The sequence below is a fragment of the Ceratotherium simum genome, chromosome 14 (assembly GCF_057802395.1).
Source record: "Ceratotherium simum simum isolate JZ-2026a chromosome 14, ASM5780239v1, whole genome shotgun sequence".
Taxonomy (NCBI): domain Eukaryota; kingdom Metazoa; phylum Chordata; class Mammalia; order Perissodactyla; family Rhinocerotidae; genus Ceratotherium; species Ceratotherium simum.
Window position 1 is genome coordinate 6,096,237 of NC_141913.1, and position 576,716 is coordinate 6,672,952.

General features: G+C 41.6%; 3 protein-coding genes across 7 annotated transcripts; 1 reads left to right on the plus strand and 2 right to left on the minus strand.

The window, feature by feature from the left end:
- Positions 1 to 10,886: 10,886 nt before the first annotated feature.
- On the minus strand, positions 10,887 to 41,183 carry RNMT (RNA guanine-7 methyltransferase). Of its 2 annotated transcripts, XM_087438919.1 has the most exons (11): positions 41,113 to 41,182; positions 37,572 to 38,033; positions 36,051 to 36,186; positions 32,989 to 33,114; positions 30,285 to 30,400; positions 29,141 to 29,322; positions 28,470 to 28,634; positions 24,411 to 24,528; positions 20,094 to 20,195; positions 18,959 to 18,992; positions 10,887 to 15,644 (listed from the first exon to the last, which is right to left on the minus strand). In XM_087438919.1, exons 2-11 carry the CDS (start codon positions 37,989 to 37,991, stop codon positions 15,607 to 15,609), a joined length of 1,437 nt encoding a protein of 478 aa, XP_087295045.1. In that variant the 5' UTR covers positions 37,992 to 38,033; positions 41,113 to 41,182; the 3' UTR covers positions 10,887 to 15,606. The 2 variants fall into 2 exon arrangements, with proteins under 2 accessions (XP_087295045.1, XP_087295046.1); XM_087438920.1 differs by lacking the exons at positions 10,887 to 15,644; positions 18,959 to 18,992; positions 20,094 to 20,195; positions 24,411 to 24,528 and adding an exon at positions 24,580 to 24,619 and having other exon boundaries at positions 41,113 to 41,183.
- A 60-nt stretch (positions 41,184 to 41,243) lies between these two features.
- MIMS1 (mitochondrial inner membrane scaffold 1) lies at positions 41,244 to 76,314 on the plus strand. Of its 4 annotated transcripts, XM_087438924.1 has the most exons (6): positions 41,244 to 41,512; positions 62,748 to 62,957; positions 65,332 to 65,833; positions 70,946 to 71,057; positions 72,778 to 72,855; positions 75,017 to 76,314. In XM_087438924.1, the coding sequence occupies exons 3-6, from the start codon at positions 65,373 to 65,375 to the stop codon at positions 75,248 to 75,250; spliced, it is 885 nt and encodes a 294-aa protein (XP_087295050.1). In that variant the 5' UTR covers positions 41,244 to 41,512; positions 62,748 to 62,957; positions 65,332 to 65,372; the 3' UTR covers positions 75,251 to 76,314. The 4 variants fall into 4 exon arrangements, with proteins under 4 accessions (XP_087295050.1, XP_087295051.1, XP_087295049.1 ...); XM_087438925.1 differs by lacking the exon at positions 62,748 to 62,957 and having other exon boundaries at positions 41,245 to 41,512; positions 72,778 to 72,862; positions 75,017 to 75,162; XM_087438923.1 differs by lacking the exon at positions 62,748 to 62,957 and having other exon boundaries at positions 41,248 to 41,512.
- Positions 76,315 to 85,723: 9,409 nt separating this feature from the next.
- Positions 85,724 to 477,953, minus strand: LDLRAD4 (low density lipoprotein receptor class A domain containing 4). The gene is made up of 7 exons (XM_087438921.1): positions 475,994 to 477,953; positions 474,295 to 474,334; positions 371,542 to 372,013; positions 301,959 to 302,099; positions 112,176 to 112,330; positions 94,614 to 94,667; positions 85,724 to 93,276 (listed from the first exon to the last, which is right to left on the minus strand). Exons 3-7 carry the CDS (start codon positions 371,579 to 371,581, stop codon positions 92,746 to 92,748), a joined length of 921 nt encoding a protein of 306 aa, XP_087295047.1. The 5' UTR covers positions 371,582 to 372,013; positions 474,295 to 474,334; positions 475,994 to 477,953; the 3' UTR covers positions 85,724 to 92,745.
- Between the last annotated feature and the right edge of the window lie 98,763 nt (positions 477,954 to 576,716).

The window sequence follows — 576,716 nt, forward strand, 5'->3', positions numbered from 1 at the left end:
TAGCCCTAGAATTGAGAAGCTTGAAAAGTGAGTCCTCCCCTAGCTGGAGTGTCAAGTGTCTGAGACTGAGTACTTGGGAGCACTCAACACATTCCTCCACATTGGTGGAGCACCCAGAGTCCAGGACAGAGTGCCTGGTGTGTGTAGGTAATTGGCTACATCTGGAAGAGTTTATGGAAGAGGTCCCTTCAAAAGGGACCCTCATAGTGCCGTGGGAAAAGTCTGATCCACTGACGGGGCACTGACAAGTGGTAGGGCATCTGAGTCATTCAGATGAAAGTGTCTAGGGTCTGGGACGTTATACACTGCCAGGGGCACTCCATAAACCATGTCTCCTTTCTCTCTGAGTTTGCTGAGCCAAATTTTGGCCTGTTTGCATAGTAGTGGGAGAGCACTCCATCTGAATGCTTGCTCACGTATCTTGGGCCATCCATGGGGTCGGTGTGAGGGCCTCCTCACGGTACCCCACAAATGTTGTTTGTTTGTGTCACCAACTTCTCTGCTGAAGTCTTCTTGCTGCTGGTGTGACTCGTTCCCTGACCCAGTGAGATATCTGTGGTCCCATCCCTGGAGACCAGTGGCTCAATGTTTAATGAGGAAGGGAAAAGAGCATCTGGATACAGCTCCCCCAAAACTCCCAATGATGTGGTTCAGTTAATGAAAGATTGCAAAACACCTAATCAACGTGCATGGGCTCTCTTGAGAACTGCTGCTTATCAACAGCAAAGGTTTTCATGCTCAAAACAAAACATTTAAACGATGAAGCTGATGCCACTATTGCTGTCTTGGATGTAATCCCAGCCCCTCTGAGGTTGAGTGGGATCCCCTAAAACGGGAGGCTGCTGCTCACAGAATAGGCCACTCGGCACCACCAGGAGCTTTCAGACAAACACCCAAAGGAAAAAAAGGGGTGGGGAGGAAATTGTCAGAGACAGACAGGAGGCAAAAAGAAGGGTGAAAAAAAGGGAAAATTGTACCCATCTAGAGATAGAAGCCATTCTAAAAGATTGTAATTAGGAGGAAATAACGGGGTAACGGGACTGACTATGCTGAGATAGGGGCCTCTCTCTCTCCCAAGGAGAGCCTGCTGCCTAGAGGCACAAAGGCCCCCACTTTTCCTCTTATCAGCCAGAGAGAGAAAGTAAAAACTGAGGCTTCAGGAGGCTAAAAGTCTAAAACAGAAAAAAAAAAAAAAAGAAACTTAAATATAGAGGGGAAAATAAAGGTAACTAAATAAGTTATATATAAATATAGATATAAACATAATTAATTAATTAATTAAAACAAAGGTCCATAATTTTTTGTGTGTGAGGAAGATCAGCCCTGAGCTGATCCATGCCAATCCTCCTCCTTTTTTGCTGAGGAAGACTGGCCCTGGGCTAACGTCTGTGCCCACCTTCCTCCACTTTATATGGGATGCCACCACAGCATGGTCTGACAAGCGGGGATCGGCGGGCGCCGGGGATCCGAACCCCGGCAGCCAGCAGCAGAGTGCGCGCACTTAACCGCCACGCCACAGGGCCGGCCCCCAAAGGTCCATAATTTGACTCAATTGGAAATCCAAAATTTTATATACTAAAATTTATATAGCATTATATATAGCAATTATATATAAAACAAACATATAACGAAGTTTATATACTAAAAGAACTCACATAAAAGATTGAAAGGGTGCTCATTGACTTCTGTGCCTCTACAACACAGGTCCTAAATTAACTTTAGCATTTGCTAAAATGTACCAATTGATAAAACTTCACGGACTTAATCAATCCTGGGGCTCAAATTATAGTTCTACCTGTGAATCCCACCAAATTTAAATGTTGTATTCCCATTAATCTTAGGAAAGTAGCTAAATATAAAATAGAGAAAAAATAGTCATCCCAGGCTTATAGGCTTGTCTAAATTTCCCATGTCTAGTACTGATTGCCCTACAATATCCCACATTGTTCACAGGTGCTCTAATGGAATGAATAATAAGTTAAAGTAAGTCTTTGGTACTTACAAATCAGTTTGATAAAATGGGATCCCATGGACCCCCTACCCCCCCAGTTAAAATAGCTAATATGACCCAATATAAGTTAAAACAGGACCTTCAAGGATTAAAACTTAGTATGTAAAACCTCATTAATAAAGGAATGATTATCCCTCATGCTTCTCCATTTGACAGTCCAATTTTGCCTGCTCTTAAACCTGGAAAAAATAAGTAATGGTTCAGGGTGGATGACTACAATCTTAAAGCTGTGGTTCCCATCCTTTAAGGCTCCCATACTCAATATCCAATAGTATTAAAATTATTGACTCTATCCCATCGACAATCAATAAATACTTCGCTCTTAGAGATTTGGCTAAAATGTCGTGTTCAGCGCCTGTCTCAACAGCCTCTCAGCTGCAGTTGGTCTTCACCTCTGAAGGGACACAATATAACCTTTTCCAGGCTATGTACGGGGGCACCTCAACAGCTTTGCCATCGCTTACACCTTTGCAGACAAGGTCTTCACTGCATCCACCTTTCTCCAGGAGCACAGGTATGACATTACATTGAGAGCATCCTCCTCCAAGGAGATTTATTTGACACACTCATTATGGACATACAAGTCCAACATCTGTTAGTCCTTTTTGGGTTCTGGTGGCAACATATTTCTCCTTTACAAATTTTACTTCTAAATTAAAATCAATAGGCACTCCCCATAGTGCCTTCAAAAACTCTTTCGCTGCTTTCCCTTAGCCAGCAGGTCCCTGATAAAGGAAGGAACCCAAAAAACAACACACACGGCCAAAATTCAGGCAGTCATCTTAGCACCAGATGCCCAGGCCAACAAATGGCTCCATCTTCATATTTATTATAAGCTGCTGGGCCACTGCCTACAAGTTGTCCCCTACAGGGTAAAGAACCCTGAGAATCTCTTACCTCACAGATACTCAAAATATAAATCAAAATCACACGTCTCTACATGTATGAAGGCCACAATATAAGGCCTTGCCAGGACACTCATTATTCCCTTTGGAGTTATAGACATTACTAATAGTAACCAAGACACACATTTCACTTCTCAAAAACACAATGCTGGGCTCTCAAAACAGGCATTCAATAGAACTTTCATGTCCCTGAGAGGTCCCAGATCACCAGTTTAATTGAGAGACATACTGGTCTTCTCAAACAACTTTTCAAATTCTATCTGGCAAATGGACCCCTAAATAGGTCTCTATCTTGCCTGAGGCCTTAATTTCTCTCAATTCAAGGCCCCTTGGCTGACTCACACCTCACACCAACTTTAAAAACTTTCCCATTGCCCTTTTCTATATTTAAAGGGGAATATGTCTTGCCTCCATGTATGTAAAGAGTCATTATACATGAGGCTCTCTAATAGAGTCTACTCCTATATACGTGAAATTTCGATCTTGCCCCCATCCCACAAGAACACTCATAAAACAAGAGGTCTTGAAATAGTTGGTTCCAGTCAAGGCTAACCAAGTAGCTCAACAATGTTTCCACATATCCAGACTCCTTTTGTCTTTTGTTTTTGTCCTTAGTCTTGCTCCCTCATGGTTGCAAGATGGCTATCACATCACCTTGTTCCAAAACTGTGTCCAAAGACAGGGAAGAAGAGGAGTTTCTTCTTACAAAACTTTCTATTGAAGAGTAAAATGTTTCCCAGAGACTCTTGAATACACTTCTCTATATTTCATTAACCAGCATTGGGTCACATGTCTGGAGTAGGCAGAATAACTAATGCCACTCCCCCAAAGATGTCCACATCCTCATCCCCGGAACCTGTGAGTATGTGATTGTATGTGGCAAAAGGGACTTGGCAGAGGTGATTAAGGATCTGGAGCTGGGAAGAGTTTCCTGGATTACACAGGTGGACTCAATATAATCACAAGGGTCTTTATAAGAGGAAAGCAGGAGGGTCCAAGCTTTTTACATGTTGGATCTGAAACCAGAAGTGCACCTCTAATGTTTGAACAAATCTGGTTCAAGTGCCATCTCAAATAATGTGGGAAGTCAGTAACTTCCCCCAAGTTCATATGAGTTCCTGGGAGCTGTGGAAACAGAAGAAAGCCACCAAAAGGAGAGCAAGCAGAGGCCATTTACTCACACCTTGCTGGAGCAAAGGAGTCAGCCACCATCATGGGCATCTGGCAGATGCTCACAAGCAGGCAGGGGAGCAGGAAAATTTTAGAGTAAGAAAAGGAATACCCCAAGTATGCTGTGTTTGGAAGCTGGAGGTGAGCTAACTAGAAGCAGGGCTAATTCTGTGGTTGGTTGGGGAGCGCATTTGGCTTGCTCTGGTTGGTCCTGAGGTGGAGGTGGGGTAAAAATAGGGAAGTTGGGCAGACACTGACCACGTCCTGACTGTTCTAGGCTGATGGCTGCAGAGGTTGTAGTTTGGTTCCGGGGCTGGTTACTGCCTGGTTGTGGGTGGTGGGTCAGAGTTCTATTGTCATCCACGGTCTGGCTATTGTCCAATTGTACGTTCAGCCTCTCAGAGTTTATCTTCTCACTGTTGCCTCTCACCTCAGCTTCCTGTTGCCACAGAATTCCATATCCCTTCAGCTCACAGGGTTCCCCGATCCTGGGGGAAAGGACTAGCTAGGAGGTGACCTAGAGTCTGGGTAGGGGACTGGGCAGTCAGGCTTCAGTTCTCAGTCAGAATCAGTCAGGAGGGAGGGAAATTGGAACCAGTAGTTTGGAGGTCCATAGCCAGATACTGAAGGAAACCGGAAGAAGTGAAAACTGGGTAAGGATTAACAATTTGGGCAAGGTGACAGGATCCAGTTGAATTTGCAGGTAGGAATCAAAAATGGTTTTTCCACTGTGTATATGTGTGTGGGGAATCAGTTAAGTCTTCATCAAACAAGACATTGTTTGCATATCCATCAGTTACCACAATTTTCAGAGTTACAATAAACAGGAGTAGGATTTGATAACCTGGAAGGGTGTGCTATAGACAATGCATAGTTTTCCACCGAAACCCAAGATGTTTTTCTACACCTCCTTGAGAGGGATGTTCCAAGAGTAGTTTTTTTGTTGGAGGTAAGACGTGTAAATGGAGTGAAGGGTGGGGAGGAAGATGCAGAGAAAGGCTGCCACACAAATGGCATGTATTGTACTTCATGAGTTCTGTGCAGACACTCTGATGAGGGATAAGTTTACATATTTACCTCACCTACTGAGCACCCACAGGGTGTGAAGAACTCTGAATATACTCTGTGCTCGAGAATTCAAAGGAATTCCCAGCTAATGAACCTCAGCCTCCAGAAGCCCAGGTCGGAGGGGTTTCGGTCTGTTGCTAACGATTCTGCTCATTTTAAGTGTGGGGATTCACTGTCTACACTTCAAGAAAGGAACAAATAGAAGGAAATTAAAAGCTTCAGACAACTGCTAATGGAGAGCATTAGCAGCGTTAATAACACAGTAGTAGATGTTATAGAAAACATCTCCTTTCAGCATTCCAGTTTAGCCCAGGATAATTAAACAAACTGCAACAATTTGTTGCAGAAAATCACTGTTACAGTCCTTAAATGCACTTTTATTTTCCTAAATCTCACAGCAGAAAGGGCGACTTCGGATTTGCGTGGATTTAGTTGTTTTCATAAAGCAATTGGGGGAAAGGTGAGGCAAAGAGAGGAATGGGAGTATTTTGATCGTGTTCTTCGCAGTGTTTGCAAAGAACTCGCACAAAAATTATTTTTTAGATCATTGTCTAGGTTTGATGTCAGAGCAATATACAACCTTACACATTCAGATCTCTGTGTAGTTACAGATGTATACTTCTAGGTTTCTGAAAATTATACCTTTATAATTTCATTTTCCTCTTTCTAATACGAATTACAAACTCCCTATTAACAGAAACTTAGTTTTCCTTCCAGAATAGTCATTTCACAAAACCAGTCACTCCACATTGTCTAGACCGCAGTAAATATTTTAGGCTTTCTGGGCCACATATGGTCTCTGTTGCATACTCCTTTTTAATTTCTTTCTTTCTTTTTTTTTTGGGGGGGGGGTTGTTTAAAAGTAGTTTGCAGAACCCTATCATCCCCCAAATATCCCTCTTCTCCCTTTGCAGTTCCTTGCAGTTTACGCTTCCCAGCCCCAAGCAACCATCAATCCACTTTCTGCCTCCATAGCAGGGGTTTGCAAACTCCTGTCATGAGCCAAGCTGGCCTGTGGCCCATTTTTGTAACTAGTTTCATGGAACCACAGCTGTGTCCCTTCATTTACGTGCAGTCCGTGGCCACTTTCTCCCAACAACTGCTGAGTTCAGTAGTTGCAATAGGGACTGTATGGCCCGCAAAGGCTAAAACATTTACTACATTGCCCTTTACAGAAAATGTTTGCTGACCTCTGCTCCATGGACTTGCCTTTTCTGGCAAGAATCACACGATATATAATGTTTTGAATCCGACTTCTTTCATTTAGCATACTGTTTTTGAGGTTCGTCTGTACTGTATCATGTATAAGAAGTTCATTCCTTTTTATTGCTGAATATTCCGTTGTGAGGATATACCACCTTTTGTTTATTCATTCACCAGTTGGTAAATATGGATTGTTTCCACATTTTAGCTGCTATGCATAATGCTGTGAACATTCATGTACTAGTCTTTGTGCGGACATATGCTTTCATTTTGCTTGCGTAGACACGTAGGAGTGGAATTTCTGGGTCCTATGGTAACTTTATGTTTAACATTTTAAGAACATGTCAAACTGCTTTCCAAGGTGGCTGGACTGTTTTACATACCCACCAGCAATGTATGAGGGCTCCCTTTTCACCACATCCTCCCTAACACTTGTTATTGTCTGTTCATTTTGATTATGCCATTCTAGTGGATGAAAAGTGGTATTGTGTTGTGGTTTTAATTTGGATTTCTGAATGACCAATGATGACCACTTTTTTCCTGTGCTTTTTAGCCATCTGTATACCTTCTTTTGTAAATGTCTATTCAAATATTTTCCCCATTTGTAAACTGGATCGTTTGCCTTATTGTTATTTTTTGTGTGTGTCTGTGGTGAGGAAGATTGGCCCTGAGCTAACATCCATGCCCATCTTCCTCTATTTTGTATGTGGGATGCCACCACCACATGGCTTGATGAGCAGTGTGTAGGTCCGCACTCAGGATCCAACCCGTGAACCCCAGGCCACCAAAGCGGAGCACATGAACTTAACACTACACCACCAGGCCAGCCCCTGCCTTATTGTTGTTTTAAGAGTTTTTTGTATATTCTGGATACAAGTTCTTTATCACAAATATGATCTGCAAATATTTTTTCCCATTCTGCAGGTTGTCTGTCATTTTCTCAATGGCATCTTTTAATGCACTAAGTTTTAAATTTTGACGAAGTCCAATTTATCAATTTTTTTTACTGGATGCTTTTGGTATCATATCTAAGAAATCTTTGACTAACCCAAGGTCATGAAGACTTTTCCCTATGTTTTCTTCTAAAAGTGTTATAGTTTTAGTGCTTATATTAGGACTTGAATCCACTTTTAATTTTTGCATATGGTGTAAGGTAAGGGTCAAAATTGTCCCATCACCATTTGTCAAAAAGACTATCCTTTCCCTTTATATCTTGGCACCTTTCTTGAAAATCAATGGACCTCAATATGAGAGTTTATTCTTGTACTCTGCATTCTGTCCATTGATCTGTATGTCTATCTTTATGCTAATGCCACAGTTTTGATTACTGTAGACTTACAGTGTAAGTTTTGAAATCAAGAAGTGTAAGTTTTGAAATCAAGAAGTGTAAGTCCTCCCACTTCGTTGTTTTAAAAAATTGTTTGCTTGATGCTGCGTCTCCTGAATTAATATATAAATTCTAGAATCAGCTTGTCAATTTCTGCAAAAAATCTTGCTGGAATTTCCATAGGGATTGCATTGAAACTATAGGTCAATTTGGGGAGATTTGCCATCTTAACAATACTGAGTGTCCCAATCCATGAACTTGGAATGTCTCTCCACTTAGATCTTCAATTTCCCTCAGCAATATTTTGTAGTTTTTGGTACACAAACCTCATACATTTTTGTTGAATTTATTCCTAAGTATTTTATTATTATTGTGAATTGAATTTTTTCTTAATTTTATTTTTGAATTGTTCATTGCTAGTACGTAGAGATACAACTACAACTTTGTATATTGATCTTGTATCATGTAACTGTGCTGAATTCATACTTCTGTGGATTTTTTAGGATTTTCTACATGTAGTTGTTTGCAAATAAAAGACAGTTTCACTTATTTTTTTCCAATGTGGGCGCCTTTTCTTTCTTTTTCTTGCATGATTACACTGGCTAGAATTTCCAGGATAACATTAAATAGAAGTGGTGAGAGTGGACATCCTTGCCTTATTTCCGATTTTGTCTTTCATCATTGAGTATGTTGTTAGCTGTAGGTTTTTGTAGATGCCTCTTATCAGGTTGAAGAGGTTCCCTTCTATTCCAGGTTTGTTGAGAGTTATGAAGCGTTGTTGGATTTTTGTAAAATACTTTGTCTATTGAAATGATCATGTGGTTTTGTCCTTTATTTTATTAATATGGTGTGTTATATTAATTGATTTTCAGATGTTAAACCATCTTCGCATTACTGGAATAAATCCTACTTAATTATGGTGTATAATCCTTTTTATATGCTGCTGGATTCCGTTTCCTAGTATTTTGTCAAGGACTTTTTAATCTATATTCATAAGAGATATTGGTCTGTAGTTTTCTTTTCTTGTGATGTCTTTTCCTGCCTTTGGTATCAGGGAAATACTGGCCTCATAGAATGAGTTGGGAAGTGTTCCCTCCTCCTCTACTTTCTGGAAGAGTTTGTAAAGAATTGGAATTATTTCTTTTTAAAATATTTGACAGAAATCACCAGTGATGCCATCTGGGCCTGAGTTTTTCTTTGTGGGAAGATTTTAAGTACTAATTCAATTTCTTTACTATTCAGATTCTCTTATTTCTTCTGGAGTCACAGTTTCAGTATTTTGGGTCCTTTTGTCTTTACAGGAATTGGTTCATCTTAAGTTATCTAATTTGTTGACATCAAATTGTTTATATTATTTCCTTATAATCCTTTTAAATTTTATAAACTTGATAGTGAATTCCTCTCATTCCTCATTTTGGTAATTTTTCTTTTTTTATAGTCAGTCTAGCTAACAGTTTGTCAATTTTGTTGATCTTTTTAAAGAACTAAGTTTTTTATTTCATTGATTTTCTCTATTGTTTCTGTCTTCTATTTCATTGATTTCCACTCTAACCTTTATTTCTTTCCTTCTTCTTGCTTTGACTTTATTTTGCTATCCCTGCACTCCTCCCCTCCCCCCTCCCGCCTAGTATTTAAGTGGAATCTTAGGTGATTGACTTGGGATCTTTCTTTCCTTTCTCAATATAGCTGTTCATTGCTATAAATTTCCCTCTAAGCACTGCTTTAGCTTCATCCCATACATCCTGATGTTTTTATTTTCATTCAGCTCAAAATATTTTCTGATTTTCCTTGTGATTTCTTCTTGGACCTATGGGTTATTAAAGAAAGTTTTTTGGTTTAATTTCCAAATATTTGTGGATTTCCCAAATTTTCCTTCTGCTGCTGGTTTCTAATTTGATTCTATTGTGGTAAGAAAAATACTTTGCATGATTTTAATCCTTTTAATTTTTTTGATATTTGTTCTATGTTCTATCCTGGAGAATATTTCATGTACACCTAAATAGAATGTATATTTTGCTGTTGTTGGGTGATGTGTTCTATAGATGACATTGAGGTTAAGTTGGTTGATAGGGTTGTTCAAGCTTTCAAATCCTTGCTGCTCAGGGTTATCTTATAAGAACATAAAATAGATGACCTCATTCATATAATCCTCTTGTTGGGAAAAGGCTTTCCATCCACCTTAGAATAATATCCAGATTTCTTCCCACTCCTGCCTAACTTGATGTATTCATCATGTAGCACTCTTCACTTTGCTCAATTAACTCAATTAACAAGCTAAAGCTACTCTTGTCTCCTGTTACTGATATCAAGATTCATTATAAAGATAGAATTAAGATAGTGTGGTATTGGTGCAAGGGTAAACAAGCTGACCATTGGAACAGAATACAGAAACAAACCCATACATATATGATCACCTTATACATGACAAAGGTGAAAAACTGTGGTATAGTGGGGAAAGGATGGTTTTTCTCAATAAATGGTACTAGGGCAGCTGGAAATCCATAACAGAAAACTTCTACCTTAAACCCTATCTCACACTATTAACAAAAATCAATTCAGTAAGATTTCAGAGTGAAAGGAAAAAAAAAAAAAAAAAAAAAGACTTTAGAAGAAAATACAGAACACCTTCATGATCTTGGAGTAGAAAAAGATTTCTTAAGCAAAATATGCCAACTATGAAGGAGAACATTGGTATATTGTACTATATTAAGAGCTTTTCATCAAATATGTTCTCATAACGCAATACATTCAACAAAGGACTTGTACCCAGAATAGATATATTTTTAAAAACCAAGAAGTCAATACAAAAAGATAGTCCACCCAACAGAAAAATTGGCAAGAACTTGAACAGATAATTCATGAAAGGACAATCAAAGGCCAATAAACATATGAAAAGTGCTCAATCATGTTAATAATCAGTGAAATGAAAACTAAAATCCCACTAAGATACAGCTACATGCCTGACAGAACAAAATAAAAAAGACTGACACTACTGAGTGCTGGCGAAAATGTGGGGCAACTGGAACTTCGGAAAACTCTTTGGCAGTATCCAGTAAAGTTGAACATAATGTAAATACTATGACACTACAATTCCACGCCTAGGCAGAAATGACTACCTATGTGCACCAAAATTCATATACTAAAATATTTGAAGCAGTACTATTGATAATAGTTCCCAAACTGGGAATGAACCAAACATCCATCAGATAAATAATACGTGGTTTATTCACACAGTGGAATACTATACAGTCATGAGAATAAACCATGTACAATTACATGCAACAAAAATCTCATAATGTTGAGAGAATAAGCCAGATACAAAGCAATATATACTGTTTGATTCCAATCATGTAATGTCCAAAAACAGACAAAATTAGTCTATGCTCTTAGATTGTCAGGATAGTGGTTACCTTTGGGGAGGTAGTAACTGGAAGGGAGCATGAGGGGAGCTTCTGGCGTACTGGTAATATTGTTTGTTGATCTGGGTGGTGACTGTATGCCTGTGTTCTATTTGTTAAAAATCACTAACTTGTTTGTATATATGTTACACTTCAGTAAAAAGTTAAAACAAAATGATTTGCCTCTACCTGAGTAATCATCTCAAACTGAAGAAATAATTTCTTTTCTCTTGGCCTCTTCCCTTGGCTACACTCTCTCAACTCCTAACTGCCACTTCTAAGGAGGGTGAGAGGAGATTCCACCACCAGCCCCCTCCCCACGCCAGCTAACATACAGACTAGATTTGCTACAGGTCTGGTTACTAAAGGAGCAGGTCTACCAAAATGTGAAATCCAAGTCTATCTTCCCCTCCTGCCTGTTGACTATTCACTTTTTACCTCCTCCCCTAGTAAACTCAAGTGCCCTCCTGCTCTCTCTGCCTCACAGCCTCTCACTCAGGAGTAAATCTTCCTCTCAGGGAACATTTAAACAAGTATCTAAGTTTTAAACCAAAAAGATGTAGCTCCAATAGTTAACATTTCAAGTCCCATGTAGTGGATCAGCAAGGAGTCATTTGGGCCTTTCTAACACTCCTGGAGGTAAATAACATGCAATTGGAGTGCAGGCCTGACTTGGGGGATATGGGGTGCTCAAATCCTGGCTCTGCCTTGGGCAAGTTTGTATCCTGTGCCTCGGTTTCCTCATCATTAAAATAGGGATAATGGTGCTTACCTCATACAGTTGTTACAAGGATCAAAATGAGTTAACATATATAAAACATTTAGAAAAGTGATTGACATAAGGTAGGAGCTTAATAAATATTAGCTGTCAACTTGGCTTTATCCAAGGTATGTTGTCCCCAAGGACGCATCATACAGGATGAGTCCAGGGAGCAGAGAGGGCTTTGGGGCTGACACAAAAGTCTCCCCAGGCAAACTGAGGAGAGTATTCCTGAAGTCCACACTTGCTCAGTATTGCAGTGAGGAACAGGCACACACGCTTCAGGGCTAAATGGAAGTGGAGGAGAAACGGAGAAGAACGCAGGTGAAGAGGTGACTGTCCTCCAACCTCCATCCCCTATATATCTGCTAAATAAGTCTATCACTAAATAAGTGTAGCAGTCATTGCATTGATTGCCTTCAAACAATCAGGAATGTTGCTCTGTCAGAGGGTGGGGAAATGAAGAAACTTCTCATCAGGTGTAGTACTCCATATAACCGCAGCTAGGGAGGTGGTGACATCATATACCTATGCTTCCTATTGACCAAAGGACCAGTAAAAGCAACAGGTATTTTGGTACAACGTATATTATAGGGCCCTGGTCCCTGGAAATGACCTCCACTTTGAAGACCCTTAAGAGACCTTGGCAGTGACTGGCTCACGATACATACAAAGCCTGAGGTAGACAACGAAAAGTTTATCATCAATGAAAAACAACGTTCAGTAGCTAGAATATTCATACTGGCATTTTCTCCCGTAAGGGAGACCTATCCAAGAAACCAAATCTTGATTAGAAGGATACTTGAAGACATTTCAAAGTAACATAATGGCAAGAAGCTAAGACAAGCTGAAGAATAAATTCCCAAAAGAGATAATGGGACTGGAGATCTGGACATCTGGTAGCTAGCTGACAATGCTTTTTCTGCCTCTCCATTGCTGATCAACATTGCACCCTGCTTCAAAGCCCATCTCACTTTATACACCTCTGCTCTGATGCCCTACTAATGCTTTTAACACAAATTTAGACAGCAGTCATATTTCCTCACCTTCCAAGTTTGGGGAGGGCGTAGGAAACTCTGTATGATAATCCACCTTTCAGAGTCATTACACAGATTAGTTCATAGAAGCCAAAGTATCTATAATCAATGCCTTCTCTCCCTGAAGGCAAATTTCTTCCGAGAGTCACATTAGAACCAGAGGCTTGGAGGGCACTGAAAGAGCAGAGTCACTACCCACAGGCTTGCTGCAGTCTGTAGGTTAGGAGACCTCCCCTTTGGATGCAGCTGAAAATGGCCAGTTTCTCTTCCCAAACACTGTAGCTATGTAGTGCCTTTCCTGTAGTATATTCTAGCCCCAAAGAATTCAGTTTGAGCATTCTTAGTTCTACCAGAATCCAGCCTAGATCAATCCTCCCAATCTCAGGCTGTGTCCTTTCCACAAATGCCTGATTTGATCCTTATTTCTATTTTTATCCTTGGAGGACAAACTGAATGGCAGGTCTGGGAGTGCCCGGCAGTCACTTCCGTGAACCTCTTACACCACTGATCTGACAGTGCAAAGCCATGCCCCTCTTGTAACAGTTACCACAAGTCTTGAACGGAAAATCACCAAATATTTAGACTGCATGTGTGCTGGCGGGGGGTGGGGAGTCCTACTCGCGTTTACCTTGGTGATAGGAGATTGTGGGCAGGGGCCATCTTTTCCTAACAGTTCTTCTTGAGTCACTGCCCAGACACTTAACTGCAGCAATGAGACATCGGGGAGTGGAGGGAAAAGCAGAGATGGCAATGAGGCCAACAAAGCTCAAACGAAACGGCAACTGCCGGAACTCTGCACCCTCTGAGCATGGCTCCGCGCCTCTCCTGCACACACAACACCTTCCTCAGACCCCTGAGCCCTGCCTGATCCTTTCAGGCTCTCTCTGCTCCTTTCTACCCACTGAAGGCCCTGGAGACTCCACCTTCCTTTTCTCCCTGCTTTGTATTATCACCAATTACTCCATCCTTTGGGGGAGTCTTCTCTCTCCCAAATTATCCATGGAGTGGAAAGAGCAGAAAGAGGCTAAAAATGTTTTATTACTTGCTTAAAATTAACTAAGACCATTAAACGAGAATAGAGATACGAAATAATACAGAAGCTTTTCATACTCTACTGAACTATCAAAAATACTTCCCGGCACTTCACCCAGAACTAAAACAAGCCTGGATATGTTAACACTAAGACCCCATCATTAGCTAGCTAACAGCAGCCACCCTAGTCCGAAGTACTATTATTTATTTCCCCGAATGACTTACGGCAAACCACCACTAAGGCAAAAAGACTTAATTTTTGTAAACTGGTAACAGTTTGGAGATTGACAGATTGCAGAATCAACAGAAATGAACAGAAATTAGGTAACTCGTGTTCTCTTGCTAAAAGATTTGCTACTCTAATACCACGAACAATCAACATATATAAACGAATTAAGAGACTATACTTTTTAAACACTCTGGATAATTATAGAAAACAATGTGTTTTAAATATGCCTTAAATAAATGATTTTTAAAAGAATAGGCAATAATTGCTCTGCTTTGCTCTTTAAGTTTTTCACTACATCTAAAAACTGGCAAGTTTCCTAAATGGTGACATAAAGTGAGGACAAGAGCTCACCTAGGTGTCAGTTTTGGAAGAACAGTCAAGCAAGGAGCCAAGGCTGACAATTTTAACAGTTCCAAAATGGCAAATACAAATTCTGAATGGTGATGAGACTCTGGATCCTACTGTGCAAAGTATGATATTGTAATAGAGGAAAAGAAACTGCTTCTTTCTGGGCTGAAGGGGGTAACAGGTCTACAGCACGTGGCGCCAGTAACCGAGACGGAACATCGGGGAGAATTAACCTGAAGTCTGTTCGCTTCCTTCACAGTCACATCCTCCTATTGCAGTTCCATATACAAATCTGACGAAAATGTGCAACAGGTTTATGGGAGAGGTTTTCATGAAATCTTAAGAAAAACAACTACAGCATTTTTGTTCAATGAAGAAAGGTAAATCTGTCTAATTACATTCTTGATACCTAGGAACATTAATTGCTATGGTGGGAAATTCTTAAGAGAAAACTCCCAAAATCCAAAACAATTCTATGCTGGCATCTAAAATGTTCTATACAGTTCCAGAATTGCATCATATTAACAAAGAAAGTATTATTTATAACAAAATGTAATAACTGGCTAAAATTCTAGACAAATAACTTTTACAACCATCTAAAATTTAGTTTTGAACTTATAACTTTAGCAATACATATTGAACACCTACATTCAATTGTATAGAACACAATCCACTTAATCTTGAAAAACACTATATAACAAAACTACGGAAATGAGCACATACACCTGCAAATCAGTATGCTCCCTCATCAATTTTATAACTGTAATAAATTTAATACTGTAAACAAACACTGAACAAACCAGAACACTGTGGAAAAAGTTCAGCGGCTTTAACAAGTCATATTATAATTTTTATGAGCTGAGAGAGTAGAGGCAAATGGAATTCTTAGAACATTACTTAAAAATAGATTTTTAAAGACAAAGGTCCCAACTTATTCTTATATACACAAACAAAAGTTCATCTGTCACAGACAGCAAATGTTGAATTTATACAGTGGAGTTTCCGGCAGCATCCTGCACATTTAGAATAATTAAAATAAACAAATGGAAAGTTGTCAAATCTATCTAAGATGGATCATAAGATGGAATACAGCTGTTCTGGTGCTACTGTGTATGTGCTCACTGCTGCTTCTCAAATGCAAAAACCAAGTAAATACCTAAAAAGAAAATAAATAAATGTTAGAGTTTGGTTTCTCATATCCTCAGAGTAAACAGAACAATAATCTCAGTCCTATTTGTAATTTGGTGAAAATTCTTAGGCTCTCAAGCAGCTTTTGAAGAGGAAAAATCCCATTATTTCTATGGGTTCCTCAATTATTTTAAGTCATATTTAAGCAGATATGGGATTATATATGTTCACCTGAAAACAAATATTCACTTACTGTAATACTCAGTGACATCACAGACCTTGAGAAAACCTATTCAACAGCTCTAAAAATCTCTAAAAAGTCTGAGATTAGCAAATTTAAAAGCATATAACCAAGGAAAACTAAAACTAAAAAAATCTTATGATTTAATTCTTTTCACCTGAAGCGAGACAGGTAGAATAAGTGCACTACTATGAGTACTACTGGCAGTGGGACTCTAAGTTTTCTATATAGAAAAACTAAGAAGAAGAATTTTAAGGAACATATAGTATGCATGTTAAAATTCATCCAATTATCCAATTGTGTTGTAGGGCCTGGTAAGGAAAGTGAGCCAAAAGCCACACAATAATCAATGCTTAGATATATTATTTTTCTGGCCTCAATAGTGATATTCCTGCACATATGCAGCCCCAAGAGTACTCTCCCTTAAATGAGGTTTCCTGCTTTGATGTGTGTTCACTCAAAGACATCTAAATGTGTCTATGGTTCCCCAATCTGAATCACACTGATGATCAAACCTATTATATTTTCCAATAAGATACCAACAGACTTCATGGTAAGAAAATACCTAAAAAGATGACAAATCCTCAAAACATCACAAGGATGTTCAGGGCGTGCGCTAGAATATTCAACCAGCGAGTCAAGAAATAGGCCACGTAACTTGGAGTTCTTGCTTTCTGAGTTAACTTTTGAATAGGGGATAGATGAATGACTGCTTGCAGACCATGTAACCGCCTCCCGATCCTTCAGGTTTGTGCCCTTCCAACCCAACCTGTACAGGACCACCATACCAGTCTTTCCAAACTACTACACTGGTCATGCTGTTCTCTGCTCCCTATCTGCTAGATCCTGATTTCTTTTAGGAGAAATGAAACATGGCTGGCAGTATAGGAAATAGATGGGCAGAAAAAAGGCAGAGTAATCTATAGATTCTTCCAAAGGATAAGGAAGTAGGGAATAAGGAAATGAAGCAGTCTAAAGCATTCACAAGTTTGTTACGAGACTTAGGAGAGGCCGGCATTACTTAGCTTGCCCTGTACTCCAAGGGTTCTTTCTCTAGTCCAACCCAGCCAAACCCACCCCAAACACACCTATGTTCTGCAAGCAACCAGCTAATCCTGTCCTGTCCTAATCTAGGGTCTTTTGAAACCACTGAGAAACAGTGTCTGATTTCAGAGAAGCAATTAGTAACTTTCTTTCCTTTCTAACTCAAACATTCTGAAAGTCTCACTCATTATATAAAATGCCTTCTGTGCAGGCATTTCAATTGGCATTTAAAGAAACAAATCTGAACCATTTCTAAAAGCAAATCAGCAGCAATTTCCTACCTTCCTTTCACATTTAAAGCATCTTCTAGAGAAGCAGCAGGCTCTGGTAATAAGAGCTTAATGATTAGACCAGCAGGAGTTTAAAATATAGCTTCTTACACTTATTAAACTGTGACACCAGGCAAGATACTCTCCTGCCCACGAAGTCCTCCAGTTTAGAATAGTGTAACTCACCAAAGAGCAGGCTGATCTCGAACGCTAGATCCTGACTGCAGTTTGGCTATTGCTCCTTTCCTATTGCTTTTCACATCTCTAACCCATCTCTTCCTCAACTGACTGGGGCCATGTAATTCTCCATCTGCATGTTATCACTAAAGTCCACATTTAATATAAAAATATAGCTCTAAGTCATAACCAGTACCACCATCACAACCTTTGACCAAAGTTGTTTTCCTCTCACAGTACTCTGGGACTGGCGGGATATCTAAGATAGCTCCCCATCTCCACTCTAGCAAAAGTAATGAAATGCATAGGTTTACACACACATTTCTCAGTTTGTCAAAGAAGATTATGTCTACAATACATTCTCCGATCCCATTTCTACTAAGGGTACCAATATTGTGAGACAAATAGGCTTAAAATGTTGGCCCTGTTTGTCTTCTTTCCTCTTCCTCTCTATCCAATTCAGCAAGTCCTAAGAAATTTTCCTTTCACATGGGCTTCCAGGAGGCCATGGTTATGAGTATGGACCACCTGCGTTAGCTCTGTGACCTTAGCCAAGTTATTTAACTGCCTTCTCATCCGTGAAAAGGAGATATAATAAACAGTAGTCTACTTATAAAGCTGTGAGAATTAAATGAGTTACAACAAATGAAAAGCTTAGAATGGTCCCTGGGCACATGTTAAACACTCAATAATATCAACTATTATTATTTCTCAGATTTCACTAGTTTTTATTAATCTCTCCTTCACTTATTTTTCCCCTTATGGTAACTTTAGCACTTAAAACGGTTTGCCTAGTGGTGCATTTATTTGTGTCTACTTCTTCCATTAGATAGTACACTTCTGGAAGGCAGAGATTATAACCTGTTTCCTTTTTAGATCCAAAAGCCCTTTCACAGAACTTTACATAAATCAACTCTCAATGTTTGTCAGATGGATTGTCTTTGATTACCACTTGTGGCTTCAACGCAATCAACAAATATTTAAACGAACAGTGGGAACTATCTTTTAAGTCCTCAGGGCAACCATATAAGGGTATTAGCATCATCTTAACAGTGAGACTCTGAGAGCTGACTTCCTCAACATTCATCTACTGAAGAACCACAGGACTTCACAGATTTACCAGGCCTCTGACTTCTCTTCCAAAGACAGGTCCAGAATGTCTCTGTATCATGCCTATTCCCAGTCACATACCTTTCTAAAATATCCTGCTCACTGCTTCTTCACTAAATGTTCTAGTATTTATTATGCCTTCACTGTCAACATCAGAGTGGCTAGAATCAATAAAATACAGGGCCTATAAGCCAAAATTTCCAATAGAAATCTGAGGTAAAGACATCAAATACAGATGGCTATGTAGTAATGAGTAGGCAACAAAAATGTTTCACAACGCTCAGGAAAGTTTATGTTTAGCAACATCCTGCATATATTTTCTCTTGGTACTAAATAGCTGTGCAAGAAAGGGGGAATTAGACATATATAGGGATTTTGTGTAAACTAAACACATACAATCTAATATGTGTCAGAAAAATTCTACAGTTTTCAGATTTTAATGATCACTTTGAAACAATCTTTGAAAATGTCAGTAAATCTACACTGATGTGATATACTCACTTGCAGCTTCCCATTCTGATTTACTTAAGGTTCCCTAAAATTAAAAAAACAAAGAAAATTGTAGATTGAATATAGAAGCACATATTATGCTTATTTTTCAATAATGGACAGAGGTGCCCAAATAATCCTAACTTCACTACTAATATACATACAATTTACTGTAAATATTATTGTGATCTGAACCCATAAAATGAGTCAATGAGATTAACCTTTAATGCCACCTTCTCACCACTTTTGCCCTCCTGCCAAATTCCCTCAACTACTGATTCTCAACCAAAGGGGGAATTTGAGTAAAGAGAGTATTCATGCACGTGTGTAACTGGAAAAAGCATCTATCTAATAGTTTTAACTTGGAAAACAAAAAAATAAAAAAGCCTATCTCAAACATCAAATAGCCCTGCAGGAGGGAATAAGATTCTTGTGTTTTTACAAAGCAATTACAAAGTAAAGTACATATCATACAAAGGAAATAAATTATATTTAAAATAGTTATCCAAATATTAAAAAAAAATTTTGATACAGTAATATATGTGCTATTTTGCACATGCATTGACTAACAAGATATAGTGGCAATTCTAATAACTAATGTAATTTTCAGGAAGTGATGAATATAAACAATATTCTAAGATGTCAGCAGAAATGTGTTACACAAATATCTATAATTTTATTGATGACAAAGTCACAGCTACAGCTAATACCACTGTGGTACTGTTGCATTCATAATTTAAAAAAATGTGAACTTCCCTGTAGAAGTCAGTGAAAATGAAAATGTAATTTTTTCCCATCTAAGTTCATGAGCTCCTCAATTTTATCTATGGAACACTGTGAGTCAGTAGTACCTAGGTTAAGATACAATGATATAGTAAGCAAACTCTCAAACTAAGCCTATAACTTTTCCCCATCTTTACTGCCTCAGATATAGCACTCCATTCTCAGTTCACTGAAGTACATTTTATTCTATATTCTATGGTTATAAAAAGTCAGCATAACTTAGGGGAAACAGACTAATATGTATCTTATTTGTAACTCAGTGAACCTAAGAATTATAAACCAGTGAAATAATTTCCTAAGTTTCCATATAATATATGCTTTTTGTTTCATTTTCTGTAAAATATGTCAAAAAATGAAAACTTACCAAAGGTAACCTTACTTGACTGTTCTTCATGTACTTTGCTGCATGTTCATAGTCATCCACCTTCTCAGAGGCAAGTTTGGAATTCTCATTTGCAGGATATGGCTAGGGAAGCAAGTGAAATTCCTAGTTAAGATATTACATTGAAATTTACAATTCAGAATTAAATACACTAAATCACTGAAATAAAATAATTAAGCCAATAATCCCTAAGTATTACTTCAGGAATACAAACTACACATACTTTTGAAATATGAAAAAAAAATGAGTAGAGCGAATCCTCTCTTAACAAAGCAGCTATTATGGTCAACGTTGATCATAATCATAAAATATTTACTGTTGGACTAATCTGTACCATTTAATCACCACCAAGGACCACTTAGCAGCAAACACTTGCATCTCCCTGACTCCCAGTCAAAGGCTTTTTCTGTTACAACACAGAGCTGAAGGAAGGTATTATCAAGAGTTTAATACTAATTTGAGCATTATGGTGATTTTAATAGCCATGGAAAGCGTGAACAGCAATTAGAAATAATACAAGTGAAAAACTCTAGTCAACAGAGAACCCTGCAAGTTCAAGAAGATAAGAAAAATAATTCAGCCTCCAAAATACAGGCAGTCTCCATATTTCCAGAAGAATCTGAAGGGCCACAAAAAAAATGCTGTGTTTTTAAGGGTATGCTGGCCAAATGTTTATTCAAATTATCTCAAGCACTAATTTTAACCCACTTTAAGAAAATCAAAATAAATTGTATAGAATATTTAATATAACTACCACCTACTCTACACAGGTTATATATTCTTTTTTTTTTTTAGAAGCAAGAATGTTTTTTGTTTTTTTTTTATAATTTCATTTATTAATTTATTATTTCCCCCCAAAGCCCCAGTAGATAGTTGTATGTCACAGCTGCACACCCTTCTAGTTGCTGTATGTGGGACGCGGCCTCAGCATGGCTGGAGAAGCGGTGGCTCGGTGCGTGCCTGGGATCCAAACCCGTGCCACCAACAGCAGAGCGCGCGCACTTAACCGCTAAGCCACGGGGCTGGCCCGAAGGTTATATATATATATATTTTTTAATAATTTTATTTATTTATTTATTTTTTTTCCCCCAAAGCCCCAGTAGATAGTTGTATGTCATAGCTGCACATCCTTCTAGTTGCTGGATGTGGGACATGGCCTCAGCATGGCCAGAGAAGCGGTGCGTCGGTGCAGGCCCAGGATCCGAACCCGGGCCAGCAGTAGCGGAGCGCGCGCACTTAACCGCTAAACCACGGGGCCGGCCTGGTTATATATTCTTTATAATTCTTTTCTTTGTCTTATTACAACAAACCAGCTACCAAGGAACCACCTTAGACCTAGAGCATCCTGATGAATTTTTGTTTTTTTTTTTTTGTGAGGAGGACTAGCCCTGAGCTAATATCCAATGCCAATCCTCCCCTTTTTTGTGGGGGAGGTTGGCACTGGGCTAACATCTGTGCCCATCTTCCTCTACTTTATATGGGACGCCACCACAGCATGGCTTAACAAGCAGTGTGTCGGTGTGCGCCCGGGGTTCCGAACCTGGGAACCCTGGGCCGCCAAAGCAGAGCATGTGTACTTAACCGCTGTGCCACCAGGCCAGGCCCACCCTGATACATTTTTAAGAAAATGATCCAGGAATGTCTACTTTGCTATTTTCTTCTTCCCTTTTCTTTATAAATATCCTACAATAAGCTGAGGCATTAGAAAGTTAGCTGCTTACTGTTTAAAAAGCATTGGCTGTTTGCACTTCCGTGTTGTTACCATTAGCAACTTTGCTTTTTACTGTATCTTAACACAAAGGATGTAAGAAACATCACTTATTATCACTACGTTTTTTTGAACTTTCAATCCCACATCTTATGGTTTCATCACATCACGAAGTTTCAAAACTAAAGACTGCCCAACTATTCTGTTGTAAATTTGCTCTTCAACTGGTCAGTGTAAGTCTCCTCCATGGGATTATTTGCCTGTCCCTGGACATCTAGTTTCTCTCCCCAACTGATCATTTTAAAAGACCAAACAACATATGATTATAAAGCTGCAGAACTGATTGTTTTTTCAAAACTTGCTAAAATGTATATCCCATTAAGTGTCTCCTCTCAAAGCCATTACTTTTTGAGAACTGTTCCCAGGTGAGAAAAAACAAAACAGGTGTGAAGACTTGATAACTACAGTTTCTTGGCTTGCGTCTTTTCATTCTTCCTTCCCTCTGCTATGCTGCTCCAGGAGAGCAGGGCAAAGTTTTACTGGTTCTATTGCTGAAACTCTGGGCCAGCTGAAGGCCGACAGCTTTAGGAAAAGACTTCTTGTGGCAAACATCAAAAAATAGATCCATTTAAATCTCTGACCTGGATGCTAAAGGAATAGCATCCTGACTGCTCTTTCTGCCTCTGGTCTTAACACGCCTCCTACCATCCTCCATATTGCCACCTGAGTCACGTTCTCATTCTTGCTGGGTCACGTCCCCTCCTGCTCAAAGTCCTTTACATGCCTGCAAAAGTGACTTGGTGAAGAAGTGGGAAAAACCAAAGGACTTTTTCAAACTGCACACTATTATTGCTCATGTATGTCCCCAGAGAGCCACAGTAATAGGTCATATCCTCAAGGGCAGTACTGGGAGGGAAGACCAGAGAATCACTGTGCTAAAGAAATACTGAAAGTTATTAGTACTTCCTCAAACATTCCCTGCTCACTCATGCGTATCTGTCCTTACTCTTACGGTCTACCTTCTTCCCAAAAGACCCTTTTATATACTCATTGCACTTTAAATATTTCTTCATTACTGCAAATTTCACATTGTACTGAATTATTTGCTTGTATCTTTATCTCCTTAATATACCATAAGATCCTTGAAGGAAGGAGACCTTATTATCCCATATCCCACTATCTACATATACTTTTGAATAAATTACCCAAATCAATTCATTACTTACTTATCTGCTAAGAGAAAGTATAAATAACTGTATAATTGTACACGCAAAGCTCCATCAAGTAAAGATGACATACTAAAGGCATGTGTGTGTGTGGTGATTTATGTACACACACTTTTTCTAGTTTTACCCTCTCCCTCAAAACAAACAAAAACAACCCTCTCCTCCTAATATAAAGCAAATACAAACATTCCTAATTCTAAAATATAGGAAATATAACCAACGAAAGAATATAACATTTTAGTGATTACTGGTTTCAAGACAATTTAGGATTTAAAGAGGATCCTTCCACTCAAAATTGGGAGGCGGAGGTATGGATACAACTATAACAAGAGACTTTTGTTTGAACAACACCTATAAAAAATGAAAAAAATTTGAATGTTAATAGCCATGTGACCTTAAACCAGTCATTTATTATCTCTGAGCCTCAGACTGCCCATTCAAAAATAGGAAAGTGGCTGCTCTGCCTACTTCATAGGGTAATTATGAGGATAAATAAGAGTATATTTAAAGTACTTTAAAAAATATGCTAAATTGAATGAACTCTCTAAAGAAATTTAATGACTAATTAATATGATTCTGCTGATCAATAACAAAAAATGCTATTTTAGATCTGTCCAATTAAACACTGATCAAGGACATAAGGAAAACTAACTAATCAATGGCTGTAGACTGTGTTTAAAGCTCATATAAATTACCTTCACTGCTGCATTAGGGGAAGCAGAGAGGAACCCAGGAGTTAAAGCAGGTCTCAGGACCAATACAATCAAAAAGACTGGAATCTTGCTAGATAGTCATGCAAGAACAAAATTATGCATGGTATGAACTTGTCTTGGACCCTGGCCAGGAAGGTTTTAAATTACTGATGTAACCAAAGGGCATTACTGTAAAGAAGTGGTTTGCAACTGGGGGTGATTTTGCACCCCAGTGGACATCCAGCAACGTAGAGACATTTTTGGCTATCACAGCTCGGGGCAGGGGTGCTACTAGCATGTAGTGGGTAGAGGCAAGAGATGCTATTGAACATCCTACGATGCACAGAACAGCGCCCCATAACAAAGAATCATCCAGTCCAAAATGTCAATAGTCCTGAGGTTGAGAAATCCTATTTTAAAGCAGTACTATCTAGAAAATAGAATTTGATGACAGCATCACATCATTCACTCATTCAAGTATCTACTGAGCACCCACCATTGCAAGTTTCTGTACCAAGCTCTGTCCTAGGTGCTGAAGAGTCTAGAGTAGTTATAAATAATCTGCGTAATTTATATAAATATTGAATGCCTACACGGCCTTGAAAGGAATCTCAGAAACAGCCAAACAAATTTACCATAACCTGGAGTTTTTACACCTTTTCTAAATACTTACTTCCAGGGCCTGCATTCGTTTTAACAGCATTTTATTTTCGTTGTTCTTAATCTTTTCTTCATAGAATTCCAGAAATGTTTTTTTGTAGACTAGTTTCATATTGTACTTCTTCGCCATTCTGTCCAAAAAATATTATTTAATGAAAAGGCTTCCAAAATATTTGCAATTCCTCAATAGCTTACTTTCACAAAACGGTGACATCTTCTGGGCTTAAACAAAAAAGCTACCATCACCTTTATAAATTCACAATAGGATGATGCAAAATGAATGAAGAGCAACATACCAATAACCATGCCTATAAGGAAATATGCATTTTTTTTGAAGTGGCATGACCCTTAACTTTTTTCTTTTTTGAGCAAGATTGGCCCTGAGCTAACATCTGTTGCCAATCTTCCTCCTTTTTTCTCCCCAAAGCCCCAGTAGATAGTTATATGCCATAGTTGTACAACCTTCTAGTTGCTTTACGTGGGACGCCGCCTCAGCATGGTTTGATGAGTGGTGTGTAGGTCTGCGTCCAGGATCAGAACCAGCGAACCCCGGGCCGCGGAAGTGGAGTGAGCAAACTTAACCGCTGTGCCACCAGTGGGGGTGGGAGTGGGGGGTGGATATGTATTCTAAATCTCAATGGGTCACAGGCAGCTCTCTCTATTAACGTAACAAATAAGTCAGGAAGTAAAGAGAAAGGCTGTGAGATGGGGACTAAGAGCTATAAGGAACACTTTTCTATTGATTCCATTTTATTTAACTTGATCCCTCACAGCAGCACTGAAAATAACTGCCAATTTCCTTCTTAAAATATTCTCTTTCATCTCTTGGATTCTCTGACAAGATATAGTATTCGTTTTTATCCTATATCTTGGGCTGCTTCTTTGCAGTTTGTTTTATAGGTCTCTTTTAACCAACTTTAAGTTTTAAGGTTCTGAAGATCTCTGGCCCAGAGCCTTACTCATTTTCACTTCCCTGACTACACAGCAGGCCAACAGCTATCTGTAGCTCAACTCTCTCTTGTGTCACACTCACTTATTCCACTGCTTCCTAGAAATCTCCACCAGGATATGTCACAGGCATTCTCTAACTTTCCATATCCAAGGTTGAACTCCACTAGACTGCTCTGCCAATTTTTGCCATATCAGTAAATTCGTCTAATGTTTCACGCCAGGAAATTCAAAGTTCTCCATGCCATCTCCCTCTCTCCTATGCCCGCTGTGTTCAACACACCACTGCTAATACTGGCTCAAGACAAGATTGACATAAGGGAAGCCATATTGTAGAAAAGAAACTTTATTGTAGCTTTGAATGACCTCTGCCTAACTAATCCAGCTGGATATGCGCCCTCCAGGAGATCTAACTGCTCTGTAGATTTTACAACCCTTGATTGTACATGTACCTCCCAGCTGTGATAAGATGATAACTTTGTTCTTTTGAGTACCTTAGGAATGTGATGACCCCCAAACAGAGAGTCTATGCTGATAGTCATCATCAGTGAAAACTGAAAGATCTGCTGTCGCACTCCCAGTCTGTAACACCAGAGGGTCAACATTCCTAACCACCCTCCCACCCCATAACCCACTGGCCTATGTAACCGCTGTAAGATTTTGTGCCCCCTTAAGATAGTTCTTTGAGACATTAGTTGGCCATCTTCCCCCTTGTTAGCAAGCTGTAATAAACTGCCCTTTCTTTTCCACCATCTTGCCTCTTGACGACTGGCTTTTGTCTCGCGGCGAGCAGATTGTGTCCTTTGTGCGGTAACACTACATCCTCTCCATTTACCTATAAAACGTACTTCAAATAGGTCCACTTCTCATCTCTTCACTGGCCCACCATCCTGCTTCAATCACCACCACCACCAGGCTGTAGCACTTTGCTTGTTTCCCTGCTTCTATTCTTACTCTCCTTCAATGAATTTTCCAACTGCAGCCAGATTAAGCCTTTCAAAAATAAATATGTGACTTCTCTCCTTTCCACCCTTCACTGTTTCTTCAGCACACTTAGGACACAATTCAAAAGCCTTTAATATGGCCTCTAAGGCACTCATTTATAATGAAATGCTGCCTCATCCTGAGCTACCTGGCCCTTATTCCTTAAGACCCAGTCACAATGGTTTTCCTTCAGCTCCTTGAACTAGCCTAGCTCTTTCCACTTCAGGGCCTTCACACATACTGCCCCTTATGCCTGAACAGTCTCCCTTCCAGGCTTCAATGGCCAACTCCTAGTTATCCTTTAGATGTTGACTTAAACAATACTTCTTCGCAGGTAGCTTCCTTAAATCCTTAATTACATTAGGTCTCCCTGTTATACTCTGGTTTTTTTCCCCCACTGCATTTGCCAAAGTTTATAATTATGTATCTGTAGGCAACATGAGGGAGCCTAGGGATGATTTCAGGAAGCAGGTAAAGGAGGAGAGGAAGAAAAGGGGAAAAAACTCTGAAAGGGTACATGAGAGAGCTTGTGAGGTGACAGCTGAGGGGACAGGGTGAAGGAAAATATGTGAAGGCCACTGGGATTTGTATGTGAGAGGCATATGTAAGGCAGGATTCCTTGTAATTTGAATTAGCCCTCCTTAGAAAGATAACGTGAGTAAAGATACAAGTCTCTTCTATTCTAGGCAGTTCATTTTCTATTCTAGGCAGTTCATTTTCTATCATAAATCTCCAAAATAAGCCTTTAGAAATGAAATGAAGTTTTACACCTAAGAAATACCATAATTACAAAGAACAGAGACTCAATTTGACCAATGTGAATAGGTTTGCCATATAAAAGCTAATTACACTTTTGTTCAGTTTAATGAAATGGCAAAAGGGCCAGCTCAAAATCCCTAAACACTTTCAGATGCTGTCTCACTGAATGAATACCTGTTTCAATAAATACTTTTTAAAATATTTAGATATTAAAGTGATGATTCATGACTATACATTTATCAACATTAGGCAATTTAAAGCAGAAAAGATTGCTGGTGCTTGCTTCGCATTTAAAAAAATTTCATTTTATTCTTTATCTTTTTGGGTATGTTCAAATCACCAACTTTGATAACCAAAAACACCAAGCTAAATACTAAACATAATACTAAAAACGTTTGTTTTATTTCTTCTTTTATAAAGTTGAAGAGCAATAACATTCCCCAAAAGTTTACTAATTTTAAGGAAAAAAATGTGATTTAAATTTGTTAATTTTATAGTTTACATTTATAAATTGTGTATAGTATTTTCCTCATGTTCAGTCACATGCTACTTAATTTTCTCATATTATTGTATAAAATTTTTATGTATTGTAGAACTCCTAAAAATTCTATACTTATAATTTCACAAGCTGACAGAGACACAATTCAAATAATTACCAACCAAAAACAAGTAGAAAATAAAGTTCTTCTTTTTCCTCAATTAAAGACTTTTGTTTTTAAAAAGCAGGAAATCAAGTTCAGCCAACTGTGACCTGGCCTACATTTCAGGCGGCTCTTCCACTCTGCCTATCACGGAAACCCCCAAGGCCAAGATGTCTCAAAAGGCCTTGAAGCTCCACCTGATGACGACTGCCCCAACCTTCCTGGTGTCCTGGGTTTGCCAGGACTTCTAGGAATTCAGGTGCATGAGTGAATACACTCCTGCATCAGGATTTTATTATCAACATTGCCTGTGAGACACAGGCAATTTCAAAGCTATAGTGAAATGTGAAACAACTTTTAATACCTATCCCTGTTAAAAGGAGGATCTGTGCTTTATGAAGACTCATTTTATATTACCAAAGTTACTAACAGTTACTTAAAAAAAAAAAATCTTCTGTTATTTGCAATGTCAGGTATTTTCTGCCATAAGTTGAAGGCAATAGGCTCCCTTTCTTACCTACAGGATAAAATAATTCCAGGAATGAGAGAAAGCTAAAGTAAGGCTGTAAGAGACCTACAGCACCAACCCTGTATTTGAGGTTAGTCTTTCTTTTAGAAGGCTATACCTTTTCTTTAGGTCCCATTTAAAATACAGAATAAATAGAAATACTGAGTTTTTTTTCCTTTTCTTTCTCTCCTAAAGCAAAAAGAGAATAGTAACAGATTAATGACATTCTTACTCATTTAGCAATGGAAAATAGACCAAGAATTCAGGGACATCCACAACACCTTCCAAGTTGAAGTCATATTTGCAGCCAAATAAAGGATAATCTCCTTTCTTCTGAAATTTCACAGTATATATTTCATTTCCAAATGATTCTGTTTCTGAAGCTTCAAGGCGTCTTCTATAAAGGTTATCCCCAAACCAAAATAAAAAGATTAAAATTATTAGCTCAGTGTTATTTCAATCAGATTACGCATGTGAAAAAACTACAAGATGCAATTTTAAAGACACTTGATTAACTTTTTAATTGGATTTGAGCTACTTTTAAGAAGGAATATACTAAAAGATCATTAACAATCTCACTAATAAAATTAGGCTGGAAGTAGCTTTCATTATCATGACAGCTGCTAAGTCTGCCTCAGTATCTGATCTGGAGTTTGTCTAGCACTATAACCTCTGGCTCCATGTAACGTCAGTCTCCAACTTACACAACAAGATGTTTTAAAGGTTCATCTGAAAATCTGTTCTTTGAACTTAAATTTTGAGTATCTACTCAAATACATTATCAATGCACTCAGCCCTGAGGAGATCAACATGGCATGTTTTATAAACTCTATTTCTGATAAATATTTACTACTTCAAAATAAGCTTAATTCTGAGTATTTTATAAACCACGAAAGTACTTACATCAGTTCAAAGCTATTGGGAGTAGTACCAATAAAATAGCCTCCAGGGCTCAGTCTCTCACAAGCATTTCTGAGCATCATGTCAGCCTGCTCATAGGACTCAAATGAGTAATGACAGACAAACTGACAACTGCAGATGTCAAAGCACATTTTTGGGTCATGAAATTTGTCAATCAAAAGTTCCTGAAACAAATTAAAATAGGTCAAGACTTTGAAGTTAACTGCAACACAAAAACATTTTAGTAAATTAATTTCTAGAATTAGCATCCTTAAAAGTAGACATGCCCTTCCACAACCTATCCTTTCTCTCATTATGTATAATAAAGGTCATAAAGTAATCATTCATTCTGGTTCAATAAAATTTGATTCCCATTTTCAGAGTAATTTTAAAAACTTAGGGATTCCAAAATCATGTTAAAAAATATATCAATCAAATATGACATTTAAAGGAGTTCATCCTTTTATTTGTCTTGACTTGAAAGCTAAAGTAAAATGATGTTGAACAATAACTTGGGTTAAAAGAAAACACAAAGCTGTCCTTGGGAACATTTTTTAAAATGCAAAAGTGTTTTTAAAGGTTTCCAACATTCTAGCAGTATACTATCCCTTTTCCTTCTCACTTTCACGACTGTAAACAAAATGTGTAGGATTAAAGGTATCTATAATAGTTTAATGAGTCAGACAGATAAAGAACATCAAGCTCAAGGTAAGACTTTCGCCATTCAAGTGTCTCTGTAGTTATTAAACTTCATAGTTGTTAAGAGATTCAGAAACACGTGGAAGGTGGAAAACACAAGACTCTGATCTGTTGGGAAACCATCCTAATAAATTACAAGGTGAACAAAAGATAAGGTCAGTTCTATTTCAAAATACTGGAAAATAAATCTCGTCCAACAGAAAAGCAACAAATGATTTCAAAAGTTCAAATTATTAAAAGCAAAAAAAATTCCCAGAAGTATTCAGTGGGTCATTTAAGGAAATTTATCATTAATAGAAATTCTAGTTGAAACTGAAAATGCACGTCCTCAAGTTTTTAATGTTTCAAAGCACATTTTCAAAAAATGAGCTTATTTTTAAAACAAATCATTTATCCAAACTAAAAATATAAAAAATAAACTGACAAATTAAAAAAAAAAATCCTGTACCTTTGAACAATCAGCAGTTATAAATTCTGCATTGAAAATATATTCATTATCACGACAACGATTTTTCATGTCCTCATACCGCTGCTGACACTGTTTGACAGAAACATCAGCGATATCTGCAAGGGGGATGGGTTAGTTAACTGTCAACAAAGACCCACAGAGATAAAACATAAATGCAAAGATGGCACAAATCTAGACATTAATCTCAATGGATAAACTCTGGCATGAAATCTAGCCTTAGTACAAGCAAAAAGCTTCTATTTCCTTCAAAACAAAAGACAAAAAAGTCTGTTCCAGTGCAAATGCCCTATTATTTTTCAAAAGGAATTAAAAGCTTTCTCAATAGGTACTGATAACAGAAAAGTTCTATCATGATTTTTAAATGCTTAGTCAAAGTTAAAAGCAGAAAGTTTAGATTCCAATTTGAATATAAAACCTGACACTGTATGGCCACCTTTGGAAACATCACATTTATATTTTCTTAATAAAATGTTATTTGCCTTTTTCCTTGTGTTGAGATTTACACTGATGGTACAAAAGCAATGGTGGGTAAATTGCTGGCACCTTATCATGAGTACAAGATAGCAGCATCAAATGATACTGGTCATTCTTGACACATTCTTCACCACTATACACCAACATGAAAAAAAGCCAATTTCATTTAATAATGTCCTTGATAAAGCAGTAAAAATTAATTTTATTAAACCTTGGCTCTTGAATACATGTCTTTTTAATATTCTGTGTGATGAAATGGAAAGTAACAAAACATTTCTGCTACAAAAGAAAGCTTGAACAGGACCTGTGTGACTGCGTTGTGAGCCACACTGGCCACTTTCTTCACAGAAAATTGTTTTCACTTGAAAGAACCACTGACAAACTGGTTATTCAGACTTCTAATTTGGCAGACAGTTTATTGAAAATGAACAAAGTGAGCCTGTCACTTCAAGCAAAACAACAGACAGTATTTGTTACCTATGATAAAATTTGAGCTTTCAAGTGAAAATTACATTTCTGAAAAACTTGTACCTACCACCATGGGCTGGGCATCTTCTCAACACTTAAGAGTTTTCTGACTGGTGGTGCTATTAAACAAATGTGATTTCTGGATATCAACATTTAGAAGATCTGCATAACTTGAGTGAACATTATTTTCCAAATATTACAAAATCTTGCAGGGCAAAAGATCTATTCAAAGTGCAAGACAGACCAATGGATTTCAATGTAACAGAACACAAAAAATTCATCAATATGGTTTCAGATTCCACATGGTAACTAACCTTTAAGGAACTACCTCTTGCCAAGCTTTGATGTAGTATCAAAGATGCATATCCTCAATTATCTGAAAAGGCTAGTAAAACACACCTCCATTTTACAACCACTTATTAAATAAAATATCACAACATATTGAATGCAGAATCAGGGTTGAGAATCCAGATGTCTCCTGTTTCCTCATGTTCAGTCACATGAAATCTGAAAATGCATATTCCAGACTCTAAAGGGATTTGCAAAAATATTTTTAAAATGCCAGTCTTCTCACTAACTTTTATTTCTTTAATGATTTAAAAACATTTTTAGGGGCTGGCCCAGTGGCGTAGTGGTTAAGTTCACATGCTCCATTTTGGTGGCCTGGGCTTGGCAGGTTTGGATCCTGGGCGCAGACCTATGCACCATTCATCAAGCCATGCTGTGGCAGCATCCCAAATACAAAATAGAAGATTGGCACAGATGTTAGCTCAGGGCCAATCTTCCTCAGCAAAAATAGAAAGACTGGCAATGGATGTTAGTTCATGGCTAATCTTCCTCACCAAAAAAAAAAAAAAAAATTTTTTTTAATTCTCAGTTTTAATTTCTATAATCAATAGATGTAACCACATACAGAAAAGCTTTCTGGGATCCTCAATTATTTTTAAGAGTGTACAGTGGTCATAGAACCAAAAACTTTGAGAATAGGCAATATCTTCACAGGTGGTGGTGTGCATGTCCTATTACTCATTACATTGGGAAGAACATGACATTTGCTTTTTCCACGTCAGTGTTAAGATTGACCAGTGGGTTCAGGTGCTTGACTTATTCAATTATTAATTCCTATCAACTTTTCACCTACTAGCTTTAGCATCTTTTTATGATTGTTGCTTAGATCTATTACTTCATGAAGGGTGGAAAAATAGAAATTTTCATCATTTCTCCTGCATTTATTCATTATAATTTTTCAATACAGAGGAGTTTCCCTTTTCAACCATTTGGTTACCTTGAAATACAGTTCATATAGGGTAAGGAAGATAAATACTCAACCTCCCTGCCCCCACTTAATTTATGAATTTCAGAATAATGAGCAAGTTTCCTAGCAACCTCCAAGGGTGAACAATGAGATTTCTTTCTTTATTTGATGTGGTTCAATCCACTGTAACCACTACTCTCTTTGGCAAGAGGAAGCCTTTTTAAGTATGTGCTTTAGACATGACTCCATTTCTGACTGCTTCTTTCCTCTTAGGAAGGAGAAGTTATCCCAGGCTCATTAACTGTATTATAACACCATCAGTAAAGTCTCATAACTTGTTTAAAAAAAAAACACCCATTTCATGTGTAGCCTCCAGATATCTTTTTGAAAGCTATTTTAGTGTCACATTGACAATGAGATCCTTCTTATTTTCCATTTACCTGACTGACCACAAATTATACTTTCCCACGTCATTATTTATCTTACCAGTACAAACTAGCTTGTTAATTCTTCCCTTTTTCCACTTGAGCAAATCTCCACCTTTCCCACATCCCAGGTCCAAAACAGTGATATCACATTTTTTTTTCTGTCGCACCTTTTCTAAAAATTCCCCTAAAAGAGAGAAATAGGTCATAAAAGAATATCTTTTCTCCATTTTTATTAAAGCATAAACTGTTACTCCTAATAACCTACTACCTTCTGCCTGACATATAAACTATTATATATTCATTTATGTAATTAATTCATAGCTTTTGGTAAACTAAAATATGACTAAGAGTTATGACTAAAACAAAATATGACTAAGTTAATTAACTTGATCCTCTAGCATTAAAGATGGAAGAGTCTATATCTGGTATTTCACAAAGTTAAGACAGGTTTCTGAAGGTTACTTTCAGAATTTGATTCAACATTAAATAATTTGCAGACATTTTAAATTCTAAATAACACAGGAAGACTCAACACTTGTTCACGATAAGAGAAAAGATAATTATTCACAATTTTTTGTAGTTTTCTCTTTCCAAAGCTAAGTGTTTAGCTTATTATTCACCTAAGTAAATCAAAACTATTATGGGATCATAAGAGTGCTTGATTTTCATAAAATTTGTCAGGTTTACCACCAAATGAAACACAAGAATTAGTCAAAAAACTATACATATCTCTTAATTTTCTATCATCAGAACTCCTAAACACTCTGAAAAATGCAATCTTTTATATTAATATATCAAATCACATTAATAGCCAATGAATAATATCAGTAGGTCCTCATACATCAATAGCCAAATGGTTCAAATATCAGTTAAAGGCATATTAATATTCTTAGACAATTGAAGTATTCAGTAATTCTAAAACTTGATACAATACTGAATCTTAGATCTACTCTTCCTGTCTTTATCACTCTTGAGTTTAACACTTCTTATTTCATGTGTGTACTATTTTGACTGCTAGCATATTCTGTACAAATACTTCTACCTTTCACTATCCATAGGATCTTAAAGTAATTTCAAGAGAAGCACAAATGTTCCATATTTAACTTTCTGCTATGACTCTTAAGAAAACAGCATAAAAAATAATATTGAAAAAATGAAAAACAAAAATAATGATAAAATCTATTTATTTCCACACACTAAGACTAAGGAGAGGAGAAATCATCATGAAATTATTCAAAGATATCTTTATTACACTCAAGAATAGTACACAACAAATTACTAAGCTCTAAGCACCAACAAGAAAGAGAAAATTAATGACAAAGAATGGGTATTGAGAAGAGAAAGTCAAAAGCCAGACAGGGAGCTTGGCACAGGCCAAAGTGATTGCATTAGTACCAGAAAGACAGGTGCAGATAGCAAAGCACCCATTGAGAGAGTTGCAGGAGCAGCTGAAGAAGCAAAGAATACCATGAATATGCTGAGAGAGAAATGTTTGCTAAGTCTGACTTAAGACTTTTTAAAAACTACCTATTTTCCTGATTATAAAAATAATACAACTAACAATATGGAAAATATGGCTGAACTTAAAGATATTTATTCAATGAATAAATACATGAATAACTGACACATCAGAAAAAATACCCAATGATAAGTTATCTGCCTTATGAGGATGATGAGGAAAGGAAGAGAAAAACTGAAAAGTTAGGACTAGTGTCCAAAGATTATCTTAAAAGTATAGACTAAAAATGCCATAATATTAACTTGAAAAAAAAAAAGCAGCTGACACTCACTCAATTACCCTAGCTGACACCTGGCAGAATCAAATAAATCATATTTTTGTAACAAAACATGAATATTAAAAACAAAAGTGAGATAGAAAATATTAAAATGTGTTCGAAATAATAAGCCTAATTCCCACGCTTTAATACTTCTCAGAATGGATAATCTATCTTTAAAAATTAGTAAATTACAAAACAAACAAACAAACAAACAAACAACTATAAAAAAAAATTAGTAAATGATCGGGGCCAGCCCAGTGGTGTAGCGGTTAAGTTCGCATGTTCCGCTTCCAGGGCTCAGGGTTCACCGGTTCAGATCCTGGGCACGGAACTACGCACCGCTCATCAAACCATGCTGAGGCGGCGTCCCATACAGAAGAGCTACAACTCTACAACTATGCTACACAACTATGAACTGGGGCTTTGGGGAGAAAAAAGAAAAAGAGAAAGATTGGCAGAAGATGTTAGCACAAAGCCAATCTCCCCCCGCCAAAAAAAAATTAGTAAATTATCATAAAAACTAGTAGAAAGTACCCATAGTTACCACTCAGTTCTTTCCAGTGTAATCAAGAAAGCATTCTCCCTTTTCCTGAGTGAGGCTGACTTTAAAAAAGCAAAAACCCTTAATGTGAAAAACTTTAAAATACACTGGTTTTTAAAATTCTCTAAATTCATGTAAGAGTCTGACTACTTAATGTACTAGATACAAAGCAATAAATATATTCTGAATCACATTTCCTCCACTGACTTCCATTTTAATTTCAAAGATGAGGTTCCATAGATAAAATGCTGGCTCCAAAAAGTTGAATGTCTTTATCAACCCTCAAAGTAAACTTTACTTCTCTCCAGACACTGTGCAAGAAACACAAATTCAGATGATAATCAACACCCGACTTTTACCAACTCATCAAAGGCCTAGAGATAAAAAAGCATGACACTGCCCATTTGCTTAACTTAATGGAACCTGAATGTTTAATCCAATATGTCATTGCTCCAAAACTATTAAAGTAAAATAGAATTACTTAATAGCACTAGGTAACCTTAATTCTAAGTATAAAAGGAGCACACTGCCTTTTCAAAGCCTTATTAACTTACCAACTTAATACCAATTAAATACTCATTAATATCTTATGTAGTCAACCAAAAGTAAATATGAAAAGAATTTATATTTTATAATGTAGTTTTAGTTTTGGCTCCAGTTTTATAAAGCCAAGGTTTGATAATTAAATGAATAGGAATTAAAGACCTAGTAGTTTGGTGTACGATTAACGACTGGGGATTAAAAAATGAGACATAAGCTGAAATAAAAAATTTCAAACTATAAATCAAAAAACAATCATACCAATGAGGATGCTTTTCATCCAATTATTAAAGTTCCTTAGGTAAAAAATACGACTTTGGCTACGCTTCTCCAAACCAACTTCCTGAAGTTCATTGTAGTGGGCAGCCACTGCTGAGCTGTGTCCTTCTTCCAAGTGCTGAAAATAAGAGAATGGAACAAAATTAAGGGTCAGAACACGGCAAAAATAAGCCTAAAAGAGTACCTGACCTATATAAGGATAAAATACTACTGAAATTGGTAAACTTCATTAAGCAATGGCATTAACCACAGAAATCCTACTAATTATAATCAGACATGAGACTTGTTTTCCCCTGTTCTCTATTTTTAAAAACAATTCTTAGTTTAAAATTTTCATCTTGATCTTTCATCTATATAATTTCAGCGCCAATGTCTTAATAAAACCAGTATTCTTTCAGAGTTCTGATCTAGTCAACACAATAAATGTCAGTCCATGGATGGGGTTCCTATAAGAGAATAAAATGGGAATAAATTATATTTATTATATTATTACAAAATTGTGAGCATTAAATGAGATAATATATACAAAGGGATTAGAACGCAACAGGCAGTGTCAGTGATTTCTATTATTATTTGCTATTAATCTAACTCAACAGTTTTAATTTGTGCTCCCTACCTAAGACCCTAAGCATTCCGTAAAAACGCCATGGTAGGTAAAGGGCTTCACATTCCCCTACTTCCATGTTCAATCAAAGTGCTTCATCTTTTACCTATTTTACATATTAGGTTTAAATTTAAGATTTTCATTTGAAAAAACAGTTCTGCTGCTAGTAAAAGTTTAAAATCTACATTTATAAATCAAGCTCCTCTCTTACAAGGATTCACACTCCACCAATGACAAATGCCGGGCCTATCTGTCACTTTCCTCTTCAGGGCTGACAGCAGAATTTTAGTCACTCATTGAAGTAATCTTTCCCTCCGAATTCACATTCTGCCTCAGATTCCTTCACAATATGGTATTCCCAGATGAAAATGACTTGCTATCATTTGCCCTATAATATCCCTGCTAAATATCAGGCTTTTGCATCCAATTAGCTAAAACTGTAACTACCCCAATAAGAAGCTGGGACCAATATAGTTTAAGGAATTACACTGACAAAAGAATGTAAAGCTGGGTATGATTTTGAAATTCAACATTTTAAGTGATAATCTCAATCACTTCAGACACAAAAAGAGAGAAAAATAAAAAGGAAAAAAGGTAAATCATCTGGACCTTATATTCTGTCTTTTTTAAAAAACCAAGAAAAAGCAAACTATAAAAACTAGCTTTCAAGTTTCTAGTCAAATAAGAGTTCTGAAAGAACATAAAAATTATCTCATTAGAAGTTTCATCTAAAAAATAACTAAATTACAAGAGTTAAAAGCCTACTCTAAGAGGTGGTATCTATTAAAAATAGAACATTCTTAAGTTAGTAAGATTATGTGAAAACAGTACTATTTCACAGCTGCTCCACATCTCAACTGACAATCCAACATTAATAAAAGAAAATACATTGAACATACTTTTTGCTTTTCAGGAACATCCTCAAGTTCTATTTTTCTCTTTTTCTGAGTGCCATCTCCAGTAGAAGGTTCATCTTTTGGAAAATCATCAGTTTCCATTCTTCTTTTCCTTGAAATGCCTTCATCATCACCAGAACCTTTTTCCTCTGGGACAATTTCAGCATCAAGTTTTCTTTTCTTGGACAGAGTGTCTTCCCCACAACTAGAACTTTCCTTTACAAGATCATCTTCAAACTCCATTTTTCTCTTTTTTGGTGTGTCTACTTGCCCACAAGTAGGAGCCTTTTCAGAAAGCCCAGTCCCAGGAGCACTTGTGTTTTCACTACTACTGAATGAAGACTCTGTTTCCAAATCTATGGATGCTTTTGCCTCTTCAAGAGAGATCTTTTCACATTCCTCTGCTTTTGCAGAATTTTCCATTTTTGATTACTTAAATAGATGGTAAAACTTCATGAACTAACACTGGAATAGCAAAAATTTGATATTATTTGTAAACACTAATGCTGAGACTTTAAAATAATTTTAACCAGGAACTAGCCATTTAATTTCAGTGATCAACTAGGAGTTTTAAAAAATCTCATTATAGAGAGAATATTGAAAATAATGTTAGTTGATATATCTTTACATATGAATCTTTGAATATGCTAATATGGAAGTACTACTTATAATCCCCAAACACTTTTAGGATCTTATCCATAAAAGTCACTATTGGCATTAAATCTGATAAATGAAGTGGGGGTATTACAAAAGTATGGGTTCCATTTCTATCTGATCCTTACTCTATAGCCTTGGCTCCCAAATTGTGTGCTGGGCACTGTAACGAACTCATACAGACACAGCAGGATATTTTAAAATGTTAAGGGAAACAGTGATATCTGACATCTGGAAGATATCACAGATTCAGCTTCAAGTAGAGCACAGCTACAACTGCGGAGACTGCGCTACATTCCTTTCAATGACATCAGAACTTTGTGAAGCTGAGATTTTCATGGTACCACAGAAAATCAAGGTGAAACAGGAAATGAAGGTGGCAGTGTCAAATCTGATTTCAAGGCTTGAGAAGCTGTACAGTACCCAACAGGTGTACACATTCCATAGTAAGCACTTGAGGTTAACTAAGAATTAAACAAATATTTTTTTCTTTCAATTTGTGTATCATTTTTTAAATAAAGTTGTTAGGACATAAATACTTATTAAATTCTTTGGACCAAACTACTTAATAAGGGTAACCTTAGGTTTTTTTGGCTAGAGACACTAAGGGCATCAAGTTCCCAGACTTGTCTGGGAACCTACAGTTGACTTCTGAAATCCTTATTTCACAACGGGTGTCAGAATTACATAGAAAGTGAAGAAAGTAGAAATGGCTTTGGATATGAAGTTTCAAGACCCACCCTGCAACTTAATGACCATTAGGTCTCTTTCAAATGTTCTTAGGCCTATGCATAAAACCGGAGAGGGAGAGAAATAAGTGAACTATCTATTGGACAGGAATCAAGTAAGTCATTCAACAAATTTACTGAACTCCTACTACAGAGGAGCTCAATGAGGCACTGTGTGAATCAGTCTTCAAGAAGCTGACAGCTTATATACCACTACTAAAATGTCAGGCTGTGGGGCCGGCCTGGCCTGGTGGTAGCGGTTAAGTTCACCGGCTCTGCTTTGGTGGCCTGGGTTCATGGGTTTGGATCCTGCGCACGGACCTACGCTGTTCATCAAGCCATGCTGCCAGGGGCTCCCACATGGAGCAACTGGAAGGATGCACAACTATGACATACGGCTATCTGCTGGGGCTTTGAGGAGAAAAAAAAGGAAAAAAGGAGGAAGACTGTCAACAGATGTTAGCTCGGGGCCAATTTTTCTCAAAAGGAAGAAAAAATAATGTTAGGCTGTAAGCCTAATCAAACGAAGAAGGGAGAGCAAAAGTCTCAAAATCAAATTCAGAACTTGAAAGTTATGAAGAGGGCCGGCCCAGTGGCTTAGTGGTTAAGTGCATGCGCTCTGCTACTGGCGGCCCGGGATCGAATCCGAGCGCACACCGACGCATTGCCTCTCTGGCCATGCTGAGGCCACGACCCACATACAGCAACTAGAAGGATGTGCAACTATGACACACAACTATCTACTGGGGCTTTGGGGGAAAAAAAAAAAAGAGAAGGATTGGCAATAGATGTTAGCTCAGAGCCGGTCTTCCTCAGCAAAAAGAGAAGGATTAGCACAGATGTTAGCTCAGGTCTGATCTCCCTCACATAAAAAAAAAAAAAAAAAAAAAAAAAAATTGTGAAGAGGTGGAAAAAAAGTCTTTTGAGTAAAGAAATACAATAAGAAGTAAAGTTGATTGAAGGAATGAGTAAAAACAAGTCAATATAAACCGGGAAGGATTTCAAGGGATATTAGCTTTCACTACCCAAGGTTTGAGGTACAAAATACCAAAAACGTGCCAAAGTAGGAAGAACTGAATCAGATGGGGGAAAAAAATCACCCAGAAATGTAATTTTCAGAATAACTACTTAAAATGATTATCTAGTAAAACCGGCCACGGAATTATCAAATCCCTATCTTCTCCCTGCCATTTATTTCCTAATAAGGAAATAGAAATTGGTTTTAAATTCAAATAAACCAACGTGATTTACCATCTTTAGCTGTAATTATCGCCTAAAATTAGTATTGGGAATAAGACTGAATTTATACAGGCAACTCTATTTCCACAGATGAGATATCATAAAAACATAATCAATTTAGTCAAGATAAATGACACAAAATTCCAAACGACTGCAGAAATGGGTAAGAATATTTGAAACAGAGCGTCCAAGTGGAATAACGAATAAACTCCAAAAGCAAGAGAGGTGCCCCTCAAAACCCTCGAGGAAGGAGTTCAGGGTAAAAACTGAACTGACACAAACGGATATGCATTAAATCACCGAAAAGGCATTTCCAACTGGCTTTCCAGGCACACCTCTGAGGCAAGCCACATCTCCCTCATTTCAGTCCCTCAGAGAACGACAGAGCAGGGCGCCAAGGCCGCCGGGCTTCAGCTCAAGCCCGGTAAGCTCTACGGCCCGACCCGCCAGCTAGACAGGGTCAACTCGGGGGGCCCAGGAGGACCCAAGAGAGGCGAGAAGGGAATTCTTCAGCCAAGTTCACCCTCTTCAGTCACGGGCGCGGCCTAGCTCTAAACCTCCGGCTCAGGTTTCCGTTCCGCCGCTCAGGACATTACAGGCGCTTCTTCTGATCCGACACCCCCTCCCAGCCCGTCCCTCAGCGCGGCCCTGGGGTGCGATCTGATACAGCTCTTCGGGCTTCTCCGGACCCAAGCTAGCCCGGCCTGGAGGAGCAACAGCGCCCGCCGGCTCCCACAATAGTGCCCATCTTCATCCGGGATCAGGGCACAATAAACCCCTCGCGGCGGGTACTGACTGAGGCACAGAGCTAATGCTAAGCGAGCCTATGTCAGTAGTCGCGGTGCCCCTTCTACTTCGACGGCGGCGGAGGCCCTAAAGCCAAAGAAGAAAGGAAGGGCCAGAGTTCCAGCCGCCACACTCACCGACACAGCTACCCACGATTCTGTTTGCGGAAGCGGCGTCCCGCGCCACGCGTATGTTGATACGGCACTTCCGGGGAGTGCGTGGCTCACGTGACGCCACTCTCGGCGGAGAGTGGAGCGCCGCGCGACTTTCGCGCCGGAACTACGAGTCCCGTAGTGCCGCGCGCGGCTGCGTGGTGTGGGACGCGCCGAGGGGACACGCGCGGTCGCGAGCACGTTGTAGTGGGCGCGGCTGGCGGGGCCCAGGGTAGGGGCGAGCCTCCGCGTGAACCCCACGGGTTCCGGAACGCTGACCCACGCTCCCCGCGGTCGCTCTGCTGAGTGACCCCACCGTGGCATCTGAGGAGCTGTCGTTCGTCCTGTGCGGCGGGAAGCAGCGGCGGCCTCCACGTTTTAGGAGGTAACCTGGGCCCAGGACCTCTAAGGGGCAGCGAGAGGGGTCGAGAGGGCACCTTCAGCCCGGTGCCCGTTGGGGAGCGGACCCGGGGCGCGAACTCGACAACTGCCCGGCGCACACCGCTCCTCGGCTTGTGGCGGGGGATTCCCCCTGCGGGGCCGGGATCATCCGCGCTAGCCCGCTCCACTACCCACGGCGGTCGAAAGAGGTCCCCCTACTCTTCTCTGTCGCTCCAGTGTCCTGGCAAATCCTGCATTTAGGACTGTTTTTCAGTTTTCTGCTCTAACCCTTCATCCTCTGTTCTTCCCTTCCTCGGAACCCAGCTGAGGAGGGGCCTGGGAGCCCCGCCCTCGGAGTTGTTTTAAAAACGAGCAGCATCTTACTTCTCCGTAGGGACTGGCAGGTCATTCCTTACCGCCATATTTGGGAAGGTGTGCCATTCTCGGTTCTTCTCTGTCAGATTCTGGAGAAGGGGCAGCTCATACCTATTCTTGAGAAACGCCTCAAGGTGTAGTATTCTATGTTGGCCAGACTTTGGTATGGGATGGTCGGGGGAGACAACACAGTTTCTTTGTCTGTCCCCCCGGATTTCCACCGGAGAATCGAAGGCACCTACTATGAAACTCGAAAGCTCCGTAGTTCAGGGCTTTCAACCCCGAGATTAGGGTCAAAACTGTACCTGTGGACTAAGGTTATTGATGCGTGCACATAATATTAACGTTGTTGTGCCTCAGCACCTCCCCACCTTAAGAGTGTAAAAACGTGCTCAGATTTACAATCTATCTTGAATTATTCTTTACGAAAATTGATCCCTTAAAAGCAGCTTTGAAAATGTGTTTTACTAGCCTGCCTACTTGTCGGTAGGCACAGTTATATTAATGAGTAGACTTTGCTTTGGGGAAGGCACCGTTTGCAGCATGTCCTTGACAACGAGTCACTTCTAAATTGTGGATATTAACCTTTCTGAGATTGTTGACCTCTTATAAACTTTGAACCAAGAGTGAGGTCTGTTTTGAACAAATGAGGATGAGCCATCCATTTCAGAGGACTGTGCTTGTATTTTTTATTATATGCAGTGAGCTAGGTTGAAAATTAACTTCGGTTTATGAATATGGACAACTGCAAAGGACCTATAGGTCCTAGAGATTGAACGCGCTATTTACATATCTAGGCCTTAAAACTAGGCAATTACATAGCCCTTATTTGCTGGTTCTAATGCTCAAGTTTCTCGAGATAATTGCTGTTGTAATTTTAGGGAAAATGAGTATAATTTTGACTTTTTAAGAAATTTTCTCATTAGATTAAAAGCCTCTTAAGTATGTGTTTATACAAACTTCACTATGAATTGATGTTGTGCGTGAGATACATGGAGATCACATTTTATAGTTTTTATAAAACTTAACTGGATATCATGGAAATTGGGTTGAGAATAGAGGAAGAATTCTTGAAAGTAGTAGTAATGGAGGGAGTAAATGGGCCAGATAAAAATGTTTTAAAAGTTATAATTGTTGTTATTTTCCCCCGTTATTGCCTGAGTAATATCTGGTTTTCTGGAAATTGAATTAAAATAATAGCTAATATTTTAGTACATCCTGTGTGCCAGACTAAGTGCTTTACACATTTGAACTCATTTAATTCTTACCTAATCCAGTGAGGTAGTTGTGATTATTTTTGTTTTGTAGGTGAGGGTTAAGTACCTTGGCCAAGGTCATGCAACTGGGAGGTAGTGGAACTAGGGTTTGGATCCCAGCATTCTGGCTCCAGAGACCATACTCGATGCTAATGGTGAAACAGTGTCTGCTGGAAAACCAGGCTCAGAACTGGAAGTTGGCTGGCACATAGTAGATTTTCAAAAAATGTTTTGATACTTCTTCATGCTTGGGTTATTATGTTCAAAGAGAAAATAGCTGGATTGGGATGTTATCTTGCTAGAATATGAGCTCCATCAAGACAGGATTATCTTTTTGTTCAGGGGTTTAACCCAGGTGCCTTAAACAGTGCCTGACACATAGTGAGTGCTTATTGAATTAATGAATCGCCAAGAAAAGTTTAAAAAAATCCATTTGTTTTAAAGGACAGAAAGGATTTATCTCAATCCATTTATAAGATTTCTTCATGTGCTGTTTTGATTATTTGGCCCGTTATTCATCCACTCACTCAGCCCGGTTTAGATTCCTCCTGGTTTGGATTCTACTTTGTCAGAGAAAATGAAGTACTAACTTGTAAGTTTTCTGGTCAGAGTCAAGGCAAGCAACAGATTCAGTAGATACATACCATCCATCTTTTTAAGTCATTGCTTCTCAAAGTGAGAGCACTCTGAGGTGTAATTTTAAAGTATGATTTCTGTTGTAGAGTTGAAGATCACATTTTTGAAACATAAAAATAGTTTTTAAAATGTAGGTACAATGTTATAGCTTCCTAAGAATGGTATTCTCCTCGTGTTCTCCAAGGTAGGAGAGAGAGATGGTTTTATAGAAGGTTTGTTTCTCCAAACAGTATTGGCTGAAGAACTTTTCCTCCCATCCACTCTCCAGAGTGTCCCTACTGAAATTTTACTGCCTTTTTGGAACATGTGAGATATTCTTGTTTAAAAAGTTTTTCCTATGGTTGAAAGTAGCATTTGGTTGAGAAATCAGTAAGTTTATTATGTGTGATGGTTAGTTTTGTATGTCACCTTGGCTAGGCCATAGTACCTAGTTATTTATTCAAACACTAATCGAGGTGTTACTGTGATAGTATTTTGAAGATGTGGTTAACATCTACCATCAATTGACTTTAAATAAAGGAGATTACCCTCAGTAATGTGGGTGGGCCTCATCCAATCAATTGAAGGCCTAAATTTCAAACAGAAGTGTCTCAAGAAGAAAAAATTCTTCCTCAAGACTGCAACATTGATTCTTACCTGAGTTTCTGGCTGGCAAATCTCCCTACACATTTCAGAGTTGCTGGCCTCACAAGTGTGTGAGCCAGTTCCTTAAAATAAATCTCTATCTATTTAGATAGAAATAATCTAATAGGGCCTGCCCAGTGGCTTGGCGGTTAAGTGCGCACGCTCCGCTCCTGGCGGCCTGGGTTCGGATCCCAGGCGCGCACCGACGCACCGCTTCTCCAGCCATGCTGGGGCCGAGTCCCACATGCAGCGACTGGAAGGATGTGCAGCTGTGGCATGCGGCTGTCTACTGGGGCTTTGGGGAGAAAAATCCTTGGGGAAGGATTGGCGGTGGATGTTAGCTCAGAGCTCGCTGGTCTTCCTCAGCAAAAAGAGGAGGATTGGCATGGATGTTAGCTCAGGGCTGATCTTCCTCACACAAAAAAATAAAAAAATAAAAAACATTAAAAAAAAGAAATAATCTAATAAGAGATTTCTAATAGATAGAAATATCTTTATCTAGATGTAGATAGATAAACCTAAAGATAGATAGATATAGATAGACGTATATATTTTTTCCTATTGGTTCTGTATCTCTGGAGAATCCTGTCTGATTCACATTTTGGTACTGAGAGTGGCTCTGGAGGAAGAGAATCTTAAGGATGCGTTTTCTGAATTAGTTATGGCGTTCTGAAATTGGTTCCTTAATCTGATTAGTTTTAAAGGAACTAATAACTATTTCCAGTGGTAAAGAGGGCACTGATACTCCACAGTGTGATGTGGCCATAGAGATATGCAAAAATATCACTGTTGGATACTCCTACTCAAATGCTTATAAAAGACAACGTTCTGGATGATCATGTATTTGATGACTTAAAATATTTTTTGTCAAATTAACAAGTGTAATGAGACTGACTGGTTGCTCCTAACTGCTGGAGAAAGTGGGGAAAGAAAAAGATGAGCTCAGGTCTTCAAATTCCCAGCTCAAGCTCTGCATAAATGACCTGGAAGTTCCTGTGTCTGCCTAAAGAAACTCTTTTCTTCTGCAGATGCAGCGCTGAGATTACTGAAAACCAAACCCAGAGTCTACAAAGTGGCTGAATTACAATGCAAAATGAATTCCCAATCTAACAAGATGTCTGCTGTTAAAATGAGGGCATTGATTGGGAAGGAATGAGATCCTTAAATTTGGAATGGGGTACTGAACCCCAAATTTTGATCAGCCTTCTTTACCAATAGAAGCAGTGCTTCCACTCCTGTGTGAGGAGGTTAACCCTGCTTTGCCTGGAGAACCTGTAATGGCCTTCCCTGAAGTAATTGCCTTGTAAGACATTGCTGATTCCCCTTAGGAACTACCCTTACCACCCTTCTTTGCTTCTAGCCCTATAATTAGACTCAAGTCCCAGCAGGCCCTCCAGGGTCAGCTACACAGTGGGACCCATGAGGAGGTATGCTACACTCTTAAAAAACTGCATGATTTTTTTCAATTTATAGAGGTAGAAATCTGGGGGATAGGTGTGGGAATGGATATTACGGGGTGGGATAATAGTGGAAGGAATATAAAGTTGGATCAGGCCAAATTTATTGATATAGGACCACTAACAAAGATTCTGGATTCACTGTTATAGCTTAAGGGGTTAGAAAGGGCTCTGACTGGTTAGTTGGTTGGCTGAAGCAGGGACCAAAAGGTGATCTACGCTAAATGAAGTTAAAATGTGAGACCTGCCTTGGTACACTGTAGAGGAAGGGATCCAAAGACGTAGCAAGGTTGGAATGGATTTATCATGTACCACCAGGTCACCCAGAGGGTCCAGAGGAGATACCTTTCACAATGTCTGTGAGAAATAAGTTTGTGAGGAGAGCCCCAGCATCCATGAAGAGCTCTGTGATCGCTCTTCTCTGTGGGTCAGAAAGTACAGTGAGAACTGCTGCTACTGAACTAGGGATCCTTAAATGCAGTGAGGATAACTGAAAATTGGGCAGATATTGCAGAGATACCTGTTTTCTTAATGGCGTATCTGTATGCTGAACGAAAGAAACCATTGGAAAGGGCAGTTGAAGTACACGAAAGGAAATAGCAGTAGAAAAATACAAGGAAAATGTGGTTGAGCAGAGTCTTGGAAAAGACAGGAAGAGGTTAGATCTAGAACACAAGTGGAGGACTGGCCTTTGAATGGAGGTTCATTTTCTGAAGAAGGAGTTAACTGATTCTGAGATGGATGTGGATGCAGGTAACTCTGGAAGAGGGAAGGCTGAAGTTGAGAAAATTCACCACTAATAACTTAGGTTCATTTTTAAAGGGAAGAGAGTGATAGTGTCATTTAATTATTTATTCATTCAACAAATATTTATTGAGTGCCTCCTATGTGCCAGCGAGACTTTGTTTTAGGCACCTGCAGTGCAACAGTGAACAAAATAGAAAAAAAAATCTCTATACTTGTGGGACCATAAGTAGTAAGTGCAATACATAAGTAAATTATATAGGATGGTAGAAAATAAGTGCTAGGAAAAAAGAAGCAAGTAGAGCAAGATAAGGAAGACTGGGATGTGGGGCTGGAAGGGAGGGGAGGATTGGGAGCAGTGTTGCAATTTTAAATAATATGGTCAAGGTAGGCCTCACGGAGCAGGTGCTCTTTGAACAAAGGCTTGTAGGAAGTAAAGGAGTTAGCCATGCAGATATCTGGAGAAAAGACTGTTCCAAGCAGAGGGAACAGCTAGTGCAAAATTCGTAAAGCAGAAGCCTTTTTAGCATGTTGGAAGAGCTGCAAGGGGGCTACTATGCAGAGTGAGCAAGAAGACTGAGAGTAGGTGATGCGTTCAGAGAGGGAAAGGGAGGAGATTATGTAAGGCATTGTAGGCAGTTGTAAAGACTTATTATGCTCTTACTCTGAAAGAAATTGGAGAGTTTTAAACAGAGAAGAGAAATGATCTGATGTATATTATCAGCTGAAAGTAAAGTATAAGAGGCTTGAGGAAATTGGGAAAGGTGTGGTATGGCCATGGAGAGGAATGGGAGAGGAAGCTGATCAGGAACCATTGTGGGTTGTCACACAGCATTCAGAGCCTTTCTGAGATAGGATGATGTACCATCAATGTATACTGCTACTATTGACTCATTTGTGTGGTTTTTCTTAGTGCTCAGCCACCCAGATGTAGTTGTGGGAAAAACAGATGGTTAAACTGGCTTAAGGTTAGATTTTGTGGGCTGGTATTGCAGAAGGACAAAATAGTAATTCAAGTAATGCACTATAGAATCCAGGCCAGAGTGAAACCAGGAGGAGCTGTTAGATTTGAGGGAAAAAGAGGGGATGGGGTAGGGTGGAGCAGGGCCCTAGAACTAGAGGCCAGAGAGAGTAAGGGAGTGGAGGCTGGAGGTAGGAGAGGCCACAGAGAGCAGGATAGTATAGTTTCAGGACTTCCTTTGGGGAGCAATATCAGATAATTTCAAGGTCAAAGTTATGACCAGTGGAGTGAATTGCTAAAGAAGCTGGGATTTTACATGGGTCATCCAAATGGAATAATGACAAAAGTTTAGTTGAAGGAAGAATATGAGCTTGGTTTGACCAGGTCAATAGATGAGAGCATGAAAAAGGGAAACTAGAACTAATTATTGATACAGCATATGAAGTGCTAAATACTTAACATACTTTATCTCATTTAATCATCATAGATACCATAATTAATTAATCCCATTTTAGGGATGAGGGAAAAAAGCTAAGTAAAGTAGTACCAGAAAGGATTGGAAGTCCTACCTCTCTGATTACAAAGCCTACATTCTTATTGTGATGAGATAACACCTGCCAGAGCTTAAAAAGGGAGGGAGTGGAAGTAGGTGAATTCTGGGCCAGTGTTACTGTTGCAGATCACCGTGGTTTCTTGCCTTATGGAACTTAAATCCTCTGAAAAGAGATAAGATATAAACATTTTGTGTAAATGGATATATTTATGTAGTTATTTTGGAAAAATCATTGATTTTCTTTACAAGTGATACATTTGACATTTAAAACTGCTCTGGAAATCAGTGAATTATTAATGAAATTCCTTGGGAATTCACTAGGGGGCATAATTTAACCTTTTCTGAAGATTAAGAATTTAACAATGACTCCATCATTACCACATCGTTTTATGTGGCTCAATTCTGATATCAGAAAGCTCAAAAGAAGAATAGGTTGAAGGAGATGGATTATATAATAGAAATTAAATTGAAGCCATCAAATGCATTAAGGAGAAGGAAAGTAACAGCCCAGAAAGTACTACAAATAAACTTGCGTGCTTTTAGTTTTTCTAAGCAGCAAACTAAATTTGATTTGAAACAGCAGTCAAGGTGTGATTAAGAAAGAGATTGAAATAAATAAATTAGAATATTAATCTGTTGAAAGAAGAAAATTTGAATTTCTTCCTATTTGGTTATAATTGAGACTTTGTATTAGAAGCAATTCTTTTCTTCACATCCCTTTTATTATGTTTCAACCCAATGAGTTCTACATTTATTTCTTCCTCATGCCTGTACTTCAGGTTAAGGCTATACTAAATATCAGTTGTATTTGGCAAGGCCACAGTGTACTTTTTTAAAAAAAATTACGTAATAGACTTTATTTTTTAGAGGAGTTCGGGTTTACAGAAACATGGAGCAGAGATAGTACATAGAATTCTGGTATTATCCCTTGGCCCATCCACACAGTTTCCTCTGTTATTAACATCTTGTATTAGTGTGATACATTTGATGGAATTGATGAACCAGTATCGGTACATTATTAACTAATGTCCATAGTTTACATTAGTGTTCACTTTTTGTGTTGTACGGCTCTGTGGATTTTGACAAATGTATAATGACATTCATCCACTGTTACAGTATCATACAGAATAGTTTCACCGCCCTAAAAATGCCCTGTACTCCACCTGTTATCCCGTCCCTCCTCCACACTGGAGCCTCTGGAAACCGCTGATCTTTTTATTGTCTTTATAGGTTTGCCTTTTCCAGAATGTCATATAGTTGGAATCATGCAGTATATAGCTTTTTCAGACTGACTGCTTTTGCTTAGCACATACATTTAAGATTCCTGTGTCTTTTCATGGCTTGATAGCTCATTTCCTTTTATCATGAAATAGTATTCTGTTGTATAGAGATACCTCAGTTGGCTTATCTTTTCACCTATTCAAGGACTTCTTGGTTGCTTCCAGTTTTTGGCAATTATGAATAAAGCTACTATAAACGTTTGTGTGCAGGTTTTTGTTTAGACATAACTCTTCAACTCGTTTGGGTAAGTACCTAAGAGTGCTATTGCTGGATCTTATGGTAAGCCTATTTTTAGTTTTGTAGGAAACAGCCAAACTGTCTTTCAAAGTGACTGTACCATTTTGCATTCCTGCTAGCAGTGAATGAGAGTTCCTATTGCTCCACATCCTCCCCAGTATTTGGTATGGTCAGTGTTTTGGATGTTAGTCATTCTAATAGGTGTGTAGCGGTATCTCATTGTTTTAGTTTGTAACTCCCTAGTGACATATGATGTTGAGCATCTTTTCTTTCTTTTTTTTTTTTTTTTTGTTATATAATTGATATATAACATTATATTAGTTTCAGGTCTACAGCATAATGATTCAATATTTCTATATATTGTGAAATGATCACTGCAGTAAGTCTAGTTAACATCCATCACTACATATATTACAAATTTTTTTTCTTGAGAACTTTTAAGATTCACTCTGTTAGCTACTTGCAAATATACAATATAGCATTATTAACTATAGTCACCATGCTGTATATTACATCCCCGTGACTTATTTATTTTATAACTAAAAGTTTGTGCCTTTCACACCCATTTTGCTATCATGTCCTCCCTACCCCCGCCTCGTGCAACCACCAGTCTGTTCTCTGTATCTGTGGGTTCAGGTTTTTTTTTTTAGATTGCATTTATAAGTGAGATTATACAGTATTTGTCATCTTCTGTCTTACTTATTTCACTTAGCATAATCCCTTCAAGATCCATCCATGTGGTTGCAAATGGCAAGAGTTCTTTCTTTTTATGGCTGAATAATATTCCATTGTATATATACACACCACATTTTTTTTATTGATTCATCCATTGATGGACACTTAAGGTTGCTTCCATGTCTTGGCTATTATAAATAATGCTACAGTGAACATGACATATATCTTTTTGAGTTAGTTTTTTTTGTTTCTTTCAGGTAAATACCCAGAAGTAGAATTGCTGAATCATATAGTAGTTGTACTTTTAATTTTTTGAGGAATCTTCTTACTATATGCCATAGAGGCTGCACCAATTTACATTCCCACCAACAGTGCACAAGGGTTCCCTTTTCTCCACATTCTTGCCAACAGTTGTTATTTCTTGTCTTTTTGGTAATAGCCATTCTAACAGGTGTGGTGACTTGAGCATCTTTTCAGATGCTTATTTACTCTCTGTATATCTTCTTTAGTGAGGTGTCAGTTCAGATCTTTAGCCTATTTTGTAGTTGAGTTGTGTTCTTATTGTTGAGTTTAAAGAGTTCTTTGTATATTTTAGATAAAAGTCTTTTATCTGATATGTGTTTTACAAATGTTTTCTCCCAGTGTGTGGCTTATCTTTTCATTCTCTTAACTGTGTTTTTCATAGAGCAGGAGTTTTTAATTTTAATAGAGTCCACCTTACCAGTATTTTCTTTCGTGGATCATGCTGTTTGATGGTGTATCTACAAAAGTCATTGCCAAACCCAAGGTCACTTAGATTTTCTGCTAGAAATTTTATAGTTTTGCATTTATATTTAAGCCTATGATCCATTTTGAGTAAAATTTTGTGAAATGTATAAGGTCTGTGTCTAAAAAGAAAAACTCATAAATACAGAGAACAGATTGGTGGTTGCCTGAGGCGAGGGGGAGGGGAGACAGCAAAATGACTGTGAAATGTACAAACTTTCCATTGTAAAATAAATGACTCATTTTTTTTGCATGTGGATGTGTAGTTGTTTCAGCACCATTTGTTGGAAAGAGTATCCTTTCTCCATTGAATTGCCTTTGCTCCTTGCTCCTTTGTCAAGGATCAGTTGACTGTATTTGTGTGCATCTCCTCCTGGACTCTCTATTATGTTCCGTTGATCTGTGTCTTTTTCCAGTACTACACTGTCTTGATTCTTGTAGCTTTATTAGTAAGTCTGAGAGACAGGTAGTGTTAGTCTTCCAACTTTGTTTTTCAGTATTCTGTTAGCTGTTCTTGGTATTTTCCTTTCTGTATAAATTTTAGAATCAGGTTGTCTATATTTACAAAATAGCTTGCTAAAATTTTGATTGGGGTTATAATGTTGAATCTGTAGATCTTATTGGCAGAAACTGACATCTTAACAGTATTGAGTATTCCTAACCACAAACTTGGAATCTCTCTCCATTTATTTATTTTTTTTTTTTTAAAGATTTTATTTATTTTATTTTTTCCCCCCAAAGCCCCAGTAGATAGTTGTATGTCATAGCTGCACATCCTTCTAGTTGCTGTATGTGGGACTCGGCCTCAGGATGGATGGAGAAGTGGTGCCTCGATGCGCACCCGGGATCCGAACCCGGGCCATCAGCATTGCAGCGCGCGCACTTAACCACCAAGCCACAGGGCCGGCCCATCTCTCCATTTATTTAGATCTTAGATTTCTTTCATCAGTTTTATAGTTTTTCCTCATATAGATCTTGTACCTATTTTTTTTAGATTTATACCTAAGATTTTTAAATTTTGTTTTGGTTTTTCTTGGTGCTTTTATAAATGGTATTGTGTTTTTTTTTTTTTTTTTAATTTCAAATTCCTATATTTCATTGCTGGTGTATACAAAAGTAATTGACTTTTATATATTGACTTTGTATCCTGTAACCTTGCTAAACTTGCTTATTAGTTCCAGGAGTCTTTTTCTGGATTCTTTGGAACATTCTCCATAGACAGTCATGCCATCTGCAAATAAAGACAGTTTTATTTCTTCCTTTCCAGTCTATATACTTTTTTGTCTTATTGCAGTAGCTAGGACATGGAGTACGATGTTGAATAGAAGTGGTGAGAGAGGACATCCTTGTTTTGTTCCCAGTCTTAGGAGGAAGGTGTCCAGTCTCTCACTGTTAAGTATCATTTAGCTGTAGGTTTGTCGTAGATGTTCATCAGGTTGAAGAAGTTCCCCTGTCCTCTTAGTTTGCTGAGAGTTTTTAAAATCATGAATGGGTGTTGGATTTTGTCTAATGCTTTTGCTGCATTGATTCACATGATCATATGATTTTTCTTTAGCTTGTTGATATGATGTGTTACTTTGATTGATTTTCAGATGTTGAACCACTCTTGCTTATTCAGATTAAATCCCACTTGGTTGGGGTATATAATTTTTTTAAATGTTGGATTGCATTTGCTACTATTTTGTTGAAGGATTTTTACATCTGTGTTCATGAGAGATATTGATTTGTAGTTTTCCTTTCTTAGATATTTTTATCTGGTTTTCTTGTTAGAATAATGCTAGCCTCATAGAATGAGTTGGGAAGTCTTCCTTCTGCTTCCATTTTCTGGAAGAGATTGTGGAGAATTGGTGTTATTTCTCCCTTAAATGTTTGGTAGAATTCACTAGTGAAACATCTGGGCCTGGTGCTTTGTTTCTTTTGAAAAATTAGTAATTATCAATTCGATTTTTTAAATCGATATAGGGCTAGTCAGGTCATCTATATCTTCTGGTATGAGTTTTGGTAGTTTATGTTTTTCAAGGATTTGGTCCATTTCATCTAAGTTACCGTATTTGTGGGCATAGAGTTGTTCATAGTATACTTTTATTACTTTTTTAATGTCAACTGGATCAGTAGTCATGACTCCTGTTTCATTTCTGATATTGGTGGTAATTTGTGTTTTCTCTCTTGGTTAGCCTAGCTAGAAATTTATCAATTTTACTGATATTTTTCAGAGAACCAGATTTTGGTTTTATTATATTTGCTATTGTTTTCCTTTTCAATTTCATTGATATTTGCTCTGGTTTTTATTTTTTATATTTTTTTCCTGCTTGCTTTAAGGTTTCTAATGCTCTTCTTTTTCTAGTTTCCTAGGGCGATAGCTTAGCTAATTGAATTTAGATCATTTTTATTTTCCAATACGTGCATTCAATGCTATAAATTTCCCTGTAAGCACTGCTTTGTTGCATCCCACTAATTTTGATAAGTTGTATTTTCATTTACTTCAAATTTTTTTTTGGTGGGGAAGATTAGCCCTGAGCTAACATCTGTTGCTGATCCTCCTCTTTTTGCTGAGGAAGATTGGCACACCCATCTTGCTCTACTTTATATGTGAGCTGCCTGCCACCACATGGCTTGATAAGCGGTGTGTAGGTCTGTGCCTGGGATCCAAACCTGCAAACCCCAGACCACTGAAGCAGAGCGCGTGAACTTAACCGCTAGGCCACCGGGGCAGCCCCATCATTTACTTCAAAATATTTTTTAAAAATTTTTGAGTTCTTTGACTTGTGGATTATTTAGAAGTATGTTGTTTAATTTCCAGATACTTAGGGGTTTTCCAGCTATCTTTCTGTTAATGGTTTCTAGTTTAATTCGTTATAGTCTGAGAACATACTCTGCATGATTTCTGTTCTTTTAAATTTGTTCAGGTGTATTTTATGGCCCAGAATGTGGTCTATTTTGTTGAACGTTCTATATAAGCTTGAGCAGAATGTATATTCTGCTGTTGCTGAATGGAGTATTCTGTAATGTCGATTAGATCAAGCTGATTAATAGTGTGGTTTAGTTCAACTATATCCTTACTGATTTTCTGTCTGCTGGATCTATTGAGTACTGACAGAGGGGTGTTGAAGTCTCCAATTATAGGAGTGGATATGTCTATTTCTCCGTTCAGTTCTGTCAGTTTTTGTGTCATGTATTTTGATCCTCTCATTGGATGCATACATATTTAGGATTGTTATGTTTTCTTTGCATTATCATTACATTATTGTTATGAAGTAATCCTCTTTTTCAGTGATAATCAAAGAAGTTCTAAAGTCTGCTTTGTCTGAAATTAATATAGTGACTCTAGCTTTTTTTTATTAGTGTTAATGTGGTATATCTTTCTCAATCCCTTGACTTGTAACTTATTCAAGAATTTATATTTAAAATGGATATTTTTAGACAACATATAGTTGACCCCATTTTTTTTAATCCACTCTGACAATCTGTCTTTTAATTGGCATATTTAGACCATTCACTTTTAAAGTTATTACTACATTTTTGGATTAATATTTAGCATATTTGTAAATGATTTTTATTCATTGCTATTTCTCCTTTGTTTCTTTTTTCCTCTCTTTTTCAACTTTCTCTGATTTATTTATTTATTTATTTTTTTGCTGAGGAAGATCGGCCCTGAGCTAACATCTGTTGCCAGTCTTCCTCTTTTTGCTGAGGAAGATTAGCCCTGAGCTAACATCTGTGCCCATCCTCCTCCATGTTTTATGTGTATGAGATGCCACTACAGCATGGCTTGACAAGTGGTGTGTTGGTTCGTGCCCAGGATCCAAACCCATGGACCCTGGGCTGCCCAAGTGGAGCGCATGAATTCAATCACTATGCCACTGAGCCGGCCCCAGCTTTCTCTCACTTTATTTGGGAGTTTTATATGATTCTATTTTATCTCCACTTTCAGTGTACCACTTGTACTTTTTAAATAGATTTTTTAGTGGCTTTCCTAGAGTTCATAATATACCTTTTTATCTAATCTAAATCCACCTTCAAATAACACTTTAATACTTCATGTATAGAGCATCGTGGCAGAGTGAGCTTTCCCCGTAGACTCTCCCCTCTAAGATACAACAAAAAGGACATTCATATACCAACAGAGGACATTCACACAACACAAAAGACATCTGAGAGACCCACGCAGCCTTACATCTGAAGGTGGAGGTGCTGGAATCCCCGGAGGAAGTAGATGGAGGTGAGGAGAACTTCTCTCCATCCCTAAAGGCAGCAGTTCCGGGTCTGTGCAGCTCTTGGGGTGGAGGGGAGGGGCGGCCCTCCATGGGAAAACCATCACTCTCCAAGTTCTCTCACAGCCCCTGGGAAACTCCCATACGGAGGGGGCTGAACTGTTGCAGGGGTGTCTTCATCACGCTAGCACCCCAGGAGAGCAGATAGCGAGGGAAGAGTGAGAAGCACCTAGGATCAGGCAGGTGAAAGAAACAGCCCCTCCCCCCGCCCAGCGCTCCAGCGTTCCAGCACAGCCGATTGGCCAGAGTGCCCGCGGTTGTGGTGAGCTCAGAATACACAGCTCTTGACCCCCACCGAGTGGTGGCAGGTGGAAGCTGCAACCAGATATTTTGGGCATGAGGAAAAACAAACCCATGCCCTCAAACAGTATGCAAAACTATAATAGATCTCCAGAGCAGAAGAAAAATGACAAGCTCCAGAAATCAATCCTGAAGGTCCAGAAATTTATAACCTAAACCACAGAGAATTCAAAATAGCTATCATAAAAAAGCTCAACGAATTACAAGAAAATACAGATAGATGATTCAATGAAATCAGGAACTTCTTCACAGAAGAGATTGAAACTATAAAGAAAAACCAATCAGAAATGTTGGGGATGAAAAACACAATGGAGGAGATAAAGAAAAATCTGGACTCTTTAAAGAACAGAGCTGACAATATGGAGGAAAGAATTAGCAATATAGAGGATAGGAATGCAGAAATGCTCCAGATGGAGGGTGAGAGAGAACCAAGACTAAAAAGAAGTGAAGAAATTCTCCAAGAAATATCTAACTCAGTTAGGAAATGCAACATAAGGATTATAGGTATTCCAGAGGGAGAAGAGAGGAAAAAAGGAGCAGAGAGCTTGTTCAAAGAAATAATGCCTGAGAACTTCCCAAACCTGGGGAAGGAGCTGGAAATACAAGTGAATGAAGTCAATAGATCTCCTAAATATATCAGCATAAAAAGACCCTCTCCAAGGCATATAGTAGTAAAGCTGGCAAAAGTCGAAGACAAAGAAAAAATATTAAGGATGGCAAGACAAAAAAAAATAATGTACAAAGGAATTCCTGTCAGGCTCTCAGTGGATTTCTCGGCAGAAAGTTTACAGGCTAGGAGAGAGTAGAATGATATATTCAAGATTCTGAAAGACAGAAACTTTCAGCAAAGAATACTCCATCCAGTGAAAATATCCTTCAGATATGATGGAGAAATAATAACTATCCCAGATAAACGAAAGCTAAGGGAGTTCATTGTCACAAGACCCCCACTATAAGAAATGCTCAAGAAGGTCCTCATGCCTGAAAAAAAAAGAGAAAGGGTTGACAAAACTTTGAGCAAGGAGAAAAATAGATAGATAAAATCAGAAAAATTGCAGCTGTCTATCAGAATAGGTTAGCAAACAATTATAACATCAAAGATTAAGGGAAGGAAAACACCAAAAATAAATATAACCTTATCCTTTTAACCACAAACTCACAACACAAGATGGAATAAGTTGTGACAATAATAACTTAGAAGGGGAAGAGGTAAGGGATGGAATTGACTTAGGAAATAAGAGTTCATCAGAAAATGGACTTTGTCATCTACGAGATTTTTTTATATAAACCTCGTGGTAACCACTAAACAAATAATCAGAACAGAGACACACAATGATAAATAAAGAGAAAACAAAGAAAACCATCATACAGAACTACCAAACTGAATTGATAGTCTGAAACACACAGGACAAGAAACAAAGGAAATGCAGAACCAAAAAATGAGCAATAAAATAGCAACATTAAGCCCTCATATATCAGTAATCACTCTAAATGTAAGTGGATTGAATTCTCCAATCAAAAGACAGAGTGGCGGGATGGATTAGAAAACAAGACCCAACAATATGCTGCCTCCAGGAAACACAGCTCTAAAGATCAGCACAGGCTCAGAGTGAAAGGATGGAAGACAATACTCCAAGCTAATGGCAAACAAAAGAAAGCAGGTGTTGCCATACTTATATCAGACAAAGTAGATTTCAAGATAAAACAGGTAATGAGAGACAAGGAGGGTCAATATATAATGATAAAAAGGACACTCCACCAAGAAGACATATCACTTATAAATATACGTGCACCCAACACAGGAGCACCAAAGTACGTAAAGCAACTATTGACAAACCTAAAAGGTGATATTAACAACACAATAATAGTAGGAGATCTTAACACCCCACTTACATCAATGGATAGATCATCCAGACAGAAAGTCAATAAGGAAATAGTGGACTTAAATGAAAAACTAGACGAGATGGACCTATAGATATATATAGAGCACTCCGTCCAAGCACAGCAGATTACACATTCTTCTTGCGCCCTCGTGGAATATTCTCAAGGATAGATTTTATGTTGGGAAACAAGGCAAGCCTTTATAAATACTTCATGTATAGTTGCAAGTACCTTATCATAGTGTTCTCAATTCCTCCCTCTCCTTTCTTGTGACAGCACTGTCTTTCATTTTACTTATTCATGTTCTCTTAATTACCTAATACATCATTATTATTTTAAACATTTATATTTTAGATGAGTTTTGCTTTTATTGATTCCTTCTCTGACGCTCTTCCTTTCTTTATGTGGATCCGAGTTTCTATATTATTTCCTTCTTGAAGGGTAAGTCTGACTGGCAATGAATTTCCTCCGTTTTTTCTTTGATTTAACAGACTTTAGTCTTTATTTCTTTTCCACTTTTGATGGATAATTTTGCTGGATATAGAATTCTAGCTTGGTGGTTTTTCTTTAAACAATTTAAATGTTCACTTCACTCTCTTTTTGCGTAGATTCTGATGAGAAGTCAGCTCTAACTCTTACCCTTTTTCCCCTATAGTTAAGGTATTTTTTTCCCATCTAGCTTCTTTCAAGATTTTCTTTGTCTTTGGTTTTCTGCACCTTGAATGTGATATGCCTGGATATGGGTTTTAGAAGTTTATCTTGCTTGGTGTTCTCTGAGCTTCCTGGACCTGTGGTTTGGTGTTTGTTAGTGATTTTGGAAAATTCTCCAACTTCATATTACTTCAAATTTTTTTCTGCTTCTTTCTCCGTTTCTTCTCCTTCTGGCGTTTCTATTATTTGTATGTTACACCTTTTGAAATTGTCCCACAGTGCTTGGATGTTTTGTTCTGGTTTTTTTTGTTTGTTTCGTTTTTTGGTTGGCTTTTCTTTTTGCTTTGTTTTTCTTTTTTTGTCTTTGCATTTCAGTTTGGATTGTTTCTATTGACCTCCCTTCAGGCTCACTGCTTCTTTCCTTGGCTGTGTCGACTCACATCAGCCATGAGCTCATTGAAGGCATTCTTCGTTTCTGTTACAGTGTTTTTGTTTTGTGGCATTTCTTTTTGATTCTTTCTTAGAATTTCCATTCTGGTTACATTGCATGTTGTTTACTTTTTCCCATTTGCACTTTTAACATAGTAATCATAGTTATTTTAAATTCCCTTAAAAAAAACAGCATTAATTTTTATTAATCCCCAAAACTTCTCAATCTGAAGATGCTACATTGATTTCAGAAGTCATTTATTAGAGATAAATTGAGTCTTTTAAAAACTGATAAATTGTTGACATTCACTGAACTAAATTTCATTGAGCACCCGTGAGATGCCAGGTTTTTCACTAGTCCCTGTAACTAACAGGAATAAAGACAAACTCCTTGCCTCCCAGGAATGTAGAGTCCTCAGAGAAAAAGAAAATTCCAATATCTGATAAATTTTCAATGGAGTTTCTTATCCAGATTGTGGGATTCAGGGGCTTCAGAAGGAATTAGTACCTGTGCTGCGACTTACAGGAAAATGACAGTTAAATGAAGTAGAACCATCATGTACAGAGAGTTCGTCCACTTTGTGATTGTGTTTTCACAGATAGGGCTTCTGTGGCTGTGCCCCATGGGCTGGAGGAGGTGGGAGCAAACCAGAACGTCTGTTCCTCTCAATCTTGCTTTAACTTGAGCAATTTTGCTTTTATTTGTTTTCTTTGTTGGACTTCCAAATAAGATTTTGTTTGACAAAAGAGTTTTTTGAATTCATACAATAGAGAACCAAATCTTGCTATTGAAGTGTGTTGTTCCAGCTCTATAACTTTTTAGTCAATGCCTTTTTATTTTTTATATGAGAATGGAGTATAAATTAGTTAATTCCTTGTCCACTCAGTTGTATTTCTAGTGCTGCTTGAATGTCTTAGGCTTCTAGGTTGTGAGAAACAGAAACGTGCTCATATAATCTTGAGCAGCCTGGGTTTGGTAAGGATCTAGAGAGAAGAAAGGAATCTCATGAGCTAACTTATTTGGCCTCATGGAACTGGAATTTCAGGATATAGCTGCTCTAGAATCCCAACATCACTCTAATATTTGTGTTTTCTCACTGGCATTCATTTCAATCCATCCTACCCTCCCCTCTGTTCCTTTAACTCATCTTCTCTTTTTTTGATTCCCACTGCTTCCTTACTCCTTTACTCTTGACCACTGTCTTCACCCTACTTGTCTCTGTGTCACGACTGCTACATGAGAGGCTCCTAACTTTCACATATGTGTATTACTGCTTCCTCATGCCTGGTCTTGGGCCTGTCTCTAAGACACTGTTTTATTGGATTGATTAGTTACAATTTCATGTAGATTTTCAAGTTTTGTGCCAGACCCATCCTAGGCAACTATTTATCCTATAGTATCTCGTTTTGGCTCAGGCACTGATCCTCAGCCTGTTTCACTGTGAATAAGGGCAACAGACTACCTTGCTTACCTGTAATATAGTAACTTGTAATGGTTTCTGAGCACTGCCACATGCTAGGCATTTTCTAAACATTTTACATGTGTTCATTTATTTTATCCTCACAAGCTTATGAAGTAGGTGCTATTGTTAACTATTAACCCCATTTTACAAGTTGGAAACCAAGGCACAGGGAGGCTAATTATCTTGTCCAAAGGTTATATAGTTTATTAATAGTGTTTTCAGGATTTGAACCCAGGTAGTCTTACCTCTCAGATTCCAAGATCTCAGTTGTTAAACTCTACTGCCTCCTCATTAAAATTAAGTCATGACAGAATCAGGCTTTACTTAGAAATTATTCGTGATGTCCTTGCTGTACAGGATAGGGTTGTACAGTAGTCCCTCAGTATCCACGGGTGACTGGTTCCAGGACTGCCACCACCCCACCTCACCCCACCCTTGCCACCCTGCAGATACCAGAATCTGTGGATGTGCAAGTCCCTTAGTGGGCTCTCTGTATCCACAGGTTCCATATCCACCGATATCAAGAGCTGACTGTATATTGAGAATTAGGCACCATTAATCATATGTCAGCCACTCACAGTGTTAAAGGCTTTAATGACATAATTCTAAATTGTGAAAAGATAGCCGCAACAGCAGTGTAATTTTGTCACTTCACTTGGGTCCAGTGATGTGTTTTATCATTTATTTCCATAACTGAAGCAATAAGCGATTTAGAAAACTGCTCTCATCTGTGGGTATGAAAATTTCATAAGCTGAGGCAGGATATAAGAGGTAACTTTTGTGTAAGAAATAAGCTAAATCTCATGATTTTAAGAATTTATTACTGAAATTACTCTATTTCGTTGGAAGAAATTCAAGATTAAGTTGCTCATCACTCCAGGTTCTTCATTTGTATCAGAAATATTTTAGGGGCTTGTTAGTTTGTAATTTCTTCAGGTCCACTCATCTACTTGCCCGGATAATAGCTGATTTGAGCTAGGTAGGGTTTATAAGGAATGGCACCTCCATCATTGACCAATAACCAGAAACTTCTAACTTTAACTGAAAAGATGAGCAGACTAGTAAAACCCAGAAATGGAAGCTGCTGAGCTGAGACCATTATACACAGGTGCTAGCTGTGAGTCAAGATAATTCCTACCTTGCTTTGGTGTTTGTTCTTCCTGAAGCCTGTTAATGCTAGAATATTTATGATACTTAGTCTGTACCTGCCCTTTGCTTCTACTTGCACTCATCTGAAATAGGTTTGTTCCTTGAAATCTAATGAAATCTTATTGTGTATGTCATCAGTATTGTGATTGTGTTTGGAAGTCTAGAGCTGCATTGTCAACTATGGTAGCCATTACCCACATGTTGGCATTTTAATTTAAATTAATTTAATTCTAGTTTTTAATTTAAAATTTAAGACTCATTTCTTGAGCCCTGTGTTTCCCTAGGGAGCTTTTACCGTATGTCTTAGTCTACTGAAAATTGGCACTGTCTCTTCCTTCTAGAAGTGGCCTTATAGCTTAGTGACCCAGCATGGGCCTGAGATCAAACTAGATTTGAGTCCCAGCTCCTTCACTCACCATTCTAGCGACATTGGGCAAGTTATTTTCTCTTGTCTGTGCTTCGGTGTCCTCAAATATAAAAAGATGATAATAGTCCCTCCTTCATAGCGTTGTTATAAGAATAACATGAGGGGCCAGCCTGGTGGCGTAGTGGTTAAGTTCACGTGTTCCGCTTCAGTGGTCCGCGGTTCGCAGGTTCGAATCCCGAGTGCGGATCTACGCACTGCTTATCAGGCCATGCTGTGGCGGCATCCCACATACAAAATAGAGGAAAATGGGCGCAGATGTTAGCTCAGGGCCAGTCTTCCTCACCAAAAAAAAGAAGAATATGAGTTAATACGTGTAAAGTGTTTACAAAGCACCTACCACATAGGGGCTCAAAAACATCTTCCCATTATGATGATGATGATGAATGATACCTTTGCCACCATGGCTGCCTCTGGCACTGGAGCAATTTGCTGGACCCAAATTCATATTGTCAGGTGGGACCTGGCTGCAGGAGATTCTGATTTATTAGGTCTAGGCGGAGACCAGGAATCTGTATTTTCAGACTGCCTCTATTCCCGTGCAACATCCCAATCCCGCCATGATTCTGATGTGTAGCCACGTTTGGAAGCCACCAGCCCAGAGATTTCTCAGGGAATAAAGGTAAATCTTAGCTCAAGAGTTAGTACAGGAATGACCCTGAAAAACATGCTAAGTAAAAGAAGCCAGTCACAAAAGACCACATACTGTGATTCCATTTATATGAAATGTCCAGAATAGACAAATAGAGACAGGAAGTAGATTAGTGGTTTCCTGGGACTCAGACGGTGAGGAAATGGTGAATGACTGCTAATGGATATAGTCTTTCTTTTTGGGGTAGTGAAAGTGTTCTAAACTTAGATTGTGGTGACGGTTGCACAACTGTGAAAATACTAAAGATCGTTGAAGTCTACATCTTAAATTGTATAGTACGTGAATTATATCTCAGTAAAGATGTTTTTCAAAATAGGCAATAAGAAGTGGAGAGGATCAAGATAGTTTTAAAAAATGGGAGGGGGGGGTAGTTGGGGAAACCAGGGAAAGGGTGCAAACTTGGAAAGAGGCTTTTCTTTTTAATCCTTCTTCTTTTATTTTCTTCACATGTACAGACGTGTAATAATCTAGTTATCTGAAAGTTAGACTTATGCGAACTTAACTTCTGGAATGCTGCCCCATAAAGGGAATAAGTTTAAAAGAAAAAAAGAAAGACTTTAGAGGTCAGAAAACACCTGCACTAAAGCCATGGACAGGAATCATTCAAAGATAATGGTGCTGGAGAAAAGCCTCAGAAGAAATCCAACTACAAGAGAGATCAAAAGGTGAAAGTAAAAGTTTTGAAAGGAATTTTTTTGTGTGAAAAATGAAGCTGAACTCTATATTTGACAAATTTTAGGTTATAATTCCAACTGAGCTAATTACTAGAATAAACAACCCGTTGGTGTTTTTTTCCCCTTGACATAGGCATAGTATAGATTTATAGATAAAAATAAAGATTGTAGGAGAGCACAATAATATATTTTTTTACTTAATGTTTGACTTTCACAACAAATAATAAGTCAGTTTTGTAAAAATAATTAAGGGCCTACTCATTTTTCTCTGTGGCCTTTCTTAGTCATCTAATATTTAAGTCTTTCTTTATTTGAAGCACCTGTCATTATCCCTGTAGCTTTTCTCTTTGGTTGTTAACTGGTCTGATTCTTCAGATTGTTACTTGTCACTGACTTTGCTTTTGCTTATAGCAATCTCCAGTATCGCTTTTAAAGTCTTCCTGGGAGCCTATTTGTTTTCCAAGATTTGCGGTTTCATTTCGCAACTCATTTGCATTGTGTTGTTGGATTGTCTGTGATAGCCTGATAGGAGCTGATGTTAATTATTAATTAGAGAGGGATGAGTCAGCAGATTAATTGTATAGGGGGACAGTTCATTAGTGGATGTTTTTATGTGATGACAGTCAACTTTCTACTCAGATAACAAATATTCATGTAAAATGGAGTATCTGTATTTATTGGAGTGCTAATTTACTGAGGTGTTAACTCGAATCTTGTTGACTCTTATTTAGTATACAATTTAAAAAATAAGATCACCTCTTCCCAACTTATTAGAAGTAGTAAGAGAGCTGGTGCGGGGTGGGGTGGAGCTGGTGCGGGGTTGGGTGGAGATCAGGTGGTGCTGCCTGATGTTGAGGGAAGGGAACTCATTTGCTGTGGGAATACATACATAATTCTGTTTTACCAGTGGGGAAACCTATGTCTAGAGAGGCTAAGTAATTTGCTCAAAATAATACCACTATTTTTTTTAATTAATTAATTAATTTATTTGTTCCCTCAAAGCCCCAGTAGATAGTTGCATGTCACAGCTGCACATCCTTCCAGCTGCTGCATGTGGGATGCAGCCCCAGCATGGCCGGAGAAGCGGTGCATCGGCGCACGCCCAGGATCCGAACCCGGGCCGCCAGCAGCGGAGCGCGCGCACTTAACCGCTAAGCCACGGGGCCGGCCCAAAATAATACCACTATTAATTCAGTTGGTTCCATCTTATTCCTAAATCTATGTTCTTTTAAAATTATGTTGTGCTGTCTTTCTGACAAAAAGTTTTAGATATCTGGAAAAGTCTATCTCCTCACCAACCAATAACGTGTGATTTACAATTTAGTCTAAAGGCATTATAGAATAAATGATACTGCTATCAACTATTCATCAAACCTTAACATTTGTAATAATAACTAACACTTATGTGATGCTTGTTAGTTTACAAAAACACTTTTACATCAGAAATTTCATATAATTCCTGTAACAACCCTCTGAAGTAATCCTCATTTTACTAGTGGACTTGGGCTTGGAGTCTAAAAGGCCCCCAAAACATTAGGGCCCAGGTCTTTTGCTTCCAGAGCTTAGGATTTCTTCATTATATTACACTGTTTGTAGAATAACAGAAGCCCTACAAATATCCCTTTTGTAGTAATAAAATAGCCTCAAAACACTACTCTCCATGATGTCTGCTGGACTCATTTACTATATCATATTTAAATGGTGTGTTTTAATGAAATTTTAAAATTGAGGTATGTTAGAACTATATTCCTTAACATTAATTTCTGTGGATTTGGTAGCAATGTCTGTCCTTTTAGTACTGTGGGAGATCAAAATTGGCCACCTCAAAATATGTCTTTTTACCTTGGTTATTTTATCGATAGACTGGGAGGGTCCTTGCTAAGACCAAATATTTACATTTATAAGAGAAATCTCCATTTGTAAAAGTATCTCCCTCTCTGTATCAGGAAGAAGGGGGGACGACCTTATCTCTAGAAGCTCTTATCAGTGAGGAAGACAAGGACTTAAATCTGCACACTCTTGTTTACTATGATTTCTGGTAATGTCCCGTAAGGTGACTCCCCCCCGCCCCAACATCCTCCTTTTACTACCTGAATATGCTATTTAAGGTGAAAACCTCTGCCATTTGTCAAGAAACTCAGTTTCCCTGGTTTCTCCCATGTATACATGTTATAAAGCTTTGTTTGATTTTCTCCTGCTATTTGGTCTCATGTCAATTTAATTTGTAGCCCAGCCAGAAAGGACTCAGAGTGGGTAGAGGATAGTCTTTGTCCCCTTCACTACCTAATAGTTAATGATTTATTTTTAAGGGAATTGGTTTAAAATGGAAATCTATATATAATCTAATTTTTTTTTTTTAATCTAGTCTCTGTAGAAGCTGAAATCCATCAATCACCGTTCTTCAAAATGCAATGGAATGTACCAAGGACTGTACTCCGACTGGCACATAGGACATGCATGGAACCACATAAAGCTGGTCTTTTTGGACACTGTCAAAACATAAAGGGACCATTACTTTTGTGTAAAGCTGAATCCAGGGTAGTTTTGGTACAGGGCCCTCAAAAACAATGGTTGCACTTATCTGCTGCCCAGTGTGGTGCAAAGGAAAGGAAGCCATTCGATGTTCATCCACCTCAACTGGGGATCCTTCACCATAAACAGTGGGAGCAAGATATTTTATCCAAGAGGCTTATATCGTCCAATGCCTCATCTCCAAAAAAGGAAGAACCTGATCCTTTACAAGATAAATCTATTAGTCTTTATCAACGATTTAAGAAAACATTTAGACAATATGGAAAAGTTTTGATTCCAGTGCATCTAATAACTTCTGGTGTTTGGTTCGGAACATTTTATTATGCAGCCATAAAGTAAGTTTTTGCTTGGTTGAGCACCTTTCCCTGTTTTATCAGAATGTTAATCTTAAGTGTACTAATGAAGGCCTTAAATAGTTTTTTAAATGCCTTAATGTCTTTAATTGATAGAGGATGACTACTTTTTGTAGCTGTTTTTCACATTTTAATAATAATAGCTGACATACTGTGTACAGCAGGTATTATGCTAAAGTTTTTAGCTGTATCTTCTCTTTTAATCTTCACAGCAACCATATGAAGCAGTAGTGTAATCATTCCCATTTTATTAATGAGAAAACAGATAAACAAGAGTAAGTCAAAATAACTTAGCTTTTCCCAAAATAACTCCAAGTCTGACTTCAAAACCCATGCTCTTAATCATCATGCTCATCTCCTGTCAGCATTTAGGATAACACAGAAATAAAATTTCAGATTTCAGAAATTTGACAACATCGTGAGTTCCATCCTTACTTATATATTTCTTAAAATATTCACAAATGTAAAAAGCTATCTATTATTTCTCCATATGTAAGATTTTGATGGGAGATTTGTAAGATATTTTTGCCAAAGCCTAGTTAACATGTGTGGTAGACACAAAAATGAGCAAATTAAAGACTTATGTTTTAATGTTACTCACATCTGTTAAATGTCAAGGTAAGGTCTTTTGTTCTGATTAGAGGGTAATTTGTACACTTCAAAATTTGTTAAGATGGTAGATCTCATATTAGGTGTTCTTAAGACTTAAAAAAAGTTAATTTGGTGGACCTAGCCTCCAGATATTATAAAAACAGAGAATTTCTAAATTTACCTTTCTTGTTAAATACTGTTGCTTTGTTTTAAGGTAAGTTATATTATTCACACTGTTTTAGGAGCAGGAGTACACACAGAAACAGCTCCTCAGTGATTTCCAGTTTGTTTCCACCACTAGCAGTGGCGAGTGTATGCCTGTGCATGCCCATTCCTTTGAACGTGCTGTGTGGGCTCTCCTTGTAGTGGTCTGGGCGTGACCGCGCTGTAAGCTCGTTGTCCTGAGGGCCCTGAGAAGGCACAATGTAGACCACTTGGACGTTTTAGTAAACTCTCCCAATGGGTTTAGAGTTATTTTATACTTTCCAGAAGTCCATGATTTTCAGTGGTTCAGTTTCATTATATTTAATGGTTTGATATTAAGGTATTAATAAAATATGGTAGTTTTGCATATAAAGCTCACTCCTTGGAAAAAGCTTATTATTTACTAAATTAAAAGATAATGGAATGGAGACTGTACTTGTTCTTGGGAAACATGGGATTAGAGATGTTTCTTTACAAACGTTCTAAAAGGATTTTTTTTTTACCTTGTGTAATTGATGCTGTTTGGTTTCTCTTCATATCTTTCTCTCCATCATGTTTCTGTTATTCAGTTTATAGCCTTCTTCATTATGTATCATTATTTTCTTTAAGAATTGTTCCTTCGCACAAGATCCTTATATGTACACTTGATGGAATTATCTTTTTGTTTATTAATGACATTTTCCAGACATGTATAATATGTATAGAAGTCTTCAAAACTGTCCTTAGTTTTTTAACAGCATAAAATCATGTACCATTTTAAATAAAAATTATTATAGGCATTCAGTTCTCCTATTTAATTAATGACTTTCTGTGTATTAAATTTTCTTTTTCGAGCCATTGAGGATTTTTCTGATTCAGTATTGTGGAAGATGACATGAGTAATATTTGTTTCTTCTACCCTCTTTAGGTTGTCCTTAATAAGCATTCAGCCTCCTGGCCTTAGAGGGAGAAATCTAAGTTTTTAATTAATTGAATATGAGATTCTCATTTGGACTATTAAAAAGAATACTTTGTTCCTTTTACTTTTCCTTACCTTCTTTAATAAAAGAGTTCTATTACTAAAAAAGCAGACCGCCAAATAACCTAATGATATTAATTATATTTAAGATTTTTTCAGTGCTGTCTGGCACCTGAGGCAGTTGTGACATTCTGCCATCCCCTTGAGATGCATCTTAGTTTTATCCTTGCCCTCTCTTTCTGTAGAATGCTTGTGTGTAAACATAGGAGTAAGACTACTCACTTTAAAATCATATCCCTCAGCCACCACAACTTGCCTTTTTGGCTGTTTGTCAGCATGGGAACTGGGTTACCAGACCCACCACTACTGCCCAGCTGTCCCTACTGGTCCAGTTCTGTTATAGCATTGCATAGCTAATTTATATTATGTAGGATATGTTGCTTCCCAGAATAATCCTTCTTAATATTTTATTAAATCCTTAATACTCCAGGAATTGAAATTTGATTTGTTCTAAGTGAAGATCTATCACATGTCAAACTTAGAAAATAAGGATTTAGGATATGTTTGAATGCCAGTGTATCTTTCACTGTGAGAAGATTTTATTGTAAAATTGAAGTTACTTGTATTAAATACAGGTTTTCAATTCAACTGACAAGAGGTGGGCTTTATTTTATTTGGTTTTAGCTGGAAAAAGTTCTGTTATTTGCTTGTTGCCTAGTTACTGTTAAGAGAAAGGGGAAAATATAGTTTGTAACTTGAAGGATGGGCATTTGTTGTCACGCTGCATTACTGACCAGTGTTTGTTTTAGTCACTCTGACAACTAGCATTACTGCCCTTCTAGGCACCATGGAGCAAAATGCCATTCTGTATTTAGTTAACTCAGTGAGAAAGATCGCAGGCTTTGGAAACATTTTATTTCAGGGAGATCTAAATTGTGCATGCTAATAGATTTTATTTTAAACTAAGCTTTGTTGTCGCTTGTGTCTGGCAAAAGCTTGCAGAGATCTTACGTCTTCTAACCAGAAGTGCCCTGTTTGATCAAATGTAGCTCTGTGGTGATGGTTTCATCCCTACGTTTAGATGCCTCCTATTTTGGGCCTCAAGTTCCTAAAGTTACAGATCCACTGTGAGGCAAAATCCTGACTGATTTTTACTGTACTGTATCTGGATTATGAACATGCTTTTGCCCTTGTTTGTTTCTGCATCAGTTGAAACCTCCATAAAGCTGGTGGTTTGTGAAGCACAGATTTCCGTCAGACTGTGGGAACTTCAGAGTGAAAAGTGACAAAAAGTGTCTATTACTGTTTGATTCAGACCCTCATTAACACTTCATATTTAGCGATTCCAAAGGAAATGAAAATTATTTTTATTTTTAAAAAAATCAAGTCATCAAATCAGTAGTTTAGAAATAAGTGGAACCAGGTGCTTGCTGCTTTTATTTTACAAAGGGTACTTGTGCAGGGTGTCTGAGGTAATTATTGCTTGATCTTTATGATAGTTTTTTTTAAAATCACTCAATTTTTTCTTATATTTGGCCAAATATTTGTCTTTTTTTTTTCCTCTTCAGGATTACTGTTAAATATGTAGATTTTACATACTGGGCTTAGTCTAAACTAGGAATTGATTAATGAAATAATTTCATAATTGGTACTATAAGATATAATTAGCATGTTATGGTAGGATGTTATATACATAGTGACTTGATTAAATCCATAGAGTAGCTAAGTCTTTGTAGTACTAAGTCTTGCTTTAATGGGATTCTGTTGTTATCTAAGAAAGAGATTTGAAAAGGAACTGATGGTGGAGATAGTAGAAACCAGATTGGGCTTGTAGTTGATTTTTTATTTTAACTCTTTAAAGATTCCTTTAGTTATCTGGTTTTCTCTTGTTGTAGGTGATAGATAATTTTCCTTGATGATAATCAGCCATATCTTTTAAGAGTAGTCCCTGATTTCTTAGTATTATAGTGAGATCAGAGAAAGGGACAACTTTTTCCCAGTTAATCAAATTATTTTTTAATATTAAAAATAAATTAGGAGTTTACAACTACCATAATAATAGTGGATCCAGGCAATTCCCTTAATTACAAAGAGAAAAAGTCCCTGTACAGTGGAGCAACCTGTGGACCCTGCCTTAACCGAGAGTCAGACAGAGTAACTCACACTGATGGTGGAACAAACTGACATTATGTGGCCCTGGTTGTGATGCACTGAGACGGGCACAGAATCAACTGTGCAGTTTTCCTGTTGAAAAGTATGTAACCTGAATCTAATCATGAGGAAACAATCAGATAAATCCAAATTGAGGGATATTCTACCATGCAACCGGCCTGGAAGCCTCAGAAATACCAAATGTCAGGAAAGACTTCCTGCCTTCCTCCTCAACAGAAAGTGTTGGAGAGGACTTTTAGAGAAAAGGAGACTAGACAGACATGACAGGATAGTGATGAGGGATGGACATACTGGAACAATTCAGGAAATTTTAATATTAAATGATAAATGTGTTATTGTATTAACTATATACTATGGTATATGTTGAATTTCCTGAATGTGATAATTATGTTTATGTCAGAGAAGCGCAGAACAAGAGCTTTGTTTTGATTTAAGGGTGAAGGGTCACAATGTCTGCAAAACTACAAACAGAGCAAGTGCCAGTGTAGCAAAGTGTTGATAGTCAGGGAAACTATAAATAGGTTAGAATTTAACAGCTCAGAGTAGAGACTTTCTCTGCCTTCTCTCCTTCTCTCCAAAAATTTGTTGCAATTTATAGTAATTGCTTCTTCACTTGCCTTTTAAGTTGATAATGGAATAGAAGCATCCTTTTAGAAAAATTAAAGTTTTTATCAAACCCATAGAGCATTTATTCTTGGCATAATAACACAATAAGTGATGTTATAATATCACTTGCTTTTACAATACTAGTATAGTTTGACATGTAATTTTAGAGGTAAAAATCTTAGGCCTTGAAGTTTGAGTTGGAGCATTCTAAGGAAGTGGTGTTTGGTTGAGGAAACTAAGATCAGGTAAATGATTCTGATCCTTTCTTTTCTCTTAGGTTACTTAAAGCTATTAATTTTGCTCTGATAAATGCTTCTATTTTTCTAAATGTGCTAATGAGGTATGTCCATGTACAGAAGCAAAGCAGAAGTTGCAAACAGTAAGATACAGGACAAGACTGATGTTCATGTACATATTGTTCTTTTAGAGTGAAATTAAAGTGCTTGATAATGAAGAATCGACTTTTAAACAAAATTTGGTTTTGGTGTTTTCAGATAGTCTTTTGAAAATATTTATCCCTAAAAGTTTGTACAAATATAAATTACTTTCTGTTTCTTTCTTAGAGGAGTGAATGTCGTTCCTTTTCTAGAACTTATTGGGTTACCTGACAGCATAGTAAACATTCTGAAAAATTCTCAAAGTGGAAATGCACTAACAGCATATGCCTTGTTTAAGGTAGGTACTGTTATAAATAGATTGTGCCTCACACTTGACGGATGACCTGCTTAGGTCTCCGTAAAACTCCATGTTAGCTTCCAATATTTATCTTTTGTAACTTAAAATATCGTATTTCATCTCTTATGTGTCTAATGACTAAAGTAAAGTTTAAAATTCTTAAGTGTAAATAAAATGATTGTTTAGGAAGAAGTGCCTTGAAAATAGGTAGATGATTCGTAACCGACTGTGATCAGACAAGCGTGAGACTTCTGAATTTCTACGGTAGAAGTCATCTTTTTGACATTTCTCCTACTGATGGTATTTTTCCTTATTCTGAGAGCCACATACCTCTTGACGTAGTGGTGAAATTTAGCATTTATTTTACTGTTTATAGTAGTTCATCTTCTTAATTAGTAAAATTGTTTTATGTGATAAACCTTAGACTTAGTTGTTAGATGTTATGTATGTTTCATTTTAGAAGTTCATAGTCTAACTGTTCTCTGGATTCAGACAATGACATCTTTATAAATAGATAGTTTCTACACTTATGGATCTTTATTTTGGAAGAGGTGACTCATTGTAGATTGTGGAATTTAGCCATATTAATCTGATTTTTCTCAATTGACAAATAATTATGAGGGTCTATGTAGTTTCATCCTAAGAAAAAAAAACAGGTAGAAAACATTTAGAAACTAGGTGTTATTTTATTTCTGTTGTATAAAAATACTTATTTTATGGTTTTATGGTAATACTCAAAGTAAGATTGTTTTATTCTATTGTCCTCATTAGAATCCTCTGAAATCTTGGGAGATTTCCTCCTTTATTATAATTTTGGCTAGAGGGCTAAAGCTTAATTGCTGAGTTTTTCGACAGTAAGACTTATTAAATTCATAAATTATCAAATTTCTAGTTATTATGGATGTAATTTAACCTTAATAAATCAAACTTATATATGATGATGGTTTAAACTATTTCCCTAGTTATAATTGCTCCTTATCCCATGCTCCCATAATGTATGTAGCTCTTATAGTTCGTATCACAGTCGGTTTTTTTTTAATATTTGTTTTCTTTACTTGATTATGAGCACCTGGGAGTTCAGAATCATGTCTTCTTTTTCTTTGTATTTTCACTGTGCCTGGTGTTGTGCTTTGTAGGCAAGTCAAGGCTCAGTGCATGTTTGTTGTATTGGAATTGAAATAGGAAGCTTTACATGTAGGTAGGTTAGTGTCAGCAGTGTTTCTTCCCACTCATGTCCCTCTGTGAGGTGGGAAATGTGGAGGGGGATTCTCATGGGTATTTTCTGTAACTCACAGTTTCTCAAGTAAAGCAACAAACGCTGAGATTTATTGCTTCAATAAGACAAACCCCAAAAAGAGGTGTGGCAAAGATGAGAGAAAAATAACCAGTGAGTATGACCTTGTGGCATTGGCTAGGATGCACTCGTTAACCCCCTTGCACTGTCCTTGAAAGGCACCATTGTTGGAGTTGACAAAAATTTGTTGAGCGACTACTGAGTGCCAAGTGTCATTCTAGGTCTGGGAGTACTGCAATTAAGTAAAACAGTGCAAAATCATGCCCTCATGGAACTTATATTCTAGTGGCAGGAGGCAGCCAAAGAAGGTAAAGTTAAAAAACAATACACATCCACACATAGCATATTAGATGAGGGAAAGTGCTAAGAAGAAAGAACAAACCAGTGATGGAGGCTGTGTTTGCATTGTTGTTTTTTTTGTTTCAGCTGAAGGGTGGCAAGAAGGTGAGAGAGTTAATCAGGCAGCTGTACTGGAGAAGAGCATTCCAAGGAGGAGAAACCCAGGTGCAAGGTCTGGAGGCTGCAGAATGCCTGGAGTATTTGAGGGAAGAGCGAGGAAGCCAGTGTGGCTGGAATGAGTGAGCAGGGCAGATAGGCATCACCGTGGCCAGATCAGGGCAACTTTATAGGCCATTGTGAGCACTCTAGCTTTTTTTCTGAGGAGATGGAATGACACTGGGCAATTTTGACCATCTGACATGTGTTTTCATAAAATCACTTTGGCTGCTCTATTGAGAACAATCCATAGCAGGGCAAGAGTAGATGCCCAGAGACCTGGCAGGAGGTTATTGCAGTGGTCTGGGTGAGAGCCAACAGTGACTAGCACCAAAGTGGTATAGGAGAGACAGTAAGAAGTAGGTGGATTCTGGATATATTTTGAAGGTGGAGCTGATGGGATTTTTGAATGGATTGAACGTCAGTTATGTAGGAGAAAGGAGTCGAAGCTATCTTATAGGTTTTTGGCCTGAGCAACTGAAGAACAGAGTTACCATTTCCTGAGGTGCAGACAACTTTGAGAGGAGCAGGTTTAGCATGGGACAATTGAACATCAAGAGGTCAGTTTTGAACAAATGACATTTGAGATTGTATTAGACATGCAGGTGGAAATGAGTAATTGGTTGTATATACTGGAACTTAGGGGAAAGGCTTAGTCTGGAAATCTAAATTTAAGAATTACCGATGTATAGATGGCACTACAGACATGAAACTGGGCAAGACCACCAAAGGAGTGAGGTAGATGGAGAAAAGAAGGGGTCCAGGGGTTGAATGCTGTCCCACCACGTTCATAGGTAGGTGACATGAGGAGGAATCGGCAAGGAGGACTGGAAAAGGGGCAGCCCGTGAGACGGGAGGAAACCAGGGAAGTGGGGTCTGGTGGCCAAGCAGAGGAAGTGCTCCCCTCCGAGGAGAGAAAGGGAAAAGCGGTCTCAGATGGTTTTCATGGCTCGGGTGGCCTCTGTGGTGACTGTGATGAGAGCAGTTTTTGTGAAGAGGTGGGGAGGTGAAAACTTGGTTAGGTAAGTTCAAGAGAAGATGAGGAGGGAAATTGGAGATCGAGAGCACAGGCCACTGTTTGGAGGGTTTTGGGACACGGCACACCTGCAGTTACGACTGCATTTTAAAACAAAAGCCTCAGAATGTGATGCGCCCTCTCTCTGCTTCTATGATTCTCTTTGTACCATTTCATCTGCTGTGTAGTTTGGTCCCTAAATCTCTGGTCAGAGTTAAACCTCTGCATGTCTGCAACATCTGTACCATTTTACCACTTTTTGGCCTCATGGAACTTTCTGGTTGGTATTCCAGACCCAGGGTGGATTGTAATGAGAAAGTAGCATAAAGCCTGAAAAAGACAAAGGAAAGAGATTTGGAAGTGAAACTAAATTCGGTAAACAATAAACATTTGCGGGGCCGGCCCTGTGGCTTGGCGGTTGGGTGCGCGCGCTCCACTACTGGCGGCCTGGGTTCAGATCCTGGGCGCACACCAGTGCACCACTTGTCTGGCCATGCTGAGGTGGCGTCCCACATACAGCAACTAGAAGGATGTGCAACTATGACATACAACTATCTACTGGGGCTTTGGGGAAAAAAAGGAGGACTGGCAATAGATGTTAGCTCAGGGCCGGTCTTCCTCAGCAAAAAGAGGAGGATTGGCATGGATGTTAGCTCAAGGCTGATCTTCGTCACAAAAAAAGAAAAAAAAAAAAGAATAAACATTTGGCCCATGCTTGCCTCTCAGGGTTTGAAGTACTTTGGTTCCAGTTTAGCTCTAGATATACAGTGTCTGCAGTTCAGCAGGGTTTTTAAGGAATAGAAACATGTGTGGCTTTGTTGTTGGTAGTGGTCCTGAGCCCTCTTTCTGATTTCCCAGTGAACCTGGCCCCACTGGGTCACTAACACTTGGTTACAGACTTCACTGCCACCACTGGGAATATTCTGTAATCCTGGGTCAGTGTCTGAGTGACAAATATTTATAAAATGAGTTTACAGAAGAAGCTTCCTTTGTTAGGTGGGAAAGCCATATAGGATGTAACTACATTAGCCTTGTGAAACAGTAAAGGAACTTATACTATTTGGTTATTACCAAGAATTTTAATTTCAAATTGTTTTTGCTTAAGACGATAGCTATAATCAGGTATTGATCTGTGCTGTTTGCTTATATCTTCAGATTGCAACACCTGCCCGATACACCGTGACTTTGGGAGGAACCTCCTTCACTGTGAAGTATTTGCGTAGCCATGGTTACATGTCGACACCGCCTCCTGTTAAGGAGTATCTACAGGACAGGATGGAAGAGACAAAGGAGCTTCTCACAGAGAAAATGGAAGAAACAAAGGATAGACTCACTGAAAAATTACAAGAAACCAAAGAAAAAGTTTCTTTTAAGAAAAAAGTGGAATAGGTGCCTTATATAATAGATTATAGACAATTCTTGCACTTTAACCCTTTGGAGACTATGGAGACATGGCTTCTGATTATTTTTTTGGTTAGTTGCCTAAATATACCAGTTCTCTGAGGGTTAAAGAACTAAGGTTCCTTTTTAACATTAAATATCACTAGGAAAATCACTGTTTTTTGAAAAGAAAAAATGAACCCAGTATAAGAATTTCACATCAGTAGCAGCATAAGCAGTAGTTGTAAGTCTGCGCTCTTTTTCAGGGCTGGCAGAATCATACTTGCTGTGTGTTATGTTGCAGCTCTAATTTATGCAGGTGAGGCCATTGATGCCTTGATTAACTGAGGTGGCCCTCGGGAGGATGTTACCACTGGTCTTCAACTTAATGTTATTCACCAAGGTTTTAGCTATATTCGGTTCTCAATATGGAGACCAACTATTATCATCAAAACTGCCTGTGCATAAGAGGATATTTAGTCTTTCTATATAAAACAGTTACATACCAGTAAAAATACAGACTTTATATGAAGAAAACTGAATAAAAATGGAGTCATATATATGTAAATAAGATGTATTGGTTATATGTAAATGAAAAAATTGACCCTTTAAAAATGATTTTTACCTGAAGCTTGTCATAATCAATTTTTTTAAGCAAATATATATGGCTATAGTATCTTTTCACCTAGAACATGAGAAAACTCTACTGTGAATCATTTGTGGCCTCTTCAGTTAATCTTTCAGAGGAATACTGAAAATAATTATACCTTAGATTTATTGTTGAAATCAAATATTCTTAAGCAGCAACTTAAGCTGTGGTTCTCGAGCAGATACAGGTTTGGGAGGATGGCAAATGGCATCAGGTTGTCAGGGAGCTGACTTTCCCAGCGTCTTCCTTCCACAGTTAATGTTGGTTTCATTATAGAGTACATTTTGAATTGTAGCTGCTGCTTTTTCCCTTATATTGAAAAATCCTTGCTTGAGCATTTTACTTGAATTTTTTTTTGTAGCAAAGCTATCATTAAATTATCTGCCTGGAATTAAATTCAGCCATTGTCGGGTACGAAAGTTGCCACGATTGTGTGGGTATGTTGAGGATGTATATGTCTGTTTCCTGTTGCTCTAACTGCTTTTACCTTAATCTAACCCTGAATTGGTATTCAGAAGAGAGAATGGCCTCTTTCTAGATTGTCATTGTTTTGAGTGATCTAATAAGGCAAGAGAATGTCAGGGGGACTGCCAAAAACAATCCTGCAGGATCACTGCTGTTTGGCAGGATTTTTATGTTAGGTACTTAGTTTGGCCAAATTTAGAGAATACTTTAAAGGGAAAAAAACATTTACATTTGCTACATCTAATCATTATGTCGTGACACTGTCTGGTATGCTGTGGTTGGAATCTTGCTTTTCTTTTTGGAGGTGGGGCAGAGTAGTGAGGTGACGGTGCTGTTGCTCTGCCGCCTGCAGTCTTGATCAGGCAGAAGGCTTTGTCTCCTGGTATAGAGTTGAAATCACAGTGTGACTTCAAATTGACAGCACATTCTCAAATCTAAACACAATTAACGTGTTTTAGCTTGTTTATTAAATAATTCACATTTTTGCAGATATTAAATGCTAAGATAGTAACAAATTTCTTGTTAATTTTTTTCCTTTTTTTAACCACTTGAGTCTATGCTAGTGTCATAAAATCTTGTATTTGGAATTCTTTCTTCTAAAACAGTCTCCTTTTACTTTTCATGTTGCACAGGGCATATTTTCCAATAGGGATAAATTGTGGGTTCTTAAAAGTACTAATAATCCTGAGACTAAAATTTGCTTTTCCTGAGTATCCACCTTTTGTGTGTTCAGTCCCTTGCAGCTTTGTTGCCATCCAGTTTCATAATTGTGTTGTGTTTATCCAGTTATAGAAAATGAGATGCTGATGAGTGCTTTGAAATTCTCTAGGAAATTCTCCAAAGATGTGAGAAGTTTCTTTTGTCATTATTTGGCATCAAGAATATTTGTATCATGTCAAATGCTGTTGCTAGCATATTGCTAACCTAATCCTTAAGGCAAGCTGCAGATAACTTAAAGGGGGACACCTGTAATATGTTGTTTGGAATATTAATAGCAGGCTAACAGAATATAGTAATGTGTATCAAGTTAAATTATCAAGATACACACACATATGTATATATAGTAAATACGCTTTGCTAATATAATAAACCAATTCATTTACAATAAAGCTTATACTTTGGATTAATTCGCCCATAACTTCTGTGAGGTATGAGGCAGAGCAGCCCCCCACGTCTGATATGCGTATCTACATTTAAGAAGGATGTGTTGACAGGGTAAAGAGGGAGCTATGACTGAGATTTAACTTATATAAAATGGATGAAAAGGGTTTGCTCAGGAAATTAACAATTGAAATGAAAAATAGATTAGGTAAGAGACTTAGTTTATTCAAGAATAATAGCAAAACCAACCAAAATTACCAAAAAATGTCTTTTACTGAAACAGTCTTTTGCATACAAGAGAGTACTGTACAGATTTCAACAAAGAAGAAAAAGAATCTATATATTGAGATTACTTTCATCCCACTAGTGAAAATAATAAAATTATGCCTTCAAATATAATCCTCAGTTTATTTGTTCTTATAAAATCTGCCCCCATTTATTTACAAATAAAAGATATTACTATAGTCTTTTATGCTGCAGGATGAAATGGAGCTATTGGCTATAATTCCAGAAATTTTAAAGATCTTAACAGTTTGGGTAGAAGAGGTATTTGAAGAAAAGAAACAAGTTGTATATTAGACACATCTAGCTTTTTCCTTTGTTCTTTCCACTGGGTTCAGGCCATCTTCAGGATTTCTTAATTTAATCGTTATAAACAAGGCCACTGTAGAATATGGTGATAGTAATGAAGTGGACAGGAGGTTATTTTAGCAAATGATGCAGAAAAAGTCTTTAAGGGAAGAAGAATGAAGTCTTGACTATACTGTACCTTCAGGTACATGAGGCAGACTCTCTTGGAATCCCATTTAATACTAACCTGATACTACATAACACACAGATGGACCAACAGAGACCAAATAAAGTTCATATTTGCATATTTTGGAAAAGATTTTTATAAAATGTATTTGTGAGATAAACATTTCTGGATTATTATTAAAGGATTCTTTCTGAAAAATACTTGTTTTCTTGGTAATGTAGACATATTTCTCTGTTGGCTACAGTTCACTTTTTGAAATGGAGACCTTCATTTATTTCAGATTTTCAAAATTGAGTCTCCGTAAGGAAGGCCTAAATTAAAATAGATTAAATATTACCAAAGTTAGTTTGAAGTATTTTTCAGTATTAAAAGCTTACTACTTAATTGACTGTCCATGCCGTGGTCTACTGGGCATCAAATCATCCTGGCCTAGATGCCGAAGTAGCACAGGAATATTCAAATAGAACGGTGCGGGCCTTTCTGCCACCTTGGAATTTAACACCTGAACTAGAAAATCTATAGAACCAGTGGTGAGTACTTTTAAATTTTCATTCTGCAAATATGAACTTTATTTGGTCTCTGTTGGTCCATCTGTATGTTATGTAGTATCAGGTTAGTATTAAATGGGATTCCAAGAGAGTCTGCCTCATGTACCTGAAGGTACAGTACAGTCAAGACTTCATTCTTCTTCCCTTAAAGACTTGAATGGTCTAGGAGACCCACTCCTTCCCAGAATTCATCTTCAGCCATGATTTTAGCCTTGATTCTTGAAAGATCTTTCTCCTGCACTTTGAGCTTGTAACTTATATTTGAGAAATGCTGAGTCAGGCCAATTGGATATATTTTCCCTTCTTTGAGATTTTTCCTTTGTGACTTCTGTGTCAAGTTGGTACATTTCAGCTAGTCAAAACAGCATTTGATTTTCTTGCTTCTTCACGGTTAGGCTTTGAAAATCAAGCTGTATTCTTCTCTATGCGTCATCGACAGTCACCAACAATAATAATTATAGATCATAATTATTTTTTGGCAATTATCTGGCTATTTTGATAAGAATGATCTTCGTAGAAAGAAGGCATCTTGATTTCAGAAACCTTCAGGGCAGAATCTGACATTAAGCGTGTTCTTTATTCTGATGACTTAATTGACAGTCAGTGTGTGGAAGTGCATGGGCAGCCCGAGAGTCATCCTCAGAACGTGGAGCTTCTCTTCACAGATAAGAGTGCTCATGGAGGATAAGACGAGATAGAAAACACTTTTCACATTGTGTTTTCTCTAGGACAGCATGGTCCATAAGAGCAGAAGTCGTAGGACAGTCAAAAGATGTTCCGAGCCAGCCCTGATGGCCTACTGGTTAAATTTCGGCGTACTCCATGTCAGCAGCCCGGGTTTGGTTCCTGGATGCAGAACCACACCATTCATCTGTCAGTAGCCATGCTATGGCAGCGGCTCACATAGAAGAATACAACTAGAATGTACAACAACGTACTGGGGCTTTGGGGAGGAAGAAGAAAAAAGATGTCCCACATGCTATTAAAGTATATCCTCATTCTTCCTGAAAGTGAGGATTGCATAGAAACTCTCTTCCTTCTTTTCTTCCCTCTCCCTCCCTCTGTCCAGCTTTTTGTTTTGAATTTTGACTAGTTTAAATGTTAGAAAACTCTCTTTGAAATGAGAAAGGCAAAGGCATGCTTGCACGTGAGTGTGCCTGACCTTCCGTGCAGTGACCTGCCAGTCCTCCCTCTCCATCTGCTGGGGCAGGTGCACACGGCCTTCCTCAGGCAGAGGGACTATCAAGCACCCAGTGAAAGTCAGCCTTTACTCCATTGTGATAATTCCATAAAGGTTACTCTAAGCATATGACATATGAAATAATGGCAATTCTGTATCTTCCCTTATGCCAATTAAATGTTTTAACTCTTTAAATCTAAATTAGATTTTTTTTTAAAGAACACGTAGCATTTTCTCTGTATACCCAAATATTTCAGCTGTTACCTTGTATGTACCTCTGAGTGCTAGATTTGAGGGATTCTGTAATGATTGAAGCATATTTTGACTAATTTGTGTTTATCAAATATGAGTCAGTATTTTCTTTGGAGAACTTAATGTGGTGACTTAATTGTCACTGTTGCTTTACTTCTCTAAGAATAGTGGGCTGCTTTGGTTCTCTCTTATGCTAAGGCTGCCAAGAGCGAGGTCTGTGAAGTCCTCAAATACTGCCCTGACTGCCCTTCAGCTGCATCGGAGATAGAATTACAGGGCTTGATTGCCATGGTGCTCCTTCAACATGCTCTTTTTATTCCCCTATTAAGGAAGATGCAGGATATGGTGGGTCGTAATTTGCATTCCTCACTTCTTTTGGTTCAGAAATAAAAGACAAGTCTTAGTTTCCCCAAAAAGTTGGAAATATTACTTTTGTCCCCAAAACCTAATGCAGCTTTTGTTGAGAAATCTAAACCATTTAGTAACTGCATTATTTTGGAAGCATTTTTAAATTAATAGGAATTTTCTGAGTCATAACCTCCAGGCTTATAGAGAATTTATATAGAATTTTGCCTTTAGTGTGTCACCTTAGAACATTGAGGCCAACAATTTTAGTTGAAGAAAGAGGCACAGGAAAGCTGGATCTGAAATTTGGATCTTAACCTCCAGTTCAGTGCTTGTCCTCATGCCAGGTATTAAAGTAGGTGCATGCTTTGGGACTTTTGAAATTCTTTGTATTTTTGGAGCTAAAGCCTATTTATTAATATTCCTTACCCTCTCTCTTCTTCTGCTGGTGCCTTCTATCCTCTTTCAGCTTTTAAGTTCTTAATTTTTCTTTAATTCTTTTAGATTCTACCATTTGCACCTCTTTTTCTTTAGAGGGATAGAAGGGGCGAGAGTAGCTATTCTGTTATCTCATTGATAGTTACAGAAAGGCAACATTCGTGCGTTTCTCATGCTCCAGCTTCATTTTCCTGTCAGACCGTGAGACGGGGGAGGTTTGCCATGGGCGGTTCAGTGCTGGCATCTTGTGACTCTCTAGGTTGACCTTGGCAAAGCAGTTAGTAGCTATTTTCAAACACCTAAATCCATACTTGAGAGCAACTAATCAAAACTTTGATAATTAGATCTAGTCTTTATACATCTGTCCATGTTTAATGTTTCATATATCCAAGGAGGATTTGACCTCAGGAAGTACCCCATTACCCCCTCGGCAAAAAGTGAGTTTGTGTTTTCCTCTTGCCCCTGTGTGAGGGTCGTGCCAGTGGGCACAATGTATAGCCTGTGTTTGTGGCGTACTTGGAGCCAGCTCAGACTGGAATTTTCCATTTACTTGGGGCCAATCATTGGAACATCTGAAGTGATCAGAAGCTGGCATTTTGGAAAATTTTAGCACTAAGAAGTTCAGTATATCCCTGATTAAGAACTATTAGGTTTCACCAAAGGACAGAGGTTGGCCTCTGAAGCCTAAGAAAATGTCCAGCCGTAAACCCTGGCCCTTCACACACTGTGCAGCTCTGCGATCCTGTGAAGTGTTGCGGAGAAAAGCTGTGTTCTTCTCAGTGTCGTCCTGTTGGGACGTGCTTGGTGCAGGGGCACCATGCACATCTAATGAACCTGATAGGCTAAAACTTGCCGTGCTGCATTTACCTTGTGTCCCTCTGTCACTCACGTGCGGGCAGCATGCATGCACACTTCACAGCTCAACAGCAGGGGTGGTGAGGACCAGATGGCTCCCGGCGTGGCTGCAGCCCCTCCACCTGCGTGCAGACGTGGGTGGCTGGCAGCATCTTGCCCCGCCCCTAGCTGTGCTTCGTGGAAACACTGCGAGGGAGGCCGCAGCTGGTGAAAGAAGCGTCAGAGTGAGAAATGGAGAACACGTTTGTTCCCAAGGTTTAAAGGAGGTGGACGGGAAGGCAGGAGACTGAGTGCTTGTGGTAGTATTCCAGAAGAAAGCAATGGTGCCAGGGTTAGCAAAGAGAAACAAAGACTGGGTTCCAGATGCAAAAAGCCAGAGGTGCCCTGAAGTGCAGGATCCTGCGCTCAGAGCCTGAGGTTCATCCCGGCTCTACTTCTGGCCTAAAGAGGGAAGTGAGAGGACGCTAAGTAACAGTGCTCGGATCAACATTAGCTCCTCCTCCCGCCCCTTCATAAAAAGAAAGCCAGAGAGGAAAAAAATGGGTGGGAGAAGGGGCAAGGAGGGAAATTATTTTTTTTAACTATTCTCCCTTCGGATTTTCACATTTTATTACTAAGGCCATAAGACATTGCCCCGCCCGCGCAATGTGGTTCATTAATCAAAAAAATCCGTATCTGTCTAGAATAATGGGGAAAGAAACAGCTGTAATTTACTTAAAACCTATGGGGAGGAGGTCTTGGCCCAGTGGTTTAGTCTTCACCTGGACGTGGGCTCCTCCCCACCGTGCGGCACTCAGTGCTGGAGCCTTGCTCTTGGTGCCGTGTCTCGCTGGCGGCGTCAGCTGCAGCAGTTGGTGGAGAGAGCACGCCAGGGCAGAGTGCTGTGCACGAGCCCGGAGTAATTGGACAAAATGTTTTTCAGATTAAATCTACAATATGAAAGTTACAGCAATAGCGGCTCCCTTTGTTGAGGTCCCCACGTGGCAAGCACACCCCCTCTTCTGGTGTTCCCATCAGTGTTCCTGTTGTATAGGTGACACTGAAAGACAGCCGCCCGTCAGGGACATGAACTTGAGAGGAAGCTAATGTTTGAACCACTCAGGTCTGTAGGCTCCAGAGCCTGTGCTGCCCTTTAAGATAGGTCGGAAATCTCACAGATGTGGGACAGAGGCTGAGTCACCTCCGAGTCCCAGGCCAAAGTCAGGAGTGACAGACCCGGCAGCAGCTCAGGTTGGAGAACAGGCAAGGGTTGAGGTCACACACACCCCCTCCCCCCCCAGCCACAGCAGGAGAGACAGGGCCTGTGTGCTTCAGTTTCAAAGCTTGCTTCCTCTGTTGGCTAGTGTGGACTGTAGAACATTTTCTGCTTACAGCTGGCTGGTGACAGGAGCGACGGTACAACTCTATAAATGCAAGTAGCTCTGTGAACAGGTTAGGTTACACAGGAGCTACAACACACAGCTGTTTGTAAATGTATATAAGTGCTTCCCGAGAAGGCCTTGTGGAAGTCTGTATTTCAGTCACCACTGTGCTGTGTTCCAATGAATAAAACTGGAGCTTTTGCACTTGCAATTTTTTTTAAAAAGTGAGAGTGTAAAGAAGGGTGAATGAGGTTTGCGTTATTAGGGCAAAAGCTAAAGTCTAGACAGAAACGTGGCACTGAAACAAAGAAATTTGCTAATGCAAAGTTTTTACTTTTTGGCTGCTATTTTATAGTGTGCCTTTTAATTAGAATCCGTTCAAAGCAAAACAGGTCAAAACAGGGTAATGAGGGAAATCTAACTATGATGTTCTAAATAACAGACTCATTATAAACTGTTGTGTGCAAGCATCATGGAGAGTCAGAAATACAGTCTTTTATTGCAAGGCTCACTATATGTGGATCTCTGAAAGATTCTGGAGGAACTTCAAGCATGCCTTGCATTTCTCAGTGTTCCCCTGAGGGTGCAGGGGGAGGGCAGCCTGATGAGTATGATTCCTAGTTGATCTGCTTAGCACTTGGCAGCTCTGCTGTTTCACAAACAAGCTAATTTACAGAATAAGTCAGTCAAAGAAAGCCAGAGGTTGGAAGGGTTTGGGGTCCTGAGCAGCCTGTTTCAGCAGCACTGACATACAGAGGAGAACTGCCCGCATTCCCAGGTTGGGGCGTCGGGAAGCCCCACAGAATTAGAGACCGCCGTCAAGGGGAGTAGGGGTTGGGCTCCTTGTACTCCGGTACTGAGTGTACACCCATCTGGAAAACAGTGGGTCCAGAACTCGGCGTTTCTCTCCCTGGCCGGCAGCGCCTGACACTTTCAAGGACCCACCTGAGTGTGGCGTGCACTGTCATAGAGGCATGAAAGCAACACTCTGATGCTTTTTGGCCATTGTCATTTCAGCTCCAGCCAGGATGGACAGTCCTGTGTACACCAGCAGCTTCCAGGCATCGGTCCTCTGGGTTTTTCTGCCTCAGGGCTTCTGAGCTTGCTCAGTCCACAGCCAGAGCTGCTGGAAGATAATCCCAAAGGGCAGCCCTCAGCAGTGGAGATTGGTGTCCCTGCCTCCTATCCTTTAAAGGCACATCCTGTGTGGTTTCTGAGCCCCCGTTGCTTAGAGTAGAACCAGCGCAGCACCTTGACCAGCTCCCCCTTCCCCTGCTTCCGCCTCTGGGAACAGCTCCCAGATCAGCTCCCTGCATCCAGATCCTTGACTCAGCCTTTGCTTCCGGGAGACGTGTTCCCCCCCCCCCCGCCCCGCCCCAGCCTCCCAGCAGCTGCCGGGCGACACTTGTATAGACTCCTTATGGCAGAGGGGAGGGAGGGACGCTGTTTCTCTTGTGACAAGCAGACCTCAGGGTTTACTGAATCCGATCAAGTATGAATCTCAAGCCCTGAATCCCCCGTTTCCTTCTGTGCAGAACTTTCTCTCTGATTTCAGTTTACACTAGTCTTAACTTCACTCAGGGATAGTCAGTTTGGAGAATACTATTTAATATTTCTCCAATGATCTGCTGAATAAGAGATTATTTATAGAGTTTATTCCAGAGCATAGTGTTTGGTTATCACTGACTATTTGCTGTTTTAAGGGAAAGAAATCCTTTTCTTATAGCTCTTTTCCTCCTTATAGCTTTCTAATCCCCCTTCCAGAATAATCTTAAAGAAATTATTTTAGAATTTAAAATGGGTGTTATAACCAGAGTTTTGTGCCCATACAATTATTTAAATGATATTTTTAAGATTTCAGTTTCTAATTTCCAAAGTTCATTAGTAACAGACAGAAATAAATAAATTGTATTTCCTGCAACCAAGCTAAATTTACTTATTCTAGTAGTTTGGTAGATTGTGTAAGGTTTTGTACATACACAATCATGTCCTCTGTGAACCCACATATTTATTTAGAGCTAATGTTACTCTGATCTCTCAATGGAGGAAATTGAAGTCCTTTTGCTACATTATCCTGGACTGAAAACCTCCAGTGCTGAGGACCTTAACCTCTGAGGGCGTCTGTCCCACTGTTGAACAGTCTGTTAGAAATCTGGGTCATGTTTTGGCTGAGTCGATTTCGGTTTCTCTGTGACAGCCATCCAGAAACTAAAGACGAGTACCAACTCCTCCTCAGGCACCTCAGCTCAGGCGAGGCGTTCTCAGTGCCTCCTCCCACGATGCGACCCAAGGGTGATCCCTGAGTGTTCTGTGTAGAACCCAGAAGTGAGAAAAGATGGTATGTGATCTGACCAGAGTTGTTTATAGCAGAGTGTAATGATTTTTGAAAAATTAGAGTAAAAACTGAATGGAAAGGTTAGCTAGGGAACCATAAGAATTGTTTCCTTGAGGTGAATTTCAAAACCGGTAGTTTTTTCCTACGTACATGCTTTGTTTTTGAAAGAGTAAAAAAAAAAAACAGGAGACACATGTATATCACTGATTATTTTTAATGATTTTATGCTATGGTTTGACCGTAGCATTAAGAACAAGCAGAAAAAGCTGATTTCATAACTAACAAACAGCGCTTAGAGCAACATCTTTCCTTAAAAGTATTGCAATTACAGACCTTAGGTCTAAGAACTACATCACCATTGCTCAGTTAAAGAGGCAGATACATGACAGTTGGAAATCTTTTTCTGTATATAACTGGGAATTATGTTGAAAAGTAAGCACAAATGGCTCTTAAAAGACTAATGACTTTTGATTATCATAACTCACAAACAACTATTGAAAAGTTCAAATACAGTTGTACTTTTTTAGTAGGCTGCTTTATAATAAAAATTAAATGAACTAAATGCTGTGACTAGTATTGTACATATTTTAAAATAGCTTTAAACTAGACAAGTATACAGTTAGAAAATGTTATTTTTGAAAGCCATGAAATGAAAAATAGCAGTATACCAACAAGCACATTAAAATGAACCAGTATCATTAACAGTAAAGTCTAAGCCTCAATTAGTTCTATAGAAAGGAAGCAATGGTGTGGTAACAAATTTTAGTACCTCTGAGTCTAGAACATTCTCTGATGACACTCATGCTCAATAGTTCTCCCAAGAGATTGAACCTGGAGGGGTGGGAGTATTGTTTCTGACAGTAATGAGCCTAGGTTCTTAATGCTGAATCACGAGGAAGCCCCTGCGGTAGACAGTGGAGCAGACAGTGGGGGCAGGACGGGACACAGAACACACAAGATAATTATCTTTTCATGGCCCTTTTGAAACAGTTAACAGAAGGGCTGACGTATAGTCCATTCAGCATTAAGAGTTGCATTGTAGAGGTGTTTTTAGTTTAAGGATAATAGTAATTTGTTTTATGGAGAATTAGGGTATGATTCTACTGTGATTTTCAAAATCAGAACATACACCAGAGAGCAAATAAAAAACATGAAATTTATTAGAATTAATATTCTCTGGTGACAGAATAAACTGGATATATGGGTCAGATGGGCAAACTTTCACTGACTGCCTTTATGGACAACACTGCAAAGGATGCCCACACCCATGATTCAACAGTGGTTTTAGTGAACACATTATAGGCTTTTCTTTTTCTTTTTATAATATTAGAATATTTGAAGGTAAATGCAGAGGTCGGAATCAGACACTAAAAACTGAGCTGGAAGCAGATGCATAAGACAGGTGTGACGTAACGTGCAACTGAAAACGTAATCCCTAACCCATGGCAAAACCTAGTTTGTTTTTTGGGTCAAGATCACCATGACACCAAAAGGAATGGATATGAGATTCTCCCCTTGGCTGGTAGCCAGTTCTCTGCTAATTATAACCTAGAACAAAACATTTTTTCTAAGAATGGAGTCTTAAGTGGATTCGTTTTTCCTGAGGTATTCTTTCCTTACAAACTCGACTGTTAGTTCATTGGCTCTACAGCTTCAATTTGTCAAAGAAAAAGGGACACAGATGGTCATAAATGCGTCTGTACTGAACAGAGGCCTCTGTGCAGGCCCATTTACTTGGACATAATTTTTGCAATTTTAACAAAATGCACTTTTCAGTGGGCTCTGACATCTTCGTTATTCTACAACATGAGATAATACCTTTTCATAAAGCAATTTGAAAACTCAACATTTTTTTCTGACTATAACACTGGTCCAACTGAGCATTCCTATACAGATTAAAATAAGAAGCATCTAGTGGCAACCAAAAAGTGGTGGGATTTTTAAAATTATTTTTTAAAAACATTTTCACAGCAAAGGTATACCTCTCAGTTGCTATACAGACGCTGGTCATAAACTGTGGCTTGCTTGTTCAGACTTCTTTGCTTTGTGTTGTTATAATATTGATATTTAATAGGAAAATAAACTACATAGACTTTTATCTGTATGCATCCATTTGCAAATTTCCTTACAAAAGAGGACAGAGCACATAGGCATTCACAAATGCTATGCCATTTCTGTTAAAATTGGTATCTATACATTATACTACAGTATTAACAATTTTTTGTTCTACCCATTGGGTAGGATATGTGCATAATATATTCAAGTTCTATACAGCACCTTACAAATAAAAACATAAGAGAAGACAGACAACTGAGAAAGCACCATTGTGAGTAGGCACAACAAAGGTGGGGGCACAGCGTGCGGTGGAGGGGGCACTTGGTGCCTCTGTCTGCTGAAATGAGGACATGAGACACCTTGGTTGCTTAAAAACTACTGACATGCAGAGCTCTTTGAAATGTCACGGCTCTATATAATACGTGTGTAAAGTGTATGGTAATCTCAGAGCTCCACCCCCACCACATTACACAGAAACAACACATGAGGAAGGAAAGAAAGGATGAAAGGAAGCCAGTGCTTTCTTAGCTGGGCATTCCTACTCACACACACTGGCTTTCTAATGCAGCGAACCTGGAAAGCAGCAGCAGCAGCAAGCAAATGATGATCTAACCCGGTAGTAAATTATAAAAAACTATGAAAAAGATGCAGCACTTGGGGTAGTAAAATAACTTCTTAAGCTGTAGGATATTACAAGGCAGGAGAGTACTTTCCTCTGATCCCTAGATGGGTTCTGGCAGCTGGCTGCAGGGCCTTGTTGGAATCCATAAAGTTAGGTGAGCCACAAGGCTGCTGAGACCAACATTTGTGATCTGATGTGAAATCTGGGACTTCAGTGTGCCCCAGTAGATACAGTGTTCCTCACACTGAGGAGGGGAGACTTGCCAACTTGTCACCCAGTCACGTTCTTTTATCTAAATTGGCCAAGGCCGTGGGAATTGAGGCAACCGCAGACAGAAGGGAAGCCTGCGTCCCTGCTCTTCAGCTAAGACGGGGGACACTGGTGGAGGGAGAGGAGGTGGGCTTGGGGATATGTCACCATACAAAGGCTCGGTGCCGAGCACTGGCGTATTTCTAGTTTTAGACAAAAAGCAAAAAGTTAACAAAAACCAAGTATCCCAGCTTTTTTCCTTCAAACACTGCTGAGCTTTGGCAATTTTAAGAACAAAAGAATGAATGGCATACCAATTAACATGCAGTTAATGTTGCCGTTCTAAGTAGCAAGCAAATCTCAAGAAGTGAGCAGCAGCACAGCCAGCAAGACGGGAGGCCACTGACCAGCACAACTGCGGGGTGAGCAGCCCCACACCTCGGCCACATTGCAGTTCAGAAGGGCGCAGGAGCCTCGAGCGGCCAACAGCACCCTTTTGAGGGGCGGGGGCCGGGCGGGGTGTGTCTCTGTGCTAAGGACCAGTTATCTGAAGGGCACCACACCAGGACTCTTCCTAAAGAAAGAGACTTCCTAGTGAGAAGAGCAATTGGATGGAAGATACAGGATCACCCCTGTCAGGATGCAACTACCAGTTCTGAGTGGATGGCAGGGATTTGCATGGACTTTTCTAGATCAGAGAAGGTTTCTAAAAGTGCTTGCCTTTTGAGCCTTTCTCATTCTTATGAGGATAGATAAAGGGGAAGAAGATCAGTTGGCGATATTTAGGAACTTGCATCTGTGTACCACATTCCTATGCCAGTGTTAGAAGGCCTCCCAGTTTACTGTTGGCCCGTATTGCCTCTCCCATAAGTTTGAGCTAAAATTAGTGGATTTAAGTACAGTCCTCAAGACAGATCTTTGTAAGTTTTAAATATTCTCCTCTGCTATCTTGAAATGTCTTGTGGGTTGTCTGTCCATGTGTGTATGTGGAAGGATAGAGGGTATGCTTGTCAAGCCTTCTTAACACTACATTTTGGTCAGAGACATGAAGAACAGATCAACTGTTTAAATGCATAACTTGTTTAGTGAAATCTCTTTTGTACTAAGGACTGCTTCAATGTCTGAAGAAACTAGACTTTCTGAAAAGCAAATAGATGCCTGAAGACTGTGTTCCTATAAATGGGACTCAACATGCCTTGGGTTTCACACTCCTGGAAGTTCCTGGGACAATGGACAAAAGTCACAACAGGATGCCCAGGAGTATCCGTTGTTCCCACTGTTCTTTCAAACAATGCAATCCTGTGTTTGTTTTAACACTCTACTGAAATAATAAACCTGATTGCCGGAATCACTGCTGTCTAAACTGGACCCTTGGGTTCCATAGGCACATAGGCTTCTTGAACATTAGGCCCCACTGTGCCAGTTGCGTCTTCACAATCACTCCTCTTTCCACACCAGGCCAGCAAGGAGGTGACAGGACGAATAGGGCAGCCACGGCCTTCAAAAGACCTATTGATCTAAATCACTTTTTCGCTGTGCTGAAGGGAAATTGACTATCAATTCAATTTATGACCTTGGTTGATAAACTAATTCATTGCAAAGGCCCAGCCCCAAAGACCATTCAAGTCATGGTTGCTGTGTCTGTATCTTTAGATAACTATTTAACTTAAAGAGCAATTCTCTAGGGTGGCTGCATGGCAGAACCTCTCTTTTGAAGGACAATTAAAATTATTTGAATTAAATGATTGTTTTGCCAATACCATGGACATCTGCAAATGTCCATATACTTGCAAAGGGACTAAGGAATTGACAAGTTTCTGACCACAGCTCATTCCTACAGCAGGTAGAAAAGTAAGGACTGTAAAAGCATTTCGAGCTGGAGCCATAGGTGGGTCTACCCACTTTACCAAAACTGCAGGAAAGGTTTGGAATGATGACATCATTAGCTGACCTCATTTTGTGTCTGAGGGGACCCTGACCACCAGTGGGGTCCTGACTGAGACAAGTGCTCCCTAATCTTCATCTGACAGGGCGAGGCGAGGCTTCATGCCATGCAGAGTCCCAGCTTCCCTCAAGCACAGGCTTGCAGTCTAGGCAATCAGCTGAACCGTCAGGAGGCTCTAGGGCGGTGGGAAAGGAAATCTATGGTCCCGAGTCAAGGCTCCCAGGGCTCTGCCCAGCCTTGGAATTCACACTGAGACCCTCAGTGTACACACTTCCAAATAGGGTCTGAAGCATGGGTGACAACTGTTGCCCACATTTTTTTTCTCTCCTTTTAAAAGTTTGACGAGTTCTGTGGATGTTACTGTGTGAAAGGGATGAATCTAATGGAGATTCCAATCCTCAAAACAAAACCCAGCAACCTACTGACCAAGAAAAGCAGCAGAAAGAAGCAGAGGAGAGCAGACAGGATTTGTAGTTCAGAATGGTCTCTTCCAGGTCTCAGCCAACAGCACAAAGTCACCTCACTGAGAAATCGCCTCGGAGACCCACAGACAGACACAAACACAGTTGGCATTAAAACTGCAGAGATCAGAGTAACTTCCAATCCACTCTGTTGCATGCAGAGGCCAAAGGGACCTAACCTGCACAGAACAGGTCGGTTGCTACCCCGTTAAGATAAGCCCTCCCCTGGGCGGTATTGGTTGAACTTATTTGCTGTTGCTGTTATAAAAGCCAGATGCTTACTTCCACAGAAGAAAGTTATTTTACATAAGAATGAATGTTTGTAAATATCAGGAATATTAAGACTAACAATCTTTAAAATTAGTTTTCTAATTGCATTTTAACTGCATGTTGTGCTTTTTATCCTGTACTCCCCTACCCTGCACTATTTTATAACTGAAAATCCAGTTCTGGCCACCATTGCAAAGGCTGAGGAAACTCCCACAGGAGTTTGCTTGGGTTTTGAGCACTGAATTCCTCCAAGAATGCTGCGCCAACACTAGTGAAGTGCAACGGCTTATCGTCATCCTCAGCAACGTGGTGTCCTTCATCAACTCCAGGGACTCCCTACTCGTGAAGTAACCCACTGCCGGCACCACTCACACACCAAGGTTGGGCGGGCTGCACGGGGAGCGACTGCTGAGAGCCTCTCATGCACTGACCTGCCGTCCAGGACTGAACTGAACTATCTAGGAAAGGAGAAAGACAACAGGAATACACTGAGAAGTCACATAGTTCAACAGTATTAAAAATAACCACCTTGCACTTTAAACAATTTATTGCATAAAATAATGCATGTATCTAAGTATATTTCATGCTAGAGTGAAAACAATCTAAATTACTAAAGAAACTGCACTGCTGGAGGACGAGGGCAGCACTGCATGATACTGGATACATAAATGCATGTGTTGGGTTCATTTTTAATAAAATATGCAGCCTAAGACTAGCACAGTAACTCAACAAGTCAGAAATGCTGGAATTTAGTATTTCCTATCTTCCATCCAAAAGTCTCCAAATGCTTCAGTGATGCACTGATATTTGATGTAAATTCTTGCAACAATAATGACTCTCTTGATTTATGTAAGTTGGCATATGTTAGGCTACATCCCCAAACATCTTTTCTTGCATGATCATGGGGAACTCTCCAGGGTATTCCTTGGGCCTGATAATAATCCACAGGTGAAAAGACAACATACAGAACTTCACGTAAAACAGTTCCCTCATATATATTTTAAACATTAAGATAGTGCAACTTTTAAAAACACATCGTCACAACACAAATTAACTCCTTGCATTCATCTAACTTCTCCACTTTATACCTTGGCACACAAAACAGGAATTTTGAATCATATTTTTAAAACAAAATAAAAGTTCCACACCTTGGGAGAAAAAGCAAACTGGCCAATTCTTCCCCATGATAATATATAATAATGCTTCCTTCTTTATTCAGTTAATTATAAAACAGGCCATTCTGGCCTCTTTCTCTTCAAAGTCTCCTTTCATAATTAAATAAATCAAATACCTCTGTGGGTTTTATTTCATGATATCTTCAAAGCATCCCTTTCTCTGTGTTCCCATGCCCACCCTTTGCCAAAACCATCCCCCGTCCCAATGCCTGCCCCCAAATAAACACTGTTTGTGGTCAGACCAAATGGAAGTTTGTATTATTTCAGTCTAGTTTGCATGCAATTCCCCTGAAAGGAATCAGAAACAAAGACCACATTTGCACATTTGGTTTTACTTAGTTGTAGCACGTAAAACTGAACATTGTGCTTGGGAGCGGAGGGCAGTGCAGCCCTTCTCCCTCCTCACTTCCTTCCTCCTCAACTCAAATGCACATGGGAGGGTCAGACGAGGTTCCCAGGCTTCCTGTCTTTGCCCTGGATGGGCAGCACTGTGCTCCCAGAGCTGTCCTGCTGAAACGGCAGTCTGCTCCCCCTGTGCGCGCTGCTGTGCTGGTGGTGGAAGAAAGAGGCGCCCGGGTAGTGGCCCATCACCTCGCTGTACGTCGGCGGGGGCCCCTCCATTCTCCCGTTACTGCTGCAGGTGCTGGCACTTACGCCTGAATTGCTGCTGGGTGGGCACGGGCCCCCACTGTACACAGAAATGTCTATCAAATCGCTGTCAAATATGGTTCGGTTGGGTGGGGCCCTCACAGACTCTCTGTTGAGTTCCATCTGCTGTTCAGGGTCCCGGAGCTGCAGGGTGCAGGGCCCCTGGTAAGGAGGTGGCTCCTCACCGTCGGACAGGGAGATGGTAGGAGGAAGGTCAATCTCATGCTGCACATAGGGGTAGGTGGGCTGGAAGCGGCTGAACCGATCCCTCTGGATAAAGGACGGGGCAGTAAACCTGTCCCTGGACCGCGGGGCATACATGATCTGCAAGGAAAAGAGGAAAGGCTTGAAGACATTCTTGGCACAATAAAGACCATGAATGTGATGGTATCAAGGAAATTCATGCTTGGTCTGTGTTCTCACCCATCTGAAAAATTTTTCCCAGACAAAACAGGGAAAGACTATTCCAGAAAAAAAATGTAGTTTTCTTATTCCTCATGACTTACACCACTCATCTTGCCAAACTACAGTTTATCCAGAATGGTGCAACAATGGACAATTGTGGTTAACTGAAAATTTGGGTTTTCATGGGAGTTATTGCGTATGCTATGTATACATTTCCCACTAGTTCAAATAGAATACAACAGTAATTTCTAGAGTGCAGTAAACAGTAATGTAGTGGAGGGGCATTGTGCAGACAGGACTCTGGTCCTGTCCACCACGTGACCAGGCCTCCACTCCTTTACCTAAAAAATAAGAGGACTGGCCCACCTGCTTTCTCAGGTCCCTTCTAGATGTCGCACCTGTGATGGAGAAGAGTGGGGAGCAGCTCAGAGTTTTCATTATAAATATGTTATAATTTCCCATAATGGTACTTGGAGCAGGTATGAGGCATTGGGTCAATTTATGAATTATTTATAGGAGCTTGTTGCCCTATCAATTACTTTTAAAAAATATGGAACAAGTGACTTCTTTTTCTTTCTGGTTTCTAGTCTTTTCTAGTTATTTCTTTCTGGATAAAAGTTTCCTGTAGTTATTTTTAGTAACTGACATGAAAAATGTTTTCTATTCCAAAGTAAATATGATTATAGATTTTTTTTCCAAAATGAATCCAGGTACTATATTTCTTAAATAATCTTCTCATCTATTCCACCATCCAAGTTTCTTCTAGAGGAAAGATATTTTACATATATACACACACATATATATGTGTGTGTACACATACATACATATATATATATCCATTGACTTCTCTCATACCATATTTTTTACTTAAAAGCAAAACACTATGTTATTTTTAATGTCATACTATTAAACTTGGAGATGTGGGAATGAATCATACTACGATATTTATAAACTATGCCCACATCTGCCAGACCTCATTATTAGCAGCTTATAGGATCATGTAAAGATCAGTGACTCTCAATCTGTTTCTGTAAGGAGCTTTAGACTAGCACAGATAATCCCTAGGAGATTCTAGGAAAAAACCCATCCCCCACCTTTTTAACCAAAGTTACAGGCATATGCCTTAATTTAAATGTGTTATTTCTTAATCTATGCTGTAATACATTTAACCTCTCCACCAATTTTGTTGCAATGGTTTATTTCCCTCCTCCCCCCCCCTCCTGCCACCCACACCCCAACCTTGTCCACTCCCTTACCTCTGAGGCACCTGGCCGAGGTCCAGAGCTGTCTGAAGGCCACAGGCGCCCTTCCTGGCAGTAGAGACGGGGACAAGAAACATCATAAGAAAATCATTAGTTTCATACAGCAGCACCCAAAATTAAGGGATCACATTCCTCTTTGATAGTAGCAGACCTGCTTAAAACCCCGAATGACAAAGAACTGGTCCTTTATTACACCTACCATCTAAATGGAGAATTGTGACCAAAAGGAAAAGTTAGGAAGTTAGGGTTACAGCCAAAGTAAATTTGAAATAGACTGGATATGAAATAGATTTGAAGTCAAACGTCTTTCAATCCATGTACTTGTATGTTTGAAATACATTCAATGTGTCATCAAACTGTATTCAGTGACTTCTGGACCAGGGTCGGGCCTGGGTGAATTCAGCTCTCATGCAGAGGCCTACCCCACACAAAGGTGCGTCACCACAGCCGGCTAAGCGCCAGCCAAGGCCCTTCTGAATTGCAACTCAGCTTTGAGTTAAGCAGCAGCAGAAGAAAGGGACTGCCCAGCCACACTGGTTGGCTTTCAAACTGAAAACTGAGTTTCCAAAGCTTGAATGCCCTTCAAGCATCTTCTAGTGAATTTATTCTTCGTCTGTATATTCACAAGGCAGTGTAACTTGACATCTAGTTGCTTAATATCTTTTTTCAAAAATGTTTGGCCAGACTGACAAGGTGACAGGCAAATAGCAGGCATTATTAAGCCATCATTTCTTACACCATAAACTTGTTTACAAAGCATTTCAATATGTTATCCCTTTTGAATCCAAATTGTTGGCTATTAGCAAGGGTCTGTTGGGCTGCTGGCTAAAGACCTGTCACTGTAATAAAGCGAATAAGAACTCTTGAGGGGAAGCAGATGCCTGTATTTTTGGACACCCAGGAATATGCATACATGGCCTTGTGCGATCACTGAGCCTCCTGAGAGCCCACACGTGCCAAGGTAGACCCACGAGGGAAAATACCCCTCAGTCTAGGAAAATACCCCTCAGTCTGTAGACCCAAAGGCCCATTCTCTCTTGCTCCCTTCTGTAGGCCTGCATTCAGTACAAATACCCCCTTCACTGCTAAACAGGGCGTTTGTCCAATAGATACAATCTGTTCCTAAGACACTCGCAGGACATTATGGAATCAGCAGCAAAAGTATCAACGGACCCAGCTGCATTTAGAGGAAGTCTGCGCCTAAGGTCTGACTATAAAGTTATATGATGAGCCATTACAGCTCTGGCATGGTGACAGACCAAAGGCGAGTCTGATGAAGTGGCTGACCCACAACTGCGGGCAGCCTTCACTGGGCGAAGGCGGCTTGTACAGCACTTCAGAGCATGTGTTCCTCTGGGTCAAAGTGAAACAATCACCATAGTTCTGGGTTGTTGTAGCGACTCTCATATTGAAAATAGTATAAAAATTCATCCTCCCATGTTTCTACAAGTCATGATTCCATCCTAGCTCCTCTTCCTCTCCTTCAAACTGCAGCTCGGTGCCACTCCTGCCCACCAGACACCTCACTGATGTCCAGTTCTAACCTTCCATCCTGAGAACTGGCACCAGGTGACAGCAAAAGCAGCAGATTAAAGCACAGTGTGCAGCGTAATGGCCAGAGATAACACCACCAAATGAAGTGGGAGGGAAGTGACCCAGAAGTAGGGGGTTGCACATTTTCTGATAATGGCAATAACCATCCTCAATGGCTTTATTTCCCTAAAAATTAGCATACTGGAAAAATGCCTAAAAGAGACCCACATCAAGCCTTGTGCACACTCAATCTTATATTTCACCAAATTCACATCAACCTTCTTCTTATTAAATCCATTCGGCGCTTTTTGGCCCTCCTCTCACCTGTCCTCCCAGCAGCACTGCACCCTCTCGTTGACCTCAGCAACATCACCCCCTCCTGGTGCACATCCTGACTTCTCTGGCCACTCTGCCCATCCCTTGAGGGATGCCTCTAGCTCTGAGTTTTGGTTAAACGTTGGAGTTCCTCAGAGCCCTACCCTGGGCCCCTCTCCTCTCACTGTAATCTGCTTGGGCCATCTCATTCTGTCCATGGCTTACAGGGCCATCCTCATGGGGATTGGGTCTATATCCGGCCCCACCTTCTCCCATGAGCTCCAGATGTGGCTAACTATGGGGGCCTCTAGGATTCTAATAGACTCCTAAAACTAAGCATGTCCAAAGTGGAACTCATTGACTTTTCCCCCAAACCTCTCATTCCTCTGCACTGGCGTGGCCTCATCAACTCACCATTCTCCCTCACCCCCACTCCACTTCCCTCTATTGCCACCATTACTATTTTAATAATGACAATTTATTTAACTGTTCACTGACAATTGCCCCTCCCCCCCGGTCTTATTCATTTTATGGGAGACTTATTTTTCAGGCCTTTCACCCATGTGATACATAGGAGACGTTAAAACTACAAAGCCTACAAGAGGCTGTGGTGGCATTGGTTAAGAAGCTGTCATTCCAGTTCTGTGCCCAGTGCTGATACGTAGAGAATCCAGACCTGGAAGATGACCAGAGTTCTAGAAAGGCTGGATCTCAGCCGTCCCAATAGTTATGAACCCGCCTAGCACTAGATTCATGCCACAACCTGCTCTGGCCACTCCCCTCTGGGCTGTCCCATACTGCCCATTGCCAGATCACCCTTGTTAGCACTAAACTGCTCACGCTGCTGGTGGAGCCCACTGATTCTTGCTCTCCTTGGTGAGGTGAAGTCCTCTGACTATGATCTGACTCTGTGACCAGCATTCTCTAAGGGCCCTGTACCATCTGAGAGACTGCAGATAGCTAAACTCAAAGATGTGGGCCCTCTTGTCTAGACCCCTTGGTTTCTTCATCTTCAAATGCCAGCGATGACATTTTCAGGGAGAAGGGGACTTGTCATATGGTTAGCATCTACTCAAATGGCAGCATTTCTGGATCCTCATTATGAAACCAATTTTTATCTCACAATGAAGGGTCTAATGTTCTTGGCTAATGCTTAGTTCATTACATTGTGTTATACTTGGAATAAGCTGTGAAATAAGATAATACTTAAAGTAGTTCACAGAATTTTGAGTAATAGGAACAAAATATTGCCAATATTTTTATACAGGCTTCAATGCATTCCCTCTCTAATAACTGTTTCTTCATAAGAATACCAACCAAAAGGAAGGGAAGCATCCACCCGTCTATTCATTCATTACTTTACTATACGTCTACTGAATACTTCCTAGCAGCAGATCTCGATCCTTTTCCATTGCAACACGAGAGATGATGTGCACACATAACCCGACAGGTACTGTGCCATGCCTTCCCATAGGGTATGCAGTGGGGGCACAGCAGGGGGTCTGTACAATCCCCAGGGTTAAGCTGACACTCTGACCCCCTTGTTCTACTTAAGAAAGCATTCTGGAATGCAAGTGAGTTAGCGTGACATCACTCTAGGGATCACTTTGAATCAATTCTAGTTTATTTTTTAAGGTATATTATTCTCAAATCACTCATGTTTTATCTATTATTAGTACCAGTTATTTGAGACACACATTAAAACTGAGCAGGACACATGGGGGACTGTCACACCTGCTCCAGGAAGCTTACAAGAAGGGCATCCAATCTTGGGGGTGAAGGAAGTAGGCCTCAGAGCCCTCTCTGTATGTGCAGTGCCTTGCATGCATGTTTCTTATTCTCTAGTTTTCTCCCTGGAACAAAGGCCCTGTAACAAGAAAGGTAATGAGCGATTATCTGATGACAACTTAATATTACCCGGATGGATGACACAGCTATTGACACAGATGTGGATCTGTAAGGGCAAGTGGACTTGGAGCTGGGAAAGCCCTAGACCAGAATCTTGGCCCTGCCACTCTTCAGTCTGTGACCTCAGGTAGCTCACTTAGTTTTTCTAAGCCTCATTTTCCTTCTTTGTAAAAGGTTGTTGTGAGGCTCAAGTACAACAATGTGCTTAAATTCCTTAGCACAGGGCCTCGCAGAGAAGTATTCAGTCAACGCAGCTCTTAGCATTACAGACAATGGTTACCGGCTGTTATACACAACTAAAGAGGGGGTGATTTTCAGTTATCTCTTTTAAAATAATGAGTTCACTGAAATTTCCTTGTTTGTTTATTTACAAGATTATCTATTCCAAAGGTGGCATTTTGAATGGAAAGGTTGGAAGCATGCGAGAGGCTTAAGCAAAGTTGCATTTATCTCAGATTTCTTCAGGACATTTCTCAGTCGGGATTCCTAAACCTGATTCCTAAAACCAGCATTACTCACGAGACTCCTCACGGCAAGTTCTTCTCCACAGCTTCCCACGACTCAATTTCAGCACAACCCCAGGTGCTACACGGAATGAAGGCCCACAGTTGCATGACTCTCTGTGCTCTTAAATCGTTAGCTCAGCCTGGCAACTGGCTGCCCCCTGAGGAAATCACCATGAGAACAGACTTCGGCAGAGATTACCTGTGCCATGCCCTGCTCCTTCTGATGTCATGAGGTGGACGCAGGGAGACAGTAGGCAGGTTAAAGAAACAATTTTATAGCATTCAATTTTGTGACAAACTTTTATTTTCTCTTGTATCTTCTTTTATTTGCTAAAATGAAATCTTTATTGTGAATGAATACATTGTGATTTGTCACTCTCCTGCTAGTGTAGTTACTGTCAGGTGATCACTCACGTTTGACCATCTCTGACTAGGGTGACAACACTTTCTTCTGAATCTGCAAGGCTGTGGGCAGAGCCTGGACCACAGTAAACATGCTGAGGGAGAGGCTTTCCCCTGTGACAGTGTCCTCCAGCCTAGGTACACAAAAACCACAATCACACACGCACGCACACACATGAGTGCACACGTGTAGTTTGTCTCCCATGCTAAGTGCACTTTGAATCATAAAGTCTGGAGCCCTGGCCTCCCTGGCTTGGCCCTGGAAGTTGCTTCCATGGGCGCACTGGTGAGCAAAGACACTAGGACCCAGGCCTATGAATCCCTTTGACCACCCTGAGGAGCTGGCGGGTCACCAAGGGGCTCTACTGAATCTAATCTTGTGGAAAAGGGACACAGGACAGCTCCAAATCTTGCAAGCTTGAAGACACGCATTTTTGGACTCCTTTACAATTGAGGAATCTGCTTTGTATTTTCCCCCTTTTGAATGGTCAATGGACAGTCATATTGACAGAAAGATTTCCCATAAATTGAATCTGCTTGACACTAAAATGTCTGCATTAAAGATAAAAAAAAAAAAATCACCTGATCTTCCAAATGACTGCATGATGCCAGCATCAAGATGTGTTATTTGCAGACTTGGAACACAATAATTATATTTTTTCCCTTTAAACCTGTTTGGTACTTTTTGGGGGGTGGTTATGATATATGATTTGTAAATATTTTCTCCCGTGGTGAGTGGGAAATCAAAATTGACTTGTCTTTTTTATTGTGGCAAAATATACATAACATAAAATTTACCATTTTAATCATTTAAAGGTGTACAGTTCTGTGGCATCAAGTACATTCACATTGTCACGCAACTGTCACCACCATCTATCTCCAGAACTTTTTCATCTTCCCAAACTGAAATGCTATATGCATTAAACACTAACTTCCCACTGCTTTCTCCCCTCAGCCCCTGGTAAGCACTATTCTATTCTCTGTCTCTATGAATTTGACTATTCCAGGTACCTCATATTAGTGGAATCATATAATATTTGTCTTTTTGTGGACACATACTATTGTATCCTTATTTCACTTAGCATAATGTCTTTAAGGATCATCCATGCTGTAGCATGTGTCAGCGTTTCACTCCTTTTTAAGGCTGAGTAATATTCCATTGTAGGTATATACCATATTTTGTCTATTCATTTATCTATTGATGGATGTTTTGGTTGTTTCCACTTTAGGGCTACTGTGAATAATGCTGCTATGAACAGGGGTGTACAAATATCTCTTCGAATCTCTGCTTTTAATTCTTTTGGGTATATACCCAGAAGTGGAATTGCTGGATCATATGGTAATTCTATGTTTAATATTTTGAGGAACCACCATACTGTTTTCCATAGCAGTTGTACCATTTTACGTTTCCAACAGCAATGCACAGGGTTCCAATTTCTTCACATCTTCACCAACACTTGTTATTTTCTGGGTTTTTGATAATAGCCATCCCAGTGGGTGTGACATGGTATCTCATTATGGTTTTGATTTGTGTAAGATTAGTGTATTAAGTCATGGTTCTCCAGAGAAACAGAACCAATAGGATATATATGAGTATATTTATTATAAGAATTGGTGCATGTGGTTATGGAGGTGGAGAAGTCCCACAATTTGTCATGTGCAAGACGGAGAACCAGGAAAGCCAGTAGTATAATTCAGTCTGAGTCAGAAGGCCTGAGAACTGGGTGGGGGGCCACTGGTGTAAGTCTTGGAGTCCGAAGGCCCAAGAACCAGGAGCTCCAACATCTGAGGGCAGGAGAAGATGGATCTCAAGGAGAGAGAGAGAGAGAGAATCTGCCCTTCCTCCACCTTTTTGTTCTATTCGGGCCCTCAATGGATTGGATGATGCTTGCCCACATTGGTGAGGGCAGATTTTCTTTACTCAGTCTGTTGAGTCAAATGTTAATTTCTTCCAGAATTACTCTCACAGACACGTCCAGAAATAATGTTTTACCAGCTATCTGGGCATCGCTTAGCCCAGTCAAGTTGACACAAAAAATTAACAATACAATTAATGATACTGAGTTCTTCTCATGTGCTTATTGGCCATTTGTATATCTTCTTTGGAGAAATGTCTATTTGAGTCCTTTGCCTATTTTTAAATTGGGCTGTCTCTTATTTTGTTGTTGAGTTGTAGGAGTTCTTTATCTATTCTAGATATCAATCCTTTATCAGATATATGATTTGCAAATATTTCCTCCTGTTCTGTGAGTTGCCTCTTCACTTTCTTGATAGTGTCCTTTGACGAACAAAAGTTTTTAATTTTTGAAGTCCAATTTATCTATTTTTTCTTTTGTTGCCTATGCTTTTGGTGTCATATGCAAGAAATCATTGCCAAATCCAATGTCATGAAGCTTTTCCCCCATTGTTTTAAGAGTTTTATAGAGTTAGCTCTTACATTTAGGTTTTTGATCCATTTTGAGTTAATTTTTTGTATATGGTATAAGGGTTCAATGTCATTATTTTGCCTGTGGATATCCAGTTTTCCCAGTACCATTTTTGAAAATATCGTCCTTTCTCCTTGTATATTCTTGGCACCCGTGTAGAAAATCATTTGACCATATATGGAAGAGTTTATTCCTGGGCTCTCTATTATATTCCATTGGTCTATATGTGTGTATGCCAGTATCACACTGTTTTGCTACTGTAGCTTTGTAAGTTTTGAAATCAGGAAGTGCGAGACTTCCAACTTTGTTATTCTTGTTCAATATTATTTTGGCTATGGGGGTGCAGAGGGGGTGGGGGGTCCCTTGAGACAGCACATGAATTTTAGGATGGACTTTTCTACTTCTGCAAAAGATAATGTTGGGATTTCGATAGGGTTTGCAATGAATCTGTAGATTATTTTGGGTACTACTGCTATCTTAACCATGTCAATCAAGTCTTCCAATCCACGAACACGAGATGTCTCTCCATTTATTTCTGTCTAATTTCCTTCATCAACATTGTATAGTTTTCAGTGTACAAAATTTTCACCTCTTTGGTTAAGTTTATTGCTAAGTATTGTATTCTTTTTGATGCTTTTTATTGTAAATTGAATTGTTTTCTTAATTTCCTTTTTGGATTGTTCATTGTTAATGTCAAGAAATGCAGCTGATTTTGCATGTTGATTTTATATCCTGCAACTTTGCTGAATTTATGAGTTCTAGTAGGGTTTTTTTTTGTTTGTTGGAATTTTTAGGGTTTTTTACAAATAAGATCATGTCATCTGCAAACAGAGATAATTTTACTTTTTCCTTTCCAATTGTAATGCCTTTTATTTCTTTTTCTTGCCTAATTGCTCTGGCCAAAACTTCCATTAAACACTACGTTGAAAAAGTGGTGAAAGTATGCACCCTTGTCTTGTTCCTGATCTTAGAGGAAAAGCTTTCAGCACTTCGCCATTGAGTATGATGTTAGCTTTGCGCTTTTCATAGATGGCCGTTATTATGTTGAGAGAGTTTCTTCTACCCTAGTTTGTTGAATGTTTTTATCATGAAAAAGTGTTGAATTATGTCAAATACCTTTTCATCAATAAGATGATTATGTAGTTTTTTTCCCTTCATTCTGTAATGTGCTGTATTACACTGATTGATTTTCATGTGGAACCATCTTTGCATTACAGGAATAAACCCCACTTGGTCATGGTATATAACCTTTTTAGTATGCTGCTGAATTCAGTTTGCTAGTATTTTGTTGAGGATTTTTGCATTAATAGTCAGAAGGGATATTGGTCTTTGGTTTTCTTTTTCTGTTATGTCTTTGACTGGCTTTGATATCAGGGTAATGCTGGCCTCATAGAATGAGTTAGAAAGTGTTTCCTCTCTTCAATTTTTGGAAGAGTTTGAGAAGGATTGGTGTCAATTCTTCTTTAAATGTTTGGTAGAATTCACCAGTGAAGCCGTCTGGTCTAGGGATTTTCTTTGTTGGGAGGTTTTTGATTATTGATTCAATTTCCTTACTAGTTACAGATCTATTCAGATTTTCTATTTCTTCACGTTTCAGTCTTAGTAGGGTGTTTCTAGGAATTTGTCCATTTCATCTAGTTTATCCAATTTGTTGATATACAACTGTTCATAGTATTCTCTTATAATCTTTTTTATTTCTGTATCTCTTGGATCTTTTTCCACCCAAAGGGTACAACTATAGCATTAAAAGGGAGGAATCTGTGACCATGACTTACTGGGGCTTCCACTGTAAGCTGTGGCTGAAGCCTGCTGCCTTGGGTCCACGTGCACTGTGATCATGTGAGACCACTCCCATGCCCCGAACCCTCTTGGTTTTATGCTCTCAGCTAAAATCTCCTTTCCACACACAACACAGAGGATCACAGGAATCATCAGATGTGGGGACTGGAAACAACCAGCTCTCTGTGGGAATGGAAACATCTAATACAGTGTTTTTCAAACTGTGAGTTGCAACCACTGAGACAGTTGGAAAATCAATTTAAGTGGGTCACAGCCAGCATCCCAAAAAATGAAACAGAATAGAAAATATCTGAGTATGTTTTCTGTAAGTATAGTTTGGTGAAACTTCTGCTTTAGTTGCATATATGAGTATTCTGGATTGTGATGTAAAATGTGTTTCTTACTGTTCTTTGTGGTCAAAAACAATTTGAAAGTCTCTGATCTAAGCCAATTATCCCTCATTTTAGATAGGAGGAAACTGAGGCCCAAAGAGGGTACATTACTCACTGGAGGTGACACAGCCAGTGCGTGGTAAAGCAAGGCCATTGCTGGATATTTTGGCTTTTACCCAAGGCTTTCTCCCAGTGAATGAATGTATTGTATGGCCCCAAATATTTGGAAACCTATTTTTTCAACCCTGTCCCAGGGTGAGAATCTCAAAGACTAGGTAAAACTGATCTTTGGATATTCAGCAACACCTTTACTTTCCAATAAAATCAATTTTCTCTCATTTCTTCCCTTTTTTCATGCAACTTCTCTACCATCCAAATGCTTTAGTATCCCTGTCTTTTTCACCCTAGATGGCAGTAGCAGCTTAGATGTAAAGGCAATCCTCTAGATGTCAATGACTGTATTCTCTTCAGCATTTCCGCCTTTATTCCTCTTGGACTTCTTCTCAAGACTCAATATTTCCCTCCCAACTCTACTCAATCTAGGGCACTTCCCTTAAGAGAAAGACAAATCATCTAGGAAGGTCTGCTGGGAAGAAAAGAAAGGGAATTCTTTATACTTCCAGAACACAATGGATCAGGGAGATCTACAGGCCCTGAGGAGCAAGCAGAAAAGGAGCTACATGGGTGCCTCTCCCATGTAGCTACATGGCTTGTTGCTGGGGGAGAGTGAGCAATTAGACTGCAAGAGAAAGCAGTCTGGGCATTAGAAAGCTCAAGGCAACAGGGAAATGTGGAACCACACACTACCAGCCTAGGCAGGCACAATCACCTCCTTTAATTTGTGAGAGGGAGCTGAGGCACAGGGGCAAATACTTTCCTCCAGGCCACAGAGCTGGCAGGGGATTAACACAGAGCCAGAACCCAGCTTCCTCCCTTGGGGTCTTTTGACAGCCCTGGGGGCCTCCCCACCAAGGACCACTCAGAATAAGTTAGAGAACTTTTTTCCCCCAGAACAAACCACAGCAACTTTCAAGGACTAAGTAAAAACAAACAAAACAAACAAACAAACTTTACCATTAGATTATTAATGCTAATGCCTATTTAGAAGGTTTATAAAATTTTTATCAATTTTATTTAAAAATCTGATTTTAGCATTCTTTTGCCACAATATCCAACCATGTTCAAATGAGTTACCATGGAAGTCTATATGTGATCAGAACATTATTGGAATTGTCTTCAGGATCAGTTTATGTGAGCAGAGGATGCTTTTTTAATTGCAAAAGTAATATACAAATATTCTTACCATAAAAGTTTTAACAACACAGAACCAGGCTCTGTTTGCTCCCCTCCTCTCAGCCCCGCTCCTCCCCAGAGGAAGCCATCATTTTGCTGTGGGTCCTTCCTGACCTTTCTCTACAGCATCAGTTTGTAACTCGGACAACACCAGTCTTACTAATTGAGTCACACTTGGCTTTGCACCAAAATTGTATCATTTAGCTTGATCAGCCATGTCATTCATATGATTTAAATCTAAATGGATTTTAGCTGGTCCCAAAAATCAAATCCACCCTCAGAGAACAAATAAGAAAAATTAAGACTTGTTATCATTGAGAATTAAAAAAAAAACTTCCCTTGAAAAATTTCCAAAACATGATCTAGAAGCTCTGAAGGTAATTTCAAAACTGTTCTGAGCAATGACAACATCTGTAGAAGGACTATTTGAGCTACTCACATTGCTTTAAAAACAAATCTTGGCTATTGAAAAGGTCTGTCTACTTTTGTTCAGGTAAGACTCTGCTATGTAACAGCTATGACCCAGCATCCTTATCCAATTTTTGCCAGCAGATTGGCCTTTTGTTTCTCTTATTTGAAGGGAAACATTCTCATTTTGACGTTGTTAAAATTATCTATCTTCTAATGCTTCAATTAGAAACACCAAAGGGCAACTGGCAGCTTGACTACGTGAACACCCTCACTCATTCAGAGAGAGAAACAGCATGGCTGATGGTAGGAAACCTGTACTTGGAGTTTATAGTAGGCGCTGACCTGCCCCTTGCACTCCCCTTGACACTTGGAAACGCAGTTTCAGCAGCTCGTGAAATAATGGAGAACTGTTACTGGGAAAGCTGACAACAAACAGCCCTGGTCCTATGGTGCAGTAAGAATCTGCCTAACTCACAAGCAAGCTGTCCCCTGCCATCTTTCATCCCAGTCCCATGCTAAATGAAGCCTGTGACTCTCTGTAGTCTAAAGTGTCAGAGACGTGCCTATTATAACTGCATCATCAAGCCCTTTAGTTCATTTTTTTGCACTTTACTGAAAATAGTTCATTTCTATAATTTTGGAAATGCTTTTCTAAACACAGGCTGAAGCAGATAGAAATGAGAATAGGCAGGTGCACAGCAGTCCAGCTCTTCAGTCACAGTGAGAATGAACTGTGTGTGTGGTAACTCCCACATACCCTGTGCCCTTCACTGGACCCCGGGACACAGCCTGTGGGCTGTCCAGGCGGGTTCAACTAGCCCAGTGTGGTAGGTTCTTGAGTGGTTTCTCAGAAGTGTCCAGAACTGCCCATCCTCACGCCATCCTTGCTCCCAAGACCGGAAGAGAGGAGCCCACAGCCACCTTTGCCCTCTTGGCCACAGACTCCAGCCGCAGAGAGGTAGGTCCTGCCCCAGGGAGATGACTGGACAGCAGGGGCCAGGAATGAGCATGTCAGGCTGGGCGTAGGAAACACTGTACTCTATTGGTCCAGACTCACTTGGTTGAATAACTTATCTTTTAAGAATGCTCTTTACTTTCACAAGGAATTTCTTTCCCATTTTTCTGGAAACCAATGGCCCTCTTGATCTATCTTTGTTTTCACCCTTGTGGTAAAGGCATGAGTGCAGAAGAATATTTTCTCTAAAAAACAATCACCACTATGTAAACCAACAAATGGCCTTGGCACTCTGCCCACTGCTGAGGATTCCACATAGAGAGATGGTACCACAGCCAAAAGGTGAGCACCAGCCCATCTTGAGTGGTGGCTGCTTTGCAGACCCAGCCTCGGGGTGCCAGACAGGAATAGAGGCCAGTGTGGCCCGATACGCTCACTTTTCAAGAAAAGATGTAAATTGCAATTATTATATGAAATCTCCCAGTTTTTACAAGTTCCATCAAGTTTTGTCAAAACACTCTGTGGGGCAAACTGCATACACTGGCCATACCCCAGGCCAGATCTACAACGTCTTCAGGGAAGGTCTTTGGGTGTGGACTTTCTCCATACCAGAGCACTTTAGACTGGAGGAACCCAAGCTTCTGCACTGACACAGCTGGCAGCTGCAGTCCTTGTCCTCCTTCCTAACAGCTGGGGGACAAAACAAATGGTTTCCTTCCCCACGTTCCTCCCTGGAGCTGGTGTAGCACTGGCTGTGCTGAGTGCCGGCCTGGTGCTGCTTTGTCTCCTCAGGGAGGCCCAGGCACCAGTATTTTCACAATTGATTTAATCCCTGGTAATAAAGAAATGCCTGACATGACTCCTTTTGTTAATTTTTAAATTGAAATTGCTGTTTTTATAGGTCAGAATGGCTGAATACCCACAATTTCATATGGTTCAAAGTAAGTAAAATGTTCCTGTTCCTCTGCTGTTCCTCAGTAGATGGCCCACCACCTCAGCCTTGCCCATTGTCCACTGTCCATCACACCCTGGGCTGTCCAGGTGGGTTCAGCTAACCCCTTTGGGCTGGGCTACAGGCTGTCAGAAAAGGTCTCTCAGGCTTCCCCGAGTTCTGGCAAGAAAAGCTCCAGCGACTTGTACAAACATCTCTCAGGGCCATGTCCAGAATATTTATGCCCCTTTATTGTTTTCCTATTACTTGGCAGTCTAAGATAATGAAAAGAAATCTAGACAGTCCCAAAGCTTTGAAATCACATAAACCAGGCTCTAAAAAATAAGCCAAGCCTATCTCAGAAAGAAGACATATGAGTTTGTAACACAAACCCATTCACCGCTGCTTGCCATTATCTAACCATTTACTTTTCTTTTAATTTAATTTAAGCCTGGGTTGCTCTCTTTCATTTTCAGACAGAAATGGCTGCTTCCACCAAATTCAGGGCCATCCCATCTCCTGGGCTTCCTGGGAACGGTGTCTCAGAGACACCGTAGCGATGAAGGATGACTGGCCTTGGCCAACGAAGACTCCATCCATTCCCTCCTTGGCCAAGAGGGGAGTTGGCACAAAGTGTGTGCTTTCAACGGGAACTGTTGGAGCCACCAAGGGAGGAGACCAGGGGATTAGGTACTGCGTAAGGAAGAAGGGGCATGCTGCAATTGGGGCTCAGGCACCCCCCTCACTGAGGAAGGTGCCTTTGACTGCACAAAGCAAACCTTCTGGAATCAGGGTGAGCCCAGCACTTGGCCCAAAGGGGCAACTGGTCCAACTCACCATTTACAGAAGAAGACCTTCCCTGAGAACCAGGGATATTCAGAGCCACTAAGATCCTGTCTTATTAACCTCAGTCTCGCTTTTCCCTTTGGTTGAAGTGGAAAGCCCATAAGTGAGGAGACGGCAGCTCACACCGGGTAGTGAAGTTTCCTCAACCTAATCAGAACATCTACATGTTCAGCCTCTTCCTCAAAAACGAAACCCAACTATATTGTCCTTTACTTTTCCATCTTGACTATTAAATCTTCCAGTAGAAATATATAAAAATAAATTTAACCAAAAATGTTAAGTGTCCAGCCCTTCTCACACCGGTTTAAAATAAATACCCCTTTCACTACCATGCTCATGGAGACCTCAGATAGTTCCAGAACAAATGGGCCAAAAGCCCCCTTGAAGTGGGGGAGAGATGGTGTCCCAGCAATGCACAGACTCAGAACCATGAGACACTCACCCATAGTGAGACCAGCAGGGGGCACCCCGCACCCACAAGCTGCCAACTAGCTGGGTGCTGCAGCCTCCTTCACTCAGGCTCCTGGGCAGAGGGGATTTAGATGCTGACAAAGTGACAGGCACTCCAGGAGCTCTCAGGTGCTCTGACAGCAGACATGAAACCACATGGACAGCAGCAACCACAAACACACATCCATCTTCACCAGTCACCTTTCCCCCAAGGAGCACAAATTCGCACAACGCCGCAAGGAGCCCGGAAGGCTGGCATTGATGTGCTCAGTCAGTAAGAGGAGGCCCTTCCCCACCGTGCTGAGACTGTCCAGCCATGCCCCTGCCAGCTTCTTCTAAGCCCCTCAGGAGAGGAGGCTGGTTGGCACAGGTGGCCACCTTGGGATGCTGAGGGAGGGCCACCTGGAAGGGCAACTTGAAACTGCCCCACACTGAGTCCTCATGCCCCATCGCAAACCCCTCCTACAGTTTACAGCCACTTGATATACACCCCACCCCACATACACAAATGGCCACTAGAGACCCCCAGCTTCCCCCAATAATATTGAGAAAATGCCAATTAGCATTAGCCAGGTGGATGCTGCTGATGGTGGGGAGGAGGGTTGGGAGAAGACCATGGCAAGGACACATTGCATTGTTTATTCATTATCTTGCTCAGTGTCTGGCTCATGCCCAATGAATGACTGAATGAACAAACGAAGGCAGAAATCTCTGGGGAAAACTGTTCCCAAGGCAGAGTCCCAGACCAGGACCCTTCGATCACGCAAGTTTCCTGTGGACCCCCAACTCTTTCCACGGTGCTGCTGGGAAGCATTCTCTTTGCTCTGTTGAAGCCTCAGAGTCAGCCAGGAGAGACCCACTTATTTTAACAGGCATCCTCCTCTAACAGCAAAGTGCCTCTGGGAAGGGTGGCATTCAGCACCTGGTGAGATCAGGAGTTCTCCACTTTGGCAACACTGATGTTTGGAGTCAGATCATTCTTTGTCATGGGCTGTGCATTGCAGGACATTTAGAGCATCCCTGTATCACTCTCTCCCCAAGTTGTGACAATCAAAAACGCCTCCCAACATTGTTACATATCCCCAAAGGGGCAAAATCGCCCCTGGTTGGCAACCATGAGTGTAAATCAGATTGCTCTCCCAGTACGGTATCAAGAGAAGTGGCATTTTTAAAATGGAATTGGGGAGGAGAAGTAGGTAGTGAGGAGGCAAGAAGCCTGGTGGGGGGCACATTCCTGGACAGAGAAGAGGACTGCAAGCGAACATGTGGCCACAGTGTTACCTAGATTTGTATCTGTGTCCAGGAGAGAAGTCAGGTTTCTTCCTCACCCTCTCTCTTCCCTCTCTGGACTATAAACTAGGCTAATAGTCTGAGTCATGAAATGGAGCTCCAGTCTAGGCCTGAATTGTCTCTGGTCACTGTGTAAAAATACATCTCAAGTTTGTAAAATGTTGAACAGAGCCCATTGCTAAGCTGTGCAATATCCACATTCCCATTTTATTGAGGAGAAAGATCCAGCCCTTGAGAAGCAACAGCACCCGTACTAGGTCACTCAAAGAAAAGAAAAAATAGCTTAGTAGTAGCAAAGGAACTCAACCCTATGCTGTGCACAGCCTGCAGCTCTACAACCAGAGCTCAGAACGAGGATCAAGCTCTCAGGGGCAAAACCTTTAAGTGCTGATTAACAAAATCAGGCACAGACAGTGGTCAAGATCTCTGCGGACACAATCACTGCTATTGATTGTCTTCACTCACTATGCAGTGTGGAGCCCTGAAGGAACTTCTGAAAGTCACTTAATTACCTTCTCAATTTCAAGAAAGGGAGGCCTTGCTGCCCAGCAGCCCCTGAGCAGGGTGGACACAGGCAAACTGCTTCCCTGGGAGAGGGGATCCACAAGAACCCACTTCCCAACGAAAGAGAAGACACACTCCAAGTAAAAACACATCTGGATTTTGCTTTTCTGCCTTTGTAAAACTGTCTTCCTGCCATGCCTCTTTGCTAGTATAAGAGCATGTGTGTGCCCGTCCCATCACTTGACTGGCAGGGGAGCTCCCAGTCTGGGGTAGCGGGGTGGCTCATGGACCCTAATGGGGACCTGGGGAGATGAAGGAAGGAGACAGCAGAGGACAAGGGAAAGCAAGGGGAGAAAAGGGTTCTTTCTCAGGACTGATCCTGGCAGCCCCTCTGGCATCCCGTCTCATCTCTGGTTCTGAGAGGTGGCACACAGCCGCCCTATCTCTTCCCTCTCCCTCTGCCTGTTGTGGACACAGAATACTCAGCAAACCTCAGTTTCTTCCATGTCCACGGGGACAGCAGAGCTGATGGCTCACTGAGCAACTCTGCAGCCCCAATGAAGCATGACCCTGCCCTCCTGAGGGGTCCCAGGGGCCCTGGGCCCAGCTGCCACTCCACCATGCCCGCCAGGATGGCTGCACCCCTACACTCACGATGGCCTCCCTAAGCCGGTTACCAGACAGCCCTGGTCCTGACACACACACTCTGAGGGGCTGAGTATCATGAGGGGATTCTGCCTCCTTTGCCCACCACCAAAGCCAAGAATTATAATTGCCTAAACTCACCATTCCCAAGCCTTTCACTGAAAGCGACTAGAACCACAGATTATAAAACCAGCTCAGAACAGAAAGTTCCAATGGCCCTTGGTCTCCCAGGTAAAGATCACAGAGCAGTTCAGCTGAATATTAGAGTTTTATTTTCTAGAAAAGGAGGATGATTCGGGGCAAAAAGTAGCTAGAAACCTTAAATAACCAACCTGAAGAGCCCTACTCTTCTGTTCTGCTGTTCTGTGAGCCCCCTACACAACCCAACCCCCTCTGATCCACCTGAGGAGACCCCAAGCCTCTGCTGTCCCACTGCTGCCCTTCTAGCTTGCCCACATCCACGGCACTGCTGAACCGCCTCAGCGACTTAGGGATGCAGGTAGTGATGCACGAGCATGTTATTGATCACTGGAACATCTCCTAGACCATATTTAACAACAGGTCTCTACATAACAGCATGGATGGATTTCACAAGTACAACGTTGACTGAAAGAAGCCAGACACAAAATAGCACCTACTGTGTGATTCTATTGTTATAAAGTTCAAAAGCAGTTGAAACTAATCTGCACTGACAGCCATCTAGACAGGGGCTGGTCATGTCTCTTTCCTGACTGGGTACTGGATACACAGGTGTGTTCAGTTTGTGAGAATTCACAGCTGAACACTCAAGATGCGTGTACTTTTCCCTAAGTACATTAACCTTCAATAGAGAGTTTTCAATACCTCTGAACCACAGTGGGCTGACATGAGAGGCTGTTCTGCTTTGTGGCCCTTGCCAGCACCCAGCCTCACTTTTGGAGCCCAAGACAGAGGCCTGGGCAGCACCCAAGGGGCCCAGGCCCACACTTACCGGCTGCAGCCCGTCCTCCTGCCTCCTGCTCTGACTCGGGCGGTTGATGAAGGACCGTGTGGAGACTTTGTAGTGATTCAGCAGGCAGACGATGACCACGACCATCACTGTAACCACCACGATGATGATGATGATTTGGGCAAACTCCAGCTCCGCTGCGATGGAAGAGGAAAGCATATTAGCCACATGTCCCCTTGTGCCATAACCCAGTTCTCCAGACACCCATCTTCTTGAGGCACTCCGATCATTACAACTGTAAGCCACTGAAGGCCTCTCGCATGAATCTGGTCCTCACAAGGACCTCATGAGAGAAACTATTTTTCCTCAGGCCTGCTGCCCAAAGCCACTGCCAGACTTTGACATTCTAATAACATCCAAGAAAAGGAGAGCCAGGCATGGGGCTCTTTCCCACAGACCTCTGGTGTTCAGCCTAACCTTGGTGCTCAGACAAACCTTGCCTTGGCAATTTTATAGGAAAATGTATTCCGTGGGCTCTACACGACCTCTAGAGGTACTCTTCCATAACTGACCCCATTTCACACACAGAACTCAAAGTCCAGCCCAGTGTGCACGCCACAAACTGGCCACCTCACGGGCTACCCCTTCCCACTGGGCAGGCAGGCCCTTGAGTGCTACCTCTTGGAATATGAAAAGCTCAGTGCTCTCCATCCCCTGAACTCTGTTCCCACCAGATAACATCCTCCATAACCCCCACCTCCAGAGGAGTTAAGAAAGTCTCTCAAAGCTGACGTTGTTTTTCCTAGTGTAATCTCTCTAGGAAAGTTAAAGCCATCTTTATGGTTGAGTCAAGTTTATCAAAGCACATCCGCATGGGATCCACATAACACACTGAAGGGAAAATATGCATGCTGATAAAAAGCTCTAACCTCCCTTCCTCAAAGGCTTTGCCTTTGCAAGTAATTTAGGAAACTCATCTCCAGTGTCTCCAACCCTGAGGGCTGGAGACCCATAAAACCATATTTTATGAATAGTCAGGTCACCACTGAGTTTCCCAACACTGCCATTACAAAAGATTTTCTAAGTGCCATTAACACACACTTCACACACGAGTACGGTACCATGGAGCAACTTCTAGAATAACAGCATGTTGAGTTAGCAATTAGAGGTAGGTTATTCAAGCCCTCCCGTTTTGCAGGGACGAAACTGAGGCTCAAGGCTCAAGGTCAGCCCTAGAACCCAGACCTTCTGCTTTCTGGCTTCCAGCTCAAGGCTCTGCTGAGTGTTGCTCACCTGTTTTTCTCTGAGTCTCACCACACACTGAAAAGAAGTGATTGTGCAGGGGCGTCAATTTAAAGAGCAAGAGAATCTGGGAGAAGGGGAGGAAGACAGTGCACAACTTTGTTGTGAGGCGGGGAGGTGTGGGGTATAATGAAGGGCAAGAGAAAGAGGGAAGAGTTGTATCAATTGCGGTACTGCCTCGAACTTGCAACACACACACATGTGCACACAGAGACACACATGGACACACGTGCATACAAACACACGTGCATGGACACATACGGGCATGATAGATTCGTGCACATATATACACACACTCAAGCGCACATGCAGAGAAATACACACATGCATGGATACACATACACACAAGGCACACACACACATAGGTATGCAAACACACACGTGCACACATGCATGCACATGCATACACACACAGAACACATACATACATGCACACTCTCAAGTGTATGGGCTCATACTCAGGATGATGCAGGAAGAGACTGGGTAGCATCCTTCCCCCAAGGGCAGTTGAGCGCCCCTGCCATCTACACCTTGGGAACAGAGGAGCAGTGGCTGGGACGGGGATAAATGGAGGGTCTTCCTGGATCCCATCATGTCCTGTCCTGTGGCACTGCTCTCCACTCTTGCCCTCAGCACCCCCACACCTGAGGGACAAAGATTTACAAATGTGCCTGTTGGACTGGGCTGGACTGTGCTTGGCACTGGGCCTGTAGGGGGACTGGCCCAGAGGTGTGCCTTGGAGAATGGAGGCTGGGTGTGAGGGAACTGAACTGCTGAGCCCCACATGGTGAGTGGTTGGGGCCAGGTAGGTTTGCCAGGCGCATCCCTCGCTGGCAGTAAAAGGGCAGATCCCAGTGGGCATGGCTGACTAAGGAGGCTTAGGAGACAATGCCCCCAAGCAGCTCGAGAGGCTGGTGGTCAGCAAGGCCCAGGTGCTGGGCTCCCCACCCCACCACACCCTGCATAGCTGTCATTGTGCTGAATACCCCCTCTGATACCTAATGGCTGATCAGCAGGGCCTCCAGGGGGCCTGGGTGCCCAGGTCAGCCCCAGGAGCTTGTCTGAGCATCTACTTCCTGTGGGAAGGAAGCCACCAAATTTATGTACACTCGAAGTCCTCCCAGGGACTATCAGAAATCTTCATGGTGAGAATCTCCTGGAAAAGACTGAAATTACTCCCAGTCAGAGAGGGCATAGGCTGGGACCTTTGCAACTGGAGTACAGATATAAATGTGATCTCTATCCTCACAAGTGGTGGAATATGTGACATGTTAACCCAGAAAAACTATCTTCATGACTCTTTGCCTTGGCACGTAACCTTCTCATGTCCAGAAGACACTGTGTCTTTTGGTGCCCATGTAACAAGGCACCCATGTGAAGCCTCCCTGGCCATGGGGCTGGATCCCTTGTTTCATCATTTATGACATGAGATGTGACTGTGTTTTTTCAGTCTGTCTCTCACATGAAACTATGATCAGGAACTTACTTTTACTTATTTTGTATTCTTGGTGTCAGGCATGGGGTGGTGCCTGGTATGTAGTTAAGTGGATTCATCAGTAAGAGGTGAATCAATGAATGACACTGGAGCGCACACACCGCAGCCAAGAGAGGGTTCGGGGACGCATGGCTCCAGGTGCACTCTCCCGACCTGCACAGGTGTGCTCCCTGCAAGGACAGCTACTGCTGACAGCACTGAGGCCTACACTGGCTGCAAAGCACAAGAAGTGCATCTCAGAGGAACTGGGAGAATGTGCAGAGGGGCGAGCCACCAACCCAAGGACCATCACCCCAGTGACGAGCAGACAAGGAAGCAGGGACTTAATTCTGCTTAGGTTAAAGGTGGCCAATGTAGCATGAAGACTGAATCCAAAATAATGCCTTGTTTTACCAACTCTTATTTTGATTTTGTGGATGAATAGCAGAGTGCTCATAAATTGCCTTTCAGGTTAAATCATGCCCTGGAACTGACAAATGTTTTTTTTTCTCAAGAAAACTTAATTGATTTATGGACATGGAACTAGAGGAAAGTGATGATTACAGTGAGGAGTTCTGCACAGTCTTCGTGGGTTAATCTTCTTTACTTGCAGGATGTCTTTCTAGGTCATCTTTTCTTGAATATGGAAAACTATGCAGATAAACATTTGTAGCAAAGCAATCAAATTACATTTTCATAATTCTATGGACATTCTTGGGTATATTTGTGTTTCATTTGAAAAGAATGTTTATTATAAAAATAATGAAGACTTCTTCAAACAATATAGAAGGAAATGGTGTACAATTTAAAAGTTCCCCTTTAGAGGCCTGCAGCACTCTCCGACCCCCCACTCAACCTACGCTGTCCTGGTGGGGAGCACAGTTCACCCATTGTGTGGATCTGTGCATTTGAATAAGGGCTTTCTTCTTTTTAATGAATGGAATCATTGTACAAATATATTATTCTGCTTTTTTTCACTTAATACATCAGAGACATCTTTAAACAAGAATATACATAAACTGAACTCATTCTTTATAGTGGCTATCTATTCCAGAATACGGATATACTGGAACTTACAATCTCCAAGTGATGGATATTTAGGGTGTTTTTTTTTTTTTCTTTTTTCTATTAAGACCAAAAGATTGTGAGGGCCGGCCCCGTGGCTTAGTGGTTAAGTGCGCACGCTCCGCTACTGGCGGCCCAGGTTCAGATCCCAGGCGTGCACCGACGCACTGCTTCTCCGGCCATGCTGAGGCCGCGTCCCACATACAGCAACGAGAAGGATGTGCAACTATGACATACAACTATCTACTGGGGCTTTGGGGAAAAAAAAAAAAGGAGGAGGATTGGCAATAGATGTTAGCTCAGAGCCGGCCTTCCTCAGCAAAAAAGAGGAGGATTCAGCATGTATGTTAGCTCAGGGCTGATTTTCCTCACACACAAAAAAAAAACAACAAAAAACAAAACCAAAAGATTGTGTGTGTGTGTGTGTGTATGCAAGTGTGAGTGTGTGTGCTGGCTCACATTTGTAAGTATCTCTATAGGAAAGATGCCTAAAATTGAAATTTCTGGGCAAGCATATACCCTTTTAAATTCTGATGGCTACTGAGAGTCTGCCTTCTGAAAAGAGTCTTGCCAAGGAGAGGGCATGCTCCCCTACACTCTCATTAACACTGGACACTCACCCTTTTCATTCATACTAATCTGATGAGCGAAAATATGTATCTTGTTTTAATTTGTATCTCTCCAATTACCAGTAATTTTAGATCTTTCCTATGGTTATTGGTAATTGGTAATTTTCATAACCATATTAGTTCACTTTAGTTTATTTGTAGTTTCCTCATTTCTTATTTATTTGTAAGTAGTCTTTACATATTGTGGCTACAAATCTTTGTCTCTTACATGTGCTGCAAATATTTTCTCCTAGTCTGTCACTTCTTTAAACTTTGCTGTGAGTTTCTCTATAGAAGATATAAATTTTTGTGTCATCAAATACTGTCTATCTTTTTCCTTTATGGCTTCTAAGCTTCCTGTTTGATTAGGAAGGTGTTCTCCAATATTCTAAAAATATTTTTTCTTCTAAGATTTTTATAGTTTGTATTTTTATGTTTAGATCTTTATTTGCTCTAGATTTCTATTTCTTTTGGTCTGAGATAGCACATAAAACATTTTGTACTGTCTGAAAGGCATGAATCTTCTGCTCTAACATCATATTAAAAAGTTCATCACAAGCAAGGGTAAGAAAGATCTCGGTTGTGGGAAACAGTGTATAGAGTCCCCACCATCTTTGTTTTAAAGGGGACTACTTGCTCTGAGGCTGTGCTTCCCCAGCTTTCTTGCCAACATGCCATGCGTGCTGGGCCCTGCCATACCCCTGTGCACCTGGAAGGCCCACCTCACCCCTCATGTATCCAAACTTGCTGTACTTCCTCCCTTGGCTCCACCCTCCTGGTTTGTTTAGACTAGCAGCTCTCAAGTACTTTGGTCTCAGGACCCCTCTATACTATTAAAAGCTACTGATTACCCCCAAAAAGCTTTGTGTGGATGACATCTATCAATATTTACCACATTTGAAATTAAAACTGAAAATTTTAAATATTTATTCATTAAAAAATAAACTCATTACATGTTTACATATATAACACAATAAAAATAATTATATTTTTAAAAATAAAAAAACTCTGAGAAGAGTGGCACTGCTTTAGGCTTTGGCATATCTCTTTAATATCTGTCTTAATAGAAGACAGCTGGATTCTCCTCTCTGCTTCACCTTCAATCTGTTGTGACACGTTGCTTTGGCTGAAGTATATGAAGGAGATCTGGCCTCACTGACCACCTGGGAGGGTCTCAGGGACCCCCAAAGATCCTAGGGCCACACTTGAAGAACTGGTGGTCTAGACTTACCAACAGCAGACACTCTAGTACAAGCACTAACAGCCTGGACTTCTTGGGGACACTACTGATGCCAGGAAATGAGAAGTAGTCAGAGCCATTGTCCTGAGTTTTCATGCATGAGTACGGTCACAGCAGGTGCATCTATGGCACACAGGACATACAGCGACACTGAGGGGCTAACGGGCATTTGAATAGCGTGGAACTTGTGAGGGGAAGGGCCAGGGCACTGGCTGGCAGGAACCAAGTCCCCAGGGTACCACTCACTGAGGCAAGCAGCCCAGTGGTGAAGCCCAGCTGGCTACACTGGATGACAGAAGCCCAATCAGAGGCTGAGCTACCACATCCCTTGGGCCAGCATGAGAGGCAGCTCTTCCTACAGGGACTAGCCCATGTCCCAAAGGCTACTGTCCTAACAACCAAGTCCTAATCAGACACAGGAGCAAGAGCCAGCGCGACAACAGTGATTCGGCCCGTGGCTGCACATCAGGGTCGCCTGTGACGCTCCTTGAAGCTCTGACATCAGGGCCTCATGAGATGCTGTGGGGCCTCTGGGTGTGGGGCCTGCAGAGCCATGCAAATCCCAGTAAAATGTGCAGCAGACCTTCACTTTGAACTCTGGGCAAAACCAGTCAATGAAAACCGACTGCTTTCTTGAACACTAACAACTTGAAAACAAAACGATTTTACTTTCTTTGGGGCTACCAATACTTCCCCAAGAGGGGTCCAAAGGATTCTCAGAGTGAAAATTGGAATAAACAGAGAGAGAGTTCTTGGGGACAAGCACGATGACTTCCAGACATCAGAGTCCTGCGCTACTGATAACCTCTCTCTTCAAGACCCCCTTTCGAGCTCACAAGGGAGTATTTGAGCATCTCCCCAAGACCTCCCCCTGCCATATCTGTCCTCCTACACCGTCCTTCACTTTAAACAGGAAAATTCTACTAAAAAAGGCATTGTAAAAGGCAAATTAAGTAAAGATCATACCACCAGTAGGATATCTGCAGCCTGGATGGTAGGTGGGAAAGGGGTTGTAGACCCCCAAATCTTGTCACCTGACCCTCCCCCTCCTCTCTCTCCCTACATTTTGTAACAACTGGGATAGGTGATTCTTGTCCCTTCCTTCACCTTTCCTCAACACTCCCCAAAGCCCCCCCATCCCTTCATGGAGACTGCTCAGAGACAGTGAGGGCCCCCAAAGTGGTTTTCCAGCCTCCAAGTGTGGCTCTGTGGCCAATGGCCTGACTTTGCACCTTCTCAAGAAAATAACTTTCACAGGGCAAGTAAAAGAAGCTTTACATTAAAAAAAAAAAAAGGCAAAAAAACCTTGCATTCCCACTTCTGAATGTGAGCATCATACAAGATTCAGCACACCTGTCCAGTTTCAAGATTTCTGCACTCCTGATCTCAACCACAGACGTTTTCAGGGCTTCTGGGGACCTTGCCCAACAACTCCCTGGACTGCACAGTCAGGGTTCAGGTGGGCCGAGTGCTCTCCACGTCCAGCTGAAAGCACCATCCCTTCAAGGCAGAAGTTCCTGACCACGCTTCCCCACACAGGCACGCACACATACACACCCTCCCACCTTACACCTTGTTCATTTCTCTTCCATGTGCTCCAACTGTGGGAGGCCCAGGGTGCGAGGGTTGTGCACAGGGCAGCAGAAGGTATAGTGAGGCCCATTACCCACCCCACAGGGAACTCTTTTGACAGGCCCTGAAGAGGCATATTCATCAGACAGACTCATGCACGCTACTGCTTCCTGAGAATCAAGGTGGCACCGAGCCCTGTGCCCAGGAACAGCAGCCTGTGCACAAAAGTGAGGCATACAGCAGCTGAGACCTGGCACTGTACTGGGGCCTTGCTGCCTCTCCCTCCCCCTGGTCTGCCCACATCTGGCCCTACAAGATGTCTGTTTTCCTGTGGTGGGGGAGAGGAAACGTGCAATGGTGTATAAAACTTGGGGTACACAGAAAGGAAAAATTCTTGTGGTTTTGGTTTGGGGGGATGGGGTGTGAAGGAGAGGCCAAGAAAAGAATGAATTCTGTAAGAACTATTAAAACAGAAAGGTTTTTTTTTTAAAAAAAAATCCTACAAGAATAGTAAAGGTCTAAGAAAATAATAGGATACTTGAGGTTTTCCAAAATTTCATGTGTCCAATATGGATTCTGAACACAGCACGCTGGTCAGTTTTCCTTGATTCCAACAGCTATTGACATCAACAGAAGAATGCCAAAAAGCAGGCCCCACAAGGAAAGAATTTTAGGCCAAAGTCAAATTTTCACACTCTCCCTGCTTTCATGGGGCTGTAGCTCAGGACGTTACAATCAATGAGTCACGGCAATCCCAACACCAGACATTTTATAATAAATCTAGTCTAAAATTTATAGGAAGGCATCACAGAACCTTACTTTATTACTGTAAAACAGTGACAGAGATGATAGTGATGATGGCATCTATTTTTATAGAAATATCTCCAAGAAATTCCAGGCTGCACAGTGGAGAACTACAGGAACAGAAGAAATTGTGTGAGGTCTGTTGGTCTATTCCCCGGTTCAATGAAGAGCTGAACTGCCTCATACTAGAAGCATGAGCGTCTGTACTATTTTTAAAGAACTCTGGGGAAGTGTGGTTCTACCACCTTAGGTTCCTAATATAACACTCATTTCTATTTGTGGGATGGTTAACACCATCTTCCATTTGGCCTTCCCTTCATTAATATATCATCCTTCATATAAGTCCTATTTTCTAAACATTTAATTATCTTTAAGCTCCAGATGTGTAATTTATGCCCTTACAGACCCTATAATGGGGTGGGGGAGGGGGCAAAGTCTGGGCCCCTCATTAGCCCTCTCCTTTCACCAGGCCAAGTAAACACCTTGGCAGCATTCAGAAAAGTTGTCATGCAGAATACTGTGACATCACTGAAAGGGCTGAATGCTGTCCACAAATCCCTGCACACCACCCTAACCAAAGGCAGAACCTACCTCACTCCCTCAAGTGCTGGAATCTACTGGGAACACTGAGACCAACGCTAGCCGCCACAGAGGCTTGCCCTGCAGGCAGCTCCTCTCTCCCAGTGAGCTCTCCTCGGTCCCCACCATGGCTCAGGCACAGGGAATGTGTGTCTGCATTTCCTTCCTCTCTGTCATCCTGGGCAGAGATGGGTGTGATGAGAAGATGACAGCCTTGGGGGTGTTTTACTCCTTATTTATGGCTCCATGACACTTTTAAAGTGCTGAATGTTCCTAAAGCCTGGAAAATTCTTTCCCAAATCCTACAGAGACCTGGCGGTGGGGGCAGGAAGACGGGTGGGGGCAGGAGCTGGAATCTACATAGACTATAATTGCCTCAAGTTTGTGACCTGTTAGTATAAAAATACTCTTGGAGACTCTAATGGCTGAATGAGAATTCACACTCATTAAACACCACGGTCAAGGGAAGAAAACTCAGCCTGTGTTATAAGAATAACTTCACAGTTTGAAGTTCAGAAGGCAAAACAGTAAGAGCTGTCATCATAATGATGATATATTTTAAATTATCTTTGAGGTGGGTTGGCTACTCCATTCTATCCTACAAGAAATAGAGCAACAGAGGGGAAAAGAGTCACCACAGAAACACCCAGATTTGGTGTCACCTTCCAGCTTTATCTTCCTTTAGAAGCTCCTTCATAACCCCTTGGTGATGGGCTCACTACCCTTGGAGGGCTCCCTTGTGTGCATTTGAACCCTGTCACAGCACTTATCACTGTCTTGTTAATGCCCATTTTCTGGTCTTCTTCCTCCAGGGAGTGAGCCCTGGGAGAATATCTTGTTCTTCTGCAGCATCCTCAGCAGGTAGCATGTGCCTGGCACAAAGTTGGTGTTTATTATAGATAAACTGATGAAGAAATCTTTAAGGGGAAGGGGCTCCAATTGCCTAATCTGCTTTGAACAGTGTCTAGCACAGAACCATATTCCACCAAACACTTACTAACAATTTCAGTGGTGCTGAAGTTTTGCTACAGATTTTCATATTCTATAACAATTATTCACTATTACCACTTTAGGCAATGAAAACCATCACTGAAAAGGCAGCCTCATGGTTGCTATGTTACCTGTTTACAGAATCCTATTTATATTCATGTAGGTACAGTATATAAAATGTTTTGCATGACAAAAGTGGGAGATGATATCTATGATCTGTAAGACCAGAATTAGCAGGGTGCAGTTAAATGGCACAGGGCCCTCTAAGGGCAAGATGTGGCCCAGGCACATCTGTCTGAATCCAGTTCAAGGACAGGTGCCTTCGATGGCATTGGCAGGCAGGTAGCAGTCAGTGACAATTAGATTGACTACAGAATCCCTACAATGCAGACATTGTGATTCCATCCAGCTAGAATAACATCTTTTTAATTTACTAACGTCCAAGTATTCATCCAATACAACTTTTTACTATGCATTTTAGAATCTAGAGTTTCATGATCTCTTCAGAAAGAAATTTAGCTAAATACATTCCAGCCAAAGATGACCGACAGGATTTTCTGAAAACACAGCAGAAGGAGTAAGAGCAACTACAAACCTTTTAAAGTCTATCCTTCTCCCATGCTATAAATAGAAAATCATACATACATAAAACCATAACTCCTTCTATAGGATTCATTTAAAATCCACCCCCACCCCCACCCCCACATTATTAATTTAGGAAAGTATTAGAAAAAAATACAGCTGCACAAATAACCATCTTATTCACAGTTAAAAGCAGTGGTTTATGAATGCTACCTAGCTAGCAGTCTGTCTGTCTGTCTGTCTGTCACTCACTTTCCTCGGCTCTCTCTGTCTCCCTTTCAGAGTCACAGTTCTCTTTCGTAACGTCTACTGTTACTGCACTGCTGACCTGAGAAACTACCCAATAAACCACCCACATCTGGAGAAATACATCTTTTCTTTAAAATACTGTTTTCAATGACTCAGGGTAGGAAAAAAAAAGCACCCATGAGTCTAGCAGTGAGTAACAGAATTTCCAGGGGAAGTTTTAGCCTCATGTACAGAGCACTGAAAAAACAAAACTCCAGAGCAACAAACCTGTGTATTTATGCATAACATCTCCAACAGAACAAACTGATCACAGGTGAGAAAGAAGATGAAAAAGCCTAAGACACATCTTCCTAAAGAGAGTCCAGCCCTGAAGTATTCCCAGAGCTGACAGATCCCTCCTAGGTAGACACAAACTTCTGGAGAAAGTTTCTACTCTTCTCAATTCTGTCCTCAGACCATACTCCAAGAACAACCACAACAGACCCCAGAGAGCAGGCAGCACCCACAGCTGGCCTTTGGAAGTGTACCTTTTTTCAAGAACAGGTCTTTAAACGGGGCCTCCTTCAGTGTGCTGTTGTTCAGATGGTCACTGGACATAATCGAGTCCTCTGTAAGGGGGAGTCCAACCGTGACGCAGCCCCCGCCCCAGTTCAAAGCATCCCTTCTGCCTCAGACGATCTCCTCTCCAGACAGCTCAGAGCTGCAGTTATAGCCAGTGTGGGGTGTGAGAGAGAGAGTGTGTGTGTGTGAGTGTGTATGTGTTTCTGTCTGTCTCTCTCTCTACTGTATCAGTGGGGCCCAGCCCAGGTGCTAGACTCAAACGCTGTGGCTCTGACCGCAGACTGTGGCTACCAATTATCAACTGCCATCCACAGAAATCAGGAGCTCTGTGGCAGGAAGCTGGTGGTGTCATAGAGAAGATAACAAGTCCAGAGTCTCAAATCCTGAGCGCACCTGAACACCCAGTGTTGTATACAGAAATATATAGCAATGATTAGTCTGCATTTCTCACGTTTGTCCTCACACGGGACACATTACACACACAGACAAGCAGAATGCAGATAGACAGATCATCTTGTTCTATTACATTCAATAATCTCTTTAACAGGCAAGTATCAAACCAGACAAGGCAGAAAGAGGGAAATATGCAAATCTCAACACAATATTTCTTCCCTTGATCTCTGCTAGAAGCTTTCAGAGTTGGAGAAATGGAGAGAGAGAGCTTACCGAGGCAGCACACGCAAACAGGCAGGGACGTTTAGCCACTTGTGCTTCTCCACTGTGGATCCAGCTTCAAGAGCACATCCTGGCTTGGAGTGCCCACAGAGTCCCTCATGCCGAGAGCCAGGCTGCGGGCTGTCCTCTGGGTCCTCCTCTCCCCAAAGTCTCTAACTGATGGGAGCAGCTCGCATGGCTCTTGCAGCTAAGCTCTGTACTGGCAACTGGCAAAGTCATAACCACAGCGTGAAACACGCATAGTTTCTCCCCCTCCTGTTTTCCCTTCCCTGTCAGCTCTTCCCCTTTTCTCTTCTCCTCATTCTCTCTCCCTCTCTGTCCCTCTCTCCCCACCCCCTCATTCTCATCATTATTTCTCAGTGTATGGTAGCACAACTATACCACAGAGAATCCTTTAAAGTCAGGACTCTCAATCTTACTATGCAGTTTTAGTTTACAAGGTTCAGAAATTAGAGAGAAGAATCCTAGGTAATGAGAAACGGCAATTCAAACATTAAAGCAGAGATACATCCCAGGAGGGTGCTTTTTCCTGGTTCATTTTGTGCATGCACAGTCTCTTTTTCCCCTGAGGTCTAAACAGCTTGTTTCCTATGTGTGTAAAACATCTCCGGTGTGTTCTGATGCCCTGGGGCCGTGCGAAGAGACTTATGAGAAGGCTGTGTGTCTGTCACAGCACTTTTCAGAAAAATCACGGTGTGACCACAGTGAAAAGGGCAGCATGCCGTGGTAATATTGCAAATAACCCCAGCCACAAGCACTGCTCTGTGCCCAAAATAGTCTTTGTTTTTCCTTATTTAGGGTAAGTAGCAATGACACGTGGGCCATAACAATAGTTTTGGCCGTAGGAGGAGTTGTCAAAGCAAAACTAAACGCTGTTGGTTACTACCAGCATTAGAAACAAGGACAGTGACGTCAGCAGCCAGTCCTTGCTGTTGGCCTCAGTGCGTCACCTGGGGCCAAGAGCAGCGTCTGGGCTTGATGTCACTGCGGGTCCCCAGTTTGGCCAGAGGACATCACTATTTCGTGTTCTAATTACTGGGGGCGAGGGCAGGCAAGGGACAAAAGAATCATCAAGAAGACTTTCCAGAGATTTCACGTGGATAAAAGAAAATGGGAATCTCAGCAGGAAAATTAACAGTTGTATACATTTGCATGTGTCAATCAAGACAGCCCGATTTTTCTTCAGCACTTTCCAAATTAAAACGTAACTCTCCTCTCTTGTGTTATACTTTGCCTCAATTTCTTCTTAGAGTCACAAGGCTGGGTGTGTGAAGGGCGAGAGGCTCAGGAGAGTGGGCTGGGGTGCGGTCACCTAGTGCAGGGAATCCTCCTCAGAGAAGAGCTTGCCTCAGAAAGCATTCGAGACTGATCCCACTTCACACTGGCCTCGCTGGTCTTTGGCTCTCCCTTGCCCCTGCAGCCCTGGGGTCCTTGCCATCTGGGGATGGCACTTTCTAGTCAGTTTAGTCAGGGTGACATGATCACTCTGAAATCAAGCCCTTAAAGAGGAATATTCACAAGATTGCATATGACTGTCATGCATGTCTGTTTTTGAAAATTAGGGATTTAGTCAACTATTTATAGGATCTGAAAATCCATTTTGTCATTTGCTAATGGACATATTTGCATTTTGAAATGGTGGCAGATAGTGCACTTTGGGCTTTAACATTATTTAAGACGCATATTTCATGCATCAAAAAATTCAACATATTTTTCATTTTTAATGGCTGCGATTCCACTCTGCCTTAACATACTTATTTTGTTTGGATGGCTTCCTTATCGCTGGACATTTGGGTCATGGGAGTCAATCTTAATTAAGCTCCTTGTTCATTCTGTTTAATCATTCTCACTGTTTAATCCATTTAAAAACCACTTTAAAAGCCTCTGGCTTTATGGACGACAGTTTGTTTTCAAAATGTTGCCCACACCTCATACCAGGCACACTGCTGGCTGGCACGAATCCCTGAGGGAGGTGTGCTGCACTCCTGGCTGAGGGCAGTGTCCGTCAGAGCCACTCTAATCTGTGTTCAACGTGTGCTCACCCTGCTGCCTGGTTAACGCGGGCATGTCACCACTCTTCAGGGTTGTGAAGGGTTGTCGAGGCTAGTCACCAGGTGGTGGTCTTAATTTTGTTCCTATTCCCTTTTAAGTACCAGCCTGAGGAGGATGCTTCAGGAAGGAAGCACAGAGGTCAGACCATGATCCAGGGGTTCACGCTCTGATAAACATCTCATTCTAGCTAGCCCTGACAGTATGTGGATTACTGGGGCTTTTTAATTGATAGGTGCCAATATTTCCTTTCCTTGAATTCAGAGAAAATGGCAGCATACACAACAGAAGGGTGTCAGAAGAGACTAGTTTGCTGAACAAAAACACACAAGCAGAAAAGTGTAAAAAACATTTGCATTCAAGAACTTTTTCCTCCCTCTTTGTCTTTAAATATGCATCTTTAAAATGAGTACCCCGATGGGCTGATTTTACTAATGTGAGTTTTGTGTAGTTAATAAAATGTCTCAAAGCTGTACAAGGTTTCCCTGTGTAGAGCAGAGGCCTTGGAAATGGGGCAAGGAAGGGTCACCTAAGACGGACATTTTTATAAGGGTCTGTTGATAGCAACAGGGACCTGAACATCCTCTGCCTTCACAAGCTCACTCTACCAACATCTTTAAGGTTTCTTCCATAAAGGTCTTCAGTTCATTAATTCATCTGACAAACACTAAGCAGTTACAGTCCTTAAGAGGAAATATACTGGGCCTTCAATGTAATATGACAGACAAGCATTTATTGTAGGGTTGAACTCATCTTAGGTTCCACCTGTAGGTAGTTGCTCACTTAAGGAACTGAATAAGCTCTAAGGATTGGCTTCCAGCCAAGATCGGAATATGACAAGTAGAGGTGACTGGGAGTATCCATGACCTTAATGGCCAAAAGAGACAGCACAGGGCAGGGATTTTAGCTCAGGGGCTACTCATTAGCTTCAGAAAAAAATCTCTGGGTGGTAGAGGGGTGCTCTGCTATACCAGAATCTCTCTGTTACACATAACCTCGTTAGCATCTAGCCTGGTCCAATCCTCCGATTTAATCACCATAGGCTTCTCGGTCATGCCTGGCTGCCTCTTCCTCACGTGCTCCTGCCCTCGAAGGGCATCCCATTCACAACAGAAATTTTCACAAATAAAGATCATTCGGAGAGTTAGGAATACCTTTACAATGGTCATACAGCAGAAAATTAGCATTTATAAAGATCTACTGGTATGTTCCAGGCACTTTCACACACTGTATATCTTTTATCTTCATACCAACCCTGTGAGGCACATTTTCTTATTCCCACTTCATAGAGGAAGGAGCTGAGGCTCAGAGAGGATGAGTATTTTGTCCCAGGTCAAATGGCTGCTCAGAGGCAGGCTGGGAGTCAGAGCCCTGGGCAGTCTGACCTGGAAGCTCCTACCCACCCATCCATCATTCTGCTCACTGGGTAGTGAATTTAGAATTATCCAAAAACCAACAAACTAAAATCCCCTGAAACTAACCAAAACATGTCAGCAGATCAGTACAAACTTACTTGGATTTTTTTTTTTTTGCCTAATTCCTGATTCCTTTTGGGCACTAACTTGCAAATCCATGTTAAAGATTCCATATCTCTACACGATGCCAGAGGCTGGAGCCATTTTATGTCTCGTGTGCCTGTTAATGCAATTCCTGTTAAGAATCGATGGCCCTGTCCATTACAAACTCCCATTCTTTGAAGTTTATGGCTATGCTGTAAAATTCTGCCCTGTGATGAAATTTTCCACATAAAAATTAAACCCTGGAATTTGGCCTTTAGAAAACAAAACAGTACATTTTAAGTAAGTTTGCTATGCTTAAAGTCATGAATGAGGATTTTAAAAGAACACAAACTTTATGTTCCTGCAGACTCAAAACACAGTAATAGTTTATTTGATACTTGTGGGCATTAGTCTATAGCAAGGAATAATTTACTAATGTATTCTTAGTGCTTAAAAAATTGCAGCACAGAGGTTTTTATGTAGAAACGTGAATGCTCTGCAAGTGCTCCAATCACAGTGCTTGATACTGGATCATTTGGTAGAAATGTCAGCAAATATAAAAACATGCGACATGGTGGAGCTAGCAAGCTGACAAGGTGGATTAAAGCTTATTAAATATGTTAGTCTAAATTAAATAGCCTTAAAGTAGCTGCCTAATAGGCAACAATACTCCCTGTTTTAACAGACTATGGAGTTTACCTTACACATTATCCATGCCACTACAATATTTTTTTCCTCTAATAAAAAAAAAAAAGAATTACATAGTAGTCTGTGTCTATGGTGGTATAGATTTTCATAATGGCTAAGATACTCCCTACTAAGTGGATTACACATCTTTGAAAACTGCAGTTACTCTTCTAAGCCCCAGAAGAAAATGGAAGGCAGTATAAAGTTTTTATAGTGGCTCAATTCAGGGCCAGTTAGGCCTGCGTTTGGCTTCCAGTCCTGCCATCTGACTGTGTCGGCTTGAACTAAGCCCCTTTCTCCTCATCTGTAAAATGAGGCTAAGAATACCTATATCATAGGGTGGTTGGGAGGATGAAATAAAATAACACATCTAATCCTTGTACTCAAAGTGTGGTTCAAGGACCAGCAGCATCAGCATCACCTGGGAGCTGGCTAGAAATGCAGGATCTTAGGTCCCGCCCCCGACCTACAGAAACCAGGACCTGCATTTAAACAAAATCCCCAGGTGATTCATCTGCACATCAAAGTTTCTTCTGAAACTTTGGTCTAATCCAAACTCCTCATTCGGATTAAATGAGCAAACCTGGGGCTCAAAGAATTTGTGATGTGTGCACACCACACAGAGGAAATGAGAATAGAATCCAGGTCTCCTGTTTTGGCCCCAAGTGACTGCTACTCAACGATGATCTTAAAGAATGGTACTCAGCATGCAAGTGTTTGTGTGCACATGCGTGTAAAATCATAATGCTGCCCTCCTGGGCTAACGGCAGGGCCCAGTACCACAGGGCAGGTGTTTGCTGCTGTCCTCTCACCTGTGCTGATGTGCTGTTACTGATCCATCCACACCCTGTGGGAGAAGCAGGAGGGGTTGACAGTGTTGTCAGGGCTCATGAGAATGGTGAAGCTAACCAGTTTATGTTAACAGAGGCTCTGGCGTCAGAATACAATTGCCAGGATATTTGGCATTTTTCATAAGAACTCCAGAAGTCCTGAGGGACTTCTGGATACCATATGTTAAGGAAGAATTCTAACTTTGCCTTCTGGAAAAACTCAAGTGCCAAGAGCAGACTCTTCTTAAAGACAGAATTATGAAGATGACATTGGTTGGCCCATCCCTATGAACCTGGCCTTGCTCTCTCAACATCTTCCCCGGTCTCCCTGCTCCCTAAGAGAGCCAGACACCAGGAAAGTAGAGTCCTGCCACTGGAGAGTTCCAGAAACAGCTTTCCACATCTGTTGCATGCATTCTGCTGGTGGTCAGCTCCTAGCTGATTTGCTTGATTTTAATACTTAAAATATTCAATGTAGTTATTCAGAAAAATATTTTATTTTGCTTTTCAGATATGCTACATTTCTCAATTTCACCCAAAAGCTGGGAGGCTGAATAACCTTCACAAGTCATCCTATTTCTGGGTAGACCATAAAAGATGAGGCTCGAGATGTTTGTAACTCAGATCCCAGATACTGCTATTCTAGTTCCCAGTGATTAACTCCTTAAAAACTTTAGCTGCCTCTTGAAAGATGGAAATGCCACTTTCCTTAGCACTATGCTCCAGGAAAACATTATGCATTCTCGTACACATAATACAGTATACGGCACACATATGTGGCATCCATACTTGGTGTGTGTTGTTGCTAAATTGCTGAACAACACTGTGATTGTTATTCTTGAGTATTCTAAGGTAGTGGTCCCTTCGCAATCACAAGCACTTCTTGGACGATCTGAATGTGTAGGAGAGATGCATGCTATGGTCTCTGGAGCTCCTCTTTGTCTTGTGATAAATTCTAGGATGTGTCCAGATAGTTCTGAGATCTTTAGGCTCCTGGCTTTGGTGAAAGCATTAATTTCTTCAAACGTTGAGATAAAGTCCCAGCACATTCCAGGGTTTCAGTTACTGTATTAGAGCATATACTAAGAGCATATACTTTGGCCTAGAAAAATCATAGGCCAAAAATCCAAGTTAATCCAAAATCACATCAGATCTATAGAACTATATTCCGTTCTCCTCTTTGGCACTTTAAGACTAGCTTAGCACACATATGCTTTAAAAACAGGAATCACTGCTCTCGGGTATCAGATTGCCTTTGAAAATATGAGGTTAATCCTCATTTATGTCAGTTCCAGAGCTGAGCACTTACTACGTGCCAGTCACTGTGAGAGAACAGAGGATAATAAGAAAGCCAGGACTGGTCCTTATCCATGACCATCTCTAGTTCATGTCCTAAGCAAAAGCTAGCAAAGTAGTGAGACCAGTACAACTCAGTGCAACACCCAGCAGAGTGCGCAGCACACAGCAGGTGAATGAATGAATGAATAGGGTTCCAGTAGGAGCACACAGGAGGGGAGCTTAACCTAAATAACAACAGTAATAACAGGTAACACATATATAGCACTTAATATGTGCCAGGCAGTATTCCATTTAATTAAGCCATTTAATCCTTACAAGTACCATATGAGATTGTATAGATCTTCTTTAACTTATGATGGGGTTATGTTCCAATAAACCCATAGTAAATTGAAAACACTGGAAGTCAAAAATGCATTTAATACACCTAACTTACTGAACATCATAGCTTAGCCGAGCCTACCTTAAACAAGCTCAGAACACTTACATTAGCTTACAGTTGGGCAAATCATCTAACACAAAGCCTATTTTATAATAAAGTGTTGAACATCTCACATAACTTATTGAATACTGTACTGAAAGTGAAAAACAGAATGGTTGGATGTGTACAGAACGGTTGTAAGTTTATGGGCTGTTCACCCTCGTGATGGTGTGGTGACTGGGAGCTGCAGCTGCTGCCACTGCCCAGCATCACGGGACAGTATTGTACCGTGTATCACTGATCTGGGAAAAGATCAAAATTCAAACTTCAAAGTACAGTTTCTACTGAATGCATATCACTTTTGCACCATCCTAAAGTCGAAAAATCATAAGTCGAACCATGGTAAGTCGGGGACCATCTGTACTAGTTATCATCCCAATCTTACAGATGAGAGAACTGAGGTACTGAGAGGGTATGTGACTTGCCCAACATTACACAGCTAGTAAATGGCAGTGCCAGGACTTGAACCAGGAAGTCTTGCTCCAGAATCTACTCCTAACCACTAATCAGGCTAACACAAAAAGTGGCATCCAAGGATGACCCCTGAGCCAAATCCTATTTTTAGAAGTGCCTTTAGAAGTCCCATATAAAAGATTCAAGGAATGAATTACTTCTCTTAGAAGGGCTGGAAGTGCAGAGATCATGTAACTCCACCATCCAAGAAGGAAGTCATCATATCTCAGAGAAGACACTGTTGGAAGCAAACTTAATTGCACCATCGGGCCATTTTCCTTTACGTTAAACTAAACCTGTCTTTTTCACCCCTCTCCTTTTCTTGGGCTCTGAAAAGATGAAGTGGCTGGTTCCATACTGATAGCATAAAAAGGTAAATAAAAATAAATATAAATATTTATAAAAATCAGAGTTTTCCAGAAAAAAGTACCCCCTCCTTTTTTTTTTCCCCACGTCTAATTTATTACGTCCATAACCCTTTCTTTCTGACTCAAAATTTAAGCACTCTTCATTTAGGGATTCACCTTATTCATTCGTGAACTGAAAAAGTACTAAAATTAAATGATAATTTTTAAACCCACTATCATGTCAGTCAGATTTCTTCGTTTAAAATGAGGACTCTTTATACATATGCGATGAAATCACCACATGGAAACACAAAGAATTTAGGTGTGCATATGAGGCCCCTGATTAACCAGAGATAATGAAGATCAACTGGTCTTTATGAGGACATCTTGCCACCACGAAACAGGCAAAAACCAAAATGGTTAGGAGAGCAGGATTCATTCGCTCAAAAAGCCTGATAGTGCCTTTTATGTGGATGAGGAGAACTGTGGTCCTGTTTTGATTAAAAGTGACCTTAATCAAATCTGTTATTCTCAACAATAAATACCTAAATTAGGAAAGCAATAGAATACAGTAAAATAGAGTAGCAATAATAAAAATGGTTGGAGTTTTCACAGGAAGAATGGTTTTCTGGTAGAAACTCACTTAATTTTGGTTATACAAATAAAACCGAATTTTAAAAAATTTAACAGGCCAGAAATGGTAATATTGCAAACGCCTTTACAATTTTTTTTTTCTGTAATGTACCTTACAGAAAAACTTTCAAAAACTGTCTATTACCATTTAATTCCCTTTGAGGCAGAAATCGTGGCCAAGGCTGGCCGTGGGAGGCAATTTGGTCATACATTCTCTTCTTGGTGATTTTTAGCTCAAATAGATAAAAAAGCAAATGGAACACTTCAACTTTAGCTCCTCTTGGTGGGGTCTATCACTGGTCAAGAGACCCAGCACAAGTGCCACCTCTACTGCTACCTGACAGTGACATTAGAAAGTTGTACCACTGCTCAGTCCTCAGATGTTCTCTCACTTAATTGCTGGGACCAAATCCCAGGGTTCTATACACTTCAATTCTTCAAGTCCCATATGAGGATTCTTAAAATATCTGCATTCCACCTGTGCTACTGTTTACTTAATATCGATTTTTAACAGGACTTTAATTTATTTTTAGAAATTTTAACCTCTGCTAACTAATAATATCCATGAAATCAAAGGTCTGATATGCTAGGGATTTTAAATAAAATATTATCTTTAGGTAAGTAGATTATTAAAAATTATATAATAAAATTAAATTTGAGTACAATCTTTAATACTATTTATAAAATATAAAGAAAATTTTCTTACTGTTGCCCATTAAAAAAATGTTTGCTCCATAATTTAGTTTCAATCAATCATGTAAGGAAAACATGATTTATCTACATATATGTTATGGTATGTTTGAAACTGAACACATCAAAACATAATATGGGAGATCCACTTTGAAAAGTGGGGTACGGAGCTCCATGGACCTGATTCCTGTAAAACAATCAGAACTGGTAAAAATTATTTAAAAATAACCATTTAAAGTCTATGAAAATTATCCAAAGGGCATATAGCAAATTAAGGAATATTTAGGAGTAAATAAAACCTAAAGCAAGAAGAAAGAGGGGAATAATAAAGAGTAGAGCAGAAAATAATGAAATAAACAGGAAAACAGAGAAAATCAACAAAACTAAAATTTGGTTCTTTGAAAAGGTCAACAAAACTGACAAATCTTTAGTAAACTGACAAAGAGAAAAGACTCAAATTGCTAAAACAGGAATGAAAGAGATGACATCAGTACCTATCTTACAAATATAAAAAGGATTATAATGGAATAATATAAACAACTGTATGCCAATAAATTAGATAACTTAGATAAAATGGAAAAATTCTGGAAAGGCACTAACTGACTCAAGAAGAAATAGAAAATGAATAGACTTATAACAAGTAAAGAGACTGAATTAGTAATTTTATAACTTCCCACAAAGAAAGCCCAGGCCCAAATGGCTTTACTGGTGAATTTTACCAACCATTTAAAGAAGAATTAATACTAATTCTTCACAAATTCTTCTGAAAAATAAAAAAGAACTCATCCTATGAGGTTAATATTACCCTGATAACAAACTCAGACATCACAAGAACAAAAAATTACAGACCAATATCTCTTATGAAATTAGATGCAAAAAACATGAACAAAACACTAGCAAACTGAATTCAACAATATATCAAAAGGATTATGCATCATGACCAACTGGGATTTATTCCAAAATTGCAAGGTTGGTTTAACATCCAAAAATCCATTAAAGTAATACACCATATCAATAAAATATTCTTCTATTCAACATTTTAATGTAGGTTTTAGCCAGGAAAATTAAGCAACAAAAAGAAATAAAGGGCATCAAGATTGAAAAAGAAGTAAAGCTATCTGTATTCACAGACGACATAATCTTGTAAATAGAAAATTCTAAAGAATCCACCAAAAAACTAAAACTAATAAACAAGTCCATCAAGCTTGTAGGATATAAGTTCAATAGACAAAAGCCAAACAAATTTTTATTCACTAGCAATAAACAACTCAAAAGTGATATTAAAAAACAATTTCATTATCAATAGCATCAAAAAGAAGAAAATAGGAATAAATTTAACAAAAGAAGTGCAAAACTTTTACTCTTCCAATTGCAAAACATCACTGAAAGAAACTAAAGAAGACCCAAATAAACAGAATATCCTCCATGCTCATAGATTGGAAGACTTAATGTTGCCAGGATGCCAATACTTCACAAATTGATCTACGAATTTAACATAAACTCTATCAAAATCCCAGTTGGCTTTTTTTCAGAAATTGACAAGCTGATCCTAAAATTTATACAGAAATTCAAGGGACCCGGAATAGCCAAAAGAAGTAATCAACCAATGAGATATGGGCATAAGGCTATTATCAATGGAATAGAGTTGAGAGTCCAGAAATAAACCCTCACGTTTACAGTCAGTTCATTTTTGACAAAATTGCCATGACCAATCACTGGGGAAGAAGAGTCTTTCCAACAAATGGTAATGGGAAAACTCGATATCAACAGGCAAAAAAATGAAACTAGAACTCTTCCTCACACTATATACAAAAATTAACTCAAAATGGATTACAGATCTAAATGTAAGACCTAAAACTATAGAACTCTTAGAAGAAAACATAGGAGTAAATTTTTGTCAAAATTAGTCAAAGCCTTCTTAGTTATCCCACCAAAAGCACAAGTAACAAAAGAAAAATAAATATATTGGACTTGATTATCAAAATTAAAAACTTTTGTGCTTCAAAGGACACCATCAAGGAAAAGTAAAAAGACAACCCACAGAATAAGAGAAAATTTTTACAAATAATATATCTGATAAGGGACTTGTATCTAGAATATATAAAGAACTTCTACAACTCAATAATAAAAAGACACCCAATTAAAAAATGGGCAAAGGACCTAAATAGACAGTTCTCCAAAGAAAATATACAAATGACCAACAAGCATATGAGAAGATGCTCAGTGTCATTAGCCATCAAGGAAATGCAAATCAATACCACAGTAAGATTCCACTTCACACCCCCTATGATGGCTATAATCAAAAGACTGATAATAACACGTGTTGGTAAGAACAAGGAGAAATGGAAACCTTTATACATTGTTGATGGGAACACGAAATGGTGCAGCTGCTGTGGAAAACAGTCTGGCTGTTCCTCACAAAGGTAAACATACAGTTACTATATGATCCAGCAATTCCACTAGGTATATACCCAAGAGAAATGAAAACACACGTCCACACAAAAACTTGTACACAAACGTTCATGGCAGTAATATTCATAATAGCCAAAAAGCGGAAACAACCCAAATGTCCTTCAACAGGTGAACTGATAAACAAAACGTGCTATTATCCACAGACTGGATAAAACCCATAAAAAGAAATGAGGCACTGATACATGCTACCACGTGGATAAACCTTGAAAACATCATGCTAAGTGAAAGAAGCCTGTCCCAAAAGACCACATATTATATGATTCCATTTATATGAAATGTCCAAAATAAACAATCTATAGAGACAAAAAGTAGATTAGTATTTGTCTAGAGCTGGGAGCATGGGAGAAAATGGGGACGACTGTTAATGGGTATGAGGTTTCTTTTTGGAGTTATAAAAATTTTCTAAATTTAGATTGTGGTGATGGTTGCACAGCTATGAATATACTAAAAACTACTGAATTGTACACTTTAAATGGAGGGAATTGTATGGCATATGAATTATATCTCAATAAAGCTGGTATAATAAAAAGAACTACGAAATGAAATTGTTTTATGATACTAATAATTAACAATTGCTTTTACTGATGTTTATAATTTTTTTATTTCCAGCCTTAATAATCAATGGATTTGTTTTTGTAATATTTATGTTTTGTGCCATTGTTTGTAAGCACCTTTCTAGGTGTGGATGATCTTTATTCTTAATAGATATAAAATTAACCTGAATATAATTATCCATATATTTTTCCTCTTTAACATTAAATTTTGAAAAACCAGAAACATCTATCAAAATAATGAAACACAGAGACTTGAACAAGACTACATTGAGATAAATTTGCAGAGTGATTATAATTTTTTAATCTCCTAACTAGCATTGCAACATTCGAGTTCCTTCATTAACTAGTGGTTCATAATGGGTATAAATTAGAATAAGGACAAGTTGAACCTACAGTGGTCAGCATCACTACGATGGCTGGCAGTGTCAGCTGAGTGGCAGACTCACAGAGGGACTGAGCCAGGTGCTGTCTCCTCTAAGCTCCGCTCCCACCAGGTGAGCTCACGGGCACACACTCGTGCTGCCTCTAAGAGGGGAGCTGTTCCTCGTAGCACTGCTTTGGAGACACAGACTCTCTCCAGGACCCTGAGACATGCAGTGTGTAAGGCGTAGTTATAGGTGTGCACATATGAATGTATGCAAATGCTAAATGAGGATGGTAATGGAAAATCAGGATATAAGAAAGTTCGGGAGGAGAAGAAAAATTTAAAAAGGCTGCCCAATGCTCCCATTCCCATAGTCCTCAGCACTCCCTCCTCCATTCCTAAGCTGCAAGTCAGACACCTAGGTGCAGGCTGGCCTTCCCTGCTGCGAATGATCATAGAGTATATCTCCTTTGTAACTGTGAGAGAAGAAGAAAAATCCACGCCTAGGTCAGCTCGTAAAAACCTCACAATTTTGTTGGGGAAAGAAGACTGGGCCAAAAAAAAAAAGCAATTAGAAAAATTTAAAATAATATTATTATTTTGCAAATGCACTTTGTAAATTTAAAAATACTTCTACAGGTAGACTCTCATTTGATACAATCAAATTTTAAAATGTGCGAGTCTGATAATAAATTCATAAGCGATTGCTAGAATCTGAATCGCTTCACCAAGTTTTGGTTTCCTTACACACTCCAAGTGGGAACTAGGACTTCTAGAAGAAACTACAAATTCCTTCTAAAATATTTGTAGATTGTAAGTTTTATTTTTTTCATGCCCCTGCTTCTCATCTCAGATTTCCAAGAGTAAAATGCAACATTAAAAACTGAAGGGATTGCAACATTCATTATCTTGCCTTGGAAAAATCATACCTACACTCTTTGTGCATGATTTTTCCTTAAAAGGGCTAAAGGCCTAGTTGACAACATAGCACCAAGCCTACCAAGTTTATAAGTAATAATATTTTCTACATAGTCTACCAAATAATATTCATTTTTGGCCTACAGCAGATCTTTCCTTATGGCTCTGTAAGACAGGTCATTTATTTCCCTAATCATGATGTTACCCTTTTTCTGGCCTTCAGAGAGAAGGGAAGCTGTACAACGTTTTTCAAGCCATGGGTCACAATCCATTAGGGCAGTCAGCGCAATAGAATGCAATCAGCATTTAAAGAAACAGAATAGAATAGAAAACATCAGAGTACAAATAGTAAGGATAAGCACTGTGAGAAGGTTTGTTTGGGCTCTGCATGTCCGTGTGTGTGTTTGCACTGGGTTGTGATATAACTTGTATTTCTCACTGTAGGTCCAGGGTTAAAAAAATTTGAAAGGCACCGGTTGGAAAAGTAACTGACTATTCAAATATTTCATTTCGCCCCATTTAACAAGGTAAATCATCTTCCACAAAACTCCATCCTTCATTGGGAACATACTAGCAATACACTAAAACGAAGGACTACTGAAGGTCTTTTTAAGGTCTGTGGTTGTAATTCAGAAGACTAACACATGCACACCAGGGTGGTGTCCTTCCAGTTGGAGGTCCTGGGCTGGAACCCGATCCACCACCTGCAAATTGTATGACTCTGGATGAGGCACATAACCTTCCTTAGCCTGAGCTTCTTCATCATTACCCCTAAATGCCCTAAGAGTGTCATAAAGATCAAATAAAACAGTATGTGTGTAAGCGGCATACAATTAAAAAGCATGCATTATTTCTCACTGACCCCCATTTACAAGTGACAGCTGAGTTCTATACTGTCTCCACTGTTCACAATCCTTGAATATATACTCTGCATATATTCTTTAGGGCAGTGGTTCACAACTGGCTGCAGATTTTATCACCCGGGTATTATACAATTACCAACGACTAGGCCTCATCTCAGACTGACTAAATCAGAAGGCTCAAAGGTGGGCTTAGGCATCTGTAATTTTTAAAGCTCCCCAGGTGAATTTAGTGTGTAGCCACGGTTAAAAATCAATGTCCTAGACTGGATCACTGCTGTATTTTCTTTATTTTTAAAATTCTGTCTGCTGTCTTCCTCTCTCTCTTTCTATATATAGACAGATGCACACGTGCACACACATTCTTTTGCAGTACGTTCCTTCATATTGCAGCTGACTTCAGGAAGAAACAAAAAGCCAAGGCTCATTTACTTAACCTCTTCCTCCCTATGCTAATTACCCAGTGATATTAAATGTGAAACTCAAAATCTTTGACACCAAACCAGTTTGTATAATAAAAGTCTTTAATTTAGACAAATTATTACTTTGGATATTCTCTAGGAAATCCCAAAAGAGTTTTTATTCATATGGCATTATTTTAAAATTGTTAAGAGAGAGAAGTGGAATTCTACAGTGAGCAAATAGCACAAGATCTGAATTTTGTCTTTCTTCTTCTGGCTATTTTAACTGTCCAAAGACAATAAGGCAGCCCCACAACTCCTTAATCAAAGGCAACTAAAACCCACGCATGATTGCTGGGTTAGGGCCTTCTGTTCCTTTTTATTCATACTTAAAGAAACATCTGAACACAAAAAGCACCAAGAATTCCAGTGGGAAGACAAGCACCAGCCTCAAGGCCACCAACTCACTCTGCTCTGTTTCTTCTTTTCCATTTGGTAATAATGAGACCTCTGGATTAAAAAGAATAAATTAGTCTTTCAAATTAATTTTAAATGTAAGATGCTTTATAAACTTAAAAACCCAAGGTTAGACTCAATCTCCAGTGCAAGTGATCAGCAAGTACTTCCTGAGCTTTTAACACGTTTGCAGGTCTGGTGGATACAGGAAGGACCAGTCATGAAGTAGGATCTCCTCAGGTCTAGAGGCTAATCATGTACATCAAACAAGACGGGCCTTGTCAGCCAGAATTCCATGATAGGTTAAACTGTTTGTGGAGATTATAAACGTTGTAGATTTTAAGAGGAAAAGAAACCAGTGAGGACTGTGGTGGTCAAGGAAGTGCTGTGGCAGACGTGGCCTTCGGGAAGGGTGGATGCTCCAGGGACATGTAAATTCTGAATGCACAATTCAGAACATACAAGAAGTGGCACGCCCAGATGTGTGATGTTTCAGATTCTGGGTCATTCTGATTTCCTGCTACACACGAGTGGGCTCTCAACACACAACCACACACACACCCACTCACTCTCTCAGTACCCACCTGGTGTCTTTCCTCATTTGCTTCATGTTTTATCGTTGTAGGAAAGACCCCAACTGCGCCCCAAACAGTTAGGGATTTTCTCCTCTGTCCTTCACTCCTTTGGCTTGTTTACTCCCCTCCACCACACCTTCACCCATTCACCTCACCCAGGCCTTCCTTACTTCTCAAGGCACCTTTCCCTTTTCCCCTAAATCCCTCTTCTTCTTTCTCTGAGTTTCTTCTCTCCTTTTTGACTTTTTCTTTCTTTCTAGCTTCACTATGTGAATTCTGATCAATACCCGCAATCTAAGTCTGGTTATGCTTGTGGCAACCCTGGATGTAGTGACACTACCTGGGGGAAAGACAGACCAAGGTGAGGCTAGAAGCAGCTGCAGGAGCTGGGTAACAGAACTATGGGTTCTGTTAGAGACAGAGCCAGAGATAACCATCTTCCCTCTGCCAGCTACCTGGACTCAACTCTTTCTCAACCTCTGGGCTACGTGTGAGAGGGCATAGCTGTAGTGCCACAATCCATCCCTAAGAAAAATATCAAAGCAAGCTAAGCTGCCAGAAAAGCCAAAGGGAATAACAGCAGAAACTTTGATTAAAATATAAGAAATATAGCATCAGCCCCGTGGTGTAGCGGTTAAGTGCGCGCGCTCCACTGCTGGCGGCCCGGGTTCGGATCCTGGGTGCGCACCGACGTACCGCTTGTCAAACCTTGCTGTGGCAGTGTCCCATATAAAGTGGACGAAGATGGGCACAGATGTTAGCCCAGGGCCAGTCTTCCTCAGCAAAAAGAGGAGGATTGGCGTGGATGTTAGCTCAGGGCTGATCTTCCTCACAAAAAAAAAAAAATAATAATAAGAAATATAGTTTCTGCAAACTCTCTCTGGATCTCCACCAAGGATTTGCAAACAAAAACAAATACCTTAAGTCTTGCTGGATGAAGCTGAGCTGTCATGGGGGGCAAGGGCGGAGGGTGGGGAGTGGGGATAGAGGGAGGAGTTTCTTTTCTACGTCTCACGAGCCACCACACACATGGACAAAAACCCAAGCAGAGGAGGGCAGCCTGCAGTAGCATCAAACAGTTGTTTCACTACCTTTCTCCTACCACGGATTATTTTAAACAGATTAAAAGATTCTGGAGGCAAGAACTAACAATAAAAGAAAAAAGATGACAGAGTGATAGATATTTAGCTGAGCTTTCTGAGTGCACAAACAGCTGAATGAGGGCACCATAAAACATAAAATCAATGTTGCTGGACTCTGGGATTAAGGGAGCATTACTTCTAAAATAGGGTCCAGCTAGTTCCAAGGAACCAGTGGTGATCACGTGTATATTCTTTGTGAGGAGACTGTGTTGACAGCACAAGAACAATTCAGTTCTAAGAACACAGAGGCAGTAGCCCTAAAAAATGTTTTCCAAAACTGAAGCTGCTTATGGAAAATACCAGGTGAGTCTGCTGCAAACCAAACCTTGGGGAGAAAATGTGCCTTTTGTTCCTTCACTTGGTAAGGTAACAACAGATATGTTATACTTTTATAAAAAAAACTTCTCAGGGAAGGGAGGAAACTGAAATCTTAAAAATAATGCATCATTTTAATGATATATTTGACAATATATTCTTTATTGAAGCCCCACTTGTGAATCTATTTTTAATATTCTACTCAAAAATAAAGGATAATAATCCAAACATTTTCAGAAAGTGGAAAAATCAATATATAGACTTGTTTCCCAGCCTCCAAAAATTATTATTTTATCTATAAAATACCTGTGTAAAAATGTTTAGCTCCAATTGGTTCATTCAGAATAGAGAAGCTTAAAATGATATTCAAAAGGAGAAGAAAAAGGAAGCATCTGCCAGGGTGAGAGAGAAGGCACAGGTGCATCCCCAAACACAGTGACACCACTTCTAGTGTAAATGTCACCAGGGGTTTCAACCTCAATCAAGAATGAGTCTATCTTTTCACAGTATTTTCATAAACCTTCTCAAAGTTTCACTGGGCTGAAAGGAAAGGAAATTATTCTTGTAAGAATATTATTTCATAGATGAATGATGTCAGATCACGTTCTCCTCAGGAACCTAGAAAACGATGCAACCCCTGTAAAAAAGCTTTCTGGATTCCAGATGTGAGGTGTTTCACGATCCATCCAATGGATGGATCCAATTTACGTGAAAGAGACCCAAGATCAGCTATTATTATTTAAATTTATTTTGGGACTAAATTTTTAAGGCTGAAAATGATCCCGTTTTTTGTAGACACCGCAAAGCTAAAGAAATAGACAAAGGATTTGATATGAATAAACAGGATCAGGAATGAGTAAAGGCTCGATCATAAACAACAGTTCTTAAATACTGGAGAAAAATAACCCCACTACGTACCTGGCCTGGGCACTGGCCCTAGAACCTACAAATCTGTACAAAGATCCAGCTATCCAAGAGAAAGGCTACTCTGCAAAACCTAGTATGACATGTCTACTAGAGGTAGGAAAGAGGTCTTATAAGCACAGGCAAAAGTAACTGGAATTGTTTACCCTTCTGTGTCTTGAAACATTCCACCTCATTAAACTAAGTATGGACCCAGGAATTAGCAGGTCCTCAACTTATCCCTGCAGGTGGGCTTAGGGTGAACATGGGTTTTTCTGTGAAGGATGCTGAGCGGTTGGCGGCTCTCAATAAAGGCCAGGACAGTGTGTTTCTCATATTCCCTGCATCTAGCACAGTGCCTGCCACCTTGTAAGCATTCAATAAATATTTGCAAAATGTATGAGCATGAGACCACCTAAAACAGATAGAATTCTGAAGTGTGATGCCTAGGGCAGTGGTTCTCAAAGTTCTCTGGACCAGCAGCATCAGCACCACCTGGGAACTTGTTAGAAATGCACATTTTCAGGCCCACTTCAGATCTACTGAATCAGAAACTGTGGGTGTGGGGCTAAAAATCTGGGTTTTATGGAGACCTCCAGGAGATTCTAATACACACTAGAGTTTGCGAACTGCTGACTCGGGAAGTGGTGGCATTTCAAGGGTGAAAATCACCAGGAAGAAAGTGAATATACACATAATGTTTTGATATTTTCAGCTTCCTAGGCAATCTGATTTCTCTAGGTCTTTCATTCCCATGACTCTGGACTTGCAATCCCTTTTTCTTTTTAAGTAGGTGTAGTGTCATGTTACAGGAACAGATTCACAAACAGGTCCACTCTAATTTTTCAGGCATCCAGACTGTTTCAAGATGGACTTGTCTGAAAGTTAGATCCCTTGAGTATTTTAGCGTGCATTTGTGAGTGCACACACGTGTGTATGAGTGTGCAGGTGTGCTGCAGATAAATATAGAATCGGAAAGTGTACAGTATCTTCAACTGACCCATTCAGAAAAAACTGTATGATGGGAAACAATTTCCTGAAAGGGACCCTAGTATAATCACAATCTTGTCACATGCACTCTGATTTCCGATGAGACCAAAAAGAAACCAATGCTGTTTGAGAACAGAGCCTTGGGGAAGCCTTTGTTAACACAAGACAGCCTTCCACTACTTTCCTACCTAATGCCTCTTTCTGATGTAGTAGTTTTAGTTATTTTTTTTAGAAGTCCACTATTTTGAATTAATATTGTGACTGAATCAATTGCTTCTCTCTCTAACGTCTCTCATTTCTGCTCATTTCATATGAAGGTCTAATTTCTTCAAGAATTCCATTGACAATGCTAAATATGTAGACCGTTCTGTATTTTGAGTTTCCTCCTTAATTTCCATTTTGACTCATTAAATTTCATTTGCAATGGAGAATCTAGAACTTATAGCCATATGAATTAAAATTATTTTTAAAAAAGAACATTGAGTCAAAATAACAATGATCGAAAGAAAACCCTACTTCTGATCACACTGTGGCCTCCCCTTATTCTTCCCCCTGCATGTTACTTTGGCTGAGGGAATTAAGTTCCTCTTTATATCATTTCAAAACTAGCATGAATGTCACAGGAAAACTAAGGTTAGGAAGGCATTTAGATGCTAGAGGAGGTAATGATAAATGATGCATGGGGGGAAAAAAGTAGCTTTCTACTTTTAATTCTCCTACTTGTATTTTATAAAGCAACTGGCCAGTTTATCTTTAGTAATTACTCTACCTCAGTTCATAATATTTTCATGAGACTGTATTTTTTTTGTGTGTGTGTGAGGAAGACCAGCCCTGAGCTAACATTTATTGCCAATCCTCCTCCTTTTTTTTCCCCCTTTTTCTCCCCAAAGCCCCAGTAGATAGTTGTATGTCATAGTTGCACATCCTTCTAGTTGCTGTATGTGGGACGCCGCCTCAGCATGGCCAGACAAGTGGTGTGTCAGTGCATGTCCGGGATCCGAACCCTGGACGCCAGTAGCAGAGCGCACGCACTTAACCGCTAAGCCACGGGGCCGGCCCGAGACTGTACCTTTTACATAGTTTTTCATTCAGTTATATCTGAAGGATATAGAAGGCAACCATCTATTTAAGCCATAGGAGATAAATCGACAAACTCCCTGCCCTGGCTTCCACCTCCTGCAGACAAATGCGTAATGTACGACTGAGAACTTTTTGAGAAAGTAAACCTTTTCTTATCTGCAAACTTCCTAGTTGAAATCTTTAGATTTTAGAACACTGAAATGAAATATAAAAGCACTTTCTCTAGGTTCTAGGTGTGAAAAATAACTCTCCTTAGCTCATGTTCTTATTTCCACTCTTCTTACTTTGCATTGTCTGTTTTGCCTGAGCTCAAGTGATCCTCTTTCTTTAATAATAATAGAGGTCAAACAAACCCACAAGAAATGAGATACTACTACAAGAAATGAGTATCTAGGTAGGGAAGGAGAAAAAGGAGAGAGAAGGGGAGAGACTGTACATGTGTGTATTTCAGGGCTCTGAGGCTTCCCTTACAACGGGACAACCGCCGTCATCATCTGACTTCACTTGGCCTGAAGGAGAAAGAAGACAAAATGCTAACTGTGACTCAGAATCAATCTCCGCTTCTATTCTTTACCAGGTACTTTTTTCAGCTCCTAGATGACAATAATTTTAGCCTCAAGGAGTTTACCACACTTTCAATTTTCATTCACTTCAACTCATCAGCTATTCAGGTATTAGCTAGCTTGTACATTACAAAATATTTTTGATCAGCTTCTTTAAGGGAACAAGCAGGAGAAATCTGATGGTTTGGTGGACAAGCTCACGGGAGGAAGTAAGTTTCCAGATAGTAGTTAACTTTCAGTTCCTCTATTTGATTTGTCCCCCTGACTTCATTCAATATTGAGATATTTTTCTTCCAACACAGGACTTATTACTCTCTTATGTATTACTGGGAATCTGCAATCTCCACATAACTTAACACCAGTCTATGTTAAGTAACAGATATTTTGGTTGATGTAGCAATTGTGCTTGCATGTGGAGAGAATCTGAGAGAGCAGTTGTCTGCATCAGTAAAATTCATCACTAAAATTAAATGTTTTAGGGACTGCCCCGTGGCCTAGCGGTTAAGTGCGCACGCTCTGCTGCTGGCAGCCCGGGTTTGGATCCCGGGCGCGCACCGAGGAACTGCTTCTCTGGCCATGCTGAGGCGGCGTCCCACATACAGCAACTAGAAGGATGTGCAGCCATGACATACAACTATCTACTTGGGCTTTGGGGGAAAAATAAATAAATAAATAAAATTATAAAAAAAAAATTAAATGTTTCAATTTTCCTAACAGGCTTCAAAGGAGGAGGGAAATCAAATGTGCTTTCGAAAAATAATCTCCTGGAAGAGGAAGTCTGTACAGAGGCTTAATCAAATCTGGGGCAGAAGTTATGTTGCCAAAATTACTAATCATTAAAATGACCCTTTGTGCTCATTAGTGCATCAGTAAGTGTGGACACCCTTCACCTGGAGCAAGCTGCTGATCCCCATAGTCAGGCATAATCTGTTTCTTCTCTCCTTTCTTCACCTCGACATTAAAGGCTTAGAAAAGACCCTTTTTAAAAACAAAACCCAGAAGGCACTGTTATTTACCGCCGAAGATAATAAATTAATGCAGCTTACAGCATTTATGCCAGAATAAAGAGAGCTAGTAACAGATTTGTTCCTGATGCATTAGAAATGAGCCCCCATGACAAACTCCTGCTCTCTCTCCAGTAAAGCTGATGTATTGACTAGACAGGTAGATATTAGGTACTTAGGCTGTCTGGGTGCTATGGAAATCACGTCGAGTGCATCTGACCATCGGCGACGAGGCCAGACAAGCATAAGGCTCATTCTTATTCCAGCCAGGGAAGGGGCCTCGTCTGCATTGGCCTTTTCACTGAAAGGCTGCCATATTTGTCAGCTCAGACGTGTGTGAGATAAGCTCTGTCCTCGTTACCTAATATTTCATCAGACAGTAAAACCAAAGGATAAAGACAACCTAAATGCCCACGTGGCCAGGAAAGCTTGAGTGCCATCAGGCCCAGCACCAAGCCTGAAGCCTGGACAAGAGCAAGTTTACAGCAGAAGTTAATCATTTCATTTGAACGGAAAGCTCTGAGGGATTTCAACAAACAATTATGGTTTATCCTGGTTATATAACGAATCAGGAGACAGATGCTAAGGCACTTGCTGTAGTATTATCCTCAGACATGTTCTTTACTTTCTTCCCCACTACATACTCTTAACTTAAATTTAATCTAAATTGAACAGAATTAAAAGAAATGGAGATATGTAACCGTTGGTCTAGAGTTAACAAAGAATGGGTATGAGGAGAAATCACTTTTGCAGCCATCCCTTCACCTAGGCACCCAATGATCCATGCATTTATTAAAGCTTCATGAGTACCAGGCACAGTGCTAGCCCACTGATGAGAACAAGATGGATAAGTTCCCATTCTCAGAGAAGCCTGGAGTTGCTGGAGGCGGGGGAGGGCATAAACTGATAGTTATAAACCAGTTGGCAAGGACTGTAATACAGATATTACCACCCACAACAGAAGAGGATAGGAAGTACCTAGCCAGTGGGAGGAAGAGAGAGCTGGGAGAAGGCTTCCTGGAGGAGGTGACCATGAATCTGAATGTTGAATAAGTAATAATTGGCCAGATGAAAGAGGCAGGGGGAGAAGGGGGCAGGATTCCAAAGGAGAGAGACTGCCATGAAACAAAGGCTTAGAGATGACAAAGAACATGGTGTGTCTGGGGCAACTCTAAGCAATGTGATGTGGTCAGAGCATTATGACGAAGAAGCTAAACGTGGATGCATCCTCCAGATCCTATGGGTGGGAGAGCTACTGAAGAGTGTGGGGCTATATGATCTAGTTTGGGCTTCAGGTCAACTGAGCTCTATGGAAAATGGGCTCTTTGGGAAACAGGGTAGAGGAGGACAGGGAGCTGGGTAGCAGCCTGCAGCAGTGCTCGAGGGAAGAGGAGATGAAGCCACGAGCCATGGGTGGAGCGGGCAAGTTGTGGGGATACACAGCAAGGACAATGACAGGACGCGGTGGGAGAGGAAGAAGCAGGTGTCAAAAAGGACTCCCAGCTGTCAAAGAGTGGCATAAAGTGGCTGTAGGTTCAACTCTCTTCACTCTGAGCATAACATTTGTTAAGCCTAGCGACACACCAGAACTGTGGAACTGAGAGGAATCCCCAAAGAAAGCCAAAGGCAAAGCCAGAAAACAATGACAAATCTATGCCAGCAAGGCCATGAGGTAGCAGTACCCTGCCTCAGGGTGTGATCTGCTCAAGGACTCCTGTGACAGCAGAGATGGCACCCTACACAAGAACACAAGTAGTCCTTGGCACATGGTGTGCACCCAAAAACTACTTATTAAGTAAATAAATGAATGAAAACCACGCCAATGGTCAACCCATCTGGCGTCTTACTCTGCGTATCTTTGGGAAAATAACAATGTCTCTTCAAATCTAGTTTCTCAGTTGAAAGTGGTAAGAAAAATATGTCTCCCTAAATATCTTAAGGGCCAAACTACTTTCTTTCTTTTTGGAACTCTAATGAAATTTATTATTTTTGCAACTTCTTTAGGCTCCCAATCCTATGTTTTCTAGAACTACTAACTAGATTCTAAGCATCTGAAAGGTGGTACCTGGGCCACGTCCTTCCCAGAGGGCTCAGCAAGGAAAGGCATTTACCAAATACATGAAGATCAGGAGACCAGTTCCAGCTCTGCCCCCAGGAGCTGGGTATCCTTAAGTCAGTTGGCCATCCTTGCTGCACCTCACACTGTCATCTGCAAACGTAGGCAAATGATATTTCCTCTACCTATTTCACAGAGTTGTTTCAGAAAAATATAAGATCATACAAAGGTAACACTTTGAAACCTTAAATTATATATATTTATATGATTTAATGATAATATTACAAAAGCACCTAGTTTATTGATAGCAACTAGCCCACTCTGGTTAGTTAATAAACCTTAAAATAAGAGCTTTAACTCACAGTCTTACAGTATAGGTAAAGTACTCTAAAAGAACAATATGAGTAAGAGAGCTCCTGGGCAGGAACATGTATCAAGGTTTGATTTGGATGAGTGTTGAGATGAAGTGAGGCCATGTGGGAGGTGGACCATCCAAGGGCAGAGCCCAGCAGCGAGGCTGGTGAGGACATGGGCTCAGGCTGGAACCTGCTGCCTGCCATGCTGTCTCAGGTGTTTGGCCCAGTGAGTAGAGGGTATTAAAACTCACGTGTTGTCAAATGCCTCATCCCATCCACTTACAGGAACCAAAGTGGACAAAGTAAAAGAGTTGCACACATTTGCCCGAGAGCCTCAGGTACATTCTTCCAGCTTAGCCAGGCCTCACCACTGGTCTTAGGAGAGCCATCCAAGAGAGAATTACATTCGCTCTGAAATGGCACGCTCCTCTCTAGTTAATTCACATTCAAAGGGAGGTTTAGATGTAATTCTTTGACGCTGCAAGTACCATTATGCTGCCCAGAAGGCCCACTCAGGGCTCAGCATGGTGCCCAGCACAGAACTGATATGCACACATATTCAGACCTTCTCCTTCTCTTCCCAATAGCCTCTTGTCCTTTAGGCAACTCAAAGGTGAAGGGAATTTACAGTTGCTGAGTGCTTCTGTGCCACACGCTTTGCTACTGCTTTACATTTTTCTGTTTTTCTTCCTTCACTTTTAGCAGGAATCACTATGCCCAGTTTTACAGAGGAAGATATTGAGGTTGAGCAGGATAATGTTACTTGACTAAAGATGCACAGCTAGCAAGTGACAGTGACTCCAACCCTCAAAGGCCATGCACATTTCAGTGTGGAATAGATCATGGAAAGATATATGCCTCTTTTAAAAAGCTCTAAACTGTCAAATGCTGTAGTCTGCCCCCTGCTAACCCTCCGCCACACACACACAAACGTGTGCATGTGTATGCACACAGGTACACACAAGCACACACATGCACAGGCACACAGTCCTGGTAAGCACAGCAACCGAGCTCAGAATGTTCAGATGCCAGCAGTGCAGTGAATCCTCAGCCTCTGCTGCTCACACACCCACCAAGATGGGTTTGCAATTTATATTTTTAACCACTGGGTAAGGGTTTGAGAGCCAATAGAAACCACAGAACTAAAATTACCAGGTTTAAATTGCTGGACAAACTTTAGAAAAGGATGAATAGAAAATGAATGGTAGACAAAACAGAAGCTAATGCTAAGATGCAGTTTTATAGCTGGATGATCTCTAGCTTCTTTTTATAGCTGCATGAGTCCCTTTTTCAAGTTCCCAAAGAGAAGGCTCCAAAGAATTTAGAGGAGTCTATCCAGAGAAGACAGAACGCAAGCAGCTCAGCTGTTTGAAATATGCTACACTGTCTCCAGACAGTTTACTAGGGAGACGGAAAATGGGAGACAAGTCTCTGTAAAAACTGCATTACAAGAAAAACAAACCAGCAGAAACATATTATATGGAGCACAAATCCAGTATCAACCAACTGGCATCCCGGTAATTACCCAATTTCAGAACTAAAAGTTACGTTATTTTTTTTAAAAAGATGAGCCTGTAATAATTAAGTGATGCTGCTTTTCCCTTCACCAAGGGCTTCCTTAAAAAGAGAGCTCAAGTTCAAAGACATTTTATGGTTTCATAAACCAGGAAAATACAAAATCTTCAGTGACCATTATTAGGTCCAGAGGCCTCCCTCTGGACGAGGCCATGACCCAGTCAACCAGGAGAGGAGGTGACTGGTGATCAGTCCCAGGAGAAATCCAGGGATGGTGACAGTCACCTTGTGCCTCTGTTAGCAGCTGCACCAGTGCTAATCATCTCCAGCGTCCAGAAAAGTCCTCCCAACAGCTGAGGTGATATTATTGTTGTCATTTAAACTTATTCCAAGAATATCCTCATCAGCAGCAGCCAACACTCACAGAGCACTATCTCATATTGTGTGGGGAATGCTGGGGAACCAAGCAGATTGAGACACAGTCCCTGAGCTGCAGGGACTCACCCTCCAGCTGGAGAGATGGTCCTACTACCCCTGCAGGTATGGAGAGCCCAGTGAGTGCTTCTAACCGAAAAGCTAGGGGACGGGAGATGACTGTCAAGGCGCAGGAGGATGGGGAAGCTTGCAGGAGACTGAGTAAAGGAGCAGAGGTGGGGAGGCACACAGCTGTGCCCAGAGCCGGGCTGACTTGCTGGAGCAGCAGGGAGCTCAGGGCATGGGGTCTGGCATGGAGAACTTTGGGGCCAGGAGTTGGAACTCTATCCTACCAGCAATGAAAAGATGCTGAAGGTTTTGGATCGGGGGCTAGGGCATATGCAGCAGAGGCTAGAAAAAGCAGACTGGTCAGGAGGCCCCTGAAGTTATCTCAAGGAGACGTGTCAGTAGAGATGAGAAATTTATAAGCAAGGACTGTAAGCAAAGCATAGCATTAATAATTTAGATTCATTTATGGCTAACGTATGGTGAACTAGTGGAAGGGAAGGGAAGGAAAGGAGAGCTATGAGGGGCCTTAAGAAGGAAGACTTGATGGGACTTGGTAGCACACGGTGTCCTGCACTAGCTCTGCTGAGAAGGGATATGGAAAAGTGAGAAAAGTCTAACTCCTGCCAAGTGCATATGGCCTCCACCTGATATATGGACTGATGCATCCCAAACGTTCATAAAAAAAGTCATCTATTTGGAATTGGGAACTAATTTTTCTACAGAAAAAAAATGCATCACAAATGGTGGGGTAGTGTCCAGGACACCTCACAAGTCTTTATAATCCATATGTAACTGAAATATACGCTATAGGCAAAGGTGGCATTTCAGCTCTACTATACATAGAATCTTTGGTGACTTTGCCTGGGAAGCCAAATCCAATGTTATCATGTCTCCACCAGTTTAAACCTCAAATTCAGGAGGATCCCAGAAACACTTGAGCTATATGGGGACCTCCCAATCACAGCAGTCACTAGCCAAGAGAATGCTCTTCTGCTACCACATGGAGACCATGGAGACAAGGAATTCTCCTTTCAGCCATGCTAGTCATCCACGAAGAAAGAGGTCCCCCAGCTTGAGGTAAGCCAGAGAGCTTTGGGCTCAGCAAGTAGGGAAGAAGTGATTTCCTACTAAAAGGAACTGGCCTACTTAAACACTTTCCATATAGAATCAGATGACTACACATAAAAATCAAATGACTATAACCTGATAATTACTTCTTTTGTGAGTATTTTCTAGATTTTTTCACATTCATAAATCATCAATATCATCTGAAACAAATAGCATTATATTACCAACTTATAGCATCTTGTGGTCCACCGTGATCCCTGACTCAAAAAAGACTTAAACATCTTTTAAATTGGTTACTGTATTTTCATGGATTCTATTTTGATCTCTTATATTTATCATCACTGAGTTTCAGTTTGTTTTTCAACCAATCAAAAAACAAAAGTTGCTCCAAGCTAAATACATTACAGCTAGTTAATAAGTCAGCATCAGCATCTTATTCACCTGCTTTCATGATCTGCAATACATACTCACAAACACTATGTGTCACTGTCTCTTCTCCCAAGGGGAGACTGTGCCTTCTTCCTGTGAAGGTTAATATTTCTACATGTTTCTTCTTTCCTATATATTCCCTCCAGCTCATTCTCTGGCATCTTGCACACTCAGCAAACACTACTTGGATGAGGACAGTAAAAACGATGGTGGTGGTAGTGGTGATGATGATGATGATGATAAAGATGATGATATGCTGGTCTGGCAAGTCACAAGGTAGAACTAGGAAGTTATTCTCATCTCCTGGGCCAAGCAGCGTCCCAGATTGGTCAATCTAGTTCGAGGGAAAATTTCAAGGTGTTTCACAGGAATTTAAATAGCTATCAAAATTAGAAAATACAACAGTGAGGTAATCATTCATCAGAGAGATGATGCAACCAATTGTTTTATTAAAAAAAGGCACCTATTGAGTTTGCAGCAAGTACTTTTTTTGTGTGTGTGAGGAAGATCAGCCCTGAGCTAACATCTGCCAATCCTCTTCTTTTATTTTGCTGAGGAAGACTGGCCCTGGGCTAACATCCATGCCCATCTTCTTCCACTTTATATGGGACGCCACCACAGCATGGCTCGACAAGCGGTGCGTCGGTGCGCGCCGGGATCCAAACCGGCGAACCAGGGGCCGCCGCAGCGAGCATGCGCACTTAACCGCTTGCACCACCGGGCCGGCCCCCTGCAGCAAGTACTTTTAACTGAGACTCCATGGATGAGCTTCAGGGGTGTGCAAACCCCATAACTATACGTGAAACTTGGTGTATTTGCATCTCTCTGAGATGAGGGTTGTTGGCCTGCATCACATTCTCAAAGGTTAAGGACCACTGGTTATTAGAGATCGATTCCGCCCACTCGATATCTTATCCCACCAAAAAGAAGTAAAAAGGCATCGACCTTCCTCTGCTTACTCCCATTCCAGCTTCATTTGGGTGTGGAAGGTTTGCACAGTCTCTATTTAAAGATAGAAATTGTAGCTCAGTTTTAGAGATAACAATAGAAAAGCCCATTTTACTTGAGGAGCAAGTAAAAATTTCAGGATAAAACTGTGCTATGTCATTAGTGCTTTTTTCACCTTGAAAGTAAGAGTCCATTTTCAGGTAACCCGATTTTGTTTTCTTAAGAGGTATGCCTCACATAGCCAAACTATATTAGAATTAGCCTAGAGCAAATCAATTTGCAACTGATAATGCAGCCAGTAGTTTTCTTTATTAAGGTTCCATTTATTCATTAAAGAGGATTTGTGTAATGCTAGAGATACTATACACAAAAGCCCCCTCTTCCTTCACTTTTTCTCTTTCCCTCACTATCACCAAAAATGAATTCACATTTTAGTTTTTTGAGAATAAGAACATCTCCATTTCTTAGGTTTTCTCTTAGAATTTTTCTCAAAGGTTGCTCTTTTTTCTAATTACAATCAACAGAATCATAACTCACACTGCTCCCATTTATAACATCACCACATTGAAAAAAGACTGGCCTCAGATGAACAAAGGCTTGTCACTGGCATCTCTAAGTGTTCTTCAGCAGCCTGCAAACCCATTTTAATACAAGCCACTCTTTGAGATTCTCAGTACTCCAAATGCAGGGTAGCTAAACCTCAGTTCTCAAAGGCTGGTGAACATGCCTTTTTTTGTGTGTGTGTGAGGAAGATCAGCCCTGAGCTAACATCCATGCTAATCCTCCTCTTTTTGCTGAGGAAGACTGGCTCTGAGCTAACATCTATTGCCAATCCTCCTCCTTTTTTTCCCCAAAGCCCCAGTAGATAGTTGCGTGTCATAGCTGCACAACCTTCTAGTTGCTGTATGTGGGACGAGGCCTCAGCATGGCCGGAGAAGCGGTGCGTCGGTGCGCGCCCAGGGTCCGAACCCAGGCCGCCAGTAGTGGAGCACGTGCACTTAACTGCTAAGCCACGGGGCCGGCCCCGAACATGCCTTTTTTGCCTATTAGACAACCACTAACGTGGTAGTCTCACTTCTCAATGTAGTCAAATTTCTTTCAGTCCATGCCAGTGTGGAAGAGCACGCCCAGAGTTTATCTTCCCCTTAGGAACCCTGCTTGTCTTCACTATCACATCTGCTTCACACCACACGGGTAGATACTTGGAGAAATAAGGAACCAGTCTCCTGCAAATTCAGATACTTTAAACAAGGCTAAACCACAAAGCCAAAAAAATGCCACTAGGAAATTAAACACAGAATATTTCTTAAGAGTCAGGTCAAGACATCCAATAATATTTTTTAACCTTATGCTAAGGATTCCTTTCCACAGAAAACTACATATTGTTTTGCTTAATGTTGTCAATTCTTTCTTCAAAGCTATGTCCTCACTGCCACCGAGCCAGCAGGTTTCCCTAAGTGGTGCTCATGGCCACCCCTGTGGGCCTCCCTCCGGAGACCCCAATGCCACACTGTCGACATTCCTCACCTAACACTCTGCCTTCCACTATCACCGGACATCCTCCTGCTACTGCCTTGAAGAATGATTTAAACTCATCATGAGTCTTTGTTCTCTCACCCAACAAATCTTAAAGTCCTGAGCTCAAAGGGCCTAGCAGAATGCCACAAACAGAGCAGATAATCCAGTCTGTTAAGTAAAGAGAGGATGACAACTTGATTTAACTAACTCAGGACAGCATTTATCATCTACCTCATAAGTTTAGTTAAAACAATTTTTAATTCCAGTCAGAAGGGCTTAAAGTCAGAAATATCTGAATGTGATTTGGTGACCATTAAATGATGCACTATAAACTACGCAAGAAATTGGGCAAGAAATCTACTCTCTTGATGCTTGCAATAACTTTTAGGAGACAAAATATCCTCCCCAAAGATTTTCTTCATAGTAACCCTCCCTTTAAACTTTTCCTATGAATTTCTTGGAGTTTTTCTTTTTTTAAAAAGTATAATCAGTGACTCAGCTGGGGAAGGAAAAAACTGGGATGATGATATATCACTTCTTCGTTCTAAAAAAACTTTGTGCTCTAAGAGACCAAGAGACAAAAAGGGAGGGAGAGGTCTCCAATACAAATATTCCCATCAGAAACACAAGCTTCAAGCTCTGAATTCCTTTCAGCTACTGCTTGGAACCTGGTAGAATCTGATTCAAGAGAAGTAGAAAGATCTGTTTCTTTCTAAAAGTTCACAATAATTTGTAACAAGATTCTGAGAACACTTGCCACAGTGGAACTCCCTTCCAGGTTGCGGCATTTCAGGGGGCCAACGGAGAGCAGTGTCTGGGAAGTACTCACACCCAGTGCCAGAGCTCCATCAGTGTCAAAGCCCAGGACTCTCAGCAGCAAGGGAAGTGAATCCTGAGATAGGAAGGTGCCAGGAAAAGCCACAGTGCCCTGCCATTCTGCAATGCACTGTATGGTAAATGTTTCTGGAGTGCTTAGATACCAGATGCTGGGGTACAAAGAGGAATGGGACATAGTTACTGCTCCAAAGGAGCTAGTGCCATGGTGAGGAAGCTGAATGAATGAAAAGTGAATGAATTACAGGTGAATGAATTACAATGTGACAAGGATCTAAACAGCAGTCTGGACAGCACACTGTGGACAGTGGAGCGAGCGGCCGCTCTGCATGGGGCCAGGGACAGCACTGGAGAAGCGCTGCCTTGGCTGGCTTCACACAAGAGCTGTATAGCCCAGCCACATTCTGCTTTTCTCCTAGCAGACTTTCTAAGAATACAAAAATAATCAAGTAACAGGTAAACACAACAAATGGCAGAACAGCCATTATTAAATCTGATAATAGATGTACTTTTGCAAATCTGGTCATCTTAAAGCCTTCTCAATTATCAAAGAAGAGAAGTGAGCATTTGGAATGACTGAAAGTTAAAGACTTCCACTAGGTGGTCAAGAAATTAAGCTTACTTTAATGTCTTCATCAGCCCAAGGTCTCCATCCAAGGCTATGCATGAAGCCTATAGAGCTCAAACTGGTTATAGATATCAGCCTGGAAAAAATGCAGCCTCTCTTTCATGAAGTTCCTGACCAGAAATTATTGAGATGGAGACATGAGATGGAGCATGTGAACCACAAAATATTTGGCTTCTCTTCCCTCCAGAAGAACCTCTCACCTTCATTACCTGAGAAGGTTGTAAATACCTGAAATTGAATATGACATCAGTCTCTCTACCCTGAGTAGAGTTCTCTGATTATACTCCTTCTACCAAAATACTATTACACTCCTACCCAATCTAACAGAAAATGAATTCCAATTCAATGCTTGTTTGGTCAGGATGAATAACTGCTCAACCTATTCTTGTCACCTCTCACGTGAGCCCAGCATACTCCTAAGATTTCTAAGAAAAAATTCAGAAAAACTTTATAGGAGAATCACTGTGAAGCAAAACTTAGAAAACAACAATTCCTTCCCAAACAAACACTGCCCTTCCCAGCGTCCTGTAACAAGCACCCTGTGCAGGAAGGAGCAGCTCCATCCACTCAGGGTGAGCACACATGCATCCCAGACTTCATCAGGGCTCTGCAAGTCTACTTTGCACTATTTTGTACCCTCTGTGATCCTACTATTAGGACAGGAAAATGCAAGTCCTTCAGCTAGAACTCTTACCACTGGTACCGGTGAAAAATTCCCCATTCTATGAGGTGCCATGTAAAAATGATCACTTCTGGATGAACAATGGTTTAAACAAGCTACGCCAAAACACCACCTGCCAGTTATCAAGATTTAGTAGCCCCAATTTAACTAAAAAATGGTGAACTTTGGGTATTGGGAAATATTAGCAAGAGGCATGACTTAGAAGTCATAAGACAACTCTAAGCACATTTACTTTGCTCTCACTGATTGCTCCCTTCTCTGCTTTCCTTCTGGAGTTTCTTACTCTATGTGCATTGAAGTACAACAAAGATTTTGGGGTCCTTTTGACAAGGACTGAAGGAGCCCTAAATCTTCTAAGGCAAACACAAAAATGAGTAAAAAACTGAAGGGTTCTCAGAGTCTCCTTCCGTTCCAAGCCCAGGTCTGCAAGCACTATAATCTGCATTCGATCACTGATCAGAGTCAGGGAGCTGAGGGAATTCAAAGCTAACTTTCAGCAACTACAGAATGACAGCTGGCTGAGAAGGGAGCTAGAGGGAAGACCTGATAGGGGACTGATTTCTTCTGTTACTTGGAATCCATCAAGAAATCTGTAACTTTAAAGCTATTTCACTATTCCCCCAAACAGTTAAAATGCTGTCCTGGCCTAAAGAGTTAATCCTGTATATTCTTCACCCATGTTAGTAATGATTAATGAATTAATTACAGTTTTTGAATAACTGCTCTATCTTTTTGTTCAGAATTCTGAGCAACACTGGCATGTGAATGGCATCAGGCAAACTTGAACTACCCAAAACGATCATCTACAATTTTAGAACACATTTTCTCTGATCCTGATGAAGATTAAGCCCAGGTCTGCGTCTCATTGGCTACCAGAGACAGCAGTAAGCATGGAAGAGGCGTGGCTTCTTGGTAATCCCCATGTGCAAGGGGCGTGGATGGAGATGGTAGAAATAGTACTGCTTTTAAGGGGCCATGTTCAGCTTCATATGCTTTATATAGGGTCCTTGGAGGCACTGGACATCACAGGGATTGAATTTAGTGGTTCTCAGCTTTTGACTGCTTTCTGGAGGAAAGAGAAGATACCCTGACTAACTTCACACTTCAAAAAGGCAGCCCAAGACTATATCTTACAGCCACCAGGGTGGTGCTCATCCCCAAGTAGTCCTGGGCACAGGATACTTCCCAGACCCCTGGTAAGGTGCCCACTGGATCTCATCAGAGGAGGTCTGCAAGGGACGTCAGACACAGAGTCAATCAAGGGCTTCTTGTTTACCTCTCCAAGTACAAAATCAGGAGCGTGCCCTTTAAATGTGTCTAGAGCTGTGATGATCAGCAGGATTTCCCCACTCATTAAGTACCCAATTAAGAAGTTGCTTGGCCAAGGCCATGTCACTTCCTTGATGCCAGACTCCTGCCTTTCTTCAGTGACCAGTAGGCAGGTGCCTGGCAGAGCCCTGGGGTGCTGTGAACTCCCTCATTCTCACTGGAGTCTTTGCCTCTCTCTGGCTCCGATGACCAAGGCCAGCGTGTCTGGGCTTTGAGTGGCAGTAGTCTAGGCAACGAGCTGCAGGATAAGGTCACTACGTCCTGAGCCATGTAGTGGTGTTTTGAGAAGACCCACTGCCCGCTGTAGGGCTGACACACGCATAGAGCCAGACTTCCCACTTTCTATTGTTCTGACCCTCCTGGATGGTCACGTGTCTGTCATCCTTTGTTGTACGATACAAAGTATTATGAGGGTCAGTTTGCTGAGCAAACTAAAATGTCATCTTCTATCATTGCCTTTTATCTTTGCTTCAATTAGATTGAGAATGTCCTTCAAGGGCCTAATGATTTTTTAAAAAGAAGAAAAACCACCCGCAAAATAAAATACAACCACCACCACTCCCAAAAACACTTCTTAAACCCAGCAGCTTAATTTTAATGGAGATCAGCTGTCTTGTCTCACTAACTGCATAACAAAGAAAACAAATAAATAAAAATAAATAGTACATTATTCTTCCAGGGAAAATTTAATACAATTCAACCAAAGTGTTGATACAATTATCAGTTAATATCAAGAGGGAAATTAACACAAAATAATGATAATCATTAGCACAACAGATTTTTTTTAGAATATTTTTTCCTCAAAAGACATAAAAGATATTCCTTTTAAAATAAGATGAATATAAGCAGAGCCCAACTAACAAATCAGATTGTTTCCCAAAATTCAATTATAATTGACTTATCCTACAACTGCTAAGCATTTTTTTCTATGGAAACAAGAGTACAATGATTTATTCCCTTGATAGCTCAGCTCTATTACTGAGCTCTTAATATTTAAGTCCTCAATGTGAGCCTCTGCGCCTGAAGGACGACAAGGTGGCTGTGGGAGGGCCGAAGGCTGGGACAGAAGCTTCTGGGGTTGAGCAGCATGAGGTGAAAGTTTCAATGGCAAGGAGGGGGGAAAAGGACACTTCTCCACTTTCTACTATGTGCCAGGCTTCTTAAATGTAAGACATCTCATATGAGCATCTCAAGACAATATAGCTCCTGACAATGGATTACTGTCACAACTTCTCTTACCTTATAAACTTTTTTTTCAAATTATGTATTTGTTCCTGTTAATACACTGAAATCAATTCATTCATAAAATGTTTATGTACTGAGTGCCCATGAAGAGAAGTAGATTGAGTAGAGGGTAAATGAGTGGGGCGAACATCCCTTATGACCTAGGTTCCCGTCAAGGTGAAGTACTAGGGCCTTTCCACGCGCCCTTTCACAACAACCATGCAGACTAGGTATGCTTATGCTGACTGGATAGATGAGCTTAGTCAAGAGCTTAGTCAAGCTGTAAATTTAAATAACTTGACTGAGGTAAGAGGCAGTTAGACCTGAAAACTAGACCCAACTGGCCTCCAAAAACATGCTCTGTCTACCTGAACCCTAAATCATAATTAAGGTCACATGTCCTGATGTGGTAGAAACTTATCTGGCTTTAATTTCTCCTCCCCCTTCTTCGTTAGTAAGAGTGGGGCACTTAACCTCTCTTGCAGCTAGGTGCGGCCACATGATGACCTTCCGGCCATGAGATATTCGCAGACATGTTGTGTGGAATTTCTAAGAAGGGTCTTTAAAGGAAAGAAGTGTGTATCATTTTGGACTTCTGCTCTCCCTCCACGGTCCAGCCCACAATGTAGATGCCACGGGTGGAGTTCTAGCAGTTCTCCTAGACCAAGAAGCAACCTCACAGTCAGAAGCTAAGTGATGGGAGGGTGGAGCCAACAGAGAGAAAGACTCTGGGTCTCTGAGGACTTCGTGGAGCCACTCTATCAGCCCCATACTGCATTCTTCCAGAATTTTTTTTAATGTGAGGGAAAAAATGCTTGTAGTTTTAAGGTATTAAAGTCAGACGTCTGTTCCGCACAATTCTTAATAGCTATACCCAATGTAATAGCAAAGGCACAGTGTAATAATTATATTAAACAGCTAAATTATTTTCAACAAACCAAGACATTTTCAAGCTAGAGTTTAAAAGCAGATGTTATCATTGTGTTATTCTCATTTTAAAATAAGCAGATATTCTAATATTTTTGGCAAAAAAGTTCTGATAGTTCCATTTTAAAGGAAGAACTTTATTCTACCAACACAACAATTATCACCAGTAAAATGAATAGAAACCAGCAGAGGAAGTTCATTTGCATTCAGAAAAAAGAGAAAAAGGAGCCAAGAGACAACTCTTGGGTTGGTGCTAATAGTCTTAAATCTTCAGAGAATTTCAATGTTAAGAGAAAAGTTTTTAAAAGCTGTAAACAATTTGATATTTTTTATTTTTATGTAGGCATTGGGTCTTTTGTGAAAGCGTCAACTCCTCAGGGCTGCTGCAACGACAGATGAAGAGAGTGTTTCTGTGAGCAGGCAATATGGGGACAGCCAAGTGCACAGTTCTGCTTCTGAGTAACGAAGAAGTTAAGCAAAATTAGCTTTAAGAGCTCCTAGGTCAATAAGCCCCCACAGGTAAAAAGGCCTCATCTCTGCTTTCAGACCATCTATCCAAGGAATTTTAAGCAATCCAGATACCTTTGAATTAGGACTATACAAGGTACATACTTTTCTTCCTTAAGTGTATCCGTCTTAGCTGCATCCATGAAGGCTTACCTGTACCCACAAAAGTGCACATCACAGCAAAACAGTGAGACTGGATGACGGGGGGAATGATTAATACCAATCAAAACAACACAAGATGAGGAGAAGGTCAGTGAATCCGAAATAGGAACAATTCAGAGGCATTAGCTTCGTTCCTTTTCTTATGGAGTATGGACCAGGTTTGGGCTTGGATTCTGCCTGTCTCCTCGACATTAGCTGTGCAACTTTGTGCCAGGTACTTAACCAGGCTGGGCTTCAGTGTTCTTGTCAGTTCAATGCGTACAGTAACATTCTCTTCAGAGGGATACTAAATTGATTAAATTTCCAGCACGATACTCAGCACACAGCAGATGTTCAATAAATCTAAGTTCCATGACATTTTCATATCCTTTTGGGCAGATGTTTATAAACAAACTATATACATATATATATATATTTTAAATCCTCCTTCTTTTGGAGGGGGAGACTCATGTGTGAAGGACAGTATAAAGTCATAAAAAACATACTGTAACACTACATTAGTTATTTTCACTGGGCCAAGACACATCTGTAGTGATTTAATACATAATAAGCATGCGAGGTACACTATTCTATTGGAAACAGAAGAAAACTCAAGCCTATCATGCCAAGCAGAAGACAAGTGTTGGATTCCACTCCAGAACTATAATGACCTTCAAAAAACAGGGAAGAAAGCAGCCAGGGAACACCTTGTTCACCTTGCTCAATGACCTTCCCTTTGATCTCTTCTACACTGACTGGAGGTCCCTGTCTAAGGCCCTTCAGTCTTATTGTAAATCCCCACCAAATAGATGTGACTGTTAAAGCCCCATATCTTAGACACCTGACCCTTTCTATCAGATGCCATGCTCCTGGGAGCAGGGGTTGGGCAAATATATTGCTGTATCCCTTGGAGGAGATAGCGCTTGTACCAGAGGAAATTCGTAACTCAGGTTTGCTGAATAAATGAAATGATGATTGACATGTTGGAGTGTAGCATGTAAAGCTTTTTTTAACGCTGCATAGAACATCATCCTATTTTTCAGAGCCACGTCTGATCAACACTGATGGAATTCCTCCCTCTAATACAAACACAAACTCTTCTAAGACTCCCTTCAAAATGTGTGATCCCACAAGGAAAGAGGAGCTGTGTCTTAGGAGCTATAAAAATACAAAATACTAAATTTTCCCCTCCTCACACAAAAATAAGGTGTAGGTACAGAATTCTGCTATAAATGAATGCAACCACTTCTCTCCCTCAGCTAAGAAAGATTCTGTTCACTGCCTGAACCACAGTATCATCCCTTTTGTTTGTTTGCTTGTTGACAAGGGAGTGTGAGAGAGGAGAAAAGAATGAGTATTTCAGTACAGCTGGCCTGGGTCCCTCCGTAGGCCTGAGACCGGGTGCCAGGATGGCCCAGCTGTGAGAGACAGCTCATGCCAATGTCACGACCCTTCCACTACAAGAGGCTGTTATTTCCCGCTGCTGGCGGACAGCAGCCTCTGGCTGTGTGGCTGGAGATCTGCAGTCCCCCTCTGTCCAACATTCTGGAGAGCTGCACCACTGTTCTCAGAATGGCACTGGTGGGCTCTGACTCAGCTTGGTGTTGGAGACAGCCCTGTTCCCTTCTGCTGCTCAGGCCCCTTGCCATAAAAAGCCCTGTCAGAAGGGCCGTCTGGGATCATGGAAAATGCTCTCTTCAGCCATGGCTTTGGTCCCACCCCGTGTGTTCCTTGCCTACCCGTCTATTACAGACAACTGGTAGACGTAAAAGACAATGCAGTATTATTTTACAAAAGTCCTCTAAGACATAACTAGCTGGAGATGCTTGATGTTTTATGGGGAGGTATAGTCATAGAAAGCCTATTTCTTGGGCAGTCTGGCTTTGTTTTACATTGCTGCTTTGAGTTCAAATCATAACACGAGATTTAATTATCTTTACTTTTCAGACAAGGGCATACAGGGTGAAATGCTCTATGCTCCAAAACAGCAATGTAAGTATAACTGACATTCATGGAGCAACTTTCACTATAAATCTGAACTGGCTGACCCTCACTTTTAATGTGTCTCTTTTTCCTTTCTTTCTTTCGTTTTTTGGTCGGTGGGAGGAGGGCAGTATGGGCAGAGGCACAGAAAGCAAGGATTCTTCAGAGAAGTCAGGAAATTCAAACTTAAGTTGTGCCAAGCCTAAAGAATAATATACACCTGGACACTTGAAGGACCCCCAGAAACAACAGGGAAATTAGCAAGGCAGGATTGGAGGGCCACTACTTTGTAATGAAAGAAAAATGGTGTCTAGGCAAACTGCCAGATCAGGAGACAGGGGAGGTCGTGAGGAGAGGGAAGAGATAGTAGGAACAAAGGAAAGGTCTGGGACCCCTCGGTGTCCCTTACTTGCTCTGGCTAAACACTGACTTAGTTCCCACAAACATTTTGGGTTTGAAGTTTCCTTTTTTTTTGAAGAAAATGGGAACATTTAAATGAACTGTTTACATTCTCAAAAACACAAAAAGCAAGGAAAGCAGGTGAGGAAAAGGTTCTCACACACTGATCATGCAGGTCTTATCCGATGGGGAAAGGCAAGCAACCCTAACCCTCAGGGACTGGACCCCTCAGCAGAGGTGGGCAGCGTGGCTGCTGGCCTCAGTTTACATACAGGGAGGGAAAATTGCCAGAGATGTGCAATTTACCTTTAGACATAACAACTCACGTTTGCTTCTGAAGAGGACTACTTTAATAACAGTCATTTTCCAACCCAGAATACTGCTCCATTTAGAGGGAAAAAAGGGAAAGTAAAATTTTTGTAACTACTAACAAAAAGCATAAAAAGGGGAGGAATCTAACAGTTTTAAAATGGTCTATCTATGACCTGGCTATGGGGGTTTAAACCATGGCTCAGAGAATCATTGAGGGGTCTTGAAAGGCCATCTGTTTAAAGATTCTTGAGAACAGGGATCTGTCTTGTGGCTTTTTTGTCTTCCAGGCGGCCAGGCATTTGATAAGCACTTAAGTATTTATTGATGTATGAGAACTACGGATCCTTCTGTTTATCAGCACTAGTAGCTATGACCATCTATCGCTGCTGACCTGCTAACGTTATGACTGTCAAGGCGTTCTATAAGGAAGCTCTGTACCCTATATTTCTTTTGTTGAGTTGAAACGAGTAATACAGAAAAGCCACAGAAAATGTCCATTCTCTCTACAGACTTACCTATCCCTAAATGAAGAATAGTTCCCTTTCACATCCTTCCTTATACCACTATATCTAGAAAATTATTTTTCTGTGAACAGATTTTGGGAATTAGGACACTCAATATTCACTACTGACGATTCTTTAAGTTGGCCTATGGTCCAACCATCCAGAATCCACCCCCTCTTCCTACTGTCATCCACAGGCATGGCTGGAAAGATTTTCATCTGAGGTGCCTGGAAGGCATCTCTGTAATTCCACTACCCATCCAAAATTAAACTGGATCTAATTATCAACCTAAAAAATGCTCTATAGATTTTGGTTTAAAAATTAATCAGATGTTGTGAATACACTCATGTTACCAAAAAGAATCTTAGTTATCCCTAAAACAAAGATGTCTGTCACATCTAATGATAAAAATATGTTTTACTAAAGACAGAGAGACAAGAAATAGTAAACCTTCAGGTATACCCACGGTAAACCATCAGGTCTGTCCCCAAATAATCAGAAATGGGAAAATGTGGGTTAAGTTTCTTACTCTCCTAACAAAGAACTGTACTATTTACACTAGATCAAGCAAAATAGTCTCAATATAGAGGATAACAGTTAGTTCAAGTTCTACCTTCCTTTCTCAGTCTGATCTATTTTAAGTGTGCAGCAGAGGAAACTTGGCAGCTGAATGTTTCCAAAAGTTAGCATGCCACTTCCCTACTTCAGATCACATCTGAGGGCAGAGCCTGGGCAGTACAGAGATTCCTGGGGTGGGAGAGGGCAGGCATCAACTCAGAACTCAAATGTCTCATAGTTCATCAATGTCCTATCAATAGTCTTTACTGAATTTGTTTTTAATTGAAATTCATTGAAAACAGATTTGAAAAGGAAAGGACCTAGTTAAGATGGTGGAGAAATGGGAGAGACTCAGATTTAACTGATTTAGGTCAACAGAGCTGGCTGAGAGTTACCAAGTCTCAAGGTGGCCAGTCGGGGTGCTAGGGGTCAAGGGTGATGTCAATGACAGTCCCTCTATCAAATACAGTGTACACTGTCATTTACTCTTACAACATCTATAAGTAGGTATGATTATCACCTTTTTACCAACGAAGAAATGGAAGCTTAGAGATATTAAACAACTTGCCCAAGGGTACACATCTTAAAAAGTGACAGAGCCATGATTTGGGAGCCTGAATCTACTTAACCCCAAAGTTCTCAATCACTCTGCAATCCCAAAGGTGATGAAGGTCTCTGATGCCAGATGGTTGAGTGAAATTAAGGAGCTATATAATCCTTATTGGATATTTTAGACATTCTACTTTTTTCTTTCTTACTACTACTCATTGTTACACATCTTTGGTCTTTAAGTTTTCTCTAGTATAATAAAACAATGATTATTTACAATTACAGGAGGATTTGACAATCAGGAAAACTTTTAGGTTCAGCCTTTCTGAAATTAATTTCAGATTCACAGTGCATCCTCCTTATGCTGTATCACTAGAATAAACAAATGTATATTTTAATGCCTGATATCTCACAAAGTCCAAGAAGCATCAGTATAAATCCTACACCAAATAAAGTTAAGTTTCAGTGTATTTGTTTGTTAATGGGTATCATCACACCCTTGATTTCTCTGAACATGTTTCTTGAACTATAATCAGGATACCACTCATGATGATGAAGAACACTTCCAACAAATGACTCCTCTGATCATCAAGTATCTCAGCTGCAGTGTTTAATCACACGGCAGAAACCATTTATTTTCTCATATACTTCTTAAAAAATCTCTTAATTATCTCATTTACGCCAATATTAAAATGGTGCTCAAAAATTTAATTACATGTGCAAAATCTTAAGGAGTTGTAAAATGTGCATCTATTTCTCATTGAGAAATTTTCAAAATTCCAATTCTATGACCTGAGGAAAAATAACTGGGTGATCCTCTAAGAAAAGGATAAAGGACAATAAGATATATTAATAGTAGTCCATTTTAAAAAGGGACAAACAAAGCTAATTACCTACATATTGTCCCCAAAAATAATTTTACCTGTTCATTTCAGGTCAAAAATCTTAAAATCTTTCAACCTTTCAAACACAGAACCTGAAGAACAGCTACAGTAAGGTCCCTTAATATCTACTTGGAATATTCCCTGAGACGACAAGATCTGGAAACTGTGAAGTCTTACATATCCCTAAGGCCATGTGACAACAATCATAAGCCATTTTACAAGTGAGAAAACAGAATCAGAGCTCTTAGGAGACTTTCCTAAGGTTACACAAGATTGCATGTGGAAAACTCAGGACTAGGCTCATTGTTTTTCTTTATTCCACACAGTCTTGAAGTTTTTTTGTTGAGAGAACCATAGTTATGGGCACTGACTAGCTCACAGTTCACTTGCAGACTCTTTGATGAGTAATTGCAACCACAGCTCTGCATTTTATTTCCTACATTATTATCAACCACACCAACAAGAGCTGTTGCTTCTTGAACACTTGATGCTGAAATTGGAGTATTCTTTAATTATTATTTTCAACATAAAAGGTTAGGTTGAAAGAGGAAGTTTGATCTCATTAAGACCCTTTCATAGACAAGCTAAGAGGACGAACTCTGATTTGTCTTGTGAAAAAAGATTAAATTCAAAAATCACGGATGACGGGAAAAATTTCTGTTTTCAAAATCTTGCCACTTTAGTGACCTACATAATTTTAAGTCATTCACTCAGAATCCTACTGGGTCACCTGAAATGCAAGTCTTTATGGGCCCTTTGGAAGAGGTGTCAGCCCCACTTCTTCCCGTTGGCATGGAGACTCTGATACTTAAGTTGTGGATCTCTTCTAGGGCTAGCCCAAGACAGAAGTCACAGCGTTGGAAGTAAGAACTCAGAATTCCCTTGGGTTCTGAGATTGTGCCAAGGCACGTATCACTTCCAAACATCTGCTCAGAAGCCATAGAGAAAAAGTCAGCAGCCAGACAGACTCTTAGTGGCTTGGACTGTCACATACCTTCCTTCAGTAGTCTCATTTCTAGTATTTTGGGGGATGTAGCTGGCTCATGCCAAGAGATGCAAAAGCAAAAGGACACTCTTGTGTCTTCCTGACGCTCTTCCTGACTCTCAAGAAGTGTGATTTTGGTCTCTAGACTTTGAGGAAATAATATATAGATTATATGTACATATATACACACACACATATATATGTACATACATATAACATATACACAGATATGTGTATATAAATGTGTGTATATATACATATATACACACACATATATATATTTAGAAATTTTAATTTTAGACAAATAGAGGCTAATAATTCTGTTACATTTTTTTAGTGGATTGGGCTTTATATGTAATTAGTAAATGATAAAAATAACTTGGTATAAGTATCTAGACATTTTTCATGAATGCTATTTCAAGGCAGGTACCATTTTCCAAGTCTCTGCCATTCATTCATTCATTCATTCTTTCATTGGCCAGGGGGATGAGTCACAGAAACAGCTAGTAACACTTCAGAGACCCCCGTGATGAAGCAGCCATGCAGATGTTGTTCTAATCACCTCCTAGGTATTGAGGTACCTCTTTGTTATTAATTAATCAACAATTATTTATTGAGGAAAAATGAAAGTAGGGATTCTCTCTTTCCTTAAAGAGACCTTTACAGCCACTAAAGATTGGTGACTCACAATCTAGACTCATTAATTATTTTTATGTACAAGGTAATTTCACATTGGTCTTGCAGAAAGTGGATGCCACTGCATTCTGGAGTAGTAGCAGTGACATATCTAGTGACAGTGACAACTTTTAAGTTCCTGAAAACTGGCAAGACATTCCTGAGAAGAAAGGTATAAACTGGGTAGTTGATGTGCTTCACAATCCCATGACTGCCCAAGCCCATGGGATGGCTCACTGAGAACTTTCTCTTGTGGCATGTTGGGGATGGGGGAAGTTACTCTTGGGAGAATTAGAGGTGCACATTTTTACATAGGTTAAATTATACTATAATGTTTATTCTTAATGATACCTATTCATAGAAAGTAACTTTGGCGTAAATATTCTTTGGGAATTCATGTATGACACGGTTATTATATTTTTCTTAGCTATAATGTATTTAACTAATATCAAAATTATTTTGCAATTATGAGCAAACACTAATTGATATGGAAGAGTACTCTGAAACATATGAAGTCCCTGTGGGAATTTTTCGGCTATTTTCCAATAAGCATTTATTACTGAAGCCCTATATGTACCTATCCTACTAGAAATAAAAATTTGCTGTTTTTCAAGTTCTGCCTATTATTCAAGTTTTGCCTACAGAGATCATAGTTTTTCTTTTTATTGCTGATTTAAGGCTTCATGAATAAGCTGTGGCTAAAGTGTTGGGTGCAAAACAATGTCTTCAGGGGCCAGCCCCGTGGCTTAGCGGTTGAGTGCGTGCGCTCCGCTACTGGTGGTCCGGGTTCAGATCCTGGGGGTGCACCGACGCACTGCTTGTCCAGCCATGCTGAGGTGGCATCCCACATACAGCAACTAGAAGGATGTGCAACTATGACATACAACTATCTACTGGGGCTTTGGGGAGAAAAAGGGGAAAAAAAGGAGGAGGATTGGCAATAGATGTTAGCTCAGGGCCGATCTTCCTCAGCAAAAAGAGGAGGATGGGCATGGATGTCAGCTCAGGGCTGATCTTCCTCACAAAAACAAAACAACACAAAAAAAACAATGTCTTCCACAAGTCTTCCTCTCCACGTTATTTTGACAACCTGCCCCTGCTGGTCAGAAAAGCCCAGGTGAGAATGGAGGAACTAAGGCCAGAAGGGGCCTCTGTGTGCCCCACTCCATCGCCTGGGCTGGTCTCCCACTGATGTCTTCCTACTCTTGAGAACTCATTATCTCTTGTTTTCTTCTGCCAGAGTGACACCTACTGGAAAGTATGTATGAATGCAGCCCATTCCTGTGGTACACTCCTACTCAACATTCTCCCTAGTCTATTTTTGTACACGGGTAAGAATTTCAACTAGCTTGGATAAACACACGAGTTGTGTGATGTGAAGATAAATTTGGCAATGGTTGCTTAGAAACTGACAACAGTGCAATCAATAGGCAGTTTCCCAGAGCGCCCTACTCCAACACCTTTTAAAGTGTCAATCAAAGTTTGCAAATACCATTCATTATATTTCAATATATGAAATTTCCTTATACTTTGAAAAAATGATTACATTTTGTTTGTGTCAAAAAACTTTTTCTAATTCAAATTCAAAATGGAAATCATGAAACTGATTATCAAGAATTTGGGTATACTGGTGTCTGGTATCTGGGTGCTTTCACTTTCAATGAAAGTAATGATAATGACGATGAAGAAGATGATAATGTTGAAAATGATGGCTAACCCTTATGTAGTGATTACTATGTCAGATGCTAACATAAGTGTCATTTCTTACAACTTTCAGTCTCCTTATAAAAAACTTTGTCTAAAGAAAACCACCTTTAGGTACTAGTTTTTGAGAGAGTCAAGTTTAGATTAGGATCTTTTTCAAAGTGTAGGCAAAATCTAGTATTTGCTTATTATTTTCTTTTTTTTAAAGATTTTTATTTATTTATTTTTTTCCCCCAAAGCCCCAGTAGATAGTTGTATGTCATAGTTGCACATCCTTCTAGTTGCTGTATGTGGGACGCAGCCTCAGCATGGCCGGAGAAGCGGTGAGTTGATGCGCGCCCGGGATCCGAACCCGGGCCGCCAGCAGCGGAGCGGGCGCACTTAACCGCTAAGCCACGGGGCCGGCCCTGCTTATTATTTTCTTAAGCCTGATAAATGGTCTGGAATATCCATGATTTTCCTGGATTGATTTTCATCACAATTCACTGATAATGTCTATATATTATAGAGCATTAATCCCTCTTTAAAGGGTGGTTTCCTTTACACAAGGGGGAAAAGAGAGTAACTTTAGAGGGGAAAAACCTGACAAACACTGCCTCAGCCAGATGATCAAGGCCAATATCAACAGTCACAAATCATGTTGACTGTACATAACCTTGATCTGATGCACAAAGACTAGGAGGTAATCAGCAACAACCAATTTCCCATCATGAAATTTTCCAAATATATTCCAACTTTCTCCACTGGCATGTCTTTCTTTAGCAGCTGAAATTCATTTTTCCTCAAATGTATCCCCAACCTCTGAAAATCTACTCATACTTAAAAGACCGCGGGGCCACCCCCCGTGGCTTAGCGGCTAAGTGCGCGCGCTCTGCTACTGGCGGGCCGGGTTCGGATCCCTGGCGCGCACCAACGCACTGCTTCTCGGGCCATGCTGAGCCCGCGTCCCACAAACAGCAACTAGAAGGATGTGCAACTATGGCATGCGACTATCTACTGGGGCTTTGGGGGGAGGAAAAAAAAAGGAGGAGGATTGGCAATAGATGTTAGCTCAGAGGTGGTCTTCCTCAGCAAAAAGAGGAGGAGTAGCATGGATGTTAGCTCAGGGCTGATCTTCCTCACAAAAAAAAAAAAAAAAAAAAGACCGGGCTTACGTGCTATTCCACGAAGCTGTTCTTGCTAAGTCAGAACTTATTACTCTCTCCTTTGTCTCCGTGGCTATTTGATCTAGGCTCATAGTTCCTCTTTTTATAAAAAGCCTATCTGGGTTCAGGCAGAGGACCATGCCTTACTCTCCCAATGCATCCACTTTAACCCTCACCTATGTATTTCACACGATTAAAGAGACATACATATTGCAGGTAATCATGCGTCTTCATTGGATTGTAAGGTTCTTGAAAGCTAAGTTGATACCTATCTAATTTCTGTCAACTCAAACTTACTTATTCCAGTGAGGCCTTGTGGCCTCCTAATAACATGTAGAAATGACAATGACCTATCATAAGAAGGTAAACTTTGTTCACTAAAAATGTTTCTTGATTGCCTGGAAATAATAATCAATAGTCTCAGAAATTCAAAGTGACAATAAATAACTCATATTTAAATAAAGTTTCCAGACATGATGAATTCTAGAAATCAACATACACTAACACTAAAGAAGATGGGTTTTATTTACCCAATTTTTGAGTATGCAAAATATATATCTCCATAACTGACTAGATAGGGCAGGAATGCATTCCAAAACTATCATTTGCCTCATGCTAGCATAATAAATCTAACGCTTAACATTCTTTCTATAATAATGAAGCCGCAAGGAAGACACTGACAAAGCTATTGAAACAGAATGGAAGAGAATAATTCACACACAAAAAACTACTTACCTACTTTCTTAGAAAAGAATACAACTCCCGAACAAGCTCCAAGTAATAATCTAAGCCCCAACTTTACTCTATCAGTAAAATGAGATAATTCAATTATATACTCTGTACACATCTTTCACTTCGTAATTCTATGTCTTTGTCTAATTACAGTGAGTTTCTTTGAGGCACATCTGGTTTACTTGTTAGGACAGAACATGTAATTTTTCAACTCAAACACCAACTGATCTACATTTCTTTGTACTCTAAAGTAACAACTGCTATATACCTTTTGGAGCTACACAATGAAATTTAGATACTTATAGTTTGCTGTCTTCTGGCCCATTTCAAATAAAAATAGTAATCTGAAAATCAGCAATTTATCTACTATTGCATTCTATAGGTAAGAGAACATCAGGACGTTTCATCAGAAGTAATCTAGCTGAATAATTTCTAAAAACACAAAAGAGATGAGAAGGAGAGAGAAGGCAAGCTGTGACTAATTTTATTGTTGTCTTATTGCAATTGTATTTAAAATTTTGTATCCCAAACTAATTCAGAAAGGTAGCATTCAAGTAACATGACTCTACTACATGTCATTCTTTCCTCTTATAGGTCACACTTAAAAGAAAATTTAACTGAAGTCCACAGTTTATTTATATTTCCTTATTTTTTTTACATAATGCCCTTTTTCTGTTCCAAGATCTCATCCAGGACACCATATTACATTTAGTCATCATGACTCCTTAGGCTCTTCTTGGCTGTGACAGTTTCTCAGACTTTCCTTGTCTTTGATGATCTGGACAGTTTTGAGGAGTACTGGTCAGGCATTTTGTAGAATTCTTTTTGACTGGGAGCTGTCTGATTTTTCCCCCTCATGATTAGATTAAAGTTATAGGTTTTGGAGAGGAAGAACATAAAGGCAAAGTGTCATTTTTGTCACTTCATATCAAGAGTTCATATTATTAACATAACTCAACACTGTTGATGTTAAACTTGATCATCTGGCTGTCGTAGTGTTCATCAGGTTTCTCTACTATAAAATTACTCTTTTTCGTCCCTTTTATACTACACATTTGGAAGGCAGTCATTAGGAGTTATGCAAATTACTAAGAGATGAGGAGTTATGCTCCCCCCTCCTTGGGGATAGAATATTTACATAAATTACTGATTACGTTTTGAAAATATGCACAAGTGGAAATTACTAAAATACTATTTTTAGGTCAAGGTACTAAAATTTAAATTATGTTATAATCTTCCTGAACATTAGTTTTCCCTAAAGGAAATAATACTGTTAAAGGGCAATCGTTCATTGTAGCAAAAAATTAAGTAGATCTATTTGAAAGTATCTTTGGACTCTGAGTCTTTGGTGTCTAGACATTCATGTGCAGATTTGGTATCTACACATTTCTACACATTACCCTTTCCAGATTATATATATGTAACCATATAAAGGTGATATATTAACAGAAAAGGTCCTGTCTAAAGCCTCGTTTTAAATTAAATGCTTGAAATAGTACTACCAAAATATACAACTATTTCATTTAACATATACGGACTTCCTGACTTAGAAAAACACATAAAAACAACTAATCTGGGGCCGGCCCGATGGTATAGTGGCTAAGTTCGCACGCTCCGCTTCAGTGGCCCCGGGTTTGCAGGTTTGGATCCTGAGTGTGGACCTACACGCTGCTTACCAAGCCATGCTGTGGCAGGGGTCCCACATATAAATTAGAGGAAGATGGGCACAGATGTTAGCCCAGGGCCAATCTTCCTCAGCAAAAAGAGGAGGATTGGCAATAGATGTTAGCTCAGGGCTAATCTTCCTCACCAAAAAGGAAAAAAACCTAAACTGTTACATTATCAGTTATATACACTACTATGGGCTAATGTTGGATTTTGGCCATAATTGTAATATTTTTATATAGGAATTATGTTTTCAGTTCAAACAACTGACACTGAGCAAATAGCTGGAATACAAAATGTTTGTAATGCTTGCACTGCTTATGAATCATTCATCGATCTATTGGTTCAATAATCATTTATGTACGGAATCCCTACTGTGTGCCAGGCATCAGGGAAGCAGAGAAAAATAAGATAATTATATTATCTATTCAAGCACAAGACAGACAATAAACGGGATAATCAGATTAAATTCCAGCTATGTGACTAGAAGAATTAGGAGAAATAAAACGTACAAAGAGTGAAAACTGAGCTAAGCAGAGATACCTAGACAGAGAGAGCATTGGATGGTGAGACTTAGTAACTCGCTGTGCAAATGGCAACTTCAGTGGACAAATATCAGTTACACTTAAAAAAGGGAATAGTTCAGCTAACTTGATTTGCTCCCAGGTCACAGACTGCACCTATAAGAGACCAGTCAGGACTGCCTCCTGTATTAACACAAAAGGGGGAAACACACTCAAAACACACACCACAACATACTGGTGGTGGGCCAGGGCTATTGTTTTTATATGAAGAACAGACACTATTACCAGCAGTGGAAATGGAGACTAGCCAATGTGTCTGAGCTGATCAAGATCTAAATAATAAAGGTATAAGAGAACTAAAGATTAATTAAGTTCCATGGCTATTCACGGGAATCACCCCTTGTTCTTGGCACGGCTCAGGGAACATAATGTTTCAACTTCTGAAGAGGAAAAACTGATGTCCAAATCATGCAAATAATTATTTTAGAAGAAACAAATCCTTTTAATTTAGGATTTTGCTAACTCTGTAATTTAATTTATTTCTGTGTTAAGAGGCAGTTCACAGACATATTTTAAGAGTGCCATTCTTTAAAATCACGTCTCACATCTTCAGACACTCTTCTGTCCCTATAACCAGTGTCTAGACACCCAAATTAAGTACTGTAAACCCAGCAACAACCAAAATGATCCTTGTGCCTTAGATAATGTGTACACAAGGTCACAAACACGTAAGTGTACAAATATTTTCAACATGCACCAAAGAGGAGACCTTTATTTGTGGATAAAAATATTGATGTTGCTAAGTGATACTGAACAAATCACCAACTATAAGTATTTTTTATTTATTTCCATCTATTTCCCACTCATAAACAATTTCAACACTGTTCCAGGTCTGTATATATTTAGACTGAACTAAAACATCACATTTACTAAAAATACATAATAACAAAATACTAACCTATTATCATTTTTCAAATCCTTCCTTAAGAATATATCAAGGATGGGTGAAGTCTTAACTAATCAACATAATAAAGAAAGTAAATGAATCAAATAAAATGATTATGGTTAGTTTCAACCTAACCCTAAGTCTTTTTTTACACAGCATAGTCTCAATTTTTCTTAACAAGAGAGAAATAAAGCCAGGTAAAGAAAATCCATAGGCAATCCCAAACCGAAATTCAGTAAATCAACTGCATGCACATTCTCCTAGGATAGCCAGTGAAGAGTGAAACTGGCTGATTTAAGGTTCTGTCACCTTCCTTGTACCTTCTAGATAAGCAACATCTTCTAAAATTGAGACACAAAGGGAAGGAGGAGTAGAGAGCAAAAGTCCCCCACAAGCCATGGCGACAATCAGCCCCCAATCATTAGGAAGTGGTGGGAGAAAGACGGGCACCTGGCCACCAACCAAAGGCCTGAACCAAACTGTGCAAAGAACCACAGATAGGGGCAGAGGGAAGGAAACATGGCAAGGGTACGGTAGCATCATGACTTGTCAGAGGCTAAAGGAATCTTGAAGATATTTTCAGAGATGCAGAAACCAAGCTCTAGAGATAGGGTATAATCCCTCAAAATTCACCTAAGGCACGGCCTGGGGTTCGCAGGTTCAAATCCTGGGCGTGAATCAACACACCGCTCATCAAGCCATGCCATGGCAGCATCCCACATACAAAATGGAGGAAGATGGGCACAGATGTTAGCTCAGAGCCAATCTTCCTCAGTCAAAAGAAGATTGGCAACAGATGTTAGCTCAAGGCCAATCTTCCTGACAAAAAAAAAAAAAATATATATATATATATATTCACCTAAGGCAGAGAAGACTAGAACACATAAAATGTAAGCATCATGAAAATAGTAAAACAGCTTCCAACATGCTTTCCAACAACTCTGGGATTCCATGACTTCAGCAGCTATCTATCTGCACTTCCCCAGCAAGTGCTGGGGAAACCAGAAAAGTGCTGGTGGACAACCGAAGAGATGTGGGTTCTCGCCCTGGCTCGTCACTGGAGGCTGCAGGACTGGAACACTCACTTCACCTCTCTGCGCCTCACTTTGTTTATCTGCCCACTTCACAAGCCCAAATGCATCAGAGGTCCGGATCTTCTCGGTCTGTCTCTGCAGGTGATTTCTTTCCTGTTCTCCCTCATTTTCCCCTTGGCTGGGGGCCCTCTACTCTCCCCTCTCCTGTGCGGTGCTCCATGATGCTTTCCTGCCCACTCATCTAACATCATTTTCCCCAGCTTCACAGAGTTTCAGCTACTTTTAATCTAGCCCTGTCTTTCCTCTGTCACTCTCATTCTCCCTGCAAACAGGAGCGCCTGAGGTCACCTGAGCAAGGGTCACCTCCTTGCTCTCAGCTCTATCACATATGCTCTATGACAGCTGAGGCTTCAGCCACCTTGCAGGACTTTCTTCCCATTGCATCGATATGTGATTCTGGTCCAGGGGCATGACCCAAATGAGTCTGTACATAGATGAAACATAAAATGGATTCTCTGTAGAAGGAAACCCAACAGGAGCACTTAATCAATGTGTCTTTACAAGGTTACGCTGGAGGGAAGGTCTGCACAGCTGTCCCAGGACTGGGCGGGACACTCACTGTTACTCCATCAGAAAGGCCCCAATGCTGCTTACGAGGTGAAGAAAGACCCTGCTTTGTTCACGACCACTAGAGGTGAAGCTGAAAATTGAGTCCTGCTAAGAGTTTTAGGAAGTGATAGAGATGGTGGTGGTGGGGGGGGGCATTCAGAGAAACACAGAAAATTGCTGGCAAGGCACCTGGAAGATAAGAAGTGCTAAGTGTTCTGCTACCTCATGATCCAGAGGTCAACTCCCTGAGCATGGATGGAGAAGAAGTAGCACCTACACCACACACTGCTGGAGAGAGGGTATGGCTGAGGGGTAGTGTGGCCAGAGGGTCCCAGCCCAGGGTGGCAGCATCTGTGCACATCAGAGGGGGCTCAATGGACGCAAAGAATGGGACATACCAAATGGGAAATCAACACTAGCTGGACACTGAAGAAGGGACTCATGCAGACACAAGGGTCAGGAGCCAGGCTCTGGACCCACTTCCAATGTCACTCAGGTTCTTGCCCTTCACAGGATTCTCTAGAACACCCCTAGATCTGGGTGGCCACTAGGGGGCTGTCAGGTGGACCACCTTGATATTCTTAGGCTTGTACCTAGACTGTGGTCAGCTCCGGGTATTCTGATTTTTTTTAACCCAATGGTGATGTGAATCCTTGTGTAGTCACTATTATTTAAGCGTATTACAGAAAACTGCTCAGCAGTACTCAAATCTTTACAGGCACCTCAACATATCCAGTCTAATACATCACACCTAGCACCTTCCTTATTGCTGTTATCAGGGACATTTCTTTTCTTATTGTCATAACACACTTTCATAATACAATTGAACCCAGTCACTTTCTATACCCATGAGCTTTGATTTATTCCAAGCCCTTTGTAGTTCCCAATATTAAATCTCTCCATACATCCATTATGGCTTCCAGAATTTTGATTTCATCCATCATAATTTACATAACACCAATCAGGTGAAGGTTTTTCTTATGTTAGCTTTTCCTTTACTCTATTACAGAAATTAATTCTGTGAATGAAACCATTTTCCTATTACATTTGAGTGAGTTTCTACTCAGGGCTCTGTATTTTTCATACTCCTCATGAAGCCATTCCTTATTCTGTCTACAAGACTATAGTCATGCATCGCTTAAAGAGGGGTACATGTTCGGAGAAATGCACCAGTAGGTGATTTTGTTGCTGTGTGAACATCATAGAGTGTACTGAAGGGAAACAAAATTTGCCACCCCAAAATGTGTTTCTTTAACACGAAGATTATTTTAGGCCGATTATTTTTAAGAAACAAAAGACTCTAAGTTTTTCCTCTTACCTCATCCTAACTGACTAAAAGAATTCAGATTAAAAAAACCTGTCTCAGGAAGCGAGCGATCACCTTAGGATAACATGAACTAGACGATAGATAGGGAAGAACCCAGAAAAGCCTGTTCGCTGGGTTCCCCTTTAGGTTCTTCTGTTTCTGTCTAGCCAAACACTTGTTTTCCAAACTTTTGCTCCTTTTCACCTACCTGTGCATTGCCTTCCTTTCCTTTGAAGTCCCTGACTCTCCCCATCCTCAACATCTTCTTTTGTCTTTAGCTGAGAATGGTATTTAAGGTGAGGGCTTTGGCCATTTTGGCAAGTTACTCAGTTTTCCTGGGTTTCTCCCATGTATACGTGTTGTTAAACTCTTGTTTGTTTTTCTCCTGTTAATCTGTCTCATATCAATTTAATTCTTAGACCAGCCAGAAGAACTTAGAAGGGTAGAGGAAAATTTCTTCCTCCCCTACAGCACTTAACACAAACTTAACACACACCTAGGCTATGTGGTACTAACCTTATGGGACCACTGTCATACTTGTGGTTCATTGTTGATCAAAACATCATTATGTGGTACATGACTGTATTACACCATTTTGTTGGAACCTTTTTTGTGGTACTTCTCATGTTCTAATTTATAGTAATCTGTTTTCAAGTCTAATATTAAGTAGATAATAAGCTCATTGAAGATAGCAACTGTGCCTGATTTCCTTTTGTGGACCCCACCAATATTCAAAAACAAGGTTCGCTGAGTGAAATTATGCTGTCTGGATTATGTGAGTAGTTCAGAATGATCTAAAGGCAGTTAATATCATCTCCGTTTTATAGCATAAATGCAGCTCAGAAAAATTAAGAAACTTGCCCAAGTTCCCCCGGCTTCTAAAGTGGCAGTGCCTGAATTTGAAACTTCTTGACCACTCTGCTGCTGGCTTCACCAGAAAAACCAAAAAAGCAAGAACTACAAAAGCTAGAAGACGTTAAATTCCACAGACTAAGACAAGACAGTCCCATCTGCCCCAGGGCACTGTTTGTCTGGAACACACCATGGTCGAGAGCTAATTTTAATTCTTTCTCTATTCTTACTAAGTTTCCTGCCTCTGGTCTTCTACCATAACTCTTAAGTCCTCCTCTTTCAGTGGTGACAGCCTTTTTATGTTTCACTCTTATAGCTCAAATACTCAGATTCAGTTCCCTTTCTTTAGATATGTAAAACATAATTACATATTTATTCTTCAATTTAAATGCCTCTGTGAGTAAAATAAACTTAACAGAACCATTTGGTCTTTTTAAATCTTACACACAAAAACCCTTTGCCCTTAAGCTCTCTAACCAGACGTACCCCCAGCACCTTCCAGAAGCTGTACCTCAGCCTATGACCTGGATTGGCTCCCCTGTCTAGTGTTGATTCCTTAACCGTGTGAGTTTCACTGTTTCTGAAAAATGAAGACAGCTGTTTTCATTATGGTTTTAGCCTAAACAAAACCCCAACTTCATATTATGAATGTTTAATAAAATTAACAGCGTTTAAAAATGACAGCAGGGAGCTTAGCAAATTAGATGCTTGCATGGTGCCTCCCTCTGTGCCTAGATGCAAATATTTCTCATCTTCATACAGCTTTTGTGAAACATCATAGTGCCATCCCAACCAGGCACTGCCCCCCCGCAACAAATGTGACTATGTCTTTGTAAGGTGCATACCATCACCAATTTATGATGAAAGTGAAACTCAACTAAGTAGCTGCTTGCATTCGGGGAGCTGGAAATTCAAGAAGTTGCTTTAGGACTCAGGAAGTAATTAAGAGAGCCCCACCTTGGCCAGCCCGGTGGCACAAGCAGTTAAGTGCGTGCACTCCGCTGTGGTGGCCCGGCGGTTCACCGGTTCGGATCCCGGGCGCACACCGACGCACTGCTTGTCAAGCCATGCTGTGGCGGTGTGCCATATAAAGTAGAGGAAGACGGGCACGGATGTTAGCCCAGGGTCAGTCTTCCTCAGCAAAAAAAGGAGGAGGACTGGCAGATGTTAGCACAGGGCTGATCTCCTCACCAAAAAAAAAAAAAAGAGAGCCCCACCTTGAGATGGTAAAATAGAAGCAACCAGTATTCATTATATTATGCCATCTAGTATTTACTAAGTACCTAATAAAGTGGACCCACATTATTAGACATTGATGGATTTCCCAAGTTCAAGATATTGTTCTTACTCTCAAGTAGCTTGTGCAGGAAGCTAATTTTCCAAATAGTTCTAGCTTTCAAAGAAGCCGAGAATCTACAATCCCAGCTCTAAGGTATAAAGAATCATGTGCTCTGAATTGACACTACCTAAGTAAATGATGAACCTTCCTTTTTACCTCAAAAGACAATTTAACTGAAATAAAGTCAGTAAGAGAAAGGAGATTAACAAAGGGAGATGCATAATTCTCACAGGCACGAGCACTGTAAATGCCAACATTTGGGCTTGTTGTAACCTTATCTAGCATCAATAAATTTCAAGATGGCGAAAAAAAATTACAACAGCTGTACAGCTTTGCCTTACCAAGCAGAATTTCAAATGTTATCTTTTTAAATGGCATAAATTCAAGAGAGGGAGATGCCTCCATCAAGGAGAATGTAGTAATACTGTCCCTCTAAGTCAGCTCACTCCCCACACCGAGTTCACAACCTGACCAGAGAAGCCAGCTTTCCTGCTGCTTCACGAGCCCCGGAGTGAACCCACCGGCAAGCAGGAGCAGCACTCTACATCCTCGCTTTCACTGAGCCAGGTGAGCAGCGCAGCGGGGACTGGGTGCCGCTCGACAGCATCATGCCTAATTAGTTCATCTTAAGTGCCTACCACACTGACCTACAAACCACAGTGAGCAAATGCCCTCTTCAGGTGTGACAATAGTTTATCACTTTTGCTCCAGGATGCTGAGCAAACCCACCAATGTTATTCAATTACATCAAACTGTGGTGGAGTTTGCGGTATTAAAAAAAAAAATCACCATCTTCAGCCATTTACTGTTGAGCTACTTCACTGTTAAATCACTCTCGAGCAGCACATGGTAATTAAATGGCAGGAGAGTAAGTCTGTAATATTTCTCTGCAGAGCTTTCCTCACTTACTTCCTTTCTCTCACCCCATTGCTTTCCACCTGACAAGTTACAAACATCGACTGTACTCACCTCTCCATCTGTGCATATAAACCTATTTCTCTGCCTCAACTACTGTTGGCTTTCACAAGCCCACCCCAAGCTGAACTCCCAACAGAATGGCAGAGGGTAACCCATGAGCCCTAATCCTAAAAGGCCTCCCAGTACCAATGCAAATGCTCTCATTTCACAGGTTGGGGAACAGAGGCCCAGAAAAGGGAAGCAATGGGCTTGTGATCCCACAGTTACTGTGACTGCACCAGAACCCCATCCTCCCACACTCCTACTAAATAATTCCATCTTAGCTTTGGGTTTAGGGTAACTCCAGTACTATGACTCCCAAAATGAAGCCAACAGACTCTCTCACCTATTGGATTCTTCATAACCCCAGCTCAATTGGCTTTCCTTGCCTTTTAAGAAACGTTTATAGGTATCACCTCTTAATGACTCAACCCCACCATGACCTGAACACAGCAGGCACTCACTAGGTGCCCTGGTGTAATATTTTAGCTTTCTTTGCTCCATACCATCTCCCATCTCTTTCCTGTCCCTCCAGTTTTACTGCCTCCCCACCCCCATGACTCATTTGCAGCTGACAAATACCACTACTCATGATGGACTGCTACATGAAAGTCACATAAAACAGCAACTACAGTTACTTCTAGTACTAACCACATCACTCCACATAAGAGAAAGCCATTAATGAATCCCAACAGAGATAAGACAAGATTATACAGAACAATTCTCTTTGGGCACTGGGATATGTAGGGTCACTGAATAGGTCCTAATCTGCAAAAGTTAACATTTAATCAAATTCGTATTTTACTATACTTCAACTAAGGATTCAGCCTGAATTTTGGTTCTGCCAAAGGATTCATTTACATGTAATTTGGATATCATAGAGTAAAGCCCCCAGAGAGCCTCCTTCCCTTCTATATTTATAGACTAGAGCTCTTGAGTCCCAGGCAACTGACCTGCACATGCAAGGCTAGTAGGGAGCTCACTAGTGTGGTAAAGAGGCAATGAGTCTTGGGGAGCAAGGTCAGAAACACACAGACTGTTAGAGTCCTGGAGCCATCTTCCCTTACACTCCATCTGCAGCGTCCATGAGATTCAAGCCACGTAAGCAATTAGTCAGGACCATCAAGAAGAGAAAGATAACTCTGCCCTTTTCTCCTAGCTAAGGACCTTTCAAGGAACCTCAAATGGATAAGTCCGAATTGTCTGACCATTAAAACTTCAGGGTTGACTTCACTCAATGGATATTTATATTCTAAGAAAGTTTGATTTATGCTTTATCTAATAATACCTTTGATTACAAAAGTAATACCTACTCATTACAGAAAATTTGGAAAATACAGAGAAACACGTAAAGAAGAAACACACAAAATGTCACCCACCATTATTTCTAACATTCTGAAGTGTTTCAGGGAGTTGAACCCTTTGTCCTAGGTAGCATCTGAAACTTGAACTAAACCTCTCTGGCCTATGGAACATCACTATTATAAAGGTGGCTTCTCTCTGTCCTCTGAAAATTTGCTGGTGTGTTCAGTCTTTAGCTTAAATGTCAATAAGTCCCTGGTTAGGTCTACCTAAAGACTGACTGCCCTCCCTTCTTTTGCCCTACTTAAGGTAAAACAATGTGTTTCCAGTAGGTGCTTTGTAACTATACACAAACTCTACTTTCATAGGCCATCACGCAGGCTGCCATCATCAACAATTATTTCCAGAAGCCACTCAAGGTAAACCAATCTCTGGGCCTACTGCTGGGCTGATTTCACAATTTTCTGTCTCCTGAAAACACATCTTTGTACATAGTTTTCTTTTAGGGTCTGTGACTGTATTAAGCTCAGGGCTCAGTTTCTTCCAGCTTCAAATACCTTCCCTGCTTAGGAGGTGAGAAGGAAAGTATAGCTTCTGCTATTTATGGTGTCCAAGGAGGTTTGTTTACCCTACTAACAAAATCAACAGTCGTGACTCCATGGCACCCTAAAAATGTCCCTGGCCCACTGCAGCACCCTGATTGGGAAATAACACTCCAGGAAAACAGCCCTGAGGCAGAATTAGGGCAATAATCACATTTTCACTAAAGTTTCCCAATCCTCTCTCTGAATGTTATTTTTGAAAAGCATCATGGTTCCATAGCAGGCCCAGCAATTTAGACAGCAGTGTCGGGACTAAGAGTTTGCGAAAGCTAGGCTTAGTTCCATGGGTGACTCACACTGTGCGCACATGTACACATGTGTGGTGTGCATGTTCGGGGTGGGCTTTGTCCCAGTGTCCCATTCCATGCCAGAGCCTGCGCTGGTTCCAGTAACCTACATTTCCTTAATTAACCCTCCCAGCAGCCCTGTTGGAGGTAGTTGTTAGGTCCTTATTGAAGAAACTGAAATCAGAAAGGTTAACTGACTTCTCCAAGGGCACAAAGCAGATAAAGGGTAGAGTTTAGATTTGAACAAGGGTCTGGCTCACCCCACAGGCTGCCTCTCACTCACCAAACAACAGGTGACTTTACCAATCTAGCTCTGAGACCTAATGTAAGACTGACCAAGAGGGTCAATGCACAAAGATAACTTATAAATTCGTATCAAGAGATGAGAGGCTAACTTTAACACATAATGCAATAGTACAAATTTTCTCGAATTGAATAAGGTCTTGTTCTTCAATTCAGTTTTTTAAACTTCCTTCAGGGTTCTCAGACCTTTTAGATCCTTAAATTACACATGTCCATGGCCTTTGTCCCCCACCAGCAGCACAGTCAACAAAAGCACTGCTGCATACATTCCACGGGCTCGGGAGCACAATGGACAAAACCATAAAGGAAAGAGTCAAATGGTCTCAAAATTCAGACGGCTCCACACTCAGGAGGCTCACAGCTGCTGGGAGTGTTCTGGCAGGAGAAGGCTGCAGAGACAGGATGGAGATAATTTTAGAAGCAGGCACTTAAGACCTTCAGCTCCAGCCCAGCTTACACACTGTGCTTGTTCCATGAAGGCACAAGGATACACGAAGCTGACTGCTTGTCTGTGTATTTGTAACCCACAACTAACAGCTTTCAAGAGAGAAGTGGGATTTAATTGGCAGGACGAAATCAGAAGAACCATATTCAATAAACCCCTAAGAAATGTAAATGGGCAATCCCTAAATTGCCTTTCCATGAGCATAGCAGGGGCGCCCCTATATGGGGGTGGGCCGCTCTGTTCACTGCCCAATCACACCGGGTTGTAAAAGACAGCAACTATAGACCTTATTTATCCAGAAAAGTGATTCTCCCTGAACACCTGGGCAACCAGGCAACAAAGAGATGTAAAGGGAAACGTCAGGAAGTACTCAGAGGGGATACAGGCAAAGGGGAAGCACCTTCTGTCCCTCGGAGCTTGGACACACGAGAGGCCCTTTCTTCTTGTAAACATGGAGAACAAGCAGATCTGTGCTCGAAATAGCCTCAGTGGCAGGGAAGCAAACTCCAGGGACAGGATTTCTTTAACAACACCAAGGACTCACGAGAAAAAACAATATAAAAAGGAGAACAGCGGGGAGTTTTGTGTCTCTGGAACAGCACCTCCCTCCCTCCCTCTCTCACTATTCCTGAGGGCTGCCACAAAGAAGACTACAAGCCCACCCTCCCTCGAGGAGCTGACAGCAGAGGAAGGGAGATTGACATCTAAACAAGAAGGGAACATAGTGTGCATAGGATCATCACAGAAACCTGTGCAGAGATGTAAGGAGAAACCAGTAGGTTCTGCCTGGAGGCTCAGGGATGGTTGCATCAAGGAGGGAACACTGATCTGATTTGGGTAGAAAAGGGGCACCGGGGTAGAGGAAATGGTGTGAGCACAGGTGTGAAGACACAAAAGGGCCAGTGGTCCTGGGAAATTCTACACAGAAAGTGATCAGACATGAGGCAGGAAGGAAGGTGACACCAGATGGTGATCGTGTGCTTCAGGATTATGCAATAGCCAAATATTTACTGAGTAGTCAAAAAGGCCTAGTCCAAAAGTGGATATTAAATAACTTCTCCACAAAATACACTGGCTTATATTCTGAATTGACACAACTTTTTAAACCACTAACTGAATCCCCAAAGTAAACTACACAATATCAGTTCCATGAATAGAGCTTTACTACTGTTAGAAGTAGAATTTGAGTTCTAAATTATTTTTTTCACATATTCAGTGTGCTAAACTTCTCACACCAGCCAAGGACCGGAGGTAATTTACACTCTATAGATTTAGAGAGCATTTCCAAGCATTGTAACCATGGAATAGTGTCCCGAGGCATCTCAATTGCTAACAATATTCAGTATTAACTAGAAATATGCAGAGTACTAAACAATATATGATCTTTCAGCAAGAAAAACCAGTTCTAGTCGCAACAAACTCACGTGTCAAAAGAGGACTCAGGAATCCCACCACCTGAGAAAACCACCATTTGTGTTTTGGTGGTTATTCTTCCTTATAGCTCTATACACACACACACTCTAGTGTGCATACACACTTTTATATAACAGATCAAAGAGCTCTCACTGCTTTTTTTTTTTCTCTCAACAATCTGTGTTGAATCTCTTTCTGTAATTTCTTATACCAAGTCCCCATTGTTGGCATTGGTTAGTGTGAATTTGAGTTCTCACTATTATAAGGAACATTTAAAATGAAACATTTTTGTGTGTGTGTGAGGAAGATTGGCCCTGAGCTAACATCTGTTGCCAATCTTCCTCTTTTTTTTTTTGCTGAGAAAGATTAGCTCTGAGCTAACACCTGTGCCCATCTTCCTCTGTTTTGTATGTGGGATGCTGCCACAACATGGCTTGATGAGCAGTGTGTCAGTCAATGCCTGGGATTTGAACATGCAAACCCCAGGCTGCCGAAGCAGAGCATGCAAACTTAATCACTACACCACCAGGCCGGCCCCAAAAAGTGAACCATTTTTCATTGTTGCAATGAGCATCCTTGCATATTTATCTTCGTGTACTGGTTTAAACTGCTCAGTAGAGTGGTGTGCATATTTTACATTTTGCTACATTCTCCCCAAAACCTTCCAAAATGGCAGCCCCAATTTATACTCTGGTGGGAATGCCTTGTTGGGTCAGGCTGGTTTTAGAGATGAAGGAGAGGCCTCAGCTACTTGCCTTCTGATGAGGCCACGCTGGCCGCATGGAAACTCCATCATGGAGAGCAGAACATGAAGGCCTCCATGCGTCTGAACACTCAAATTTTCCACTCCACTCACAGACAGCTGGCAGCACTCACAGAAAAGGGGTTAGGTACTGGCTCTGCATAGCCCTAATGTGGAGGTGTCAACAGACTTGATAGGACCAGAGTGGGCAAACCTCCTGGCAACTCCAAAAGTAAGAATAGAGAAAAAAATGCTGTTGAGACACCAAGAGAGTCTTCCATCTTAAAAACTGCTATCAGCAGCCACTGATTATCTAGTATTTCACACCAGATCTTTCTCCTGACACACTGTAACTAACAACATGTGTGGAGTTTCCTTCAAATTACCTTTCCTACTGCTCATTATAATCTGAAGTGATTTACAATGTTCCTACGAATCACACTGGATAGATTATTTTCTTTAATTCCAGCCAGCAGCTGTTGAAGCAGACTAATAAATAACCACCATAGAACCCCCACTAAATTCTCTGAAAAGGCTGTAAATATATTTAACAGCCCACAGCATAAACACATCTCTAGCTCCCAACCAGGATTGAATACCTTTCAGAAACACTATTAGTTATGAATATACCTGAAGGAAGAAAAGAAAAGCTCTACAGGACACATTTGGAATGCCTACTTCTTCCAGAAAAAAACACAAGCCCCAGAACTTCCTGTTTACCTTACCCCTGCCCTGAACAAATGCAGACGTCTGCAAAGATTAGTGCCCTTATACACGGTGAGTTTATTCAACATACATTTAATTTTAGATACAAATCTACTTTGCCTTAGACACTAAACAAAGAATTATCAAGTTCTCAATTTCTTGGCCATGTCTCTTATCAATATATATATTTTTAATTTGTATTTGTAACAAAAGACACATACAGATGAATTGGAAAGATGTGGTACAAAAACTAAAAAAACAAAACCGAAAAACTAACCCTGTTTCACCTAACCTCCACTAGCTACTGGTCGTGTAATTTCCAACTGTATGTTTTACTTATTTCCTCATTCTTGGACCAGAAGGAGCCTTAGTGTGTTGGTGTCTACCATTCAGTCTGCCCATACACCCCCAGGGATGTTAGGGCCTCCAGAGATATCCTAGCGGGCCTGACCGTGGTTTTCACAGTCCCAGTTGGCCATAGCTAGCCCAGGGCACAGCCACCTGGCCCCATATCAGGACATCTGTCTGCCAGCTAGGCATCTGCTCCTCCCCTCCAGTATGACCCTGGATATACTTCCTTTACATGCACTGGAGATTTTCTTTTTGAAATAAGAATTATATTTAGACAGTGTATTCTTTAGCTGTTGTATATACTTAATCCAGGATGCAATTGAGCAAATATGCAAATATCAATCCTTATGTTAGTTTCATAAATTTCTGATGTAACTTCTTTCATCCAACCAAGACATAGCCATCATGATACCTAATTCATTTGTATCCCGACTTGGGCAGAGAAGAAAACACAAATATCATAACATTGATGAATACTGAAATAGGCAGGGGTGAGGAGGAGTAGTATAGATTGTCTCTAAAGGGGTGAAAAGGCGGTGGAAAATAATCTATGTTTATCTGCAACACACAAACACAAGAGCTGTCTATAGTGAAGGACACAAAGTCAAAAAGAGCCTGCATCTGTTTTTCCTATTGGCAAAACGCGAGCTTCCTCAAGTTCTGATTCCTCCCTTGAAGAGCTCTATTTCTATGCCAATAAAACAAAATGAAATTGAACTACGTTTAGTGATTGAAAAGTTACTCTGCTAAATTCTTCCTTCAGCTAGTCAGTCTTCGAACAGGCACCCAGCTGCTCCACGGTGTGGATCTCTGCGCTCATCCATCAGATGCTCCACACCTACTTCTGGATCCCAAATCTCTCCAGAGGCCTCAGAATAAAGTGCTGTTGGGAAGGCATAAAGATGATTTCCCAACAAGCTTTCAGTACTCCAACAGCCTGTAAGAGCAATCACTCCACTTTGGAAAAAAGAGAACTAGGCAGGAACTACTTCTGGTTTTTTTTTTTTTTTCTTTGTAATGAGGGGAGGAGAATTAAAGCCAAAATAAAAAATTATACCAAAGGAAACTGAATTTCTCATTAAGAACCAAAGAGGTGCAAAACCACTGGCCTCAATTTCCCTCCTAGGAACAAATAAGAAAAAGATTAGTCATCATTCCTTCACAGGCTTCATTAAGTGGATAAACCCTAGATCCTTGAACACTAACCAGAGCCAAACTTCCCTAAGGAAGGCTTTCACAGTGACAGTAAGACAGTCATAGAAAAAAAATAAAAAATTCAAATGACACCCTTCACATCCAAAAAAATCTCTGGACGGAAAGCTGCTTTTGCTCCCATTTACACCATACTGTCCCCCACTCTTTAAAATGATTCTTCCGTGGTGCTTTGTGATATGCAGAACTATCCACATATATTAATTTGGTGTGAGAAAAATACACAAGTCTTCTTATCCTCATTTTAGAGATGAGGAAATCAAGAATCAATAATATGATCAAGGTTACACATACTATATTCATCCATGCCTGGATTGCAACACTCAGGAGACATGATTTCCTGATGCAACTCAGGAGTTGATGAACTTGGTACATGTAACCCTGATCAAATTGCTGATCCTTAGTTTCCTCAGTTTCCAAGCAGTCTCTCAAGTCTCCAATTCCATAAGACACTTTTCACTTTTCTCCCCATCCAATCCTTTAAGCAACTTTCTGAAATAAATAAATAGCTTCAAGTAAATTGAAAAGAAGTATAATACAAGTAATAAGCATAAGAAAGCTTGATATAATTCCAAATACAATAGACTTCATGACAAAAAGTGTCACCAGAGATAAAAAGGGCTATTTTACTACAATGAAAGGGGGAAATTCATCAGGAGGACATAACAACCATAAATGTGTATGTGCCTGAAAAAAGAGCATCAAAATACATAAAAGCAAAAATAGTCAGAATCAAAGGGAAATAGATAATTCCAACCATCACAAATAAAGATTTTAGTCCTCCCTCTCAGCAGTTGCCAGAACAACTTGATGGAGGATCAGCAAACTTTTTCTATAAAGGACCAGACAGCAAATATTGTAGCCCTTCTGAGCCATACAGTCTCTGTCACAACTAGTCAACTCTGCCTTAGCAACACAAAAGCAGCCACAGACGATATGTAAAAAATGGATTTACGGGGCCAGCCCTGTGGCGTAGTGGTTAAGTTCACACGCTCCGCTTCGGTGGCCCAGGGTTCACAGGTTTGGATCCCTGGCGTGGACCTATGCGGCGCTTATCAAGCCATGCTGTGGCTGGCATCCCACATATAAAAGTAGGGGAAGATGGGCCTGGATGTTAGCGCAGGGCCAATCTTCCTCAGCAAAAAGAAGAGGCTTGGCAACAGATGTTAGCTCAAAGCCAAGCTTCCTCACAAAGAAAAAAAAAAAAAGGCAGTGGGATAGATTTAACCCACAAACTGTAGTTTGCCAACCCCTAAACTAATAATAATAATATAAAAAATGGCAAAGACATAAAAGATCTGAAAAACACTATCAACCACCAGGACTTATAAAAGACATTACAACAACAGCATAATAGACATTCTTTTCAAGTATATGTGGAAAGACCCACATGCTAGGCCTTAAAACAAGTGGCAATTAATTTTAAAGACTAAAATCATACAAAATACACTGTCTGACCACAATGAAATTAAATTAGAAATTAACAATTTAAGATAACTAGGAAAGCCCTAAATATCTGGAAATTAAACAATCCATCTCTAAATAATCTATGGGTTAAAGAAGAGATCATGAGAGAAATCAGAAGGTATTTTGAAAGGAATAATAATAAAAAACATCTAAAAATTTATGGGACACAGCTAAAGCTGTACTTAGAGGGATGTCTATAACTTGATTAGCAAAGAAGAAAGATATAAAATCAATGATCTGAGTTCCCTCTTTAAGAAATCAGAAAAAGAAGAGAAAACTAAATCCAAAGTAAGTAAATAGAAGGAGATAATAAAGATAAGAACACAAATCAATGAAACAAAAAACAGAAAAGTAATAGAGAAAATCATGAAGAGAAAAGCTAGTTATTTGACAAGATCAATAAAACTGATAAAACTTTAGCTAGACTGGTCAAAAAGAAAAGAGAGAAGATACAAATTACCAATATCAGGAATAAAAGAGGAAATGCTACTACAGATCCTACAAATATTAAAAGGATAATTAAAAATATCATGAACAGGGGGCTGGCACAGGGGCATAGTGGTTGAGTCCGTGCACTCCACTTCAGCGGCCCGAGGTTCGCGGGTTCAGATCCCGGGCGCACACCAACGCACCGCTTGTCAAGGCATGCTGTGGCAGGTATCCCACATACAAAGTAGAGGAAGATGGGCCTGGATGTTAGCCCAGGGCCTATCTTCCTCAGCAAAATGAGGAGGATTGGCAACAGATGTTAGCTGAGGGCTAATCTTCCTCACACACACACACAAAATATATATATAAGGAACAATTTTATGCCAATAAATTTGACAACTTAGATGAAAATAGACAAATTTCTTTCATTGAAAGACATATGAATACAAAAACAAATGCAAGAAAGAACAGAAAAATTGAAGAGCCCTACATCAATTAAATAACTTGAATATGTAATTAAATCTCTCTCTCTCTCTCTCTCTCTCTCTCTCTCTCTCTCTCTCACACACACACACACATCAGGGCCCACATGGCTTCTCTGATGAATTCTATCAAATATTTAAAGAAGAAATAATACCAACCATACACAAATTATTTCAGAAAATAGAGGAGGAGGGATAATTTCTCATCTCATTTCATGAGGCCATTATTACTCTGATACCAAACCAGATAAACACATCACAAAAAATGAAAATGATAGGCCAACATCTCTCATGAACCCAGATGCAAAAATCCTTGACAAAATTTTAGCAAATAGAATCCAACAATATATAAAAAGAATAATACACAATGGCCAAATGGGATTTATCCCAAGAACAGAAGGTTGGTTTAACATCTAAAAATCAATGTAATTAATGATATTTATAGACTAAATGGTTTTTAAAAACCATATGATCATTTCAATAGATGCATAAAAAGTATTTGACAAATTTCAACATCCATTCATGATAAATGAATGCTGAGAGTGCTCTCAGCAAAGTAGGAATAGAAGGGAACTTCCTGAAACTGATTAAAAGTATCTAGAAAAAACATACAGCTAATATTATACTCAGTCATAAAAGGCTCAATGCATTCTACCTAAGACTAAGAACAGCCAAGGATGTCCTTTTTTACCACTTTTATTCATCATTGTACTAACGATTCTGGCCAGTGCGATAAGGCAAGAAAAAGAAATTAAAGGCACATAGGTTGGAAAGAAAGAAGTAAAACAATCTGTGCAGATGACATGACTTTGTATAGAGAAAACCGTAGAGAATCCACAAAAGAGCTGCTAAAACAAAGAAATGAATTTAACAAGGTCACAGGATACAAGGTTAATGTAAAAATAAATTTATTGTATTTCTTTAAACTAGTAAGAATGACTTAGAAATGAAAAGTTAAAAACAATTCCATTTACAGTAGCATAAAAATATCCTTAGGAGAAATTTTAATGAATGATCTGTATGCTGAAAATTAAAAGAACTTTATATAAGAAAATCAAAGTAGACCTCAACATATGGAGAGGTATACAATGTTAACGAATTGGACAATTCAATATTATTAAGATGGCAATTGTTCCCCAATTAATCTTTAAATCCAGTCAACTGCAATTAAAATCCTAGCATGTTTTTTTGAATGGACTGAAAAACTAAACTGAAAATTTATATGGAAAAGGACCCAAAGCCAAATGAGTCTTGAAAAAGGATAAAGTTGGAAGACTTATACTACCTAATGTCAAGAGTTGTTATAAAGCTACAGTAATCAAGAGAGTGTGGTAGTAGCGTAGGGATAGACACATAGTTCAACGAAACAGAATAGAGTGTCGACAAATAGAACCATCCTTATATGGCCCATGGAGTTTCAACAAAGGTACCATGGTATTTCACTGGGGAAAAGACAGACTTTTCACCAAATGGTGCTGGAACAACTGTATCTCTATGGAAAAAAAATGAACTTGACTCTTACCTTACACCATACACACAAATTAACTTGATAGGGATCATATAACTAAATATAAGAGTTACAACTATTAAACTTAAAGAAGAAAACATAGGAGAAAATCTTTGCCAAGTTAGGTTAGGAAAAGATTTCTTAAACCAGGCACAAAAACTACAATCTATATAAGAAAAAAATTATAAAAGGGACTTCACAAAAATTAAACTTTGTTCTTAATTAAAATTAAGAAAACAAAAAGCAAGCCACCGATTAGGAGAAATATTTACAAAATACATATCTGACAAAAGTTTATATACAGAATATATACAGGTTTCTTACAAATCAATAAGAAGACAAACAGCTCAACTAAAAATGGGCAAAATATTTTAACAGACACTTCACAAAAGTAAATTCACAAATAACGGAGAAGCACATAAAGAGATGTTCAACATCAGAAATGCTCGGTCAATAGGGAAGTGCATATTAAAACAACAATAAGATGTATTACACCAAAACCAAAATGACTAATGGTAAAAAGACTGACAATATCAAGTGTTACTAAGAATGTGGAACAACTGGAACTCTCATTCATCGCTGGCTGTAATGCAAATACAGCCACTTTGAAAAACAGCGTGGCATTATCTTTAAAATTAAACATATACTTAACCATAAGACCTGGCCAATCAATTCTTGGGTATTTACCAAAGAGAAATGAAAATATATGTCCACACAAAACTTCTATGTGAGTATTTACAGAAGCACTATTCATAACAGCCTCAAACTGAAAACAACTCAAATATCCACCAACTGCTGAATGGACAAACAAATTATGGTATAGCTGTACCATGGAACATTACTCAGCAATAAAAATGAACAAATACGGATACACACCACCACATGGATGAATCTCATAAATGTTATACTAAACGAAAGAAGTAAACCTAAAAGGACTATATAATGTATGCTTCTATCTATACTATATTCTAGAAAAGAAAAAAGTAGAGTGACGGAAAGCAGATCAGAAGTAGCCTGGGGCCTGAGGTCAAGGGGGGGAGTTGAGTACAAAGGCAGCTGGCAAACATAAATACATGTGTGTTGACTGGCCCAGTGATAGCTGTAGTTAAAAACCAGTCTGCCCAGTCAGCAACAGTCTCCATGGTCAATGGCAAAGCAAATAACCCTCTGGCGGAGTCTTTCAGAGTATTCCAGTGGACAGATTGGCTTCTCAAGCCCCCATTGCATGCTTTATGTCTGTCTGTCTACCTTTCCTCTCTTTAAGAGTCAGCTTACACATAACCAAAAGGAATGAGAACCCAGCAGGCCTGACATCCTCTCCACTGAGACAGCACACTCAAAATTAAAATCCCCAAGGGGCCTCACCCAGCACCCACTCATGCTGCCAGGTTTCCTTTCTTGACCCGTGTAAAGCTGACGGGCAGAGCTGGGGATCAGACTCCAGCCTAAACCATCTGAGTGTGCTGATAGAGTATCTTTGCTGTTGTTCAAGAGAAATTTTTCTAGGCCCCTTTCTTGAAGTCTTCCTCGTTCCAAGGAATATTCTTCCAAACTGCAAAGGAATATAAGTAAACTTTCTCATTTATTTAGGTTACAAATGTAAATAACATTATTCTTTACAAAAATAAAAAAAGCTTCTGTTTACAGAGTGTTTTAACTACAGGTCCCATTAAAAATTTAACCAGCTTTCTGAAAATAAAATTTGACACATGTGGAGCATCACAAAGAAGCCCAAATACCAAACACACCCAGACTGTGCAGTGAGCTAATTACCCTCTAATTTTAAAAAATGTTGATATATTCATGTGGATGCTACCTTAAAGAAAAAGAGAGTCAGTTATAGGGAAGTGCAGATAAAAACTGTCTTAAAATAATAATCTGTAAAATCTAAAGAAGGCAGCAAAATATAAATCCACCAGGAGTTTCAGTGGCAGAAATGAGAAGCATATGGGTGGTTCTAACAGTCCACAGGAAGCACAGGAAAGAAGGCAGCTTGGAGAGCCAAGAGACACACCTGAAGTTATTCTAAGGAATTCAAAAGAAATACAAACAGGAAGGCAACAGCTTCATGGCCCATTCAAATTAAATGCACTTTAAAGTTGCATTTTAAATTAGTGCATTTCATTCCGTTTTCTCAGCATCATTCCATTTTGCCTTTTGTCAAGTAAGAGAGCTGTGCAAGTTTCCTCAAACCTTTACAGTTCAGTGAAAGGCACATTATGTTCAAGAGAGAAACTCAGAAGTCTGTTTAATTCCCAAAGTAGAACATTATTCACCAATTGAGGTAAGTCATTACACTCAATTCAAACAAGCCTGGCCAGCCAGCCAGCTATCCTTCTAGCTATAGACACAGATTTTTTTTTTTTTTAAGCCATCTTTCCTTTTTTGTTTAAGATTTTATTTATTTACTTTCCTCCCAAAGCCCCAGTAGATAGTTGTATGTCATAGCTGCACATCCTTCTAGTTGCTGTATGTGGGACGCGGCCTCAGCATGGCCAGAGAAGCAGTGCGTCGGTGCATGCCCAGGATCTGAACCCGGGCCGCCAGCAGTGGAGCGCGCGCACTTAACCGCTAAGCCACGGGTCCAGCCCCACAGATATTTTTTAAAACCTCTATTATACATATAAATTCAGATACATGGAATACTACTTGATAGTAAGGGTCAGAACACAATCACTTCCAAAACATCAATGGTAATGAGCAACTAGGGTATCATTCATAAATAAATTAATAGTTAAATGAAACCCAGATATTTAAAACCAAATTCTTGCTAGGCACAGTGAAAAACGCTCTGGTTTGTGCAAAGAATATGAAAAATTGAGATCATGAGCTAAATGTAAATCCTTAATTTTGTTTCTACTTTCTTCACCATTAAGCCTTTTCTCCTTAAGATGCTCTACAATCCCAAGATCAACTAATTTCAATGTTATTTTCTTTATCTTCCCTTTCCTTTTCTTTCAAATAAGTAATGGGGAGTTAGTCAAATGTCTGACAATAGTTGGGGACCAGAAATATATCAAAGTGAATGGATTATCAGTCTTAAAAATTAATTATAGCAAGGAAAAGCTTGCTCTATGCAGATTAATATACACAAGTTTATTCAGACAGAAGCCTCTCTGGCTGATATTAAATTTGAGCCTATAACTAGAACAAAGAGTGCTATGAGGGGCAGGGACACTGTCTGTCTTGTTCACTGGCTTATCCCTTAACCCTTGACATATAGTAGGTGCTCAGAAAATACGATAGATGAATGGAAAACAATGGATGAATTAATACCCGTTATTAACCAAAATCAAGAAAAACATGGCGCGCACAATTTATGGCCAAGTGAGGCTCATTTCTATTTTGCTGCATTTTGTTTTGCTTTCCAGCTAGTGGATTTGACACGGAGTCTCTGAGCTCCTGGCCAAGGGCTCCTTCTACTGCCCCTGCTCAGGATGGGGTCCACTGGCCTCTAGCTCTGGAGACAGAAGAACTGAAGGGCCCAGAGCTGAGTGTGCCATTACACAGTAGGAACACAAGAAGCCAAGAGGGCTTCTGCCATAGAGGCTAGGAATCCAAAATATTTTACAAGCACTATTGCTATTAAAATTATTATACAAGGGGCCGGCCTAGCAGCGTAGTGGTTAAGTTCGCGTGCTCCGCTTCAGTGGCCTGGGGTTCACAGGTTTGGATCCTGGGCACGGACCTACGCACCGCTTATCAAGCCATGCTGTGGCAGGCATCCCACATATAAAATAGAGGGAGATGGGCACAGATGTTAGCTCAGGGCCAATCTTTCTCAGCAAAAAGAGGAGGATTGGCAACAGATGTTAGTTCAGGGCTAAACTTCCTCACCAAAAAAAAAAAAATTATTATACAGATGCACATGCCTCTGTTCTGCCAAGTCTGATGATGGCTGATTCTTCTCCATGTATGTAAAACCACAGACAAGGTGATAAGCATCAAAAGATTGGGGGTGAGATTAGACTAGTTACCAAGGTCATCTGGTTGCCCGGATTGTTTAATTCCTTAAACAAATGCCCTACTTCACAACTTCTTTAGGAAATATAGAAAACAGAAACTCTAATTGTGTCGATATTTCTTTTTTTCCCAACCACATGGTCCATGGAGTAGTCATTTGGCCCGACCCATCTGGAAATAGATTCAGATCACCAAATCATAGTAACTGACAGACCAATTTAATAATCATCAGTTTAATGCCACATTTAGTCCAGACAGAATACTACAACAGAAGTTTCAGCCTCAAATTTGAATTTATAGCTGTATGTTTCTGAGAGGGAGGAATAATATATAATCCAAAAGTCTGCTGCCTTGGTGCCTCCCATCACTCTTTAATATTTGAATTAAATAGTCTGAGCCCTCCCATCCCATGTACTGTGGGAAGTTCGTATCTTGCCCAAGATTTTAACACTCCCCAGGCATTTATGTCCTTAGGATCTGATTTACTGCTTCCATTGAGCTCTCCACCACCCAGTCCCTGCCTTGTTACCTTCTCTCAGTACCATCACCCAGCACTACACATGGTCTTCATTCTTTTTTGTGTGTGTGAGAGATCAGCCCTGTGCTAACATCTGCCAATCCTCCTCTTTTTTTTTTTTTTTTTTGCTGAGGAAGACTGGCCCTGGGCTAACATCCGTGCCCATCTTCCTCCACTTTATATGAGAAACTGCCACAGCATGGCTTGCCAAGCAGTGCGTTGGTGCACACCCGGGATCCGGACTGGCAAACCCCGGGCCGCCGCAACGGAGTGCATGCACTTAACCGCTTGCGCCACGGGGCCAACCCCCATGGTCTTCATTCTTGACTCTCAGGTTAACACCACTGAAAGACAGGCTACTACACCATGCCTAAGTCAGGGGCAACGGAGGAGGTCAGTGTTAACATCACAGCTCAGCACAGCAAAAACTGAAGGTCCTCCAAGGAATCCCACTAGCAGAGACTTTTGATTAGCCCCCCTTCCTCCTCAGGTGCCAGCCTCCTGCATATTACTGCCCTCTCACCCTAAGGACCCTTTCTCCATTTTCTCCATTTATCCTCAACCCTTCACACTGATTGGCAGGACAACTCCAAATTTCCCTAAGGAGAGAAATCCAGCTCTTTCTATATTTTCAGATTATGACCAGAGGTCAGAGGGAGTGCAAACCTTCACCTTTCGTGTTAAGGGGCCCATCCAGGTTTTAGCCCAAAGAGCAGATTTTTGATTACGAGGCATTCTGCCTTCTCCTAATTCAGATGATAGCCAAGTAACTTTTTTTCTTCCCACTATACAACTTTTCTCCACTATGTTGTTATCATAAAGTGTGATTATTAAGTCATAAGACTGATTGCACAAGTAGGATACTCACACATCTGTCTCAGTATTTACAGTCTTTGTGTTGAAGGAACATCAAACATGAGGCCAGATCCTGACTTACAACTAGTGCCATCCTTTCCCAGAACCTTTGCTGCTCCAGGAATGGACTGGCCCTGAGCCCAAGGCAGGCCCTGGAGTTAAGAAATAGCAACTTGTGGCTTTGTACAGTGCAGGAGCAGTGGGTAAGTGAAGGAGGCCCGAAGGCTGCACAGTGTGGTTGGCAGATGAAATTAATGAGAACGATTGTGTTAAGAGGTAGCTTATCTCTATTCTCAATCCAAACGCTTGCCATGGAAGCGTTTTCAACGAAGCTCCCTCAGAATGAAGACTTTTTGCCCAGGACCACCCCAGCCCACATGACTATAAATCTGGGAATTCTGTCTGTGCCACTCACCAAATACTACGCCCCAGCTAACGTTTTTTATGCATCGACTTCTTCTTCCCAACTCAACAACCGTAAGCTTCCACCGGGCAGGACTTACAGTTCTCTCTGGGAGGCTACTCGGGGCTCTGCAGAGTCCCTGCACATCACACATGTTGCCAAACTGTAATTAAGAACCCATGTTTTTCATACCAGAGGAATGAGAGCTCTGACTCAGGACAGCACGGAACCCCTTATGCTTCACGCCACATGAGTCAGTAGACTCGGCCTGGTTGCCTCTCTCCTCTGGACCATTAGGAGATTCTTCTTGGGCCAATTTGCTCATACTATAGATGTTGTTAGAAATTTCATTTATTTTGGCCAGGATATTTTTGGAATCGTGCTGGTTGGACACTTTGTCCAAGAACATGAAACAATGCTAGAACCATGCTCTTCCCTATCTAGAAACATATTGGCTATTTCATAATCTAAGATTGTTCAGTTTGTTTAACTACAGGATGCAGTTAAAATTTTTTTTAAAGGGTGATATCTTTTAGATCCAAAGATTGTTTTCTTCTGGGAGAAAAACAGAAGGAGACGTGTTTCTTCCTCTTGTTACTCGTAGAGTCTGTAGGAGACACGACATTTCAAGATAGTTATATTGATTCTTATGTTTTTTATTGCAGCACCTTGGTGACTCAATAAATTATCCTTCAAGGAATCTGGAGATACATGGCTAGAATCATCAGTGGGGGCAAATTTCATTCTTTTGACTTAAATGTGAAGTTTACGACCAGATCATTTTTTTTCTCTGTAACTTGGACCCTAAGGACACACATTTGAGGATGAGACTCAACCTGAAATATCACTTAGTCACCTTAAATTATCTCAGATGCTTTGAAATAGAAAGCTTTCCTCTAAAGTGATAGGCATATCACTTTCATATAAGAAAACATTATCCAAGGATGACAGTGCTTCAAATTGGAATCTCTTCCTCAGTGGGATGGTGCCAAAGTATGTCTCTAAAGAACAATAACAACATAATACAATAGGATGCAATATGTGCGGACAACATATGTGGACGAAGTGCAAATTAGTCACTTCAGCAAGCTGTCTTCTGTGCACATGTATATTCAAATGTCCTGCCAATATTTAGAGAAAGGCTCTCTATTGATCTGAAGATTAATTTTTCTTTCTCAGGGTTTTTCACACTAGAAGGGCTGGCAACTCAATTCCTGTTTCTTGGCATGTCCACTCTGAATATGAAAACACACTTCACAAAGCTACTTGAGAGATTCCATCATAAAAGCATGTATTATTTACTTGTGCCTCATGCTCTGAACTCCGCAGCAGCCTAGCTCCCTACAGGGCTTTCTAAAGGTCCTGCACAGCTACAGCCTGCTTTTGAGGCTGCCAAAGTCTCCATATGCATCTTATTATTTGCCACATGTGGATGACCTCCTTTAAAAAAGGAGCCGGTGTTCCAGGTAGCTTGCAGTAATCACCACCCATTTGTATCATCAAAGGCCATCCTCAGAATGCCTGTCTGGGGTACCATTCTATTTGGAACATGGAAGAAATAAGTCAGAGGGTGCCTTGAAGTCTCCTTCAGCAGCTACTTCTTCCTGAAAGGCCACCACTGCTGCACAGTAGGCATCCGGCCTGTGCTGGGCACCTGGAGGGCCAGCGCTGCCCACTGAGGGTGGAGACGGGGGCAAACCCTGGTCTGCTCAGAGCCAGAATCAGACAGTCTTTGACCCAATTCTCCCTACACATATTTAATTTCCATATTTTCCAATAAAGTGTTTCAAGTAGCCAGTGCTACATCAATTTCCCATCAGTCTGATGTCAGTTGGGTCCTGTGTCTCTTTTGCTCTCCTGTAATCCAGAGCACTGTAAAGCAAGAACTACAGCCAAGGGTCTAAACCATCACTACCCAAAGTGTGGTCCACAGACCGGCAGCAGGCACATCCCCTGCAAGCTTGTTTAGAAAAGCAGAATCTCAACTTCATCCTGATCTCACCATCAGAATCCGCGTCTTCACAAAACCCCCCAGGGACTTGTGTATATCAAAGGTGGCGCAGTGTTGGTATGCAAACTGGCTAGGGGCCCAAGAGGAGCCTCATACTTCACTGTAGAATCTGATCCAACAACCAAAGCTGGTTCTGAGCAAATTATTCTTTTGAATATGGCATAAACTTGCTGTGCAACCTTGGGTGAGTTACGTTAACCTCTTCGAAAAAAGATTTTAAAAAAGATAATAGTACTTGACTCATAGTGCTGCTATAAGGATTAAATTGGGTATACAGGTAGAGTATTTAGCTCAGTGCCTGGCACATGGAAGGTGCCCAACAGGTCTCGGCTATTATTTGTTTGTGTTTTCGCAGATGTACTTTTAGACACAGGGTAGGAGAGAGCACTCAGTCTCGGGCATCTGCTACCAGGTTACTGCAGGAAAGCCCAGGTAAGTTGTCCAGGGCAGCAGGTCAGGCAATAAAGTAAAAAGGTCAGGCGTGGAAGTTGCATCTTTGGAAAGAAAGGAAGACAGTCACTAGGAAGCTGGGAGGGTGGGTACCAGCCGACTGTGCCACATGAACTAGCAAAAGGTGGAGGCAGCTGGTTGAGGATATCAAACTAAAACAAAGCAGAAGGCAAGCTGCAGGGCACTGGCGTCCACAGAGGAGAGGCAGTCTGTGCTGTGGGAGTGTCAGGAGCTGGGTGTTTCAGCCCCAGACCTGATTGTTTGCCTCAGTAAAGGCCACGGGTGCTGTCCCAGACTCAGGCAGGTCCCAGGAGACCCACCAACCTAAACCAGGCAGAGCTGCTCATTACATTCTACTTCTCCCCCTTGTGCTCTTGTGACTCTGCCTCTCTGTCTCTCTCCATTTGCGCCCTCTCTTCTGCTTCTTCCATTGCAGCCGTGTCACCACAGATTCCCTAGGAGGAGGTGGTGGCCAGAATAAGGTCAAAAGCCAGAAAGACCACTGGGAGAGAGACTCAGACTGGAGAGAGGCTCACATTTGGTCAACCTGGAAGTAGGTCTATGGACATGGTTGGGAAAAGGTGGGAAGAAGAATGGGGCCTTCCGAGGCAGCAGGTTCCCTCAGCATGTGGCATAGTTCTGTAAGTGGCCGGATCTCCCAAAGGCAAGCTTGTAGAAGGCCACATGAACCCACGCCTCAGCCTGGAGGCCCGGCAGCATATAAAAGGCACAACACATGCCTCATTCAAGGAAAATTCATATGCCAAATGACAACCCTGGCAGCAATATTAAGACATCTCCCAGCCACTGCTTTCTAAGGCTGATCTGTAAAAGGTGTCATGAAGTGTCTGTAGAACTGGCACTTTCTGAGTATCATTAAATTCCTTTATTTGCCTTCTCTGCCTAAGAGATTTCTCAAACAAGTAGAGTAAGGTCAGCACCATCAAACTTCATGCTCTCTTACAAAGGGAAACTGCATTAGGTCATGAGGATCACTGTTTTCCATGTTCTATGGAAGAGTCCAATTCCAGTCAGCATTACCTTCAGACTTGCCTCTCTTTGCCAAGGGCTACTGCAAATGAGAGATGCTTTTCATTATGCAACACAAACATAACAATAACATGCATTATAAACACCCATCCAGATAATCTTTTACATTCGTGAGATAGACGGTGATGTAAAAAAGAAAGAGATGCAGAAGACCAAGGCAGCGGGGGAGGGGGTGAAGGAGGGAGGGAAGAAAGGAGGAGGAGGAGGAGGGGAGAACCTTGGACCAGGACTCAGAAGTCTTAGTTCCAACCACGTCTGTCATTTATTGGTTTTAGTCCCTAAGCAAGTCTCTTACCCTCTCTGAGTCTCAGTTCACTCATATACAAATGGGAAAAACACCTTAAAGTATTTGGTAAAGATGAAATGATAACATATGGAAAGTGCTTTGTACACTATATAGCACAGTAGAATTTATGTTTTATTTTTGTTCTGACTAGAATGAAATAACACCAAAAAAAAAAAGAGTAAGATAAAAATGGTGGTTAATGCTCAAGAGGACTGAGAAAATTTCGTCCATTTTAAAAGTATGGCTCAATCGCAAGTGATCTCACGATACAGAAAATGTGTAAGATATTATTTTTTTGCTTCCATGCCTTTGGCTTTATTGTTGCAGCTAACAACATTTCCCCCCTCACAGACATCTCTTTTTCTCTTCTCACACATATAAACCTGTTTGGAGTGCATGATATGTTTTCCAATATTATGAAAATCCCTTCCACACACTTTATGATCTGCCCCAGCTTATCCGGGGATGCTTTTCCCGCCACGTGAAGATCAAGGAGCCACTACAGGCTCGTTGACAAGAAGGGGCCTAACAGGCTCCCAAAGAAATTCTGAAGGCTCCAGAGGCACTGTTTATCTAAATCGGGAAGGGAAATGAACATGCACTAAGAATATATTTCATATATTTCCGATAGGAGTGTCTGCTTATAATAGTACCATAAAAAAATCCCACAGGAAATTAGCTTCCTCCCCCAACCAAAATAAAATAATACTCCCAAATTGAAATAGAGTCCATGAGATTTCAAGCATATTTAATACTTTAAAAATGTTCTGAAATGGAAAAAGCTGCTCAAAATTTGACAGCACAGAGAAAACACACACATACATAGGAAGGGACAAGTTACCTTTTAGAGAAACGGTGCCGTAAGGAGGAGGGAGGGGAGAGCTGTGGCAGCCATTGAAAGGTGACCCTGTAGTAAACACCACTGTTGTTATAATCTTGGCCTCAGCACCTTAGTCTTCCCTCGCTGGGCCACACTAACGTGGGGGTGAAGGGAGGTGGCCCAGTACCTGGGTAGAAAAGTCCCGCAGATGGGGCTCCAGGCCAGGCAGATGGCAGGGTGCTGCTGGCGGGAGGCTGCGGAGCTTAGGCACCAGGACCCAGGGTGTCTCAGCAAGGGGCAGTGGCAGCGCAGAATAAACTTGTTTGTGGGCACATGGGGAATATCCCCAGGAAGTACCCTAAAATATCTGAGAGCACTACCTAGAGTCAAACGAAGTCACATTAACAGAAATTTCCAGGGACCTGTGTCCCCTCCTGCTGATACAGGACCTCCTGTCCCTCCAAAGTCATTCTCTGCTTGAGAATTTCTGCCAAGTTCTGGTGGCCACTTAGGCTCTGCCATCCTGTCACCAGCGCCCTGAACCCCTCCTAGTGCCCAAACTCCTAGTGGCCTAGGGGGCAGGAAGGGAGAATGGCAGTTTCTGTTTCTTCTTACACTCCTTTAGAGGCATCACTGCAGCGTTTTTACATAGTTTGGTAAAATAGGTCCTTGGTTTTTCAGTTGCAGTGCACCATTCTGCCTGGGACCTGGTCCCAGTTAAGCTGGAGTTCTGGTTCCCACCCTGTGCTCAGGTCTCCTGCTCTCCTCCAGTGGCTCAGGCACCACAGCTGGGCCCAGCTCAACACGCCTGGTGCCCTTTTGAGGATGACCCCCAAACCTGGAGTGGCCTCTACTCAAGTTCCTCTTCCAGAAGCTCCTCAAGCCTCAAAATAAGGATGAGCCTCTTGTAGGCAGGCCATGCTACCACACTTCAAGACCCTCCCAGATACTATGTAGACTCAAGATGGGATCCCTGCTACCCTAAGCATGCCCATTAACTTTCAACGGCATTGGTAAAATTTATGCACAACCAATCAAGTTTACAGGAAAACCCATGTTTTCCTGGGGGTCCTGACTGGTTAGTACTCCAGTTGTCCAGGATTACCAGGATCCAGAGATAGCTCTATGGTCTGAAAGGCAGATTTTAAAACGTTTAAATGTAAGGTTTGAATAAGAGACTCAAAGGGCATGGGAACTACTGCCTACTGAACACTTACTGTATGCCAAGTGCTATGCTACGCTCTTCATTCTTCCAGCAAAACAAAAAGTTAAACAGGGACACTAAAACTCTTAGATGTTATTTGCTGCAAGTCACAAAAATAATAAGTCTGGACTCAAAATACAGGTCTGCCAACTCCCAAACCACTCTCTTTCCATCATCAAACACTGTTTTCCAAAGGAATCTAGTTCAGTGTACCTGAGTACCACCTTGTCTATGCCTGCTTGTGAGTATGCACCTGTGCAAAGGCACACACATACTCACAAACCAAGCCCAGGGATTGTAATTAAGCTCTTCTAACACTCAGGCACAGTGAGGATAAGCAGCTTTAACTAGGGCAGCCTTAATTTAGAACTGGGGTGAGACGGATAGTGACACAAGCCAGCTTAATTGGCATCTTAATTCTTTTTAAGATCAAGAAGATCAAGTCACACTTAAAGCTTCAGAAGCTGAGAATAAAATCATGGGTTAGTTCTGACCTGGAGAAGAATGCAGGGCTTCAACCACAGAGAACCTGCACTAAGCGACATCCACTCTGGTGGGAGCTGTAATACACACAGTTCATCGCACATGATCTGACTGTCATGGCTTTTGCTGGAATGAGCAGGTTTTGAAGTAAAGTCAGGTGGAGAGGTGGTTAGTGAGCAATAATAAATGGTTATTGTTTGAAACCATTGAGGTTTCAGAGTAGTTTGTTACACAGTATCACTGAGGTACTAGCTAACTGATACAGATAGTAACTTTCCTTTCTAGTAATAAATAAAATGTCTGGGAAAGTTAGGGCTGGCCTTCCTCGCACCCTATTGCCAGACAGTAGAGTAACCACTCTGCTTAATTTTTTTTTCTAAAAACCCCAGATTAAAAGATATGTTTCTATTTAACTTCATTTTTTTAAAACATAAAGAAACTATATATTGATTTTCTTTAGAAAAAAATTAAACAAGTATGACAGGATGTGAAATTGGAAGTTCTGAATGAAGCATCAAGATGCAATCAACATGTCAAAGCAAGGGTACACATCAAGTGTGTATTTTCAAAGGAAAGCATAAAATAAAAACAAACTGGCACCAGACAGCTACAAGACCCTTCAACCCTGACTTGCACCGAAGTACGGACGGGCCATGGCAGCGACTGAGAAGGGGCTTTCTCTGGTGCTCTCCCACTCCCAGCCCCAAGAGGAAGAAGAGGGAGCACCTGATCTAGACTGATCTAGGGTCCCTGAAGTTGGAGAGAACTGTGTGAAGAGAAACTTCTCTGGAAAGTTTGTGCTGTGTGTCTCACTAGGACCCCTCGCCAGGAGACAGGGTAAAGGGTGCTTCTCCCTCTTTCGTTTCAGGCCAAGGCAGAGAGAGGTTCATGGGACCATCCGAAAAGTTTCAGACAAGTTGGAGAAGCTGAGTAAACTGCTGCCTGATGTCCCCTGCAGGAGATCTAGACACCAGAGACGGGCTGCCTCGCTGCTCTGGAAGCAGTGAAGGAAAGCAGCTGCTCCTGCTGCACGGGATGGGGGCAGAGGGGTTCCTAGAGTCTGCCAAAGCAAAGGATGTGGATCATGAGGGAGAGCCCACCGAAGTCGGTGCAAATGTTCCCCAAACAGTCCAACTGGAAAAGCAAAGGAATCCTGATGGAAAGGGTCTGTGTGCGGGGGGTCATCCAAATAGCGAGAAGAATAGCAAGTGGAGGAAAATGCATTGCCCACATCAAGGGAAGTGCAGCAGAAGGTTCCCAGTGGGCAACACTGAAGAACCCATGTGGCCCAGCTTTCCAGTGCTGCATAAGAAATCACCACAAACCTAGCGGCTTAAAACAACACCCACTGTTTAGCTCACAGTTCTGTAGGTGGGAAGTCCAGCACAGCATGGCTGGGTTCTCTGCTCAGAGTCTCACGAGGCTGCACTCTCATCTGGAGACTGGGATCTTCTTCCACGTTCATCCAGGTTGGGTGACAGAATTCAGTTCCTTACTGTTGTAGGACTGAGGTCCCCATTTCCTTCAAGGTGGCCCACTCCTCTCACAACATGACAGCTCACTTCTTCAATGCCAGAAGGAAGGCACCTGCTGCTGCTTCTTATCCCTTTTAAGGATGCACCTGGTTAGATCAGGCCCATCCAGGATAATATCCCTTTTGATTAACTGAACGGAGATCTTAATTACATTTGCCAAATCCCTCATCTTTGCCACATAACGTAACCTAATCACAGGAGTGACTATCCTATCACAGTCACAGCTCCCACCCACACTCAGGGGAGGGGATTGTATAGTGTGTGTAAAGCAGGGGACAGGAATGTTGGGGACCATCTCAGAATTCTGCCTCACATACCATGAAAGCACCAAAAAGAGTCAGCTATAAATACATGGAGACCCAAAGAGCGCAAATCACCCTATGGCCTTGCCACGCAGGCACAGCACTCCTACTTCCCTCCCCGCAGCCCTGTATGATTTGGTCTTGTTTAGGATGTTAGAGGAGGAAGCAAGCAAGCCTGAGGAGGGAAGGATAAATGACTACCCCCCACTCCTTGAACCCCCACCCACAGATGCCAGCTTATATACTTGACACATTTAAGATAACACTGTAAAATATTATTTGCAAAAAAGTTGGTAATATCATGAGTTTCTTACTAAAATTCCAAAAACAAAACCAAAATCACTCTAGGATTCACCACCGGGTTTTTAAGAACTTGGGCTCATTTAAAGGAGTTAAAACACTTCTGGCTCAGATAAAGAAGACAAATCTAAACATTCAGGATATAGCTTTTGTGGCTGATGTCACATCACTCTGGTCCCTTTTTGCAGTGTGCAAGCTTCTATTTGAATGACGCAGATGAGGACTGGTGAGTATTCCAAGTAGGTGTCATGTTCCATGACATGAAGCTCAGTTAGTCAGTTATATCTCAGAAAACACATCTCATTTGAACAGTAATTTTTCAAACAGAATTAAGCCCTCAGGACCCCCCCGTACAGACATGAAGACTGGCCTCTCCAAGTATCTGGGAAAAGAAGATGTGTAAAAGCCATTTTGTCAAGCATATTTACATGATTAGGATACAGTATAATTCTACACAAATGTAAAAAGTTGGTCTGTTGTAGAAGATTTTCTAGAATCATTTATGGATAACATTCCATTTCTGGCTGCCTGGCAGTGGGATCAGAAACCCTTTTGTTCTACATAACAGCAAGGCTATCAAACAAGCTGGTCAGAGAATTAAGCAGCTTATCCAAGGAGCAAGAACTCAGCCTGGCACAGCCAATGCTGAAAAGTAGATTAGATAGGAATACTGAAGCATTTATTACTTTAAACAAAAGAATCAGATCAGAAATATTTTCCTGTTTCAATATACTGCTTTAGGGGAAAAATGATATAAGCAGCCATAATCAACACGTAACATTTGTTGAGTGCATTCTAAGAGCAAGGAGTTAACTAAGAGCTTCAGGTGAGTTACTTCACCATAACCCTCTAAGGGCGGACTAGTATTGTTATCTAGCCTGCAGACAGGAGACTTGGACACCACAAGTTCAATAACTTGCCCACAGAAACAAAACCAAGCATCAGAGGTCATTACTCACCAGCCTTAGAAAAACGTGGATGGCTACTAGATTTCAAATTATACTTCCAGTAATGACTATCACTATTTATAATTTATTTTTTTCCATATTTCTCATTTTTGTCCTAAGGTATCTCCCATATTGGAAATATTTTTTAAATTCCAAAACACAGGGCAAGTAGCAACAGGGTTGAGGTCAACTCAGATGACTTCTAGCGGATTCATCGCAACGGACGCTGGCATGAGGATGATTTCCAAATCAAAGCTCCTCCTCACACCACTCACCACAAAACAGCAGTGATAAAGGGTGACTTAATCTTGTGACTTTGGTACCCAATTCATACCTCTGGCAGTATATCCAGCACAGGTACTCACAGAGGATATTTTTAAAGGCACTCTGTCATAATTTGAAATCTTCTGGTTTGTTTTATCGTATCCCACCTCTAATGAGAGTAAGAGCCAAAGCTCTTAATGACTGTAGAATATCTTCCACAACAGGCCAATTTTTACACCTATATCAAATTACAAAATAGTCTAATCATGTAAATCTGCTTAACAGGAAGATAATTAATTTTCTCAACCAAATTTTCCTAACAAATATTCATAGCAAAGACACAGAACAATTCCATTTAGGAGGTTCAGAGAACACACACACTTGCTATTTAAGTAAAGCAGACACACTGGAATCTAAAAAATGCAGCACATGGGGGAAAGTATCCGGGTTCTGCACAGAGAGCACCAATCTGGTAAAGGCAGATGAAGTGGGGTAAGAAAAGGATACTTGGAAGGGAGGACAGAGGAGAACACAGAATGGTTACCTCAAGTTTGGCTTAAGTGAGGGCACCTGTGAAAGCTCCTAGGCAGGGCGGGGCACATCATTGACACTCGGATTAGTTTTCTTCCCACACTTGGAATTCATCTGTAGTACTCACGTCCTGGAAAACTCAAAATTTGAATGTCCTCACAATTTGTAGTGCCAGGCAGCATGAGAAATTGAAAACAAGACCATCGGTTAGAACAATGTCTCCTCCCAAACTGAGCTCCATGGAACAGACACATTCTGCAAGTTGCTAATGGAATGAGTCTTTTTCTAAAAACAGAATCCCATGTTTAAATAGGTATGGAGACTGCCGCATTAAACAAAGTTGTATAGGCTTTCTGACTTCTAAGGACATTCCACATTCACACTCAGGCTAATGTGAATGATGAGTCTTCCGGCAGAGGAATATCGGTGGCAGGGCCAGGAAGCGGCCAAGGGTGGGGTGCACATTCTCCATCAGCAACATCCCCTCTATTTTTTGACAAATTCCTGTCTTCTTAATTCCATGTAAAGATCTATGTGAGTGCATTTTTTAGTTGCCTACTCCGGGGCACCTACCTAAAGAACAGCCATCCCTAAGCACTTCCTGTGGGGCATTCTTGAGCAGCTGGGTGTGTGCGTATACAGTGTCTCCCACCTTGTTTGAATGTGGAGCTTCTTTTGTCAAGAGACTCCCATTAATATGTCAGCAAACGGAATACTAAAGATATATGAAATAGGAAAAATCAGACTAAAGCTATTAAGGTGATGGTTACTCTTCTATGCCCCACTACTATTCTAGGTTCATGTTTCTCTTCGTGAGAAAATGCCAACTGGGCCACTTTCTGGCGACACTGGAAGATAGTATTTAGCAGACTTGGCAAGCTGCCTCCAACTAAATAGTTAAGAAAATCATGGGCCCAGCCCCGTGGTGTAGTGGTTAAGTGCGCCCGCTCTGCTGCTGGCGGCCCAGGTTTGGATCCCAGGCGCACACTGACGCACTGCTTGTCAGGCCACGCTGTGGCAGCATCCCACATAAAGTGGAGGAAGATCGGCATGGATGTTAGCGTAGGGCCAGTCTTCCTCAGCTAAAAGAGGAGGGCTGGCATGGATGTTAGCTCAGGGCTGATCTTCCTCACACAAAAAAAATAGTTAAGAAAATCAGACTCATCCTCTTGAATCTTCTGAGGATTTACTAGTAACTTACTTGAAAGCCCAAGCGCCTAAGAAGTGTATTTTCAAAACGAATTGGTAAATTATAGGGCCTTTAGAGGACACTTATGGTGAAGAACTATTTTTTGTTTTCAAATGCACACACATTTTCTACCCTCTTTTTCACGTGTATTCATTAGCTAAGTGCACCTAGAGCTGGGTGCACATTTCATTTTACCTAGTGAAGTCCAGGTATGTTTTAAACTTCAAGCTTCTGAAGGTAACAGTATCTATTTTGCACAACAGTACTTGATTATAACATATCCTTAGAACAACTTGGAGCTCATGAAAATGAAAAATCAGTATGAACTGGCAAACCATCAGTACTTTTAGGGTGTTTAACAGAGATAATGTGAGATATGGTACAAATTTTCATGTCTGCTAACTTTTAGAAGATGTTAAGTCTTTTTGGAAGAGGCCAAGTCCCCCTTGAGGAAGTTAATCAAAAGAAGGAAAACCCAAGGCAGACAAGGGAAGCACTGACCCCGACTCCCTCTGGTACACCAAGAAGAAGGATATGGCACACTAACTCCAAATGTTTCTGGAACTACAAAGAAGATAAATTTCATTTCTGGCAATATAGTGAATAAGATCCCCAGATTCACCCTCTGCTGGAAACAACTAAAGTGCTGGATGAAGTGAAATAAACAAACTTTAAAATAGAAGTAAGAAAGCAAGCAACACTCAGAAGCCAAAAGCTAAGTGAAAGTGGGCACTTAGAGAGTCAATGAGCACTGAAGGTTTTCACCTTCAAAGTATTTGCCAAGGTGATGAATTTTAGTTTCCATTTCAATGGCTCTTGCAGCACAGTAGACAGGAGACAGAACCTAGGGCATTTCCACTGTGGGGGTCCAATAACGAACACTGCTGCTGAATAGAGCTGGGTCTCCAGAGAATTATATCCTCAGTATAATTGTGAACTATAAATAAACTCACACCCTAGGCCCATCCTATTCCAGTGGCCTGCAAGGAAAACAACTCATCTTGAGTAGATGGGAAAACAACCTCCCATGAGAATTTGTAACCCTAAGCTTGCCCTTCCGCAGGTTTATAAACTAAAATGATACTTTCTGGGTGAGTCAAAAACACTCAAGCCGATAACAGAAAATGGTCAAAAGCTGAGGGTGCTCCAAGACATCTGGTGGATACACATGCATATAGCCCTGGAGAAACCCACCTTCAACCTAGGCCTCAGGAATTCCCACAGATACAGTTCTAAGAGACATAAGCTCACATTAAAAAGAAAAAAAATGACAAAACAAATAAGAAACAAAGCACCATGAGTGAGAACAAGTAGCAGCACAGAAAGCTGAATAAGACTTGCAAAGACTTCAGATATGGAAAATATCAGATACAGAAGATAAAAGCGAGTACATTTAACATGTTAAAACAAGGGACTGGAAACTTTGTATAAGGAGCAAAACATAATTTTTAAAAATGACCAATCTAATTTGAAAAAGAACCAAATAAAACTTCTAAAATGAAAAATATAAATTAAACACAAACTTACCAGATGTGTTTAATAATATATTAGACACAGCTGAGATGTGAACTAATGACTGGAAGGAATTTTTCAGAAAGTAGCACAGAAAACAAAGAAATAGAAAATACAAAAGATAGATAAGCGACGTGGAGAGTAGAGTCAGAAAGACTAATCTACAACTAATCATGAGGAGAGGATAAAGAGAACAAGGCAGAGACAATATTTGGAGAGGTAATGGCTGAGAATTTTCCAGAACTGCTGAAAGACAGCAATCCACAGATTTGGGAATCTCACAAAATATAGAGGAAAGATGGGGAAGGGGAGGAGAAGAGAAGGAGGAGGAAGAGGCAGAAAAAAGGAAAAAGAAAAAGAAATCCATGTCTAGACATATTATGAGGAGAACAGAATATCATATATAAAGACCTTAAAAGTAGCCAGAGAGAAAAACTGTCCCACCCATGGGGCCCCAACAACTGTAACAATACTTTTTTTTCCAAGGGCCCCATGTGTGTTTCCAGAACTGTACCTCTTGTGTAGAACACAGGTATTCACCTACCACCTTCCCAAACACATGGTGACTTCACCTTAGTGGTGGTCATAAGAAACATTAGAATGTTCAAGGAAACACCACCAGTAGATCAAGTAAGCCTCAGACAACTGTAGGGCTCTTCCCAAAATGAAGCTACCCTTGGTTACTCAGAGGGCTTCTTAGAAGAGTAACTGATTCATTGTTTATGTGCATCCCGCAGATAGTTGACATCCTACAAAGGGAGTCATCCAACTAGAAAAAGTGGAACAAAATTTGTCCCTGATCTGATCACCTGTCACCTTAGTGATCAATGGTTCCTTGGCTCTGGAAGGCATTCAGGTCAGCCTCAACTCACTGGGAAGGGTTGGTATGGATGACAGACTTGCCCTGGACTCCTGTGGGCCAAGGCAGTCTGTGAAATCACTGATCCATCCTGCTATACCCAGATTAATGCCTGGGCCAAGTGGAAAGGTCAATAGAGAAATTTAAGGAAAAGTCACTTGACTTTTTCAGGTAGACTTTGATGGTTTATAAGATTGCTTCAGCTGGCTGGGTCTGAGGCTCTGAGGGTCAAGGTTGAGGTCAACACTGTTGGCCTCATTCTGTTGGAGTTCTGTTGATAACAGCCTTAATTAAATGCTGTATGAAACAAATTGAATGGATTTGGTCCCAGCCTTTGTCATGATCCATACAATGGTGTACTCATGGGAAAATCTGCCAGAAGCCAAGTTGGTATAGAAGCAAGATAATTCTCCATGGGGCTCTTGCAGTTCCGCTTGTGAGCAGAGGCACCGACTGTCCTTTGTTCTGAATTATCATTTCAAGGATGTCTGTACAGTAAACAGCCTTGGAAGATAAAAAGTGTCTCCCTCTGGAGCAAAGTGGAAGTTTGTTTACTTCAGTAAAATAAAGATAATATTTCCCTCCAGACCGAATGACAGACATGCTTACTGTTCATTATAAAATATTTGGGTTCCCTAAACTCAGGGTTTATCTAATTCAACCCATTGTATGTGCAGGCATCCATCTGGGCCCATCTGCACCCCAGTAAGACTTGGGGCAGGGAGAATTGATGTAAATATGCTGATGCTCGTGCTGCTCATTATTCTGTGAGTAATAAAGTCCTTTGTCTCTAATCCAGGAGTCTCATGTCTTCTACCAGCATCCAGAAAACTGGCAGGCTACATCGTTAGCTTGTAAGTAGGGTAGAACCTCAAACTCTTCACAGATCTTGACTCAGACAAACCAAAAGAAAATGGGCAAAAAAGCTTGAAGAGGCAATTCACAAAAGAAAAATCGTAATAGCTGGTAAATGTATCAAGAAGATGCACATTAGAACTCCAATGAGATGTTATTTCACACTGAACAGTCTGACAAAAACTGAAGATTCTCACAATATCGTGTTGGTGAGGACAGGAATAAACTCAACACTGCCAGTGAGAGTATGAATTGGCACAATCACTTTGGAAAACAATTTGGCCTTCTAGTACAATTGAAGATGCACATATCACATGACCTGGCAATATTATTCATAGGTAGATGCACCGGTGAATCTCTTGCACACATGCACCAAAAGACTTAAACAAGAAAATTTATGCCAGTACAGTTTTCACCAATAAAATATTTAAGCAACTCAAATATCTATCAATAGGAGAATGTCTATATTCACCTTGTGGCATATTTATACAGTAGATTACTACACATGCAGCAATATGGGTGGATGTCATAAACACGTTGAAAAATACAGCAAGTTGCAGAAGAATACAGATATTATCATTCCTCATAAAGTTTAAAAACAAAACAAAGCAAATTAATTGTTTAGAAACACATACATATGAGTAAATCTATAAAGAAAAGTGAAGAAATGATAACCACAAATTCTGGACAGCAGTGACTTCTGAAAAGAGAGGAAGCTCAGAGTAGGTTGAGCTCAGAGTAGGCATACGTGGGACATGGAAGGTAAAGGTAACATTCTTTTGTCTGAAGTGGGTGGTGGGAAAATGAGTGTCCACTGGACTGTGATGTTTCTTAATACCTCACACAAATGTTATGAATATTTGCTTGTAAGAAGCTATTTTTTCAATAGGGATGCCAGCTGCCTGAGGAGCACAGGCCAATGCCAGGCTGCTTTCCTTCAAAGAAGGCACCATTCAGCAGCATTGCCAAGGGCTTTTTCTCCCAGTGAGTTGACACATTCTGGAGTAACAAATCCAAACTCATTTTATATAACCTCATGCAGAGTTTGCAAACCTTTTTAGGATTAAAATACATTGATGCCCTGAGATACTGATCCCTGAACCAAAAAGAGTATCAATGTGAAGTGCTGCTCTGCTGGGTTTTAGGAATAACTGGAATTTAGAATGCCACCCAAACAATAAAGATCCTAACTATGTAAGCGTGTGTCTTGCTGTCACAGAAACAGGGTTCTGTCTGCATCCTCAGATTTCTACACAAATCACACCCTCAACTGCAGCCTCACAGGAAGAAGAGGTGCCCACTGGATCAGCATTGTATGAGACCAAGGTGATAAGTAAACAAAGATGGGAATGCCCTCAGCAGCACAGAAGTCTAGAATTTTCTGTAAGAAATGAGATCCTCTTCAGAACATCATTAAAAGAGATCATTCATGATTTTACTGCTATAGGGGCTACTATAAAGATTAAAGCTTACTAGAACTTTGTTATAGCGCCATGTATTTCTAACACCCTCAATTTTTCTACCTTCAATTTTGGGAGCAGGGAAGAAGGAAGAGATGTAAATAAATCTTAATACAGGTCCAAGACTCATAATTTTCTTTTTTCTCACATAAGGAGACTTTTAAAAATCAAAACATTTCAGCTTGCTTAAGAAACATTCCCCATAAAATGCAAATAAATACCTTAAGCAGTAGTGATCTAAATACAATTTTAGAAGTGTTTTTAGCCCTAGAGATCTTATATCATTGTCTGATTGTTTGTTTTTTTTAGGTCCTAGAAAGGTAAAACAAAGAGAAACCATTGTTAAATGATGGGAATTAAACATAGGAATTGGTAAGTTTATTGAGATTTCTTCAAGAGGTTGGTAAAACCTAAGCAGGCCTTCCATTAATGTTGCACTTCCATTAATTAGCAGTATAGACATCTGTACTTGCCTGAAAATTTGCCTAAATGTCTGATCAATGGCCTGATTTATCTGAAAATTTAAAGTTATTTATTTATCTGGGATTCTTTGTGCTCTCAGTTTTTTTAAAGACAATTGTCCTATAACCACAAGGCTTTTAGGACCAAGTTAGCTTTCATAGTTACATTCAAACCGAAACACAAGAGCAACCACCACTTCTAGGATCAAAATGGAACCCTGTTGTCTCCTGTCCTTTGCTATCTGTTTGGAAGCTTTACAAAAAGCAAAGTCAGAACTACTCATCTTTCCTTCTTTCATGCCGGCAGGCAGCTCACCAAGGATTTTGGTTTATTTAAAACAGGTATAATTACAGAGGCAAGCTCTCATGAAATAGAAGAGTGTGTGCCAGTGTTCTGCACAAGGCAGGTATGCACTCTGAGCCAGATGGAAGACTACACTGTGTTCCACTATTTACATTCTTTCTCTTGCAATAGGTAACCTTTTAATACTCGTGTAATTTAATTACTTCCTAACTATTTAAATATAGCAAAAATGTCCATGAAGAGAAAAGTTGCCCACCCACCAAAACATCTTCAGTGCTTAGTCCACAGTGGTAATGCGAGAAGAAACAAGGGTGCAGAGTTGGTGGTATTTTGGCTAATATGCTCTTCAATTACAGCACAGAGCAATGTTAAATTCTGCTGCCTGGAAGAGACTTTTCATCCTGCTCATCGATAAAAAAGCAAGATGAAACAGATTTGAGCAGACACATTGAACCTGGAGGTCTCACTTACCCACTGGAACACTGGAAGAGGCTGTGGCAGTAACACGGGCCTGGGTTTCACCTCACAGCTTACGTGTGTGCTTAGATCATAGGTCTACATTGGTTAAATCTGATTTTGGAATGAGCTCTGACACACAGCTGCTCAAGGTAGAATTTAGAATACCAAGCAGACCGACAGCTTCTTCAAATGAACATACACATAGACACAAACACTGAATCTGAATAGAGTCTTAAGACTATTAACAAGAGGCACCCCAGTTACGGATACCATAGGCATGTCATTATCTGGTCAGTCTCTGTTTTGAGCCCCCAAATCTTGGTTCATCTGTCAGCTAGGGCCACGTGACTCAGACATCTGTTTAATTATACAAGAATGGATTATTTAATTCTGAACTTGATAAAGGGAGAGAAGGAGGAAGGAAACTGTATTAATATTTGTTTGGTACCTATTATATATTAGACACTGCGCTAGGTGATTTATGTGCATTCATTTAATTCCCACAGCAATTCCATGAACTTGGTTTATTATCTTGTTGTACAGATAAGAAACCGAGGTTAAGAGAAACTAAGTTAACTCTTTCAAGGTCACATACCCAGTCATGGAGGGGGTCAGGATTCAACCCAGGATTCGAGCACTCCAAAAGTATTAAGGATTCATTGAAAACAGGTGGGTCCATATTATGGAACAAGAACTATACACAATTCACTAGAAGTAAGTGTAGGAGTTAATATATACAACACACTACAAATGTAATAGAATAAGAATTTCCAATCTCTCCACCTTCCCATTTAGAAAGTGGGAAAATGTTAAACAGAGTGCAGGTAAGAGACATAAACTCTGTCTGAGACTGAATCATCCTCTTGTCATCACCCCAGTTGCCTGCATTTATCCATAATGACATGCTATGAGCCTTATAGCTGAAAAAGCCTTTATGACTTTCTGCCGAGAATTCTCAATCTGTCTGTCTGCCATTTCTTCAAGTTCCAATTTTAAATTTGAGTCTTCATCAACTGGACTTCTAAACTTTCTTATATCTTGCCAACTTAAAGGGACAGGCTAATGTGTACCAGGTTGGGATCCACCTTTTACTCTTACCTTGGTTTGACAGGTGTTTTACAAATAACTTCTGACATGCTCTAGTGAAATCAAAGCCCAACATATCTCCAAGGCTTAGGGTCCTGACATTTTATACATGGCAAGAAAATGCAGCAAAAGCTCTTGAAGCTCACAGAAAACTGGGATGCCATGAACTGACGAGCAAGAAAGGTGAGAGGTGGAAGTCTGTGATGACCCATGAGCTACCCATCAACTGATGGGTACACCCACCCAAGAAACATGCAAAGCTCCTGAAGTTTGAATTTTCCCTAATGAAAGAAGGGAAAGAAGCATATAATTTAATTACTTCTTAACTATTTACGTATAGCAAAAAACATTCATGAAGAAAAAAGTTGCCCATCCACAAAAACATCTTGTGTTTAGTTCACAGAGGTAATGCGGAAAATGCGACTTATCTACTGCCATCCAAATGCCTTCTGAAGCATTAGACAAGTCAGATTCCAGAAACTGGTACTAGGCTGAATATAACCCTAAAAGCAGGAATAGTAGAGAGACTACAGTGAGGACTGACCAGACATAGTGACCCCTTCAGGACCAGCTCTGTGACCACAGGGTAGGGTTATCCAGAAAAAAACAAAATGTACTGTAGGGCAGACTGAGATGACTTGTTAATCAAACCACAAACATATATTGAGCTTACAAACTGTATAAAATTCTGTTCTGGTGCTGAGTAGGCCTCTCTGGGTAGTTTAGGCCCTTATTAGTTTAAAGGAACTGCTGCTGGGCAACTAGTGTCTGCTGTTAAATAGGAGTCACCACATGCATCATCGGATATTTCAGAGCACAATCTCTGAAGTCTCAAAGGCAGTGAGGGAAGATAGGACTTTTTCCCCAGGCTAATGTATAAAATAAGCCAAAAGAATTTTACTTTTTGGTGTTTGTGGCAAGTAATCTACATTGCCAAATTTATTTTTAAGCAAAATTTGATACCCCAAAATATTACAGCCAATGGAAATTTGACTAATAATATCCAGGACAGTATTTGAACCCAATCACCCCTCAAAAAATAGACGGAACATTTTAAATAAAGATGAATGCGGTTATGATTAACTAGATGTGGGAGGAGGCAGAATACTAGGAAAGATCAATCTCTAATTTTCTCAAGTTAAATGTAGCTGTCATTGGTTTTCTAAGGCTATTCAAAGAAGAAATGATCAAGGTAATTTAACACAGGAACTATGAACCACATAAAATTAGTCAATGAATCCAAGGAAGTATAAATCTAGCATGTGAACAACAAAAGCAGTAAATCTGTTAGGGTCATAACACATTCAAAAGCGTCAACATTTGAAAGGAACCCAGCACCAAAATCTTGAGCATCCAACCTTTTCCACTCAAGAAACTCATGATAAGTGCCTTATAAAACCTACGTATGTTGTTCCTGTTTCAGAATATTTTCTTACAAAGCTGTCCATAGGAAACAAGGCCATGGATTAAGTGGCTATTAACTATGTAGGCATCTAAAAAGATCAATCATATATCGTGACTCTGGAGAATATTTCTTATTTCAGTCAGGTACTCCATGCCACAAAAGATGTGCAGTTGAAGGGTTAAAAAAACAGCATAGCTAAAATATAGCCACATTTTCTCATTATGCCTATATCCAACCTGGAAGCCCAGTGCAAGAGACAACCATCAAAAAACAGGAGGGAAATTACATTTAAAAACAATACACTACGGTTTGCCTTCCAACTCATCTTAGATAAATATAATGACTGCTAGAAGAGAATTCAAAGAGCTTTAGTGATAAGCAGTACAAGTACTCATTGTTATAAACTTAATTTCTATGCCCAAGAAATGTCTTCAGCTAAATACATAAGGAGTCAAAATAACATACACTCCAGATGTTGTACATCTTTGCAGTCCCTGGAGCATCTTTCCCCAGTGCCAATGACAATAAAAATAGATTTCTTGGGGTGGTTCCTGACACAGTCTGATTTTAGGGGATTAAGTCAAGCAAAGTGGAGGCTAAGGTCATTTCTTTATTTTAGGTTTAGGGATTTTTGCTCTTGAGGGCCAATACTTCCCAACCCAGCATGTCCAAAAGAGAAATGCTGCTGGGTGATGTTATAGCAGATAAACTGATGCTGTAAGCCTTTCATGTCGGTGGGTCAAAACCAATCACTCTTTCTCATCCCCAAATTTCAGTGTCAGTCCTCTAAGGAAATTTTTCCCCATCAGAAGAAGATCACAGAATTCATGATATTTTCTTTACCCATCATTTTTTAAGAACACGCCCATTTTGTAGTGAACTGATACCCGTGTGATTATTTTTAAGAATATTTTGCTTTCCCTTTTCAGAAACAGGATAAAAAGCACAGTGGAAAAGAGGCCTTCCAAGCTTGGCCAGTTTACTCCTCTTCCTTCCTCAGGCTGCACTCAGACCATTCCTCACAGATCCTGTTTGTCTAGACACAGGCGACGCAAGACTGACAATTTCCATGGATAACCCAATCTAGGCTCAAAGGATCTTGCTCCCAGAAATTATTTCCATTTCCCAGACCTTAGTGTGTTAGCTTTTATTTGGGAGGCCTGAATTTAATTCCATTTTTCCCAAGTACATTAAAAGATGACTTCAGCAACACCACCTCCACACCTCTTCCTTTTTTTTTTTTTATAGTTTTCCTCTTACTCCTCATACAAGCCACATTAATCCTATAACTGCTTCAAACTATATTTCCTTCGTCCTTTAGATTAGGCCTCTTAGCTCCCACTTTCTGTAGGAGAGATGGAGAATCATTCACCAGCCTCTGGGTTGAACTCACAAGGTGTTGAAACCAATCATTATACTTCAGGAAAGCTAACCCGGTTGTCTTAACCTTTCCTCAGATGTCTCCTTTTCCAACCCTTTAATCATTTTTATGACTTTCTTTAGAACTCTCTCTAAAATGCCCCCACATCATAGAATCAAATAGTTTTAAAGCTGGAAGAGACTTTGTAAAGGTCATCCAGCATTTTACAGAAGAGAAAACTGAGACCCAAAGAGGCTGAGTGACCAGCAGAAAGTCTCCCAGCTGATTACTGATGCAGTTTTAACGAAATCATGGATTCTGATTCCTATGAAAGCATATCACCCGTTCTGTTCAAGATCTAACTGTATACAGACTATCCTTGCTTTACACAGTTCAGATATGAAAAAATTACGGTTACCATAGTTTAGTTAAATGACACCATCCCCAAACAACAGAGTTCAAATTTCAGTTATCAGAGTATATTAACCGCAAGTAATTGCAAAAGTACAAACTCTACAGCTAGCTCTTCAAGTCCACAAATCACTATGTAAATAACAAATGAGCATCATAATCAGTGACCAATCACATCACTTCTTTCAAAATCTGCTGGTGATTGGTCACCACGCAGCTGTTATTCACACACAGACAGCAAGGCATGTAGTTGTGTTGTTCCCTGCCTCCCAGGGGTACACATACATGACACTTGACAAAGGTGGGTAATCAGAAGAGGGAGCCAGCCAACAAAGACAAAAAGATATGAAAAGTGCTATTGCTGGAAGTGAAATTTGAATCTACTATAAACGGAGGTATAGAAGAAATAGCTGACAGTGGGAATGACTGACCCTGCTGCTGTTCCAGACACCTGATGTACAGCCAGAGAAACTCAGTGAAGGTGAGCCTATCATCATAAAGGAGGAAAGTGCTTGTGAGAAAAAGGATGAAGCTGTCCCAGAGGAAAGGATGCCAGTAAAAGAAATTTACATTAAAGGAACTCTCAGAGATATTTCACAACATTGAAAGCACGAAGGATAAAATGTTGGAAGCTGACCCAAACTAAGAAAGGGGTGTGACAATTCATCAAGGCACAGGAAAAATGCTTGCTCTGTATCAGAAGTTATAAAACAAAAAGACAGTAAGCAGTGTTCCAACTCTTCTTGATAAGTTTTACCAAGAAATATAACACTTTAATTCTCAATGTTTCTAATGTTTTAAATTATAGTATGCTAAATAACTATTAGTTTTACTATTATTTGTCATCTCCCTATACATTTGTAATTGATAATAAGAGAGTTTTTAATGTTTTGACAAAAAATGTTTAAAGGTCAGGGAACAACTATAATTTCTCCCATTGATTATTAGTGGGACTGGCCCAGTGGCGCAGCAGTTAAGTACGTACGCTCTGCTTCGGCGGCCCGGGATTCGCAGGTTCAGATCCCGGGTGCGCACTGACACACCGCTCTCAAGCCATGCTGTGGTGGCCTCCCATATAAAGTAGAGGAAGATGGGCACGGGTGTTAGCTCAGGGCCAATCTTCCTCAGCAAAAAAAAAAAAAAAGAGAGAGAGAGAGAGACAGGAGGATTGGCATCGGATTGGCTCAGCTCAGGGCTGAGCTTCTTCACACACACACAAAAAAACCAAAATCTCCTTTTTGTTGATAGACACTAACCAAGACTTAGGTTATGGGTGACCAGCTCCTACCATCTAAGGAAATTAAGAGACATTACTACACCTCTTTATTCAGAGCAACCACCATATCTAGGAGTTCTCACGGTGTGGCAGGGATCATGCTATAGGCCATGATGACAACCCTGTGAGACAGGGATTAAGTGACTTGTCCAAGCCATGTGGCAGAGCTGGAATCCAAAGTTGGTTCTCCCATCTCCAAGCCACCCTCTCTGCCCACTCCTCCACAGCCTGTCCAGGTCCTCTGGTGGGAAGGATGGCATCTTTTATGAAAGATACAGATTCCCACATCAGAATCCATCAGAAACAGCACTGGCAAGTAATGCGGGCATCTTTGTGGGACTACTAGCATGGGATTATTAACCAATGGCTAGAAAATCTAACACACTCCTGCCTCTTGCAGAAGAAAAAATGTGTATTCTATATTACTTATTTATCTTTGAGGGATGAAACTGTTCATTTAAAGACAATGGATATTCTTCTTTAAAGCCATGGTCTTTTCTTTCTCATCTTCTGCCTGATGTATAGTCTATGATGTCCTCCCAGAATAAAACAAAATCCACTTCAGAACAGGCTCCATTCAAAATGCACATATTCTTTGCTTGTTTTGGTCCTCTCTAGTATGCCTATGCTCATACCTGCCACACCTGCAATTCTTCTATTTTATACAGAGCTGTTTTAAACTGAATTCATAGGTCTCTTTCATAGCAAGGAAACACCTTCTGATTCTTTTTCCTCTTTCCCTTTCATGTTTCCCTTTTCTGATATTTAAAGTAGAAAAATGCAGAAGATCAGAAAAGTCTCAATTCCCATTTAGAGTCTTCAAGATATTTTTACTTAGGAGAGGGAACCTCATACATACCACCATTTGTTCTGGTACCAGGTGGTGGGAAACATGTTGCCTGTTGGAAACAGTGACAGACTGCCAACTATCTGTAGAAAAGAATTTTCAAAGACTACACAGAATAGAAATATTGCTGGTGCATAAAGTGCTGCATTTTTCAATGATATCATTTATAAGGGCCATCTTCCATGTAATTGAGGAAAAAAATCACCGAGTAAAAGAAGTAAAAAAAAAAAAAAATACCCTTAGTATCAATCTCTACTTTCAGGTATATAAATTGTAAATATTTGATCACATATCATCAGTTGATAGCTGCCAGAGATAAACCATAAGAGACAGAATTCACACACAGTCAAAACTTAAAATTCCATGTAATACCATCAGCACCTCATGTTCATGCTAATACAATAATCTTGACATAAACAACAAACTCTGCTGTCACCTTTCATTCTCAAGCATTTCCTCCCCCAATTCTTTGTATTACAGCAGATATTTGCTGCATCCACTGACCTACATCAACCATCTGGACATAAAGTCCTATAAGACAGAAAGGACTCTATCCCCCCAAACAGCTCATGAAGAGTTGTCTGATGAGAACCAATCTCAGCCTGTGGACATGGGGCTGCTCTATGGATGGTCACACGGTCCGGGGATGATTCCCAAATAGCTGAGCTCTCTGAGGATGCTGGGGAAAAGTCAAAATTCACCCCAAAGCACTGAGAAGACCTTCATAGGCAGATCACCTTCAGAGGCTTAGCCCAATCCTCCCAGTGGGCAGTCTCTGTTTGGTGTCAAACCTGTTGATTCCGGGCAGTCACGGCCAAAGCTGGCTGAGACTATGTGAGAAGCAGAGCTACAGAGCTTGGCTCATTCTGCCACCAGCAGGAAGCTACTTTATCCTTTCCCCTATATATTTTTTCTTCTGTAAAAGATCAATAAATAATTAAGAATTTATTTAATAGCCATATTGTATACCTATGAGCTTAGCACTTATAGTATTAAAATTTTTTTAATAACTTCGTGGCTAAAATGAACTTCATACACAAAAATTTGGTAAAACATAGTCCAATAATCAGCATTCAATTGTGGGTGTATAAAGGAATTAGTACCACTCAAACCCAAATACGATTATTGTAGAAAAAAATTATTATAAAATGTACCTTGATACAGTCCTAAGAGCCGGTTAACAATCAGGGCCAACACAGAAGCTGTTTAGCTCTAAGAAAGAATTTTAGAAGATGTGACACCAATTGATAAAACTAAGTCACTTAGCAGTAATAGCACAAAACCTAGATGATATGAAAATTTTAGTCAGGAGCTAGAGAAAACATAAGGCAAGCTGGTCCTGGGAGCAGATGGAGTGGTTTTCCATACCCTATTTGGAAAATTTATGGAATGCATATTTGGTACTTTAGTGATAATTCAACGCCTTCTCAACATTTTCAATACTATCTAAAGATTTTACTTTCTAACCCAGATTTTCTATTGTGCTTATCCAGAACTTCTATACTGTGTACAGTACCAATTCCAAAGAGGTTTGAGGCCAGTGGAATAAAAGGATTTTAAGTGTTATGTTTTCTTAGATTAGAAATATCAAAAACGCATTTTTGGTACAATTTCAAGTGTTTCAAAATATTATTTTAGTTGCTAAAAATCTTGAAATAAAACCTCCTTCATTGTGGAATACCCCTTGTATTTACCATGAATTAAAACAAACCAAAACAAAATAAAAAACCTATTCATTCAACTGTCCATGATTCTTACAAAGAAAGAGGGGTGTGTGTGCCTGAGAGCGTGAGGATGTTTGTGAGTGTGTGCGCTTGCACGTGCACAACACACACACACACACACACACACACACACAGGCATTTCACTTCTCTTAATTCTGACCTTTCAGGTTTCTACGTGTATTAATACCTGCCCACCTGGCTGGCAGACCTTTTCACAATGTGCCCTTCAAGATAAAAAAAACAAAATCAGCACAATTTGAAAATAGACAATGACAATTCTGTGGAGGGCTGGAGAGAATAAGAAAGGAACTAGGGGCGAGACCCAGACAGACAGACAGATATGCTCAAGGAAATCATTTCCAACCATGGTCTGGGGCTATGCAGCTAATCAGGCAGGTATTCAGCTCTTCACTTCTGCAGACTTGCTTAGCATCGAAATCGGCTGTCTGCCCAGGAGGATGAGGTAATGTCTAGGTTTAATGCCAAAATTGCTCTAACTGGCAGGACACATTGGGTAAATATTTCTACTGCAAGAGACCACATTCATTTGATGCTGCTGCCAGTTTTATTATTGTTATTATGCTCATTAATATTAATACTTAGCCATCCTACCTGTTTAAGATTGAAGATGGAAAAGTCAGGGTTTTTGCTGAAATCCTGTTAGCAGGTACGGGAGGAAAAGAGTAAGCACCTCCCACTCCACTCCCGACCCCCAGTCTTCTCCTAACAATGACAGCCCCCGCGCTCTCCTCCTGCAATCCCTTTCACATACCCTGGGCTGCACAGAGACCATTCCCTGCAACCGCCTCTCCCGTCGCTGTAAATCTGGAACCTCAGGGTTTCCCCCCATTTCATCCTGTCAGTGAGAATGGGTGAAGGGGGTGGGGCAGGTGGGGCTTGAAGCCCACTTAAGCTGCCTTGATAGTTGTAATATTTGGAAATGTAGTAGACTGGCGATGGTTTCTTCTCCACTCTAAAAAACAATTCTAAATTTGCTTACACGATCTATTTTTGATGACCTGTTTTATGGCCTCACAAATTATGGGCACCAGAGTCTCATAACTTGTTCCCTATCTCTGTGGTTACTGTCAACAATATGCATTCATGTAGTAGCATATTATCCTACAGAAGCGTTTACAGAAATACTTAAGGTCTCTTTAATTTAAATTTTCCCTGTTGTTACTGGATGAGGCCTCCGGTATCTGCCTTCATTCAGTTAAAAAGACTGAGTTTTTTTTCTGGGAGTCAGCAACTGAATGTTAAAACTTCACATGAGTTTATGAAGGACCACCTACAAGACACAGTAAAACTTTCACCAATCTCATCGCTTCTCACCAAAGAGTTGGGAATAATGCTTCCCTCCCACAGGAGTGAAGGGGCAGGAAAGCATGATGCCAAGGTAAAGTCTTCCCAAAAAAGGCACTGTAAGGGCAGTATTATGTGTGAACAACATGAAAGAACATCTGAGACTGCACATCATTCTGCAACGAGAGGGTGAGATGCACTTCTGCGCTCTGATATCATCTACATCACCTCAAAGGGAAGGAGGAGCTCTGTAGAATGTAATCAGGAGACAACTCCTCAAATGTGCAAAAGGTGGGAAAATAAACAGAGAGATTCTATTCCTGTTCTTGGTTAGGGCCAGCCCAACCCAAATAGCTGCTAAGATCCTATATACAGTGACTCCACGAGGTTAGTTGAATATTTTTTCAAAGATCCAACAACCCTCCATAAAGAAACAGTTTCAAGTTATTCTTAACATTTCCAAATTTCAGAGTCTTGGACAACATATCTACACCAGATATGTGCTTCTAAATGGGAAATCAAAATTCCCTGTGAATCGTGAAGGTAACTCATTATAGATGGGAATTGGAAATAGGGGTGGAAAGGAAATGAGACAATGGTGATGTCCTATTGTTAGAAGAATGGAGACCTGGCTGCTTGTCCCAAGAATAATATTGGAAGGAGAGTTGAGAGCAAACAAGGAAGGGGATCGTGGAGGTTTTCCACAGCTGGGGAAGGTATGTGGTCAGAAGCATTTCTTCAACATCATTCTCACCTGGGCCTCCTCCCATGATGACAGCTGAAAGGACTTTTCCTGCCCCCCACCTCCATGGACAAAATATTCCTTCTCACTGTAGTTTTGGTTTTTAAAAAGTCATCCTTCTTGGGGGCTGGCCCAGTGGCGCAGCAGTTAAGTTTGCGCGTTTCCACTTCGGTGGCCCGGGGTTCACCAGTTCAGATCATGGGGGCAGACCTACTCACCGGGTGCAGACCTACTCACCACTCATCAAGCCATGCTGAGGCAGCATCCCACACAGAAGAATTAGAAGGACCTACAACTAGGATAGAAACTATGTACTGGGGGCTTTGGGGAGAAAAAAGAAAAAAAGAGGAAGATTGGCAACAGATGTTAACGCCGGGCCAATCTTCCTCCAAAAAGATAAAAAAAATAAAAAATAAATAAATAAATATATAATAATTAGAAGTCATCCTTATTTCTTCCCAAAAGGGGGGACCTTTGTCAGATACAAGAAAATTAAGGCTCCCCAAATGTGTTTTGATCTGATATTATGACATGAAAGCCACTTGTGCCTTCTTACAGGGCTTAGTAAACTGCTTTTGAAAACTGGTAATAATTAAGAAAAGTTGAAAATGTACAGTAGTCACCCTTTAAAAAGTGCTCTAAGAACACTTTCTTAAGCTCTAATAAAAAGAGGCTAAATAAAATTCCCAAGAGCTAAGCAGTCTAAACTTTATTTAGACTGGAGAATGCTCATTATGAGTCGGGAAACAGGCTGGATGGAAATTACTAATTAATTGAACATTATAGCTTTACAACTCATTAATTCATCTTACTGCATTTCCTGAATTCGTGAATACACGCACATTTTTTATGTTTTGTTAAACTAATAAAAACACAATTTTAAAAGATTATTAATGAAGAGAGTCTAATCCTTGTGCTCATTGGTTATCTATCTTCAAGTCCACTGAGGTGCCGGTTACAGGGCCAGCCACCTTCAGATTTGCTGGATCAAATAAATGTGGAGTATGACATTTTATATTATGTGGTTTTAATTTTGGCTTACATTAATGCAGTGGTTTGGTGGTAATTGCCACAAACCTTGAAATCACACTCTTTTCCTCCCACGTCCCAATCCCTTTATTAACCTCAAGAAGGGAAGACCTTGACTCAAATACCAAAACCAAGAATCAAATTTCTGTGAAGTCCTCTCTGAAACCACCAAATGATGCAACCCAGTTCAATGCCGGTTCTTGAGTCTCCCTAACTCTAAACAGTCTAAATTTAACTAGATATTTTAAAGGTTGAATTCTGATCTCCTCTGCTCTTCATCTCCACTGGGAACATGGCTTAACTTCCACAGGAAAGATTTAGGTCAGATGAAAAGATGGTATTAATATCTTCAACAAAAGACTTGTTAAGCATTAGACTGTGCTACTGACTGTGGAATTCTCATCCCCTGAAAATCTTTTAATAGAATCAAGAAGGAGGATTGGGGTGGGGTCATCTGGTTCACCCCATGACTTCAAGCAAGATCCCACTAAAATCATTCTGGGCAGTGAGGTTGCCTTATTTTTAAGGTATGTGTTTTGTTTTTCGAGAAAAGCAGATTCCACAATCTTCCTTAACAATCTACTCTAGTTCCTGCTAGTCATCACGACTCAGGATCCATTTCCTTATGCTTAACCTGAATCTTCAAAGCTGCCACTGCTGCTCATTTCCTCCTGTGTTCTCACTGGCGCTGATGCAGAACAGCTGGTGCTTGTCCTCTGCACAATAACTCTTCCTGTTCCTCCAGACACAGCCAGATCTCCTTCAGGCCAAGAAGAGGAGGCCAGAGGGGTGGCAGGAGAGCCAAGAGAGCCTGGGATGTGTTACAGAATTAAGAGAGGGACCTTAAAGGGCAGGGAGAAAGGAAAAATCAATGGGAAAAAATATTCCACAAAGAGGCTGGCAGCTGAAGGAAAAGGCAATCTGTCTGAGTTAGAAGATGAATGGAGATCTTCAAGCTTGCTTAATTTTGTAAAATAACAGTGCTTATGACTTTTCTATGTGATCTAGGTGGGACATATAATCCCTCTGAGTTACAGCTGTCATCTCAGTACAAAATTAATAACTTAATTGCCTAAACACAGGGGGCTGGGCCCAATGACCTTAGAGGTCCTTTTTTGTTCTAGAATTTGTAATTTTATTAACCTATTCCTGACCCATCTTAGCTACTCTAAAGGTTACTGGCCCAATTCTGAGAAGCAGCTAAGGGAAGATTTAAAAATCTTTGATGTATTTCTTTCCTTTTTACTAGGCCACATTATTAGTAACAACCCCCTTTCAAGAACACTGTCTTATACTTCAGGAAAGGAGAAAAAAATACACCCTTCTATTTCCTCTAAAAGATAAATAAATGGATTCACTGCAAGTGACAGCACCCAAACTGTTTCTTAGGCTGATGAATAGAAAACATTTGTTGACTGAAGGCAGGCTTAGAGAAACAGAGGAGATACATTTAGAATTTCATTTGTCAGTAAAATTTAAGCTCTGAGATTTGTCAACTAAGGAACAAAAGAGATCTACATTCAAATCCTTTCTCAATTCCAATCCTCCTACCATCTATATTCACCTTTTTGACACTGGAATTGAAACTGTTCCCCAACTTACAAAACAAGGCCATTAGACCAAATTATTTCTGATTTCACTTCTATGATGAAACTCTCTATTTATGGATGTAGACTGGAATTTTAATAGTCTTTCCTCAGAGTCCTATCACATAAGCCCTTCTGAATAGTGCCTTACATTTCCATTCAAAGGTCATTTTCTCAGACAATGATTTACTCACTGTGAAAACTTGGTGAACTTGGAAATCTCTGTTTGATCCCAAATAAGACCTTAAGAGCCATCCTAACTGCTGTGCCGGAAGGCCAGGGGTACTAGGGTTGAGTTGAACAGGGTTGAGTTGAACCTTGAACTGAGTATTAGCCCATTAGGTTCACTCTCACTATTCTAATAAGAAAAAGTGTCATTGAAGGACAACATGTACAGAGAAGACACCAAATTACTAACTACCATTTCACAAGACTTGTTTAGCAATCATTCAACAATTCATTGATAAAGCCTATATCCTGGGAGGCAGTGGGGGGACACTCACACTTCTTACAGGTTACATATTTTCTTCAAGTTCCCATTATAAATGTCATTTATTTAATGCATATTTCTCTATAGCATAGGCAGACTGTCAATAGTCGTATAAGAGAAGATATATTTTACTTCTCTTGTAAAACTCAGACATAGACCTGAGAGCAGTCTTTAAGACAGAATTTGTTTCAGTGGGCACAGTGCATTGTGAACTCATTAAGAAAAAGCTTTTACAGACTTCAGTAACTAAGCTCTTCAACTGAGGCCAGGCTGGAAATGAATCATATTAAGTTCTCCCTTTTTTTTTTTTTTTTAACTGAAGTCCCTTGAAGCAGAAGTTAGATGAAGATTTTATTTTCCCTTTCAGTGAATATATGCATTTGTGTCAGACAAGCCAAAAGCTACCACAGTTGGAATACAGTAAATGTCAATATTTAATCTGTCCCTTCCTTTTCCATTTTTAAACCACAATGCATCATCTCAGCATGATTAATAACAACCATCCCACTTCTTCTCACCAACTGATTTCAGATCTTTTTGTTGCTAGGTAATAGTCAGGGGGACTTCTGACTCCTCCAAACAGAGGGAAGATGGCCTTCTGGTAACCACTGCTGATGGGCCACCAGCCCACATTTGAGGATGGCAGTGCAGCAGCTACCATGTCTGGGATCAGACATCTGCCTCTATACCGCCGGGCACCACCAGCACCTTCTCAGGAAGTGGGGACCTCTTAGGTCACCTGGCATATGGATGAGAGGAAGCGAGGGCTCAACAGGGGATGAAAGAGGCCCAATCTAACAAGCATTCTTCTTCCTAAGGATTGGGCGGGGCAGGAACACAGGTGAGGGTGACGGTGGCTTTCACCTCCGCCTCCTTTTGCCTATTCTGTGTACTCTTTTTCTCTAAAATAGTGAGGCCCGGTGGCAGACAAAGTAAAGAAATTGTGTTCTGCTCTGTGTCCTGCACTGAGACTTCCACACACGGAAAACCACTGAATCTTGGCCTCTCTCAGTTTCTTGCTTATAAAGAAGAAAAGCTCTTATGTTACCATCCAGGCACAGTGTTCTATGACTTAATGAAAGAATACTATTCAAATACTTGGAAAATATTTCCAAAGCATTCAAAGCAATTCCCAACTAAGAATACCTTTTTTCTCAGAATATTAGGGACACCCAAGCCAGAAACCATATGGGGTGCACAGTGCAAAAAGAGGAAAAACTATTTGTTTCTACACAAGTGATTTATACTTCCAAGATCTAAATTTCTGTCAATTTTTTTCTAGTCCTAAAAGCTGACTCCGTAGTCTAACAAAAATGCAAAAAGAAACTTCATGACGTTTTACACACAACAACACTTTTGTGCCAAAAAAAAAAAAAAGACTCAAACAATTGAAAAGAAGCCAGAGTGTCAGGACTGGCCTTCAGATAAACGGCATGCACATCCCAGCATCAGTGGACTCGCAGAAAACGATTTTAAAATTGTTTAAAACAATTAAGTTTGTGGGTTGTGGACAACATGTCAAGGTATTTAGAAGACAGGGTTTTTGTTTTAGGACTCCCCTCTATTTACCATACCCTTTTGGTAGGGGAGAGCCATTCAGAGACAGCAGGAGTAGAGGAGCCATGCAGATGGAAGAAATAAGGAAGGTGGGACTGTGGCCTGCCCTGGTGCTCTTATGGACATCCAGACGCTCAGGCACTTCGGCATCAGCCACAGAGCCCAGTCTTTTGGGGAATGGCAAGACCCCTGCAGGACATCTTCAGTCTCAGGATTATGGGCATGCACCCAGCTCAGGTGTGAATCAGGTGGGCTCTGTGCGCGGGGGCTCCCAGGAGGGTCAGTCCACTATACCCAAGATCTCCCTGGAAAAAATCTAAAGGCCTAGGACACCCTCCCCCAGGCTGCCCTGGTCAATGGGGACCACACTCCTGGGTAAACTGGGACAATGCCCCTTAGCTATAGACTGTGTCGTTTTCAGGGAGGTAGACTGTCCTGCTGGGCCAAGGACAGTTTGCCTAAGGAGCCACTTCTTTCTGACAGATTATAAGAAGAGTGAATGAACAGGAGCAAGCTGGGATTAGGACATGAAGAGAAAGGATAATCACTTTTGTTATATAAAGCAGACATTTCACATGATTTATACCTTTACAGCAAGGCAAAGGGAAAAAACAAAATCCTGGCCAGCAAAAGGATGTCACTTCAGGCAGAGGCAACTTGGAACTAGAGGAAAGCTTCTCAAAAAGGCAAGATTCCATCAAGAGCCCAGGAACACGGGGAGGAAATACTGAGAGTCACGTTCCTGAACGCCTGGGTCATCGAGAATCCTGACAACAGGCCACTCACATATACACTTCTGTTTTTCTAAGTCCTCAGTGTGACCTTATGGTCTCAAGTCCTTCCTGACCATTCAAGGAACATAAACATGACCTGTTTCTGGCCAGACTTGACCTATGGTGGCACGAGTCTTAAAGAATGACAAGCTGCATTTTCAACTCGTGCCTAGACACTTATCTACCTTTATTAGCTATTTTGTGGACCAACAGTGAATGGTGGGCAAAAATTATATGAAAGCAACAGAAATTACCTATATTGTATTAATTATACCCATAAAATATAGTATTACAGTGCTAAATTCAATAAAGCAAGCTTAACAGCCATCCATGAAGTGATGATGAAAACACATCTACTTCACCTTCAGTGATTAATGGAAGCCTCTTTACAGAGTTCTGCAAATTCAGTGATGCAATAGCACCGACATGCAAAGCTTTGGCATGACAAGGCACAGAGCTTCACACTGTCACTTAGTGGGAAAAGTACTGGGTTGAGAAAGAGGAGATCTGTTTTCTTGGCCTCTAGCTCTAGATCTTATTCTTTGTCTGTAAAATGGGTATAAAACTCACCTCTGGGCTACCTGACATTAACTTTATTACTGCTTATATACAAATGGCCTTGCTACACTCAAGCACTTCTTTTGCTATAAAATCAAATGTTAGCATCTTAACTATGAGTTACTAAATTACACTTACTAACACTAAATATCTTTAAAGGAAATAGATACAAATTAGAGTCAATGGTACCAGCTAATTATTTCAAACATCTACAGTATCTTAAAAAGTGGTAAGTCAAATTCGTTCTCATTCAACTTTAAATGTGTCTGTCTTAGGGCATCTCTCCAAAAGTCTCTGTCTTTAAGCTGGACACAAACACACAAGTCAAACACACAGTCTGTATACTGAGCATGATGCATGCATTTAGTAACAGAGCCAGTGACTGCTGGCCACCAAACTTGGGTTCCAGAGCTTATCAGCTACAGAAAGAAAAAATAATTCTTGGGATGTTTTAATTATCCCAGTTGCCTTACACAGGTAGACATTTATAATAAATTATTTACAAAACACTCTCATATAAATGCAGCACATCTCAATCCCTCATCATTAACTGCAAAGGACTCTGCATGGTATGTAGCAGGCTGAACAGAGTCCACTGCCTTTTCTAGAAAGGTGGGTCTAAATGGCAGCAGGGTGGCCCTCTTTCCCACGAAGAGGAACAGAGATGCACTGGCTACCCCCTGTATCCAACTAAATCCCTCCTGCAGCCCCAAAGATTCACTCTGCTGCCAATTTTCAACCTCTGAGAGATTCAGGATAGAGTCACAGAACATCGTCATTGGAGAGAGGAGGCAGAATATTTAAAGGGAGGGGTAGTGTAGGAGGCCTCACTCTGCCTTTCCCTGCCCTGTGCCAAGGACTGCAATCTCTGGCACAGCCCATATCTGGTAAACTCCTTGGTTACCAAAGGAACCAAAACCCACTATTTCACATCCTCTGAGGAGAAAAGCACTGCCAGACGAGTCTATTTCAATTCTAGGAAGGGGAAGCACTTCCCATTCACGACATTACAGAACAGAGACTCTCGAGAGGCTGCCTCAGTCCTGCCTCACGTTCCGGCTTTCTCCTTTCACACGGCCCAGTGAGCCTTGTACTGAACAGACCCTTATCTGCACACACTCAGTGCTTCCAAGGACTGCTCCAGCCAGCCTAGATGGCAAAATATCCTCCAGTAATCAAGGCCACACTTGTCAGAGAGATGGCAAAAAGTTCACTTTTTGATTTTAATATTCCTTTTTTCCCTTTCTGGAAAACATTATAAAAAAATTCCCCTGGAAACTTCTATAAACCATAAGTGAGGTAAGGCTTAAGAGGGTCTTGGGTTGTAATTTTTAAATTTTTTATTGAGGTATAATATACATATAGAAAAGCACACATATCACAAGTCACAGTTTTCAGAAACTGAACACACCCATGTAAATTTTTTAACTTAGACTGTAATATTTTGAAATAAAAATCTCACAAAAGGATACGCAAAATGAAAAAATATTCAATTTCAATTGCTATCATTTCATAATAGTTGGTAACAAAGTTATGAATAAAGCTTAAGGGAATATAATCACTAGATCACACTAGGTCATAGTAAGTCATTTTGGGTACATTAGCTTTATTTCCCATAATGGTAACTGGCCGTTAGCATTTAGGGTAGATGGAGTATCCACGATAGGCGTCTCCTGGTCTCTGAAGAACTAATCACAGTTTTCTAACCATTATGGAGGTTTAGAATAATCATTCACTTCACTTTGCCACATCTCTTCTAAGTGGAGAAATCTGGATTTTATTCACTTTCATCATGAGTTATTTGCAGATGGAAAAGAAATATATGTAACTTTTCTTCATCTTTTAGCCATTTTCCTTCGTGCCTGGCACACAACCCCCTCCTTTCCTCTTCTAATCCAGGTACCTTAAGTCACTCACGTTAAAAGAAGCAGACAGACCCTAGGGGTATTTTAATGCAGCAAAGGTCTCAGCAGAGATGTGACTCTGACCCACATGTTGGAAAAGGGCTGTTGCTACGACCCAATTATATGCCTGTTTGTGTTAGGAATGCTCGGCAAGGCAGCCTCCATCCAGGCCCTGCTGCTCTGGGAACTTCAGTACTTTGACCTATGAGTCCTGACAAATATTTTCAATCTGTGTACCTACTATGGATGTAACAGGACCTCAGTGCTCATATGTGAGTGTTCGCATGTGTATGTGTACATGTGCTATGTGCATCTGCAGAGCAGGAGACACAGGACATCAGATCAAGTACATCCCAATGAGTCCTAAGTGATGAAAAATAAGGACGATTCTGTTAGAACTAAAAACGCCTAGAAGCAAACACCAACTAAATGTCTCCAGAGGCCTCACAACCCTCACACATCCACAGGAGGTACTTGACAACATATGTCTTCCACCAGTTAACAGAAATCGCTGTCAGTGTAGTTCTCACGTGGTTTATATACCTCAGAAATGCACCTGGAAGGATGGCAGAGAGAAAGACAAGGCAGATTTTAAGCCCCCACAACCCTCAGGGCACATTTAAATCTTGCTCCTCTCCCCTCCAAAACAGCCAAGTGTGGAGAGCACAGAGGGCTCTCTGTGAGAGCACTAAAGAAGGTGTCAACTCTTCTTTAGCAGGTCCTATGCCAGCTCTACCCTGGGATACTCTCACCACCAGGGCGTGGATGTAGGGACAAGGACCCAAGAGCAGAAACTTGAAGCAAGAGCAATGACACACAAGGCCAGGTGGCAGATGGGGAGGTAAGTGGAGCAGATGGGTGAAGCCATCTCAGGAAGTCCCCGATAGTCTGGGGAAAGGGTGAGCTTGGAGTGGGGCAGGTGTGCTGGACCCAAGGAATCAGATGGTTTCTTTTCCATGAGGTCTCCAGTGTTAGCTTTTAAAAGCTCCAGTCAGCTCACGTTTTTCCTGACCCCAAGTCCTACACTGCCTTCTCCTCTCACTTGGAGTAAAATTCAAATTCCTCACCAAGGCCCATGATGCCCTAACTAGGCCTCTGACCTCTGTCCTCTGTGACCCCTGCTTACGGTGCTCCAGCCACTCTGGCCTCTGTGCTGTCCCTCCAATGCAAGCATATTCCTGCTTCGGGCCTCTGAATTGCTATTTCTTACACGTGGATGCTCTTCTATGAAACGGCCACGTGGGTACTCCCTCACTTGATTCAGCTCTCTACTCAAATATTGCATTCTTGAAGACCTTCCTGGCCATCTGCTGCCACCACTCTCCATCCCCTCCCCGTTTAATTCTTCTCTAGAACACCTGTAATCACCTGACATTACATTATATCTTTACTGATTATTTTTTATCTCTATGAAGGCAAAGGCTTTGTTTATTTGGTGTTTTATCTCCAATGTTGAAGATATAGCAAGAGCTCAATGATACTTATTGGATGAATTAAAGAATAAACTAACAAATTAATTAATTAACGCAGGCAGGCGACCTATGGACATTAAAAACCCTGACAACGAAACAGAGCAATGGCAGCAGCAGCAAGAAATGAAGTTGATGCCGTGATCACTTTTTGCAAAGGTCTCAGCATTTCTGCCCACATTGGGCAGGACTGCCCCTCTCCAGGTCAGGGGCGCCATGGCTCCTCCTCTGGCACCCTCTCCTTGTTCTTGCCATGTGGCACTGCCAGGAAGTCTTGGAGGCTCCCTGAACCGACATGCCTTTATACTTCTTTCTGACCGCATCGCCAACCAAACAGCAAGGGCCTGAGAAGTCCTTCAGCTGAAACACTCTCCCATAGGCATCCCACAGAAAGAGAAAAGGGTGAACAACCTAGCCAAACGGGGCTCCAGGCCACCACTGAGGGCAGTGTACCTTTTGCAATGCTTCTGGGAGATGGGAGCCAAATTCTTTAAGTTTCCTAAACTGGATTCTGGTTGTGGGGAATGGAAGTGAAGTAATCACCCTCACAGAAATTTTACTAAGGAAAAAAATGATCTCTATATAAAACAGAATTACAAAAATTCAAATGACCAATGAATACATGAAAAGGTCACTTGGTCATCTAGGAAATGCAAATTAAAGTCTTAATATAATACTACTGCCCACCCCAGAAATGGCTGAATGAAAAAGCCTGATGACACCGAGTGCTGTCAAGTATGTGGAGCAAGCAGAGCTCTTATAACTCTGGTCAGAGTGGAAATGGGGAAGCCACTTGGCCCCAGCAATTTCACTCCTACATTTCCAACAAAAATGTAGCTCAAGGGAGCTATGTCGGTGGCTGGTTGAGTTCTGCTGCTGCTGCTTTTTTTTAAGGTGAAATTCACATTAACATAAAATTAACCACTTTGAACAATTCAGTGGCATTTAGTACAGGTGTGTTCAATGTGTAAAAAAATACAGTGAGCTTTTGATATATGCACTTTTCTAATGTATATACAGTTATGTGTCACTCAACGCCAGGGATACATTCTGAGAAATGCATCATTAGGTGATTTCGTAGTTGTGTGATCATCATAGAGTGTACTTATACAAACCTAAATGGTATAGCCTTCTACACACCTAGGCCATATGGCACTAATCTTATGGGACCACTGTCATATATGTGGTCCATCTTTGACCGAAACGTCATTATGCAGTGCATGACTGTACTAATTCAATAAAAATTTTAAAAATGAATGACAAAATGAAAATGAAATCTCTCTTCTTGCTTCTACTTCTTAGAAGAACATCTGTTTTGGGGCGGCCCGGTGGCACTGTGGTTAAGTTTGCCCGCTCTGCTTCGGCGGCCCGGAATTCGTGGGTTCAGATCCCAGGCGTGGACCTATGTACCATTCATCAGGCCATGCTGTGGAGGCATCCCATATACAAAATGGAGGAAGATGGGCACAGTTAGTGCAGGGCTAACCTTCCTCAGCAAAAGGAGGAGGACTGGCAATGGATGTTAGCTCAGAGCCAGTCTTCCTCACACACACACACAAAAACATCTGTTTTGTAAACAGAGAGAAAGGTGTGTGCAGCATTTTCTCTTTAGCCATCTCCGTATTTCTTCTTTCTCCCTGGTAGAATGAGCTTTGGTTGCTTTTGGTTATATAACAGGCCCTCCATATCTATGGGTTCTGTATCCGTGGATTCAACCAACCACAGATCAAAAGGCCCATGATGGTTGTGTCTGTACTGAACATGTACAGACTTTTTTTTCTTGTCATTATTCCCTAAACAATACAGTATAACAACTATTTACATGGCACTTACATTGTATTAGGTATTATAAGTAATCTAGAGATGATTTAAAGTACACGGGAGGATGTGCGTAGATTATATGCAGATACTATGCCATTTTATATAAGGGACTTGAGCATCCTCCCATTTTGGTATCTTCAGAGGATCCGGGAACCAATCCCCTGCAGAGATCGAGGGACAACTGCATATCATCAGATCCCTTCTCCCGGATGATTTATGGGTTTTCTATGCATGTGACAAAACCCATCAGGTAACCTTTCCAGATGGCTTTAAATTGTACCTTGCTATTTGTTTTCACAATCAGCCAAGCCAGTACATTTCCAATTCTTTGAAGAAACTAAATTGATTTACTTCAGTAAGGGGAAAAGTCATAAAGAAGTAATAATAACCAAAAATAAATGTGCAGCAAAATTATCTTGCATGTAAAAATCACCTACAATGTCACATATCCCAGAGCACTATGTGTGCAACATCCAAGTACCTTTCATACTAGGCACTCACCATGCTAACAGTGCTCAGAGCTCTTGGAGAAACATTGGTGCGTATACACTATTTTCTCATTAGATGGTTTCCGAAGCCCCATCTGATTAGTGTTTGGAGAACAGATAACAGGGTTAAAATTCAGTTTCCTGGATTGCTTCTTAGTTCTTCGTATTTCCAAGTGGCTGATGCATACTGGAACCATGGGTAATTATCAATAATACATAGTTACTTCAGCAGAGGCAGCTTCTGGATTACTATAAAACCAAACCAAGGAGAGAAGAGAAAAGGCCCCTTTTAAGGCAATTAATAAGGCTTTATCTTTTTGTATTTGTGACTACAGTTGATGTTTCCTGTTCTTATTTTTTGTGGTGATATGACTTATTTATCCTGGTGGGTTAATATAAAAATTATATCCCACAGGACTCGGTATTATCTGAGATATGGGGAAATTATTAAATTACTAAAATTGAAGCACCTAAGCAGATCAGCAGTGAGAATCCAACAAGTGGGCAGGTGACGCTGGGACCATGTACTGGGACAGGTTACTACCCAGGTAAGAGCAGCTGCCATTATCATGCACTTATTCATGGAAATGATGCTGCACACACATCCCTCTCTGCACTCCCCCACAGGGAGTCACTTGAGACCAGGGAGCAGCTAGGTCAGTCATGTGACCAAGCCCTGGTCAGGACTGCTGGGCTGAGATTCAAACTCAGGCCTTCCTGACTCCCAAATCTGTGTTTTTACTGCCCAACTACACTGCCTCACACCAAGGCAAGATGCCCAGAGAACAAAAGCAGAGATGAGCCAAGTGAGTCCTCCCTAGGTGCTTTGGTCAGCTGTAAGAAGGTGGGTGCACTGACAGCCACTCTCAATACATGGTGGAAGTGTTTCCAGGGGTCCCCGGGAGGCTGAAGTAGCAGATGCTGGTAGCCAGAAAAATAAGCAGTGAGTAAATCCCCAGGGCTGCTAGACAAAAGGCACTAAGTGAGTAAGCCCAGAGTGAGAAACGGATCCGGGGTGCCACCCGGGCCCATCATTTGACCTATGCAGACCAACTATGAAAACAAGAGTCCAAGTTTTGACCACTTAGAAGGTGGCAAGGGATGGCTTCCAGGCCAGTCAAGTGTTGCTCCACCACCTACAATAAGCTTTGTTACCTCCTCCAGGAAGCCCTCTTGACTTTTGCAAGCAGATTCTGACACTGGGATGAGATCTCACTGTGCCTGGCATATGTCCCCACTGTAGCGATACTCACCGTTCTCATGACTTTTCCCACCAGCCTATAAGCTCCATTCAGGAGGGTTTGTCTTTTCTTCTTTGAATGCCCAACACCTAGCAAACTCCTAGCAAATAATAGGTGTTCAGTAAATACTGGCTACATATGCACTGTAGAATATTTCTCTAAATATGTAGCTGGTGTCACCACAAATCACTCCCATTGTGTAACGTGCCTTTCCAAAATTCTCAGAAGAGCTGCAGAAGTAAAAATTACATTCTAATTTTTCACAACAATCCTCTACCATAAGTGTTAAAATATGTCTAATAATACTGCTGTATCCAAGGCCGAGCTTAAGCAACTTTGTATAGCTACTGAGGATATTTAAACCCACCACCAAAATATCCAAATCAATATCAGATTAGCTAACATTCATTTGAAAAATCAAAGAAGGTATAGGCACCTGTGTTGCATATTTGCATTAGAGACTGTCCCTCCTGGGGTAGCGGGGGGAGTTACATTTTTTTAATTCTGATGGGAGAGAAAAAATTTCTTGAGAATGTTCATCAGTGAGATAGAAAGTGCTTTTAATATCTTCTAAAGGTAACATAAAAATCATAGCTTAAAATTTGTTTTCTATACCTACTCCAAAAATACATGTTTGCCCACTCTGATCTTTCGTCCTCCTAACCACTGGATCTCCTCTCAGATGTCTGCAGAATCTACCATCTCCCAGCAAAGGCCCCACCAACACCCACTAGGAGGCAGAGGGAGAGGCAAAGGCAAGGCCACCACCAGGTTGGGTTCCCCTCCTGGACACATCCTGATTGCCGTCAGACAAGAATGTTTTCCTTTTTGGCCAGAACCTGGTCCCTCTTTGCCTAACCAGGCTGAGTGGAGGCCCATGTAGCTTGGATGATGCCCTAGCACAGAGAGACTGCTCAAGAAATGCCTGCTGAGCTGGGGGTGAAAGATGTGACTAGGTGTGAGGGCTTTGTGTCCTGTCCTCGCTGAAGAGGGCAGGGGTGGAACACACACCTCTGCCGATCCCTTTCCCTAAGTGTGAAGTGGGGCAGGGACTAATTATAAAATTTAACAAGATAACTGGTTGACTATCAAAACAAGGACCTGTGTGTCACTCCATCGTCCCTGCAGTTTAGGGCTTTCGCTGAGAATTCCTTCCTTCAATGGAGTGAAAGAGAATGTAGATCTCCTGTAGGGCTGGTCAAAGCGGGCTAGATCCGAGCCCATCAGATCAGGTGTGGGGGCGGGGGGTGGGGGGGACATGACAGAAGGAGACAAAGCAAACATGCTGAGTCTAGGGTCCATTATGAATGGGCAGGACATGAGCACTGCTGGGGCAAGACCTGGATAAGGACCTGTCCCCGGTAACCTCTTGTCTCAGTGGCTTCAGCAAGTGGTCTCATTTTTCTGAGCCCCTGTTTTCTCATCAGTAAAATGGAGATAATAACATCTACCCTCATAGAGACTGGGAAGATTAAATGATACAACATACACACTGCCTGGCATTTAGCAAATGTTCAACAAACATGTCTCATCTACTTCTTCACGTCTACTGGGCCAGGAAGGTGGACTAGAGGCACAGAGCCCACATGTCCTCCACCCTCACTCGCAGAAGGTGCACCCAATGCCAGTGCTCCTTTCCATTTTAGTGGATGCAGTCTCATAATCCTTCCCAACATAGCAGCTGGGCAGCCACATGGCTTAGTGATGGCTTAAAATGGTCCCCAGGTCCAGGGGTCCATCTGGGCAGGGACAGGGTAGGTGTTTTTCAAAGGTTTCAGCAGCAAACAAGGAAGATTGGACTTGGGGACAAGGAGCTTCAAGGGTAGAAAACTCAGCACATCAGGCAAAGCTCAGAGCCTCAGAATACATGAGACATTCAGTAACTACAGCCCTGAGTCATGGCAGGTCTGGTTAGATGCTGAGCCAGGGAGCTTAGGGCTCATATATCCCCTCCAGGTTTGAGTCCAGAGGTGGAACCAGTGCTGACACAGGAGCAAGGGCTCAAGGGCCCAAGGGCCCTCAGTTAGAAGGAAGCGGGGAGAAGGAGACACCCCCTCCGCTGTACTTTTGGGTATTTCCAAGGTGTGAGGGTCCCAGGTCACAGGCCCTGAGGGAATGCTGTTCGCTCTGCTCTCTGAGAGGTGAAATCTCCACTCTGGGCTCTCAGATCTTTGTGACTTAAATGGAAAGAATTCTTTTCCTCTCCAAACCAGCATTTCTAACTCTTTCCTTCTGTTTTCGCCCACCATCATAACATAGCAGAGGAAAGATGCTAAAGGAGATGCAGCAAAGGCCTAGCTACTGACAAGCTGTGTGGCCTTGGGCAAGTCACTTAAAACCCAAACTGAGGGAGCTGGTCAGGTTCCCTCCAAGATCCCTTCTTCTCTATATTATCACACCACAGAGAAAGGAATTGGTCAGTGAGAAGTGACTAATTTGCCAACTGATTTGAACTCCTCCTCACCCCTCTTCCTACTATTTTTTTCTACTCAACCATTTGATCACCACCTGGGCTTAACAGCCTTCCCAGGTTCATCAACCTGATCACTGTCTCCAGCAGAGCAACTGCAGATATGATAAAGGTGTAAGTTGCTGAAGAGAGAGAGCAAGAAAGGGGCAAGGGGAGCGGGGGAAGACTAAACATTCAGACGAAACACTGATTTCTGAGAAACTTGAATCAATTTTGACGTTTGGTAACTCATGCAGTTTCTGCCTGTCTCCTCCTTCGGTATGCTGGACAGCACACCTCTGGCATCTTCTGGATTTATTTGATCCATAGGACAGGGTTGAAGGCACACGATAAGCAAACCATATGCTAAACCATTAGCAGAGCTGCAAAGTCATTTTGCAAGTAAAACAGTTATCCTTTCTCTTCTGAAGAAGAACACTTCTTATGTGCTGCTCCAACTGGGGGTTGCAGGGGTAAAAAACAGCCCAGAATGGAGGTGGGGTAGGGTGCCGAGGAATGCTTTTCTAACCAGCCTGCGCTAAACAAGGGTATTACTAGAAATAAAGACAAATGAGAAAGAAAGAAATCTTTGCAAAAGAAAATCAGAGCATTCTGGGTAAAAACTGTGAGCAACTTTAAAACTCTGTATGTTATTACGAGAGAAATCATTGACAACTCCAGCGTTATACAGAATATTTCACCAGCTCTTCCCCAGCCCCATTATCAGCTTTCTTCACTTTCCTTCACCTTTCTAGCACTGGGAGCTAGAGCACATGGTGCTCCATCTAATTGCCCATCCCAGCCACTACCTGATGTCTGTCAGGTATCACAAACTTAACAAGTCCGAATGCAAACCACTCGCCCCCACATTGCCCATGTCTCAGTCAATGGCAACTGCATCCTTCCATGAGCTCAGGCCAACAACCTTGGAGCTCTCTTGTCTCTTCTATTGCTCTCACATCCCACATCTGATCCATCTGACCCACAGCAAATCCTGTTGACTCAACATTCAAAATATACCCACTACTGGGACCAGCCCAGTGGCACAGTGGTTAAGTTTGCATGCTCCGCTTTGGCAGCCCGGGGTTCACAGGTTCAGATCCCAGGCGCAGACCTACACACCACTTATCAAGCCATGCTGTGGCAAGTGTCCCATATAAAGTAGAGGAAGATGGGTGCAGATGTTAGCCCAGGGCCAATCTCCCTCAGCAAAAAGAGGAGGATTGGCAACAGAGGTTAGCTCAGGGCTAATCTTCCTCACACACACACACAAAAATATATATATATACACTACTTCTTATCTCCCTTCACAGGTACCACCTTGTAGGTCCACACCACCACCATTATCTCTCACTTGTATTATTTCAGTTTCCCTGCTCCCACTCTTGCCCTCAGAGAATCTATTCTCAATACAGCAGCCAGATGAATCTTTTTGTTTGACTTTTTTTATATTTTTAAAATTTTTTTAATTGATGTCATAATAGTTTATAACATTGTGAGATTCCAGTTGTACATTATTATTTGTCAGTCACCATATAAATGCGCCCCTTCACACCTTGTGCCCACCCCCAACTCCCTTCCCCCTGGTAACCACCAAACTGTTCTCTCTGTCTGTGTGTTTATCAGAGGAATCTTTTAAAACATAGATCATCATGTCGTTCAGAACCTTCTAGTGTCTCCCCATGTCAGAGTAAAACTCCTTCTTTCAGTGGTCTATGAAGCCCTACATGATCTGGCCCCTCACTCTCCCACGATGTGGCTGCTTCCTTAATGTCCCTCAACTACAACAGGCAGGCTCTGCCCCAGGGTCTTTGCACTAGATGTTCCTTTCCCTTTAGCTCTGCATGGCTTATTGCCTTGACTCCTTTAGGTCATCATGCAAATGTCACATCTTCAGTGAGGCTTTCCCTAACCACCTATTAAGAATTAGAACCCCCTGAAATTTCTGATCTCTATTCTTTCCTTTACTTTTCTCCAAAGCACTCATCACTTTCTACTGGACCATTTAATTAATCAACTTAGTTTAGCTCTCTCTTGGCACCAAAATGTAAGCTCCATGAGGGCAGGTACTGTCTGTTTTGTTTATAGTGCCTGCCACATAGTAGGTGCTCAATATTTGTTAGTGAATGAATGACCTTTTCACCTAAAGTCTCCACACAGGGCTCACATGTTATTATGTTAAGTGTTAACTTCCAGGTAGCTCCCCACTCCCACCTTTAAACTCAAGGGCAAAATCTCAAGTCCAAGATTTCTCATCATCACAAAATGGATACTTAACTGGTTTTCTTTCCACCAGGTTCTTTATAGCTCTTCTCTATGGAAAAGCCCACTCTCTTCCCTCTCTCTGGCCCTGTTCACTCCCTAATCACTCAGTCAACCTGCTTCATCAGTCATCTCTCTAATATGTGAGCACCGTCATGGCAAACACTGTTTTCTGTGATACACAGACACACCTACAACTGTTTCAGAAAACAGACAAGGAGCTTTGAAACAGTACTTCAGAACTATTAATCTTTACTATGAGTCTTAAAAAAGATATGTATTAGATTTATATATATATCTAGAGAGAGAGAGAGGGCAGGGGGAGAGGGGGTTGGTCCAACTGTGCAAAACAATTTAAGGGTCATCCAAAACTCATTGATTTTAGCAATGCCAAGTGTCTTGGTTCTTCTGAATTGAAAAGAAACTAAAACCTGAACCTTTAGAAAGTACCTAGAAGATCTGCAGGCTTTGCAATGAATTTCCACTTAGTGATTTCAAAGTCAGAAAAACACTTATTATTTGAGGGCTGGTTTATTTATCTGAAATTAGAAATAACAGGTGGAATTTTTTTGAAGGGCTCTAAATGGTTTCAGAATTTGGGGAGAGCAATTTAGTCTTTTGCAAATAGACAAATTTATAAAATATAACTCTGAAACATGCACCACTAAAATAAAAAACAATTCTTCCTTCCCTCAATTTCCCATCATTCCAGTTATCTGCCTTTCAAACTTCTCAACGCCTAGAGGTCCTTCTACATAGGGTGGAAAGACACCATCTTACCTTCAATCCCTGCTCGCTACCTTGAAATTTTAAATCCTTTAGAATATCAAATAAGAAACTTCTTCCATTTCCACTCCAGTGTCTTCCAGCTTCCTCTTCCCTTCCTTTCCTTCCATAACCAATTCCTCAACTCATTAGGCTGCATGTTTACTCCTCTAGGCTTCAGGGCTCAGCTCTCCTCCCTGCTGAGACAAGGGGAGTTGCAACTCATCCCTCCATGCTCGCTGGGCTCAGACGGATGCTTCCACTGGGGGCTGAGGCTTGATACCAGCAGACGGAGCCCAGGTTAATTATCACTGCCCCCTGGGGAGATGGGGACAAGCCCTTCATCACCTCGAGCTGCCCAGCAAGCCTGGCACACACCAAGCAACTCCTGACAGTGACCTCTTCACCCGTCTCCTTCGGGAGCCATCGACTTGCTCACAGGACTATTTTCCACGCCATGTGAGTCCACTGGCCTCAGAGTGGCACCGCCTTGCAGTCACCACAGGCCCCAGACTCCACAGGACACCTCTGGCCTAGAACCATGCTCAGTCTCCCTGTGCTCCTTCTCCTTTGAGTAACTTGGCATTCAATTTCTTTTTTTGTTTTTGAAGGGAGGTGGGAGAATTCAGATATTTAAATACTTGTAAATAGTCCCTTGTCTAATTGCTCAGTAAGAGTGGTGATTTTTGCCAAGCAAAACAACTTACTTATAATCACACTGCTAACAGGAATCTGTCTTTTGGGACGGTGGAAGAATGGTGTTCATAAAAGACAATGATGTGGTGTAGTAGAACCACCTGGACTCATGCACCACAGAGCTGTACCTTGCCTGTGGCGTAGGAAGTGGGGGGCCAAAGAATTCGGTGACTGTGGGGCTTGTGAAAGCAATGGTTCTCCCCCTGAATGCCCCACTCTGGCCCTTCTCAGCAGGCCCCCAGCCCTCACTGCAGTCCAGCTCCCCATTGTCTCTCCTGGAGCACAGTGTCCACCTCCTGCTCACCTCTGTCACTTCTCCACCTGCAGCCAAAGAGACCTCCTACTCTCCTTCACAGACCCCCAAGAGTCAGGCCTTCTTTGTCTCATGTCCAGCAGGCCCTCCAACTCAGCCTCGCCTTTGTCACTCTGTCTCTCCTCCAGTAACCCCCCCATTCCCACGCCATCCCTGTACATACTCTGCCTGCTTTCTCTCCTCTTCTCCTGTAGGCCTTCCACATGCCACTCCCTCACCCACACACTCTACTCACCTTTCACATCCCAGCTTAAATGTCATTTCCTCAGGGAGGCCTTTCCCGACTGTCACAGTTGAAGCCTCTTATTCAGGACCCTCCCATAATTACTTATCTACTTGCCCACTTCTTCCAACAGATTGCAAGCTGTGGAGGACAGATGGACTTTGCCTATCTTGAGCCCTGCAGAATCCCCATGCCCAGCACAGGATCTGACTTAGGGCAGGCATTTAATAAATATTTATTGAATGAATGAATGAATAAACAAATGACAGTGTCTGGGGATAGAACAAGGTTGTACCTGGAAGAGGTATCAGTAGTGGGGATGGGTTTAGGGTACTGGAGGGAACAGGAATTGTGACAACAGGAGCCAAGCCTTGGGTAGCAGTCACAGCTTGAGGGCCACTGGAACTCTTCCCAGCAGATGGGGACACATGCTCTACCTTGTCCTATCATGTCCCCTAAGAAATTATGCCACTGCAATAGCACAGTTAGTGTAAAACCATCAGCCTCCATCTGCATAAACCTTGATTCCTCAGTTTTGAGCCAGAATCACCCCGTCTGCCCAGAAAGCAGTTGTGGAGTTAGGGGCTTCGAGGTAGGAGAGAGCCGAGCTAGAGCAGAGGGAAATGTCTCCTCTGTGACTCTCTCTACTCCCAGACACTCTCCTCATCAACACTCCCTCAGCCAGGCTACCTACTCCTGGTAGGCTCACTCTCAACAGAGGCAGAGAATTCGCCCATCATGGATAACTGTGGAAGGTGAAGGGAGGACAGCTATATATACCGTCGGTCAGGACTAAAGCCACTCTTCAGCCCACACTGGCATGTCTATCGGTGGACCTAAGACACATGCATTCACAGCTTCCAGGTCAGATCTCCTGGGAAGATTGATCAGGCTTTGCCAGAACGCTGAATTTTTGCTTAAGTGATCATTATATGTTCTTTCTTAAATGTTGATGCTGGCCACACCTCTCTGGCTGACATCAGTGACAGCTTGAATGTGAGGGACATGAGTGTGTGTGTGTGGCTGGAGTAACTTTCTATGTTCTATTTCAGGTCATTTGTTTCTGACACATGTCATCATGGCCCAAATCTCACTTTAAAAGCATTCTTCCAGACTATGAAGCTCTATTCAGGATGTTTTTAATTAAGAGGAAAAATTTGAAAGTACTGAACTTTTACACGGTAGTGTATTTCAAATATTTTTAGTAGTTTTATCTAATTTGCTATAAGTTATTATATGATACCCTTCTTTGCCAAAGTAATCAAATAACTCCCTAATGAGAATAAGAAAGCCTAATTTGATTTTCCAAATTACAGTTACATAGTTATGTCACACTCATTTAAAATGGAAATCAATAACCACAGCAAAAACATTGAACATGACATTCTAACCCTCTGTGCAGACACTTGCCAGAGAGCACCCTATGTGAGGTGACACTGTGTGCCTATGCTACAGTCAACTGAACCCAGAAGACACAGTGACGATAGTGAAGTTAGCACTTATGTCGTTTAACTTAATGTTTTACCATGAGTTATTTTAAAGGCAAGATAGCAATATAATCTCATTATGAGAGATTATTTTCCCTAAAATGAAGAAGCCACAAAAGCACCTAATCATACTTGTTAGAACAAATCTTTAGTTTTTTGTTTAAGAACTGCTTTTGTTTTTTAAATCCTGAAAATTATTATGTGATGAACTCCACTCGTCAACTTAACACCTATTCAGTTTACTCACATTTCCTGGGAGTACATATGCTTCTGTTTGCATTCCTCCCTTCCACTTCCTGCCTCTGTGCTCCCTCAAACACTGTGGCGTCTCAGATCAACACAGAAATGCTCCACCAAGACCTCCAAGTGAACTCGGGGCCCTTCACTCTTCCTCTCCTTCCCCTATACCCTGAATTCCAGGGTATAGGGGACTGCATTTCTGCCACATCTGACTGCATTTCAACCAGAGCCTTCAAAGCTTTGGGAGTAGGGAGTAGTTCTTTTCCTTCCCTTGAGGCCTGGGAGGCCAAGTTTCTATTTCTAAAAGGGCAAAACCAGAAGGAATAGGTTTAGATCACACTAGGAGGTAAGACATTTATAAAGAGCTTACCAGAATCTGAGGGGTGGTGGGCGCCCCAGATATCAGAGGACAAGGGCTTTGCCTATCTTGTTCGGCCATTCAGACTAGTATTTATGAAACACCGGCCCATGTCACCAAGTATTGTTGTAGAAGATCCTTCTCCAGACGCATTTTAAAGGCACAGGCAGCTTCCCAGGTAAAGGAATACATAACATCAATGACTCTCAAGCTTTTCTTGCTGAAAACCTAATGTTCAACTCAAGGTCTAAAAGGGAACCAAAGCTGTGGCTCTTCTTTAAATGGCCCACTTAATGTATGATAACTATCATCACATCATCAAAGCAGCCTGTTAACCTGAAGAATAATATTCCTGTTGAGCTGAGGCCTCCTGGTGCCCTTTTCCACCACTGTTCACTCATCTAAAATGCACATACTGAGAACCTACTTGTGCTGGGCACCGTGCTAGGATCATAGCATGCCTTGAGGACTACATGGACAGCAGGCAACAGACAGGCCATCAGAGAACTTGGCACATGAGCCTGGATATGGCATAATGCTTTATAGAAGGAAGTGTGAGCAAAGCCTTAAAGCAGGCGTGGAGTTGAGTCAAGTGGGTGAGGGGAGAAGAGCACTCAAGAAGTGAGGTTTACTGCAAGGAACTCGGGAGGTATCACAGAGGGGACTAGAGTTGCTGAGAAGTCAAGTGGGGGCTAGACTGCAAAGGGTCCTGTGTCTGGTAAGCAAGGCAGAGCCAAGCAAGGATTTTAGGCAAGGAACTGACATAGCTGGATTTTGTTTTCAAACCAGAACTCTGGTTGATGTTCAGAACAGACTGAAAAAGAACAGATGCTGGGGGCCGGGGGCCAGGGAGGGGGCCACCTAGGGCAGCATATCTCAACTTGGATGTGCATACTCCTCACCTAGTGATTGTGCTAAAGTGCAGACTATGATCCAGTAGGTCTGGGTGGAGTCCAGGATTCTGGATTTCTAACTAGGCCCCAGGTGATGCAAATACTGTGGGTTCTCGGACAACACTGAGTCACCAGGGTCTTGGGGAAAGAGAATGAGGGTATGAGCTCAGGCAAAGTCAGTGAGGAAGGGACAAGTTCCAGAGGCAGATACATTTGTCTTGTCACTCTTGTTGTTCTCCCTGCACCTGATTATCAGAAGTAGGTCTAGAGCAGGGAAGAAGGGAAATGAAGGGGTCAGTGAACAGATGAATGAAGACAACATGCATTTGGCAACCTCAGTTGACCTGAGATGGATCATCAGAGCCAGAGATCAAGGAAAAGCTGCCACTTTTCCCCTAACCAGTAGGACATGCCTGCTGGATTTGTCCTATAGCCCTAATCCTCTACTACATCAATTTGAAGGATCTCCTTGACTGCCCAGTATGGGCATGTGTCTTTCTCCTTCCTAAATGTGCACATAGCTTATCAAAAAGAGGAATGAATTGGGGGTCAGGGGAACAGCTGTGTCACAGAAGTACCCAGATGACCCCTGGGCTCATCACCTCGCTTTCTGGACCGCAGTTTTTCTCAGCTATGAAAAAAGGCGGTTGGACGAGAAAATGTCTATGGTCCTCCTTCCATAATCCTATAACCTGAGCTCCACCCTCAGCCTTCTAAAGCCCTCTCTTTTGTTTCCAAAGATCTACCTCCAAGCCACTCTACCTGCATAGTCAGGCTTTATCGCAACTCTCAGCCTTCAGCAACTATTGAAGGGAAATACAAGTAGGTCACAAAATGAAAACAGTTGGGGAGTACTTTTCTAGAACAGAAGCGTTCCTGCTATTGTTTCTGTTTCCTTCATTGATTATAAAAGTTGACAGGTGGGCGTGGAGGAATTACGGTCAGCTGCTTTCTTAGGCAAGCTTGCATTCCAGCCAAGTGGAGCTCTCTTGCAGCTTGTTCTCCTGGTCATGAGTTCCACCAACAAACACCTCTTCCTGGGAAGGTCAGGGCCTCAACTTCACTCAGAAAGGAAGCGTAACACCATAGTGATCTTGCTGGAAGGCAAAATGAGGCATAAAAGAAGTTCCTCTCTTGGGGAAAATCAGGGTTTCTTACTCTTGGTGTTCCTTCTTTTATTCTTTACCTCAGAAAAATTCCACCAAATTATTAAAGTTTTGATTAATATAACTTCAGTCTCTTAAAAAGCCTAGTCCATTGTCGGGTCAAATTCAAACATGTTCACAAAAACTGATTTAAGTAGCCTTTTTTAAATCAAGATATAGTTGACATATAACATTATATTAGTTTCAGGTATACAACGTAAAGATTCTATATAAGTATACAGGCTTCCTCCGCTGTCCAAAAGTTTGCTTTACACCACTTCACTTTTACGAAAGACCCACATTAGTACTTGTTTTCACTAACAGAAAGAAATCTGAAGAGGATTTTTGCTTTTATGAAAAAAGGCGAGAAGTGAAAATAGCGTTCAGCGTTTGTTTTGCAGCAAGTCTTTATAGAGGCAGCACACACCCAGAGGAGCAAGAGTGGTGTTGCCAAGCTCCTTCCCTGGGAACTACACTCAGTATCTGAGCATCAAGTCGCCATAGTTCTGAACTGCGTCTGTGAGCATCTGTGCTTCATCTCAATTTATTGTGGTAGGTTATTTTTGGGTCTGGGAATGCTCAAAAATTTTTCCCATATAAATTAGTGGTACTTGCTTCTTCACTTTACACCATTTTGGCTTTCAAAAGGTTTCACAGGAACACTCCACTTTCGGGTAGCAGGGGAAACCTGTATATTGTGAAATGATCACCACTAGTCTAGTTAACATCCATTACCACATGTAGTTAACAAATTATTTTTCTTGTGATGAGATCTTTTAAGATCTACTCTCTTACCAATTTTCAAATATACAATACAGTATTATTAACTATAATCATCATGCTGTACATTACATCCCTGGGACTTATTTTGACCACCTTCAGCCATTTCACATAACTCTTCTTGATACATCGAAAAGAATAAGACAAAAAATGTTAGTCAGTAGAGAACTTTTTCTGATATGAGGCATAATCTAATCTGATTTAAATATTATCCACATCACTCTATTCTCTTGTTTAAAAACATCAGGCCAGGCAAACATTTATAATTTTATTTATTTATTTATTTTTTCCCCCAAAGCCCCAGTAGATAGTTGTACGTCATAGCTGCACATCCTTCTAGTCGCTGTATGTGGGACGCGGCCTCAGCATGGCCAGAGAAGTGGTGCGTCGGTGCGCGCCCAGGATCCGAACCCAGGCCACCAATAGCGGAGCGCGCGCACTTAACCGCTAAGCCATGGGGCCGGCCCCAGGCAAACATTTAAAGGGGACTATACCTAGGAACAGACACACTCACCACCAGCTGTCCGGCAGGTGATGTCAGTGAGTGAAGTAGGCTGGGTGGAAGAGAACAACGAAGCAATCCTCACGACATCCACAAAAGACTCTTGGCCTCTGTGTGGAGGAGACAGCAAGGGCCATAGGGAACCAGCTGCTACCCCGTCCCCACCAAGGACCACCACCAATGCAGGCCCAACTGCCACTACATCTTCCCATTTTTCAAGAGAGAAATTTGACCAGATTAATGCAAAGTCTCCTAATTTTTTTTAACATTGGCAGTTTACTTATAATTTTTAAAACACTGCGAGACAACAGTATATACGCCAAACTTAACACATGTCTGGACCACATGTGGTCCATGACTGTCCATTTGCAACCTCTCACATACAAATCAATCCCCCATCACTAGGGAACTTACAGTCCATGGCTTTACAATCGAGGCTCTCACTTGCCTCCATATCAAGTGCTAATGCTGTTACAGGTTTAAAGATCCTTTATTGTCTGATTCCCCCAGATTAATCCAACTTATGTCACATATTCCCCTAACAAACACTCCATTCTAATAAAACCAACCTCATGAGGAGGAATCCCCATGAACAGACTATTTTCATTTCCACCTCTGTCGCTCTGCCCAAGTTATTTTGTTCTCCTATAATGGCCCTTCTTCTCTCTTCCATTCATGACATACAATCACATCCCACCTCTCCATACCATTTTCCTTGACTCCTCTGGTGAATGTATCTTTTATTATCAGTACCACAGTTTAGCACGTAGTCATACACTGCTTTATTGTGAGCTAACTGTTTCATATGTATTCATTATTTCCTGATGAGGCTGTCAGTTCTGGGGGGAAGAGGCAAGATCTTGTTGGCTATTTATAAGATCTCATGTGTTTTAAGCAGGGTAACAGGAGTCCACACATATCATAAGATATAAAGGCATCTGGGAGATCAACCACAAAACATACTACATTAATTAATATAAAACAGAACAGCCACTGCTAACTTAGCATTCCTTATAGTGGGAGGGAGAAGAGCTGTCCAGCTTAAACGAAAAAGGTCTAGTTAAGAAATGGTGCAAAGCAAAGAACTGAAAACAGCAAACCAATGTTCACATTCTTGAATTCACTAGTCTGCTCTATTTCCCTTTGGAGTCAAGTCAGCACTTGATTAGTATAAACCTTACTTGGGGGCCTTCCAGAAATCAGAAGGAGCCATACCAGACCCAGGGCAAATTCAGGTTCCAAACTGAGGTTCCCAGGAGACCATGGCATTTGTCTCTGTTCCATGAACCACCTTAACCCCAGACCAAACAGGACGTATACCTCTTGCCACTGAACTGACTCCAAAAGGAATCCTGAACCAACCCCATTGACTGGAGTCCTTGGGTTATCCATTTTCCAAGATCAGCCTGAGTCCTCTATAACTGCCACCAGCAAACCTTGAGCCAGACGTATCCAGCCTGACCTCAGGACTCCAACACCCACCAGTGTTTAAATTTGTCTAGTTGGGATATTGTATTCATTCAGAAACACCTCGACTATGGACAAGTGCCAACAACAACAACTAGAGAAGCTAGAGATGGCAGGAAGCATCAGGCAGCGTGTTCTTCCCTTTCCGTCTAGGATTGCAGTCTAGGCAAGATGAAGACACATTTTAATGTCTCTGTTTTGAAGCCAACACAACTCACCTGGCATACGATCGTTAGCCTATAATGAGGTTTGCTTTTTCTGTGAACTACGTTCTGCCTTCAAGTGCTTAATCCTATCTGATGTGCTGGTCGGGGTGGGGGGTGGGGAGGTTAGCATTCACTGTATTCCCGTAAAGTATTTTCATTTCAGTTGAGAAGCTTAATTAATATTGACTTCTACAAACAAATGCTGTTCAGAGAATGATAATGACATACTGAGATTATAAGTAAATTAAAAAGAACGCTATCTTTGAAAGTTTGTAAAGAACAGGCAGACACATACTGGCCCACAAAGTCTTCTCTACATATCACCAAGGGAAAAAGAGATGCATTTTTGCTCATAAATGCCCACTGTGAACTATGAAACTTGCCCTTTTTCATCCACTGAAAACTAACATATATTTGTAGAGCAAGATTATTCATAAGATAATATAAAATTCTATACTGCATTAACCAGGGACCTATGTGATTCATAAATAAAATCATTTTATTGCACTGGACCTTAAACTATCTCTCCACCACCTTCCTGCTGACATTAAGGCCAGGCAGTTGCAAGTTAAGGTAAGAAGACAGAGAGGATGGGGGTAGGAGAATGAATAGGATGAAGAAACCTGTCAGGTGGATTTTTCATTAGCTCAGAGGATGCCGAAATCCTCAGACTTGGCTTACAGCCTTGGCAGGGTCAAGATCCTGCAGACTCCACAGTGCTGCTCCTTTGTTCATATTCTAATGTGTTTCAGAGCACAGGACAGAAGCTACACTGTTATGCCAAAACATTTTGTGAACCTCAAGTCTTTTATCTGAAACGAAAGCCTAAATGACTTCTTTTATCTGTCTAGCTTGCTGGCCATCCCCTTCAAGTGCCTGAAGGAAAACGAGGAAGGCCAGTGCTGTTACATTTCCAGGTTTCAATGAACTCCACAACATCCCAGAGGGCAGAGAACTGATTTGGTTACCAGGACTTCGGAAGGCAGTTCTTCAGAAGATGGTAGGGTGCAGGAGAAAGTGCCACCCATGGAATGGCCATGGTTGTGGTGTTGGCTGGAGGGAACGGAGTGAGGGCTCATCCAACAGTCATGTCTTTTCCACCCTTGTCCTAGTGGGCTGCTGGTGGGCAGGTGGCTTTAATTTCGGTGGCAAAGACAAATTCATTCCAAGTCCTTCTGCCTAAAACCAAGAATCCAGTTTCTCTGAATAAAAGGTCAAAATCAACACTTTTATGATCTGAGTTTCCTTCTCCTTGTGACTTGCCCTTACAAGATTCAAGTCTACTTTTGGAACAACAAGGTATTAATTATTTAGTAAATTTATTCCATAGTGCCAAAGACTCCATAAAAGCCTGAAAAAGAAAACAAATAAAAACCAAAACAAACAACACTGTTCTTCAAGAATAATGTAGCATCATCAGTGAATGATTAGTATGAAATGGGAGAACTCGGTTTATCTGGATTGGGGGCTGTCCCAGGTGGAGCTGTGAGGTATACAATTCTGTCTTGAGCATTCTTCTCTCCTTCCAGCATCTCCTTCTTTTGCTACCTCCAGGGCCCACTCTCTAGTGCTCTAGGCTAGTGGTTCTCAAAGTGTGGTCCCTTTGACGTTGCAGCAGCAACAGAATTATCTGCAAACTTGTACAAAACATAAATTCTGGGAACACTCCAGGTTTTCTGAATCTCAGAGGATGGAGTGATTTGATGCACGAAAAATTAGAGAACCACTGGCTGAGCCTTTTCCTCCCTCCGTCTCCCCGTTAAAAAAGAAAAACAGTGCTTCATTCCTTTCTAACGGTGATGATGAAGCTTACTATGAGTGAGACATGCTAAGTGCTTACCACCTTTGCTGCATTCACTGTCCCTACGTGGCAGATACATAGTGACAGGCTACTACTGCAGAGAACCTGATCAGTGTTCACTATTATTATTTGCACATAGCCCTAACCAGATCAAGGTTAAGAAGCTTTATGATTCTTCCAGATGCCTATTTATGCTATGCCACTCTGAGGCTACAAAGGGCAGTCCTCAGTCTGAGACAGACATTGGTCCTAAGAGGCAGGTATGGAGCCCATCAGAACAAACCAGACAGAAAGACCATAGAAAACAGCCAACAGGGAAAATACCACCAGTCACTGGAAAATACTGAGAGTGTTGCGTGTTATGATTATGACATTGTTAATGATATGTAGAGGACTTTACAAACAGATCACCAAGTGGGCGATTTCACCCACAGTAATGGCATTCCAGCACACTTCCTGCAGACAAGCTTCATTAACCAGGTCTGCCTGGGCATGGAGAGGTGAGTGTGGTTGCAGAGTCAGCAGTGAGAGGAAGGGGGCAATTATGATGGCCCTGCATGTGTCATCAGAGTGGTCTGAGTGGGGTTCTCTGGTTGCCCAACATATTGAGGAGAGATGGAAGTTGAGGGCATGGCAGCGCATGGGCAAGCGAGGAAGGTGCTTGTCAGCCAAGGGGTGAGCCGTCAATCTGGGCACAGAGGCAGCAATCTCCTTGCACCCCAGTCTTCCTGCACCAGCACAGGGGATGAGAAAATCAAGAAGCTGCAGTCCTCACTTCAGAAGGAGAAAGAGGAAATGCCATTACTGTAGATCAAACATCCCATTTCTCAAAATGCATTCCTAATTTCAAAGCATACTCTTTAAAAGTAATGTTGCACAGAATAACTACAAGTATTGACAGATTTAAGATTATGTTTTCATCTGTTTGAGAGTGACCTACTCGTCCATTCAGTCAACAAATATTTCTAGACCTCATACTGTATGCCAGGCAGGGTGCAAGGTGACTTCATCTACACGTCTCATGAAACTTATGGCCCAGGGGTCCAGGATATTTGCTGTTTGTCTCCCGTATGAATTTGAGTTATGCATCGTGAGGATTGTATACAACCTCCACGCTGGGGAGGGAGCCAGCTAAAGGACTGGAACTTGCATCTCACCCTGACATTTTTACTGTCTAACCATCCTTACACACCCTTGCAAAATGCTGAAAACTTTATTTCTTCGTGAAACATGACCATTAAACTCGAGGGTGAGGAAATATACAGGAAACATTTATTTCTCTATAAAAACTCGATTCTTGAGAAAGCCAGGAGACTCTACAAACATTTCTGCAGCCTCACATTTGGAGATTTACAAAAGTCTTCAGGTACATCCTTCTGGATGTCAAGGGTCTACTGAATATTATTTTCTTACATATAGTCATAGCCGAGGGAGTTTATTACTCAATCTCTCCTGATCCCCAGATCTGCCTGACATTAGTCTGGAGAAGGAGAAATAAAACTTAACATTATTAATCCATTTCAAATAATTCCATTATTTTTTCTAATTTTTTTGTGGTAAAATATATATAACAAATTTTGCCATTTTAAGTATACAATTCAGTGGTCTTAATTACATTCACATTATTGTGCAAACATCATGACTTATGTGTTTCCAAATCTTTTCCATCACCCCAAACAGAAACTTTGTAACCAACAAGTAGTAAGCGCCCATTCACCCCTCCTCCCAGCTCCTAATAACCTCTAATGTACTTTCTGTCTCTATGAATTTGCTTATTCTAGATATCTTATATAAGTGGAATCATACAACAATTGTCTTTTTGTGCCTGGCTTATTTCACTTAGCATAATAATGCTTTTCAAGGTTCATCTGCATTGCAGCCTGTACCAGAACTTCATTCCTTTCTACGGCTGAATAATATTCCATTGTATGAATATACCACATTTTATTTATCCATTCATCAAGTTATAGACATTTGGATTGTTTCCACCTTTGGGCTGTTGTGAATAATGCTACAATGAATACTGGTGTACAAATATATGTTCAAGTTCCTGTTTTCAGTTCTTTGGGGTATGTACCTAGGAGTGGAATTGCTGGGTCATTTGGTAATTCTACATTTAGCCTTTGAGGGACTGTCAAACTGTTTTCTACAGCAAGTGCACCATTTTATATTTCTACCAGGAATATACAAGGGTTCTAATTTCTCCAAATCCTTGCCAGTGCTTGTTATTCTCTGATTTGTTTTTTTTTTTTTTGGTGAGGAAGATCAGCCCTGAGCTAACATCTGTGCCCATCTTCCTCTACTTTATAATATGTGGTACACCTGCCACAGCATGGCTTGATAAGCAGTGCATAGGTCCGTGCCTGAGATCTGAACCAGTGAACCCCGGGCCACTCCAGTGGAGCACATGAACTCAACTACTACGTCACTGGGCTGGCCCCCCCATTTTTGATTATAGCCCCCCTACTAGGTGTTAACTGGTATGTTATTATAGTTTTTTTTTTAAATTTTTTGTTTATTGCAGTAACATTGGTTTATAACATTGTAAAAATTTCAGGTGTACATCATTATACTTCTATTTCTGCATAGATTACATCATGTTCACCACCCAAATACTAATTACAACCCATCACCACACACATGTACCGAATTATCCCTTTCACCCTCCTCCCTCCCCCCTTCCCCTCTGGTAACCACCAATCCAATCTCTGCCCCTATGTGTTTGTTTATTGTTGTTGTTATCTACTACTAGATGAAGGAAATCATACGGTATTTGACCTTCTCCCTCTGACTTATTTCACTTTGCATTATACCCTCAATGTCCATCCATGTTGTCACAAATGCTTGGATTTCATCGTTTCTTATGGCTGAGTAGTATTCCATTGTGTATATATACCACATCTTTATCCATTCGTCCCTTAATGGGCACTTAGGTTGCTTCCAAGTCTTGGCTATTGTGAATAACGCTGCAATGAACACAGGGGTGCATGTACCTTTACGCAGTGGTGTTTTCAAGTTCTTAGGATAAATACCCAACAGTGGGATAGCTGGATCATATGGTAGTTCTATCCTTGATTTTTTGAGGATCTCCATACTGTTTTCTGTAGTGGCTGCACCAGTTTGCACTCCCACCAGCAGTGTATGAGAGTTCCCTTCTCTCCACATCCTCTCCAACACATGTTTCCTGTCTTGTTAATTATAGCCATTCTGACGGGCGTGAGGTGATATCTCATTGTAGTTTTGATTTGCATTTCCCTGGTAGTTAGTGATTTTGAACATCTTTTCATGTGTCTGTTGGCCATCTGTATTTCTTCTTTGGAGAAATGTCTGTTCAGGTCTTTTGCCCATTTTTTAATTGGGTCGGTAGTTTTTTTGTTGTTGAGATGCATGAGTTCTTTATATATTTTGGAGATTAAGCCCTTATCAGATGTATGGTTTGCAAATATCTTCTCCCAATTGTTAGGTTGTCTTTTCGTTTTGTTGATGGTTTCCTTTGCTGTGCAGAAGCTTTTTAGTTTGATGTAGTCCCATTTGATTATTTTTTCTATTGTTTCTCTTGCCCGGTCAGACATGGTGTTTGAAAAGATGTTGCTAAGACTGATGTCGAAGAGCGTACTGCCTATGTTTTCTTCTAGAAGTTTCACAGTTTCAGGTCTTACATTCAAGTCTTTAATCCATTTGGAGTTAATTTTTGTGTATGGTGTAAGATAAGGTTCTACTTTCATTTTTTTGCATGTGGCTGTCCAGTTTTCCCAACACCATTAGTTGAAGAGACTTTCTTTTCCCCATTGTACGTTCTTGGCTCCTTTGTCAAAGATTAGCTGTCCATAGATGTGTGGGTTTATTTCTGGGCTTTTGATTCTATTCCATTGATCTGTGTGTCTGTTTTTGTGCCAGTACCATGCTGTTTTGGTTACTATAGCTTTGTAGTATATTTTGAAATCAGGGAGTGTGATACCTCCAGCTTTGTTCTTTTTTCTCAGGATTTCTTTAGCTATTCGGGGTCTTTTGTTGTTCCATATAAATTCTATTTCTGTGAAAAATGTTGTTGGAACTTTGATAGGGATTGCATGGAATCTATAGATGGCTTTAGGAAGTATGGACATCTTAACTAGGTTAATTCTTCCAATCCAAGAGCACGGAATATCTTTCCATTTCTTTGTGTCTTCTGCAATTTCTTTCAGAACTGTTTTATAGTTTTCGGTGTACAGATCTTTCACCTCTTTGGTTAAGTTTATTCCTAGGTATTTTATTCTTTTTGTTGCGATTGTAAATGGGATGGTATTCTTAATTTCTCTTTCTGCTACTTCGTTGTTAGTGTACAGAAATGCAATTGATTTTTGTATGTTGATTTTGTATCCTGCAACTTTACCGTATTCGTTTATTACTTCTAAAAGTTTTCTGGTGGATTCTTTAGGGTTTTCTATATATAAAATCATGTCATCTGCAAATAGTGACAGTTTCACTTCTTCCTTTCCAATTTGGATCCCTTTTATTTCTTTCTCTTGCCTGATTGCTCTGGCTAGGACTTCCAGTACTATGTTAAATAGGAGTGGTGACAGTGGGCATCCTTGTCTGGGTCCTGTTCTTAGAGGGATAGCTTTCAGTTTTTCACCATTGAGGATGATATTAGCTGTGGGTTTGTCATATATCGCCTTTATTATGTCGAGGTACTTTCCTTCTATACCCATTTTAGTCAGAGTTTTTATCATAAATGGATGCTGTATCTTGTCAAATGCTTTTTCTGCATCTATTGAGATGATCATGTGATTTTTATTCTTCATTTTATTAATGTGGTGTATTACGTTGATTGATTTGCGAATGTTAAACCATCCCTGCATCCCTGGAATAAATCCCACTTGATCATGGTGTATAATCTTTTTAACGTACTGTTGTATGCGATTTGCTAGGATTTTGTTGAGGATTTTTACATCGATGTTCATCAGTGATATTGGCCTGTAATTTTCTTTTTTTGTGTTGTCCTTGTCTGGTTTTGGTATCAGGGTAATGTCGGCTTCGTAGAATGAGTTAGGGAGCTTCCCCACCTCCTCAATTTTTTGGAAGAGTTTGAGAAGGATAGGTATTAAGTCTTCTTTGAATGTTTGGTAGAATTCACGAGGGAAGCCGTCTGGTCCTGGACTTTTATTTTTGGGGAGGTTTGTGATTACTGTTTCGATCTCCTTACTGGTGATTGGTCTATTCAAATTCTCTACTTCTTCTTGATCCAGTTTTGGAAGGTTGTATGATTCTAAGAATTTATCCATTTCTTCCAGATTGTCGAATTGGTTGGCATATAGCTTTTCATAGTATTCTCTTATAATCTTTTGTATTTCTGAGGTGTCTGTTGTAACCTCTCCTCTTTCATTTCTGATTTTACTTATTTGTGCCTTCTCTCTTTTTTTCTTGGTGAGTCTAGCTAAAGTTTTGTCAATTTTGTTGATCTTTTCAAAGAACCAGCTCTTGGTTTTATTAATTTTTCTATTGTTTTTTGGTCTCTTTTTCATTTATTTCTGCTCTGATTTTTATTATTTCCCTTCTTCTACTGATTTTGGGCTTGGTTTGTTCTTCTTTTTCCAGTTCCTTTAGGTGCATTGTTAGATTGTTTATTTGAGATTTTTCTTGTTTGTTGAGATAGGCCTGTATTGCTATAAACTTCCTTCTTAGAACCACTTTTGCTGTATCCCATAAATTCTGGCATGTCGTATTTTCATATTCATTTGTCTCTAGGTATTTTTTGATTTCTTCTTTGATTTCTTCATTAACCCAGTCGTTGTTCAGTAGCATTTTGTTTAATCTCCACGTATTTGTGGCTTTTCTGATTTTCTTCCTATAGTTGATTTCTAGTTTCATACCATTGTGGTCAGAAAAGATGCTTGGTATTATTTCAATCTTCTTAAATTTACAGAGACTAGTTTTGTGGCCTAATATGTGATCAATCCTGGAGAATGTTCCATGTGCATTTGAAAAGAATGTGTATTCTTCGGTTTTTGGATGGAATGCTTTGTCTATACCTACTAGGTCCATCTGTTCTAGTGTGTCATTTAAGGCCAATGTTTCCTTATTGATCTTCTGTTTGGATGATCTATCCGTTGGTGTAAGTGGAGTGTTAATGTCCCCTACTATTATTGTGTTACTGTCTATTTCTGTTTTTATGTCTGTTAATAATTGCTTTATATATTTAGGTACACCTACATTGGGTGCGTAGATATTTACAAGTGTTATATCCTCTTGTTGGATTGTTCCGTTGATCATTATGTAATGCCCTTCTTTGTCTCTTTTTACAGTTTTTGTTTTAAAGTCTATTTTGTCTGATATGAGTACTGCTACCCCAGCTTTCTTTTCATTGCCATTTGCGTGGAGTATCTTTTTCCATCCCTTCACTTTCAGTTTGTGAGCGTCTTTAGGTCTGAAGTGTGTCTCTTGTATGCAACATATATATGGGTCTTGTTTTTTTATCCAGTCAGCCACCCTATGCCTTTTAATTGGAGCATTTAGTCCATTGACGTTTAAAGTAGCTATTGATAAGTATGTACTTACTGCCATTTTTTAACGTTTTTTTTTTTCCTCAGTGTTTTAGTAGTCCTTCTCTGTTCCTTTCTTCTTCTATACAGAATTGATGGTCACTTTAGTTTGACCTCTGTCTGAAAGCTCTACTCTTTAACTCCCCTCCTCCCTCATTTTATGTTTTTGATATCATATCTAACCTCTTTTTTGTGCATTTGTATCCATTATGTTCTTATCATGGAAATAGATAATTTTTCCTATTTGTGGTCTTCTCTTTTCCCCTTAAATCAGTCCCTTGAACATTTCTTGTAGCACTGGTTTCTTGGTGACAAACTCCTCTAATTTTTGCTTGTCTGGGAAAATTTTCATCTCTCCTTCCATTTTGAATGATAACCTTGCTGGGTAGAGTATTCTTGGCTGTAAGTTTTTTCCTTTTAGCACTTTAAATATATCATGCCATTCTCTTCTAGCCTGTAAGGTTTCTGCTGAGAAGTCAGCTGATAGCCTTACGGGGTTTCCTTTGTATGTAACTTGACATTCTCTTGCGGCTTTTAGGATTCTCTCTTTATCTTTAATTCTGGACATTTTGATTATGATGTGTCTTGGTGTGGGCCTCTTTGGGTTTATCTTGTTTGGGGCTCTCTGTGCTTCCTGTACCTGGATGTCTGTTTCCTTCCTTAAGTTAGGGAAGTTTTCATCTATTATTTCTTGAAATAGATTCTCTGCCCCCTTGTCTCGCTCTACTCCTTCCGGGACACCTATAACATGGATGTTAGTGTGCTTGATGTTGTCCCAGAGGTCCCTTAGACTGTCCTCACTCTTTTTAATTCTTTTCTCTTTTACCTGTTCACCTTGGGTAATTTCTTCTAGTCTTTCTTCCAGCTCACTGATCCGTTCTTCTGTATCCTCTACTCTGCTTTTGAGTCCCTCTAATGCATTTTTCATTAAGTGGTATGTTATTATAGTTTTGATTTGTATTTCTCTAATGGCTAAATATGTTGAGCATCTTTTCATGTGCTTTTTGGTCATTTGCATTTCCTCTTTGGAGCAATGTCTAATCAAGTTCTTTGCCCATTTTTTTCTTGATATTTTATTTTTAAAATTTTTTTCCAGTTTTATTGGGGTATAATTTTAAGGTGTATAAGTTTAAGGTGTACAGCATAATGATTTGACGTACATATACTGTGAAATGATTATCACAATAAGCTTAGTTAACATCCATCATCTCATACAGATGCAAAAAGAAAGAGTAAAAAAAAAAAGGTTTTTTCTTTGTGATGAGAACTTTTAGGGTCTACTCTCTTAACAACTTTCATATATACCATACAGCAGTGCTAAGTATAGTCATCATTCTGTACATTACATCCCCAGTACTTATTTATCTTATAACTGCAAGTTTGTACCTTTTGACCCCCTTCATCCAATTCCCCCTCCCGCCCCCCACCTCTGGCAACCACAAATCTAATCTCTTCTTCTATGAGTTTGGTTTTTCCTTCTTTTCTTTGTTTTTTTTTTGAGATTCCACATATAAATGAGATCATACTGTATTTGTCTTTCTTTGTCTGACATTTCACTTAGCATAATGCCCCCAAGGTCCATTCATATTGTTCCAAATGGCAGGATTTCCTTCTTTTTTGTAGCTGAAAATATTCCACTGTATGTGTGTATATATGTACAACATTTTCTTTATCCATTTATCCTTTGATGGACACTTAGGTTATTTCCATGTCTTGGCTACTATAAATAATGCTACTATGAACATAGGGGTGTAGATATCTCTTCAACATAGTGTTTTCATTTCCTTCAGATATATTATCAGAAGCGGAATTCCTGGTTCATATGGTAGTTCTATTTTTAATTTCTTGAGGACCTCCGTGCTCTTTTCCATAGTGGCTGCACCAACTTAAAATCCCACCAAGCATGCACAAAGGTTTCCTTTTCTCCACACCCTTGCCAGCATTTGTTATCTCTTGTCTTTTGATGATAGCCACTCTAACAGGTAAGAGGCAATATCTCATTGTGGTTTTGATTTGTATTTCCCTTATGATTAGTGATGCTGAGCATATTTTCGTGTACCTACTGGCCATTAGTATAACTTCTTTGGAAAAATGTCTATTCAGGTCCTCTGTCCATTTTTAAAGTGGATTATTCATTTTTTTGCTATTTAGTTGTATGAGTTCTTTATATATTTTAGATATTAACCCCTTATCAGATACATAATTTGCAAATGTTTTTTCCAATTCCATAGGTTGTCTTTTCATTTGTTTATCATTTCGCTTGCTGTCCTTTGCCCATTTTTGAATTGGGTTGTCTTTTTAACTTTTAGGAGTTCTTTATGTATTTTGGATATTAAACCCTTATCAGACATACGATTTGCAAATATTTTCTCCCACTCTGAAGGATGTCTTTTCACTTTCTTGATAATGTCTTTGATGCACAGAAGTTTTTAATTTGATGAAGATAAATTTATCTTTTTCTTTTGCTGCTCATGCTCTCGGTATCACATCTAAGAACCCACTGCCAAATCCAAGGTCATAAAGATTTTCCCCTACATTTTCTTCTAAGAGTTTCGTGGTTTTAGCTCAATGTAGGTAACTGATCCATTTCAAGTTATTTTTTGTATCTTGTGTGAGATAGCATTCCACTTTCATTCCTTCACATGTGGAAATTCATTTATTCCAGCACCATTTGTTGAAAATACTATTCTTTCCCCATTGAATGGACTTGGCATCCCTGTCAAAAACCAGTTGGCCATAGATGTATGGGTGTACATTTCTGGATTAACAATTCTATTCTATTGGTCTATATGTCTATCCTTTGTGTGTGTGTGTGAGGAAGATCAGCTCTGAGCTAACATCCATGTTAATCCTCCTCTTTTTGCTGAGGAAGACCGGCTCTGAGCTAACATCTATTGCCAGTCCTCCTCCTTTTTTCCCCAAAGCCCCAGTAGATAGTTGCATGTCATAGTTGCACAGCCTTCTAGTTGCTGTATGTGGGACGCGGCCTTAGCATGGTCGGAGAAGTGGTGCGTCGGTGCGCGCCCGGGATCCGAACCCGGGCCGCCAGTAGCGGGGCAAGCGCACTTAACCGCTAAGCCACGGGGCCGGCCCTAGATGTCTATCCTTATGCCAGTACCACACTTTTGATTACCGTAGCTTTGCAAGTTTTGAAATTGGGAGATGTGAGTCCTCCGACTTTGTTCTTTTTCAAGATTATTTTGGCTATTTAGGACTCCTTACAATTCCATATGAATTTGAGGATTAGCTTTTGTATTTCTGCAAAAAAGGCTGTTGGAATTTCGATACAGGTTGCATTGAATTTGTAGATCATTTTGGGTAGTATTGACATCTTAGCAATATTAAGTCTTCCTACCCATGTATATGTGATGTCTTTCCATTTAATTAGATCTTCTTAAAATTCTTTCAGTAATGTTTTGTAGTTTTCAGTGTATAAGCCTTTCCTCCTTGGTTTAATTTATTTCTAGGTGTTTTATTCTTTAGATGCTATTTTAAATGGAATTACTTTCTTAATTTCCTATTCAGATTGTTCATTGCAAGTGTATAGAAACACAATTGATTTCTCTGTGTTAATCTTCTTCCCTGCAACTTTGCTGAATTTGTTTATTAACTCTAGTAGCTTTCCTGTGGATTCTCTGGGATTTTCCACACATAGGATTATGTCATCTGGGAATAGAGGTAGTTTTCTTTCTTTCTTTGCAATTTGGATACCCATTATTTCTGTTTCTTGTCTAACTGCTCTGGCTAGAATTTCCAGTAAAATATTGAACAGCAGTGGCAAAAGCAGGCATCTTTGTCTCGTTCTTGATCTTAACAGGCAAGCTTTCATCCTTTCACTATGGAGTACGGTGTTAGCTGTGTGTTTTTCATAAATGCTCTCTATTTTGTTGAGGAAGTTCCCCTCTATTCCTGTTTTTTTTTTTCTGAGTGTTTTTATCAAGAAAGGATGTTGGATTTTGTCAAATGCCTTTTTTGTGTCTACTGAAATGATCACATGGTTTTTTTCCTTCACTCTATTAATGTGATGTATTATATTAGTTGACTTTCTTATGTTGAACTACAATTTGATTATTTTTTTAAAAGATAATTAATTGCAAAATATGTATTACTATACAAAAACTATGCTCTGAACATCATTTTAAAGAATAGTTCATTATTTCATTCAACATACATTAATTATACTCCCAGGTATTGTTCTAAGTACTGAGGATACTTTGTACCAGTGAACTAAACAGACATATCTACCCTCCTGAAGTAACATTCTGGGAGGGGAGATAGGCAATAAGCAAGATAAGTAAAATATATAGTATGCTTATTAGTGACAAGTGATAAGGAAAAAAAAATAAAGCAACAAAAGGGGTAGAGAGAATGAAGAGGTTGAGATTTTAGATAAAGAGGCCTAACTTGCAGCATTACTATTTACACACATGTCCATAACTTAGCATTGCTTTAGAAATAAAGAAAAACACTTTTAATGAAGAGGAAGAAATTGTCTAAACGAACCTAGTGTCTTTCCCACAACAACCCTCTGCCGAGCCACAAGCCCTACTAGGAAATTCCATTTCCTTTTGGCTCCTTGTCCTCCACCAACAGATACTGACCTTGATGCCGAACGTAATGTGATTTTTAGGTATTGTGAGCCAAGTAGGGCATAAATGGCCCAAATATTGCCCTCTTGAACCAGAACAAGGTTATAGAATCCAACAAGTGATGAATGAGTAGTACTCCAAAATCAAATGCTTCAACATACCCTCCATTTCCAATTTTCACCCTTTTTATTCATTTTTGATAGTTGAAAATATTCAGGACTGTGTGTTTGTCCATAACTCCTATAAGCTAATTTCCTGATGTTGTATGATCTTTAAGAAGTTATAAAAGGTTAAATCATCTTTTAATTTCTGACTCCAACATGATAACAGAATTTGAACATATTCACCTGACCTTCAGGATAAATGAAAAATGCAGCACGAGAATGAAGAGCAGGCATGCTATTTGGTAAGCTGACTTTAACATGTAAGCAGCAATTGAGTGCTGCTTAAATAAATTATAGCAATAAACAGAAAATATATTCAGGTTTCTTAAACCAGATTTTACATAGGTTAAATATGACCTAATTTAAATTACAAAATAGCAATATACTTACTAATAGCTATGTAGATTTTTAATAGGGAGCTTCCTAGAGAAGATAATCATTTGACTTTATATCCAAGAGGCTGCCACCCCGGGCTGAGCAATGGTTCTTTTAGCCCAGTTCACCTCACTTGCCTTTCTCCCACCACAGCAGACAGGATGCCCTGTGTGAGCAACAGGAAACCTGTGCTTCCTAGTCTTGTGCCCAGGCCAACCAATTAGCATGTCACCAGGAGGGGCAGATGCACATGAATATGAAGCACAAAGCCTCATTTTTCTCTTCAGTCTATCAAGCCATGAATTCACTGATCTAGTTTTGTCCTAAAACCTTGGTGTAGGGGTAGGGGCTGAAGAGAAGGAGGTTTTCACAAGCCCCATCTACAGGGATGTGAAACTGAAAACAGTCAGGTTCTGTCAGCCCCAAAAGCTATTTCTGAATGCAATGGCTCCACCTTTCTATACCCAGGTGCACTTTCTAGTGGAAGGTGCTAGATACACAGTGACCTCCAAATTATTCCGTATGGCAGACAGTCTTGATGTTACGTCATTCATTTACATAAAGGAAAACTTGCTGTAAGATTTTGAGCCTAAAGGACAACAGGTATAACCAGACATTTAATAAGGAAAACTAAAACACTGAAATGAGATTACTGGTTGACATGAGCTCAGAAAAATGTAGGGGAATAAAAATACGCAATGTCTAATTTTATTTATCAGATTAGAGCAATTTCTATAGAAAATTATTGTTCTTTGCTCATCAACATTGTTTAAGGCAATGTAAACATATCCCTATTGCTACTGTGCCTAAATACTTCTCTGCTGAGCTATTAGCAATAGTCTCATATTATAAAAACCATAATAGAAAATGTGGCCAAACAGCTAGATGGAGTGTTCCCAGCAATATGGAGAAACAGTTGTGTTTATGCAGAGATGAGTCTTTCAAATTGAGAGATCTCCAAAGCTCCATTTGTACTTGAAAGGCTTGTCTTTTTGTTACCCAGTAAATAACTCATTCATATTCTACAAAGAAAACTCTCTAAATTGGGAGAAATAGCCATATTTAACATTATGTAGGGAAATGGGGCTGAAAGCAAGAAGTCTATTTCCCCCAGTTTCTTGGACTAGATTAAAGCTTGTCTTTCTAATTTAAAATAGCCTCTGTTTTTTTCAACATATAAAAGGCAGAAATTTCACGAAAGGCTGAGAAGTACTATCAATAAATGCAGAAATTATGCCAGAGAATAAGTTAAGAAACACATTTTAAAAAGAAATCTTGGGTCCTTTTCTCTTAATCTGCAGCACATATTTCTTAGCTGCTAAGATTTCCCCCAAAGCTGGAAGGGTAGTTTTCAAGATGGTCTGAAATGCAGTGTGGTACAACTGGTCTTCATGCCAGGGCCATCTTTCCTAAAGCACAAGAGTGCCCATGAGAGTATCTCAGGATGACTGAAATGTGACTTGCAGTTAATTTCTCAGAATTAGGAATAAATATCAGAATTGTGTGAGTACAGTGTATACTATATGATATAAATTACAGCCTCTGGAAGGCACAGTGTACTTTGGTCAACTCACTATCACAAAAAAATGAGAATATGTGTTAATAACTGTTTTTAAGCCTGTTTGAACATAAAAATAACAGAACGGAGCTACAACATTAACAGGCAACAAATACAATGCATCCAGTTCTTTATCAGTCATGTGTCCATGGGTCGCTCCCTGGCTGTGCTCTTCCAAAGGCTGAGGTGCAAACAACTGGAAAGTGGGGCCTGGCAAGCAGCACGCCCTTTCAACAAAATGAAGGAGGAGAGAGGAGCTTTCTTCAGAGACAAAGGTTACAGAAAAGGAGGGAGCCTGAGAGTGTCCTCGCCTGTCCAAGTCCAGGGGTTATGTGACCACACCCAGGAAGAAATCAGTGCTCACATGGCAGCCTTTCCCTAAGCACATACACACAGCATGCCTGAATCTAGAAATTCTGTGTGGTATCTTCAGAAAATCACCAATTGCTCCACAGAGATCCTTACAGTCGTGGGTCCCTACAGCCACAAGTAGGAAAAACACTCCACTACTCTTTAAAGCCATCCTCAGTTGCTGCCTCTAAACGTCTGGACTTCTCTGTCAGCTGTTCCTTAAGAGCCCAGGGAATACTCCCATGGCAGCCCCACCCAAAGTGTCCAGATCTCCCACAGACACTTCCTGACAAGAGCGCTATTACACTGCTTGAGTCCAGACAGCAAGCTGTTCACGAAAGTGTTGGATCCCTCTGGCATCTTCATTACAGAAAAGTTCCTGGATGGGGCTTTACTTGGGCTCTTCGCATTTCTGGGTGATGTCCTGGGACAGTCCTGGTCTGCCCCTTACAGCCACAACAACTGAGCCTGCTCTGGTCTTCTGGACCACCTCCCTGCTGCACTAACACACTCCTTCCTCGGAGAGCTTTTCAAAGCTTTGGCATAGAAGACTTTTGCATTAAGTAAAGACAACACATCCCAATTACATACCTCCCAGATTTCTTTTTTTACACTCATTAAAGTCAGTTCCAAGATCTAACTACTTATAGGATACTGAATGTCTCACAGTCGCATCTAAAATTCAGCTTATGTTACATCAAACTTGGCATCTTTTCCTGAAAAGCAATCCCTCTCCGACTGTAGGGTCTGGTGAATCACAGTTTTGTTCACCCAGGCTTGACACCTAAAAGTTTACCCTGGCTTCTCCTGTCCCACCAACCCAGCTCCACAGTCCATCAGTCATCCCGTCTGCACTTAAGTTTTGAGAGTATTCACATTGACCTCTTACTTCCTAGTCTTACTGCCACTGTCTTATTCAGACCTATCTCCCACCAGGCATGCTGTATTTCCAGTATGTCCACAGTTGACAATCTGTCTATTCTGGGGACTGTGAAGGATTCTACAAGCATTAGTTGCTGTTCTATTGCTGTAGTTAGTTGTTATTGCTATCATGGTACATGATATCAGTCCACTGCTCAAAAACCTTCTGTAGTTTCTAAGGAACGAAGCTCGACCACATTAACTAATTAACATGGAGTTAACTAACTAACTAACTAATTTGGAGTCAACAAACAGTTGACTCCAAACTTCTTCCTCAGCATAACTTCCTTGCCTATAAGAACTTTCCACTCTCCTTCAGTAAAGTTAGTGTCACTGTTCCTCAAGTCTTCCTGGTTCTTCTTTGCCTTTGTTTATAATGTCTCCCTACTCCTCTTTGGTGCTCCCCGTGACTCTCAAAATCCCATATATTCTTCAAGGCTATCTGTACCCATCCCCGGACCCCCAGCTCTGGCTTTTCTCATCTTCTATAGTAGCCTGGCCTTCATGAATACATTCATTCATTGGCTTGACAGATGTTCACGGAGCACCTCTTGTGGGCAAGCACTGTAACATACAGTGGGGACAAGATAAGTCAGCTTCCTGCTCCCACAGAACTTACAGAGAAAATAAACCAGTCCATTCTAATACGGCGTGGTAGGGAGCCTTAATCACTCATAACGATGGATGAAGAGGTTGATGCCACCAATGGAGGCTGAGTAAGGTCTTTAGGGTCACACAGAGGGCAAGCTGTGGAGGACTTTTCATAGAGCAGTACTATCTGCTATGAGTGGCACACACCCCAGTGGGATGACTCATTCATTGTAGGAAGAAAATATGAGATTTCTTCCTATCTCATTTCTTGGTAAAATCTATAATTTTGAGTTTATCTTATAAAGTTTATAATTATAAAACAGTAAAATAGTACATGTATATAATTTTCAAATAATTACATACACATAAAATAGGGATTATCCTAAAAATCTTTTACTGATAAGGGGTCCATGATGCAAAAAGTCAGGAGCTATAAATTCTCTACCTTAAATATCCTCATCACTAATTCCCCTTTTTTGTTCCTTCTCAACAGCAGCATCTCCTCATAAGACAGACATGATTTTCTTTACTTAGCAAATCTATTAGAAAATACAAAAAAAAAAAAGGACACATATAGCATTGGTCACATGATATGGATCCACTCAAATGGACTGCTCTAAATTATCAATTTAGAAAAACAATGTTAGTTAACTATTACTTTCAAATATATCTCCACTCCTCTAATGTACTGTATCCTTGTAAAGCACCGCCCTTTTGTATTCCTCTTCAAAAGCAACCTTGAGAAATTGTGCAGTGAAATGACAATATCTGTGAATGAGGACTCAGGAGACTGTCGTTCTAGATTCACTTCTCTGTCACTATGTGACACTACCTATGAGACAGAGCTGGATCAAGTATGTGACCTAAGGCAGAAACTTAGGGAATGCTTACCAAAATGAAGAGCCTGGGCTAAAATTTGTAGAGTTGGAGCTAATGTAAAGGTCCATATTTCTCACACAGTGTAAACACTGTCTGAGAAAATGCAGAAATGGAAAATTTTTTCTTCTTTTTATTTAAACAATAACTTTATATATGCAAGACCACATGTATTAGTTCCCTAGTGCTCCTGTAACAAATTAGCACAAACTTAGTGACTTAAAACACAAATTTGTTATCCTACAGTTCTGGAGGTCAAAAGTCCAAAATGAATCCCACTGAGCTAAAATCAAGGTGTCAGCAGGGTTCTTCCCCAGAGGGCCTAGGAGAGAATGTTTCTTTGCCTTTTCCATCTTCTAGAAGCTGCCCACACTCCTTGGCTCAAAGCCCCTTCCTCCATCTTCAAAGCCAGTAATGGCGGGTTGTGTCCTTTTCACATCACATCTCTCTGCCTCTTCTTCCATTGTCACATCTCCCTCTGACCACAGCCAGGAAAGGTTCTCTGCTTTTTCAGACCCATGTATGTGGGTCTGTCTGGATAGTCCAGGATAACTTCTGCAACTCAAGGTCCTTAATGTAATCATATCTGTAAACTCCCTTTTGCCATTTAAGGTAACACAGTCACAGATTCAGGAGGTTAAGACACGGACATCTTTGGGGGACCATTATTCTGCCTACTGTACCTTATATGTAATTCAACAAAACAAACAAAACAATGCAGTGAATGTTTCAACATACGTGCAGAACTGCTCTTATGGAGACACACCTAATTTTCACCTGGCACACACACTCCAGCCTGGCCACAAGTCTGGTCAAGTAGGAAGCCCAAAATGATGCTTGTATAAATGATATGTGCATAAGAAAGACCCATTCTCCTTCCTCAGCCAAAGAAGTGGAGCTAAGCCTTACACCACACATGCTGACAAAGCACTTTTAACGTAACATGCAGCTTTCTTTCTTAGTTGCTGAATTTATTTTGCCTGAATGGCATTTTGAATCCCTTGTCATGCAGAGTCAACACAACCATGTAGATTTGTTCCACTGTTCCTGTCTTAGAATCAGCCACCAAGCTCCTCCCTTAGCTCCCTCCACTCAGGACCTTCATGTTCTTTATGCTGTGTTCTTGATCCAGTTGGGAGTCTCACTATTACTACATTTTTCAACAAGAAATTACTGAATGTAAATCCTTAAACTCTCACCATTAGGAAAGGCAAAGAAATCACTAGAGCATGTACTAATGACAAAGGTTACAGTGCTGGGATACATTGTTTTCCAAAAATATTCATCAGTTTGTTCACTCTATCAACAAACATTTATTAAGTACTAGTCATGTTCATGGCACTACGGAGGATAGAAAGATCTCTAAGGCACAGTTCCCTGCCTTCAGGGAGCTTATAACCATGAAGGCCAGTAGGATAAGCACCGAAATAAGTAAACAAGGAGAAGACAAAGCCTCATGTGCTAACAGAATGGAGCTGAGAGAGTAATTCCTTACAGCAGAGGGCACTGGGGAAACTTGTCAAGGGAGGCATTAGAGCTGAACCATGAAGGATGGTGAGATGTGAATCTTCGGAGATGGGAGAAAAGACAAAGGAGGGGTAGAAGTAATTTTAGATAATACTGTAAACCACAAAATTTAGAAGAAACCATGTGTGTTTAAGGAAAAGCAGGTGGCACAGCTCTGCTGACCTACAATTTATTAAGGTTCTTTAGCTTAAGATTGGGGTCCAAACCTACATTGATAGTATAAATTGGTTTATGTCTGAAAATATAATATTGTTTTCTCATTTATAGAAATAGTTTACAAAAGTAAAATTATAATAAATATATGTGTATATAACTGATTTGTATATATATATGTGTGTATATATATGACTGTTATGTCAAAATCAACATAAATTGAGTGTCTACTATGTGACAGGCTTTGTGCAGGACATTGGGGGTCTAAAAATGAATAAAATACAGACCCTACCCAGAGGGATTTACTCAATCTAGTAGAAGAGGAGTAATTAAACAAATAATTAAAATCCAACATGATACGGGTTAGAGGAATCCACAGAGCGATAAAGTAGCACAATGGAAAAAGAGAAAGAAAAAGAAATCAACCCGCTGAGAACCTAAAGTGGCTCAGATATCATGATAGCCGCTCCACTGGTCTTCCTGGGAGCACCTTACCCAAAGCCGCTCAGAGAAGAGAGTGGCTGAGCTGTGTACTCCAGTTAAGGGAGCAGCACTCTCTTATGGGTATAGCGTGCTCAGAGAAACATATGCAGTAAGAGATGTAAATTTTAACCATTTGTAAAATCTAGTATCCCCTTTTCAGGCAAAATTCATGTCAGCCCCTCAATCCCCCACCACAGTTGGTCATTTTGGTAATTATTTATTCATACCCTAACCCAGACCACTGGATACATTTTCCACCAGGACTTTTAACCCATCTCCTTCCTAGAAATCTATGAGAAGATGCCCCTTGGTTCTTGGAAGATGTATTCTCACCACATCAGTGAAACACACAATTCTTTCCCCACATGCTGGGAGCCAAACAAGAACAAGTTTCTTCTAACAATGGAAAGAACTTGTGAGACAATTGGTACTCCTGTAAGGAGACCTGTTAGACATGCACATGGAAATCAAAAGAATCATATATTGGAAGTAGTGACCCTCATGCTGGGGCTCTGAATAAAAAAACAGACCAATAAGTAGGCTTATTTCACAAATATTTTTGCTTTCTTCATAATTTTAAAAATATATAACTGTAATTTAATATCCATTCATCTAGTGCCACCAATATTTGTTCAACTGTACGTTAAACCACCAAAAACAACACCAAAAGCATTACAGTTTCCACAACAAGGACTAGTGATTGCATGCTGAGAAATTGAGAATGACTTTTTACTATATAGGTATAATAAAATAACCTTTCAAGAAACATTCTTGTATGTACTATAATTTCAGTTTTTCTAGTCCTTTATTAGTAAATGTCCAAAATAAATGTAATAAAAGTGTTTTGTTAAATGCTGATAAATTAATTCCTTTGTGTTAACAAATATATTTATTTTGCCAAAATTTATACATTACAAATAATATTTTTAAAGCTGAGACTTGTTGGACACAATACTTATGTTTTTCTTCATACAGTGATAGTGTCTTGTACATATTTTTTATTTTCTGTATATTATGATATTTTAACATCTTAAAAAATCTTTCTAGGAGTGATGTCAGCAACATGGCGGAGTGAGCTGCTCCCTTTGTCTCTCCCTCTTCAAACTACAACTAAAAGGACATTCATTGATCTGCAGAGGATACCAACACAGCACATCAGGATGCCTGAGAGACCCAAGCAGCTGTGTATCTGAAGGTGGATGGACTACCCCCCGAGGAGGTGGTGGAGATAGGGGAGCACCCTCTGGACCCCAGGCAGCCCAGCGCATGTGTGCGACTACTTTCCCAGCTGGAGCGATCATAGCACTGCTACAACCCTGAGGGTGGGAGTGTGCCTCAGTGCAACTGTAAAAACAGGTGACGGCAGCCCTGAGCCCCAGTGTGATTGCTCCCCCGTCTGGTGGGAGAGTCCTCAGGGCTGCGTGGCCCACAGAGAGCAGCGCATGCCTCGACCCAGTGGGGAAGCCCCGCCCACCAAGCACAAAGGCTGGTGCGACCCAGGAGCAGACTGCGGCTGAGCTCTGAGTCCAGGCAAACAAGCTCCCAGCTGCTGTGACCGCCTACAGTATTGCTGCAGCCCCGAAGAGGGGAAGCGTGTCTCGGCGGGACTGTGGGAGCAGGCAGCAGTAGCACTGAGCCCCTGTGTGATCACCCTCTTGTCCAGTGGGAGAGTCCACAATCCCACCACGGTCCCAGGGACTGGCTCTGGCTCAGTCTCAGAGGGGAGGTCCCGCCCACCAAGCACAAAGGTTGGTGCAACCTAGGAGCAGATGGTGGCTGGGCTCTGAGTCCGGGCGAACAAGCTCCCAGCTGCTGTGAACACCCATAGTACCACTGCAGCCCTGAAGGGGGGAGCACAACTCCGCAGGACTGTGGGAGCAGGCAGCAGTGGCCCTGAGCCCCCGTGTGATCACTCTCTCACCCAGTGGGAGAGTCCATAATCCCACCGCAGTCCCAGGGAGTGGCTCTGGCTCAGTCCCAGGGGGGAGGGCCCACCCACCAAGCACATAGGCTGCTGCAACCTAGGAGCAGATGGCAGCACAAACCAAATGAGCTCCCAGCTGCCGTGAACACCCATAGTACCACTGCGGCCCTGAAGCAGGGAGCACAACTCCGCGGGACTGTGGGAGCAGGTAGCAGCAGCCCTGAGCCCACATGAGTGCTTTCCCATTCAGTAGGAGACCCCACAGGGCTGCTGCAATCCCAGGGAGTGGCCCAGGCTTGGACAGGCACAGCTGACAGGGATCATGGCAGCAGGCTCAGATTACACAGCTCCTGCTCCCCACAAGTGGCAGCAAGTGGAAACCACGTTCAGATACTACCACTACACGCCAGCACAAATCTACTCCATCAAATGGTATAAAGAAATATATTAATACTCCAGACCAGAAGGAAGAAGACAAACACCCAGAAATCAATCCTGAAGGCACAGAAATCTACAATCTAAATGAAAGAGAATTCAAGAGAGCCATCATAAGAAAACTCAACAAGTTACAAGAGGATTCTGAAGGACAGTTCAATGAAATCAGGAACCAAATTACTGAACAGAGGGAATTCTTCACAAAAGAGATCGAAACTATAAAGAGAAGTCAATCAGAATTGTTGGAGATGAAAAACACAATGGATGAGATAAAGAAAAATCTGGAGTCCTTAAACAACAGAGCTGACTATATGGAGGATAGAATTAGCAATCTAGAGGATAGGAATACAGAAATGCTTCAGATGGAGGAGGAGTGAGAACTTAGACTAAAAAGAAATGAAGAAATTCTCTGAGAAATATCCGACTCAATTAGGAAACGCAACATAAGGATTACAGGTATTCCAGAGGGAGAAGAGAGGGAAAAAGGAGTACAGAGCTTGTTCAGAGAAATAATAACTGAGAACTTCCCAAACCTGGACAAGGAGCTGGAATTACATGTAAAAGAAGCCAACAGAACTCCTAATTACATTGATGTAAGAAGACCTTCTCCAAGGCATATATTAGTAAATTTGGCAAAAGTCAATGACAAAGAAAAAATATTAAGCACAGCAAGACAAAAGAAAATAACCTACAAAGGAATCCTTTTATCAGGCTTTCAGTGGATTTCTCAGCAGAAACCTGTTACAGGCTAGGAGAGAGTGGAATGATATATTCAAAATTTTGAAAGACAAAATCTTTCAGCCAAGAATACTATATCCAGTGAAAATATCCTTCAGCTATGATGGAGAAATAAAAACTTTTCCAGATAAACAAAAGCTGAGGGAGTCCATTGCCACAAGACCCTCCCTACAAGATTTGATCAAGAAGGCCCTTGTATCTGAAAAAAAAAAAAAAAAAGAAGAAGAAAGGGTTTACAAAGCCTTGAGCAAGGAGATAAATAGGCAGACAAAATCAGAAAATTGCAACTCTCTATCATAACAGATTAGCAAACATTTAATTACAACTCTAAAGATAAAGGGAAGGAAAAAATCAAAAATAAATATTATCACTTCATTTTAACCACAAATTCACAACACATAATGGAATAAGTTGTGACAACAACAACTTAGAAGGGGAAGACAAAAGGGATGAAACCTGCTTAGACTGGGGGAACAAGAGGCTATCAGGGAATGGACTATCTCATCTATGAGATCTTTTATACAAACCTCACGGGAACCACTAAACAAAAATTCAGAACGACACAAATGATAAATAAAAGAGAAAACTGAGAAAACCATCATAGAGAGCCACCAAACTGAATTGGAAGTCTGAAATACATGGGATGAGAAACATGGGAAATACATAACAACTGAAAAACAAGCGATAAAATGGCAGCATTAAGCCCTCATATATCAATAATCACTCTAAATGTAAATGGACTCAATTCTCCAATCAAAAGACACAGAGTGTTTTTTGGATTAAAAAACAAGACCCAACAATTTGCTGCCTCCAGGAAACACATCTCAGCTCAAAAGACAAACATAGGCTTAGAGTGAAGGGATGGAAGGCGATACTCCAAGCTAATGGCAAACAAAAGAAAGCAGGTGTTGCCATACTTATATCAGACAAAGTAGATTTCAAGATAAAAAAAATGATAGATAAAGAGGGGCAGTATATAACGATAAAGGGACACTCCACCAAGAGGACATAGCACTTATAAATATATATGCACCTAACACAGGACCACCGAAGTACACAAAGCAACTATTAATTGATCTAAAAGTAGACATTAACAGCAACACAATAATAGTAAGGAACCTTAACACCCGATGGTCATCAATGGACAGATCAACCAGACAGAAAGTCAACAAGGAAATAGTGGAACTAAACGAAAAACTAGACTAGATGGACTTAACAGATATATATAGAATACCCCATCCAAAATCAACAGAATATACATTCTTCTCAAGTGCACATGGAACATTCTCAGAGACAGATGATATGTTGGGAAACAAGGCAAGCCTCAATAAATTAAGAAGATTGAAATCATAACAAGCATCTTTTCTGACCTTAATGCTATGAAACTAGAAATCAACTACAGGAAAAAGCTGGGAAAGTGACAACATGTGGAGACTAAACAACATGCTACTGAACAACCAATGGATCACTGAAGAAATTAGAAGAGAAATCAAATAATATCTGGAGACAAATGAAAATGAAAATACACCATATCAACTCATATGGGATGCAGCAAAAGTGGTCCTAAGAGGGAAATTCATAGCAATATAGGCCCATATTAACAAACAAGTAAAATCTCAAATAAGCAATCTTAAATTACACCTAACAGAAATAGAAAAAGAACAAACAAAGCACAAAGTCAGCAGAGGGATGGAAATAATAAAAATTAGAGTAGAAATAAACGTAATTGAAACCAAACTCAGTAGAAAGGATCAATGAAACTGAGAGCTGGTTCTTTGAGAAGATAAACAAAATTGATAAACCCTTAGCCAGACACACTAAGAAAAAAAGGAAGAAGTCTCAAATAAATAAAGTTAGAAATGAAAGAGAAGAAAATACAACAGACACCATAGAAATACAAAGGATTATAAGAGAATACTATGAAAAACTATATGCCAACAAATTGGACAATCTAGAAGAAATGGATAAATTCTTGGACTTACACAATGTCCCAAAACTGAACCAAGAAGAAATAGAGAATCTAAATAGACCAATCACAAGAGATTGAAACAGTAATCAAAAATCTCCCCAAAAATAAAAGTCCAGGACCAGATGGCTTCTCTGGAGAATTCTACCAAACATTCAAAGAAGATTTAGTACCTATCCCCCTCAAACTATTCCAAAAAAGATTGAAAAAGATGGAACACTTCCTAACACATTTTACGAGGCCAATATCACCCTGATCTCAAAACCAGAGACGGACAACACATAAAAGGAAAACTACAGGGTGATATTGCTGATGAACATAGATGGAAAAATCCTCAACAAAATATTGGCAAACCTAATACAGCAATACATCAAAAGGATCATACACCATGATCAAGTGGGATTTATACCAGGGACACAGGGATGGTTCAACATCTGTAAATCAACAACATGATACACCACAGTAACAAATGAGGAATAAAAACGACATGATCATCTCAATAGACGTTGAGAAAGCATTTGACAAGATCCAACACCCACTTATGATAAAAACTCTCAATAAAATGGGTATAGAAGGAAAGTTCCTCAACATAATAAAGGCTATTTATGACAAATCCACAGCCAACATGATGCTCAATGGGGAAAAACTGAAAGCCATTCCTCTGAGAACAGGAACAAGACAAGGGTTCCCACTTTCACCACTCTTATTCAACACAGTACCGGAGGTTTTGGCCAGAGCAATTAGGCAAGAAAAAGAAATAAAAGGTATCCAAATAGGCAAGCAGGAAGTGAAACTCTCGCTGTTTGCAGACCATATTTTACATCGAAAACCCTAAAGAGTCCATTGGAAAACTATTAGAAATAATCAACAGTTACAGCAAAGTTGCAGAGTACAAAATCAACTTACAAAAATCAGTTGCATTTCTATACTCAAATAACAAGCTAACAGAAAGAGAACTCAAGAATACAACCCCATTTACAATCGCAACAAAACGAATAAAATATCTAGGAATAAATTTAACCCAGGAGGTGAAAGGCCTATTCAACGAAAACTAGAAGACATTATTGAAAGAAATCGATGACGACATAAAGAAATGGAAAGATGTTCCATGCACATGGATTAGAAGAACAAACATAGTTAAAATGTCCATACTACCTAAAGCAATCTACAGATTCAGTGCAATCCCAATCAGACTCCCAATCACATTCTTCAAGGAAATAGAACAAAGAATCCTAAAATTCATATGGGGCAACAAAGGACCCCAAATAGCTAAAGCAATCCTGAGAAAAAAGAACAAAACTGGAGGCATCACAATCCCTGATTTCGAAATATACTACAAAGCTATAACAGCATGGTACTGGTACAAAAACAGACACACAGATCAACGGAACAGCATTGAAAGCCCAGAAACAAAACCACACATCTACGGACAGCTAATCTTCAACAAAGGAGCTAAGAACATACAATGGAGAAACGAAAGTCTCTTCAATAAATGGTGTTGGGAAAACTGGACAGCCACATGCAAAAGAACGAAGGTAAACCCCATTATCTTTCACCATACACAAAAATTAACTAAAAATGGATTGAAGACTTGAAGGTAAGATGTGAAGCCATAAAACTCCTAGAAGAAAATATAGGCTGTACACTCTTTGACATCGGTCTTAGAAGGATCTTTTTGAATGCCATATCTACGTAGACAAGGGAAACAAAAGAAAAAATAAACAAATGAGACTTCATCAGACTAAAGAGCTTCTGCAAGGCAAAAGAAACTACAAACAAAACAAAAAGACAACCTACCAACTGGGAGAAAATATTTGCAAATCCTATATCCGACAAGGGGTTAATCTCCAAAATATATAAGGAATGCATACAACTCAACAACAAAAAAATAAACAACCCCATTAAAAAATGGGCAGAAAGGGCTGGCCCTGTGGCGCAAGCAGTTAAGTGCGTGCGCTCTGCTGCGGTGGCCCAGGATTCGCTGGTTCGAATCCCGGGCGCACACTGATGCACCGCTTGGCAAGCCATGCTGTGGCAGCGTCCCATATAAAGTAGAGGAAGATGGGCATGGATGTTAGCCCACAGCCAGTCTTCCTCAGCAAAAAGAGGAGGATTGGCAGATGTTAGCTCAGGGCCGATCTTCCTCACCAAAAAAAAAAAAAAAAAAAAGGGGGCAGAGGATACAAACAGACATTTTTCCAAAACAGATATACGGATGGCTAACAGGCACATGAAAAGATGTTCAACATCACTAATCATCAGGCGAATGCAAATAAAAATTACCATGAGATGGGCCGGCCCTGTGGCTTAGCGGTTAAGTGCGCGCGCTCCGCTGCTGGCGGCCCGGGTTCGGATCCCGGGCGCGCACCACTTCTCCGGCCATGCTGGGGCCGCGTCCCACATACAGCAACTAGAAAGATGTGCAGCTATCACATACAACTATCTACTGGGGCTTTGGGGGGAAAAAATAAATAAATAAAATCTTTAAAAAAAAAAAAAATTACCATGAGATATCCCCTTACACCTATTAGAATGGCTATAACTACCAGGACAAAAAACAACAAATGCTGGAGAGGTTGTGGAGAAAAAGGAACCCTCATACACTGTTGGTGGGAATGCAAACTGGCACAGCCACTATGGAAAACAGTATGAAGATTTCTCAAAAAACTAAAAATTGAAATACCATATGACCCAGCTATACCACTACTGGGTATTTATCCAAAGAACTTGAAATCAACAATTCAAAGAGGCTTATGCACCTCTATGTTCACTGCAGCATTATTCACTATAGCCAAGAAGTGGAAGCAACTCAAGTGTCCATCGACTAATGAATGGATAAAGAATATGTGGTATATATATATAATGGAATACTACTCAGCCATAAAAAAAGACAAAATTGTCCCATTTGCAAAAACATGGATGGAACTTGAGTGTATTATGTTAAGTGAGATAATCCAGTCAGAGAAAAACAAACACTGTATGATTTTATTTATATGTGAAAGATAAACAAATACATGGACAAAGAGAACAGAAGTGGTTACCAGAGGGATAGGGGGTTAGGGGGTGGGCATAAGGGGTAAAGGGGCATATATATATGGTGATTGACAAATAATAATGTACAACTGAAATTTCACAGTGTTATAAACTATTATGACACCAATACAAATAAATTAAAAAATTAAAAAATCTTTCTAGCTGGGGAGTGACTGCCCCTCCCAAGGGTAGCCAATTTTTGGAGATAGCCAAGGGCTCAGCCTGGGGCATGTGCAAACTAACCAATCTAGAGCCAGACCTCCTCTATCTGGCCCATACACCCCAGGAGGCAATATTCTTCTGCCAGGGCCGGGTACCAGGCAACTACAGACCACTGCTAGAGCCCCAAGGCTGCAAAAATTATTCAAACAAGCCAATCTTAAACTGTTTACCCTGACCTGCCTTGCCTTTCCCACAGAAACCCCAATAAAGGCTGTGGCCCAAGCTCTCCCCTCACTTCTGTCTTCTGCCTCCACTCTGATGTTTTCCCCTATAGCCCTGCATGGCATGCAGTGACTCCTTCTCTGGGACCTGTGAGTATAATAAACTTCCTTCCAAGCCTCCTTCTCTTCTCCTCCTGTGGCCACACCAACTTGACCTTACCACATCCAACACATACATGCTTAGAACAGATAGAAAACTTACAAACAGTTTATTAATATGCAAGAATCATGTCCAAAGAATTTGTTAAAATAGAATTGCCAAGAAGAAAAATTCACACCATGGAGGAGCTAGAGGACTGGACAAAGGAAAAAAAGAGAGAGAGAGGTTGAGATGAAATTCTTATGACTCATTCCTGTGTTGTCTTTCTTGTGCACCCATTACATCCTGTAGGAATGAGTCCACATGCATCTCTTGTAATAGGTGATATTTCCCATTGTAGGAAAGAAGGCAATTTCATTCTCCCATTTTAACTGAGGGCAAAGATAATGACTGGGTATTTTATGTAAAGTTACTGGAGTTGAGTCTAAGAAATGAAGGAAAAACCATATTGGTTTTCTCTCACTGCTGTCTGGTAAAAACGATGTCCAAGAAGAATTACTCAAGGTGCAACTTCTGCTCAAAATGATATAGAGCTGCATTCAGACAGAGGAGATGGTTGGTAGAGTGTTGTAAGTGAGGCTCAGTCACTGAAAAGGCCATCTCAGGATTCTAAGGATCTTTCAATCTTGCAATTTAGAAGGTCAGAATGGTATTTGCAAATAGCAAAAATGTAAACTACAGGCACGTACAGCCACACACACACACACTACACATACACACATCACACTCCCTTCGTCACTCCACACTTTGTGCCTGTGCTCATTTCAGACCGTACCTCATCTCTCAAAGTCTTTATCAACTTTTGTGGCAGCTGCCTACAGTTTCTGGAAAGACCCCAAAAAGACAAAGGCCACTGCTCATGCAAGCAGGCAGGGTGTAGTGGACTCCCAAGGCGGACTTCCTCTTCCAGTATATTAGGGAGCCACCGTTATAGGGCTGTGCACCCTTTGGAAGGCTCTGTCTGCCCCTGAGATACACTCTCATTCCCTGTGCCCTAACACCTCTGCTGAAACCTTCATTCTACATTTCATTTCAGAGACCCCCAAGTACAGACAGCAGATACCATTATCCAGTTTAAGAAGAAAAAGAAGACAGAGAAGTGAAGAAGGGAGTAAGATGGTGGGGGTGGAGGGAGGGAAGGGAAAAAAAGACGAGAGAGTGTACATGTGTTTGAAAGTTCAACTCTTGTGTAGGAAGGTAGGAAGCAGAAAAAAAATGTGTTATAGCAAAATATCCTAAAATTACTGTAACGATATATTAACAAAAGCCTAGGGAAGGGGTGACTGTGGTTTTAACTAGAATCTACAATGAGTTTCCCACTACATAGCAAAGCACTTTATATAGTTTCCCCAACTATATGTCAGTGATCTTGACTGCAGGTGGGACACAGCTAGGAATCCTACCGTAAAGAGAGACATTCCAGAAGAATATGCTCCTGGTATATATACATAGGTTGACAGAGCGCCATACATCACACCGTTGGGAGCCATTTCTCTTTCAAAGTCCTCCTTGGCAATTACCCTGCTGATCTATTCTTCAAATAAAGGGGTGTCTTCTCCCCTCTCAGGTGGGAAGAGGGTCCTGCCTCATGAATATAATCCTGGTGTGTGCCTGCACCAAGCTGGCAGGCTGGGTTCTAGGACCAGAGCAAACCTTCCTGTGCAGATGGAACTGAGGGGGAAGCACAGGAATGCCCAAATGAGGGGTTAGGGGCAGTCCAAAGGGGATGGGCACTTACCATGCCCTCACTTTGCTGTTGTCTTTTAATGGTAAGATGCATCTGACTGCCTAAGCCCGACTATAAACTCTGGAAGAACAGGAACTCTAGCTTTTTTTTTTTTTTGAGGAAGATTGGCCCTGAGCTAACGTCTGATGTCAATCTTCCTCTTTTTCTTTTTTCTCCCCAAAGCTCCAGTACATAGTTGTATATCCTAGTTGTAGGTCCTTCTAGTTCTTCTATGTGGGACGCCACCTCAGCATGGCTTGATGAGTGGTGAGTAGGTCTGGGCCCAGGAACTGAACCAGCGAACCCCATGCCGCGGAAGCAGAATGTATGAACTTAACCACTATGCCACCTGGCCAGCCCCCGGAACTCTAGCTTGATTCATCTTGCTATCACATAGCAGCCTCTTCTCTCAATAAATGTTTATTGCTCAGTTCACATTTTCAGGGTGTCTGTGCTAACACTCCTCCTCGACCGCCGCCCAGTGTGGGCATGAACACAGATGAAGAGGAGGCGGGCAGCCAAGCTCCTGGGCAGCTTACCTGGGAGCTGCGCAGAAGGGGGAAGGAGCAGACACATGCTCTGCCCCAGGTGCAAAGGGGTTGCATCTCTATACCTGCTCTTATTCTCATGTCTTAAGCATATGCACAAAGTAATCGAGCCCAACTCTTCCATGAAGAGTGAGGACACAGGGGATGGTGAGGAGGGCACACCCTCAGCGGGATGCCTGGGCTATGGGATAATGCTGAGAAGCTCCTAGTATTTCTTCCCCTTCTCAATCAGGAGCAGATGTTACAGCAGGCTCCAGCCTCTTGTCACCACAGGCTGCCCAGGGTCATGTTAGCACCTGCATGGACCTCACAGACCCTAAACCACTGAAGTGCACCCACATCCCACATAAAACAATGAATCATAGTTGACTAGTTAATGTGTTTTCATGTTCTGTTGACATTTAATTACATGTGTTCATTTCAATTTTGCAGTGTTCTTTTCCTATCGTGGAGGCAGTACCATTTTTTTCAGGTTTCCAATATTTGTGTAAGCTTGAAAAGCTTGGAGACCAGGGGCTCCCTGCCTAAGTACCCGCTGGGTGGAATGACCTGCCTGCCAAGCCTGGGGAAACCCTGATCCTGGTGCCAAGATGCACTTCCGCATGTTTGGTCCTCTGCCGAGCTTCTCCTGGCCCCTCCCCAGCAGCGCCCACTCCTCCTCTCTGGTCCCCAGCTTGTGTGTGTGTGTGTGTGTGCGTGTGTACAGGTATCCCAGCATCGGTCTACTTTACATCCTTTGTAGGTAAGGCCTGCCAAGACCTACACAATTTGAATTGCCCAGCACAGTGACTGGTGCATATGAATGTTCTCAACAAATACTGATTGAATACATCCTAGGTTCCACATCCTGTTTTTGCTTTGGGGGATCCAGCAAAGTGTACATACGAGTGGGATATTTGATGAATGAATGAATATGTAAATGATCATGAACTACATCTGTGGGCCCAGGGTTGTACGATCTCCAAGGCAACACAAAATATCCAATATATAACAGCATCTATCATAGGAACCCAGTGCTTCTCTGCTCCCCAGCACCTTCTGGACGAGGCCCACTGTGTGTCTGCCTGAGCCCTGAGTGCCCTGGCACTCAGCACTCTGCCCACCTCACCTCTGCCAGCTGCCTGGACCTGTAGTTTAGGTAAACTCCCAATGTAGGCCAGGCATGTCCTCCTCACCCTCTTGTAGAGACAGTAATCCTTCAGTTTGGACAAATACCACCAGCCCTGTAAAGCAGATAGCATCTGGCTATCTCGTTCACTCACTGACTATGTTTTTCACCCAACTGACTTCTGCAAGGTGAGAGCAGGCAAATAAGGGGAGGGGTAGCCGAGGGTGCACCTTGGCATTAATAAGAGCAAAGATTACGAACAGAATAGAGTCATTTGTTAATATAAGCCAGGAAGCAAATTCAGGACAAAACTGTAAGCCAGAAATTCAAAATTCTATATATTTAAAATTTAATGTAATGCACTTAAATCATCTCTTTAAATTTGGGATAGTGGAATTCTTTTACGTATTTATATAACACATTTAGAACTCTTTCTAGAGCTCAGAAACTCCATCTAGATAAACTTTAACCATAAACAGGATAAAACCTAACTTATTTTAATGAAACAACTGCATCCTATCATTATCATTAACATTTCTCCTCCACGTGAATTCTGCTCTCTTGCTCATTCTCTCTAACCAAAGGGAGTTCTTCTATTTTCGTAGCCCCAGAAAGGCAGCATACTTTATAAAGGAGACAAGAGGTCCCTTTCGGAAAATAACACTGCAATAAACAAAAACAACCACCAAACGCTGGGATATGAGCAGCACACCCTCCTGTTCTATCCCCACACTCAGCAGCAGCACCGAAGGAACATCTGTAGTGTAGAAGCGGCACCCATTAGCCCCGCAGCTTGTTAGCATACTTGAACGCTGCCATCACAGCTTTCTATTTCTATCAAGGTGCTACTAGGTGCCAGACTCTGGATTCACACACTGCGTCATTATTGTCCCCGGTGAACAGATTACACAGCAATATTGGGGATGTGGTTGAAAGGTAATGAGAAGGGGTAACAGGGGGAAAGGCAGATGGAGCACCTGGCACTTTGTAATGAACAGATGAGCCGATCACACAGAGGGAGGTTCTAACGTTAGCGCGCACTGGTCGACATTTTCTGCCCTGATGAACACCTCTCTCAAAAACTTGAGAGTAATTACATTATTTACAAAGAAACATCTCTCTTGAATAAATGTTGTGTCCAATATTTATCTCATTCAAGTTAATACAGAAGTCAAGTCACTGATTCAGATGCTTTTTTGAGCCACAAGGGACTCTAGGGATCAAAACTGCCTTCCCTGCCAGCAGACCAAGAAAATTTAGGTCCAAGGTGCTAACAAACCAAGGTCACTGCAGAGAGTAGCAGAGCTAAAGATTCTGTATTCTAACTCACTCCTGTGACATAAAGTGACGCATAAATCCACTGTCATCCCATGATAAACACAAGTTTTAGTGCTGGGCTTCAAAGAAAAATATCATTAAGGGTCCTGCCCCTTCTGAAGTTTACACTCAAAGTTTCTATGTAGCACTATGACAATTCACAGGTCTCCTGATTTCCATAACGCATGCACATGAACATATACCACAGACGTACCAGCAGCAAAGCAAAACAAAGTCCATCATCATTTGTTTTCAAAGGGGAAAAGAGCTGGACCCTATATCTTTTCTCAAATACAATTCCCACTGTTATTCAAATGTTATATTTGCACACAATAAAAGCCCATGACATACATGCTCACTCACATACACACATGTACCCCAGAGGGTGAGGGGGTGGAAGAAATAGGAAGAAGTTGGTAAAAGGAACAAACTTTCAGCTATAAGATGAATAAGGCCTGAAGATCTAAGGTAAAACAGGGTGACTAAAGTTGTATTGTATAAATGAAATTTGCTAAGAGAGTAGAACTTAAATGTTTTCACCAAAAAAAGATAAATATGTGAGGTGATGGATGTGTTAACTAACTAGATGGGGGGAATCCTTTCACAATATATACATATATCAAATCATCATGATGTACACCTTAAATATCTTACAATTTTGTCAATGACACCTCAATAAAGCTGAAATTAAAAAAAAAATTTTTTTAAAGAAAGTTGCAAAGTATTACCAAGATGTTGACTGCTATGACTGTGGATCCTTCCTAAGTTAGTATTTTTTTCAACTCCCCAGCCTCAAGCTGACTGGTGGCAGAAGACTCCAAGTACCCTGTACTGCAAAGACCTGTCCCATGAGGTAATCTTCTTTCTTCCTCCCTTTCAGCTCAGTGAGTATCTCCACCTCAGCACCAGGTTTTGCCCAAGTCTCCCAGGAGGAAGTTTTTCTCCTTCTCTATCCTGGATCCCTTCCCGCTCTAGACTTGCTCATGGAGTCCTCCTCCTCTAGAGACACCAACTGGCCTCTCCAAGACATCCCTCTGCCCCGAAATGGCCGCAGTCTCTCCCTCCCTCCCATCCTCCTTTCACAGCACTCAGAGCCTCTGAGGGCTGTCAGGCGCTGCACTGGACCCTGAGATTATAGCAATGAGAGGTGGGGTGCAGAGGCTTGGCAGGCCACACACTGGGGGACACATCCAGGCTGAGGCATACACTAACTACCTATCTATTCATCTCCTGATGTGGCTTTCACACTGATTCCTCCAAATTCTTTTTTTCAGATAATCTTAACAATTGTCAGGGCCGTATGACTATCTTCAAAAACTGTTGAAAAGGACCCACTTGTGGCAAATGTGCTGCGGGCCTGTCGCTTCTGCTAACTTTCCCAGTTATCCTTCTGTGTCTCTGCCCTCATGGGGTACACACTGACTTCACCTAAAGGCCTACTCTGTGGAGAATGGTCCTTCCAGGTGACTCCCTTTTTATTTTTTGTCTTTCCCTGTCACTGCCTAAGCTGACAAGTTAGTTTGAGGACATTATACAGTGGAAAGAAAACCGGCCTAAGACATAGGAAGCACTCATATCAGGGTCTCTGCCAGTGACTATTTTTGTGACTTTAAAAAAGTTACTTACACTCCCTGGGTTTAAGTTCCCTTGTCTATAAAGTGGAGTACAGAGCTAGGTGATCTTTAAGGACATTCATGCACCTAATTGCCTTGTAACATAGCCTCACTCTCTTACTCAAAAACCTTCAATGACTTCCTTCAGGACAGAGAATAAAAACTATTTGGCCTGACATCTCTGAATTTCTAGGATCTGACCCCAACCCAGCTTTCTAGTAAGGCTCTTCAAAATCTGCCCTTACCTCCAAGCGAGCTGGCTTATCGTAGCAATTCCTAAATGACATCCTTGCCCACCCACTCCCCTACCTGTGCTCCCGGCCCATGCTGCCAGGCTGCTCAGGAAAGTGAGAGTTCCACCCCCCTATGACGAGGTCTGCCCTGAGCACCCAGGCTCGAAGAGATTTTCCCTGATGTTCCATACACTGGCACTGGAGAAACTGTCCTGAACCTTAATGGATCTTATCAAGTGTACCATTTTAGCATTAGAAAGAAACAGCTGGAAAGCAGAGACCACATCCTATACACCCTGCATCCATCCCATCCCCCTGTATACCTGCACCCACCCCATCACCCAGCCCCGTGCCTCTCACATATTCAACACTCACCAAAATACTCTCTATGACATACGCTCCCCAAAAAGAATGCGTTGCTACTATTTAAGATATCATTTTCTGCAAGTAACTACCCCAAACATGTTTTCTTTAGACCACTCTCCAGCCTCTGGTCCAGACGTTATCTTTCAATAACTAATTCTTCTTCAACCACTTCTGAAAATTAATCAGTCCTGGTATCTTGTTTTTTTGGGGAGAAGCTAACTGCACTGGCAATCAGTTCCTGTCATTTCCAGATTAAAACGTCCCAACATGAGAATAACATGGAACCACAAGAGCATCAGGAGGCAGTGGCCATTGGCTCCTGATGGTCTTGTGGGGAGTTAGCAGGATGCACTGGTAGATCTGAGAGAGTGAAGACCCTTTCCATCTTTTAAGGTCAGATTGGCATTTAAAAACTTGGTTTCATGCCAAGCCCTCTCCTCATAAAACAGACAACATTAGACATTTCTATCTTCTAAAGCATACATAACAGGAAGTGGGAAGTGGGGGGGGGGGTCTCTCTGAGGGGTGCATTTTCCTTCATTGCCTTTCTGTGGAAAATTATGTCAAGTCATAGACATAGACCTAAATCAAGTCAAAGAAGGTAAACAGTTTTCCTGGCCTGGCTGAACCACTACCCGCATAACAGGGAGAGCTGCCGCTGGGCTTCAATCTGCTGCCTGCTTCAAATTCAGACTGGTTGGAGAGGCTGCCAGCCTGAGCACACTCCACTGCTGCACCATACCAGACAATACCTAGGCCTTTCCCCCAAGATCTAAGGAGAAAAGGGTCAGAGGTTTAGCTCCTGTTCCTTTTTCTTCCATTTCTTAGAATCAAATGAATAACGGAAGCCCAGAACCCACACTAAAGATAAAGAGATAAAGATAAGGAGGCAACATGCCCAGGCGCCCATTCCAGAACAGGTGTGTGCCAATGTGAGAGCAGGTACTTCTTCTCAAAAAGGGGGAATAATTCTATATTCTCCTAGCCAACACACATGCACAAGCCCACGAGTCACCCCATGAAATGTCTGGAGTCTTTGAAATAGGCAGATGCGTGTTTTTGTTCCTCTAATTATAAGGCAACAGAACCAAGAGGCATTGGGGATCTGCCAAGTGTTGTGGTTTGCCTTCCAGACACCCGAGGCCATCAGTGTAAATTGCCATCACACTCCCACATTGCACCTTGTTGCCACAAGTGGACACTCCTTATAGGTTATCCAAAGGGTGGGAGAGTTTATGCCCTAAGTATAAGAGTGTGATGGGGACAGCAGGCAAGAGTTTTAGGGAAACAAGATGCCTTTCTGAAAGACCACTGTACCTTCTGGATGACCTCGGCAATATTTCTGAGAAGAGCCATTTTGGAACAAGGATGGAATTGCTTGCTGCTTATGGCAGCAAGATTTCTTTCTTTCCTCTCCAGAAATTGTGTACTTTAAGAATATTTTTCCTCTTTGATTTCCTTTTCTTTCTAGGAAGGAAGAAACAAAAATCATCTACTTTTCCCTCGGCTGTTAGCTCTTAGGACATAACAAGAATGGATGAAGGAGTGAAAAAACAACTACTGCTAAATTTAGGTTGTTGGAGTTTTTTCCAAATTAAAAGCCTATGCTAGAGTCTCCACTGAGACATGACTAAAAGAGCTAGGAGCCCAGATGGTTAATTCAGAGGCCTGACGCTCTGGGGGTCACTCCACCTGTGTAGTACAGAACACATCACACGACAGTTAATTTCAGCTTTATTTTTGTGATTACTCAAAGATGGTCTCTTCCAAGCTTTACTGTAGACACTCCCGGGTAATTTTTCTAAGGCAAATATATGACTAATGACAGCAAGCCCAGCAATGAAGCCCCTCCCAGCTGAGCTGAGTCATGCTCTTCTTGCCGGTGGTCCCCTTGCCTTCCTTCATAATTTCATCCTGATAGCAACATACCCTTTCCTCCAACACTGCCACATCTAGATTGTGAGTTTTCACGAGTAGAAATTCACTGGTTATGTCATGTAAACTCCACTCCTGGCACTGAGGAAATACTCAGTAAAATGACCATCAGAAAGTGGCCGTGGACTCAAGCGCAGCTAAGCAGGGGCTCGTGAGACGTTTACCTCATTTCCTACGGCACCATTAGCAGAGCCGCTTGTGATGAGATCCAGCTTTGGAAAGTTCTCAGCGAGTCATCAGAAATGAAAACAAGCCAAGTGAGTCTCTAAAACCCTTCCTAATTAAGAGGCTAAACCCTGGAAAATGAACAGTCAGGACAGACAATCGCAACTGAAGCAGTACCAGTCTCATCAATACACATAATTAATACAGGTCACCCAATGGTCTGCATTCTTGTCTTAATGACCCAACAAGATGTCCTCCTTTTCTGCTCTTCTCTGGCCTTTCAAGGACCATGTCTGAATTAAATCATTCTGCATTCTGTGGCGGAGTACAGTTTAAATCAATAGCATTATCATACTACAACTCTCCTTTCACACTCTCCCTAATGCCTAATATTAGTCAAGTTTGCACTAAAATTGATCAGTAACAGAGGGCGTATTCTCTTAACACCCCCTCCACATGTAACCTCCCACCCACCCCCACCCTAGCCTCCCCCAGGAAGCAGGATTGGCATTGATTTCTATCTGATTACAGGAGAGCTTGCCCTGACTTTCCCCAGTTACTTAAGCCGGCGTCTCATTGCGTGTCCTTAGAGACCAGGGCTGCTCAGGCAGAGAGTGTCTAGACAGTATTCATGACCCATCTGTCTGGCACAGCCCAGCGGATGGCAAACTCTATTAGAACTGAAACCATTTTTCCCTCCTCCTCCTCCCATCTCTCTCTCCCTTTGCAAAGCAGGAATCTGACACTGAAAATTACTATCATTGTTGCATTTCTCAAAATAGCACCGCCAGACTTTCATTAACATCCACGCTAGACTACTAAATATTTAAAGAAGTGGATAAATTTCATCCGAGGTGGGACAGCCCCGCACACAGGAAAGCAGTAACAGAATCAAAATGTAAATCTAAGAGGTTGTTTTTATCCACGTAAATTTAGTGTCACAGCAGGAGGAAATGATGCCTAAGGTTTATTGAAACTTTCCCTCCCATTTGCTCTCTGCCTTTGTTTATTTGAAAAGGCAGAATTGCCTTTCAAGACCCTAAAAGATTTTAATTGATCAGAAAACCGTCTTGAAGAAACAAAGGCAGCAAACCAGAGGGGCCCTCCTCTTTGGCAATGAAGAAGGAGGAGGAACACTTGCCAGTGCTTCCTCTGTGGCTCACCCCACAAAATGCACCCAGGTGGAAGCTTGTCGCCAGTGACAACCTGCAAACTGACTGGGCTCATGTGAACAGATGCATATCCTCCTCCTCACCTTGTTTTAAATACCAACTTGGATCATTTTCACACAAGTCAATAACTGTTTTGCCATAGATTCTTTTTCTTTTTTTAAGTTGAAAAAGGAGGCAGGGAGCTCTGTCAAAAGAATACACGCTGCTCTGCAGAACAGCCTGATTCATTGAAAGCAGCCTCTACTACTGGCCTAGACCAGAATTAAGCAAGTGGAACCTTCAGAGCCCACGCCACCCCCACCCCACCATGCTCTGGACACAACACAACACACTGGAAGACCCTTGTCCCACCCTCCTTGCAGACAGCAACATCAAAAGTCTAATCCACTGAGTGCTTAAGGGTCCAAGAAGCAGGAAGAGGCCCACTCCTCCGCTGGCACAGCTGAAGGAGTCTGAAGGGACCACAGCGTTCACACAAGATCCAGAGGGAAATTAGCGGTCTAGGGCTAAAAGCTCACATCTGGCCAGGCTTGGTGCTCACAGCAGGTGAAGGAGGGAAAGTAACGACAGAAATAGAATCGCTCTGTTCACTAAGTACCACCAAGCTTGAGCCACACGATCTCTCATGTGCACAGCTGTCATCACACTCACCCTCCTGACAGGGAAAGTAAACAGAGAGGGGAACCGACTTCCCCAGGTCACGTAAACAGTACACAGCCCGGGAGCAACTGAAGAAGGGATTAATTAATTAATCAATTAGTAGAGGAAACCCAAAGGAATTCAACAAAACCAGTGATCCTGGATACACTGAGGATCCTGGGTTAATTTTTTTTTAATCTATTCAAAAATCCAGGATGTAACCAAGATTATCATCTATATATCAATTAAAATTTACATAGAAACAGTTGCTCTTGGAGCACTCACTTCTATGGGCCTTAATAATAATAGATTGTTTGCTCTCCACCCCTCAAACCCTACAAACCTTTAAAAACTGATGAGTAAATTCTTATCTTACTTGAAAAATATCATGAAAAAAAAAGACAAAAAACAAACACGCAGAAGCATAAACAAAACCACAGCATGAGTTCAATTCCCAATTGCAGCATGTTCTAGTTGTGTGACCCTGAATAAATTACCTAACCTCTCGGAGTACTGTTGCCTATGAAACCTTTCTAGGATGATTTTGAGAGATAAATTAAATGATGCATGTAAAGAGCTGGCACTCAGCAAATGGCAGCTCTCTGCCTGTCTCATCTCCACCCCTAAAGAAGCTGCAGGCCTTCAGATAAACTCCGTGTACCCACTGGTCATCAGAGAAAGGGCACAGTGTTGCCACTTCATCTTTAAATAAGGGCTGATGAGATACAAGGGAAACAGAAACGGGTGAAAAACTAGGGTCGGTGAGCTTCTGGTGTGCGCTCCTGTTCTTGAACATTCGAGATGATAAAGGCAGGTTCAGACTGGGAGGGATCTAAGAGGTCTCCTGGTGCAGCTTCCTCTCCAGCAGTATTCATACTATTTGTCCACTGAGGCTTTGCTGAGAAACACAAATTGCTATGATGGACATGACTGAGGCAACTGGCCAGAGTTTAATGTGGACCGTATACTAAAAAATATTACTGTGTCAACATTACATTTTCTGGGTTTTAGTAACTATACTATGGTTATGGAAGAAAATGTCTTTTTCTTTGCAAATACACATTGAAGTATTTTGAGGTAAAGAGATATGATGTCTGCAACTTATTCTGAACTGGTTCAGAAAAATTAAAATGTAAACATTAGAAACAGAATAATAAAAAGGATAAATTTTATAACTTTATTCTGTTTGAAAATTATTTCAAAATAAATTTTAAAAGACAGCAAATAAAGAAAAAGGGCTGTAAATGTAAAAATATTTATTGAGCATTTACTATATGCCAGGCATTATTCTAATTGCTTCACCTAAACTATGTTATTAAATCCTCAGACCACCCTTTGAGCGAGATACCAATATTATTATCTTCATTTTACAAATGAGAAAATCAAGGTACAGGGGCCGGCTCCGTGGCTTAGCGGTTAAGAGCGCGCACTCCGCTGCTGGTGGCCCGGGTTTGGATCCCGGGCGCGTACCAACGCACCGCTTCTCCGGCCATGATGAGGCCGCGTCCCACATACAGCAACTAGAAGGATGTGTAGCTATGACATACAACTATCTACTGGGGCTTTGAGGGAAAAAATAAATAAATAACGTTAAAAGAAAATCAAGGTACAAAGAGGTTAGGCAACTTGCCTAAAGCCACAGTCAGTGAGTGGTGACTTCAGGATTGGAACTCAGGGCCTGATATTGTACTTCGTAGTGTAAACAAATTGTAGGACCAGCCTGAGAACCTAATCACAGTTTATAATATTGTTTACAACATTGTGTCCACAGGAAAATATGTTCTCCCAGTAGCAATATGAAACCCAGGGTGCCAGGGATACACGGGCATAAAATGGGGACCTGACATGGTAGGACTAATAGGTAACTGAAGCTACACACCACGCCCACACTCAGACACACTCACATACTCACACTCACACACCTAACACATACTCGTGCACACACACACCATACACAGACTCACACATTCTTGCATACACTCACACTACTTTAGTGCCCGGCAGGAAGCATTTCACATTTCTTATGGGCTTGGCATGAACCAGCCCTTCATATGTAGCATACGGATATTCAGAAGTCAAAGGTTTGTCTCTCAAGGGTTGCCATATTGGGAAACCTTGACCCTAGTAAAGCACAGTAAAAGTCTATCATATTACTGGTAACAGAATAAACACTTTACACTAGTATAGGCTTATACTCTGGTTAGTTTCAGTGTTTATGGTAACCAAATATACATTGTAATGACAGACCATTTGGGGGTACGTATCTTATGTCATCTTCTTTCTGTGTCCTATCATGCAGGCTGCCAGGATTGTACAGGTTATTTTCAACCCTCCAGTTCCACTAGCAGGGCACTAGGCCATGTAAAACAAAAATCTTTTTCATCCTCTAGTCAGGCTTGAGTTTTCTAAAGTAATCACATTCATCCATTCACTCAGCAAATATTTACAGGGCCATGCACCATCTGCTATATATTCCATATATGACACACTATTTATGCCATTTACTGTATGCCATATATGCCACTAGGGCTACAGCAGAAACCCTTATAGGCACTGTTCAATTGAAGGCCATGCTTACAGCATGCTGGGAAGCAGCAGAGGAAGGATAAATGGATTCCAATTCAATTCAATAAATACTTTCCAGGTGCCCATATGTACAGTAAACGCTATGAGTGTCAGAGCTTCCAAAAATGTAAGCATAGCCTCTGCCTTCAAAGAGCTTAATATCTAATGAGATTTATACTTGTATAGGCATATCTCCTTTTATTGTGCTTTGCTTTATTGTGCTTCACAGATACTGTGTTTTTTACAATTGAAGGCTTGTGGCAACCTGCATCAAGCAAGTCTATTGGCACCATTTTTCCAACAGCATTTGCGCATTTCATGTCTCTGTGTCACATTTTGGTAGTTCTCACAATATTTTAAACTTTTTCATTATTATTATATTTGTTATGGTGATCTGTCATCAGTGATCTTTGATGTTACTATTGTAATTGTTGTGGGGGCACCATGAACCGCACCCATATAAGACAGCAAACTTAATAAATGTTGTGTGTGTTCTGACTGCTCGACCAACCAGCCATTCCTCCATCTCTCTCCCTCTCCTCAGACCTCCCTATTCCCTAAAACCCAACAATATTGCAATTCAGCCATTAATAACCTTACAATGGCCTCTAAGTGTTCAAGCAAAAGGAAGAGTCACATGTCTCGCACTTTAAATCAAAAGCTAGAAATGATTAAGCTTAGTGAGGAAAGCATTTCAAAAGCTGAGACAGGCTGAAAGTTATGCCTCTTGCACCAAACAGTTAGCCAAGTTGTGAATGCAAAGGAAAAGTTCTTGAAGGAAATTAAAAGTGCTAATCCAGTGAACACACGAATGATAAGAAAGCGAAACAGCCTTATTGCTGATATGGAGAAAGATTTAGTGGTCTGGATAGAAGATCAAACCAGCCACAACATTCCCTTAAGCCAAAGCCTAATCCAGAGCAAGGCCCTAACTCTCTTCAATTGTATGAAGGCTGAGAGAGGTGAGGAAGCTGCAGAAGAAAAGCTTTAAGCTAGCAGAGGTTGGTTCATGAGGTTTAAGGAAAGAAGCCGTCTCCATAACATAAAAGTGCAAGGTGAAGCAACAAGCACTGATGTAGAAGCTGCAGTAAGTTCTCCAGAAGATCTAGTAACATAACTAAAGAAGGCGGTTACACTAAGCAACAGATTTTCAATGTAGACAAAACAGTCTTATATTGGAAGAAGATGCCATCTAGGACCTTCAAAGCTAGAGAGGAGAAGTCAATGCCTGGCATCAAAGCATCAAAGGACAGGCTGACTCTCTTGGTAGGGGATAATGCAGCTGGTGACTTTAAGTTGAAGCCAGTGTTCATTTGCCATTCCAAAATTCCTAGGTCCCTTAAGAATTATGCTAAATCTACTCTGCCTATGGTCTATAAATGAAACAACAAAGCCTGAATGACAGCACATCTATTTCCAACATGGTTTACTGAATATTTTAAGCGCACTGTTAAGACATACTGCTTCAAAAAAAAGATTCTTTTCAAAATATTTCTGCTCATTGACAACGCACCTGGTCACCCAAGAGCTCTGATGGAGATGTATAATGAGGTTAATGTTGTTTTCATGCCTGCTAACATAACATTCATTCTGCAGCCCATGGATCAAGGAGTAATTTTGACTTTCAAGTCTTATTATTTAAGAAATACATTTCGTAAGGCTATGGCTACCATAGATGGTGATTTCTCTGATGGATCTGGACAAAGTCAATTGAAAACCTTCTAGAAAGGATTTGCCATTCTAGATGCCATTAAGAACATTTGTGATTCATGGGAAGAGGTCAAAATATCACCATTAACAGGAATTTGGAAGAAGCTGATTCCAACCCTCATGGATGACTTTGGGGGGTTCAGTGGGGGAAGTAACTGCAGATGTGGTAGAAATAGCAAGATAACTAGAATTAGAAGTGGAGCCTTAAGATTTGATTGAATTGCTGCAATATCATGATAAAACTTGTACAGATGAGGAGTTGCTTCTTACGGATGAGCAAAGTGATGTCTTGAGATGGAATCTACTCCTGGTGAAGATGCTGTGAAGACTGTCAAAATGACAACAAGGGATTTAGAATATTACATAAACTTAGTTGATAAAGCAGCGGCAGGTTTTGAGAGGATTTACTCCAATTTTGAAAGAAGTTCTACTGTGGGTAAAATGCTATCAAACAGCATTGCATGCTACAGAGAAATGTTCGTGAAAGAAGAGTCAACAGATGCAGTGAACTTCATTGTTGTCTTATTTTAAGGAGTTGCCACAGCCATCACAACCTTCAGCAACCACCACCCTGATCAGTTAGTAGCCATCAACATCGAGGCAAGATCCTCCACCAGCAAAAAGCCTTCACAACCCGCTGAAGGCTCAGATGATGGTTAGCATTTTTTAGCAAGACAGTATTTTTTAATTAAGGTATATACTTTGTTTTTTTAGACATAATGCTACTTCATGCTTAATAGACTACAGTATAGTATAAATATAACTTTTATATGTACTTGGAAACCAAAAAATTCATGTGACTCACTTTATTGTGATATTTGCTTTACAAAGCGATGGTCTGGAACTGAACCTGCAATATCCCTGAGGTGTGCCTGTACACATGTAATGATCAAGCAGACCAGACAATATCTTAAGAGAGGCACAAAGTGATGCAGGGTTTAAGTAGGAGAAATTATTTCTGGTTATGGGGAGGGAGTCAGGAAGGGTGACCAACTTGATATCACTGGCAGATGGTCAACACACTAAATACCAAAACAGAAAACACCAGAGGAGGAACTGGTCTGTGGGTGGAGGGAGAAATAATTGATTCAGCTTTGAATGTTCAGAGTTTGAGAGGCTTGGAAGAGGCCTTAAGAGCAGCTGGACACATTGGTCGGGCTGGAGATAAAAATATGGGTGTGGTTTTGATGCCATGTGGTATCTGGAATGACCTAGGGCAAGGAGTGAGAACTGCGGGCCAAGGCTGGAACCTGGTGGACAGAGGAACTGCCAAAGAGAAGGAGGAGCTGGAAGTGTCCAAAGAGACCAGTCAGCTGCAGATCCTGTGACCCAAGGAAACAAAGAATCTCAAAAAGGGGATGATCAACCTTATCAACTGCAGAGAAAAGACTAGTAAAAGAACTGGAAAAAAAGTCCAGTGGATTTGGCAAGGAACAGCAAAAGCAGCTAGGAGGAGGTGAGAAGTAAGAAAGAGTTAGAGAGGGAGCAGTCAGGGGGCTGTCGAGCTGTCTTCCAAATGCAGCAGAAGGCAAGCTGGCACTGGGAGGGAAAGGGACAGGGAATGGATGGAGGGTGAAAGTGAGCAGGGCAAGTCTGGACAAGTGTGGAGGAAAGCAGGAAAGGGCTCCAACTGCGAACTGCAAGGATTCTCAGGGGTGCTGAGGGCCCCGCCTGAGTGGAGGCTATGTCCAGTCATAGTGTGATGCCTGTTAGCAGTGGAGGGCTTCTCAGAAAATCTCATTGGTTACCTCTGAAGGGTGAAAGGGAACTTTCTTAAGAAAACTGATCCTATATACTTTATGGGAATCATAAGGAGTTTCTCTTTATAGAAGTATTCCCACTAACAAATGGAGACAAAAGGAGAAAATTAGGTTATGACCATTTTGCAAGCCCAAATGGCTGATAATAATCACAGAACAGAGAGATAACCAGAAAGGATGTGCCTCCCAATGGAAGACAACAGCACCTATGAAGTCACTTCACACACACAACATTCACACCTGAATCACCCCAAACCTCTAGACCTAACTACCAACTGACAGGAATTATAAGGGACAGAGGAGCACATTCAGTGACTTCATGGGAAAGCATTCAGTAAAATCCAGAATATGGAAACTCTACAGAACAAACAATCCAGACCCTTCCACCAAAAATGATAAGATGTAGGGAGAACCTATAGAGTAAAAAGTTCTTAAGGGACATATCAATCCATCCTGCAGCAAAGTTTGGAGCTTCTTTGGATCTTGGTTCAAACAAATAAACTGTAAACAGAACAAAACAAAACACACATTTATAAGACAACTGGAAAAATATGAACTCTAACAGGATATTTCATGATATTAGAGAATTACTGTTAATGTTTACTGAAATAATTATAGGAAAAAAAAATAAAGGTCTGGTCTTTCGAGCCTGGTTGTAGACAGGTTTTCTACGTGGTTATGAGTCTAGTCCCAAACACAAAATACTTGGTGCTAACTAAACTTACTGTGGTAATCATTTCACAATAAATGTAAGTCAAGTCATTACGCTGTACACCATAAACTTATATAGTGCTGTCTGTCAACTATAAAGAATGAGTGAATGGATGGATGAATGAATGAACAAGCAAACAAACTTGGGAGGCAGGGAGTTGACAGCCAAAGGTGAAGTACAGGGTAGTACAGCTCAGTGTAGTGCCTAAACCTGACTGATGTCTTGAGCCTAGATAACAAATAGTCCCTTTGGGAAAAAAAAAAAATGAAGAAGGTGAGAACAGCTGGCTTGGGAAGAACACAGCTCCGATTTTAATATGTTGAATTTTATCTTATTTGGTTGTTATTACCCTAAATGGCCTTGAGCAAAAAAAAAGTTTCCTTCTGAAAAAGTCCTTAAGCTAAAATTCTGGCTTAACTGGGTACGCTATATTAGCTTCAGTTCACTTGACTTTGAGATTCAGTTTAAGAGGTCACCTATAGAGAAAGAAGCAACTTCCCCCTCCAGTAGGGACGGGAGCTCCTCCACTCTCCACGTGCCCTGAATCGGATCCTCTCCGTTAATTGGAAATGCCACTGAAGCCGAAAGTGAAAGTTGTTCCGATTGACTGCTGGCTTCGTTTCAACTTTGGTCTTACTCTTAAAGTCTAGTGGCATGAATTCCTTAGCAGTGATTGATTAAGGAAGGTCTGTTCTTGCCAACACTTTCAAAGCACACAGCTCTTTCCAAGGCTATTCAATTATTGCTTCTGGGAAGTCAAAGGAACTCCGCTCTCCCCCAACAAGATGCGGCAAAGGGGCTTTGAAAATGTAACGTAACAGAAAACAGCTTGGTAGGAACCGCGAGGCAGAGGGTTCACTGAGTAAAAGTCTGGGAGCGGTGATGCCAGCATCACCCAGGCGACAGGCAGCTGTGCAGCTCTCCCCTACACATGTGCAGCAGACCTACAGGCGGTCAGTCTCTTTTCAGGGACAAGGGCAGAAGGTGTAGCATGGCTTACTGGCTTTTCTCTATCGGCCCAACCTACCTTTCCAACTCTATCTCAGGCTACCCCCAGCCCAGGCCTCCTGTCGAATCAGGGCGTCCACCCTCACTCTCCCCACACTCGTGCTATTCTCGGCCCTGACACTCTGTCCTCTCCATGCCACCCAGCATGCCTCCTCCATGAAGCTACCATGACTACTAATCCAACCAGAGTGATTCTCCATAAACTCCTGAGCCACAAATTGTTGAAACTGCATTGTGGAAATCTTTCAGTTTCCCAACTTGACTATCAGCACTTGACTGTTATCCCTGATAACAGAATCTATGTTTTCCTTCATTCCCCACAACGCCTGGAACAATGACCAAAGAAGGCACTTAATAATTTCATTTGTAAATATAATTTGTATAAAAATATTTTATTTTTAAAAATAATAAATAATTTTATTTGTATAACTTGTATTTTTAGTGCTCAGGAGTACAATATTTTGATGGAGCAAACAAGAGAAAAGCTGGCAATTTAGGCTGATAGCATTTTCCCTCTTCTGCAAAAAGATGCATCCAGCAAAACTCTTTCCCTATGAGATAATCAACACCAGCCCAGTCCTCCACATCTGTGCAAAACCCTTTGGGGCTCCCAGAAAAATAAACTAGCCTCAGTCAATGTACAGCTTGACCACAGTTAGCAAAGTAGAGAAGCCGGTGAAATCACTCAGTCTAGGTTCCAAAAACATTTTTGGAAGAGAAAAATTATTTACAGCTGCAGTAAACAGGGCTTCCATTAGCATTACCATTGCTGACTTCACAAATGACAGTAACATTTCCTTTCTAACCTTAATTCATGCTAAATTCTAGAGAGACAGAGATGACCAAGACATCTGAGCCATGGTGCATGCCCACAGCCAACAACATAGACAGAAGACTGATTCTAGCTCATCTGGAAATCCAGAAGATTGTACCTTGCTTTACCCTAAGCGCAACCAAATAGCAAAACATTGAATGTTTCCTCCAGGCAGGAACAAAGCAGATTAAGTAAACAAATCTGGTTCTTAAACAGGAACAAGAAGGAGGCACTATTTGTTTTTCTGGAATGCAACATTTTATAGATAAGAATTCCTGTAATACTTCAAGTTCTCAAGGTGGAAAGGAAGGGGAGCCTAATCATCAGAGTTAGCACTCTGTGAAGAGCGTACTGTGCATCTGCTGTAGGAAACACACTGGTAAATCCATTAAAATCCACTTACAAATGGAGAGTCTCTAAGCTATTAATAGGAAGTAAAATATCCTTTGTTTACTCTGTATTCTTGCCTGACAAGGTATGGGGAAAAGAATATGTTCTTTCCGTATTAGACCATCCTCCAGCATCAACCAAGAGCAGGGAAGCTACAACCTTTCCCAAAGGCTCCTGACCACAAAGAACAGACCAGATACAACAAACTCAGAGCAAGTGTCTCAAAGTGACAAATCGGCCCGGCTCCCTCGGGTGCTTGTAGAGAACTGGGGGAAAGCAGTGCAAAGGGGGCTGCTGGCCAATCACAGCAAGCCACCTTCACCTGGCAGGCTTCCCCAGCAGGTGCTCCCTAGGGGACAGAGTAGGTGGGAAACATCCAGAACCTCTGGGGATGAACTCACCTTTGAACACCTGGAAACTCCTGTTACATATGAAGAGAGGCTCTGGCATTCAAGACGAGATGATACAAAGTCATGATGGTCCACCTCCCCAAGAAATGGCCGCACAATGAGCAGGGATGATGACAGTCAGGATGCGATTGTGTAGACTATGCTTTTCATGTATATTATTTCATTTAAATCCTCATAGCAATCTTAAATGGCAGAAATCATTCCCATTACCCATATAGAGAAACTAAGCCTTAAAGGGGTTCAGCCACTTCCTTAAGATGGAACTTGAACCCAAGTCAACCTGAAGCCACAGCCATGGCTGTTATTATTCTGTCTCCTGGCTCTCACGTCACTTAAAAGAGAGCACGTTGTAAATAATCTCCCATTTTAGCTATATCTGAACAGTAGAGATCAATAGTTTGCCAAAAGGATCTCAGGATTCCTCTGTTAGAGCAAACTCCTGTAGCTGCCTGGGGCAATGTTGAGCCATTTATAGATGTAACTGCTTCACCTGGCTTCTAAGCAAAATTTAAGTGTTCACATTTTAAAAAAATGAATGGAGAGAATATTTGGAAATAGGCTTTAAAACCAAGAAAGAATGAGAAAGCGAGAGAGGCAGGGGGGAAGGGAAGAGGGTTCAATATAATAGGAGGACTGCAGTGGAAGGACCCTCAAGTGAAGGAGAAGCACCTTCAAGATACAGAGAAACAGTCTGTGAAGCGCCCCAGGGCAGGGGGCCAAAGGTTTGGTCTGCCTGCTTTTCACACAGAACTCTCAAATCCAGTCAAGGTACCACACATCATCATAGTATTCTTTCCACAGTTTATCATGTACGTGTTTGCTGCTACTCAAGTCTAGAGAAAACGAAATAAGAAATTGCCTTTACATTGCTCTTCTCCTTCTAAGACACTCTGGCTTGAGTCTAGCTGATGTATAGCAAGTGCTTAGCACTAGCAAGATTCTGTTCTAAGTGCTTTATGTGGACCATCCCACTCAATCCTCAAGAAACTCATTCTGATACTCCATTGTGCAGATGAGGGCACAGAGCGGCCCAGCTGTTGGATAAGTGTCAGAGCCAGGATCCCAAACCAGCAGTCAGGCTTGGAGCAGGCAGGACGACTCACTTTAGAGACCCCTTCCCCGTGTCCAGGCAAGCTGCATTATACAAATTACAGTGCTGAAGACCACAGGCTACTGCACAAAACATCACCAGAGAAAACACACGAACCAAATACCAAGAAAACAGACTCCTAACCTTAAATTGTCTTCTCAAAGTATAGAGATGGGACTCTAGGAATGTGAAATATAAGGAAACACAAACTAACACAACAGAAAAAATTCAAGAAAACTACTGCACTATTAGACTCTTGAATTCAGCAAGCATAAAGAGCAGACTTAAAATTCGCCAGGCACAGTCATTTTCTGAGCTTTCCCCCACGTAAAAATACAGTAGGAATAGAGAAAATTGTTTCTTTTTAAAAATCTCCTCACATTTCATATTACAGTATCAGTATTTACACAGTCTGATTTCCATAACAAAAATTTAAAAATCTATAAGTAAAAACAAATATAATTCCTCAAAATAATGTCAGTAAAACTGGGGAGAGAAGCTGAATGTTTCATGAAATGATCTTCGTAAGAAGACTCCATAAAAAGGGTCAGTGCTGCAAACATTCTTCCAGAACGTGCTATTGCAAACACATTCTCATCCTCAACCCACTTCACTCAGCCCACGGAAACAGAGGAAACAACAAGCCACTTTTCCTAAGAGAAGTTCAGCAGTGTTTCAAAGCTGCCTTCTTTCTCCTTCCTCCTTATAAAAACCATGAGATCAAAAATCAACGAACTTCAAACTCTGATTTCACCTGTTTCAAGTTCAAGAAATGCTCAAAGCCTCAGCCTTGGGATTCACACACATAAACACCTCACTTAAGTTATTTTCTGTCCAGTATCAAATAGAAAAAAACATGATCAGAAAGTTCTTTTAAAAGTCCCATAAAAATTTTTTTATTTTCTTATTTTAATTACATGATTATTATGAACTCTCCATATATCTTTTTTTGCTTATTTAAATTTTTTTAATTATTTAAAATTTTTTATTTAAAATTACTCTAAAAGTTTCTACAAAATTGGTATGAAGACTAATAAATCAATATATTATTTCCTAGAATCTAGTCAGTGCTTCTAAGATAAGTAGCAAAAGCTTATTCCAAAACACAGCGCCACTGGCCATCTCTGAAAATAGAATGAATTTCCCACTTTAGACACACGAGCTTTCTATCCTAAAAGAAGAAAACACTCCCTTTGTTCTTAACCAAAAAACAATATCCTTCCCATTTCCCCACGACCTCACCTCCTAACCATTTCAAAAATACAATTAAACTTGATGCCAAGGTGAGTGGCAGAACTTACAGTTGAAGATGCCTGGAGGTGGATGTTCGGTTACCAGGAGACAGTTTTCTTCATCACTGTTGTCCCCACAGTCGTTCTGTTGGTTACAGACTAGTGAACCAAGATACAAGCATTTACCGCTGGTGCAGGTGAATTTGCACTCTGAAAAAGTACAATATAAAACATTAAGTAGTCAATGCAAACTTAATACTGTTGAGTTATTTTTTTTCTTCCCCATTTGCATGCCATGATAGCTTGAGAACTCAGTCTACCTGGAGAGCCCAAGAACTGAACTCAAAGACAAGCTATCTTGGTACGGACTTTACTTCTACGAAATGCACAAGACAGTGCCCCAGGTACATTCTGGGGCCTCCACACATTACTCTTCCCACGTCTCTAACCCACAAAAAAGGTAACACAGGTGCTTTCTTTCCATGACCTGCCCAGCAAAAGTCAGAGCTATGGGGCTCTTATTTTGCTTGAAAAAAATCCTTGGCCATTTTCCACACCTCCAAAGATGACTTTGCAGCAGCAACTGGGGCTACAGTAGAACTTGGGAGCTCAGGCGTGACAAAAAGAGGCTCATATATTTTATTTCCAACTTGTCACTAGATATTGTGAAGCTCTGGGCAAAATATTTAACCTCTCTGGTGTTCATTCACCTTGTGCCTAAGAAAAAACAGGTTTAACACCAGGCGGGGTAGCACTGATGTCACAATGTAAAACATGGGAAAATAATGTGTGCTCTCTGCTACCTGAGAAGCATCCATGCCAAGCGCCATATGAGTGACTTAAAGAATAGGATTGAGCCCAACCCAAATCACTATAGGCCGCATTGAGCATGGGATCCCTGAAACCTGTACAAATCAATATTTGAAAATGGAATTTAATTTGATAAGACTTTAAAATAAATTTGCAAACTTAACATATTACTATCAATTTAAGCAATTAAGGATAAAGGAAATTACACAATTACATACACATGGGCACATAAACATCTATATATATCTTACATTGAATGTCACTTTGCATTTGACCGTGAGCTTCTTCCTAGGAGCACCCACAGAAGCTAGCAGGACTTGCACAGTACGTCCCACTCTGTGGGCAGCCAGTAGAAAACAACCTCAGGAAAAGGGTCCCAGGAATCCCCCCTGACGCTGACTATCACAGCCACCTCATTTCTCCTCGATTTTGTCTGTCTAGAATATGAGTGGAAGGCCTAGAGCAAGTCCAAGATCCTTTCAACTCTAAAATTGCATTATCCAAATGAAAGACTGGACATCAGCACACTGAGGCCTCCTCCAGTTATGCTAACAACACATAGGACTGCAAAGAAAATAACCCCTTATCTGTTGTAAAGAGACAGAATTTACATCCTCAAAGTATTTCTGTGACCCAGTATGAAAGGGATATCACAGTTCTCCATTTGTTCACATTCTCCTAAAAGAGTATAGAAAAACGGACCAATCACAGCCCCTGACCTAGTTTACAATAACATGTGAACACAACCCAAATGTACAACCACAAGTTCGTCACTGGCTGCACCGTCCAGGTTAAAATATCTATGTGCTGAGTGTGATCCAGGCCACGTGGCAGGAGCACTGCTGAAGCCAAACTCTCTCCCCATAAGGTGGAAAGATTAAAATCCAGCTGTTTGAAATCACATTTATGAAGTGACTTTTTTTTAACTTAATGGAAAAAAGGGATGTCAAGGAAAGAATTTATCTTCCTTTCCAAAAGAAATACTGGAGTTCAGATTAATACCAAACATGAAAAGGACATTAGCCAAAAACAGGTACTCCTGACGTCGCTGAAATGGTAATTGGAAAAAAGGGAATACTAACCCAAACTGAATTAAACTCCAACTAAAAAAGTAACCATTGCTGTGGTTTGAAAGGATCTCAGGTTAGACTACTACGTTCAAGTTCATGTGGAACTTTAACCCAGCAGGAAAATGAAACCACATCCACACTTTACTCATTTCAACTTGTACAAGGGAGCCCCAGTCTAGAGTAACAAAATATTTTCAAGGAAATGAATTATGTGATTCATTCATTCATATAACCAATATTTTAGTTCCTTCTATGTTATGTGCCAGGTATTGAGATATGAAAACACAGAGATGAAAAAGCAAGCCCTCTTCAAAGGGCTTACAATATAAATTTTTTTTAAATGTGAGCAGTGACTAATATACTTGCTACCTCCTTCCAAGGCATATTTTCCTTCTTTATATCCTTCACATCTAGAGTGTTGCCCGGTAAGTAATAGGCACTCAGTGAATCATATATTTGTTGAATAAATGAATGATCTAATCTGAGCCTCATAAGAACTCTGTGAAATAATTAAGGTAGATATTATTATTATTCCCATTTTATAGATGAGGAAATTAAGACTCAGAGATTAAGTGACTTGCCTATAATTAAACTGCTAATAAATGGCAAAATCCAGATGAGTGCCCAAATCCTCTGCCTCTTGTCTCAGTCTCTCCCCATCACTGCCTCTCAGTTTCAAAATCTGCTTTAATGAATGTGTAAGACTCATTTGTGGTGAGGATGCCTACATATGTAACAAAGTTCTCAAAACAATTTGTTTTCTTAAGTAGGCTTAACATTACTCAGGAAGCATGAACAAGGCTTCTGCTACTGATTTGCTTAGAAAGCCTTTACTTCTTAGATAACGGAAATATCAACATCAACTCACTGAATTTCAAATTCATAAAATCTAAATCTTCTCAATGGTGAGTCATTAGCTGAATATCAAACTAAAGGTCTCTCCATCACATGGCCACTTGAATCAAAACAACTTGATTGAAATTTTGAACCTATCAACTACTTGATGTGATAGAGAAAAGACTAGAAAATTGCTATAATGCTATTAAGTGTTAAAGATGAATGCTAAAGCTGGAATGAAACTGCAGACCAGAGTAAAATGTCTGTCCAGGTTAACATAACTGGTGTTGATAGAGGCAGGCTTCCAACTCGATCCTGACTCACCCTGCAAGGCCATCTTCACCATACTTTGCTATCCAAAAATCCAGTGTGTTTAGACATTAGGGGGTGGTCCTCTAATAACTAGGCTATTGTGATATTTCAAACAAACTAAGAACCCTAGATGAGAGGGTCTAACCTTGTCTGCTTACTGGAATCACCTGGGCATCTTTCAACACCACTGACACCTGAGCCCCAGCCCAGGCCACCGCTCTCACTGGCCTGAGGTGCAGCCTGGGCACTGGGGGTTTCTAGAGATCCTCAGAATGATTCTGATGGCAGTCAAGATGGAGAATCACTGCCTAGTGAGAAGAAGATAACTCACTTATATTAAGCCCTCTCTTTAGTTAATGGTATTTTATTAGAATGTTTAGTTGGTATTTGCTAACTGACCAAAAAAAAACAAAACTAAAAATTAATCTCTTAAAATAGGCAGGTATTGTGACAATTCCTGGAATCAGGGCCCAGTTGCTACAGCTCTGTACACTACATTTTGACACACTAGAACTAGAAAATATCCTCAATGAAAAAAACTCAAGTCAGAGGAAGACAGAAAAAATTTAAAAATATAGTTTCTTATTATATTTTGTACATTCTTTGTGGAACTTGTTGAGTATCTGTGCCAAGTCAGAAGGTGAAGGAAATCAAAGACTGTTAAACATTGGAAACATTTTGGCTACCAATTCATGGTGATTTCAGATATATAATATTGGAATGGAATACAAAATGAACAACTCAGAAACCAGTTTTTCCTTCAGGAGCTATAGATTTAATAAAAAATTTTGCAATATTTAATAATTCCTCTTCTTTAAAGTCAAGACTCATTAAACGAAGAAAATGGCATTCCTTTCTGCTATAATTCTCTGTTTGACTTATGAAAAAATTTCTAGAATCAGCAATAGATCTTAGAATCACTTTATATACTGTTAGTAATAAAGAATATTCTTCAAATTTGGGGTCTTCTTTAGTTTCTCTACATTCCTACATGAAGCATCTGATGAATTTCAGTGACTTTGAATTGTCATAGATTCATAAAATTCTAATGCTGAGAGGACCCTAGAAACACAGTGGTCCAACCTCTCATGTCACAGATTAGGAAACAGTCCAAAGGGAATTCCTGACTTATCCAAAGTCGAAGAAGGAATTTCCTGTAATGGCACATAAAACCCAAGATTTCTACCAAATGGTGGTGGTGGGGGACTTTTTGTCCTAAATCTCATTCTAATTATGTACAAAATAATATTAACCAGTTGGAGTATACCATTTGAGAGAGGAGAAAGGAAAAGAATGATTAAGAGAATTTCCTAATATTTTGTTACCTTTGAAATAAACAAGCAATTCTCAGAGTCCTGAAACCAGGAAAGAAATGAAATATTCTAAGGTGCTCTATGATAATTTCAAACTTTTATCCAAAAATCTATATTAAAAAAATTTTAAGGACCAGTAGCTTAACAATTTGAATACTCTAAACCTAAACTTGGACAGGATTCAAAGACAAATGTTCAATCTTGACTTCCAGGAGAACAAATTTGCATCTCAGAGACCAAAGTTAATCCACTTGGTAGAGTCAACATTCTATTAGTTAAAAGGCAACAAAAAGCACTTGAAAGATGCTAAAAGAGTAGATCTTAAATGTTCTCACCACAAAAAAAGAAATAGTAATTAGGTGACGTGATGCAGGTGTTAGCTAACAGTATGGCGATCATCATTTTGCAATATATAAGTGTAACAAATCAACACATACACCTTAAACTTACACAATGTTTCATGTCAATTATATCTCAATAAAGCTGGAGGAAAAAAGGCAACAAAAAGTTGTTCTCAATTTTTCCTACACTGTTTTAAAAGCCTTAGCCTTAGTTTTCACAGATATGATTTCAGTCACAAAATAAGGACCTATATACAGTATTACATCACAGCTGTAAAATCAGCCTTTTTTGTGAACTGGCAAAGTAGTCTATGGTAGCTATTTCTGTTAAAATTCATAGAGCAACATCAACCCATTCAGTGCACACTTCTATCATTCACAAACCTGAAAACTGAGAGTGATTCTGGCTCCAACATTGCTGACAGCAAAATCTAGAACTTGCTCTCAGTAATGGAGGCCTTCTCAATGTACTTACATTGTGAATAACAAAGAGATTCAGTTTAGCCACTAGCAACCTATAAGTGAAGAATTAATGTTTCTAAAGTTAGTACAAATAATTTTACCATAACCAATGTAAGTTTAGTATAGAGGTGATGATATTTTTATTGATTTATATATACACTGCCTATTCCCCTGCAAGGTACAAGATTGTGTATCATAAAAGTAAAGTTCAATAAAAATGAAAAACAACCAGTAAAAGACAAAAAACATGAACCTAGAAATGCAGGGGAAAGAAGAAAAACTTTGAGACTGAAGAGAGTTCTAGTAACTGGGCACTAAACCGAACTCCAAGCAAACGAGCTGCCACAGAGACAAGGAAACCAGAGGCATGGGGGCGAGCCCTAGCTGGCCCATAGTGGTAAGTATTCCAATTAATCAGAAACAGACTTTCTCCTGCTTCTAAGACTTAAGAGGATCCGTCACTCTTTCTCTTAAAGGGTGCTGTACAACAATATGGAGGCTATCTTAGATACTAATTTTATAAAAAAGGGAAAAGGACCCATATTGATATTTCCTCTATCAGCCTTCAGTGAAGTTGGAATACTGGAGTAATTTCTATAAAGGGAGCCAGAATGATGGCATCCAGAAAGTAAAGCTTTGAGAATCTTCAGAAATGAAAAAGTTAATCCTTAGGGTTATTCTTCTCAACTGTCAGATTTTGACAGCATGTGAACGGCATAGGATGATATACACACATTCTCCTATAAAATTTTTCAGTGCAAGGAATACATTTTGAGTAACCTGTAAGAGACTTAATACTCACACATTATCAACATTGATCTCCTTGGAAATCTGAGGGAAGAGATCTGCAGAAGTTTCTTGTGCCTCACCTAACATCACACAGCAATTTACACGGCACGCCAAGAGTCAAACGTAAAGACACTGCATCACTAACGACACTCTCCTCCCTCACTCAAAAACAGGGGTGACTTTCCTGATCATAAATTTGGAACAAAGGAGAATTTAATCTGAAGGTTTATATTCTGTGTAATGAATTAAGTTATCCCACAAGCATTTAATAAAAGTCGTATCCTAAGTGGTGCTACTGAAACCATAGCTATCCTTCAGAAAGATGAATCTGACACGATAAAAGGATATTTTCCCATATAATAAAATTAACATAGAAGAGCCTCCCATTGAAGATAGTAATAAAATTTTTTTTAACTCAATACACTTTATGATATGGCTTATTGTTCCCAGTATGGTGCTGAAACGATGATTTTAATATGTCTGAAATTCTCCGAGAACCATAAGTGAAAAGTGGGCTCTTAAAAGTTCAAGGTACTTTCAGGCTTTAGACTTCTAGTCCTACAATTACCCTTTGGAGCAGCTTGAAAAAATTACCCAACTTTCCTCAAAAAACCATCAGGCATTTTAAAAATCAGTAAAAGTCCTTTAGGACTTGAATTGGCAAATAGCAATATTTCTTTTCCATCTTTAAAACCAATGAATGAATGAATTTCTGTGTTTTTCTATATATAAAATGTGAGGAGGTATTCTTCTTAGAACAGTAATGAAAGCAAGCAGGTAAGAACCACCTTAAAACACTGAGGAACAAAAAAGGTGTATCAACATATGCAATGCACATGGGAAAATAGTTTGAAAGGATACTAAGGAAAATACAGACAGTGGCTACCTCTGGGTGCTGAAGTCACTAGTAATTTGTAAGTTTCTTGTGAATTTTATATATGATTTTATAATTAGGAAAAATACAAAGCCTATTTTAAGGGGAAAAATCTCTGTGAAAACCAAACGTTTGTAGAATTCCAAATCCATCACAATCCTACTTTTAAAGGCACCTAATAAAGTACCTAATTCCCGATGGCATCATCCAAACAGAAATCCAGACACATGGCTCCAACCCCACAAGGATAAACACGATTTCAGTTACATTTCATTTCATGAAGTACATATTGAGCACCTACCATGGGTGGAGCAGCAGTAACAGTAGGGATACCAGCTGGCAGTATCTGTTTGAGTAATTGTCTGAAGGGAAAGGAGGTCCACCATGAGCTCAGGCTGGTCCTGTGGAGCCTTGTAGGCCACTGGACAGAAAGCAGCTTTTACTCTAAGTGAGGCATTAAAGGATTTTGAGCCCAAGGACTCATACACTCTGACATTTTAAGAAATATTTCATTGGGGCTGGCCCGGTGGCATCATGGTTAAGTTCCAGCACACCACTTTGGCAGCCCAGGGCTCGCAGGTTCAGATTCCGGGCATGGACCTACACACCCCTCATCAAGCCATGCTGTGGCTGGGTCCCACATACAAAATAGAGGAAGACTGGCACAGATGCTAGCTCAGGGCCAATCTTCCTCACCAAGAAGAAGAAAAAATTTTACTGCAGTACTGTGTGTGTGTGTGTGTGTGTGTGTGTGTGTGTGTGTGCGCGTGAGTGATTCAGGAAATTGGCTTCTCTTCCAGCTCTTAAACTAAATATTGTGTTTACCTTCAGGCAAGAATCTTAACCTCTAGATTCCCTACTGATAAATGAGGTGCCTGGATTAAACCAGCAGTTTTGAATCTTTCCTCTGAACAACCTAGGTGTTCCCCTTGAGGCCTCAGAGTCTTTGGCAGAAGATGGGGTGGGGGTGGCGTCAGTAAAGGAACCCTGGCAGGTCCAGTAAGATCTGCATACAGGTTAGGCTTTCCTCTGAGATTTCATTGGAAAAAGGCACCCCCCTGCTAAAATACCTGAAAGCCACTGAATGTCTTACATTCTAAAAGTCCTTTCAGTTCTTACAATCCATAACTCCATAAAATTCCAAAACAAGGAAGAATCTTTTTTCAATTATTTTACTGAGGTCAGAATGGTTTATAACATTGTGTAATTTCAGGTGTACATTATCGTTTATCAGTTTCTGTACAGACTTTACTGTATTCACCACCAATAGTCTAATTTTTATCCATCAGCATACATATGTGCCCCTTCAACCCTTTCACCCACCCCCTTCCTCTCTGGTAACCACTCATCTGTTCCCTTTATCCATGTGTTTATCTTCTATATATGAGTGAAATCATATGGTGTTTGTCTTTCTCTGTCTGATTTATTTCGCTTAACATCATACCCTCAAGGTCCATCCACGATGTTGCAAATGGGACAATTTTGTCTTTTTTATGTCTGAGTAGTATTTCATTGTATACATATATAGCACATCTTCTTTATCCATTCATCGGTTCATGGGCACTTGGGTTGCTTCCATGTCTTGGCTATTGCGAATAATGCTGCAATGAACACAGGGGTGTATAAGTCTCTTTGAACTGTTCATTTCAAGTTCTTTGGATAAATACTCAGTAGTGAGATAGCTGGATTGTACGGCAGTTCTATTTTTAATTTTTTGAGAAATCTCCATACTGTTTTCCATAGAGGCTGTACCAGTTTGCATTCCCATTAGCAGTGTATGAGGGTTCCTTTTTCTCCACATCCTCTCCAACATTTGTTATTTTTTGTCTTGGTAATCATAGCCATTCTGACAGGTGTAAGGTGATATCTCACTGTAGTTCTGATCTGCATTTCTGTAATAATTAGTGATGTTGAACATCTTTTCATGTGCCTATTGGCCATTCGTATATCTTCTCTGGAAAAATGTCTGTTCACATCATCTGCCCAGTTTTTCACTGGGTTGTTTTTTTGTTGTTGTTGTTGTTCAGATGTATGAGTTCTTTATATATGTTTTGGTAATTAACCCCTTGTCGGATATATGATTTGCAAATATTTTCTCCCAGTTGGTCAGTTGTCTTTTTGCTTTGTTCATGGTTTTCTTTGCCTTGCACTAGCTTTCTAGTTTGATGTAGTCCCATTTGTTTATTTTTTCTTTTGTTTCCCTCGCCTGAGTAGACATGGTATTCGAAAAGATGCTGCTAAGACCAATGTCAAAGAGCGTACTGCCTATATTAAGAAAGAAATTTTAAAGAATGAAATCCCACTTTAGCCCTTTGGTACTTCTGTTGCCTGCTCTTGATTATTCTAATGATTATCCAAATGACAGGTGATTTTTCAAATGTCTGAATTCTGGTACATATTGATTATCAACATAATACATATTGACATATATCAATTATCAACACTACCTCTATGGGATCCTTCGTATCAGCTATATAAACATGCTGTAACTTCCCCTACCTTTAAAATAAAAATGCTCTTGGCCCCATTCTCCATTCCTCTGCTCCCACAGTTTAATGCCTCTATTTGTGATTCTCCTCTAAACAAATTCCAATCAGGCTTTGGCCCCCATCACTGCACCAACACTGCTTGTCTGGGTTACCAATGACCTCCATGTCATTAACTCCAATGTGGTCACCTCAGCCTCATCTTACTAGAACAGCTTTGACACAACTGATCACTCCTACTGCCTGGAATCAAGTGCTTCATGGATCCAAGGACACGTCCTCCTACCTTACTGACTGCTCCTTCTCTGATTCACCTCATCTCCCTGACCTCTTACCTTTAGAGCGCCCAGGCTCGCCCTCGATCCTCTTCTTGTTTCTATACACCTATTCTCTTGCGATCTCAAGCAGTCAAATGTCTCCATGCTAATGACTCCCACATTTATGCTGAACCTCCCGACCTCTCCCTAGACTCTCAATTCCTCCAATCACCTGTTCAACATCTCCATGTGGAATGAAATAGTCAGTTGAACTTATCACGGTCAAAAGCAAACACCTCATTTTCCCATGCAAACTGGCTCCACTCATAGCCTTCTACATCTTAGGAACTTCATCCCTCCAGTTGCTCAGGAAAAAACACTGGAGTCATCTTGGACTCTTTTCTTTCTCCAATCCATTAAGAAATTCTTTTAGCTTCACCTTCAAAATACATCCAAAAATTGGCCCCTTCTCACTGTCTCAATATAGTCACCCTAGTCTAAGGCGCCATAATCTCACCTAGATTACTTCAATAGTCTCCTAACTAGTCTCCCATTTTCTCCCTGTGTCCTTCCCAGCACATTCTAGTCCCAAATGGGCAGCAAGAATGTTCCTCCTAAAATGGAAGCCAGATCAGGTCTCTCCTCTGCTTAAAACTCTCAAATGGCTTCTATTTCACTCAGAGGGAACCCAAAATCCTTATAATGAGCTCTACACAACCCTCCATGATTGGGCCCTCATCAATTCTCTGACCTCCCCTCTCCTTCTCATAGTTGGCCCTGGGTACACTGGCCTCCTTGCTGTCCCCTGAACACACAGGGATCACCTACACTTGCTGTTCCTCTGCCTGGAACACACTTTCCCGGGATATCTGCTTGGCTAACTCCCTCACTTTCGTCAAGTCTTCGCTCAAATGTCACTATGTCTTTGGGGTCTTCTCTGACTACTCTGTTAGTCAGAGAAGACCCCCCTTCCCCATTACATACTTCCCATACTCCTGGCCCTTCCTAACCTCCTTTCTCGCTTTATTTTTCTCCACAACTCTTATTTCCTTCTAACATTATATCTAAATATATGCATAATGTTTCTTGTCTTTTTTTTCTCACTAGAACATACACTACATTTCCCACTAGAATATAAATTACATAAGGGCAGGTAGGAATTTTTGTCTGCCTAGTTTTACTGGTGAACACAGCCTATTACATAGTAAGCATTCAATAAATATTTGTTAAATAAATCAAGCAACAGAAGTAAAAGCTTGTCAGGAGGTTCTTATAGGAACCACAATTAACTAGTAGTATCCCTTTGAATAAAGCAAGTTTTCTCTAACTGAGCAAATATCCTTACTAGGGAGAAAGAGACTGAGAGAGAGAGAGATGGAAACTGAGGTAGAAAAGAGACAAAAAGAAGGAAACAAAACTCAAATATATTATTAGCAAATTATATAATATTCTTTAAGACAAAGAATTAGTTAAAATTATTAGCCAAAATAGTTTTTTAATTACCTGTGTTCTTCAGTAATGGAATCACTCTCTTTCTTGTCTTCAATGTCATAAATATTTAGGCTCTTTCCATCTGTCCCTTCTCAGTCATCTGGCTTAATTCCTAAATCATAATGTTCTCTCTCAGTGTAGGCCCCATGTATTTTGGAAAGAAAACCATTGTCTGGCTAAAGCATTGGACTATTTACTCAGGAAACAGCTAGCTCCTTCCCTCACAGCTTCTAGCACCTTGAGAACTGGATGTGGACACTGAGTTCTCCACCTGTCTTATTTTTTAATATCTGCAAACAAGCTCAGGAGCCGAGGAGTAAGGCAGGTATTTACCAATTCATGGTATTGCAGACCTAGTCCAGTCCTTAAGTTGATCACAGCTAGTTATTTCTTCCTATTTAGGTAAAAACTGCCTCACTTCTTGCCTTGGACCTACCACGGCTGTCTGCCTGGGGTCCTCCAACTGTCATCACCTTTTATGAAATTTCTCTTCTTGAAAACTTCTACCTTCCGAGACCTCCACAAAATCAAACCTTGCTAACCTCAAAAGTGCCACAGGGGGCTGGCTACATAAACTCCTGTGTTCCTGTCTCCTTTAGCCAACCCACACTAGAATTTTAAGATGGTATCTTTATACTTTTTTAATGGATAGTAGATACTCCACTGCAAGAAGAATGTCCCTTGCCCTAAACAAGGAAGGTTTGTTACTTTTGTTTTGTCTTTTCCCCTACTGATTCCTTAGAAGCCCTTCTTTGTCCCCTCAAACTTCCCACTTTACGCCTTATTCAGCCCTCCTGTCTCCCAGGATAAGCTGATGGCCTCATATTCATGATGGTGACATATCCAGCTGAGTCTCAAAGCTCCCTCATAACACACACAGCCCTAGAGATGCTCGGGGATGTTGGTAGACAGAGCTGTCTCTTCATCTCTAGAGGGAGACCTTTAGATACTTAAAATAATGGCTTTTGATTTTCACAACTAGTCAAATTTGAGGTCAGGAATCCATGTGGGCAGAAAGCCACTGCCATGTACTCCCTCAAATGCCATACTTTAGAGAGAGGAAAAATAGGGGGGCCTTCCCAGTTCTCAGCAGGAGACTCCCAGTGATCTAGGACCAATCCTGCCTTGGACAGGGCTAGGAACTTCTAGCCCTGCACTCCACTTCCATCCATGGTTACTGCTTTATTGGAGAAAACTACCTATTTCTGACAACCTAGGCCAAGTTCCACAAGGACAAGACTTTTTTTTGTCCTGAACACGCTCATTTCAGGCCTTTCATAAAGAATTTATTTTTAGTACCATGGTCCAATTAAGGATTTCCTGAATTCCTTTTGTCTATCTCCCCAGTAACCAAAAAGAGACTATTTCTGGTAGACTTAAGAGACTTCAAACCAATCTGACAAATAACCAGGACCAGGGTCTTCCACCTCCTCAAGGAAACATTAGTTGATAAAATTCCTACCTTCTGAAATTAACAACTAATGTCTTTCTGCTCAATTCTTCCCTGAGGGCGCACCCACCACGGAGCCTCTTTCATTTATGTGGTGTGACCTGATGACCCAGCACCCAGGAACTCTGAGCATCCTATTGCTCTTGGTCATTTGTCTGCAAATCTCCTCCTACTGATCACTTTGCTCCACAGACTGACCCTCAAGGAATCTTGTCTCCCTGTCACAGGCTAGAATCACTCTCAACCTTTGTCTGGCTTCCTTTCTGGCCCCCCTTCTGACAGAATGGGCCTCAAATGCCCTACTCCAAGGACTCATTCACCATTGCTGCAGCTGAGCCCAAATCAGCTGGACTGACAACCACAGTAGTATCAACGACTCCATAAGTGTGGAAGCAAACGATGAGAACAATTCATCCTCCCCAAGCCATCCACTCCAGTATGGAAATTCATGTTTGTCCTCACTCTAGCCTTAATGATCCTGCTGAAACTAACTCCACTCTATCTTGCTCTGTCCTTAATGGACATGGAAGTAACTGGTCTAGCTTAAATAACCATTCACCCCCTTGAACATGGTTCTGAGGTTACTCTTTAACTTTCTCATCTCCAAACTCTAATTTGTCAGATTTGTCCACATTACTGGAAGGAGTAAATACACTAAACGGACATAGAGTCAAGTTTTAATTTTATTTCACAACCAATATAGGAGTTTTTCTCAATACTATTTCTGTAAACAAATTTATAAAACAGCAATAATAACTGACATGAATAAGAGACGAATATGGCATAGAATCTGAATCCTAAAACACACACTGAAAGCAAATTCATAAAAAATACAAACCAAAGTAATTTTTCTTTACATTCAAGTATAACAAAGTACCCTATTTAAAAATGTAACCTTCCCTATCCATGTCTAAGACTCCCTATCTACATTCCTTGCTTTACTTTTTCTATAGCACTTTTTCTATAGCACACCTTTTCATAAGTCATATAATTAACTTTTTGTTTTGTTTTTTTATGCAGTGATCTCTGATCACCAGAATGTAAGTTCATCTAAACGTAGGGAATTTTAATGGAATTGTTTATTGTTACTTTCCTGAGGCCTAAAACAATATCTGGCATGTAACAGGTTCTCAAAAAATATTTGTTGAATGAAGGAAAGTTTATTCTATCAAGGCAATTTTTTCTAAATCATAAATATCACATCACTTAGCTACTTTAAATCCTTTAATAGATTCCCATCAGCTTCAGAATATAGTCCATATTAGCTAGGCATATAAGACCCTTCCTCCTAACGTGGTCCTGACCATCTTTCCAACCTCATTTCCCAACTCCTCTACACATCACCCTGGAAGCCAGACACACCAAAACACGAGGATGTTCTCAAGCATACCACAGCTTCCTGTCATTGTGCCTTGATGCATACTATTTCTTCTGCCTGGAATAACTTGCTCCCCTTCCTTTACCTGAGAAATGCCTACGACCTTTCAGTAAAAAAAAAAGGGGGGGGGGGCTGGCCCGGTGGTGTAGTGGTTAAGTTCGTGCGCTCTGTTTCAGCAGCCCAGGGTTCGCACGTTTGGATCCCCAGCATGGACCTACTCACTGCTTATCAAGCCATGCTGTGGCAGGCGTCCTACATATAAAGCAGAGGAAGATGGGCACAGATGTTAGCCCAGGGCCAATCTTCCTCAGCAAAAAGAGGAGGATTGGCAATGGATGCTGGCTCAGGGCTAATCTTCAACACCAAAAAAAAAAAAAAAAACACCATGTCAGTGAAGCCTTCCCCAGCCTCTCCATACCCACCCACAAATACTGCTGCCTCTATGTTCCCATGGCAACCTGTGCATCCCTCCAGTACAGCACTTGTCACAATGCTGTCATTATTTGTCTATTTGTCTTGTCTTGCCCACTGGCAAGACCTCTTGAGCCAGAGTACATCACATCTTTGCATCCCTAACATCTAGCACAGTAAGTGATTAATAATTGCTTCAACTTAAATTGAATCAAAAGCACTAGGGGGAGGTAAAGAGAGAAGTTCACTTTGGGGTTCAATTTTGTTTCATTCACCTGCACCTGAAATCTATACTTTCATCACAGACTATCCACACAGACATACAAGCTAAAGAGAAAGATGTAAGACAGAATAGTACATGCTTCACTCCACTGGTTTCACATTGAACCAGAAAGGCCCATTTGTCTCCGTTAATTCAAGCTATTAAAACTGTGTAAATCATACAAACTAGTATACTCATCTCCTCTCCACTACATGTTCAAATTAGAAGCCAATAAACACCAGAAGATAATATAAGTATATATATTTTTCACACAGAGATAAAATTATACACAGAAATTATAACATGTTAATGATCATAGGTTTCCTATAGAGTCAAAAAACACACGAGAAGGAACGACATGAACAGGACTTTGTACAACTCTTCAAGTGTACACGTGGGGAACAGCCACCAAGGATTTCTGTAGATAAATGAAAACAGTGAGTCAGCAACAAGAAATGCAGATGAGATGGGAGGGAGGAGGGCAAAAGGGGTGATAGGGCACATGTGCACAGTGATGGATGGTAATTAATCTTTGGGTGGTGAACATGATATAGTCTACACAGAAATGAAAATATAATGATGTACACTTGAAATTTATATAATGTTATAAACCAATGTTACCTCAATTAAAAACAAAAAAAGGGTCACAGTTTAATCTGAAAAAAAAAAAAAAAAGAAACGCAGACAAATGAGTGACTGAGTGTAAGTACCCATGGACTCAGCCCTCCCAGTCCCTGGAAGCAGCTGAAGTCACAACTCCATGGCAAATGTAGTAAATGGGGCTTTTCCTAAGTCTCCTTAAAATCACCTACTTTTTCTAAGGGCCAAAACTGATCAGAGTTCTAGACAAGTGGTGACTCACCAATATTATGAGATAAAATAAAGGCTTTTGGACACCAATAGTATTACAGCCATTCACTTATCAATCCTCAATAGCAGGTTAAGTTACGCTCAGCCAGGGAAAGCTGCTAGGATTAACCATGGGGCTCGCTCGACTCCCCAGGCTTCGGCTAATAACTGGAGCCACACCCCTTTCCCAGCATCATCTTTTAAATTCCGGTTAGTGGAGATCACGTTATAAGGTTGAGCTGCAAGCAGCTGCAGCCCACAGCCTTGCACAAGCAAATTAATAGGGAACTCTGAGCCTGTTACATCTAGGCAGTTGTACCTAACAACATACTCTTCTGGTGCACGGCTTGTGGAGACAGGAGAAGAGGACAAAGTAGATATGTTGCTAGAGACAAACCAGCAAGCATAGTTCTTTTTTATTGTTGTTGTTTTTAACAAATATATTTGCAGCAGTACGCAGTGTCTCTCTTTATTTGCAAGTGGCAATTAGTAAGGCCTTATTGTGCTAGAGACAGAGAATATTTCTTTGGATGTCGGGACTTGAAGGGCTAAAGCCCTTTTCTAAACTGTCACCTTCCACAGTGTGAGCCCCATGGGATCACTACACTGAGGTATTTTTTGATAATATAAATGTTTGATGGATAAAGGAATAATAAAATAGAATGAATTAAGGAAATACATACTGGCAAAAAGTTGCTATTAATTCAGTAATACTTAGAGATGAATGGGCAATTTGTTAATCACAACAGAAATTAAAATGTGTTCAGTCTACAACGAGCATCAGAAGTATGGGTCAGCCATTCTGTTGGAACCAATTGGTTACCTTATTGCCTGGGCCCTAGATCAAAGATGTTTCAAGCCATTCACATGGCTGCAGGACACGTATAGGTATAGTATGCACAAACCTGAGGCTTCAGGCACAGTGTGAGCTCATCCACATCCATGGTCTCCAGCCCCTGCCCACCAGCAGGCCTGCTTTACTATCCTCTGCAGAATGCGCTTTGCCTGCAGCTGACTCAGCTGGTGTAAATATCTACATTTCTGCTTCCCCTATGGTGCCCAAGGTATCTTTTAATTCTATGAACAGCAATCAGGGAAACACCAGGGCAGAGGGGGGCAGCCTCTCAGAAGAAGTTCTACAAAATGCAGGGAGGCAGGAATAAGAGGCAGCCGGCAGCAGAGTGCTGCACTCTCTTCTGCAGACGACAGAGCTCTGTCCTCGGTGCCCAGAGGCCTAGCAGAGACTCATGGAATCCTAAAGATTCCACATTGGAAGGAGACTTGGATTGGGTGGAACGGACAGTCGGGCTTTCTCAAGTGGGCAGCACTCACCCCTGGGCACAAAGGCCTGTACTGGTTTCTCCACAGCCTTGGACAAGTTACAGCTTCCCTATTCTTTAACTTCCCCTCCAGACTAACCAAAATTAAAGCAGTCACCATTCCAAACTTACTCTCACCAAACATCAGATGCTCTTAACTTTTACTTTCTTTATTGTCATTGTTATTTATTCAATCCCTTAGCATTCGGTCAACAACTACTATATGCCAGGTCCTGTACTAGGGGTTTTTTGCACATTATCTTAGATGAGGAAGCTGAGGCTCAAAAAGCTTCAATGAGGGCCGGCCCCGTGGCTTAGCGGTTAAGTGCGCGCGCTCCGCTGCTGGCAGCCCGGGTTCGATCCCGGGCGCGCACCGACGTACTGCTTCTCTGGCCATGCTGAGGCCTCGTCCCACATGCAGCAACTAGAAGGATGTGCAGCTATGACATACAACTATCTACTGGGGCTTTGGGGGAAAAAATAAATAAATAAATAAAATTTAAAAAAAAAAAAAAAAAAGCTTCAATGAGCAGACGGTCACCTGAAGAAGAGCCAGGAAACAACTCTTCACACGCTCACTCTCCCCTGCTCCAGGCACTGAGCCCCCTTGGCCCACACGGAGCCGTGGTGTGTGGGTGGGAGGTGGAGGGGCAGGAAGAGGGGGCTCCTGTGGTGACAGTGCTGACAGAGCTGCAACATCTGCAGACCGGAGGAGGGGGGTGCAAAGCCCAGGCTGCCTTCCTAAATTCCACACACCTTTCCTGTCTAATCTACTGCCTATCTCCAGGACAAAAATGATCTGGAAATAAGTGTCAAGATGTACAAAAGTATCCTCACACGTGGGCCCAGAAAAACATGCCCACAAACACCCCTACACACAGCAAGGGCCCAAAAGGCAACTTGAATATTCCATCCTGCACTTATCCCCTCTACAGAGACTTTAAAAAATTAGTCTGTGGTACTAAATGCAGAAAGATATTCTCTGCTCCTTTTAAAGTTCAATGATTATTTTGCTAAGTGACCCTGGTATGCTTTACTCTGTATAATGTGGAGGAAGGCTACTTAGGGGAGCTTCCCCATCCCTTCACTGCACCTGGGCGGCTGCTCAGATGAGACTATCCTGCTGACTTAAGTCTCCGCCAGGCTGCACTGAGTCCCTTCTATACTTGGGATGTAGAAGACTGAAGTGCCTTCCAGCACCAGCGAATGTAACTAATGTCTTCTTTGGGGTCCAGATCACTCTAAAGCGAGTATTCCGCAGTCACCCATTACCCTCTGCAAAGCTCAGGAAGTGAGGAGTCAGGGCTAACCGGGGACTACAGTGTTCTATAAGCCATGCAAGGAAGCTCCACACTTGGTCTCTGAAGCCTGAACAATGTTTTACTTGGATGTCTCTAGCAGAATAAACGTCGGAGCTCAAATAGGCTTTCATGAAGTTTATGTTCAATTAAGGCCTGTGTTCTGTTAAAGATATTCTGTGCTCTGCTAGGCTGTGTCCCAAGAACGCCCCCTCTTTAGAAAAGGTTCTCAATATTGTAGTTGTCACTTTTTCCATTATAAATCACAAAGAGTGGTAGCCAGTCAACAACAGACAGTTGTTTCTCCTCTGAAGACGCATGCAGAACAGTATAGCCATTCTGTTCTCATTCACCGAACTCAGACACATAATTTATGCAGGCTTTCAACAAGACGACCCAGCTGACGTCTGCGTAAGTGGGGCTTGTGTGAAGAGGTACACAGGAGTGTATGTCCAGTCTTCTACCAGCTGAGAACACAGAATGTCAGGGCTAGAAGAAACCCTAGAAATCAGGTAATCCAACTCCCTCATTTTAGAGATGAGAAATTACAGGCCCAAAGAAGAGAGGAGCTATAACAAGGAACTAGAATCAGAATGCCTGGGTTCAAATCCTGGTGTGACCATTTATTACCTGTGTGATCTTGGGCAAGTTACTTAACCTCTTTGGGTCACAGTTTGCATGCCTGTAAAATACAGACAATAGTATCTACCTCAAGGGGATAATTAAGGATAAAATTACATAATTTGTGTAAAGAACTTAAAAGACTCTCAGATTTATAACATTAGATCTGAAACTAAGTTTGGGCCAAATCATGATCCAAAACTTTGGCTTAATGACTTCCAAGCTAACTGCTTTCCTACTCAGATCATCATTATATTGCACAATACGTTATAAAATGACACAAAGATTGAACATCAAAGAACACACATCTGTTATATATGTCTATATACAAAGGTCCTTGTCCCAAAACTTATGTGGATTCCCAAATACAATTGCAGCATATAATTTCCCCAAATAAAATGCAGTAAAGTATAACTGAAAAATTTAAGGGACCCATTTAGACTCTTAATGATTCTATAAATATAGCCCTAATGTAATTTATAAAGCTAATAAAATACATTCCAACTGAAGCATTTACTGCAAGTTTTTTATTATTGGTGACAAAAGTACAGGAAGAAGTTCTTTATGTCATACAATCAAGCCACAACTGAATTCAATAATCTTTGTTTTCATTTACACAAAATTCCTATTTTCAGGTTTTGAGACCCAATTGTACAAAGAGTCTAAAGGTGGCAGGGTTGGGCTGAAAGCTCCCTGAGGGTGGGAGTCACGTGTGACGGTCTAGTACTCTATCACTGGCACAATGCCTGGCTCACAAATAAATGCTTCTGAAACCAAACTACTGTCTGGCAGGCAGTGCCAGCAAACCATAGCTCAAAATGTTTGTTCGTTAGCTGCTATTCAAACCTTTGAACTTGGCACAGCAAAGGTGGTTTAGGTGTCTCAACATAAAATGCACAAAAGTACAGGTTATTCAAAAGTTGACCATACTAGACCTGAGGGCCGTCCATAGCGACAAGAGCCTGAAATGGAATAATAAAGATCCAGAACCCATAAGAGATGAGGCTGGAGACAGAAAAAACATGAGAAGAGATCCGGGGCAGTGATGGGAGATGCAGTTTTAAGGGCCCCTCAGGCAGGAAGAATGATCTGGAAGAGGCCTGGCTTGGGCCATGTCCAATGGCATGAACCTTCACGTCCCAGGTGGCAAGTCAGACAGGAGCACAGGGGCTGTGAGTCACTAGAACCAGGTGAGGTTCCCAATAAAGATGGCACTGAGCTAGCCCCTAAAGGCGAGTGTCCAGGCAGGGATGGCAGTCCTGGTATAGACCCAGTGCCCAGGAAAAGGCAAGCATGAAAGAGCCTGCTCCCAGCACCATGAGTGCCCCCATGGCCAGGGCAGAGGAAGAATGGGACTAGCCTGTGAGGGTGTCCAGTGACAAGCAAGTGTTCCAGGGCTCAGTGCAGGCATAGGACTCCTGAACATCCCGGAATCCCAGCCTCCAGGACTATCAACACTTAAAGAGGTGAGTCGAAGAACTGGGAAAGCCTTTCATTTCCGGGGCCTCTCTTCTTCAGTGGATGAGTGTTACCTACCAACACAGACCTGCACCCCAGTCGTGTTAGGATTTGGTATGTTGTAAACGTATTGTAAAGAAGGTAGATAAAACAAAACACACAAAAAATTGCCTATAACAAATTAATTGAGCAAATAGGAATTCTGACATCACCAGGCCACTGTAATGGGGGCATGAATTTGTGTGATTTGAAATATATCAAACTATCAAATCATTAAATTATTTGCAAAGAAAGTAATATTTAGGCCCTCACATTAAAGCAGAAAAAATTGTTTGGTTTTCCTTAGCACCTTACTTTTGCACTGAACTTTTGTACAAAGCTCGTGAATTATATATGGCAGTGAGACAGAAGGAATCAATTTATACAAATACATTTCTTAAAATACTTTCTCTAATTTTCAGGTCTCGGTCAGATCTTGGCCTGGTCTATCTCTACCACACTGAGATATGAACTATGGAATGTCAAGCTATAAGCCATTCCCCATTCAGAATTAACTGCCCTGATTTTTCTAACGTAGCAATTCATTTCAGAGGCAGTATAGCACAGTGGTTAAGAGTGGACACTGCTGCCAGAGCATCTGGGGATTTGAAGCATGGCTCTATTACTTACCGGCTGTGGAACACTGGACAAGTCACTTAACCTCTTTGTGCTTCAGTTCTCTTAAGCTATAAAAAGGAGACAGAAAGAACACCTATCTCATAAGGTTGCTATGAGAATTAACTCAAATAACATAATTAGAAAGCACCAATAGTGTGTGGCATAGAGAGCACCATGTAGGTGTGTGCTATGATTATTAATGATACCTTCTATTATAACAAATTTGTTTTTTTCCCTTTACTATAAACCTTGTGTTGTTCATATTTTTTCACCAATAGCATGCAGTAGAGCTTTTTCGCTAGAGCAAATAAATTTTTTGCAAATAGAAAATAAAATTTTGTTGAATAAATGAGTGAATGAGTGAATTCCTATTTCAGTAGATATAGGTCCAAATGTTTTAAGGCACCAGCATCATACCAAGAAACAGACATCTGAAGTAGACACAGACCTTTCCCTAAGCCACTATATATTAACACAATGGCTCTTTGATGAAGTCTGTTTTCACTATTTATCTCTACAGTAGGGTGTGACAAGGAGCCCTGCTTACTTCACGCATCAAATAAGATAATGGACCTATGAGTGAAAGTGGAACCACAAACCACTAAAGACAAAGTTACTGTCATTGTTGGAAAGAAAACTGGAAACAAAACCAGAATTTCAAAAGTGATGGTGCTGGGATGATCCTATTGAAAATAGGATCACAACTTGAAAAATGGCAAGAACCTGAAGAGGTCCAGGGCTGCCACATGTTCTGGCTAGTGAACACAGCAATCATGATCATTCACATTTGTAACTGGGCAAGGGACTTCATGAGCATTATCCCATTTAAGCTTCACAACAAACCCACAAGAGGTATTACTGGGCATGACTGGGCCCACTTTCCCAAGGGTAAACTGAGGATGATGTTTAGCCACAGTTCAGAACAGCCAGCATGTGGCAGAGTACAGACTCACACCTAAGGGTTAGGACTCCAGTGTCCAGTATCAGATCTGCTAACAAAGAAATCTTTCCTTCAATCCAGCAGCTTCCATTATCACAAAGAATCAAAGCCCCCCACCAGACCCATGTCATTATTAAAGATCTTGTTGACCCTCCCTACAGCCCCCTGACTTGAAGTCACTGAGTGACTAACAGCCAATGTAGAGCCCACAACCAAAGATCTCTACAGTGGGCAAAGCACCATGGAAATGAGGCCAGGAGCCACCTAGCCTTCCATTCTGGAAGGCTCTCCACTGGGACCCAAATGCAGCTTCAAGAAGGACTGACTCGGGGTGGAAGCACCCCATCCAGGCAGACAAGCCTGCCCATCCACCCTGCTAACTGATGGTGCAGCAGATGAGGCGGCCAGCAGTCCTTGTCTCCAGGCCACAGACTTGGAGAATTGGAATTTAGTGGGAAAGATGATACAGCGGACTCCAAAGAGTTGCCAAGACCTGTCCTGGGGGGTGAGGTTTGTCCCTCTGGTAAGCCGGAAGTATCGCCCACTTCATGTATTAACCCCTGGGGCTATTTCAAAAACAAATCAGCTCCCATCAGTACTCTATACCTCGCAGCCCCAGGAGCATGGCCAGCTCCCTCAGACAGTCTTGACCACAGATGAGACACATCTACTCCCCAACCAGACCTCCCTGAGTCCAGAAAGTACTCATACCTCATCCTCAGTGGAGCAGCGGGAGGACCTCCCCTGCTGCTCTTCAGAACAGTCTAATCAACAACCCAGGCACATCACATGCTGGAGATAGGCACAAACCCCATTTGTTGGGAAGGATAATTATCTGGAGAAAGGTCATTCCTTTAGTTTATTACCCATCTTAATGAACAAATGCAAATGATGGATCTTTTTCAGGTCATAAGAGACTATGTGTGTTTTAGAAATGTGAATAATCTCTTAGCTGAGGAGTAAAGGAGCACTTCAGGGAGCAAAGACCCCATGTTATACTCTTACAGAGATCTCCATGCAAAGGATGCCCCCAAACATCTCATCTCCAGTTTGAACTGCAGGCGAATCTCAATCATCCATGGTCATGGGTGAAAACAGCAGCAAGGGTGATCCTCCAAAAAACTGTTTACATAGGCTTCACCAGGAGGTTTTGTACTTTTTTGTGCATAAAGATGAGCCTGGCATTCAGGGAGTTTACTTCATGGCAAATAATGAAGCCACCCTCAGAAGGGCTATACTGTCAAAGGGCTGAGGGTCGTGTGGGCTCCCTCCTGCTCTGAGCTCCCCGACACGTCAAGCAAAAGAAAGTACAGGTGAGTGTTTGAAAGCCAGCCTCCTGGTTCACTATCCTTGGCCCGAGAAGATGAGGCTTTTTGGTTTAATGGACTTCCTGCTGGGCCACAGTAAACACAGAAATGCAAAAGTAAGTAAGAAATGGTGAATTGTGTCAATGGTGGACTTCACCATATTCTCCAGTTCATCATATAATTATAAAATTGAAACACGATTTCCTTCTTTAAATCCAGATTCCACAGCCTGATGTCAAAAGCGCTCCCGGATCTGAGTCCTTCCTACCCTTTGGCCTCTAAATGACAATGACAATAGTGATGCTGACTATCCCAGGAACTGAACTGGACACTCTACATGCACAGCTCCATTTAATCCAATGAGGTAGGTATCAATAATCCCATCCTACAAGGATGCAACAGGCTCCAAGAAAAGGAGGAAATGACTGTTTCTCAAGTCTGCTTAGCTCCAAAGCCCACCTGTTTGTCCCTTCAACCAGAAGACCCACTTTCTAAAGGCAGGCACTTTGACTTGTTCATCTTTGTATTTCTTTTGTGCCTAGCACAAAACTAGGCAAAAGGTAGGCCTCCAATAGGTATTTATAGAACAAAGGCTGACCATACAGTTCATCTATGGTTTGAGAAAGTATGTCCAGAATACCACCAGAGAGAATGTCATCCATTTATTTAATTGCCACAAAGAAACAAAACTTGGATGTGGCTAGAAATGCTAACACTCTTTTATAGCTATCGTTTTCCGCAATGATTTCATGTGCCAATTGTATCCTTTTATATAAAGAAGATATACAATTATTCGGAAAAACTTACTAAGTAATGCAAATTATTACACAGCAACCTCAATAAACACTGGACATCCAGTAAAATTTGCTGACTGACTGAATGACTGACTAGAACTCCTTGATTTCTAAAGACGTAATTTCTGTACTCATACAGAGTCACTATTGCTTTCCCCAAATCACATTCTACCATGCTATTTTCTGTAAAAGATATTGTTTTTGGACAATTACAACAAGCACCTGGTCACAGACCTGAGGCCTCAAGCGCTCACACTAGAGATAGGGTTAAAAGGAGAAATTCAGTTTTCAAAGAACTTGACACAGATTTAAAATATACTGTGATACAAACTCCTGCATAAGCATTCATTTACTTTGTCCAAATTTTCTATCAGCTTAAACAGAAAATAGTTGGAATTTATGAAAAGTCAACCAATTGCATTTCAGTGAGTGGCAGACATTCACAATTCTCTTTTCCTGCCCAGCACTGAAACTTTTTATTTAGGGAATTCCCTACTTTACAGGTCCTGTGGGAAGTGGAGCTCCTTCACAACAGAAAATGTAAATACAAATACAGCCCAGGGTTCCGGCCTCACTTGCAGCCAGGGTGCAGTCATGTGACCTTAGCTCCAACAACCCAATGCACCATCCTGGGTTTCACATGGAGCTACTGGCGTGAGATAGAAGGGTCAAAAGGAGCCCCTTCTGCTGGTTTCTGTTGCTTTCATTCTGCACTGTCACATATGCCACCTTCACCATGTGCCAGAAGAAAGAAGCAGCACTTCCTGGAAGTTGAGGAGAAGAATCAGTAACAGTCTTCCTTTGATTAGCTCAGTTCATATATGACAAAAATCTGAGAGGCTGCTGAGAGTAAAGTGATCAACTATATATCATGTGCAAATCAGCACATTAAGTGCTCACTTCATTTGTGCATTTAATGAGCACCTACTAGCTGCCAGGTTGCTATTCTACACACCAGGGTTACAAAAACAAGGAAGACAAAATCCATGCCCTCAAAGAATTCATAATCTAAAGGTGTAAATAAATCATCTTCTCACAACCATAATTACCTAATTAGCTAAGTCTGCCTGCCCTGCTAAAATGGAGGCCCATAAAATCAGGCACCTTGTGTGTCCTTTCACTGCTGTCTCTCCAGTTCCTCAAGTACCCAGCCCATAATAGGCAATCGGACGAATGGGTGAGTAAATGAATGAATGAACTGAATTCATTCAAACAGAAACACTACAGCAAATGCTATAACAGAGAAATACAAAGTCCTACAGTCAGAAAAGACTTCACAGAGGAAATACTTGTTGACTTAAGTCGTGAAGATGAACAGGAATTTCCCAGAGAGAGAAGCAAAGTGAGAATGCTCTCACGGCAGGATACCACTGAGCAGAGGCTGAGCATAAAGAATACATCATGCCCTGGAAACAGCAGGCTGTGCGACGGGGCCAGCATGGAGGGGAGGCGTGGAGAAGAGGCAGATAGTGCAGCAACTGAGGCAAAGTCGCTGAGCTGACTGCTGTCAAGGAGTTAGGGAGCTACCTTGAGCAAATACCAACTTAAGAACTCGGTGCAGACTACTGGGTAGAGACTCGTAATGGCAATTTCAACAAAGACGCCCTATTTACTGGCTTACAACAGTACCTTAAATACTTGTTCTTTTATATGAAGCCATTGTGTTTTCAGGAGGTCCCTATAAAAAAATTTAAATATTTTACCTGGAAGTAGTAACATGCTAGTTTACAGCAAACACGTTCCTCAAATATTTATTGAGCACCTAATATGGCAAAACTACGAGATACTGGGACTAAAAAAGATGATTCTGCTTTTGAGGAATCTACATAGATTTGTTTATCATAATAACTAACTGTCTCCTTCTACGGTGGCCATGCTCCTCATAGACGTCTAACTGGAGGAGTGGAGACGCTACACTCAAAATCCATCCTCTCATTTGTGCTGAATCTCTGCTTCCTACTAGCAAAAAATCATCCACTAACTCAAGCTAACCTTTTAGAAATACAGCTTTCAAGTTTCCCATAAAATGGCTTATTAGTTTTACGAATTTTTCTAGGCATCCAACCTGTCTGGTCTCACCTCATATCTTTTTTTGTATGCGTGCGAGGAAGATTAGCCCTGAGCTAACAACTGTTGCCAATCCTCCTCTTTTTGCTGAGGAAGATTGGCCCAGGGCTCATATGTGTGCCCCATCTTCCTCTACTTTATACAGGACGCTGCCACAGCACAGCTTGATAAGCGGTGCGTAGGTCCACGCCGGGGATCTGAACCTGTGAACCCTGGGCTGCCAAAGTGGAGTGTGTGAACTTAACGGTTACGCCACCAGGCCGGCCCCCTCACCTCATATTGTGTTAGGCTCATCACAAGCCAAATCTGAGGAAGGGAAAAAAATTTACATACAGTGTATTTCAAAATCCAAAGTAAACCAATATCTGTAATTTTGGACTCCCTATATGCTATGTTTTCATCCATTAATGCAGATGAGATCAAGCATGACTACATAAACAATAGCAAAATTGTGTGTTAATTAAAAGAGTATATATATCTATAATGGATTTTTTTAACTTCTTATTTTGAGATAATTTTGGACTTACAGAAGAGATGCAAAAATACTACAGACTTCCTGTACACCCTTAACCCCACTTCCTTTAGTGTTATAATCTGACAACTATAGGAAAATTATCAAAACCAAGAAAGTAATATTGGTATAATACTATTAACTACAGATGTTATTTGGATTTCACCAGTTTTTCTCAATAATGTTCTTTTTTCTGTTCTAGGATCCAACATAGGAGCCCAGGTTGCATTTAGTTGTCCTGTCTGCTTATTCTCCTCCGTGATAGGTTCTCAACCTTTCCTTGTCTTTCAGGACCCTGACACTTTCGAAAAGTACTGGTCAGGTATTTTGTAGAATGTTCTTCAATTTGGTTTGTGTGATGTTTTATTATGATTAGACTAAGATTATGCATTACAGGGAAGCATACCACAGAGGTGATGTTCCCTGCTCACTGCATCATATCCAAGGGTACAAAATATGGATATGTTTATCACTGCTGATGTTGACCTTGAGCCAGCTTTTTTCGCTGTAAAGTTATTATTTTCTCTTTGTAATTAGTAATATTTATCTTAGGGGAGATTAAGACTATTCAAATATCCTGTTTCTCCTTAACTTTCACTGACTAATTTTAGCACCTATTAATAGATCATACCTATAGCAATTACGATTATGGTACTCTAATGTTGAATTTCTATTTTCCTCATTTCTTCTACACGTATTAACTGGAATTCTTCTGTAAGAGAGAGTTTTTCCTTCTCTTCCATAATGCTTTTTATTCTTGTGAACTGTCCCTAATGCAAGAATGAAACATTCTACATTAAGAATAATTAATCTAGGGAACGCTCATGTTGCAATATGTAATGCAAAACTTGCATATGTTCTAGTACTAAATGATAAAATACAGGTTGCAGATAGAGAGTTTTAAGAATATAAGCTCCACATGAGATATAAAAGGTTAATAGTTTGACCTGTCAGTAGCTTAAAGTCTTCCTATGTGTATTAGCAATAAATAAGAGGGAAGGTTACTTAATAATCCATAGGCATGGTAACCACAAATGGTACAGTGTAGAATCACCTATAGTCAAGGACAGACTCCCCAGAGGGCAATTAAGCATTTTAAACAGGATCCCCAGAAGAACCCCATACACCTTCCCCTTCTCTGAGGAGCAAAGGCAATGGCCTTCCCCTCCTGGGCTCTACCCAATCACTCAGTACTAGGGGGCATGTCTTCTCTGCATTATGAAGGTGGCCCAGTTACCTCCCTAGTGAAAGAAAATGTTATAACTATTTCATGTAACAAAGGTAAAGCTGGAAACAGGCAGAATTGAGCTTATTGAGGGCAAACCTATTTGGAGGGTTAGGGTGGGACTATGACACAAAGACAAAACCTCACAACTCTGAACTCCGCATTCTCAGAGATCTTTGCTCTGTGCACACAAAAATGAATATAATAATCACTTGCTGTAAAGTAATTTTAAGCTAATTTCCATTGCTCAAAAAAGTAGTTCATATCCACAGCAAAAAACTTAGAAAACCTGGACAAACTAAAAACAAAAGAAGAAGGAAGAGAATGAGAAGAAAGAAAAAGAAAATGAGAAAAAGGAGGTTAAAAGAAAAAAGAAAAAAATGCATCCTAACTTCATGAACCAGAAGAAATCACTGTTAATAAGTTGTGTACCTTCTACTGGCCATCTTTTTCTTTGCATGTATTTTTTTTTTTAATTTAAAATGGGCTATACTTTACCTTCTCTATTTCTCTTAATATGCTATATTAATTGAGTCAAAAGTGATAGTAATTGTAAGACACTATTTTATGTGCCAATAAGAAAGAAAAAGACAAGCAATCTTAATTGTAAGATGTGATCATATCCCAGTTTTGGAGATGTGGCAATGGTGAAGAGGGAGGAGATACGCTTCAAATCGACTAATTATGGTTTCTTAAATATTTTCTATGTTACTAAAAATGTCTTTCCAGCATCATTTTTAATGGCTGTATGTTATCATATACACTGCCAAATTACCTCCAGAAAAATTCATTCATTCACTTATTTACTTAATATTTATTGAGTACCTACTTTGTGCTAAGTGCTGGAGGTAGAATAATTAGTACAATGACACATAGTCCTTGCCTTCAGGAACTTGGGGAGACAGACACTAGAAAAAAAAACACATAAATATATCATTAGAAACTATGATAAGGGTGTGAAGAAAAGGTCTGTGAGGCACAGACAGGCAGCCTTGTCCATGCTCAGGGTACCCTTCTTGGGCAGTGGCCAGACGCAATCCTATCATTTGGCCAGAGAGTGGTCCTCTGAGCTCTGAACGGCCATATCCGGTCAAAACCTTGAACAGAGAGCACTGGCACAGCTCCTCCCTCCAGCAACCTTGGTACAGATCAGAAGAGTCAGGTTACATATGAAAGTGACTGGAGGGAAGACACCTTGTCTTATTCATCTTTACATCCAATCACAGTGTTAATGCAATGCCTCAGCACTGTAGGAGTTCTATAAATACTGGGTAAACATCATTCAAGATAATCGCACCATCCCTCAATTCATCAATTGATATGATGAGGGGAAAATGGCATTTTCCTATAAGCTAAATTATTTGTAAGTCTCTAACAAAAAAGGAAATTTGAGAAGCTGTGGAATCACATTCAGATTGGCCTTTATGAATGAAGCACCCAGAGTTAAGTGAGTGATGTCAAGGAGTAATGCACAACAATATGTGCATTTAAAACAAGCATAAAAAAGTCCACCAAGTTCTCCACTCTCTCTCACCTACTCTCAGATTATCCAAAACACTCTGCAAAGGGAAAACAATCAGAAGAAAATCTTAAAGTCCATACCACCATGTGCCTTGTTTATTATTCTGTTCCACAGTACGTCAGACCATGTTAAATTTATGGAACATACGAAAGAGCAGAGGCCAACAGTCCTGGCCTTAAACTGCCATTAATGAACAGTCATTTTATTTTACTGCTGAATCAGTGTCCGGACGCCAAAGTTCAATGACTCAAATCCACCTCCTATTGCCACACCACTCGAACATTAGCACTCTGACCATCGCATTTCACCTCACAGACAGTTGGCCTCTAGAGGACACACACTTCACTCTGTAAGCATGTGGAGGCCCCTGGACAGCTCCCTCGGTGTCCTCTCTGCGAGCACACGGGAGGACCACTATACTGCAAGTCCCGTGGGCAAGCAGGGACAAGATGCTGCCGGTGTGAGTTGGCCCTAGGGCCGTGAGAAACTGTAAGCTATGTGGCTGGTTCTGTGTTCCACTCCAGTTTACTCGTACAGGGTCAGGATGAATGAGTAAGCATGTCTGGGAATTCTGGAGCAGGCAGGTTCAGTACAACAGGGAAGCATGCTCCCCAGTAAGCAAAACCATCATTTGTTCCATGACGTGTATGGGACAAAAAGGACACAGCATCCTCCTTAATGTATCATCCTGCCTTGGTCCTGCATGATGCCAGACCCTCCATCTTCCCTGTAACAAAGAAAATGCTTAGGTAGCATTGCTCGTGTCACTTCCTTTTTTTTTTTTTGTTTTTATTGAGGTCACATTGGTTTATAACATTATATAAATTTCAGGTGTACATCATTATGTTTCGACTTCTGAATAGACTGCATCGTGTTCACCACCAAAAGTCTAGTTGCCATCTGTCACCTTACACATGTGCCCCTTTAACACATTTGCCCTCCTCCCACTCCCTTCCCTTCTGGTAATCGCCAATCTGCTCTCCATACCTACGTGTTCGTTTGTTCATCTTCCACATATGAGCAAAGCTGTATGTGCGTGAGAGATAATTGTCTTTCTCTGTCTGACTTATTTTGCTCAGCATAATATCCTTAAGGTCTATCTATGTTGTCGCAAATGGCAAGATGTCATCTTTTTTTTTTGCTAAGGAAGATTTACCCCTGAGTTAACATCTGTTCCCAATCTTCTTCTTTTTCCTTGAGGAAGATTTGCCCTGAGCTAACATCTGTGCCAATCTTCTTCTATTTTGTATGTGGGTCGCTGCCAGAGCATGGCCACCGACCAGTGGTGTAGGTCCACACCTGGGAACCGAACCCAGGCCGCCAAAGTGGATCATACTGAACTTAACCACTAGGCCATGGGGCCCGCCCCCTAGATTTCATCCTTTTTATGGTTGAGTAGTGTTCCATTATATATAAATGTATGTATACATATATATACTGCATCTTTTTTTTTTATTGAGGTAACATTGGTTTATAACATTATATAAATTACAGGTGTACATTATATTTCAATTTCTGTGTACACTACATCATATTCACCACCCAAACACTGATTATTACCATCCATCATCATACACATGTGCCCTTTTACTCCTTTCACCTTCCCTCCTCTTCTTCCCTTCCCCTCTATCCACCAATCTAATCTCTGTATCTCTGTGTTTGTTTGTTGTTGTTTTTATCTCCCATATGAGTAAAATCACATGGTATTTGGCTTTCTCCATCTGATTTAATTCACTTAGGATAATACCCTCAAGGTCTATCCATGTTGTCACAAATGGCAAGATTTCATCTTTTTTTACAGCTGAGTAGTATCCCAGTGTATATACTACATCTTTTTTATCCATTCATCAGTTGATGGGCACTTAGGTTGTTTCCAAGTCTTGGCTATTGTAAACAATGCTGCAATGAACATAGGGGTGCATATATCTTTTCAAATTAGTGTTTTCCTGTTCTTTGGATAAATACCCAGAAGTGGAAAAGCTGGATCACATGGTGGTTCTATTCTTAATCTCCACACTGTTTCCCATAGTGGCTGCACCAGTTTGCACTCCCACCAGCAGTGTATCAGGGTTCCCTTTTCTCCACATCCTCTCCAACACTGGTTATTTCTTGTCTTTTTAATAATAGCCATTCTGATAGGTGTGAGGTGATATCTCACGTAGTTTTGATCTGCATTTCCCTAATAAAAAGTGATGTTGACCATCTTTTCATGTGCCTGTTGGCCATCTATATATCTTCTTTGGAAAAACGTCTGTTCAGATCCTTTGTCCATTTTTAATGGGTTTTTTATTGTTGTTGTTGAGTTATATGAGGTTCTTCATATATTTCAGATATTAACCCCTTATCAGATATATGATTTCCAAATATCTTCTCTCAATTCTTAGGTTGTCTTCTCGTTTTCTTGATGGTTTCCTTTGCTGTGCAGAAGGTTTTTAGCTTGCTATAATCCCATTTGTTTATTTTTTCTTTTGTTTCCCTTGCCTGGGGAGACATGCTGTTCAAAAAGATACTGCTAAGACCAACATCAAAGAGCATACTGCCTACGTTTTCTTCTAGGAGTTTTACGGTTTCAGGTCTTACATTCAAGTCTTCAATCCATTTTGAGTTAATTTCTGTGTATGGTATAAGACAATGGTATACTTTCACTCTTTCGCACGTGGCTGTCCAGTTTTCCCAACACCATTTGCTGAAGACTTTCCTTTCTGCATTCTATGTTCTCGGCTCCTTTGTCAAAAATTAGCTGCCCATAGATGTGTGGGTTTATTTCTGGGCTCTCGATTCTGTTCCATCAATCTATGTGGCTGTTTTTCTGCCAGTATCATGCTGTGTGGATGACTATAGCTTATGGTGTATTCTGAAATGAGAGTGTGATACCTCCAGCTTTGTTCCTTTTTCTCAGGCTTGATTTGGCTATTCAGGGTCTTTCATTGTTCCATATAAATTTAACCACTCTTTGTTCTATTTCCATGAAAAATGTCTTTGGGATTCTGATTGGAATTGCATTGAATCTGTAGATTGATTTAGGTAATATGGACATTTTAACTATGTTAATTCTTCCAATCCATGATCTTAATAAATATGGGTCCACAGCTCTTGTTTACAGGTCACTGTCATTTCAGGAAGTTAAGCGACTTGCAAAAACAAGCCCATAGTACCTCAGCACCACTTTCCCAATAGAGGCACGTGATCCTTACCAGTTGGAAGCTGCCAAGGTCACTTAGAGGTTGGAAATTCACCAGGTGTCATCAGTCAGGAGGGCTGGTTAGTAAGAATCCATGGTGGATATGTCTGGAAGTCCCAGGCACACCACTCTGATGAGGGGCGGCTGTCATGGTGCCTGGCTCTGTTAGACCACAGAATGAAATATGCTGCAAAACTACAGGTGACTTTATCAGCCACCATAAAGAAATGTGAAATTGGTGATTTGAAAGTTGCATAGTAAGAATCATCACAAAACCTTTACTTACTCTAAAGAAAAGAATTTAGGGAGGAACCATCTTTCATAATGAAGCAAACCGTCTGCTTTAGAGGAAAGAAAATGAGATGTGCACAGGAAAGGGTCCAGGAGCCTGTTGGTGCTCATGCACATTCCCAGCACCACTACACACCTTCCAAGTCAGTGAGGGGCAGAGTGCCCATGTGTACCAGAACAAGTCAACAGTGGAAGTGCTCTGAATGGTGAAAACGGTCACATATCCACACATCAAAATTTTTCTCATTAAAATAATTTTTGTGCCCATGGTACTGACATATGAGATAGAAAAAAAGACTTGTGGCTGAGATCAAATTATTGTGAGAGTGTTGTCTTTATTTAAAGAGGAGGTGATGAACTTGTTAGTTTTATAGCCTCCATTCTCAACAAGGTACCTTAAGAAGATCATATATACTAGTGTAGTGGAGGAAGAGATTTCCTCTACCCTCCAGGTCCTTCTGGCTGGGCTATGAATTAAATTGACAAGAGACAGAATAACAGGAGAAAATCAAACAAAGCTTTATAACACGCATACATGGGAAAAACCCAGGAAACTGGGTAGCTCGCCAAAATGGTGGGGGCTCTCATCTTAAATAGCATCTTCAGCTAAAGACAAAGGAGGGTGTTGTGGGTAGTGGTTTGGGACTTCAAAGGAGAGGAAGGCAATTCACATGGAAATGGAAAAGCAAATGTTTGGTAAACATTTACCAAACCTCAATTTGGTAAGAATGGGCTTTGCAAGGACGCTCCTAGTCTACTGACACTCAGAGTTATCTATGGTGATGGCCTGTCCTGGAGACAGGCCTTCTATCTTAAATTTCTTTTAGGCAGTTAGTAGGGGGAGGTCAAAGTTTCTTTCAGAGTCTTTTGTTCTTGAAAATAATCAAGGTAAAGAGATATATTTTGAGGTGGCCAATTCTGATCTCCCACAGTCCCACCTTTGAAACTTTAAGAAGTTTCACAGTCCTTTTGAAATTTAAAAAAGTTTCACAGTCCAGAAGCTGAGCTGGTAGATTGTTCCATCTCACTGAACATGTTTATTAGTCCTGATAATAGATCAGTCCAATTAAATTCATTTCAAGAGGTGGTGATGCAGGTGGGTTCCCAAAATTAGGCCAGTTTCTGAGTCCAGGGAATAGCCAGTCAAGAAGATTGCTAGATGTCATGGTTGAAGCATCTTTTGTAGCTTAAAATGTCTCTGATGATGTCAGCGGGTATTCAGGTATCCTTCTGAGTGGCTTACACAGCAACAGGCAGGCTACCCTGGTGATCTCTACAAAGTTTATATCAAGTTGTTCAATTTCAACTTGCAGGGCTTCAGGAAAAGGGTGGTTTCAGTTCTCAATAATTTCAAATAAAAACGATGGAAAAAATTGAAAACGTTAGTTTGGAGATTTGCAGCCAGATATTTCAGGAGACTAGAAGAATTCAGGATCCAGTCCAGTTTACAAGTAGAAAACAAAAACCTCAAAGACAATTAACAGAACTAGGACCTAATATCCGCAAATGCGTATTATAGTTTTTACTGAAATACTTTTTCTCTCTAAAATCATCCTCATTTTTACCAAAGATAGCCAAATTAAGACTAACTAGTTTGTAAAATAAGTCTACTTTCAATAAATTTGGCCCAATTATTTACATAAGTACAGCAAGAATAGCAACTGATCATATAGGCTCTTTTAAATCTGCTTTGCTGGAACTTTTTATGAGGAATCTCAGATAGAACTTTAAAGGCCTCTCAAGTCCAGGAAAGCCAAGCCAAGGGCTTTGTCATCATACTTTGCCTGCAATATCTACAGATTTGGGTGAATTCCTCTCTTCTTTTGAGGTTTCCCAAAATACTGAGGTTCCAGGCACCTGCCAGATAAGTGATCTTCCTTACTTACTCAGTAAAGTTGCTGGAAACGCTGTAAACAAGGTACCAGGTCAATATTTCCAAGTGCCTTTATTGTATAAAGTCCAATCTTTGTCTCTCAAAAGCTGTCTGGTCCTATCTGAGTCTATGCATGTTTCTCTCAAATATGACAATCCAGTCAAAGCTTTGGCAAGATAACCAATGTTTCCAATTGTGTCCTGTTCTAAGGAGAACAGATTCTTATTGAACTTATGCAAATAACTATATTGCCATGAAATAAGAATATTTACTTACTAAGAGTTTCCAAATTCTGGAGGGATCAGGTAGAGAGAAAAAGATAAATGTTTCAATTCTGTTTACAACAGTGTAATTTACCAAATTGTCATAAGTCATAGTTAGCTTAAAAGAGAAAAAGTTTTTCTTAAATCTGAAAAAAAAATATTTATTTTAAAAATCAGCAATATTTTAAACAAAAAGTCATAAAAATTATAATCATCCTCATCACTTCATACAATCCTGTGTAACTGATTTTTGATCTTAATCTTCTGTTAGAAGTTTTATGGGGCCATCAGTTTCTCCGTGAGAGTTCTGTAATTTCTAACCCAGTTCAGTTTTATAATCTGAAAGTTTGTCAGAAACCTGTATTCCAGAGTAAATGTCAGAGTCCTTTCCATGAATCTCTCTGAAGATGAAAACATTTGCAAAAGCATCAGAGTAAAACAATAACTGTCTATAAACACCAAAAGACTTAAAAATGACAATTGACAGAGACACTTGGTTATTTCTGTGACATACAACACTTAGATAATAACTAGAATTATGATTGATAACCAGGACAGATCAGAATTCTAGGAATGTTATATAATTTTTAGAACACTTACATCAGTAACATTTACCCACACAATATCACAGGTCCCTATGAAACCATGCTTAGTTATCCATTTAACCATAGTGACAATTAAAGATTTCTGGGTGAATGAAGAAGATAAATAGCTGTAGGAAAAACCTTAGCACCTATGAGTATAGATCTGATGAAAACAATACAGGAAAGTTATTTTGATAAAACACAAAATTCCTACCTTTCTGGTAGACTATTGAAAGAAAAACCTTTCATAATCTCTTTACCAAGAATGGACTAAAAGTTCAAGAAAATTATCCTTTTAAGAGAGGGGAAAAAAAACAAATTCTAATTTTGTACTACCTTACTTTTGATATTAAAACTTATTTACTTAATTAGATTCACTTTAATATCATCCAACTTGACCATGTACAAAGCTCTTTTTTCAGAATTCCTCTTCCACAAACATTTTATAACTTTCTTTTACATTCAGACTTTGTCCCATGCCTTCTTTCTTCCCTTCTAGTACTTTAGGACAAGTTTATCTTTCTTAACCAAACAAAATATTTCCATTATTTATACCTTCTTTACTGAAAACATATCTCACTTTCTTTGAATACAAACATATTTTCCTTATTTTTTAGTAGCTTTAATCACATATTAGAATTTTTAACCCTTAGAAACCTTAATTTTTAAGTAAAAACCAGGTAAGCAATTATAAACTTTCTTTTACATTAGCATTTTGTGGCTTGAAAAATTTAAAAACACTTTTTATAATTTCTGGAAACATGTTACTTTATAGTACAATCTCCTTTTAATAAAATACAAGACATGTTTATCAATAGACCCAAAACACCTTTTAGTTTTTCTGTAATAAGAAGCCAAAAGTAGATAAACTTATATTTAGTAATTAATGTCTAATATCTTCTTTGAAAATGATCTAAATACTCAATGAATTTTTATCCTTTAATTTAACCTAGCAAAATGTCAAAGTTTCAAGTTACCAAAGAGATTTGAAGCTATTTCAAATACATGTCATAAAATATAATTATTGCTAAAAGTTTAAACTCTTATTACGTCTAAATCATTTGTTCCCAACAATTGTGTTTAGATTACCCACAAAAACTTCATGAGACATTAGACAAAACTAACCATCATTCTAACTTATTATTTTGCTGATGAATTTGTAACAGGGATAACGCGAGCTTCTTTCACTAGTAAACCCAGGCTGCATGTCTGCATCACATCCAGTGCTGATGACTCTGAGGACATGCCTATTTTAATCAAACCAACAAACTTAAACAAGCTTTCATTTACAAAAGATTATTTCATATCAGGTTAACTTGAAAGACATGTAAGTGCTTACTTTATGTCAATAAAACAGAGCTCTTAATTTTGGCTATACTATCTGGAGGTAAAATATCACACATATATAACATACAAATAGACAAACAAACACACAGATAGACACAGACAGAGACGTTAAATTATTATCAGGTGCAATACAAAACTCACTAGTTTCTGAGAAACAGTTGCATTTTAAAGAATGGCTCTTAGATCCTAGAGAAGATGGGAGCAGAAAATTTAAATCATAAACGCATAGAGAAAGCAGTCAAGTTTTCTTCAAGATGGAGTTTCTGGGGCATATTTGCCTTATCTGTTTCCAATGTCTCAATCTTTTGTCTCAATATCTAGGAGCATTTTGAGGAACAGGGGAGGCTGGAATTGGCAAATGAACTTTGACCTGCTTTCTAGAGCCATACCTCCAGCTTTGCAGAGATCTGTAAGACAAAGACAATTGCATCCAGTTCCCCAAAGGACTGGATTACATTTTGAATGACAAAAGAGGTTGATACACCCTTCCACCTATGTTTTTTCCAATTGCTTTTTTATATCAGGGAAATTTTTAACTTAAGAGGTGAATCAAAGATTTGTATATTCTAAAACTTCAGGACAAGGTATCACACCTTTAAAAGTCTGTACAAAGCATTTAACAAAAGCCCTTTTTTTCTAAGTGTACAATTTAACCCTAGACCAATTTACCTTGCAGGGGTGGGGGGAGCTTTTATTATCTTTTTATTAGCACCTGATATCAGCCTCTACCTTTTATCTCATACAGTGTGGGCTCAGGCAACCCTACTGACTTCCCTTTTGTAAGTTTAATTACCATTGTCTTAAGGGCAGATTCACATGCTGTCCTACAATCAGGCAGGGGAAACATTCCTCAGTGAGACACAATGTCTGTCCCCACAATACAATCTATAATACAATCAGGCAAAAGGAGATACAATCACTTCACATAAAGCCCATGAATATATCAATTTTCCTACAAAATTTCATCTGAATTTCCTCAATTCTTATACCTCTAATCGTAGTTTTCATTAGGACTTTATCAAATAGGTTTTGGTCTTATAATTTTGGACAGGGGAAGCATTCCCAGTCAGACATTTTAAAACATACTCAGGCAAAGTTGATATAATCTCTTTATATAAAATTAGCTTAAACATTCCAACCTTTGTAATCTTATCAACACTTACACTTTTACATTAGGCTAGTCATTATTAATTTTTTTTTTTTGGTATTTCCTTTTTTTTGATTTGGCCTTTTAATAGGTACCAATAAAACAATTATGATCAGAGCTCTCACAAATTTTTTTTCCCCAATTTAGAAGTTTTTCCAATTTAAACAATCCATCGTCTGGTCACACTGACAAGTAGGATGTTAACAGAGACTCACACCAGTAAGCTTAACCATAGATGAAAGAGGCATCTCCAAAAGAGATCCAAAAAAATTCACTCCCAAAAATAGCCTAAGAAAGCAAAGGCCATCGTTGCACAACAAGCAATGAAGGTTGAGATGAGAAAGACCCTAACGAAAGCAACTGGGACCCCTTATTTCCCGAGAGCTGGCACAGCGGGACAAAGACAGTATGTCCTGGAACCCCAGTCTACTCAACTGGCCGCCAAGATGCATGCCACTACACATATCCTCTGGATGCCAGAGACCAACAAGGTCACAAAGCCAAGCTCTCAAGACACAGAACAAGACGAAATAAAAAAACCTCCTCTGATATGCTCATTAACAGCTTTAGCTAAGCCTTGGGTCTCTTGGAGCCAGAATAATACCTAGGAGGGAGGTGCTGTGGGCTTGGGGATTGTGTGTGCTTTTAGAGAGTACCTCGTTATTGCACAGACATTTTCTTGAATGTCTTGAAGGGGACCTGTGTCATCTACCCCGTTCTGTGACTCAACTCATCCTTTCATGTGAGACTTGTTGAGGTGGTGAGTGTCCTAGTGGCTCTTAAACTGCTCAGCCTGCGCCCACCAAATTTGCTGCCTTTTTGGCTTCCAAGATGCCCTTAGCAATAGCTTTTACCTCATGCACCTAGTCCCAGACAAGAGGCTTACAGAGATGTGTCTATGACAAATACAAAAAAAGACAGAGACAAGGAAAAATACTATCTCTGGGAGGAAAAGGATCTACAACCCATGAGTACTCAACCAAATTTCTTAGAGTCACTGAGTCCAAGAAGCTAGCTTCACCAATACTTTCTCCTGCTAATCTAAATTTAGAAAAGGAAAAAACTCACCATTCTCGCTTCCATTGGACCCTGCAGGCAGAGATCCGGGAGACTGACATGGTAAGAACTCTAACCTCCTGCAGGCTCTTGTCAGAGGTCCAGGATCTCTCAGCTGCAGCAGTGCAGGAGCGAAGAGCGTCCAGCCAGTGAATTTTTATCCCATCCAAGTCGCCAAACTGTAGGGGAGGAAGAGATTTCCTCCACCCTCTGGGTACTTCTGACTGGGCTACGAATTAAATTGACATGAGACAGAATAACAGGAGAAAATCCAACAAAGCTTTATAACATGTATACGTGGGAGAAACCCAGGAAACTGGGTAACTCACAAAAATGGCAGAGGCTCTCATCTTAAATAGCATCTTCAGCTAAAGACAAAGGAGGGTGTTGGGGGTAGTGGTTTGGGACTTCAAAGGAGAGGAAGGCAATTCACATGGAGATGGAAAAGCAAATGTCTGGTAAACAGAACTTTGGTAAGAATGGGCTTTGCGAGGACCCTCCCAGTCTATCCATACCCAGAGTTATCTATGGTGATGGCCTGTCCTGGGGACAGGCCTTCTGCCTTAAATTTCTTTTAGGTAGTTAGTCAGGGGGAGGTCAAAGTTTCTTTCAGAGTCTTTTGTTCTTGAAAATAATCAAGATAAAGAGACATATTCCGGGGTGGCCAATTCTGATCCCCACACTAGTTAAGGCAATGGGTTTGGGTACAAATTCCACCTCTACCATCAACAAGCTGTGTTGCATTGTCTCTTTGAGTCTCAGTTTTTTCATGTATAAAATAGGTTTAATACCTGATTCTTTTTGTTTGTTTGTTTGTTCTTTTTTTTTTTTTTGTGAGGAAGATCAACCCTGAGCTAACATCCATGCTAATCCTCCTCTTTTTGCTGAGTAAGACCAGCTCTGAGCTAACATCTATTGCCAATCCTCCTCCTTTTTTTTTTCCCCAAAGCCCCAGTAGATAGTTGTATGTCATAGTTGCACATCCTTCTAGTTGCTGTATGTGGGACGCAGCCTCAGCATGGCCAGACAAGCGGTGCATTGGTGCGCACCTGGGATCCGAACCCGGGCCGCCAATAGCGGAGCGCGCGCACTTAACTGCTAAGCCACGGGGCCAGACCTAATACCTGATTTTTAAGGTTGCTGTAAAGATTAAACAAGACGCTATACAAGAAGTGCTTAATACAGTGTCTGACTGACGGTACATATATAATAAAATGGCAGTTAATAATATTATATTTGTTACTATTATCATTATCACTACCACTTGTTCATCAAAAAACAAATCTGAAGCTACAGTTAAGACACCCATGCCCTTTCCCCAGGGGTTCCCACTGCATCAGGGAAGGGCAGTACTGCCCTCATGAAAGAAGGGCACTCACAGAGGCTGCTATGTCACATCTACTTTTATATCAATGTAATTTCATTAGGTTTCTCTCACACTACATTTTTCTTTCATTACTTATATAACCCACATAGTAGATTTGTGATTTCTGTTCTTTGCATGCATTTCTGAAATATCACAGACAACTGAAATGGATATTAAAATAGGTCCTGAATTTGTATAATTACTCTTTAAAAATCTAAACACAAATTTAAAATAACAAAAAAATACTTTTTGGGGAGAAAATGTTGCTTAGCAACTGTTCCTATGAAAAGAATTAGAAGTTTTCATGTTCTGTAAATTGACCATGTCTGTCAAGTCACACTATGACAACACCTGGTACAGAGGATGCTTGCAATAAGTAGGCCATGCCAAGGTGGGAAAGTTGCTAAAAAGATTAATGTAATTTCAGGCTGTGTTGTCAAGCATGGAGCCCAGGTCAAGGTCACCTATCATTGTACTCTATGCCATCAGACATCTGGACTTGGGAGTATCCTGTGCACATCAGAACACCCACTTTAGGGGGCACTAGAAACAGTGTGAATACAGAGCAATGTGACAGCAAACCTGTCAGAGGAAAGAGTAGCCTGTGACACAGCATGCACCCCTGACTAGAAGGGTCAAGTTCAGGAGGTAAAACGACACATCAGAGATGCTCAAGAAAGGATTCCAGTCTCCAAGACCCCTCTCAACTCCATAAGACATTAATCAAGAAATAGCAAAATTTGAAATCACTGGCCTCTTAGTAAAACATACTTAGAAGGAGAAGTAAAAGTCATTTCCCAGGCCACACGAACCATGGGGGTGGGAGGTGGGACTGTGATATTGTGATTTATAATAAGAAATATATATTTGGCATTAGTCCCTGTTTCTGGCACAGAGCTAAAACCCTTGGAATTTGCTAAGTGATAAGAGCCATAAAGGTATCTTTTGTTATTCATAACAAGCCCCTTTCAACCACACCTGAGTTTATGTTAATGAGGTGACTTTCCGAAAGTCCTTAAGGATGAGGGCTGGTTGCCAGGGGAACCAACCAAGTGATTAGGGGTTGGAACTTTCAGTCCCACACCCCAACCTCTGGGGAAGGGAAAGGGGCTGGAGATTGACTTAATCATCATGGCCAATGATTTAATCAACCATGCCTACATAATGAAGCTTCTATAAAAAGCCAGAAAGACAGAGTTCGAAGACTTTCCAGGTTAGTGAACACACGGAGGTGCTGGGAGAGTGGTGCACCCAGAGAGCATGGAAGCTCCACCTCTCTCACATACCTTGCCCTAAGCATCTCTGCCATCTGGCTGTTCCTGAGTTATATTCTTTAAAATAAACCAGTAATCTAGTAAGTATACTGTTTTCCTGAGTTCTGTGAGCCACTCTAGCAAATTAATCAAATCTGAGGAGAGCTCATGGGACTCTCCAGTTTACAGCCAGTTGGTCAGAAGTACATGTGACAACCCGGATTTGCGACTGGCCTCTGAAGGGGGCCATCTTGCGGAACTGATCTCTTACCTTGTGGGATCTGATGCTAACTCCAGGTGGACAGTGTCAGAATTGCATTAAATTGTAGGACATCCAGCCAGTGCCACAGAAGTGCTTGGTATAGGAAAAAACCAACACATTTGGTGGCCAGAAGTGTGAGTGCTGTGCGTAGACAAGGAAGATAGAAGATTTTTTTCTTTACAGGGACAAACAAAAAAACGAAAATCAGAGCTCTGCCATCTCTAGCCTCCATTCAGTTCAGTTGTTTGCTCATTTTGACTCAGACACCACTTCCCTTAGTGTGCTTCACTGGGGGCGGGTACATGTGGATGATCTTGCTCTCTTTCACCCAAACATTTTCCTTCCAGTCCTTGGCACTCTCCCATCATCCTGAGATTCAAACACAACAGAAAAAACCTGCTTTAAGGCCATAGACTCCTCATGCCCTTTCTTTTAGAGGTAATATATATGAGGATCAATTTTAATTCTGCTCATTTACACTCTAATTCTTGTGAAGACACAGTCCCATGAGGTTTCTGTACAGCAGGAAGACATCCTCCAACAAAAGACAACTAAATAAGGTCAGGACACAGGTGTACAGAATCAACACATCATACAGTTCACCATCAGAAGGTCTCAGAGATCATTTTAATTCCTGATTTCACAGGGAAACTGAGGCCTAGAGAAGTTAAGCAATGTACCCGAGGTCACCTAACAACATAATGGAAGAACTGGCAATATATACCCCACTGTCATTTGTTCCCAAAGAGAATGGTCAGAGCTTTAGTATCCATTCTCGGATGTGCTCTTTTAATAATAACATTATAAAGCAATAATATTAAACTACACTGGACACGTGCAATTGATTGTTTTTTACCACAAGAGTAAGAACAGTTATTACTGGCCCATTATTTTTATAAAACATTTTCATTTTTACTTAAAAAAAGAAAATTTGGAAGATATAGTAAGTAAGTACAAGAAAGTAAAAATCACATCTAATGCTATCACTCAGAGGTAGCCACTATTAACATTTTGATGTATATTCATTTATACTGTCTTTGTTCTTTGAGTGTGAAAGAGAAAAAATAAAAGGATCATCCTCTTCATATTGTTTTATGGCCTACTTTTTTTCACTATCATAAGCATTTCTCCAGGAAATTACTCTGCTCAAACATCCTTTGTAATAGCTGCACAGTATTTCATCATAAGGATGTACCATTATTATTTAACTATGTGTTATTCTGGGATTGTTTCATCATATTTTAATATTGCTATCTTTCTAAATTTTGATTGTGTCAGCCAATGACTGTGCAATTCCTTCTAGTCTCCTGTCATGTGCAAATCTGATAAGCATGCTTTTTATCACCTTCACCCAAGTTCTTGACAAAAGCCTTATGACACAACCATTAGAGAGTTCCTGCCTGGTTGACACTTACTTATTCATTCATCAGCATTCTTTGGGATCTCCAATCAGGAATTCAAATAACGGAAGAGTCCCCCAATCATCACAAATAGTTGATGTTTCATTCATTCAATATACGTTTACTAACTGTTGTATATAAACAGTGCTGACCTAGGAGCTATAAAAATGTCTGCAAAGTGTTAGGAATTTATGACTCTTGCCCACAAAAATACTCTCAGATTTGGCATCCCAAAAGTTACAATCTGGAGGCCAGCCCAGCGGCATAGTGGTCAAGTTCATGCACTCCACTTCGGTGGCCCAGGGTTCGTGGGTTCAGATCTCAGGAACAGACCTGTGCACCACTCATCAAGCCATGCTGTGGCAGCATCCCACATACAAAATAGAGGAAGATTGGCACAGATGTTAGCTCAGGGACAATCTTCCTCAAGTAAAAAGAGGAAGACTGGCAACAGATGTTAGCCCAGGGCCAAGCTCCCTCACCAAAAAAAAAAAAAGTTATAATCTAGAAGACTTGAAAATTTTTCATAAATTTCTTTTTAATAAAAAAAAAAATCTCTGCAATGCCAAAAACATGTTTTGGAAACATATCTATATTATACAAATTATTCAAGTTACTGAAAATAAAAATCTTACAATTCAAGATTCAACTACTTGGTAGCTATCACTGATAAGTAACGAGTTTATGAAAATGGGATGTTTATAATGAAAGCTTGAATTCAAGTCACAGTAGCAGGGTCCTATAACCAGAGTAGCAGCTTTGGTTTTGAAGAAAGGCCAACAGGCTGTACCTGACTTCGCAGAAACAAGGCAACTTGCGATTACAAGCAAAAAGGAACCAAGAGGCGAAAGCCTCAAGCAAAGCGTTGGAAGAGAAGGACAAAGGATATTTTTGGTTCATATCTTTTTAAAAGGCGGTATTTAATGCTGAAAATACCATGAAAAGTGCATCAGATGTTCTCATTTTAAGTGAGAAAAGACAAAGTATGGCAAGATTAAAAACTGATTTGGCAAAATGCCATTGGTACTGATTTTGATCACTATTTTATTATGCAGTTGTCCCAGATAAAGACGAACTACCCTTGGAAACTGTGCTTGTGAAGTAAGCCCAGAAACCTAAGAGAAATAAATAAAAACATGAACTGGTGGTGGTGTTACCTGCCAGAGTGGTGGCATTTTGAAAGGATGGATAATGAGAAATAGCCTTGGTGTTGGCTGAGGTGGACCCAGTTGGGAAGAAGAGAACCAGGGCTGAAAGCAGATCCCGTTCTCCACATATCTGGCCGCAAACGACTGCAGCCTGCCTCTGAGGAACAAAGCTGGGAGTGCTAAGACTGAGCAAAATGTCTGTCATGTCTTTCAAGTTCCTCAACCTCTGCTGGAGAGAAGCACAGGCTCTCCCTACACCTGAGGAGCTCATCCCATGGAGTGTCTTCTCTCCTGTTTGACTTGCCATTTTGTTTCCCATTTCTCAGTGACTAACAATGAGAATTTGCTTAGTCACCACCTGCAGTTGTTTCTCTCATATTTGTATCAACACGTCTGAGCGATGTGCTTAGGAAGTGCCAGAAAATACAGAAATTGAAGTCCAAGAACTGACCTTGAATATATAAGCCCTTCTAGTGGACTCTGTTTGAGAGATGGACAATTTTTAAAAAGCAGTGATTCAAAACAAGACATAATTTAAATGTACTAAATACAGTTATGTGCCTCATAAGGACATTTCAGTCAACATCCGACTGTATATATGACAGTGGTCCCATAAGATTAGTAGCATATAGCCTAGGTGTGTAGTACGCTATACCATCTAGGTTTGTGTAAGTGCTGTAGGGGAGGAAGAAATTTTCCTCTACCTTTCTGGGTTCCTCCAGCTGGTCTAAGAACTAAATTGACATGAGACAGATTAACAAGAGAAAAACAAAAGTTTAATAACATGTATACGTGGTAGAAACCTAGGAAAACCAAGAAACCGGCCAAAATGGCCAAAGCCCTCACCTTCAATACCATCCTCAGCCAAAGACAAAAGAAGATGTTGGGGATGGGGAGAGTCAGGGACTTCAAAGGGAAAAAAGGCAATTCACAGGTAGATGAAAGGAAGCAAAGGTTTGGAAAACAAGTGTTTGGCCACACAAAAACAGAAGAACACAGAGGGGAGCCAACAAACAGGCTTCTCTAGGTTCCTCCCTGTCTACCACCTAGTTCATGTGATGCTAAGGTGATAGCTCCCTTCCTGAGACAGGTTTTTTAATCTGAATTCTTTTAGGCAGTTAAAGGGAGGTGACAAGAAAAACTTTCTGAGTCTTTTGTTACTTAAAAATAATCAGCCTAAAATAATCCTCATGTTAAAGAGATACATTTTGGGGTGGCCAATTTTGTTTCCCTTCAGTAAACTCTATGATGTTCACACAATGACAAAATTGCCTAATGACACATTTCATAGAAAGTATCATCATTAAGCATCGCATGACTGTATATAGCAAACAGCGCTAGCTAAACTTTACAGATACTTATCCAGATTCTCTCTCCATTGAGAGAACAATGGGAATCAAAACAATGTAAAACAAAAGCACAGTAACCAACCATTTGCCCAGGTAACTCCTGGGCATGTAACCATCCAGATAACCATCTTGCTGTTTCTCAAATGTCAACTTTGTTCCAACCCCAAGCACTGTGCACTTGCTGGGCCCTCTGCCCAGAACTCTCCCTGCATCTCCACACACTCTCTCCCTCCTTTCTCCTTAGAGAGGCCTTCCCTGATCATCCCACCACTCTCTTATCTTCTTCCCCACTTTATTTTCTATAAGACTTGACTGCTATCTGAAAACACATGATATATTTGTTTACTTCTCTATTATCTGTCTCCCCTGCCAAGCTGTGAATTCATTGAATGCAGGGGCTATCTCTGTCTTGTTCACCCCTGTATCTCCAATCCCTACTACAGTGTCTAGGATACAGCAAGTGCTCAATAAATACATGTTAAATGAACAAATCTAAGAGTGGGCCTCACATCATGGACCCATAAATAAACCACATCCATTGTTCCACCATCCTTAAGCCAAAAGTAAGGCTTCCTCCTGGACAAAGTGTTTTTAGAGAACGTATGAGAGAAGAAAGATTTGGTTCCACACACATGCTCTGAATCCTGATCAACTTATGAAAATACATGTGAACACAGCTGGGTTTGTTATTACCCTGGTTTGTTTCCAGCCATGGGCTCCCATCATAAATACTCTTTTCACCATATTAGAGTGTCTCCTTCGCTGTTACCACATTAAAGAGTCTTGTCTGCTCACCTGTGAACTGGGCTACATAAACAGAGGGACTCGCCCGGTGCCAGAAAGTCTGAGCTCCATGCAGAGTACCAAGTACTAAGTCTCAGCTTCCTGGGGTTCGCAGCCCTTCCCTCACCCTTCTACACTTCAACCCAAGCCCAAATTCCTGCTGGAAACAGAAATTCCTTAAGGCCTCTAGGATCTTAAAGGGACATAGGGAGGTACATAAAACACCCTCATGGCACATTTTTTACATGCAGAAATAAAATCACGAAGGCTTGCATGATTCTGTCTGTCTTGTTTTTTTACGCACTAAAAAATAACTTAATTGCACAAATACATATGACGTGGGCATGCTGCCTTGAAGAAGCCTGTCATCCAAGTAAACTATGCAGTGTTTTTATTAAATGAAATGTTTTCCTGTTTCAGAAGTCATTTCACCGTTTTAGTCCCAACACCTAGCCCAATGCCTGGCATAAAAGTCAATAAGGGAACCAACGCTGACTGGCTCTCCAGGCCCAGGAATATTCTTCACATCAAGCAAGACAACAGGAGAAAGAGTAACAGAAAAGACACAGAATCTAAACTGTTTAGCAACATGTATGTTTAAAATACTTTCTGCCTTATTATAAAATTTAGCAAAATCTCTGTATTTAAATGACAAATATATAACAAAGATTCTCACTACAGGGGGAAATCCAATCTTCACTGAATGCATTCAGAACAATTAATCATGTGCGAATATTAAATTCAACTTACAAGGGGTATCCAAGAATCAGAGGTTTGCTTTGTTGTTTAACAAATGAACTAGAAAAGCATATATTCACATAAGATTCTACCACTAATTCCAATCCTGTCATCATCATTCAAAACCCTTTGGAACGGCTCTTCTGGAAATGTCCTCAGACCTCATGGGCAAACATGGTGCCACATGTGGACCCACTGACATTGGATTGAGGTTTTCAGAGGCAGCAAAAATTCATTTGGGGGCCAAGTTGTATAAACGAGGTGAGTCTATAGCTAACAATCGCTCGCTGCCATAAAGGCGTGTTTTAAGTAACAGCAACATCCCTGAGACAACAATAATAATAACTATTTATTGCATTCTTACCATATGTCTGGTAAGTGCTTTACCCGCATAAACTGATGTATTTTCCCAACAACCCTCTAAGGTACACACTATTATCGTTATTCTCACGTTATAGATGAGAAAAGTGAGGCAAAGAGAGGTCAAGTTACTCACCCAATGCACACAGGCTGCTATGGCAGAGCCAAGATTTGAACCCAGGTAGTCGGGATCAGAGGCCACATGTGTTGAAGCATATTGCTGTCCTATCTCTCTCTATAGCAAAATATATATAGCATCTTAAGATGACTGCTACTTAGAATATCACTGATTTGGATATCAAAGTTTTAGATGCTCCTTGGAAAACAGTCATGAATGGGATATGTGTGTGTTATGTTTGGGAAGTGCATGGAAAGAGCTCTTTCTTCCCTGGAGGTAGGATAACTTCTTAGAGTAAGACCCCCTAGAAGAGGGTCAAGACACCCCTATGTTCACTGCAGCGTTATTCACAATAGCCAAGACTTGGAAACAGCTGCCTAGAATACTAGGCAGCTATAAAAAGGATGAAATCTTGCCATTTGTGACAACATAGATGGACCTTGAAGGTATTATGCTAAACCAAATAAGGAAGACGGAGGAAGTCAAATACCATATGATTCCACTTGTAAGTAGAAGATAAAAACAACAACAACGAGAAACAAACAAACACATAGATACAGAGATTAGATTGGTGGTTAGAAGGGAAGGGAGGAGGGAAGAGGGAGAAAGGAGTGATAGGGCACATGTGTACAGTGACGGATGGTAATTAGTGTTTGGGTGGTGAACATGATGTAGTCTACACAAAAATTGAAATACAATGATGTACACCTGAAATTTATATAATATTATACATCAATGTTACCTCAATAAAAAAAAATAAAAAAAGAAGGTGATCAAGAATCTAGCCACCACCTCATTGATGGGCTTTACATCCCGGTCTTGTGAGAATCAACAGGAGCAATTCTATAAGTAGATACGAAACACTGAACAGCCACAGCAATCTTAAGAAGAACACAGTGGGAGGTATCACACTCCCTCATTTCAAACTATATTACAAAGCTTTAGTAATTAAAACAGTATAGTTATAGTATTGGCATAAAAACAGACACACAGATCTATGGAACAGAATAGAGAGCCCAGAAATAAACCCACATGTATATGTCAATTAATTTACAACAAAGGAGCCAAGAATATACAATGAGGAAAGGACAGTCTTATCAATAAATGGTGTTGGGAAAATTGGACAGCCACATGCAAAAGAATGAAACTGGACCACTATCTTACACCATACACAAAAATTAACTCAAAATGGATTAAAGACTTGAACATAAGACCTGAAACCATAAAACTCCTGGAAGAAAACATAGGTGGTAAGCTCCTTGACACAGTTCTTGGCAATGATTTTCTGAATCTGACACCAAAAGCAAAGCAACAAAAGCAAAAATAAACAAGTGGGACTATATAAAACTAAACAGCTTCTGCACAGCAAAGGAAACCATCAACAAAACGAAAAGGCAACCTACTGAATGGGAGAAAATATCTGCAAATCATATATCTGATAAGGGGCTAATATCCAAAATATATAAGGAACTCATACAACCCAATAGTGAAAAACAAATGATTAAAAAATAGGCAGAAAATCAAAACTACACTAAGATATCAACTTACACCCGTGAGAATGGCTATAATCACCAAGACAAAAAATAACAAATGTTGGAGAGGATGTGGAGAAAAGGGAACCCTCATTCACTGCCGGTGGGAATGCAAACCGGTGCAGCCTCTATGGAAAACAGTATGGAGATACCTCAAAAAATTAAAAATAGAAATACCTTATGATCCAGCTATCCCACTTCTGGGTATTTATCCAAAGAACTTGAAATCAACAATCCAAAAAGGCTTATGCACCCCTATGTTCATTGCAGCATTATTCACTATAGCCAAGAAGTGGAAGCAACTCAAGTGTCCATCGACAGATGACTGGATAAAGAAGATGTGGTATATATATACAACGGAATACTACTCAGCCATAAAAAAAGACAAAATTGTCCCATTTGCAACAACATGGATGGACCTGGAGGGTATTATGTTAAGTGAAATAAGTCAGACAGAGAAAGACAAACACCATATGACCTCTCTCACATGTGGAATATAAACTAACACATGGACAGAGAGAACAGTTTTGTGGTTACAAGGGGGTAGGGAGTTGGGGGGTGGGCACAAGGGGTGAAGGTGCGCATTTATATGGTGACTGACAATAACATACAACTGGAATCTCACAGTGTTATAAAGTATTATGACAGCAATAAAAAAATAATAAAAAGAATAAAAACTGGACAGAAAATCTGAATAGACATTTTCCTAAAACAGACAAACAAAGGACCAACAGGTACATGAAATGATGCTCTATATTATTAATCATCAGGGAAATGTAAATCAAAACCACAATGAGATATCACTTCACACCTGACAGAATGGCTATCATCAAAAAGACAAGCAATAACAAGGGTTGGTGAGGATGTGGAGAAAAGGGAACCCCTGTGCATTGTTGGTGGGAATGTAAGTTGGTGCAGCCACTATGAAAAACAGTATGCGGTTCCTCAAAAAATTAAAAATACAACTACCATATAATTTAGCAATTCGACTTCTGGGTATTTATCTGAAGAAAACAAAAACACTAATTTGAAAATATATATGCATCCCCATGTTCGTTGCAGCACTGTTTACAATAGCCAAGATATGGAAACAACCTAAATGTCCATCAATGGATGAATGGATAAAGAAATTGTGATATATACACACAAGGGAATATTATTCAGCCATAAAAAAGAATGAAATCTTGCCATTTGCAACAATATGAATGGACCTTGAGGGTATTATACTAAGTGAAGTAAGTCAGACAGAGAAAGAGAAATACTGTATGATCTCTCTTATACATAGAATCAAAAAAACCCAAACAAACCAAGATCACAGATACAGAGAATAGATGGGTGGTTGCCAGAGGCAGGTGTGAGGGGCAGGAGAAATGGGTGAACTGTTTTGTTTTGGGGGTTTTTTTTAGTTTAAATAAAAAGTCGGGGGGAGAAATCAGCTAGTTCAACTTCTTCATTTTAACAATAAAGAAATTGTTCAGAGATGTTAACTGATTTTCCAGACTGTATACATTTATATATATATATAATATATATATATATATATATATATATAAAAATATATACTGTCTACATATTTTATGTCATTTCCCACTAAGGGCTTGTGGTGAAGAGAAACAGGAGAAAGGGATGTCCCCTTTTGGCTGTGCTAATTTGGCCCTATCCAGACTTCCACTTCTGGGTGGGTGCAGTCTACCCTCAACACTACTGATTCATGTTTTCCTTCTCTTTTTTACTTTCTTCTTTCCTTCTCTAACTGTTCCTTTCACTGTTTATCTTTGCCTTTTCTTAAATTCCCTTTATTTCAGAGTCCAAAATGTTGCACTAATAGAGAGATTTTATCAAGGTTAGGTTAGAGTTGGGATTGGTGCTAGAAGAGTTAGAGATAATTTCTGGTAAACAACAACAATAACAACAACAAAACCCTACGCCATATTCTCTTACCACTATTTCTATGCTAGAAAACACAATAATGCTTTCATAAGAGACTTTTCTGTCCACCAAGTTCATTATCTCCTTTGTAGCTTAATGATCTACACACATATTTAAACTTTCAAAATATTATGAGAAAAAAATATTATAAGAAGTTTGATAATGCAGGTATCAGTATTCTTTAGCTACAAGCAACACTAATGAACTCTTGCTAACTAAAGCATGAAAGAAGAGAAAGAAAGAAAGAAAAGGAGAGAGAGAGAGGGAGGAGAGAGGTGGGAGCTAAGAGAGAGAGAAAGAGAGAAAGTAAGCAAGCTAGCTAGCAAGCTAGGCTAGCCGGGCAGATTTACTATTGTAAGGCTACTGAATGGCATGCCGAGTGACCAGGCCTAGGAAAGCCAAGGACTTGGGTATTTAGGTCATCTATATAGTGGGAATTCATGTGCTCACTATGTTAGGAGCTGCCATCAGATGACTCAGTTCTAACTGCCTTCTAGTCCTGTGTCTCTGCTAATGAAGCAAATTCCTAGAAGAGAGAACCTGATCATTCTGGCTTAGCTTGTCTCTGGAGTGCTGTGACTGACAGCTCACTAGAATCAGGTAGAGTGCCAGAAGGACAGATAGCTCCCACTAAGGAATGGATGCTGGGAAGAAAGTAGAAACAAGAGAAGTCTACACATTCTAATTATTGGCCTTACAATATAAACATGTGCCCTTCTTTCCATAAACATTATTTGAAAATATTTCAAATATAAAACAAATATTTGGGGGGAAAAAAAAAACACTAAACAAACGAAAAACTACTCTCCCCACTCCACACTGCCTGAACCTCACACTCAATGTTGTCATGTTGATGAATTCCCACTAACGATATTTACAACAAAATCTTCTACTAAAATACAATCACCTCTAGAGACGCCTTCTCAACCTCAAGCTGGAATCAACAAGGGCTGAGAGAAGTGAGGACCAGTGAAGAGGGAAGGGGCAAAGCAGCAGAACTGGCCCAGTTCCTCTCTCTGCAGACCTGATGGGCTGATATACTGTTTCCAGCACACACGGGGCCACACACACAACCTCCCCTTATCTGTTCCTAACTAAGGAGGGGATTTGAGGAGTCCCCAGAGTTCAGGTCCAGATAACGCTGGACTTTTGCCAAGAGAACTTTAGTAACCCTCCAAGGAGGCAGACAGTAGGGGTGGGGGTTGAATGGAGGGACCTAGAAACAAAGGCATGCACATGTATGAGTTTGCAAAGGCAGCTCTCTGCTAACTTGAAAGTCTAGCCAAGGATAGCCTGGGCTGGCATAATACACAGAGCACCCACACCGCATTCCTTCTCCTGTTCCAGCCCTGACTGCCTGTCTGCCAAAAGAGCTCCCAGACTTTAGGTGGATGTTGGGTAGTATCACTTCTACTTCCAGAGTCTTTAGTTAATCCCAGAATCTGCTTTCCAGTCTAGATCTTATCCTTCCTCTCCCTCGGGCCCAGGGATGGGCTTCATTTCCATTCCACAGTCACTCTGCTACCCTGTGGATCTTCCTCTGGGCCCAGGAGGAAAGAAGGAGGACACTACCTGTCCCCAAAGTGCTCTCCTGGGCACCAGGACCCCCTGCACTGACTTCACCATCATCCCCTCACTCCTCCATGAAGAGAGCAATGGCTTTGGCCCTGGCCATCCTACCCAGCTGGGATCCATTTTTTTCTCACTACTCTATTTTAATCCGTCTAACACGCATTCTCTGGCAGCCTGCTCCCTGTACCCTCCTTCACCCACCTCTCCCTTTAGCCCTTTCTCCCCTCTCCAAACTTCTTTATACAAAGTTGTTCACACTCCCCATCTCTGCTTTCTCACTGCCCATTCATACGTCCATCCCTGACCCCTCAGGCCACATCCTGACACCCTACCCTAAACGACCCCCTCACTCTAGCTATGCCCTCCATGTTTGCATTGTCCTTTAACGCTGACGTTCCACACAGTCCCATCCTAAGCCTTTTTCTTCTTGGGCTATATACCATCTCTCCAAAACTACATTCCCTCTCTTGGCTTCAATTATTACCCAGTGAAAACTACCCCAGTTGCTTCCATGCAGAGACACTGGAAATAAAATAGAGCTGTGTGTGATCCAAGATAAAGGAACAACAACCCTTAAACCTGAACCTGCTGCAGGGCACTGTACCCATGGAGTATACAGCCCCTTTTCAGAAAGGCCCAGTGACGGGCTATCTCTTATATGTCAGTGGACTCTGGGCATGGTCTGGAAACAGGAGAAGACAAAAGGAAGCATGTGATAATGTACAGCAATAGAGCTCTCTTTCTGAAAAGGTAGAGACAGGGCAGACCTCTAGACAGGAACGCAAGTGCAGGAGTAGGCTGTCCAGGAGAGGATCATCTATAAATAATGTTAGTTTTGCTTTTCTCTCAAATTCTGTAAATTGTCTTATTTCGTATATTAAGTGTCCATTTAAAACTGTTGTCTCCTATCCTGTAGCTCCTGTTGGCTATCTGCAGTCTTCAGTAAAGCTGGACACCTGCAGTCTTGTGTTAACATGATTGCAGTATTCAGACAGCAATGGAGAGCTGGCCTCTCCTCTTGCAAGAATAGCTCAGCATAGCAATATTTTTGAGGGAAGGCAGTAGTTCAGCTCTCCCTGTGGCAGACACAGCGCGTGGGGGGCTCAGAGCAAAGCGGGACGAGAAGGGAGGTGCTGGGGGCAGAGAGGCAGCATCAGTGTGCACAGAGGAAGAAGGGTTGTGAAATGAGCTCCTTTCCCCAAATGTTTGCGGCAAGGAGGGGAGGTAGGTATTTGCAGTACATACAGTGCTACAAGCTACAGACTGCTGTCTCCCAAATCCCCAAGTCCAGCCCCGAGTAAAGGTGGATATGCTGGTTCATATCCCACTGCATACTTGACATTTCCACCATCATGATGTTCTGAAGCACCTCAAATTCAATACATTCAAGACTAAACTCGGTCTTCCCCACAACACCTCCTCCTCCTGCATTACCTGCATCACCCACCTGTCCTCCAGGTGCCTCAGCTGGACATCTCAGCATTAGTTTTGACTCTTCCTCTCCCTCATACCCTACTTCCAGTCAATCATCATTCAACAGAACCTACCTCTGACTTGTCTCTCAGTTCACGTCCCTTCTTCCCACAGCCACTGCCATTGTCTCAGCCCTGCTCACCAGTCCACCTCGTCTCTCTCCACCTCCATGCAAATTCTAAGTTCTGGCAGGATGGAGCCACCGCCCAGCCTCTTCCCACTCACCTCTGGGCTGTTGCTCTTGCTGTCCAGTCTTCCTGGGACTCCCTCCTACCCCACCTACTCCCTCATTTGGCCAAGTCCTACTTCTGATCTCTGTTTATAAATCATTTCTTACAGAAAGCCCTTCCCTGATGTCTCCGATGTAATGCAGGTGACTCCACAATGTAAGCCTTACGGCGCCCTGGAAATGGTCACAATGATGATAATTGTTTACTCCTCTGTCTGGGTCCTCTCTCAGGCTTCACGCTCCCTGGGGGCTCACCTCATACAGTACGTGCCTGGCACACACTAGAAGCTTAATAAATATTATGAATGGAATGGATGAATTTGGTCTTCACTGAGTGGCACAGCCTCATCATCAGAGGTTTATACAGCAGTGTTTAATGTGGATGAAACAAGGTGATGCTACTTAATTCTTCAATATGTAATTCCTCCCTCTGCTGAGAGGCTCTAATATTTTGATAACTTCCTTTGGCAACCATTCTCTTTCTAGGGAAAATACACAAAGTCTGTCAGAAAAAAAAAAAAAAAAAGATGTGAATATCAATCACAACTTGGTTTTAGTCATTCTTATTCCTTCTTCCAAAACACCAAGCTGAGCAAATCCCACAAAGTTCTCTGTCATCTCACAGTCACCTGAATTCTACAACCAGATGAAAAGCACACAGTGGCTTTTAAAAGAATGCAATCTTTGGCAAGAAAATAACATTCCAACAGCTAAACGTAGGTAACTTATTATTTGCAGGTTATTCCACTTTTGGGGAAAAACTACATTTATAATGTACATATCTTAACTCTTCTTTTTTTTTTTTCTGTCTTAACCAACACAACCCTCTTTCCACTGTCTGAGTGCTGACAGGTGTTTATAAATCTCTCAGCCATAGTTCTGGCTTTGAGCAATACGGAAGAGATTCTTCATGCTCAAAAGAAGAGTGTGTGCCTTTGAGATAAACAGACACAAAAAGCTGGTAAGCCTTGCCCAGAAACAACAAGGGGGAAGGTGAAAGGGAATAAAAAAAACATGCCCTTCAGCTGAGCATCATCTAAAACCAAGCACAAACTTCCTTCTGCCTGGCCTCCGTCACCTCTGCTCTCTCAGGGATGCTGTTGCCACAGCAGCTCGGATAGTCACTCCCCGGCTGGAAACCCTCAAAGGCTCTTCATTCACCTCCAGATAAACTCCAAACCCACACTCTGCCCGCCCACCCACCTCCACACACTCCAGGTCATGAGCCACTTGTGCCTGTACTGCTCCCGCCTTAATTTCCCTCCTCCTCGCCTGGAATCTCCCTCCTTGGGCTCCAGGCTCAGCTCCTTCTTCCTAAGCTGCCCCATGAGCCTGCCTCCTAGCTACCCTAGTGCTTCTCTGGTGCATTCCTTAGCACTCAGAACCTTCCACTTCATGTTCCGCTATTTTGTCCACACCTATTAGTTGTCTCTCCCAATAAAACAGGATACTAAGGTTAGGAGAGATGCCAAATTAATTTTCACTGCTCCTCCATCCCTTGCCAAGAGTAGGTGATAAAAAACAGATGGACAAAGAATAAACAAATAACACTACCAAGGGTGCTTCAATGAAGCCCAAAAGACAAGGTATTTACCCATAGTGCAATTGGAGATCAAGGCCTCTACTGATTTAGAAACAAAAAACAAAAACAAACCCTGATGAGTTTCTATCCTTCATCATTAAAAACTTTTCAAGTTTCCCCCTCGGCTCTCTCTCTTCTGTACTCATGACTAGGCACTCAATTCAGCAGTTCATCATACTTAACAGCAAAAACATCATACTTATTTAGTGGATAATTGTGTTTATAAATCTTAAATTTAAAAAAACAACAAACTTTAATTTTAATTAACATTTACTTGCATGTACATGAGTTGGTGCAAAGTGGTTCACTGGGAAGTTTGACAGACCTCATTCAACTCTCACAACAGACCCATGAGGGAGGTACCATCCACCTGAGAGACAGAGGTGCACATCCACTCTCACTGCCACATAGCTAGTCGGCGGGGAGCCAGGGCTGACCCAATTTTGGGGTGAGCGCCCCTTCCACCATGCCATATTGCTGCAGAGCTTATCTTCCAATTACAAATGTTTCACGGAACAGAAAACTTCTATTGATCCAAAAGCCATCTTTACACACAGCTGTTACAGAGACAGTACAGAGTGAAGACGATCCAGGGAAGGCTTCCTGTCACTATTCAGAGCCAGAGAAGAGCTACTCCTTTAGTCAGGGCATCAGTAGTAAGTAAGGTGATCATATATATAATTGATGGTCTAAACTGGGACATTTTTGAGAGTGATAGGGAGCACTATTAATAACTGTACCACCACAACAGGCATACATGGGGACACCTGGCTACCCTTTCCATAAGCAAATACTCTGAATACAAGGGTTCTCAAGCATCTATACATCATTATTAGAATTATTAACTCCTGTGTAACATTTTTTTTTAATTTTATTTATTTTTTTTCCCCCGAAGCCCCAGTAGATAGTTGTATGTCATAGCTGCACATCCCTCTAGTTGCTGTATGTGGGACGCGGCCGCAGCATGGCCGGAGAAGCTGTGCGTTGGTGCGCACCCAGGATCTGAACCCGGGCTGCCAGCAGCGGAGCACGCGCACTTAACCGCTAAGCCACGGGGCCGGCCCCTGTGTAATATTTTAAAATTTACACAGCACTTTCCATATGCTTTTTTAAAATCTGGCTCTGTATCAGCACCAGAAAGTGTGCATTTATATATTTCCCACCTTACGGATGAGAACAGTTTCAGAGAAATAAAAAATAAAACATTTGTGACAGTGCATAGTTCCCAGGTAGAAGAACTGGCCAAACCCAGTGCTCATGCATCCACTGTTCCAGTGTGCCCTGATGTGCCCTCACCACTCAGGTCACTTTCCAAGAGGCCAGCTCCTTGAGGGAACAAAACAACAGTGTTGGTGAGTGACAGGAAAGGGAGGGAGAAGCGGGGTTGCTATCCCAAGGCAGCCAAAGGGCCCCAGCAGGGAAGCCCTGGGGGACCACAAGGGAGGGACAAACAGCAATAAGGATGGATTTTCCCAGAGTTGGTTTTTCCTTGGCTTAGTCTAATATCTTAGGCCAACATATTAATATTTAACATTAGAAAACAGTTTTGACCAAATAACTGCTTCCCCTCCCCACCAAAAAACAGGTCAAGTTGCTCAAAATTGAATGAAGAAACAGTAGAGGTGTAGACTGTAGAGTAGGTCCTGTACTGTGACTTCACACATCACAAACTCATAGGAGGGCAGGATAGAGACAGAATTAACCATCAAATCCATTCATAATCCCCTTAATCCATTTCATCCTATAGGTCCCAGCACCTTGACCACCAAAGTGGTGCCAGCACTATTCACATAAAGCCTCACGGCTAGGTTTAAGTTGTAATTTCCTCCCTGCTCACGCCTACCGTTTGTGTATGTGCTACAGATACATGAAATAAAGACTAAAGGCAGGCACAGAGGAGGCCTGGGCCCGGCTGGAGAAGCCTCATCCTGGACAAGCTGTCTCTGAGGCCTGCTTCCACATCAAGGTTTGGCGGACTCCAGGGGACTTCACAGCATAGCTCCTGGGTCTTCCTAGCACAGCAGGAATGCCACGGAGGGAAACTAGTGGCCTGGTCTGGCACTTCACCTAGGTTCTCTGTTTAGCTATTACAGCCGTATAGGGTTGACATCATGACTCCTATTTTACAGGGAAAAAAACCCCTGAGATCCAGATTAAGTAACTTGCTCAGATCCCACCCCTAACAAATGGCAGGAGTTAGATAAAAACCTAGATCTTATGAGCCCAAGCCCACCCTCTCCTATCCTTGCTCTGTTCTCAGCACAGAGAAATGTCCCTGTGTGGGGTGAATGGTCTGCTGTGTGTCCACAAGAGGCGTTCTCTGAATGAACTGGAATCTTTATACTCGAGGTCCCAACAAAACCTCCTCCCTGTGCTGTGAGCTGCTGCCCAATGTCCAAGCACTGAATGGAGCACCACAAGGCAGAAGCAAACCAGAAGCATGAGGCAGGCAGATCTTTCTTCCATTCTAGAATATTAGCCAATATATCCAAATAACTGGAATTTTTCTCATTGTTCATTTTATGCTTTTTAAAGCGAAAAAAAGATGTTGTGAGAAACAAGGTTTATATTGAAAATATACCAGCTAGATTCTTGAATAATGCTGCACCTGGCTGCACACAACACAGAAAGAAACACATGTATTCTAGTGCTTCCATACTTGCTTACTTCCAGACACTCTGAAAGACCATCACAGTAACAAGACACCTCCAGTGATGTCTAACTGAGCCTAGAATTAGAGAAGGTGAACAGGGCTGTAAGTTCATATACTGGAAACCACTGTTTGCATACCGGCTATGGTTTTATCATTTTTCTGTCAAAAATGTCCTTACAGGCCAAGTTGTCTTAAATATACAACTGTAATATGCATTTCCCCATGCACTAAACCACCTCTCCAAGACTGGCATTTAGATCATAGGTCTCTGTGGACACTGATAGGCTGGAAGGGAAATATCTCCTGACAAAGGCTGGCCTTCCCCACATTTAAGGCTCGGTCCAGTCATTTGTGCTGATTCCAGAGGTTGCAGGTTCTAACTCCAGCTACTCATCTTACCAGAGGTATAACCTTGTGCCTCGTTTTCCTCATCTGTCAAAATGGCTTCACAATAGCACCTATTTTATCGAATTGTTTTGAGGCTTGAATAAGATTATATACCTCATATATAAGATTATATATGTATATATAGAAAGTGCTTAGAACATTGCTTGGCAAATAGTAATATTCAATTACTATCATTTACCCTCTCTCCATAACCCTTACCCTGAGGAGGTAGGGATGAGGAATCTTATGCATGTATTCATGGTATACTTAGTCAAGACTGGATGACAGGAGAAGGCAATCAGTGAAGGTCAAGGCTGAGTGTTGAGTAGATAGGAAAAGGGGCTAACAGCTTAAGTGGCGAAGGCAACTCACAGCAGGAGAGTAAGCAGGGTGTGCAGGACCAGTGTGGTTCACACATTCCCACCTTGGAAATGGCAGTCCCTGGTAAAAGCATTGGCCTGGGTTTATCAGAGGATCGTCTGCACAAAGTGAGCTAGGACAGGAAAATGTAGGCGATACCTGGAGCGAGGTACACAGAGCAGCTAGAATTCGAAGAACAAGCAAGGAAATTGGGTCTAAGAGTCCCAGGCCGAGGACCAACTCAGAAGACTCAGAAAGAGATACACGGCACCAGCTGCTGGAAGTTGGTGTGAGGCAGGAGTGAGGACAAGAAAGAACTCAAATAATATTATACAAGGAGGTGCACGAGGCTAGAGGGTAGGGGATTCTAAACCAGTAACAGGGAAAGGTGTCTCTGTACCAAGACCTTGTTTTGAGCGACAGCTGCCTTATGTCTGTGACATTTCTGGAATGCCAGCTCCTCCCCCGTTTAGGCTGGACACTCCTGAGGTGGTCACAGCAGAATCTCTCACTGCTTACACAGCACCTTCTTTTGTCAGTCTCCTCTCTTCTTGCCAAGCCACATATGGTAGCCAGGGAGGCCATGCATCAGCCCAAGTCACAACAGAACCTACAGTGACAAAAGGAGACCCCCAAGAAACCACGAGGTTCTAGCCCCACTCCCTCCAACGGAAAGTAGCCTTCCAGGATTTCCTGGCTTAAACTCACATTTTCAAAGTCTCTAACCTCACCACTACCCCCACCCAAGGAGAACCAGATTCTGAGGCATGCCAGCCAAGAAGTCACCCAGAATGCCAATCTATACCAAGCACCAACACAGTACTGGGGCCCCCAAATATCTTTACAAATATCAAGAGTTGGGGGAAACTGCATTTATCACATCTCTTTGCATGAGCACACAGTACAAGCTTGGAAGCAACGTTATGATCAGTGCTCTGTATAGGAAGTAAGTACCAAGCAATAATAGATGGTCGTTAAACTGCCTTCTAGGGAAAAGGGCTGCTTACTTGCAGGGCCTTCACTTTGCTGAGTGGGATTCACATGTTTAGCACCAGCAGCGCAGAGGCTGTGTGGGACACCAGCAGCTCACTGGAACTCAGACTCTCCTCCCAACGAGCACCAAACCAATATTAAAGGAGTATCAGTTCATCAGTATGTCCAACTGTGGGTACACCCACCTCGTTCCAAACCTGCCCTTAAGCCAAACGAGACCCTCACTCTTTTTCACACACATGACTATTCCCACCTTCCCACATGTCTTTCTGCCCCTTCTCTCTATCAAGACCCATGTTCAAATTTGAGCTCTTCTGATAAGCTCAACAGCATTGGCTCCTTTTGTTTCCTCATAACTGTTTGTTTTTAACGTGGTAAAATATATGTAATATAAAATTTACCATTTTAACCATTTTTAGGTGTACAGTTCTGTGGCATTAAGTACATTCACATGGCTGTGCAACCATCACCACCATGGTTCATTCTTGCTTTCACTCCTAAGCATTCCAAATGCTGAATGACATAAAAACTAGTGAGGTTATGTTAAGAGGTAGACATGTAAAAGTCTGTATTTTCCAAGTTAGAACACAGAGAACACATCAGACAAATGTTTAATATGTGAGCTCTGTTTAGAGCTTCAACTTCCTATCTGTTTCTCCGTATGTCCCTCTCACCCTGCATTGGATCTGAAGGAAATGCCTGTTTTTCTCTGCTCTCCCATGTGCTCTGAGGAGCTGAGGCAGCACAGTGGGAGACACCAGGATCTGGCTTCACTGCAGACAGACTTGCATACAGACTTGCATTTCAACTCTGGCACTGCGGCCAAACAATCAACGTAGCCTCAAGCAGGCCTTCTCTGGGCCTGTGTTGTTCCCTTACCAATAAATATGGCATAATACACATAGCTCCGAGGACTGTTGCAGGGACTGAATGAGATCACATACGTGAAAGCACCTGGCATAGCAGACAATTAATCTTCATTCCTTATGTAAACTCTGTGAAGTATCATATCTAAGATCAATGATAGTATAATTCCAAAAGGGCAAGGAAAACACCCTTAATTTCCTGAAATTTTATCATAAAAGAAAAAAAAAATGTTTAGATGATAAGACCAGCATGGTTTCCCATCTCACTCCTGATATAAAGGAGCCCTGAGCCCAGACGCTGCCTGCAGGTGTGTAAGACCATGCACTGTCATCCTGCATCTGGAACCAAGAAGTGTCTTCCTTACAATGCTCTGGAAACATTCTAAAATACCAAAGTCAGCTGAGAGGAAAAAATGTCCATATTATTATATTCACCATTGTTGATTAAAATTTTAAAACAGAACCATAAAACATCCACCCAAATGTTAAATGTGTTTATTTCTGCATCCCATTTCTGGGTTTTCACATGTGAACATAGTATCCTGAAATAGGCAGATGCAGACCTGTGATTCCATCTTAGGCCCACTGAGGCACACACCTGTGATCTGTGATGACTCTATGCTTGATACTTTACATATATTACTTCATTTAATCTTTACCAAAACCCTATTAAGTAGTTACTATTATCTCCTCATACATTTAGCGTTGAGGAGATATATGAGATAACTGTATAAGTCATACGTTTTAGCGTTGTAAAACGTATGCCTCAAAGAAGTTAGATAACTTGTCAACATCATAGAGCAGGAATTAGGGGGAAGCGACTACCCAGGACTGGCTGCTCCTGCAGGAAACCATGCCCTCTCTGGCCTCTGAGCTCATCCTGCCATGGTAAGCACAAGAGAATCCAAATGAAGGATTCTAGAAACATCTGCACACCAATTCAAGAGTCCTAGAAAGAAATTAGACATGTGACTGCCACATGTCAAAGCAGTCACCTGCTTTCTGCGTAAGTCTCTGATTTCTCCAGAGCTAAATGGCTCCATTCAGGGGTAACTTTAACATCCAAGTTTCAGAAGTATGATGGACAAAAGCCAACATTTTTAAAGAATCAAATGAGATTTGTAGGTCGTTTTTGACCCTGGATATTACATGACAAGGAATTCATCTTAAATCAATGCTGATTACTTAACTGATGGTAAAAACCATCATTCAAACCAGCCTTGACTTTTGTGTATATACTAGAACCCAACAATGAGTAACTACCATGACTTTGAGTCACCCTTTAGGATACTCTGCTTGTAAATAAAAAGAGCTAGGAAATGGAAGGTTTTAGTAAAACAAAAGCATCTGTCAGATTAAATAGTAATTTGAATGTTTTTTACTTTATAATTCCTATATTTGTTGTGATGTTACAGCTATTTAAGAGCTATAAAAATAAGGAGTTTACAACTATCTATGTTGTACATATTTAAGTAACCTTAAAATAACTACAATTTCAGGCAACACTGAAATTACTTCTTGTCCTTATTTTAAATGGGTATGTACACTCCAGACATTAGGCTACCATAATGCCTCTAAAAAAGAAGATAATCCTATTTGTCACAGTAGGAAAACCTTGGAAACAATGTAGAATGGTTTACAGGGAAGAAAACAGAGATGCATTTGGGGCTTATTAGAAAACAACGTAAACTATGTATTATACACACATGGAAGAAATGTTATTAAAGAAGGGTTAGTTTTGTAACTGAAGACCAGATGCCAGGCTAAATGGGGCAACGTAAAAACCAAGCATGCGCACTCCACAGTATGTTCTGATGACTAAGTAAACCTAACTTTCCTCAAGCCAGAGCATGCAAGATTTTACAAAAAGCCATTATCAATCATTTCTACATCTATTAAACTGCAAGTAGGAAAACTGTCTAGGCTTCTCCTGTGCACATCGCAAAAGATTTCATGGATCATGAAGACAGAGAGGAAGATGGTAGAAGGACAGAGTCTAAGGGAGATGAAAAAGCATTAGTAAAAGCATCGAGATATTTAAAAATGCGGAAACTATTTGGGGATGAGCAAGTGATCCAGTTTGTCTGGAACTTCAGTCACATCAAGAGAACAAAGGGAGACAACACCAGGGGGCCTTGAACTCCAGGCTGAGGAGTCCAGACTCTTTTTAGGAAGCAAGAATATCAGCAGAGTTGGAGAGGGGAGAGAATGGAGTAAGGAAGACAAACTGCCTCATTACGTTCTTTTCATCTGCAGCACTTTACACATGGCTGGCAAGAGCTCTGTAAACATGTGCTTAATAAAAGCAGCCCTGCTAGGGAACTGCTACACCAGCGCTAGCAGGACAGGGACACCTGAACTGCAGACAGAAAGAGGGCAATGTCACGACCGTGCTGGGGGAGTTCTCCCTTCATGCTTCTCTTTCTAAAGAGCCATCAAGGTCTTATTATTTGGGAAATGCTGCCTACCGTCTTGTCCATTTGCGACCTTCATATTGCACAGTCTCATATTAAAGACTTTGAAAAGTTCTACAGTGAAGAAACCAACTTAAATTTTTTCTTCCAGAATTTGGGCATGAATCCATCCCTACCCCTTTTATTGAGAAACAGCTCTCAATATCTCCTAAAACAAGCATCCTACAGACCGCTTCGGAAAGTGAGGGCTAAGGTCATCCGTGGGTCAGCAGATGGGTGCGAGCTTGAAGGGATGAGTAAGAAGCTGAAGGTCTGGGTGGTAGGAACGGGGTAGTTCGGGATCCTTTGAGGCTGTTCAGAGCCCTGGGAACAGTGCAGCTTCGGTCACACCTCCAGGTAAGGCCACATCCACCCCACGCAGGGTCCCGGCACTCTTGCTAGTGTGAAAGAATTCCATAGAGGAAAAATAAGCATCCCAACAACTCATTTTAAGTAAGTCTTCCTTTTTGGTCATTAGTGGCTAAGAAACCTGGTCAACAGCATCCATAAAACAGTTCTCTTACAGATACCTGAAGACTCTTAAACCAACTCTCATCCTTCTCCTTTATGAGTGAAATAACCTAAATTTATTTAACAACTAGGTCTGATTATCCTTTTCACAAGAAAGACTTGTAAATTCTACAGGAATTTTGTTCATTTAACTAGTTATCCAAGGTTAAATGTTTTTTCTAACATTGAATGAAATGATTCAAAGAACCCAAGGAAATTAACTGGGCAAACCTTTACAGTATCTAAGGGTGGTGCTGGCGGTAGAGAAGAGGCAGAATCTCAAACCAGCACCTTCTTTGAGATATACATGGTAATAACCCAGGTAGGATGCTTTGCAAGTAACCTGAGAGTACAGTAAACTTCAGATGAAATCTCCATCACCATTATAACGCTTCAATGGAGAGGTGACTGACCCAGCCTGGAAGTATTCCCATTTCTTTCTGCCCACAGGCACTGGGGGTTTGTTTTTATAAGAGTCATATCTTGCTGGAGTCTATCCATCTACATCATTGCCTCAGTGAACTACAGCCAGGCAGAAAGACTGTCTGAAAGAATAAAAACACTAAACTTAGGACGCTTGAGTTTTCATCTGCCCAAAAGAAATATTAGCATTGTCATCATAACTCCTGGCACTCAGGTGAGCTGCTGCAAAGAGCTCCACAAACATGCGTTAATCTCATGACACACCACAGGGCAGGCAGGGCTGCTCCATCTCACAGATGAATGGCAGGGACAGGCCACAGCAACTGTAAACAGGCAACCAGAAGACTGAGCTCAGCGCAGTCTCAGAAGCTAAGACCAACCATTCTTTTTGGAAATTCAATCATATACCTTAATAAAGTTCACATCTTTTGACCCAATAATTCTGCTTCTGGGAGTTTACCCTAAGGAAATAACCCAATATACAAAAGGGCTTTTTGCACAAAGGTGTTCATCAAAGTATTATTTATAAAGGTAAAACTGTCAAAAACTGCAATATCCAACAATAAGAGCACAATTTTAAAATTCAAGTACACGTACATAAAAGAATATTATGCAGCAATTTTAAATCATATTTACAAAGAAAACACTCATAATGTAACGTCAAAAGGGAATGATCAGGGGACCGGCCCGGTGGTGTAGTGGTTAAGTCCACATGTTCCACTTTGGCGGCCCAGGGTTCACAGGTTCGGATCTTGGGCACGGACCTACGCACCACTTATCAAGCCATGTTATGGCAGGCGTCCCACATATAAAGTAGAGGAAGATGGGCGTGGATGTTAGCCCAGGGTCAATCTTCCTCAGCAAAAAGAGGAGGATCGGCAACAGATGTTAGCTGAGGGCTAATCTTCCTCACCAAAAAAAAAAAGGGGGGGGGATGATCAAGTTATAAAATTGAATATACATTATTAACACAGTTATGTAAGAAGAAATTTGCAAAGGAAAAAGACTGGAAGGATACAAGCCAAAATGTTAACAGTGGAAAGCTTCATATGGCAAGACTATGTATGGGTAATTATTTCTCTTCTTTTGACTTTTCTGTGCTTTCCAAATTCTCCTACAATGAGCAGGTATTACTTATAAAAGGGAGAAATTAAATTTTTTGTTATAAAATAGTATCTAAATAATTAAAATCATTTCTAAATTACATGTGCAGAGAAAATTAAAAACAATGTATAAATTGCTATATGCAAGGATTAGCCTAAGAAAATCATAATTAGGAAGTTGAATTTGCAATATGTATCCATGTGGGTATACCTACATTCACACAGGAAGCAAGATGTAAGACAGGGCTTCTAACCACACAGGTGGGCCAGCAGTCACATGGGGTGGAGGGGCCTTCCAAGCTTCCACCACCTGTCTCGGTAATTTCACACACTCCAAATAAGCAGTGGGCCTGCCATACAACCACAGCTTCACACAGGTCTCCTAGCCTCCCTCCCAACCAGACTGCAGCTCCTAAGCCCTTCTTAAATAGAAATCCTGAGCCTCTCCCCTCCACCCCACCACCAAGAGAACTGGAACATACAATATAAACTGACAAATTTTTTTAAGTGGAGGTATGATTAACTGTATATTGACTTTTGTCTTGCCCTAAACAAGATTTAAAGCCAAGGAATAATGCCTTAACCCCTTCACCATTTAAAATATTTAAGGCAAGACTCCTTTCCATTAACCTAGAGAATCAGCAAAATCAGTGTATCCTCAATTCCAGAAACTAAGACATTAGCATCTTTAGTTGCCCTGGGATACGAAAAGACTAAAGTCAGAAAACATTAAGAACAGCAAACCAACTAAGAGGCTTGGGCACCAGCCTCCTACTCACCTCATTCTAAGACTACAGCTTTACCCAGCTGCTTGGACAGGGACTGAGGATCAACTCCTTCATCCTACATCATAAGTAACTTTAACCAAGTCTGTGGGTAAAGAAAGATGAGAAGAGCAAGCAAAGAATAAAAATGATGAGCCAAGTCCACAGGGATCCACCTCTAGAGAAGGCCAGGTACTCACATCTCCTTTATTTTACCACTGGTTATTTCCCAAAGATACTGGGAAGCTAAAACCATTGTGTGCCCAGCTCTGATAACCAATATTCAACACTTAACATCTTCCTTAAGAATGGGCAGATTCGTTACTTTGATCATCCCTGTTTAGGGAATGGGACAAGTCAGCTCCTTTTTTCACGAATTCACTCTCCCAACCTACCCCTCACCTCTAAACACCACTTTCTGTACAGTGCTGGCTCTCAGTGCTTCCCAGAGTTTCATGTGCACTGAGCACCTGGGGATCTTGTTAGGTCCTAATTTAGCAGGGCTAGATGATGCAGAGACCAATTAAATCCCAATCTCTGAGAGTGAGACCCACGCAGCGGTAAGGCTTTCCAGGTGACCCCCATGTGCAGCCAAGGTTGCACACAGCGCTAGAAGATTTGGAAAGGCCATCAGCTCAATCTAACTCCTGGCTACTCTGAATGTGCCCCCTGCACCAGCAACTCCAGCATACTAACACTGGCCTCAGAGTTGTTGTGAAGACTGACAGAGGTAACACAGATAAAGTACACAGTAAGTTCTCCAAAATATTAGCCATGGTTATTATAATACTACTACTACTAGTATGATTATTATTCAGGCTGATGCAACTGGGAGAAGGCCAAATTTGTAAGGAAACAGTGTTCTTAGGAAAACTTTGAGTTAAAAGAAGATTAAGAAAATATGGGTTGGGGAGAAGCTTCGAGAAGGTGCCTGAGAGCATGCGTGTGGGGAGGTGATGCAGGGCCCTGTGCACAGCCCACTACTGGGGTGGTAACAGTCATAATAACAGCCACTATTTCCTTGGGCCTTAATTAATACACTAGGCACTGTGCTAACTACCTTGAATTCTCCAGGCAAAACCTACGGGTTTTCATTATTCAGAGCCCACTATCCCAAGGCTTCAGACTCAGGACAGCTTGGGATCCTGACGGAGTGGGGGCTTTCTTTCCCTCAGGGCAGCGGAGTTGCAGAGCACCCCAATGAGTGATGAGGCTTGGCCACAACTATCTAAGTGTGAGCCACAGCAGATCAGCACCAGGCTCAGGAGAGTGAGGAGACTGTGCCTACAATCCCTCCCCTGTCACCTCCACTCCCCGGTCAGGTTCCTCTAAAGGGCTAACTGCCCAAGAGGGTACTGCCAGTAAGGCAGGAGCTTCAGCAGCCAGACAGGGGAGGCAAGAACTCCAGGAGCTTTTCACCCCATCGCTGGGCAAGGACACAGCTGGGGAGCATGGGGACTAGACTAGTCTACATTTTGAATCCTATATCGCTCTTCCTCAGATTCTTCTTGTCTCATCCTCTCTTCCTTATCTTTTCTCGTTCTCTCCTCCTCTCAGAACTGCTTTTAAAAGCTTCTTCCCATGCACCTCCTAAACGCCTCTCCCTATCCAGCTGCCTCCCAGGGAGTGGGGAAGAGAATCTGAAGGGCGGTGCACCTGGCCACTTCACAGAGGTGCTTCCTGTCATGGCCCTGCATGCCCAGAGCGGGAGGTGACATTCCATGAAGCAGCAGCTCATGTGACTGAAACAGCTGAAGTGTACCCAGTAAGGGAGGATAGGAAGGCAGGGTTTCAGGACAGCCAGGCTGGAAGTCTGAAGATGGTTCTAGAGAGCTCAACTTCATGAACTATTCTAAATCTACATTTCAATAGCTGTTTCACTCATTTTCAATGGGCCATGACCACCCTAGGAGGACCTTCCCCAGCACAGGCCCCAGAATGGAGGCTCTCATGTTACAGATGCAGATGCTGAGAGATCAAAGGCGTTTGCTCAAAGGTCCGAGTGCACGGAGCAGCAAGGACTGGACCAGGCAACCTGGCTCCACACTGCGACTCCACATCAGGAAACAGCCAAGGCCTGGAAAGCATCATGCTCTGCGTTCAGCATCTCACATATGGTGCCTCATTTTTCCTCAGAGCAACACTGGGAGAGCTGCGTGACCATCTTCATTTACAAATGAGCAAAGGGAAATGGAAAAGAGCTCAACAACTGTCCAGGAGCAGAGCTCTAGTCAGTGGACAAGGCAGAGTCCAAGCCAAGTCTGTGTGGCTCACAAGCCTGAGCCACAACCTCTCTCCAGGCACCCCGACAACCTGACCTGCTCTCTCCACAAAATTTGAAAAGCTGCAAACTTTTAGGACTCACAAGACCAGAGAATATGGTCACTTCTTGTGACTATTGTACCATCTTTCCTTTAAAAAAAAAAAACCCTCTTTGTATGTAAAAATGTTTTCCCTAGATTCCATGAGGTTCTTCAACCTCACAGCCTCCATTTTATAAATAAGAAGTCAGAGACCCAGAAGGATTAAGTGGCTTCTTGGGATATTAAGTGAATAAGACAAAGAACCAGGACCCAAATTCAAAGGCCCCCGTGTCTCAGGCCATGGATCTGGGGTACCAGCCAGACTCGGTGGTTCCCTGCAACATGTGCAAACTGGTAGCCAGGAGGCAAATCAATGTCAAATAGTGATGCCAGGCTTCTCTGCGGGCTCATTTATAGGAGAAGGATTCTAACTGCAAGGTTAGTTCAGCAGTCGCCACCCCACTACCACTTGCACACAAATAAATCTGAGGAAGATGGGGAGGGAGAGGTTACTCATCAGCAATAACTTTATTCCCTTGGAGAGTCTTCCCAGCTCTGTAAAGAAAAACATATCCCCTGTACCTTGCTCTGCAAATGACATATTTCCTTTAGAGAAGAGCAACTTGCAGCATATTGTGTGTGCCCTATTACTCAACAAAACCAAAATCTTAAGACATCAAATGCTTTTTCAAATTCCTATTTAGAGAGAAGGAATACAAGCTATTATTTTGTGAAAATCAGTCACCATGGTAGCCTGAGCCCCTTGACTCTGTATGGCCTTCAGTTCATAAATGCAAATGTACATTCATTTTATACAGCTGTTTGCTATTTTATTACCTATCAACTAAGAGTTAAAATAAAGTTTTCATTTAAGTGTGGAGGATTCTCACCTGTGAAAGCATTTGTGGCCTGAAAACCAGCTTCCTGCATACTGCTCCCCAGATAAGCCTGTGCTCCAACTCTTAAGCTGTCCTGTCAAGAGGAAATCGCCTGGATGAGGCCTCAGGTCACTTCCATCTTAGCTTGTCGGAGTCCATCGCTCTGCCCTGTCCGGCTTTTGGTAGCATCTGATGCCCACCTGCCCTGCTCCCAGACCCTGAGAGCAGGCAGTACCTGGGACGGCACCCAGTCCCACAGCGTGCACACTTGGGGCACACAGTCACGTCAGCCGTCCAGCCAGAGAGTGGAGGCCATGGTGAGCCGAGGAGTGGAGGAAGCTGTCCAGCTGAGACCCGCTTTCCCACCTCAGAGTGAGGGCCTCCTCAGCCACTTGGCAGCCAGCATCCTCCACGGATCTCAGTCACTCCAAGGGAGTTCAGTATGGTCTGATCCGTTGTTCCCTGTGCTTCGCCTCTCCACTTGCTGAAATTAAAAAGAAAAAGATCACTTTCCTGATGACCTGAAGGAACATTAAATTTAGTAAACCCATAGAGGCCAAAACAGAAAAAGAAAAAGCCACCCAGAGCTGTGCTCATGACCACATTGTGGGCACTGGGGTAGCTCTGGGGAGGGGGTGGCTGTGGCACCTTTTCCTGAGTGCCTGTGAAGGGGCAGGAGCCCATAAGACAGCATTCACTGCTCCAAGCCTCTCTAAGAACAGCTACAAAGGTCACACGACATTCAAATGTCCTTCCCCAAGTTACTCATGATTCACAGACACCTTAAAGAAGAAACCCTTTTCCCAAGCTGGTTCTCAAGGTTTTAGAAGCGGGGTCTGAGGTTCATATCCACTGCTGTTAGCACTCCAGGAAGGACTTGGGTTGAGCGGTTTTAAAAAGTAACTCTTAAGGGGGCAAAAATAAAGACCCGTATTAATTTTTTATAAAGAGTGGGAAGGAGAGGCCAGCCCGGTGGCGCAGCAGTTAAGTGTGTGCGCTCTGTTTCGGGGTTCGCAGGTTCAGATCCCGGGCACAGACTGACACACCATTTGTCAAGCCATGCTGTGGTGGCATCCCATCTTTATATAAAGCAGAGGAAGATGGGCACATATGGTGGCCCAGGGCCAATCTTCCTCAGCAAAAAGAAGAAGACTGGCAACAGATGTTAGCTCAGGGCTAATTTTCCTCACCAAAAAAAAAAAAATAGTGGGACAGAAAAGCAAATTTAATCTATAAACTGTTCCATATAAAATGACCAACACACACAGTACCAGCATCCCAAAGTCCTACAGCAAATTCTAAAGTAAACTAATCACATGCACTATAGTTATCAATTTTAGGAAATGGAACTGCCAGAAAAATAAAAGCCCACCTGCCTTAAAATCTTCCTTTGCCCTGTTCTACGATGCTTTCAATGCACACGAATGCTAGACTTCATTTTTCTCTTTCTCTGAACTCAGAGACAAACTCAAGTATGGTGAGGTTTTTGTTGTTTTATTGTGGGGTTTTTGTTTATATTATTTTGTTTCATTGCAAAAGGTATGCTACCTCACTTTTTAAAATCAAGCTATCCTATATCACATTTCAAATGGCTATGGGAAAGATTGAGGCAGATGTGGATAGAACTAGAAGAAACAACATAATTTTTTTTCTTTTTCTGTCTTTATTACTCTCAGCAATTCTTAACTTTACTTCTTCTAAAAGAGAGGTATGACAACAGGTGTGTAACAGCTCATTTTGAGGTCTCAGGCATGGTCTTGGTCAGGATTTTTACGGCATGATGTCTGTGGTTCCCAACAAGCGCTGGAGGGACACAATTGTGTTATCTCATTAATGGATAACTTGAATATTCCTACATACTCTGAGTCTCCTTATATGCAATTTTCAAGTTAAAATGAAACTGTAACTGCCATAAAATGTTTTCTTCCTAACTACTAACAGTACAGATAAGATATCCTTTCTAGAAATATACAAGAAAGAAGGGAAGGTCCCCAGACCAGTGAGGAACGTGACCATCCGGAATAGGGCTCAGTAACAAAGTGTCAGATCACCCAACGGGCTGGGGAACAGAAGAGGGTAATGGAGATCAAGTCAGCAGAGGCACAGCACCTCTGCTTTCACATCTTAGTAACCAACCAAGAAACAGCAAAAAGGCAGAGAAACTGAACAAATGGTGCCTCATAGGCTTGTCCTTCCTATCTACAACTCCCATGTGGTTCCTGCTCACGATTCGCTGCTCAACTTCTAGTCTCAGCTCAAACAATGCTCCTCAGAGATGCCTCCTTTATCATCCCCCAGGCTAAATTCGGAGCCAGTTTACCAGCTTCTGGCTTCCCAGCACTTCTCACAGTAGTAGCCGCATGCAGGGTCCTGAAGGCTTAGCGCCCATCTCTCCCGCTGGACTCTAAGTGCCATGAGGACAAGGACAGTGACTGGCTGACTCTCCATTTTCCCTCAGCATCTAAGACACTGCCTGGTGCCCAGCAGGCACTCAGTAAATACGTGTTTACTGAATAATGGATGAGTGGATGAAGGCCATTGCTGTTCAGAGGGGTGCACACAGAAGGGCTTAGCAAATACCTGCAAAACAAACCCACGCCAAGCCGTGAACTGACACGCGACATTTCCCAGGCTGTGAGGCTGTTCCGCAGCTCTAGCGCTGAGCCTCTGAGCTGGCAGAGCTTTTCCTATGCCCCCACTAGTCAAGATGAGACAGTGATTGTGAGTGACGACTCCCACTGCACTCACACTTCACACAACGTCCTATCCAGTCAAGGCCCTTAGAAGTCATTGCTTTAAATCCCCTCAAACCACAGAGAGAAAACTTTAACCCCACAGAGGTTAAATAACTTAGCCCCCAAAACTAGTGTGCAGGAGAGTCAGGACTAATGCCTGGGTCTCTTGCCCCTCCAACCACTGTTTTCCCATGCCACTTCTGAATCTCAGGTAGTTCCCTAAAGTGAAATGCTTTTAAGCCTGATAATACTCAAATCAGGACAATGAAGAAGAAAAGAAAGAATAATAATAAAGACAGAAAGAGGTAACTTACCCAGGATGCAAGGGCACAGAGTGATCCTGAGCCATACATTCCAGAGTCCCCTCTACAGCAAGCATGCTACCATCATCCTGTCGTCTACACATACACGCATGCACACACGCACACACACACACGCACACACACACAGATGTTCTATTTATACTGGGAAGATGGGCAGGACCAACCAGGAAATAAATTAATTCAATACTGCACTTGAAAAATGTCATTAAGTCCCTCCCATAACAGAGCAACAGTTACTAAGGAAATAGAGCACACCAAACGGCAAAACACCCCCACAGGAAGGGACATTTTTTTAAAACATGAACTCCCACAAAATCTAACCAAATAAGTTGTGGAATATGTTTGCTTTACCACCTGCCCATGAAAACTTATATGAAATGCAGTCCTCCTAGGAATCACTGGGGAACGAAAACTTAACTGCATTCAACAGATCACAGCTTTCAAACAAGTACACTGCAAAAATAGACATACGCAATTCAGGAAACAGTAGGGTCACACACTGGGTACACAGGCCAAAATCCAACAGAGAAGTGAAACAACGTTTTTCAAAATCTAGTAACATTCAAAAAATTTGTAGTGCATAAAGAATAAACACCACAGTTCCATTTTTTATTTCCTCTCACTGTGGACAGACTGCTTCACTGGCTGAGCGTCGGTTACCTAGGCAATGGCTAGACTGAGCAGCCACACAGGCTCTGGGCTGTGGAGACTCGGGGAGCTCAGGCCCCCTGCCTGTGTCTGATGACCCATCACTGTTCTACCCACCAGAGGAGTCCCAGGGAGAAAGGAACACTGAGAGATAAAGAGATGGTTCTACCTTGACAAACTATGGCACTGCTGTAAAATTGGAAACATAAAAATTAATATGTTAAGAGTTGTACTGCACTGCTTACCAAAAAAAATCTCAACTAGGCTGGTTCATTTCAGTTCAAAGTGGCAATGGACTTTTAGCGAGGCAGATGTGGGGGAAAGTGGGAAAAAGAAACCAGAGGATCTATTGCCAACTCGAGTTTGAATCAGGTGTCACCCTGGGAGAGAGACGTCACACTTCTCCACATGAGCTCCTCTACCTCATGAACAGATAGTACAGACCTTGGCAAGTGCCAACTAGTCTCAAGATTTCCTAATGGCAAAAAAGGAGGCCCTTGGGAAAAACATGGCCTCTGCCCTCACAGCAGCTGTGGGACAGGGTACCCGACAGGGCGTTCCTCCCCTGGTTCTGGGCCCACTTATGAGGGACTTGGTTAAGTCCCTCAGCCTGTCAGGCTCCTATTTCCCCATCTGTCAAATGAGGAGGTGAAACTCGAGGTCCATTCTGATCTGAGTATGCCCCTGTGGCCGTGTCTCTGGTCAAGGAAGACAGGACAAACATGCATGAAAAAGACACAGCAAACAAGGCAGAAGATCTACACATAAACGCAAGTCTGAGAACAAGTCAGAGAAACAGGCTGCCTGCAATCAGAGGAAGAGGAGTCGGGGTGTTACAGATTCTTCAAGCTACTCTTAATTTCTGTGATTCAGGAGTGTAAAACAATTCTTAGCTCTTCTAACACAACCTCAAAGCCATCCCAGCCTGGGGCAGCTTGATGGGCTCCAGTTACTTAGGTCACCATTTCAGGAAGCAAGTACAAAATTTAGAATATTCGTTTCAAATACACATACAAGCTGCACACAGGAAAGAGCAGCAATTATATTACAACATCCTTTAAAATGTCACCTTGGCAAATATGACACTCGATAAATACTGAAGAATGCATAATCTGAGGCTCTACTCAAACCAAGCTGGAGAAAGTTTCCCACCAAATAATGAAGTAGAATAACTCTCTCTAATGTATCAGTAAATCTATAACTATCTCTTCATACTATCTAGGAGCAAAGGAAGCCATAAGGGCTCATCTATCCCACCCCTTCATTTTATGAGGAGACTGAGGCTCAGGGAGGAGAGGGAACTTGTTGACGGTGACTGTGGTGATGAAGGCAGAGCTGGGACCAGAACCATGTGTCGATCTAGGCCCAAGCTCCAAGTTCTCTGTACACACAGATTGGTCAAAGGAAGAAGCTGAGAAAGGAGCACAGTGCACACCTGTACCAACTGCCAGTGGGGATCAGGGAATACTGAGAAGATTTCCACTTTCCCAGGCCCAAATCAGGCCATGCCCACAACAAAAAAAAGGCAAGGAAGGGTCAGGGGCTTGGTACAGAGTCAGACAGTCCTCAGGTGCATGTGTACTGAAGGTCATCTGACCTAGTCTGAGCATGTCACAGTCACTCGGAGTGTGGACACCACCTGAGCAGAGGGGAGCTGCATGCGAAATGGTTACCCCTCCCAGCCTCGTATGAGGGGCACAGGCTGGCCACGCCGGGAGTTGGGCTCTGAGACACTCCACACCTAGCACTCTCCCCCGCTCCTCTGCCAATTTTCTTCAGATAAAACTGGCTTACAATGGGCATGACAGGCAAAGAAAAAGGGGATCACACAGGGGGCTAACAAGTGTGAGCAGAAAGGGAAGGAGAGCTGTAGTCTCCTTCTTTGGTGAGAATAGGAGAAGAAAATATGTTCTGATAAGCTGTTTGTACGAAACAATTTTTGTCCTCCTTGCACACACTATCCAGCGCCCTCGTCACCCATCAATGCCTGCCCTGCCAACGCCTGCACTCACAGCCCCCACAACAAGCCACATCCCTGCCTCAGGCTTCCGTTGGACATCTGTGCCTTGCCCAGGACTTCCCCTGCTCTCTGACCTACAGAACACTGCACAATCTGCATCTTCTCCTTCAGTATTTCAACAGCTGTTTGTGGGGTCATTACTCTAGCCAGGAATTATTTTAGGTGCTGGGGAGACAGCAATGAGCAAAACAAACCAAGCTCCTGTCCCAATGGTGCCTATATTGTTGTATCTCTGTGTAGGGAGATGTTTCCTGACAGAAACCTTTTCTTGCTAATCTTTACATCCTCGGCATTGTCCACAGAGACTAGAATACAGCAGTTGCCCAATAAATGCTGGTTATGCTGCACTGAATCACATCTGAGCTTCAGCTAGGTCACCTCCTCATTACTCTACTAACCTCTGTCCTGCATTAGCTGCATCAAGTACTAAGGGCACAGTAGACAAGGAGGCTGCTGGGCACAGGGCACTCCAACCCTGGAGAGTACTACACGTGGGAAGTTCTGGCTGGGAGTCTGCAGCACAGGCAGTGCCAACTCCTTCACCATTTAAAACACACTCAAATGAGAGCTTTACACGCAGACAGGCCAGAGGACAAAAGGCCAGCATCTGAGTCAGACTACCTTGGGTTCACCTCATTTTAGGCCATGATGATTTTGGCAGTTACTTAACCCCTCTGAGCCTCAGTTTCCTCATCTGCAAAATGGAAGCAACAATGGCACCTACCTCATAGAATTATTGTGCATTTAACAAGAAAATATATACAAAACATTGGTTTCTAATAAATGCTAAAGAAATAATAGTTGCTACAATGATTACAACTCACCTCAGCAGATGATTAATAAATTATGCCTTTGAGAATATGCCCCAATTCCCTCTTCCAGACCCTCTTCCAGGTCTTATCTGACCTAATTGGATACAACATGGCATTTTATCTTGTAGTTGCTCAGTTGATTTGTCTTGATTTTTTTTAAAGTTCTCAATAGATAAAAATCTAAGCTCAAAATCTTTCTATGTCAGCTAAAATTAATAACAGCGAGAAACAGGGGAAAGGATACAAAATTAGAGAAAATGTGTGGGTGAGGTATTTGGTATGAAATGTGGTAGAACGGTAGAAGAGAAAAAAAATGACAAAAAAGAAACTTGCCTTTAAAAGGAAAAAGAGCCTCTTGACATTCAATTTTTTCATGTTTTCATATTAAATACCAAATTTAAAAAACAGCAATGGGGGTGGCCAGCCCGGTGGCGTAGTGGTTAAGTTCGCGTGCTCTGCTTCAGCGGCCCAGGGTTTGCAGGTTTGTTTCCTGGGCACGGACTTACACACCACTTATCAAGCCATGCTATGGCAGGCATCCCACATATAAAGTAGAGGAAGATGGGCACAGATGTTAGCCCAGGGCCTATCTTCCTCAGCAAAAAGAGGAGGACTGGCAACAGATGTTAGCTCAGGGCTAATCTTCCTCAAGGAAAAAAAAAAAAAAACCAGCAATAGGCAGTAATAAAAAAATTTAACTACCCTTTTATATCTTCTTGCCAGAAAATAATCATATAGGGTCCAATCTGCCTTTCTTTTGTCATTTTCTCTGGTTTGTTCCCTTTGTAAAGTGCTGACTTTTTAGCCTTTTACATGCATTTCTCAAGCTTTTACAAGGCCCCAAGAATGAAACTCTGCACAGAAAGGACACCCTACCAACCCCTCCCAATGGCTTAATAAATCCAGCACTCCTCTACACAACAGGAGGTGTTGGAACAGAATCATCAACACTTTAAAAGCTAATAAAAATTGATCAACAATAAAACCGCCGATGCTCCCTATAGAAATGAACGATCCGCATAATTTCAGTCGCTTGCATCAGCAAAGGTTTCCTAAATGTCCCTTGTTTATGAAGCTCCAGCCCAGCTTCCTATTTGCCTCTTTAATCAAAACACCCAGGGAATGCTCAAATTTTCATTAAGTAGTTTTGTCTTGTTTGCTCATATTCATTTTCTGACAAATATATTCCCTTAGGAAAAAGAAAACCTTCCACTTCATAATTTTTTACAACTCAATATCCAGTTTGAGGTGGGTAGTGGTGAACAGACATACTCCAATAATATTTTCCTTGGATATTTCCAAAGAAAAGTCTATGTTGTCTGGGACAGACATGGGAGAAGGGAGACGTACAATGAGCACCTGACAGGCACCTCCCCAACACCTAGGGCCTGCGAGGCTCTGACCAGTGGCCCGTCAGCAGAGACCATTGCTGAATTTAATATAGGTGCAACCATGGGTCACACACACACAGTGTTGTTCAGCAATTTGTGCCCTGGCAGAAAGATTTTTTACTGCCTGAATATGCCTGTTAAGACAAAATTTAGGAGAAGTCTCACTTGCCTCTGAAGAGAGAAAGAGGTTCCTGTGGTCTGCAGAGCAGACCCTTCTCATAATCTCTTAGAACTTTACTCAACCACTGTGTTGTTTCTCTCATTTAAGGGAACCAGAAGAATACGCAATGTATCACACACCATCATAGGAAGATCATAAATTCTATGACTACCTTAGAGAAACCACAGATTTCTCATATAAGAGCTAAAAGATAATCCTTTCAAGAATGACTTGGAATTCAACTGGAGAAGCTGTCATTTGAGACATACCAAATTCTGGAAACAGAACTCATTTAGCTCAGTTAGCATTGGTGGAGCAACTTAATCTGATCACAGAAATCCAAGGAGGTGAACATTTCAGCAGATGTCTGGAGGACATAACACAAAATGGTACTGTCTGAGGTTGGCCCCCGGAGCTGATGTCACTGGCAGCAACCATTCCGAGAGTGCGACAAATGAGCTCTCGGTGGTACAGTTACACACAATAATGAACGCTACATCTGTGAGAGCCCCCAGCACACCAAGCCATTTGATGAGCGGTGTCTGACTCTACATACATTAGGGAAACACTGATAGAGTTTCACGTCTTCCTGGAAGGCTGCATGAGGCAGGGTCATGAAAGTCCATCTGTCCTGAAGAGCAGCTGTTGAAGGCGGCAGAGAATTCAGGGGAAAGGCTGCCAGGTATTTAACTAATAGGACTACACAAACCCCGTCCCTGTGTGTTCTGGAGGCCTCCGGCCAAGCAGAAAGAGTTCATTAGACCAATTTCCGCTGCCTTGGTAACAAAGGCCTATGCGTGTGCTCTTACACAGTAAAAGCAAACGAGCGTTATTCATGGCAGAAAGCACTACAGACAGGTACTGTGTGTCCCGCCAAGTAGCACAGGCGGCGGTGGAGACATGCCCTCCTGTAATGTAGAACTGGCCCCTCCAGAAGCCCAGTGTGATTGGAAGCGGTCTCTTACAGAACCTGAAACTATATGTTTATACGTTTGCTCAGATTTAGAAGCACTTATCAGTAGCTACAGAAACTATCTCATTCTGAATAGTATACTCAACCCAGCATCAGTATCCTTGATGCCTAGTAAATCTGTCTTACACGTCTACCATCAAATCTGGACAAGAGAATTCTTAGAATACCACCAAAGAAAACTGCGGGGCTCTGGCCACAAAAGGAAATTTTAACTACCAAATTTGGAACCTGAAATCATTGTTCATGATCCCATCACTTGCCAAAGTTAGCTACACAGTGTCTGTGAGGCTTTTCATGATCTAAGTACGCCACAGACCTCGCCAGCATGACAGGCAACTTTCTCTGCATTTAAAATAGCGTCTTCTTTCAGTTCTTCCTCTTTCTCTCTCAAAATCTAGCCCTTGTTTATTACCTTCCCCTCTGGAGTCAACAAGTAGGAACTGACTCATTTTAACCCCTGCTCTGCAGTGGAGCCCTCACTAGGCTTCCTCAGGTAGAGGCCCAGGCCTCCTGCCTCCACATCCCTGGGAGGACAGGAGAGAGGTACAGAGGGGAAGGAAGGTAAGGCAGGAGGATAGGAGGTGACTTTACAATAATGTACAACAACATCAACCCATTTCCCACCTTCCCACAGCCTAGTGAAGTAAATTAGTTCCCTCAAACAGCAAGAATGAGGATTTGATTTCATTCCTCACAGGAAAGCAAGCTGTTGCTGCTTTTCACCAAAATACCCTCTCTAGGCCCGTGTTCCCCAAATATCCCTAAGAGGAAGCATGCAATCATCAAAACTAATTTTGTCCATTTTGACTTAAAAACTAAATACACTGCTAAATACATTTGAAATATGAAAATACTCATATGTAAATACACAAGATTAATGTAAACGAGCAAGGAGCTGCCTGTTCATTTGGGCTAGCTTGCTGAAGGAAATATAGACAGAAAGGATGAGGGGTGGGTGCTGAGAGTGACTCCCATTAGGTGACAAACTGTTGCCGTCAGGGGCTCTGCAATCCTCCTTACCACTGACACAGCCCTGCACTCCATGGAGGCACTATGCTCAGAAGAGCAAGCACAGCTTTAGGGTCAAACAGACGGGGCTTAGAAGGACGATTCTGCTGAGAAGTCCACCACACCCTACTCAGGCAGGTTACACAAGCCCTCTGAGCCTCAGTCTCTTCATCTGTCAAATGGGGCATTAATATATTGTAAGGCAGTGGTGATGACTAAATGAGAAAATAAATGAAAGGCACGTACATGGCACCAGAACATCTAACAGGCCCTCAATAAATAGTTAAGGCACTAACGGGGAGCAAGAAAGAAGGAAGGGCAAGGGGGCAAGCCCTGTGGCAGCCCGGGTTTGCGGGTTTGGATCGTAGGTGTGGACCTACTCCACTCATCAGCCATGCTGTGGAAGCATCTCACATACAAAATAGAGGAAGATTGGCACAGATGTTAGCTCAGGGCAAATCTTCCTCAAGCCAAAAAAAAAACAGAGGAAGATTGCCATCAGATGTTAGCTTAGGGCAAATCTTCCTCACCAAAAACAAAAAGGAAGAAGGGCAGGGATGACACTGCCTATAGTTGTCAGACCATTGGGAGATGTGTGGAAGGTGTGGTCAGTAGACCAGGCTATAAGAAGGGTGGGAGAAAGAGCAGGGAGGGGAAAGGAAAAACAGAGCATCTCAATAGGACCCACTGAACTCCACTCCATGGTTGAACACTCAAAGAGTTAAAAATCTAGGGCCTGTTAGATTAGAATTTAATATTCTCATCTTCAAATAATTACTTAAATAGGTCAACATCAGGTACATTTTACTTTTTTCCTTACCACAGGCCAAAACTTCCCTATCTAACTCAGGCATCCACCCTGCTCCTGCTAACCTGGCCCCCTTTCACTCCACTAGGCCCTCATTCCCACCCTCACACACAGAGCCAGTCAATATTTACTGCACACCCACTAACCACAGGGATTCCCCACATCAGAGAAATCACTCCTATTGAAATGACTCATCTCTTCACTTCCTTTGAATAAAAACATGTTATTATGTTCAATAAAACCATACAAGAAATAATAGCTAAAGATGACATTTAAATAACTTATACCAATACCTAAAAATGGCTTCCTGGAAGAAAAGGAAATGATTGGCATTTTCAAGGATATTTTAAGAGCTCCATCTTTTCTCCTCCTTCTCCACCCTCCTCCCCCAAAAGATGAGTCATGACCACATTCAGAACTGCACAGGCCCCTAGCCTAAATGTAAACTTGGGCAAAAGAGGGTTTTATAGTGAGGACTGCCATTGAAATTTAAAAGCAGTCTAGCTACTCTAGTACCACGTCTTTCCCTTCTGGTTCCCATGGAAACAGACCTCAGATCGCCAAAAACAGGGTAAAGATAGCACCATGCCCAGTTTTCCTGCAATCTGTTTCCATGGGAACTGGAAGAGAAAGGAATGGAGGCTGGGTAGCTAGACTGCCTGCAGATCTCCATTCCCGTCAGCTGGAGATGCAGACAGTGCTGGTACGCCGGTCCAGGGGCCTGCGGGTCTCCAAAGGCTCTTCAGGAATGACATGTCCACTCAGGGATGGAGCCTGAGAGAAAGGAAAGCTCAGCAGGCTAGACTGTGGGACCAAAGCCAGCTGCAGACCTCCAGACACAGCTTCAGCAGGTGATTCACCGTCTCGAATGTCCCTTCACCAACCAAGAGTGATCCATTTCAGACCAGTGGTTCCACATCTGGCCAGGCAAGATCACCCCAGTGACCTAGTGAATCAAAATCTCAGGGGGTTGGGACCAGTATTCTGTAGTTCTGTAGTTTTTAATCAGCTCCAAAGGTGATTCTGATGTTTGGCCATTCTGGGATACCAATGATCTGGACCTAAGCTTCCCAAAGTTTAAGATGCTCGTGGATCCTGTGGGAACCCTGGTGAAACGCAGATTCCAGTTCAGCAGGTCTGGGGTGGGGCCTGAGATTCTGAATTTTTAACCAGTTTGCAGGGGATTCTGATGTTGCTGGTCTTTGGACCACATCTGAGTAGGAAGGATCTAGTCTCTAGTGAATTTGGCTCTAGAAACCTCCTCCACAGACCAAAGAGAGAAACTACAGCCATTCCTCCAGTAGTAGCTTATTCCCATCTTCAGCCATCAGTTGACACCTGGGCCAGGCCTCTAAGGCAGACAGCTCTGGTGTTAGGGGCTGAAGAGGAGTCAAGTCATACTTCTTATTACCCTCCCTCTACCTGTTTGCTCTGCATCCAGAGACAATCTGTGTGGATAAGAAGGTAAGAGAATAATCAAAATTTCTCTATAATCATCAGGGGAAACATGATTATCTCCTCCAAATCTGATTTCTCTAAGAAAGGTAAAAGCAAATTCTGCATAGTTGAGGATCAAACTACTGGTGGAAAATGTATGAAATATTTATAATATTTATAAATATAAATGTATTATCAAAGAAGAATAGAACTGTCCACATGTCATTTTAAAAGAAGTGAGAGAGAATTTTGAAAATCTCTACAATTATTACAAAGAAATAACTCAGCTAGCCTTAAAATCCCTAGTCTAAAATAAAATGTACAGAGTAAAAATAGACTCCATGTTTCAACTAAAAGTATGCAGAGTAATACAAAAGTAATGTTTATTTCTGTACTGAACCACAAAATAGTTTTAAACTATACAAAATGCCAATGTGTTATTCAAAAGCAAGTCATTAATTTTCTATTTTAAGAAATCTCCATTTTGCTTATATATAAAAAGGGAGCTATTTCAGTTTGTTTCATTAAACACATTTTGTATCTCCTTCCCCAAAAAGCATAATATATATTAATTTTGAAAATTAAAAAATGTGCAAAGAATTCAACTATAAATCATTGAATTACATTACAAGTTTATTTGAAAAATAATCTTCTGATTCAAAAATGTAAAAGGGGAAAAATCAATTCTTTGATTAGTCAGCACACAAGCAACAAAGAGAGCTCAGCGTTTTGCACAGTCCTGTAACTGCAGGCAGCCAAAGAAAACTTCACATATACAGTCTGTAACACACACATTTTCATTCCAATGAGACAAAAATATACATATATTTATTTATACATGTGTATATAATGTCACATACAAACTTAAAAAAAAATGAGTTAGTTTTGAGACTCAGTTGCTTTTTAGGTTCCCAAAGCACATGAAGCCAGAGTGCTATAACTGCTGTGATGAGAAAATAAAATCAAAATGAGAGATTTCTGCATTTTCTTAAAAAACAACAAACACACACACACACAAAATAACAAACAGCTGTAGTAGAAGATGCCCAAGGGGTGTGAGCTGTTAAGCGTTCCACTAAAAAAGATAAAAGTAACTGGGAGTAAATGCAGAGATGTGCTTACACTCAGCTCTACTGAAATCTGTTAGTCTGTGAGACCCTAGCCAGAGAATCCGTTGTGGGTATTTATTAGTGTACATGCGTTTACTTTGTGTTTACATGAAGAAACAACTCGAGGAGGGTCAGCAAACTTCCTGCAAAAGGCCAGATGGTAAATGGCTTTGCAAGGCATGCAGTCTCTGTCCCTACTCCTCAACTCTGTCATTTCATCATGAAAGCAGCCACCACAAACAACATATAAACTAATGAGTGTGATGCATCCCAATAAAACTTTATTTATATAAAACAAGTGCTGGTCAGAATATGGCCTATGAGCCATAATTTACCAACCGTTGGACTAGACTACAAATTCCCTATTTTGAGGGAAATGTCTTAATCAACTTCCTCTCCGCAGTTTCAGGGAAAGGAGGGGGAAAAAGGCTGCAGGATCTCATATCCGTTTTTCAGTCACCCCTGAGGAAACCCTGGACTCGCAATAGCACAAAAGTTCTAGCATTTCCTAGCACTTATACACCAGTTCTGTACAGCTGCTACTAATTAACATACAATAATTATTTGTTGTGTGCTGTTTGTGTTCTCTGTATTTTTCTTGCATTTATCTTGTCTCCTTCACCAGATTCTAATAGTCCCAAGGACAAGACTTTTTTATTTGCATTTTCTCTCAGAATTTAGCTTAGTGTTCAGTTAAAGATATTTCTGAAAAACAAATCCCCCCTTCTCAAAGAGTAGGTAGAAATACGGCTAAACGAGAAAAAAAAAACACCACTATCTTTTATGTTTACCTCAATGCAACTGTGGCAGAGGACAATCTCCAAGTATACCCTATGAAGACCAAGTGTGTAATGGACATGTTCGCTAGAACTTCCCGAGGGCTAGGACTGGCCTTATCCGATAGCATCCCTAGCTATTGCACATGGTAATATCTATCGAAGTCAGCAACGTACAAAAGTATAATGAACCGTATGGTGAACTAATTTCTTACACTTGAACAGAATCATGGAATTTGGGAATAGGAAATGCTCTTAGATACCATCCAGTTCAACTCATTGTCCCATATAAGTAGAAATTATGGCTCAGATATCACAAGTTATGCAGAGCCAGGCCTAGAACAGAGTGCTAAATCTAACGCTCTTTTAAACATAATAAAGAAATTCCTGCTGTTTTAAGGAATCCTATAATGAGTCTTCCTTTACAAATAAAAACATATGCATTATAAAAAGGTGTTTGTTCTCTAATTGAGCAGTCCCTTGAATCAGAGTTCTGATAGACTCAGTTTGCCTAGTGGAAGGCACACCAATAACTACTTACAGCGTTTATATGGGAGATTATGATAGTCTGTGGCGATACAGCAGAGACAATATAAAGTTGTGGCTTGGGTCCAGCAGCAGCAAGGTATGGAACACCATGCCTCTGGGAAGTGCCCCAACCTTACAGCATGCTACACCATCCATGGGATGCATTTCACAGACCTGGCTCCTCAGTCTCACATTCTCTGTAGACCGTTCTCATGAAGCATGAGTGAAATTAACACAGGTAGCAATTTCCAGAGCCATCTAAATTCCAAAGCAGGAGAGCCTTCTCTGCAGCCATCTCTACCTCCCGCAGCTGGAACCTGGTTTCTAAGGAGAGCAAAACCTTCCTGGAGCCACTAGCTTAGTCTGAAAACCTTGGTAGCATATTCTGACAAGAAAAGGTAGAAGGATCGAAAACCAGGAAGGAGACGCTGCCCACATCTAAAAACAAGGTAAGGCCTGATGTCACAGAAAATGGCCACCTCCATGGACAATTCCAAGCTTTCTTTCAGCCACTCTGGCAGAACAGGAAATGGAAAGAGCATCATCTTTTGCGTTTTTATTATTGTGAATAATACAACTTGCCTTATAGGGGTGGTGCAAACATTAAACTACGTAGGGTGTATGTAAAGTGCCTGACACAGAGCAGGTACTCGTTAGTATTATTATTACACTGAGCATTGTCATAACAGAAATCATTAAGGACAGTCAATACAGTCAACTCAAATAAATAAAGGCAAAGTGAAAACTAGTTTTCACATATTGTGTTCACGTGGGGCTCACTGATGAAAGTGTTTAATCCTAGCCTAGAGTCTCTGTTACATGTAACATAGTTCCACATGTGCACCCTTCGCCTTTTTCTCTCTGCGCCCACCGGCAAATGAGTAGAGGCCATAAGCCGCATCTCTCCACCCAAGACTGTAAGTTCCTACAGGGCAAGGTTTTTCAAACATGGGGTTGTGACCTGTTAGTGGGCTGTGAAATTAATGTGGTGGATCATAACCAATACTTTTTTTTAATAGAGAGGGAAAGAGAGTACATCACAGGAAGTATGGGTGAGTACTGCCTCAAGAAACTTCGGCACAGTGATATATATGTGGGTACTACTATGTGAGCACCAGGTCACAATGTAACATTTATTTCTTACTGTGAATCATGGTCAGGATATAAAATTCATTTTTACTGAGAAATACTATGCTATTAACACAGACCATCAACACAATTCCCTGTGTAAAGTGCCACTTGCAATCAGGAATTTAATTAGTATGTTTGCTGAGTATTAAAAATGTCCATGCACTAACTATTCCATACTAATGGAGACATATTCTAGTGACAAGAGCTCAAAAACTCTCCAGAATCCCCCACAGTTCCAAGCGTGAGCCCTGCTCTTGGGCAGCTGCTGTGGCCAGGCAGCAGAGCTGGGCTGATAGGGATGATCTTCACAATTACCCCTGATTTGAAGATGAGGCAGAAGACATGGGAGGAGGCAGTCTGACCACCCAAGCCCACTCAGTGTTTACTGAGCCTGTCATCAGAGGAAAAGACACTCAAGGAAAGTATATTTATCTATAGAACATGAAGTTCATTTTCAATATTTACTAAGAGGTAATCAGAGAATTTAGCAAAGGTCTTGGGGCACAGAAGTAGCTCTCTAAAATTCAAATCTGATAAGGTTGCTTCCCTGCTTAACATTCTTCGATGGCTCCCCACTGCCTTCAGGATGTAGCTCAAACTCAAGAGAATCTATGGCCTTTCATGGTCCAACCACTGCCTCCCTTCCCATTCTCATCTCTCGCCACTCGCACATTCCAGACATCCTGAGCATCTCCACAGGTGCCACGGCCAACCCTGTGCCTGCAGTGCCCCTGCCAGCAATGCCCTCACCAAGACCTGGGCTCCCACCCCATGGCCAGCCTGGGCCTCAGGCCCCTGAGGGCTCCCATCACATGCATTCCTCTCTTAGAGCACCTGATATCCCAGAATATTTTTCACTTTTCTATCTCTACCAGGCTGAGTTGCTCCTTGATGGCAAGCATTCACCAAACACAGGGCTCCAGAGGTAAGAAGTGCTCCATAAACAATTAACTGAATGGAAAAAGACAAAATACCCTTAGAAGGAGGATGAGTGGTCACCAATCTTCAGTTCACACATGCCCCATCTATGTGAGCCTGACCTCAGCATCCAGTTCAAGTACATTGTCCTATAGCCAGCCTTGGCCCCTCCATTCTTCATCTTGATGTCCAGCTCACTCCTGGACAGATGCACACTGACTGAGCTTCCTCTGGCAAAAAGAATTATGGTCTATAATATTGTCCTCCTTCTCCCTTGATCCTCCACCCCACCTGAACAGAAAGTCACAACACTAACCAGAAGAGTGACCAGAAAAGAGAACAGACAGCTCCTAAGTCCAACAGACAGCTCAGAGATAAGGACTCTGAGCTGGTAAGGACTGTTACAAGTAAGAGGTAAACACATCTTTGTGATATATAAAGACTGTATAGTTATTTACAAATTATATATATGTTATATGTTGTGCATTATATATTATGTATATGGTATACACACGAGTATGCATGTGTGCGGAGAGACAGCATAAATATAGATATACAGAGAGAAATAAAACATATCTATCAATAATGATGAATTAACACATAGCATTGGGGGGGAAGTCACACTTACTAGGTTCATCTCAACAAGATGACAAATCCACTCCCCAAATCCAACAGATGACTGACTCTGCTTGTGAAGTTATAATAAACATTAGAAATGGCAGCTATTACAAATGACAAAGTGATTATTGAAAAAAAAAACAAAACCCATGTGTTGTAAGCTCCTGGTGACGCAATGTAACTCCACCCAGTCACTGTGCATTCAACAGCATTCTCTCCTGTCCTGAACCTGCTCATGCCCACATTCCTAGGGTAACAGAAACTCATCACTTGCTCAGCAATGCCGTTCACTCACCTGCATAGGCCATTGGTAGGACGGCGAGGTGGGCCTGTTTTTGAAGAGATTTGGTGGGATTAAACGACAAGAGAGTCTGGCTCCTGGTCCTTGCCTCCCAAACTGGAGAACTTTTGAGAATGAGAATCTCATCTTCTGGGCCCATGATGGGGCAAGCCCACCCTCCTGGCCCAGTCCACACCCATGGCAGAAACCCCGCCTATTTCTTCCTTATTGGCAAAGGGGATATTACTATCCAAGGAGATAAGAAGGAATGCGAGCTGCCCCAGTAGTTGGTACTGACAAACTCCTGGCACAGGTAAATTCATTAGTGTTTCTAATCCCGTGTATAAACTTGTTAGAGCCTGAAAACGATGTTCACTGCTGTAGCAGATTTGCCCATGGAGACTAGAGCATTTAGGAAATCTTATTAACCCCTCCCAGCTTTCACAAATCAAAGTATTTCAGATAAAAGAAAGAGGGGGTTGTCAAGGACAGCACACGGCTACATACTTATTTTGCAAACCACCAGCAGCATGATCAGCAAGGCTAAGGGCATCTCAGGGCCTCCACCTCACCCCAAACCCAGACCTTAACGCCCCTCCCCAACCCCACTCCTACCCCGTGGCACACATGGCTTCCTGCCATATTTGCTGTATAAGTACCTCGCCTCCCAAGTGAGGTGCAGGGTGAGAAGGGGGCACACGCTTTGTGGAGCTCTCACCCTGCCACGCTCAGGAGAAGCTCTGCTCCTTTCCGTCTTGCCTCCCTGGTGACCAGCTCCTGCTGTATACCCCTAGACACTCCCCACCATAGACTCTCCAAATCACAGAACTTCAAGTTCTCAAATGCTTCATCTTACAGAAGACCCTGGGGTCATTTTTAAATTCTGATGGGCATTTCAAATATTTCAAACTAATAATCGATATGTGTATATATTTCTTTACAGTGTAATATTGTTTCACATCTATTATGAGGCTGGTCTTCCCCACAGTCAAGTAATTTTACCCATCTCTTCCTTATAGACAGGCAAGACCAGAGTCAGAAAAGCTAAACACAGGCTTTGCTGAAGGCTGCAAATAGACTGTAACAAAATTTGACTTACAGGAGCTCTTTCCACTGGAAACAGCCTCTTTGGACTGTACCAACTCAGCTTCTCCAGAGAAGGAGGGCCAGGGCTGCAGCACCCTCATTACCTCCCCACCACAAAAGAATAAGAAAAAGTGCCCCTTCCCCTGACTGGAGGGACTCCAGCCCTGAGGAGACGTTCCACGTGACCAGGACTACCCAGAAGCTATACAGCTGGACCCAGCACCTACAATAACAGACAATAAACAAGAAATACAACAAAACAAAGCCAAACGGCTTGTATACTTCACCTCTCCCAACTAAAATAGATCAGAAAGGGTGAAAACATAAATAGGACAAAAAAGAACCATAAAAGAAAGTTCTAGCAGTTTGCTAGACAAATTCAGATTAAAAAGCGGGCAAGCAAGAGGGAGATGGTGCTTGGCTGGTTAGGAGTGAAGATGACTCAGTTCATTGAGGCCTGGGCTCCCGCCACCCTCCCTTGACCTTGGACAACTAACTAATCCAAGTTCCCTAGTCTCAAGCTTCCTCACAGGTAAAAGGAAAGATGGAACTAGAAGCCTATCAGAGTCCCTTTCTGTCCCAAAACATATGAAAGAAGAAATTTATGAATAGTGCATATTAAGCTACTAGTTTCTACAAAGTTCAAACAGGCCCTTGGCTAGGAGCACTTTCTAAAACTTAAGGTGTTCCTAAACAACCTGGTGGTAAAACACTTGAGCAAGTGCCTAAAGAAATAATATAAATGAATAATATAAATGAAGTGAATCAGGTAAGAGCCATGGAAGCTTCTAGAAAAGCACCTGGGCACACAACAGGCTCTCATCTCCCTGGACAGGTGGATGGGACAGATGGACCACAGACAGACAACAGATAGATAAAACTCTGAGTTGTGTTATAAGAGAAAACTACTTTATACCTGTTTTTAATATTTGTTCAATTTAAATATGATTTTTGAAGTTAAGTTCTAGTGTAGGCTGGGTTATTAGTAACTGCAGCTCCTTAAACAGAAACTAGCCACAACTGGTGTCCAGGCCAGGGGTGCAGCAACCACTTTACATGGCCAAAAGCACCACATGCGTTCTCCCCATCCCACTGCAGCACCCGACATCCAGGTCCCCACTCTCTCTAGGTCCCCTCCTGATGTGTCTGTTTTTTTTCTCTTTCTTTTGTTGCTTCTTCCTCCTCGGCTCATCTCCTAAGTGTTGGTGTCCCCAAAGTCCCATTATCATGTCTCCCATTTTCTCCCTCTAGAGATTCATCTTCACAACCGTCTATGTGCTGATAACTCCAAATCTGTAACTCTGGCTCAGGAAACTTTTCCTGAGTTCCAAATCCATTTCCTAGATAGTCTCACTTGCATAGCCCCCAAATATACTGAATTTTAAGACATCAAAAACAAATTCTTCCTCTCAAACTTATTCCTTTTCTTTCTATACTCCCCGACTCAAAAGAGAAGGCAGTCATCCCAGACTCTCCATGTTCGTTACCTGTACTCAGAGCCACCCACATCAACCCCCTTCAGTCTACTCTGTTCACACTGCCATGGCTACATTTCTAGAACATCCCTCTGTTCAGGGCTTTCCTGGATGGAAGCTGACTGTGGTTCCCCAACGCCTATGGTCTAATGTGTAATTTCTGAGTGTGACGAATGGAGCCCTTTACAGTCTGACCTTTCCAGACTATTGGCCTGCCCTCCACCCAGGTCCTACAATCAGCCACACTGGGCTTGCTGCCTGCCCCTAAACCCACCAGGCTCCTTCCTATCCCAAGGAATGACCCACACAGGTCTGGGCCTGAGACCCCTTTCACTCCTTCCCTGCCTGCTAGTCCCTACGTATCCTGGAAAGTACTTCTTAAACTTCATGGGCCTTCCTTTGATGGACCTACTTCATCCTACCAGCTGTCCACACCACCTGATACACAGTCCTCTTATGATGTCACTCTCCACCACCATGCAGTGGTTCTTAGACTCTGGACCAAAAGCATCTGGAGAGTTTATTTAAAACTAAGATTTCAAGTTGCATCTCCACAGGTTGTATTTCGATGGGGCTCAAGAAGGTTATAATGTCTTCCCTCAAATATCCAAAGGATTTTTGCGTGGACAGCAAATAGGACTACTGTACATGGCTCTCACAGTCAGAACTAGGACAAATGAGTGAAAAAATATGGCTTCCACTCATCGACAGGAAACAAATTTTAATAATTAAGTACAATGCCAACTGAAATGGGCTGCCTATGAGGTAGTAGGCTCCCCATCACTGCAGTTGTTGGAGAAAGGCTGAATGACCACATGTTAAAGATGCTGAAGAGAGATTTGTCCATCAGATAGCCAAGAAATGCCCTCCACCTCTGAATGATTTTACAAAAATAGTAACTATGTATGGGTTAACCCTTATTGAATCTCACTCAGGGCTCTACTGTCAACAGTGACCTCAGGGACACGCCCTAAAAGGATGAATGGTTCTCTCAGATACCAATCATAAAGACCAGCCATGACCCAGATTCCCATAGAAGCTATTTACCGACAGAGGGTCAGGGGCTAAGGCCAGTGATCATCAATTTTGCCTTAAAAATGGGACTTGAACCTCAAATATTCTTGCTCCTAGAAGCAAGAAGCTATGAAGGTTTTTTTTATTTGAGAGGGATTAGACCAAAGGTAGAATTCAGATGTTAAAGATCAAACAACCCTCTTATTTATTCAGAAGGATTTTTTTCTCATGTTGAAGTTTTCAATATCAAATAAATATATTATAGACCCTGATCTCTAAGAGCTTATATTATAAGATGATCAATCCAGGTGTAAAGATACATCGATCTTCAAAAATCAAATATTTAACTTTAGCTGAACATCTAACAAGCCTGATTTTTCTACAGAAGGACCTTCCAGAGAAGTTAATCATTCCATTAACTGTCTTTAGGGAGACAATGTGAGAAAGAAACCATGCTCTGGATTATTTCTCCTTCCACTGAAAAGTAAACAAGATCTCCTATGGAACACTCACTGACTTTGAGATAAACAAACAATTTACTGTGAGTTCAGGACTTACAAGAACAGATATTTACTTTGAATTTCAAATAATCAGTATACCCTTTTGGTCAAAAATAATAATAAAAGCCAGCTAGGGAATCTTTGTGACTTTGAGACAGGCAGCCCTTTGAATGAAATGACTTCAATCTAATGGGCTTTTACAGGAAGTATATTTCTGTATCAAATCAATTTACTCTAATGACATTTCCTCACATCTAGATACAAACTGGGTGTTGTCAGAAAAGGAAACTGTCGGTGGAGGGGATTCATACTCATAGGCTGTCTTCTAAGTGACACTGCTGAATTTTACTTATGACAAAAGGTAGAGAAGGTTCTTTGTAATGAATTTCACCACTTTCTACAGAGCACTACAAATATTGACAATTATCATTTCTGTAACAGCGACTACAAAATTAAAGGCAGCCTGACTTTGTGCTAGAATTATCTGTCTCATTTCCCACAGCCCAGCTTCCATTCTTAGATGGCATTAATGAAGACATGTGAGGGGAACAAAGTTTTCCACATATCTACAAGAAGGCAGCACCCAGATTTAGTTAATAGAGCTTTTTATTTTAGTAACTCCTGTAGAGCCAACACTTGAGGTAAAGAGCTAAAGACTGATGCTGGAGCACCAAGGGTGCTGCTATGCAGGAGACCTTTCCCAGGATGGACACCTGCTCTTCCAGGGAAAAGAACAAACAAAGCAATACTCAAGTGTCCCCCAATGACTCCTATCCACATTCTTCTTTCCCTTCCTATCTCCTTTGCACCCACTGTCTGTATCATACACCAGAAGCAGCTTTTCTAACTACTTGTACTGCACAACTCAGCAGCACATCACATCCTATATCATTCACTAACTGCTCTGAGTGTGCACCTTGTCTCCCCAACCAGACCGTAAGCTGCTTATGGACAAAGACATTGTCTATGTTCCTCGTATCCACTCCCTCAGAGCACTTCACACACTTCATCCACACCGCTGGTATTCTATCAAATATGCAGTTTAATACTGCCTGCCTGCTGGGTTGCTTGCTTTCTTCCTTCCTTTCTTCAGTGAGGAATTATTGAGAGACTCCTGCACATATAATAATATTCAAAGCATCATCATCTTTAGGAATGCAGGAAACAGAGAACCAAGTGCCTCCACTGATGATTTCAAAATTGACTTGTTACTTGTATAACATGTGCCCCGACACACAAAAAATTCAAATGATACCCATCATTATAGAACATTTAAAAAAAAAGCAACAATGTTCACTGTGGAAAAGAACAGAAAATACAGATAAGTAAATAAAAAAATTAATACTTATAAACCCATCACCAAAGCTAACCAGTAGTAGTACCTTGGCATGTATCTTTCAGATCAGTTAACTATGCATGTATATATATATATATATATATATATATATATATATATATATATATACACACATACATTTTTTTTTTTTTTGTAAGGAAGATCAGCCCTGGGCTAACATCTGATGTCAATCCTCCTCTTTTTGCTGAGGAAGATTGGCCCTGGGCTGACATCCATGCCCATCTTCCTCTACTTTATATGGGACGCCGCCACCGCACGGCTCGACAAGCAGTGCGTCCATCCGAACGCCCGGGATCCAAACTGGCAAACCCCGGGCCACCACAGCAGGGCGTGCGCACTTAACCGCTTGCACCATCGGGCCGGCCCTGCATATATATTTTTTATTTATTTACTTGTTTGTGAGGAAGATCAGCCCTGAGCTAACATCCGATGCCAACCCTCCTGTTTTTTGCTGAGGAACTTTTTTGCTTTTTTCCTGGGCTAACATCTGTGCCCATCTTCCTCTACCTTATACGGGACGCCGCCACAGCATGGCTTGACAAGCGGTGCGTCGGTGCGCACCTGGGATCCGAACGTGCGAACTCCGGGCCGAAGCGGAGCGCACGCACTTAACCACTGCGCCACTGGGCCAGCCCCCACATATATTTTTTAACCAAAACAGTATTACATTACAGAGACTATCGTATAATGTTTTCATTAAATATATATTATAACTCATTCTATGTTCATTATCCTTTGGAACAGAACATTTATGTGACCTCAGTATATTTGAGGACAATCTTCTAAAATTCAAAGTAAAACTCATCTTCACTCCTTGCTGATAACAAGATCAGGCCTAGCAGAGATGGCAGCAAAGAACATGCACAGTACATGGAATTATTTAGAGACTTTTAACACTGACAGGCATCACAAAAAGTAGTGTCAAGTCGCATTACAATTCCACCTAAAAGAATGTTCTAGTGTTGTTAATTTGGCAATTAAAATGTTTCACATATTTAAAAATGAGACTTTATAATTATAAAGACTTATGATATCTATGAGACCACAACCAATATTTATTTTATTTTTATTACAGTACTACTCCTGACACTACATATTTTATCATGGAAATGAGAACTACTATTATCATTGTCAGCTGTCAAAACACCTTCTGAAAGGCAAGGTCATAAGCCAACACTAACTCGAAGACAACGTGATAGTTAAAAATGCAAAACTGTCCTCAGAGCTGACTCCAAGACTCTTCTGACATGATGCATAACAGGTTTTGTTCTGTTTAGACAAAGCTCTTTTTGGCGTTGGAATAATTAAACCACATAGGCACACTTGAGAAATCTGCATTTTAATTTCTACTATCATTTTCCTCTGCTGAAGTTCTAAAGACTTTCACTAAAGGAAGCAACTTGCAGCCTGCCCACCCACCCTCCCCTATTCTCCATTCTTCTTATTCTCAAGCCTTTCTGCCACCTGGCATTTTTATGATTAACCTCACAACTACAGCACATAGAGCTGGTTAGAAACATGATTAGTTTCTCCAAAAAGATGAGTCAGGCAAAGAAAAAAAAATAATAGTTTTCCAATTAAGCTCTTCTCTGAAGGCATAAAAGTATCCAACAAGCTCAGATCCAGTTATCCACTAACTTTTCAATAATTTTCATAATGGGAGTCAGAAGGAACCTTTCTGCCCTTAACACAAATAAATACTAAACCTCACTCAAGAATAATTTATCTTTATCATCTTTGCATACCCCTTTTCATTTCTATTAAATTTATTTCCATACTGTTAGATCTAAGTTCTTTTCTGCTACTTTCACCTTTTGATTTTTCTACTTGTTTTATTCAATTTGTCTTCTATGATGTGTTTATATTTCTACTAAGATCCAGCTGGAAGCATCTGGATGCATACCTGAAGCAAGTAGACTGAGATCCAAAGGTCACCTGGGCTGTATCCTGCCAGGGCAGTGGTTTCAGAATCAGACAGTTACACTAGGTTGGCTCTATGGTATTCCTAAATAGCTGCTCCAGATCACACCTTGATCTCCTGTGTGTCAGTTCCCTCTACCTACAGACTTTATTGGCATATTCCAAAGCTCCACATGTAAGGTCTATTTGGACTGCAAAAAACTTTGAATGATAAGGTCACTAGAGCACCAAACTGACACAAATTTCTGAAAGTAAAATTGTGACTCACATGCTGAAAAATCAAGAAATGTTCCAGCACAAGCTGTGAGAACATCAGACTAGAACTGCTGCCTGACAGTCCTACATAAGCTGGCACAACACACAACTAGCCTTAACAGAAATGTACAAGGCAAAGCAACTATGACAAATTCCAAAGATGGCCTCTCTTCTCTTACACCTCTGCTCACATTGTATTCCAAACACGTCTTTGCCCATCCACCTACCTCTCTGGGTAACAATCACAAGTTTATGTTCCCCTTGCCCATTAAACCACCATACAGTCAACACGTGCCAACTATATCAAAGCCCGTTGTTGACAGGAATCAGAGCAGGCACGCCTGGCTCTGCCGTGACCCTGCTCTAACAGGGGACAAACCCCTCATGAAGGACAACATGGTGTGTAGTCAACATCATGCTAGGAGGAAGAGGCCCGTAACGGCAAACATGCCATTCATTATTTCTCATCCATCAAATTGTTGTAACAGGCCCTCCTCAGCTGTGTTAATGTAGTCTTCACTAGAGCAATAATACCTAATACCCTCAATACAGATGAGGGTAGTAATGATGTCACCCAGACAACCCATGAGATTATATGCACTTGAGCCCATGAAAGAACCCAGAAAGGTGATGTCCTAATCTAGTAGATGAGACAATACAAATCTAGCTTGGGGCCATGATGATGTTGGCTGTCCTGTCTGAGGGGTTGTACTTAGAGCCATGAAACCACTACCCAAATGAAGCACAACAAGAAGCACTTAGAACTTAAGGAAAGAAGTACACACTCTTCTTCAACCTCAGTATCTCTCTCCCTTACCAGAAATCATCACCAGAAAAGTTGGCAGATTGTGTATACCAAAATAACAGAAGAAATCGGAACTTACATTTACAGGCATATTTTGAGTGAACAATGGAAGGGATGCCTTGCGGCCATGTCAAGGATCTTCTTGATGGGCTCCTGTCACAAGGGTTGCTTTGGTGCTCAGAACTTCAAACACGTGCTCCTAACCACACTCCCTCCCGACTCCATAAGCCAATATCTACAATGTACATTCAACATCCAAATATTTGGTGCAAATCTCAAAGGCAATTCTTAATGCAAAATTTGCTGGGGTTGTTATACTCATCCCCACCCATCTGCCTCCTCCTCTGGGGAAAAAAGAACTAAATTCAGTGGGGAGAAATGGTGGAAGGTGAGACAGAAACATATCAGAAATTCTCCCTGGGGCCCGAAATGGATACCTTCACTTACGTGCATAGTGAAAAAGCAATGCACACCAGTCAACGCACACCAGTCTTCCCCTTTTACTCAGTTTCCACTCGTGAGAGGCCTTGTGTGAAAAGGTGTCTAATTGCCCTGCCTCTGAGTGGCTTTTTTACCTTTTGAATAATGATACTAGACATTTCTTTTTGTGTCAAATTATCTTTGTAAGTAAATTTAAATGGCCAGTACATTTAAGGGCAGAAATTGGAAAATCCACGTTATATTTACTTATGTTCTTTTCATGACTATTCATGGTCGTTTTGTATGTATGACCCAGAAATTCCATGACTTAAAAATTCAGGGATGTTTTGTCATACTGACTTGTTTTAGTACTGATATCTGTAATGGAGGCTCAGTCCAACTGGATAAAACACAAGATGGCATTGAGAGTAAAAACTAAACAAGATCATTACTGATAAATATTGGTAACTGTCCTTGCTGGGTACAGTGTAATATTGTATATCACCTCACCTGTATTTACCTTACTACATCCCCAATTAGATTACAACCTTCCTGAGGACAGAGAACACATTTTTCTGAGAAGAGCAGCTCTGCAGAACATTTTATTCATAATCTAACCCTAAAATAAAGCTTTTTCCAAAGCAGTTGAGAGAGGTGACTTTTCCTCCACTGATAACGAGAGAAATACTAGCAGGAAAGCCGAAAGCCTGGGTCCTAGGTAAGGCAGGTTTGGCTGAGATCCTGGGTGGCCAAGCCTTGTCCATCACTCAAGAGAGATACCATACTCCAAGACTCACTACAGCTTGAAATTTAAGTCTTTCCATTTCACGGCCCACCTACAGCTCACATTCTCTGTACTCCATCAGAAACTGAAAATATCTTAGTCTCAATGATTTCAAAGGCCAAAAAGAGTGAAACAAAACCAATCAATTTCCAACTGTGCCTTAGCAATATGTCTGTTAGTTGTAAGGAAATCCTTGAAACACACAAGCTAATCTCAAGAATAGTGTCATGTGAGGGTGAAACAGGTTGGAGGAATCTGTACTCTGCAGTTGTTGTAGTTGGCCTGCACGATGTTCTTAACACAGCTGTCACCAGAAAATTTAATTCTTAGGGGAAATATTTCTGATGAAGTACCAAAATTTATCATTTACCATCTATGTAATTATAAAATCAAATTTAGCTAGCAGTGTCTCCAGATTAGGTGTCCACAAGAGACAACTCCCAGCAAATTAAATTGCAAAAAAGGAGTTCACAATCATGGTTACTGACCATAAAAAAATTCAATCCTTTCTTTGCTATTATTACATAGCAAATGGAACAGCAGAGTATTAGAGTTAGCAGGTAACAATATGATTTTGCTTTTAATCTGGCTTAAACAATTGTTAAAGACAGGGAATCTCATCACTTGACAAGAAGTCCAACCCATAGCTGGACAACTCCAACTGTTAGAAACTACATTCCAACAATGAAGCAGAATTTTGCTTCCCTACACCTTGCACCCACAAGCCCTAAACTGATAATCTCAAGCAGTACCAACAGTCCACTCCTTCCTCCACCAAAGAGCAGCTCCATTTATTTGAAGGCCTTTGTCTTACAACTATAGAGTCCTCTCCATCCTTGGCTGTTTCTCAGTGTGACATGATGTCCAAATTCTTGGCCATGAGAGTTCCTGCCTCTGAACCTTCTCTAGTGTGTCAATGCCTATACTTTAGCATGAGACCTGAAATTGAACCCACATGTGGCCTGACCAACGTGGGCTTGCATGGGGCAATCACAGGTACTGACTTAGACACTAGTCTTCTATGAATGCAGCCTAAAAATCCAATAGTGGAGTTCTGTTTGTTTTCAGCAGCCTCACATTCTTGATGCACATCACACTTTTTGGTTTTGTTGTGTTTTGTTTTACTCCTGACCATTTGCCCATCTAGTCTTTTTCACTTTCTCATTCTAAAATTATGTAACTGAGTTTGTGAACCAAAATACAGTTCAGACCTTTATTTTCACCCATGTTAAATTTCAGCATACCTGTATTAACTAATTTTTCTAGCCTATCAATATCTTTCTGAATCATGATTCTGTTGTAATACATTTGCTGTTTCCCACTGGAAAAACAAGCCATCTATCTTAGTCCATTCAGGCTGCTATAACAAAAATACCATAAACTGGGCGGCTTATAAACCACATTTATTTCCCATACTTTTGGAGGCTAAGAAGTCTAAGATCACGGTGCCGGCAGATTGGGTGTTTGGTGTCTAGTGAGGGCCCACTTCCTCACAGACAGCCGTGTTCTCACTAAAACCTCACAGAGTGGAAGGGGCAAGCTAATTCTCTAGTATCTCTTTCATAAGTGCACTAATTCCATTCATAAGGGCTCTGCCCTTATAACCTAATCATCTCCCAAAGGCTCCACCTTCCTAATACCACCTTGAGGATTAGGATTTCAACATACAAATTTTAGGGGGACAGAAACATTCAGATCCTAGCACAATTTTTCTAAACTTCAACTACTGAAAACCTCCAAAGAGGAGAGCATTAGAATCTCCCTTCCTCTGCAATAAACTGTTTTCAGTAATCATAATTGGCAGTGGCAGTTGTTAGTATTTTTCTTCTCTCTTGTACATGTAAAATGAGAGAGATCAAATGAGTAAGCCTAAGATAGTCTAATTCCATCATCCCTCACGTCCTTGAGAACCAGGATTCTCAGTGTAGAAGGAAGGAGATAAATGTAATATAGAAAAGGTTTAGGTAAAAACTCAGTAACCCTGAAATCCTAAATCTGAGGTAACAGTGGTTTATAATATTATATAAGTTTCAGGTGCAGAAGATTATAATTCAGCTTCTGTACACACTACAGCATGCTCATCACCAAAAGTCTAGCTTCCATCTGTTACCGTACAACTGCCCCGTTTACCTATTTCATTCCCCCCTAAACCCCCTTCCCCTGCGGTAACCACCAATCTGTCTGTATGTATGAGTTTGTTTTTGTTTTGTTTTGTTTCTTCGGGTTTTTTTTATTCCACGTATGAGTGAAACCATATAGTACTTGTCTTTCTCTGACTTATTTCACTTAGCATAATACAATACCCTCAAGGTCCAACCATGCTGTCACAAATAGCAAGATTTTATCTTTTTTATGGCTGAGGAGTATTCCACTGTATATATATACACCACATCTTCTTTATCCATTCATCCATCGATGGACACTTAGGTTGTTTCCATATCTTGGCTATCGTAAATAATGCGGCAATAAACATAGAAGTGCATATATCTTTTCAAATCAGTGTTTTTGTAATCTTCAAATAAATACCCAGAAGTGGAATAGCGAGATCATAAAGTAGTTCTATTCTTAATTTTTTGAGGAATCTCCATACTTTCTGCATAGCAGCTGCACCAATTTACATTCCCACAAACAGTGTACAAGGGTTCCTTTTTCTCCACATCCTCTCCAACACTTGTTATTTCTTGTCTTTTTGATAATAGCCATTCTACAGATGTGAGGTGATATCTCATTGTGGTTTTTGATTTGCATTTCCCTGATAATTAGTGATGTTGAACATCTTTTCATGTGTTTGTTGGCCATTTGTATATCTTCTTTGGAAAAATATCTATTCAGATCCTCTGCCCATTTTTATCACGTTGTTTGGTTTTTTGCCGTTGAGCTGTATGAGTTCTTTATATATTTTGGATATTAACCCTGTATCAGATATATGGTTTGCAAATATCTTCTCCCATTCAGTAGGTTGCCTTTTCATTTTGCTGATGGTTTCCTTTGCTGTGCAGAAGCTTTTTAATTTGATGTAGTCCCATTTATTTATTTTTGCTTTTGTTTCCCTTGCTGTTGGCATCAATCCCACAAAAACATCACTAAGACCGATGTCAAAGAGTTTATCACCTATGTTTTCTTCTATGTATTGTATGGTTTCGGGTCTTACATTCAAGTAGTAAGCCATTTTGTGGATTAATTTTTGTGTATTGTGTAAGATAGTGGTCTAGTTTCATTCTTTTGCATGTGGCTGTCCAGTCTTCCCAGCACAATTTACTGAAGAGACTTTCCTTTCTCCACTGTATGTTCTTGGCTCCTTTGTCGTAAATTAGCTGTCCATCTGAAATCTTAAATTTGAATTGAATATATTAAGATAAATTCACAAGATCTTTCATCTTGTGATATGTATATATTCCTAGCTCTGTTCACTGTAAAGGCCTAAAAACAATAACCTAGTATCAGTGAGCATCCCTAGTACTCAGACTATGCTCTTGAAATGCAATTTGCCATTAAAAGAAACCAGGACTTTTTGGAAAAATGGCTCACTCCAGGTCTAGTGCAGAAAATGTACAAAATAAGCCTGGACTATCTTGTCATACCAGATAGCAAGGAAACCATCAAAGACTGCTAGGGTCATATCACCAGACAACTGGAAGAGATTCTCATGGATCAAGGATGGGATCACTTGAACTTCAACAATAATAATAATTGTAATGAATTGAAACCCATTTGTTTAAATCCATAAGTTCATAATTATATTTTAAAAACTAATCAGTCATCTTTTGAGAATGACATGGAAACTCGGTGACTAAAAGGAACATCAAGCATTTACATGAATTGTACCACTGGGTAACCAAATGGTAGATGAGGGGAAGCATCTCCTTACAAAAATTCTCCAGCTAATAAGAAAAAACAAAATAACTGAATTACAACATGACCAGTTTATAGCCGCTGATAAACTAATGGATCCAGGAACATAAAAAAAAAAAAAAAAATGGACAAGCAAACAGTACAGGCCTCCTGATGAAAGAACACAATTCACCTTCTAGACTTGCCAAAGAGACCAAATTCCGATCAAGCTTCTGGATATAGCTACTAAATTACAGGAATTACAGAGGACAGAGAAACATGTTGAACTGCACTATGACTATGCAAGTAGTAAAATCCAGAGTGAAGGAAGTTATAGGTCAATAGGTCCCAGATCTTTAACAAATAAACTTCGAAGAAAACAAAGGGATAGAGGGAAAACCCGCATATTAAGAGAAACTTAAAAGACATATCAAGTTTTTTTTTTAACTGGGAAAGATTATGGATTAAACTTGGATGATAAAATCATAAACAAATGTCAAGAAGTCATTATTATAGAAGCCTAGAGAGCAGTTACTTTCAGAAGGAAGAAGGGAGGAATGAAATGTGATAGGAAATGGAGACATACAGGGGCTTCTTGGGGTGAGTGGCAAAGTTCTATTCCTGACTTCAGGGGTGGTTACAGGCGTATTCACCATGGAATAATTTACTAAATATATATTTGTTTTGTATGTTTCTGTATATGTATTTTATTTACAATAAAAAGGTAAAACTTTTAACTAGAAGAGAAATTATTTTTAATTTTAAATAAAATGCCTGTCTTGCCTTTTTCTTCTTTCTACACCCCTACGTCTTCTCTATTTGACTTATGATAAAACAGATATTAAAAGCGGACAATAAGAATTTTTTTCTCAGTCAAATATGCTAAATTAGCTTGAAAAAATGCATTTATATTATCTGGGTCCATTGTAAACTTGGTTTAGTGGCACTGCACCCATCCTGAGCAGCTGTGGGTGCTGGCTGTCAATGGCTTACACCTAGCCCTTTATAGAAACTCCCCTTGGCTGAATAAGAGCCACCTCCCTCAAAGGTGATGTCTAATGACCCAGCCTGCACCCCTGTACCCTCAGTCCCCAGGCAGCCAGTAGCCAAAGAGTGACTGAATACTGAATACAAAAGGCCTACCACCTTCCCTCAAAGTGGGACTAATCCATAGTGCAATTCATGCTCTGGAGTCCCCATAGGATGGTACTGAAGCAAGACTCTGGCTGAGACCACATACTTGCTTACCTCCTTCCCCCACTGCCCAGTCCTGCTCTCTTCAATCCCCTGTTCCTGAGAATATGACCTCAATAAATCACTTGCAGTCGCATTGCTGTCTCAGGCTCTGCTTCTAGAAAACCAACTTAAAACCCTTGTAAATGAAAAGTCAGTTTTGCAGCGACCAAAGTGACTGCAGCATACATGAATTACCGATAGGTATGATAGGTCTCAGTAAGTCATAATAAGTAAGCATTTTGCCATTCTAGAAATACTAAACACCATTAGTATGTCCCAACATCTTTCATCATTTTATGTGGATGAGCCACTAACTCCCTCATAAAACTCTCTCATAACTGGCTTCTAATAGCAACTCCTTAGGCAGGACACTGAGCAAAGGATCCTAATCTTCTCTTATTAGTTGATTACCAGGGCTTCAGTTCAACAGCATCTCAAGAATCATCCAGGTTATCCAGATGAAAAGATCAACTTGGCATCTCATTAAATCTTCATATTCATCAAATCTTCAAGTCTTCCTAAGTTTTAAGCACTGTCAGGAGTGTCAAAGTTTCACTACAATTTTAGATTAAAGGAATAGGTAAAGTCTGATTAAATGAAACAAAAAAACTTGACAATACAGACCAAATTGGAGAAGCACCCATAGCCTCTAAGAGGTCCCCTCTGACTTTGTGCCAAAAACTCTTCACCACAGTATGACAACTTTAATCTGTTCATCAATCATATTTATCATCAATGTGTCAAAAAAGCATGGAAGAGAGGTGGAAACAAGCACCTCTTTCCATTCATTTCCCTTTCAGGAGTCCAATTAAGTCAAACTGGAACCCTCTCTGTGTTGAAAGCAGGTTCCAAAGCAGAACTTCCATGAAGATGGATACTGGTGACACTGGAGATGGTCTCAGGGCACAAGGTCCACCTTAAACTGCCAAAGGACTCAATGAAGGTCTACAGCATATCTATCATTACCTAACAACATGTGCCTCTGCCTCCCAATGCTGGCCAAACTATACACTGAGGAAGACTTCAGCAAATCCTTTGCAAAACGATTTTGGAATATTATTTCACAAGAAAGTTTCCTTTAGATCCATTAACAGATTCTGGGTTCAGAACACCAGCTGAATAATCTCTGAATCACACAATCAGATGGTTCAGATGGTCATTTACCCATTCCCTTTCCTTCAAAAAGGATGGTACCTAAGTCGTCACAGGCCCAGTTCTGTTTGCACTTTGATTTAATGCAGTTGTAAATCAGTTCAGACTGCCTCTAGTTCTCTACATATTTTCATCACACAAATAAAAATGTAACTTCTAAATCACAGTACCCTATGTGAAAACCAAAGAGTGCACACCCAATAGCAGTGAAAGAACATTCCCGATATGTGTCCGTTCCACGCTGTTTGCCGCAAAATGAGACAGAAATTCACACCACTTCTAAGAGCACACTCCCTTTTTCTGAATAAAGTTGTATTGCAGCTAAATTAGCACAATGAAAACTTCAATATGAGAAATTTTAATGTAAAAAAATTGACAATTTCATATTGCATTTTCCAAAGTAGCTGAATAAATTAAACTTTAAATGTTTTTAGTCCTTTGAGTTAAATCACTGCTGTTTTTATTGTTCGTTTGTTTGTTTGTTTTCTGCTGAGGAAGGTTAGACCTGAGATAACATCTTCCCCTTTTTTTTGCTTGAGGAATATTAGCCCTGAGCTAACATCCATGTCAATCTTGCTCCACTTTATATGTGGGTCGCTGCCTCAGCATGGCTGTCAAGTGGTATACGTCTGCACCCAAGATCCGAACTCACAAATCCAGGCAACCAAAGTAGAGCACACTGAACTTAACCACTATGCCACAGGGCCGGCCCCAATCATTGCTGTATTAATTGGGCAAAAAAAGAGTATTATCAGGAGAAGTAGAGTCAGCAAGATAACAGACTAAGAGCTTCCATGCCCTCATTCATCTGCAGAAACATGAAAAGAACAACTTATTATTATTATTATTTATTATTTTATTATACTTATTTATTATATTAACTTTATAGGAGCTGTGGCAAATAAAGGTACAGCAACCAAGTAAAGGCTCAGTCAAGAAGCCACAATCAAAACAGTAGGAAATTTCACAGCATTTTTATTCACTCTTGCCTGAACCCCTTCCCAGCCTGGTGTGGCCTTGATTGGAAGAGGTAGCAGCCCACTTCCCCAATTCCCTCCCTTGAAACAAAGGGAGCAGAGCAGACCTAATTTTCAAAGTTCTAACCTGTCTAGGGACTACCTGACGGATTGGTCTCTGTGTCACCTAACTCAGAACTAAGACAGCAAAAAAGCAACACAGCTTGTATCTAAGACTAGGAAAAGCCCTGGGAAACAGGAAGCAGCAGTAAAAGCCACAGGGAAACTATAAGACCCACAGCTACTAGTGGCAAGAAATTACAGAAAGAGGAATACAATACAACATTTAAGACCCAAAGCAGAAATCAAGGTGAGATTCTTAGGGAATTAAAACATTTAAATCAGCCATGTATACGGCAAAATCAAAAAATCACACACACAGGCCCAAGCAAGATATATTTCCAGAAAATGCCTGAAAAGACATTAAGCCTTCACAACTGGTTGATCCCAAGGCTCAGAACACGTCCAACTAATCACTGAAGGTCTTCCCTAGCAAGTAGCCACTCTGAAAAGACAGGGAGAAGTCGCTATGTTTTTTTTCAAATGCAAGTTTTCAACAAAAAACATAAAGCATACAAAAAAGCAGGATTTTTATAGTGATATATGTCAATTATATTGCAATAAAACTGGAAAAAAAAAAGCAGGAAAACATTAAAAGGAAGAGAATAAAGTGGTAGAAACTGTTCCTGAAAAAACACAGGTATCAGACTTACTAGACAAAGAGTTTAACACAAATGTCTTAAATATGTTCAAAGAGTTAAAGGAAAACATGAACAAAGACCTAAGGGGAGTCAGGAAAATGATATATCAACAAAATGGGAATATCAATAAAGAGACACAAATTGTAAAATGGGACCAAAAATAATTTTTAGAACAGAAAGACACAATAACTGAATGGAAAAGTTCACTAGAAGGGTTTAACAGCAGACTCCAACAAGTAGAAGAAAGAATCAGAGAACCTGAAGACAATTCATTTGAAATTGTCGAGTGTGAGAAGCAAAAAAAAAAAAAAATTGAAGAAAAGTGAACACACACACACACAAAAAAAATCAAAAGAAAAGTGAACAGAGCCTAAAGAACTTATGTGACACCATCAACTGCAGCAATACATGCATTATGGGAGTCCCAGAAGGTGAAGAGAGAAAGGGCAGCTATTATTTGAAGAAATCATAGCCAAAAATTTCCCAAATTTGAGGAAAGACATAGATCTACAATTCCAAGTAGGATAAACACCAAGAGACCCACACTAAGACACATTATAATCAAATTGTTGAAAGATAAAAAGAGAATCATGAAAGCAGCAAGAGAAAAGCAACATATCACATCCAACAGATTCACAATAAGATTATCAGTGGATTTCTCAGCAGAAACCTAGCAGGCCAGAAGATAGTGCAATGATAAATTTAAAATGCCAAAAGGAGAGAAAAAAGTGTCAACTGAGAATTCTCTATCTGGCAAAACTGCCTTATTTAAAAATGAGGGAAAAATTAAGACATTTCTAGATAAACAAGAGCTTACGGGAGTTCATTACCACTAGACATGCCCTACAAGAAATGCTAATGGGAGCACATCAAGCTGAAATGAAAGGAGGACACTAGACAACTCAAAGCCGTGAAAAAATATAAAGTTTTCCAGTAAAGGAAAATACATGGACAAATACAAAAACCAGTAATATGTAATTTTGGTCTGTAACTCCACTTTTTATTTTTATACAGGACTTAAAAGACAAATATATAAAAAATAATTATAAATCTATGTTAATGGGTAAACAATATACAAAAAGATGTAATTTGTGACATCAGTAACTTAAAGTGGAGAGCAGAGATACAAAGGAATACTTACATGCAATTGAAATTAAATTGGTATCAAGTTAAAATAGATCATTATAACTTTAGGATATTATATGTAATCCTCATGGTACTGACAAAAGAAAATCTCTATAGAATGTACAAAAAAGTAAATGAGAAGAGAATCAAAACATGTCACTACAAAAAAAGCCAACTAACACAACAGTAATGGAGGATGTAATGGACAAAAATGCTATAAGACAAACAGAAAACAAATAAAATAAAATTTTAAAAAATAAGTCCTTCCCTATCATAAATGGATCAAACTCTCCAATCAAAAGACAAAGATTGGCAGAGTTTGGAATTAAAAAAACAAGATCCAACTATATTCTGTCTATAGGAGACTCACTTTGAATCTAAGGACATGCATAGGTTGAAAGTGAAAGGATGGGAAAAGATATTCCATGCAAATACTAATGAAAAAAGAGGAGTGGCTATACTAATATCAGAAAAAAATAGACATTAAGTCAAAAACTGTTACATGAGACAAAGAAGAACATTACATATCATAAAGGGGTCAATAAACTAAGAAGAAATATCAATTATAAACATATATAGACCATCATCAAAGCTCACAAATATATGAAGCTATAGTGACAGAATTGAAGAGAGAAATTAGGTAGCTCCACAGTAATAGGAGATTTCAATACCCCACTTTCAATAATGAATACAAAGAAGACCAATAAGGAACTTGAACAACACTACAGACCAATTATACCCTAGCAGGCATATACACAACATTCCACCCAACGACAGCAGAATACATATTTTTCACAAAGGCACATGGAATATTCTTCAGGATAGAACATTTGTTAGGCCACAAAACAAGTCAACGAATTTAAAAAGATTGAAATCATACAAAGTATCTTTCTGATCACAATGTAAAACTAAAATCAATACCAGAAAGAAAAAAGGAAAATTCACAAACTTGAGGAAACTAAATAACATGCTATTAGACAACCAATGTGTCAAAGAAGAAATTATAAGGGAAATTAGAAGAAATCTTGAAACAGATCAAAATAAAAACACAACATACCAAAACTTATGAAATGCAGCAAAGCAGTGCTACAAGGGAAATTTATACCTATAAACACTTACATTAAAAAAGAGGATCTCAAATAAACAACTTTACACCTCAAGGAACCAGAAAAAGAATGAACAAAACTCAGTTAGAAGGACAGAAATAATACAGATTAGAGTAGAGATAAATGAAATAGAGAACAGAAAAACATTAGAGAAAATCAACAAAACCAGGAATGGATTCTTTGAAAAGATCAACAAAATTGTCAAACTTTTAGCTGGACTACACAAGAGAAAAAGAAAAGGTTCAAAATACTAAAATTAAAAATCGAAGTGAGGACACTACTACTTATTTTACAGAAATAGAAAGGATTATAAGTGAGTACTACAAACAATTATATGCCACATATTGGATACCTAGAGGAAATGGACAAATTCCTAGAAACACATAATCTACCAAGAATGAATCATGAAAAAATAGAAAATCTGAATAGACCTATAACAAGTAAGGCAACTGAATCAGTAATCAAAAACCTCCCATAAAAGAATAGCCCACGGGGTCAGCCCAGTGGCGTAACGGTTAAGTTCAGCACACTCTGCTTCGGCGCAAGTTCTGAAGGGTTCAGATCCCGGGCACAGACCTACACCACTCATCAAGCCATGCCATGGTGGCGTCCCACATACAAAATAGAGGAAGATGGGCACGGATGTTAGCTCAGGGCCACTCTTCCTCAAGCAAAAAGAGGAAGATTGGCAACAGGTGTTAGCTCAGGGCCAATCTTCCTCACCAAAAAAAAAAAAAAAGAGAGAGAAAGAAAAGAAAAGAATACCTCAGGACCAGATGTCTTCACTGGTGAGTTCTACCAAACACTAAAAGAATTAACACTAATCCCTCTCAAACGCTTCCAAAATATTGAAGATGAGGGGACACTTCCTAACTCATTCTTTGAGGCCAGAATTACTCTGATACTAAAGCCAAAGACACTATAAGAAAACTACAGACCAATATCCCTTATGAACACTGATGCAAAAATCCTCAACAAAATACTAGCAAACTGAATTCAACAGCATATTAAAAAAATTATACAACATGATGAAGTAGAATTTATTCCTTGAATGCAAGGATAATTCAACATTTAAAAATCAGTCAATGTAATACACCACATTAACAAAATTAAGGGGAAAAAAACCCACATGATCATCTCAATTTATGCAGAAAAAAGCATTTGACAAAATGCAATACCCATTCATGATAAAAACACTCAACAAACCAGAAATAGAAGGAAAATACCACAACATTATAAAGGACATTTATGAAAAACTCACAGCTAATATCATACTAAATAGTGAAAGACTGAAAGCTTTTCCTCTAATATTAGGAACAAGACAAGGATGCCTACTTTCACCATTTCTATTGAATATAGTACTGGAAGTCCTAGCCAGAGCAATTTGGCAAGAAAAAGAAATAAAAGGCACTCAAACTGGAAAAGAAGTAAAGTTATCTCTGTTCACAAATGACATGATCCTATATGTAGAAAACCCTCAAGATTCCACACAAACACACACACAAAAAAACTTAGAATAAATGAATACAGCAAAGTTGCAGGATACAAAATCAACACACAAAAATCAGTTGCACACTAACAATGAACAATATGAAAAGGAAATTAAGAAAACAATTTGATTTTATAATAGCATCAAAAATAATAATAAATACTTAGAAATAAACTTAACCAAGTTGGGGCCGGCCCCGTGGCTTAGCGGTTAAGTGCGCGCGCTCCGCTACTGGCGGCCTGGGTTCGGATCCCGGGCGCACACCGACACACTGCTTCTCCGGCCATGCTGAGGCCGTGTCCCACATACTGCAACTAGAAGGATGTGCAACTATGACGTACAACTATCTACTGGGGGGCTTTGGGGGAAAAAAGGAGGAGGCTTGGCAATAGATGTTAGCTCAGAGCCAGTCTTCCTCAGCAAAAAGAGGAGGATTAGCATGGATGTTAGCTCAGGGCTGATCTTCCTCACAAAAAAAAAAAAAAAACTTAACCAAGTAGATGAAAGATTTGTACACTGAAAACTAAAAAACATTGCTGAAAGATATTAAAGAAGATACCAACAAATGGAAAGATATCCCATGTTCATAGATTAGAAGACTTAATATTGTTAAGATGTCAATACTATCCAAAGTGATTCCACAGATTCAACGCAATCTCTATCAAAATCTCAAGGACATTTTTTGCAAAAATACAAAAATCTATTCTAAAATTCATATGGAATATCAAGGGACCCCAAATAGCCAAAATAATCTTAGGAAAGAAGAACAAAGTTGGAGGTCCCACACTTCCTGATTTCAAAAGGTGCTACAAAGCTACAGTAATTAAAACAGTGTGGTACTGGCATAAAGACAGACATATAGTCCAAAGAAATAGAAATCCTAGACCATTCAATGGGCAAAGGACAGTCTTTCAATAAATGGGTTGGGAAAACTAAATATCCACATGCAAAAGAATTAAGTTGGACCCTTACCTAATACCATTTAGAAACATTAACTCAAAATGGATCAAACCTAAATGTAAGAACTAAAACTACAAAACTCTTAGAAGAAAACATAGAGGGACAGTTTCATGACATTGGATTTGACAATGATTTCTTAGATATGACACCAAAAACACAGGTAAAGAATAAATAGATAAACTGGACTTCATCAAAACTAAAAACTGTGCATCAAAGGACACTATCAAGCGAGTGAAAAGGCAACTCACAGAATTGGAGAAAATATTTCAAATAATATATCTGGTAAGGGATTGATATCCAAAATATATAATGAATACTTACAACTCAAAAACAAAAAAAGCAAACAACCTGATTAAAATATGGGCAATGGACTTGAATAGACATTTCTCCAAAGAAGATATGCAAATGGCCAATAAGCACGTGAAAAGATGCTCAATATCACAAATCATTAGGAAAATGAAAATCAAAACCACAATGAGATACCACTTCACACCCATTAGATTAGCTATTATCAAAAAGAAAATAAAACAAAATAACAAGTGTTGGTAAGGACATGGAAAAATACGAACCTTTGTGCATTGCTGGTGGGAATGAATAATGGTACAGCTCCTGTGAAAAACAGTATGGTAGTTTCTCAAAAAATTAAACAGAGAATTACCATATACTCCAGCAATTCGACTTCTGGGTATATACCCAAAAGAACTGAAAGCAGGGACTTGAACAGATATGTGTACACCAATGTTCAGAAGCATTATTCATAGTAACCAAAAGGTGGAAACAACCCAAGTGTCCTTCAAAGGATGAATGGGTAAACAAAATGTGGTATATACATAGAACAAAATATTATTCAGCCTTAAAAAGGAAGGAAACTCTGACATTTGGTACAACATGGATGAACCTAGCAGACATCATGCTAAGTAAAATAAGCCAGACACAAAAGGACAAATACTATATGATTTCACTCATATGAGGTACCTAGAGTAGTCAAATTCATAAGGACAAAGTAGAATGGTGGTTGCCAGGGGGCTGGGGAAGGGGGAAATGGGGACTTAGTGCTAATGGGAACAGAGTTTGACTTTGGGAAGAAGAAAAAGTTCTGGAGATGAATAGTGGTGATGGCTGCACAACACTGAATGTACTTAATGTCATGGAGCTGTAAATTAAAAATGGTTAAAATGGAAAATTTTGTTGTGTATATTTAACCACAATATAAAAAAAGTTAATTTAAAAAAACATTAACAATGGCTACCTCTAGGAAATGAGATGGAGTGATTTTTATTTCCTTTTTAAAATTATCATCTCTATTTTCAAAATATTTTATCACCATCTTAATAATAAAAGAAAAAATATTTTTATTTTAAAAAAAGAATATCAGCATTACATTTTGGTACTGTATCTAATTCTGGCTATACATAGTTTTATTTATGTTTTAAATATGCTAACTTTTTATCTTTACATATGAAAAGGACGCAAAGCTTAAAAAATAGATATATAAAAGGAAAACATTTAAAGAGATGATGTGTTCACCATATAACACATTAATTTTTGAAAAGCCATTATTTTAATCAGTGAACATTATTCTCAAGCTGCAATGGAAAGTAGTCCCTGAAATATGGGAAATAAAACTATCAAATACCTCCCTTTTCCCTATTAAAATATGCTGGTATGTCACAGGTATCATAAATTAATCAGAAACAAAATTTTAAACTATCTTATGAATTCTTCTAAAAGAATGTGTCTTTTCCCTTGGCTAATCCCAAAACAGACACACACACACAAAAAGAAATCCCCTAGACTCACCACTATCCTCTACAGAGGAAACAGACAATGGAAAGCATCATTTCAAAACACTGTCATCTTCCCTGTCTACTCTCCACCCTGAGTCTCCACAAATCTACCCAGCCAACAAAAAAAAAACAAACACAAGCCAGAATCTGTGTATAGGACCCATATGTACAAACAACTAAGTTTGATCCTACGATGATCTTAAGGGTTAGCAAATAAGGCTTATTTTTTTTTACACAGAGTAACCACCACCAATAATTTCTGAAAACCAAACTGTTTTTCACAGAAATGCAAAGATGGAAAACATGTCACAGTTCAATTCTGTTTTCACCAGAACCTTATCTTTACAGAGTAAACATATGTGTGAGAGTAACCTTTACACTCTCAGAAACATTCACAAACAAATCCACCAACGCAGTACTCAAGAAGGGCACAGCAATGTTCAGGGCTGAGGATCCTGTCAGAGTCAACAGCAGCAGTTACTGTTTTTAGATTTCTCTGTTTCAGGAAGCTCAACCTCTCTAAACTTGTGAAACTAGACAAGATAAGAAAAGAAATCTGATTTTACTCACTCATCCCTCACCTCCACAGAATGTCTGACTAGAGGTCCTCTTAAACAAAATAAAGAAAGAAAACATTAGTGACTCCAGTTCTAAAAAGGAAAAATCATGAGAGAATAGAAAGGAAGAATGGTGGATGATATAAAACATCTCATTCAGAGAAGCTGCAAGAAAGAGAGCAGAAGAGAATTAGAGAGCCTTATATACCTATAGTCTCCTTTTTTGGGTCACAGAAGGAAGGAAAAAATGGAAGAAGGGAGGGAGGGAACTTGAAGCTGTAGAAGATCATGAAATTCTAAGTGCTCCACTAAAGGAAGGCTCAAAAATGTTCCAGCCCCATCACTTGCTACTTAGATGCATCTACATCTGTGCCAAACATGCAATGAGACTAAGACTTTGACTGTACAACTACTCTCTGCTGTGACTATACTTCCAGTCCTGAATAAACACCATGGTATAGTGAAAGAGCATAAGCTTTTAAATTTAGTTTTGAATCCTCACTCTGCCTTTTGCTGGGGGACAATGATCAAGTTACTTAACTTTTGTAAAGCTACCTTCCTGATCCATAATAAGGGAAACAACAGAACTTTTTCCTTCTTCTCTGGATATCAAACAAACACAAAAGACAAGGAAAAAAGGCTGAATGGAATTTTCAAACTCCATTTTCCATGCAATTAGGAGACAGGTACAATCTACAGACTTCAAAATGCCTGTAAGGACGGCCACAGGCAGCTGAGATTGGGCAGAAAGTTCATAGGGGGAAGCGAAGAGAAGCATAGAGAAACGAAAGGACTCAGTGTTGAAGATCCCAAGCACCACAAGCGAAAACATAATTGAAGGTGAAGAGCACATCCTGAGGAACATAAGCTATATTCCATGCTTGCAACAATGCATGCAAGAAATGGCACGAGCAAGATGGTGGAAGAAGCCCTCCACGGCCTACATAGGTTCAAAGAATCGGAAAAGATAAGACTGTTCAAAAAAATCTCAAAGCTGGAAAAAAAAGTCTCATGAAAGAGTCATATTGGTAGGAAACAGCCCTATCTCTGATGCAGCAGAGATGGAAGGAGGCTCTGTGTTGTGAAACCTGGAAAGCCACCCTGGAAGCTTCCCCATACTTCAATACTTCTTGCAAAAAGCTGGTCTTGGAAAACCCAACTCACTCAATGATGAGTAGTAAAAAAGGAATTGGAAAAGCAATAAAAAAAGATATTCCATGAAAAAAACAGAATATCTTTACTTTTTCACTTTATGGACAGAAAAAAGAAAAAAAGTAAAACCATAAAACTTAGCAAAAGACAAAGAACACTCCCTAGAATGTTGCCACTGGGCAGATAAAAGCTGTGACCAAATCTTTCACCATAAATTTTTAAAACTTAAAGCAGCAATTGCCTCTATGGAAACAAAGAGGAGGGAAAAAAGGCCACAAAGTACAAATGTACAAATTCAAGATAGAAATAGTAAGAATCAAGAGAAGGTAAATAAACTATGAGCCGGCAGAAACCAGAAAAGAAATTTTAGGGGAAAAAAAGTCACAGAAATGAAGATGAATTTGAAATAAGCACAAGACAGAAAAAATATTGCAGAAAACAAAGGAAAGGGCAGATGATAGAGATTAGAAAAGCCAAGAAAATGAAATTAAACTAAAGAAAGACTTAGGAAGGATTGAGGAGAAAAACGATAGATTTTGAAAAATGGCAAATGAGATAAAAATATGCATAAATGGAATTTCTAAAATATAAAAACAAACAATGGAATGAAACAAATATTTAAAGACATTATTCAAGAAAATTTTTCTGAATACAAGGAGACTTAAATCTACAAATATATATAATGAAAGGGCACACAAGTCACCTCATATGACAAGGAAACTGACCCAGAATGGTCAACAACCAGGCATATCCTAGTAAAACTGGACCTATCAAATTTGGACTTTCAAAATAAGAAACAGCTCCTTGGTGTAGCTGGGCAAAAAGAAAAATTCAAGTCACCTATCAGAGTTAAATGCATCAATCTGACTTCATACTTCTTCACAGTAATAGCCAATGCCATAAATCAGTAGCATAAATCTTCAAAATGCTTAAACTACTTAAGCAAATAAAGTATGAGCCAAGGATTTCATACCCAGCCAGAGATTCCTTCAAGTATAAAGATCACAGATTAATAGTTTTGAAGACATCAGAAACTCAGGAACTACCGTCCCCCTGAATCCAAGAGATAACTAGGGAAACAAAGGCAAAAGAACAAGCAATTGAATTCATTTAACTGTAGAACTAAGATTAAAACAAATGTAAGAATTAAAGTGATAAGCCAAATGTAAATTTTATAATGTGTGACAATATAAAAATGATACAACCAGCAAAAATTGTGGTAGTAGAGGAGAGTAGTAAGATAGTGGGAGATAGGGTAATGTCACTGATTGCCTAGTGACTGAGAATCAAAAGATATCACTCAAATGTGATGAAAAAAATATCTAACAATATGAAGATAAACACTAATAAGATAATATAATTGACTAATATCAAGTACAGGAGGGGATAGAGAGGACAGGGAGGAAGAAGATATGTGCTATACATCATTGCTCATTGCAGGAGCTTCTCTTTAATAAAATACAGGAGTAAACGTAATTAGTTATAATCAAAAAAGTTACTACTAGAAAAATGTAAACAATTGTATATATCAAAAATAAAACATAAATTACAAAAAGACCCCATTAACAAGAGACTTAACTATAAAAACAGAAAACATATAAGCATAGACCAAACATATAAGCATAAATAAATAACAGGTCACATAATGAAAAAGACTTAAAACTATAAAAAGAGAAAATATATAATGTAACAGAATTTAGACCAAACATAGCTATCATATCAATAATGACTTTAAATCCAAACTAAATTAACTTAATTCACCAATTAAAAAATTTTCAGATAAGGTTATGAAGCAAAATTCAGCTCATTCTCAGCAAACTAGGAATAGAGAGGAACTTCCTCAACTTGATAAAGAACATCCACAAGAAACCTAAAGCTAATATCACACTTAATGGTGAGAAACTAGCTTTCCTGCTAAGATCAGAAACAAGGCAAGGATGTCCCCTCTCATTACTTGGTTTCAACATCATATTGGAAGTCCTAGCTAATGTAATAAGGTAAGAAAATGAAATAAAAGGTATACAGATTGAGAAGAAAGAAATAAAATTCTTTGTTCACAGATGACATGATTTCCTACATAGAAAAATCCAAAAACATGGACAAAAACTCTTGAAACTAATAAGTAATTATAGCAAGGTTGCAGGATATAAGGCTAATAAACAAAAATCAATCACTTTCTTATTATCAGCAATAAATAAACAAGTGGAATTTGAAATTAAAACCAATACCATTTAGATTAGCACCCTCAAAAATGAAATAAATAGGTGTAAGTCTAACAAAATATGTACAAGATCTATATGAAGAAAATTACAAAACTCTGATAAATAAAATCAAAGAACTAGATAAATGGAGAGATATTCCACGTTCATAGATAGGAAGACTCAATACTGTCAAGGTGTCAATTCTTCCTAACTTGATCTATGGATTCAACACAATCTCAATCAAAATCACAGCAAGTTATTTCATGGGAATCAACAAAGTGATTCTAAAGTTTACATAGAGAGGCAAAAGAACCAGAATAGGCAACACAATATTGAAGAACAAAATCAGAGAATACACACTATCTGACTTCAAAACTTACTATAAAGGTACAGTAAGAAGACAGTGTGATACTGATGAAAGGACAGACAGATAGATCAATGGAACAGAAGAAAGAGCCCAGATAGACCCACATAAATACAGTCAACTGTTCTTTGACAAAGGAGCAAAGGCAATACAATGGAGAAAAAATAGTCTTTTCAACAAATGGTCCTGAAACAACTGAAGATCCATATGAAAAAAAAATGAATCTAGATACAGACCTTACACATTCCACAAAAATCAACTCAAATTGGACCACAAACCTAAATGTAAAATGCAAAACTATAAAACGCCTAGAAGTTAACATATGAGAAAAACCTAAACGACCTTGCATATGGCAACAACTTTTTCATACAACACAAAAGTTACAATCCATGAAAGAAATAATTGGTAAGCTAAACTTCATTAAAATTAAAAACTTCTGCTCTGTGAAAGATACCGTCAAGAGAATAAGACAAGCTACACACTTGGAGAAAATATTTGGAAAAGATACACTTGATAAAGGACTATCTAAAATATACAAAGAACACTTAAAACTTAACAATAAAAAAATGAACTGACTAAAAAATAGGCAAAGACCTGAGCAGACACTTCACCAAAGAAGATACACAGATGACAAATAAGGATATGAAAAGATGCTCAACATCATATGTCATAGGGAATTGCAAATTAAAACAACAACGAGATACCACCACATATCTAATAGAATAGCCAAAATCCAAAACACTAACAACACCAAATGTCGGTGAGGATATGGAGCAACAGGAACTCTCATTTATTGCTGGCAGATATGCAAAATAGTACAACCATTTTGGAATACAGTTTGATAGTTTCTTACAAAATTAAACATACTCTTACCATACGATCCAGCAATTACACTCCTTGGTATATACCCAAATGAGTTGAAATCTTATATCCACAGAAAATTTGCACACAGATGTTTATAGCAGCTTTATTCAACATTGCCAAAACTTGGAAGCACCCAAGATGTCCTTTAGTAGGTGAATGGATAAATAAATTGTGGTACATCTGAAGCCAGGTACCTGAGGGTTACTGTAAATATTCAATAAAATTACCTTTCGACCTTGTTCCCAACAAAGACATAGATGAAAAGAAGTTAATCTTGTCAATTTGCTGTTTTCTTCTTTAACTTAGAAAGGGGTGACCTAAGTGTCACGAGGATTTATGAGCTTGCTTTATATAAGAAAAAGAATGCCTTCAAGGAAGTTACGATCACCAGATAACCAGCCCCCAGTTGCCATTGATGCCCAGAAGTCAGATTACCCAAGGGCTTATGTGGAGTGAAAGAAACAGAGATTACCCCTTTGTTTCTCCAGAACTCCTCCTGCCAAGCCTCTTAGCTCTATAAAACCTCCTGCTTTCTTCTCTTGTGAAGGGAAATTTAATAGAACCTATCCTCCAGCCTTCTCATTTTGGCCAATTCGAATAAACCTTTCTCCATCTCCAAGCACTGATGCCTCAGTTGGCTTACTGAGCATCAGGCACACGAACTTGAGATTAAGAAGTTTGGTATCACATCCAGACAATGGAATATTATTCAGCACTAAAAAGAAATGAGTTATCAAGCCATAAAAAGACATGAAGGAACCTTAAATGCATATTACTAAGTGAAAGAAGCCAATCTGAACAGGCTAGATACTATATGATTCCAACTTTATGACTTTCTAGAAAAGGCAAAACTATGGAGGAAATAAAATAATCGATGATTACCAAGAGTTGGGGGGAGGGAAAAATGAAGAGATGGAGCACAGAGGATTTTTAGGGCAGTAAAATTGTTCTGCATGATACTATAATGGTGGATACGTGTCATTACACATTTGTCAAAACCCAGAGAATATGCAAAACCAAGAGTGGACTTTAATGCAAACTATGGACTTTGGGTGACAATCACGTGTCAATGTAGGTTCATTGATTGTAATGAATATATCACTCTGGTGTGAGATGGTGATAGCAGGGCTACGCTATAAAGGGCAGGAGGTGAATTTTTCTGTGAACTTAAAACTGCTCTAAAAAATAAAGTCTATTAAAAAAAGAAAAATTCAACCCATAGAGGATTGTTTTGCTCAACTCAATATAAATAAATTTGAAATTCTGAATGAAAAGGAAAGTTTCTAGGAAAATGTAATTTACCAAAACTCATCGTACCAAAGCTTTATTAACAGATTGACTCTCACAGGAAAAAAAAAACCAGAGAAGGTTGTCAAAGAGCTATCCCCTCAAATAGTGTCAGGCCAGTTTCACTGGAGTAGTCAACAATACAGATAATTCTAATGCTATTTATACTGCTCCAGAAGAGAGAAACTTCCTATTTTTTATAAGAAGCAACATTTGATACCAAAGCCTGACAAAGAATAAGCAAAAAGTGGACTATTCACTCACTACGTTCGATGTAAAAATCATAAAGCATTCTCTAACAACTAAGAGTATAATATGATCAAGTACAGTTTATTTAGGAAACAAAATTATAGTTTATAAATTTATTATTTATAAAATCATAACTTTATTATTATAATTAATTATACTGGTCTTGCTTAATAGAGAAACACCAGATGCAAAACTAGGAATAAGACAAGGATACTTCCCACCACCACTGTGTTCAACACTGTACTAGAGGTCCTAGCCAATGTATTGTGATAACTGACCAGAAAGAAACTGAAGATTTTGTTAAAAAATGGGAAAGAGGAGGTAAAATGATGGCTATTTGCAAAAAATATGATTGTATACCTGGAAATTCCAAGACAATCATCTGAAAAACTGCTACAAATAATCAGATCCTATTTACAGTAGCAATAAAAAAAGATTACGTTTCCAAGATTAAACACCAATAAGATTGGTATAAAGAAAACATTAAGGGGCTGGCCCGGTGGCATAGTGGTTAAGTTCAGTGCGCTCCACTTCAGCAGCCCAGGTTCGAGGGTTTGGATCCTGGGCGTGGACCTACGCCACTCATTAAGCCATGATGCGGCGGCAACCCACATACAAAATAGAGGAAGACTGGCACAGATGTTAGCTCAGGGCCACTCTTCCTCACGCAAAAAGAGGAAGATTGGCAACAGGTGTTAGCTCAGGGCCAATCTTTCTCACCAAAAAAAAAAAAGAAAACCTTAAAACACAACTGAGGGACACAAAAGAAGACAAACAAATGAAAAGATATAACATGATCTAAGACAGAAAGATTTAACACCATAAAGAATGTCAATTCTCCAAAATGTACACGTTTATCATGATCCCAATAAAAAATACACATTTTTTAAAACTAGACAAGCTCGATGCTAAAGCTAAAATGGAAAAAATTATCAAGAGTATAACCAAGGAAATTGGAGGGCAGTGGGAAACCATATCAGATATTAATATACATATAAAGCCTTAATTAATAATTAAATGAATAATGATAAAAAATAGAGAAATAGACCAATGAATTAGTATGAAAACTCTAAAACTAAACCCAGATACAAATGGTAATTTAGCATATGATAAAGGTGGCATTTCATCAGTGAATAAAAATGGACTATGCAATAAATGGTACTAGAATTGGGTAACTATCTGGGAAAAGTGAAAAAACACTAGATTAATAACTTACACCACAGGAGGATAAATTCCAAATGGATGAAAGATTCAAATGTTTAAAAAAAAAAAAATAGAGAAGCCCTAAAAGTAATAGGAGAACACATGGGAAAATTCCTTTATAACTTCAGAAGACCCTCCTAACTATGACTCTAAATCCAGAAGTCACAAAAAGAAAGATTTGATGATAGATTTGATGATATGAAATTAAAAACTATGCATGGGGGGCCAGCCCCGTGGCTTAGCGGTTAAGTGCACGCGCTCTGCTACTGGCTTGCGCCACTGGGCTGGCCCCAAAATGCATATATATATATATATTTTTGTGTGTGTGTGTGTGAGGAGATCAGCCCTGTGCTAACATCTGCCAATCCTCCTTTTTTTTTTTTTTGCTGAGGAAGACGGCCCTGGGCTAACATCTGTGCCCATCTTCCTCCACTTTATATGGGACGCCGCCACAGCATGGCTTGCCAAGCAGTGCGTCGGTGCACGCCCGGGATCCGAACCAGCGAACCCCGGGCCGCCACAGCTGAGCGCGCGCACTTAACCACTTGCGCCACCGGGCCGGCCCCAAAATGCATATATTTTTAATCCAGCAATTCCACTCTGGGAACTCATCCTGCAAATATAGGTTCAAATGTAAGAAAATATGTCTATATAAGGTTTTAGCATCATTTTAGCATCATCTGTAATACCAAATGACCAGATATAAATAGATGTTTATTTATATGGCATTGGGTAAATAAATCCTGGTATATCCATTCAATCCAGTCAATACTCTGAAGCTATAAAAAGAATGAGGCCACTATCTGTGAACAGATTTATGAGAATTTTCAAGATAAACTGTTAAGTGAAATAAAGCAAATGTAAAACAGTGTGTACAGAATCTACAATTTGAGCATAAAAAGTAAATAATAATATATTTTATATTTGATTTTATATGCTTAAAATTTGAGGACATAGATACAGGAAAATAATAAAAATGGTTAAATATTGGCAAGTGCAAGAACTTAATGGATGGAGAATAGGGATGGGAGGGAAATTTTTCAATAGATGTCTTTTTTGTGTGCTTTTGAACCACTTAACTAAAAGGCATATGAAAAAAATTGAAGTTAAAAATGAACACAATTAATATATTCCACAGAGTTATGAAGATCATATTATATAGCCCGGTCCCTAATACAAAGTAGGCGCTCAATAAATGTTAAGTTCCCCCCTGTCAACAGGATAAGGACAACACTACAAAGCATAGTGATGCCAGCCCAACAGCAAAGCAAGAGGGCCAGGAGACGCCGGACTCTTGACATCCCCACATGGGAACTCAGTGAGGCCCATCAGAAGGAAAACATCTCTCTCTCTCCAAGCCCGTCTTGGTCTCTGGGCCATTTCAGAGATCCCGCCGATTCCAGCATCTCCAGTTTCTTGTAATTCATTAGCCACTTCCTTTCTCTTTAAAATGAGCTCATGTCCCCCAATCTTTAGAAACAAACTTCCCTTCATCCTGCTAGGCCATCTAGTACTATTTCCATTTGATGCCAAAACCTTTAATTAAAAAAAAAATATTCATGGACCATAGGAAATCTCCCACTTTCTCTCCACCTTCTCCTTATAACTTCCTTGATATCTGGCTTCCATTCAAAGACTTGTCTGAAACTGTGCTCTTCTACGATGACTCCCGTCTTGCCATTTTGATGGCTTTTTCTCAGCCAGTCCTTATCCAATTTTAATCTTTCCACATGGTGATGGTGCTGCCTGTCCACTCTTTGAAGCTCCTTCCTTTAATTTCAGCAGCACCATATTCTTCGGTGCCACAAGTACTTATTATCAATTATAGGCTAGATGCTGTGCTAGAATAACCTCACAGAGCTGTGGTGAGAACTGATGGGTTAATACTTACAGAATGCTTAGAAAAGTCACTCGATCACCATCATTATTATTATTATCATCATCATTTGTTTAGAAGACAATGGGATAACCAATCAGAAGCTCAAGGAGATGAAGATCTGCATTGGAATCATCAGCCCACAGACAGGAGTCGAACAGAAAAGCAATGGGCCCATGACAAGATACTCACTTTTAAGAATAAATACATGAGGAAGATCCCCAATAAATAAAGGGATAATCAGATGTCAAAGAAGTAGTTTATTAATGATGGTAATAAAGATAGTAATAATACAGTGTCTACCTTTTATTGAAGCACTTGCTATGTTGCACTTCTATAAGCACTTTAATATACTGTCTCATTTAACCTTAACATACTGTCTCATTTAACCACATATAATTTTGTGAGATTTATATTGCTATCCTTATTTTAAGAGGAAATTGAGGTTTGCTCCAAAGCAAACGGCAGTTTCAAGACGAGTGAGTACTCAACAGAGCCGAATGCAGCAGGGAAGTCCAGTAGAACAGGCCTGAAAAGTACCATTCAGATTTGTCAACATCGAAAGTCATTGTGAAATCAATTTCAATGAAGTGGAGAGGGAGATGTTAAACTGCAAGCAGCTGAGAAGTAAACAGGAAGTGAGGAAATAAAGAGAGCCCTTAAATATGAACTGTAAACAGAAGGACAAACTGGTCAACAGGGTAAGGGGAGGAGGTCGTGTTGTTTGTTGGTTTGGGGTCTGGGTTTCCACTCAGTTGAGCTGGCTTGGGTGGAGTTTTGATTAGAGCATCTCGTAGGCTTAGTGCACTCTCCAGATTTTCCATCTTTCTGAGACCTACTCTCAGTCCTCTTTGCTGGCTCAAAGCTCTGCCATCAACCTCCCACAGATATCCACAGCCAGGACTTCAAGTCTCACTTTGCAGGATAGGGACTCGAGGTTCTAGACCTTTGGCTGTGTTCCAGGCCAGTCCTTCCAGTGGCCTAGAAGCATGCATCCACCTGGATGTCCCGCCATCATCTCAAAATTAAAATGCTCAAACCTGAAGCCATCATTTAAACCCACAAGTCTGCTCCTTCTCCCTCTTCCCCATTTCTGTCACTGTTCTTTATACACAGCAGGTACTCAACAAATATTTAGTAAGTAGATCACTTCAGAATCTCATCCAAAATATACACTTGTACACAATGTGGTTAATGAAGCTAAATGTATACAATTCATTTTTAAGATCTGGTATACTAACTCTGACAACTTTTTGAAGATTACATCCTTACCTGAACTTGATCTTTCCTTCTTTATTAGGAATGATCACTAAGGAACAATACCAACGTGAAGAGGTTAAGAAAATATTCCAAAATAGTCATTAGAAACTCTTATACCCTATATACATTTAACATCATTCCCAAGAAATCTGATCCCATATGCTGAATATTTACATCTTATCAGAAAGAGAATTCTCTCTTTGTTGATACACAATCAAGAAGGAATTCCATTCATAAAACTAAAATAAAATCAAATATTCATCTTAATATAGTCATCAAAGTATAAATGCTACAATTTACAGCAGTGTAATATATTATCAGAAGTTTCTGCTTGTGGTGATATATTAAGCTATTTTCATGAAGTTTATAAAACACCCCAAGAAAGCTTAAGTGGTAAAAACACCTCACTATTTTTTTATTTCTCCAAACTAAATACAAGGAAAGGCATACAATTCAGACCCTTTAAAATGCATATACAAATCATCTGCAACAAAACCCACAAGAGAAGAAAAACTGAGATGAAGCGAGCTTAACAAAACTGGTACGACAAAGAAGGTGTTTGGGTATTAAGCCACACTGCAGCCTGAAGGAAACCAGTGATACTGATCCTGTCTTTATTTAAAATTTTAAACTTTCATTCATCATAAATTTATGTCATAATTTTGATTTTTTAAAATATTCTTTATCTTGATTACGGAGAGGTTTTTTTGGTGCCCCCTTAAATTTGGTGCCTGATTCCAGTCTTGGCCCTCTGAGGTGATGACCTGATTTGGAAAAAAGAAAAGAGCAAATAGCACTAACATATTTACTCTCTATTTCCTGCTTAGGACACAAAAATGATCTAGCTATCTATACAGCCCTTACACTAAACCATCATTCATTTAAAAACATCCATTCCTCTCCTAATTGCTAGTCCTGCCATTTACACAGCACAAGTTCTCACTTTTAAGAGTTTATGATAAAAAAGAAACATCACTGGTGAAAGCAAAGAACATGCAGGCAGTAAAATAAAAATCTACCAAGATAGATTTCTTAAAATAACATTTTCTACAGAACAAAAGCAAAGTTTTTTCTGAGGAATTTGAAGGAAAGCAGTTTTCTTTCTACTGCTCCCCTTCCCAACTGCTTCCCCCACCGACCAAACTGCACAAAAGTAGATATCCAGAGCTGCTGGTGCTGATTTCATAACTATCTCTGAAGAAGAAGAAAACGCTTAGTCGAAGCCTTTACATGACACAAATTTACATTATCCTAAAACCGATCTGGGAAGTATAATGTTGAGTACAGAAGGAAGTGAGAGTCATTTTTAAAATCAGGTTTTAAGTAAAATCTATTTTATTAAAAAAAAATCAAGAAGAAAAATACAATTTTTCACATAGAGAAACTTCAAATTATGTAAGTGGGTGGCAATACAACACAGAATCTGAATGTATCACTTGATTTTCTTATTAGGATAAAGTTTTCTATGCTGTGAATTAATATTTTCTACGTTTCACTAAAAACAAACAAGCAGGTTTTGTTTTTTTCTAATTCTAAATATAACTATACTGGTTTTCACTGCTCTCTTCACAAAGATTTTAAGTTTTTGTGTTTATTCTTAGTACATTGTTTTTGGCAGAAGAGTCACCATTACCCAAATCTGACAGCTAAAAAATTGCATGGAAAAGACTAGAAAACCAAAGACACAAAGAAACTAATACAGAGCTGTAAACAACACTTAACATTTGAGGGAGACTAATAGAGCACAAAAGAGAATAATTAAATAGCCACTAAAGCCAAACAAACTATGACTTGGAAAAAAATCTCACAGTCATAGGCCTAGAAACATGTTTTGAAAATGTCTGCTACTACATCTGAGATCACAGAGCAGTAACTTTCAGAAGGGAGCTAGAGAGGGAGCCAAATAATGAGCAGACTTCTGTGGTGAGAAGCAGTTCCCAAGAAGGCAGACTCAGAGGTGCAGGGGTAGAAAATAAACCTGTTCTTCAAGTAACAGCCTACCTGCTAGACCAGATAAGAAATTGGGAGCAAAATCTCTCAGAACTCTAAAGGATGCTCTGGACGAAAAACACCCCCTGCTTGCTGACTTTATAAATATGGAGGGAGAGCAGTGGACAAAAGGTTGCTATGGAAAAAACCTGCAAAATCAAATATCTCAAGTTATGCTCTCCTTACAGAGCTCATTTTGGCTCACTAAAATATTCCATTTACTCACTACTGCCAATTTACTTTTTATTTATTAGAAATCATTTCACTCACAGATGCAGGCAGAGAGCGCCTACATCCTGGAGCCTACATACAGGGAGAACCCACAACCATTCCTGTTGTGCTCTGCAATGTATTCTTGAATTACACTTAAATACGGTCCACCTGATGCTGTGGGCATTCACGATACGTCAAAGGAAACACTGAGGTCAAGAAACATCTTCAAACTCAGAATTACTCTGCTTCTCACCCTGGCTTACCCCTCCCATGCCATGTTACCAACTGGCAGCAATATTCCTCAAGCTTTCACTAAGCTTCTCTGGTAAGAATTACAAACACAGATTTTTCACCTCCATGTAAAGAAGAGGTTTCCAAAATTAGAGCTGTCCAGAAATAGGATTAATGCTACCTTCTTAGGTGGTGAGTTCTCTGATGCTGGAAGAGTTCAAGCACAGTCAGGATAACCACTTGCCAGAGGGAATTCATTCATCCACAGCAAACTAACTGTACTGAGAGACTCGAGAGCACTATTCCTGCTACAGTCCTAGGAGAAAAACAGCAGACTCAAATGAGGTTTTAAAAAAAACTTGTGTCTTCCCTAGGTTAGAGGATGCATTTAAATGTTTTAGTTTAAAAGGCTCCCTCCTAGGCTAGACGTAGCATAAAAGTAAAAATAAAGAGGCGGCAACAAATTATGTCAACACAGGACTTCATACCTAGCACATTCCACCAATTAGATTAAGACAACTTGAAAGCGGGATGGGCAGAGATGCAGCTAAGAGACTTGAAAATGAAAACTACAGAAGAGTTTCTAATGAGATATGCAATAAAATTCATCATCTCATTAAAAAGTTGAAGGGGCCAGCCCAGTGTTGTAGTAGTGTAGCGGTGTAGTGGTTACGTTCACACGCTCTGCTTCAGCAGCCCAGGGTTCATGGGTTTGGATCCCGGGCACAGACCTACACATCACTCATCAAGCCATGCTGTGGCGGCGCCCCACATACAAAGTGGAAGACGACTGGCACAGACATTAGCTCAGTGACAATCTTCCTCAAGCCAAAAAAAAAAGAAAAAGTTGAAATCTCAGGATAGCCTAAGAAGTAACTATGATTCTGCAACAATGTGGACACCATTGTTCCCAAGTCAAAACAAAAATGTTTTATGGTGAGTAACTCAGCCATACATAGTTTTTGGTTTTGTTTTATTTTTTATCCCTTCTTCCATTTGGGGGTATAAGTCAAAAGCTATTTATAAAATTATTATTAAAACAATAACAATAAAAATTCAGCATAGTGATCCTGAGTAATGCAACATGAGCATTAAACCATACCAGCCAATTGCATCCCAAAATACACACAATTAGAGGTCACTTCTTTCAGGGTTCCCAAAATTTCAGTCACTTAAGTGTCCTCCGTTTTCGCCACATCTCCAAACCAACTGTACTATTTACTTACTATTTTTCTATAAATCAAATCACTTTTTTGGCTGAAAATAAATTTAAAAGGAGATTTCCTGGTTCTGGAGCTAGTGGGGCCCAAGTTCAAACACTACCCAAATTACCACACTCTGGTGGGCACAGACGCACCCCTGAAAGCCAAACATCTCTTTCAGGAAGCAGCTGCACCTGCTATTGAGAAGGACTTTTGACCCTGAACACCTGGAAAAGTAAAGCTTAGAGCCCACACAGGAAGGCAAGCTCTTCTAGCTGTAACCCAAGAATTTCCCACACTCGGAGCAGAGCAAAGCAGTGGTGACCGCTGGGTTTGCCTGTGAGCTGAGGACTGCACTGAACCATCCTCACCGACCACTAATCCCAGGTGTGAGTGAGGGGGGAGGCTTTTCCCTCATTTCATTTCTATTTAAGATCTTGGCTACCATACAAAAATATGATTGCTATCACTACCAGAAATAGAAAGCAAGTATCACCAGTCATAAATTAAACACAAATCTAAAAAAAAAAAACAATGAGAAAATAATCCAGTAATAACTTTTAGGAAAAAACACTTAAATGAACCTTAATAAGTGTCTCAAATGAATAATGAACGTGGCTTCCCTGCAGGGAAAGATTTCAATTCCTACTTCCGTCAACCTCTAAAACTCCAGCTTTCTTGATCTACCAGAGGTCCAGAAGCAGCTTGGTATCTGTAAACAAAGTATCATCAGACCAACGAGAAAACTCAAGGTATTACACCCGGCTCATGCTCAACAGCTGTAGGACCCTGGGCAAGCCATTCCACCTCTGTTTCCTGTCAGTGAACTGGGACTAACACCACTTCCCATAGTTACTTCACAGGGCTGCTGTTCATTATTAACGACAATCAGTTCATGCTTTTATAAGCCGTAAAGTCCACACGAACAAAGTGTGGTATCACACAGAGGAGCAGCAGTAAACTAATCAATACACGTAAAGTATTTAACCGATATAAAAGGCTTTATGAAGAATAAGAGCAGCAGCAGCATTTTAAAAAAAATCTAACCAGTGAATGACCTCACACACCAAACAGCTTGATGTGTTACAGATGCAATGGGATCCCAGTTCACTAACAATTATTCCAAGTATTGATTTTTCCCTATTAATTCTCGGGCTTTCCTCATGCAAAGCCTGAAAACTTTGTGCAATAAATGAGGACTCCTCCAACTCCACGTCAGCGTGGGTGAACATCAGGGCTAGGGCCAGGGCCAGGCTGTGGAATCAATAAAGCTGTTAATTTGCAAATGAAGTGATTGACCTTCGGCTGTCACCATCTGCATACAGAGTGAGCTCTACAGGACGAAGTGTGAAACGCTGGCTGCCCCCAGGAGATGTGATTGCAGGGGAGCTGAGCCCAGAGGAAGGAACCACAACCAGGAAAAGCAAGCTTACAATGCCCCAAGAGAAAGAACAGGACACTGAGTCAAGGGCAAGTAGGGAGCACTATCCTTGGTGGAGAGGGAACACAATTCACTGGGAAGCAAGAAAGCTTTTCCTAACCTGGTGGCAACAGCATTGCCGAAGTTCACCCAACAGCGCACCTGACAGCAACAACTTGGCACCCAGGGTCCTCCTTGGGTCTGTGGCCTCTCTGGCACCACATCAATACATAGGCTTGGAATCATCAGAACACCTAACATCATATTAAAAATAGCATTAAGGTTCCCATTGTCATCCAGTGCCATTTTAAACTGAGATGAAGGGAAAAAACCCACAAAACAAATTTTAGCCTATTGATGGGCACTTATTCCAATTTTTGAGGACAGGCTTAAGATCCACCAAGAGCTCCATGTCCAGAAGAGAGATGGCCACAGGCAGAAGGGGAAGAAGGGGGTGGTGCTATAAAGTGGGAGCAACAGGTAAGGGAGTGGCCTCAACTCTGAGGGGCCCAACTCTTGTGTCAAAGAACACTCCTAATGCTGACATGCTAAAGCAACCATCACCTTAACAACAGACATGAGGAAAGGCCAGGTACGTTGTACAAATGGACGAAATCATTCAAAACAGCAGATACTCAACTATGTGCTAACATAGAAAGTTCTATTCCAAATGACATTAAGAAAAAGATATTTAACACAATGTGAAATCCAACTGTGTACATTAATAATTAAAAGAAGACATAGATTCTCCTGGTAGAAATAGCTGGTGTCATATAATAAAGGATTTTTTTCTCAAATAACTTTTATTCTTACCATACAAGTAATAAATTTTCATTGAAGAAAATATAAACAGATAAACAGGGAAGATAAAATCACCCATAATCCTTTCATTCGGATAGAAACATTATTTCTATTTTGGTGTATTCTCCCAGACTTTTTTTAATATGAATATAAACATCACATTTTTAACTGAAGTGGGATCATAGTGTACATACTACTGTTTTGTAACTTGCTTTCTTTAACATTTTCCATGTTCAATGACTACACTTCAACAATATTGTAAGGTATTCCTAGTGGCACAACAGAAAACACCCAAGTGTACCACCAATTACTCCACTAAGCCCTAAGTGTTATGAATTTATTAAAAAGATGGAGGATAATCAATTTCAAATGTTAATTTTTTTAAGTGATGGATGCCTCCTAATCAAGAAATGCTATTTGTAAATCCGTTAAAATGAAGTCAGACAAACATGAAACATTCTATCTTCTTAAAGAAAAAAAATCAGTAACTAAGCAGGCAAGCATCTTTCATCCAAGCTGCTTTTGGAAATGTATGCATTATGCTTGGGGGTTGAAGAAGTTGGGAGTCTTTACTGACTGAAACTGTTCCTAAGAGCTTTGGGTGCACCTGGGGGTAAATTAAGAACTATCCCCTTTGTGGCTGCGGATCCTGCCTTTATATTAAATTATCTTCCTTGGAAACTGACCTTTTATCATTACGAAATGTCTCTATCTTTAGCAATGCTCCTTGCCATCAAGTCTACTTCATCTGATATTGTTGTATAGCTACACCAGCTTTCTTTTGGTTGGTGTGTTTGCATGGTGTGTCTTTTTCCATCCCTTTACTTTCAACCCTTCTGTATCCCTTTATTTAAGGTATGTCTACTGCAAGCAACAATCATTTTTTTAAATATCCAGATCGACAATCTTTGTCAATTAAACGAAGAATCTAGTCCAGCTGTCACCAGACCAGGTTCGTTTTTGCCCGTCACCCAGAAAGCCAATCACTGAGACGTCAAGACTGCAGCAGAGAGCATTTAATCACAAGGCAATCAAGTGAGGAAACAGGAGAACAAGTCTCAAATCCACCTCTCTGAAAATGGGGACTCAGGGATATTTATGGGGTAGGGGCAAAGTGGTCTGAAGTGTAGGAATAGATGATCAGAGGTAAGGAGAAGTGAGGTAATTGATATCTGTGCAAGTGTAGTCAAGCTTCATGCCTCTTCATAGGATGCATGTTCACAAAATGGTGGAGTTACCATGATCTGAGGGTGGACTTTTAGCTCCTTGACGTCAAAAAGGCCACCTGTGAAGCATTTGCGCAGGCCCAGTTGATGCGATGGTGGTCTCAAACTGGCCTGAACTGGACAAGGGGTCCCAGTTCCTGAAAAACCACTCTTAATTACTCTGTTGATAAGATGGGGTCAGTTGAACTTGTCCTGGAGGGCCCACGGTTACACAGCTACATTTCATATAATTATATGTTTCAGTGAAAGTTGACCATGCTGCTATTTGTTTTCTGTTTGTCCCACGTTTTGTTTCTCCATCGCTTCTTTCTTTCTCCTGGATTAATCAAGTATGTCTTATCATTTCAATTTCCCTTCTATTACCATGTTAATTATATATTATTATTATTTTAGTGATTACTATAGAGATTACAACACACACTCTTATTAGTCTAACAAATAAGTACTTCAACAACTTAACAATGAAAGTGTCATCACTCCACTCTCACCTTTTATATTATCATGTATTTTCATTCTACATACACATTATACCCCCATAAGATACTGTCGTTGTTATTGTTATTCTGTATCAATAGTCATGTAGAATTATCCAAATATTTACTGTTTTTATTGCTCGTTTTTTCCTATATTTCCATGCTTCCATCTGGGACCATTTTTCCTCCTGCCTGAAGAATTCTCTTTAGTATTTCTTTTACCATAGGTCTTTTTTTTGTGTGTGTGTGTGAGGAAGATCAGCCCTGAGCTAACATCCACGCTAATCCTCCACTTTTTGCTGAGGAAGACCGGCTCTGAGCTAACATCTATTGCCAATCCTCCTTCCCCCCCCCAAAGCTCCAGTAGATAGTTGTATGTCATAGTTGCACATCCTTCTAGTTGCTGGACATGGGACACGGCCTCAGCGTAGCCAGAGAAGCGGTGCATTGGTGCGCGCCCGGGATCCGAACTCTGGCCACCAGTAGCAGAGCGCGCGCACTTAACCACTAAGCCACCGGGCTGGCCCTACCATAGGTCTTCTGATAACAAATTCTCCCTGCTTTTGTTTGTCTGAAAATATCCTTTGGTTGCCTTCATTTTCGAAAGATATTGTCATCGGGAAGTGAATTCTAGGTTGACAGTTAGTTTCTTCACCTCTTTAAAGATTAATCATTTCATTGTCTTCTGATTTCTATTATTTTTGTTGAAAAGTCCAGTCAGTCTTATAGCAGCCCCCTTAAAATAATATGTGTTTTTCTCCTCTGGCTGCTTTTTTTTTTTTTTTTTGTGAGAAAGATCAGCCCTGAGCTAACATCCATGCCAATCCTCCTCTTTTTGCTGAAGAAGACCAGCCCTGAGCTAACATCTATTGCCAATCCTCCTCTTTTTTTCCCTTTTTCTCACCAAAGCCCCAGTAGATAGTTGTATGTCATAGTTGCACATCCTTCTAGTTGCTGTATGTGGGACCATGGCCAGACAAGCGGTTCGTCGGTTCGCGCCCAGGATCCGAACCCAGGCCACCAGTAGCAGAGCATACGCACTCAACCGCCAAGCCACGGGGCCGGCCCCTCTGGCTGCTTTTTAATACTTGCTCTTTGTGTTTTGGTTTTACTATATGTCAGGTGTGGTATTCTTTGTATTTATTATGTTTGGAGTTTACTGAGCTTCTTGAATCTCTGACTTAATGTCTTTAGACAGTTTTGGATCACTCTTAGCCAGTATCACTTCAAACATTGCTTCTGCCCCAATCTGTCTCTCATCATTTCCCTTTACTTACATAACTGTTGGGTCATTTCACCATGTCTCATACGGTTCTTATGCTCTTTTCTCTATTTTTCTATTCTTTTTTGTCTCTATGCTTCAGTCTGGATATTCTCTCTTGACCAATACTGCAGAGTTTACTAATTTCCTATGTCCAATCCACTACCAAATTTTTCTATTTAATTCATTTCAATTATTGCATTTTTCATTGCCAGCATTTCCATTTGAGTCCTTTTTTTATACATTCCATTTTACTTGTGAAATTCTCATCTACTTTCTTGAACATCTTAATAACATCGCCTTCAAAATCATATCTAATTATTCTAATAGCTGAATCACCTGTTGCTGTTTTCATCATCAGTTTTTACTCTTTTTTTTTTCTTTTAATCATTTGGCCCTATTTCCTGGCATGCTTGTTAATTTTTCATTGAATGCCAGACACTGTGTATCAAAAACTAATGAGATAATCTGAGGTTCTTGCTGATGTATCATCCTTCAGAGAGGATTTATTTTTGCTTTCTGCCAGGCACACAGAGTAGAGACAGATCACAGTGATCCACTCTGAACTAAAGCGGTTCAAAGCTGAGTTTCAGTCTTTTGTGAAGGCTGTCCTTTCAAGTTTCCTCTTATTCCTAGGGTAGAGTCAGGCCCAAACAGGAAGTCTAGGGTGCTTACCAGGGCTCCTCCTCCTTGGCAAGTCCTCACTCTAATTTTGTTTCCCCAGATCCCTGACACCACCAGCTTAGTGTCCCAGCCTTTAAGAATAGCTCTCTCTTCACTTCTTAGCCTCTGAGTTGTTAACAAATTAGCAAATGCCTTGAAGAGAAGAGCAGTACAGACTATTGGGCTCATCTTAATATTGTTCCCTTCTCCCCAAGATCCTGATCTCTTAAGTCCACGCTGCCTTTGTAGCTTTAACTCCAAGTTTTGTCTCCATAGCACCATGGTCCCAGCTTCTTGGAAGCTACTTTCTGTTTGGTTTCTTTGCCTATCCATCTTCAGACCCCTTATAAACCAGCAAATACCTCAAGGGGAAAAGCATCACAGAATGTTGGGCTTGATCAGTATGCTTCCATTCTCTTCAGTATTCCTCAAGTCCTGGCCACGTTTTTTGTACTTTTTTTTTGTAATTTTGTACTCCACCTTTTCCAGATTGCTTTGTGGGAAAGGTTGGTCTACAAGTTACTCCACTTTCACTAAAAGTAGAAATCCTTCTACAGTAAATTGAACTATTGCTTTCATCTTTGGAGCTCTGTCCTATCCAGATATCTTCTCTCTTCTGTTAGAAGCTGCTCTAGGCCCTTAAAGGCACTTAGGTAAATAGCAGCTGATTTAAAAGCCCAGATAAGCAGCATCCAGTTATGCTAAATATCCATCAGAATTCTGCCCAGGCCAACTACTTACACTCCCCTGCTCTTGTTGCAACTCTGAACACTTCCTGGGCTTTGACCAACCTGGATTTGACAACTCCCACTGCTGGGTACATCCCTATGCATAATAGCCCACATCTGGTTTAACCCATTTTGTCTTATGGAAGAATCTTCCTTCTGGGTCTACCTGCTCCATATTCCCAGTCACTATACCATGTAATCAGACCCAAACATAAGACTCAACGTCACCAACTTCTGCCTATACTCTCAACCCAAGTCAAGCACCATCCAATGTTTGTATTCCAACTTCAAGATCTTCCTCTCCTTTCACAAGTTCCTTCTATGAACTCTGATAGTAAGCAGCCCTTCACCTTCAGGGAAGAGAGGCCAGGTATTTGAGCTCTGCTGTGTCAGTCTCAACCTATTGATAGTGATGCTATGGGCTAGGAATGCCTGAGGGACTCACCTGGCCCCATACTACTTACGGCAAAGCCCCCAAATACATTTCCTTGACCAGAGCCAATGTTGTGGCTGGACCAGATCTTGTCATTCTTATTTTGATTGCAAGACACACCTAAGCAAAAAACCATCAGAGAACTTTGAAGAACAAGATGTATTACTCAAAGGTCCTGGAGGGTACACGGCATGCCCAAGGCCACACAGTGAAGTCACAGGTAGAGAAAGGGAGGGATCATGGACCCAGGGCTCTGCTTTTATTAGGGTTCGAGGGTGGGGTTCCTAGGGTTTCGTGGGTTCACTCTTTATTGGCATAGGAATTAGAGAGCAGGAAGGGAGAAGCGGGGTCACTCAAGCGATCAGTTATCTAGGTTATCCAGGGCCTTCTAAAAGGATAACTTCAGGGGCCGGCCCAGTGGCACAAGCGGTTACGTGCGCGCACTCCACTGCGGCGGCCCGGGGTTCACAGGTTCGGATCCCAGGCGTGCACTGACGCACCACTTGTTGAGCCACGCTGTGGTGGCGTCCCATATAAAGTGGAGGAAGATGGGCATGGATGTTAGCCCAGGGCCAGTTTTCCTCAGCAAAAAAAAAAAAAGAGGAGGATTGCAGATGTTAGCTCAGGGCAGATCCTCCTCACAAAAAAAGAAAAAAAAAAAAGATAACTTCATGGGTGGGGGCAGCCTGGTTCCTTATCTAGTAGCTGTGTCACACAGCTGGCAGTATATTTATTTGAGATGGATATCTTTGAAATGGATGCCTCAGCAATCAAAAGCTTAATGTCAGGCACTTACACTACAAGCTCACTCCCAAAGTAAACCAGCTTCTCTCAGCAGCAAAATATCTAAGCCTTCTGGAATATACAGCAAAATATACTCAGTTTCCTGGATAACAATTTGCTGCTTTTCAGATCTTCCACATTGAAATTTTAATCTGTAAATGACTTCCCTGTACCCCTCTTTCAGGTTTTGGGGTTACATTGCTTCCCATTCTCTGCCACTCACCAAGAAAAAGAAATGCTCAAACAACTGGGGTATAAAAGAAACACAAAATAATTTTAATATTAACTATAAAGTGGAAAAGTCACTAAGTCTTCCTCCTCTCCAAAAAAAATCATGATGCATTCCAAAGACAGATAAAAATAATCTTTTATTTTCCCCTAATATATATAATATAAAAACAAGTATATTTATACTTTTGTCTTAAGAACAAGTGCATTTTTGAGCCCAGAAGATATGTTATTTCATACTTTATGTAATATACTGAACAGTTGATGCTTATTAAATGATAACACTGATTTTAGCACCAGTATCATTTAACATGCAAAAATATTTTAACCCATATATTACATAGCAACTGTGTTCTAAGATTTGCCAAATTTTCCCCGTTTATATCTAACAGGCAGATTATACCATTTTCTAATAAATGCAGAAAGTAAACTCTTATTTTCTTTGTTTTTCAAGACTGGACTTTTTCAAAGTATCCCACCTGAGGCTCTTCTCATAAACCGCTTGGGAAGCTAAAGCTGACGGAGCCAGAATAGAAGGTGTCATTAAAGGCAGTCCTTTAAGCACTATTCCATCCTCCGCTGTGGCAGAAATACTCACACAACTACAGGAATAATTTGAAGGACTGATTTTCATCCCTGAAGACAAAGGGTTCAAGTTGTCCTCGATGCCATACAGCCGTCTAGGGATAGAGGCTCTCCTTCGTCAGAGGGACACCTGAGAGTTGCTGTGACATGTTGTCACCTTCCTAGGGTGCTGGGAGCATGTTGCCACTGCTGGTAGATCTGCAGGCCACTTTGTCATGCTGGCTGCATTGGTAAGACTGCACCACAGCCCAAGGTCACAGGGCTATGGTAGATCACAGGGACCCAAGACCCTTTAAGCAAGGATAATTCTCAAGCGAGGGTCCTTCCAGGGTTGCTAGATATTCAGGTAGAGGTTAAAGGGTAGAATAAAATAGGTTCTCTATTTAATTTATAAATTACATACAGTAAGAGATTAACAAAAATAACTAATAAAATAAAACAATTATAACAATATACTATAATAATTATGTGAATGTGGCCTCTCTCTCAAAACATCTTATTGTACCATACTCACCCTTCTTCTTGTGATGATGTGAGATGACACAATGCCTACATGATGAGACGAAGTGAGGTGAATGACATAGGCACTGTGATGTAGCAAATTTTCCATTTAACATTTTTGGACCGCGGTTGACCGCAGGTAACTGAAACTGAAGAAAGCAAAACTGTGGATAAGGGGGGACTACTGTATGCTGTGATATGTCCTACTTCACTTCCCAACACAATGGCACCTGTGGGTCAGCCAAAGGCTGAAAAGATTTAGTCAAAGTAAGAAATTCCTCTGAATTCTGAACTCGCAAGATGTCTTTCTAATCAACAAAGTTATTCTCAGCAGTTGTCACCATTTTTGTAACTTTGAACACATCGCTCAGTTTCTACATCTATGAAATGACAGTTTTTGAGAACATTATCCCTAAGGCCTTCACAACTTCTACATTCTATAAATTAGCAGACACAACTGGTGCCCTGACAACCTTGGTACCTGACGTCACCATCTATGAGGTGGGTGAATCAATGATCCCCCACCAAGAGGAGATGTATGTGTCAGGAGGATTCCAAAGGAAAACAAAAATTACCTTTTGATAAAGTCAGGATGTAGGAAGAAATCTGGAAGGTGGGAGCAATTGGACTATTTTAAGTCCTAGATGGCTAAAGGCTGAGCTGGCCAGCCATAGAAATACCAAAACACCACCTGAGAGTTGTTCAGAGCCTTCTAACAGCCATTATCATTAAATTAACATCAACCTCCAAGATAAGGCAAGGAAGAAGGTCTTCAAAGTTTAGACACCACCTGCCAGAGAAGACAGATATCGCTCCAATTCTGAAGTTCTTAAAGGAGCAAAGGAGATGTGAATCCCAAGGGAAGATCTGGGGGAGGGGCTGAGACATATGACAACAGTGAGAATTTTTTTAATGCATTTCCTGGTCCACTTTCATACATGGCATGTGACAAATGGAAGGAACTGAAACTGAATATGAATCCAAGTCCCTTCTGTCCAGGTGAGAAAGCTTCTGACAAGAGAAATGTCTTAGAGCTGGGGGCTAAAGGGTCCAGGGCTTCCCCAAAGGCCTCCTTTATGACTCGAGACTCCGGCTACCTACCTCTCTTATCCACCTCTGAGGCCTCAGGGAACGTGTTCACGTGTATGAAATATTGGGTGGGGGGCACTGTCTGTTTACACCCCTTCAAGCAAGGCCTCTTCTTCCCCATGGACTCCAGGGCACACAACCCCATGGTCCATTGTTCCTGACCACTGTTTTCCCTGCTAGTGAACCCATGTGCAATATACGCTAGTGCACACACCTGGTTGCAAAGCTGGCCTTACACATCATGGAAAAGGGAGTTACACGGGACCCAGAGTAGGCAATCTGGATTTTTGAAGGCTTGACGTCTCATTAATAACTCTTATGGCCTGACGGAACTACACAAGAGGAAACAGGTGAGCTTTCTTTCTCTAAGCCAGTGATCTGGGACCCTCTGAGCACACCTGGGAAAGGGAGTAGCTCTGTTGGTTTAAAGTCAGTCAGCCAGCCAGTCTGGGCCGGCCCCATGGCTTAGCGGTTAAGTGCACGCGCTCCGCTGCTGGTGGCCCGGGTTCGGATCCCGGGTGCGCACCGATGTACCGCTTCTCTAGCCATGCTGAGGCCACGTCCCACATACAGCAACTAGAAGGCTGTGCAACTATGACATACAACTATCTACTGGGGCTTTGCGGGGGAAAAATAAATAAATAAAAATTTAAAAAATAAAGTCAGTCAGTCTATGCACACCACCTAGCAAAGGGTCTGCTGATTAGATACATAAGTCAAAACTTTCTGACAGGAAGTTAAACTGGTTTTATGATCACCTCTAAAACATGACACTCACTTGCCACGCTGAACGATCACTAAAGGAGTTCTAAAATGCACTGGGCCAAGAGGCACTATTGTCTAACTCTAATTAATCACACTTTTTCAACAAATGTGTGGTTTCTTATGTTAATTTTTAAAATACAGCTAAGTCATTTTTATTCCTTATATACACATACATATTATTATAAGAGTAACAGCCACATCACAAAAAGTATAAAAATTAAGAAAGCACTTTTGAAATAAATTATTTGACACAGTTTAACAATATAAAAACAATTACTTACAACTTTTCCAGAAAACAACTCACAGCCCTTTGCTAACTCTCATTCGTAAAACATTCCACTGAGTCAGGTCAAAATAGTCTCTTTTAAAGCGTCCCTTCTAATCTACCACTTGGCGACTGAGAAATGCCAAGCCATTAGGAAATATGCCACAGCCACCATAAATCGAACCAAGATATTTCCCCCTCAAGCTTCACTGATTCCCAAATTCATTACCGGGATGACTTGAAGATATTGCTTCTTCAACTGATACTAACAATTTAAAAACAAACATTTAAACACTGACTTTTGTGCTGAATCTCTTCAGGCGATATTACTCAAGCATGGGCTGAGAGCCGTGGAAAGATATTTTTGGTTGCATTTAATTCACAGTAAAATAATAATGATTTCTCCTGCTTCCTTCCCTGACTTACAAAACATAAAAACTACAAAAAGAAAGGATTCTTTTTTTTAAATTTTTTTTTATTGTGGTAACATTTAGCATGATACCCTCAATCCATCCACGCTGTCACAAATGGCTGGATTTCATCGTTTCTTACGGCTGAGTGGTATTCCATTGTGCATATGTACCACATCTTCTTTATCCATTCGTCCCTTGATGGGCACCTAGGTGGCTTGCCAAGTCTCGGCTATTATGAATAATGATGCAATGAACATAGGGGTGCACGTATCTTTACGCATTTGTGTTTTCATGTTATTTGGATAACTACCTAGCAGTGGAATAGCTGGATCACATGGTAGTTCTATTTTTAATTTTTTGAGGTTATCTCCATACTGTTTTCCATAGTGGCTGCACCAGTTTGCACTCCCACCAGCAGTGTATGAGAGTTCCCTTCTCTCCACATCCTCTCCAAAACTTGTTGTTTCCTGTCTTGTTAATTATAGCCATTCTGACTGGAGTGAAGTGATATCTCATTGTAGTTTTGATTTGCATTTATTTCCCTGAGAGTTAATGATGTTGAACATCTTTTCATGTGCCTGTTGGCCATCTGTATATCTTCTTTGGAGAAACGTCTATTAGATCTTTCGTCGATTTTTTAATTGGGTTTTTTGTTGTTGAGATGTATGAGTTCTTTACATATTTTGGGTATTAACCCCTTATCAGATATATGGTTTGCAAATATCTTCTCCCAATTGTTAGGTTGTCTTTTCGTTTTGTTGATGGTTTCCTTTGCTGTGCAGAAGCTTTTTAGTTTGACGTAGTCCCATTTGTTTATTTTTTCTATTGTTTCCCTTGACGCGTCAGACATGGTATTTGAAAATATGTTGCTAATGAAACTGGCAAACAGTTAGCCATTGATGATTAAGCAGCTAGTAACTATGGGGGATCGGAATTGGCCCCCACCCCCACTAACTAAGCAAAGGAGTTTGGGATGGGAGGCGTGTCCCCAGAATACGCCATTACTACAGACATCTCCTCGTGTCTGGGTGGGTCTGTGCTAAGCCCCTTCTTAGTTCTGGTTGCCCTTTATAAAATACATTTACATTTGTAAAGAAAATCTCCATTTGTAAAGGTATCTTCTTCCCTCTACCAGGAAGAAGGGTGGGGGATGGCCTTACCTAGAAACTTACCAGACAGGAAGATGGGGACTTAAACCTGCATAATAAACCTACCCATTGTTAACTGTGCTGTTTAGGTAATATGCTCTCTGACTCCCACTAGGTTCCTACAGGTAACATCCCCCTGGAGCCGGGGTCACCATGTTAATGGGTGTTTGAGCTATTTTTTCTCAGGAAGTGAACCCCTTGTCCACTTCAGGCCAGACTGAGACCACCAACCCATCAACTGGGCCCACGCAAACAAGTGTCCAATAAGCGACATTTTGACTGCAAGAGGTTGGAACTCCACCCTCAGGGCATGCTAATGCCGCCATTCTGTGAACATGCCTCCTACAAAGAGGCGGGAAGCCTGACTACGCTTGCGCAAAACATCAATTACCTCATCTCTCCTCACCTCCAATCATTTCAGACCACCTTGCCCCTACCCCATAAATATCCCCGAGTCCCTATTTTCGGGGAAGTGGATTTGAGATTCCTTCTCCCGTTTCCACACTTGGTTGACTTGTGATTAATAAACCCTGCCTCTCTGCAATCTCATTATCTCGGTGATTTGCTTTCTGGGCAGCAGGCAAAAAAGGACCTGGTGTGGTAACACTAAGACCAATGTGGAAGAGCGTACTGCCTACGTTTTCTTCTAGAAGTGTCATGGTTTCAGTTCTTACATTCAATCTTTAATCCATTTTGAGTTAATTTTTGTGTATGGTGTAAGATAATGGTCTACTTTCATTTTTTTGCATGTGGCTGACCCGTTTCCCAAACACCATTTATTGAAGAGACTTCCTTTCTCCATTGTATGTTCTTGGCTCCCTTGTCGAAAATTAGCTGTCCATAGATGTGTGGTTTATTTCTGGGCTCTTGATTCTGTTCCATTCATCTGTGTGTCTGTTTTTGTGCCAGTACTATGCTGTTTTGGTTACTATAGCTTTGTAGTATGTTTTGAAATCAGGGAGTGTGATACCTCCGGTTTTGTTCTTTACAAACGATTCTTCTTAACCCAAGCATTAAAATATCACTCAGGGGAGGAGAGGAGCAGGCCACCACTGCATGCGGCTGGTGTGCGAACATGGCAGTGCAGACTGGCATGAGGTAAGGGGAGCAAAGGCAGAAACTGTCACTGTCCTCCAGGTCCTTAGGATTTGGAAGAGGAAAAAAAAAAATCAACAAAGAAAACAGCTGTGAACAATTAAAAAACAGTACATCAACAGATGCAAAATGTTCTCGTTCAAATGAAATGCACACAAGTGCCAAGGAAACTAACTTCGTGTTCACCCTGTGGGGAAGACTGCAGGGAAGGCAGTCCTTTAAACAACTGTTTACCGTGTGGAAATCGGGTTCACTACAGAGAGAAAAACAACCCAAACTTGCACTCTTCCGTCAACAGAAGAAAAGGATTCAAAGGCGCGTCTAAATGGTACTTGCAGCCCATGTCCGCTCCCTTATCACCGCAGGGCTGCCTACTAGCTGGCTACAGGGAAGGAATCTGTTCGTGGCACAGTCAGAGCCATGGAATAACTGACTCCAGCCTCGGCTGCGAGGCCAAACGAGGCTGGCATCCTAACCCAAACAGGTTGGCCATACATCACGTGCTGACTCACACAGGTCTCCGTGCAAATAAGAACACAAAAAGTTTTGCAAGCTTGTCCTTCTTTTAAAGAAAAGAGATGGCGGAAAATGAACAAAATAACGGATCCCTTCTAGCAGCCCCAAAATTCTATGAAGCACGTGGCCTTCTTTAGCACTTGATCATCAAAAATCCTTACATATATAGATCAAGCCCCAAAGCTGGATGCAAAGTGGACCAACTCCCTCCATTGTTAACAAAGTCAGTAAAAACATCAAAGGTAAAGAAAAATGGAAAAATCCCACACACACAAATAAAATAATATAAAAATAACACAAAGTTCTATTACCATCTTTTTTAAGCTCTAGGCTTAAATACTCAACAAACATCTTACAAAACATATAACGCAACTGAAGCTTAGGAAGAGTTTTCCCCAGTGGTTTTATAATTATAACTATTTAAGGTATCTCATTCACATAACTGTAAGATGAAAATTATGCAGTATTACTTTTAACCTTGAACTCATTTTTTTCAATGGTGCTTTCCTATAGTTCCTGTAAGTATATAACTATTCCCACAAGTTTTTATTTTCCAGGTTAGCCAAGGGCAGCCCAGATAACTCAAGGCATTTTTCCAAAGCAACCTGAAAATGTAGGATTCCTTCCAGTCAGGCCTGTGAGCATTTCCTCCACCTCCAGGCTAATCTACCAGCTTCCTAAAGAAGATGAGACAAGGAAACCACAAGGCATTGCCAGTTGTCACAGTGCTCAATGCATTCAGCTTTTGAAGACCCCCATAAAGGTTATTTTGAAATCTCCCCTGAGAACACTGTAATAACCAACTGAAAACATCATTCACTGTGGTTTACATTCCTTTGGATGACAGTGGAATAAAAGTCACCTCTGCTGGCAAACACGAAGTAGTTGCACCTATGACCAGGAGGAATAACTGTCCCTGAGAGTCCAGTGAAAGCAGAGATCTGATGGATGTCAGAGTTTCTTGCCACCACCTCGCTCAGTGCTGCCACCAGGACACACAAGGACTCTCTCACATGAAAGATGGGTCTGTAGGCAGAGAGCAGCAGGAGGCCCTGTTGCCCCACCCTGACAAGACTGAAGTTGGACCCCTGAGTAGCTCTTTGAGGGTGGGATGGAATCTTATTTGTCTTTGTGTCCCACCTATCACAGGTCCTGGCCATACAGGAAGCACCCAATAAACTCGGACTCAACAGTAAAATGGACAGATGAATGAATGAATGAATGAATTCGAAATATAAAATAGGAAAGGTCATATGGATCCTCTGCCTTCCCCAATAATAGTCATAACTTTTAATTTGGTCTTATCTTTACAACAGCCCTCCCAGTAGGTATTGTTCTCCCCGTATTGTGGAGCAGGGAACTAAAGCTCAGAGAGTTAAACAGTTTGTCTAAGGCCACAGTAATGCTAAGAAGTAGAACAGGAATTTGAACTTGTATCTCCCTGGTTCCAAAACCTACATCTTTCCAACATATCAAATTTTCTTTTTTTTTTTTTTTTTTGGTGAGGAAGATTAGCCCTGAGCTAACACCCAATGCCAATCCTCCTCTTTTTGCTGAGAAAGACTGGCCCTGGGTTAATATCCGTGCCCATCTTCCTCCACTTTATATGGGACGCCGCCACAGCATGGCCTGACAAGCAGTGCATCAGTCCATGCCCCAGATCCAAACCCGCGAACACCGGGCCGCCGAAGCAGAGCGCATGAACTTAACCACTACGCCACTGGGCTGGCCCCTCAAATCATCTTCTTACTGCAAGTTTTGACTCTGCAAAGTTTCCGAAGTAAAATAAAAGAATAAGCAAAAGTAAATTTGTTAATTTCAGAATTAAAAAATAATATTTCTTAGACCGTCCACTGTAAATAATATAAACTAAAGCATGCCAAAACACAAAACTAAACTGAAGATCAAAACCCATCTGAAGCTGATATTCCAAATGGAAACAGAAACTGAAGCCCTGAAACCTCAGTCCCAGTGAGGAGGAACTCAGGTCAGGACTGAATGAAGAAGAGTCGTCTAGGGAATGAGAAAAGAACACGGCCACCTGAGGCTGCCTCCTCCACCCCTCCCACAGGGAGAATTTACTGGTCATTCCATGCCAGTGCCTATGGTCTCTCTGATTAGATCAGACTGTAAAATCTCTTAGGGCTAGGACTGTGTCTTCTACCTATATTTTTTTTCTACCATGACATGTATCACTACATTGTACATATCTCAAAGGTTCAAAAAAATGTTATTTAGATTAATGCTAAATCTAACCAATAAACGAATAACGAACTCTGTAAGCAAATCGGCGTAATAGCAAAAAAAGAACTGAAGTGCTCCCTGGCAATGGAAAGGGTTATGCTTTCTTTTGGTTATTAGAGCAAACACAGTCCTACTCTTTTCTTTCCCCTGACTGCAAGCCCAATCAGGCTACCAGCATCTTCTCTCTTGGTTCTGATATGAAAGAAGCAGGTAATGCCAGTCTGCAGATCACAAACACTATTATCGTGGCCATTTATCTAGCTCTCTTATTTGTCCTGATGCATCATTAAGTGATCACATTATCATTCTATCAATAGTTTTAAGTTCAGTAATGGAATTCTTTGGAGAAGGTGGACCCTGTAGAATGAAAGCCACATGGCTTCAGTCACAAAGAAGGGCAATAATCCCTACCACCAAATTCACTTCTGGGTATCCTAATAAATGTCAAATAGAAACTATTTTTTAAAACTTTATGTTTGGCCATTCGCTGGAGGTAAGTCACATGGGAATTGTATATCACACCAGCAGATCCAATAAGAACAACTTTGTGACAGTTTATGGAGTAGTTCTTATGGCACTCTTGAGTGAACAATGGTCTCCCATGGTCAGCCTTTCCATTCAGTAGTGTCTATGGAGAAAGAACTCAAAAAACAGCAGGATGTTCACTTTTCATCCTACAGCCAGGCTTCTTGAAAGTGTTCTGGCACGAGCCAGTCTGGTGGCATAGTGGTTAAGTTCACACGTTCCGCTTCAGCAGCCCAGGCTTCCCCAGTTCAGATCCTGGGTGCGGACCTATTCACTGCTCATCAAGCCATGCTGAGGCGGCATCCCACATAGAAGAGCTACAACTCTACAACCATGATACACAACTATGTGCTGGGGCTTTGGGGAGAAAAAAGAAAAAGAGGAAGACTGGCAACAGATGTAAGCACAGAGCCAATCTTCCTCAAAAAAAAAAAAAAGAAAGAAATTAAAAAAAAAAAAGTAAAGCTCTCAAATGCCCTCCTAATTTCCAAATCCAATGAGCTTCATTCATTCCCTATCATATTTGACCTCTCAGAAGCATATGATGTGCTGAAGGCACCTGCCTGTGCCCCTCCACAGTTACCAGGACTCCACTCTCCTGGTCTCTCTCTGACCATCAATGGTCTCTGACACCCTCGAGGGCATCTCTTCCTCCACTGAGCCCCTAAAATTAGCTGCTGCCTAGGGTGCTTTTCTCAGCAAAATTGTCCATTCTGAATTTTATTGACTTCACCTAAATCTGTGCATCAGTGGAGAAATGCTAAATGAAGGACAGCAGGAAGAAAGTAGCAAGAGGAGGAGGAAGTAGAAGAGGATAAACCACAGGCTTGCTCATCTACACGTGTGTAACTGGCAACCACATAACCAGACGCAACTGTGTACAGAACTTAGTTTTGGCTATCCTATGGCAGGAATTCAAAGCCTAAAGCTAAGAAATCACTTTCATTTGCTTTGTCATTGTATTTGCTTTGTCATTGTATTTGCTTAAATGACATACAGTTAAAACAGGCACCTGCTAACCGACAAGTACAGCAATATAGGCTTACTATAGTTGACAAAAATAATGCCCACTACAAGCAGATAATATCTCCAGCAAGGACAGGCTGAGTCCCCAACAAATCATGTTTCAGAAAGGCAGGCATGGGACCACCCGGTGTTTTTCGGTCTTATATACAGTCATTCTGAAGTCCCTCTCTCCCTTCTCTCCTGCATCACTCCCTGTGTCCCTCAGACCCCACTCTCAGCCCATCTCTCAAGTCACCGAAAATGCTTAATCCACAAAGATGGATCATATATAAGATCTTATTTTAAGTGATCAAGGTCTAAGCACACAGTTTTCTGACTGACTCTATTAGGTCTTTAACATCTTTAATATATGATTATTAAGAGTGCTGTAAAACCCAATAGGAGATGGGGTGCTGTGTCCTATGGGACTCCTCCAATGAACCAACCTCCAAGTCCTCAGTAAACTCACACAGAGAAAAACAGAGTTGTAAGTAATAAACGTAACAGGCCTGGCACATTTAATAATTACTTGCAAGAGAAACTGGAACCAGGATGCATAGAAAACAACCTATTTCGAATTAGATTTTCATTGGCCAAATCATCCTCATCCAACTAATGGAATTCCCAAGGCCGTTTGATGTGTGTTTGTTACCAGCATTCTGAGGCACTCTAGAGTGACACTCAGAACCATACCCTACTTCCCAACAAAGCCAAATGTCTCTCCCAAAGGACAGTCCATGGTCCACGCCAGGGTGTGCATGGAGGGCAGGGCCAAGTCATTCACAGGCCCCAGGGCCAAGTACAGCCCTCTGACAAGTCTAATCTGCTCCACTGAGAACATGCCTTTCGTTTTTCCACTTTGGGTGGCAATTACAATCTCTTCCCAGTTATGGGAAATGGAAAAATGTACTAAGTATAGCTTATTATTTTAAATAAAGTCAAGAAGAGAGGACGAAAGCAAAGTACATGAAACAAAAAGCAAATATAATATGAAAAACCTGTGTTGTTTTTGGGTTTTAGAAACAGAAATCAACAGATTCTTTAAAACCAGTTAATCTTAAACAACAGTGTAGTTCTACAACCATGTTGGAAATTCCTTCCTAACCATAACTCAAAATCCAGAAGCGACAAAAGAGAAGACTGATAAATATAACCACATAAACATCAAAAACTTTAGCCTGGTAAAAATCAAAGTTAAAAGACAAATGACAAAAACTTGGAAACAGTATTTGCAAGTTTTATCACAAAGTCTACTTCCCTAATATATAAACTGCTCCTAGAAATCCACGAGACACAAAAAGTGCAACAATCCACAAATACAAACGGCTCTTAAAATCTTATGAAAGATGCAGAACCTCACTCATAATAATAAAAATGTAGATTAAAACTACATTTAGATTTCACTTTCCACCTATCAGGTGGGTAAACTCCAAAAATGTGATAACATGGCCTCTTGCTGAGGATATGGCAAAACAGGCACCCTCACCCACTGCCAATGGGGCTTGCACTGGTACAACTCCCAGGAAGGGCAACTTGGCAATGTCAACCAACTACAAATGCATATACTCTTTAACTTGATAATACCAATTCTGGGAATTTATCCTAAAGGCACACTTGCATGTAATTAAGTGCAATGAAATTAAGTGAAATGAAATATTCCCTGTATTTTATTTGTATGTTATTACATTACAACAATTAACATTGTTATTGTATGTTATAATGTTGTTGTAACATTATTATACAAATAATATTGTATGCTACTCGTATTTTGTTTGTATAAGCAAAATTTGGAAATAAGTCAAATGTTCATCAATAGAGGACTGGTTCAATAAATTACAGTACATCTATTAAATGGGAGACCAGACAGCTATAAACAGGAGGAGAGGGGAAGTGAACGGAGAGGAGGAAAGAGGAAGGAAGCTTTCTATGTGCTGATGTGGAAGGATCTCCAAGACATATTAAGTATAAAAACTTAAGTACCAAAACCAGACAAGGACAACACAAAAAAAGAAAATTACAGGCCAATATCACTGATGAACATCGATGCAAAAATCCTCAACAAAATACTAGCAAATCACATACAACAATACGTTAAAAGGATTATACACCATGATCAAGTGGGATTTATTCCAGGGATGCAGGGATGGTTTAACATTCGCAAATCAATCAACGTAATACACCACATTAATAAAATGAAGACTAAAAATCACATGATCATCTCAATAGATGCAGAGAAAGCATTTGACAAGATACAGCATCCATTCATGATAAAAACCCTGAATAAAATGGGTATAGAAGGAAAGTACCTCAACATAATAAAGACCATATATGAGAAACCCACAGCTAATATCATCCTCAATGGTGAAAAACTGAAAGCTATCCCTCTAAGAACAGGAACCAGACAAGGATGCCCAATGTCACCACTCCTATTTAACATAGTACTGGAAGTCCTAGCCAGAGCAATCAGGCAAGAGAAAGAAATAAAAGGGATCCAAATTGGAAAGGAAGAAGTGAAACTGTCACTATTTGCAGATGACATGATTTTATATATAGAAAACCCTAAAGAATCCACCAGAAAACTTTTAGAAGTAATAAACGAATATGGTAAAGTTGCAGGATACAAAATCAACATACAAAAATCAGTTGCATTTCTGTACACTAACAACGAAGTAGCAGAAAGAGAAATTAAGAATACCATCCCATTTACAATTGCAACAAAAAGAATAAAATACCTAGGAATAAACTTAACCAAAGAGGTGAAAGATCTGTACACCGAAAACTATAAAACAGTTCTGAAAGAAATTGCAGAAGACACAAAGAAATGGAAAGATATTCCGTGCTCTTGGATTGGAAGAATTAACATAGTTAAGATGTCCATACTTCCTAAAGCCATCTATAGATTCAGTGCAATCCCTATCAAAGTTCCAACAACATTTTTCACAGAAATAGAACAAAAAATCCTAAAATTTACATGGAACAACAAAAGACCCTGAATAGCTAAAAGAATCCTGAGAAAAAAGAACAAAGCTGGAGGTATCACACTCCCTGATTTCAAAATATACTACAAAGCTATAGTAACCAAAACAACATGGTACTGGCACAAAACAGACACACAGATCAATGGAATAGAATCAAAAGCCCAGAAATAAACCCACACATCTATGGACAGCTAATCTTTGACAAAGGAGCCAAGAATGTACAATGGGGAAAAGAAAGTCTCTTCAACAAACGGTGTTGGGAAAACTGGATAGCCATATGCAAAAAAATGAAAGTAGACCCTTACCTTACACCATACACAAAAATTAACTCAAAATGGATTAAAGACTTGAATGTAAGACCTGAAACTGTGAAACTTTTGGAAGAAAACATAGGCAGTACGCTCTTCGACATCGGCCTTAGCAACATATTTTCAAGCACCATGTCTGACTGGGCAAGAGAAACAATAGAAAAAATAAACAAATGCGACTACATCAAACTAAAAAGCTTCTGCACAGCAAAGGAAACCATCAACAAAATGAAAAGACAACCTAACAATTGGGAGAAGATATTTGCAAACCATACATCTGATAAGGGCTTAATCTCCAAAATATATAAAGAACTCAGGCATCTCAACAACAAAAAAACTAACAACCCAATTAAAAAATGGGCAAAAGACCTGAACAGACATTTCTCCAAAGAAGATATACAGATGGCCAACAGACACATGAAAAGATGTTCAAAATCACTAACTATCTGGGAAATGCAAATCAAAACTATAATGAGATATCACCTCACCCCCGTCAGAATGGCTATAATTAACAAGACAGGAAACAACATGTGTTGGAGAGGATGTGGAGAGAAGGGAACTCTCATACACTGCTGGTGGGAGTGCAAACTGGTGCAGCCACTATGGAAAACAGTATGGAGATTCCTCAAAAAATCAAGCATAGAACTACCATATGATCCAGCTATTCCACTGCTGGGTATTTATCCAAAGAACTTGAAAACACCAATTTGTAAAGGTACATGCACCCCTGTGTTCATTGCAGCGTTATTCACAATAGCCCAGACTTGGAAGCAACCTAAGTGCCCATTAAGGGATGAATGGATAAAGAACATGTGGTTTATATACACAATGGAATACTACTCAGCCATAAGAAACGATGAAATCCAGGCATTTGTGACAACATGGATGGACATTGAGGGTATAATGCAAAGTGAAATAAGTCAGAGGGAGATGGTCAAATACCATATGATTTCCTTCATCAAGTAGTAGATAACAACAACAATAAACAAACACATAGGGACAGAGATTGGATTGGTGGTTACCAGAGGGGAAGGGGGGAGGGAGGAGGGTGAAAGGGATAATTTGGCACATGTGTGTGGTGATGGGTTGTAATTAGTATTTGGGTGGTGAACATGATGTAATCTATGCAGAAATAGAAGTATAATGATGTACACCTGAAATTTTTACAATGTTATAAACCAATGTTACTGCAATAAACAAAAAATTTAAAAAATAAATAAATAAATAAATAAATAAAGCAAGGTGCAGGAAAATGGGTATAACACCTTTTGGATAACCAGAGGGTGGTGATGGTTAATATATTTTCGAACTTGTTTATTAGTGCATAAGGAAATTCCAGAAAGACAGAAGAAACTAGTAACAGTGACTGTGGGGACGGGGGCAGCGACAGAGGGAGGAGAAGCAGACTTCTGAATGAACACCTTTTGATAATTGATTTTATTTGTGAATCCTGTGATGATATTACCTAATCAAAAAATAAAATAATAGTTTTTTAAACACGACATGACAGCTGTCTTTCATACCAGACTCTGTATCAGCAAACTGAGGCATAAGAAGACTGAGTCCATCTTCCTCAGATGATTCTTTTGTCTCCTACATCGTTTACCCTTCCCCATCCTCAGGGGATCCTTAATATCCCCTTACAGTACTTGGTGTACCAATCCTCTATCCTCAAGTCTATTTCTATGACAAGGAGTTTCAGAAAACGGAAATCATTCTTGAACATCGTAATCTGAAACAAACAGATGGAATCCATTTTCCTAAATCTGCACTAGGTAAACCTGGAAAAGCTGAAACCTCTTACAATAATCAAATAAGAGTAGCTGGTTGATCTCAGTGCACAAGGGTGAATGTGAAAGATAACCACCTTCCCTAGCCTCTCCGTCAGCACTTTTCCAGGTGGTCTGATCCACAGCCTGCACTGTGCCAGACCGCCAGGAATATCTAAGGTCCAATGCCTTGGACAACATCAACCAAGACTGGAGCTGAACATGGAAACCTCAAAGCTGCCCAGAGGTCCTGGTATGGAGAGCCTCTGTGCTGGGGTCCAAGACGATCCACCTGAATGGAGATGCCTGGATCCACCCTTGCACAATATACAACTGTACTCAAACCCTTCTAGCTATTTACCTTTACCTAAAAATTTCCAGAAATGACTTCCCCTGGTGACAAACTGCACTGTCCAACAACACTCAGGCCATAGTTTTTGCAAAACTCCTTGGCCTCTGTACAATCTAAGCTGGTTCCTTCTTATTGTATCTTATGGAGCAATTAGGACCATTTTAATTCTTTTACTATTTGAACCTAACGCTCATCTATTTAAACCCTTTTATCAAGAGATCCATAGAACAATACATGTGCTTCCCATTCACAAGAGAGTTTTGTTTTGTTTTGTTTTGTTTTATTTTTATTTTTTAGCTTCCTTCCTCTTTTGTGGCATCTTTGGGAATGAGGAGCAGGAAGGTTAGTTTAGAAACATCTAGCTCACGTATAAAATAACTCCTTTTTCCATTTATCAGAAGCTAAGTCCTCAGAGGGCAAAGTTAATCTATTTCCCCCTCACTGGATATGAGAAGACACGTGCATAACCCCAAGACAGCCAGCCAGGCATCAAGACCCCGTATGGCATGCTGTCTAACACATGCTCTCCTTATGCTGCACTCCCGCCTGCCTTGTGCCTTTACTGTTGGCAACTCTAGGGTCAGTTGAGCCGCCAGAGTGAGACAGCCATACATTGCTGGAGAAATCGAGAGAACCAGTCTATTCATTAAAGACTACCTCCAATAAATCTTTCTAAAAAGAAGGAACCAAAAGCTTTCCTTTTGGACCATGGCCAAGTTCTCATTTTACAGTCAGCAGCAGGCCCCAGCACTCCAAAACAGAAACAGTAACTGCATATTTTCCTCTTTGCCCTCTGCAGCTGGAAAGCAAGCATGAAGTCCTGACAGAGAGACCACAGGGGGCCTCCAGGAGCCTTCTCATCTGCCTGCCCCATTACAAGAACCACTGCAAACATTTTCCTTTCATTCTAGCAGTATAAATTCCCAAAATGCACTCGTCTGCACTTGGCTTGGCCTCCATGCACATCAGTAAATATATAAACCAAAATTGTGAAATATCTTCCATAAATAACACTGAAACAGGTAAAACAATGTAAGCCTCCTTCACTCATCCCAAAATTACCTCTCCTCAAGTACCACTTCCCTCAGGTAGCATCAATCCTTCTTTAAAAAGTTGCTTTTAACACTTTTCTTGGAAACTAAATATCATCTCAGCAAGCTGTTACTCCCTTCCACAGAGCTGCTGAAAACTAATTGAGCTGTAAACAGCAGGTTTGGCAAACTTTGTCTACAGAAAATCATTACTCTCATAATGGCATTTTAGAGGTCTCCACAAAATTACATTTCCAAATGAAATAAAGCCAGTTCCCAAACTGGGCTGCACTGGAACAAGGAAACAGCCAGAGACAGCAATGAATTACAAATGGCATGCTAATTACCAGTCTACATCCAAAAATAGCTCAAGATTCAGGATTTTTGTTGTTGTTGTTAAAATAACTATAGCCTTTATTCTAGGGTTGGGCAAAAGCATTTGATTTATTCAAATGCTTCAGCTTCTCAACATAAAAATATGTACTTATATGGGAGGGAGGGAGCAGAGAGCAACTTGGGGGGCCAAGACATGAGTCCTCAGAGACAACAGTGGGCAGTCAGGGGAGAGCTGACTACCAGCTCTCAGGCACGTCCACTAGCATCACAAAACCCACTCTGCGTGGCTGACGGAGGGGGAGGCCTCTCCTGTTTGCCCTTAGTGGCACCCATCTAGACTCTACAGAGAAAGAAAGTGGACAGAGGAAACAAAGTTTCTGCATAGTGTCGTTAGTATGTTCATCACTTATTCTGTGGTAGGTGAATGACCAGCAACGGTGCCCAGAGTTGTACAGAGTTTAGGTTACAATCCTGCCTTAAAGAAATTTATAATCTGCTAAAGAGAAAAACAGGAAAAAGTGTATGAGCACAACAGAAACATGGTCATTTCATGCCACTGCCCTTGGTTCACTAAGGATAAGAGGAGCATCTCTCTCTGCATGTGCAAGTTCAGCTCAAGAGATAAATACGCCACCCGAGGTTCCTATTTGCACTGCGTATGGAGAGAATGGCCTACAAGGTTTAATTTCAGAATTTGGAGTCTGAGCCTTCTTTAGAGACTAACCCCTTCACCCCGCCCCAAAACTCAACCTTCTGTCACCTTATTACCCCTCTAAATATGTTCCATCCTCCTACCCCTGCTCTCAAATTCTAGATGTTCCAGTGGGAAGTCTCCTTCAAGGTCATCTGGTCCAGCAAAGGTTCCTCCAGGCTTAAGGGAGCTGTAGGAAAAGAGTGTTCTTGGGTCAAATAAGTTTAGGAAATTCTGGGTTAAACAACACTAAGGTTTTCTTTACTGCAGGACTTCTCAGAGCCTCTAATATGCTAAAGGTACATTAAGAATCTCCAAGAAAGGGATATAACAGGCAGCATTTATAAACTTGGCTAACTGGAAAATCTTTTCTTTTGCCCACCTCCTAAGACTACTATTCCTCTGAACACACACTGGGCCAGGCTCTAGGCCCACCTTCTCCGTCAACTGTTGGGCAAACATTTGCTGAGCACCTACTCTATCCGGGCACACACTGGGTGCTAAAGACATAAAAACAGGAAAGACCCGTATTCCTCCAGGTACTCACGGCTGAGGATTCTGAGTCTATTAAAGGTGTGCTGCTCAAAGTCATGCAGCTAGTTACCAACTGGTTTCAGAGCTCAAACTAGCTGCCAGCTCTCAGTTCACCACACTTTCTTCCTTACCATACTCCATCTCTGATCATAAGGTGTTCAGCCTTAGAAATGTAAGATCAAGACAGAGGTCTCCAGAGAGAAGTCAGCAGCAGCCTAGATCCCTAATTAAAATAGAACATAATGAATTCCCTTTGTCCACTTGAACAATCCTGTTTAGTGTTAATACAATCAAGGAAGTCTTGGGTAAGGTGGTTGATAATATAAAAACGAAATAAAGATACCAAATTCCCTCATCCTGCTGTCACTCAAGTTTTCCTCTAATGGCCAATTATCACACACCACACAAAAAATAAGCAGAGATGGGTCCAGGCATCTCCAGTGGGACAGGCCTAAGAAAAGAGCTAACCACACGAGGCATCTACATCACCCAATATATGCACCAGCCCCCACACCACAGCCCTCCCTTGGAAGAGGGGTCATGGCTGACTCTGAGAACACCATGTCCTTAAGACAAAAGGCCATCAGAGCAGAGCCTGCCCCTCTCATTCCTGCCTGAGGTTGGGCAGGCAGGGGTAGGTGGGAGTGTGCGAAGAAAAGCCACAGTCTCCCCTCTGTGCCCTTCACAAGCCCCACCTCTAAGAAAGCACTTGCTGAGCCTTAAAACGATGGCTGTCTAGAGATAAGAAAGGACGGGAAGCCGCAGCTAGGGAGGGCAGAATTCCTCGAGAGCCAAGACTTATCAGGCACTGGGTAGAGCCAGATGGGTTGTGACCAGCTGTTCCTATTTCCAGTACATTCTCCCAAGTGCAGGCATTCTCTCTCCAGAGCCAGCAACTTAACCGTGAGAAGCTGATCTGTGTAGACACCAGGTGAACACAGGTAGGCAGCCTTTCAACACACCCCCTCTTCTGAGGGGAACAACATCCTCCAGGAGCCCAGGGGCACTGGACTCCCTTTTGTTTCTACACCCATGCACAGGGACCCTAAAATACCCTTTACTACCAATACCCTTCATCACCAAGAGTATCTGTGTGGAGGTCGCAGGTCTGAACAGTTCCCTGAAATTCACTTGTAATTGTCAGGCCAGCCTGGTCTCCCCACTGAAAGCTAAAAGTTGCATCACAGAGGACTTTTATCTCGAATTCCGGACTAACTCAAGAGTGCTCTAGCCCCAGTTCCACATGTCTCTGGCCCATGTAGTCAGTTACTTGGGCTTTTCTCTGAAGTGGGGAGATTGTGGTAGGGGATCTTACCCACTTAACATGATGCTGTGAGGAAGAAGTAGGTGTTCCAGAAACAAAACTCTAAAGAAAGCTTTAAAAATGCTTTTGCTTCAAGATATCCAGCAGGCACACCATAAACTTGAAAAGCTCCACTACTTCTATTAAAATTTGTTAATTTACAGAAAGAAGAGTCTGGCCCAGCCACTAATCTTTCACAATCGCTCACACATATCCACCATCCAAGGCAGTGGGATGCAGCTGATTGTGAAGTTCCTAGACTAACCTGGGCTAGTTTATAAAAATGATCTTCACTTTTCAAAGGAAATAACTCCTACTTTTTTTTAACTACAAATGTCACTTGAAATGCCCACGCATTACATAAAATCATCACTCTAAACATTCTGTCCTAGAATTTCAGAGGAAATAACAAAGGCATCCCATGGCTATTTACCCCAGAATTTCAAGAATGGAGTAATTTTGGACAAGCCCATATGTTCAGACTACACATGACTTACTGACTTCTTCTTTCCAGAGCGTGACATTGGGGCCCGCTGATGTTGCCACCTGTCCAGGCCTTAGAACAATTCCAAGTTGAAGCAGCATGGACTTAAACTAGAGTGCTGCATCCCAGGTGCTCAGCAGCAAGTCCTGTCAATGCTGACCTGGCCCCAGGAGCTGTGCCCTGGAGCTGTTCTGATCAAAGTGCAATTTTATCCAAGTTCCCTGGCCCCCAGGCCCCAAAGGCCAATGAATTTCTACCAGATTCTACAGAATGCCAACTTCCTGTTGATAAATGCCAGGGATCTCTGCTGTCTTTAAAAGCTAACCAACCCCTCACTTTTGCAATATCTCACCCGGGGACCAGAGTCCTGCCCCTGAACGTGGCAGAGAGGTTGCCCCTCCACAGTCACCTGGCTCCCCTACGCCAGGCCACTCACACGAAGGTGCCCCTGTGTGGCCCACTGCATGCCTGCTCCAAAGAGCCCTCCTGGTCAACACCTACAAATAGGACAGGTCCCACTCTACTTCCAGCTTTAATCCAACTCCTGGCCCCACTCCATATACCTTCTCTTCTGAACAATCAAAGAAAGGGCTATCGTCTTAGATACAACAGATAGGCCTGTCAGAGACTCTACATTAGACTTGAAATTCAGGCACCAATATCGTGGCTCTGGAGTTCAGGAAACCGATGTTTCAATGTTTCGATAAGTGGAACAGGTACTTCCCTTCAATCTGGTCCCCATGTTTACCAGGGAGCTCCAGTAAAAAGGGCTGAATTGTCTCAGCGTTCTACAGGACACTAGAGAAAGGGTTATGTGGCCTCTACTGGGCCGGAAACCACCAAAGAGACAGCGCCACCCAGCCCCTTTCCCTTCCACCCGCAGGTAGGCAAAGCAAAGGCCCCTCCAAGTTGTAGAGACCCTCAGGGCCCCAGAGTCACTCAGTCCCAATATCCCCTCCTATGAACATTCTCCCACGGCCAGCCATGGGGGACTGGGGACTTCTCTTATCAAAGAGGGTGGTAATTTCCTTTCAGACCATGCAGAAAAATGAAAAAGAAATGCCCAGGAGAGAACATCAAGCAGTGACTAGTGCACCATGAAAGACCAGGCACTTCTTGGACAATATCTCCCTCAACTTGACAAGAATCCTATGTGAGTTTAAGGTATTATCGTATTTTACAGATGAAGAAACTGAAATCCAGAGAAGTGAAGGAACTCACCCACGGTCACATAACTAGTAAATGGTAGGTCCAAAAATCAAACCCAGGTCTGTCTGTCTCCAAAGATCATGAACTTTTCACATAGCCTCGTGTATGTGATTGTGACCTTGCAGAAAGCACATATTTAAAAATTTTTTTAAATATTAAGACTGAAAAGAAATGCACAGAAAGGAAAATAGACGTTATATGAAAATAATGAAACCATGGGACACTTTTGCCCTTTGTTTCTAAATTTTCTTGCTTTTATTATTTTAAAATGTTTTAAATTAAATAATAAAGTGTTGTTTATAAATCAAAATTGCATGTATATCAGTGAAAGAGTACTTCTCATTAGTTCTATTATAATTTCTTAAAAAAACAAAATGGGGCCTGTCAGTCATCAGTGCCATTCACTGACGGGCACATGGAAGGCGAAGACCCCTGGCCACTCACAGTTAGAGGGGGGCATGTGATTGATCCTGGTCACTTCTGGGCCAGAGCCTGAAATTGCTGAGACAAGACTTTCCATCTATTACCTGAAACAACAACATAAAGATACTCTTCCCACTTGGACCAGACCACTATCATAACTCACTAAGTATACAATGCTAAACATTTCAAGGTGCCAGTCGATCCTTTAAAATTTATTCTATTTCTTCTACAAGTTTAAGCTTACATACAAGCCACCTGGATATGTAAGGCTATGTTTAAATGTTACTAGCAGTCCTGGGTGACATCACAACTACAGGCTGACTTGCAGGGAGATGGTGACGAAGCCCTGTGCCCACACCAGGGCTTCCAAACATAGGAACCACTGGTTTTCCATGGTTCAGACTCCGGCACAGTGTGATCTCTACATGTACGGCCTGATAGGGGAATAACTCTACAAAAGGAACCCTACAGAAGAATCAACTTTCAAGTTTCCCTAGTCATGAGATCCATTACAGCTTTCCAGGATGCTAGGCACATTATGCGAGGTTACACGTGTTGGTATTTCGAGGGCAAGCCTTTGTATGAGGTAAAATTTCAAGCAACACAGTAAATATCTCAAGTTTCTACAAAGTCCAGATGCGATAGGGGGCCTCACTACGTTGATACTTTTGTTGAAGCAACTTCTCCTAGAAAAGCTGTTCGTTTAATTCCTCAGTTGCAAACAAAGATTCCACAACTCATTTCTTTCAGGGCAAGAAGAGATTACCTACAAATCAAATGCTTCATTTTCACTGTGACTGACTACTACGAAATATTTATGCACCTCCCTAAAATCTGACCAGCTAGTGACCAAAGTGCTCTTTGTTCCTGAGCATTTTCTAATGGCTAATGAAAAAATCTGATGGAATTCACTTTTATATCCATTGAGAGTACATACTGACAATTTCTCAGCTCTTCAACTAACAATCTCTCAGCTATTCCATATGAGACCAAACTAAAAAGATAAATAATTTTTACTATTCTACACAATGGGCTGGCACTCAAACAAACAGGCAGGCTGTTCTAACATCAACTACGATGTAAAAAGTGTGCAACCAGAACTTTCCCAGAGACCACTAAAACTATCATTTTCAGCTGGCCTTAAAACATCCTTCATCCACATCCTCTGGTGTAGGATGAGGTCTAAAAGGGGCATAGGCTGCAGTGAAGAGCTCTCACTTCAAGGTTCACTCCATCACTTACTAAGGGTCTGACCTTTGGCAAGTCACTTAATTTCTCTGACTTCTATTTCCTCACTTGTAGCTGAGGTTTTTGAATATATTTGATGGCTTTGGTCCCTTTCAGTTCTAAATAAAGAGATATAATTTGCTCTCCTGTTAATATAGCAGCTGTAAACTACCACAGACCTCATCTTTTTGATGACAAAAATCTCTTGCTGTGTATTCAGATAGAGTGAAAATCTCTTTTTAAGAAGAGACCATTTATCATAATTACCTTTTATTTAAGCCATTTCTGGTCAGGTCCTTCTGATGTGCTCCCAGCCTACAGGCTCAAAGCGACAGTCACCTTGACCATCATCAGCCCTTTTATCATGCAGAAACTAGCATTTAACATGTACATTTCTCAGCTTACTTTATAGAATTAAATAGCCAGAGATAAAAACGAGACCCTCTAGCACAAATCTGTCATTCCAACTTCAGAAATAATTTAGCATGAATTAAGAAAGAGCTACCACTGAACTTTTTCTAAAGGACTCCTCCGGCCCAAACAAGACTGTGAGCCTGACTCCTACAAGATCCCTAAAGAAGATAGGTAGGCCTAGCTTCAGACAGTGCCATTAACATAGGATTTTCTGGGAATTAAAGCAAGGTAAAATGCAATATTAAAAAAGAGTCTAAAGGTAAAATTTTAAAGTAGCTTCAAAGGGTGATCAGCAGAGGTGACAATGACTAATGAGGTAATACCAACACCTGAAAATTCACATGCACTATGAAAAAAATGAAGAAGGAGGGTGACATTCATCCAAGACTTCTTACTTAGTGAGGCAGTCAGACTTTTTAAAAGAAAAAGTATTCTAAATTTGATTTAATCCAAAAATGAACCATAAGATAACTGTACTTCCATATTTCTTCTATGATGGCAACGAAGGGCTGGTATAATACAATATTCCAGTCCAGTGGAGCCAACTTATTTGTATATGATTTGCATATATTTGCATAACTTCCACATGAGTAGGTCTTCTCCTCAAGGATCTAAATTTAACTAAATAATTTCAGTATCTGTTCAGGGATGGTAGAGGGGAAACAGAAGCCATAAAATAATCACAGTCAAACTACTACTAACTTACAGAAAACACACACACACATACAATAACACATGAGATCAGCTATAGTTTGACTATATGGCAAAAGTTTCCCAGCAGTAACCTAGAAATAATGTCTCCTCTCCCTCTACCCACTCTACTAAATTAATATGTCCACAAAAGGATCAGTTTTCTAAAAACAGAAAACTGATTTAATTCTACAGTGGCCATAGAAGGAATGTAAAACTGAATTACAAGGAATGCCAACCCATGATCCAATGCTTCAAAGATTGTCAAAAAATTTCTAACTTTGCCAAGACCTAAACCAGTGATTTCAGGTTTATGTTTTCGCCACGTGTCCGTCTTAAAAGTTAAGAAGTCAACAGAGAAGGTTCACAGTATTCCTTTGATGGGGTGTCCAAGCCCCAGAACCAAAGCACATCTGTCTCAGGAGCATCCTCACTAACATCCAGAATTGATCCCAGAATCCATTCCCAAGTGTGCCCTGGACTGGAAAGATCCCAGATTGCTCTCCAGTGCCCTTTGCACCCCAGAATTACCAAGAAAGAAGTAAAGGGGTAGCAAATGAAAAAACCTGTATCAAGACTGTTGATCTCCCACAAAGTTGAAGGCAGTTTATTGCTGCCTCATTTATCGCAAAATAAATCCTCCGCGTAATAACCAGAAAACAATGTGCTGCTAAATCAGGTGGAGAACTAAATTAGGTGGAGAAAGCAGAAACCAAAAAATCTCCACTTTCCGTGTTTCATGATACTCAATCAACCATGTAAGTCTCTAATGCTTCCATTTCTTCACCTGGAGGCATGATTTTTAAAGGTTTTCAACATTTCCATTTTAAATTTTGGAGGAGAACTGGGCATGAGAAAACTTACCCCAAGAGTATCCTTTCTTTCTCAAAATGTACCGGAGATGATTCATTTCATTTGATATTGTAAAGAGTATCCCAAAGCCTAAAGACTGGAGAATGTCTAGAATAGTTCTAGATGCTAAAAAGATTTTATAACTCAAATTTCCCTGACCTATAGTCATTTCAAGCCACAATCATTTGAATTAGCTGGACAAAGCAGTAGAAATACAGTATGGGTCACAGAATCACAAAAATGCACAGAACCCAGGAATAACGTCAGCAGCCAATCCACAGATAATCTATGTTCACATCAAGGTACACCCGACATTGTTGTTGTTTGCCACATGCTTTTGAAACATCTAAGACAATGAACCAAGAAAAACATTAGGCCTTCAGAAATGCTTTATTACTATCTCCATCCACTCCACCATCCAAATAGTAGCCAAATAGCAGCCAAATAGCTCTTTGAGACCAGGAAATTTCTCAATCCCACACCACTTCCTTGTCACCTGCTGAGCCCTTGGACGGCACACAACAAATACATTAGGACTGACTAACCCCAACATCTAGCACTTCTTTTGATAGCCTAGAAGGGAAAATTTTGTTTTACTGGGACATTTTCCAAAATTTCATCTGACTGGCTCAAAAAGTAACCTAATCGGCTAGCCCATCAGATTTGGGGGTAATATTTCCCTGGTAAAAGGGAAACTCCCTATGCTGTGGCTTCTGCTTGGAAGACCGAATCTCAAGCATAAAAAGCACAATTTTCAAAAAAAAAGAATTATAACCTTACAAATGCAAAAGAAAATTACATTGGTCAGGAGATGGCACATTTTCATTCCTCAGAAACATTGCTTTGTTAAAATTCAGGAGTTCTTAAAAATAAATCACATTTATATTGAATGTAACTCTCATTTCCTGAGAATCTTAAGATCTTAGATGCTAAGGTTTGGAGTAAATCAGCTGTGATTCAGACCAGGCCAGTCCACAGAGTTTGCTGTGGAAGAAAGAAGGTTGAGCCTGTGATGAGGTGAAAGGTGCACGAGGGACCCAGGGACCTGAGTCGGGTCCTTGTAGCTCCATTTATAAGCTCTGTAACCATGAGCAAACTATTGCAGCTGTCTGAGCCTCAGCTTCTGCAACTATACAATTCAGTTAGTAAAAGGCTTGTGCCAGGACTAAATAGTTGCAATCACAAGTACTCAATAATTATTTATTGAATAAATAAATGAGCGAACGTATAAAATGAATGAAAAAACTAACAACTGATTTTGCCTTCAGGTGCCCCTCTTGGTGGCAGAGAGGGCTTTGCTGCTGATTATATCATTTATCGTTTTGTTTTCTGGAGCACAACAGATTGAGCCTCAGTCGGAGAGGTATAAAGACGTAAGCAAACACAGATCGGCTGAGGGAAGGGGGGGGCGGGGAGCAGTGGGTATATATGCCACTATTCAGACATACTCTCTTGAGGGGCTATTTTACTGTGACTCAGAGGCCCAAACTCCATCCAGTCTTGATAGTCCATTTTAGTTTCACTTAGGTTTTTATTGCCTATAAACTGAGAAAATACTTCAGAGTTTAGTTAGCCTCAGGAAATTAAAATCCCTGTGTATCACAACAGATCAGGATCTGGCCCCTGTGTGGGCATTGTCTCAAAAGCCATGGTACAGAGCCTGGTCTCCAGATTTGCTCACTAGTACTAGCAATGATGGCCTTATGTAGACTGTACCCTCTTACATTTTATAGGCCTACCTTAGAGGCAAAGGTTTGGTAGAAATCAGCTATGGTTTGAATTTAGGAATAAAAGACTTTTTCATTTTTCTGGTATACTCTAACTTCTAAGAATATATCCAATGCTTGACTTCTAATTAGTTTTATATCTCACTAAGTGTTTTGCTGCTGTCCACAAATAAGGAGTAAGTCACACATCTGATGGTGGACAACAAAACTCTTTCAAGATACCCTGATTTTGCTTATCAAAAAAGAAAATATGCACATACTAGTATAGGAATAAGGCATAAAAAGATACCTAATGGGGCTGGATCAGTAGCGGTTAAGTCCGCGTCCTCTGCTTCAGCCCGGGGTTCACAGGTTCAGATCCCAAGCTCGGACCTACACACTGCTTATCAAGCCATGCTGTGGCAGGCATCCCATGTATAAAATTGAGGAAGATGGGCACAGATGTTAGCTCATGGCTAATCTTCTTCACCAAAAAAAAAAAAAAAGATACCTAAAACAAACCCAAATCTTTTTTTTTTTTTTTAAGAATATCTGTCTGGAGAATAAATTTTAAAAAAGAGAAAACTGAAGAAAGCAAATAAATGGAATCCTTAATAGCTATCAATTCCTCTGGCCAATAAAAAACTGGATAGTGTTCTAATGGCTTCAGGATTATTTTATCCAGAATAAGTTAGATATGCACGGAGGTACATGTTGAGATAGTAGGAGAATATAAACAAAATCAGATTAATGAAAAGGCTGCTGCTACAAATTCTTAAACTGACTATGTTAGTTAGGGTTCTCCAGAGAAACAGAACCGATAGGATACATACACACACACACAGAGAGAGAGAGAGAGAGAAAGAAAGAGACTGATTTATTATGAGGAACTGGCTCACCCAATTACGGAGGCCAAGAAGTCCCATGACTATCTGCAAGCTGGAGACCCAGGAAAGCCAGTAGCGTAATTTCAGTCTGAGTCCAAATGCCTGAGAACCAGGGGAGCCAATGACGTAAATCCCAGTCCAAGGGCAGGAGGAGACCAATGTCACAACCAAAGCAGGCCAGCAGGAAGCAAAATAGGCAAATTCATCCTTCCTCCACCTTTTGTTCTATGTAGGCCTTCAACAGATTGGATGATATCCATCCACACTGGGGAGAGCAATCTACTTTACTGAGTCCACCAACTCAAATGCTACTCTCAGATGGAAACACCCTCAAAGACACACCTAGAAATGTTTAATATGGACACCTCCTGGCCCAGTCAAGTTACAAAAGTATTGGGTCGCTTTTCTACGGAAAACCATGGACAGGAAGGAATCCCCAGTTCCTCTTTCTCTTCAAGGATCATGGCACTGAGGTGCCTGAGAATCACAGGGAAACAAAGTCATCCAGTCTGATAATAATCAGTGGTAGGAATGGATGCCCCCATCAACAAAGAGGAGGCCCATCAACTGTTGGGGCCCTGCTTTCTCCTCCAGCCACATTCAGTTGGAAAGATTGAAGATCTTCCCCAGGGATATAGCTCCACCCAGTTCCTGAGCCCACCACATCTATCAATTCATAAAAACTCTACAACTGGCCGTGGGAAAGGTATACACACAGGGCCGGGAATCAGTCTTGCTGTCCTAAACTGAACATACAGAATGTCCCAGTGGTTCCCCCAGAGCCTGCTACACTTCTCATGTGATCCCCCAATGTTCATACGAAAGGCTGAGACAGAGTGTGGTTCTTCTATTGGTAGGAGGAAGCCTATTCTTGAGCATGATTCTTCACCCTTCTAGGTTCAAGTACCCAACTTTAACAAAGAGTTTACAACTGGTGGTCTGTAATCCAGCTGTTCTCTCCATAATTCTGTCTCTCCACGGCAATCCCCATGGCTCAGGACTGCACACAGCTGGGTCTGCAGGTGAGCAGAGCTCTCTAAGACACGGACAGATGGACCCCAGATGATTTTACCAATGATTTACCTGTATTTTACTTTGCAAAGTATTAGAGTGGACAATTAGCAATTCTTAATCACAGTCTTATTTACGCTTTCTCCACTAAAAACTCAAGTTCCCAAAAAATGGAGTCAATGTTTTTTATCCAACTGTAAATTAAAGACAGATGACACTCCGTTTAAACTTAAGTGATCAGACAACTAATCAGCCAACTAGTAGTACTAAATCTTACTTATATTGACACATTTATGAATCCTTGAACAGTTCAATGTGCTGCAATCTACAATACTCTATTAATCCTTTCTAACACTGTAAAAGTCATCACAAATACTATTATATGCCTCATGTAATCTCTCATTCCCTCAGTTTTTCCATCTATACAATAGGGACAAATAAGAAAACAAATATGATGTGATTTAAGTCCCTAAGGAGTAAACCATTATGCACTCTGGAACAGAATTATTTTATTTTTAGAACTCAGAATAATATAATACAAGCTCAGAGCACATTTAAAACAACTACTAAACAGGTCTGGCATTGGGACCCTTATAGTAATGTGGAAAATACCAAGCAGTGGAGCATTCTGAATTGTCGCAAAGCAGAACAGAGCCTGAGTTCCTTATCAAGTCCAACTGCTATTTCTAAAAGCCCCCAACTGCCAAAATGTCCAAAGGCTTGGATGCTACTTTGTTTCCATAGTGTTTTAGTTCTTCTGCCAAAGCACCATACTTGTTTATTTTTTTCTAGGTGGTGTTTTAAATGCTTCTAACTAGGATAGTTGTATCAATAGGTCTTACTTAGTGTCATCAAAGTGCAGAAGGTATGGTCTATCATCAAAGTTGGTAGGATTAGTATAGCCCTTGATACACCTTGTAGCAATAGTTTCTGAAGCATTTGTCGTTCATAGTCACAATACAGTATTGTGCTAATTCCTTTACGGATCCTTTTTTTTTTTTTAAGATTATTGAAATTGTATTATGTCACCAACATTTTAGTGTGAAATAGCCAAAGTTGTATATCTGATCCTGTCATCAATTAAATTTTCCTTTGCTGTAAACTTGAGATAGTTTTAGTGTAAAGAATTCTAATGTGGAAGGTCAAAGAAAATCTTTCAATTTCAATAAACTCTTATCCTTTAAATAGATATGGAATAGACTCTATTGGTGTAATTTGGGCTAACATGATGGACGGTGGCTAAAAAGAGATCATTTCACTTTAGTTATCTGAAATTGAGGTTGGGCCATTTGCCCATTTTATTCTGGGTTATATTCTACTTACATTTAGTTAAGGAATTATAAAACTGCTATGTTTTATCAATTAAAAAAGCCCCACAGAACACAATTAGAATTGCTACAGAAGTAAGTCTTCAGTTCAAGATGTGAGAGGAATATAAATTGATAATTGTTCCCATTCCATCTTCTTCATGGAATAATTATTTTGGAGATAATGATAATAGTACCTGGTCATTTATCTGATGGCTTCTAGGTCTATATTAGATTTTCTAAAACCTCTAAAAACTCAAACGATTAAACTAAAACTAGCAATACAGGTACATTTTGCCTTAATCTCTTTGCCTCCTTTGATATAAGGTTTTTAACATTTTCTCTGCATTGAACCAATGTCATCAGTGTTTCTTTTTAACTGATCTTGTATTAATTATTCTCAATTGCAGGAAGTTTATATTAATTACTAGCACTTTCTCTGAAATAAACATTCAATCACCTGATTTTAACTTAGACTAAGTCCACTCCTCATAATAAGTGTTTCTCCATTCACCCATACTAAGTTCCACATGAAATCAGAATAGTAACGGTAATAAGAATTTGGTCGCCCCGCTCCATAATATGAGAACAGATAGTAGAGAAAATGTATGAGCCCGCTCAACAAAGTTAAGTCATCACAGCCAGGGCATGAGACAAGACTGTAATGAGTATGCACAGGCCAAGAGAAGATTATTTATCCAAAGGATGTCCCTACCCCCTCACCCACCTTCCAAAGTGAAGCAAGGGCTCATTTCTCACATCTCTATATCAGATTCAACACAGGAGATATAGAACACAAAACCCATTTTATCCTTACCTTTGGTCATGTATTAATAAAGTAATATTCATTAAAATGCATTTGTGAAAGAAGATTGATTCCACAGCTTTTCAGTGTTCCCAATTTCTAATGGCAGAACATCAACAGCGAAATCTTTCCAATTGCATTTAGAGATGGAGTGATTTTTTTCCAGCTTCATTGAGGTATGACTGACAAATGAGGTTAAATTCTTAAAAGTACTTCTGAGTAGTTATAGGAAGAAGACAAGATATTAGCTCAGGGGATTTTGAAACCAGGAGCTCACTGGCTAAAATCACCCAAATTGAAGGCTGACTATAGTATGCACTATTTTGGGTAATTTTTTTAGATGATATATACAAGAGGGAGTGTGAGTTGCAACAGGTCTAAGGCATCCAGGTATAGACAGGAATACTTTGGATAATAGGTATACCAAGGGGAAAATCTCTGAGGATGTACTTATGAGTTAAAAGGATACACAGTACTAAATTTTAAAGCTTAACAACTGTTTTTTGACAACTCGTGAGAGACAGACAAAAACCTTCCAACAGAATAGATCATCATCATTATAATGAGACAAAGAAAGTTATATATTTGCGACCTTCAGGCCCTCGTCAGAAGACCTGCTCTCTTATCTGTTCTACATCTTTAGGATGATCTTGCTATATGCTGACGACCCTCAAATCTCCATCTTGTAGTCACAACCTCTCGCAGCCTCAGACTGATGTCTAACTGATCTCAAGCCATCTCCCCACAGATGTCCTAAAGGTGTGTGAGTCAATGATTCTCACCCTGAGTGAGTTCCACCTCCCAGGCTGCCTGCCTCTGCTCATACCACCTTCTCATTTACCCAAGACTGAAACCCAAAAGTCATTTTGGAATCCACATACACTCAATGGGCACACCCAGGGCCTCTCTGCTCCAGGCCCTCTTCTCTGTCACTGCTGCCTAGTTCAGGCCTTTTCACCTCTGCCCTGTAAGAGCCTCCTCACTATTCTTTCAGAAAGCTGGTCTTCTCAGCTTCTGTCTCTCCCTTCTATTCACTCCTACCCATGGCCACCAGACTCGACTTCCCTAAACACATATCTAATGACATCATCATCCCTGAAAAGCCCAAAATGGTACTCCTTACAGCACAGAACAATCTACGCACACCATTCAATTACATTATGGTCTGGCCCTAACTCTGTTTTCCAATCTTCTCTCTCTCTCTCACGTTCCTTCTCAAGCACCCTACACCCCTGCCACACTTGCTATTCCCCTAATTCACTGTTAGTTTTCTCACATCCATGCATTTGTGTGAGCCTTTCCCTGTGCTTAGAATGCTCTCTCCTTACATCTGTCCACCTGGAAAACTACAGTTCATGCTTTAAGATCCACTTCAAACGTCACCACCTCTGTGAGTGTATCCACAAACCTTCCTAGACAGGTATATACAGATATCTCTGCATTGGGACCCCTCAGCACAACACGCTGAGCACGGCACTGTGGACTATGAGCAAGGACATACTTGTGGGTCTTCTCCATCAGATCATGAGTCCCTCTGTAAGGCAGGGCCCACCATTTCCCATTCCCTTTTGTGCCCAAGTACTGTACAGAGCGCCCAGCACATAGCGGGAGCTCTAAATGTGTGTGTTAAAGATAAATTTTATCACAAATAGCTGGTCGTGATCCTTCTTTCCCATTCCTCCTCTTCTAACAACTGCTTCTTTGTCTTGGTGACTTATAAGCATCTTCATGTACTTTTGAAAGCCAAGGTCTGCCCAGATTGAGGCGAGCTTCTGTGTCCTCTCACATACTTGTTTTATTTCTTGATTTTATGTGGCATTTCATGCACTAAAAAAAATGGAGGCATAGCAGGTTGGCTCCTAAGGGTGAACCTACCCTCACAAGCTACCATTCCACACAGAAGGCAGTGGAACGATTTGACACTGTAAACTTAACATGAAACCTTCCTACTGCATATGATTGTTAGAAATCATTCCAGTAAAAACCTTGCAGAATTCTTGTCATAAATAGTGTATTATTATCCTTAAAAGATCACAACTTAAAATTTTTCCAATTTTCAGGAAAAACAAGACTTTGACCAGAAATTTTCCCATTTTTCCATTTCTTCACATTTTCTGACAGTCGCCCCTATCAGCAGCCCCGACAACACAACAGCAACCTGAAGGCAAAGTGGGTTGTTCCTGGAAGTTGGTTATTTGGCCCTACCAGGAGTCTTGTCTAAAGAATAATGCCTCACTCAGAAACATGTACTAGAGGCTTCCTGGCCTCTAATGATATTTATTATCTCTACAATAAAGTATAGCTCTCAGTTCTATTCCGTCTTTTACTTTCCTTTAATTAGTTCATATTTATAAATCTTGCAGTTTCAAGTAGACCACCTCCACAGTTCAATATACTATTCTTTTGGATTCCTAATGGTGTCTAACTGAGAGTGTGCTTTAAAAAAATAAGTTTTGGGAGTTTAAAAAAAAATGAGGCTACCCAAAAGAACTGAAAGCAGAGACCTGAAGAAATATATTTGGACACCCATGTTCATAGCAGCATTATTCACAATAGCCAAGAGATGGAAGCAAGCCAAGTGTCCACTCGACAGATGAACAGATAAACAAAATGTAGTATATCCATACAACGGAATATAATTCAGCCTTAAAAAGGAAGAAAATTCTGACACATGCTACAACATGGATGAACCTTGAAGACCTTGTGCTAAGTGAAATAAGCCAGTCACAGAAACACAAATACAGTAAGATGCCACTTATATGAGGTATCTAGAGTAGTCAAGATCACAGAGACAGAAAGGAGAACAGTGATTGCCAGGGGCTGGGGCTGGTGGGAATGAGGAGTTAGTGTTTAAAGGGTATAGAGTTTGAGTTTTTCAAGATAATCTGGGGATGGATAATGATGGTGGTCACACGACAGCGTGAATGCACTTAATGCCACTGAACTGTACACTTTTTTTAAAAATGGTTAAAACATACTGTTTTCCAGAGCAACTGTACCATTTTTTCATTCCCACCAGGAGTGCAAAAGGGTTCCAAATTCTCCATGTTATATGTATTTTACCACAATTCTTAAAAAAAAGAAGAGCATAACATTTAAGAACCAATTAAAGATCAAAAAATAGGTAACTGACTTAAATATCACAAAACTAAGTGGTAATAAGTGCTTCTAATGATGACTCGAAAGCACCCTTATATCTTGTAAAGCACTATAAAACATTTCACAAACCCACCTGGACCTGTGAAACAACTTTTTCTTACATGATTCAAGAATCTCAGCACATTTTCTTAGTTTTATGAAATCAATGGGGGTACAGAGAGATGAGGAGTGAAGTGATGGGACGTGCGGCAGTTGCCACACCAACACCAACACCACAGGAAGTAGAACTCTTGCCCAGTCACTGTACAGGGTAAATGCAGCTCAACCCAAGTCTGGAAATAATGCCAAAAGCATCACTATTATGGGAATGTAACGGCACAGGTAAAATATTAGAACAGAACAGAAACTGCATAACAGGTAACAGCTCTGGAACTTTAGTAACAGCTGTGGAACTTTAACAAAGTAAATGTAGACTCAGGTTGCAGAGTGTTTAGGAAGAGTCCTCCCTGCCCTACTGCCCCATCTCCAAAGTGCTGCCTTACATTCCACTCTGGAAGACAGAGAAGTGGCCGCCATAACTGACAAGCCCAGCAACACCATGGCTTCCCTGCTCCGCTAGCTACATCTGTGGACTCAATAGAAAAAATTCTGTTCCTAAGTAGGATATGCAGCCCAGGCAGTGTGAGCATCATTCCTGATCTGTTCTAGGCACTCTCTCCTACATGATCATTTGGCAGCTGTAATGCTCTGTATGTGTAAATTACCTGTACACTTATTCAGCAATCTTGTCTCCCAAAGACGACTGGCCCGGTCAGAGTGAAGGCACTGAATCAGTACACCACTGAACAGCCCCAAAGCCCAGGGCATGTTGTGAAAGCTGAGATGAAGCACTCGTTGCCTAAGGTTTCCTCTACTGTCCTCTGGACAACCGTGTCCCCTGACTTCCCTACCGTAATCCCTAGGCGCTGAAAAACGTGAAGAACCATGGCAAAGTAGATCCCAGGAAAGGAAGGAGGAAACTGTTTATTAAATGTCAGGCTGAATCCATACAGACCCCAGACACCCTGTGAGCAACAGGCACCTCTCCCAAGCACTGACCTTGCAAAGTTAACCAAGCATCACCAAGCAGCCTTCAGCAGGAATCATCCCCAAACACAAAAACAAGTATTATATGAAGTTCAAGAAGAAAGCCTACAAAGAAAGACGCCAGTGGAAACCTCCAACGGTCCCTTTTTGTGTTGTTAGGTTACACAATTTATAACTGGATTTCTCTTCTCCCTCTGCCTGTCCTCTTCAAATCCTGTCGACAATCCCCAATCCTGTCGACATCTCCCTCTGCCCACGCTCATTATACTTCCAAAATGACTTTTCCAAGTTAAATGAACTTCACATCTCATTCTCTACTACTGCAAATGCTCTTAACCTTTTTAGAGGTCAAAATCTTACTGAGAATCCCATCAAAGCCCTCACTTTCTCTGCAGGAACAGGCACAATTTCAAGGAATTCACATGTTTCCTAGGTCCCCTGGGGGTTAAAAACTTGTCCAGTGGCTGCCTCCTTCCATTTCCTTTCTGCATTGAATTTGAGAAACACTCAGGCAACCTACCTCCATTTGTAAGAACTATGTAACTGTAACAAATTTCAAGAATCCATGAGGACTCATTTTGAAGGGGTAGCCCATCCACCTTGCTGATATCAAGACTCTAAGGGGAGGTCATCTCATATAGGCTCAAGAGGTTCAGCCAGTCTGACACACAGCAGCCCTGAAGAACAGCCCCCTCCCAGATTATGATTCCTGCTCCCAGTGACGGCCCTCACACATGTACCAATGTGACTTTGTGGGGACCGCTGCGACTCAGTCTGTTACGACTGGCATCAGTTGCCACAGGCAGTCATCACAAGAACCTGACCTTGGTAAGCCATTTTACACTTGAGTGCTGTTCATCCGGGTGACACCAAGTGGGGGGCAGGGAGGCAGAAAGACAGACAGAGACAGTGCCAGAGTCTGCTGCCGGGCACTGCCCCCCACCCCACAAGCTGCAGAAGCTGCCTCATCCACAAAGAGAAACCAAGCCCATGAAGCCAAATTTTTGAGCTGCTGCTGAGAATCCCATAAAAAGCAATGCTATTTCTAACCTCCTGCACCACGGAAAAATACACACGCCACCAAGCAACCCAGAATCTCTGGAAGGTTTATTTTTATACTCTTCCCCACGCCCCCCACCTTTACCTCCCCCACAAAATTTTTAGGTGGAAAATTTGCTGGCTTTTTAGCAGTTTGACACTACTGTGCTAGGCATTGACTAATGAAGCTGCTAGCATGTTTGATTTTAAAGTGAAATGTAAATGTGTTTTTCTGATAAAACTCTGAATGTCTACTTAATGAGAAAATAATATAGTCTAATAATAAGACAGAATCCAACAAACGGGCAGAGAAAATTCCCCAGTTCCCAGGCCACAGACAGAAATGACAGAGGTAACAAGTTTCTCTTCCCAGCCTCTAAAGTGGTGTTCCCGCCTGCTAGCCTTCCTTCTCTGTGCTGCTGGCTTTTCCTAATTCAAAATTTGCACACAGCATCCTTGATGTCTTTGCTGAGTTTCATTTTTTTCTCAGTGCTACTCTTAACCTTAAAGTTGAAGAATGAGGGGAAAGCAGTGAGATGGAGCTCAGATCTGAGTCCCCTCAGTCTGCATTGCCATGGAGCAGGCAGAAGGGAGGGAGGAAGGAAGAGGAGAGAGAGGAGATGGGAGGATCTGAATGAGGCGTAGAGAACCCAGAAACTCTTCCAGAAGCCAAGGGGGACCCCAGAAGTAGTCTACCCAGGATTTGTCCCAGGACCCCTCCCACTGGGAACCTTGGCATCATTCCCCTGATGACAACCCGGAAGGCCAAAAAGGCACCAACCCACCACTGCCCAGCTTCTCACACAGATGGGAAGCCCTAGTGCAGCCCCTGATTGATCCTAGCCTAACTCTAAGACAGAGTTTAAATCCTCCTTCAAGTTAGGGAAACCCCAGCACAATATGGTCATTTACACCACAGCTCCAAATGTTTTTGTTCGATCACATTTTCACGGTTTAATCTATTTTATGGTACAGTGTCAAAGACACATCTGGAGAAAATAAGCATTATTTTATTTACCAGTGTAGACAGCAGGGACCTACACTCAAAGGTGATGGTTCTCCCAGCACTACTGATCCTCCTTGATTTACCTTAAAAGTTTAAATTTAACACAAAGACAGGAAGTTCAGGTAAAGGATGCATCACCTGTATCCAAGGTTATTTTTTAACTACTGGAGCATCTCCCCACTGGGACCACAGGTCTCACACTGGAACACTTTCACACAGCTCCCTGGTCCTCACCATCCACTTCAGATCCCTTAAGGACCTTGAAGGAAACCAAAAGGGAGGTGGGATTTTCCCCATCTGAAACCTTTCTCATCTACGAAGAGAGCCAACCAGATTTAAGTGGGAGGTTTCATTCTCTCACGAAGAAGACAGAAAATGGTGAAAAAAAGCTCGAATTAATGTTTTCTTCACCTACATTCCAGCAGCTTTGTGCTCAATCGAGTCACCAGCACCAGCATTCCACCACACCTGGCTCTAACAAGATGCCTCACGAAATTCCTCAACAAACCTCCTTCATCCTGAAAGAGGACAGAGAGATCTGCGCCTCTGCTCTCTCTCTTCCTCTGATCATGCCAGCACATGGTCCTTGGGTAAGAGACAGCATTTGGATGGAAAACAATAACTGACATTTTACTGAGCTCCTACTGTGCAGCAAATGCTGAATTAGGCATCTTCACAATAATTCCACAAGATAAATATTATCCCATTTAAAGATGAGAAAACCTAAGACTCAGAGAAGGGTAGGACTTGCCAGAGTAACAATGTGAATAAAAGTGGCAAGGACAGAATTTGAACCAAAGGCCATGTTTCTGACTACACCTTACAAATGTGATATGACAAAGAGAGATCTGTCTTCAGATTTATCGAAGAGGTTAAAATTTAAAAATACACTTAATAACAACCTGGAAACGGGGACCCAACCCCATTTTAAAACCAAGTTCAAGAAAATCCACTGTACAGTTAAGAGGCACATTCTGCAGTCAATGCAAAAATCCAGACCTCCTTGGGCATTCCCAGCCAAGCAGACGGAGCAGAGTGGTAATGCCACCTGTCCATCTTATCAACACTTACGAATGTCTCACAGTCCAGCTGTGAGCTTCAAGGGACAGAATTTTACAAGTAACAGAGCAAATATAAATTCCAGGACAGTCAGCTGTAAGAACCTATTTTAGAGGTGCGAAAGTTCTTACCTCAGAATCCAAGCATGTGCCTGACAAGGACCCGAGATGCACAAAGCAGACAGGGATCTGTTCTTTAACTGCTCTGATGTTCAGAAGGAGCAACGTAGCTTTGTATTTAATTTAAAATCCACATACAATAACGTAGTCAGGAAAAATTTTTCCATTACCAATTTTGAAAGTTGCTTAAAATAGCTGACAGAATGAGGTAACCCCATACATGGAGGAAAATCAGGTACTAATGTAACTTGCAAGAATTATTTCTATTTTTGCCAAAATTTTGTAAATCAAGCTGCACAGTCCTTAGGGTCCAGTGGTGTGTTCAGATACCCGGTAAAATTCTACTTGAAGACAGTTTTAGTTGTTGGTGGGAAAAATCAAAGAGGGCTGAACCTGAGATGATGAAAGAGAAACTAAACTGTGCCCACACTCTCTTCAGCCCCGGTAGAGATGAGTTGCCGCCTGCCACATTAAGCTGGTGGTGGGTGTGCCAAATTATAGAAAAAAAATAAGGCAACTCATCAATACTCACCAAGTCAGGAAGATAGGGGATTCTCAAACATCATGCTGTCCTGCCAGGTAATAAAGAATCACATGAATGAGAAGTATTTCATCAGTCACCGAACATCCATGAAGCACACAACCTGAGTGCTCCCTGTGAAAGCTTATCACCCACCCTGTGAGAGCCTATCGCACAGGCTCCAAGTTTTTAGATATCTGATAGTGAGATCCACTTAAGAAAGAAACACATATGAACTGCACACACTCAGCAATACAGAGGAATTGCACCCAACACTGACTATGGGTGTGTGGTTTGTTATGTACTGCATGCTTCTTAGCACCTACAATTTTAGGAAAGTTCCAAACTGTGAAAAGTCCATTTAAATTCAAGAGTCTGTATGCCTCAGTGAGGAAGCGCATTAAATCTCTCCTGATTCTCCAACTGCCTCATCTATTTCCAACAACAAGCATAAATAAAAAGGCTTGGATATGCTCTGAGAGAGCCTCCCACGGGGATATTCATCAATTCACTTCATTTGACAAAAATTTTATTGAACTCCTCCCATTTACCAGGCACTGTTTTAGGCGCTGGAGGAAAAAATAAGGGGGGGGGGAGGGAGATTCTTGCCCTTATAAAGCTTACACTCTAGTAAGGAATTTAGCATAAACAATGAGTCATACCTAGCAAATTAAAAATTTAGGAAAAAGCTGAACCTTATGTTTTCTATAGACTTTCTTACTTTCCTGAAGACTCGCATATATTTCTTCATTTGATGTTCCTCACAGCCTGGCAATTAGGCAGGACAGGAATCACAGGAGCTAACAAAATAGAGGCACAGAGAGGTGAAGAGGCACGCATAAAGTGAAAAGCTGGTGGTGGGCCAGCTGAAGCAGGGGAGGGTGCTCCTGGCACCCTCCCAGCACCTTCACTGACTCTCCCCCACTGGGGTTGGCTCCAAATAGGGCTTTGCATCTGAAGATGTCCAGAGATGACCAAAACACATAGGTGTCATCTAAGCTTCTACTTTCAGATGTCCCAAGGCCCAGCCACTTACACCTCAGCCTCCAAAAAGAAACACACAGGGACACAAATGTAAAAACAAATGGAGTAAACTAGGAGGTCAACCGCCACTTCACAGTACAGACCACGTGTGCTACCAATACAGAGCAACAAAAACTTGCCCACTTGATGCCACAACAGCTGAGAGACAGAAAGAAACTGATATCTATTTAGTGTGTGCTATATGCCAGGTGCTGTATTAAGCAGAGCAGCTCATTTATTTCTCATGGCAATCTGATTATTATCCCCATTTTATGAAGTAGAAAAACAAGAAAAAGAATTTAGAATGAGAAATAAAAAAATCTCATTTCTCACTGATCTTAAATGTTTTTAAGTATCTGGGCATTAAATCCTCAGGCTCAGCAATAAACACAAGTTGAATAGTAAGATTATTTTTCTTCAGGTATTTTATTAAATCCAGAAATATGTATTTTATATACATTTACAGCCCACTGTGAATTGACTCGTGTATAAAACAAAAAAGAAAAGTCACATTTAATCTGATATCACACAACTTTCCTCCTTTCACAAAAAGCTAAATTAGTAAGAGTTTTTGCATCTAGAAGTTGGTAAGACCTTCTTGGGAGGAACACCATCTCAGAATGGTTAGTGCTGCGACAAGCTCTGCTTCACAAACATTATCAAAGAGAAGAGTCTGAAGTCTACCCACCTTTTAAGCTGTATGAAAACTGATGTCAGTTCTTGAAAATGGTCCAATCAAGAGACAGCAGTTTGATGTTAAAAATGTAAAGCTTAAACTGCTAAAAGAAAAAAATAATTTCAGTGAACCATTTCTTGGTTTCTCTTACTGCACTATCCCCTTCCCCAAGTTCCAAAAACTATTTGAGGACTGTCACAATAAAAGGCACAAATGCCAAAATGAATAAAATAAGAATACAAAGACAAGCACCAAATAATAAAGAGAAGGAAGAGAGGATTACAGCAAAAAATCTGGGGTAAGGGATATGACTGAACTCAGGACAAAATCCCCATATCAGCTCTCTAGCAGCCACAGAAGCACCGAGTTCTCATCTTCTAATCAAAGGATACACACTTGTTCCTCCAAACACCTGGGCCTTTTCTTCAATGAGAGGCCACAAACAAATAATGGACAATGTCCTTATTGGATTTGGGGTTTTTTTTAATCACAGACATCTTAAGTATGGTTGTGAAAAGACCGTTTTCTTTCTTAACAATCCAAATTATCTTGCCACCACATGGATCCACCTAATCCTTAACTGTAAAAGAAGGCAGGCCCAGTGGCACCTTTTTCCTCCCATGAAATAAATGTCTAATTTTGTGAGAGGAATACTGACCCCTGCTTAGTGAAGACCTCGCTAGCGTGATGACATCCATGATTGTGTCTGCAATGCTGCCTTTACACCTGCCCTCCAGCCTGCTGGTAGAATGTCCTCCCATTTGATGCTCCAGACTTTGTCCAGTTCCAGTTCACACAATCTGTCACCAGCATCCTCATCCCAGCTTGATGAGTATACTCTGTGTGCATCACACCATTCCAGGTCACATCAGGTGACCGCCTCGTGCCTTACAAAGTAGTTTCAGGTAAACTCAGTCAGCTCTGCCTCAGATACCACAAGCACCTCTCAGCACCCAGCCTGCCAACGTGTAGGATTACACTCCTATCCAAGGTTGAATAAGCCACCATCTGTCTAGCTTGTGTGCTGCAGTGTACTCTCCAGGAGACTTGTCCCTCAAAGCATGTTCCTGCCATATGTCACGCCAGAGAGATCAGCCAATGCTAAGACATCCGGATAAAAAATGACTGTGTCTAGCCAGAGGATCCTGTGAGATTCCTGTGGAGGTCCACCCCAAACACACCACTGTTTTTATGTAACTCCTTCCTATCAATATTGTGAACCTACAAACACTACTTTTTTCTCCTATTTTCTACCTACTGAGAGAAGAAAACCATCTACTTCCCGTTTTCCAGATGATTGTTTTTATTTCTTAACTGGGACTGCTCTCATCGGTCTTCCTAGGACTCAAATGCTCAGATTTATTGGGAACAGAAGCCAGTGGAATAACCAGAAATGCACTGTCATGGGCAGAATTCTAAAATGACTCTCAAAGGGTCACATCTTTGTATAATCCCCTCCTCCTGAGAGCAGGCAGAACCTGTGACTTGCTTCTAGCCAACAGAATATGATTCGAGTAACAGGATGTCACTCCCTTAATCAAATGCTATATAAGGTATGCTATATAAGACTCCATCTCAGCAGACTAGAGATGGAGAGACTTCCTTTCTGGCTTTTAAGAAGTGAGCTGCCATTTGATAACAGGGCCTATGAGGGAGCCACATGGCAAGGAACTGCAGGGTCCTCTAGGAGCTGAGAGCTGGCTGCCAAGTGACAGCCAGCAAGGAAACAGGGACATCAGCCCTACAGCTACATCAGCCCTACAGCTACAAGAAATGAATTCTGCCAACAACCTGAATGAGCTTAGAAGCGGATTCTTCCCCACTCACACCTCCAGATGAGAACACAGCCAGGCCAACACCTTGACTGCAGCCTTCTGAGATCCTGAGCAGAGAACCAGCTAAGCCATGCCCAGAGTCCTGACCCATGGAAACTGTGAGATAATATATGGGGATTGGTTTAAGCTACTAAATGTATAATAATTTGTTATACAGTAATATAAAATAAATTTAATTTAGTAATTAATTAAATACAGGAATATATAAAATACATATATTTTATGCATACATAACTGGTGCATCAGAACAGCATTCCCTACCTGCCTCATCCATCCATAAGTGAAAATTCATTTCTCCTACTTGACTATGAGCTCCTGTGGGCAAGAACCACATCATCATCACCCTGGCACCCCCAAGACTTTGCAGAGTATGTGACACATGAGAGGCCCTTAACATTTTTTTTTAATAAGCCAAATTAAAAGAATTATGATTTGTCAATCTCTAGTTAGCGCAATAAGGCCAAAGCAACAGAATTCGTGCAAGCCTTCAAAGCAAAGCTCAGAACCTCAAAATTAATTTCAATATAGGTGGAAGACACTTAGCCTCACGTTCTACCCCCAAATGATGAATACACAATTTCTCCAGTACTGGTTATTTCATTTTACCTGTTAACCTGACTTAGTGCTTAGAAATGTTGCTCAGTAGTTACTATTTTTGCCAAATATCCTTGCCACTTCTCTAGCATTTAGCTATCTAACAGCTGAAGGTTAAAAACAAAAAATTCCCTAAGAAATTTTCCAAAGTAAGAATTTGTGACTCGTTCTTAATTTTCCATTCATATCAATAATTCATTCCCAAGCAAAATGGAAAAACCTGTATAGGTCAAATAACCCAGCTCTAATTTTGAAACAAAATGCTAATCCAACTTCTTTACAACCTATTTCAAAAGTTCCTTAAGATTTTTTATTTTTAAACTGATGATTTTTAATTCTTTTAAGATTTTATTTAAGCTCTGTTTAAAATGAAAGCTGAATGCATAAATATATTCAGTTTCCGCTGTCCTTAAGCGATAAATTGTTTTTTATTACAAAGAAGATTATGACTAAAGTTGTGTCTACTTTAGATTTTGAAAGGACTGATTTAATAAAAGGGATATTTTAAAATATTCAAATCAGTTAAATTACCTGAGAGCACAAAATAAAAACTTCATACATTACAGAAACCTATCATACTCTCCTGAAATCTATATTCAGGATCTTATTATATATTCCCATTCCCTCATAAATCACTCAGTAAACCTGAACATTCTCCCCAAGGTTTATCCCTTGGTGCTCAGTCTCTCAGGCAGCAGAGTCCTCACACTCAAGCCAAGGAAAACTAAAAACACCAGTTCAATGACATACGAGACAGAGCATTTCAATAAACTCACCTCTTTTTCTCAGCATAATTTTAACTCTCTTGGGCCCATCTCTATGTGTGAAAACAGCCAGTGACCCACAGCAGGGAACCAGAGGGGTTACTGAGCCGACCCCTCCCTCTGCAGAAGAAACAAGCCTAGATGATAGACCCCACCCAGTTCCCTCCACCCTCAGTTCTAGTAAGTGCATGCCTTTTCCATAATCTCACAAAACACAGCTCAACACCAAGTCCAGTCCTTCAAAGAAAGAAGACTGAGCATTAATATTATGCCCCCCCAAAGGAAATTAAGCCTTCGAAAGAATCGTTCACTCAGAAGAAAAACACCAAAGAGAATTAATAATCATAGGCGCTCACAGAAGGTGCTGGCAGAGTTCCTCATATATATACCATACCCTGCTGCTCCAAGCATTTGAGGAATCCACACATGGCTTTCCAGAGTGATAAAGTATGGTCCTGTGGGGCTGATGATCTCTCTAACCCAAACCATCTCCTGAATGCCATGTTCCTGACACATTTCCAGCAGTTAACACAGCACTGTAGGTTCAGTGGCTGCAGTCTGGGAACCATGAACTGGTGAGAGGCAGAGCAAGAAGAAGCAGAGTGCAGGCATTCCTGAAAAGTAACATGCAGCAAGGACCTCCCTTGCACCAAGAAGGGGATACATGAGCTGCAAAGACTGAAAAATCAAAACGGAAGTGAGGCACATTTATTCTCAACCTTCACAACACTCTCACTTTCTCTTTAAGGTAAAAGAAGACATTTGTTTCTGACAAACTTTAAGAGAGAAACCTGGCTGCACGCTTCCTTCCTTTCTCTGAAGCAGGACTGGCTCCAGCTGGTGACTGGATTCTGTGAAGTGGAGCCATTTAAAACACAATGACGCCTGGAGACCAGGGAGAGAGCCATTTCACGGAAATTATAAATTGGGATAGGAAAACACACAAAGCAGCAGGCAACGTACTTTAGTGTACAGAAAGAGATTAAGGAAAATAAAAAACAGAGGTTCCCTTCCCAAAACCATTCTTGCTCTACGTCATTTTTTCAGAAATGTTGAGGGGATCCTTAAGGATGAACGAACCCACACTTCCACCCCAGACTCAGCAGCATGCATAGATTTCTGTGTGGTGTCCTTTTCACGACATAAAATGCATGTGTGCATTCATTCAGCCCAGAAATGCTGCACGGATTTTGTTTTGATATCTTTCTCTTCTGGGGCTGAATTATTTCAGAGAAAACTGATGCCAAGAAATACTGACCAGAGGTGTGTCCCTGAAGCCCAAGCGCCCAGCACAAGGATCTGCTCTCTCACTACCTGAGCGTGTCCCAGGGAAGGGCCGGCTGGCAGGTAGCACCGCCAGCAGCCTCCCTACAGAACCCAGGGTGAGACGCAAACAACCCTCCGCAAAGCCAACAGCGGTGTGGACACACGCAGGGTCCAGACCCCAGGCCACGAGGAGTTTGACAAGTTTCGTAAGAAAGCATCAGCAACCATTTCATCGGTGCCTTTCAAAACACGGCGAGGGCGGCTTTGGGCAACTCCCAGCAGACACTAAGCCGGCCCGGAGGAAGGAGAGGGATCTAGAAGCCAGACGCCGCCTGTCCCCTGTCTGGCTTACTTCTAGCAGAGTTTTCCGTTCCCAAAATAGAAACGAGGGACCTCTTCAAAGCAGATGCAACAGTGAAACGGCCCCATTCCGCTTGCCGGGAAGAAACAAGGCATGGGGACGGCCACGCCCACAAATCATCTCTTCTGGAGCACAAAGGACCAGACAAGGGGCCTTTCCTGGAGGACAGCTGAAGCCGCCGGCCTCTGCAAAGACCTGGTCCCCAAAAGCCCCTGGAGGGTGCACCGAATGGTCGAAGGCCGTCCAAGCAGGCTCCCACACTTGCCTCCTCTCGGCCTCCGAGGTCTGCGCTGACAGGGCAGCGAAGCAGCCAAGAGACTTGCTGAGAAAAGGCCCCACGCCAGGGCTCTTCCCGGTCTGCCTCGCCCTTCAAGCAAGAAAAATCTTCCAGTCAAAGCAAAAACAGTCCATCTGCCTAAAGCTCAACAACACACAGGTTTCCTATCTTCCCTGCTGTTTTGGCTTGAGTTCTTCAGGCTGCAAAATTCAGAAGCTCTGTCTCCTAAGCTTTATAAAGGCCAGAACCATCTAGGAGGAAACTAGGACAAAGCCACCCCCAGGCAACGCTTTACTGTGAGGCAGCATCACAGCCAACATGGCGGCCAGGCTCCTTGAGGAGAACGCAACGCAACCTGCGCTCACGCACACACGCACACAGATGCACACAGGCACGCACGCACGCACGCACATGCACACAGATGCAAACAGGCCCGCATGCAGAGAGGCGCGCACACATACATACACGTGCTTGGAAAACCTTAAGATGGGATGCTTCAGGATCCTAAGTGGGAGAAGTAAATGTTTCAAAGCATAAAGGGGGAAAAAGTTTTTAACAAAGCTAGAAAGACACCTTAAGAAAACAAAAGAGGATTATTTCAAGTGGCATTCAAGTCCAACAGTGAATAGTTTCCTAGTTATTTCCAAACTCAAGGGAAGAAAGACAAAGATCGACATCTCCACAAAAGATCACAAAGTACCTGAAAGGAATGAAAAACCTGACGAATGAAAAACTTGACAATGATTGGAAGACATCAAGATGTTTTTTGCTTCTTATGCAAGCAGTACTGTCTCCTTTCCCAGGCATCCTGGAAGGAGTTTTCGGGGTCAAATTATACTCTTTAAAGCATACTAGCACACAGCCAAATAGAGATGTTACCATATCTGTTACAAGCCAAAGTGGGAATCAGACACTCAGTCACTGTGGCAGGAACTCCATGAGCACAACGACTGGGCCGTGTGAAAGAGCCACAGACGCAGCCTGCCTTGGGTTCAAATCCAGCTCCACAGCTTACTGCCTTCATGACCCGGGGCAAATCACCTCATCTCTGAGACTCAGCAGCTAACAAATGAAGATAAGGTTTTCTACCTTGCAGGTCATGGCAGAGAGTAAGAGACAGTCGAGGCCTTAGTATTTTACTATAAATATTAATATAGTCAAATGATACAAAGAGCAGCATTGCTCTTTCTCTTCTGATCAGAGAAAACATGCTGCTAATACACATGACTCATTCCACAAGTACCTCCTCCCAAAAGACCTCTTGGGTTACCCCACCCTCCTCAGTCCTCCTCACTCAGTTTCTACAGCATTCCTGGGCTGTCGGCACTTTCCCATTCTTGTGTTTACTCAGGATTCCTCCCCGAGAATACCAACCCTTGAGGACAGGTCTCATAATTTCTGGGTTTTTATACAATCTACTCCCTTCCCTGCACACCCCCAACCAGACACGTTATCTCCATATCTGGCATTCTCCTGAATAGCAGCCTCAGAGGAAGACTCAAGGCAAACACCAGCTTTCACATATTACAAGCTCTCACACTCAAAGAGCTCAAGTCCTGTCCCTTCATGTGAGTGAGGAAGAAATCAAAGAGCACAGAAATGAAAGGTCTTGACCTAGTCATGCAGGTGGATCAAGTCCCAAAGCGCACAGACCTGGGCTCTTGCCTCCCCCACCATGACACTTGCTCTCCTGTTCGCATCTGCTTATCACAGTGCCCACTTAGTGGGACAGGGCAATTCTACTGGCATTATAAACATAAATGTCCTAATGACCCGCATATCCTACCCCACAGCACTGGGCCTTGAGGCCTCAATATGCCCATCAGACAACAAGGCAGACCTGCTTCAAGAAACAGCCCCAGGATTCTGAGCTCTGGCCCAAGTGTTCTGCTCTCTGCTCTTTTTGACCTTCTGTTTGGACACAATTAATTATGACAAGAAGAAATCAAACAGATAAAAATACTCAGGCACTTTGGTCATTCATTTCTAGGTAATAATAACAACGATAAAGCTAATGTTCATTTAACATTTCCTCAGTATCCAGCCTGGCACATTACGTATGTTATCTCATTTAACCCTCAGAGCAGCCTTGTTTGGATGTTATTAGTATCTTCAGTTGACGGAAGAGAAAAACCACAGTCTAGAGAGTTTAGGTAACTTGTCCAGGGTCACGCAGCTATTAAGAGGGAAAGCTAGGATTTGAACCCTATTTCATCCTACAAGCAGATCCACACAGCAATCAAAACAAATGGTTATTATAAGAAATGAAACATAATTGAAGTATCAAAAAATGAATATGCTTTGTTCTTGGGAATTACTCTGAAAACTAAGGCATATTTTTATGGTAATATTATCTTCAAACCTAGACTTTATTATTCCATTTGGAAACAGCAACAAGTCATTCACCAATAAGCAGACTTCTTTCAGATCCTTTTGGTCATTTCCATGATCACTCCACAGACAGAGATGAACGTGTGTTGTGGAACCACATTGGCAGACGAGAGTCCTGACCCCTAAAGACTGGCGCAGTGGGAGGCCACAGCCAAGACTTCTCAGGAGCCACAGCAGACAGTCTCAGGCTGGTGAGGCAGCAATGTTTTTGAAGACTATTATGTCCCAAATTTTCTACCATATACTATCAGAAAAGAAAAAGAACCTAAGTTGTTATTTTTCTGAAAATCTAAAATTTAATATGGGCAACAGGGCAAACATAAATAAATCTGAGCTGTTATAATAAAATGTCAAGACTGTTTTTCATAAGCCAAAGATAAAAATTGCTATCAATATTCTACTGACCTCTATTAATATTTAACATTAAATACAGACCCAACTCTCCATAGAGAGCTGTTTCTATGTGCTGAATCCCTGGGACTGTGAGGGAGTGAATGCTAAATGCCAAGAAGAGACCTCAGAAGTCACTATGTCATGTGAGGTAGAAAGAAAAAACCCGAGTATGTCAAAATCTACACTCAAACTCATTCAACCATGTAATACGCCGGCAGGATGTATGAGCACCCACTAAGTGCCAGACACAATTCCAGGCTCTCAGGGACATCAGTGATGTCCTGGGTGGAGAGTGGAACAATGAACCTCCTCTATGCATAAATTAAGTAGTTTGCTCAGAAGTGGTAAGTGCCACGTAGCAAGGCATGAGTAGTGCAGGGCGGGAGACAGCCAGTGCCGGAGAAAGCCCCCTGACAAGGCAGTATCTGAGCCAAGGCTGGAAGGAGGAAAAGAGGTTGGACACATGGGTGTTTGAGGAAGAGCATTCCAGAGAGAGGTGCAAGAGCAAGAAAGCAGGGTGGCTGGACAGAGTCAATGAGGGCAAAAGTATCAGGAGATGAGGTCAGAGAGGCCATGGGGATCCTAGGGGCTTGCAGGCAATTGTAAGGACTTGGCTTGTACTCAAGAAAAATGAGGAGCTACTGAAAGAGTCATGCGTTCATTCACCAAGGACTTACGACATGCTAAACATGCCAAGCCCTGTGCAAGATTCTGCTGAAGACATGGGAAGAGGAAGAAGGTTGAGAAGAGGCAAACACTGGACTCTTCAACTTTCAATGGTAGCTAAGGTCTTCATTCAGAAGACTAAGTAATCAAGAGTACACTCCAAGCCTTATGTGGGAACCTGGAAATGAGTATTCTATGGGCTCAAAGGATGCCTCTCCATCCTTTACTTATGCATAGATACTGAACATTTACCATGGGAACACCAAAGATACAGAAGATCCTAAAGTTGTCTAAATCAGCAGTGAAAAATCAAATTAAGTTCAAAATCATTTTAGTCTTGATTATACCTCATTGGATTCTAAATATTTAAATCTATAACAGTATTATGATAGCCCTAAAGTAACTACACTGGTTTAAAAATTGTAACACCCTATTTCCCAACATTTCTGAACAGCAAAATGTTTACTGTTCATTGATATCTAGATACGTATTTATTTGTCATTTTGGTAAACTGAGCCAATAATAGACATCTATGCTTTGTCTTTTCTCCTCCACTAAACTACATAGACTGTATTTTTTAATACTTCCTCTGTAACTCCCCCATAATATTAGTCATTTTGTACTTTCAAGCATTTTAATGCAATATATGTGTGTGTATACATACATACATATATATGCCTATATACATATATATGAAAATACATATATACATGTGTATACATATACTGATTTATGACAATAAATATCTATATATACATATACCTATCACATGCACAAATTTTTCAAAGTTTCTAAAAACAATACTTAGCCTTACTAAGTGAACTACATTCTATCTTCTCTTCTCCTCTATCGCAGATCACTATTTAAGTGTTGATTGTGACCTACTAAAATGATTTCACGACCTGCCAATGACTTGTGACCTGCAGTTCTAAAACACGGGTCTAGGCACTTAAAATAATTATGGCATTTAATTAATAACTATTAATGAATTAATAACCCACGTCACAACATCAGCTATTCCCCCTTTGTCCACCTACCCTCCCAGCCTGCAGAGAAGAGCAAACTCTAGTCTACTAGTGAAACTTTAGAGTGTCCTACAGGAAGATCCTTCAAAGCACAGCCCTGCAAGACTCATGGACTAACCAGAAAGCGGTTCTCTGCTAGAGCCAAAGAGAACTCACCCCATCTGCACTATCTGTGCACAAACTTTTCAAATAAAGTTTGAGAACTAATATTCTGAAATAACTTAATGAAAACACATTCTATTGCTAAAGGATCTTTGCCTTCAGCTTTCAATGCTTTGATAAACTTGTAAATGGTCATTAAAATAGGCCCGGCATAAGCACTACTTTGTACTCTAGAGCAGATTCAGAATCAGCAGGTCTGCAGTGAGCCCCAAGACTCTGCACTTCTAACAAGCTCCCAGGGAGGGGACGCCAGTGTGGTGGTCCAGTAACAAAGCGCTAGGCAGTCCTGGGTCATTTATAGATGAAGGTAGCCCTCCTTAGCACCCTAATAATGTGTGTTCCCATACACAGCAGACCCCTCACCAGAGAGCGCTTGCTGTGAAGGCAGGTGGTTAGGTGACATCCACAAGCATGTTATTGTGGGCTTCAGCTAACAGCAGCCCATCAACAGTGGTGATGGAAATGGCCATTTGGGAAGAGTAGAGGACAGCACACAGGTGAGGGAGTAAAAGAACTCAGAGAGGAAATCAACTTGGGAAGCTGGACCAGGCCTAGTGCAGAAACCTATAAACTGTCCCAGGATGAAAAGAGAACATCTATTTGGAAGTAACCACATATACTATCAACTTGCATACACTAAAAGTGAGCCATGTTACGTCAAATGGGCTCACCAAGGCTCCAGCAGGCTGGAAAACGTATATTGATGATGAAACCATCATTCAAAAGAATGTCCATCTACCCTATTTTATTTGAAAGGAACACAGGTGCTCCAAATATTCCCATGTCAATTGATCATTTTAACTGTAAATAGATACATGCTTCTACTACCTCATCAGAGGTCAAGTTCAGAACACAAAGATTGTCTGATTGTAAAGACTGTCATTAGCCAATTGCTTATATTCTATTAGGTCACAGCTTTAAAAAAAAAATTACCACATTCCTCTTCATTTTACACCATTCTTAGAAAATATTTCCCAGCATTTTTTCCATGAGATCATCAAAAAATAACTATTGGAGTTGAAATTCTACCCATTTGGAGGCCACTATTAAACAACTAATGTCTGGACATGCCGTTCTACATGCTACTGAATCAATAAGGGTAAAAATAAAATTCCAGAAAAAGCAAAACCTACACTAGTACAGCCTTCTCTTATTTGAAACCATGCAGCCTGTCCTCATTCTTGTGGGTTTCATTAAACTAAGAAGCACAGAACACTGTAAACTGATTTGCTAGTTTCCATAGTTGCTGCCAAATTTCCACTTCTGCAAAACCAATTTCAATAAAAAAAATAGTAAAGCTAATCTTCTAGTTCTTCACATGGTCCAATTTATTCAGAAGTGGGATAAAAAGTTGGAAGAAAGGAAATCAATCATTGGCAAATAACGCAAATGTTAATTTATTGTCATTATTTTTTAAATCGCTACATTCCTCCTCCAAGTTCTGGAAAGTTTTTAAATGTGGACACTGCCAAACAATGACCTTGTTATAAGCCAAAGTTTAGTTATTTTAAGGAATTTACTACCTTTTAGCTGAAGGAGTTCTCATGAAAATCCTTTCAAACCACTAACTTTGTTAAGAATTTTTACAGGTTTACAATATAATACTGCATAGCTTCTAAACATTTTAAGGTTTTACTTTGTGCATTAGTTTAGGCTTTAAGAAAGCAGTACAATCTAAAATTAATGACATAGGTAAGAGAAAGGGAAACTAAAAGGGGAAAAGCATGAAGTGACTTGAGCGTAGCAACACTATGTTACAGCGGAAAATCAAGCTAAGGGCAGGATGCAGTGTGTGCGGTATGCTTCAGCTGCTAGGCACTAGCCAGAAGACGAATTCTGAAAGCATAACATTTTGCATCCACTGACTTATTAAAATATCTCCGTTCCTCGGTGTTTTCAACAGTAAACCCAGATATGCATATAAAGACCAATAAATAACATGTTTTCAGATCCTCAGATGAAATTAAGTCCCCCTTAGCCAGAATTCAAACAGCTGGGAAATTCCAATAACTGGAATTTTTGGAGAAGGAAAATAATTACAACCACAAGACCTTAATACACAACATGATTGGCCAACTTCCCAATTACAATGGCTGCCAGGACTAAGAGGGAGAGGGGAGAGGAAAAAGAGGGGTCAAGCCAAGAGGAGAAAGCAAGAAGAAAAGGACCAAATGGGAGAAGAGGGTGAAGGTGAGGCACAGGAAAAAGAATGGACTGAGAGGAAAGGCAAAGAGTCAGCACTGTCTGCAACCTATCAACAGAGATACAAAATATTCTGCCATGTGATAATGAAAACAAAGGAAATCAGTATAACACTGTGGTCTCAGCCGTAAGAGGAAAATCTCTCTCCATGCAGATCCTGAAAAGTATAAGAATATGAAAAGTTTGATGAAAGAATGCACCAGTCTGCACATTACTTAAATCAAAGCTCAGCAAGGACAGTTAGTGACGACAATCTGTGTTAGCTCTCATCGCAAGGCAAGCTGTTACCATGGGCCCCAGGAAAGCCGCTGGGCAACGCTTACGTGTGGGTGGTCTCTGCTACACCAGTCTGAGCGAGGGTCCACTACCTCAGGCTTCAACCTCCCAGGGAAGCAGAGGATGAGAATGAACAAGTGAAGTAGCCCAGCTACAGATTACGTCTGCAGTGAGGTTTGTTCATGTCAAGCTATACGGCAGTAGGAGCTAGATCTGAGTGAAAACAGACAGCTCATCTCAAGCATGTGAATGCTGCACAGGTTGTTTTTGGAAAGTGAATTATCATGCATGAGCTATCCCCCTGGAAAACTTCACAATCCTGATAAAATTGTCCTCGTCCTTCTCCAATTTCACCACAACATGTGACAGATGGAATTGGTGCTGCTGGTTTCAAAATAAATAAGGCAGATCACTCTTCTGATAACTGTTAATGCTGCAGGCCTGGGTACATACACAAAAAACAACACGCGCACGCGCGCACACACGCACACACACACACACACACACACACCTCTAGTGACTGGAAGTAAGAATTTTCAAAAGTACCAAACATTTCTCTGATAATTTAAAAGTGCATGATTCTATCTGATCACATGTAGAAAATGTTTCTAATACATTTAGTTATTTGGGCCTTTCAAGTAAAAGTACATTTTACAAATATAGGTATAACTGAAGACTGCCATGCAATTTTAGAAGTCATTTTCATAATTCATAAATGCAATCTGAGAATATTTTTACCAACCTCCCCCTTGCCACAGATACCCTGTTGATTCTAGCCAAGACCTAGGCCAGAAGTCAGAAAATGATATTATTACAGGAAGAGATTCTATGTGAAAGTGGATCTATCATTCAGATAACATAGAAGATTTTCACTGGAACATAAAAATTGCAACTTTTAGCATTGTTCTTAATCAGAATTCTGTTCATTTCAATTCTACACAAAGTCAGTGACTTGCCACCCTTTGAGGTTGTGATAAAAACTGTAGCTAACAACTTGAAGGCAATTCCAAGGGGTGGGGTGGGGGCAGGGCTTCAGGAGTCCGGCCAGGACTTCGGGGCTGGGATCACCTTAAAGCAGCTCCCTTTCCTCCACGTAAAAGCTATCACCAGCTACCATCCCAATATGAACACCACTTCAGCAGCTTTCCTTTGATCTAAGATGATCATTTTGCCAACTAAAAAAAACTCATTCTCAGTCATGCCCAGTAGAAGCCCAGAACTGGAGAAAGCAGCCATCAGAGACCCTCAGAAATTTCCTCACCTCTGGACACAGGAGCATCATGCCAGAAAAAAAAGTAAACCTCCGAGTTTGGTCCCTTCCTCAGTTTGTGATATGCACTTGTCTCCAAGACTATTTCTGCCCACATCAGTGTCGAGTCCCAGGCACAAGGCTCTGTGCAGCAAGAATAAAGCATGCACCTTGCCCTCAAGGAGTCCACGATCTACTCATGAATGTCGAGCTGGGTAGCAGAAATAATTTACCTATTGGTAGCAAAATGGCCTTCTGTGTTTCTGAGTCCAAAGGGAAAAGGGGGTGGGGTCTGGGCAAGTGCTACTCGATGCACAACTTACAGAACAAATACAGCAAGAGTGCCCGGCATTCTTATTAAAACACACACTCCTGGGCACCATCTCAGTTCCCCTGAGTCAGAATCTCTTGGGGTGGGGTCTAGGAATCTACATTTTCAACAAGCTCCCCAAATAATTCTTAAACATACCAACATTTGAAAAACAAAGGTCTAAATCCAAATTAAACTGATCTATGTGAGGGAGTGAGAAAGGATGCTTAGCATTCAGAGGCTGGAGGAGAAGAGCTGGAGGAGAGGAGACTGGGAGGAGCAGGCCAAGAGGCTCCACAGAGCGCAGAGCTCAGAGCAGCAGAGCAAGGATTCTCCAGGACTGACACCAGGTGGGGGGCCACCCCTACCTAGGGTGACTTCAGCATACCCTGACTGAGCGCCAAGCACCACCAATGAAGTGGGGTGGGGAGAGGGGTGAGTGACAAGTCCTGGGCTACACACTCCATCCCCAAATGACTGATACAAGCCATCTTACCTTTCTTGGTGAGTCAGGGCTCAAATGAGATTTAACTGCTCTAGAAAAATAAAGAGATGTGGCATGCCTTGCTCCTGAGTACCATGGAACAATTCATTCCTATTACACATTTCAAAAAGTTAAGATGAGGGCCAGTCCCATGGCTTAGCGGTTAGGTGCGCGCGCTCCTCTACTGGCGGCCCGGGTTCGGATCCCGGGTGCGCACCGACGCACCGCTTCTCCAGCCATGCTGAGGCCGCGTCCCACATACAGCAACTGGAAGGCTGTGCAACTATGACATACAACTATCTACTGGGGCTTTGGGGGAAAATAAAAAAATAAATTAAAAAATTTAAACTTCTACTGACCAAGAGAATTTGAACACTGATAGGATATTGGTTTAATAAAAAGAAATTATAAAAAAAAAAAAGTTAAGGTGAGCCCAGAAAAGTGCTCACCTCTCAGGGTAACATCCAGGCTGCGCAACAGAGGAGGGTGGCATTCTAGGCAGAGAGGCCAGGAAGGGCATGGTCTGCTGGGTGACACTAGAGAAATGGGGTGAATCGGGGAGAACTGGGAGAGGCGGCTGGAGATAGAGACCCAGATCATGCCACGTAACTCTGTGGCCACACAGGCAAGTCTGGCCTTTACCTTTTGAAGCAAGGCAGTGACAGGTCAGCTGTGCAGGCCAGGTAACTAGAGCAGTGGCTCTTCGGGTGGGGAGGGGGGGTCCCAGACCAGGAGCATCAGCACGCCCTGGGAACACTCGAGAAAAGCAAAACCTCCAGGTCCACTCCACACCTACCAAATCAGAAACTGGGCATTTTAAGGAGCCCTCCAAGTGACTCTGACACACACTAAAGTCTGAGACCCTCTGCTCTGAAGCACAGGGAAGGACATGTGAGGAGAGGAGAGAAAAATCAGAGGTCGAAGGCAGAGCAGTCTGTCCAGAGGCTGCTGCAAAAGTCCAAGCAAGAAAGGCTGAGAATCTAAGGCAGCTTCTACTTGTAGGAATGGAAAAAGTCATTTGAAAAAACACTCAGAAGTAAAATCGCAGGACTTGGTGATACAGAGACCAGGTGTGCAGAGAGGAGGGGAGGAGCCAGAACAAGTCCAGGTTTCGGGCTTGGGTAACCAGCTTTAAACCAGGTAAAAGAAAAGAGACCTTTTATATCATTGTACAGGTAAATTTGCCAACATCTGCCTCAACCTTGAAATACTCAAGTCTGTTTATAAGCCACCTCAGAATCTTCCAGACTCAGGAAGATTGTATTTTAAACGCTTTTATAAAACAGCACAGTTGTGAAATGCACCCATGTGCTTTCTTCAGATACATTCTTCAACTACATTTTTCAGAAATGCCTCTCCGAAAGCTTTATAAACAAAAATCAGTCCAAATTCAAAGTCTTGGAAGCAGGGAAAAGCTACAAAGAAATCGCTGCACACAATCCAAAGCGTAGCCATTTGCAGAGAAAAGTATGAAACAATGCTTACGGCTCATCACAATTTTGAACAGGAAGGAAACACAGTACAGTGTCTAATATAAAACACATGTTAAAGGCTTCTCTGCCCAAGAATGTTATTTACCTAAGTTATTGGGCTCAGGATATTTATGAAAAAAAGCCCACTCGAAATTAGCTACACTTTTAAAGGAAGCTGCATAATTGAATGATGGTAAATACTTCAAAAATCATTCATTTCTGACTGTATAAAGTGTTTTTATACTTATCGTGACATATGGGTGTGTCTAATGTTCTGGATATTCCCTTTTAATAAAGCAGCAGGCCCACTCTGAGGATGAGACTCCAGCGAGCTGGGAGGCTGTCCCATGTCTACATCTCTAGGCCCTGTCCTTCTCTCAGCTGCTGAACGCAGAGCAGCCGTCTGGCAGGACTGTCAGGTCCCGTCGCTGCCGTCATGGTCGGTTGTACAGGACCATTAACAGCCACTTTCATCCCCCACCGACCCCTGCTCTTTGAAACAGCATCCAGCCAACCAACAGCAGCAGCGCAGGGCCTGGAAGGGGCGCGGTGGGGTCTGATCCACCACAGGAGGGACAGGGAGTCATGCATCCCTCCCTGACTCCTTCACAGCACCCAACAGACCCCCTCCCGAGCCATCCTGCACTCAACACCCACCTTACAGACTTTCTCCAAGGTCATGTTATAGTTTCCCCCAAAATTCTAAAGTCCTGCTGACTGTACTTTATTAAATGAAATAAGATTGCTAATACGGGAGAAGCTGAAGGTCAGCTATAACTCAGTAATGACCTTCAGATAGAGCAGTAATGTAGTCAGATGGACCTGGGTCCTCACATCATAATAAACACCTGGGATAGGCCAGCCATGTTTTAAGCACTTAACATTATTAACTCTTAAAATCTTTATAAGAACTCTGTGAGGTGGGTAATTCTATTACCAACATCTTCCTTTTATACATGGAGAAAATGAGGCATGGGAAGCTCTAGTGAATCATCCAAGATCACACAGCTGGGAACGGGCAGAGCTGGGATTTGAACCAGCAAGTGGTGCGAGGTACTCTCCCGGCCAGCTCCCGCCTCCAGGAGCCTGGGTGTCTTCGCCTGGTGCTCTTGCTGGCTTCACCAGGCTGCTGTGAGACCCGCTAGAACGCAGACGGGCAGGGTGGTGCACGGCGCTCAGGAGTGCACACTGTGGGCACTGCTCAGAGTTCAGTTCCTGAGTAGGAAACTCGCTGTGGGCCCTGCTGTCCCCACAACATCACCCTTATTTCCTTACTCTTGGCTCTCTCAGGCCTGGCTGCACGTGCAGGCCTGCCTCTGGCCCCCACCAACCTCCCCTTCCTAATGCACAGCACAGGTTCCGCACACAGGCCTGGAATGACCCCTCTAGCCGCTAGGCCATAAGTCTCAGCAGTCTTCAGTACAGATGAGCTCTCAACAAACCCTGGAGCTCGCCCCTAAAATACAAAAGTAGGAGAAACACTGCACTTTCTAACAACATCATCTAAGTTTCTACCCATGAGGTTAATTTCCCGGGTGGCCTTCTCGTCAGCTCTGTGGACCTACAGAGCGTTGCCTTTAGGACACAACTGCCGAAACAACTCCCAAAAGTTCTGAAGGTCTCAGGTTGAAAATATGAACTGACAGCAAAGATTTTTATCCCACAACTTAAACTGAACTGAGATTTTTACAAACATTTGCTGAAATCTACTCTGTCCCAGGCAGAGCATTTTCTTGAAATTATCTTTCTATCAATGAAGAGACTCAGAGCACGCTAACAACCGTTCACCAGGAACCAGGAATCCAAGTCTTTGGCTGAGAAACCACATTCTTTTTTGGTAAACAATACGAAGAAAATCTATCATCTAGCAAGCAGAACAGCAAGAACCCACCGGTCTATTTTTCCACCAGTAAATGGAATGCTGGGGCAGTTTTGCTGTTCACGGAGCCAGGACTGAGTGCCCCAGCATCTCATCCTCACCAATGCTCTCGTCACCTCGTCAAGCCTGCACTAAGACACAGTGCATCGTGGCCAGCTCTGGAAAGCACTCCTACCACCATTTGGTGAGCACACCCTCACCTAGAAGAGGAACACGGAGGGGCTGTCAATATGCTAGAGAAGGAATGGCAAAAGCAAGCTGGGTCGTCCAACCTTGAAAAGAGGAGGGTCAGGTGGGGCATCAGAAGCGTCTTCAAATATCTGCAGAGCAAACATGGAAGAAAAGCAAACCCTACTCTGAGTCATAGGCCAGGGGAAGCACATTTCAACCCAGTCTAGGGGGGTTTCCAGCTGCTGCACTGTCCTCCAAAGGGGCCACATTCAGTGGTGCCAAGCTCCCCGTCCCTAGAGAGGTTCAAACCAAAGCTGGATGGCTCCTTTAAGTCAAGTAACATAACAAAGGGATTCAAGGTCAGATGGGTGCAGGTGACCATTCACGTCTATGAGACAGAAGGTCAAAAAAGACAAGGAAAGTCCTAGAAAGAAAGACATCTGAAAGGAAGGAAACAATGGGAGAAAGGATAGCAACAACAAATAACACATTATGAAAAAGGATATAATTGGCTGAATCACAGAAATGCTGTACTTTAGAATCTTGCCATTTCCCACTAATTGTCATATGCCCCCATTCACCCCAAACATGAACAAATTTGGCCAAGTTCATGTAAAACCAATACTACTCAGCTATTTGTCAAAACGGATTAGAGAAAGATTTGCAAGCACTCTAATACATTTAAGTCGTTTATGACAGTACATAAAAGACAATCTTCTCCAGTCCGGTTCCTGAGGCAAAGAAAGGCTTCAGAGCTCTCAACAGGGCTGCTAAAAAGCCGGAGAAGGTACTGTGTTCATAGACATCAAGGGAGCAGTCATGCTCCCTTGAAAGAATATGTTTGGTGCTGTGGTCAGAAAGAAGCTCAAGGCAGCGAAGCGTGCATTTCCAAAGCTGTGGCACATGGACTGGCACACGGGCCACTCAACTAACATTGAAAATCAGAAGGTCAAAGCAATGATCTTCAGTAAAAAGCATACATGCTCTTAGGAGAGTATTTGAAAATGAATTATAGCCTTTTCTCTTTAAGGGGAAGGTAGAATGAATGCCCCTTGAGTTTGTGAGTAGGATGGATGGATAGATAGAAAGATAAATAGATAGAGAGATAGAGAGATAGATAGGTAGATAAGGATAGACAGACAGATGGATAAATAGATGATTGACAGATAGATAAGCAGACAGATGGAAAGAGACAAATATAGATAGATGATAAAGATGATAGGTATAGCTAGATAAATAGACTGATAAATAGATATGATACATAGATAAAAATACATATACAGATGACAGATAGATATGATAGACAAACAGATAGACAGATGGATAGATAGAAATAGGCATAGACCATAAAGATGACTGATAGATCAGAAAACAAGCTAAAGAAACAACCAGAAGAAAATGAATCAAAATCATATAACAATGTATGATATATAGTCATCCCTTGGTATCCACAGGGGATTGGTTCCAGGACTGACCCCTCCCCCAGCCCCGCAGATACCAAAATCCTCCTATGTTGAAGTTCCTTATATAAAACAGCGTAGTATTTCCATATAACCTACACACATTCTCCCGTTTCCTTTAAATCATCTCTAGATTACTTAAATAACTAATACAACATAAATGCCACGTAAATAGTTGTTATACTGTATTGTTTAGGGAACAATAACAAGAAAAAAAATTCTGTACATGTTCAGTACAGACACAACCATCATGGGCCTTTCGACCCACAGTTGGTTGAATCCCTATATACAGAACCCACAGATATGGAACCCACAGATACAGACAGCCAACTGTATATAATAGAACATTCTAAGGCTTATGGCTTTTTTTTTACTCGGTACCTCTCTAACAGCTACAACTGTGGGATGTTTTAATATTAAAACTCATTTTACCCAAAAGTCAATTAGAAATTAGGAGGTAGCCACAAACTATGCAAATTAGCCTTCCATTTAGGAGGTGTGAAACTGTACAAGTGCTATAAGAAACCAACAGCCTCCAAAGACAGAGTGTGTTCCAGGAACACACGGTCATCCTGAACTGAGCATAAGATGAGAAACAATTCCCTGCCCTGGATACTCACTGGTCTGCTATCTCATTGGGCCCAGAAGTCATGCACGGCAGCAGCACCTGTCCAATTCTGGATTAAAATTATGAGTCTCCTTTAGCTGGGGCATTTGCTGGAAAGACTCTGTTTTATAGAGGTTAAAAGGCCAGTTGTTTTGGCCTAATCCTTTCTCTGCCTCATTTAAATGTTATTGGTAATCTAGCTAAGGAAAGAGGAAATCTGTATCACGAAAGACCAAACCATGGCCTCAGTGATAAGCTAGAAAGACATATTATTGGCCTAAATATTGAACTAATGAACAACCAATTTATCTATTGCAAATTTCTATAAGGCGAAATCAGATCACAAAAGCTTTTAAGAGACCTGGTAAAAGAAAGGAAGGGCAACTGTGAAAAAGAATTTAGCCTTCAGTAGACAGGTGATAGATTCTTCAACTCCCTGAACTTCAGGGAACAAAAAACAATTGTTTTTAAACGTTTGTTTAAAGAAACTGGAATTTTGAAGTCATGAAAGCAAAATTTAAGTAAATATCCAAATTTAGTGACCATAAAATCTTCAAGAAAATGTATCATGTTTCTGGTGTTTTCACCATTGTTCCCAGTGGCTATTTTATTAGCAGATTCCATCTTAATGCTAACAAAAAAGGATTTCATAGAATTCACTGATTAAGACAAATCAAGAGCTTAAAAAGGAAAGCCCTAACATCCGTTTAGAGATGTGCTTCTTCAGTGTCAAGCAAAACGTTCTGGAAGCACAGAAGAAAAGCAGGGCTACCTATGATAAAGAAGTCTGCCCAATGGACCTCAGCAGTTTGCAAATATCTGTTCTGGTTGGAAAAAATGCATTTGAGACAATGGAATTTCTTTTCTGAATATTAAGTAAACAAATGGAAAAGGAATAGAAGCAGACATTGGAGATCTGACATCTTTTCAACCACTACGTGGCTAAAGCATACGTTCTAATCTTTACTCACTATTATCCATCTATCAAAACTGCCACTAGCTCTAAAGCAGGGTTTCCCAACCTCAGCACTACTGACATCTGGGGCTGGATCATTCTTGGTTGCGGGGGCCACCTGTGCATTCTAGAACGTTTACAGGATCCCTGGTCTCAACCCATTAGATGCCAGTAGTGCATCCTGCCTCCCAGTTATGACAATCAAAAATGTCTCCGACATTGTCAAATGTCCCCCGGGAGACAAAATCGTCTCCAGTTGACAACCACTGCTATAAAGCATCCAGACTCGTAAAAAAATACCTCATATGATTGTTTAGTTTCTCACAACTCAAGGCCACAGGCTGCACTCTGAACTGCAGACAGCCATCTTGCAGATGTCTGCCATGAGCACAAGGTGAATAGGGTGGAACAGATGGGTCAGGGCAAATCCACCATTACTAGTGGGAGAACACCTGCATGCCATGCTCCAGCAATGATAAGCTAATAGCTCCACCCCTGAGTCTGACAAACATTATCATAAAAGATCAAAAGGTCAGGCAATGAATTCCTCTCTATCCCAGCCATCAAAAGCATGGCTAAATCTCAAACTTATGCTTTAAGATCATTAAAAGGGAGAAGATTTTCAAAACAGAGCTTTTCCACAGGAACCAGGCTATTTTCACTCTTTATAATTCAATTCACCAATTTAAAAACCAGACCCACAGCATACATGCTTGGGCCCTTCTTGAGCTGGGGCCATGAGGCCGTGCATATCCTCCTAGACTCTTCCACCGCTACTTGATTTAACGGCAGCACATTTTAACTGGAAATGATTTGTGGCAGCTCATAAACAGCTCTGAATACAAACCACTGTCAAAGGAAGTATTAACAAATTTGCACTTCTTGAGTTCCCACACAGGCAATTTTCTCATCGTTCTGACAAGAGAAATGTTTAAGGAGAATGCAACAAACAGTTCTGAGATCTATGGGCAATGTTTTCCAAATAAGTGCACCAACGTACATCAGAAAGCTATTTCATTTCAGCAATAGGAATTTTCTCTCACCCCAGCAGGTGCACCTGCTGCACTGGGTGTCCAGACACCTGGGCTCTCCCCCTCCATTCATTCAATTCCCGCTTTCGACCCTCTCCTTAGAAAAGACAAGGCTCTCTATTGCACACCAGCACACACACCAGCTTACCAGGGGTCTCATTTTCAAAGGGCTCTCTAAGAGCATCTACCGGATGCCAGACCACTGGAGATGCTGTAGGGGGTGATCTGTAACTTGACCCTGTTCACACCAGCTCTACAGACCTGCCAGCGTTCACTGGACTTAAAGCAAGTGGCCCTGAGGAAATGCTGACCTCGAAGCAAGAAGGCTTCAGAAACACTTAAAATTGTTCTCACTCAGTATTTCTCAAACGTTAAGGTGCCCAAATTCCCCGGGGACCTTGTTAAAAGGCAGGTTCTGATTTGTGGGTCAGGGGTGGGGCTGAGAGTCTGCATTTCTAACCAGCATCACAGGAGGGTAAGTCAGATAACAGAGCCAGGAAACAGACCCTATTTTAAAAGGGGAGCAATTTCTACTCCCAACATAGAGAGGACCCACCCCAAATATAGGAAGATGTTTTTAGAGGAAGGAAACGGATTTAGATTGGCTCAAACTTCCAACTGCCACATTCAGGGCAGTTCATGGATCTGAGTCCTGTCAACACATATAATCACTGTTCTAATTTTCAATAGAATAATTGGGCATTAAAACCTCGCATGTGGGCCGGCCCCGTGGCTTAGCGGTTAAGTGCGCGCGCTCCGCTGCTGGCGGCCCGGGTTCGGATCCCGGGCGCGCACTGACGCACCGCTTCGCCGGTCGTGTTGAGGCCGCGTCCCACATACAGCAACTAGAAGGATGTGCAGCTATGACATACAACTATCTACTGGGGCTTTGGGGGGAAAATAAATAAATAAATAAAAATCTTTAAAAAAAAAAAACCTTGCATGTACACAGCACCTTTTTCCTTGGGGAATTAAAGTGCTTTAAACTGAATCCTTCTTGCAAAGAAACTCCATTTGATTTCTGCACAACGATTAACACTCATAATGTCCTGAATAAGTGGTACATTGTTTTCTAAAAGGTTAGCAAACACAAAGATCAGACAAAAACAAGATAATAATGAATGGAGTAATAAAAGTCAGCCAAAATACTACTAATACTACTACTATTAACACTACTACTAATAATAATACTAATAATAAATTGTCTTCTCACAATAAAAACAATGATCCAAACTGCTCCTTCCTAATCTTCCCCATCCTGATAAAATACAATTTAGCCAAAAACTCTAATGTGCCCTTGTGTTTCTCAGCCCTCAGCAAATCCCTGGAGCTCCACCTTCAAAGACTAGGCCCTGACTCTCTCCCTCCACTGTGACCACCCTGGCCTGGGGAACTATCCTCTCTAGGGACTTGACACTGCAACAGCCTCCTACACCGTCACTCCACTTTACTCCAGAGAGACCCTCATGAAACTTAAGCCAAGATACTGCTCTGCTCCATGCCTGGAACGGCTCCCTTTCACCAAAGCCCTACAGGGCCCTACAAGACCACACCCAAGCATGCAAGTATGCACACACATGCACATGCACACACACACCTGGCCTCCCTCCTCTCTCTCTCTCCTCCCCTTGTTCCTCTCCAGCCACATGACCATGAACACTCCAGGCAACCTCTTGCCTCAGGCCTTTGCACCGAGTTCTCTCTGCCTAGAAATCTTCTTCCCAAATACCCACATGAATCCTTCCCTTGGGTCCCTGCTCAAATGTCACTTCATTGATGAGGCCTTCCCTGCCCCTACACATGGAACCCCACTCTACACATGGAATCCTACTTTTTGTTAACAGTGGAGCTTTTTAAATTAAAAGAATTGGGGTTTTTTTCTTTTAAATGTCTTTTTTATGCTTGTTACTTGTGGGCATTTTTGTTTGTTGAGGCTTACTCTGGTTCAGAGTAGAACCATACCCAGTTCTGCAACAGCCGTAAATGCAAAGACGGTATTAGACGTATCTGGAAGAGCAAACGCTACATTAAACACTACATCAGCTGAGTGGCCTCAAAGCAGCCCTTGCCCTGTGTGCACTTGGCCTTCCTCGTCTGTGCAGGGGGAGACCCTCCACACTCCGCACCCAGTTTCCACACTGGGGCCAAGTGAAAACAAAGCTTGTCATCCCATTGCTTCAAACACTCCAATGGTTCCCTGAAGCCTATAGGATCCCACATGGTCTCAGAAGAGAAAACCCTTAACCAGGCTGCGGGCCCCCCACGCTCCCTCCTATCCCAGTCGCTCAGGCTCTTCCCCTGCCTCCACTGTGAGCACCTGTTCCCGGTCAGCTCTCCCTCCACCGCCCAGCTCCTACCCTCTGGAAATCCCCAGCCGCCCGCCAGGGAAGCAGGGAAACTCTCTTGTGTTTATCCTTGTGCTTGCTGCCTCTCCCCGGGGCAAGTCTACATTTACTCATAGGACTGCCTAATCACTGCGTTCTCCCCACTATACAGTCAGCTCTGCAAGGCCGGGCTGCGCACACTGAGCCCTGAGTGAGCAGGCGAGGGGGCCATCAGAAACTCACCCAACCGTCTCGTGGGCGGTGACCCCTGACCATGAGTGTCATGACATGAGTGTGACGGCACAAGCACAGCCCTGTGCCCAATCAAGAGGGGTTGTATTCATTTCTACAGAAAAGAAATAAAGGTATGAAACACTCTGATCTTTAGGCCTTTAAGAAAATATCAAAAAGACTTTCAAGTTTTTCTGTTTTCGTTGAATATATTCCTTCTTTCCTTCTCTGTCTCTGTCTCTCTCCCTCTCTTGTTTGCAGAATTCACAGGCTAATACACACTGTACCTCCCATTACAAATTAACCCCCATTAGCACCATGTGTCATAATCCCAAAAGGAAGCTTGCCTGCTGGTATTAAATCAGTAAAAAGAAAGACTTATTAGCCATCCTAATGCTAGTTTACCCTGCAGGCTTAGGAATTCCTTCAAAGAGTGGGGAGAAAAGAAGAAGGAAAAAAGGGTTTTTTAAATATTACTCTTCCTAGATTCATATAACATCTCTATAAAGAAATGGAGTAAATGGCACACTTCAGTAAACAGCCTAAGCACGTTCATGCTAAGAATGGCAGAAGCATACAAAAACGTGTCTGGTTTCCCTCATAAAGGCTGCCTCTGGTCAGTCGGAGGCTCCGGCTACCTATTTCCCCAAAACCGCAGCTCCCCCATATCCTCGGCAGCTGCAATGCCTGACACTCCTTCATCTCACTACTTTTCTCTCCTGTGGCACCTCTCCGCACTGCCTGTGCATCAAGACTGCAGACGTCCACCACCTGGGGCTCCTCTGGGACTAGGCCCAACAGTCTAATCCCGCACCTGGAGCCCAGGCCGGCCAGAAATCACGCAGACTTGGGAGCAGGGGGAAGAGAGGCTGTGTGCCAGGAGTGAGCAGGCCTGGACCCTGGACCCTCTGGCTGCCCCGGCTTCTACACAAGCATGTGTTTGTCTCATGCCATCTGTTCCCTGAGGCCTCGGGGTGCAGGCAGTGGTTTGGAAAACTAGCAAAACGCCAAGATACAAAATAAACAGAAGAAAAGCCTACCAAGACTATACAGATACTATGCTAGAAACAAGGATTGCCTCTCTGCAGAGGGCCCAGATTCAGATATCCTTGGGCTGACATGACTGTGGACGTGGGGGGAAGAAGGCAAAGGAGACTGTTTCTAAATGTTTCATGTAAACCTTACTTGTTATATCAGCCAATGGCATCTTAGTTTCTCACACCAGCTTCTCCGCATTTTTCAACTGTCTTTACACATTATATAATTCAGATATTTGCCACACACATCACAATCATCTTCGAGATTCCACCCTGTTAAGTGTGGATTAACTGATTCACAGGAGGATACTATGTGACACCATAGAGATACAATGTCATACTTTCATGTGACAGGTACACAAAAAAAATGTATCAATATCTACCCGTAATGAACTGTTAATTCTTAAGATAAGTTCAGAAGTTAGACATTGTCACCCACATCTACAGCAGTCCCAGTGCCTAAGCCACACTGGGAACTCACCAAGAGCCAGTGGAATGACTGTGGTGCCAACCGTGTCGTCGGCCTTGGGTTTCTATTCATAACCGTAATAATATTAGCAATGATTACTGGAAGTATATCATGTGTGTATCAAAGGCTACCTGAGATCAGTCACCCGGCCAGACACAGACTGTGGCCCTCCCCTGGGTCCCAAGCACCTGGCAGAGTGTGCACAGTAAATAATTGTTGAAGGAATGAAGATATTTACATTTGCGCTTCAGCAATGATGTCAATTTTTCATTAAAAACTTTATTTATGGCAAGGAGACTTATTCCAATATGAGGAGACATTCCAACACATACTGTTTCTCACTGAAAGACCCAAGTCCCCTTTAAACAATCATATTTCTATGGAACCACAAAAATAACATTCTTTTCAATTTGCATCGTTTAGTCACCAGGGTTGAGTTTTCATATAAACCACTAACTTGTTTTGAAGCATAAGAAAGGCATCGTAGCCTCCTCCAGTAGCTGGCCACGAGGTCAGGAATTCCACATTTGGGTTAAGCAACTGTTCTTCAAAACACCATCTCCTTAAAAATGTAAATAACCCCAAGGGGTCAACACTGAAAACACTAACAGCTATTAACACCTTGGTGTGAACTAGCTTAGTAGTTAAACTCATAAACCTATTTATTAGCAGGCTAGTGGTTCATTAATTCATTCAACAAACAATTACCAGATAACGCCTAATGGGGTAATGACTGTGTCAGGCACCAGCCAATAACTGGGAAAAGGCACAAGAAAGACAGCAGTGCCAGGAGAAAGGAGTATATCTGGAATAATCTGGGGGTGACATAATGACCCCAGGCACCTAGGGAAGGTGGAATAAGGAAGTTAGGTAGTTGTTTTCCTGTCAGACTCTGCACTTAAGTCTGGCTCTTACGATCACATATCTCAAGAAAAGTGGAGTTACGTGGAATTGAAGAGGTTTTCTGAACCACTGGGTCATGCTGAATAAGAAACATAAACTGGAAGTGATGAATAAAGGCTCTAGAGTAAGTGCATTTGCCAACAAATCCTATTGCATATCCCTTGCATTTGGAGCATATTTCTTGGAAACCACGGCAGAAAGCAAGAGAAAGATTAAATTCAGTTTTCATTTAAAGGTGCTTGCAGTAGCAACTCCAGACCACATGATGACACACAACAAGCATGCAACCAGGTACACGCTCTGCAGGCCCCGTGTACAGGCATGTGAAGGGTACTGCTGAGGGTCAGGATCCCTCATATAAGGCCAACTTATTCAACAGGAAATGAGAATTGGTGGGGACAGAAGAAGTGAGATTAGCCATAAATTGATCATGGTTGAGGATGGGTGATGATTGACTCAGATTCACTATACTGTTCTCTACTTTTATAGAGTTTGAAATTTTACCATATAAAGAGTTAAAAATAAAATTGTTTAAAAAATAAAAAAGAACACTGGCTAAATGCAATGTGGCAAACTGGATTTGATCCGGGAATAGAAAAAGGACGTTAGTAGAAAAACTAGCAAAACTCAAATCAAGTTTGTGGTTTTAGTCAGCAGTTTTACACCAATGTTAATTTGATACGTGATCAAATTATCCCAATGCTACTTTGATAAGTGTGCCTTGGTTGTGTAAGATGTTAATGTTAGGGGAAGTTAGAGGAAGGGCTCATGGCAACTCTGCACTATCTTTACAACTCTTCTGTAAATCTACAATTATTTCAAAATAATTGATGGAAAGCTGGAAAAAAAAAAAAGCAGTGGCTTAGTGATATAAAGGGAAGGGACACAGACTTTAAAATTCTGCACTCACCCTAAAAACGTAACCCATAATACCCACTACCTCCTGGCACCTAAAAAACTAGCCAGGTTGAAATTTAAAAGACTGTCTGGTGAGAACGGATGTGTTCCTAGTGATGACATTTAGAGGCCTTGAGTTTATCACTGGTCTTTTTTGTCCTTAGCACACCATCACCGTATCTGTGTGCAATGAATACATATTTGCTGTTAGGAAAAATGTTTTCAAGTGCTAATAGATAAAAAGACATCACAGATTTTCAGGAACAAAATTAACCTAGTTTTAAAAATCTCGACTGTTGGTCACTTGTGATCTACCTGCAAGACTGTTTAACACTGAGGTTACTAACTGCACGTTCTCATTTCTAAGTGTGATTAATAGAACGTCAGGAGTGCAGACCACCAGGCCCTCCAAATAAACTAGCTAAATGCTGCAAGAGGAGAAGACAGCACCTGATACAGCCCACTCCACAGTTCATCTCCAGAGGCCAATTTTCCAAGACACAGACAAAAATGGAGAATCCTATCACATTTCTTTACAGAACCCTGCCCACTCCAATACCTATTCCAGCCAATAAACGGCGGGCCAGTCACCCAGTTGGGGCGGCGGCACCTGCATCTTATAGTATGGCAGGGGCCAACTAAAGGGAAGCAACTGCATGTAACCTTGGTGTGTGAACACCCACCAGTAATAAATCACTCTCTTTCTTATCACCAACAAAGCACTTTACAGAAACCTGACCATAGATTTCTGTGAGTGATTTACACAAGTGGCATGGGAGAACTCCACATGTGTCCCAAACTGGGGCTGCAGAAACACACAGAATGCACATCACCAGGCACCAGGCACCAGGCACCTGAGGTCCCCATGGCCAGGTCGTGTGGGCACAGTCTGATCTCAGTACAGGCAGAAGCAGGCAGTACTTGACGGCAGTGTCAGCCACAGACCATCAGACCTCTGCAAGCTATGCATCCTATGCATCCTATGCACTTAGCTCTTTAGTGAATGCTGTATGGTGATTTTAGATGATATGGGTATCTGAATTTATCATTGTTCATGCACTTTAATTAGCCTCTAAAAATACAGAGACCCAACCTTCATGCCAATCTTTGTTCACACATTGAATCCATTTTTAACAATGCATTTTTAATTTGCTCTTGAGCATCTACTTATACATCTGTCAGTGCCTGCCTTGTAATTCCAGGCAGAGACCCACTCTGCAGAAAAGAGTAATGACAGCTACAGTGTTCTGAGCTCTGAGCCCCACCACGCACCGGACACATGCTCAGCACTCTGCATGCCCTGTTCCCCTAGTCCTCCCACTGGGCCTCAGGCATGTAGATATGGAAGCCAAGAAGAAGAGAGGTAATAAACAGGCCCATGCTCACATTTGGGCAGAGCTATAAGGGCCTTTACCCCCTCACTCCCAACAGGAGGCCAGGTACTGCCTTCTATACAGGTGACCTGGGAAACATCACTCTCTTTGCCCCTCTTGAAGCAAAAATGATCATGCTGTCTGCTCTCATCCTGTTTGGCGAAACTTTGCTGTCCACATTCCTTAGGCGTGCATGGGCCTTGGCAGACAGGTAGAGAGCCAGGGTCCAAGATGTGGGCTTGAGGGAGAGAGCCAACTTCTTCCTACCCGGGGTTGACTTGGGCACATCACTCAACCTCTCTGAGTCTCAGTTTCCACATCTGTAAAGTGAGGATGACAATAATATCTGTATAGTAAGCATTTGCCAAAGTCTTATATGAACAGTAATGAGGAGGGGGAGTATTTCCTGCTAAGATAAACTCAGCAAAAACTTCAGGCAGCCCCCAAAACTGACATCACTTAAATCCAACGCATGAATAAAAAACTCTCCCCTTACTTGCCTATCTCACCTCAAATCTCCCCCTTTATCCCTGGTACTGAATAAGGACTCACTAATGGTGAGGCCAAGGTGGAATTAAGCATGCCCCCCATGGGTTGGGGCCACAGCGTAGTCAGCCCTTCCTAGTGTTCGAGACTGACTGGCTGACACACACGGGCTCTTCCAAGTCCAGAGACACACGGTCCCGAAAATTCAGCATCACTCCTGCATATGCAATTCATGCATACTATTCACCCTGAAATCATTTCTCAACATTTCCCCCTTATGGCACTGACCCAGGCATAGGTCTACTTATGGGTGGAACCCATCACCTCCACCAAATGGAGTGTGCAGATCCACGAAAATGAGAGAGATGACAATACCCTCCAAGAATCTTATGTACATAAGAACCAATGCCCTCCAAAAATGATAGGACCATGGGACACAGATAATTCATGTGCTTTTGTTTCCTCCAGAATGCCTAACAAAACTGCTAATGAGGCATATGATACATGCTTTCTAAATATTTATTAAATTTAACTTTAAAATGAGTACTCTCACCTGTCCATAAAGATAGACAATATCAACCATAGGGTCAATCCACAAACTCTGCTAGAAGCTCAAACTTCACACAGGAACATTCAAACGTAAGACTTGCTCTGTGTGTGTGTGTGTGTGTGTGTGTGTGTGTCTGCATCTGTGTGTATCTGAATGTATGTATGTCTGTGTATGTGGTATATGTGTATGTGTGTGTGTCTGGGGGAGGTAGGAAGAGAGACCTAAACTTTTGATGGCGACACTTGCAGATGTAAATGTAAGTGATTATATTAACCACAATACACTCCATGTGGATCAATAAATAACTTTTAAAGATTTCAAAGGTTAATTAATAATTATAATTAAAAAAAGAGAAGCCTAAGTAGGTAATAGAGCAGATTGGGAGCTTTTACCCTAACATTAATTTAATTTATGCTTGGCAATTAAGTTTACTAAGTGAAAGATAGGTGGGCAGAGTTGGGAGGGGTGGATGGATGGATGGATGCTGATATGCTGATGTAAAGTTTCAAGAGCTGTCCCCATATTGTGACTCAATTTTCCTCCTCACAGTTTGAGAGATGTTATTATGCCTCCTCTTTAGAAGTTAGTAACGTGTCCAAGGTTAACAGCCAGAAGTGGCAGAGGCCAGGGACAGCTCCAGCAGGGCCTGCCCCCTAAAACCATGCTGGCCCATGGCAAGGTGGCCTTACCCCTTTAGAAAGTCAAGTTGGAAAGTGCTCTCAAAGAAAACATGGCCTGGCTGGGAAATTAAGATCAGCTGGGGTCAGACACAAAGACTTTAAGCGCTTCCAGCATAAAAGAGGGCTCAAAGACACTCAAATACGGAATGCAGAAATGAGGGATGTGGGAACGAAGGCACAAAGGCGGAGCGAGCGCACCAGGGAGCTGAGCCTCCTAGATGAGCAGCCAGGATAGTCTAGGCAAAACGGAAAGAAGGCAAAGCAGCAGCCAGCACTGCTGCTCCCCACAAATAAGAGGAAGACACTAATCTGGAGCTAACGGGGTGGGTGGCATGGCGATCACTGTATAACAGCTGAAACTAAGTTGGGACAAGTGGGGTCAGAGTTGAGTGGAAGGCCAGACAAAACTGTTAGATGAGATTAAAAGAAACTACCTGGAAATTACTTTTATTAGAATTAATAAAACAATACACCTTTTGCATTTGCATTTAGTTCTTATTTCTTTTTCTACATAGTATATAGACTACATAGTATTCTCTGATTACCATATTTTAAAAGGTAAAATATTATCAATCTCTGTATTATTGTTCTGAAAAATCCATTTCTTAATGAAAATCATTAGTAAGTGCTTGAAGGTAGTTTTCCATATCTGAATAAAGTCTATAAAGCTCTTGCCTACCCTACTGTAATTAGATGTCACTAATCACCAAACATAGCTCCAGGCCTGAAACCAACACCAGTAGGAATTAAACAGCCTCTTTAGAGCCCTAAAACCTTAAACTCCTGACTGTAAAAGAAATGCAAACTTGGTATTGAGGTGACTTGAAATTTCCTTCTCTTGGGTAAAATTTGAAATACCAGAATCCTAAACAAAATTGTTTCAATAGACTTTCCTGGACACTTGTAAATAAAGGATTCTAGTAAGTCAATATGTCTGAAGTATAATTTAGGCTCAAACTCATATTTTCTTTTTCCTAAAACCATCAATCTTTTATTATTATTTTGACATTACATGTATTTTTGTAGATATCTTTAAATCACTTCTGAAAGGAAGCTGGGCATGCATAAAGAAATAAATAGAATGCAACTGGTGCAGGAGGAACAAATCCAAGATCTCCTATGGGATATATTCTCTGATAGAGACATGGGTCTGAGCTATTCTCAAACGAGATAAAACTAGACTCTGGGGCCTGAGCTCCAGTCCCACAGCAGAGGGTGACAGGCAACAGGAGCCATTCTGTACGCCATAACAAGGTCGTCCTGTCTCCTGAAGATGGCAGAAGGTACAGATGTAACAGTCATCCACTTCTCCAGAAACCCCACCTACTCTGGCCTCTGCAGTACATGAGAGTCTCTGAGAAGTGAACCCTACAACATTTACTTTTAATTACATTAAAACATGTAGATACCCTACACAGTGAGGTAGTCGTCTTTATAACCTTGGCCTCCAGCAAGAGTGGTTTTGATGATGTTGTTGTTAGTGCCGTCAAGTCGATTTCGACTCCTAGTGACGCTGTGTCCAGAAGAGCGGAACCCTGCCCGGTCTTTCTGCACCATCCTCTCACCTTCCAGTGCTATATCAGACAATACTCCACTGCTACTCATAGGGTTTTCATGGTCAATTTTTTCAGAAGTAGGTGGCCAGGTCCTTCTTCCTAGTCTGTCTTAGTCTGGAAGCTCCACTGAAACCTGTCCACCATGGGTGACCCTGCTGGTATTTGAAATACTGGTGACAGCTTTCAAGATCACAGCAACATGCAGCCATCACAGTATGACAACCAACAGATGGGTGGTGTGGTTCCCTGACCAGGAAACGAACCCAGACCCCAGGGGTGAGCGCACCAAATCTCAACCACTAGACCACCAGGGTTGGCTGGGTTTAACGTAGGATGTGCTTAATAATGCCTCATGAAACCAGCATCCAGAAGGTTCCACCATGAGGTGAACTGGGGGTAGTAATGGAGGAGTAGCACTTTGCTATTGAAGGAAGAGCACTTTGCAGCACCACTTCACGAGGGAGAAAACAAGGTTTGGAGGTCACCCTTGCATTGGCCAATTGGTCAGTCAAGGGTAAGAAGCTGTGAGGCTGGCTGACCATCAAGGCCCACATATAGCAGCCTTCTGGCAAGAAGGCCTCGCTGCCTGAATTCACCACTGCTCCCAATGTTTGTCCCTCAGACACATCCACGGTCCAACCACGCTGATGTTGATTTAGCCAAGGTTTTGCTGTCTCTGTCTCCGGGTGGGATCTCTGCCCCACTCAACTCTCAAAGTATCAAAACTTTTTTTTTTCAGAGTGATGATGAATGTTAGAATTGCTGAAGAGCCTCTGGGAGGTAGTCTCTGAAGAACATTCTGATTGAACTCATGAATCCAGAAAAATGATGGGAAATCACAGAGGAAGCACAATGGCCAGTACTGAACTTCACACGTCTTTGGGTCCTCATAAACTAGCACCGCACCATACTGGTGTGAGGTGCCCAATAGCGACACAAATAAAGGAGCAGGGGATCAAGTCTGCCTAAACCAAAGCCAATTCTCTCTTAGGCAAAAAGCGTGAGACTAGACCACAACCTGCCATTATCCCCCATCACTGTGGCATCTCATCTATCCATTCTCCCAGCAGTCACTGAAGACCTACTATGCACCAGGCCCTGTGTTGGGCACTTGGAATACAAAAGTGCACAGTACAGACCCCAATGGCTCAGAGTTTATGGTCTGTGTGGAAGGCAGGCACAAGCATAGTCCATTAGGAAACAGTGGTGTGAGCACACAGGAGCATACATGCACACATGATGCATGCACACACACACATGCACACACGATGCATGCACACACACACACACATGCACACACGATGCATGCATCTGCATGCAAACACATGCACACTAGCACGTGCGCACACACTATGACCAAACTCTGAGGAAGCACAGGGGAGGAAGGGGACCTGCCAGCCCAGGGTGCTGACGCGGCCTTGGAGAGCCTCAGGGGAAGAGGGAAGGTGAAGCAGCACCTCCCAGTTCAAGAAGACAGAGGAAGGACAAGAGGGTAGGGAGTGAGAGCCTGGAGAAGGGCAGAGGCATGTGGAAGGGGAGGGCCCAGGGCGCTGAACCTGCAGCTCACAGCACCTGCCAACCAGGAGCTGAGCTTTCAGCAAGGTGGGCCACGCAAAGCTGGGCACCCGGCTGCTCTGTTTGTAAATGAACCTGTGACTCTTTCCAAAGCACCCTGATCACGCGTGTCACCCGCCTCCATCACTGAAATGGGTCTGGGTTGGGTCTTTTAAAAGACTAGCCTATTTAACTATTGAGCAATGAGTTTCTATGTGTAAGGCTGTCTGAAACATAGCAAGGCAAAGAAATATGATACACTTATGAATTTCCTTCGTTGGCCAAAAAGGAGCAGCCCCCCGACACTTGCACGGAGAGGGCTTGCTGTGACAGCGACTGCAAACGTAAACACCACAGTTCCAGAAACAGTCCAGGCCTGCCCCGGGAGGGACATCTATAGCCACCACCTTTTCTAGTAAGGAAGCTGGTGCGGCCGCGTGGCGGGGTGCACTGCAGAGCGCGTCTGGAGGCCCGCCAGCCACCGACACGGGCTCTGCTCTTCCCGAGGCCACCAAGGGGAGTGAGGTGCCTGCATCTTGTCCCCACTCCACACTGCTCTAGTCCGGGCTTTCAAGGGTAAAGAATGCAGTGTGAAAAGAGAGCACAACAGCCCTTCTGAGACTATTTCAAGTCCCTCCCCTGATCGCTGGCCGAAGCCCCCTTTGGATAACCACTACTTTCATTTGCTCTAAGATTGTACAATCATTAATACCTGTAATTCATCCTAACTAATCAAAATTCATACTAGTTAATTCACCAGCTAATTAGAATTTAAAAGGGTGCTATTGCCATTCAGGCCAGCTCATTTAGGAGCTATTGAAATCCTTATACAAGACTAGGTGAAAAGGGAGAACTGAGTCTGTTTAAACTTCTAAGTGGTCCCTTCAATACCCTTTGTTCCCTCAAATCCCTTAGCTCAGTAGGCTAATCTCATTGGATTAGCTGCATTAACATTTCCAGTATCCTCTCCCCTTCCACCAGGCCCCCCCACCAGCAAGCTGGGGCCAAGACACAAATGTTCTATCAAACCCACAGTCACAAGCAGCGATCTTTATGCTCACACTTCACGCAGAAACTGCCGCATGAGCCCTGCTGGGGCGGGCGCTCCAGTGGGTGGCAGGCAGGACACGTCCACAATGGCCCTCACCGAGAAGTCTGACAGCCAGCCTGAAACCAGCTTTCTCAACATGAGTTTCCACCCTCCAAACACAGGCACAGTCACCAGTCCTGTAGCACCTGCTGTATGCTGGCCCCACCCCAGGCATCATCTCGTTGAGTCTCCCCAGGACCCTAAAAATTAACACACCTTCAGTGCACATTTCGGCAGAGATCAGAACCCAGGTTGGTGGGGCTCTAGAGCCCATGTCCTCCCCCTGCACCACTCTGCCTACTTGCACATGTTCTCTCTTGCTCACCCTTTCTCTTAACGAACGAGCAACTCTGAAATAACCCAGTTTATCACAGAAACTCAGCATACAAAGTAAGATATGGAAGTCTTCCTTTTGTGTGAAAATTAGCAACCTAAATAAAGAAGGTCATCCAAAGAAGCTTTAAGGACATTTAGAAATATTTTAAAAATTGCATAGTGTGGGCAATTCCAATTATCCTTCCAGCTGAGCAAAGGGGCTGCCAGCAAGAGGTGATGCATAAAGGGGACCAGCCAGACAGCAGTGTGTTTTTGAGAGCAAAGACAAGGTGGTTCTGCCTTGCTTTACAACTAACCACGGCCAATCCTTAGAGTTCTGCCTCCAGTTCCTCTCTTGGAAAATAACAAAGAGAAATTCTACCTCTGCCCTGGTGCTTGGGTGGCAAAGTGACAGGATGTCCCTACAACTTGGGGAAGGCAGATATTTTGGGTATTGTTATTAAGTCTGTAGCTCTCAGTAGTTCCTAGGGTTTTAGGTGGATATTCAGAGCACATGCTTGATGGGTAAGAATGGAATGGAAACAGCCCCACTCCACTGTCTATTTCCTACACAGTCAGCCCGAGAGCTATAACTCCTGAGGAAGCACGCTTCTTGAACGTGAGACAGGAGAGGCCCAGGGAGCCATGAGGCTCCACGCCAGCTCCTCATTTTGGAGAAGAGAGCTTAACAGTGTGTGACCTCAGACAAGTTGCTAAAATTCTTTAGGCCTCAGTTCCCTCATCTGTAAAACGGGAATGATCAAAACACTACCCAATCCCATAAATGAATTAAATGGATCAAAAGAAATAATGCACAGGAAGTGCCAGACAGCATTGCCAGCCTGAAGGGGGTTCTCAGTGGGGAAACTGAAGCCAGAGGTCTTAAATGACCATGGTGCTGGTCCAGGGCAGTCAAGCAAGCGTGCCCACTGAAGGAATGGATCCTGAGTTGCTCAGGGGACAATGCTACTTGGGGACAGAGCTGGGAACAAGAATCCATGTTCCCTGAATGTCTTCCAACTGCTTTTTCCATTAAGCAGAATCACCCTGGTTTCCCCTTGGCCCTGGGGCATCAGAGTGAAATTATCACCTGTCTCCAAGGCAAGAATGAAACGGCATGCTAGCTGGTCACTGTCCACAAGTCCATCAATCACAGTAACCTTCCTTTGTACCAGGCATCTAAACTAGAAGCTGTAGGTGCTAATAGGCCATCCATTGTGGCTTTATAGAGCCGCATGCTATCAGATCATGAGAGGAAGCAGGCAGGACACAGCAGGACACGCAGTGACCCTGCCAGTGGTGAGAATATGGGGGCAACACACCTTCCAAGAACTTAGTCCTCTGCTTCTCAAAGCAGACACCTGCACCATCTTATCTGACAGTCACAATAACCCTATGAGAAGGCAAGCGTTGCCACCCCCATTTTCCAGATGGGTGGAACTCAGACTGGCGTAAGACCACACCCCTAAAATGAAAGCAACAGCAGCACCAACATGGGGGTCCCCAGACATCTAGTCCAGTGTCCCCACCAGGGTTCTGAGAATGCCACCCAATTCCAACCAGTTGGCTGCCAGGTGTCCCAGAGCCAGAATCTCCACCACTACATTAGCCTTATGACTCTCATCGAAGACTCACAAAGAGAAAGCCTACTGCTTTTCTTAATCACTTTGTTTCATTCTCCAGTAAATGTAAAACTCAACTTTATTTGCATGCATTATGTCCCCACCATGACCCCAGGACAGAACATTATAACCTTCTCTCTAGTTGAGATGGGACCATATCAGTTCTAAGCAAGTATATGAAGGGAAGGAGACTGGTTTCAAGGGGCAAAGCGAAGGGAAATGGAAACAGTGTCTCTGAAAGAGATGTCAGCACTTCTGCAAAAGAAAATCAACTCCGACTGCGATAAAAATACGACGCTGGGCACCCTGTTGAAAAAACATCTCCACTCCACCAGCAAAGACAGAAACCCTTCAGACTGTAACGCACCAAGTCTCACAGGTGACAACAGGCACAGAGTGGTCAGACACTGCAGAAAGCAGTTTAGAATCATGTTCTTGCTGTTAGATCAAAGCTAAATGGTGATTTAAAGGGAAAAGATGGAATTGTGATTCTATGTGTAACTGTTTCCACATCTAATGAGAAACTCTGCTGTGCGTAGGACTGCCCAGCTCAGCTCAGGGAGCATGTGGTGCCAGATGGAACCACTCTCTGTAGAGAGTAAACCTTACTGTCCCCATAGCAACTCCATCCCTGCTTCCAAAATGCTTAAAAAGACACACATCAAATTGTTTTCCACAATTTTTCAGAAACTGCCTTTTTATTCCACACCCTAAGGAAATCAAGTTCACCCGGAATTTTCTTATCATAAAAATAATCATTGTAGGAAATATGGAAAAGATAGAATTTTTTAAATCACCCTTAGTACTACACTGGAAGACATCTATTTTTAATGTCCTGAGTGCATTTCCTTCCAGTCTGTTTCCTGGGTGGAGGTGCATGTGCCCATGTCCTTCAAACCAGAGGTTCCTAACAGAGGCTAAGATTAGAGCTCGGCCTTCGAGACCTACTCAACCCGGGGCAGGACGTGCGCTGTCGCTGGTCGGGGCAAGACCGCAGATGTGTCCTCTGGATGGGAGGAAGAAGAAAAACCTGGAAAACCTTGATCCATCCAAGGCTGACCTTCTCATCTGCAGGCAAGGCTCGTGTGTGAATTGTATATCACAAACAGGCTGAAAACCATTAGTGGAAGCCAATTGCTGTATTACTCACCACTATTTGGAATTTGTCTTATCCAGGTTTTTTTTCCCCTTGTTCCACCAGGAATTAATTTTCACATCCTTGTGGATTTTTAATCCAAGTCAACAAAATGAAAGTCAAGAAGATATATCAAATACCAGAATAAAAGCACAGTCAGATGCCTGGAAGATGAGTCAGACTTCCAGGTAACTGTCAGACACTTAGTCTCCCATGAAAAGATGGAAAAAAGAGTCACAGATCATAATTTTCTCTGCTTTGAACTTTTCCTGATCCCAAGAACAGAAGAAAACAGTTGAGGGGAACCAAGATTAAAATAGCAACATCTTTTCTAAAGAGAAAACATCTACCAATGATGATTTTAACAAAATTAATAAATACGATGATTTACAGTTTGATAAATTTGCTTGAAACACATAAATAATATCTAATTTATCCATAATTTATTTAGCCAGCAAGTTAAATTTTGGGGAGGAGAGAGGGAGGGCAAGAATCACTCCGGAAAACAACTGCTTCTCCAAGCTCCTAGCAGGTAGTTTACTTTGGGGGGGAAACAGTAAAATAAAATGCTACTGTAGTTGAGGGGGTGAACGGCGAGGGATGACAGTGCTGACGCTGACTGAGATGTGCCAGCCTTCTCCTCCTCCCTGTCCCTTCCATGGCTGTCCTTTAGCCTTTCCAGGAGGACTTGCTGTTTGCACTGAGGTCTGCCTGACTCATGGTAACTGAGGTGGGATGCCCAGCACCCACAGCGGGCCCCACCCGGGAGTCCCGAGGGAGGAGGGAGTAGACTGCTCAGCCTGAGCGGCCCGGAGCCTCCCTGAGCCCTGCATGGTGCCGCACTGCCACCGTCCTCCCACTGGCCGTGAGCCCCTGCCCCACATTCATTTGGTCATGCAGCTGCAGTCCTGGGGCTGCCCCTCTCAGAATGGGCACCTCCCAGAATGAGGGACAAGGGGGCAATATGCCTGCCCTTCCGTGCTTACTTTCTAGGTGGGGAGATACCAACCAGCACCTGTGGGACACACAGAGAAAACCAGGACAGGGTTCGGGTGGGGCCAGTGGTCAGGGATGGCCTCCTGAGGAGAGACACCTGACAGAGGCCTGAACGAAGTGAGGGGGACAGACATGCTGCCCCAGGTGGGGGGGAGTTTCAGCAGAGCAAAACAAAGGCCCTGTGGGGAGGAGCAAGATGGTGAGCAGCCACAGCGGAAGGGCAGCCAGATCCCCAGCCTCCCAAGCAGAGGGGCAGAGAAGCAACACAGTCGCTGGGCCCGGTTCACACGGCTGCTGGGCCGAGACTAGACGGTGGGATGGGGAAGAGAGTGGCCAGTCAGGAGACTCTGGCAGGAATCCGGGAAGGGACACACCGAGCTGCTAGCAGCGGTGATGGTGACAAGTGACCAGATTTGGGGCAGACTTTGAAGGCAGAAAAAAAAGTATTTGTTGATAGACTGAGTTGGGCTATGAACAAGAAGTCAAGAAGTGCTCAAAGGTGTGTGGCCTGAATCACCAGGCAGACCAGAACACCGTTACTGAGATGGGAAAGTGAGGGACAGGTGGAGGGAACCAAGGGGACAGTGCGGGGGCAGGCAGGGGGAATAAGAGGACAGTGGGGGGCAGGTAAGGGGAAACAAGGGGGGATCAGGACACTGTTTTTAGGTATAGGCTTGGAGATGCCCACTGGACAGTGGAGATGCCCCATAGGCAGTTAGATATGAGTTTGAAGTTCAGAGTTCAGGGATGAGATCCTCTACATAAATATACAACCAATTTCACTACATGAAACAGAATTCTGCCTCTAAGCTTTCTAGATGTGGGTATAAGGTTTTCAGTTCAGAAACCTCTCTCTCCTGACAGATAAGGGCGAGATCTCATAGAACACCAACTCTGAGACTGACCACACCACCTGGCAGCTTTACTTGGCAGGCCACGCCACAGTGGTAGGGAGACCAAGCACCCACATATGTCTTACCTAGAGAACGTTGTTAATCAAACTGCACCAGAGGCAGTGATAAACAGGTCACAGAACAGAGTATTTCAAATAAGAGGGCCCTCAGTTCTTCAGCCAGCTCGCAAAAGCAGCCATTATATCCTTTGCTGGGCTCTGCTCACTGTTCCCCTCTGTCAACTCGAAGAGCAAGCCAGAAGGGCCCACTGACATCCTGCCATCTTCTTGCCACAGTGAACAAGCCCATGAAGTTAACAGATCACAGGTACCACTCTATTATCCAACAGCAGAGACTAGATTCGAATGGTACAGAAGACAAGTTTGCTTTCTAAGCAATGGGAAGAGCACATCTCATCAGCACTCCCCTTCAGGGCAGACAGCTTCCTCAGAGGTAGGGCCATTTTATTACAAACTCTCTACCTAATGCACTGTGCACAACTACAACCACAAACTGACCCCTCCGCCATAGTTATTTAGTCCTTATCAATCACACAAACTAGTCACCCAAGGAGATCAGAAAGCACTTCATTTGCCACCTAAACTACTGAATAATACCTAAACCCCTTTTAGTGGGTGTCCAAACCTGGAAACACCAGCAGACACTCCAACCTCTGTCTCTCTATCATCACTTAGGATGCAGAAGTAGACTTCCCGCATGTGGACCAGGTTTCCACATGCGGTTTTAGTGAGCGGGAGTTAGAGGCAGCACTTCTGAGGCCTGTGGAGGAGAAAGAGCAGAAAACTACAAAGCAAGTGTGAACGGCGGTGTGAATAACTTCTCCTTGGAATATAAGAAGGGGAGCAGAATACTTGGCAACCACAGTGGAAGAGGCAGAACCACACACAACAGTAAATAGCTGAGCGGAGAAAAGGGAGCCGCCAGAGGTAGAGGCATAGGTTGGGCAGAGGTGGCCAGGCGCTGGCCGAGGGCTGAGGCCACGGGGCAGTGTTATGTAACCGGACAAAGGGCTCCGCGTGGAATGAAAACTATTTTACTAAAAGGGGAAGACAGACTTGACAGTAACTTGTATCACAGCTGAATAAACTGATACCACGACAGAAGCCAAAACCACCTTGAGAAAAGAGGAGCACAGGCTGAGGACGGAGGTCCCCAGTGCCCCGGACACGCAGCGTGCGAGCAGAGGGTGTGCTGTGGCACCCGCTCCACTGTCAGCAACACGCAGATACTTCACATTTGCCAGAGCCTAACACAACTTTTTCAGTGTCACAAAGAGATCACCAGCAAACCTCCCTTTAACAGAAGAGATGAGAGCCGGCTCCCACGTCCACCCTAGGCTGCCCGCACACTTCACTTCAACAACATCTCCATTCTGTGCAATCCACCAGGGAAAAGACTACATGGTTCGGCCTCTCTAGTCTCCTTGATTCAACTATTTGTACTTTTGAATTTGATTTTTAGGCTTTCCTCTAACCTCTCAAAATTACGTCCACTGGGTACCTGCCCAGCCGGCAAGCTGCAAAGCCTCGGTCCCAGAGACCTTCAGAAAACATCCTGCTATATGGCTTGGACAATGATGGGGTATCTCTTTCCAATTAAGTTTTGTACATTAAAATAAACTCTGATTTGAATTCCACAATCAGCTAATAGCCACATTAGAGAAGAATAAGGAACAAATTCATTAATTATACTTTCATGTACATTTCATTAATTATTTGTTCCTTAAAGCCAAGGAACATGAAATTAGATGTTGTCTGTGAAGAGCTTTGAAAAGTTACAAATGTTTTGCAAATAGAAGGCGTTATTATTACCATGTAAAAGTGATAAACCTGGCTTCCTGGTGTGAACTGCATGTAGTAGGAAAATTTAAGCATTTTGTGAAATGTGAACAAATACTGAGTATTAAAGAACTGTGGTCAAGACAGAGTGCCCAGTGCAAACAACTGAATATGAAAATAGATATAAGGCAGGTATCCCAACAGGCTTGTGGTTCTTCATTACCGGCTGGTTGATTAGGTTTTCAGCAAAGGTGGGAGAAAACACTCCACAACAGAACCAGTCTTGCCTACCTCAATCTAGTGCCATCATAATGACAACAGCTAACGTTTACTCAGTGCTAACCATAAGAACACCTCCAATGGACTCATGTTCAAACACACCTCCAAGTTCCCCTGCCTTTATTCACACTCTTCCAGCAAGCCCCCCTCTTCTCATCTTTGCCCAGCTACCATCCGAGGCTCGTGTCAATTGCCATTTCTTTCACAAAACCTGTCCTGAACCCTCTCGCCCTTCCGCCTGTCCCCAGTGAGAGCCCTCTTCCTCCAATACCACCGGCACTAGGCTCCCTCCAACCCCACCTGCACACTGCCCTACAGACGAATACCCACGTGTATCTGAAATTCAAAACTCTGGCCACCCACAACGTACATTCAGTGAAGGCAGCAAAAGAACCTGTCTTTACTTAACCCTGCAGCCCCCTCAACATATTAATTGAACTTCACCATTCTTACAGATACGTGTGGGCCCTAAAACTGTGCCCCTGCTCGGACCATGAATAAATAATGTCAACTTCTTGACAGTTATTTCTCTGGGTCAATAAAGCAGTCCTATACATTTTATATTACCTAAACCAGAGCGCCAAATCCCTCCCCAGAACTGCATCAGAATTCATCCTCCCCATGCTCCAACAGCCTGTAAACTCCGAAAAGGGGCCTGGGAAAGTCACGGTGGCAAGGTGGCAAAATATGGTATATGGATTTTGAGTTGGTGGCACTTAAAATGCCCTTACAAATAATTTAGGATTTTCTTCACCACACCCACCCTTTCATGAGGTAGACGCAGTTAGAGCTCTACATTTCAGGAGCTGTATGCATCACTATGGACCTATCAGCCCCTCCTCACCCTTAACAGCTGCTGCCTCTCAGCTCTGTTCTGAATACATGTTCCCACTGCCTGCCAATGGTCCCCCAATTTTTTTAAGCACATACTCCTATGAGAAAAAAAGTGTGAGCATACACACGGGTCACGTATATTTATTCGTAAATTACATACCTGTGCTACAGTAATAGTGTATTTGTACACATTATACACAGAAGTTTAAGCTCTAGTATTTGCCTTCTAGACTCCAGCGCACACAGCTCTCTGGAAACCACCAACAGAGAACACTCTCTCCCTGCTTGTCCACCTGGCAAAACTGTTCTTTCAGTAAGTCTCAGCCAAAAGTCAGCCTCTCTCTGAAGTCTCCCTCGATTGACCAGAGTAGACGGGGATGTCCTTCTAGCTCCTCCGGACCCTTTATACCTCCACAGTTCAGCCATCGCCCCACGCAGCAATCTAAGAGGTGAGCAAATAGTTGTTTTAGAGAAGGGCAAACTGACCTTCCCAAGGTCACACAGTCTCCCAGGAGCATGACCAGACAGAAGCCCAGAAGAGACAGCTAGTAGTGGCAGACGAAAGCAACCCCCTTATGGCAAAACCTTCCCCAAACCAGGAGATGACACATCTGCTTAGATCTGTCCACACACACTATGGACAGCAAATCACTGTAGGCGGCTGCCGCTGAGGCTCACATTTTAGCCCTGACATTGCTTCCTCGGGTGGGTCAAGTGGGGACAGCCTGCCCCACGGTAGATGCCAGAACAGGAGCTATTCCCTTAGGTACATAAATGTGCCCTGATTTTAAAAAGCCAATATATAAACCACGTTATAACAGTAAAAGGGAGAACATTCACATTACAAAGTAATGCACTAAGAATTCCATTAAATAGCAAATGCTCCAACTCCATTTAATGTTCAACTGTATTGGAAAACAAATACCATGATTTTTCTGGACTGAATTTACTACATAAGGCTAGTTATGACTGTATATATACAATATTTGTTTATTATTTTTACATTACTCTTCAGGTGAAAAAAAAATTTTAATCCCACGCCCTCTAATTTAGAAGTAAAAGATTTTGAATCTCACATTTAAACACCAACAGGATGAAAGCTAAGTTCCATAAAGGTGCAATATTTATCTTAATAACTGAAGTGGCAGAAAAACAAATGTTCAACCAAGCCATCCAACTGTAAACATTATCTCCACCCTTGAAATTATGCATATATTATGTCCAAAAAGGTCCTCTGTCCCTACCAGAAAAGCCTTCTGGCATTTTGTCATTTTGCTGAAGGAGCAAGCCAAATCCAGCCAGGTCAAATTAAACAAAAGTCTGTCAGCCCTGCACACATCAGCCAACAGCAAACAGGGATAAAGTACACAAGGTCTATTTTTCAGTCATTCAAAGTGCCCTCAGCAAACGTTCCAGCAACCTATTCAATAACACTGCTAGTACGCCACGCCCCTGTGAACCTCCTACCCAACCTCAGCAAGGGACACCGATCAGGCTGCTCCCCTGAAGACGCTGCCCGACCCCTACTGGTCAGACCACCTGGGTGGCCACTGACCAGCCCTCCCCCTCACTGGTGGTCCTCTGCACGCTCCATCTCTAAGGCCATGGCACTGTCAGTGGTACCAGCCCTGGCAAGGGTGGGTTTGCACCTGGAATACAGTGTGTGGTTGACTGGGTGGCCAGTGGGGGAAAGATGCGGGACAAGCGACAACCACCCAAGTGCAGCTTCCCACCGTCTGTGCCTGGAGTGCGGGGGTCCGTACACCTGAGCACAGAGGAAAGAAGAGCACCCACTTGGGCCCCATGGGCCCTGCGCACTGTTCACCAGGCCATGCCACGGGCGGCACACACCCCCAGCATGCACCCCAGAGCATGGCAAGCATCGGTGAACAAACAGATACATAAAGGTGCATGTGAACAGAACAAGCGAGTTAGGACTAGCCCCAAAGATGTAGGTATGATGTCTTGCTCCCTCCAACCAGCATTGCAAATGGGCTCCCCTCCATCTGGTCCCAACCTTTCAACAGAAAAAGCTGCCTTTGAAGAAAACAAAACCAACTTGCCTTTAGTTAATCGCAACCTACTAAAATGCTTTTTCCTTTCTCTCAAGGTTCAGGATCAACCAGCTTAGGAGGCTAGACACTGTTAATAGTTACATGCAACTCTGCAAGATCTCAGGCCTCGTCTGGAAGCAGAAAACTCTGCCAAATTTGTAGAGGGGAGGAAGTGAAGTACCCTCAGCAGAGGACACCAACGTAAAGTGTTGAGCATCAACCATCAAGTGAAACAATATGGGAGTGAATTTTATATCTGCATCCTTGGGCTCAAAGCTGGGGAAGAGTTTAACCTCAAAAAGTAGTCATTCAAATGGAGAGAAGTGACTGAACAAGATGTCACAGAGCTCTTCAAGCAGCTGGCTACTGAATCCACTCCCTTCTCTTGGCCCTCATTCCTCCATTGAGTCCAAGTCACCCCTGTGGAGGGAGGGTTAGGATCACGAGGAAAGACTAGGTGCAGTCCTTAGCCATAAACCCAGTAGTTTTATTTAAAAATACATTATTACACTGCTTCATACCCTTAACCCACCTGAGTAGAATTTAATTTGAATTTTAAATAGCACAAAGGTCTTACCCCCCGATGAGATCACGCACTAACATCATTGCATTTGCCAATAACAAAACTCTAGCAAACAGCAAAACTCTTTTCACCTATAATCCAGATGACACAAACCCAGATTTTTATAACAAAAGAATAGGATGGAAAATTTAAACATCATACCATTTACTGCCAAATTTACAAAGATTTTTTCATAATAATATTCAGCATTGGCAAGGGTGTGGTCACCCTCATACCTGTGGGAATATAAAGTACCCCATCCTCCCTGAAAAGCAATCTGGTAATACTTTTGGAGGACCCTCTAAAAGTTCTTATGCCCACCAATTGCCCTCTTACGAATCTATCCAAAGGATGTAATCAAAATATTCAATGCAGTATTATTTATAATAGAGAAAACTAGTAACAGCCTCAATGTCCCAAAACAGGTTTTTAAAAATAACAATATAACCATAGAGTAGAATATTATAGTCATCAGCAGTGGTATTTTTGGAAAATATTTAAATTACATGAAAAAATGTTCAAGATGGAATGCTAAGTTTAAAAAAAGTATGTAAGTTCTATATATGATTTTATAATTAATCAGTAAATAAGCCTGGAAAGAGTCTACTAAACTGTTAAGAGAGGTCATCTCTAAAGGCAGTAGAACCACAGGTAATTTCGGTTATTTTTATTTTCTTCTTTGTTTCATATTTTCCTAATTATCTTCAATAAGTATATAATCAGGAACAAAAGGATTTCAGAGACCAGATCTGTGACACTGGTTTCAGCTAGGCCTGAAAGACTCTATGGAATAACAAGTCAGTGTTATTCCAGAGTGTTATTCCAGTGTTCCAGTGTTATTCCAGTGTTCAACAGAGTGGGCAGACAGGGCCGGCCTGGTGGCGCTAGCGGTTAAGTGCGCACACTCTGCTGCGGTGGCCCAGGGTTCGCAGGTTCGGATCCTGGGCGTGCACCAACACACTGCTTGTTAGGTCATGCTGTGGCGGCGTCCCATATAAAGTAGAGGAAGATGGGCACAGGTGTTAGCTCAGGGCCAGTTTTCCTCAGCAAAAAATAATAATAATAATAACAGAGTGGGCAGAGCGTTGGACTAGTGGCGGTACACCAGGCCCCCCACGTCTCTCCCTGACTGGCTATGCTCACACCTGCCCCACAGGTGGTGACAGGAGCGGCCACTCCGCAACAGGCCTCGTCCTGGGTACTGATGGTTACAATGCAGTCCGGGACGAACCACACAAAGATGTGTCTGCTCAGTGCTGTGGAGACAGGGAGGACAGAGCACAGACCAGAACAGGAACTTCCAGAGGCCTGCATCGCCTCAACCACAAAAAGGAGTGCACTTGTCCAACCCCATTCCGGGCCACTGTAACGATCAAATGCAATAAAGGCCCAGAAATGCCTCATAATGTGTGGGCGTCATAATAGATATTTATACAGAAGGCACCGTCCCCGCCACCTGGCTGAGCTCAGGGACTATGATGGGTTCCTGTCCCTGCCCTGCTGCCAAGGGAAGGTTTGCAAGAGCTAAAGAGCCATCCTGTCAGGTGCAAGTAAATTTGCATCTCCTGGGAACTCACTTTAGGTCCCATAATCTCAAACACTTAGGTTTGTCTAAGATGGACAATATTTCACATGAAGTACATGTCAATAGGTATGGTTGATTAATCTATGTCCGCATGGAGCAAAATAGAGAATCTTAAAGATATGATTACATTTTCCTTTCCGAATGTGACAGTAGTGCTCCACGTACTGGGACTAGCTGCATCCTTCTGAGTGAACAGACAACTGAAGAGGGCCTCATCCAGCCTCACCCCGCCTCACCCCAGACCCACAGCAGACAGAGGGCTTCTCCTCCACAGGCCTCTGTTCATCACCCAGAAAACAGGTCCTGATGTTCCAAAAAACTACACCCAGAGAAGACTAACAGAAGTGATTTGTACAGAACGGTGCAGAACACAATCAGGCAACAACAATACTCCTGCTGATTTTCACTTCACTTCTCTTTCCAGGAACTCGAGGTTTAATGTGGACAAAACAAAGCTGCCAATGGCCCAATTCTCAAAACCGAGACTCTCACCACAGGCAAGACAGGCATAGGCAGCAGAGGTTAGAACTAAGAATGGGGAACAGAGGTAAGGGTACAAATCAGAGCCACAGACAAAGGCAGGAAGGAAGAAAGAAGGCGCTTGCTGGCAGGATAGAGTCACTGAGGCCTGTATGGGGACAAGGAGAGAGATGGCACCACCCCCCTCCACCCAGCTGAGGAGTGGTCCGTGATGAAGAACTTCTGACCTGGGCCCTGTTTCATGCAGCTCCAGAGTCAAAGCCCAGACCCCGAGCGAGAGACTGCCTGGGCTTCATCCAACTCCACCCTTTATTTACAAGTGGTGAGACTCTGGGCAATTTCAGGGCTTTTTGCTGCCTGCCTACAAACTAGGGATGGTAGCAGTACCAATGTCATAGAGCTGCTGTGAAGATTAAATTACTTAAGACACACGTAGCACTAAGAACAGTCTGGCGCACAGTCAGTGCTAGGCAAGGGTTTGGACCGGCTGCTACTATTCTCTGACCAAGTGCCCTGGTGGAGGCGGGCCAGCCAGAGGCCCAGGAGCCCTTCCGAAAGCAGCCTGGCCTCCTGCTCTCTGGCTCTTGCCTTCGGAAGCAGTGATATTTTTCTATGGAAATTCCCTCCCCAACTCTGTGCAGAGGTTGCAGGCCCCTGGGGCCACAGACAATGAAAACAATGCCTGGCTGTGCCCCCACCAGCCGCCACAGCCCAGCCCATTTCTGGAGAATGGTGGCCATGCAAAGGAACCAACAAGGCACCGAAGGAAGCCCGCCATTCTGCAAACCCTAGAGGCAGGAAGTCTGAGCACCTACACAGAGGGTCCTTGCCACACCTCACTGGAAGGATGGCTAGCCAGGGGGGATGGGATGGATCCTTTTTGCAAACTGGATGGAACAGCCTTACTTTGAAAAGAAATTCTAGGTTCAGTTAGGGACCACGTGGATGAGAACACATAGATGTCACTCATACCCACCCAATTCCTGACCTTAACGTCACTCGAGTAGTCCAGGCTCTGAATCCTGTCTGCAAAGAGAAAAGCAAGTCGTTTGGCAGGGGCCCAACTTAGGAGGTGGCTTTGTAATATGAGCAGTGTGTCCACTAACAACTAGAGCAAGACCATTAAGTTCATTACACCTGTCACTCTGCCAGCTGACTATCCAAATTGCCAGAGATGAAAGTACATTATGCCCAAGGAGTGCCACCCAGCCCCCTCCCAGGGCAGCACACACACTTATCTCAGACAATTTGTTCTCAATGTCTGCACCTGCAGAAAGAACGCAACCATAAACAGCTTGAAACTTGGCTTTGAGAAAACTTAGGGCCTGAGCAGCTAAGAACAAAGTTTAGTTTCATCAGAAGCAGGTCCCTGGGAGGAAGACTAGGTGTCATGTCCTCTGGTACCAAGGAAGGAAGAATGTGGTGGGGGGAGGGGAGGGTGAGTGGAGGAGGGGTGAGGGGCAGGGCAAGAGGGCAGAGCCACCCAGCAAAACCAAGGACACAGAGCTGCTACGTGGATTCTGCTGCCCTGCAGCACTGCCAAAAATAAAAGCAAGAGACACACCCTTTTCATTTCCGAACCAAGTCACAGAATTCTAGGCAGTAGGCAGAGGCCTTCCAAGCAGCTGCACATCCAACAGGCTCCCTGGGTGTGTAGTGCCCGGCGGGCCGGCTGCAGAGTGCGTTTGCAGTGCAAGCGTGTTGCAGACGGCAGTAATTTATTTATCCCTGTCATGTAACATTAGCAATCTGTCTGGAGCTTGGCAAGCACCAACTTGCACTGTCATATAAACTGTCTGACAAACTTAAAGTTTCATAAATGCTTCTCTTTTCCAGCAGACAATAAAGCACCATAAAAAAAAAAGCTGTCATCTCCTTTTCTATTCCTTTTCTCTCTTTCTCTTCCAAAAAAAAAAGAAAGAAAGAAAGAAAAGGAATAAAAAGAAAGAAAATCAACGACAAAAGAATCCATGCAAACAGAAATGATCCCTCAGCAGGATTCTTAACCTTGAGAGTCTCCACATTTTTCCAATGCCAAGTAAATGAGTAAATAAATGAATGAGAGAGAAGGATGGCATGGTGGGGGTCAATCGTGAGGGGGGTACAGAGCAAAATCTGCAAAACAAAAGTACAGTCATTAAAAATTAATAAAGGGTGTGGACATCAGCTCCCCACCCCCTTCTGCTCATGGGGATTTGAGCCAGACATTCTGCATCCTCATTAAGTGGTGTCTGGCAGGCTGCCGGAGTTTTAGTGGGTTCTGGGAATGCCAATATATTAACCAGAGGACTTTTTGCATACCCTTTAGAGTTTTTATTCTAGAAAAGTCAACCATTTGGCACAGTGCAGCCTTATTTTTGTCCGGGAAAGCTCTCAGCTGCCAATCAAGGGAGAAATTATAGCTATGTTCTTCGTAATTTCCAAGACCTATCTGGAAAACAAGCTTGGTGGAAAGAAAAGTCCTCACAAAAACAGCTTAAAAGGCCAGAGTACCATTTTTAATGGGAATTCAAAGAAAAGCAATCCATACTTAATCACATGCATATGAGACAACACAAATATTATCTTCAAGTCTTCTTATGATAGAGAAAAAAACAATATTAACTGGAAATATGAACCCTATATTCCTCTAGCAATTAACAGTACAGGTGCTCGCCTGTTTCCTTTAGTTGCCTAACAAATAACGCCACAAAAAAATATCTCCCTAAAAAGTGGCGGGTCTGGTGGCCTATATTTTCAAATGGTAGGCAGAAGCTTTACATTCCTATTTTAAAACTTAAGATTCACCTTCCATGCACACCCATAATACAGGTCAAGGTATAATTCTAAACTAACAAACTCCATGTAAGCAGAAAGTCACTTTGACATCAGAAAATAATAGCTTCCAGGAGAGTTTTCTGAGACCCAAAAGAGGAAGAAATGGAAGGAGTATGGGAAGAGGGGAAGAAGGGAGGAAAGAGCAATTTGGGACTACATAGCAATTTTGTCACTGTTCACATTTAATAGTCATGTGTTACAGTATGTTAAACATTTCTAAGAATTTTCCAGGTTAACATAGACTGGTCTTTTATAGCCATGACTCCTGGAGTTTGCTTTCTTCTCTATTAACTCTCACCCAAAAGGACAGACACAGCACAGAGACTCCAAAGGCCTGGATTCAGAAGAAAGATGAGAAGAAACATAGCAAGGCTACCAGAAAGATCTGACCAGTCACAGCTGCAAGGGTTCCTGCCCCAAGCCCTGAGAGTACTTGGGTTTTACATGATGACACAGAGCAATCACCTCCTGCCCAGACAGTCTCTACTTGACCGCAGGCCAGAAATATCCTCAGGGAGCAAAAGTCACTCTCACCTCTCTACGTTACCAGTCAGGCTGGGAGTTGCCCCTCCAACAGCCCAGATAAAAAACAGACCGCGTCCCATGAGCTGCAAGGCTACTCTGCCAGGCTGCTAAGTCAACCAAGACTACAGCACAGTCCCAAATTGTAAACACCGCTGCAGACAGACGGGTCCTTGCTCTCAGCGCGCCAGGCAAGAAAACTATTCTCAGAACACCATCAGCAGTTGGGGGAAAATAAATATTTGTCTATGTATGTATATACTCTGGTTGGGGAGAGGGGTGGACTTTGAATCTCAAATGATGTGCCAACAAATTGGCATAAAATCCCTTAATAAGCAGCTAGCAGTGGCTGGGTTCCTCTGCAGGATTATGGTCATGCAAACGGAGCCCCAAGGAAGATTCAAGAGGCATCCCTAAAATCCTGCCAGGAAAAGTCTTCTCCATCATCAATGCAAACCTATATGAACTAGAACCACGGCCAACGATGGCGAACTCTTCCAAGAGTAAGAGCAGAATGTTGAGAAATTAGAGAAGTCTTTTAAAACAAGGGAGGAAGGTAGCTACAACTCCATTATAGCAAATCCTTTACTGGCATTTACAGTCTCAGCCCTAATTTCTAACAGTGTGTTCAATGTCAATAGCAAAGTGAAGCTCTTAAAAGAATTAAGCTGTCAAAGATCATGAGGAATTTGCCCCCGTGTTTTAAAAAGCACGGCTATGCAAGGGCCGTCAAATGGCATTCAAGGGTTGATAGGAAATCAAAATTATAATTCAGTAAATGTACCTGGATAATATTTGGATCTACTCATTTGTCTATGTAATGACTCAAATTTAACATTATGATCCTTTACTGAACATAAAGAATATGTTCCAAGAGAACTGTGCAGAGTACTACTGCAGATGCACAGATGACAATAAACAATATAAATACTAGAGAAGACTAAATATTCATATGCAAAATGCAGAACATGACGATGCAATGGCAGTTTCTCAGTGCAGACTCTACAGAACCTTTCCTGTAACTCAGTAATCAGTCCTGAAGCTCCAGGGAGAATATCTTTCTTGGCTAACCAAACAAGCGGAAAGGGCCATTTTAAAGGGAAGTTTCCTAGCCCTAGCCCTGAGAGAAGGCACCAACCTCCATGCCAGCCACAGGATCTATACATTTTTAAGAGCCAAGGTTGCTCACCATCTCTACCCACTCACTGCTACTGCAAGAGACTTACTAACAGTAGCTCTCAGAATCAACATTTGTACAGCTTATCTCACCTCACACCCCACAATGCCTAGCACATAGTAGGTCATCAATAAATATTTATCACAATCGTAATTAACATTTAGAAAGCAGCACTGAAACATAAGTGAGGGGTCCAGGGATGAGAAGTTGCCAAAATAATTAGGAAGAAGACAGAAAGAAAAGGGAATAGATGCGACACAGAGGAAGAGAAAAGAAGCAAATCAAAATTATCCAGTTCCAGCTAATTAAAAGACTCTTTGGGGAAAACAAAAATTAAGCTAGTTTATGTGGCCACTACCACTCAGCAATCATTCCTACGCCTGGGCGGGAGCGAGGAAGCCCTGCTTGCTTTAAAGAGTTTCTCGCCGTCCTGACCCGCGGCGCGGTGACCCGCCAGCTAACCCGAGAACCAGGGCACTATCCGATGCGCCTTTTCCAGGTGCCACCCACCCACCACGCCTCCATGTCGTCGTCCTGAAAATCTCTGCCTCACTGGGAAGTCTCTTCCTTTTCCAATTAAAAAAAAAAAAAAAGTTTAAAAACAAGCAAATGCCTTTTCCGCCACCATAGCGAATTAACCTGAACCCACTGTCTTCCGGCAGCTTACTTACAGAGCGCGCCCCCAGCCCCAAGCCAGGCGGCGCACCGGGCAGGGGTCCCGGGGAAGCCTCCTCACCGCCGTACAGAGCAGACCCCACAACAAAGGCAAGTGCCGGGCTCAAGCTGGGTGCTCGTCGCTTCCTGTTTATTCCTCCATGAGGGTCAAAGAGAAATTCAACACACGCCTGCTTCCTCCGGGGCTCGGAGACCCAGCCTAAGAGTAATAGCAGCCGCCCGAGACAATCGACTTCCCAGCCAATGCCGGGAGCTCCGGGCGGCCCCGCGACCGACGTCAACGCGCGCGGGGGGACCCGGGCAGACGCCTGGTGAGGCGGGTCCGAGGGGCCGGAGGGCGCGGGGAGCAGGATGCGGGGTGCGGGGGCGCGGAGGCGCGAGGCTGCGGAGTGCCCGGCTGCAGAGCGCAGGGTACAGGGTACTGTCCGCTCCCGCCCCCTTTCCATCCCGCAAACTCCCCGGCAAGGTCCTGCACAATCTTCCCGCTTCCCGCTGACCTCCAGTCCCCCCGCCTGCAGTGGTTCGCCGAAAGGCCCAAGGGAACGGAGACCTCAGTTTGGGCAGCCACCACCACGGTCACCCCAGCCTCCCGGCGGTGCAGAATCAAGTCCTGCAACCTCGGGACAACCCGCGCCGAGGCACTGGGAAATAGAAAACGGGGTAGGGGTCGGCAATGTTCCTCCGGCAGAGCATACCCGCAAAGGCGGCGGGGCCGCGGTTCGGGGCTGCGGGGTCGCCCTCCCCACACCCGCCCCCGGGTGTGCGCCCCCGGACGCCCGTCTTGCCCAGTGGCTACACCGCCTCACAGACCTCGCGCACTCGTCTCCAAGGGACTCGCCGGGGTGGGGAAGGCGCACGGTGTCGGGCCGCTCCCTCTGGCCCCCGCCGACGGCGTAGACTCGCGGACGTCCCGTTCTCGGAGCGTCCTGTCCCCGCGTCCCCCGCCACCCCCCTCCCCCGGCCCCAGCGCAACGCTGAACTTGAGCCAGACGCCGGGGCCACAGCAACCACCTCGGGTCCGCACTCACCTGCGGCCGCCCCTGTGGAGAGGAGGCGGGGACCGCCCGCAGTGCGGCTCGCCGGCCACCGAGTCCTGCCGGCCGCGGGGGAGGGGCGCGGGGTGCGGGGCCGCCGCGGCGGGGGGCACGCAGCGGGCCGGCGGGGAGCGCGGCGCCGCGCGCCGGGTCTCTTTAAGAGCCGAGGATCTTACACTCGGGCCTCCCCCGCGCTCCCCGCCCCCCTTTCACTTTCCCAGGGACTCGCAGCCTGTCTGGCGGCGGCGGCGGCGGCGGCTCCTCCCCGGCTCGCAGGGGATCCCCGGCCGGCCGCGGAGGCGCGCGGGCTGGGCAGGGCCAGCCGCACTCGGCCGCCGGGCCCGCCGGCTTGGCCCGCAGCCTCCGGGTGGGGGAAAGCGGGGAGAGGGTGCTGCGGCCGCCGAGGGAGGCGTCCTGCCTCCCGTCGCCGGAGTGGGGGGAGTGTCCCGCCGCCGCCGCCGCCGCCTGTCTCCAGCCGTAACTGTGCTCGCCGAGGCTGTCTCTGTCTCCAACTCCTCCAGTCTCTCCTCCCTCCCCATCCCCCTCCGCGGCGGAGACCCGGCCTGAGGCCAGGCCGCGGGGGCGGGGGGGCCACCCTGCTGGCTGAGGGGTGAGCCGGCCCCGGCCCCGCGCGCACAGGCCGCACCGACCTCTGCAGGCTGCGGGCACGGAGCTGGGGTGGTGCGGGCGCGGAGGCCGTGGGACCCCAGGGCTCCGCGGGGCCGGCCGGCTGTGCATACGGCAGCGGGCTCGGCCTCGCGGGGCGCGCGCCCACCGCCGGCCGGACAGGGAACTCCAAGTGCCGAGAAACGTCAGGCTGGGGCGCCAGGTGAAGCCGGCTTGTTCAGTGCACCACTAACCTCGCGGGCTGCTTGCGCCCAACGGGCAGCGGGCCTTCGGGCACAAGCCCCGGACACACAGTAGGGCTGCAGGACACTTAGTGGGACGGATGAATCCTCAGTGAGCCAGCCCCGCGGGGCTCCTCCTGACCCCACGTGGTCACCCCCTTAGGATCCCCGCCCTCTATAAGGGAAATGGTTCCAGACTGGAAGGTCAAAGGGGTTTTTCCCGCTACGACCCTTTCTCCTTGAAGGACCTACGTCTTTCCTCCTCTGAAGGCTGTTTCGGACTTGAACTCCACTTGAGTGCAGACAATATGCATTGTGTTCTGCAGAAGTACTAGCATTGCCATCAGCCAACCTATGTTTGATAGGAGTTTGGTTACTGCCGTAGCATTTTAACCCAATTTTATTACAGTCACCCAAATTAGACAATTCCGCTCTGCCAAAATTAACCCCCCTGCAGTAATACCAAAATATACTAACCTGGGGTTTTAGACAGGGCCTAACAGAGGTGCGGTTAATTAAAGGGGTAACAACTTAAAACCTCTCCCCCGAAAAGTTGACCAGCTCATACTTCCATAATATCAGAGACAAGAATCTTTTGAAATCTATGATTAATTCGTCAGTAACTTTTTAGTTAGTGAAATGTTGGCATAATTCAGCCTCCTCTAAAGAGCCCTCAGCTCTCTTCAAATATCACAGTAATTGCTACGTAGAATTTGATCGATGCTCATATGTAATACAATAATAACTAACGTTTATTGAGAGCGATATGCCAAGCCAGGTACTAAGTACTTAACAGACTGTCTTATTTAATCGTTATAATAACTGTGGCAGCTATTACTTCCTCATTTTACAGATGAGAAAGTTGAGGCCGTGCAAGGTTTAGTAGCTTGTCCCCAGCCCACAAAGAGATGGGTTTGAAATTCCTAACTGGCGCCATATAAAGCCGGGAGTTGAACCATACTGCCACCTACCTACAGCAGCTTTGCCATCCAGTTAAGTTCAGTTCAGCCCAGCAAGAACAGACACCATCTGCTCTAAGCCAGGCACTGTGCAGGTGCGGTTCTAGAATGCCCAGGTTCCAGGCTAATGGAGGAGCATTTAGACTAATGGGGCAACTTTGAATCTGGTTGGGGGGTAAACTTTTTTAAATGGTCAGTGAGCTGATAAGTGCTTAATAGAGGTTATCTGAATCTGACAAGCATATATTTATGTGCTTATTTCGAATGTAAATGAATGCATACCACACTAATCGCAGCTCACATGCGATGGGGTTGGACAAACTGTGCTCTTGCCCTCTTGGGGTGGAAAGAAATGGCTTTTTCCTTCTAAACCAGAAACTGCCCAGGGACAGTGAGGAAGAAAATGTTTCTTCCAAGAACATGAAACAATTTGTTCTTCTATTTCAGTCGTATATCATTTCCCTGTGTATAATTTAACTCATAAATTGAGAGCTGAATTTTAAAATCTTAACCTCAATTTTACTGTTTATGATGAATCTTAGTTAATCTTGCATTTCCTTTTCTTATTGTCTTCCCTAATTTGCAACTAGAAACTGAGGATCCCTATTTCTATTTCTAGAAAATAGCTATGGGAGGAACCTATCCCTGCATTCGCCACTCTGTCCTCCCTGTGTTTGTTTTCCATTTTAGCTGTTCCCTCCCACACCCCTGCAAACACATACACACACACACACACACACACACACTTATTACAGCAATGGGAGAGTTGGAGGCATTTAGACATATGTTTTCTCTCTGTAAAATTCAACACAATTATATGTCAGCTCTACCCTGACCATTAATAATCTATTGCATTCACTCCAAGGGCCCAGACTGAAGCCCAAGAGAACAGGACTTAGTTCTGCTCAGAATAATGGAGAATGTGTATCCCCAACACACAGAACTGTGCCTGACACTCACTAAGGGATCAAGAGATATTTGGGGAATAAATGTAACTTTGTATTGGGATAGACAAGTAAATAATATTGAGGTAAAATATCACTAAATTGGGTGGAAATTAACTGAAATTTGTTTCAAACAGGGGAACATGTGAAAAATTCTTTCTCAGTATAAATCCATTACAGTTTGCCTAGTGTGGATTATATCCCAACCATACTTAGCCCATTGAAGAAGGCCAGTCATCTAAGGAGACAAAAATAGAAAGGGTAAACATGAGCAAATGTTGAAAAAAAAGATTCTGAGGGCCCCAGTTGACCACAAGATGAATGTGAATCAGAGAATATCATTCTGTTATTTGGACCTCATGCATAATATTTAGATAAACTTAAACTATCCAAAAAAAACAATCCATCCTACTCTTCATACCTTTTAATTTAAAGAAGAAATGGAGAAGAGGAAGTGAGAGAAGCTTGTGTTGAGGGTAATTCTGCCAGGGAAGTGAGAGCTCCAGTCTGGATAAATATATAGGACCAGAATCCATGGATGAGCTCAGTTCCAGAGAGAGGCATCTGTCTCATATGCCTAAACGATGTCATGGGCACACTTCATCATATTACTCTGCACCATTGTACTGTACAGTGTTCAGTCTGTAACCTGGATATAATAATTCCTACCTCATGGGATCTGTTGTGAGGTTGGCCATATTCCTATCTACACACATGTACCCTCTCTGGGATCCGGCTGCCCCCGCTCCTCCAGGACCCACAAACCTCGCTCTTCCTTCTATCGGTGTGGGTTTAAAATCACAAAAGCTGGAAGGGAAAGTATTTTGCAGGTAACTTCTGCTTTCAACTTTGCTGCAATAGTTTCCTTGGGGGAAAAAAAAAAAAAAAACAGTATCTGCTCTCTCTCCTTGAAGGGAAGCAGTTAAAGGAAAAGGAAAAATATAGCAAGAAAAAAATGTAGGTGATGATTACGTCAAAGATTATCCCTCCAGACACATTTATGTATGGTATCTATACATCAGTTAACAAAAATGATAGAACAATTCCTCACCAATGACTAATTATTTTCAAATCATTTACAAATATTAAGGAATAGTAAAGTTTCCTCAGTCTGTTAAGACCAAAGCAGTTCACAGCTTCTGCCTCGTCTGGTCCCCAGGTGGCCCTGAAAATAGCCCACAGCTCTGCAGAGCATCGCAAGGCTCCCTGACGCCTTCCTGAGCTTTGGGGCTCTCTCTGCTGCAGTGACCAGCAGCTGGGTGTAACGGACTGCTGCAGCCCCACCCTATTCCATTGCTTTCTGACACGTGGTCTGGTCAGCTCCCTACTAGGGTATAAATTATCAATGAGTTCAATGTTTAGTACAGTACCAGGCCCAAAATGTACTCAATAAATATTAGCTTCCTTCAGTCCTTTTCCTTGCCAGCAGGGATGGGCTCTCTAGTGACTTTGTACCTTGTCAACTTATCCACACTGGATCCGTGCTTCCCAGAATGCCTTTCCTGTGGGGTTCCAGGTGCTGAAATAAATTTCTAGGCTGAAGATGGAGCTGCTCCTGCCCAGGGTGCCCCATCAGCAAATCAAAACTTAGATAACTTTCGTGTCCCTGTAAATGCTCCACTTGGCCAAAAACACGGTTCAGTCATGCGCCACATAACAAAGTTTTGGTCAACAACAGACGGATTATAATATTTGACAGTGCCTTCTTTGTGGTTGGTTGGAAGAGAAAAGTAGGTTGATGGAAAATGGAGATTAAACTCTTCCCCATGGGGGTTGGGAGGGTGAAATGGTTGATGGAAAATGTAGGTTATGACAACGCCACCACATGGAGGTTTGTGCACAATGGAGACTATGATGTTTTCCCCTTGGGTGGGTGGCAGGGTGAGGGAGGGTTGAAGGAAAATGGAGATTATGACCAGACCTCTCCCCACATAGCCAGGGAGTGGCAGTGGTGGAGAGAATGTGGTGACTTGACCCCCGAGGCCCTGAGTGGGGTCTAAGCAGGACCGCATTGACCTGCTTGGAATGTGCAGGATTGGGAGAACAGGGAGGAGGCTGTCTGCACTGAGACTTGTAAGATCAGCAGGAGTCTTTATGAGGCCAGGCATAGAAAGGCCTGTAATACCAGGAGAGCCCCGCCTACGCCCTCGCATGATTGGCCCTCGAGGCCTCCCCTCTTCTGTCTTTTGGCCAGTCCCAGCTGAACCCCAGGGCCCTCACCTCAACCCCTCCAGTGCTGCCCAGTTAACTCAGTCTCTCTCCTAGGATCCACCCACACCAGCAGCATCTAGAGACCACCTACCAATCCCTGATGTCTCCCCCACCCACCGCCTGGTTGTGGTTGAGCCAACTGGGGCAGAGCTCAGACCCCTCACGGGCCACCTGGGTCTGCACCTCCTCAGACTGGGCCCACAGTCTCTCCCACTCGGGAACTTCTTTCTTGCTGTGCCATCCTCCCTGGGGGCCCTCAGTCATCTCTGCCACCTCAAGCTCTCGGCACCTACCCTAACTGCCCCACATGCAGCCTCCCCGAATAACCTCACCCATCCAGGGTCCAGCCCCACAGGTTCTCCAGCCTGTGTCTTCTGGAGGAGGGGACGGCGTCTCCAGCCAGCAGTCAGGAAGGTGGGGTGCAGTCATTGTGCATCTCCCGAGCCATCACTGGACACTGGACAGGCTTGTGGACTGCCCCACGACCTCTTTCATCAGCCACCTCCAAGGATGGAAAGTGGAAGAATGTCCTCAGCTAGCAAGGACCTGGGCAAAGGGAATGCAGAGTTGCTTGTGTGTCCACCTTGGGGCTGTGATGGGCAGGAGGGGGCCCGTGGCAGGCAGGGAGCCCAGCATTTTCCTGTGCTCTTCATGGGGTTCTCCCCACGGCCCTGGGGGCTGGGTCTCTGTCATGCCCAATTTCAGGGTCGCAGTGGTCACCTGCCTGAAATTAAATAGTGAGAAAGGGGTCAGGCAGAGAATCAGTGCTAGGGCCTTCTGTCTGAGGCCAATGGCCTTGCTCGGCCCTGCCTGTGCTGACAGGAGCATCTTGACCTCACAGAAGCAGAAACATGAAGGCTCATGAGACCATGACTTGGCATGTGTGAGCACCTTCCCTGTGTGAGGGCCATGCTCAGACTGGGGATACAGAGGGGAACACAATGGGGCTGCCTGCTTTCACGTTGCTCAGTGTCACGGGGGAGGGAGACATTTTTCAGATGGACCCACAAACACATATGTGATTACAATGGTGATAGGACAGTGAAGAAGAAGTCAGGGGGTCTGAGCTAGTGGGAGGCCAGGAGGGCACCCTGGAGGAGATGACTGAGTGGATGATGGGCAGGACCAGTTGGAAGGCTGACACTCCAGGGTGAGGGAGGAGCACGTGCAGAGGCCCAGGGGCGCGAAGGAGATGGGCCAGTTATGGAAACTGGAAAAAAGTTGCTGCAGCCGCAGAGGAGGGGGCTTTAGGGTTGTGAGCGTGGGCAGGTGAGGAGCCCCATTCCTGGGACCACCGCAGCTAATCGGGAGATACAGGCCTAGCAGACCCCTCCCCTGGAGAGCCATGGAGTGGGGAAGGAGCCCTGGATAGTTGGGGATCAGTGCATCTGCATATAACAAAGTCAACATAACAGTGACTGGGAAAAAAGAACGTGAAGTTCTTCTCTCTAGTGTAAAGAAGTCTGGATTCCCTGTGCCAAGATTATGGCCCTGTCTCCATCTTTCTGCTCCATCCCCCTCCCGTGGCTTCCATCCTCGAGGTGCCATCTGAGGGGGTCCAGCCATCACGTGTGCACTCCATACATGTCTGCAGGAGGAAAAAGAGATGGCAGCAAAGGGTGCCATCTCACTTCCAGACCCTCCTCAGAAATCCCACACGGCCCTTCTACTCAAAACTTAGTCACATGACCACACCAGGGCTCCAGGGAGCCAAGAGCGTGGTCTTCTTAGGACGGGTGCGTGGCTCTGTAAGGAAGAAGAAGGAGAGGGTGTGTGCGCTGAGAGGACAGGAGCTGCTGAACAACGGCCAACGCCCTCGTGGCTTATCCCACGACAAATCCTCTGAGAGTCTGCAGATGAATTCCTGGTCTGTAGGAAGGTTCCCTCCAGGCACAGACTGGGGGGAACAAGGGCCCTTCATCTTCAGGATTCTCCTCCTCGGGGCCAGGCCTAGACTTGTCCTCTTGCTTTCACAGCAGTGACCACAAGGAGTACACTGGGTCATTCAGGTTCTCCATCTCTCTCTGTTTTTTTGCTTGTTTTATCTTGTTTTACATTGGTAAAGATACTGGTCTGGGTGAAGGGCTGTACTCTGTTGATGGTCCAGGCTGTAAACCATTCATTACACACTTTTATTCATTACACATGTTTAGCACTGACTATGAGGTAAGCAAGATGCTAGGACACTGGAGGACACAACCGAATGAGATATGACTTTGACCTACAGTGGCCTGTATCTCATCAGGATAAATACAAATCTTGGTAGTTAGAAAGTGGGATTGGCACAAGAAATATTTAGATAAGATATTTAGATTACCCTGGGGATGAAATGGATCAGCTAGGTTGCCTCAGCTTCATGTAACAGAATTTCTGGCCCAAAGTGGCTTCAACGCAGGTGGCTATGATCTCACCCACAAGGAGTCCAGAGTCAGGAGACTCCAGGGTTGATGGATTCATCCCGTCAGCAAGGGCTGGCCTTTGCATCAGCTCCTCTGGGATTCTCTTTACCTCTTTCCTCACGGTCTCACTTTGGCTGCTGCAGCTGCCAACATCACATACTCACCCCACCAGGTCAAAGGCAGAGAGCGCCTGCCTTTCTTTAGTTAAGGAGATAAAACGTCCCCAAACACCACCTACCTCCTCCAGAGGCATCATCTCATGCCCTATTGGCCAGAACTGGGTCAAATGCCCTCCGCGTCCCCAACCGGTCCGAGCAAAGAGGAAGGAGAGGACCCTGACTGATTTCCTCCAGTCGTGATTCATTCCCTGGGAATGGGCCACTTGCTCTGAGCCCATTGCATCAGGAGACCACAACAATTTACATTTTATTTATTAGTATTACTGTCATTCAGTGTAGAAGAAATGACTGCTGGGGAAAGTACCAACAACGTTTGCAACAGGAGGCGGAGAGATCAAGGACCAGAAGTCCAGGTGTAGATAATGGATTGTCGTTGGATGTAGAAGTCACTGAAAATGACGACAGGGGCCTGGTGGTGCCAGCAGCGAGCAGGGCTAAAGTTTTCAGTGATGACCACAGCCATGGGGAAGGGGCAGACGACTGCACAGGAGGGGCGATGGGCTGCTGTCCAGGAAGGTACGTCCCCGTTCTCGGAGGAGCAGCCTACTCCCTCTGTTGCCCTGGGCCCTTGGTGTGAGGACTTCCTCTTCTTGGAGTCTCCCTCCTCTGTCGTTGCCCCAGCCCGCCTGCAGCCCGCCCACCCTGCATAGATCTCCCTTTCCCTGAGATCCGCCCTCAGAACCGGCTATTAGATGAGAAGCTGCCGCAGCTAAGGGAGCAGTTGCAGCGTCAGGATCCAGGTGCGCCTAGGGTCACCATGGAAACCCTTGGTTTCCCGGAGCTTTGGTGACGGGCGGGGCTCCAGGGAGGACCCGCCAAGTGAGGAACAGCCCGTCAGCTGCCCGCTCTCAGATCCCCAGGGGTCCTGGGAGCACTGGGTTGGGCTGCCCCGCGTGGGTGGGTCACCGCCCCCACATCCAGTTGCTCTGAGATGAAGGTGAGAGAGCCAGGCGCTGCAAGGGGCAAGGGAATGGGGGATGCCATCGGGTCAGTGACTCCGCCTGGAGATTTGCCGGCGGAGCTGCCTGGTGATGGGCCGCCCCGGCAAGACCGAGCTGAGAGCTGCTTGGCGATTGGCCAGGGGCGCCGCTGAGACATCAGGAGGGAGGCATTGTGACGCACCGGGCGGTTACAAAAGCCGGGGTGCCTGCCGGGCTTAGCTTCCCCCTGAGCTCCTCGTGTTCTCACAGTGTACTACGCCGCATTCTCCACCCCAGATGGTAGCGTGCGCCCTGCCCACTCGTCCTGCCAGGGCCTCTCGCCACACCCTGCGCTCCACCTTCGTGTTCGGTCCACCTTTGGCCCCTCCCAGACCCGCAGCATCGCAGCCGGGTTCCGCACAGTTCCCCGGACCCCCAGCTGAACCGGAGACATCCCACCCACCTCAGTACAGGGCGGATGAGTCTCTTGGACACCGGTCAATTGCGAGCCCCCAACCCCAGCTCAACACAGAGCAAGTGAGTCCCCCAGACACGCAGCCCACCCCAGGAGGGCGTAGAAAGGGAGCTGGGGCTGCGTGTGGGTCCCTCCCCGAGAGGTGGGCGAGCTCACGATGGCCGTGAGGCTGAATAACTGTGTGGAAAGGCGGAAGCGTCCCGGGTGGCTGTGATGTGCAGCCCGGGGTCACGTCACGGCCCCGCCACACGAGTCCTCACGGTCTCCAGCTGGTCGTCCCGACAGGGCCGGCGTCTAATCCGACCCTGAGAGCAGAGCCTGAGGGGGCAGGGGTCCCCCCGCTCTGAGAAGGTGTCGGGAACCACAGGGAGGGGACGCTGAGCACAGCCCGCCCGCCCCGTCAACACCTCACCCTGGTGACTCCTCCGAAACTCAAGCCGGCTGAGGGGGCGCCGTCCTGACGGGAAGGAAAGCGGAGCGGTGTCCGCGCCCGGGTTTCTGCCGAGACCACTTCCGCCCGGGACCTCCCAGCCAGCTGGTGGCGGACGTGGGCTTGGACCCCGGCGTTGTGGCTCCGAACTCCGGCGCGGAGCAGGCGCTTCTCCCCCGCGGGCTCCTGTCTGCTGCGGGCCCTTGATGAGCAGACGTGCGGGGAGCGGGGGGAGAGAGGCCGGAGGGTGGGCCGCAGGCCCTGTCCCTGGGGAGGGGAGGGCCGCAGGGGAGAGACTGGAGGGGGCGCCGGGGTGCGGGCTGCGTGCTCGGAGCCGCGGAGGCCCCGCAGGATGGGGGGAGACGGGGGTGCGCTGTGCTGCTCCCAGGCGGGGTGGAGGGGGGCGCGGGGCGGAGCAGGAGACGGGCGGGCGCAGGTGCGGCGGGAGACGGGAGGGTGTCCGTGGACGCGGAGGGAGGGGGCCCCTCCGAGGGGCAGAGCTGAGAATCGGGGATGAATTGGATGCTGGGGGCGGGGAGGGAGGAGGAGGCCGAGGTTCCGGGCTCGCCCCTCCCGGGTGATGACCCTCAGCTCAGGGACTGTGGCTGGAGCTCAGGTGAGGTGCGGACCCCAGTGAGCGGCCGCCTGAGGCTCAGGTGAGGTGGAGGTGGAGAGCCTGGAGCCGTGGCCCAGGGCGGTGCTGGAGGCACACCTGCTCATAGCAGCCGGGCCTGAAGGGAGGAGAGTCATCCTGAAGGGAGGAGAGTCATCCAGAAGGCTGGGTCTGGGGGAACGTGAGCTCGAGGGGGACTGGGACGGTGTCTGAGCCATTTCCAGGGCTGCTGGTTTCAGGGGCCAGGGGGAGGGCGGTGGAGTCCAGGTACCTGGGAGCTGAGCAGCGCTGGGAACCTCCTCTGCTCAGAGCTGGTGTTAATGTGAAAAATGTCGTGTCATACGGTGAGGACCGGGAGGAGGTGCGGTTTGAAGACGGGCATTTGGTGAAGGTCTCCCGTGGGGTGGACACTGTGTGGAGCCTGGACCCCTGGGCCGGCCCTCCCACAGCAGAGGCAGCATTTCACGCTCGGTTTCTGTCACCTGGGGACCCCAGGTCTCCTGCACTGAGGGGCAGAGGTCAGCGGGTACTTGTGTGGTCCCAACACTGGGAACCTCCTCTGTTCAGCTGCTCAGATGTGGCTCACCCCCATCCCAGGTCCCCGAACACAGCAGCCTCCTGGAGGCCAGAGGAGCCAGGACTCAAGTTTGGGGGTGTGGTCCAGAGCTGCTCATCCCTTCCCAGCCTCCAGTTCCTTCATCTGTAAAATGCGGGTGACTGCAGGAATGGAGTGGGGTGAGCAAGAGGCACGAGATGGCAGGGGTTGGGGAGGGGCTGTCAGGGGCAGGGGACTGATGGAGTCCCAGGGAGGGAGGGTCCACTATGAGCTGGCTCCTTGTCCTGGCCCTTCCTTCCTGAAGGCAGAACATCAGGGGAGGAGAGCACTCTGGTGCTGCCTCTGCCCCACGCCCGGCCTTCTCTGCCCTCCTCTGTCACAGGCTGCCACAGCCCAGCACCTGCATTCCGCAGACCCCTCCTGTCTCATCCGCGGCTGCTCGGCACCCACAGGTCAGGGCCCTGGTCTGCAGGGAAGCTTCGAGCTCCAGGGACCTGGAATGGGATGGCTGGCTTTAGGGAGGTATTCTGTGATGTGTCACAAATATGGGATTAGTAATATATAGATAGATAGATAGAAGTATTTATAGATTCACAAGAAGCCACAGATAGTACCCTTCACCCATTTTGCCCCAGTGGTGACATCTTACATCACTGTGAACAATACACCAGGAAACCGACATGGGCACAATGGGCGTGTCTGGTTCTGTCATTTTATCATGTGTGCATGCTCGTGACCAGCAGCACAATCCAGGTGTGGAACTGCTCCATCAGCACAAAGATCTCCCTCGTGCTGCCCACCCCTGCATCCACCATTCCTGCCCGTGGCAGCCACCAATCTGTTCTCCATCTTGGGAGTTTTCTCAATTTGAGAATGTTGCATGGATAGAATCACAGCTGCGACATTTTGAGATTGGCTGGGTTTTTCCTTTCACTCAGCATCATGCCTCTGAGATCCATCCAAGTTGTATGTTTGATGATTCTTTTTTATTGCTGAGTAGGATTCCGTAGTGTAAACATACCACATTTTGTTCATCCATTCACCTTTTGAAGGACATTTTGGGTGTTTCCAGTTTTTTGGCTATCACGAATCAACCTGCAGTGAACATTTGTGCCCAGGTTTTTGTGGGAACTTAAGTTTTCATTCTCTGGGATGGTAATCCAGGAACATGACTGCTGGGTTGTATGGTACGTTTCTGTTTAGCTTTTTAAGAACCTATCAAACTGTCTTATCAGAGTGGCTGTACCATGTACGTCCTCACCAGCACGTATGAGAGATCCGCATTCTTGCCAACATTCGATGTTGTCACTATTTTCATTTTAACCAGCTGTTCTAATAGGTGGGTAGTGATATCTCATTCAGGTTTTCATTCAAATTTCTCTAATGGTGAGTGATGTGGAACATCTTTTCATGTGCCTATTTGCCGTCTGTATATTCTTGTTGATGAAGTATCTGTTCATGTCTTTTTGTCTATTTTCCATTTGGATCTTTTGGTTTTTTACTGTTGAGTTTTGAGAGTTCCTCATATATTCTAGATACAAGTCCTTTGTCAGATATGTGGTTTGCAAATATCTTCTCCTAGTCTGTATCTTGTCTTTTCATCCTCCTAATAAGATCTTTAATAGAGCAAAAGTTTTTGATTTTGATAAAGTTCAATTTGTCATTTTATTTTATGGATTGTGTTTTAGTGTCATGTCTGAGAATTCTTCACCAAGCTCTAGGTCCTGAAGATTTTCTCCTATGCTTCCTTCTAAAAGTTTTATAGTTCTACCTTTTACTTTTAAATCTATGCTGTGATCAATTTGAGTTCATTTTCGTGTAAAGGATGAAGTTTAGGTCAAGGTATTTTTGTTCATTTGTTTTTTTTTTTGTTTTTTTTTTTTTGCCTATGGATGTCCAAGTGCTCTGGCACCATTTGCTGAAAAGACTATCCTTCTCCATTAAATTGACTTTTCACCTTGGTCAAAAATCAGTGAGTTGTACTAGTGTAGATCTACCGCTGGGTCCTCTCTTCCGGTCCATTTATCCTGTGTCTTTTCCTCCACAGTCTTGAGATGGAATATACTGATTCCTCCCATCTTATTCCTTTTCAAAATTGTTACAGCTGTCCTAGTTCCTTTGCATTTCCATATAAACTCTAGAATAATCTTGTCTATGTCTATGAAAGAAACCTTTCTGAGATTTCTATAGGAGTTGTGTTAACCAGCATATCTCTGAGGAGACTTGACATCTTTACTGTGTTGCATCTTCCAATCCATGAGCATGGTATGTCTCTCCATTAATTTAGTTCTTTGATTTCTTTCATCAGTGCTGTGTAGACTTCAGCATATAAGTCTTGTACATGTTTTTTAGATTTATATCTGTTATAATGATTATAAATGGTATATTTAAAATTTTTGATTTCCATGTGTTCACTGCTGGTGTATAAAATTGATTTTGTATGCTTATCTTGTATCCTGAAACCTTTTTGAACTCACATATTAGTTCTAAAGCAGTTTCTTTTTTGTTTTGTTTGTTTGTAGGTTCACTGCAATTTTCTCCATAGACAATCATACTGTCTACAAATAGGGACAGTTTTGCTTTTCCCTTTCCAGTCTGTATGCCCTGCCCCCTTCCTTGCCTTATTGCACTGTCTAGAACTTCCAGTACTATGTTGAATAAGAGTGCTGAGACAAGACATCCTTGCCTTGTTCTTGATCTTAGGAGAAAATCATTCAGTCTTTCACCATTCAGTATAAGGTTAGCTGGAGGTTTTTTGTAGATGCTCTCTATCAAGTTGTGTAATTCTCGCATTTATTTTGATTTTTTTGTGAGAGTTTGTCATGAATGGGTGTTGAATTTTGTCAAACGCTCTTTCTGCATCGACTGATGTGCTCGTATGATTTCCTTTTTAGCCTGTTGATATAGTGGATTTTGTTGTTAGTGCCGTGGAGTCGATTCTGACTCCTAGCAACCCCATGTACAGCAAAGCAGAATGCTGCCCAATCTTTTTGTGCCATTTTCTCACCTTCCGGCACTATGTCAGACAACCCTCTGCTGCTATTTGTAGGGTTTTGTGGCGATTTTTTTTGGAAGTGGGTGAGCAGGTCCATCTTAGTCTAGAAGCTCCACTGAAACCTGTCCCCCATGGGTGACCCCACTGGTATGTGAAATCTCGATGGCATAGCTTTCAGCATCACAGCAACACGCAGCTACCACAGTATGACAACTGACAGATGGGTCGTGTGGTTCCCTGACCGGGAAACAAACCCAGGGCATGGCGGTGAGAGCACCAAATTTTAACCACTAGACCACCAGGCCTGGCTTATGGTGGATTATATTGATTGATTTTCAAGTATTGAAACTGTCTTGCATCTCTAGAATACATCTTACTTGGTCATAGTGTATGATTCTTTTTATATAGTGCTGAATTCTATTTGATGTTTTATTATGGATTTTTGACATCTCTATTCATGAGGGATATTAGTTTGTAGTTTTCTTTTTCTATACTAACTTTGTCAAGTTGAGTATCAGGGTAATACTGGCTACATAAAATAAGTTGAGGAGTGCTCCCTTGTTCTCTATCTTCTGGAAAATGTTATGTAAAATTGTTGTTAATAGGCCTGGAGTTGCCTTTTTTTGGGAAATTTAAAATTATAAATTCAATTTCTTTGATAGTTATAGGGGTATTCAAATTGCCTATTTCAAATGGCGGATGTGTAATACATGGTTTTTGAGAAATTGGTACATTTCACCTAAGGTGTCAATTTGTGTAGGTAGAGTATTCTCTTATTATTCTTTTGATGTCTGTGGAGTCTGGGCTTACATTCCCTGTTTCATCCCTGATATTGATAATTTGTGTCTTCTCTTTATCAAATTTACTAGAGGTTTGTCGTTTTATTGATTGCTATTTCATTGATTTTCTCTATTTTCTTTTTTCAATTTCCTTGATTTCTGCTCTCATTTTTATTGTTTCCTTCTTTCTGCTTGCTTTGGGTTTATTTTGCTCTTCTTTTTTCTAGCTTCTTAAGGTGCAAGTTTAGATGATTGATTTGAGACTTTTCCTCTTTTTTAATGTCAGCATTTAATGCTGTGAATTTGTCTCTCAGTGCTACATTAACTGTGTCCCACAAATTTTATATGTGTATTTCATTATAATTTAGTTCAATGGTTTTAATTTCCTTGTGACTTGCTTTTGACCCATGGCTTATATAGAAGTCTGTTTAGTTTCCAGGTGTTTGGAGATTTTTTTGGTAATCTTTCTATTATTTTTTAGTATGATTCCATTGTGGTTGGAGAACATACTCTGTATGATTTCAATTCTCTTAAATTTGTTGAGGTTTGTTTTATGATGCAACATACAGCCTATCTTGTTATATGTTCTGTGGACACTTGAAAACAATATGAATCTTGCTGTTGTTGAGTGGAATGTTCTATAAATGTCTACATCAATATTCTAAACAGAAATTTGTTTTTCTGTTTTTCGTTTCCATTTTTTTTTTTACCTTCCTATGGGTGACTAGAACATTTTTTAGAATTTCATTTTGATTTATGTTTTTGTGAATTCTTGTGTGTGTTTGTTCTAAGTATGACGTTATACGTACATAACATCACAGTCTACTGGTCTCCACATTTTACAGTTTGAGTGATGACCAGGAACCTTACCTCCCCTTAGGTCCACTTACTCTCCCCTGTCTATAATATAATTATCTTCAATATTTCCTTTTCTTATATTGAGAACCACTATCAGACAAAAATATTGAAATTTTTCTTCAACCATCAAACGTAATTTAGGAAAATCAAGAGGATAAGAAAAGTCTATTGTGTTTACCCATATTTTCACTCTTTCTGTTGTTCTTTCTTCCTTTGTGATGTTCCACGATTCTTTTGTTTGTTTGTTTGTTTTTTAATTTCTTTCCTCTCAAGAACTTGTTTTAGCCATTCTTTTAGGGTAGGTCTGATGATGATAAGTTCTTAGTTTTCCTTCATCTGAGAGTCTTGATTTCCTCTTCCTTCTTTAAAGATATTTTCACTGAATATAGAATTCTGGGTTGGCAGTGCTTTTCTTTCAGCACTTAAAAATGTTGCACCACTTCTGGTTTCTATGGTTTCTAATGAGAAATCCACTGTTATTCAAGTTTTTTTCCCCCCTATAGATAAGACATCATTTCTCTTTCACTGCTTTCCAGACTTTTTCTTTGTCTTTGGTTTTCAGAAGTTTGATAATTAGGTATGGTCTTAGTCTTCTCAGGCTGCCATAACAAAATACCATAGACTGGGTGGCTTAAACCACAGAAATTTATTTTCTCACAGTTCTGGAGGCTGGAAGTCTGAGATCAGGGTGACAGCATGGCCAGGTTCTGGTGAGCTCTCTCTTCCTGGCTTGAAGACGGCCACCTTCTCACTGTGCTCACGTGTGGTGGGGAGAGAGCAAGTAAGCTCTCTGGTGTCTCTTCTCATAAGGGCACTAACCCCATCATAAGGGTCCCACCCCCACAACCTCATCTAAACCTAATTACCTCCCAAAGGCCCCACCTCCAAATACCATCACATGGAGGGTTAGGACTTCAACATGTATATTTAGGGGGAACAAAATTCAGTCCATAGCATGTGTCTTGGTGGGGATTTCTGTGGGCTTATCCTGTTTGGGTTTTGCTCAGTTTCTTGAATCTTTAGGTTTATGTCCTTTACCAAACTTGGGAGATTATCAGCCATTTTTTCTTCAAATACTTTTTAATCCCTACTTTTTTCTTTTCTCATTCTGGGATTCCAATGACACAAATGTTAGATTTTTTGCTATAGTTTCACAGGTACCTGGGCTTCTGCTCTTTCTTTCTTTTTTTCAGCTGATTTTTCTCTTCACGTTTACTGACTTTTTCCTCTGTCTTCTCCATTCTGCTATTGAGCCCATTTATTGCATTTTTAAAATTTTAGATATTGCATTTCTTCAGTTCTAAATTCTCAGTTTAGTTCTTCTTGATATCTTCTCTTCTTTGCTGAGACTTTCTATTTTTTTTGTTTGTTTGTTTCAAGCATGTTTGTAATTGCTTGTTGAAGCATTTTTATCATGGCTACTTTAAAATTCTCGTCAGATAATCCCAGCATCTGTGTCCTTGTTGTTTTGGGGGTCTTTTGACCATCTAGCATATTCAAGATGACATATTCCTGGTCGTTGGTATGATGAGTGTTTTTCAATTATATCCTGGATATTTTGGGTGTTATTAGGAGACTCTGGATCTTATTAAATCTCGTGTGTTAGCAGGTGGTGGGTCTATGAAAGTGTGACTAGCAAGTGCAGCCCCAGTTATGTGCCCAAACCAGAAGGAGCAAATTTAAGCCTGACCAGAACTACAGCTGCTCAGCCTGGTCAGACACGGCAGGGAAATGACAGGACAAATGGTGCAGGAAGTCAAATCATCACAGCATTCTCTCCTGCAGGCAGTGACGAGAGCACATGCCAACTAAGACATTGTTTGCTGAATTTAGTCCTAAGGATGGATGAGAACTTTATAGTGACCAAAACTCTGGTTAGGAGTGGACAATCCATGATGGGTGCCTCAGTAAATGTCTGTTTTTTATGTTGAATGTATTTGAGAAGTTTACCGTATGCTGGTGGGAATTGGTAGGGATGAACTTACTGGGATGGTTGGTATTGATGTTGGGCTTGCTCAAAACTTAAATCAAGGTAGACCCTTCTTACTAGTGTCCTCATCCTAGGTGTCATTTCCCAGGACCCCCTGAGGGAGCCCAGGATGGGGGGGCAAGCTGAGAATGGGCCAGGTCCACAATGGGCTGGTGTACTGCACTAACATGAGATAGTTCCCCTCCCTATCCACTCCCCCCGATTTCCTGCTTGGGAATGACCTCTGCCCTCATCTCCACCACCAAAATGTAGTCACAGAGGGAGAATAGCCTGGTGGTCACCTCCCCTGGAAGCCCCAAGGGTCAATCTCTCCCTCTCCCTGCATCAGCCTGGGGCAGGTGTGTGGTGCTCCCACATCCACCTGAGCACTCCCTCCGGGAACTGGACCCCTCACCAACAATTCCAGGACCAGGAGTCTCATTGAGGGTTCTCCTTCCAGGCAGCCACCCAGGGCCATCCCCAGGTCCAGCCCAGCCTCCTCCAGGCTGCAAGCCCCAGGTACCTCCAATAGATTCCCTCTTGCTCAGGTTAGCCAAGGCCAGCCTCTATAACCCAGGTGATACAGAACTGTGAAATAAGTTGACTTTTCATGTCACCCAAATTAGACAGAATAGGGGAATATCCTCACTCCTCCCAAAGCATGGATCAGGCATTTCAACCCAAGTCCATCTATACCCAGAGTGTCTCTCCATGTGGTCAATCATGGCTGGCCCCACAGATGGGGCAGTCCATTCACTCAGGGCTAATGAAAACGTATCTTTTGGAAACTCTTTTGCCAAAAGTAACCTCGACCCCTTACTATACAGGAGCAGGTTTCCTGAAATGGAAGTGATGGCCTGAACCACATTCTCAAAGTTGGGAGTTTCAATTCCACAAGACTTCTCCGACTGAACTGAAGGTGAGCTCACCATGTTCATCTCACACTCCTCAGTGTGGCAGCGGTGGGAGGCCTGGACCAGAGAGGGTGGCTCAGGGTGCAGCTGCAGCGATGCCCCAGGTGCAACTTAACAGACTCAGGGTTCTGCGGGTATCGTAGGACAGTCAGCCTGAAGGGAACATCGCTGTGCAGTGACTTGTAGAAGCTCCTGACTTTGTAGACGTCTGCTTTTCCACTATGAAAATGAGTAAAACTAGATGGGCTGAGTCCTCTATTAAATATGGCAAATCGAGAGATCAGGTTCAACAATGACATGGAACTTAGGAGAAGAGGTGCTGAGTCTCTGGGGCAAATCACAGAAGTAAAGCCAATACTTCCATACTCCATTTTTGAATGTCAGATTTTCCAATGTAAATTTAAAATATAATGTATTCAATGTTCCAAGTAAGGGAAGAGCACAAAACCCCAAAAAAAGATCTAAATGAAACAGAAATGAGCAATCTACCTGACAAAGTGTTCAAACAAAGAGTCATAAGGATGCTCACTGATCTTGGGAGAAGAATGGATGAACTCAGTGAGAACGTCAACAAAGAAATGGAAAGTATAAAAAGGAACCAATTAGAGATGAAGAACACAATACTGGAAATGAAAAATTCACTAGGGGTACTCAAAAGCAGAGTAGAGGATACAGAAGAACAGCTCCGCAAGCTGGAAATAAGACTAGAGGAAATCGCCCAAGCTGAACAGATAAAAGAAAAAAGAATTAAAAAGAGTGAGGACAGTCTAAGGGACCTCTGGGACAACATCAAGCTCACTAACATCCATGTTATAGGTGTCCCAGAAGGAGAAGAGAGAGACAAAGGGGCAGAGAATCTATTTGAAGAAATAATAGCTGAAAACCTTCCTAACCTAAGGAACCAAATAGACATCCAGGTACAGGAAGCACAGAGAGCACCAAAAAAGATAAACCCAAAGAGGTCCACACCAAGACACATTATAAGTAAAATGTCCATAATTAAAGATAAAGGAGAATCTTAAAAGCCACAAGAGGAAAGCAAGAAGTCACATACAGAGGAAACCCCATAAAGCTATCAGCTGACTTTTCAACAGAAACCTTACAGGCTAGAAGAGAGTGGCATGATGTATTCAAAGTGCTAAAAGGAGAAAACCTATAGCCAAGAATATTCTACCTGGCAAGGTTATCATTCAGAATGGAAGGAGAGATAAAGAGTTTCCCAGACAAGCAAAAATTAAAGGAGTTTATCACCAAGAAACCAGTTCTACAAGAAATGCTAAAAGGATTTATTCAAGGAGGAAAGAGAAGACAACAAATAGGAACAAACACACAAAAAAGAGGTTAGATATGATATCAAAAAATAAAATGTGGGAGGAGGGTAGTAAAAGAGTAGAGCTTTCATATAGAGGTCGAATTAAAGAGACCATCAACTTAATATAGATTGCTATATACGTAGGTTATTATATATGAACCTCATGGTAGTCACAAACCTATAATAAATACACAAAAAACTAAGCGAAAGGAACCCAAACATAATACTAAAGAAAGCCATTAAACCACAAGCAAAGAGAGCAAGAGAAGAAAGGAACAGAGAAGAACTACTAAAACATCCAAAAAAAAGTTTAAAAAATGGCAATAAGTACATACTTATCAATAGCTACTTTAAATGTCAATGGAATAAATGCTCCAATCAAAAGGCATAGGGTGGCTGATTGGATAAAAAAACAAGACCCCTATATATGCTGAGTACAAGAGACACGCTTCAGACCTAAAGACATTCACAAGCTAAAAATGAAAGGATGGAAAAAGATACTCCATGCAAATGGCAATGAAAAGTGAGAGGTAGTAATACTTATATCAGATAAAATAGACTTTAAAATAAAAACTCTAGGAGCCGGCCCAGTGGTGCAGCTATTAAGTGCACGCTCTACTTCGGCAGCCCAGGGTTCGCACGTTCGGATCCTGGGCGCGCACATTCGGATCCTGGGCACACACACTGATGCACCGCTTGTCAGGCCATGCTGTGGCAGCGTCCCATATAAAGTAGAGGAAGATGGGCATGGATGTTAGCCCAGGGCCAATCTTCTTCATGCAAAAAAGAGGAGGATTGGCACCGGATGTTAGCTCAGGGCTGATCTTCCTCACAAAAAAAAAAAAAAAGACAAAAACTATAACGAGACAAAGAAGGGCACTACATAGTGATAAAGGGAACCGTCCAAAAAGAGAATATAACACTTGTAAACATCTATGCACCCAGCATAGGAGCACCTAAATATGTAAAGCATTTATTAACAACCATAAAAGGAGAAATAGACAGTAACACAATAACAGTAAGGGACTTTAACACTCCACTTACACCAATGGATAGAACATCCAAACAGAAGATCAATGAGGAAACATCGGCCTTAACCATCGTACTAGACCAATTGGACTTAGTAGATATATACAGAACATTCCATCCAAAAACCAAAGAGTACAAACTCTTTTCAAATGCATATGGGACATTCTGCAGGACTGATCACATATTAGGCCACAAAACAAGTCTCAATAAATTTAAGAAGATTGAAATAATACCAAGCATCTTTTCTGACCACAATGGTGTGAAACTAGAAATCAACTACAGGAAGAAAATTGGAAAACCCACAAATATGTGGAGATTACACAAAATGCTACTGAACAACGATTGGGTCAATGAAGAAATCAAAGGAAAAATCAAAAAATACCTGGAGACAAATGAAAATGAAAATACGACATGCCAGAATTTATGGGATACGGCAAAAGCCCTTCTAAGAGGGAAGTTTATAGCAAGCAATACAGGCCTACTTCAACGAACAAGAAAAATCTCAAATAAACAATCTAACAGTGCACTTTAAGGAATTGGAAAAAGAAGAAAAAACAAAGCCCAAAATCAGTAGAAGGAGGGAAATAATAAAAATCAGAGCAGAAATAAAGGAAATAGAGACCAAAAAAATAGAAAAAATCAATGAAACCAAGAGCTGGTTCTTTGAAAAGATAAACAAAATTGACAAACCTTTGGCTAGACTCACCAAGAAAAAAAGAAAGAAGGCTCAAATAAATAAAATCAGAAACAAAAGAGGAGAAATTACAACAGACACCCCAAAAATACAAAAGATTATAAGAGAATACTACTAAAAGCTATATGCCAACAAATTGGATAATCTAGAAAAAATGAATAAATTCTTAGAATCATACAACCTTCCAAAACTGAATCAGGAAGAAATAGAGAATTTGAATAGACAAATCACCAGTAAGGAGATCGAAACAGTAATCAAGAACCTCCCCAAAAATAAAAGCCCTGGACCAGACGGCTTCTCTGGTGAATTCTACCAAACATTCAAAGAAGACTTAATACCTATCCTTCTCAAACTCTTCCAAAAAGTTGAAGAGGAGGAGAAGCTTCCTAACTCATTCTACAAAGCCAACATTACCCTGATACCAAAACCAGATAAAGAAAATACAAAAAAAGAAAATTACAGGCCAATATCACTGATGAACATCGATGCAAAAATCCTCAACAAAATATTAGCAAATCAAATACAACAATACATTTAAAAGATCATACACTATGATCAAGTGGGATTTATGCCAGGGATGCAGGGATGGTTCAACATCTGCAAAACAATCAATGTGATGCACCACATTAACAAAATGAAGAATAAAAGTCACATGATCATCTCAATAGATGCAGAGAAAGCATTTGACAAGATACAGCATCCATCTATGATAAAATCTCTGAATAAAATGGGTGTAGAAGGAAAATACCTCGACATAATAAAGGCCATATATGACAAACCCACAGCTAATATCATTCTCAATGGTGAAAAACTGAAAGCTCTCTCCCTAAGAACAGGAACAGACAAGGATGCCTACTTTCACCACTCCTATTTAACATAGTATTGGAAGACCTAGCCGGAGCAATCAGGCAAGAAAAAGAAATAAAAGGGATCCAAATTGGAAAGGAAGAAGTGAAACTGTCACTATTTGCAGATGACATGATTTTATATATAGAAAACACTAAAGAATCCACCAAAAAACTTTTAGAAATAACAAATGAATATGGTAAAGTTGAGGGATATGCAAAATCAACATACAAAAATCAGTTGTGTTTCTATATGCTAACAATAAAGTAGCAGAAAGAGAAATTAAGAATACAATCCCGGTTACAATTGCAACAAAAAGAACAAAATACCTACAAATAAACTTAACTAAAGATGTGAAAGACCTGTACACTGAAAACTATAAAACATTGTTGAAAGAAATGGAAGAAGACACAAAGAAATGGAAAGATATTCCATGCTCTTGCATTGGAAGAATTAACATAGTTAAAATGTCCATACTTCCTAAAGCAATCTACAGATTCAGTGCAATCCCTATCAAAGTTCCAACAACATTTTTCACAAAAATAGAACAAAGAATTCTAAAATTTATATGGAACAACAAAAGACCCAGAATAGCCAAAGGAATCCTGAGAAAAAAGAACAAAGCTGGAGGTGTCACACTCCCTAATTTCAAAATATACTACAAAGCTATAGTAACCAAAACAGCATGGTACTGGCACAAAAACACACACACAGATCAATGGAACAGAATCGAGCCCCCAGAAATAAACCCACACATCTGTGGACAGCTAATTTTCGACAAGGGAGCCAAGAACATACAATGGAGAAAGGAAAGTGTCTTCAATAAATGGTGTTGGGAAAACTGGACAGCCACACGCAAAAGAATGAAAGTAGACCATTATCTTACACCATACACAAAAATTAACTCAAAATGGATTAAAGACTTGAATGTAAGACCTGAAACCATGAAATTTCTAGAAGAAAATGTAGGCAGTACACTCTTTGACATGGGTCTTAGCAACATATTTTCAAGTACCATGTCTGACTGGGCAAGGGAAACAACAGAAAAAGTGTGCAAATGGGACTACATCAAACTAAAAAGCTTCTGCACAGCAAGGAAACCATCAACAAAATGAAAAGACAACATAACAGTTGGGAGAAGATATTTACAAACCATATATCTGATAAGGAGTTAATCTCCAAAATATATAAAGAACTCAGGCATCTCAACAACAAAAAAACTAACAACCCAATTAAAAAATGGGCAAAAGACCTGAACAGACATTTCTCCAAAGAAGATATACAGATGGCCAACAGGCACATGAAAAGATGTTCAACATCCTTAACTATCAGGGAAATAAATGCAAATCAAAACTACAATGAGTTATCACCTCACTCCTGTCAGAATGGCTATAATTAACAAGACAGGAAACGAGTGTTGGAGAGGATGTGGAGGGAAGGGAACTCTCATACACTGCTGGTGGGAGTGCAAACTGTGCAGTCACTATGGAAAACAGTATGGAGATTCCTCAAAAAATCAAGCATAGAACTACCATACGATCCAGCTATTCCACTGCTGGGTATTTATCCATAGAAGATGAAAACACAGATGCGTAAGGACACATGCACCCTTATGTTCATTGCAGTGTTATTCACAATAGCCAAGAATTGGAAGCAACCTAGATGCCCATCAAGGGATGAAATGATAAAGAAGATGTGGTGTATATACACAATGGAATACTACTCAGCCATAAGAAACGATGAAATCCAGCCATTTGTGACAACGTGGATGGACATTGAGGGTATTATGCTAAGCAAGATAAGTCAGAGGGAGAAATTCAAATACCCCATGATCTCACCCATAAGTAGAAGATAAAAACAACAAACAAACGCATAGAGACAGAGATTGGATTGGTGGTTACCAGAGGGGAAGGGGGGAAGGAGGATGGTAAAAGGCACGATTAGGCACATGTGTGGTGATGGATTGTAACTAGTCTTTGGGTGGTGAACACGATGTACTCTATACAGAAATCGAAATATGATGTACACCTGAAATTTATATAATGTTATAAACCAATGTTACCATAATAAATAAATAAATAAAAATAAAATAACACGTATTCATAGAATAGTTTGCAGTAAACTGTGTTTCCCATAGCTCAGCAGGGAAGGAAAAGATCCCCTTTTTCTGCCTTGACAGTCCCTGCAGTCCCCATCGCTCCTCTGCCATCTGCACTCTCCATCATTGGGCAGCCTCCGTCCTGCTGGCCACAGGGAAACGGAATGAACACGTAGCAATTTCTGAGTCAGAGCAATATAGATGTTGCTAAAAACACAAAATGAGCTGAGAGAAGAGGCAGCAGAGTGGGATGGAAGCTGAGGACTCTGTCCATCATCCACCCACTTGACAAGGATGACCGCTGGGCATCGAGGGCAGGGGCCACGCTGGGCACTGGGCACAGAGGTGGGGAGAGGGCAAGGGGGCCCTGGGGTCCAAGGGACAATGCCACACAAATCCCACAGAAATGGCCCCCTACTCCCCATCAGCAAGTGGCCTCATCCTCCCACCTGCTCACACCCCAAACCCAAGTGTCATCCTGGCCCCCTCCTCCCCACGCAGCCTCCCATCACCACAGCCGAGCTCCCCCAGCCTGGGCTGCCATTCTCCCTGCAGGAGCCTGAGTGACCAACCGACTGTCTGAGCACATCCTCTCCATCCTGCCCAGCCCTGCTCGAACCTCCCATGGCTTCCAGGACACAAGCTCCTCGCCTGACTCTCCACTGGGAGCTCCCCAGGCATGTAGCACCCTCTCCTTCGCTGGTCACCTCCCCTGGAGGGCTCCTCCCCTCCCCTGGAGTGCTCCTCCCCATCGCCATGCAACTTTGCCCCCTCAGGACTCCCCTGCTCCCCCCCCACGCAGAGAGGGTGTAATCCCCCAACTAGCCTGTCACCCAGCTGCCTCCGTCCATCCCCTGAGCTCACGTTGCTCCTCCTCACACTGGTTCAGGAGGCTGTTAGAGTCATTGTAATGGCTTCACGGGACTGGCATCTGTACCCCAGAATGTGGCCTCAGTGGGCCCAGGGACTGCTCTGAACCCCTCAATCTAGTTGGCGCCCAGTAGGTAGTTTGCACTAGTGAGCAAGTTGCTCTTTAGGGGAGGCCACATTTAAGGAAACAAACTTGATCTGGTTCTATGCAGTAGAGAGTAATTTATTTATTTATTTTTTGGTGAGGAAGATTGGCCCTGAGCTAACATCCATTGCCAACCCTCCTCTTTTTGCTTGAGGAAGATTGCCCCTGAGCTAACGTCTGTGCCAATCTTTCTCTATTTTGTTTGTGGGTCACCGCCACAGCATGGCTGACGGGTCGTGTAGTTCCACACCTGGATGTGAACCGGTGAACCCTGGGCTGCCAAAGTGGAGTGCACTAACCACCCACTACACCACCGGGCCGCCCCTGTAGAGAATAATATTCGAGCAGTAGCTATTCATCCCTGGGTCCCACATTGACCCCAAATCTTACTAAGCGCCTGTGCCTTAGAGCATGGCTCCCGTGAACAGGACAGGGACCAGCGTGGACCTGTCTCCCTGGACCAGCGTGGGCTGCTCTGCTGTTGTTGAACCACATGGTGAATGCAAGCGGAGGCAACAAGGTCCCGGGGCAGACGGGGCCTCAGGACAGCAGGCCCGCGGGGCGGGGGGAGGGATGAAGCCCCAGCTCCGAGGGGCCCACGGCCGCGCACGTCGGGGCGCCGTCCAGGCTCTGGGCTCTTCTCACGATGTGGAGCAGGCGCCGGCCTCACCCGCCTCCCGGCCCACGCTCCTCAGGGCAGCGTCTGCAGCCTTGTGGCCACCGTTCCAGAACGCCAGACATTCCTGAAATGGGAAAAGGGAAATGAAGAACCAGTTTTCCGGAGCACAGAGGAACATCCCAATAAAAGGAACGGTGGCTTGTCTGCTGTGGACAGCTGGAAAGGTCGCGGGCCGTCGGGCTCACGGGCTGTTCGCCCCAGCGGCTTCTGGGTGCTGCTGGTCCCTCACGTCCCGGACACTCGCAAGCTTCGGAAAGGCCGCCAGTGCTCTGGTGTCGCCACCGCCGTGAGAGGAATGAACTCGGCGCTTCCCACGCATCGCTTCTCCGTCATGTTGGGTTTAGGGGACGATGCAGTGAACGTTTTCCTCTATAAATGTTGGGGGAAAGTGCTGTCTCGAGAGGCACTTGGTCCTGGCTGGGTTGGGGTATTGAGGGAGCCACGCAAGAGCGACCTTGTCTCGTCTGGTTCCCAATCTGACCCGGCCCAGGGCTCCCTCATACACTGCTCTGGCAGAGAGAGACTCAATGAACGGAAAAATGGGGCACCAGGGCCAGAAGGGGTGTGGGCGGCAAGTGGCCACATTCCAGATCCGGGAATCAGGGACAGGGCGCCCCCAAGCAGGGCTCCCACACTTTTGATTTCAGGAGCCAGTACAGTCCAGGGTACACTGGAGGCTTCTCACCTTTCTATTTTCAGAAATAAGAACATTAAGTGCAGTTCCGTCCACGCCCTCACCTTCTCATCTAAGGAGAGAGATTCTCCCACCCACAGGGAGGACACAACTTCAGAGAAAAGCCAGTCCCTTCCAAGAAATGGGGACAGGTGGCTGTCCAAGCCAGGCCCCTTTGAGGGTGAAGGGACATTCCCCACCATCGTAGGACAGGGGAACGACAGGCCACACCGACGGTCGGGCGCAGGGGATGTGCAGTCCCCTGTCGGGAGAGGGCGCTGTGACCTCCTCGGGCCCGGGCCGCAGGTGCGCTGCGGGGCCTGCTGTCCTGGAACCCACATGGAGAAGGCGCCTCAGGGAAGCAGGTGTGGTCAGTGTGTCAGCCGTCGCTGAGGGGCCAGGACGGGGACGCAGTGCACACCAGCTGGTGGGGGGTGGGGTGTCCTGCTGGTCCCCTTGTGTCCCTCTTGCTGGCTCTGTGCACCGCCCCCCAGCTGCTGCGTCATGGGCCCCTGCACCGTCCTGCAGAGAGCCGCCTGCGTGACGGCCCACTTAGCCCGCAGATGCAGGGAGTGGAAGTGACTGGAGTCAGGTCGCCCCCAGGGCACCCGAGGCTTCGAGCCTTCAGCTGGGTGGCGCTGGAGGAGGCAGGTGTAACTTGTGCCCAGAGCCCCATGGGATCAGATGGCGCCCGTGCACCACGCAGCCTCTGGAGTGCTGTGCAGGTGGACGTGGGCCCACTGGGGAAGCGGCCCCGCCAGCCGGGCCGGCCATCGGCGCTTAGGACACCGCAGACCGGCCACAGACACCAGCTGAGCCTGGAGGAGAAAGCTCTCCCTTCAGAGCCACAGCGGGCGGGCCTGGGCGGCCGAGGGCTCGTGTCCCCGGCTCTGTGAGCTCCCTCAACACAGTGGAACAACAGCATGCACGAAGACCGGTGGATCGGCAGGTGAAGGATTTCCCACCTTTTGTAAAGGACAGGTAGCCGTTTGAACTACTCTACTGTCCTCTTTTTAAATAAGCTAAATGTCTCCCCCTTGTCACTATCTCTGGTCTCACATTTCTTGAACCGCGTGATCACTTAGGAAACCTCTTGGATGACTGTGACTAGTCAAGCCCTCAGCCGGCCTCAGGTTGGGTCACCTGCCGGCTGGGTGGCCTCCCCACGTGGTGCAGCTGCTGCCTCTGACCCCCACGTGCCCAGCTTCTGAGAGAATGGGATTTCGGCCAAAGTCAGAGGCTCGCAACTCTGAGCCAGGTCGGCCCCTCAGCCCTCATCACCCCTCCACCTTCCCATCCCCAAAGAGCCAGCCGGGACCCTGCGGGGGCTCCAGAACCATCAGCATCAGCAAGGCCAGCCAGGATGCAGGCATGCCCAGGACCGGGATGTCCCATCCTTAGAGCAGTCAGGTGTGGGGCCGGAGGAGATCTCAGGACATAGGATTCGGAGATGGAGTGTGGTGACAACTGCTGACCTGTCCGCCAGGCAAGACCCTCCACCAGCAAAAAGATTATGACTCGCTGAAGGCTCAGAGGATGGTTAGCATTTTTCAACAATAAAACGTTTTTTAATTAAGGTGTGTACATTGCTTTTTTTTTAGATATAATACACTTAATAGACTACAATATAGTATAAACATAACTTACATGCATCAGGAAACCAAAAAATTCATGTGACTCGCTTCATTGCAGTGGTCTGGAACCGAACCTGCAATATGTCTGAGGTATGCGTGTATTCAGTCGGCCAATCCCCAAATGCCAAGCCAGCTCTGGCCCTTCTCACCCCAAATAAGGCTGACTGTGTGGCCCCAGCCAATCAGACATTTTCTATTTGTCTCTTCCTTGTTCTTTTTTTTTTTTTTTTTTTTTTTTGTGAGGGAGATCAGCCCTGAGCTAACATCCATGCTAATCCTCCTCTTTTTGCTGAGGAAGACCGGCTCTGAGCTAACATCTATTTCCAATCCTCCTCCTTTTTTTCCCCAGTAGATAGTTGTACGTCATAGTTGCACAACCTTCTAGTTGCTGTATGTGGGACACGGCCTCAGCATGGCCGGAGAAGTGGTGCATCGGTGAGTGCCCGGGATCCGAACCCGGGCTACCGATAGCGGAGCACACGCACTTAACCACTAAGCCACGGAGCCGGCCCTCTTCCTTGTTCTTTATTCTTTATCCTATAAAATATTGCTTTTGGACAGTATACTTCATGAAATGTTGAATAAAGCTTGTTTGTATTACCTAAATTGTCTTTTTGAATCTCTTTTTAACACAGGTTAGGGATGCCACAAAAGGAAATTGTGCGTGACATGAAAAGAAGAAGTCAAGCAGTGGCCAATACCCCTGCAGGGGAGCATGGGAAGCCGGCCACTATGAAGCCTGCACATGTCCCTGACCTGCTCTCCCCTTGTCCCCTTGTCCTGTGTCAGGTGGGGGTGTGTGCAGCCGTGTGGCGAAGGGCCCAGCCTCTTCTACAGGTTGCATCACTGAAGTTGAAGGGACAAAAGATAGACATTGTTTGTCTTCAGGGGCTCCAGGTTGTCCCTGTGTGTGCCAGTCTATCCTTGCTCTCCCCCACTTCATGGCTAGTTTTCCTGCCCACTTGCCTGCCAGACCCAGACTCAGTGGCCTTCCATAGGCTTCTCACTATTGCCTACAATAAATCCCGATTCCATGTCACTTACAAAGGTTCCACTTCTATAATCTAACTCTGATACAGAATTGTACACCTGTGTATCTCCCTGCCTTAGCTAGAGATTGGTTGGTTGTAGAAAACATAACCCCCTCAATCTAGCTTTCTTTAAGGAAAGGTGTTTCAAAAAGAAAAATGGGCAAACCACTCGAAAAGGCACTTTACAAAAGAAGATACTAAATAGCAAATAAACACATGAAAATGTACTCAACTCATTAGGGGAATGTAAGTTAAAACCCTAAGGAAATAGCACACCCACTGGAATGGTGAAAATCAAAAAGACTGACAATTCTACATGTTCACAAGGATGTGGAATACCTAGAACTTGCATACCCAGCAATTCCACTCCCAAGAGAGCACAGAGAAATGAGGGCAGATGTCCACCAAAAGGTAAATACAACAATCTTCATACCAATTTATTCACTAATATTAAAAAGAAAAAGCTGGAAACAACCCAAGTGTCCATCAGTGAATAGTGAGTAAATAAGTTGTGGTAGACTCATATAATGGAAGACTACAGAGCAGTTTACAAAATTTAAAACTGTTGACACATAACATGGATGAATGTCACAGAAACTTATCTGAGTAACTGAAGATAAGTGCAAAAGTATAATAATGTCTGATTTTATTTATATGAAGTTCCAAAGCAGGAGAAGCTAATTGACGGTGATAGAAGTTAGAACAGTGGTTACCTCTGGGTGGTATTAGGTGGGAAGAGGCAAAAGAGAACCTTCTGAGGGGGTTGGAGGTGTCCTATATTTTGATCAGGGTGTGGTTGCAGGGGTGTATGCATATATACAAATTCATTAGCTGTACATTTAAAGTCAGTGCATTTTCTGTATATGTTATACATTAAAATGGAAAAGTTTTGAAAAGGGGAGATTTCTTGGATGTAGGAGGACTTTTGTAAGGTGGAATCACTCAGCAGCAGGGCCACCTCTCTCAGAGGAACTATGCCCACTCTACTGTCTCCCCAAACACCTCACAAATCTTCCTTCTGCCACACAGAAGTTCTCAACTCATTCCTCCTGAGTGAATGACTAGCTGGTGGTGAAGAGGACCTGAGGCTTAAGACACGCTCACACCGGTGTGAAGACAACAGCCGGCACCCAACAGCAGGTTTCCATCGATAAGGAGATGCCCCTTGGAAGCTCCCTTGATGTTCTTTTAACCTGTTCCACCTGGAGAGCTGGGGAGACGTGGCGGGACTTGAGGTCTGGATTCTGGACTCCATCCTCAGGGGTGTCTCTGCTTGGTCCAACTCAAGCCACAAGACTCGAGAATCAGACATTCTGTTTAATTTCAGTTTGAATTATAAGTTGGCTGTCAGTTAGATGGCAATGGTTAGATTAAATACATGAAATATAAAGTGCTACATTAATATATATGTGGATATATTATATATCAGCTTTGCTGCTAGGTGTATGTATATACAGATAGATGTTTATGGGTATTAATATTGCTATTAATAGGACCACATCCGTAACACACACACACACCCCTTCTGAATCTATACATCTATATACTGTTGTTAGCGTATTTTTCCTGAAATACCATTCTATCCTTTTTATTGTGTAGGGAGTATGAATCCTGGTCCACAAACCCAGGTGCACGATAAATATTTTATTTTCTATAACTCAGTGTAATTTCTGACCCTAAGCTTTCATTTGCAGAGCTGGTGGGAAACTTAACTCAGTCCTTAAGGATGTCCTCTCCCCCAATTTCAGCACCATTCTGGGGTATTTGGGAATGCCGAGGCAGGCACATCTTCCACTGTGACGTCTATTGTCACCATCCATATAGCCATGTGGAATGCAGTGGCTCACCACTGCCTGTCCCTTGGGTGCAGAGGTCTTTCTTGCAGCTGCCTATGATTCCATTTGCTTGGTCTTTTTTGGGATCTGCTTCCTCCGTGGAGGTTCTTCTGGGAAGTAGGGCCTGGGAGCCCCTGCTCTTAGCCCACAGTTATCTCAGTCTTCTCTGGACAGGAAAATCTCCCCCTCTCCTGATTCTAGAAGCACTCTGTCTTCATCCACAAATCACTTTTCCTCTTTACCTCTTCCAGGCTTCCCTCCAGCTCTCCTAGAGGCCTAGGATTTTGAAAATCAGAAGCCAGAAAAACTCACAGGCTATTCTATTTTCAGTCATACCACATGCCTTCCTAATCCATTGAAGTACAAAGCAAGTACTTTGAAATTGAGTGATGCTTGAATTGAGGAGAAAAAAAAAGAAGAAAATGCAGGAATATGTTTGTTAAATAAGTGTGTTGAGCAGAATTCTAAGATGACCCCAAATGACCCTCGCCCTTGTACAATGCCCCTCTGTGAGTGGGTGGAACCCGGGAACAGGATGAGTTGGTACCTCTGGGGTGCGGTTATGTTGTACTTGAAGACAGGGAGATCATCCAGGGAAGCCTGACCTAATCCCACAAGCTCTGGAAAAGCAGCTTTCTCTGGCTGGGGCAGAAGAGGAGGGCAGGTGTGAGAGCAACTCCATGCCAGGGAGGGTCTCCGGTGCTGCCCTTGAAGATGGAGGGGCCACCTGGTAGACATCTGGGAGCTGAGAGAACCCTCTGCTGACAGCCAGCCAGAAAGGGGGCCCTCGGTCCTACAGCCGCAGGAAGGGAACTCTGCCTCAAGCACGTGAGCTTGGAAGAGGACCCACGCCTGAGATAAGCCCTGGGCCCAGCTAACCCTTTGACTATAGCCTCAGATGAGCCGAGAACCCGCTACACTGTGCCCAGAGTCCGACCTGCAAGCTATCAACGGATGTTGTTTTAAGTCACTAAGTTTGTGGTAATTTGTTACTCAGCAATTGAAAACTAATATGATAAGTTAAAATATAAAAATATTGTCCAACCAGATGTGTTTTGTCCTGCCAGGTTTATTTAGATTGCACACTCCCTGCCAACAATCACTTTTCAAAGGGAAGAGAAGGGTGGTTTAAGGGGCTCAGTATGTAGCCTTCTAGATGCCAGGCTCCAGTGACACTAACCAGGCTCCTGGGTCAGCTGCTGCTGAGTCCCAGAGCCTCAGAAAATTTCTGCTAAGGGACAGAGCCAGATGCAGGTGTACTGAGCAGCAGATGACTGCTGCAGAAAGCAATATTTAAAAATCTGACCATTCCAGGGCCGGCCCCGTGGCTTGGTGGTTAAGTGCACGCGCTCCGATGCTGGTGGCCCGGGTTCGGATCCTGGGCGCGCACCAAGGCACCACTTCTCCGTCCATGCTGGGGCCGAATCCCACATACAGCAACTAGAAGGATGTGCAGCTATGACATACAACTATCTACTGGGGCTTTGGGGGGGAAAAAATAAATAAATAAAATCTTTAAAAAAAAAAATCTGACCATTCCATTTGAGACTCTTGTGGTGAAAAGGAGAAAACTGTCAGGAAACTTAGCTCTGCCACTAGCTAGCTATGCAAACGTGGGCAAGTTACTTTCCTCTCTGAGCCACAATGCCTCATTTAGAAAGTGAGAGAGACAGACTAGATGGTCTCAAAGGTCCACTAAGACCTTTCGCGCTTTCATTCAACAAATACTTGTTGAGGTTCTACTATGTGCCAGGTCCTGAGTCGGGCACTGGGAACATAGTTGTGAACTAGACAAAGTCTGTGCCCTCTGAGCTCGAATTTCCCATGGGAGTATCTGACAGTCGGCACAGGGAAAAGAGGGCTCCCATGTAGAAAACAGTGGGTGTTTTAGGCTGCCACAGTCCCCACTAACTTCATCCTGCCTTTTCCAGGTGACGTCGTAGGTCAGGCCCACCTCACCATGGCCGTAAAATCCTCACCCACCAAAACCAGAGGAGAGCCGGAGCGGTCAAGTGTGATTTGGAAGAACAAGGCCATGAGGAATGATAGAAACTCCACTCATTCTATTGCAGCGCCTTGGGCAAGACCCTCCCTTCAATTCACTTGGCCACTGAAGGAGTGATAAAAAATAGAATCAATGCCAGCCTTTGGTTAGGCCAAAATTGTTAAGCAGGCAACTTGTTCTCAGCTAGCTGCCAACTAATCTCGATTAAAGAGAGAGCCAATAGCTCAACACTTTTATAGAATTTTAGAATCTCCAGGGAAGCGCCCTGGAGGGTAAAGCCGTCCCAGATATCTCTCTACTGCCTCCTTGCCAAGTGGTTTTCCAGCTCTCCTCGAACTCACTGCTTTGCTGGGCGGCCCTTTCCTGGACAGCATGGTTCCACAGGACCACGCGGAGTTCTGGAAAGCTGGGTCTTGCCCTGAGCTGAGACCCAGGTCCTAGCAGGCTTCTTCCCATTGCCCCGCTCTGCTCTCCTGTGTGTGCAGAACAGGCCAGTGTCCCCTTCACGTGAGTTTTCCTGCCACACTTTCTGTCTCCAAGTCAGACGGCCACGGTTCTTCCCTCCATTTTTCCAGTGCTGCAGCCTTGAGTCCCCTCCTCATTCCCTCTCCTCCAGACACTTGTAGCTGACCAGCACCCTCCTTGGAGTATGGTGTCCAAAACCCAGCACAATGCCATGTGTGGTCGTTCACTAATTAGGTCAGGTCGGTCCCCCTCCTGGATGTGGTAGTTTGGTTAGTGCAAACTCATACTGTATTCGTTCATGTTAGCAGCCAATTCCAAACAGCCCACAACTAAGCCTCTAGAACCCCAAGGTCCTTTTTCATCAGGATTCTTTTGATGGGAAATGATAAGACACAACTCAAACCGATGCTGAAAAGAGAATTTCTTGGCTCACCTTACCCGTGAATTTCAAGGATTGGATGTAGCTGTAGGCAAGGTCTGTCTGCAGCCAGGTCTTTAATGCAAGTGTCTCAGTTCTGTCTGTCTGTCTCTCTCCATGCCATGCCCCTGCTCTGCTGCCTCAATTGGTTCTGAGTCTCAGTCGGGGCCTCTCCAAAGGGAACCAATGGCCCCCGTTGCTCCAGCCTCCCACCTTGCCAACAGGTTAGCACCCCCAATGAAAGAGTGCCTCTTTCCCAAGGCCCTGGGAGAACTCTGTCCTGGGCTGATCACATGTTCACCAAGATCCAATCACCAAAGCAGGAAGATGGACTGCTCTAATTGATCAGGGCTCAGTCCTGTGGCCACCCTCATGTAACAGGCTCCCCAGAGGAAAGAGTGTTTTTATGACCAAATGAAGGCGGAGGAACACTAGTTAGACAAGAACAGTAAATGCTCACTCCAGTAGTGTCGGCTGTATTTAAATCTTGGCCATTCCATGTGCCTACCCTGGGCATGGAATCAGCACCGAGCCAGCGTCTGCACTGAGAAATAGAAGCCCTCTCAACATAGATGATACCGCATACTGCTTTGTAACTTGTTTTATTTTCACTTAACATTATAATGTAAACATTTCCTTAAGTCATCAAGAATTTTTTATGACATATTTTAAAATACTGGATGAAATACTATTTCATGGATGTACCATCATTTGTCTAATTGTTTCACTGTTGTTAGACATCATGTTACTTCCTTTCTTTTTTTGTGTCTATAAATAATACACAGCAATATGAACATTTTTTCCCTTTTTTTTTCAGAATTTCTGATTATTTCTTTAGAAGAAATATTATATTGCTTAGACATTTCCAGATTTAAATTTGGAGGACCATGAACAAGGGATTTCTCATACTATACCACCCAGGATGGAATGGCATAGTCAGCAAAGTCTACATTGGCCACCTCAACATCTCAATCCATCTCACTCACCCTAAATGTCTCACCCGTTTTCCCCATCCCTTCCCTTTTTAGAAAAAGTGCTAATAGGATCATTCACACTAAATGGCTGTAAAGTTTTATCCAAGGAAATTAATTAACAGGAAACAAAGTTAAATAAATTAATCCCTCATTCTGACCTTTCAGGCATCAGTAAGCTGATTGGAGAGGTGTTCTTGGGCAAAACTCCCCATGTTCCTGTAATCATGCAGTGTAAGCAGCTGCCCTTCCAAGCCCATCCTAAAACTCGTCTTAGTCCTATACATACTCAAGGACAGGGTGAATTGTAGGCTGAGTGGTTGATATTTCGATGGCTGACAGTATCATTTATAGTATATCAAAGTATCAGTGGGAAATCAAAGTTGAAATTGGGAATTCTGGTAATAGTCTTTGTTGTACAAGAGGAAGAAATAGTCCAATTATGTTAAAATCATTCCGTGCCAACCACCGCTTATTAAGCATAGATGAACCCACAGGCACTCTGCCGAGAAGTTATATGTTTATTTCATCCTTAAAAGCAAACCCTGGGTCTCACATATATTAAATGATGTGTCCAAATCATACAACCACTACATCCGTGGTCTGACTCCCAAGCCAGAGTCTTACTGCCACCTCTCCACATCTCAAAATTGGTTTTCCACAGTGGCTCCCCATCCAGGCCTCTCTAACGCCGGGATATCGCTTGTCCTCCCACACATGTAGCATAATGTTATTAAATGAAAATTAGTTGAAACCAATAAAATAGTTTTAAATTGCTGGTGAAACCACTATGGATGCTTTAATATTGGTCATTCACAACGAGCAAAGCCTCTGACTCTCGGGCTGGGAACAAGAGCGTCTTCTTCTGACCAGCATGATTTCAGAGGCAAGGCGGCAAATCCAATGCCCTTTCGGAATTATTTGCCCTCCTTGTCCCCATCCTTAACTCCTAGAGACAGGCATGGACTGTGCCCAGTAATTACAGTGTGGTGCAAGGACATCGCAGTCGTCAGCCCCCTTTAAGCCCGCCCACAGCAGAGGGTCTGAAGCATCCCTGCTTACCCTGGGGCTTGCCCTCCACCTCCCTCCCTATCACCCCCCAACACACAACCACTACCACTGTTACATACTTTTCCTCAGCTGTGTAAATGAGGAAAAGTTTGAAGACCAATAGTAATATTAAAAATACCTAAGCTGCAGGAGTATTTTATGTTTTTTTGGGTGAGGAAGATTAGCCCTAATCTAACATCTGTTGCCAATCCTCCTTTTTGCTGCAGAAGATTGGCCCTGGGCTAACACCGGTGCCCATCTTCCTCTACTTTATACGTGGGACACCGCCACAGCATGGCTTGATAAGTGGTGTGTGGGTGTGCACTGGGATCAGAATCCGGGAACCCCAAGCCTCCAAAGTAGAGCTCGCGAACTTAACCACTACGCCATCAGGCCGGCCCTATTTTATCTTTTCATACCAGCTGTCGTTTTTTGCATCCAGCGAACTCTACAAATGCTTCCTATGAGCAGAAGCCAAACCCTCAATGACATGTCTCATTTGAGCTCCATTATTTTGAAGGGTATGACTTGGAAGATTTCACATAGAAATTTCAAATTTCTGCTTCTCCTAAAAAATGAAGGACCTAGCTAATCAGCCCTGCATTCCCACCAGGCGCCAGGACTAGAGTTGACTGCATCCGCCCTGCGTGTGCGATGTGGGCAGGCGTCCTCCCACAATCTCCTGTCCAGTTTTAAATGAGGGAGTGATGTGGCATGATTTAGTTTTTATTTTTTAAAGTTTTAAAATTTTACCTTGGCTGGATTATGGACGCAGTTTAGATGGAAATTCAGGTGGACATATCCAGAATCAGATTGCTTCTCACTACCCCTGCCCCTCCCTAGTACAAGCCCCCAACTTCTCCCACCTGGACAACTGGAATAGGCCCCTAAGCTCCCTACTTCCTCCCTTCCTCCTTCTATCATCTAGTCTCACAGGCATCTGAATGGTTCATTTAAGACGTGATGAGATTGCACTCAAAACCTCTAGTGGCTCTTGTCTCACTTGGAATCCAATCCAAGTCCTTCCCAGAGTCTACACAACCCCTGCCTACCCCTCTGGCGTCACCTCCTACATTCTCCTCTCTGCCCTGTGCTCCCGGCACACGCAGCCTCCCTGCAGTTCCTGAGCAAGGTAAGCTTGCTCCTACCCTGTGCCCTACGTCTGCTCTTCCAGTCTTGGTGCCGTCTTATCCTAGAGCTCAGCTGGCTGACTCCTTCCCTGCCCCAGCTCTCTGCTCAAATGTTATCTTGGTCCCCTGCCAACTGAGATCAAACAGGATCCCACACACTCCTATCCTCCACCAATCCCTCTTCTGTTTATTCTTCGCACAGCGCCATCACCACCTCACATAGAAGGATTTGTTTGTTGTCAATCTCTGTCCTCAGCAAAATCCACACCAAGAGGTTACTGCTGTGGCCTAGGAACCTAGCTTTGTCCCAGCACCTGGGGCAGTGCAGTAACCACTGGAGAAGGAATGGCTGAGGGAACGCCTGTAGGATGGCTGTTACGTGGGGCCAGGTGAGAGATCATGGGGACGTGGCTAAGGGAGTGGCGTTGAGGTGGAGCGTGAAGGAATATTTGAGAACTATCTGGGGAGAAAGGCCAGCACACTGTGGTGAGGGGCTGCAGGGGCATCAGGATGCCCTCCAGGTCTCTGACTTGCACAGCCGGATGGAAGATGGTACCACTTCATCCAGAGGGATCACCAGGAGAGAACCAGGCCGGAGGGGAAGGCCATGAATTTGGGTTTGGACATTGGACTTCGTGTGGGAAGTGAAAGCTATATGGTTGCCAGAAGACGAATTTCCTATGGTCATTCTGAGATCTTTCTGTTCACAACAAGGGGCATGAGAATCCATTGCTAGCAGAGGAGTCACACGGAGGAAGGATGCCCAGGACTTTGGCTGGCAGCCTCTCTGCCCTGTGTCAAGCAGCAGCTGGCAGCACAAGATGGAGAGGGCTAACCACAGGCACTCTTCACCCTCAGCGAGCCTACAACCTGTAGCAGCCTGCTGAACTCATGGTAGGACGTGGGAGGCTCCAAGAAGCTGACACGGATGTGCCTCCTAGCAGCTGGCTGACCCAACGATACAGCTGTGTTCTTTAATAAAGTAAAGCTTTTCTTTCTTTAAAATCTGGGGGCAGGGCTTTTCCAATAGAAACCAATTCAAAACCTTCATATGCCCACTGTACCTTAATGGCAGGGGCGGTATGCTGGTACTTGGAAAGTGATATGAAAGTGAGGAGGATGAGGTCCTGCACATGCCAGGACAGCCTAATGGAGGCATTGATGTCTGGCTGCCCAGGAATTCTAGGGGCTTCTAGAAAATTCAGCACAGTGGAACTAGAAGGATATTTCCTCACACAGTCCTGAAGATTTGTTGCATTAGCTGTAGAAAGAGATTAAAAATGGAAGTAAAGGGCCGGCCCCGTGGCTTAGCGGTTAAGTGCTCGCGCTCTGCTGCTGGCGGCCCGGGTTCGGATCCCGGGCGCGCACCGACACGCCACTTCTCCGGCTATGCTGAGGCCGCGTCCCACATACAGCAACTAGAAGGATGTGCAGCTGTGACATACAACTATCTACTGGGGCTTTGGGGGGAAAATAAATAAATAAATAAAATCTTTAAAAAAAAAAAATGGAAGTAAAGCATTGGCTCACAAAGAAGGCTTGGGAGTGAGGTAAACGGCCAGAGGAGAGACACATGGCCCCATGAAAGACCAAACACAGAAGGAATTACAGATGTGGGTGTCAGATAAGCCCCCACCCCCAGTGAAGCCAAGGATTCTGGTAACTAGGGACTTGCCTACAGCATATAATAACGGAGAATTCTCCTCAATTAAGAGGGAGGAGGAAGAGAGAAACTGAAAAAAGCTTTACATTTTCAGAGATTAAACCCTTCCTATAGACCATAAAAAAGAGAGCAATTACAAGAAAATTTCATTTTAATGGCCACTCTGGTTGAAAATTATCAGTGTTGACTGTGAGTAATTCTGTTTTAGTATGTGTGAGTTAAACCCTCTGTGGTTATAGACAAGAGAGCCTTCTGCCAATGAGCTGTGACTTAAAGCTGTGTGATTTGTGTAAATGTAATTAACTGAGCTTTAAAAACTGACTTTGAGGGTCTCAAGATGTTAGAAACCGCTGTTGGCTTGGAAAAAGTGACCTTCTAAGAAGACGATCAAAGATACTTAATTGACACAAAGTTCCTCTAAATTTATTTTGGAAAAGGAGATTTTAGAAATCCATGTGTATTCAAAAAGGATAAAATTTAATTTTGAAAATATTTTAGTATTAGAAGAAAATAAAGAATTGCTTAGTAAAGTTGGAGTTGAATGAGAAACATCAGTATGAACTCACGTACTTTAAAGAGATTCCAATTCTGTCACTAACAGCAGACTGGGCAGCCCCCGATTTCTCTTAACACCTTTCTGCAGCCTGTACTCATAGGGAACCCCAATGCCTAGATCTTAGTCTCTATTACTCTCCCCCACAAATAGGGATCAGAAATCCTTGGAAGTCACTGAGTCCACGTTGAGGACAGGGAAAATTAAGATGGGTCCAGGACATCTTGTGCTTGCCAGAGAATGTGTTCCAAACTGTTTGAAATATTGCTAAATAAAATAAAGAACTCTCACTGGCCAAACTGTGATGCTTTGAGCATCAAAAAGAAAGTACCCATCATAGTCAACTGAAGCATCTTAAGGTGATAAAAAGCCATGAGATGGTAATAAATCTAAAGGAAAGGAGTTTTGGGGTTTTTTTTAATGCTATAGGTTAATCTATCCAAATTGTGTGTCATGCACTCAAGTTCTGATCACCTAAGTTGACAATCTCAAATAATACACAAGAATATAAAGACATAATTAGAGTAAACTTTAAAAATAACCATTGTTGGGGCCAACTCCGTGGTGTAGTGCTTAAGTTCAGCGCATTCTACTTTGGTGGCCCGGGTTTGAGAGTTTGGACCCTGGGCTCAGACCTACACCACTCATCAGCCATGCTGTGGCAGCGACCCACATACAAAGTAGAGGAAGGTTGGCACAGATGTTAGCTCAGGGCTAATCTTCCTCAGAAAAAAACAAAATAACAAAAAAACATTGTTTATGCCCTTTGTTAATTTTAAGGTAAAATGTATTAAAATATATGTTGACAACATAGGAATGGAGTTATCCACAAACTAAGGTAAGGATAAATGTACAAAATGGCAGCTAAATGAAACTTTTATAAACAATTTTTAAAACCAAACTGCCCTTACCATACGATCCAGTAAACATACTCCTTAGAATTTACTCAATGTGCACAAATGTTTATAGCAGCTTCATTCATAATTGCCAAAACGTGGAAGCAACCAAGATGTCTTTCAGTAAGTGAATGGATAAACAAACTGTGGTACGTCCAGACAATGGAATATTATTCAGCAATAAAAAAAGAGGGCTGGCCCCATGGCTTAGCAGTTAAGTGTGTGTGCTCTGCTGCTGGCGGCCCGGGTTCGGATCCCGGGCGCACACTGACACACTACTTCTCCGGCCATGCTGAGGCCGCGTCCCACATACAGCAACTAGAAGGATGTGCAGCTATGACATACAACTATCTACTGGGGCTTTGGGGGAAAAAATAAAATTAAAAAAAAAAAAAAAAAAGAGCTACCAAGCCATGAAAAGACATAGAGGAAACTTACATTCATATTGTTAACTAAAAGAAGCTAATCTAGAAAGGCTACATACTGCATGATTCCAACTATATGACATTCTGGAAAAGGCAAAACTGTGGCAATAGTGAAAAGATCAGTGCTGGCCAGCAGTTCAGGGGAGGGAGAGATGACTAGGTGGCGCGTGGAGGATTTTTAGGGCAATGAAACGATTCTGTATGATGTTGTAATCATTATACATTTGTCAAAACCCATAGAATGTGTTAATACCAAGAATAGACCCTAAAGTAAACTATGGACTTTAGTGACTAATAAAGTATCAGTATTGGCTCATCAATTGTAACATTAATGTATCACACTACTGCAAGATGTTAATATAGGAAACGAGGGAGTGGAGGGGGGTGATATATGGGAACCCTCTGAACTTTTCTGCTCAATTTTTCTATAAACCCAAAACTGCTCAAAAAATAAAGTTTTTTTTCTTTCTTTTTTTTTTTTTGCTGAGGAAGATTCGCCCTGAGCTAACATCTGTGCCAATCTTCCTCTGTTTTGTATGTGGGTCGCTGCCACAGCATGGCTGCCAACAAGTGGTGTAGGTCCACACCCAGAACCAAACCCAGGATGCTGAAGTGGAGCGTGCTGAACTTAACCACTAGGCCACAGGGCCAGCCCCAAAATAAAGTTTATTAATTAAAATAAAACTTCTAGCTTCTTTCTATCCACCTCATAAAATGGACCAACAGGAGACTAAGCCAGTGTCTCTATTACCAGAACAAATAGAAATTAAGAGTGATCCAATAACAAAGACATTTATGCATCACAGGTGCAGTAGACTCAAAGGATGGTCATCAAAGCAAACTCTGAGCTAAATCCTGGTATGTGTCCAATGATATCAACATTAGTAATAATTACTTTATTATTATGTTTGGCTCATCTTTTATCTAGCCATATTTGTTGCATCAATTATCAAATTCAATCTGTCACAAACTTAATAACACATACACTTAAAAAGTAGTTTGTCAGACAAGAACTGTCGTGGGCTTACAGTTAAGTACGGTAGATTAGCCTCATGTGTTCAAAAGTCCTTCTGAAAGTCTTGCTGAAATGGTAATAAAAGAATAGAAAAGGTACAAACCCAGAAAGTTGAAGACAATAGAAGAGACCAACCTCAGACACAAGATTTCAGCGCATTTTTGGAGAATGGAAAGAGGATGGAGTTTAGAAAAGTAGATATAGAGATCATAGAGTGAGTCAATTTGCCCCACAGGACCCGGGAGTCACCTGGAATGGCAAGGGGATGGGCTAGGGAAGGTGTGAGCAAAAGTATGTAGAGAGAGTCACTTGGCCAATGAGTCCCCTTTCTCATCCTGAGCAGCCAAGAGACCTCCTTCCTCTAGCTCTCTCCCTAGAGACCGAGGGTTATTCTCTGGAGTTGTCACACCTGTAGCTACTAGGCAAGGACACCAAATGAAGCAAGGAGGTGTGGTATTGAAGGCAGGAAGACAAAGTACCCAACTGTGCAGCCCTCTGACACTCCTCTGCCTAGCTCTCAATTATTACTCAACAAATATTTGTTGAGTGCAACTTTGCACCCGATAATGTTTTAAGGGATTCAACAGTGAACCAGACAAGCAAAGTCCCTGATCTCATGGAGCTGGCATTCCAGTACAGCAGACAGGCAATAAGGAAAGATATTAAGAAATATATATTAAAAGTGCAGGTAATGCTTAAAGAAAACTGAAATAGGATAATGGGATAGAGTAGCAGGACTCTATTTTGGAGAGGTAGTCAGGGCAGGATCTCAGAGGAGGTGACATGGAAGGAGAGACTTGAATGAAGTGAGGGCCCTGCCAGGATGTGGGGACAAGAGTTCTGGGTACCTAAGTGCAAAGGCCATGAGACAGGAGCACTCATGGCTTGCTCAAAGAGCAGCAGGGTGGCCAGTGGGTGCCAGGCATGCAGTGACCCAGGGGAAAGTAGGGGATGAGGAGAGAGAGGCCAACAGGGACCAGATCCTGTAGGTTTGAAGATTATTATGAGAGCCTGAGATTGTAATCCTTCGTTTGTGTAATCCTCAGAGACGAGGAGTCACTGGAGGGTTCTGAGCACATCTGAAGTCCATTCTAAAAGGGTGATTCTGGATGCCATGTGGAGAACAGATGAGGGTGAGGATGGTGAAGGCAGCCGGACCTGTCAGGGGCTATAGAAGAGCACCAGTGCCACACTGCTCATCACCACAAGCATGCCAGCAGGAGGGAGGAGAGTCTCCTTTGGTGCCAGGAAATGGCCTCTAAGAAAGATGCTTTGCCTCTAGCATCAGGGTTGGCTGTTGAAGACGACAGACTCCTGGTCACATCAGAGTGCAGCCCACCAGGACACTAGACAACAAAGAACAATACACGTGTACATGGAGCTTCCAATCCCCTTTTCTTAATTTTTCTAATTTTCAATTATGAAACCGTTCAAATGTATAAGAACAATATGACACCTATATATCACCAGCAAGATGAAACAGAAACTAATATTTTACCTTACTTGTTTCATATTTTTCTGTTTTAAGAAATGAATCGAAGGGGGCTGGCCCCACGGCCTAGTGGTTAAGTCTGGCACACTCTGCTTTGGCAGCCCAGGGTCGGTTCCAGGGCACGGACCTACAACACTCTTTGGCAGCCATGCTGTGGTGGCAACCCATATACAAAACAGAGGAAGATTGGCAACAGATGTTAGCTCAGGGCCAATCTTCCTCAGCAAAAAAAAAAAAAAAAAGAAAGAAAGAAAAGAATGGGGGGGCTGGCCCAGTGGCATAGTGGTTAAGTTCACACGCTCTGCTTCGGCGGCCCGGGGTTCACAGGTTCGGATCCTCGGCATGGACCTACGCACAACCTAGCAAGCCATGCTGTGGAGGCATCCCATATACAAAATAGAGGAAGATGGGGACAAATGTTAGCTCAGGGCCAATCTTCCTCAGCAAAAAGAGGAAGATTGGCAGTGGATGTTAGCTTATAGCCAACCTTCCTCACACACACACAAAAAGAATGGATGAACTAATAATAAAGAAAAGTATTATAACTGTAGCTTGAACTCCTTCCTTCTCTGTCCTTCCTTATAGATAAACATTACTGTAAAGTTAGTGGGCGTTGTACTCATTTTGCACTTTTATTGTATACTATTACATCCATAACAATCTGAACTATTGTTTTGTATTTATAAAATACATAAATGATATCATACAGTATGTATCTTTTGCATCTTGCTTTATTTACTCAACATAATATATGTGAGATACTTCCACTGATATGAAAGATAGCTTATTCATTTTAACTACTGAAGAGAGTAGTATTAAATTAGCAAATCACCACCATAACGACCACTCATGTAGCACTTGCAATGTGCCAGGCACTGTCTAAGCACTTTATTTGTATTAAGTAGTTTAATCTACAAAATAATGCTTAGATATATAAACTATTGTGATAACCCTTTAGAGATGAGAAAACCAACTACAGAGAAGTTAAGTAAATTGCTCAAGGTCACATAGCTGGTAAATGGCTGAGCTGGGATTTAAATCAAAGCAGTTTGGTTTCAGAGTCATCTTCTTAACCATTACATGCTACTGAAAAGGAAATTATTTCCAATTTTTCATTACTATACAGAGTGCTACAGTAAACACCCTTGTCCATATCTTCTTGTATAAATATGTGAGTCTCTCTAAAGCAACCATGAGAGGGTTATAGGATACATGCATGCTTGGTGTGGTAGGCTGAGTAATGGCCTTTAAATATGTCCATATCCTAATCCCTGGAACCTGTGGATATGATATCTTATATGGGAAACAGGATTTGCAGATAAATTAAAGACCTTGAGATGAAGAGATTATCCTGGATTATCGGGGTAAGCCAAGTGTAATCACAAGGATACTTATAAGAAGAAAGCAGGAGAGTCAGAGTCAGAGAAGGAGATGTGATGATGGAAGAAAGGGTGAGAAGGAGACAGGGAGAAAGGGAGAGAGTAAGGGGGGAGGAAATTTAAAGATGCTACATTGCAGACTGTAAATATGGAGGAAGGGGCCACAAGCCAAGGAATGCACTTGAATGAAGCTTCTAGATACTGGAAAAGGCAAGGAAACAAATTCTCCCCTAGAGAGTCCAGAAGGAATGCAGCCTTGCTGACTCATTTTGGACTTCTGACCTCAAAAACTGTAAGTCAATAAATTTGTGCTGTTCTAAGCCACCAAATTTGTAGTAGCTTGTTACAGCAACAGTAGGGAACTAATACACCTGGAGTGTGAAAAAAACAGCTGATCAGTGGGGCTGATGTAGAGAAAGGGTGGAGGTGAGTAGTATAGGATGATGAGACGAAGTTACAGAAGTAATAGGGGCCGATGGATTATGGCCTTTTAGGGCCTGGTCAGGATCTTGGCTTTTACTCTGAATATGTAGAAAACTATTGGAGAGTATAAAGCAGAGGAGTGAAACAATTTAACTTACCTTATAAAAGAATTACTCTGGCTGCTAAGTACAGAACAGACTCGAGGGTAGTAGGTAAGAGATGAAGAAGGGTGACTATGGGCACACCGAAATCTGTGCCTCCCTGAGGAGCCACCATCAGAGGCTTAACACTAAAAGGGGAAATAGACTTCACTATAGTAATCTGACCAGTCACTAAACAAATAAACAAGCAAATAATAACAACAAACCCCAGAAGGGGGGACCAGTACCCAGAGTTGCTACAATATTTTATCTAAAATGTCCAGTTTCTAACAGAAAATTATGACATATACAAAGAAACAGGAAAAAAAGCAGGCAATAGAAACTTCGTGTCAAGAAAACTAAGAGAAACCATGCCTAAAGAAGTGAAAAGGGAACAATGCCATTGTCATACCACATAGAGAATAGCAATAAAGGAATAGAAATTATAAAAAATAACCAAATGGAAATTCTGGAGTTGAAAAGTACAATAACTAAAAAGAAAATTTCATTGGATAGGCTCAACAGTAGGTTTGAGCTGGCAGAAGAAAGAATTACCAAGCTTGAAGATAGGTTGATAGAAATTATGTAATCTGAACAACAGAGAGAAAAAAGAATGAGGAAAAATTAAAAGAGCCTCAGAGATATGTGGGACATCATTAAGCACATCACACACACATAATGGGCATATCAAAGGAGAAGAGAGAGAGAAAGGAGCAGAAAAATATTTGAATAAATAATGGCTGAAAACTCCCAAATTTATTGATAAACACTAACTCCTAGACACCCAGGAAGCTCAAGAAGCTCCAAGTAGTGTAAAAGCTCAAAGAGATCCACAAACAGACACGTACCAAAAATGCTGAAAGTCAAAGACCAGGAGAAAATCTTGGAAGCAGCAAGAGAAAGACAACTCATCACTTACAAAGGAGCCACAATAAGATCATCAGTTGTCTTATCAGCAGAAACAATGGAGGCCAGAGGCAGTGGGATAACACGCTCGAAGGAAAAAACTGTCAATCAAGAATCCTACATCTAGGAGTGATGTCAGCATCATGGCGAGTGAGCTTCCCCCATTGAATTCTCCCCCTCTAAGACACAACAAAAAGGACATTCATATTCCAACAGAAGCTATTCACACAACACAGGGGACGTCTGAGGCACCCAGGCAGCCGTACAACCAAGGACTGAGGTGCTGGAATCCCCAGAGTAAGTGGAAGGAGTTCCAGCTTCTTTGGCCCAGCGCATTCCAGTTCCAGCTTCTTTGGCCCAGCGGCACTCCAGTTCCAGCTTCTTTGGCCCAGCGCACTCCAGTTCCAGCTTCGTTGGCCCAGTGGCACTTCAGCTGCAGCTCCTTCAACCCACCCACACCCGAGCCCCAGCTGCTTTGGCCTAGCTGAACTCCAGTCTCAGCTGTTCCTATGCTCCAACTCCAGCTGTTCCCATGCTTCCCCCCCCAGCAGCCTTCACTCAGCCACACCTCAGAGCAGCCCGGGGCAGATGAGAGTGCCTGTGGATTGAAGCAGGCCAGAATACACAGCCCTTGACCCCTACCCAGTGGCAGCAAGAGGAAACTGTGACCATATATTTTCACTATGAGGAAAAGTAAGCCAACACCGACAGGCACCATGCAAAAATATATTAAATCTCCAGACTGAAAGGAAAATGACAAGCACCCAGATGTCAACCCAGAAAGCACAGAAATGTATAACATTAATGACAGAGAATTCAAAATAGCCATCATAAAAAAGCTTAATGAAATACAAGAAATTCAATGAAATCAGGACAATGAAAGAGACAATTCAATGAAATCAGCAGTTTCTTCACAAAAGAGATTGAAACTATAAAAAAAAAAAGTCAGAAATCTTAGAGATGGAAAACACAATAGAGGAGATAAAGACAAATCTGGAAGCCGTAAGCATCAGAGCTGACAATATGGAGGAAAGAATTAGCAATATTGAGGACGGCAATGCGGAAATGCTCCAGATGGAGGAAGAAAGAGAACTAAGACTAAAAAGAAATGAAGAAAGTCTCCAAGAAATATCCAACTCAATTAGGAAAT

Bases quoted from the DNA above. Each gene is read 5' to 3' on its own strand.
- LDLRAD4 (XM_087438921.1), bottom strand. From the start codon at position 371,581: ATGCAGGAAGCTGGTTTTCAGGCCACAAATGCTTTCACAG. The intron at 302,100-371,541 runs GTGAGAATCCTC...GTACTTTTTCAG, and splicing joins GGCCACAAATGCTTTCACAG to AGTGCAAATTCACCTGCACC. The intron at 93,277-94,613 runs GTAAGGGAGTGG...TTTTCCTTGCAG, and splicing joins CTCGGCCAGGTGCCTCAGAG to ATCATGTATGCCCCGCGGTC.
- RNMT (XM_087438919.1), bottom strand. From the start codon at position 37,991: ATGGAAAATTCTGCAAAAGCAGAGGAATGTGAAAAGATCTCTCTTGAA. The intron at 36,187-37,571 runs GTATGTTCAATG...TCTTATTTTCAG, and splicing joins ATGTTCCTGAAAAGCAAAAA to CACTTGGAAGAAGGACACAG. The intron at 18,993-20,093 runs GTAAGTTTTCAT...TTTTAATTTTAG, and splicing joins GTCAAGTAAGGTTACCTTTG to GGAACCTTAAGTAAATCAGA.
- MIMS1 (XM_087438924.1), top strand. From the start codon at position 65,373: ATGCAATGGAATGTACCAAGGACTGTACTCCGACTGGCACATAGGACA. The intron at 65,834-70,945 runs GTAAGTTTTTGC...TTTCTTTCTTAG, and splicing joins TTTTATTATGCAGCCATAAA to AGGAGTGAATGTCGTTCCTT. The intron at 72,856-75,016 runs GTGCAAGGTCTG...TTATATCTTCAG, and splicing joins TCCAAGGAGGAGAAACCCAG to ATTGCAACACCTGCCCGATA.